The sequence below is a fragment of the Manacus candei genome, unplaced genomic scaffold (genome assembly GCF_025592945.1).
Source record: "Manacus candei isolate 608988 ecotype Guabito, Panama unplaced genomic scaffold, ASM2559294v1 h1tg000103l, whole genome shotgun sequence".
In the NCBI taxonomy this organism is placed as follows: domain Eukaryota; kingdom Metazoa; phylum Chordata; class Aves; order Passeriformes; family Pipridae; genus Manacus; species Manacus candei.
This window is the reverse complement of record NW_026138151.1, coordinates 1,391,207-1,878,793: the sequence shown is the minus strand read 5'-3', so window position 1 is coordinate 1,878,793 and position 487,587 is coordinate 1,391,207. Positions and strand designations below refer to the sequence as shown.

At 44.0% G+C, this 487,587-nt stretch overlaps 1 protein-coding gene across 2 annotated transcripts; it reads left to right on the top strand.

The window, feature by feature from the left end:
* The first annotated feature begins 19,833 nt into the window (after window positions 1–19,833).
* GALNT9 (polypeptide N-acetylgalactosaminyltransferase 9) lies at window positions 19,834–398,929 on the top strand. 2 transcript variants are annotated; one of them, XM_051769179.1, is made up of 12 exons: window positions 19,834–19,938; window positions 263,969–264,123; window positions 287,777–287,957; window positions 307,863–308,029; window positions 310,137–310,311; window positions 320,981–321,178; window positions 330,203–330,320; window positions 379,314–379,499; window positions 382,932–383,069; window positions 385,689–385,784; window positions 392,614–392,781; window positions 393,551–398,929. In XM_051769179.1, the coding sequence occupies exons 1-12, from the start codon at window positions 19,871–19,873 to the stop codon at window positions 393,695–393,697; spliced, it is 1,797 nt and encodes a 598-aa protein (XP_051625139.1). In that variant the 5' UTR covers window positions 19,834–19,870; the 3' UTR covers window positions 393,698–398,929. The 2 variants fall into 2 exon arrangements, with proteins under 2 accessions (XP_051625139.1, XP_051625138.1); XM_051769178.1 differs by lacking the exon at window positions 19,834–19,938 and having other exon boundaries at window positions 263,751–264,123.
* Window positions 398,930–487,587: the final 88,658 nt, after the last annotated feature.

Sequence of the window (487,587 nt, the reverse complement as noted above, 5' to 3'; positions counted from 1 at the left end):
AGGTTTTTTCCCCTCTGGGCTGGTCCCTGTGCTGTCCATGCCAGGGGGGTGTTCTGCAGTGTTCTGCACTGTTCCTGCTGCCAGCCCTGCAAACGAGGGGCTCCTGGGGCAATGCTGGGGGCCAGCAGGCTGACCTCTGTCTCCAGGAGGTTTCTGTTCTTGGGGTTCTTGTGTGCAGAGCTCCTGTCCTGGAGCTTGGAGGGCACCACTGCTCCAAGGCACCCGTGTGGCCCCGGCACCTCCTCCCTCCCACCAGGAACAGGGAGCTGCTGGTCAGGCAGAGCTGCCAATGGGGCCTCTCAGGCACAGGGAGTGACAGCCTGAGTTACAGCCCTGAGCCAGGGAGCATGAAGGAAGCTGGAAGTGATTATGGAGCATACGGGGGAGCTTGAGCAGTGCAGAGACTGCAGAAACCACTCTAATCCCCCGGGGAAGTCAAGCTGTACAATTTACACAGGTTTATGCCTGAACTTACCTTTACAGTCATGCTCTTGGAGGAGAGTTTGCTTAAAAGGGAGCGGATACATAAATCTCTGGGGCTGAAAGAGCAGCTGAGCAGAGCCAGGTTTATAGGTGGAGATTTGCATGCCTTCAAAGTCACACAGCCTTCCTGCATGGCTGGCATGGAAGCAGTGAGGGGCAGGCAAGACTGGCAGCCCTGTTCTGCACTGGCTGAGCAGGGGGGGCTGTGACTGCAGGGGCCTCAGGGCATGTTGGGAGGTGGTACTTAGTGATGCTCAGTGGAATTTGGTGTGAGCAGGTGTTGTAGCCTCCAGGAGAGTTATTCTGGATGCAAATGCTTGGGGGAGCTTTGTGGAAGTTCTTGCATAAAAGGGAAACTTGGTACTTCTGAGGGTTTTGGGGTTTTTTTCTAGTTTTATCAAAAAGAAGAGAAGGAAAAATTCTCCCCCTCCCCATGGCTCTCCTTCCCTGACCACGAGGGCAACTGAAGAAAGTAAACTAAAAATACATGCAAAGCATAACATGGATGTTCCAGCTTTTGAAGCTGCTGGAGCAGGGGTCGCAGACACAAGAGCTTTCTTCACCTGCCAGCTCAGACTCACCCTCACTCTAGAGAAGCCATGAGACATAGTGAATCCTCATGGTGTCAAACTGTTCACAAAATGTACAGGAAGGCACTAGTCCCACTGACTCAATACTGTCTTTGGGTACTGAGGCACACTCAGCTGTGCAGCCCGAGACAGAAAACCAGACTCGGTGGGTGGAGTGAGTTGGGAAGCTGCACCAAGCTGCCCAAAGCTGCCTGGGACCACCAATGGGCAGGAAAGGAATCTCCAGTGACCTCAAATGACTCTTTTCCTTGAAGGTGTCAAACAGAACTGGCACTGAGCCGATACTCAGGTTTTTTCCTCTGATTACACTATTTTCAGACACGTGTGACCAAAAGGCAGTGGGACACAATCCAGAGGGTCTTCACCTCAGCCAGATGCTGTGGTTCAGGATGAAATGGTTGCAGTGCTTGCTTTCAGACAGACAGGAGAAGAGGCTTCTCTGCAGTCTATTGCAGGGGTAGAAACCTGGAGCTACACTCATGCTGGATTGTATCCTCAGTGTGCAGGGGACTGGCAGTTCCAGTGACAGTCCCTGCAGAGACCAGGCTGTTTGTGTGCACAGCTCCTGCACTGCTGCCGAGCTGCTCTGCCCTCAAGGTCAAGTGTTCTTCTATCATGCAGCATTTTAATGGCCTTTGGATATCTTTCTAAACCTGAGCTTGTGTCTTGATGAAACTTTTGACAGGCAGTGAATAACAGGGGCATTATTAATTCATGTCAGATGGGACTGAAGCATTTCTTGTTTATCCTGCCAAAACTGTAAATGAAAAAATGGACTTTCTCTTTGACCTTGCTTTTGGTTTGTGCTGTAGGTCCCCAAAGAAGAAAATATTTCTGTAGTAAGTGTCTTATTAACAGAAAGCATCTGCAGAAGGAAGAACAATGAGTTCTGGCCCAAACCTGCAGCTGTGGACACCAGCTGTGACAGCCCTGTTATTCCAGCTCTGTCTTTACTACATTATTTCAGAGGTAGCTTTAAAGAAGGGAGAGGAGAACCCAGGGGATTCTGGCTTAGAAATAGTCTGCTGCACTCTACAGAAAATCTTTTGGGTCTGTGAAGAACAGCAGCAGCCCAGGGGATAACCTGGTGCTTGGCTCCAGGGCCCTCGCAGGTGAGCCAGGGAATGTGAGAAGGTCTGGGGATCTGGTGAGTGGAGATACATTTAGTAGCAGGAATGAAGCGTGGGCCTTCCAATCACATAAATTATATAAAGGCTTTGGCCAGGCTCTAGACATCCCACTGGAGATCATTACTGCTCTCTTTCTGTAACTTTGGGTCTTTCATACTTCAGTTGGATTTTAGACATTGGGAAGCGTTCAGAGGTCCTTGGCATGGATCTTGCATGGCCATTTCCTAAATAACTGTCTGCTCTTCAGGGTGTCTGTGACTGCTGGGGGCTTGTGCTCTGGGTATTTCTGTCCAGTCCTGTCCTCTGAAGCAAGGACTGCACAGAGCATTCAGCACCTACTGCACACAGGAACATCATCTTACTGTCTGCTGCTGATTTGCCTGACCCACTCCTCTGCTTTGTCCACATGCTGTTGATTCTCCTCTTGGGAGCTAATTCAAAGCATGTATCAGGAAATTCTGCTCTACTGTGGTCTCTACACACCCTTTGGACTGCAGCTGCTCTTCACAGAGTTTGGGTGTTGTTTTGTTTGTGAGCTGGTCCTTGAATGTTCTTAGAATAAAACATAATATAATACAAATAAGTGCAAACAAACACATGTGCCTCACCTCCACTCACAGAAAACCTGCTGTGTACAGCTTTCTCTTACACAACCCACCTGACTCCAAGAACAAATGTCCCTAATTTCTTCTGGATGATAGGCTCTGTGGAGATTTAAAGGGCGATTTCTCTCTCTTTTTCTTAGCTCTCACAAAGTATTACAATAAGGAACTGCAGTGACAGACAATACTTAACGGCATGGTTTAGAAGTGATTCATCTGTGAAACACGGTGTAGCATATTTTATTGCATTTTAGCTGGTAAAAGCTGTGCCTTCTAGCCCAGCTCTGTCATGCTGCATGGTAAATTACACTTAGAGGAATCCCAGCCACACAGCTGAAAATAAGCACCCTCTATACAAGAGTTAATGCGGTAGATTTGTACTTAGACATGTATTTGTAAAATATTTAAGCTGCACGGAAAGGGCGTCTGCAGGAAGATACGATTACAGGATCACAGCAGTGCAGCACTGTGCTGTCAGATTTTAAGGTTAAAGAGCAATCCTTAGGCTTTGGTGGCTGACACTGCAGAGGTGGAGGAAGGGAGCCCTTTCAAAGGCAAAGTGGGGCAGGAGAGAACCAGGAACACCCCGAGTCTTGCCCCAGCTGCAGGGTGGCCCCAGCCTGAAGGACAGCTTTTCCTCTTGTGTCCTCATCTCATGGCAGGAGAAGAGAGCTCCAGGAAATGCCTTCCCCTGGCACATGTTTTCCTGGCAGAAAAGCACAGCTGATCAGGGGATGCTCTTCTCAGCTTTATAGCACTAACTTGTCATTCCAAGGCTGTGAGTGCTTTCCAAATGCACACAGCACTTTTACAAGCTCTTCAGCACACCTGGGCAGCGCCTCGTAGCCTCTTGGCACAAAAGCAGTTCAGTCTTTAGTGCAACAGCTCTCAGGAAACCAGGGCATTGGTCCTTATTGCACAGAGGCTGACTTGGTCCTGCAGAGAGAAACACACACCTCTGCACCGTGACTGCAAAGCCAGACTTGAATCTTCTGTGGTCTGGAGTCTTACTTATCTATTTGCACAGTGACAGCAGTTTTCCAGCCAAAAGGAAAGGAAGACATGTTCAGGTACTATAGTACGAGGGAAAGTATTGGAGATTTTTGATTTCTGATGCCTAATCTTAAATCACACCCAACCCGAATTAGCTCCAATTCACTGAAGTGCTTTAGCAGCCTTCCACTGACTTCACTGAGCTCTAAGCAGATGTTTAAAACTTAAGTGCATGCTGGAGTTTTGCTGAATCATACAGCAAATAAAATATGCAGAGCTGGTCTTTAATGTAACATACTGATTCATGTGAAAACTACACATTTCCCGCAAAGCCTACTTCGAGTTAATTAATGAGCATTAAGGACTCACATTTTTCTAGCGAAGAAGGGCCCCAAGGGATCACAGCAATTTGTGCTCACACCCTGAACGATACCAGTGCAATCTTCCCATGAAGACAAAGCCCCGAGCACTCCCCCTGCGATAACCAAGCACTTGCATCTGATGGATGGGTTTGAGCTGCCTCTGACACCCCACGGGTCAGGCGGGAGGACCCGGCCTCTGACCCAGCCCTTTCATCCCCTCTGGCTGGAAGCGTGCCCGCTGCCTCGCTGATTTTGGGGGGGACAAGGGCAATGTGTGCCCTGGGAAAGCCAGGAGGGGAGGGCAGGGGAGGGGCTGCCTTCTGGAACAGGAGTTCCCAACAGTTTCCTCATTTGCACCAACCCCCCTTGCTGTTGTTCCAGCCTTCTCCACAAGCTCGACACAAGGGGCCCGTGATCCGTGTCCACAGAACACGCCGACCACAGGAAACCCTGGCTACTAATTTATGTTGGTAGCAGAGCCAGATGAATCGGAGCAGTTGGGTGTGACTGAGTGCCACTGGAGTCAGGGACTGCCAGCCCTGTGCCAAAGCATCCCAGGGCATCACTTAGGTGGGTCTAGTGCAGCCCCCGCCACAGGAAGGGTGGGGGCACTGCTTCAGGACATTAAACACAGATTCCCAAAGTGCCAGGAGCAGGGCTGGGAGCTGAGTGCTGCAATGCAATTTTCTTGATTACCACTCTGGTGTCCCAGCTTTGTTTGCTTGGCAGCCAAGGCTCTAAAGAAATGAACCTTGGCAGCTGTGAGCTGTGCAGCTCAGGGCTTTCAAGGAAGTCAGACGGAGCACCAGGCTGGAGACACTGCCTCCATCAGCAGGTCTGATCCCGTGGGGCCCAGGCAGCCACCCCTAGAGATTGATCAAGCTCCATCTTAAAGCTACATATGTTGGCTGAGGGGTTTTTTGTCCTTGATTTTTACCCCCCGCTGCTGCTCTCCCAGGCCTGCTCCAGAAGCTTCCTCTGCTGGTGAGAAACTGTTTAATTTCCACTCAGACTTCTGTCAACATTGCCTGGTAGCTATTTCCCTTCTTTCTATTTATCCTCCTAGAAATCATTGCTCAGCCCTATTCCCATCCCTGTGTGGTCCTCCTTCAGCTGGAAAAGCAGGGGAAAAGGAGGAGATTGTTATGGGAAACACTGGAGCATTAAATCAGTGTGGAAGATGTTTAGGAGGAGTGAGCCCGGCAAGGACACACACTTGGGATGCTGGTGGCAAGCAGGGCTAGGGGTCAGGGTTGTCTGAGGGAAAGGAGTTGTTTTCCTCACTGGGTGAGGCCACCTTAGGCTTGGTCTCCAACCAACTGCTTCTGCAAAGGACATAAGGATGCTCCATGTGTCTGCAGTTGTGAGGAGCAATGAGACAAGGTTGGTCAGGAGGAGAATTACTAAGATATTTCGTGAGGGTTGTAAAGCACTTGAGCTGGACTTGAAACACAGAAATGTGTTCACCAGTTGTCAACTATTTGGCCTGAGGAGTGGCACGTTTCACCCTCTTTGTCCCCACCTGTGAAAAACAGGGTAATAATAGCCAGTCACCTCTCCCCAGGGCACTGGGGAGGGTCAACGTCTGTAAAGGGTGTGGACCATTTAAAGTAATAAAGAAATGCAAAGTATCATTATTATTAACCTTCCTGTGCCTCGGTTCCCCATTTGTAAACTCTCACCTAGTACACTCTGACCACTGTTTCCTCACGGAGCTCTACCCAAAGAGGTCTCAGCTGGAGATGAACTTTCCAGCTGCTGCCACGGGCAAACATGGCCCACTTGCCAAGGACCCTGGGAAGTGCTGACAAGCCAAAGTTTTGATGTTTTGAAGGGTTTAATCTTATTTATTAGACAGACTGTTACTAATGTTGTGTGTTGACATCATCATTGTAGAAGAAAACAAAGCTACTGAGCCACTGGGAGCAGACACAGCAGTGTGTAGGTACTCAGGGTGTATGGACCCCTTGGGTGACCAGAGAGGTGTTTGCAGCAGAGATTACCTGTAACTGCACATTAGTTTAATTCCCCTTAAAATAACCCAAGTCCATCAGTTTGTTTTGCCTGACGTGGATCATTTGATGATTTAGTTCATGCTATTGAACACCTTCTGGAAGGGGGTCTGGTTAGATTTCCCTGCAGCAAGACTGAAGCAGATCCCAAACAGCTGTTGAACCTCTGCCAGCTCCTAAGGAGAGCCCACACCCTCTGCCTGTCAGCTGGAAGCAATGGTCTTCTCACCTGTGTGGTCTCTCCTGCTGCAGGGTGTCCCAGAACAGGCATCACTTTTCCATTTAAAAGGAAGTCCTCAAACAGCTGGGGCTCTTTGTTCTAGTTGTGTGCTCAGGTCCTGGGTGATGTTTCTGGCTAAGAGTGGGCTCACAGGGCTGTGTCTACAAGCACGTGCCTCCAGTGTGGCTGGGAGCACAGCCAAAGGGCTGGAGGACACCAAAGGAGTGTGAACTATGTGGTAAGAATGGGAAAGATAACAACAGGATTTCTGAGACTGTCTGAGCTGGAGGAACTGGGAATACTCCTGTGCTGGGAGAACACTTTGATGTTTTCTGTTCTCTGGTGAGTCCCAGTTTTCCTGGGACCACAATACATCCCTATTTTGAACCAGATCAAAATGTGACACTGATTTTGAGTCTTCACAAGGATTAATTTTTTGTCCTGTTATTGCTGAATTCTTCTTGTTTTTGCAATGCCCTTCTATTACTTGTCTTCTCTTTATTTTCCAGCTGGTTTCTTTATGCAGTTCAAGAAAAATTACTTGGAATGTTAAGGGAGTGCCTTGTAGAGGGTGTAATTTCTCCCACCTCTGCAGTGACAAATCCCATCCTTCAGGACAGCAGAGGTGAACCTCCTCTTTCAGCACAAAATCTTGGTAACCACCTCCAAGCCACCGGGTCAGAAGGACAGGAAATGCCAGGCCAAAGGAGCAGCTTCATGAGATACAAACCCATGGACAGAAAGCTGAGTAACAGCACAGGTTTGCAGCTGGATGCTGATTTGCATGTCTGCTTTGGGCTGCTGTAAGGAGGTGCAACTTTGCTTCTGCACATTTCTTAAAAGTGTGGTGTTATTGACTTTGTGGTGGGGAAAGGGTCTGTGGGTTTTGAGTCTGGACACTCATGTGCCTCATGTGAAGCCTGACTGCTCCCTTACAGTAAAATGAGCCCTCTGTCTGGTGAGCCATGTGTTACTTCAGTTCTTCCAGATACCTCCCTGCTGTCATAATCCAGCAAAGTTGTTTTTCCTGACCTTGGTTTGTTTGTCAAATGAAGCATCATACTTTGCCTGGAGTCAGGATGAAACTCTTGAAACCCAATAGTTTACATGCTGCTTCTTCTGGAAGCTCAATTTACTTGGGATGAGTTATTCTGAAGTAATATTTTTCTTTCCTGTTTATTTTTTCTGACAGATCTTCTGCTTCCCCCATGCCCTGTCACATTAAACCATTTATGCACAAAGTAAGCAGTTTGGGTTTGCCCTTGTGACTTTACCTTATTCCTATCACGATTCTGCCAGCAAGGGCTTCAGCAGAAGAAATTTTAAGCTACCCACTGCAGCCACTGCATTTCAGTGCAGAGTTGTAAGTGAAATCACATCTGCATTTTAGGTCAGTGGTTGGATATATGAATGCTGAAAGCTCTCTGAGTTTCATCTTGTGAAATGCTGCAGTGTCCAGAGCGAGGTGCAAGCTCTGCAGTGGTGTGTCTTTCCCCAGAGGCTCACGAGGGTGGTGTCTGCACTGACAAAAACACAACATGTACCCAGCCAGGGAAGAAAAGCAAATATTGAAATCCAGCCAGCTCGTGGCTGAGGCTGCCCCCTCTGTCATTCTTCCACAGGCTCACAGAAACATTTATTTCTTACTTTGAAGCATTCTCTGAACAACAGTTTCCCTTCACTTTCACAACACTAGAAATGACTGGAACACAAGGCTTCCTTCACAATTGGTTGGTTTGTTGTTTTTTTTTCTGGACTGCCATATCTAAATGTCTCTTCAATCTATTATATCTTAGCACTTAAGCAAAAAATTACTCATGGGTTTTTTTTTTTTTGTCTTGAAGGCAGTGCCTGTTACTTCACAGCATGGAAACCAAGTGGGAAAGTAATCTATGCAAATTGCATGTGCTTTTCTGGTTGAATCATGCTCCCTGCACTCATGGTAATGAGTCACTCGGCATAAAGTGGACTGTTACTATGAATGGAGAGAGCACATCAGGGCTCTACTTCTCAAGACTTATTTCCACTTGCTGAATCTCATTTTGGCCTGGAACCACAAGGGGTGAGACTCTGCTGTTCACTTCTCTGGGCTTGAGGGACTGTAGTTACTCAGATCTTCGCTGGTCCAAGACTCTTGTTGACTCTTAGGGCTGAGGGTGATGGCTCATGGGCCATCAAAGCTGTTCCCAAACACTGGCCACGGACTCTTTTTCCTGTAGTAATACTGAGACTAAACCAAGAACTGGCCTCGGTGAAGAGGAAGGCAGAAGTGAGTCCCATCCCATATGTGGTGTCTGAGAAGCTGACTGCTCAAAATGCAGCCTGTCTGGCTGAGGGGCTGATTCCTGCCAAGTCAGCTGCCACCTCAAAACCGGTCCTGTTTGTATCAGACCTCAAACAGAGCAACCTCAATCAAATTATCGCTCTGGAAAATCTTTTTTCTTTTTTTTTTTTTTTCCTATATAGTAATTAACCCAATGACCAGATGGTGAGGTCTGGTGCTTAGGACTAAGAGCACGGGTGCCAGAGAGCTTGGATTTCCTGCTCTCGGCTTCATAAGCACTACAGCAAAAGCAACTCCCATGGGCATGACATGTTACGCCTCCCCTGACCTTACACAGGCTTATATTGCTTTTTCTTCCCTAGAATACATAATTCTTATTTATTTATTGTAATGGAAACAGACAACTGACACTGAAGTATTATGACACTCCTGATTGATAGTTGAATGACAAGCTGCAATGTCACGTTCTTAAGAGAACAACTATCCTGAATTACAAGGGTAGTGAATTGAAACACATCCTTTAGAAAGATGCCTAATCCCATTTTTAAAGCTCTGAGTGATGGTGAGCCCACTGTCTTGTCAAGTAAGGTCTTTAATTGCCCTTACTGCGAGGATAGCACATCTTATATCAAGTTTGGGTTTAATCTAATGGCATTGACTTGCCTTGTGACCTTGGATGAGAAGGGATGGATCAGTTGTTTAAGGCTAAATTGATCTTGGAATTTATGTAGTAATATACCCACCCTGGAGAGCCTCCAGAGTTGTTTTGAGCAGATGAACCCTGGATGGAGTTTCAAGATAGTAATTTTGCGTGTGGTTTGTGGGTATCACTTTCCATTATCACTGGCCTGGGGTTTAAGCTTTGTTCAGCAGGTGGCCTGGGCTCGGTCTGTGCAATGGCAGGCAGGACACTTGGTCAGGTCTGTGTCCTTTCTGTGGCAATGTTGCTTCCTGAGCTTTAGGAGGAGCAGTGTGGATGAACCCCTGTGTACTTTTGAAGCTGCAATGCCAAGTGAACACCTGTAAAGGAGAACAAATGCCACAGTTCTGGTTTCATTAAAGCAGTGCTCTGGTTAGAATACCCAGTGAGAAGAAATAAGTACAGTCTGAGTGACAGCCCAGGTGAACTGTTGCACATCTGTCATCAGAGCAGCATTTAACTAATTAGGAGATAAATGACGATGCCGTTATGAGTGTATTGAGATCAGTGAAAAATGTTCCAATGTTGATAGAAATCACATAAAATAACAGTCAGTGAAATAGATTGTCAGGTCTGCGCTGCTTTCAACATGTTACTTAACATGGGGGAGCCCCCAAGCTTTAAAGAAGCATCTCTCTACCCTGTTCTAGACAAATTACTTTTGTACCTTGATCTAAACAAACTCTGATCTCTTTGCTGCCATTGAACTCACCTTGTCTGAAACCTAATCTGACTACTTTATTCTACCTCTGTGCTGGGAATTCACTCTATCATTAGCATTTCAATCTATTTAATTCACTGAGGGTCGCCCGAGCAATGTAACCGAATCCATGCTAAGCTACTACTGGCAATTTAGCTGTCAGACAGTCTCACCTTCTATTTTTAGTTGCACTCAAATTCTTTGCTTAAGGGGGTGCACACTGAATTTCTGGATTAGCTTCCCCCTGACCCCTCTATTGTATCACTGTCAGTCACGTTTGAGTCCTGTTTACATTGTTCTGTTATACTAATTACAGCTTGTCCAAGGTATGGACAGTGTTCTTGGACACTTTGTTGACAAGCCAGTAGCCCTGGGATTAAGCCCTTGTGTTTCGAGCTGAGAAGTCTATATTAGTGCAGTGAAGAAAGTCTTTGCTAAGTAAGTCAACACCTCCACAATCTTAAACCCTAATTCTTTAGGCTGGATGTTCAGTCTCATCTTTGGCTCTCCATAAGGTGCTCTATAATGCCACATCCTTGTACTTGGGCAGGGCAGGAACAGCACTGCTCAGGTTCATACCTTCAGAGGAAGGGGGTTTGGACAAGGCATGCAGCTGCACCATTTCTTTTTTAAAGAATTATTTCAAGCAGCTGTGCTCCCTGGCCTTCTCTGTCTTTCAGTTCTTTTTTTCTTGCACAGATTCCCCTAAATCTTATTTTTATACTTATTTTCTCCTGGCACAGCACTCTCCCCCAGCTCTATAGTCTAATGACCTTCTTAGCAAGTACATATGCTGTGATGTATATTTAGTTTTGAACCAGCTTATGGCCCTTCTTAGGTGCAATTTAGGGCAGGAAGCAATTTGTTCCTGTTAACAGAGCTGTGCACACATGCATGCTCTGCCTGTGTTGGTTACCTTTGGTTCCTTGTTGAACTTGCTTTAGCTCTGTATCCCAGTTACCTTGAAGTGGAATTCAAAAATTAAGCAATATATGCGTATATTAAGCTTTAAAGAAGCATCTCTCTACCCTGATCTAGACAAATTACTTCGGTACCTTGATCTAACACACTGATCTCTTTGCTGCCAATCCAGTATGTGTATGCAGGCAGAAAGCAGGCTTCACTGGGAGAAAAACAGCCAGGCTGGGCATTTATGCTGTAAAATTCATCAGTAAGTTTAATAAATTATATTCTCTCGCTGATTATGTCTGTTGCACTTTGGAGATCAGGTTTCTTTATCTTTTCCAGCACAAGCTTGGTGTGAACTGGTCTGAGCTCAGTAGATTGAGCTTTATGGGAAAGTGAGAGGTTGCAGCCTTTTAGGGTAAGTGCAGGAAGGTGGGAGCATATAACAGAATATTTAACTATAAAGTCAGAGCCTTGGCTCCACTAGCTCTATTGCTGATCTGTCCTGTGACTCTGTGGTCACTTCTCTTATCTTCTTCAGGCTTCAGCTCCCAGGCAGCCTTCAGGTCCTGGCGCTGTTTCCTGTGATAGACGCCCCGTGCTCGCCCCAGTGAGCCCTGCTCCGGGCTGGGCTGCTCCTGGGAGGCTCAGCAGGCTGCTCTGGGGGCTGATGCTCAGAGTTAGGGGACATCAGACTGCCCTGCTCCCTCTGATCCCACCTCTACCTGCCACCAAGTAAATATTTTCCCATGCAAGTGCTGAGCAAAGGTGAGTAAAGAGCTGTGGCTGCTCCCTGTGAGGGTCATTGCTGGGGATGAGACCGGAATATTCATCGGGAGCCTCAGCAATATCCAATTCAGATTCCTGATGAATACATCCTGGCTTTGGGCACATATCTCCTGTTAATACTAATGGGAATGTCACACATGAATGCTGGAGAATATTGCCCATTATTTTTGGTCTCAGAGCTCTGAGCTGAGAGATTCCTTGAGAAAAATGGCCATTTGCTGTATGTTGCAGGCTGCAATTCATTATATACAGTGCATGGTGACTGTTATTTACCTTACAGAACTGTAATGTGATAAGGAGTCTATGTAAGCCACTTAATGGTCTGTCTACCTTAAAGAAAATGTGTACCTGATCAGGCTCTGATTTATGCCACTTTCACCCCAGTGCAACTCTATTGGCTCCACTGGTGTTATCCCTGATTTATGCTAGTCTTAGTTGGACTTCATGAGTTTATGTGCTTTATATGACTCATGTACACGAGGAGAATATAGTCTAATAAAATACCTGGCTGTGCATCGTAGCTGCAGGTTCTTTGCAGAAGTGTTAACAGGGGTACTACAAACCCACGCTCTGCTCCTCTGCAGTGCCTATATATTTCAAGGGGTTATATCCCATATCTACAGAGATGTAACTTTATGGTTTCATACTTGACTAATGTGCTGCCTCATTGGCACGGTGCAGTGTTGGAGCCAGGCAGCAGGCAGCGCAGACCTGTAGAATGAGAAAAAGAACTTGAAACTTGACTGTGGTAATTGGGGCAATTTTTTTTTCGCTTGGTAGATCAAGTTCCTCGCCTAGAAACAAAGAACTTCCCACAGATTGTGTCCCTTCACTCTGAAAACAACTGTTCTTATCTCAGTCATCTTGCTGCATCAGCACTTATCGTCTGGCTTTGGGGTAGGAAAACAGTCATTTTATGATGTTTATATTGCAGTAACAGCCAGGACACGTAGTCTTAGATGGAGGACTCCTTGTTCTAAAAAATGTGTAAATAGACCAGGAAACTGCTCTCTGGCTCAGTGATCTTGTGCTGTTTTAATAAGGGTTCCTCTGATCACCATGGGAGCTTTCATCACCTGGCCTTGTCTGCAAGGGAAGTGATCATTCCTCAAACCTCTGGAGCTGGAGCATCAGCCTGAGCTCTGGTGAAGTTGTTGGAGCAATATCCATTACCACTGCTGGATTCCAGGTCAGCTCACCTTCTCTGGCTGCTGACGGTCAGAGTTGACACTTGAGACCACTCTGTAGTTGATCCTTGTTTCCTTCTCTGCCTTTCCTTTTAAACTTTGCCTGCTTTCCTATTAAGCTCTCAGGCACATTTTATCTAATGAATGAGTGACAGGCACACTCAGGTGTCAGGTGTAAGACAGAGGCTGGGTGAAGCTCTCAGGGAAAATGTCAAGAACTCTTTGCAATTTGTTCTGCATTGAAGGGACACCATGACACGTATTTAAGCCCCAGAAAGGTGAATTTTGGAGATACTAGTTATCCTTAACTAGTATCCTAGTCTGCATAAGTTTGTGGACAGCCTTTGCCAAGTAGTGTGATCGTAAAGGAGAAACCTTCGAGTTTTGTTGCAGTATTTCATCAACTACATTGGCTTGTTCCATTAAAAAAAAAAAATTAAAGCTGCTAAGTTCTTAAAATGGAAAGTGCATCTTTCTTGGCGTGGTAAAACAGCAAGCTGAAGGCTTGCTCTGCCTGTACATAACTGTAATTTATGTTTCTGCTCTCGTAAAGGGTCTGCTTGCCCTTGATGCATGTGCCTAAGTCTTATTAACATTAATAGGAGCTGAACCCAAGCAGGGAGGTTTAGATAAAATATTAAGAAAAATTTCTTCACTGAAAGGGTTGTCAAACTTTGGAACAGGCTGCCCAGGGACATGGTGGAGTCACCACCCCTGGAGGGATTTAAAAGATGTGTAGAGGTGGTGCTTAAGGACAAGGCTTAGTGATGGGCTTGGCAATGGGTTAGACCCGATGATTAAAGGTCTTTTCTAACCTAAATGATTCCATGATTAGCTGACACTAAATTCCCTAAATGATGCCTTGAGCTCTAAATCCAAGACTGGGTCGCTGTCTCTGCAGCAGATCAGTGCCTCACCACCCAGAGCTGCTCCACTCCTCTCTGGCCACACAGCAGCCAAAGAAGCCTTTTTTCTAGGGCTGGAGCCCTGCAGTCATCCCCCTGTTACTCAGGCTGAGGGCTGTGCACAGGGGTGGCTGGTGGGAGGTGTCCGGCTTCCTCGGAAAAGCACGGCGGGAAGGAGACTCATCAGCAAGGGACGTTTTCTGCTGAGCTCACTGTAATGAGCTCAAGTCCCTGGGTGCAGAAAAGAGAGGTGACAGGAGGAGATGGGAAGACGGGAGGGAAACAACTTGTTTCAGGCAACAAATCAGTTGCTAACTCTGCTCCAAAGCCATTTGCATGGATGATGTTGGCCCACGGTGTGTTGGAAATATAAGGCATTCTGTAGACAGCTGCCCAAGGGAATGCTAATTAGCTGGCAGGCAATTAATAAATAATCAGACTTTTGTTCATTGTGAAGACAGTGTTTTCTTTGGCAGCTTTATAATGTTCTGAGTTTGCCTTGCTTTTCTTTCACAGGCTGATATCATCGTGCTGGAACCAGGTTCTGTGGCGACATGCTTCTCCCTCCCTCCCTTGCCCTGTCCACATGTGCAGCCCAGGCCACGACCTCAGCCTTGGCTGGGCTCTGACGGCCCATTTAACAGTCAAAGGCTGGAAAGGGAGTTGCTGCTGTGCTATTTTTAACCAGCTGGACAGTTTAATAATTCAGAGGCAGACACACACAGAGTGGTCTGGGCTGTGCCTGAGCTCTGAGAGAGGAGAAGAGCATTACATCGCCCCTGCTAGGCTTGCTTGACCTTATCAAGCCTGGGTTCCCAGGCTCTTTAACACCAACACAAAACAAAACCCAAGCTTCCCAAAGTGAAATCCCTGCCCCACTGACGTCAATGGGACTCCTGGCTCTGACTGCAATGGAGCCTGGATCACACTTAGCTGCAAGACATGAATTATTATTTCCTTGCTTTCTGATGCTGCATAACTCTTTTTCCATGATAATAAAACCCAGTTATGGTGAGTAGAGTCCAGAATGGGGAGTGTCAAAATTTCTGGGGAAAAAGGGGGATTAATTTCAAGAAATCTCTTCAGAGAATGCCACATGTACGGCTACTCCCCTTGATTTTGGACTAAGAAGAGAGATTAATGGAAAAACAGTTCCTCCTGTCTCTCCAGCCCGATCCTCTCCCCAGCTGTCCTGTGGAGTGGTACATAACTCAATGAAAAGCTGTCCCTCTCAGGGATGCCAAGAAGAGCACAAGTCCTGCCAGCAAACCTGCTCCAGGGTGGGCTCCTCTCTCCACTGGGCCACAGGTCCTGCCAGGACCCTGCTCCAATGCAGACTTCTCATGGGGTCCCAGACTCCTTTGGGCATCCCCCTGCTCTGCCGTGGGGTCTTCCACAGGTGAGTATCTGCTCCACTGTGGACTTTTTGGGGCTGCATGTGAACAGCCTGCCTCACCATGGTCTTCATCATGGGCTGCAGGGGAATCTCTGCTCTGGTGCCTGGAGCACCTCCTCCTCCTCCTCCTTTTTCACTGACCTTGGCATCTGCAGGGTTGTTTTTCTCACATGTTCTCACTCCTTTCTCCAGCTGCAGTTGCACAGGCATTTCCACACCACCCCCCCCCACCTTCTCAAATCTGTTATCCCAGAGGCACTACCACCACTGCTGATGGCACGGGCTCAGCCTTGGCCAGTGCTAGGTCTGGCTTGGAGCTGGCTGGCACTGACTGTTAGACATAGGGGAAGCTTCTGGCAACTTCTCCCAGACACCACCTCTGTAACCCCCCTGCCACCAAAACCTTGCCATGCAAGCCCAGTACACTTGTCCATCAAAGAAAAGGCACAAACTCAGTCTTTAGGCGTGAGGGAATCCACAGAGGAGCTCAACTTTGAAAGACAAATGCACAGCAAACCAGGCTTCACTGATCCTGCTGTTAATAGGGCTGTTCATTTCCTTTGATTCCTGTGTGTTAGCTCAGCTGTGTTTTGGGACTGAACAAGATCTTTCCACTAGTTCAGTTTCAAACACGTGGTAAATGACTCTGTGCCTGAAGCACCCAAGGTTCCCGGGTGGTCTCTGTGCAGAGACCAGAGTTGTTTCTGCTGCCGAGATCAGGCAAAACACAGCTCCCTGTTCAGCACCAGCAGTGCCCACTGTGCTGTCAGAACCCAGCTGATGTGAGGAGGAGGAGGAGGTTGTGAGTCCCTGGTGCATTCCAGGTTTGAGGCTCTCCCTGTGCCTCCATGACCCAAATCGTGACATTTACTCACAGAGGCGTGTGAAGTCTTGCTACAAGAATGTGGCTTGTGATGATCCTCGGTGGCTTTAATGAATCATTTGTGGCCAGGGTGACTCAGCCAGAGCAGGCTGGCAGCCAGCAGCCGGGCAGAGGAGCCCGCTGGAGGCAGGGGCTGACAGCACATACAGACAGTGTGTGCTCAGAGCAGGGATTTTTTAAAGGCCAGCTGTAACCCGTGTGAGGCCTGCACAGTTCTGAAAGCCCGTCAGTAGAATGCCAGGAGGGAGAAGGAATTTGGCCTCAGAGTGGTATTTTTCTAGCCAGAAGTATAGGCAAGTGGGTGGGAAAGGCTGCATATCCAGTTCACATTTGCAAGTGGAACAGATAGTGCACTTGAAAAATGCAACTCTAGGCTTACCAAATCCCACTTCTTTTCCTACAGCCGCATGATGCCCGTCCATCCTTCCCCCTGAGCTGCAAGAACACATTCCCCTGGGAGGCAAAAGCCTTGTGTGTTTGAGAGTGCAGGCAAAATAGGATGCTATGCCCTGTATGGTGCAGAAGTTCAATTTTCAGATAATACAGAATTGGGATGTCTTATCTAATACTGCTGGCAGGCTCTCCTGAGAGTCTGCAAAATTCACCTGCTTAGTATGGTGAATTTAAATCGCCAGAGCCACACAGAGAAAACTCCCCTGTGCAGAACCTCATTCTGGGCTAAAGTCCTTGAGTAATTATCCTGTAATAAAGTCACTTAAATTTTAGAATAGAGTGTCCATGTGGAGAAGTTATGCAGGCACAGCTATAACAGGATAATTATTTTGTTATAGCTATGCCAGTCAATTTCTCAAGGCATCAGTCACATGGGAAAGTTGAAATGATGTATTTTTTACAGTCTCCAGCAATTCTTTATTTTTTAATGTCCATTAGTGCTTGACTAATGCTGAATGATAATGGAAATTCTCCAGGACAAAGACAGTTTCCTCGTGGTTATCAAAGATATTTGGATCTATCCTGTTAAAACTAATATGTAATGAATTGCCAGTGATTGGGGGTTTAAAGCTGAATTGACTGGGAATTATGAAGATGCTGTTTAATAAATTCAATTGAAAGGGTTGAAATTTCTAAGGAAACAGAAATTTGTAAAGTCCTTATTTATGTGTTAAAAATCCTCAAGGTTTTTTAAGAGTGCACACCTAACCAGATTAAGATACAAAATTCTCTTATTCTCACACAGTACTGGAGGTTTGATATTTCAACATAGGACTTTATGGCTAATCACACCAATTTTGGGGGTGTCCTAAACAGTTTAGTTCCTGAGAAAGTTGTTGCAATGTGTATGTGTTATGATTCATTATTAATTGGGGTGAAAATGGTCCTTTAGGATAAAACTGCCCCTGTCAAAGGACAATGGCACATATGAGATTTCTGTGGAGATACACCAGAGCTAGCTTGAGCCTGGGGATTAAAGCACAGTAAGAACTAGGAGCCTGGCTCCCCTCAGAGCTGTCCCTTGAAATGCTGGATGTAGCAAACAGGTGCCAACTGAATTTGTCGCAGTCGGATTTGAATCCAAATTGAAGAGTTACCAGAACAGGGAAGGCCAAAAATCTCAGTGCACATGAATGCACCGTGTGGTTCCTGCACGCCAGGCTGGGCACACAGAGAGCTGCCTGGGGAGCTGAGGCTCCTGCACAAGGAAGCAGACCTGATAAGTGCTTAATAGAAAGTATGAATCAAAATGAAACCTGCCTATGGCTATCAGCTGTCTTACAGCTAAATGTTCCTTAATTACATGTATAACATCTCCCTTCTTGGAAAAAGGGTTGGGTTTGAGGTAGAGGATGCCAATATCCAAGTGGAGGTGCCAGCTGGGATGTACACAAGGGCAAGAGCAGAGTGTGGCCTGGGGGGTCACAGCTGCACCACTGGGGTGGATGGATGGCTGCTTGGACCCATCAGTGTCTCCCTGGGCACATCCTGCTGTGTACCAAGGATGTTCCTTTGTCAACCTCTCCCAGTACCACCATGCTGGAAGGAAAGATGCTCTCCTACTCAGCACTTCTTGTTGTCCCACAAGCCCTACTAGATCAAGGAGGGTAAACCACCCAGTTCTGATTTCAGTTTGCCTCCATACGCTCCCCTCTTTGGTTCTTTATCTGAATTTGGGTTTTTTATGCTGGATGGGGAGACCCATTTTGCATTGGGCACAAGGACAAAATAAAGGACATGTTTCCAGGGCTGCGATGCAAAGGCTTAATCATGTTTCAGAATAACTGGAGTTATAAACTGATGGGGCATTTAAAATGTTGTCTAGTTCCAAACATCAAGTGTTCAAATTCTGCCTTAAGGGGACATTAGCTCATTATCAAATCACAATGAGATTCTTATAACTTTATTTTAATAAACAGTTTTCATAAATGTTAACATTTTAATGGATGATTACACTCACATTTAGCTAGCAGATGCATTCATGTTGATTGATGTTATTTCCACGAGTAGCAAAGGAATTAAATAATGATTTGTCACTTATGGTAAAAAGCTGCTCAAATATCTTTTAAATCAACACCGTTATTTGCGGTGTTCGATCAGCCGGCGATGCCGGGGTCAGCTGTGAGTGTGTACGGGGGGGAACTGCCCGACAGAGACCCCGCACCAACACCCAGCACGGGGGGCACAGCGGGGAGCAGGGGACACTCCTCTTGCCGTGTGATGTAATCCTGGGCACAGCTGAGGGGCCAGCGCAGGTGGGGAGGGCCGGGAGGAGCGCGGGCGGGCGGGAGCATCCCCGGTGTGCCCGGCGGGGCGGGCGGGGGGCGATGGCGGCCCGGCCCAGTGCGGTGCTCTGTCCCCCTCTGGTGGCCGCCGGCGGGCCCGGTGGCCGTGCGGGGCCCGGCACGGCGGGGCTGGGTGTGCGGGACCCCCCTCCGTCCCTGCCCCGCTGTCACCCCTCGGCCCCCGCCGCCCGTGGCCCCGCAGGGCGGGCGAGGAGCACACGGGAGGCCCCTGTGGCGGCAGCGGGAGCCGAGCGGCCCGGCGGGCACAGGTGTGCCCAGTGAGGAGCAGAGTTGGGTTGGGTGGGGCTGGGCTGGGCAGGGCAGGGCAGGGCAGGGCAGCGGCGGCCCGAGCACGGCCGGGGTGGGGAGCATTTATCGGGAGCCTCGGTGGCACAGAGGGGTCCGGACCCTGCCACGAGGGAGCTCCACGGTGGTGAACATGTGCGGAACTCATCGTGCGGGACTCTCTACAACTCCCTGAAAGGAGGTTGTAGCCAGGTGGGGGGTGGTCTCTTTTTCCAGAGGATTACTGTGTGCTTAGCAGTAGGCCAACGGGAAACCTCCTGGATCAGCAAGACAAGAGGGCTCGGTCTCAAGCTGTGCCAGGGGAGGTTTAGGTTAGACATTAGAAAGAATTTCTTTCCAGAGAGGGTAATCAGACATTGGAATGGGCTGCCCAGGGAAGTAGTGGATTCTCTGTCCCTGGAGGCTTTTAAGAAGAGACTGGATGTGGCATCAGTGCCATGGCCTAGTAACCGCAGTGGTAGTGGATTAAGGGTTGGACTTGATGATCTCTGAGGTCCCTTCCAACCCAGCTGATTCTATGATTCTGATTCTATGTAAGGGAGCTGTGTTGTTGTGGAACTCCTTGAGGACTCATTGTGATGAAGGCACATGGAACCTTCGTGAGGGAGCTGCGTTGTGACGAGGTGTGCACAGCTCCGTGAGGATGAAGGCCTGCAGAGCCTGCTGCAAGGCAGTTCCTCGGGGATGACGGACTGTGGAACCCGCCGTGAGGGAGTTCCACTTGGATCAAGCCTGCAGAGCCCCACCATGAGGTATGTGGTGTCCGGGCTGTTGGCTCCCAGGGCCCTGGGGAGCACGAGGTTTTGCGGTGCTGTGTAGGGTGAGCTGGTGTGGTGGGTGAAGAGCTGTACCAGAGATGACCTCTCTTTCTAGGGTCGGTTCTTGGTGGCTGACTTTTGGATGGCTCGCCAGGAGAGCCTCGTGGAGTTTTATCCTTCTGTAATTCCTGATGATTGAGTTTTTTAAAAGAGCCCTGAAGCAAACCTTTGATGCCTTGTAGCCCTTTTGGTCCTTGGTTGTTCCTGTGTGCCTGCACTGAGATGAGAGGCTGTGTCTTTAAGGGGCACAATTAAGCAAGCGTGTTTTTCTCCTGCTTTCCTGAAGTAGTTACTGGGTTTGAGGGATCGGTTATCGGATCCAGCATGACAGATGGATGCAATGTTGTTGTCTGTGACTAAACCTATAGAGGTTGCATAAACAACTTGGAGGTAAATGTTCTGGTTTCGTTGTGTGTTTATAGATAGGTATGTATATACTTTAAAAAAACAAAAAAAAAAACCAAAACCAAAAACCTGGCAATCTGGTAATCCTCTGCCATAAACGGTTGATAACCTTTCCCCTTTTATATCTGTGTCCTGATTTTTCTTGAGTGACTCTTGCTAACAAAGCTGTGAGTTTAGCCTGCTGTCCATGAACTGTCTGAGACTTTCTGGAAGGCAGCTTCAAGCTGATTCCAGCCTGTTGTCTGCAGAGGTCCAGGAGAGCTTTGAGTGGCAGCAGTGATGGTTGTTGTCCCAGGGTGGGAGGGTGACTCATGTTCCTCTCCCTGGCTGGTAGAACCCAATATCTGGTATCCAGTTCTCTGCTGCAAATAGCTCATGTTTACTAATGGAGCTTGCTTAAGGTATTCAAATACTGCTCAAATGCCTCAAGTCGAAGATACGGCTTTGCATACACGGAAAGTACCCGGAGCTATCTGATAACTACTGGTTACATTGTCCTGGTTAGCAGCCCTGTCTGGGCAGCAGCAGGTTTGCTTCCTATGGGGTTTTATTTTACCTAACTGTGGACCTGTGTATCTCTTGCTTTTGAGCATTTGACTCCTGTCCTGTATTTCTCTGCAGTTACACTTGTATTATGTCTTTTCCTGCTAATCCACCGTGGCATTTCAGCTGCTTGCTGAACTTAGGCACTGCAGGTAGCAGCTGGATGTGAAGCTGTGGGCTTCAGAGGATTGGTGTGTGCTTAACAGTAGACCAACGGGAAACCTCCTGGATCAGCAGGAAATCCTGGGCTGTTGTTGTCTGCTGTAATGAGCAAAGGTACCTGCTGAGACCCCTGCTGAAAGCAGCCTGCCCTAAAGCCTGGTTCAACGGTGAAGTGCCCCTGGGAGGAACTGCAGACGTCCAGAATCACTGGAGCAGTTCTTAACCTACTCAAGATCTTATCTAATGCCTGCAGGCTACAATTGCTGTGTGGCAACTGCATTTCTGCGGAGGGAGGGGTGTCTTGGGGAACTTAAATGTCCTTATTAAGAGGTTCCCAGGCTGACTTCTGGGAGCATTTTTGCCATTGCCTTTTTTTCTTTTGTAAACAATCACCTAAACTGCTTGTTGGTTGAGTTGCATTGCACTTGGAGCTAATTTATAAACAAATCCGGTTGAAATACAAAAAGGAATTACTGTTTATAAAATAGTTCGCCTGTGAAAGCAGTTTCTATGTAAACAGTTTTTACATAGATTCTTGTGATGTCGATGTCATGGGGCATCAGTGGAGATCTTTACCAGAGTCATTAACAAGTCTTGACTGCTCATTTAAAATGGCTGCATTTAGCCATAAGGAAGGATAGGCTTTTTAACAGCTAATCTGGGCTGTCAATATGGTGTATGTGTTGTGATTTGTGTGTTTGGGCTTTGTTTGTTTTGCCCCTGATGACTGTGTCCAAAACCAACCAGTGATACTGGATGGGGGAGAAGAATTGTTCAAGAGAGGTGCCCATACTGGCCACCCATGATTTCCAGTAGGCATGGATATGAGTTTTCTTGGGTGGTGGACAGAGTAAATTTTACACTCAAGACAATCAGAATAAATTGCAAACTGAACTCCAACCTTCTAAGGAAATCCAGCATTAAAAGAGAGAAACAAACAAAATCCCAACCAAAAATCACAGGTTCCATAGGTATGAGGAGCATGGTGAAGATAAAAACCTGATGCTACAATCTGCTGTGAACAATTTGGCTGTGCTCGTGGTGTACTTTTGAGGTTAGCAGGTGCCATTTTGCTCTCAGACTTTCTCTGTAAAAGCAAACATTATTAAACAAACACTGGCCTATATTTCTCCCATGCAGAACTGGTTACGTTTTGGGCTCTCCAGAATGTCCACATGGCAGATCTGTCGATGCCTTGGAGCCATTTCTGATGGAAGGTTTTATAAAAGCCAACTGCAGAACTCCAAACTATTTCCCACACACTTGAGGGGGATTAGCTAATGCTTCAGTGCTGTGCTTCAGTGATGAAGAACAATGTTGTCATATTGTTGGCAGAGTTAGCCTTGGACTGGAAAATCCATTGAGCAAGGATATTATTGGCTCTTGGCTCTGCTGTACCATTTCATGGGTACTCTTAGGCAATGGTTGGTTGTAAGAGGGGATCCATAAAGGATTTATACAGCACGGACTTCCAGCTGCAGTCCTCAAGACCTCTGCTTAGCTTCTGGCTGCTCCTTGAGGTGCTGACACAAAGTGACCTGTGGCTGGAAAGTGTGTACAAAATCTTCACACTAAGAAACGCCTGTTTTCGACTCTCTGACCAGCTTTGTGCTGAGCCCCAACCTAAGGAACCTGAAAAAGTGAACCAATTCCAGTCCTTTTACAGAGACTTACATATATTGAGCAGTAGCTGAAAGGAGGGTGGCAGGAAAAGTGGCTGACTAAGCACAGAGCCTACTGGGAACTGAATTTTGCACAGATAAGATAGAAAACAGGAGGAGAGGAGTTACCATCCTGCACTGTAGCAGTTGTTAACCAGAGTAGGGGTCCCAGGAGCTGGCCCCTAAGCCCTGCCTGGTCTGGAGCAGTGGGGCTCTTTGCCTGCTGATGAGCTTGCAGGGTTTAGCACCTTTGATTATCTCCATGACCTCCTTTTTGTCCCTGCTGGGATCCAATGTGAGCTGTTAACCCAGGATTTGTTACTTGGGAGCTAAAACTGGCTGGCACAGAGGTCTCTGGGCTCCATGAGCTGTGTGTCACAGGGTGTAGGAGTGAGTGAACCACTGCTGGTGCCAACAATAAAACGAGAAGCAACGTGCACCCAGTGATAAAGATGAACCAGTTCTGCAGACTAGTTGTATGTCTGTGGAGGTTATGTGGGGCCAGCCAAGAGAATGGAAAATCAGGTGTTTGGAGGGGTAGCAGTAGATATTAATGCCTTAGACACTAGAGATGTTCACAGACCCATGAGAAGCCTCTGTTCTCTCTGCTCTCTGTGAAGCAGACTGTGATCCAGCTGACTCGTGCCAGGTCCCTTCCACCTCCCATCATCTGTGACTTGCTTTATCTCTGGAGTTTGTGTCGGCTGTTTTGGACATATTTCATGCTGGGAACTCCTCAACTTGTGGTGGCCAGAGGTTAACTCAGCTGAGAGCTGGCTTCCACTGAAATGTGCCTACTTTCTCAAGACTAGGTTTGTGCTTTTAACAGATGTCTAATTCTCTTTTCCCTCTAGGCCAGGGAGGTTAATTGGAGGAAAGTGACTGTACATCGGGCCCAAGAGCCTCCTACAGAGATACTTGGCACAAATAAATCAGCCTATTTTTGATGAATAACAAGGCCCCAAAGGCTCTAGTTCTTGCTGCCTGCACAAATTGCAGGTATAAATTTCACAGCTGATCACAGGGACTCCAGAATTCAATTAACTCTCAGCTCATTTGAAAAAAAAAAACGCTGCCTGCCTATTTAATTATGAGTGTCACTGATACTACACATGCTGTTCAGGAAAACTCCAATTAATACAGCATTGCATCATTAATATGAGTGACAGCATGAAGCCTGTGACTCTCTGAGGATTCTGGCTTGACCCTCTACAATGACAGACTTGGGATTTATTTGAAATGGGAACCCTCTTCTTCAGGTTTGGATGATGCTGAGGGAGCTCTGAGATTGTCTCCATGCTTTGCAGGCTGTTCTGGATGCCCTGTTTTGGGTGGTGCTTGGGATGTAATGTCGTGCTGGCCACTGATGATTTAGACCTTCTGGTACCTGGGGAACCTTGTAGGGTCTCTGATTTTGGGGATGGGGCTGCACAGAGAAGCATGAGGCAAAAATCCACAGAGATGAACACATGTAAGGCATGGTGAGAAAAAGGCAGCAACATTGTTCTTGCACTGCCTTTACCACATTAAAGCTCATTTCACTGCCAGGAAGGGTGTTAACCAAAGCTATACAAATAACCACATCTCTGCAGAATGTTTCATTTTCAAGTGTTCTTGATTTAAATTTAGCTCAGTCTCAAAGATCTATCAATAAACAGACACGTTTCATTTTGACTTTTTAACGTGTCTTTCATTTTAAGCCCAAATTGATCTGATCTGGTCATTCCATGCCTCTGCTTGTGCCCATCCTGCTTCTCCCTTGATTTCACACCTTGCAGGTTGTGTTTTTGGAAGTGGTCTCTATTTCTGCAGCTGCATCCTTTCCAGGCCTTCCTTTAGGAGGGTGTCTGTGCCAAATGGCTCTGAGCACAACTGGAGTGTCAGAATGACAAACGAAAGGTATTCGGCCTGTTCTCCCTAAATTGTGTCCCTCCTTCCTTAATCACTATGTTTAACCCATGAGGATCACACTGTAGCATTGTCTTTACTCTTTCTTCAGACAATGTCCAGTTTGTCTGAATAATTATTCAGCTTTCTGAATAATACTGAATTCTACTTTCTCTTCACACCACTACTTTTTTCTTCCCTGAGCAGCTCTGTCCCTGACTACAGCAACCTTCTTTCCAGCAGTGGCAAAAACAATCTCGCTGCTCTAGCCAGAGGCAGATGTCACCCCAGATTAGATGTCATGGCTCCATCTCTGCTCCAGTTCCCTGCATCCTTTGGGATTTCCACATTAGTCACCAATGCATTCAGGAAGCGTGTGTCCAGATGTTGCTGCAAAAAGCTGGTGGTCCTTTTGATTGCCTCAGCTTTCTCCAGTCCTTACATAACCAGACCTTGTTGCTCCCGTTCTCCGTGCTGCTGTTCCCTGTTGTTGGTCAGAGCTGCAGCTTTCGCTGCCTGTTTGTCACATTTGAGTGGAACGTCTTCACCGTTCGCTTTCAGGCACAGGCTTGTCATCCAGCAGATGCCTGTAGGACCACCTCTCTTGTCCACAGGATTATCTTAAAGCCAAAACCAGAAGAAAAGCTCTCTTGTGGCTCTGCATTTCTGGTCCATCTCTAGCAGCTACTGTAGTGCTGGAAGAGGGAGTGGGTGTTTTGTTCGAGTTTATTTTTGCAGTGAGGAGCTGCTCAAGCCTCAGATTTGTTCAAGGGTTGTAGTTACACCAGTATTTCTGACACTAGTGAGAGTTCAGATTTAAACCCATTCTTGAGCTGATGCAATCTGCAAACAAGTGGCTGCTATCCTAGGACTGCTCCTTTCTTACTACCCACTTTCACTTTGTACTTTGTTCCCCTGGTACTTCATCTTTAGCTGAAATAATGTTTGTCCTGGGCCTGGAGCTACATGCCTGTCTCATACTTGTACAGCCTGAGGCTTAACAGGACTCTTATTGATGACATGAGGCCCTGGGCATTGCTGAACCACAGCTCTTTGATTCAAACTCTGTTGCTTGCCCTACACAGCTGGCTGTGACCAAACTCTCCTGAGACTTGGGTGAAAAAACTGTGTTAAGTGACTGTAACTCACCTGAATCAGCAGGGCACGGTGATAGCTGCTACAGCCCTTGGGGAGCAAATTCTAATTCTGCTGCTCCAGCTGTGCAAGCTCTGGAGATGAATTCCTGCCTCACTTTCTGAGCTAGGACTTGGTGGCTGTAGAAGAACAGTGCTCATCGTGGAGAAAGTGGCTAAAAGTTGATGGAGACAAGGGGGTTGGATGGGTGATGGAAAGGCTGAGGTAGTTCTTGTTTGCATTCTCTATGTAGGTCTTCACACAGCTCACTATCTTCTAACTATTGGCTTTCATCTGCAAAGTAAAGATAGCCCTGTAACCCTCAAGAATACTTGAACTTTAATTGTGAATAGTGAGCCTAGTATGTATAGCAGTTGCCAGTGATGTAGCAGAATTGGGCTCCAGTCGTTGTTTTGACACAAGTGTGATATTTAGGCTGCCTGTGGGAGGTTTTGCCAACTCTAGAACCTGATCAAACTGTTTTGCAAAGCTGTGATTGTTATAAAATGAAACTGCAGTGGAAGAAACATGTGGTCACGCTTCCTGACCAGCTGCAGCTGGGCATGGAGGTTGTTGCCATTACTTGTCTTATCATAACTACAAGGCCAGAGCACTGGCTTTCCTGCTGTCTTGTCATCTTCTGGCTGCCTGTGGGAGCAGAGGGACAAGTCAGGGTTGTGAGCCACTTTGATATGTGCCCCTGGAGCAGGTCTGAGGTAGCTAGTGGAGCTGTGATGTTTGTCCAGCCTTCCTGCACATCCGTGTTTCTGAAAGCACTGCTCATCTGCAGTGAAATTCCTTGTAATGCTGGAGGAAATGGAATGTGAGCCTGCAGTACAGTGACGTGCAGATAACAGGACCTCCCCCTGTGAAAGGCTGAAACCCTCTAGAATTCCTGCCTCTAGCTTTCCTGGCTTTGAAGTTGGACTCCCGGGTGCCAGCCTTGGGAAGGTCTCAATTTCATCCTGAAAGCGGATTTCCTGTGCTTAAAAGCCTCCTTTTGGCTTCTTCTTTGACAAGCTTAAACCCCAGTGCAGCTGGCACCCACACTGAGTGGGGCTGTGTCTTGCCCTGGCAAGGAGTGCTGGTCCAATCTGTGGTGGCAGCTGGGCACAAGGTGCTGCCCCTCAGCTGAGGTTGTTCCCTGACTGGGGTGCCAAGTCCTCCAGCCCTCTTGGTATGACCCCGAGCTGCCTTGTTCCCTGCATCTGTCAGCCTCAGGGCAGCTTGTTCACTTTGCAAGGCACAGCCCTTTTATCAGCACAGCCCACGGGCAAAAGGCATAACTGTTTTATTTGAGAGTGGGGAAAAAAAAAAGCTCTTTGTTCTCTGTGTAATAAGCCTTGGCCTGAGGGAATTCAGGAGCCAGCTTTTGGCACTCATAGCACCTTTTAGGTATTAGTGAACTGTTGATGCAGGGACACCCTGCTCACTTTCTCAGTTTTATTGAATATTAGGTGGGTGTTTCACACTGGTTTATTCCCTTCACCCTTTCACGTCCTCTGAAAATCTTCTAAACTCTTCCAGAGGATGAGGAATCCTCCAGGGTGCTTCACAGCCATGAAACTGCTGTGTACTCCTCTCGTGGGACCCGTGCTGTAAGGGATGTGTGGCCACTGGAGACTTGCAGCCTCCTGTTTGGAAACCTTCCCTGTACAGTGTGTGGAGTGTGTGGCTCAGCAGGGAATTGAGACCTGCAGCATCCTGGGATTTACCAGTTTGTGCTGCTGTGGAAATATTTCCTCAGCACTGAACAGAATATTCAGCCCTGGCTTTAAGGGAACAACAGTAACACTTGCCATACCAAGATCAGGTTGTACCCTTTAACAGGCTGGGAGAAGGAGATACATGCTGCACATCAGGTGCTTTTTTCCTTTGGTTTGATGCTATTTACTACTCCAGGTGTAATTTAAATAACAGCTCTGAGTACTGTTGACCAAGTTCCACCAGAGCAACCCCTGTGTGACTACATGTATGACTACAGCTGATAAGCACCACAGTATGATAACCTAGACTTGAACTATCCCAGAAACCTGGAATTCTGCTTTGGTTTGGCATCAAGTGCAGAGGCTGATCTGAACCTGGAGCATTGAAATCCAAAGCATGTGAGCCCTGGCTGTCCTGGGGGGCTCCTAAAACTTCTGCTCCTGTGTTGAGACTGAACTCCAGGTACTCACTTTCATTTTCAGCATCGTGTTCTGATCCCAACCTGAAATCAGAAGGTTTGAGAGGTTGAAGCCTGATCTCTGTGTTCCCTGAGTAGCTGCACACTTGAGCTGTGTATATGTTTTTTTAATTTACATATCTGCTTATTCTAATTAGGATCAACCTCTAGATGAAATAAAACTGACTTGAGTACTTGCCCAAACTGTGAGGATTTGGGGGTTGAGTTTTGATGAAGTGTGGTGCATTTCTCTTTAACGTTTCTGCAGCTCTGTGGTATCTGGCTTCAGCTGGGATCAATAGCAAAGGTGCCAAAATAAAGCAGGAGTGGCTGTTTTTGGGCTTTTCCAAGCCTAACAAAGAAAACAGGAAAGTAAGAGGACCTGTTGTTAGCTGGAGTGTTTTCTTACCTCACTGTGTAACAATCTGCCTTGAAGGAATCCAGTGGTCCAGATGAGCACAGAGCATCTTTTTCATCCAACCCCTTTGGGAAGCTCTGTGAGGATTATCAGGGGACTTTATCTGAAATATTAACCTCTGCATTTGAGGCATTTGACCCCTTAGATAAAATGCTGAGGAGGGTACACATTGACTTTTTTTTTTTTTTCCCCTTCTTTTCCTGTCTCTGGAGAGACTCTGAAATAGCCACTGAGTCTTTCTGCTTTGAAAGAGATGTCACCCATCCTGGCTCCCAAGAAAGATCCGTGGCTCAGAAGAAACCTAAATAATAATTATTGGCATTTGAGAAACATGCATCACTGCACTACTAGAGTGTTTGCCAACAAAAGTGCCATGAAGTCTCAAAAGAAAAGCTGCATTTCTCTGAGTTAAATTGTAACAGCATTCATTGATGTGCAGGCAGCTGACTTTGTTTTCTTGGTTTCTTTTAGTCCAGGGCTTAGAGTTAAAAAGAGCTTTCAGCTTCTTCATTCCCTTTTTCCTGGGCTGTAAGCAGACTTCCCCTCCGCTGCCCTGGCTGGGCCTTGACTAGTGTTACCCAAAGAGTCCTGTGTTGGGAAGCTGGGTTTGTGTGCAAATTCTCCTTGATGGACCAAATAATTGAAATCCATCACACTGCTCTCTATTTGGCCTGTTTCTGGAGCTTGCTAAACAGTCCCTAAAGATTGCAAATAAATAAACTCTGTCAGGGCCTTATCTTGAGCAAACTTGACTTTTCTCCTTTGCAGAAATTGCTGTAGTGTCAGCTCTGCAGGGGATGAGAGAAACCAGAATCCCAAATTACCACGGCTCGTGGCTAATTCAAGCATTTCACTGTCAGCTGAAACTGAATTTCCTCATATTCTAATTAGAAATCTTAGCTGGCTGGAGGATGGGATGGTTTCACTGGAAGCATTGGCAATGCACCTAAATAAGCAGATTTTACATCCTGCTGTTTCCCCCCATAGAATTTTGTTAGTTATTGTGCTAATATATGGAGGATGGAGGAATGGAGTGTCTTGCCACAGCTGCAGATGTAGGAAGCTGGGTTGTGCTGCAGGCTGGGATCTGCTGTCCTGCCTCCTGTAGGGTTGGGCTACTGGGCTTTGGGGCTCACAGGCTTGTTTGGGGTTCCTGCAGAAGTTGGAGTGAGTCAGCACCCTGCCTTTGAAATGACTGTTCATATTAAATACATTGATTTAGAAATAGCTTGTGATATGGAGCACAAAGGGGGGTGGCACTCTCTATATTTCTCCATAGCTTTCCTCCTCTGAAGGTTTTTCCTTTTCTGTTCCAAAAGGAATGTGAACTTTGCCATGTACAACCAGAAATACTGGTTCAGCATAAGCTGCTGGGTTTTACTAGACTCTGGTTTTCTCACACCAAGTCCAAGAGGTTGGCCTTTCTTATAGAGGTCTCAACTTGTATTATTTTGACAGATTAAATGTGTAGATGACTTTTTGTGATCTGGGTTAGGTGCTCTGGTTCTCAAATTCATTGAACACTGCAATATCTTGGTTTGATGGTCATACATACTTTTTTGTTCTTCCCAGTCATGCAGCCTTTAAAGGTGCATTGATTTCCGTAAGACCTTTGTAGAGAGTCTATTAAATCAAATTGCTTTGCTAAGCAAAGCTGTTCATCCACACATACCAAGATGGGCATGGGAAGGAATATCTGGAGGTGCACAGGAGGTGCAGGGAGTTGCTGTAGCTCACTCACAGCAAAGTTGGGGTGGAAACACCAGTCTGCTGGGAATGATGGATGTTCCTGCCAGACACAGTAGAGTGAGTATCTGGCTGAATGACACAATATCTGGCTCAGTCATGCTGCTGGTGTTGCAAGCATATTCTTGAAAGCTGGACTTGGCACTGCTTGTTACCACCTCACCAGTGTGACTTTGTGTGCTCTGGCTCTTGGCACTGCTGCTGGAAACAGGGTGGAATAATGCTGTGCAGCAAGTCTTTTATAGCCTGGTAAATGCAGGAGGTGGAAAGGTCTTTAAATGGCTGATTGAACTTGTCTGGAACAGTCATGAAATTCTGCTAGGAGCCAGGGCAGGGTAAATAGCCTAGGTGTCCCTTCTCCCTCATTCACATGTGTTTCTGGAGGGGAAAATAATTCGGAAATCTTTCAGACTAAACAAAGCTCTTTGACCTCTTGTTACAGCCTTTCTTCTCCCCTTAAAAAAAAAAAAGCTAACAATTTGGCTATGCAATCATTCACAAAAGCTTTTGGCCCTGCCACAATTGTACACTCCACCCCCTGCTCCCCAAATTCACTCTGCTCCATTTAGTAGAGTTTGTTGGCAAAGACAATCTGACTTCATGCTGTGGAGAATATTTGTTTCTTAATAGAGGATGGAGCAGAAGTGGAATTGTGCTGGTTGTGTATATTTTGCTTTCTCAAGATTAGCCCCAAGCAATTATCTGAGTATGGCCTGTGCCAGAAAAACACAACAGAACAATTTTAGCAGCGCCAACGAAAACTCCAGAATGCGCTGCACTCAAGAGTGTAATTTTAGATTCTGTTTTCAAGTAGTATTTCTGTGACATCATTGACTTTAGGAAAAATAATACCCCAGGGCTTGTTTTACAAACAGGATGGAGCTTTATGATTTGGCAGCTTTCTGTAGGCAGGAAGACAAATGTTCATCACTTACAAACCTCTGTATGACAACAGGCTTTGCTTCCTATCAGCAGTTAAAAGTAATGAGAAAAAGTAAAAACTGCAGTGGAAAAGGAGTTGGTAGGCACTCATCTGCTGCCCTGAGGGCAGGGATGCTCAGATCACCTCCAGGAGAACCTGACTTGTATGAAAATTTGTTCTAGGACTGAGAGCACTTCTGACTAAATCCCATATGTGGAGTTGCCCCAGGCAAGATTTGGGAAATACAGTTGTTTCTGCTTGTGCTGCCTCTGGTCTCTGTTCGTGACATAGATGTACTCAAATCTGGTGACAGGCTGGGAAGGCTCTGCTGATCCCCTGAGCAGACTCCAGCTGCCTCCTGGAGCTCTGTCATTCGGATGCAGCCTGTCTGGTACGTGCCTGAGAGATGCGGATGTAGCGGTGACGCTCCCCGTGTGCCTGACCCAGAGCTCTACCATCAGGAAACGTTTTGAATTTCTTCTTTTCAGGAGTTCTCTGTTGATTGTAGGACTGGAAGGGACCCCAAGTAACTGTCTGGTCCTTTTCCCAGCTGGTGTGGAGCCATGTGCTCTTGGACAATGCTTTGCAGACCTCCAAAGCTGAGGTGTCACGGTCTCTCCTAGTCACAGATTTAGTTTTTTGTGGTAGAAGGGGTTTTCTTCATTCTAATCCGCATTTTCCTTTCTGTATTTGTAAGTCTATCACTTCTCTGTTCTGCACACTCATTGCAGACAGGATAAGGACATTCCAGCCTGCAGAAGGCTGTTATGCATTTGACCCCTGTAGGGCTTCCATTCTTCCCCTACCCATCCTGGTTCTTCCTTTAGATTTAATAGCCTTCGTGGGTTTTTTCCCCCTCTCCATTCTATTTTATAGGTAGTTATTTTAGAAAGCTCTCATAGTATCTGCACCAGACACTTCCAGGCAAATCCAAAATGAATGAAAGGAAAGATAATGTCTATATGAGCCTTTTTCATTCTAGAAGGTTCTGTAAGCTCAATGGGTGCCTTTGGGTCAGTGAAATAACTTGTTTCCCTGCAGTAAATATTTTTTTTTTTAATGAAAAACGACTGCTGTCTGGCTCTGGTTTCCTTGACCATGTGCCTCCCAGCACATGCAAGTGGAAAACAGGTTACGTTAACTGGGATGAATCAGTCGTGGCTTGAAGGAGAAGTGATGACACCAGCTCTGTCGGCAGCTGGTTGATTCAGTGCACTCTCAGGAATTCAGCAAGTTCATAAAATCAGTCAGATTACACACAAATTTCTTTCACAACCAGCTCCAGTGCCCAGCTCCAGTGGAGTTGCTCCCGGGGGTGTTGGTGCATCTGGCACAGCCACGGCTCTCCTGTAGGGCAAGTTTGGGCACAGCAACCATCATGTGAATGAGTAGGCTCATTGTTTGCTGGAGTGGCCAGACATGAGCATCAGGTTGCCTCTGATTGTGTGAACTAATAGCTTTATTCCAGAAAAACACGTGTAACTCGTGCTGATTTCCATGAAAGTGAATAATTTGCTATGAGCATGAACCCTGTCAGGGAGGGGCTACCTATTCCCCTGAATGTGCACAATGTCCAAAAATCTTGGGCACCGTTATAATATAAATAACAGATCCTCATAGTCTCATCAGCTCCTAGACTCCCTGGGGGAGCTTTGCATTCTTCTGTAAATATGAGCTTTGTGGGAGAAGTCTGATGCTACACAAGCATGTGAGAATTTCCTTCCCAGTTGGCATGAAAAGACTATAAATCTGTGGAGACATAAGCCCTTCCCCCTACCCGTTTCTATAGAATTAATGGGTGTTCAGTTAAGCCAAAACAAAGAGTGGTTTCCCTCAGGCCAAGTTGTCTTAAAAAAAAAAAGCCATTTTAGCGTACAGATAGAAAACCTTGTTTAAATCCATGTTTAATAATGCAATCAGTGTCCAGGGAAAGGAATTGTGTTTCTTGCACTGCTTTGGGCTTTCAACTTCCTGGGAGTAAAGGTTGGAAAATAAACAAGGGCTGATGCTAATGGAGATTAAGGGTGACCTTGGCCTGTGGGGTGACTTGTATGACCCTGTATGGATTGAGTTGTTGGATAATGGAGACTTCCAGACTACCTCTGTCAGGCAGGGAGGTCAGCTGTGTCACTTGGACTGCAGTTTTTCTCCCTCCTCTCTTCCTACCTCCACGTGGTAAAGATGTTTTCAGGGATAGTGTCAGAGAGCTAATCACAGAAAGTCATTAAAACTTCACTTCTTCTCTAAAATCCCTTTGGGCAAAGTGGTGGCAAGTGCCAGCATAGCAGTGTGATTTTTTTTTTTTTTTTTTTTCTGGTCAAATCCTGAAGAAGGTCATGGGAGGATGGGGAGGTAATGGCCTGGTGTGCTCCTGCCTGGCATCATCTCAAACTCATCTGGCTTTGAATCCGTCCTACTACTAAATTCCAGAGGAGAAACTATGTGTGTAATTCTTCCTTTCCACTGTACCTGGTTTCATATATCTCGGAGTCTTGGAAGAAAACAAAAGATACAGATCTCACTGGTTAGAAACTAGATGAGGCTGGTAGCCCTCAGAACAAAAAAAAGCAATTGAGGAACATGTGAAGTTTGTATCACTGCTTAGCAAACTAGTCAATGATGGCTGTCTCCAGCTTTGGTAGCAATGTGAAGCCTGCAAAATACAGCCCACGCTGGCAGCCGAGATGCAAAATGCCTGGATGCAAAAAGCATATCAGGACATGGAAATGGTAGGAATTGTGAGCCGTTTCTCACGGTGTGGGTTTGTGTTTAACATCACAAGGAATTTTTTAAGACGTTGTGTAAATTCTGTTTGGTTTTTGGAATATTCAGGATGTTCTCTGAGGGAAAGGGGTTTTATTTATTTACTTACTTTGGATAGGCAAAATAATAAGCCTTCCAGGGCTTCAGATACTGCTGAATAATTGACAGCAATGTAGAGGTGCAAACAATTTCCTAATAGCACTAAAGGCAGCTTTAGGGCAGGCAGGAGCACGGTGTATGAGGAGGTAACTGCACCCAGAGGATCAGAGGCACAGCTGCATTTTATGCTTGGTAATGCCCCAGGGATGTGATTATCTCTTGATAACAAAACTCCCCAGTGCCTCTCTGCCTGGCAAGGGTTGGGGAGGTGCTGGAATAGCTCTTTAGTGAGCAGGTTTCCTTGCAGAGGATCCTTTTGAGAGCATTTGGGAACCTGAAGCAGCTTTTAGTTGTCTGGAGAGCTGGACAAGGGCAGGCACAGTGCTGGAAAGCCCAGGCTGTGACCCTGCTGCCTCTGTTCTGTGTAGGGGGTAGAACAAGGCCATGGGGGGCTGCCCCATTCTCTTGCCTTCTCCCTTTTCTCCTGGTTGTGACAGGAGAAGCTTGTCTGTTGTGCCTGGAGCAAGACAACTCCATTTTGCTTATATGGTTGCCCTCGAGCCATTTCAGTTCAGAAACCCTCTCTGGGTAGAGTGTGTGTGATGATTTCCCTCTCCCTCCATTTGCTCTGCAGCTGCTCTAAATGCAGCCCGCTGCTGGAAGTAGTTGCTGAGAGCAGCCTAATACAGCAAGGGTTTCATTTCTGGGTTTTCATTTTTGCCATAACCTTCTGTACCCTGCTATTGATGGAGTTCTGATTCTTCACCTTCAGGCACCAGTCCTGCTGGATCCCAAATGTGCTAATGCTCATTTACAGCAACATCAATTGGCACATTGCAACTGAGCTTTGATCCTACAGCAAGGGCTTATCTGCTAAATGACTGCAAGGGTGTTAGTGTCCCCAAGGGTTAGGCTCAGCATATGTTTGCACAGGAAAAGGGCAGCTCTCTGAAAACGTTTTTCAGCATTTTCTTGGGTAGGTTAAGAGGGGAGACAATATTATATACTGCCTTTGGAAGAAAAGAAAACCCTTAAGCTCTCCATCTGTAACCCAAGGTTTTTGAAGCCTGTTGCGCGTTCCCTTTTTAGACAGTTCTGCTCTTGATCCTGGGAGAGGAAGCAAAAGGTAAGGTCGTCTGCCTAATTTTTCTCTTTTGTCAAGCTCTTGCAGTGAGTTTTTGCACAAGCCTGCAGACAGAGGGAAGAGCTGGGTGGGTGGTGATGAAACAATCATCACTTAAAACTATTTGCTGATAATGAGTCACTCTTCATGGAGTCCCAATCTGTTCTCCCTTCTGTCAAATACCGAATGCAGCAAGTCTGCTTGCTTTGCTGCAGAGTTTTACTGTTGGTTTGTGTTTTTTATTTTTTTTATTTTCCTGAAGGATGGATTCTAGCAGGAGGATTTGGCGAGAAGGACGAAAGAAAGAAATGTGTTTGTGGGTGAATTTTAATCAAGAGGCGCCTTTTTGTGCCAAACCTGAGGATGAACCTCCTGGCAGCTCAGCTGAGGAGCTGTGAGGGTTATCAGCAGTCTCTAAGCTCCATTTTCTCTCTGGCACAAGTCTCACCAAATCCCCATGGTTGTTACTCCTCAGCTGACAGTGCAGAGCCTTCAGGTTGGGTGGTGGGACTCAAGGTTTCTCCTGTTGATGGGATGGTATTTAAAAAGAATTAAGAGAATTATTGAAGACAAATCTAGGGATGACCCAGCACAAAGTAAAATAAGGCCTGCACAGTCCCAACAGGCACTTAGGCCTTGCCTTCTCTTGCAGTTCCAATTACAGTGATTTTTAGTTGGATAAATGCCATCCTGTGTGTTAAGTGCTGTCTGGCTTGTGTTGTGTCAGGATGACTGTGAGGTCCTCCCTGCCATGGCTCTGCAGTAATGGGCCAGTCCTGTAGATTTCGATGAAAACTCAATTTTCTTGTAACAGGGTTTAACAGGAAGTTTATTGGAGTATTGATAATGCAGAACACAGTAGACACGTGTCCCACAGGTAATATACTGTGAGACATTAAAGCATACAGTGCATGTTTATCACTGTCAAATCCAATTAAGGTTTTAATTTTAAATAAAAAGACTTGGTCACTCAAGCACGGGAAATTATGTGCAAGGGAAGGGGTGAACATAGGTGCTGGGTCAGGTGGGACTGAGAAGGGCTGAAATGAAGAGAATTAAGAGAGTTTGGCATTTTTTCCAAGAACTGCATGGATCTCTGTTATAGACTCAGGCATAAGTTTCGTTCAGTAACGTGTCAAGTGAGTTGGGGGCTGGCAGTGAAGTGAACCTGTACCACATGCTGGAATCATCTCCAGGAGGTCCAGGGCCACCTTGTGATCTGTGAATACATTGTTGTCCATGCCTGTGATACACAGCTCTCCAACTGCCCCCTGACAAATCCAGTGAAACCTTCCACCGGCGTACTACTGCTTTTCAGTTCATCCCGATTGTACTCAGCCCGCTTCAAACACAATAATCCCTCTTGCAGATCAGATATACTGTAATCCTCCTTTACAAGTGGGAGCACAATGGGCCTCTGCCGTCAGACATGATGTAATCCTGCTGCATCAGATAGAGAATTTCTTCCCTGCACCCTGTGAAACACTGTCCTCTGTCTTCTTGTACTGGACTGCAGACTTTTCTCATCAGATGACTTTCACATCCATGCACTGTGGTTCTTTAGGCTCCAAGCAATAAATTCCCATATTTCCTTATCTTCTGCCAGAGCATTTTTCCCTGGGAATGGTAGCAGTGGGTAAAATGGGAATCTCTAAGTTGCATGTGGTGTAGTCTGAGGGGGCACTGCTCCTGTCTTCTGTTTGTGCAGGACTTGGTGCAGTTAGTTGGGTGTTAGGGGAATATCCAAGCCAGCTGACTGCGCTGTTCAGGCCTCTGAAAAATTGTGAAGCCTGTCTTGAAGCTCTGCTAAAAACAGGTGCTGTAGTCTTACCCTAGACACTGTGCAAATGGTTGCTGCCTGGCACGGAGCAGCTGGCAGCTCCTCCAGCTGCACCTCCTCTCCTCCTGGTAGCTCAGGTCTGTTTGCCCTGTCTTGCACAGCCTGTTTTATAATCCTGCTGCTGGGGATGATACCGGAGAGTTGTCTTTGTATGCATGTTCTCTCTAACCTTTCTCTAATCCTTCTTGTGGGTCCTGAGCATTGCAAATCCTCTTCTCTTTAAGTGCAGCCTCTGCTAGCTGCTTGACTGGGGAGGGGAGAAGAGTGAGATGCTGTCATGTGGAAGGAAAGCGTGTATTCTATTGCTCTCTTAATCCTCCAGTCTGTTAGAAAGCAGCCACACATCCTGCCTGATTGAATACCTGCCTCGTAATTCAATCCGGGGGCTCCGCTGCCGTTGGTAAACAGATTACATTGCTGTGCTGCGGGGCTGAGCAGGGCTGCTGTGCTCCACCAGGCACTGCAGAGCAGGGGGTTTTCCCCTCTGCTGGAGGGAAGGGAAGCATCCGAGCAGGAAGCTGAGTTGGGGTGTTGGAGGGCAGGGGTTGTCAACTTGCTTGGCTTTAGAGCGTGTGCCAGGACTTGGTCAGGATTCTGGGGGATGAAGAAGCACCAGGGAGAGTTGGCAGGAGGGCAGTGGCAGTGGTTTCTCGGGGGTATCAGTGGGTTGGTGTGGCTTTACTGCTGGGTGGGTGGGTGACAGCAGCACAGCCTGAGAGCAGCTGAGCCAGCACCTCTGTGCTGCTGCACGATGGGGGTCTGTGAGCTGTGTGAGGCTCCGAGGGAACTCTTGTCACAGAGGAATGTAGAGAAAGGTGACAGCATTTAGGATGTGCTGGTGCAGGTCTGGATATTTAGGTATGGATGATGACATGGCTGCTGCCTGTATCTGCTTTTAAATTTGTCCTGTTAACTAGGTGTTTGGTGGCTTGGACAGTGCTGACCTGCTTACCCAGAAATGACTGCACAGTGAAAAGTGGCTCAGCTCTTGTGCTCTTCTACCTTGATATCCAGTGCAGGGTCTATCAGTACTGACTGGCACTTTTTGGGTACCATCAACACACACTTTCTGAGCTAGTGGGACAGAGGATAATGGGTTTGTCACACGTGGACAACTCCACCTCAGATTGCATGTTGCCAGTAAGCACTTTGAGACACAAAGTGATCTGTGTTTGCCAAGTGCATGTCTGTAAAGCTGAGACCAAGAAAATGAAATTCAGAGCTGATAGGTAAGAATTAGATAAGTTTAGAAACCAAAGAAACTTTTCAGTGTTTTGCTGGGATCATGAAGACCATGAAATGGTGGTTTTGGACTCCTCATGTGTCTTCAGGATCTTGTGCTGTTCTAGGCTCATGGCACACTGCACCTGGGGAACTGAACAGGGGCAGCTGGTTATGTGATGGTTATGTGGTGCTCGCTTCATGCTTCTTGTAACATGGGTGATGTTCATTCCTTGAGCAGAAACCCGGTGGTTCCTTCTCAAGAAAATTCTTCCAAGGCACCTTTTTGAGCAGAGTGAATGGATCTGGCTGCAGTGTTATTTTTTTCCTGCTCCTTTTCTGTTCATTAAATGATATATATTCACATGGAGGCTCTAAAATAAATTGTTGTTGCAGAAGCACCTTTTAAAACTTGTCAGCTGTGGGTTTTTTCCCCAGTACCTTTGCCTCTGAGGACCATAAATGGCTTCCTAAAGCAGGGGAAAACCATTATTAATTACACTGCCTAATGAACTCATTTGGCTTTCTGCCCGGCTTCCAAAAACAGCAGTAGCACCAGGCTGGATACTGTTGTCTCACTGTAATTATGTTTATATGGAAAGTTAATTTTTGTTTTCATAAATTGATTTGAGGCTTCTGGAAGCTATTTGGAGATAATTAACTCTGCCCACACAGACCTATATAAGGGCGTTTGTTTACAAGGTAGCACTTGGTGCTGGAGCATGGAGGTACGTTCCTGGGTTCATCTGGAAATATTCAGATAGCAGCTCAGGGCAGCTGTTTTCAGACTCAATCCCCTCATTTTGGACAGCAATAGCAAGCAAACACCATAGCCTCGGGATTTTTCAGGCTGGTAACAACCCTCAAGGTGGACCTGCAGTCCCTTGCTGCAATCCAAATGAGCTGAAATCCAAATAATTCAAGCACTGCCAAAGCTACTGCTACAATCACAAACTCCCCGAATGTGAACGACAAACGTGACAGTCCCAAATGGAAAAGGCGTGTAAGGAATGAGACCAGAGCTCCACAAATAAGCAGTTGTGAAGGCAAAAGCAGTTCCCATATATCTTTTATAATGGTGGGGATGGAGAGCAGGCAGCAGAAGTGCAAGGTGATTTAATGGGGCCTTCACCAGCAGGACTCACGATGTGATATTGCAGAAGTGACTTATTTGTTCAGTCACAGGCGTGTGTCTTTGGGTTCCTGGCCCCTGCAGTGAACTCTTCCTTCAAATCAATTCATTAATGAGCTAATTTATTATGCATGGGGATCCATTAGAGAAATGTGTAATAACCTCGGGATGCAGAGCCCTGCTCCCAGCACATGGCTACTGAAGAACAAAAGAGGGAGGGAGAAGCCAGGGCTCTTTGGCAGCTCTGAGCCTGTTTGGGAGCTCTTGTCTGACCCCTTTAAAATGCAGGGGAACACATTGAGCACTCTGGGTCGTGTCTAACAGAGCAGTGGATGGGCTGGCTGAGGGCTGAGTGGAGCAGTGTGTGTAGGTCAGTGCCCAGGGAGCTCTTTTTTAAGGCTGCATTTTTTAAGTTCCTATTTCAGTGCACCGTGAGCTTTCTTCTTTAAGAAAAAAAAAATTGTTCCCCAAGGGCCTGAAAATGTACTAATTTCTTTTTGCACACTTCAAAACCATGGACAAAGCTGCATCAGAAGGCCTTCAGGCTAGGTTGGCATAAGATGTGCCTCTGCTTTTGTTGGTGGAGGGGCTGGGTGGTATTTAGAATTCATAGTTTTGGGTCTACAGATGATCCTGTCTGTTCTGGTCTGTCTTGGTCATAAGAAAGAATGACTTTTCTCAGCCCTTGCAGAAGAGTGATGTCCATACTGTAGCCAGACTGCCAGCAAGCCCATAAATTCCAGCTTTTCCTGTTTGAGTCTTGGCGTTCCTGCCTCTTGAGCAAATCCCCAGGGGTCAGTGTTTTGAAAGTTTTTATCTAGTGCTTCGATTGGGATCAGGAAACTTCTACAGATTGAAGGTCAGCGTGCTGGAACAACAGCCCTGGATGAGATCAGGGGGCAAAAAACCCCCCACAAAACAACCAAAAATCTAAAAAAGAACTTCCAGAAGATGCTCGTGGTGTTTCATGGTGTTGTAAAAGAAAAGGCAAAGTGTTAATAGAGAAGTTACAGGTTTCCTAAGGTCCTTCACCAACTTCCTCCTCTTCCTTTCCCCACACTTCCCCTCTTATGCAGAAGCAGGGTTGTACATTTTATTCCTGATTTTCTGTTGCACTTTCTGTCAGACTTAAGGTCCAACTATTCTTAATGTATATCTGACTCTGAGAAAAAGAAGTATTTTTCTATAGAGGCATCTTGCCCTTTCCCTTTTTATTGATAGATATTTGGAGATGTCTTGGAAGTAAAGGGAAACTAACTTTGTGCTAGAAAGGTGGATAAGGTGAAGAACAGGATCTGCACCAGCAAAGCAGCACCTGAGTGGTTTTCCTAGTTATTGGGACACCACCATTTTTGGTATTTACTGTTCTACTTCCCCTGCCTGCATGTGTGGTGTCTGGCAGTGGCTGTCAAGTCTGTCACCTCCGGATGGGCTGTCTCATGTCACCTCATAAACATGTGGCTGGATGGTGCTGTGTGAGGTGCTGTTTGCCCAGCTGGCCAGGTAAGATCCCACTGTGGATGTGGTGATGGATGCACCTGTGGTTATGGATCAGCTGCATGGCCTTTGCTGATCCAGCAGCTTAACTGATGCTGGTTCTTGCTTTGCTCGTTCAGAAGGTGAGCCTAACAGGTATTTGTATATCTCCTTAAGCTACACAAGCACCTCTGTTGACTAGAATAGAACTATCTGTGCTTAATTAGGGGCCTGAGTGTCCACTGTCAGAAAGTAGCTTTCAGATTTTGTTGATGGCTCTCACAAAGAATCCTATGGAATACTGACCATCTAATCCTGCCCCTGCAGGCCAACCCTGCCAACCCTCTTCTCAAATTCTGTCCTAGGATTAACCAGCACCTTCAGAGATGTGGCAATTCAAGGCTGACAGCAGCTAAGGTGGAACTTCCTTTCAGGTCCCTGTGGTTTAGACACTGGATGGTGAAATGGGTCAAGTACATGTGTGCACTTAAAGCAGTCATGTTAAAACAAGAGTCCTGGCAGCAGATGTTTCTGGCATGGATGAAGAAGTGTGAATTTGAAAGGGCTGCTCCTTCTTCCTCCAGTTGCTGAGCTCTCCCAGTGTTAGGTGAAGGGTTTACCCTTCATCTCCCCAGTTATTTGCTTCTGTATTTTATGGAGACTGTTTACTGTGCACTCCAGGCTGCTCCAGAGCTGTGTTCCCATGCCAACCATCCTGCAATATGGTGTACACGCTTAGTGAAACAAAGCAACTTTAATCCTCAACCTTTGGATGTCTCCTGCCCATCGGGGCCAAGCCTCCACAGAGGAACCCTGCTGCTTACAAAGTGGTGCTCCAGGTTCCAGCTAATTGGGCCCAGTCATTAAAGGAAGTTCAGTTTATGTCTACTGGGACTGTGAAGGGAGTGGGTTTTTTAATAGCAAATATCTACAGTGTGTATTGGTTGTCCTCAGGTTAAAGAAAAAAAAAAGCAAACTCTCAGCAGAGAAGTAATTCTAATTGCTTGCCTTTGGCAGAATGGCTGCCCTGCTCTTTAGAATCTGTATTTATATCCTGTAAGAACCAGCTCATTAGCTCTATTGCTCACACAGATAATCAACAACATAATTAATAATTATTTATATGATACCTGTGGCAGAGGGCTTGGGATCACATAACAAAACATCATTTCCTTGTGATCATTCAGGCATTTCTAGCTGTGTCTTTTGCCTTTTTTTCTGTGTGTTCTTGGCTTTCTCTGGCTTTTTGTGCCAGTTTTTGATGTTTGGCATGGGTTTTTTGTTAAACTTTCCACCAAGTGTGTTCTTCTCTGTAATAAACCTCTCTCAAGTCCCACTTGATCTACAGTTTTTCCAAGTGCCAGAACTTTGTCACCATGTAGAGCAGTCTGGATTGGCATGAACAGTCATAGCTCTGTGGACTTCAGCTGCATCTGTTTGTCCTGCTTTTTGGACTGATCCCTGTCTGCACTTGAATGTCAAAAAGCAGGATTTCTCTTGGTCAAGTTCTTCACCTGTTCTGCATTTTCCCAGGCCACAGCAGGGCTGTGGGGTGCTGTGTTTGGGCTACACCTGGAATGTCTATCCCGGGGTGAGGATTTTTGAGCAAAGTGTTCAGATGTTTTTCCTTGGGTGGGGTTTTATCTATTTTAATCCAAGATTTTCTTTTCAAACTCAGCCAATCCTCTGCTGGGTTTCCCTGGAGTGCTTTGACTTGCGTTGTGCAGGACAGCTCTGATGCCCTGACCTGCTGGGTGACCCACAGGGCAGCTTTCACTGTGCTTTGCTAATTCTGTGAATTCCTGCAGCTGCTGGCATCGATGGTGACATGCATCAGAAATCCTGCAGCCAGGTCCCATCAAGCCCCTTTCTCTGCAGTGCTGTCAGCCTGTGCTGTGCCTCCCCTGGGGAGCAGGATACTGGTGTGGGACAACACAAGTGAGCCTCATTCCTTGCCTAGCACAGCAGAGGACTACGGGAAAGAGATGTAAAGGTGCTCTGAGCTGAGCACCTGGGGACAGGCTGACACTGGGAATGGTGAAGGGGCTCGCTGGGAGGTGGGAAGGAGGAGAACATGGAATTGGGGAGCAGTCCAGTAATGGGGCATTTGCAAGGTCTGGCTCATCCTACAGAGGCTCATTTCTTCTGAGCTTTGGAGAGCGGATCAGGTGTCAAAATGCATTTGGGAAAATCTGAACACGTGTTTTGGATCTGGTCAGTGGGGAGGGGAGGGAGAAGGTAGTGTCTGGCTAGAGATGTTGCTCCTGTGCTCTGGGAAAGGTGTGTTTGCTCCTTGCACTGCAGGAGCAGAGGAAGAGGGTGCATCTGAGTGTAATTCCGGGAGATATGAGATCGTAAAGCAGAGATTGTTGCTGAGTGAAGCTGTGCAAAGGGAGGGACAGGCGTGCCCTGCTGATGGCACTGCCTGCTGTGGGAAGGCCCCTCTTGCCCTACCCCCTCTCTGAACGCCTGTCTTTGGAGTTGGGAACCCAACGTGACTTTGCCATATCTGCAAACCTCTCAGCCTGAGGCTTGGAAACAGTGTTTGCTGGCACCATGTGTTGCTAAGCAGATGGGCCGCTGCGTTTGTACCCGCTCGAGTTTTTCGGAGAGGGTGGCTTTGGTGTGGCATTTCAGTAATTGTTGCCAGCACAGAAAAGCAGAAGGAAAAGCATCTCCAGTTCTTCACCACCTGCTTCTCTTTCCTCCTTGTGGCCCCCATCCAACACCTAAGCAGGTACTTGCCCACAAAATGCATCGGGAGGAAAATGGGAGAGGAAAAAAGCCCCACCCAGGCTGTGATTGCAAGGTGCAACAGGTGAAATTCTGGTGTGAGGAAACAGCAGAAAAGTCTTACCTAAGCATGCTAAAAATACAGGAGAGTGGGGCATCTGAGTCACTCAGAGGGGAGACTTGAACTACTGAAGGAGACTGCCCGTGTTTTGAGGCATTTGCTGTTCCCTTTCCCCGAGGGCAGGTACCAGCTGGGGTGTGCAGCTGATGGCAGTGCTGTGGGATGTGCCACCCAGCCCTAGGCCCATGGAGCTGGCAGCTGGCTGGCTTTTCCATGCCATTTTCCTTCTTCTTGACATTTCTTCTTGGCTTGACCTGATGAACCTGATGGTTCTTCCAGTGTTTGTGGTGGTTTTTTTGTTTGTTTTTTTGTTTGTTTTCAGAAACTGCTAACCACACCCAGAACAAGGCAAAGGTTCAGTCTGCTCCCGTGTTCTGATTCTGAGTTTTTGTAACAGATGACATTTAGTGGTGACTTTTTTTGGTTAACTGCAAGGGATCCATTGAAGTGTGATATAGCAGTGAAGCTGTAACATGTCTGTGCTGTCCTGTGCTTTTTGAATGGAGTGAAAGAGTTAGGAACAACCTTTTGGAGTTTAAAAAAAAAAAATCACCTGAAACATTTTGAAAATTCTTGCCTTCCCCCACTGAGTTTTCACCTCCTTGGTACTTGTGGCTTCTCCCTCCCTGTTGAAGGGATTATTGCCCCTGAAAAATACATTTTGACAGAGTGCCTGGGCCTCATTGGCAGGTCGGATACAAGCTGACTCATTTCTCTCCGTTCCGGTGAGAGATCCATCTCTCTTACCCATTGATTTTTCTGTCCTTGTGTCTTGAGATTTATGGAACTAGATGTATCAAAGCACAAACGCTGTTCCCAAACCCTTGAAAGATCAAAGTGGTTAGTATTTCATGTCTCCAGCACCCCCTTCTTCTCTGTTCAGTAAAGTAAACCATTATGCATTAAAAACTAATTACATGGAGCAACAGATTTCTTCATCACTGGCAGGCTCTGCCCACCAAAAGTGGGCTTTGTCGCCCTTCTGTGTGTCCATCCACCCCTCACTGTGGCTGGTAACACACTTCCATGGTTTGTGAGCTAACAGGCACTGAGCAGATGGGAGAGTTGGGAGTTACATAATTTTACTTTTTTTTTTTTTTTTTTTCCGAATGTAAATTCTTTTTTTTTTACCAGATCTCTTGCTGATGAAGAAAGAGACATATTGGGAAAGAAGGTGTGGGTGAAACAAGGACAACATTATCCTTGTGCTTGGCCACATGGGTTGGTTTGTTTTTTGGAACGCCCTCTCTTGCAGATGATCTGCCCATAAGTATCTGTTGCGCTTTTTGGTGATATTTCCTCCCCAGCATTGTTTTTCCTGCCTCTAACGCAAAAATGTTATGGCTTTTTTTTTTTTTTTTGTGTGATCCACATTAAGCATTTGGATCTTTACTTCCAAAGTGGGAACAGAAAGATATTTTCTCCTTCATCCTTTGTTGTGACTACTTCTGATTATAGCACTAGGGTGGAGATTTTTTTGCTGTGTTGGCAAACAGGACCCCCATGTCATTCCAGATGTTGCTAAGAAAGAGGCTGATTTAAGATCTATTTTAGAAAGTAAGTTCTGCCTGAGAAATACCACTATATTTCTGCTGCCTCTGGTAAATTTAGCTGCTGCTGCTGCTGGAGGAGTGAATGCACACCCATTATCTGATCTCCACTTCACCCTTCCTCAGTCCTTTGTGGCAGCATCAAGTGTACACTCCATGCATAGCTGATGTCTGATATGTTCTGTTGGAAAGCTGAATGATGCACTATATTGTTCAGCAGAACCAGTTGGTGTGTTTATCTGGCTTTGTCGTGAGCGTTTGGAGAAACGAAATCAATAACGTTTGTGTAACACTCCTGTCACCCGCCTCAGCCTCTCCCTCGCCGCCGTTCGTGCTTTTCCTGAAATGAGTAATGAAATGGCTTTATTTGTGTGCTATGATGGCCACAGGACAGCAGCTCCAAAGCTGTTCTGATCACCCCAACGTACAGTAAATACTTCAGTGGTTCTCACGTGCAGATGGGCATAAGTCAGTGCAGTGCCTTGTTTGTAGATGAGCACGAAGAGCTGGGCTGGTTTCATATTTTTACTGTCAAGATTATTATTGCTCTGGAGGCATTGAACCTCTTGTTGCAGCTGTTTCACTGTGCATCCTGCAGAGAAGGTCCCTGGCTGAGCAGAGCAATCCTGTTGTCACTGAGATCATGGTGTGGCTTCAGTAAATCGGATTGTTTTCCACTCTTCTACAGGCCTCGTTGGGCTGGTAAGCACTGCAGAAACCTTCAGCTGCACTGAGTCTTACTGGTTTATAAGGTTATTGAAAGCTGTCTCTTCTTTATTAATTTACATGCACTTAATCTTCCTGATGGTGCGGACTGGCATCTCTCACTCAGAGTTTTACACACCCTTTCTTGTGCTAGTCCTAAGTGAATACAGACCACTTAAGGTGAATTGTTGCTCCAAAACCTGAAGATGCAGACCTTCCTGTAGCAAGGTGACTGCTTTCTGCTGCACATCCCTGGCTCCAGAATAATGTCCAGCTCAGGAGGCTGCTGGCAACTCCCCCAGCAGAGAGCAGAGGAGGAGAAACTTGAAGAAATACTGGAGTTTGGTTGAAAGCTTGAGAAAAGCCTTGTGTCCTCAGTGTCTTGTGCTTGCTTTGTGTTTGAAGCAGCCTAAGGGCCTGGAGAGGGAATTGCTGGGATCTGCTCACAGACTTGTGCTTGGTCATGGGCCTCTGTGAGACTTTGAAAGCTGGGATGAGTGTGAAACGTGTGTCCTGCAGGACATCCAGCCCTCTTTTGAGCTCACTCCTCTTGTAAAGGTTCTCTGATGTCCCTCCTGGGGTGGCTGCATCTCTCTGAACATGGTGATTCCCTTGCATCTCTGTGAAGATGATATAGTTTTCTGTCTCCTTTTAACATAATGTCAGTGTGCTCAAGGGGTGGGATGATTGCTCATTTCTGGAGAGAGATGGGACAAAAGCATCCACCAGTCTGTGATGATGAATGAATGTCCCATTTTCTGCTTGGGGATGAGCCACAGATTGCAGGCTCTATTTTATGCCTTTTCATTTGTGATTTTTATCTCTCCTGAAATAAAGGTAGGACCTCAGTAAGACCAAAACTGAGTACTTTATGCTAGTTACTTTATTTTTGTTTATTCTAATTTAGCTTCCAACAGAAGTTTCTTTACATTAAAAAACAAGATTAGAAATCTGTTTCAATCTCAGGTGTGTATTTGGCACTGCAGATAGTGGGGAGTGGATATTCAGGCCATAGTCTACTAAGTGGATTTTTTTTCCCTAAAGTAAGTAGATCACCTGTCTAGACTAAATTTGTTTTTCACTGACCTGTAACAAAGTGAAACTCCTTCATAAATGAGCTAAGGGGTTGGTGTAGGTCACTGAGGTAGGCCTGTAATGAATCTCAGCCTGCCCATCAGCTTGCTCTTCTTGGCTTGCTCAGAAGTGATCTGTGTACCCCAACCTGAGAGCCACTGGGGAGATGACCCTGAGGTCTGGGGACAGGTCAGAGAAGGCAAAGGGGCAGGGATGAAATCAGATGGCAAATATTCTGGGCAGTACTCTCAGCTCTTTAAAGAGATTGATGTTCATCTCTTTACTGTTCATTTTGTCTTCTGCTCCTGATTGCAGTGTAGGAGCACCTGATTATTATAGAAAAGATGTGGGATATAGTGAAGGAACTGAAACAGTGGAACTTGTTCTTGGCATGATGCAAAGCCTGTTAAAGCTGGTAACAATCTCTGCTTTCATTGCTCAGCCTTTCATAACTGTGTCCTCCATAAGAAACACTGTGTTGGAACATCTGAAGAGTCTGGTGGGTGCGTGTAAAGAGCCCCAGGCTAAACAAGTCTGTGCAGTATTTACCAGAGGCACTGAAGCTCCTTGTGTGATGTTATTGCAGCCAGCCTGGCAGGAAGCAGTGTGCTTCCCTCACTCTGCTGGATCAGCTGGGCACCGTCCTGTGCTTCAGCTGGGGGGAACTGGTGCTGAGAGAGGGGAGCAGTGCAGGATCACAGGCACGTGGGATGTGCTGAGCATCTGAGCCCAGCAGGGTCCAGCCAAAATGTACTGCTTGTAGTCCAGACAGTTTCTGGATTCCCTGGCTTGGGTAGCTGTGGTCAGAAGGCTGGGTAACAGCAGTCCTGTGGCTGGTGAGGCTGCAGAAGTGCTGGAATGCTTTCCCTGATTGCAGGCTGCAGCACCCAATGAAGGGACTGTGTAGGAGATGGAACTCTGTATCCTGCCTCTGCAGCTTCAGCCTCAAGCTCATGGCGTTTTCCTTAGTAAAGGCCTTAATCAGTTCCCAGGATACTTTCTTCTTCTTTTCCCATCCCTTCATGCTGAAGGTGATGTGCTCAGGAGGCAGCTTGCTTTTAAGTGGGTTATGCAGAGAGTTTATCCTGTCTGACTCAGCTCTATCCACTGCTTGGTCCCTTGATCTGTTCTGATTCAGTCCTTTCCTAGGAGTCCTGTGATCATTATTGCTGTAAAAGACAGCAATCTGGACAAAGCTGGCAGCTTTAGGCTTGGAGTCATCTTATCAGGGCTCTGAATCCAGCAGGGTGAGAACCTGTGCCAGATGTTGGGATCTGCCCAGTGATGACAGCAAGTTGCTCAGCATGACTTGGGAACCCTGCTTGGGTTGCAGGGATAGCCTTTACTGAGCCCCTTCTTGCTGCTGGTGGGTGTCCCAGCTCAGGATGTGTCCGTGTGTTCAGTGGCCAGGGCTGGGCTGGAGATCCAGGTCTGCTGAAGTGCCCTGGACTTGAAGGGCCACCTCCACAGGGGTTTTGTGAGAGGTCACGGGACTGTGAAGGATATTTGAGGCTGTGTGTGCTACAAGCTAAACCAGCCTGTGCTCACATTGCTGCATTAGCTGGAGCACCGGAGGTGGCTCTGCACCATCTGTGGGAGGACAGGCTGGGCTGGTCCGAGGCCAGAGGTACAGTCAGCATGTCACCATCACCCTGGGCCAGCAAGGTGAGTGTGTCCTGGCTCAGCAGAACAAGCAGAGCAGGGCTGAGCTAACAAAATCCCTGAAAGAACTACCTTGCCCTGTGGGGAACTGAGCAGTCCTTGGCATTATTTTATACAAAACACTGATCATGACAGCTCCTAACTGCAGGGGATTTTCAGAAGCCTCTGGGGATTTTGTGTGAACATCTGTTTTTGGTAAAGCTGCTCCTTCTAAGAGAACAGCCATGCAAACAAGTTATTCATGAGTGTGTAGGATTATACCACTTAAACTGCATTTGCCAAGTAAGATCTTCCTCTTGTATATGGGCACTGAAGAACACCTTTCAGGTATTTCTTTCCTGCAATCTTCTTTGTTCTTGCTGGGATCCACATTTTCCTGCTCCCCTTAGCTGTCTGACACGTTATAGACTGTCACCTTAGATTTTCCCTAATAAAGATGTTCTTTGCCTGTTTGCTCATGGGTCTTCCCTGCCACTCCAGAGGTTTAAAAGAAAGAATGAGTTCAGGTTAAATTACATTAATGTGCAAATATGTACTGATTCCATCTACAGAGCACTCTTACAGCTTCCCCCATAAAGCTGTACAAACAGCAGTAATCCTTACCTCCCTGGACCTCATCAGTCACCAACCAGGTCCAACATTTTCAGGCTGAGATGGTGAACTTTCTGTGACACTGGAAAATCTTGCCCTTGGGTGTGTAATGCTCTGTTACTGGTGCTGCAGAGGTAGGTGTGAGGTGTAGGGTGCTGGAAAAGATCTCGTTCTGTGTATCCCAGGCTTGCCCTCATCTACTCACTGAACAACAACAACTGTGTGGCTTGGTGTTCACTCCTCCTCTCCAGGGAGGAGGGCAGAGCTCGGTTTACCTGGTGGGAGAGGTAGACAGCTTGCACTTCATCAAAGGGTTTTGGCATATAGGAAAGGAAAGGAGTAGCACCCCAAGGACACCACTGCAACATGGCTTTCCTGCTGTGGTCTTTCAAAGCTGGGAGCTGCGAGCTAATTTGCTGTGACTCTCTTTCCCCATGCTGCTCACCATCTGGCAAGGAACCTCTCTGCTCCTCCTGGCAACCCACAACAGGCAGGCACTTTAAATCCAGACTTCTGCAGAAGCAGGATCAGGTCCTTACTGAATGTGTGTTAACAACAAGGCTCTGTCCGGGGTTTGTAGCAGAGATGGGCTTTTCTGAAGCACAAGGCTGTGAGTAAAATTGGGACAGCAGTGGACATGATCACAAAGCACCTCCCCTTTGCTGTGGAACTTGCTAAGGCTGTGCTTGCCAAGGCACAGACCTTGCTGTTGATCTCTGCAGAACCTGTTTATGCCCTGGAGGCCTTTCATGTGTCTGTTTAATATTGCAATTACACTTGTGTCTCTGCAGGTGAAGGCCAGGGGCTTGCTGCATTGAACTTAATTGTCCTAGTACATGATTTCTCTTTTCTAAGCCTTCTTTAAAGATGACTATGTGTTTATTCCTTGGTGCCTGAGAAAAAGGACTGTCTGCTAAAGATGTTTTTAGTGATGGAGGTGGGTAGTTCTTTAACAAGACTTCCTTGCTGAGACACTAACACTGGTGACAGATGTTGGTGGGTACCACCTTGGCTCTGGCTCAGGCAGCCAAGCCAGCGAAATGAGCTTTGCAGACTTTAAATCGTGGTTTCTTCTTAAAAGGTCACACTTTCTGTCTTGCTTTCCTCTTGCACATGTGTTTGCAAGCCAGTGTAGTGATAAATCTCTTAAGAGGGAAAGCTGTAGGAGAGGATTGCCTGAAGCCTGAGCTGTGTGGAATCCAGGATGAGGTATTTGTTTAAGCATCTCTGCTGTATTTCTTGTGACCCCTGACTTCCTCAGTGCTGTGGGTGACCCTGGTGAGTATGAAAAGCCACTTAGTGAAGAAGTGCATTTCTGGAGAGCAGCAGTAAGATTTCTTCACAGTTTGGCTCTTGTATCTCTGCACTATCTGTAAGCTGGATAAAAGCCTCAGAGGAATGATTGTCTGAGCAAGATTGAATCTGGAAGAGAGGCTCATGGATCCCAGGAAGAAACAGGCTGTCAGAATGTAGTATTGACTTGAAGAAAGCAAGTCCTTGGAGGCACTATTGACTGTCATTACTGATGTAGTGGAGACTGTCTGAAGTGCCATTTCTTGAGAGTGGCATCATTTTTTTGCTGTGCTTCTTTCTTTTTTTTTTTTTTTTTTTTTTTTTTGGCTTCTCCCTTTTGCTTTTGAAGAGGGTTGGCAGAGAGGCAACACTAGCACGTGTCACGAGTGAAATGACAGTACGTGCTGAGCTGGAGCCTGCTGAGGGACTTGTTTCAAAATGAAGGGCAGAGAGGGGGTCCTGAGGGACTGGTTCCCCTCAGCACATACTCAGGCTGGAACTGAAAGTGTTTCCAGCCCTTTTTTGCAGAGAGCAAACTCTCCCCTGTATTCACCTAAAGGCAGCTCTCTCCCAGTAGGAGCTATGAGGCTTTTTCTTTCACCTGCCCATATTAGATTTTGCCCTCAAAAGTGGGGCTTCTTCCATTTAGGAGATGCAGTGCCAGGTCACAGCCAGCTTGGGAGAAACCTGGTGTCTGTGATAGAAAATGTGGAAGGAGGAGGGTGAAGGATCTCAGTATTATTTTAAGACTTGGCAGAAATAGCCTCAGGGGAAAGTGAATACAGCTGCTTCCCTCCTGCTTGTCACTGGTACTCCTCCACTTGCTCTCTCTCGATGCTGAGCCTAAAACAACAGGGGAAAGAGCTCGTGGCCCTTTGGGAATGTTGGCTGTTTCCAACTCCTAGGCTGGGCAGAGCAACACTAATTGAAACAACACTCTCCCAGCCCAAGGGGCCATCTTGGTGCTTGGGGTGGAGATTTCAAAGCCACTTGGTGGGCACGGACTTTTCTTTTCAGTTGGTTTTTGGTTGATTGGGGGGATTTTTTGGTGGAGCAGTGGGGGTTTTTTTCTCTCCAGGGAAGCCCATCCCCGTGGCTTTGGTGGCATGCAAAATGTGAGGTTTAGGTTCTCTGGCTTCAGTAATGCATTTTCTGAATTTCAAAAATCCCTCTTTGCAAACACTAATATTTTTGGTTAGTGTTCTGTTTTCATTTGTCTGCTTTCAGACAACTCAACAACTGCTTCAGAACATAATGAATTTGGGCTGTACGTTCCACAAAGCTCTAGCCAAAAAGTCCTTGAGAAGCACATGGACATCTATTGAAGCCATACAGCAAAATTCCAGTTTCTCATGTACTCTCTTAATGGCACAGCCTGAGGATAAGGAAAGGAATAATGTAATAGGCTTGTGCATGTTAATGCTTTCCTTATCCAGCATTTAACTTTGTACTAAATAAGTTCTAAAGTCCTTTACCACTTAATGTGGTGCCTTTGGGCACAATGAGTATTAGTAGCCTACTGACCTGTTCTGGTGTCCTCATCTAAAATTGGGGTAGGATGGCAATATCTAATCAGCTTCTAACCTGTTCACACAGACAATTATTCTTAGGATGTTAGATAAAAACAGACATGCCCTGCTCCCAAGATAATGTGGAAGGGATGGGGAAGAGATGCTGCCCAGGCTGTTGGAGATAGTGGGTACTGTGAGGATGAAAAGGCAAGAGAGAGAGAAAGAGATTGAGAAAGGGTGAGGCAACATCCCACCTCTTATCCAGGGCATTGCCCTGAAGGGACTCTGCCCCAGGAGGGTGTCTGGCATTGTGGGGTGTCCCAGCTGAGTGTCTGGCTTTTCTCCCTCAAGGACACATTGGCTGGGATACTGAAGTGACTCAGTGTTTGGATGTCTGGACGTTGATTCAGGCAGAGGATTTGTGTTGTCCTTGGCAGAGGTGGTTTTGGATAGCCCTGTTGTCCAGCTGGTTAAGACTGAGATGTAGGTAGTCCTTGGTTTGTTCATGTAAGGAGGTGAAGGAAGCTTTTTGAGGAGACTGTTAAAATTGTGTTCTTGATTTGAGATGTTTTTTCGCTTTTCTTTCTTGCAAAAGGAAGATGCTTTTTTGGAAGTGATTTTAGTGCTCATCCTTGAAATCTCTCTTCCCTTCATTTCCCCAGCTGGATGCAGTTAGGCTTTACATCCTCTTCCCTGTGACTCAGCGTGCCTCTGTGGCCTCAACCCCCAGGGCTCTGCTCCAGGGCTCCCTTGGAAGCACCATCCCTATAGGGTGTGTCTTCCTGGCTGTTGTGATTTGGCTTGGGAAACTGGGTCTCCCTGGCTTCAGCAACTGCATCTTATCTTCAAGGTACCTCTCAAGGTTTTAACTCAAAGCCTTGGAAGTGGTCTGAGATCCAAGTTATCTGCAGAACTGCCTCTGCTGCCATGGCAGCTGAGATCAGCTGCAAAGTTTAGCTGGACAGGATTAAAAAAAAAAAAAAAAAGGAGAGCAAAACTATTTTGGTCCTAATTAGAAACACTGAGGAAAAATAATTGAGGAATATTTGTTAAAAACTTCTTAAAAACTTAACCAGCTCTGCTCATGGCCTGTCAGGAGCCAGGGTGATAGTGAGTCAAAAGGCTCCTGGGTCTCAAATTCACTTGCTCCCTGGCAGGGGCTGTGGTGACTGGCCCAAGCTGTGTGTGGGTAGGAGGCAGAGTGGGGGGGGTGACTCCATGGGAGAGGAAACCAGGGCACCTCAGTCAAAAGGAGTCTGTCAAGGTCATGGGGTGGATTAGTGGCACAACTTGAACTGACTCATATGGAGCCCTTGCTTGGGGGGAGGTGGAGAATCTCTCAGTTCTAAAGGTGTAAGAGAGCACACAAAGCATCTCGTGGTGCCTCAGTCCTGGCCCTGGTGGCAGAGGCTGAGTCTTGGTGCCCAGCTGAGGAGGAGCTGCTGAGATGTTTAACAGCCCCCTGATACCAGGCACTTCATTCCCAGAGGAGGTTGCCAGAATCCTGGCAATGACTGAAGGTGGGAGTGGAAGTAGTGACAGGGTTGTTTAAAAGACCTCTGTTCTTGACTTCTGGAGAAGGGGGATGGAGTGGACATTTGTGGGAACTGGATACTTGACTCCCCTTTGTGACTTAAAAGAAAAATGTCCATCCTGGATTCCTTTTTCCCCTGAAGGGGAGAGCTTTGTGCTAGTCTGTCCCATTATAGTGCAGCAGACATGGAGATCTAGTTAATTTAAGTGCCTCTTACTTCAGCTGAAACATATTTGCAATTGGAATACCATTCCTGCTCACTGAGCAGAGTCCTGGAAGCCACAGGCTTTTGTGTGAGAGATCCAATTAAAATACAAAAAGAGAGATGAGGTGAGTAAAGCTCTCCCCACAAACTCAGGGAGGGATTTCCTGTGTGAGGCCAGTCTTGACCTTGAGCATTCCCAAGTCCTTTCCCTGGGATGCTGACCCAGTATTCATAAATCATTTGAAGCATGAAGTGATCTTTTTACTTAATAAATAATAAAAAAAAAAGTAATTGGATTGACATAAATTAAAGCTGAGTTAACCTGTCTGGAATAATTGGATTGGTAATAATGGGCAGCAGTGTGGATTGAAGTAGGTCACAGTTTAACCCGGAGGCCTGCAGAGGCTATTTCCCCCCCTCCCCCCTCTGCCTTTTTCCCTTTTTTTTTCCCCCTCTGAGAGCACAAAGAAATGTGGTGGGAGGGAGATCACCAGTGTGTGCCATGTGCATGGGGCTGCTGTGGCTGGGGAATTGCTTTAGGGGAACTCCCAACTCCAAACTTGGATGTTCCTGGGAATAACATTCCCAGGTTCATTGCTGGGAAGTGATGGACAAGCTGTGACAAAAGCTGTGTTGTACGTGGTTGCAGTGATAAATCATTTCACAGGGCTTATACCTACATCCTTTCTGTATTGTCCTCACCTAGCACTGATGAGGAACAGGCTGGAGGAGCTGCTCTTGCACTGGGGCTTTCCAGTGGCAATGAGATGTGTGATCACTGGGATTTGGGGTTGCTCTCTTCTTTCATTAGCATGTCTGTAAATGTCCCCCTAGGTATTCTCTGTATTTCAGTTTGACTGGACTCTTCTTGTGTCCTCAGGGAATAGCAACAGTGATAAATTACCCACAGTGTTGAATAAAATCAGGAAGTTTTATCTCAAAGTAGCTTAGAGACAGTTTACATTGCTCTGCTTCTGACTTGAGACCTTCAACACTTTAACTACTGGTTAGAAATTATGAGTACTGCTGAAGTGCATCCAAAAGGAGTGAATCCTCCAACCCCCTGAAAAATATCCCAGGCTTGGGAAGTAATTCTAGGATATTGCTTCAAAGCAGTTGCATGGTCCTCTCCCAGGATCTCCACTGGAAGCACTGCTGTGTTTGACACCATATCCTTCACTCCAGTGAAACCCAAATCCATCCAGGCACAGATGTTATGCTGAGCACATGAGGAATCTTGTCCCCACTGGGGCAAAAACATTTCCAAAGGAGACCCTTCCCTCAGAGTGGCAAGAGTCCAAGAGTACCACTCAGGCAGTTGAAAAATGAGCTGTGTAGAAATCCTCTTGAGATGAAACCCTCCTCTGATCCTGAAGCAAACAGGATATAAGGAAAATGTGCTAAGGAAAGGCTCATGTCCCCGTGGTGTGCCCTGGGAAGCACTGGAGAAGTGAACATGGTGCAAACCACCTGGAGGTGTGGAGCCAAGCAGGGATGAGGAGGCATTGCAGAGAGGCCAGCCCTCCTCTTTGCTTCTCACCAGGACCATTCAGGTCTTTTCTGCTTCATTCTGTAAAAAATCAATAATGTTTCTGTGGTTGCAACAGTTGCTTTGTGAGGTGAAGTTAACTGGACTGTCTTCAGTTCCCGTAGCTAAATCCCGCTGCCTTTTCAGAATTGCCTCAGTAGTTCTCATTGTCATATTAAAACCACTTGCTGTGAGCAGCTGATTTGCAACAGTGGTCTGTGTAAAACATGTTCTCAGTCGTGCTGTATCACCTGCTTGGCAGGGAAAATAGGCTTTGAAGAACTACACTGCCAATCTCCAGCTTTCTGTCTGATCTCTGTGGCCACGCCCTGATGCTGCTGGGTTCAAATTCCCTGGGTTTTTGGTGGGACACTTGGCACAAGCAACATTTTGCTGTGAGCACACAAGTGCATGGATGGCAGGGAGCAGCTGGAGCATGGGCTGCCTGTCCATGCTGTGCTGGGGCTGGTCTCGCTCTGCCCTGTTGCACCCTGTGCTGGGACAGCTCCCGGGGGGAAGGATCACCAGTCCCAAAGAGGCCTGTTCCTTCCAGGGCAGGGGAGGACTGAAGAAAAGAGAATGCTTCTGAGTCACCATCTGCTCAGGGGTAGTCCAGCTAGACGCTTTTCTTTGCTTAGAGCTTATGATAAAGTCACAGCGTGGACTTAAATAATTAGGAGATGCCTGGCTTCGGAGCAGAGAGTCAGTTCTTTCCCTGCTGACCTTGGCTGATTAGCAAATATTTGGTATCATTTGTAGAATCCTATCAAAGCAGCTCAGAGGTATTCATGTGCCTAAAAGCCTCTGGGAGATCTCTTTCCCCCATGGGGGTACTGCCCATCCTTGCTCTTCAAAGCAGGTTTTTTGATTAGCTGACGGGAGATGCATGTTTAAGATCTTGTGGGTTTTTTGATGGCTTTTTTTTCTCCCCACCCCCTTTCAAAGAAGGAAGAAACTTAACATCACACTAGTCCCTTTGTGGCAGTTTGGAAGTTAAATTTACCAGGACCATTATCTTTAACAGCTGCTGCTGTCTGACAGATTGAGTTTATAGTCGGTCTTATAGGCTCTAAAATCACTTTTATCCTTGTGGGTCCAATTTCAGAGCTATTCAATTTATTATCTCTAAGAGCTTAACAGCTGTTCTCCCCACTCCCTCGTACCCCTCTGCCCCTCACTCCCTCTGGCTCCCCAAAGCTCAAACCTGGGGGTCACCCCTTAATCCTGGAGGCAGAAGCAGGGATGTGCACGTGCTCTTCCAGCAACATGTGGAGCTTTCCTGTAGACAGGCAGCTTCCCCTGATGGAGGAGTGCCCTGCTCTGACAGTTTTTTTTCTAAGTACAGCATCAAGCCAAGGTTGGGTTGTCTTGGCAACCTCAGAGGAGCTGTTCCTTTCTCTGGACCTTGGCAGAGGTACCAGAGGAATCTCCCAGTCTGTGCCTCAGTTCCCTCTGAGAGAGAGATGTTAAAGCTTTGTCTCTGTGACTGGTGAGGCCACCATGCACCATGGCAGCAATTAGTTAGCTGTGTTAATGGACCAAAGGGGAGCTTGTTCTTGCTGCAGTTCCTTCCTGCTCAGCAATGGCACACGTTTTCTCTGCCACCTTTCTCACCCGCCCCATCCCCTCATTTTTCTCGCAGCTCTGCAGGAGCATTGATTTATTGTGTGAGTAGACACTGTGATGATGAGATATATTGTGAAGAATCGCTGAAAATTAGTAGCAAGGATTCTAAGATGGATTTCACTTATTCCCCTGTAATGGTGGTACATGATCTATTACAACTTGGCTGGGGCTAAGTTTCCCTGAAGTTAATGGGAGGCTTCCTGTTGACACATGGAGTCTTTGGATCAGACTTACGGAGTTTTGGCACTTGTCAAATGACAGCAAAATCTCAGCAAGTCTTGTGGCACAAAGGAGACTATTCAGACCTGTCACTGAGAGTCTGTTTCGTTCTTTTCATCTTCTCCTCGGTTCTGTTCGAGTTCTTAGGCTGCTCTTGTTCCAGTGGTGCCCGAGTGCCCTCCAATGGTGCTAATGCTCCCACAAAGAGATAATAATGATACCCGGCTGCTTCAGAGAGTCCCTTTCTGCTCTGCTTCATTTCCCTTCCACCTTGCAGCCTGATGATACCCCGTGGCTATTCCTACTCTCTTGTCAGCTTCAGAAAGGAAGAAAGAAGTCATTAGAAACCAACGAAAATGTTAATTGTGTCATAAATCTCTGAACAGAGCGGCATTTCAGCAGTTTATTCTGATTTGCGTGTGTGGCACTGCAGCTAAATCTGCTTTTCTTTTTCCTGTAAGTCACTAGAAAGCTCAGAAAAGATGGAGGAGACAGTCTGGTTTGGCAAAGCTATGTGCAGGATCAACCAGGGGTGCACAGTTTTAGCATTTAAGTCTTAGACGTAATGTAGAAGCAATATCTGAGGAAGTACTAAATAAATTCTGTATGGTTTTCCTTTTTATTAGGCTGGAGGAAGTGTTTACATGCTTTTTATTTTGGTGTGTGTTTCAAGAATGGCTTTACAAGCCTATGAGACTGAGAGTACCTCCAGCACAGTGGCCTCTCTTTTGAAGTGATGTATCTCCCTAAGAGAGGATAGGAATCAGTAACAGTGTGGCCATGTGGTCACTGGAATTATTGTGCCAAAGAAACTGCAGAACTGTATTTAGAAACAAAAACAAAAAGTCTGGAACTATAGCAAGGAACACTGGACCTGGAAGAAAGGCTCAGAGCAGAGGTTGCTGCCAGCTCCCCTTGCAAAGGCTACTGGAGCAGGTCATTAAAACGAGCTACTGACCCCGGAGAGACTGTCATCAATGTGGGAGGGGTGTAAGCTGGGCTGTCATCAAGGGAAATCACTGAAGCCATTTCAAGCTCCAGGAGTGCTGTTGGCTGTTAGCAGTGTGATTATGGAAGCAGAGGATGCCTTTCTTTCAGGGCAGTGTCCATGCAGAGCTCCCACCCACGCCGGGACTCTCCTGCTCTCTGTGCCAGCACAGCTCGGGTCTGGCTGTGCTGGGCAGCCCCACGTCCAGCCTGTGCTGCGCTGCCCAAGGCACCTGCTGACTGATTCCTTCAGCACAAACTTGGCAGAGCCAGGAGGGGTCTCAGGTCCCAGGAGTGGCTCCCCCCTTGCAGGCGGGTGGCAGCAGGAGGATGGGGACTGTGAGGTCTGTGGAGAGGCACATCCACTGCTTTGCCTTCCCATCAGGTTCTGCTGAGTTCAAGTCCAGCTGTTCCCCACCACACTCATGGGTCTGTGCATGTGCTTCAATCCTTTTTGCTTCCCTCCCTATTTCGATCCAGTTTGACTGTGGCCAGCTCCTGGTAGAGGGAAGGGGAGGGTTAATCCAATCCTTTTATCTTGCCCTTTGTCTAATTAAAACCACAACAAATGGCACAGTTTAGGTTTAAATGTAATTGTGTTTAATGAAACATTAAGGGCAATTAAAGGAGTTACCGTGGCAGCCTCTCTATACCCTCCAGGGTTATAATGGTCTGATGAAGTGCTCTTACTGGCTCTCTTGGCAGGGGGCTGTTAATTGCATTAGAAACTGATAGTGGTTTTCTTTTAATACTGAAGTTTCTCTGGTTATCCATCTCGAAGGCACAGGCTTGTGATCCTTTGCTGGAAGGTGGGAAGCAGCAGAGGGGCATGGTGACTGCCCAGGAGGGTGGATGGGGCAGTGGGAGGCTGCTGAGGTGGCCCCTGAGCTTTGGTCTGGACAGTCACTGGGACTGGAGGCACTCAGTGAAGCCCTGAGGTCTGAGTGCCCCTCCTGGCCTAATTATTGTTACCCTGCCTTTATTGCTAAAGGGAGGCAGTGTCTTATGTTTTTTGCCTGGGAAAGGTCATCTTGAAATACATGAAGTTAGTTTGAGAGTTGTCAGCAAAAGGGAAACATATTGTGAAAACTGAGATGATTCACTCTTGTAAATATTGTATAGTTGCTATCAATCTCAGACTTTTAAAAGAAATTCTCAGCACCTAGAGGTCACTGCTGGAGATTTCACAAACACAGAAAGCTGGCACCTTCCTCTTTTAAATGCAGCCTGAATTTAAAGCCAGCTCCTCACATTTTAAGACTTTGACTCATACCTGACTCATGCTGTTTTTAAAAATGCTAAGATGGGAGTTGGCAAGAGTGAGATAAACTGAGGCACAGAGGGAGGGTGAGGGCAGCCCCTAAGGTCAGCCTTCCCCCCCCACTATCCCCAAAAGTAACCCAGGGGGAACCAGGAGCAGAGCTGGGAACAGGATGCCCAGCTCTAATCGCTTTCCTGCATCTTGAAGCAATAAGCACTGCCAGAGCAGCAAAATAAATACCAGGGAAAAAAACTGGTGGTGTATGCACACAGCAAGTAGTCCCCTTGCAGAAGCAGCTTGAAGTGGGGCAGACTGGACTCTGCCTCTGCTGCCTCTCTAGGCAGAAACTGTGGCTTGAAAACAAGGTTAACTGCTGCCTCCTGAACGTGGGGCATGCTTGACAGCAGCTCTGTGGCAGCAAGGCTACCTTCACATCCCTGACAGGATGACTGCTCTGTAAATCTCAGTAAAAGATGTCACAGCAACACGTGTCCCCCAGAGACTGGGAGGGGAAGGGAATGATATATGAGTGAAACCTGCCTCTAGAGTCCTGCCATCTATTTCTCAAGTCTTAAGAAAATGCTGCCACTGTGCTGCCTCCATTTATCTCAAGTAAATATGGAGAGAAACTTCTAAAATAAGAGGCCTTTAAATATTTTTTTTTTTATGGCAGAGGTTATTTTTTAACACAAAAGACTTTCCCCCCCCCCCCCAGCACATTTTCCAGTTGCTTTCACAAATAAATAACTTACTGCACCTCCTTGTCTCCACCTGCTTCCTGCCTTATTCACCAAGTGCTTCCTGAGGCCGTGGGGAGTTATCTTGACCTCCAGCAGATCCTGGGGATCCTCTGGCCTTGCCACAGCTGTGAGGGGTAACAAATGGACTCTTATCTCCATCTTGCAGCCAAGGAGCCAAAGCCTGTGGAGATCTGGGACTTACTCATGCTCACACAGGAAGCTTGTGGTTGATCAGAGCTAAATCCTGTTCACTTTTTTGGGGGGAGGGAATTGTGAGTTTGACATCACAACAACTGTATTTTTGGGCTGTGGCTTCCCTGAGCAGCCGTTGTGGACTGACCTACTCTGCAGGGTTGTTTCCCTGGGGTGTGTCTGTGGGGCTGTTTGTGCCTCAAGTGCCACAGAGCTCGTGGTGGGCTGAGTGTGCTGTGCTGATGAGCTGGCATTGCCTTTCCTTGGTCCTCAGTGATGGGATGGGATGCAGTGGAAGGATCACGGCATCCTTCCTCTCTCCTGGTGTTGAGACAGGCAAGGAGTTATATTTGGGACTGTCAGTGTTTTCCATTAAAAAGGTGTTTTTCCCCAAGACCAAGAGTATTCTGCAAGTGTTTCTGTCTGAGACTTTTGTTACTTCTTTTCCAGAGTTTGTGGCTGCCAGGTGCCCAGACTTGTGCCTGCTTGTCCCTAGCAGCAAGAAATCAAGGAAAATAGAAGTGTTAACCTGAGGTTATCCTGCCATGGCCCTTGGGGTGCTGTTGAGTAGGTCTGCCCATGCCATGAGGAGGTGTTTTGCATAGGAATATGAAGAGTTTTTGCCTCCTGCTTCCCCATCCCTTCATGCTCGAAGAGGTCTGTGGCAGCAGGGAACTGTCTCTGAGGAGGACTGATCTTGCTCTTCACAGGGATTAAGGGCCTCTGCTTGGTCTGGGATGAACTCCCTTGCTCCCAGGGAAGCTGCAGGGACTGCTGTGTTTCACTGTGATTATTATTTTCTTTTCTTCCCCCTTTTGTGGAGCCAGAAGGCCGTTCCACAAATCCCTCACGCTTTGTGCTCCGAGATCCCTCAATCCACTTTTCCCAGCTTTTCCTTGGACCATTGCTTTCCTTATAGAACAGTGGCCATGTGGAAAGGGAGGACAAATGAGATCCCCCCACGCTGGATGGGCTGAGCTCATCATCTCAGCTACCCCATCCCAGGCCATAAACCCTTTGTGCTGTGGCTGCTGCCGTGGTGCTGCGGGAGCAGGGACAGGGCGTTCACACTGCTTAAGTAAAACATCGTGATTTAAGTTTTATTTAATTTAAACAATAAAATGGCCATTAAACAAGTTATGCATTGACCACCTTACCATGCCCTCTAGCGCTAATCCTGATTAAGTGTCTTTATTACTTGGCTCAGTTGGCCTTTTTTAAATGACAACGAAACACTTGATAGCACCAGTGCAAACTCCTTCCCTCTTGGCAATTATCTCCCTTCCTACTGAGTTTTGGAGGAGGAAGGAGAGGGGGAAGAGGGAAGAAGGGGAGAGTGGGTTGGCCAGGGGAGAAATCCAGCGGCACCTGATCCGTTTATCACACAGATATGCCATAGTGGAGGCTTAATGGAGATTTAAATAATTCAGAGCACTCAGCCCCGCTAAAGCTGTATAATGAGCCTTCTGCACTGTGAGCCACTGCTCGGCTGAGCATACGAGCAGGGAGGTCGTGTGGTTTTTCCATGCATAATTAAAGGGATAAAAGGGGATTTAGAGCAACAGTGTTACAATGAACCATGCGGACAGAGGCTTCGCTTTTATTTAACTTGGAAATGCCAAACTGTTTTGGACTTGCAGAATAAGCTTCCCTCTTACGTTTTCTTTCTTTTTTTTTTTTTTTTTTTTTTTTTTTTAATGCTTTTTTCTTTCCCCTGTTCCTTGCTGACCTGTCCCTGCTCCCCTCTGTCCCTTGAGCACGGGGTTGTCTCTGGAGAGGGTTCACGGTGATTCTGGTTTCACACTGGGACAGCAGCTCTCTGCCCTGTGGCTGTTCAAGGTCTTTGCTGGGACGAGCAGGCATGAGCTGAGAAGCCTTTTCCAGCATGTTTCATGTTCCCTTTGTTTCTGCCAAAGGGAAGAGCTCCAGATGAAAAGAATGAAAAGGAAAGTGGGAAGAACACCAGGGATCCCTTTAACTCTTGGGATTTACCATTTGCTGCTGTGTTGCCCAGGTGTGCAGCAGGCACGAACTCACATCCCCACGACATGTTGGGCCAGAAATACTGTTTCTCACACTGCCCTTCATCGACTTGCTGTACCTGATCTGCCCCCAACCTGTGCTGTTGACAGGAGGAGGAAATGGCTTTGCATTATCCTCCTCCTGAGAAATGGAGCAGCGTATTTTTGTGCTGAAAGTTGTTCTCAACCACGTCTCAAAGCCTGTGCAGGTCTAGGGTGGTGCTGGTGGTAATTAACACGTCTTTCATTAACCCCTTATCACAGGCTTAATCTGCTGTGGGAGAGCTTCTCAAAGCAAACAGGTTTGGTTTCATCACCGCTCTTCTGAGCTTGAGTGGATCCCCCTGCATCCCTCTGAAGTGGGGGTAAGCTGGAGAGAGCTTCAGTGGTCTGGAGGACCCTGAGAAGGTTGGGGAAGGGCAGCATAAACTCACCTGTAATAGGATGTGCTAAAAAACATGCTGCTCCATGGTTTTGGTCTGCCATGCAGCCTGAGCCAGTTGTAGTGTAATTTAGACTTGCATCCCTCCCTTCACTGCCACAGCCACTCATGAAACTGGGGATTGTCAGGTTGCAGAGAAGACTTATCAAAGGAGGGTCTATGCCACTGCAAATCTGAAATGTGTTCACTGTGGTGTTACTGTTAGAAGCAAAGATGTTTTATGCTGCTGTAGAAAGATGTTGCCCCAGGTAACGAAGAAAGATGAGCTCAGTTTGGCCTGGCTGCAAAATGAAGTTTTTGTTGTGGGTAAAGGTTTAAGAGACTGGGGTATTCAGACTAGCAAAGCAGAGGTTGAGCAGGGTTGCAGCTGCTCCTTGTACATATGGTAGAGGATGAATGTCCATGGTGGAGAACAATTCCTGCAGGTCAAGATCAAGACAAAACAGACTGGTGAAAGTGCCCAGTGAGAGTGGTGGGGTCTGAAAACCAAACTGGTTTTAAGGGAATATTTTAAGGTGATAACTTGGAGAAAGGGATTCTGTGATGTTTCTGCCTGCAGTGTACATGGATTACTAAATCAGGAGGTCCTTTCTGGTCTTTAATCCTTAATAATCACTTGGCCCAGGGTCTCATGGCTGACTCCCTGCTCAAATGTGTGTGTGTGTGTGTGTGTGTGTGTGTGTGTGTGTGTGTGTGTTCCTTGGGGCTCTCCTGCCCTCCCCACCTTCTCCAGGCAGAGCTTCAGAGCTGCTTGTCACTGTGATGTACAGCCTACAGCACAAGCTACTGCCACACTTAATCCCTAGAATTAATTCCTTATTTTCCTTTAGATAAAGAAAACAAGAAGGAATCTGTGGCCACCGTATTCACCTTAATGCCATGTGTCTGTCAGTCATTTGTTGCTGCGTGGGAAACGGGGTCGGTGTGACATCCTGCACGGTCACTGTAATGGAAACATCCATCTTGTCTCCCTCAATGCACACTCTCCATTTAGGAATTTCGAAAACACTTCTGTCAAATATCACTCTCTGCACAATCCTGTTAGCAGGGCTGACGAATGGAGTCTGAAATTAAGACCGATCCCTCTGATAACCACAGTGCTGTAGGAGAGTCATCTGCTCAGTCAGGGCTATTTATTATATTTGATTAGCTGGGATGGCAATCTTCACAACCCACTGTAAATTCTATTAGGGGCACTCTGAGGCCCAGAAACGCAAATTACACTTCCCAACACACATATGCATATATATCGCCTCTCTTAGCAAATGGGTAATTTCCTCACATTTATTTCAGTGTTGTTTCAGGAGAGACATTGGTGCCTTCCCTTTGCCAGGAGGGGAGAGAGAGGGATGAGGGGAATGCTACTGGGGAGCCCCATGTTCTCTTTGCTCTTCCTTGTGAGACCCTGCATGGCAGCAGCTCCAGCAGGAATGTGCTGTGAGCTCTCCTGCTCTCCAGCTCCCATCAGCCCATATCCTACAGGTATTCCCATCCAAATGGGTACTCAGGAGCAGAAGTCTCCTGTAGTGACAGACCTCGTGGTAGACTGGCCTCTGGTGAAACTCTAAAGATAGGAAAGGCTCTTCACTCTTATTTTTTGCTTCTCCTTTATAATTTGGTTCAGTGGGCCCCTGGCACCTCCAGCTGGCTGTGGGACATGAAGTCAGGTAGGAAGCTCAGGGCAAGCTCTCCTCTGGCACAGCCATGGCAGCGGGAGCAGGATAGGATAGGATTGCTGTGCAGCTCCATTGATGATTATTGATCATGTGCTCTGAGACCTGTGTGTAAAAGGCACATTTTAATCAGATTGTTCTTGATGATGTCAGTGACTGAGGTGCCTTTGACTCCCGTGGAGTTGGCACTAGTGGGTGCTTTCAGGGAAGGAAGATGCCTATCCCAGAGGCTGCTCACAGAATAGGGCATCCAGAAGTGTCCTTTATTTGTGCTGATTAATTCTGCCAAGAACTGGAGTGGTTTATTAAGGGCAAACAAAGCAAAGATTATTTGTGAGCAGCACTTTTGGTGGTTTGCTTTCTTCTGGTCATATTTTATTTTAAGAATCATTTTCACAATGGCTCATTAATTTCTGCATTACATGGTTATTTACCAATATGCACTAGTAGGGTAGTGTCCATTGATCCGAGGGTTAGGATCATCACAACTGGTTATTCTGCAATTAATGGGGTTTTAATAAACCCTTTTTAAAGCGTGACTAAACCTCTTAAAGAATAACACTGACATAAAATCTGAGTTTTATCTTTTCCTCACCTTTATGTCTTGTACCTGTTCAATAGGATGCTTACAACATCTGTGGCCCTTTGATGCACTTCCCATTGTATGTGTTTCCCTAGGATTTTTATTGAGGCAAGCTGCTGCAACGATGCATGGCTGAAAGGGAATCCTTACAGAGCTGGAGGTACCTGGCAGTGTATTTGAATCTTCTTAAGCAGTTAAAAAAGAATAATTCCCAACACAGTGAATGAAAATCTTATCTGGGCATGATAAGGATCCCTTGGTCCCTGTAATATAATGTAGTTTGTTTCTTCCAGCCTCACAAATGCTTTTGTTATCTTTGCTTTGATTTTTTTTTTTCCTCCCCTCTGTATTGCTTTGATTTTTTTTTTTTCCCCCCCTTCCCTTTTCTCTTTCATCATTGTTGCTTGTAAATCCTTCCCCTGGTAGAGATTAGAGCAGGAATGAGTGATAGATGCTGTCAGTAACAGGAGCTAATTTTACCCCTGATAATGGCTCTGTGGTTTATACAGACTTCACTCTGCCGGCGCAGACACACCTCGGGGCCTGTCCTGTCTGTGCCCTGCTCACAGCTTGGCAGTGGGGGCTGAGCTGCTGGGGAGGGGGCTGCCAAATCCTTACCCTGGGAAGAGTCTCTGTGAATGCTTCTCACTAGTGAAGGATTCCCTCCAAGCACACAACTAAAGCAGCAGCAGTTGTTGGTTTTTCCATGAGGAGTGTTTTGCCCTCTGCACAAGTGTGTGCACGTGGTCGGGGTGAGCTGTGTTGGGTTCAGACCCCTTGTCTGGAGAGAGGATTTCTCTGGTACCCACTCAGCTCCCAGCCCAGCAGGGAGGACTTTGGGTACAGCAGGTGGGTACCATGGCAGTGGCACTCAGAGGTTTATGTGTAACACCACCAAACATTTCCCTGGGAGGTACCACGCCCTGCTGGGACCTCCTTTTGGAGTTGGGACCTGTACATGGCTGGGGTGGTGTGATGGCAGCTCTCACTGTGAGCCACTGAGGACTAGGGGCTCATCTGCCACCAGAGTGGCCCAGTGCTCTATGGATTCACTCCTTCTTGCTGCTGCTTTGTGCCCATCTTATGCTGTCAGAAGGGAGGGGAGTGCCAGGCCATGCACAGCCCACACATGAAGAGGGAGCAGAGCTAGGAAGGAAGAGGGCAGCAGTGGTGCTCAGCTCTTCTCTCAGTTACACAGTGGGGGAAGCAGCACTGCTGGGCTGGCTCACCAGTGTCTTTGACTTCTCCTCTCTGGCCATGCTCTGCATGGAGGACACTGCTGGGTTTGGCCCCGCTCTTTCCCTGCAGTTAAGTCAACGCTCAGCAGTCCATTTTTCCCTTACAAGGGACTGAGCTCTGGGAGGGGATTGGCAAAGCAGAAAGCGAAGATGGCTGGGAGGGTGTTGGAAGTCTGAAGAAGTCTGGAAGCGCAGCTGTCACAGCCAGGCTCCAATGCAGAGGGGTGTGCTCTGCTCATTTCAAATTGCACCTGCAGGTTCCAGGAGGGATGTTTGCTCCTCTGGCCTTTGCTGCTGAGTTTGATTGCTATGGATCCCATTCCCACAAAAGGGTTGTGGTCATCTTGGTTAACTGCTTGTCCTTGGATAAAGAGTGAAATATCCTCTGCTATTTATTTTCTTGGATACCCTTGTTTACTGAGTTGGTTTTTTTTCCCGGGTAGTTTTCCATGGTCTTGGTGTGCATGTGTGTGAACACATGGTACTCTCCCTCACCATCTTTTTTTTGGTGTGACACAGTCACATCAAGCCTCTCTATTCACATTACAAAGTACAGAAGGGAGAAACGACTATTTTAAAGCCTCTGTTTACAGATGACAGTGTGTTTCTTCGGTCACTATTAGTGCTTCTAGTACTTTATCTACTACAATTTGATTCCCTTTGGCAACTGGCTTCCTTCAGTTTGTCTTCCTTACAGCCCTGAGATAGCTTTAGTATACTGCTTGTTTTACTTGAGTCCTTATTAATATCTTTAGATGTCACATATCCCTTCCCTTTTTAACTGAAGCAGTAATTGAGGGAGATCCTGGAGTATGAGGTGATGTGTCCTGCAGAGTGGGTTGCATTGCTGAGACTCTGTTTTTCTCCTACCTTTTTGGCTTCTCACCTTCAAATGCCTGATTTTTCTCCCTAGGTATGTGATTTTCTCCCCGGGTATCTCCTCTGCACCAGTGCTGACAGCTCACATCTCATCTCCTCCTACAGGTGGTGTTTTATGACCTGTAGCAGTGACTGAATGGATCCATAATGGATCCCTGTGGCACTGTCCCCTCTTTGCTGCTGACGAAGCAGAGCCAGGGCATTCCTTTATTTTGAAATATTTTAGGGATAGCAAGGTTTATTCTTCATGAAGCTGTTACTGGTTAGAGAGGTGGAGGAAAGATAATGGTAAAAAGCTGTGACACAGCTGTTCCAGCCCCGATCCAATATGGGCTGGGAGCAGCTGATGGCCTCTGATTGCTGGTGATTTTCTTAATTATGCTTGGAAAGAACCAGGGGGTGGATAGAGAGCAGATGCCATCTGTGAGGCCAAGTCTTCTGCTACTTGCAGAGTCTATGGTAGAACAGCTCTACTATGAAATAGTCAGTGCCTATTGAGAGTGTTTGGGTGCTAATTCAGTGTAGCTTTGCTGCCTTTTGATGGGGTAATGGTAATCTGTGTAATTACAGGATAGTTTCTCATTAATAACTGCTCCAGTTGTTTCTCCCTCCTGCCTTCCCCACCAGTTTCTTGTCTTCTGCAACTCAGACTGATGTCACTCATAGAATCGTAAATATTTATTTTGTCTAATGGAAATAAATGCAGTGGTCGCTTTGGACCCAAACTTAGAATCATAGAATCATTTAGGTTGAAAAAGCCCTATAGGATCACCAAGTCCCCCTGTTAATCCAGCACTGCCAAGTCTTTTATTAAGAGGAACACAATTTTTGGCCTCCTTGGCTATGCAGGCTCTTTCCTCCTGCGTAATGTTCTGTCCTTCATCTCCTTTCTGGTTTTTTTTTTTTTAATGGTGTCTTTGCATTTTTCAATCATATCTTCACAGTGAGCTAAAAAGAAAATCAAGAATCTGCCAAAACATTCATCATGTCTTTTCTTTTCAAAATAGCATCAGAATTCAGGCCTGTTTCAGGCCTGTGCTTTGAAAATTATGCAACCCAGAGATGGGGAAATTGAAAAGTCCTGTGAACATTGGTTTGAATTTTTAACCAAATTCCTGTCAGCTGCATTTCTTCCTTTTATATGTTTTCCTTCTATTAATATTCCAGCGAATGAGTTTACAAGAAACAATGAATTTTAAACAAAGCGTGGAGGACTTTTCCCGAGAATGAATTTCAAGTCATAAATGTGAATATTCTCGCTGGGCTCTGGGAGGAACTGCCTTTTGCAGAACAGAGATGTGACATTGGTTCTTACATCCAAAATCAGCCCGAATGCCCTGTATTTTGAACACATCCAGCAAACAGCTTAGGAGGAGATGAGCATCTTCTTCCTTTGTTTGGCACCAGTAAGAAAAGAGGAGTGGGGACAGAATTAACTGAATCGCTTATGGGGAAGAGATTTTCACCCAGATCAATTTTTATCATGAAAAAAGCACTCTCAATGTCCTGACAGATTCTGAAAGGGCTTTCTGTTCCGGGAGGGAATGGGAGGGTGCCTTTCTCAAGGAACATCTGGCCTGTATTTGTGAGCTCCTGGGTGACTTAAAAAACCAAAAGCATGTTGTCTTCAGAGGTGCTCTGTACCCGCAGCTCTTCCTGGAGCTGGTGTCAATCAGGCTGGTGGCACAGACTCTGCTGTCACCTTGAGGGATCTCCTTTCTTCGCTTCTTTCTGGTTGCCTCCTGACGAGCTCGGGAGTGTGTGGTTAGATTTTGCTGCTTGGTTTTCATTTCCTTTCTGCAGAGGAACAGTTTGTGGGTTCCACATCCTGTCTCTTCACCGCAGGTTTGTAACAGATTGGTGTGGGGAGCCAGCAGCCCCAAAAGCAGGGCTGAAAGTGCCCGAGGCTGCTGTGGTGGTCCTGGCTCAGGGACGTTTCAGCCATCCCCAGGCTTTTTTAGTTTTCCAAACATCTCTGAAGGTAGTTATATCTTTTCCTAAGGCTGAAGGTGTCTGAAAGGATTAGAGGTGAGACTTGTTAGGGAAAAAGAGCTGCTAAAAGCCATCTCCTTCAGCAGGAGGGCTGAGGTCACCTGCTGGGAGGCAGGGCAGTGGGGCAGCCTTCCCCACAGCTCCGTGCCCTCTGCCTGAGCTGGAGACAAAATAAGATGCCTTCAGCAGGACCCTGACCTTCTCCAGTACAAACTCACACAGAGCCAGCCCACGGGATCCAGGGTGAAAGGGTGATGAGGAGAAGCAATTATGTCCTGACACAATGACAAGCTGGGAGCAGGCAGAGGTAGAATTACTCAGTTCCAGTATCCCAGTGCACAAATTCACACTGAGACGTTCAGGCCACTCAAGTTTCCATCAGGGAGCACTCATATCGTGGTGCTGTGAGGTGGTAGCCTGAGGCTGCTTGGTGATAGACATTCACAGTTCATCTCTTCCACGGAAGAAGCTGCGAGTGAACAGTTTGGATATTTCCCCAGAGTCCTTTGAGGGTCTCTGGGCTGCAGGAGGTGCAGGTTTTACCTCTTCTCCCCATTGCTTTCCCAGGCTGTTGTTGACTTCTCGAAAACAGGCACTGCAGCTGAGGAGTGAGAGAAAGTTGTGTGGGATGAGACCTTTCCTTTGCTTGAGGGACGAACTGCCATGAATCTGTATGAAACCAACTCTTTCTGGTTCACATGGGTGGATTTGGGCAACCCCAGTTCCTTTCTGCAGTAACCCCAGCCTGGCTCCTGCTGAGCCAGCCAGGACCAATGCTTCATCCTCCCCCTGTGCTAATCCAGCCTGTACTAACCTTCATCCACCCTGTGCTAATGGGATGCAGGTCCCACACTGCTACTCCACTGCTGTTCCATTCCATTTGCAGGGAGCCTCGCTGCTTTGAAGGCAGCCCTTGTGTTATCGTGTCAGAAGGTAATTAAATAGACCCCAATTCTTTTAATTACTGCTCGCTCCTCGGTACATGGCTGCACACAGGGGTGAAGTGAAGGATGTGGAAATAATCACTGACAGATCACAGCTGGAAATCCGTGGCACCTTGGATAAACATTGAAGTGAAGGCACTGCGTGCAGCCCGGGCGTCTTGGCTCTACAATTACTGTGAAATCTGTCTAAAGACATTGGGGCATGGAATTGGAAAACACGGCAGGCTCCCTGCTCCAGGGAGGGGGATGTAACACAGGGCTGGGTGATTGGGATCAGAGGCATCCCTAATACACAGAACAGGGTTTGTTGTTGGCAGGAAGCTTCAGGCAGAGGTGAGGGGAAATAAACAGATCAGTGTGATGCTGCTCAGTAGACAGGGGCAGCAAGGTGAAGGAATGCTGAGACCTTGCAGCTAATTAGAGATACAGGTCAGTGTTACATCCCTTGTCATTGTTGTGCTCTAATTCTGAGGAGATGGATAAGCCCTGGTTTGGGTGTAATGGTGCTTTCTCTGCCTGGAGACCATACCTGGAATGAGACAGAAGTGACATCAGATCCTCCCATGTGCTGTCCTTTATGCCAAGTCATAGGAGCTGGTAGGAACATCCTTGGCTTGCACCTGTGCAACTGTTTCTCACATAAGGGGAAAATGTTGCTGCCTTTGAAGTTGTTGGAGGTTTTCCTCCTGAAAGTTGGAGGGAGGTGGTGTTTCTTTGACAGTCCAGCTCCTGGTGAGGTGTTTAGAAGTGTTGGATCACAGAGATGTGAGTTTTGTGGGCAAGGCACAAATGCTCCCAAAATGTCTTGCTGCAGACAACATGGTGTGTTGCTTCTTGTTCCCTTGTGTTCATGCTGCAGCCTTTAGGAACCCATCAGCTGCTGGTGTCTGAGTGCATTGCTCTGGCAGGGCTGGTGCAGACAAGGTGGCAGAGTCACAGCTCGAATGAATGGGACTGAAAGCATCCTCCTGGGGAGTAAAGCTTGGTTGTTTTGAGAGCCAATTCTGCTTTATTACCTTTCCCTTTATCTGCCATTCTGGTTCTAAAAAAGGTCTCCTAATGCCTCGTGGGGTTAATAAACCGGGAGTGGAGGCAGGAGACTTAATTTTGAGTCCTGTGCGATTGATGGGCTGGGGAAGCTGCTGCTTGCCAGGCGTCCGGAAGGCAGCACAGCAAACGATGCCAGCGAGGGCTGCACGCAGCTCGTCTGCTCTGCTCTGGCACCAGGCACACAGGAGGCCAAAGACATGTCTGGTGAGGTTAGAGAGGTAAGTAAATAGGAAAGATGGGAGGCTATTTCCCCCCCACACTTACCTGTTGTTTGGTATAAAGGATCAGGCCCTGATAAAACCCTCTCTCATCTCTTGCCCTCTGCGGTGAAGCAGTTTCCTGCTTTGGAAGATAAAAAAGCCCATTTTGAGCTCTGGGGCTTGTGGGGTTAAAATAGGATAATATCTGAGAGCTAGTGGTGCCAGAACAGGACATGAGGTTTAGCTCCTGAACCTGCTGACCAGCCTTGCTTGCCCAGCTCAGTTGGCCAAGGTCAGGGGCAGCAAACAGCTCAAACTCTCACCTTTGGGCTGGTACCAAAGTACCTGCATTGGGCAGCTAGTACCAGCCTGGCTACCCATGGGTGGAGCTGCTGGTGTTCATGGATCGTGCTGGCAAAGGCAGGGCACTGCTCTGCTCCCAGTGTTTCACAGGAGGTGCTTTCCTTCCCTGTGCTGCAGTTGCATTGCCTTTTATTCTTCTGGGATTGGTGTTACTCATGTCCTCAGAATCCACTTCCAGGCAAAGCATATGGGGCACTTCTGCAGAAAATTGTTCCATTTTTTTGACTTATTTTTTTGTTGTGTTGATAGTGTTCTCTCCAGTGTTGTTTGCTTGTGGCCACTGAAATAAAGTACCTGAGCCTAAGGACAGAGTTGTCTAATTCCCGTGGGAAGTCAGCTGGATATTACGCCTTGGAATCCTGCTAATCTTGATGATCTCTCTGGGCTTAACCTGATCTGATCAGATCAGGCCTTCTGCAGGTCACTCATGCTTTGTGCATAACAGGGGCCTCCTTCACAAACCACCCCTGCTTTTTGAACCTGCACCCATGCCCACCCCAGTACATGCTCCCTGAGGGGCCTGCTGCCTCCTTGGAGGTTTTTCCTCCCTCAGGAGATATTCTGTGATCAGGCTGAAGAATTCTGAAGCATGAAGAGTCATGAAAACAGACCCCATTTCTTTCCCCTAAGGGAGACCAAATTTTTTTAAATAAAGCCCTTTTTGGAGCAGGGCTTCTGACTCAAGTCAGTTGGGATTACACCAGTAGCTAAGGCAAGAGAAGGAATCCTGCATTTTCCTCCTTTTTGCCACCACGCCTACCTGGTTTTCAGTCTGAAGGAAACAACCTGATGCATGACAGTCTGACAGAACACTGGTCCCAGTTTACAGGTGACCCTGAGCACCTTGGCAGTGTTGAAAGCAGAGTGTCATGGCATGGAAGTAGCATGGAAACTAAAAACAGGAAATAGCTTTAGTCTGGTCTGACCCCACACCCTCTGTCTAATTTTCATGGGTATTATTTACTGCTGCAAAATATTACATGCTTAAGGTATAAGCTGATTTTAAATCAAGGCAATTCCATGGCCATCTGTGGAACTACATCAATTTACACCCGCTGGTGATCTCAGCCAGTGTTTATATACCTTCTTAAGTTCCATAAAAAATGATTTTTTCAGAAGCTGACTTGTTAGCTAAAGAAGCAGCGATGATCTTTTAACAAGGCTATTATGCTGTTCAATACAGCGTTTTTATTGATCACCGTCCTTAACGGATGGCTCCATTTTTTCATTACTTCTGTGTGTTCAGCCTGGCTGAATACACACACTTTGGTGTGTGGCAAAGCACTCTTGCTTAGCAGTTGCAATAAAGTCCTCTTCCCTTACCAGTGAAAGAGGAAAAGTGTTTGGGGTAAGTAAAATAGGAGCTGATCATTTTGGGCTGCCATTTCAGAGGTGATCAGTTTTCAGCAGAAGGATTGTTCATCCTTTCTGGGCCTCCATCTACACACCAGCTAAACGAGTTTGATAATAGTTCCAGAAAGGTCCTTATAGCACTGTGATGCTTTCAGAGAGCTTTAAGGTCTTCATACAAACACACAGCGTGGGAACAAAGTACTACTACCTTGTGGCCACTAAGCCACTTCTGTGTTTGGCTCCAAGGACTCTCAATTATTGCAGGAGGCTGAGATGGGAGGCTGTTCTGGTTCAGTGCATTGCATGTGGACATCAGATATCCTCTTGTGTCAGGGCAAGAGGTTGTAGACAGCAATACCCCTGAAAGGCAGTACTGCCTATCCTCTCCAGGTACAAATCTCAGGGAAGCAGGTCTGTGCTTTGGGTTGGAGGCTGTGATTAGAGTGTAATGAGGCCTTCCACTCCAGCAGTGCACTGGAGTGATGCTGAATTTAATGGATTCCTTGGGATCTTTGAATTCTTTTTGCAAACATTTCCTCCTCAGCCAGACATTCTGAAAGCACTGTGTGTTTCCTCCATCCCCTTCCTGCTCTGCAAGTGTGATTTTTATATGGTTTTGATGGGTTTGGCTTAATGTTCTTTTTCATGCTGTTTAAAGGATTTTTGCGCCTTGGGTTACTATATGTTAGTGTTGTCATAGATCTGTAGCAAAAGGATTTTTGTTCTCAGCCCTGGCCTTTAGGAAACCTCTCTGAGTAACTCTTAATGCTCTCTGGTGTGTCATTGGCAAACAAGCTCTTCTGACTCCTCCAGCTCTGAGGTTGGACACCAAAGTAACAGCACCTTGTGGTAAGGCTGGTCCTGTTATAGGGCAGCACATCCTTACATGGAGACTTAGCCCTCCAGTTAGTGAAATACTGGCAGTGATTACAGAATACCACGTAACTTGAGATGGTGAATGTGTGCTTACAGGGACAGCAGCCAAGTTCCTGAGGTACCTGTGGTAACACAGCCTCTCTCGAGCAGAGAGAACTTGACTGCCCACCTGCCAGCACATCTTGCAACACTGGCACAGTCTATCTGTTTTACTTCTCTTTCGTCTCACCTTGTTCCACTTCCTCCTCTCCTCTCAAATTTTCATCTCTCTGCAGGGAAAGCATGAGCTGGTGCTGGAAGTGCCAGCTGATACTCCACAGGGTGTCTCTTCCTCCAGTAGCTCTGCTGTAATGCCGAGGAACATTTGCCTGCAGATTGGGTGGTGATGTGCAGACCCATTAAGACTTGTCTGTTATCTCATGGCAGCACTTAAGGCTGTTTCTTCATGTAGAAAAGGGATATTGAGTGCTGAAGGGACTGAGGCAAAAACACTGAACCCAAAAGTTACAGACAGATTTCAGAAAATCTTGTATCTGTAAGAGTCATCCGTGGTCTCCTTGCCTCTGGCAGCAGAGCTGAGATTCTCTTTCCTTTGCCACCTGCTGACAGATGCAAATGGGAACTGGGTAGAAATAGCCTGGGGAATGGTAATCTTATATTTCTGCTCCAGATCTTGCAGAAAAGCTCTTGGATGGCGATCAGGGCTTAACTACCCTTATCATCCATCTGTCCTCAGAGCAATAACAAATCTAAGCCTTGCTCTGGCCAACCTTGTTTATAAACTGCAGGAGTGGCACTGCTCTCTAGATCAGCTGCTGGGACAACCACAAGGATCCAGAGGAAGATGATGGGCTGGGAAGATGATTGTTGTTCTTAGAGCCAGAGATACAGTCCTATTAGAGTCTGTCTTCTTCCATTCAGCCCTCCTGGATACATGTAAAGATGGGATTTACTTTGCAGTTGTGATCCAATAGGTGTTGGAGAACCTCTGCTACAGATTGTAGTCTTGGGGAAGTCAAAAGGCAAATGTCCCTCTTTCCTTTCAGGTATTGCCACTGGAAGGCAAACAAAGCAAGAGAGAGTAAAGTGACAGACCTGCCTTTCTCTGCCTGGAGGCAGGCCTGTGTCCTGAGGTGTGGGAGCATCTCCTGTCAGTTGATACTGATGGTGGGGAGAGGTGGCTGTGGTCCAGTGATAAATCCAAACTGGTGTCTTTTGGGTTATTTGATTTGCCATGAAGTCAGGAGCCCCTCTGAAGCCAGAGGCTGACCCAGGGGTATGCAAATGGATGGAAAAAGGCTTGCAAAGTGGAGACAGTTTCTAGACAAAGGCGTGCAGTGATCCCTGGGGAGTGAATGGAAAAACAGATTACGTTTGTTCTCAGCTCTGTTCAATAATGGAGCAGCAGGCAGCTGCTGGCCAGCGTCCCCCGGGTCCCTCCAGGAGCAGACAGCCACTACATTATTAATTGTCTGCTGCTGGCAGGCCAGTGGGATGCAGCGTGGCTGCTGGAGAGTGGCCTGGTGCTTTGGGGAACAGCCCCTTCCTCCTGCCTCCAGGGTTCTTTTTAGAAATGAGTCTCTTCCCCCAGAAACTCTCCATAGTGTTGTGCCCACAGGGGCACAAGCACATGTAGCCTCAAGGCAGGGAGTTTGCTCAGTGTTCTTGGCTCACCTCTCCCCTGTGCCACGGTGCCCACTGTGGAAGGCACTCGGTGCCTCAGAGAGCAACTGGACAAAGCAAAGGCTGTCACCTCAGTCCTGTGAGTGGGGAAACTGAGGCACAGGGTTACACTATCACCTGGACACAAAGGCCATGGAAGTGCAACACATCTTCTCCCAGTGTTTCTTTTCGTTAGAGCTTGTCCTGGTCACTGGGATGAAGTCTGTTGGTGGTCACTGTCCCAGTTTGTTCTTTAGCAGGGATGCACCAAGGCCCACTTTTTGCACTGCTTCAGTTTTAAACTGGAAGTTGTTTCCCTGCTCATGGCTCCAGGTCTCTATCAGCCTAAAGAGCTCGTTCTTTGGCCAGTGTTTTTTCTCTTGTCACCTCAGTTTTCTACTCCATCTTTTGCTCCCATGCCCAATATTTAGTGGATCGTTTGGCTGCACAGGTAATTCTTGGTCTGACCTGCAGTGTGGTTGTGTCTCAGGTGAAGGACAGTTTATTTCAAATCTCCAGTCTGTAATGAACATTAATTTCTTTGTCTGTTTACCTTGAAACAATCATTGCTGATCTTCCAACCAAGGAGTGTGCCTTGGCCTCTGCCCTGACCCTTTGTGGGACCGACTGTGTGCTCCCCTGATTTAAAAGCTCACTTGTTTTAACCACGCACATAAAGTCACACAGTGGAGCTTGTGACCCCAACATGAGCTTAATCATTGAATTAAAGGTCAAAACACACATTTTAGAGACTTTTACACTGTGCTCCCAAACAAAGTAAAAGCTTTACTAGGAGATGTCCAAACAGGACAGTGAAAAACAGCCGTAAAAACTGGGAGTGTTCTTTGGCTTTTTCTCTTCTTGTGTCCCTTTTTGCTTTTGCACGTTCCCTGAGCTGACAGCAGTGGTGTATTTGTGTGAGGAACTCTGAAATTCCTTTCCACAAAATCTCACCTGCCAACACTGCTTTCTTTTTTTTTTTTCTTTTTCAATATAACATCGCCTCACAGTGGCTTGCTTGATAATTTTTGCATGAAACAGTGGAAGGTACCTCCTGTAAAAGTTGGCCTTGTTTCAAGAAACTGCCTTGTTCTGTTCTGTTTGGTTTTCTTTTGTTTGTTTGTTTTTTAAAGTGAAACCAACAAAAGAAATTATCTTTTCCTGTAGCACTTGGTGTAATTGGAATGTTTCTGTGTTTGTGGTGGCATGTGGTCTACCTTGGATTACAACTGTACCCACATGTGTTTTTGACTGCTTCTCACCTGAGCAGTAGTTTACATTTAGAAAGCTTCAGTGACAAGCACCCTTGGATTTTTTCCAGCTGGAAAAAATTAGTTTTCTTTTGTCTTTTTAAATTGAGAAGATTTTGCCTTTGGACAGGGATTTTCTTTCCTTGTGCTCCCCTCTCATCATGAAGTGACAAAACATATCCTGCTACCTGTAGCAGAACTGCAGCCACAGGGGAATCTGTTGGGAGTGGGTAACTGTGGAGGAGGGATTACCCAAAGAAAGGTGGTGGAAACCAAGTTATTGATGCCACTGACAGACTCAGTGGGGCAGCGTTTTGTAATCTGCAGTGTCTCAGGATTAAACCCCAGGCTGCAGGACACATCCCACCAGGATATGACAGTCAGACCAGTGTCCATGTGCCATGTCCATGTCACACCACACCTATGGGAGTGGTGTGACCTCAGAAGAAAATCACTTCACACCTTGGGAATCTGAGAGTTACCAGACAAGATTTTATTTGCTCTTTATTTTTGTAAGCAGCTATTTTTTCTCTTGTTTCCTTGTTTCTTCCTTTTTTCTCCAGTCTGCCACCAGTCTCTTGTATCTGCAGCTTCCCTGCAGTGGAGGGGGAGACAGTCAGGCTCTTCTTATTGGAAGGGGGAAGAGATCACTGGCACTGTAAGGATGCTTGTGTGCATGAAAGGGCTGTGCAAACCCAGGAATAACCCTGGACCTGAGAGCTGGGCAATCCATACTCCTTTTTATTCTTTACTGGAAGGGTGTAGAGTTCAGAAATGGAAGTCAGAGCAGTTATACTCACTGAACAAAAATAATCTTCTGATAAGCACTACATTAATGATATGATAAGAAAGCAAGGGCCACTCATTATTTTCAGCTCTGCTCCCATCCTGGACAGATTACTGGGCCTAAGCAGAGACTTTTTATGAGCAGAATGATTTTTACATGGCTCCTGCTTAACCTGGTGATGGGGAAGGGAAGAGGGAGGCAGCTCAAACACTCAGCTTTCTACTGTGCACCTCCAGGGAGAAACAGTTAAATGGAGATGTGAGAACTTGCCTTGCTTCACAAGGAAATAGTCTCTTTTATGTGTGTCTTGCCTGTGTTGATATTTGAAAGCTATTTTGGGCCACAACAGCAAATTTAATCCACAGTTTGTTCTCTCTCTAAAGTATTGTACTGTAAAAACTCAGATCAATTTTGACAGCTCCAACTATTTAGATTGGAGAGAAAAGCCAAACAATGAATCACTCTGAATATTTACAGTTGAATTCATCCCAGGGTACCTGTACCCACCTCACTCAAATGAAAGTGTTATCTGAGATATGAGCAAAGGCTTAGAGGCTCCCAGCTATTTTCCCAGTTGGTGTGAAGTGGTGCAGCTGTACTGCCAGGGCTGGGATGTGAGGAGCAATCCAGGGATAATGTTGCAGAGGGGTCAATGAGTTCAGAGTGGTCCATCCATTCCCCTTGGAAGGCTTGGAGACTTGAGCTACACTTGCTCTGCTGAGAGTCAAAGCACTTGAACCACAGTAAATACAGCTTTCTCACCTCCTTGGAGCCGACTGCAAATGTGGGAAAGATGTGTTCACAAGTGATTATACAGTGGTCAATTTTCAACAGTCCACAGGGGGAAAAAAAGTCACAGCAAAACAAAAACCCTCACAGTAAGTTATTGAATGAATTCCCTTGGATATCTTATCATGTTATAGCCTATGGCCATGGCTTGATATGCAGGAATCAGTGTTCAATTCTCAGCCCACTCCTTTCCTCCTGTGGTCTTTACCTGAGATGCTCCATTTCCCCCCTGTTTCAGCTGGAAAATCTCTTTTCAGGTTTTTGCCTGTTGCCCTTCACCACAGCATCTTCTCCATTAAATTGATGGCAATTGCAAAGTCCTTTGCAGCTTTTATGGGCTTCATAATACTTCCTCACAGGGAACTCAACAGTCTATATTGGCTATCACTGTCATCCTCTGAAATATTGCTGTCATTCACATATGTAATGTCCTCAGTCCCAAAGGATCTGCAGCCACCATGCTAACTGCAAATAAGTGCAGGGATTGCTTTGCTGTTGAAGTGCAGAGAAGGAGCTGCATGGCTGAGTGAGCAGCAAACAGCTTTTTACCCGTTTCTTGGGGGGAGATGACCAGCTTTTGGTCAGAGACAGGAGAAACATCTCCTTTTACAGGCTTTCAATCCTTAATGCACACTGTGAGCAGGTACAGAGAAGGGCCTTCAGAAGAAAGAAGTGTGTGTGTAGAGCTCTTAATCCCATTTTCTCCCTCTCCTTTTTAACTGACCGTTGGTCCCCGTTGCTGACCCCAGTGCAGTCCCACAGCTCTGGCTCAGCCCCCTGTGCCCACGTGTTGGCTGCAGCCCTGGGATTCCCGAGACTGAGATTTGGGAAATAACATTTCTTTCTCCTCAAGTCACCTTCACATCGAGGGAAGGATACAAGTAATGCTTCCTGGGCCAATGTGCAGAGGAAAAACAAATCCTACCTGCTGGTATTTTCAGGGTTGCTTCTCCTGAGACAACCCCACAGTTCAGTGGGAAAACTGCAGCAGCCTGATGAGTGTTAACCATGAGCAGAAGGGGTTTTGCCTGCAAGGCCCATGTCCAAAGACCCTCTGTAGAGGGAGGAGGAGGCAGCTAGTGTTGGTGTTAACTCCCACTGTCCACAGCACCCTCCTGGGAGGCTGCACAGCCCTTCTTGCCTCTGGCAAGGCAGAAAGCCTCTGCCTCTGGTCCCCCCAGTGCCTGTGTGAGAGCCATTTGTTTCTCTGGCAACAACCTGTTCTGGCAGTGAGGTACAGCCAAGTGTGCATCTCATCTGCTGCCTGTAGCACTGGCTGATGGGACTGCTGGTGCTTGGCTTTGGGAGGGTTTTGCTCCATCACCAAACAAGAGCGGGATATGGTGACGCGCTGATTTTTGGCCAGGCTGTCAGGACTGGGTCTGGGATGTTGTAGCCCTGACTCACTGTGTGAATTGCTTCCCCTCCTCATTTTTCTGCTTCTCTTTCCCCTCCCAGCCTGTCCCTGTGTGAGTCACTACAGTCCCTCTTTGGGGTTACCCTTGTTGGTGTCAGTGCAGTGTCTCATACCACAGTCCTCACCCGAGTGCTGCTCAGCTCTGGCTTAAAGCAGTCATGTGAGATCCTTCAGACTTGTCTCCTGTGTGACTGGAGATGCATCTGACCCAAAAGCAGGGATTATGATGGTTAAACTATGTAGAGATAGACTGTGAGACAGACAATAGTAGCAAAGCTCCCGATGTACTTTTCCCTTAATCCAGTGCTTGCCTGAAAATGCCATGGATAGCACAGGCAGGAGAAGGGGGGAGTGGGGCACTGGGAGGGAGGGTGAGAGTGGCAGCTCAGATGAAAGGAAAAGGTGGGGGGGAGTCCCTGAAAGCACAGGTGAGTTACTGCTCTGCTTATTCTGCACCGTTTATGTGGGGAGAGGGACTTATTTGACTTCTTGGTGTTGGTGGTTTATAGGAGTTCAAGTCTCACCTCTGCACTAAACTGCCAAAAGGGAGACATACACACGTTAGCAGGAAGTCATAAAAAGCACCAATAAAGGTCTTATTGCTCACACATTGTGAGGGTGGGAGCGAGGGGAGGCATCAATACGCTGTGGGTTGGACCAGGGCTGAAGGTGTTTGGATGGGGAACGGGCCAAGGTGAGGGCAGTGGTCCCATGAAGAGCTGGGAGCAGAAGCAGGGTGTGATCCTGCTTTGCAGGCAGAGGGTCTGTGACAATGTCTGGGCCAGCTGGGATGTGGCTGGAGGATCAGGCTCGTTGGCACTGGTGTTAGGGGTGTTGGTGGTGGGCATTACACAGATGAATCCCTCCCTGGCCAGGGAGTGGCTCATGCCAACCCCTGTGCCACTGACAGCTGGGAGTGGAGGCAGCAGGAGATGCAGACTCTGTCTCCTCTATTTATCCTCTTTCTGATGCTTGGAGCATCCCTGCTCCTTCTGGTGGGGTTGGGGTGGTGGTGAGAGAGTTGCTTGTCTGTCACAGCCTCAGAAACACAGCGAGTGACCCTGGGACTCGTTGGCAGAAGTGTGTCCCCTTTTGCCTTTCCACTTGCCCCTCTGTTGTGTGCATGGTGATCCTGTGTGCTTTCCTGTCACCTCCCAGGGCAGCTGGAGAGAGGCAGGGAAGTGACAGACTATCACTGTCCCTGGGAGCCTTCCAGGGGCACTGACACACGCCTGAGGCATCAGCAGGGGCTGATTGCCCAGAGCAGAGCAGGACAGGAGCAGTCCTGTGGGTGGGTGTCTCCATGTCACAGCACCTCGTGGGGTGGCACAGCTCAGTGTGCCAGGCAGCTCCCCTGGGCATGGATGGGGCTGGGTAGGATGCAATTATAGGGCTTTGCATCCAGGGAAGAGCCTTGCAGTGTGGAGAGTAAACAAAATGCTTAATTTACAGCCATTGATTTACTGTGCTGTTTGCTGAAAGGATATTACAGTTGGCTGCAAACTGTTTGCCATCCTCTGATAGTGAGCTCCCACCACACTGGTGTTGCAGAAGCTGTCGCTGCCCACCAAGAGCAGTGCCAGGGGGAGGCTGAGGAATGCCAGCTGCAACTGAGAAGGAGGGGTCACATGCCAGGGTACCATCACACCAGTTGGCATTTGCCCAGGCCTGGTGTTCTGGTGTGGTGAGAAGTCCTCTGTGCTAGCACGACACACTTGCAGGCTGTACTGAGAAAATTGAGTGTAGCTCCTTTTTGTTGATGCATGTTGAAGGAAAATAATTGTCCTTGATGCAAAGAAATCTGGAGCAAGAGGCATTTGCATTTCTTTTGTGTGACAGTGTGGAGGGTTTTGTTCAGTGGAGGTTCTCTTTTTAAGGTTCATGGAGGGACTTGCTTAGTCCATGCCTGTTCCTTGTTCTGCCTGCTCTGTATTTCCAGTTCAACCTGTACATCATTGAGGGAAGGACTCCATGGGCAACACTTTTTGTTTCTAGTGCCCTCATCCCTGTGGAACCCTCAACCTCTTGGTCACCCTGTGCACACAAATTAAATAAGAAAAAAAGCAATCCACTGTGTGTGGCTGGTGATCAAAGGTAGGGAGCTCGCAGCCAGCCAGACGTTTAAAACAACACTTGAAATTCTTGTTGATCTTTTATCATTGCTGGCTGTGCCTTCCAGCTCTTTGGAAAGCTGTGGTCTGTGTATTACATTTATTGTGGCTCCATTTGTGACAGCTTCTTGGAGACAGACAGGGAGCTCGTGGGGCAAGCACTGGATGGTGGCCAAAGAAAGGCAATATACAACAGGAAGATGCTACAACTCATTCAGTATAATTGTAACAGCAGAAAGACAATGATAGTGGGAGAAAAGCTTGCTGAGGTCAGTGATGAGAGATGACTTGGCACACACAGTCCAATTTGGAGGCGGTTTCTTCTCCCCCTCCCTATGTGAGCAGCTGCCCAGGTGTGTGGGTCTCTGGAACATGACGGATTTGCTTTGGATAGCTCTGTAATGGGCTACCTTGGAGAAAAATGACATTACCCTTGGAAGTACACAAGGCTGGATTGCTCAAGGAAAGTCCTCGAGTTGCAGCTGCTCTCGCTGAGCATCCTCCAGGCAGGTGGGCAGAGCTGCCCTCGTGTGAGTGAAACAGGGGGGCTGGTTGATCAGAATCCCCTGCCAGCAACACAAACTGGTGACAGCTCAGTGCCAACAGACTGAGCCCAGGTGTAACCGTGTCCTGCTGCCTTTTTATGAGCCTGGTAAAATGGGGAGCCCCCAAGGAACTGACAGAGAATAACACCCGAGCATTAGGGTATCCTTGGTAACTGGAGGGGGCTGGAGGGCAGGCAGACCCCTTCCCTTCCTGCCTGCCTCTTGCCTCTAGTCTGTGCAGCGTGCTGAATCCAGGTGTGGGTGGATTTATCAGCTGGGCATGATGCTGCCCTGGCATTTAGTCCTGCAAACATCAACGAGATAAATCACCCCAGTGCCTGTCCCTGGTGGCCGTGTCCCTGTCGCTGCATGGGGGAGCAGAGAGGCAGTGAAGTGTCTCCTGGCCCCTGGAAAAGGGCTGCTGTGAGCCAGCACCAGCAGGCCTCCAGAAACCCACTCCCCCCTTGATTCGTTTTCCTTCCTCAGGGGAGGCAGGTTCATTAAGTGAAGAAGCTTTGTGGCAGCAGGGAGCCTGGCTGCTGCAGGGAGAGCATTGCCTGGCGCTCGGCTGCGCCGCGCAGGCGGCTGCTCTTAAATCTCTGCCCTGTTAAACGGGATTGGCTTGTCTTGGAGCAGGCAAAATGCCCTCCCAGCACATGGGCATTAGTTGTGAGCGGGTGAAGCTGCCAAGACATCGTTGCTGATCATTAAGTGTGTTTATAAAGGCAAGGCCAGGAGCCAGGCGGGCCCTGCTGATCCAGCCCCGCTGCTGCAGCAGAGCCAGTGGCAGGGCATGCAGCCTGGCTAATTCTTCCCCCAACTAGATTAATTTATAAACTAAAAAAGCCCAATGCCAGACAGGTCCAAGCACTGGCTCTGCGCCTCGCTGGACACAATGTGGTGATGATCCAGAGCGTTGTCCCCCTTCCCCTCAGAGTCATTATTTTCTAGTTTATTTGGGTACCAGCCAGCAGCAGAAATGCTGAAAATACTGCAAGGTGAGAAGTTGGGTCTCTAGCACCACAGGAGGCAGAAGGAATTAAGAATCCACATCTGAGGAACATCTGCTTTTGCCAAGCTGACCTTTAGCTACCCTAAAGCTGTTACTAAAGAACAATCAGTGTTTGCTGCTTTGTTGAGCTTGTGGCATAAGTAATGGAATAACTTGTGTTCCTGTTAGACCAAATGCTAAATGGAAAGCAGTCTTATGGAAAGGACTCTGCCTGTTTTTTCCTTCTAATGCTAATTCCCGGATTTCCCAGTCTCTGCTTTCCTGGATGTGGTCTGGGTGGCCTGCTTAGGAATGACTGGATTGCTGTAGCTGTTCAAAATTATTGTGTCTTGGCTCTTTTCCAGCCTGAGTAAAATAATCCCCTGTTACTTTGGTAAAGGACATGAGTGTTTATGGCAACCTGCTGATGCTGAATCCCCTGGAGCCCAGAATGATTGCAATATCCCTTGCCGAGCTCCTGAAGAGTTCTGGCCATCACCAGAGAGGGAACAAGTGTTCTGGTGTCCCCATGGGGACATGGCTGTTCCTACAGCACCAGGTATAGGGTAGCAGAGAGGTGCCTTTAGCCAGTGCAGAGATCCTCTGCGTGCCCACTATGCTGCACATTCCAAGTGCAAAGCAATTTCTTACCTCATTGGAAAATGGGAGGAAAAGGGGCTTGTTTCCCTCTGTGACTGACAGTGGAAATCAAATGCTCCACGGTGAGGAGGCAGTGTGGCTCTGTGCTGAACATCTGGGGGTGATGGATGGCACTTGGAGAAAAGGTGTTGCAACCCATCACATGCCTGAGTCGTGGCAACAAAGGGTTTGTTCTTCCATGCCTGTCTTGGCTGCTCTGGCAGTGCCTGCACACATCGTTCCCGAGGTTGAGATCATTCATGCTGGAATAACTTACAAAGCATCAGTGTTCCATGAGGATTTAAAGTTCTCTTCCTCCTCAGCCTTAAAAGGAAGGAGCCAAAGGCAGGATACACAAACTGATGAAAAATACTGATTTTTATTCCCTATTTTTACCACACTTTTTTTCCAGAATAAAATTGTGTCTGGGCGATTTAATAATCTTGAAGTATTCTGGGTGGGGATGCAGGGCTGAAATGCAGTCAGCACTTTGGAGAACCAAGCTCTATTTCTGGTGTCTAGGGACTGGTTTAGGATTGTAACCTTAGCTGGTTAGCCAGTTGGCTCCAACACATTGCTCCTACCTCATTTCTTCACGTTTTTCATAGCAGGTTTTTTTCTGCAAGCAGAATGTAAGCAGGTTGTATTATGCTGGTTACCAAGGAGTGGACCTGCAGAAATGAGACTGGAGCACAGTGGTCTTTCCCCATCCCTGCCTGAGCAGTCAAAGGACAGTATTTGCTGTACTTGGAGCATCTGGGGACTGAACATCTTTCCTGACAAAGTGGATTTTTTCTGTTAGAGCCCTGCGGGATGCCAGGATCTAACTAAAGCTGTAGATCTCCTAATTTGTATAAAAGAAATAGATAGGAAAATAAACTCTGAGTCAGATCCTGCTGCTGCCCTAGGCAGGACTGGATGGGAGGTTTCAGGTAAATGGGCTAATGAATTGGGAATCCAAGACAGGTGAGCAGCCCAATTTGTAAGCTCATAGTCCAAACCTGAGTTACCATTTCTTCGTTCCTGTTGCCTGTGCTGTTTTGTCACTGCCAAGCAGTGTTAAATGCTGCTGCTTCAGAGTGAGTGGCTTGGCCTCTGCAGGGGGCAGGGAAAATATATGTTCTTCAAGGCACACTTGCTGCCAACCACCTTCCCTGAAGCTGGACGTTTGTTATTATCCCAGGAAGGTGAAGGATGTGCTGCTGTGGGATGTAATTCACCCCAGCAGAGGCCTCCTGCCAGAGCCACCATCCCTGCAGTGCAGCAGGGAAAGGAGCACAGTCCTTGGCTGTGAATAATTGGACTGAACTGACAGCCTCCTCTCTTCTGGGTGACATCAAAACAGGGCAGTGCCCACAGGTTGGCTCCATGCTGGCAGATGGTGAGGGCTGGCTTTGGCTGAGGTGACAGGAACCAGGGGTGTACCCTGATCTGCCTGGTTGGTTCTCAGAGCCAACCCCGCTGTCACCGGAGCAGGGATGTGCTGTGGATGACAGCAACTGAAAACCTTCAGGTCAGGTTTCATTGGGAACCATTCCCACATGTCTAAATTGCATTTTTAAAGTGTGGCTTAGGTGAATAACACTGTTGTTCCATGGTAATCACCATGTCTGCTCAATTAGTGGACGAAAAAATGATTAACCAGGAGATAATTTCCCATCATTTGGGTGATTTTTTTGTTTGTTTTGGTTTTTTCAAGTCTGAGCTGGTGGATTATCCTGGCTCTCTCAAGGGCAAGCAGTTTCTCATGTCCTTGAGAGTAAATGCCAGACTGCTCAGGCTTGGCTGCAGCATTGGCTTTATTTGCCAAGGACTTCAGAGTGTGCCTGAAGAACAGAGCAAGAAGGAAGAGGGAAAACAGACAAGTAATTCTGACACACTTTAGTATTCCTGGCGGTGCTGCTGCCATCAGCTGTTCTATCAGCTTTCACAGCCCATGCTATAATTAAGATCTGTCAACACTGATAAAAGGGAGAACATTCAGTCAACTAATTAAGTATCGCTTTAATACTCTAATATTTAAATTCAGGTTCCTAAATCAGCAGAATAATAAAATGTTTTATGTCTGCTTAAATGGCAAGGGAACAGAATGTGAATATCTCAATAGTGGATTTAATTATCAATCTGCCTTTCCCCTGCGGAGCTGAGCAGATCCCGGAGCAGCGGAACCAGGAGCCCTGGCAGGAGCACGTGGGTGTGGGAGTGCAGAGCTGGCAGGAGAGGGGGCCCTGAGCCAGAGGGAGCCTGGTAACCCCAGCAGCATGGCTGGGGTGGAGAGGGCTTAAAACAAACCTGAGGATGCTCTGGGAGAAGGGAGGTGGGCTTGGTAAGCAGGGGAAGGGCAGTGGCTGCTGGCACTAGGAGGAAGGTGGGAGCCTTATCCTCTGGATGTGCAGCCTGCAGTTCTACACTGCTGCTCTTCGTTTGTCTGCAATGGCTCAGAGCATCGAGGGGAGCATCTGGGAGCTGGGGTGCTTTGTGTATTGTCCATGGCTCCAAATATGTGAGAACAGCTGAGCAGGGAGAGCTGTGCCTGAGCTGGAGCAGGTATTAAGTTGAGCAAATGCTTCAGCAGGCCTGGCTTCAATATTACCTTTCCTTTGTCCTTTTTGTGTTAGCTTGCTGTGAATATTTTAGTGAGCACGTTTCCCTTCATGGAGAAGGGAAATATTTGTTCAATTAATCTCCAAGAGGACTGCAAACCGAGATATTTTGAAGTATTTGCACTAGTAACTTGATGGTGAGTGCTGTACTCGTCCTGGCAAGAAGCACAGGCAGCCATGGAGCTCGTGCACCATTAAACAGAGTGGAGGAATCATGGTTGTAATGAGTGGGCTGCTGGCTCAGGTCTGGCAGGCAGCTCTGGGCAGGCAAGGACGCAGGGTCTGGAGTTTTTCTGAGGCTTAGATTTGTTCTGAGAAATTACACGGGGAAAAAAAAAATCAATTTGGACAATCCCGCTCTGTTCACACGTAATTTGCAAACTGAAAAAGAGGTGAAATTCATCAAGGAAATGAATCGTTACAAATGATTTGTTGGGCTGCTGTAGGGAGACGATTTATGAATATTGATCTGTTTGTAATTGTGAGTCGCTCCTGGTGGAAGTTGTGTGCTGTGGCAGTGTTGGGTATCCAAAATCGACCCGGCTGCAGTTACTCCAAAGGGCTTTAGCCAAGATTGCAGCCTCCTCGTGCTGCACTTTCCAGAGTTACTGCATGAAGGAACGCTTGGCCAAAGAGTTTTCAGACAATACCATCGCTTCCATTTTACAGCAGGGCCCCTGGAATACAAAATTACTTGCCTGAGATCAATTAGAACCTGTAGCAGACTTTGGGAAAGAATCACAGTTTATTTTGGTTTGCTTTGGTTTGTGTGAAATAGTCCCAGAGCAGGAACTGTTGGTGTATCTGCTGTGGAAACCCAACTTTGCAAAACTGAGGGTTTTTATCAGAACTCTGGAGTTTTGAGGAGGTGGTGTGAAATCCTGTGTAATTCCCTTGCTCTGTAGGAAATGGAGTGTGGTTCACCCCCAGAAGGCAGCTCAGCTGCCAGGGAAGTGTGGGAAGGTGGGATGGATGCCCTAATCCATCTCTCCCTGAGGGTAGGCATGGGCACCTGCAGGAGTTATTTTGAACTGAGCAGCTCAGGAGAAAACATCTCTGAAAGAGAAATACTGTAGGGGATGTACAATACAGCACTGGTGTGCAGCTCAGGGGTTGTTATCCTTTCTCCTTCTCCTGGAAGCTTCTCATTGCAATTATTCTGTGGGTGGGCTGTGGGGGCTGTTCCTGTGTGACTCTGTGCTTTGCAGCAGGTAATTTTCTGACTGTACTGCCCAGTGTTTCAGTCCTGAGAATGCCACTTGCTAAGTGGAAAGGAATGACCAGCAGAAGTGTGGGTTATTTGTTTTAAAATAGAGAAATGTGGCAATTTCATACCCTGCAGTTCCTTCCTGACAGCTCATCCTCCTGCATCACACTGCAGTGAGTGACAGCAACCAGAGGCTATTCATAAGGGTGGCATCTCAGCATGTAATAATCATAATTACATGAAATAATAACTATCTGAAGGGCAGCACAGTGAGTGACAAGCCAGAGAATATACCTTGACACCTGCCAAAGATGTACTAAACACACAGAGAAATTTTCTCTAGGATCCTGTCACTTTGTCAACTAACAGAAGCAGCCAGAGTTAATAAAATTACTCCAACAAAGTCAGGCAGGGCTTTTTCCCTGGCTGTCAGAGGCTCAGGTTCAGAGAATCATCGAGGAGCCTGGTCTAGGTCTGGCAGCGCTTTGTTGTCACTATTTCTGGCTGTAATTAATTGGAGAAGTTCCTCTGCATGGAGTTTAATCTGATAATTTTTAAAGATAATAATTGATAAACTGCAGGTGGCAGCAGGCTTGAGGGACCTGGCTGAAAAAAAAAACCCTGGAAAGATTTGACATTTCCTTTGCTGCCATTCCTTCTGATATTTAATTCTACCTGTGTGTAAGGGCTAGACCTCGGGATGAGAAGTGCTGTGTGGCAGCTGGTAGCACTTACAGATTTTATCCTGAGGTGCAGCAGCAGGTGATCTTACACTGTGCAGTGTCTAATCCTTTGTGTAAAGCAAACATGGAAACTGTCTGGACAGGCCCCATTCCCTGACAGGATGGTTGTGGAAAGACAGGAGAGGGTGGGTGGGAGAAGATAATGTGTGTAGGTAAAAGATGGACCACTACAACTAGAGTTAAGGGTATGGTGTGTCCCCCATAGGGCTTGATTTTTTTAAAAGTCATCTGCAAGTTATCCCAATTAAAATCAAACCAAAACATTTGGCTGAGTGCTGGCCTTGCTGCCCAAGCTCCCTGGCCTGTGCCGTGGGTGGGTTTGGAACAGACATTCCCAATCATGAGTATCTAACAGGAGTCAGTGGAGGTGGGATTGTGCTCCTCTTCCAGAGTGTGGGGAGCACTGCAGGAATGGGAGATGCAGGGCTAGTTTTTGCATGGCTCCTTGCAATCAGATCATGTGCATTTTGAGTGTCTCTTTAGTGCTATTCTTTGACTCCTGAATAACAATTAAAATCGCTGGAAGGGCTATTTTTGTTCTGTGTGGCTGTGAGATGTGGTGTTTGACCACATGTTACGTCCCTTGGTACAGTCCCTCATTTCCTTGGGCTCCCTCTGCCTGCGTGTCCTCTCCTTGGCTTGGATTTGGGTACAGGGGGGACGAGCACTGTGTCAGTGCCCTGCAAACACACAGGCAGCCGTGTCCCTGAACACAGGTGTCAGACATCACACGTGTGGAACAGCTCACAAGGATGAAGTTCACATGAGAGGCTTATTTATACTCCTGGATGCACCAGTGGTTTCCATGGGAATGGGAAGGGCTGCACAGTAGGACGGCTGCTCTTATTGCACATGATAGAGAGCTAATGGTGAGGGCTGCAGCCTCCTTGTGCCCTCGTTAATCCAACCCCCTGCCAGCTTTTCCTGGCCATCCACACCTCTGTCCCACGCAGTGCCCGAGGCAGGGACTGCTGAGGGGGGGTCATGGCTCATGGTGCCAGAGATGTGATTTTTAGGAGACAAGGGCTTGTTCCCCTGGCAGCAAAAGGATAAAAATAAAACTTGTGCGCGGCCTTTTGGTGATTATTGTTTGGGAGAGCAGAGGTGAGGTTTGTTTGTTTATTTTTATTCTCATAATGAGAGTGCCAGGGGGAAAAGCAGAACTGCGGTGTCTGCTTGGTTATCACCGGGTCTCGTTCCTGTGTGGCTGCCTGGAAAATCCAGGGGGAGAACACAGGTGAATTGGGCACTGGCTGCCGTGTGCTGGTGGGAGCTGTCTCCCCTCTAGAGCAGATGCCAGACATATCCTGCTCCTGGGGCACCTTCCCTGCAGGCGTTTTCCAGGTCTGTGGCACGATCTGCCCCATGCTTGGTTTTGCAGGGAAAGCATCCTAGAGGGAAGGGGTTGTCCTATGTTGCCATGAGTGTTCCTGCATCCCCTCCTCTTAATGAAGTGGTTGTATCACCTCTTCTCTTGGTTGTCTCGGCAGCTTTTGAAGGACAGGACAGAATTCACCCTGCTCCACCCTCCCTTGCAGTGACACACCATCCCATGGCTCAGGCTGGGCTCCATGGAGGGGTTGGGGTGACTGCACATCACCCACATGAGTCCAGCACCCTCCTGGCAGGGGGGAGCTGCAACCCCAGGTCTTCCCTGGATAGTCCTGGAGGGCTCTTAGACTTAGCATCCCCGAGGTGGTGTCAGCCAGAAACAAAACCTCACTTACCCCATGGTTTGCTGGGAGGGCAGGGATCTCTGGGAGCACGTGGCTTTTCTGGGAGCTGCTGAGTGCCATCTGCTGGGAGAGGGACTTTGGTCCGGGGGCTGTGGCATGCAGGGAAAACATCCACGGGGAAACAGAGATTGGCAGGGAGAGGCCAAGGGCTGTTAATAACACAGTAGGTAAGGGAAAGCAGAGGATAGAACACACCCAAAATTGCATTCAGACAACACAGATGACAGTTATTTTGATTTGTAAATGTCTACCTAGTTGGAAAAACTGCCATAAATAATACCCAGCTGTCAGGCTGTCCTGATCCGCGGGCTGTGTGCTCAGGCGTGCTGCTGATGGGGGGCTATATTTTTCTCGGTGTATGTACAGGATAAACATACACTCTGCCTGCACATGTTTGTCACTGAGAAATCCCTGCTGCACCTGCACTATGTCATTACCGTGTTCAGTCACTTGAGTCTTCAGAGACAGAACGTTGTTGAATTTAATTTTTTTTTGATACGATTTTCCTTCTTGTCCCTCAGCTAAGGCAAGAAAATCCCTCATCCCACAGCTCTGATTTTGTTGTAAGACAAATTGGCTGCTCACTTTGTATTTGCTGTAGCAGTCAGCAGCAGTGGCAGGGCCAGGTGACAATCTCTGGGTGCCCAGAGCTGCACTGCTCCGTGGATTTCTTCTCCCCAGGCTGGGAAAGCACATAAACCTGAGCCATTTGCAGGAAGACACTTGGCTTTTGCCAAGATTTCACCTGTTTTTTGGATAAACAGAGCACTTCAGGGCTATCAATATTTATAGATTAATCTGTTTGAAGGCCAGGAGGGAGCATTTATCATTATCCACTCTGCCCTCAGTGGGCTGTGGAACAGCCTCAGCCCCACTTGCAGCCCGGCCCCTCCGCTGGTGCCTGTAGGCAGTGCAAACAAAATCGTACCTGCTGTCGATCCTGACTGCAGTTCAGGCTGTGGGGATCGATTCCTCATCAGAGCAGGAACCAGCAACAAGGGCATGTGTTTCCTTCATGGGATTTGCTGGAATTTAAGGTGTCTGCTAGCCCTTGGTGTGATGAAGGCAAGCTGCCTCCTGACATCACCCCACACCAGCACCACAACCACCCATCAAACACTGCTCTGAGCTGCCAAATTTTCTCCCTGACAGCAGCACCAACCTGCAGGAAAACAAAGCTTCTGCCTTGTGAGAACGCCCTCCATTCTTTCATCCATCTGTTCCTGCACCATGTACTGACTCTCTGCTCTGTTTGGGGCTGGAAAACGTGTCCAAGCTCCCCCTTCTCTTGTCCAGGGCAGCAAGAGCTGATCCAAAAGGCTGTGAGTGCATCGGTGCTGTGGGAGGTCTGTGCGCAGGGAAAGCCAATGCCATGTACCCCTTGTTAGCCTGTGGCCACTTCTGCTTCAGGCTTCATTTTTTGGCTGCTGCCAGCCCTTTCCCTCAGCAGATGATACACGTGGGAGCTGTTGGATGTCTCTACAATGCACACAGTCGAGTCATGTTGTACTGTGTTGTGTTAAAGGGAAATTTCAGCCTCTTCTAGTTGTTGTGTTGTCCAACAACATCAACTGGTTCCTGAAATTGCTTCCTGAAGGCACTGATCAGTGAGCTGCATTTATGGTCAGGAAATTGGAGAGAAGGAAGAGAGAGTGAGGAGGATATTTGCTTTTCCCCATCACTTCTGAAAACGGGTCAGGAACAAGCCCAGCACCCTGAGAGAGTCACCTGAGCTCAGCTGTGTCCTGTGTTTGGAATCCCATAAATAAATAGCTGAAAAGTCCCCTGAAGGTTTGGGAAACCTTTGGGGGCAACCCTGGGTGGATTTATAGCTTCCCATCAAGAACCACACGGAATTCATGACTGTGTGTGGCTTTGCCTGGATAGTTGACTGAATTCTGCTTTGCATTCTGGGCTCAGACGGATTTGCAAGAGAAATTAGGGGGAGACAAAGTCTGCAGCTTGAACTGCGCACAGTGTTCACATGCCCTGGGGAAGCAAAGCTTCTGGGTGTTTTGCACAGCTGTGACCTCCAGACTAATATGGAAATTTTGCTGTTAAAGATGCACAAATCTTGTAACAGTCCCTTGGCTGAAGGTACAAACTGCTACCAGGAAATGCCACATCCTGAAAATACATTTTGCACTGTAGTTGGCTTTTGTGCCCTGTTGCAGCTGGCCAACCTTCCTGGGATTGCCAAGCAGAATTTGCTGTTAAAGCAAAGTGCCTTTGTGTTTTCTTTGCTCCGTGATTGATCTATCTCATCGTGTCACAGAACTAAATATAGCTTCTCCCTACCAGGCCGTGTAGTGGCTGCTCCTGGCCATGTCACCTCAGGTCAGATTAATTAACCCTGACATCATCCATTTTCATGGACAGAGATCCCATTCCCTGCTGCTTGTCAGCAGAAGCAGCTCCCAGAGCGGGTGCAGGCTGGAGGCAGGGGGGAGGCTGCGTGAACACCATCGGGCTGTGCTGAGCCAAGGCACCGCCAGTGCCTCCTAAAAAGAGCAGAAGCCAACTTTTCATCTCCTTGTTTTTCCTAGGGCTTAGCAAGGAACCAGTAAGTTTGCAGCAGCTCTGATTACAAATATTTGCTCTTTTCTTTGGCCCCTGATGACTCTGCTGTTGGCTTGGTGACAGCGTTTATCCGGTGCTCCAGCCGTCCCGCAGCGCTCTCGGAGTGCTGAGCTGTCCCCGGTGCCTTGTAAGAACTGCAGGGCTGGGATTTCCTCTGTAGGGACTGATTAGAGTGCAGTGTACGGCAGGTAAGTGGGGGGTGAGGAGCCAGGAGCAGGCAGTCGCTGTGGGTTCAGCCACCAACTCTGAAAGGCTGTAATTGCTCGCCCAAATTTTCTTCAGGAGTTAAAGCCAGAGGACACAGACAAGGGGCTGCTCCAGCTCTGTAACACTCCTTTGTCATTAGGGTCTCCTAATGACTCCCTGGAGTCTGCAGCACTGCTGCTGTGCCTCGTGGTTCACATGTTCCCAAACTTGTGCTGCTCATCTGTGCTGGCATTGGGTGGCCTCTTTTGGGAGCAAAAGAAAACCTGTGCAGTTGCAGGGTGGAAATTGCTTCAAAGATCAGCTTCAGGTGACCATTGGTCTCATGTGTCCAAATATTTAGGAAGGGCATTTCCTTTCCTCCTCTCCTTCCCCCTCGTTTCCCTGCCTTATCTCCCAAGCCAACAGTCTCATCCCCATCTTCCCCAATCCCTCTGGCCAGGAATAGCCCTTGCTCTTGCAGAGCCCATCCTGCTGTGGGTGCTGGTGTGCTGGGGCTTGGTGCTCCAGGGCAGCTGTTGGGGAGAGCCTTCAGTCAGAGGTGGGAGCACTGGTGGGATCTGGTTGCACTAAACAAAGCGCCTTAATGAGCTGCAGGAAAGTCTGGGGGATTTTTTGGGCTCCTACTGTGACCTACTGAGAGTTGAATCGATTGGAAATCTCTGCAAAGTGTGTCTCGTTTCTTAGATGTGGTACCTTCACGACAGCCAGCGAACTGGTGATGGCTGGAAGGTGGGATTTTCTGCAGGCTAGCTCATATTCCCATCCGCTCAAAGCCGACAGGATTTTCTGTTGATTCCTGTGGGACCAATTTTCATGTTATGGCTGAGCCTCGTACGTGATATCCCATATTTCTGCTCAGCTTTTTAGAACTTACTTTTCGCTAATATTTTGGGAGCTGAACATACGGACGTGAGGGAGCAAACCCAGTTCTCTGTCTTCAGGGCCCTGCAGCTAAACTTTACCCCTTTGGAAAGAGGTTTGGAAAGAGTAAAGAGGGAAAACAGCGTGTTCTTTCACTGCTTTGTTCGCTGCATTTTGGGATCCCCCAGTCTGAGACCTGTTTATGCTGTTCTAGTTTGAGGAGTAGCCCAGGAGGGCTTGCAAATTAATGCTTGATGCAGGAGCACACTGTTCCCCCTTGCACAGAGGCTTTTGTGAGCCCAGCCCTTTGCAACATGCACAAGACCAAACACAAAGGGCTGTTCCTCCTCGGGTTTGGGGTCTTCTCCATTCCTCCTCTGTGATTTTTTTCTTTCTTCCCTGTCTCATTGGTGTCATTCCTGCTGGGAGCTGGCGAGTGAGCCAGCAGTGAGGCAGTGGGAGGGGGTGGCAACTGGGCTGAGACTTGTTGGGTCGGTTCCTCCTGAAGTTGTGAATGTGCCAGTGCCTCTGCAGGATGGCTCAGAGGTCACCCCTGTTTGGGGATGGTGGCAAGGATGATGATTTCCCAGGCCAGCAGCTCTGGGTAGGTCTGGTGGTGCAGGATGTGTGAAGGAGCAGCAGGTTGTAGGTGGGGACAGGAAGGACACAGCAAGGGGAGTGTGACAGACGCTTCTGGAGAGAGCATCCTGCTGCACTGCTGCCATCCCTGAGCATCCTGTGAGCCACCTGGGTTTGCATGGGTCTGGTCTCCAGGGATGGAAGGGGGCAGACAGCCCAAGTGCCAGCAAAACTTGTCCTGCAGCGAGCCCTTGACAAATGTTAAAAAGTCAGACTGAGACAGAGTTTTTGTAAGCTCAAGCAAGTGGAGCTGGTGTTTAGATCTGGGTTGGTTTGCTGACTTGGCCCTGGCTTGCCTGAGTGACCTCGGGATAACTCCTGTAGCTGACCCTGGTGCTGGTGTTACTGAGCTCTGGCTTGAGAGTTTCAAAAATAAGCATTGTGGGGTTTTTTTATTTGGAGTCCTTACTGATGGAAGCACAAGTGCTTCCCTTTTATTAGGAAATACCGCTGAAGGATGGCAGGGGGAGAGAGTATGAGAGATTAAGTCTACTCAGGGACTGGATCAGAGCACAATATTTTGTCTCCCACTGTGTTACCAGCTGTATAAGAGGAAAATGTCAGAAATCCTGCAGCAGGCAATTAAGTGAGACGGGGGCTGCTCCCTGCCTGACCTCGGGGAGCTCGGGCTTGGTTCATATCCTGAAACAAGGAGTCTTTCTCCCAAAAGCTCTTTGCCTTCTGCTGTGTCGTTAAAAGTCTGACCTGCCTTTGTGTCCCTCACTATGACCCATGGAAAAGCTGGGGGTAGTGGGAAGAAGGGAAGAGCTCAGCAGCAGTGCTGTGCTGGCCCTTGGAGAACATGGGCTTGTGTCAGCTCAGAGTGTTCCCCTTACTGTGCCTCACCAGCATCCTCCTTTTCCTCCGTCTGCTGCACGTGAGATTTATTTCTCCAGCCTCCACGGTCTGCATTAGCTTTGCCTTTTTTTTTGACTAGAATATCATTTTGCTTCTTCATGCTGATGTTTTGTGAACTGCACCAGGCCCGTTATTTTTCTTTGATTTCTCTTTGCAACGCTTTCCATTCTGGAATGATCTGAACTTAATTCATGTGCCATTTGCTCTGTGCTCTACTTTCAGCACATTAATAAAAATAATTTAAATTGTATTAGGCTACAGACAAATCCCTGTGGTATCCCCTGAGTATCTCCCTTCAAGCTGATGCTTTTCTGGTCCTTATTTTTCCTTAGTTCATTGTGCTTTAGGCGGCTCTAAACAGGGATGGAGGTGTGTGTAGCTGAGCCAAACTGGGAGCTGATGAGTAATAAAAGATTGCTCTACATTTGTGAAGTGAGGAGTAGAGTAAAATAGCCTAAGGTGAAAACAACTGTGTGGAGAGGGGATGGCTGAAGGGCCTTACGTGCGTGTATGTTTTGTCTTCTTTTTGTTTTTAAATGGATCCTGCAGAATAAAAACATGCGTATTTTAATCAAGCACTTCCCTGCACAGATCTGTTTTGGTTTAAAACATTGTGTGTTCCTTTAGTGGATCAACATTATTTTGCTGCTCTTCTGATGGGGTGCCAGTGATGTTTATTTTCTTAGCTGCAATTATTTCCTCAGCAGATTTGCTTTTGAAAGGACACTGCTCTGTGTATATCTTGTTCAGACCTAAGCTCCTCTGGCTACTGTTCTGCTCTTCCAACAGACATCTTGTGGATAGGGAACAATGTTATTGGAAGGCAAATGCTCATTTCCAGGCCATCTCAGAAGTACATCAAAATTTATATGAATCAGACGTGAAGCAAATGAACTCTAACATCCTGGGTTTGATTATCTCAGAGAATCCCTGCTGAAACTAATAAGGCAGCATCATATGCAAAAGACATTCCAGGCTCAGTGTTACCAAATATTAATTATTGTTATCTCTCTGCTAGCTGATAGCAGTGGTTGCAGCCCTGCAATTTAGCTTTCCAGCAAAAAGAATGGTATTGGAACAAAGCTAAAAAATAAAGCTCGAGGTAAACACACCAGACCTGAAACAAAAGCCATTTGCAGTCGTGGTGCAGTGTGGTTCCTGCACAGCATGCCTCTGCTTCAGACTGCCTTCAAAACCTCCCAGAGAGCAAACTGCTGCTGCTCCCTCTGTAGAACCTTTTCTTGGGCTGCTGAGAGCAAGGAGAGGCCAGAGGTTGGACGAGGGGAAAGCTGGAGGTGTCTTTCCAGGTCTGCCATGTGCTCTCCAAGAAATGCATCTTGGATGACTTTGTACAACAGTGACATCTGGTGATACCCATCAATATTTACTGTTTTCACTCCGGTTTTTAAGAGGGTGGAGTTAAAGTCTGTGAATTCCTTATTACTTGAGAAGTAAGTTAGAGCAAAGCAGTTGACTGGACTGCTCCTGGCAGCCAGCTTGCCCTGTATGGCTTGGAAATGTCGGTGCTGCAGCCTGCTGATGGTTCACAGGGAAAGGCTGGATGCAGGGAGGGGTCACTGGCAGGGAAGGGAGCTGTGCCCCTGTGTGTGAGGTGGGCTGAGTGCCAAGCTGCCCTGTGCCACTCAAGTGAGAAGAAGGAACATGAATTCCATGACTCCTCTTGAGGCCATCTCACATCTCCCATTAGTGCATCTCCATGGGCAGGGGCTGTGATCCCTGCTGGAAGTGTGTGATTCCCATGGCAGACCTTCAGGCGTGGCTAGACCTTACTTTTATCCAAACTTCTTCAGCCTTTCTAATTATTTGTGTAAAACTGTTTAAATGAGATGGGAGGTGCTCTGTATTGATGAGGAATATTTTGCAGATCTCGCTGTCAATGATCCAGAGTGTTGGTGGGAGGTCTGTGGTTAAAGCCACATCACAGCTCCCATCAGGGGAGCTGGCACAGGCAGGCTGTCTGCTGACCACAGCCACCTTGCACAGGAGAGAAGATGAAGAACCACCATCCCTTCTGGCTTCCCTTCTCCCTTCCTGAATGTCCCATAGGAGCTGATAACACACCTTTCCTCTTTCCTTGCTGAATGTGATCTGTCTCTGCCTTGTTGCTTAGTTGGCACTGGAGGGGTGTGTGGTGGTGTTAAACCTGCTTTGCCAAAACTTTGCTGATGATCCCTTGAGTGACCTAAACTACTCATTTGCCACCAAATGGGAGTGGAGGGTGTTTGCTGGCTTGTCTGTCCTCACCTGGAGGGCTACATGTCATGGAGTTGTATGCTGCCTCTTCTCCTCCCTCCTCACTAGTATTTGTGCAAATTCAGAAAAAGAGGATTCTATGGGCTGATTCAAATATATGGAATGTTGGAAAGAAATCAGGTTATTCTTCCCTTCAAGGGATTCTGAGTGGCATCTGGACCACCTCCCAGGCTCAGTGCTCACCTGAACACTTGGTGCCTGCTGTTACATCTCTGGAAAAAAGAGGGAGCCGTGCTCCTGAGGGCAGGGACTGGGAACTCTGCTGTGCTGCATCAAGCACTTAAATGATGCTTAACAAGAACTAATAAGAAAAATGATGGTTTGGATGTGCACACATGGGGGACAGCAGGAGAGGCCTGCAGTGAGGCTGAACTCCATTTCCTTAATACTGGATATTATACATGCACTATAAGCAGGCTCGGTGTGATTATTCCATACCTATTTCTTTCCAAAGGATGGAATATGAGCTAAATCACCCCTTGGAGAGCAATAGAAAGATAATGTTTTCACACCATTAGTCAGATGCTAAGATACCAAGGCAGTTTTTCTTTTCCCTGGTAGTATAAATCTAGAAACAAAAATCAAACAGAAAGGTAACACCTCGTATGCTGCCTTAGGAGGTTTTTTCCAGTTCTGGGAACTTTGATTTGTTGAAAGCTGCAGACACTGTACATTTGTTTCCAGAAAGTCCCAGTTCTTTGAAGGAATCTACTTACAGGTGGACTCCCCATAGGGATTCCCCATAGAGGCTTTTCAGGGAGTTTTCTGCAAGGACCAGACAAACTTTGGGCTGCTTAGACAAAGATGGGGAGAAAATTGATGCAGCCTCTTCCAAGAAACTGCTCATGTATGAGAAGTCTCTCCTGCTGTGAGCTCTGGAACATCCCCTTGACTCAGGTTTATCTCACTGGCTCCAGTTCAGCTTTACTGAGCTGGGGTTGAGGTGCTTTGGCAGAGCTGCCCCAAAGAGCTCACAGCCTTCTGCAGCACCAAGGAACTTGTTTTCCCCTCTTTCCACCAATAACCCTCATATCTCGGTTTCCTCAGAAGCTTTCAGAAGCTGCTTCTGCTCCTGGGAAGCTGGGCCTGTCCTGCACCCTGTGCATCCCTGTATTTTGTCTCCCTAGAGCCACCGTTGTGCTGGAAACCAAAAGTTCCCTCATAGTCCCTCAGGGATCCTTATTGACTTTTATGGTCTTTAAAAAGACCTCTGCATGGATTTGTAATCATTCTACATGTACACCGAGAAACACTAACATAACTGGTAATTAATTTGTTTTAATTGTTTTTATATAATCCCCGCGAGCGACCTCATGTTTTGTTTTGCATCTGTTATGTTTCTGACTCAAATTTTAATGCCTTAATGGGAACAGTGCCAACTGCTGTTACACTGAGCTATGAGCAATCTCCTGGCACACTTCCAGTCCTTTATTGTGGAACTAACTATACAGCACTGTAATTTAACTAGCAAAATGTGGCAAATCACTATTATTAATAACAATAAATCTATTTCTGCAGGTTGACAGCATTAAAATAACAAATTACTCTGCAAAGAAAGCTGGTAATTTTGGGTGCTTTCCACTGTGATCATTGCAGAAGTATAATATCCATTATTAAGAGCCTTTTGGTGTCTCATGAAGGAGCTGTTTGCACATGACAGTGCATCATGGTGCTTACTACGGGGGAGGATATGGAGGCCTTGACAGTGGCTATTTCAGTAATTCATCATTTCAATTTAAATATTAATGGCAGGACGGGGCAGGTCAGGGAAAATTGCTTGCCTCCCCTGCTTCCCAGCCCCGCTTTTTTAATAATCTTGTCTCATTCAGTTAGTCAGATCTTAATGCCCAAGATCTTAATTTCTCCTCCTCTCTTCCCCCCTCTTCACTCTCTGCTGCAGTTCTCATTCCCAAACCCGCAGTGCCCTGCAGTGGGCAGGTCCCCTGAGCTTCAGCCCAGTGCCTGATTAGTGCAGGGTTTGCACCCTGAGAGCAGTGCCCACCAGACACTCGTATTTCTGGAAGAGTTGGCAGTGAACTCCTGCAGAGTGCAGGGTCCAGAACTCGGGTCACCACATGTTTGCCTCTGCACCAAACTCAGTGAGTGTGGAGCCAGGGTTCTGGGAAGTCTTGGATGAGCAGGAGACTGGCACAGCTTGCTAAGTGGTGTTTGAACAGAGCAGGAGTGAGTGTGAAGAAGTAGCTGAAACACCTGAAAATCTACTCGTTGGTGCAGCTGAAGAAGTCACTGTGGGGTGGTTTGCAGAGCTGTCATCCTCCTGCTCAACTCCTGGTGTGTGAAAGAAGTGGCTTGGAGCTGCTGCAGCGTTTGGATCGGTGGTTTTCCTTGTTTTTCTGGTTTCGGGGGGAATTAGGAAGGGGACAGACTGTCAGTCACTTTGAGGCTTCATGCTCATTAAAGATGGAGGGGATTGGTTTCCTGCCCCAGCTGGCTGCAGCAGGATGGAGCTGGAGCCTGCCTGCTGCACAGAAACCCTCATCCACGTGTGGATGGTGGCTGAAGGCTCCTCTTGCAGAGCCCGAGGGCTTCTCCTGCGGTCGCTCGAGTGCTCAGCCACTTTTCTCAGAGATTTAAGTCTCTCCCAGGTAGCTGAGTGGGCTGGGCAGGGTTTAATCCCCGGCTCTGTGCAGCCAAGGTACCTGCTGGGCCAACAAGATGTTTGGAGAGATGCAGCCCCATGTCAGGACTGAGAGTCAAACAGGGCTTTGAGCCCTTATGCCGCCTAAGCCGCTGCTCAGACCGTGATAATTCAGGCTCAACCAGTCCAACACCAGCTGCTGCTCTCCCAGACAAGTGCCTACAGCTCCGAGGGTAACAGCAGGGATGGGGTTCTGAAGGGGGTTGTGAGCCCCCATTCCACTTAAAAAAAAGTTCAGAAAATCCTCATTTATTCTTTGCTATTTCTATTTTTTGCATCTCACCCTTTGCTTTCAGCCAAAGATCCCGTGGCACTTGAGAAACAAGAGGAAGGCACTTGACCTTCCTGAGTGTTTTCATCCTGTTGATTTGCAAAGCAGCCAAATTCTTGGTCCACTGGTGGGCAGTGCTGACATCCCCAAGCCTTGTTCCACCATTGGAGCACTCCCTTTGGAGCACTCCCCAGATTTGCTAATCTTTGGAGACTCATGAAAACTTTAAAGCACTTTTTTTGCAACAAGAGCCTGGCTTTGGTGATCTACCTGATGTTTTCCCGTTTTGTTCCTTTTAGTCTGTCCCTGCCATTCACAGGCAGCACTAGGCATGGGCAAAATAGGCAGCTGCCTTGGCAGGGAGCTGTAAACCCTCCTTTTTTTTTCTTATAAAGTCTGGAAAAGCATCAGGCAGAAGCATGTCTGTGAGTAAGCCTATACTGGGAGACCTATTTTTCTTCACCCAAGTCCCCCACTGTGTGAACTCCAGTTTCCCACTGAGCACCTCACACTGTTTGCATGAATAATATTCTGCAGATGTTGTCTGCGAGGACAGATGTAGTTATTGACCTCAACTCTCAGTTCCTTTGTCCCTGACCTCTAGGGATGTAAATAGTGATTTTAAAAGCCTCACTGTCCGGTATTGCAGAGCTTCAACTTCTGGGAAGCAGGTTCAAGAAAGCAGTAGGTCATACATGTGGTGAGAGCTCTGCTGTCTGCAGAAGAACAGGGGTCATGTAGATCTGAAGGCATTCCCACCATTTTGTTCTGTGGACTTCTGTTTTCTGCAGAGGCAGACATACAGAGGAGATGTGCATTGCTGTGGAACTGCACTGAACAGAAAGCTGGTGGGTCAGAAGTGGTGTAGTTTAAGTGGTGTCATTTTGTCTTCAAAATAATGTTTCACAGTGATTAAACAAAAACAAACAAACAAAAAGACTTTCTCTTATCTTAAAAGGGAGAACCCAATGATATTGGAAAGAGAAGGCTTTGGCTTCTGTGACCAGAAGTTATCTGCAAATCAGCAACCGATGCTGCTGTTTGTGACAACATAAGGAAATGTTAAAATAATGACCCAAAATGCAGACTACCTGGAGCTGATTCCAAGTGCTAAAAGCTCCACTCTTAAAGATCTTTTTCCTTGCTCCATCTGCAGGGGGAATTTGAAGCAGGATTGAGCATCTCAGATGTCCAGTGTGCAGAAGAGAAGGGTCTTTGCCAAGGGGAGTATTTGTGAGATCTGCTTTGCACGGTGCCAGCTCAGCCCACACTGTCCCCTCACCAGCAGCAGGCTGAGGGTGGGCTCAGTCTTTCCATGCACACGGTGTTCTGGATCCAGTTGTGCAGGACACACACTAACTGCAGGGTTTTTAAGAATTAGGATCTGGCAGCCAGAGCTCTACCTTTTCTGTGAGGACTTTTTCCTTGTTAAATTTAGTTTCTGTTGCATGTGATCAGAACAAAAAACCACTATGGAAATTGTCCTTTTTTAACTTGGTTTGAGGCCACTCTGAGAGTGCAGGACATGGTCATAAACAGACTGTTAGACCTGAAACTACCTTTTGGAGAAAGAGCACAAATGTGCAGTGGTGAGAAATGAACCACTGATCTACAGCTGTCTGGGAGTAGTTGCCTTGGGTTGAAGCAGGCTGGTTGAAAGTGGAGGGGTGAGAGAGCTATCTAAGTGATTAAAGTCTGGACTCTTTCATCTCTAGATGCTTGAAGAACTTTCCATTACTTTAAATTGGGTTGCAAATGAACATCCCCTTTGATCTATAATGGGACTTGCCAGTCAGTGAGTCCTGAGCTCAAAACATGAAAAGCAGTTTACATTGATGAGACTAGTAGAAGGATCTGAATCCTGATGAACAACCTGCTCCAGCATTGTCTGGAGGCAAAGGAAAAGTGGAAGTGGATCTTTGGGAGCCAGGAGGGGCCGAGGGTCAGAGAAGTGATGTGGATTGCACAGAGACACCACTGTGGGGACTGAAGCACTGAACTCAGTCACACCATCCTCATTCCAGGTCTAAATCCCTGGTGAGAGGGTCTTAACCAGTCTCCTGATTTGAATGATGAGTGTTTTGGGTGGACAGAGTGGCAGGTTTGTGGGTGGGGGCAGAGCACTGGGTGGGTGTATTTACTGCTCCTGTTTGCATTAGGGGACTACTCATGCAGAACCAAAACAGGAAAAAAAATAACTGATTTCTGCAGATACTTACAACATATTGACTCAATTTAAAAACATCTGAGTCTGTAAATAGTGTGGTTTATTTTATTGGTTGGTTAATACCTAGAGGATAGTCCTTATCAGCTTTGACAGGTCAACTTCTTGGCCTGAGTTACTTATCAGCGTCTCTTTAACGCTGGATTCCCAGCTTTTGCTGGTCTGTCCCATAGCCGGGGTGTTACCCAGCACACGGAATTTGATTTATTTCTGTGCTGGCGCGTCCAGAGTCATCCGCGTAAAGAAAACAAACCGCGTGTCCCCCTCCAGCGGAGCTCTTGGCAGCTCTTTCTCTCCCCGCTAAGAGCTTTATCGCTCAGCCTTGTTATCACCACACTAAACGGAACACTCCGAGCTCAGCGGCTTAAGGAGATCAGAACTGGCCCTGCGGTTGATGCGGTTCCTGATGCGGTTCCTGCCGGCGGTACCCGGGGCGCTGCTCCCTCCCTGCCGGCGGGCAGAGCCTGGGAGCGGGATGGGTGTTGGAGCTTTAGCACTGCCCTAAGGGAGGGGGAAGCATCCCGTGATCCCTATCCAAACCAGAGCCGCCCGCCTGGCTCTGTGTCCGCAGTTCTCTATTTAAAGTGCTGGCCGGTGCAAGGGGGTTTTCCAGTTCAAAGGGAGGGACTGGGATTCCCCTCCTCACGCCACGCCTTGAAAATAATCCCAAAGGGTTTTTTCTGCCGTGAGTAATGGTTGTCTGGTGCTGTCTGACATGTGCAAATTTAGGAAACTTCTCTTTTTGGGAGGTTGTGACTTTGTGTACAAGGGGAAGGCAGATGTGTGGATTCCCAGTTGCTAGAGCTTCAAAAGTACTTGATTTCCAGTGTGTCCTCCTCCCAGAGGTCAGGTTTTACTCCTCAGGATAACATCAAAACACACACACTTCTCCTGAAATACTACTGGAGTAAATTTGCATGTATAGCCCTGAGAGGCTTTTCATGGATCTTCCACAACTTCTTAATATATCTTGGTTTTATTTAAAGTATAAAAAGACAATAATTAGACAGATCTACAGACGGTGCCCAAAGGCAGCTTTCTACTTTAAACCCAGGAAACAGGATGCATTATATTTTGTCTTTTCTGATGCTGTTTGATTCAGTGTTCAGGAGGGATCTGATTGTTACAAGAGCACAGTCAGTCCCTCTTTCTCCTTCCCAAAACTTCCTGGACATGGCTCCCTCGTGAGATATTTTTCAACCCTCCTTGCCTCTTTTTGTTGTTGCTGTTAATATTCCACTTTTATTTCTTCCTTTCTCATTGTTACATTTTGTTCTCTCTTTTTTTTTATACTGAAGGATGAGCTGTCCTCCCACAGTGCAAACAAATTTACTATGCTGAGGCTCTTTGCTTAGACAAGGCACCCATTTTTAACCAAATGTTTTGTAAGCAAAAAGAATATTCATTTTTCCAGGACACTGCTAACGAGGACATTTTTGTGGTTGTCATTGCTCACTGACTTAACATCAGCTGGAATTGCTGTGAGCCAAAAGATAGGCCAGTGTACTAATTCCTTCCCTTACCAGCTCTTGTGTTTTAACCCTGTTGCTCCTGCTAACACACAAAGAGCACACAAATGTGCTAAAATAGCAGTTTCCAGAGTACAGTTCCATCCCAATAGCTGGGGCAATCTTTCACTCACCAAATGCTTAGGCCTGTTCCCAAAGGTTCTGTTGTGGAAGGAGTAATAACCAATTAACCAGTATTACTGGTGTTTGTAGAAAAGGCAGTGTGTGTGCTCTAAGCATCAGGAGCAGGTGTTGCAGGTAGGGGGAAAGGAATATTGATGAACAACCTCTTGAATCTTCTGCTTTGTGACCTGTCTGGGAGCTTTGAGGATTTATTAGTGCAGCCATTAATCATCTGCTAATGCTTTAGATTACGCTGCCCTGTATAAACAGTTAATGAAGTGTATTCAAGTGTTTTGTTATGGCTCCCATGGAATGTTGTGACTCTCCTCAGCCCCTTCCCATGTGGGGTGTCCCTGGTGGGCTTCTCAAGCTCTGTGTGTGATGTCTGGAGTCACAGCCTAATCCCTGGGATGGTTACAGGACAGCATCGTCCCATGTGTGAGACCTTTGGAATTACCCTGTGTTCCATGTCAGACTGCCCCTCTGTCCACTCAGAGAGGTACAGTGGGTGTGTTGAGAGCTTTAGGGTCCTAAAAACACTGGTTGATAAGTTATGAAGGAAGACATGTGCCTGCATAATCATGAGCCAGTTTGAGAGTGAGCACCTGTTCTAACTGTGGTCGATCCATCCAGCACCCATTCCTTCCTAGGGATGCAGGGGAGGAGCTGGTGAAGGGCTGGTGTTCCTAAACCTGCCCAGAACCCTCCCCAGCAGCGTCCTCATGCTGACCAGGCCTGATGGCATCACACATGAGGAGCAGGGCTAGTTCAGGGGGTGAGGTGCTCTGCTCATTGCTGGTGGCTCCAAAATCCACAGTCACAGGCCAGTCCTGCCAGGGACGTGCTCTCCACATCAGTGTCTCCAGTTCATACATTATGCAAAGTGTTTGCAGTAGTGAGATGCTTAAACAGCTGAAAAGATTTGAGTTCTGTGCAAAATGTACACTTTGCATTACCTACACTGATTGCAGTGTATCATCTTTTAATTAAATAAGCATGGAATGTAAATTTTAATAGTAGTTGGTTTGCAATATTTATGGAAGCCTCACATTCTGTAAGTATTTGAATTTCTTTTTTTTTGCTTTGGACACATTTTTCTACGTGTCCAGTGAAGTTTGTCACACTGGTTGAAAACTCAGAAGAGGTCTCTGTCCACATTCAGAGTGGCCTTTGGCAAGGCATTGTCCTGATACTCCAGGGGTTGAGGTTCAATTATCAAACCTACAACTGAGACCTTAATATGTCCCTTGTGCTTAGCTAAATTTTCTGTTTCAAGGTGCCATCAGCTAGTTAGGCTGAGCTTGAGCATGGCTGTAAATTCTGTGGTTGATCTGAGCCCAGTTCCAGCTCCCATCTCCTGCCCAGTGGAGGAGCACTCGAGGAGCCCCTCAAGGCACCCCCTTCCCCTGTGCTGCACTCCCAGCTCACTCAGGGCCTCGAGGAGCTCCTGCAGTGCAGTGTGATGTATTCAGGTGGTGTTGAAGGTCTGGGAGTGCCTGGTGGGGTGTCAGGAGGAGTTTTGAGTCAGAATTTGAGTGTTTAATAAAATGGATGACTCAGGACAAAAAAAAAAAAAAAAAGGGGGGGGGGGGGAAGGCAGCCAAAAATAATATAGTGAAATAATTGCTATCTCTGGAAATTTCAATTATCAGTCAAAATATCCTGAAATCAAAACCTTGCTGACATTCAGCCTCAATTATATAAAAACCACTAGGGACATGGAATATGTTCATATAAATGAGGTCTCTGATAACTGAGGGAATTTTCAATGTACTTAATGGATGTCAAGAGACTTGACCCTGTTTTGAATACCAAGGAGTTTTGGATAATTGAAGTTTGGATAATCTAGGTTGAACTGTAGAATTTAGCAAATTAAGATAACATTGAGAGCTCGTGTGAGTTAATTTTAGTTCTGACAAATGAAACCAGTTTAGCTCGCTTGGAGACCGAAGCCAGCAGACAACACACAGTGTGCCACGAGCTGCAATTACCCAGGCATCACGTACAACCTCGTTAACACCCTCCTGCCCGGCCTCTGGAAGGGTCCCTGTGCAGGATGAAGGATGATTTAATTTCTCTGGGTTGTGTGTAGCTGTTGGCTGGCATGAGCATGACTTCTGTGGGGAGGATTTGTGTCTCCTTGGAAGTGAGCAGGGCACAGTGAGCAGCAGCTGGCTGTGCTGGGGCTGTTGCTGATCAAGCCCTGGCTGATGAGAGAGCAGTGCAAGACAGAAGAGTGCAGTTCTGCCCAGGCTGCAGTTCCCGGTGTTGTCTGATGTCTCCAGTGCACATGTGCTCATCCTCCTCTCTTCTCTTCCCCCATTCCTCAACATAACATACTTCAAATGAATATTTTAGTGTATTTCTAGATTTCCAGGAAGGGGGAGGAATAAATTATTAAAAACGAACTGCAGTGGTTTAAGGATATAAGAGCTGTAAGGTTTGTGGGGAAACCTTCCTTCCTGTGTTAAATCAGCTGACAGCACTTACCCAAATCTGACAGGCTCACAAAAACATCTTTATCTGGCAGGTCTGAACAGACTCAGTGCCTGGAAGTTTGTTTTCTCTTCTCTTGTCATAACAAGAAGCAATACCTTTCTCTTTAACACCTCTGGTTTGAGTACTAGATCCTGAAATATTTAAACAGAGAGCTGCCTGGGGGCAGGAGGGATGCCCTTGAAGTGGTAGTCCAGGGCACTCCTGGGGGCTGTTACCAGTTTCTTCCTTAGCTGCAGCTCTTGGGGACAAGGCAGCTGACACCAGGAGGAGTTGCCCCCTAAACTTTCCAGCAATCTGGGTTTTACTGTAACTTTGACTGTGTTATTGAGGTGTTAGTTCTTCCTTTACTGGTTGCAGAGGGAAAAACATTAGACAGGGTAGTGTTTAGGGAGTATTTAATGTGGGTTATACGAGAGGCAGTGGAGGAATTTTTCACAGAGATATATATTAAGTATTTGGCCAGTACATTGTGCATCACTAAATCTCCTTCTCATCTTTCAAAAATATGTTCTCTTTCTTCGTATAAGCCCCTTTGGCAGTAGCAGGGTAGTGACAACGTGGTAAGCAGTGAAAGTGTTCTTTGTGAGCATTCTGGCTTGACATAGGCTCCATCTGTCTGCAGGGCTGTTTATCAGAAGGCATAACTGCTCCATAGCAGCAGTGGGAGGATGCCCTGCAAGTGTTCTGTGTTAGTTTTATTACACCAGCAGCTGGACACCCCAGATCACCCAGGGCTCCACTGTGCTGGGCTTTGTATAACCCCTGCCTTCTTAAAAAGGAAAAAAAAAGGTTAGAATAAATAAAAGATTGTCTTCTTTTCTAGGTGGGAATGGAAGCCGTGCTGTTGTCAAGTGACACACCTAAGGTTAAACAAGAAACTCTAGAGAAAATTAATCTCCCCAGCTCTGATCTAGGGGTTTAAACTTGTTACTGTCCTCCTCACTTTCGGAAGCCCAGTATGTTAGAGTGGATGGAGAATGAACTAAGAAGGGTTATCTAATCCTGCACTGGAAGAGCAAAAAAATGCTCAGTTATAGAGACTCTGAAAGATAAGACACAGCAGAACTTCAAACAAGTGCTCTGGAGGATACTAGCCAGATATCAGAGACGTGCTGGAGAACTGATAGGAAAGCAGAGTGAATTGGAGCACAGGGGGAGACACGAGGCTGGTTTGGATCGAGTGTCAAGGGGGGCTGTTTTAGAGAAGAAAAGGAGAAATGAAAGAAGCTCTATTAATCTGTAGGGGTGTGATAGCTGGAAAGATATTCCCACCCTTACAGCTTTATTAGGGGTAGCTTTCCTTGCCCACACCACCAAAAAAGGAGAGCAGCCAATGCCAGCTATTCTCTACAGCAGAATTGCTCTGTAGAGAACCACAGGGAAATGCCTGAGACCGCCGACTGTAAACAAGCCGAGCCACTGTCAGGCTTAAAAAATCAATGTTTTTTTAAAGTGTATGTTAAAACCAACTTTGTTTACTTAATTGCAATAGAACATTGTATTTTCCTTAAGAGAAAATTGAGAAAACCTGGAGGGTGATTCAGTGGTTTGCAATAAATAAACATAAATGTGAAACCGAACACTACCCGAATTACAGCAGCTAAGTACATGGAACACCCCCAGTGCAGACTTGTCACTCAAGTGCCAACTGTCAAGGGTTGGATACTTTTCATAAAGCATAGTTTTAGCCTTTATCTTAATGTCAGTGCTTTGTTATGATTGACCTTCTTCTGGCTGGAAGCCCACTTAAGCTAAACAATGCTATTCTGTTCTGAAGAGGGTGAATAGAGAAAGCATTGTTACTTGGTAAAATGCCTTTGGACTGAATCCCAGATGGGAAGGAAGTGCTGTAATTACTGTACTCAATACACAGCACTGGAGGGGCACGTAAGGCAACCAGTCTGCAACAAGTGAGGAGCAATCCTACACCTCTGCTGACTGGGAGGCTCTATTAACCGAGCAATTTTCATATTACTGTTTTATTTGTTCTGCTTAAGCAAAAAAATCTGCACTTGATCTCTTGGAAATTAAAAATTCAAACCAGGCTCCCTAAGCAAATAGGAGAAAAAAACATAAGAGCCTGCTCAGCCCCCAGTGCCTGTTTGGCAATGGGGAGCACAGTCAAACTAAGCTGGTTTTGGTTCTTCTTTGCCTGTAGAAGGTAGTCCGTATTCTGTTCCAAATCCCACAAACTTTTCTTGTGATTACAACTCCCTTAAATGTAGTCTGTGCTCTGAAACGTGTCTGGTCCCATAGCTAGAATCTCTGTTTTTTAACTTGTCACAAAGTAACATATAAATGTCATTTTAACGTGTATTTATTAGATAGGCATTTCCCTGAACGCTGTCTTCATAAAATAGCATAGGAAGCACGTTCATTACAAAGCTTTACTGTGCTGTGATGAGAGACTTCTAAGTGGAAAATGAACTCTGTTATGCTGTTGTGATTCAGTTTTATCTTAAAAGCATCTCAGCAGAGAAGTGGGGAAGGTGAATTATTCCAGATGCTTTATCTCCCACCCATTGTGAGAGATGCTCTTTGCCATGCACAGCTCAGTCTTAACAGAAGTGGTCCAAGGACATGGCAGGAATTATTATTGCTGTCTTACAGGGAAGTAGCACTGCCATACAATTACTCGCAGTCTCTTGGGAGGCTTGACTCAACCAGGAACTGAGATGCAATCCAGGTGCTTTCCTCCCCAGAAAAGCTCCATTTTGGACAAAGGCTCCACTGTGCTGAGTGCCACCCAAAAATGAGACCCAGGCGAGGTCCCCCATCCCAACAGACCCCCCTGGGACAGAAGACTGCGAAGCACTGTGTGAGGATTTGATTTGATCTGAGGTGCTCTGCCTGGGGCTGTGAACCATATGAAAGGGAACTTGAAGGACATGAAGTGCAGCCTGTTCAGGACTACTCTGAGTATCTAGGGAAGTTAGTAAATGCACTTAGGACATGCCTTTGCCTGGTCTTATGGGGCTTGATTCAGTTGAAAAGCTAAAACAGGGGCTTCCCTTTAACCCTAACTTAGATTTTTTGGTGTTCTGGTTAGTACTTTTGCTGCTGGTTTGTACCAGCCCTGTGATGTCTCATGCCGGTGTTCTTGGTGTGGCTGATGGATTTGGGTGGTTCTGTTGATCACATGCATTAATGTTTATCTTATGTTAACACCAGGGTCTAGCTATCTTTAAAAAACACATAAAAGGTGGTTTGTACCCCTTACCTATCTCTGGAATCAGGTGTTTCCCCTATTCCATAAGTCTTTCACACCCTTCTGGTCGGAAGCAAAACCTGCAGGGGCTTTGTTCCGTTTTTGTGCAGCGTTCCTAAAGATCTCCTTGATCTTGAAGCAAAGTACAGCCTGAAGGGGTTATCTGCACAGAGGATGTGACCCAGCTGAACAGAGCTTCCCAACCAAAATACCTTTAATCTGACTGCAAAAAGGGTTTGGACCTTGTGAACACCTTCCTAGGGCAAAAGCCAAGTGGTCACAACCCAAATTGGGAGGACACTCTGCTGTGGGTTCATGGTGTGACACATCTTCCCTCCTTTCTCATGCTGAATCCTTCAGGCTTTGAAGTGGAAAACCACAGGTTTCTCAAAAAAAAAAAAAAAAAAAAAGAAGCTCCCTGGGTCCCATTTGTTTTTCCTGCAACTTTATCCTCTGGAAGTAACATGATAAAACGGGAAGTGCCATGTTTTGAAAGGATGCTTTGTTTCAATGTGAAAGAGGCAGCTCCAGCAGTTTTCTGGATCCCTGATGTGTTTTTGAATGGCATCCAAAGTTTGGGTCAGGATAGACAGGAAGCCAGATGGGGATGTTTCTGTATTTTCTGAGTCAAATTGCTTCCCATGCTCTAAGGAGTTCCAGTCTCTGGAGAACCCAGCTGTGATGGAGTTGGAGCTTTTAATTCCTGTAATGCTGACAGATCTACCAGCCCCTGTGTTGAAGGCATGTTCTTGCCTGGTGGAGCAGACAGTGGTATCCTGCATGTTGGGATGGGAGTTCATTCCTGGAAAACTTCTGGGAAGACAAATGTGTGGTCCAGCAGGAGTGAAGGGTTCGGTGCCATATGCAGAAAGATGTATGTTTTCATGCATATGGTGATTATTTGAGACAATCACTGGCTTAGTGCTTAGTTTTCCTCGGGGACCATTTTTTCATGATATCTGGTATTTTCTAAAGGCCTGTGCACTTAGAGGAGCTGGAAGTTAGCCATGGTGATCCAAATGAAATGGAAAAAAGATGCAGGTTTTTCAGATTTATTTTTTTAGGATATTTATTTAACTGTAACAGTTTCACAGAGGTCGTTGCTGATGTGCACAGAGTCATTTTAGCAAGAAAGCATTCTGCCAGCGTGGCTGTGTTTTATTGCTGGTGGAATTATGATTAGATTAGGGAGAAGATTGGAGCCACGGGAGGGGGAGTGCAGTGGGAGCTGGAATTTGGATGGATCTGAAGGGGAAGGCTCATTGCTTGAATTGCTGCTGGGAATGAAAGTGCTTTTGAGCAGTCAGAGGGAGCTGCTGGCCTCTGATGGGCCCTGCAGTGCTCAGATTGCTCTTGGATGAAGATGAGGAACCCAAAAGGCTCCATCCTCGTTGTTTTTACTTAGGCTGGGTTAAAACATGCAGAAAGGATGTTCTCAGTAGCAACACTTGGGGCACTGAACACTTCAATGGCAAATTCTGTCACCCAAAACTGTGATGGAATCAATTGGAAACACTGAAGGTGGGAAGGATTTGGTGCTTGTCATGCCTGTCCTTTGCATTGACACAGTGGGGCTGCTGCTGCCAGCTCTGCTCCTCTGTGCCCACCGGGTCCTGCTTCACCTGGGGCTGCCCAGCCCAGCAGGGGCACTGCACTGGGTGTCTGCTGGCATGCTGGGCTTTGGGGAGCAGTGCTGGCTTGGGGCAGGAGTCACCAGGTGCTGTGGGTGAGAGGAGCAGCCAAGGACTCGCCCTCCTTGGGGTGCCAAGGGCTCTGGCAAATCTTCAGAGTGATGGAGGCTGAAAGCACCAATTCAGTGAAGGCTTTCCAGAGCTTTGGAATGCCACCTCCTGCTGCCTGACTGTGGCTTGTGAGTGCTTTGAGCTCTCAAAGCAGAGTGGATCCTCTGGGAAACGGGCCAGCACTCCCTGAGCCGGCTCTGGAGCCCTGGGAGCTGTGGGCAGCAGTTTTCCAGGTGTCTTGTTGGAGGGAGAGCCAGACACACCTTTGGGTGACCTGCTCCAACCTAAGGTACAGCTTTGCCATCCATGTTCCAGACAGGGCAACACTCTGCAGTTTGGGCAGCAAGCTGAAGGGTTGGGTCCAACAACTTGGAAAACATTCTGTCTCTTGCTGGCACAGTCTCATGCAAAAAAAATGAGGTTTTAATTACTGCCCCTCTTTCTATACTTAGAAGCCCCTTACAAGCAGCTAACTCCTTTTGAATGGAGAGCATTGCAACGTGAATATATTTTTCTTCTTCTTTTTTCTCCCCCCTAACCTACTTAACTAATTTTCAGGATGCTGGCAATTGCCATGCATTATTTATACTGCTGCAAACCTTGTATTTGGGATGAGAAATCCTACTGTCAGGCTTCCTGCTTCTAATAAGCATTCCTTTCAGTGCATTATCTCCCTGCACAGCCCAGGGCTGCTCTTGCCAGGGCCCCAGCTGGTGTGACTCGATGGCTTTGTGGCGTGGGGAGCCTGACTGGTGCAGCGGATCCCTGAGCTCCTGTGCTGCTCATCAGCAGAGAGACACAGGCTCCTGCTCCAGCAAAAGGAGGGGGATGAGCAGAGGCAGGAACCACCGTGGGATTGAGTGACAGAAGTCCTGATTTTCCATGACCCGCTGTCTTGTGTTGCTACTCGAACCTGTGCAACCTGAATTCAAAATGCTTCCATCTTCCTCCCCTGCCACCCAGTCTGGATGAAAACAGAAGGTGAAACAGGAGGACAGCCAGTGCAGCCCCTGGAACAAAATGCTTTGAGGTTCCTAAATCTGTCTCTGTCACACTGGATCAGTTGCCAGGGCCTGTGCCGCCACCTCTCTTTGTTCATTTGGAAGATAACTCATTCCTTAACAGCTGAAATGGCTTCTGACAAACCTCCCCTTTGAAAATCGTGCTCAAGGACACTGCTCTTCCACTGTTTGCACAGGCAAAAATATTCTGGGGAGGATTTTTTTCCCCCCCTCTCTTTTATCTGAGGCAGCATAATAAAATACCTTAGATAAACAAATTTATTCTTGGAGGGATGTTTATTAGGCGCTGGCAATCCCTATGATAAATAATTTCTCTGGGAGGGAAGAAAAAAAATAAAAAAACTAAATAGAAAGTAGGGCAAGGCAATGATGTGAGTGCCGGGATGAGGCAGAGGGAGAGGAGGATGTGGAGGCTCCTCTCGGCTCGTGGGGGTCTCAGATGCTCCCGCAGTGCCACCTGCAGGGGAACCCACGGGGGCCTGGGGCAGGAGAGGCTCTCCCATCGTGTCGTGCTCGTTTTCTGAGGATTTGGGAAAAGCAGAGACAGGATGTGGCAGCAAATCCCCCTGTGGGAGACACTTTACACACACCTGGTAGAGGGGCACAAACAGCTGGGGCTGTTGGTGGGTGCCAGAAATCAAACAATAACGTGTGAGAACTGCTGGTGTTTTCTGTTAGTGCAGAGATTGAAGACGGGTTCCAAGGTGGGATGTGTGAGGGGAAAGTGTCAGTTTGAGACGTATTTTTGTTTTCTGGGTTTTTTTCAGTAAAATCAAAACCGTGAGACTTTCATTTTGGGTCAGCCTGAAATGTCAGTTAGGTCCGAAATGAAACATTCTGGTTTGATTTGGGGTTGTTTAACTCCTGCTTTTCCTCTGAATTTAGGTGACTTTTAATGTGAGGAAAAAACTCGCTGCAAACTGAAAAGTCAAAATGTTTCTTTTTGAAAATGTTGAAGGGATGCATTTCTTCCTTGCCAAAACAAGGCCTTTGATTTTAACAATTTTAACTGAAATTCAGTATCTTGAACTCTTTTTTTTTTTTTTTTTTTTTTAGATTATTGTCCTAGCAGCAACCTGCCAGCTCCTCACACTCTTTGCTGCAGCAACAACTGCCTGCCAGGTTCATCTGCCATTCAGTTACATCTCTTTAAAAATCAGTTTCTCAGCAAATTTATTACCTGTTGAACCTCTGATCTCTTTGCTTGAACAAATACAATATTTTACTAATAAAGAAGTGAGTTACATAGTGACCTGTCCTGAATAACGTTAAAAAATGTGTGGTGATCCCCCTGAGACTTGGCCCTCCATCCTATCTTCCCACAGCCCCTCTTTCCCCAGGAGCTTCCAGTGCCTGTGTGAGCTGATGTGTAATAAAACCCAGCTGTCATGTTCAGGGCTGCACAAGGATGGGACACTCTGGCTGTGGGAGGAAATAGGGTGAATTATGTCTTCTCTGAGAGGTGACTGATAAATATTTGCTGCACAGCAGAGGTCAACTCTGGTCATGGCTGAGATTCAAGGAAGTTCTGGAATGTGAGAGGTGAAGATCCTTTCAGCATTACTCTGGTGACTGATTTTGAGGTTTCTGTGCAGGTACAGAAAGCTCCAAGGAGGTGTTTTGACCTGTGCATAGGAGAGATTGGTTAAATTTGGTACAGAAAGTGTGAACTTCAAGAAGACTCAGATGAGCAGAAATGTGGCAGCACTAGGATGTGGTTTCTCTGTGCACTTTGGGGTTTTCAAAAGGGCTGATGGGATACCAGACCCTCACTGAAATTTATTCCTGCAGCTGGAGTAGATCTTCCTGGACGTTGTTCCACAGAACTTGATTGGAGCTTCTCACAGGTTTCTCTGAAGCTCTGCCCTGGACCTTTGCTGGGTGTGGGGAGGCACACAGGCAGTTCCTGTTCAAGGTGTTGCCTCAGTGCTCTTTGGCCCTCTGGCAGCTCTAGAATTGGTCAGTACAAACTGGGCAGTCCCTGACTGCAGTCTGAGCATCACTGCTCTGAGTCCTTCACTCATGATGAGGTTCTTGGATCACCTCATTTTCTAAGGAAGAAGTCTGGGTGTAACACCAGTTACACCAGGCAATCTGAAGAGCCACTGCAGGCAAGAATGGACAGAAAAGTTCTTCTGACTCTGGTTAAAGATCTGCCTCAGCTTAAAGTACAAAAGGGAAGTGGTTTGGGGCAGAGGGAAAATCTAACTTGTCAAGGAAAGGAGACGAAGGCAGAATGCTTGTAACTGAGAGAAACAGGGCCAGGGACTGACTGCTCATGAGTGCATTTCAAATACAGAGCAATTTGCTTTATACAAATGGTATCTGGGGGTTCCTGTAGGTCAGCCTGGGTCAGGTCCTCGTGAAGGTGCAGAAGCAGCTCCTCCTGGTGAGCGGGCACTGGGCCAGGGGGCATCTCAAGATGCTGAAAATGATGCTGGACACTCCTGGAAGAGGGTTTTCACATGTAGATGTGAAGCAGTGGGAGGCTGTTATTGCTGCTGAGGCACTGCAAGCAATCTCAGTTCTGGGAGTGTTTTGAACCTTCAGGTATTGAGGTGGAGTGGGAAGGGGGAGAATCAGAAATGGAAGGAGATTAATTCTTGAAGCCTGTCTGCATTTTTTTACATAAATTCTGCTCTGCATCCAGACATGTAAGGCACAGGCTGCAAAAATCCCTACTTCTGCTGTAGGCAGAGCAGAGGATAAATATATATGGATGAATAAACAAGGCAAGTAATCCAATCTCATTGCTAGTATTCAGTTCCTGCACTGTTGCTCTAGGCAACCAGCTTGAGTGGGGATATTGTCTATAACCTTAAAAACTGATTATAGGCTACTTCACTGCCTCATACGGTCTTAAAGAGGATTAGAAGAGAGTGTAAAGCTGGCTTAGGCACTATGTTAACAAAGCCTCAAAGGCATCTGCAGATTTCCTTGTTCACGAAGTGATTAACTTATTTAGTAACTGTGAAAAAATGTGAGCATTGGGGGAGCCAGGCTGGTAATAATTAAGAGATGTAACTCTGCCATCCAGAGCCGCGCCCGGGCTGACAACTGTCTGTGCCTCCCAGCACCACCCCTGGCCGTGCCCAGAGCCCTGGAGTGGGTCTGTGCTCAGGCTCATGCAGGTCTCCTCCGTGGTTTATCAGCTGGAGGGGAAGGAGTGTTCACAGTGGGGAGGAGGAAGGCCCCACGTGGCAGCGGTGCCTTTCAGCGCTCCGGAGGGTTGTCCTGTATCCTGATGGGATCCTGTTTGGATCCCATGTGTCACTGCAGGACAGTGTGGCTGAGGCATTTTAGGTGAGCTGGAGCAGGGTTGGTGACCCACACCCATCACTTTACTTCCTCCTTCACCTGCTTTTAAGCTAAAGAATGAAAAGGGCAGTGAAGAACAACACCCTTATCGTGAGCTGAATCGTGCTGGCTGGGGCAAACGCCCAGAAGCCAAAGTCAGGGTGTCAAGTGATTGTAAATGGAAGGTGAAGCCAATCCTGGGTTTGTTTCTTCACAGTTTGACAGCAAATTGTTTTCTTTGATGATAATGAAGCCAGCAAGCCCACCAGGGAGGGCTCTGATGGGGCCCCCATCTCAGAGGATGCCCAGCTGGATCTCCCGTCAGGATCTGATGTCACAAGTGTTGAGCATCCTGTCTCTGACAAATAAGGCTTTTTAGAACTGAAAACATGCAAAAATGTTGGGTAATGCTGGATATCTTGGCTTGTATCTGTCCTGAAAGTAAAACAAGTCGAAGTGGTTTGAAATAATGCCAAACCCAAGTCTTTGACTTCAGTGTGTTTTCCATTTGTGAAAATCCTCAGACATCACAAGGATGAAAGAGGAGATGTTGAAAACAAAGATAAACAGCATCAGCAGTGTGTGGTGGATCTGATGTGGATCCCTTATTTTTGTCAGGCTTGATCTGGATGAGCTGTAAGAACTCTTCTATTGATGCACAGCCCATACTTCACTGAACATTTCTAACTTTCATTTCCCCCTCCAGGTCAATGTGTTGTTGTTTAATGAGGCGATTTCATAAATCCATACAGAAGTTCCATGAAAATCCAGATTAATGATGGAAAAAATGAGGAGATAAGATAATTCCCTGTGTATTTATAACACACTGTGGTTAAAAATCAAGCTCTTTACCATCCCAAGTTTTACATGTGTGTAAAGCAACAGGAAGATGAGAATATGCCTTGTGAAGGGAAAACAGACCCTCTAAAGAAGTAACTTAAAAACAGTTTCAAGTCAGGAAGATTTAAATAGAGGGAATTAAATTCTACATATTTATCAATATGGGAAGGTGCATGAGGCCTGTAAATAGTCCACAAGCTTTCTGTTAGTGCATGGGGACACATTTTGATCTTGGCAGAGTGGAATGGCACTTTGTGTCTTCCATCTCTCCACTTGTTTTCCTGTCATTGCTTCAGCCCCAGGTAATGAATGGGATTTTCAAAGTCACACAGCCTTGACCTGTTCTCTTTGTCGCCAAATTCAACTAAAAAAAAAAATTCTGCCTGCCTTTCTATTTCTGGCTTTCTCAGAAGAGGGGAATTCAGGGGAATAAATGGACAGGCAGTACTATTGGCTTAAGGAAAACCATTAGAGACCTGTGTGTGCCTCCCCACTTAGCTTCTTGCAGGAAAATAGGTGCTGTTGAATGCTGCTCTTGTGTTAACAGCTCTTCTGAGTCTGCCATCGTAGGTACCTGTGTTCCATTCAGCATCTTAGGAAGAAACCAAAGTAGCATCTTATGGATGAAAAATCTCCATTTTAACCTCTACAGATGTCAATTGTTCTAAACCTATATGCAGCACTTGGCATCAGGGCTTACTCACCAGTTATTGACAGCATCCCTTGCAACACTTGAAAATACATTCTAAATACATGTTGGCTGGAAAACAGCTTAAGTGCTCAGTAGTTGTTCCAGTCCTATCTGCTTTCTACACCTCCTCACCTCTTTCTTGAACCACTGTGCATTAACAGTTTTCCCATAATGATGTAATTTTATCCACTTTCCAGCAGACCAGAAATACTTAATATGTTTAGTGGCTCCCAGGGTATAGCATGAATTCATCTGGGTTAGTTGATCTTCATCTTTAAAAACCTTGTGGTAGGCAGGGTGTCAGATTTTTCTCTCTTGATTCACAGGACCTGTATTTACATGCAGCAAAGACTGGTCTGCTCCTTTCACGAGTGTCTGGACAATGTCAAAAGGCAGTTTCTATTTTGGTTTGGTCTAAGAGGTGATGGGGCCAAGAGAGACTTCATGTCTCATGATCTGTTTGTGTAAGTCATGTCCCTTAAGTTAATTTGCTGAGGATGCTGCTGGCAGTGGGTACTGGAGGAATCCTTACATCAGGTAAGGTCCTCCACATGTTGCCTGAGGAAATGGCTTCACACTTCAGCCCAGTACTTGTCACTTTTAGGGAAACTCCTGTGGGTATGTGGAGACCTCCCTAAGGAAGAAACCTAACTGAGGAATTAGGTATCCAGGAAACGTGCTGCAGTTCCATTCTCCACGTACCTAATGGTGTGTGGCTCCTGCTGTGACCTATCCCAGTGGGGCTGGATTGGAATCTGCCAGGGAGGGTGTTTCTCTGGGTGTGCACTGGTGTGAGTCACACAGGGAGGCTCCTGTCGAAGGGCAGCAGCCCCAGAGCTCCAGGGCTGCTCGGCAGAGTGGAGGAGCAGCAAGTGGCCCTTACGTGTTTCATTACGAGAGCCCTGGAATAACACTTTAGGCCTGGTTCAAAGCCATGTTTTAAATCAATGAGTAATCCTTTCTCCTCCTCTCTTTCCAAACTTTTGGCTCCTCGAAGCCTGAAGGGGAAAGGCAGGGAAGTTATTTCTCTTCCAGCCAGGGGGCTGAGCAGTGGATCCGGAGTGGGAGGTTGGCAGGTTGAATATGTCACCAGCCACTCGGGCAGGGAGGGAGATCCTGCTCCTTCCCTCTGAGAAAAACAGACGTGCTCCCTCCACCTGCAAGAGCCCCAACGTGAATCACTTCATCCCGTGCTCCTCCTGAGGGTCATTGACTCTGAGTGTTGAAGCCATTCCATGGCTGAAACTCAACCAACCATCAGCGCTCTCCTTTGGCTGTGCACGGGGCTGTGGGGAAAACTGGATGCCTTCCAGAGCAAACAGCCCATTCCCGTGGTCCAGCCAGGCTGCAGCAGCTGTGGCAGGAGAGGGGGAATGTTAAACACATCAAGCTGGGTTTTGATTGAGCACTGACAGCTCCTCTTCAGGGATGAGCTGGTGCTCCTCCAGGTACAACCACTGCATGGTGTGGCACGTGGGAAGTGGTCAAACAAGATACACCCCACAGGCTGGGTACAAATATCACCATACGTCAGCCACACTGGTGGCTGTGACATCTCTCTGCCTTTGGGCTGTTCCTGATGTCCCCATTCCACCTGCAGGGAGTGGCTGTGGGGTGCCTTGGGCTGACCCTCCACCTCAGGCCTGGGGGTGGTCTTGCAGCAGAAGTCACGGGAGCTTTTCCTCATTGAAATAGCTGAACAGAATGGTGCAGTATGAAAAACAGTCTTTCTGTGGAAAAAAGTTGTGTAAACTGCTTGGGTGGCTTGCAGGAATGCTTATGTTCATTTGCACAGACTGTAAAATGTGTTTTCACAGCAACATTAGCCTGAAATGGATCCCTTTGGTCATGAAATCTGATTCCTTTGCTGCTGTGCAAAGTCTCTCTTATGAACTCACAACAGAGTGAATTCCCGCATTTTTCTTGAATGTTCCATGGGAAAGAGATGCAGTAGGAATATTTAACTGGCGTGTTCTCTTTTAGCCCTCCTTTCACCTCATGTGCACGCTCTATCTGTTCAGTATTCCTTGAAATCTTTATACTAACTCACTTATAAGCTGTGGCTACTCCCCAAGGAAACAGGTTATTTCAGTGGCTGGGGTGTACTTTGTGGCTGTGTTCAGGAACACTGAGGCCCAGGGCCTTCAGGCTGGGAGAGTTGCCCATCCTCTGTGAGCAGGTGGAAAAACCTACTTTGATGCCCCAAGTGTGTAGGGAAGGAGGTCTGGATTTTTTTCCATCAATAACAGCCTTTTCACGTGTCATTGGGCCAGTCATTCAAACTCTCTTTACAACATTTCACCACCCTGCAGTGTCTCTTACAATCTCTATCTGTTTTTGTCAGCTAAGAACATGTTCTTTAGGACAGGGGAGTTCTCCCTATGTTTATGTGTCGTCGTGTCATAATTAGGGTCTCTGGGCATTGCCTTAATTCCCACTGGAACATCACCAAATTACACTTGAATAAATTACACATCGCGGGTATTAAATGCTCAGCTCAGTTTCAGCGCAAAATGAAAAGCCCAAATGATGGTAACTTAAACTGGCAATAAAATAGCCAGCACTGCGCCTGTAAATACTTAATTTGCAAATGTTTAGAGAATTGGGCACCTGCTATAAATCCTCATTGTGGGCCCTGCACCCTGCTGGCAGTCGGTGAGCTGTGTCTCACTTCATTATGCACGAACGTGTAATTTTCCAAAAGCATAAACGTGGCCTCCAAGGGCAGGCACATTAATAGCGTTGGAATGAACCAATTTGTTTCCTACCCAACGTGTTTATCTTCCAGCTCTTCCTTGCCAGTGCCAGTGGAAAGGTTAATGGCTCCAGCTCCCTGGCAAGGGATGCCCTGGTTTAACCTCTGCCGTGTCGGGAGTTTACGTTGCTGGAAGTGAACAGCTGCACCCTGTGCTCTAGCTGGGATGTAAGAGGGTCTTCTTTAAATTACTGCACGTGTCCAGGATGAAATGGGCTCCTGTTTCCCCTCTTGCTCGTTGTGGCCCTGATTCACTGGGGACACGATGCTCTGGGAGCACTTCTTGTTTCAGCAGAGCCTCCGTGCCTTTTTTAAACACACAAAGAGCCACCAGAGCAGCTGTGTCTGGTCACCTGCCAAAAGTCAAGCAGCTTTTAGCTGAATTCATGCACAACATTCCCAGGTGGAAATACCTGGGCAGGAGTGAAAGGAATACACAGCCTGAAAGGTAGTATAGTCAAATGGAATGTTCTGTGGGGCAAGGGATGTGCTTTCAGTGCTGTCAGAACCACTGAGCTGTACAACTGTTTCAGTTTATGCTAAAGTTTGGAAAGTTTCAGTGTTAACCAGGCTCAGTTTTGACAAACTGGTGGCCAAACCATGTGCTTGGAAAAAAAAAAAAGAAATAATTGTCTGAATTTTACTTGATTCAGATGAAAAAATCAAACAAAATTTGCCTTTTTTCCCCATGAAGATATTGGTGCTTGGAAACACCAATGTTATGGAAACATGGATAAAGGGAAATGAAACATTCAAACATCATCTCCAGATAGAAAGAGTCAGTATCCTCATATGCAGATGTGAAGAAAGCCATCTAACTGAGAATATACGCTTGAAGATGGGTAGAAGTTGTCCTCATGCTCACAGGTGTCAGACCCAAGCTCTAATGACATTTATTTTCATCCTCTCCAAAAATGAAGACTTTTTTTTTAGGTGCTTAAATACAACTGGAAGTGTGGCATCTTCAAGGCAACTCCAATGAATTAGGGGCAGAGCCACACTCAGTGATAACACACCTCCTTAGGCACCCAGATTTGAAAACTACAGCCCAATTAGAAATGCTCCAATTACTACTATTATTTGCTACTTAACAGTTATCATTGAAGGCTCAAGACAGCTTTGTGCTGCATGCTATGAATACCCAGAAGAAGAAGAAAGAGAAATAACCTGAAGGCTCTTAAAATCTCTTCCTGAAGGACGATGCATGGATACAACTGGCTGGGAAGCCAGAGGTGGTGGGAAGATAGCTGTGGAACATTTCAGCAAGTCTCAAAAGAATTCACTGTTGTCTAAATCTGGACTCTGAGCTATTACAGTGAATAAGTAGCATTAAGGAGGCAGGAATGGCTGTCTCCGAGCAGAAGGAATATTTATTTCTAAGCCTGAGTAATAATTACCGTGGTGAAGTCAATGAGTTTTAAAGGAAATAATTAGGCCACAATTGCAGGGGTGGGATGAAAAGCCAAACCATGCAAGCTCCCTCTCCCTCCACAAACCTCTCCCTTTCTTTCCCTGTTGTCCACTTGCTGCGTTACTCTGGAATTGGAGTGAAAATTTAAGTGTATCTAAATGCAGCCTTGCCCCTGGGAGAGGGAGGGGATCTGTCATCGGGGATCTGTCAGAGTCAATAACATTCCCCCTGCAGCCCTGAGCCGTGCCTCGAGATCTAACATTTCTGTCTGAATTATCAGCTAATGCTCTGACAAATTGCCTGTGATTTTCTTTTTTTCTCCCTGAGTGGATGTGCCTGGTCTGCAGATGAGGAGAACACGCCTGGCCCTGGTGTGGAGCCTGGCTGGTGGTTTCCAGGTAGGCATTTGTGTCCTGCTGGGAAGGCAGAGAGGTGCCCACGCTGGCTGTGGGTGCTCTCTGGGGCTCTATAGCTGAAAACCCATTTTAGGACATCCCCACCAACCCTGACAGCAAGGTGTGATGGACTGGGAAGATCAGCACCTGACAGAGACTTTGAGCAGCAGGGCTGCAAGCAAGGATTTGCTCCAACTGTGCAAAAAGGGGGTGAGTTGTGGCATGAACTGTGTTGCTCAAATGGGCAGCAGTGCTGGATTTTTTTAAAATTCCTGCAGAAGGAAACAGCAATTGGTGGCTTAGTCCTCAGGCACTGGGGTCATCAAAACCACCAGGTGATTTTGCACTTGTAAAATGAAGTCATCCTCGAGAGGAAAAGCTATGGAAAACAGCACAGAGAGGGGTTTGTTCCTCTGGCCACGAGACTCAGACACCTCTGGAAGGAAGGAAGCCATCACCATCACCTGCCTCTTCTCTGGCTGTGTGAGATCCAAGGAGTCTCTCTGTGTACTTGCTGTAGAAGTGATTTTCCTTGAAGCATGAGCTGGTTTTTAAACACTGTGGGTGCAGTGACGGCCTCTAATACTGATCATGAAATAAGATGGTGAATGAGGGAGAGGCAGGAGAAATTCTCATCCGAGCTGTCATCACTGAGATTTACATCAGCTGTTGGAAGTCTCTTCTCAGTACCTCAGGTGGATATACATTCCCTCCCTGGCCTTTTCCCCAGTCCTCTGATGCAGACTCCAGGCACTTGTAACACCCTTTGCTCCTGCCTGGAACAGCCTCCCAGCCCCTCTGCAGAAAGGGTTTTCCAGTGCATTTCAAATTCCAGCTGAAAACATGCTTTGCCCAGCCCTTCCCCTTGCTAGTTATTAAGTAACATTATTATTGGCTCTGCTATGAAATATTTGGGAATTCATCAACACTGCAATACCATCAGTAGGATTTGGGTGCTGAATTCCCTAAGGCTCCCTTTGCAAATTCCAGTCTTTTGCAGGAGTGTGGAGTGGTAGAAGCACTTTAGGATATGTGGCATTTTCTGCTGCCTTCTCCAAGGGTGCATCTACAGGAAAATAAAACCTCTGGGAGGACAGGAGCTGGGACTAGAGACATACACACCATAAAGTCACTGAGGTGCCTGACTGATGAGCAGTGGCACCAACTAGAAATATTCCTGTATAGTTCTAGGAAGCCAAACAACTAAAAGGTAGAGATATTTATAATATTTCTCAGATGTCCATGTAAACATGTGCAGCAGCCAGGAACAGAAATGTAGTTCTGGATTCTTCCTGAGGAATCTCAGGCCAGGCACTCTGCTTTTGTATTACAGACACTGCAAAGATTTAAAGAGGGGTGGATTGAAGAGGAAGGAGAGACAAAGGGCTTTAAAATCTAGAGTATTCCCACTTAATTATTAGTGTGTCACTGTGGTGAGAGTGAAGGTTACTTAGAAAAAGCTCTGAGCTGGGTTGTTTGTTTTTTTCTTTCAAGAAAATGATACCTTTTGCTTGGCTAGAATTATCTCTGTCTAGGGGAAGGCAGAGGTGCTGGGTGAGGATGGGAACTGAGTCAACAGGTAGGTGCCAGGGTTAGTAAGCAGTGCTGTTCCCATCCCTGAATCCAAGCATGGACCAACAGGGGTAACACAGCACCAGTACCCAGGCTTTTAAAGTAGAGAAGCCTTACAAAAACTGAGTTGTGAACACTTAAATGAAATCTTTTCTTGATTCTGCTACCCACTTTCCCATTAAGTTCGTGCAGGCAGGAGTGCAATAAAGAATTTGCCAGCTGTGATACATTAAGGGTATTTCTCTTACCATTAAAGTTTCATGTAGAAGTTCCACAGACAGGTCTTGGTCCTATTTATAGGCATCTTTCTTGCTTTCAACAATATTATTAAACTCTTTTGTTATAGAAAGCCAGTCAGAAAATGAGCTGGTCTGGTAAATAAAACAACACTTGCTTTTGCCAGTGTTCTTATCTCCACAGAGCAATATCCCCAAGAATATTTTGCCCATATGTTTTTGTCACCGTGTTATTGCATATGCCTATTTAAGCAGTTTTAATACATTCCCAGAGCACTTGCTTTTCCTGTCAGTTTGAGGTGGGGATTATGGAAGTCATGAGCAGGCAGCACTGTGTAATTCCCAACTCCAAAATCCATTGGGAACAGGCAAGGGAGAAGGGAAATTTATATCCCATGTATTTGTAGGCAGGACAGAGACTGAAGTTATTTCTGTGCTTCACCAGCTTTGCTGGACAAGATATATTATTGCTTCAACCACATCCCAAATTTTTGTCCACTTCCAAGAGTCAACCTACAGTATCTGCTACAATTAAACACGCTACCAAAAAGAAATTACTTCAAATATTTGTTAATTATTTTGTTAAACGTGGTTTTCTGCTCCGTGTTGTTAACAAGGCAAATTAAAGCAGGACTCTGTGATTCCCACAGAACATCTGCTCAACAAAAATGAAACACTGAACAAAAGAGCCCCCCCTCTGTGGCTTGTTTTCATCCAGCTGTGCCTCTTTCGGGATGGTCTGGGGAGGCTGTCCCTGCTCCTGGTGTGAGCACTGACGTGGTGTGTCTGTAGCTAGAGTAAAAAAATCTCCATGTAGAAAATCCCAGTAATTCTGAGTACTTGTGACCCTAATTTCTGTACTCTTCTGAAAGTTTTTCCACAAATATGCATGAAAATATATCTTTAGTCAAGTCTACAGCCCTTAAAAGACAGACTTTTATCATCTCGTCCAACTTTTTACAAGGGGAAAGTATTTTGGATACTTTTGATGTAAGAAACCATTAGGAGTTTTTGATATTTTGCTGTGTTTATAATATGCATTTAGTAGCTCTCTCCAAGATGTTTGAAAATCAAATTCTTCCTCTGCTTATTAAGCTCTTTCCTTATCTGACAAAGTGTGGATAGTCTGTTCTCTTAGCAGCTTCAGGAAGCCCAATGGAGTATGTTCATTCCAGAGTTACTGGAATGGAACCAGGTGGAATAAAGTTCACAAAATACCATGAAGTACCTTTCAAGATAACCCCCCAGCTGGCAAATAAGAGCTGTCTGGGGCTGTGAGAGGCTTTAGTCAGGCCCTTGTTCTGAGTACTGGCTGATGGGTTGTTGGGTTGGACCTGGGAAATGGTGATGCTGCTCTGCAAAACTTCAGTGAATTAATGTTCTGTGTAGAAATGGCATTTTCTTAATGGAAGAAGGTGTGTGAGGAGCTTGAACTTGGCCCCAGAGGGGTCCAAAGGAATTAAGTGTGTGGCTCACCCAGAAGTATTTCTGGATTTACAGCTTTTCACAGCCCCCTCTACTTGAGGGGGTGAAGCAAGAGTGTTCTGCAAGAGCTCCCTTACTGCAGCAAGTGCACTTCCAGATGTGGGTAGAGACAAGTACAACCATTAGAGTTATAAAAAGAACCCATGACAGTGTCTAATCTAAATCAGATTGTGAAAGATCAATCAGTGATTGTCCCCGTCATCAGTGATAACATTGTCTCACTCGAAGTTGCTTTGATGCCAGGGATAAGCCTGACATAAGAACCACAGATCTGAATTCAAATGGGGGAATCAAGAAGTTATTTCTAGCTTGATTTTTTCCCCTCAGCCTGAGCCATGGATACCTTTATTAGAAACTTGCTCCCGGCTTCCTTGATGGTAACTCAAAGCTCCCACTGACTTGGTGTGCTCTGTGCCTCTTGCTAGAAATTGGCCTTTAGAAGGTTCACCAACCAGGTATTTTTATCTGGGAAGGTTAAAACAACAAAATAATCCCATCAGAGATCCCTGGGTTGCCTGCTTACATGGGCCCAGCCTCCCTGTTGGAAGGGAGCCCCTTTCCAGGCCATGTGCTGCTCTCTTGCCCTGAGGATGCACTGCAGTACCAAGCACCCAGGGACACCCATCACAGGCAGCCCCCCACAGCCCCTCTCACCCAGCCAGGCTCTCCCCTTGTCTCCCTGGTCACAAACTGCACCAGGCTGCCCTCAGCACTCTCCTGTCCTCGGGGGGTCCTGAAAGAGAAAAAGTGAATATATCACCACAAGCACAAAAACCCCACCGAGTGCCTGTGCTGTTATTTATACATTTAGATACTGTGATTAAATTACATACATAATGCATAGTGTTTGTAATACATTATTAATAATAATAATGCTGTCTTGTGTTATTCGGCTGGAAGAGACATGCTCCGAGTGATGGTTCATTGGTCTATTCACACACAATTTTCATACATCTCTAAAGATTACCATTTTAACAGCCTTCTGTATGGATACTGCCAGGCAGTTACATTTAACAGTGCATAAATCTAATTCCCTCCGCACTCAATTTTCTCAGGCAGCAGAATCAATTTGAATCTGTCAGGATTTTATTCTAAAGTCTATTAATGCCTCCTGCCTTTTTCTGTATTTCCTCCTCTCTTTCTGTCTCTCACTTAACAATCTCACTCTTTCATGAATTCATTGAGCTGCAGAAAAAGATGCCCCACTGATACAAACACTCCTTTATCTCTTTACAACAGAAACCTAATTAGGTGTGAAGGAGACACAAGGAAGGTCACAATTAGCCCTCCGGCAGTAAAGGTTAGCAGTTGTGAAATCCCATAATAATGCTGTTGAACTTTGTTATTATCAATGATGACGGCCTTTGACAAGGTCAAGTTCATTATTCTTAACAGCTCTCGCTGAGCTGCTGAACATCACTCCCCGTGCCCTTCCCCTGCCCCCTCCTGCCACGGCACCTGCTCACACCTCAGCTACAGCACTTTGACCTGCCGAGCACGTCTCGAGGCACCCTTTAATACTTTTTGTATCGAGCTGTGCTGAAGGATCACTCGCTGAGCCTTTTAATTATTGGTTAAGGAAAAAAAAAAAAAAATCCGCCTGTGGGGTTGTTTTCTCTGCGCGAATGAGTGGAATGATTCTGCCTAATTAAGAACTTAAATGGAAGTGGTAACAGGAAAGGAATAGGAAATGTGTCCTGGTAACACAGCATTTTGGAGTGGAGTAGAAGCTGTTACGTGCCTCACCATTAGGAGCCAGTGGATCTGTGACATCTTCAGGAGGCTTCTGGGGAACAAACATTCTGCTGATGTTTGGGTACCTGCTGTATCCGAAACCACCCTTCAATCCACAGAAAGAAATGGCTTGTAAACCAGCCCCATGAAATGACTCCTCAGGGGTTTGCTTTTGTGCCCGTTGAAGGCTTCCCAGGAACCTGAATCCACCAGAGATGGTAATCTCTGCTCCTTTTCAGTGGGGCTCTTCAAGAAGCAGGATCACATCCCTGACTGCTCAACCTGTCACTTAGCTCTCAAGTTTCTTTGACACTGAAAATGTGGTTCCACAAGTCATTAATATCAGATCTGTGCCCTGCCAGGTCATCTTGCCCCAGTCAGGTGTGGGCATGTGATCTCATTATCTTTTGAAGAAGTGGAGCACGTGATGGGTATTTAATGCCAGCTTCCCTCTTCCATGCCTCAGGTTTCAGTTGGGATGATCCCTCGTGTGGTGGCAACTACCCAGGTACAAAGTGGAGGAACAGAACAAGAAGTCATTTGGGCCATGTGACAACTTTGCTTTGGGTCTGTTATGTCAGATTTACAGCCTGAGGTATTAGAAAAATCCCAGAGTTTTAGCTTGCTGTTGTTTCTGTGTGTTCACTTGATTCTGAGATATATACTGGGGAAAGAAATGTTTCCTCTTGGTGCACTGAGGAAAACAAATAAACTGTGTATTAAGGGTGAAGGGCTGGAAATACCAAATATTTGAGGTACATGTCAAAAAAGAAGTTCCAGGTGAACACAGATGTTTAGTTCTCCCACTTTTACTGCCTCTCAAGGCAGATTCTTGTCTTCTCAAGTCTCAGAGCATTGTATCATGCTGCCTCCTGGTAGGTCTCCAGACAGTGCTGCATTTGGACTTTTACTGGCACAAAGCCATATCTCAGTCGGTATTTAAAAAAATAAAATAATTTTAAAAAATAATAATTTTCAAAATACTCTCTCTGACCAGCCTGCAGGAAAAACTATCAGTAAACTAGGATGTTCCTGGGATTATTTATGCCTTCTAGGGAGGACTGGGTGCTGGCACAGACAGTTGCACAGTTTCAGAGGCTTGTGTGAGCAGCAAGCCCAAGCACCGGAGCGTAACAGCATCTGTGCCCCGCAAACCCCAGGGTTCAGGCAGTGCTTGACAGGAGAAAAACATGTGCTGGGAATAGTCCTTAATTCATGGCCCAAGGCTGAAGTTCAGACAGCATTTTCAGAGAGTGCAGACACAGATCACTGGACTCCTTAAGGATGTTCTTCAGTTATCCTGCTTCGTTGGCTCCCTGCTCCCCGGTGCACAGCGCTCAGGAGCCCGTTTGGAGCTGGCACAGCTCCTCTGACACTGCAAAGCTGGGCTCATTTACACCAGCTCAGGGTCTGGCCGAAGGAAAATGAATACCTGGATGTGCAGACTGTGGGAAAAGGGGAGAACAGAGGCCAAAGCTGCTGAACAACTAAAACAAATGCCAGCAACTGTCCTGTTACTAAATTTAAAAAAAAAAAGGAATTAACAACCTACCAGGAAAACCTAGTTTACAATTTTATATGCTGATCTGAAATGGCGGCAGTCGTTTTTCTTGGATGTAAAATTTGGTAACGTGGCCCTTGATGCTTTTAATTTCCAGTTCTGAGAACAGCAGAATCTTGCACCCCAAGCACATTAAGTGGTGAGAATCCTCCTGTCCACGCAGCTGCTCAGACATCCCTCTCAGATGTACCTTACACACGGCTGCACTTCCTGCTCCCCTCCCTCTGACAGAGCATAAAATATGGAAAAACTTGCAGAAAATTGTGACTCTTATTTGTTAAGTGGTTCAGCCCTGGGAGGAAGATTAAGCTCTTTAGCTTCCCAGTTGTCCTCAGAGCACTCACTGGGCGTTTATCTTGCTAATGTTTCTGTATTGCTGTTACTATCCAGTTGGTAGGAACTTCTATTTGTATAAGGCAGCAGATTTTTTATTTATGAAGCCAAGGATGCATCCTTGTGTTCAGGAAGAAGTTTATTGGCTGATTGACATTAAATGCCAATTTTATCAAAATATTGATTGGAAAAATTCTTATGCTTCCATTGTATCCTATAGCTGTATCTAATCACAGCTTTATCCAGCCAGTGCAATATGTTGCTTGCCAGACTAGAAAATGATGTATGAGCCATCTGGGCAATGGGCCCAACCCTGGGCAAGATTAGTGCTTCAATTAGCTGCTGATAGCATTCCATTAGAATATTGGTTTCAGAGAGCACTAAACAAGAATGTTGTGCTTTGATTTTCAGATTTAATTACTTCCATCAGGGCTATAAATGAACTCATTAGTCTTAGTGGCTCTCAAACCTGGAGACAATGGACCGTTATTGCTATTGTTCCTGTGGTTTGGGCAAGCACGACTTTCCAAAGCCACTGGGAGCAGGGATCAGCCTCCCCTCCCTCCCTGACCCTGCCGAGCTGCTCTGCACTGAACCTGAGCTCTGGTTCAGGTTTAAACCTGAGCCTGCTCACAAATGGCAGCGTTGTTTGGGGGGTCACTGCATACCAAGAAACTTAAACTGTGGATTAAAGTCACACCTTGGCTGCTTTTCTTGTCAAAGTTATTTTTATGTTCTCTGTTTCTTCCTCTGTCCCTCTACCTCATATTTGGTTTTAAGGTTGGCCAGAGTTTCTAAGAATTCTTGAGGCTTCTTTTTTTTTTTTTTTAATCCACTGCATCAGGATTTCATTACCCCTTTCCCCCCAATTTTGCAAAATAATATCCCTTTTTGTTTAATTTTATTGTCTTTGCCTTTTCCTCTTGACCTAAGTGGGCCGTGTGCTCTGTTCCACAAACACTGGGTTCTTCTTTCAATATGATTCTTGCCCTATTCCTTCCAAAGCAGAAGGGAAAATAGTGAATGGAGAAGGGGAATGCAGATGCTGACAGTCACTCCCACTGTCTGAAAGCCCCTGAGCTGAGCAGTTTTTCCCTGGTTAAGAAACCTTGTCCCTGGCTGTCCCTGAGGTGAGCATTGCTTTGGGCAAGGCCACAGAGTCCCAAGGTCCTTCCAAACTAAACTGGACGATAATTGTGGGAGGAAAAATGCAAAATGAACATTCAGCTGTGGAGGGGAAGGGGCAGTGCAGGGTTACTGAATCAGAACCTTGGTGTCTCTTGAAACTAAAAACCCCAAACAGTGTTGCCCTTAGTCCAGCAGGGTATCATGTGGTTTGTTAAAATCCTCAATTTTCCAGAGCTTTCTTTAATCTGAGGTGAATTTCACTTGGTAAAAGTCCTTTGGGTTTTTTTTCTGGTTTCCTTCTGTGGAGGAAGGATACCATGTGTAAATAAAGGATATGATGCTCTGCACCACTGACTTTTATTAAATTAAAGCTGTAATCAGTACAGTATGTCTAAACCATAATATTAATGCAGTAAACCAGTAAATGCTCTCGTGTTTAAAGCCCAACACCTGTTTTGTATTAGCATCTGGATAGTTATTTCATTTTTCATTTTAATAGAATATTCTTTGATGAAATCCATAACTCAGCTGTAATTTTTAGCTCCCAACCCTGCATAAATCCCAGACCATGATTGAAAAAGCCTACTCTCACATCTTAAATAAGTTTCTTCTAAATTTTGCCAGGCTGTTGTGATAATTATAGGAGTTTAGGAAAGTGAATAAAAATGCTGAATCCTTTGACATCACTCAGAATTTTGCCCTTGATTTCCAGCACATCCTCTGCAGTTCAGAACAGCAGTGTAAGTTCATCCTTTCGAGGCTTCTGCTGATCACACACTTCTTCCCCCTTCCCTCTCTCCTCTTTTGCTCTGCCCTGCAGTTTGCTGGGAATCTGCAGCAGGAATGCCAATGTCCATAGGGCTTGGAGGGCAAGTGAAGGAGAAGGGGTCAGCAGCTGGAAAAGGGAGCTGTGGTGGTGTGTGGGGCACAGGGGTGAGGTGGTGGGGAGGAGCAGAGGGCGGGTTGGGCAGTGCAGCAGGCCCCTCTCTGCTCTCAGTTGGGCCTGGCTGGGGACATGAGCCAGCCCAGTGAGAGGGAAAGAAAACATCCCTGCCCAGTCTGCTCGAGGGCAAAGCCCACAGTGGAGTCACTCAGAGTTTGGATGTGTACTTGGGTGATTATTTTTTTTTTCTAAGTGCTTCCCATGCCATTCTCAGTACTTCTGGAGCCATTCTCAAGTGTTTAAAAATAGAACACAGTCTCTCTCTCTTTTCCTCTCTCCCTCCCTTCTTGCATTTCCCATCTTCAGGGGAACGGTCTGATGGATGCATTTGTTTTTCTGGATCTGTTACGCTGAAGAGACACGAGTGAGGAGTCTTCCTCCATGGCCATTGTTTTGTCTAATCAACTTTCTCTTCTCTAGGGCCAGCTCCCATAAAAGCTAAACTACTCCTATTTTTAAGACTATTTGGACTAGGGAAAATCAGGCAGATTATACACAGTTGTCAGAGTTTCTGTCAGCAGATGGAAGCAAGATCACTGCTGGCTTCTGGCAAGTATTTGTGACCTGATCCTGGTTTTCTGCTGCTGCTTTCCTGGAGTATCCTGCCCCAGTGGTGCTCCTGCAGTCAGACCTCACAAGGTTCTCATCTCCCACTGTGTGCATGTCCTGGGGTGAGTAGTGCAATGAAGAGCAGGGAATGGTCGCACTGGGATGCCAGGAGGGATTTGTCTTCCCCGTGAGCCCAAGCCCAAAAAGTTCTTGCAGCTGGCTGGTGCTCACAGAAGGTTTCATGTCTAGCACATACCAAGCAGAAGGGAGACATTGTGCTACCAGTGTGTAAGGTGTGATCCCCCCAAGGAGTGGGAGAGGACCATGGGCACGATGCAAATACCCAAGTCCTGTGCTTTGGCTTTCCTAACATTAACAGGACAGGCCTCCTTCCCATCACTCCGCTCAGCCTGGCTGCTAATCCTGGCCTTGAAGGTTGACACAAGTTTAAGGGAGTGAATGAATTAGCAGAGCTCCTGCATAACTCATCAGAGACCTCAGATTTAGTGTTACCAGCCACAGGCTTGGGCAGTGTTATCGTAAAAACCCCGTGATGAATTAGACCGAGCCCGGGCTCTGAGGGGCTGTCACGTTTGATATACAGATTGTCCAAACACCGCTTGCTTTCAGTTTGTCACAAATCATGCGAGCCTGAGGAATAAACAACAGCTGTTGAGCATGAGGGATCTTTCCTCAGCAGTCTGCTGCCTCCAGCCGCTGTGCTGCCGCTCCCGGGCCCGTCCAGCTGGAGGGCCGGGCTGTGCCCCCGCTCCGACCGGGATTGCGGCTCCGGGACCTCTCCAGCCAAATCACTCAACAGCTCCTGTTTCCTAACGAGAGCACAGCAGTGGTTTATTTGAAGGCTGGGCCGACTTTGTGTCAAAGCCAAATATGTCTGGCTTGGCACCACGAGCCGGCAGCGGAGCCAAGCAGCTGGAGCAGACTGTACGTGTGTTTAAAAGGAACAAAACCGGAGAGTCTCTTAAGTTATCTCCTCCAAGAGGTCAGTCAGAGTGCCAGACTGCAGTGCCAGGTTTTGCATCAGGCTTTCTCTGGTCTTTCCCTGCATACCTACAGCCCCCACTCCCAGACTTGACTCTCCTCTGATTTCCCACCTCTCCCGGCCTCCTTCTTGTGGTCTGCTGAGTGCAGGAATTGCAGCCCTGTCAGGTGTTAGGATCTTCCCCCTACACCCACCTTTTTTCTTCTTAGGGCCAGGTCCAGTTCTTGTTCTTTGCAATCCACACACCAAAAAGCACTCTAGGGGTTTTCTTCAGGGACTTGTCTCAAAGCTGAGTCTGTCTGAGCACTAAGGGGTGACTTTTCCCATCACACAAAGAAGCAGAAGTTGGTTTGTGGCTTCAAGATTCCAGTCACGTTCTGTCAGTCAGGGATCTGCTGCTGGTCCACCCCTCCTTTAAATGATGGGTTATGGGATAATTTAGGATTATTAAGGCTGTGGCTGCCCCAGCTGACTGCAGGGAGAGAGGCTGTGCTCCCTAAGCTCGAGTTAGTTGGCTGCTGATGGTCTGCTGCATCCAGCATGTGGAGAACCGTCCTCCCCCAAAAACTGGACACACTTCAAGAGCAGAGAGGGCCGTAATGGGGATGCTCACGAGCTCCAGATCTCACTTGTGCTGCTGCTGGGCTCACCTGCCCTGCCCAGCCATTCCTGGAGCAGCTGCTGAGGTGTTGTGTGACATGGGACAGCATCTTGAGGCCACACTCCAACATCCTGAGCAAAGCTGTGCCATTGCCTGAGGGACATTTTAGGCATGTGTTTTCCATTGTAGAGTAGGGATAAGCACAATTACTTTGGGCTGTTTTTAGTCCTTCAGTCATGTGCTAGTTTTCTACTATAGCCATTTGGCACTGGGGCAGAGTTGTCAGGATGTCTTCCCAGTCACATCCAAGAGGTTGAAGCTGTCTTGTGAGACACCTGCCTATTGAGAAATTCAGGTTTTCTTAGTTAGAAGCATTTAAATTTGAGTGAAACTGAAATGGCTTGCTTTCGTTCAGGGTGTAATTCATCACTGATTTAATCCCTTTTCCTTGAACTACAGTATGTTCAGATGCTGAGCAAGATGGACCCTCTTCCCCCCCCGAGCCCCAGAAGTGCTTCAGGTCTCTCTGTCTGAACCACAGACTGAGAGTGAGGAGGATTCACAAGAAATTAGGAACTCAAGGCACACTTCTTCTTGTCTAATTACCAATTTTACCCATGATATTAAGTCCATATGTGCTCATAGCTCACCACAAATGAGAAATCTGGAAGCTCATTTTCAGAACACTTTCCATTATGCAAGTAGCAGGAGAGGTACTGTAATTTTTAAGTAAATTGATTGTTAAATTGTTTTCTCTCTCATCTTTACTGCTATGACAAAAGAAAAAAACATTTTAGTTTTGGGTCTCAAATTTTTGGGGGGGATTTGTTTGCTTATTTATGCTCCTACCCATTAGCTTCAGTTAAGGAAATACAACAGATGAACATGTTTGACCTGCAAACAACTGCATGAATAAAGAGTAAGGCCTGTTTACTGAAGTAAATCTTGGAGAGATTCTGGTGAATTGTCACGTCCAGTGGTCATTCATAATCTTGCTTCAACACGTGTGACTCCTGAAACTGCCCTTGATTTTGTTCAAAATGCCTTGGGAAGTGCTCAGCTGCCTGCTCATTCCTTGCCCTGAATTCTGAAAGGAATTGAGGTGCAGCCCAGTTAGAGGTAATTACCTCTAACTGGTCTCTGTGCTCTCTGAATTGCCTGTGAGATTCACAGCCCTTGAAATGAGAAATCTGAGACCTTTGCACAAAATGTTTGTTCAGGACTCTTTATAAATGAGGGAATGTGATTGAATTGGAGCCCTGGTGAAGGTGGGCTGATTTCAGTGGCAGTGCATTAATTCAGCATCAGATGAAGCCCTCACTCCTTGCTGCTGCTGGAGAGTTCATGTCCACTGCAGCCCAGACAGACATGGAACGAGTGACTCGGCCTCAGCCTCATTAGGGACCAGCCTGGGGCTCTTGGCCATTTCTGCAGAGATGATGTGCAGGCAAGGAGGAGAAGCAGTGGTGACTGAAGACATCATTTCTGCTAAGGCAGCTTGAGTCCTGCCCCTCTCACACTCCCCTTTCCAGGTTAGAGGATGTGCCAGGGCAGGAGACCTGCAGTGGTTGCACAGGGAAGCACCAATAATGCCAGTCCAGCTGTGGAGGGCTGGACACACAGCTCAGGCTGATGGCCCAGGGACACAGCCCAAGTTTTTAAGCAAAAGGAGGTGGCTACTGTGGAAGAAGAGAATTGTTGCCAGCAAAGACTGAGCTGGGGCTTTAGCTGGGCATTACACTGTGTTAACGGGTGGAAGCTCACAGGGAACAGGAAAGCTTTCTCCTTCAGACCTCTTGGTCAGGGCTTCTTGGCACAGCTGGACACCACAGGATGAGCAGCAGGATCAGACCTTTTCTTTGATGAGTTAACTGCCTGGTGTTACCAGGGGCAGTTTCTGTGTGGCTTCAGATGTTCCTCTTACCAGGAGTGCTTGCCCTGGCTGGTGCAGAGCAGAGCTGCTGGGGCTCCAGTCTGCACAGGGCACATGTCTGCCCTTGCACCCGAGGCAGGAGTGGAGGACAGGTTTGGGGAGCACCTTGTGGGGGTTATCCCTGGTGTTTGTAAAGCCCGTGGGATCCTCGGTTTTGCTCTGGCACCCCTGTTCAAACTGGGTGCAGCGTCCAGGTTTTTTAACAAACTCACATCAGTGGATCATCAGGAGAGATCCAGCTCTGGGGCTGGGGGAGTGGCTGGACCTGCATCTCTCATTGTGCTCATTTGAAGCACAGTCTTAAGATTGTTACCTTGGAAGGTAACAATGTCACCAGCCTCAGCTATGGCACTCATGGGGTAAAATACCCTTTCAAGGTTCCTTACTCTGGCAGCAGTGGGATTTTAATGATCACATAGACCAGCATGGGAAAATAGAGGAAGAATGTGTGTACAGTGGGTGTCGGGCCTATTATCTAAATATAAGTGGCATTGTGTGTATTATCTCTGTTTGTTTAGCCAGAGTAAGATGGGCATTAACATTCTGTTTCAGTCTTAATTAGTGGCTGATAAAAGCACAAGGTAATACTTAACAGTCTTGACAGTGTAATTTATCTAAAATTTCCTAATAATATGGTTACAGCAGTCTAGGAAGGGCTGATTTAATGACTTTCACACACTTAAGGTTTGGTACCAACAATATCCAATATGTTGGTTGCTTAGGAGACAAAACTAAACAAAGCTGAACACGTTTGTTTCTCTGCTTTTTTACTGCACAGAGGATTATCTTACTGCAATATTTTTCTCTATTAAATGCCTAAGCTTTAGGTGTTTATATGAATGAAAAAAAAACCAACCAAACCAACCTAATAATCCTGATCCCCTATTAAATCAGCAGATGGCTCCTGGAGCCAAATTAGGGACCTGTGATAGAACAATAAAAGCTCTGCTTTATACAGTGCACATGTTCAGAGCTGGCAGTGTTAAATGAGACCTCCACACAATCTGCTCTGAGAAGGAGCCTTACTGGCACTGACCCCTTTCCTTTGTATAATTCAACTCTGTGTCATCAACTGCAATTGCACAGACGGCTCTGCAAGTTAGCAGACCTTGTATGGACTGACTTGCCCAATATTTGTTTAAGATGAACTGTATAAACTTGTTATTAGTAGCCTGCCAGAGTAAGGGAGATAACAGTGTTTGCATTAGGCTACATAAAGTACAGCACCTGGGCAAGGTGCACCAAGCATGTTCCCAGCAAATGTTCTCGTTTCAGGGTCTTCTGCTGATCCTGATGAAGGCAGAAGTGAAGCTCCCAACAGCTAAAGTCAGGGCAAGACCATGTCGTGCCTAGGTTGGGCAGAGATTCTGAGCTTGTGTGGCTGAGTTATTTAATGTTCTGATTTTAAAAAGTCTCTGAATTCACCTGAGCAATGCAGGAAGCAGAACAAGGCTGCAGTGGGGCCTGATTGATCTCATCTCAGTTCTGTATTGTACAGTTCTACTGATTTCATCGTGTCTTAGTCCTGCTGTTCAGTGCTGATGTGACACAGGGACACAGCCCTTCTTGAGGGTCCCAGCTCTGCCTCTCTGTGCTGCCATCTGCCCCTGCAGCACCACAACAGTGGTCTCTGCTTGCTCTGGGAAATACTCTGAGGTGGATAAATAATGTCCCTGGAAAGTTGCTTCCCAGCCAGAGGGTTGCCTCCTGCAGGGATCTCCTTCTTGGGAAATAACTGGAGTAAGTAAAATGGATGTTGGATGGGGAGTCACTAATATGGGCACCTGGAGCTTCCAATCAGAGGTCTAAACATTATGGAAGGCTTTCTTCAGCAGTGAAATTAATTTTCACTGAGTTTCCAAACCCAGCCTTAGCTTAAGGGAGGGGAAAAAACCCTCCCCTTATTAAAACCACATTGTTTGTACAGTTGATCGGAACAAAATGTCTGCTTTTCCCTCCTGCACAAAATGCCTGGGATAGGGAGGAGTGAGGGAAAGGCCCTGGAACAGCAAGGCTGATGGTAGCAAATATATGGGCACTATTTCATTTTTCATTGAGTTTGCCTTTCCTTCCCCTGCTCTCTCTTCCTCCCCGCAGTATCTCTGCATTGATTTTTCACTCTGCCTGTTTATAAATGTTTATAAAGCATTTAGGGAGCCTGGGGAAGAAAAGGTCTCCAAGTACTTAGTGGAGGAAGAACTTAAACACTGGGCTGCTGTATTCTTGCTGACACTGGGCAGTATTTCATGCCCCTCAGAGCCCTGCTCCTTGGATGTGGTGCTGCTTGGGTGGGAATGGCAGCCAGTGCTGCAGAGAGCAGGAGGACTTGCAACAGCACTGCCATTGGCAGCTTGAACAAAACCAACACAGCAGCAGATGATAAAGGAAACAAGCACACATTATTCCACATTTACTGTTTGCTTTGGGCAATGAACTTTATTTTCATATGAAATACTAAATGACCTTCTTGTTTTCCCACCCACTGAGTGAAGTCTCAATGAAATAGGGATGGAGATGTTATCAGGCCAATAAAACTGGTACTGTCATGCTGCTCATTAGAGAAATGAGACAGATCAAGATCTTCATTTAACTCAGAGAAAGACACAGGAATTCATCTCCCAGGCATCCCAGTGTTTCTGATCCCTGGAGCATTAGCACAGCTGCAGTCCTGCACCTTCACACTGGTATTTCTTTCTGCCTGCAACATTGTTGTGTGTTGCTAATTCCACGTCCACCTGGGCAAACTCACAGCACCTGTGTCCTTAATGCTGATGGAAAACTGCCCATGCAGAGGTGGGGAGCAGCTCTGCCTGCCACAGGTGCAGGAGGTTCCACCAAGTGCCCCAGGAGCTTGGGGCCATCTCTTGTGCATCAGACACTAATTGCAGTATAAGCTTTTAGCATTGTTGAAAGGTAAAGCATTCACTGCTTGAAAAGGGCTGAGGAATGAGGGAAATCATGAAAAGTTATTTCTTGAATTTTATATCCCTGTTTCCCCCTCATTATCCTTCTTAAACATATCAAATGGGGCATCTTTGAAACCACTGAGGCTTGGCTGATGCTCCATTCCCCACCCCTTCTCACACAGCTGCATCCAATTCCTCCTCCACTGCCCCAGCAGTTAATTAGGGATTCCTGCCTCTCCCTCCTCTTTGGTGCTGCTGCCCTGCATTGCTGCTCTGGTGTGTGCTTACCTGGGCCCTCTGGTTGTGGATTTTAGTGGGGCAGGAAAGAGGAAAACAGCCAGACATCCGTGCTGGCGTTGAGGGGAGTGAAAGGCTGCGGGTGAGACTGCGAGGTCAAGTTCTTCCTGCTCCTCTAATCCTGCCTGGAGTGTGGTCCCTGCACAGCCTGACTGGAGCTGGGTAAGTTGTGTTTTGAACCTTGGCCAGGGTGGGATTTCAAAGGGGTTGGGGGTGTCTTCACAAGGCAGGAAACTAAAATGAAGCCTACACCAGTTTCCTTCTGTTGCTCTGTGTTGAATGCTTTTTTTTTTTATTATTATTATTCTTGAGGGTTTAATTTTAGCAAGGTGTTGTTTTTCTAACTTCTGCTGATCTCTCTGCTTGAATGTTCTGAAGTTCCAGTCTTTAGAGTGCTGTGTTTTATTGGAGTTTGGAGGCTGAAGATGCCCAAATAATTATACTGCTCCAGCTGGGGGCTGACAGGGGAGGCACAACTGAACCCCAGTGGGTGATTGTGTGTCATGGATCTGCTTTAACTGTTCTGGGGGGGAAGTTAACAGAGTTGATATGTTTTACAATGCAATTTCCCGAAGGGAGCTCCTTTTCTCTGCAATTGAAATGTTTTGCATGAAGGTGCCTATTTCAAAGACGTTTTGGCAGGAAAGTTTGGAAAGGAATGTTTGTTTTGACTCCTTTGTTTTGTTTGAGTTGTTTCTTTCAGTGCTTCAGTGAAGTGGTTGCTTGTTTCTGAACAGGCATTCCTGTTTTGAAATTTCTGTTGAGCAGAATGACTTGAGGTGTTGAGGTTTTGTTCTAATTCAGAGTAGCAGCAACCCTGGAAGTGTCGAGATACCCCGTAGGTTTAGGATTCATCCACCACCAGGTAGGATATGACATCTTTTTGTGTAAAGTTTGTAATTGCTTCTGCTCTCACCTCTGTAGGTCTTTAGCTTGGGCTTCAGCTGTGAGAATATGTTTGCCAGTGTGCCTGTAGGAAGGGCCTTCTGACCTGGGAATTGCACAGGTTTAGTTATTTATGCAATTAAGAGTTTTGGTTGGAAAAGATCAAGTTTTATGAAATGTAGTACTCAAAAGATTTTGGTAGGCTGGTGGTGGGCTGAGCTTTTGAACTGTGACTCTGAATGGCTTGGTTTGCTCTCAACAAAAGAGATCCAAGAGCACAGGGAGGACCTGGGGGCTGTGAGTGCTGGGAATGCTGGTGCAGGAGGGAGTTTCTGATTCCAGAGCATGAAGGGCTCCATCTAAGGTGGAGCAGCAGGGATACACATCATGTACCCAGACCAAGAGTTTGTGCTTTAAATGGATGAGGTTGGCTCTTTTCCACACTCATACCTTGGAGAGGAGACCCTTGCATGGGCATGGGCTGAGCCTGGCGGGGGTGATGTTCAATTCAGGGAGTTCTCCTGGACTGCTCTGCTGTTTGCTCACAGCAGCTGTCACTGCCACTGTGGAGAAGTCCCTCTTTTCATGACAGAAATGACAGGAGCTGGTGTTCTGGTGAGTGGGATTGGGAAAGCCCTGCTGGCAGGAGGCAGGGAAGGGCTTGCTGTCCCCAGCCACTGGTGACCAGACACAGCCCCTCGGAGATCCCAGGTGCTCCTTAGAATTTCATATCTTCACTGTGTTTTGATAAACCTGTAAAGCTCAGAATTATTTTGATTTAGGCAGGTCCAAAACTTGAAAACAGCTAGACTTACACAGTCAATAAACCAAAACTGTCTCTTCAGCACTGCACTGACAAGGCTCAGAAGACAGACACGCAGAGAACCTCTCCACTAATATTCAACTGATTTGGCCATTTTTATTCTATAAAGGAGGCTGGTTATGAGATTTAAAAAGACTCATATATCATGCTGCCTCATTAATTTTCCATTTGGGCTCAGCTGTCAGAGGATACCATATTAAACTGCTGCCTGGAGTAGTCTTCAGTGGCAGAGAAATGATGTTTGATACCCTTTGCATTTCACACAGTCTGTATAAAAGGTCTCCTTGATTTGCCATCCCTATTATTTTCTGTCAGAGAGCCCTGCACGGCCTCTCCAAAATAATATCACCTCTCCAAAACCCTGAAGGTCTATTTGTGGTTTCCATGGTGACAAAATGACCCATAATATTCTTTGACTACTTCAGTAAATGAAGGACACAACTGGGCCTTTGAAGAATAATAGATTTTTTCTTTTCCTTAAGAAAAGATGTACTTGTGAGCTCAAAGAGGGGACGGGGGGAAAGGATGAAAAAGATATTAAGGGAAGAGATTTAGCATGTAACTCAAAGGACTTGCTGCAAGTGCAGCAGACAGCACTTGTTGAAAAATAGACCTTGAGCCATCTGGTACCAAAACAGGAGTGGGATAGAGCCCTTGTGATGACTGAGATGAAGGAGCTTTTGCTGTAACTCATTTTTACAATAGCTGTGCTACTTAATTCTGGATGGGGTGCCAGGCAGGGCCGGGTGATGCAGGTGCAAGTGTGTGGTTAAAACATCTTCCTCCAGGAACTGCCAAAACCCGCTCGGGGCTGCGTGGGAGGGAGGGAGGGAGGATGGGATTTTCCAGCAGAGCTGGCCTGGGGGAGGAGTGGGTGGGAAGGAAGCAGCAAGGCTTTTCTCAGGCTGTTTGTAGAGCCTGTGGAAAAGCCAGGCTTCCAGTTCCAGCCCTGTGGCTGACCTGCCCTCAGGGCAGAGCCCGTGCTGGGGGTGCTCAGGGTGTGAGTGTTGGAGCTGCTGATCTGCTGCCCCTCCTGTCCCTGTGGGACTGTCCAGGCTCCTCTGCCTGCAGCCTCCCTAGGGTGGAAGGCATCCCTTCCTGTGGGATGAACTGCAAGGTTCTTGTCTCTTGGCTACTTTGCATAAAACCAGTAAGAGATCTGTAACCTCCTTAGTCCTGTGAGAGCTGCTGCCCCAGGAGCATCCACAGCACACTCTGGGAATGCTTTTAAACCAAACCACATCTTGCAGGGGAAGAAACTGAGGCATAAAGCAGGTACCTGAGCTCAGCAGAGCACTGCAGAGTCTCAGTGGGGATGCTGGGCTGCTTGTTCCTTCCCCAGGGATACTCTGGGGAACACTCTCTGGGATAACACTCTTTCCTTAGATGAACTGCAATTCAATTTTCTTTAGTACATTTTCCCAGCCTGCCCACTGATGTTGTCCATGATGGTGAGCTGCTGTTCTCATCATGTGCTGGGTCAGAACTGGTGCACTGGGTCTGACTGGGTAGACATTGGGTCAGACCTAGGGAGAAGGGATGGCTAAAATGCCTCAGAATAATGACTGTGAGATTCCTGGGTTACAGGAGCAGGCACTTCCAGGTGTTTCAGGTTAGCCTGAGTAGGTAAAAATCCAACAGCTTGATTATTGGAGCATTGAGGAGGCTGCACCAAGGAGCAGAAAAACTTGTGACGTTCCCAAGAGCCTGTCAGTAATTCCTGCTTCTGGAGTTATCCAGCTTTTCTTGTGGTGTTTTCTTTCAGGTCTATTCTAGAACTTTACCTCCCAGTTCTGGAAGAAAGAGGGAAGTACAAAGATAACTAAAACTTGAAATCTAATTCCAGAGTGTCCTGGTGGTTTGCAGATGTCACTGAAATGACTTTAACAGCTCTTTCCACCTCCGAGTGTGACAGTTCTGTAAGAGGGGACCAAAGTCTGATGTTATTAGTTACTCTCTATTTACCCTGCATTTTGGTGATTTTTCTAGTTTGAGTGTGTTTTTTGGCCTAAAAATAAATTAATAACACTAAAACAAACAAAAAGATTTGTGTGATTGGCTGCTTGCTTAATACAGGAGTGTAATGAGGCAACTTAAATAATATAAACAGAGGAAGAAATGAGGGTAAGATTAAGCCAAAAACCAGTCTAAAACCACATTTACCACCAACCTGGACAACCTGAGGCAAAATCTTTCTTGATTCCTCTGTGCCTCACATGTGCATGCCTTTGGCAAGGATGATTAAAGTCTGTGCTGCTTCCCCTCTAATGTGGACAAAGCCCTTCAGAGCCCTATTCTAGTTTCCTCTTAGCATCGTGTTTGGCTTCCTTTGGGACTGACCTTTTACTGCCCACAGCCCACCTCCATCCTGTTAGAGGGCCTGCAGAGAGTTACTAAGTTAAACATCATAAATCCCACTATAAATGATTACACAGAGCTTTTCACTAACAATCTTCTGTGGGGATATCAAGCTTGATAGAAGCATAAATCATTTAAAGAACATCTGCCTAATGAGGGGTAACCTGGAACTGCTTCCCTGAGCCTGAGTGTACCAAGGGAGAAAAAAACTGTAGGCAGTTGGCCTGTTTTAGCTGGTGCCTGCTGGGTGCAGGTTGATTTCTGTTGTCACAACTGGCTTTGCTGGACACATGGGACTTTCCCACTTGCTCTGCCTGCATCCTATGGCACAGAGAATTAGGGATGTAGGCTAAGCTGTGTGTGTGTGGCTGTAGAGAAAGGCTAATCATGTGTCTAGACAAAGAGTTCTACAGAGGCAGATGAGTTAGAAGAGGAAACTTAAACAGGTGGTTGAAAGGCAACCTGAGCAAAGACGTGCTGTGGGTCTGGGAGATCAGGTTTATGAAATGGGAACAGAACTGGGGAGGCTGAGAACAGGAGCAGTGATTTAGGAGGTGGGTACAGAATGTATCTGGACTTACCTGATCAAGACCTTGCTTGAAATGTTGTGGCTGAACATGTGGAACCTGTTATGGGAATACAGGAGGGTGCTGAACACAGGGCTCATCATCAATGCAATTGTTGGATTTGTCAGGGAAAGAACAAGGTGAATTTGAAGGAGGGAGTCTGATAAAGTTAAGAATCACAGTGTGACTGGTAGATAAGGAAACTGCTGATAAATACAAGGGTTGAGTTTCTGAGCCAGCCTGATGCATTCCTTAGGGCTCATCAAGTGTGAGTCAGGGCTAACAAGTCTGTTTACAGATAATCCTGCAGGCAGAGAACAAACTTGGCACTTGAAAAGTCCTTTCTGTCTGTTCATTAGGTGTGATGGAAAGAGTTTGAGTTTCCTGTTGTCAGTCACAGTTAAGCCAAGCTGTGACTTTGACCATCTGAAAGACACCTGACTGTCAAAGTGATGATGGGAGGATTAGTGGGTGAGGAGTAGCAAATGGAAGCTTTTCCATTTCAAAATCACTGGATCCTCAGGAAAGCTGTAAATAAGCAGCAGCAGTAACCTTGGAATGAAGTCGAATCTCTCCTGCCACGCCAATTTGGCTGCCAGATGCTCATGGCAAGTCTTCAGTGCGTGGTTTAAAGCTGCTGCTCTCTGGTGATAGATTTAACAGAGATGAGCAGCAAGGAGCAGGATAATTGTTTTGAAAACCAAAGTTCTTGTCACACAGAACTGGTCATGAGATTCCAGGAAACCCTCTGTGCATAAATAAACTTGCTGGATGTGTGAGTTGTCCGTCACCTCCCGGTGGGGTCATCGCTGGGTGTTACTTCTCTCCATGACCTGCCTTGGATCTCACTGCTGTGATTAGAACTGAGACAGGGAGGTCAGGAATAGTTCAGTCTTTTCCATGTGCTGTTGAGGATGAAGTCAATAGGAAGTAAATATTATTGACTGCTGTTTTCATTCAAAAATCAAGATTCATTGAGGTGAATATGAGGTCAATAGAAGCTCTCACGGGGGAGGAGACCAATAAATCATGACACGGAATAAAACAATATTTGTAATGCAGATAATTTTGGATATTGAACGTTATTTGATCTAGTGTGTTTTCTTGTGTGTGTGTGTGTGTGTTTGTTTTTTTTTTAATTGTCCTGTTAAGTGGATTGGTAGGTTGTACCATTTAAAAAGACTTCTAGTCTTATTCCAATTATGCACTCTTTAACTACAGTGGATTGAATTTCTTTATAAGGAAATTGTAGAGTAATTTATGTTGGAAGAGAACTTTGGAGTTTTCCTGGTCCAACCCCTGCTTGGGCCATGGCCAGTTTTCAATTAAAACTCAGTATTTTTGTGTTGTGATGATGCCAACCATGGGCACTTTTCTGCAGTCTTGTCCCAGGGAAATTTCTCATCTTTCCTTAAGCCTTGGACCTAAAGAAGCAGCCAGGACAACATGTGTGAGTAAAGCATAAGAACAGCTTTTAAACAAATGAATCTGCTTTGGATTCACCATTACATTTTAGCTTTGGAGTTGGAATGAACATGTGCAAATAGAACAATGCCGAGGCTCAATAACTGGTACTTCTGAAGGAAATATGTGAGGACAAAGCTTATGTTGTATATTTGTTCTGTCCTTGGTAGTGTGGGACTGCGGATACCTCATTTAGGGTCATAAAATCTGTGAGAAAGTGCCATGCAGTGTGTTAACGTGGTGATGGGCTGTCCAGGTTCCTGCTGGAAGGTGGAGTATTTAGCCCTGCCTTTGGGCACAGCAGAACTCTACACTTTTGATGTTTGCTGAGGATTTGAGGTGGTTTGAGGAAGCCTTATATTCCAGAAATGCTAGAGACACTTCTGAAAATCAAGGCACCCAAACACATTGTGAGGGAGGCAAGCCAAAGCTCACTAGGCTGTGAAATGCTGATCATCTTATGCATCTTCATGATGGGTGCTGAGGACATGGCTGTAAAGCACAGATTGCCACAGGGAATTCCAGCTAGTTTTTCATGATCTGGCTTGGATACTAAAAGCAGAGGAGCTGAACTTCCACAAAGTTCAGGTAGGAGGGCTAATTAGTCTTGGTTGATTTGCTTCCCTGGATGGAGCTCTTTCTCCACTTGAACCTCAACTGGGTGTAGGTGAGTTCTCTTTATGGAGTTGCTTTGTGCCATGTGAACATATGCAGGTAGGACGTGTGTACAGGAGATAAGATTTATTCTGGGGAAGGGAGCACAAGAGAAATGGAGGAGGAAGTGCTTAAAGTAGAGCTTGGCAAGTATGAGTCTTTTATAGCATCTTTAAGTGAATCAGACAGTATGAGTTAGACAGCATTCTCACTGAAGATTTGACAATTCCTTTTGGACAGTTTCCTTTTTTCCTCCTTGTGTGTTCATGGCCTTAATTGATGTGGCTGCATCCTGCAGTTGGGAGCTGTGTACCTTCTCTCAGCCCAAGGCAGGGCCATTTGATTAGATTGTCAGCTGGTCGAAATAGCTGTTGCTCCACAGAAGTCAGTGGAGTCATGCCAGGTTATACCAGCTGAGAATGTGACCATCATTTTTATGGAGTCACATTTCTAACCCTTGCCATGCTCCTGGATTCCTGAGCTGCAGCCAGGCTCTGTGATAGCTGCAGGGTAGGATTTTCAGAAGCATCCAGCCTTGGCCTCACTCCACTCCCTCTGCAGTAGAGGGATGTTTGTTGTGTTACTGCATCCAGCCCCAGAGTCTAATGGCTTGGATTCAATTAGGCTGCTGCTGGAATGCTGAGGATCTGCTCCTCCCCTGAAGCATGCCGGCTGCAATCCATGGAAAGCAGCAAGGCTGGGATGTTCCACAGCTGCCTGAGGATCGGGCCTCGAGTCTGCTGCTTGTTGTACTCACAAAAAGACATTGGCAAATGGTAGGGAAAGCAGCCTCCTTTATGTCAACAGGGCATTTCCTTCCCTACCTGGAGATGTTTGGGTCTGGCATCCCCTGGGATGGCTGTTGAGAAGCAGCAAGTGCTCAAGGAGTAAGCATTGCCTCCTGGCTGCTCTTCCAGTGGCCTGGCAGGTGTTTGCATGGCCTTGCCATGTGCTGCTGGAGCTCCTGGGTGTGCAGGGACTGACCTGTGGGCACATGGCAGCCCTTGGGTAGTGAGTAGCATTTCAGCCCTTCTGCAGATGGTCAGCTGCCCACTGCTGCCCCGTGTCCATGGGGAGAACAGGGCAGGCTGCCTTGGTGCCTGAGAGCTGTGCTCTCTGGCCAGATACTGTGCTTCTAGGAATGCAGATCCCGGTCCTGTTTTTTGCTTTTTTGTATATCCAGAGGCTGTTTAGGGTTTGGATGTGTCACACAAAGCAGGAGGACAGAGGAAGGGACAGCCTCTGGTTGGGTCTCGCTGAGGCGTTTGCTGCAGGATTGCCAACTCCAGCAGGGATTTCAGAGGAGGAAATCATTATCTGCACTCTTCTTCCTCAAGTCTGCCTCCTACCCTAACATTAGAGAGCATCTCAAAGTAGCTGCCAGAGCAGCTGCCGTGCCAAGTACAGCATTCCCCAGGGGGGCCCTCCTCCAGGAGCAAGCTTCAGCCCGTGATGGGAATGAAGGCCAGAGATAAGGTGGCTGTGTTGACTGACTTGCTACTATTCTTCCAGCTGGCTAAATGGAAATACCTCCCTTGCCAGCCCCTGTATAACTCATGTCTTCCCCCTTCCCCAATGGCTTTTACCTTTTCTCCCTCTGTGCCCTTCTCTGCTGTGCCCCAGAGAGCTGGAGGTGCCAGCACAGCTCTGCCTCTGGCTCAGTGCCCTCAGCTCTGCCTGGCAGGGCTGGCAGCTCCCCAGCCCTGTTGTGGCTCTTGCAGTGTGAGATCCGAGTGGGTAAATTCCAGCTGCTCCTGTGGAAGATGGGAGCAGTTCCTCTGTGACCAGGGATGGCTGCTGGTGCCTGAGGGCACCACCAAGCTCCAGAGAGTTAGTGGAAAACTTGGCATGCAGCTGTATATAACACACACTGGTTCTTGTGGTGTCTGGGAATTTGTGTGTCACTGGGAATCCCAGTGTCCTTGTCCGTGGATAAATCCTGTCCTGCTGTGCTCCATGAGCTGACCCTACAAGGTTTTGCAGGTCAAGGTTTGTGCTACTTTAAATTTTGTGAATTCCAGAGTTCTATGTTTGTTTCATTACTCTTTTCCAGTGTTTCAGATTAAGGACTGATACTTGCTGAAGGCTTTAGAACGGCCAAAGACTTATCATTGTTTTTATATTGCCTAATTCCGTGTGAACTGGGGCAACATAAGAAAACAGGAAAAGCCCTGAGATAAAGAATACATTTAAGATGCTTTTTCTCTGCTGTAATTGCCAAGCCCTCTGACCTGGGGTTGGATCTTGGAGTGAATCAGATCTAGGGCACTGTTTCAGCAACTTTTTGCTTGAAGTGTTGTGTCCCTCACTCCAGCAGTTCAGTTCATTTTAGGCTACGACACACCCAGCCTTGTTCTGCCACTGTTTGAATCCATGGGACATCTGCTGCACAACAAGTGTGCTGGGTTTGAGCCCTGCTCTGGCTGAAGCAGGGCTCAGTAGATCCAGAAAAGAACAAAGATTCTTCTTCCAGGAAAGAGATAACTGAAGAGGGTATCACTGAGGGCTGTGAGATCCTGAGTGAAGCAAGAAAACTGGATAGGGAATGCCCTTGCATTTTCTCTTCCAGGATGTGATTTAAGGGGCATCAAATGTAACAATGAGATGGCAGACCCCAATCAAAAGGACATCCTTCCTCACACAGGGCACTGACAGGCTGTGGCCTACCCTGCCATGAGGGGTGTACATGTTGAGTTTCTGTGTGTCTCAAAAAGCAGTTGGATGAATTGAAGGAAGAAATGTCCACTGAGAGCTATTAAATGTAAAAGCTTTCATCAGCTGTGGCCACAGCGTGGGCTCACAGCACAGGCACATGGTTAACGGGTTCCTGCAAAAAGGGCTTTGGGAACTGCTCTGATCATCTCAGCTCACTTCTTCAGGTATCTGTCAGACCACTGAGAAACGTTTCCAGTGCTAACCTACATGTTGTACCAGTGACCCACCACTCCTGCTCCCTTTGCTGCCTGCATAAAGGTCAAAGATAATGACTAAAAATAAATAAATAACCGAAGAAACCCCCACTGCTTCCCTCTCGGGTTACTCAAGCTTGAAATAAATCACCTTTCTATTTCTGAAGGCACAGATGACTTAAGCCAAATTGCATTTGGAGCCATTATCCTCACACTTATTTATGCTGTCGTGTCTTGTGCTAACACTTTGTGAAATATTTATTTGCTCCTGGTCTCCCGCAGCGTAGCTCTGGATTCATGAGGCTCCCGTGTTATGTCTCTATTCTGTGCAGCTGCATTCTGTCAAGGAAGGAGAACATGAAGATTCCAATCTGTGTTTTACATTATAACAACATCCTGCACATCACTCTGGGTGATGCCATTCTACAGGTGGATGTTTTGTGTGCAGGTGTCGGGCACGTGGGTTGTGTCAGGGGAACTAAATGTGCCTGTGGGCACCAAACCTCATTGTCTGATGATGAACAATTCTTCTATACTTGCTTCCCAAGCCTGCCCTTGTGCTTGCTCTGCAGGGCCTGGTTAACTTACATGAGAGAGTTTGAGAGGAAATGGGAATATTCTAAAAGACACCAACACACGAGTTAATGCTTCAAGAGGTGCAGTAATTACAAATTTCAGATTCTGTCCATATGAAATGCTGTAAATACCTTTACCTCCTATTCTGTGGTCAGAATCAACCTAGTAAACATCTGAAATGGCTTCTCCAGGCACAGTGCCAGCTTCCCTTCCCTCGTCTGGAGGGGAAATGGGCTGTGGCAGTGCTCTCTGCAGCTCTTCTGCAGACTGCGGGCCTGGAAAGATGAGATCTGTCTGCTGGGCTTCCTTCCTCTTCCCTCTCCTCATCAGAAGACACAGTGCAAGTGTCTGTTTGGATCTCTGTGAGAGGACAGACTGTGTTTGCTGTGTTGGGATCAGGGTATCAGCTGATTTAAGATGCTGAGGTGCAGCTCTAACCTTGGCTGAGGCAGCAGAAGTCTGGTACAGAGAAACTGTCCTCTTGTTTCCAGCTCCCAGCTAAAATCCAGGCTAGCAGTGACTGTCATTTGCATAGAATGCCCAGTGATCAGTATAGAATGTGCAAACCATTTTCAGTCCAGTTATGGACAAGTTTATCCAGTCTGAGAACCAATGACAGAGTTGGCCCCTCATCTGAGCAGAGCTGCCAGTGACTGAGCCAGTGCTGCCTGTGAACTGCCTGTGAACTGCCTGCATCTGTAGGAATGGGGTCTAAAAAGCCTCAGGGTTGTGGCACATGACTGTACCATGTCGATTTTGGTGCTGTAAAATCGAACTTGCCAGTCTGATGTCACCACTAGAAAACCTTCCACGGGCTAAATCCCGTTTTAGCTAAATATATTTTCATATGTACACGTGTATAGGGGGAAAGAGCTGCTAAACTGCTGGTGGTGTTTCTCGGTGAATCACACCAACAGGCTCCTTCTGCTGTTGGCTTTAAGTGACATTTGCTGTGTAAATGACACTGACATTCAAGCTGAGATGTTGGCTCTCCCAGCAGCTTGCTGGTTGTGCCCAGGAGAAGGGCCTGCAGCAAAGAGCTGCTGCTGGGGCTGTTTGGGGAGGAGAGCCTTGTTCTCACTTCAGCGCCTCCTCCTTGCTTTTGTGTCTCCAGGAGACCTGGGGACACGTTGATTTAGTGGCTGTGTCTCTGCAGCCAGTGACAGTGAGTGCAGCACAGGATGTGCACAGGGATGTGCTGGCCTTATTTTCCAAGTGCCTTTTGCTGAACACGTAGCCCAGGTCGATGGGGTGTGTTTAAAGAACTGATCACTTGAGATACCAAAAATTGTTGTACAGTTTGTGTGCACTGCTCCCCTGAAGGATGAGAAATCTGTATTAGGTGATGAATAGTTTTACTAGAAGAAATTGGGATTTATTTATTTATTTTTAACCAGAGAACAAGCTTTAAAAGCTGCAAGCAGAGCTTTTCAAAGGACAAGTGGGAGTTAGCTGCCTAATTCACATTGACTTTCGGGGAGATCTGGTTGCTGAGCTGCTCTTTATGCGTTTCAGAAATCTCCCCTTAGTCCACATAATCTCTCTGTAACCCCTTTTTAATTAGCTTGTCTTTCTGGAAGAAGAGACCAAGAAATCACATTCAAAGATTATTGCTCTATCTAGCAGCTGCTGGAATAGCTCAGTTAATGCTGCAAAATCTTACTGCAGGTCCCAGCAGCATGTCTGGTCTGCCTCCCCATTCTAATTTGGCTGAGGGATGTAAACTGCCCCCAAACTATTATGCAAACCCATTTCCAGCCAGTGATACTCTGTGCTGTAGCACCAGCTGGCCATTTATCCAGATAGCCTGGCTTTGAATCCTCTTGGCAGAGCAAAATATTTGAAAGGGAGAGAAATGACAGGCTGGGGGTGCTGCAGAAGATGGATGCCAAGAGCATGTGTGTGCCAACCAGGAGATAACAGTGCTACCTTCACTGTCCCAGGCTCTCCACCTGCAGTTCCTGCCACAGCTCTGCTCCTGCTGTCGGGGATCAAGAGGAAAATGTCAGTCCTGCAGGCAGGGTTTGAAGATGCAGCCTAAATCAAAGTCCTCTTAAGGGGAAGTTAGGCTTCCTCAGTGAATTTGGGATGGGGACAAGGAGAGGTTTTTGATGCTGCTTAATTGGGTTTTTGCATCTATAATGAGAAATTCAACTCTGAATTTGTGTAATGAAATATAAACATTGAAGGAGCTGGGTGAATTTGGATGCTTGAGGGAAGATGTATGGTATTGTCATGAGGAGACAATTCCCTAAAGCAGATGGGGGAAAGCCTCCCAGGGGCTGGGGGAGGCTGAGAAAGAAGGGACTGATGAACTGGTGACTGGGAAAAATACTGGATATTGCATTGTGGAGAAAAAGCTGATTTCTGTGTGCTGAAGTTTTAAGACTCAGTTCCTTACTTGATGTGTTAGCCAGCACAGACAAGGGTCAGTCTGTATAAGATCAAACCCTGCAGTGGTTGACCCTTTGACCAGGGGGCTCTGGGAGCTGCAGTGGTGTTTGGTGTTGTCACTAGAAGTAGCAGCTCTGCTGTTGGGGACCTGGGTCAGCCTCGTCCCTGACGTGTTTAGGAAGCATTTTTAGATCCTTAAATGAAAGGCACAGTACAGCTGTAACGTAGGTCACAAAAAAAAAAGTTAACTTTTTAGTTCTTCTAATATAAAAATATTGAAGAGGAGGCTTGGTTCTGTCAGTGACCACCCTAAAGAGACCCTTTAGGCTGAACTGGCTACTGTCAGGTTACTCTGAGGGGAAAAATAAACTCTCCTATATCCTTGCTCTCAGCAAGTCCTTTAAAACATCACCGCATCCTAAGCACGTGAGCTAGAAAAACAGCTGCCTGCTCTACTCCTTCCCTGCCTGATGAGGTTAATAATAACTTTGAATGCATATGTACAGCATTAGCTTTCATGGTAACATGCATAATTCAAATCCCCTAAAGAACAGTAGAGCTTTGAGGAAGCAAACTTCCTTAATGTACTGGGCAAGGATCCAGCTTTTACCAGCTGTTGAGGGTTGATGTACAATTTTTGGTTAAGTGAATAATTTATCATGGATATTATCTGTAGTGTATCACATGCCCACAGTTTGTAGGCCTGTGCATATGGCTCTCGAGATGCCACAACACTGCCATATGCTTCATGGCCCATTACCACTTCAAACTCCCTTAAGATGTTTTCCCCTGTGCTGAGAATGCTAGAAGTACAGTGGGACCACTGGTTCAGTGCAAATGCTGGCTGGGTTTCCCCCCACACACACCCTCTGCATTTAAAAAAATCAACAAGAGAAAGGAAAGAAGGATTGTTCAGGCTCTCCACAGCCTTGTCATTTTAAATAAGCTGCCTGCTGCTTTATAATCCAGATGTGGATTATAAATTCCACAGAACACCTGTCCTGAACTCATCCCCAGCTACCCCTTGTAATGTGGTTGTGTTGTGCTAGTACAAATCTATTTATTGTAGCTCCAGTCTATTCTCTGCATAAATCAAGGCTGCTTTAATCAGGCAGTGAGGCCGCTCTGCCCCTTGTCCTTGCAGCACCAAAGCAGAACTGGGATGTACTGACAGCCTCCAAGAGAGGTATGTAATGCTGTGTCCCAAATTCCAACTGCAGATGTCCTATTTCTTGGTCAGGGGAAGGAATGCTGAAGCTGAAGAACTTCCTAGTTTATGTAGCTGCTACAGTGCAGGAGAGGGAGCAAACATCTGGGTTGTTTGTCAAGTTGATTGCTTATATAGGAAGCAGCTTCATGTGATGAAAAAGACTGAGTCAAGATGAGAGCAGGCAGCTGCTTAGCTGTAATTACAGCTGTGTGCCCATCATGGGGATGGCTGCAGCTTCTTCAGCTACAGTGTGTGGGTTTAAGTTCAGTGACTTCATGCCCAGGAGAAATATCTTTGCTCCGTTGCATCTTGAGCTCTTCTGTGGTGCTGCTGGTCAGTGCTCACCAGGCTCTCCATGGTTGATGGCTGGAGCTTGCAATAAATGAAATAATCCCTGCCAGTAGTTTCACTTCTGAACGTGTCTCAGGAGAATAAGTGCTAGAGTGGGATCTTTCACTGATGCTGGATGGATCATTTCAAGTTCAGTGTTATGTGTGATTTTCCTTCAGTAAAAGTCCTACTCTCTTTCCAAACAAATTGCATTTTTAGATCTGTTTATTACCCTGCAGTTGTTTCCCTGGGTAAAGACTGTGCTCAGCTTTCCCTTGTGAGTCTGTTGCAGTCAGGTTGCTTTGCTTGTGCGAGTTGCTCTTTTTTTCCTATTTCCTGACTAGATTAGAATTTTTATGTTTTCAATATTTTTCCTTTCTTAGCGAGAGTATTGGTCTTTAGATCATCACTTCCGTGTGCTTAAGTATTAGAGAGATTGTAGGAATTGGAACAAGAAAGGGGTGTTTGTGAGGGCCAGCAAAAATGTGCTGGGTTTCAGGTGAGTGGAGCACATCTGCTGTTTTGCTGTCACCAGGCACCCTTGGGTCCTGGTGGCGATGGGAACCCTCCTCCTTCTGCACCTGAGTGGGAGGAAGGCACCTCACCTTCTGCATGTTGATGATGCTCTCCTGTCAGTGAGGCAGGGAGAGCAGGGAGGGCTGGGATCAGTGAACTCCTGCCTGGCTGCAGAGAGGAGAAAAGGACCCCAAGGAATGAATCCCAGCTGGAGGAGCTGGCCCTGGGGGCAGCTCTGTGGCCCCCTCCCTAAAAGAACTGACTGTGGGTACATTGCAAGGTGAGGGGCTGGGTTAATCCTGCCAGGACTGAAACCTGTGCTTTGCTGAGATCTGGTCGTGTCAGAGCTGCTGCCTGGGCAAGGGAGGCTGTGCCTTGTGGAGCAGTGACCTTTCCTGGCTGGGATCAGCTCGGAGGGCACGGCGCTCCCTGCCTAAGTGCACTTGCTGCTAGCAAGGGAATGTTTATCCAGTGTTTTGATTAATCAACCTTGAAAAAGGGTCAGATGGATTTACTCAAGCATCTAAGTAACCTTCATAGCAGAAAATATAAACTTGTGTGTGTGACAGGGCTGTCTGCAGCCCTGGACTTGGAATAATGCTGTCTGGAGTCTTGAGCTGCTACAGCATCACGGGCTGGGTCAGACACCAGCACACTTTTTGGTTCTGAGTACACTTCAGTTCTGTCATGGTGTTCACCATGGCCATGCATAGGTGTCTTTCCTGAGGAGTCCTGCTGCTGGCAATCTGAAGAGTTTGTTTTCTCAATTTCCCGTTAACCTGGTGTCCTGCATTGCTGTGCTCTGTTCCCACTGCTCTCCTGCTCCTCTTTCACCCCACTGTGTAATGCCTCTCAATTCCACCCCTCATGTTGTTCCCTCTTCCCAAGGAGAAATTTTAAGGGTTTTACAATGTGTTGCACTTTGCCTCCATGAGAGTTTCCTTAAAATCACGAAAACTCCAGAAACAAAATTTCATTTTCACCTCTTGCTTTGGCAAATAGAAGATGACAAAAAAACCCTGCAAATAAATAGAACCCCCACCACAGTGAGGTGCTGCTTTCCTCTGATATTTCTAGAGGGATTAAACAATGGCTGAGGATAGGATCAGTATTTAAACAAGAAGTTCTTGAAGTTAGTGTTCCTCTTAAGATCATGTATTGAGCTGAATTATGAGCAGACCAGTTCCTGTCTCATACGGGAGAATTTTGGCCTGTGTCTTCTCCCAGAAACATTAAACCCAATATATTCTTCTGGAACGATCATATTAAATTAAGATGTAAAATCGTGGCAAGGTTTTCATTCTTTGTGGCAACTGGCATAACACCTCGACGAAGAAAATGCAACCCAAACAATTGTTTCAACTGAAAGTCCAAGAATGACATCTAGTGGCATCAAGTGAGACTTCTGGGATAATCTTGTGTAAGAACAGTTTAAAGGAGTGTCAGTTCCTATGCTAGAGATCCAACTCCTAATTTTCAATCACTGCCACCTACCCATTTTAAAAAATACTGCAACCTGAATGCCTGTTCTTCAGGTTTGTTTTGTTGTGGCTGGTTTTGGTGATCGCAACTTCAGTTTAGTTTCAGTAAGGCTGAGAAGCTTGCAAACACTTCTTGCTCTGTGGCTAAACAAATGCCTCTGCACCACAGAGCTCAACTAATATTTGTGTTTGCTTAGCTTCTTTAAGTGAAAGTGAAGGCAATAACTGTGGGATTTCCAGCACCAGATTTATCTGATGAGAGCAGAAGTAATAATAGGCAGAAGAGCTCTTACACAGTGGAAGGAGCAGAAAAATGCCCATTCTGCAGGTTCCCAGCGAGCCTGCCCTGACTGCTTTCAGTGATTGGAACTAAAAAGTGGAACTTCAGGCAAAGCATTTCTTACAGGCATCAGTGCATCTCTTTTAGGTTGTGAGAGTCAATTATTTGGCAAAAGGTAGAACTCAGAGGATGGATAAAATAGCACTTGGCATTTGTGATCTTCTTGCTTCAAGACAATGGGGAGGTTTGGCTCACAGGTTCATCTGAGAGTGAGACAAGCAGCTGCCAGAGCTGGCTGATCCAGACCTGGAGGTATTTATTTCATAAGTACCTGTGGCCCTCCAGAGGAGGTGTTTGTATGAATAGCTCAGGATGATGTTTGAGAGTGTTCCTGTCTTCTCTGTGTGCAGGGGAGAATCAAATGCTCTGAGGGCAATGCCAGCATGTCTGACCTTCCTGCATCTTGAAAGCCCACAGGATCTGAGGAGGGTTGTGTGATACATTCATCATAGCAAACTTGGTGATCCCCACGTGGCACAGTTAATCTTGACTGTTTAATTTGTGTTGTACATGTCTGCTTTGGAATTAAGACTCCACCTTTTCTTGTGCTGTTCCACTTGTAAATATAGTTCTGTCCTCCTCTGCTGGAATGAAGACTTTGCAGTCTCATTAGCAATTGATTGCACTCCCTCTCTTAGAGCAAGAAACAAGAGAATGGATTTTAGCTGCTTGCTTTAAACTCAGAGCACATACCTGGCTATAACACCACATAATGAGGTAAATAGTTGCTGGCATAAATTCTCTGGATCCCTTTATTAAGAGAGAGTTTAAATTGACACAAGTGGAGCCCTTTTATCTTTTTACCCAGCAGGCTGCAAATGAAGTGGGTTAATATCTCTGGAGGGGTGGGGGGCAAACTGTGTTATAAAGGGAAATTTTGATGAGGGTATAAAGCTAAAAGGAAAGAGGGACTGCTAGAACAATGAAATGAATGGCAATATGAAAGAAAAACCCCAAAAGTCAAAACTAGGCAGATATCTTGACAGCAAAGGCTCACTTTAAAACAAACTTGATGCAACACATCAAAACTCGTAAGTGTTGTGACTTCCATAAAACACTCCTAGTCCTTGCTCTTTCCTCATCCAGGCTCCAAATGCCACCGAGAGGGATTACAAAAGAAAGACAAAATATAAAACTATATAGCAAAAATTCATTACTTTGCTCATGCTTCCCTCAGGTGTGACAGGAGGCAGCCCCACTGCTAAGCACCCTCTGGAAGAAAGGCTCAGTGTTCAGGAGCCTGGAGGCACAACTTGGTGATAATATTGTCTTGGGAACAGGGAGGAAAATTGGAAGAAGGCTGGAGAGTTGACTTGAAGGAGTTAAGTGTTGGAGAAGAGCTGATGAACATAAGGAATGAGATCTGGGCACAGACCTAAACACGGATTCAGGAGTAGTTGCAGCCCTTGGTGGTTTTACTTTTTTTCTCCCCAAAGAGGATTTAGTGATGGATTAGTGTCACTGCAAGTTCCTTGCTCTGGCTTTATTAGGCAGCTTTATTTTGAAGAGGGCAGCTTTATTTTGAACTGGGGATCTCTAAGGCTGGTGTACTGTGGCAGCTTTAATTTAGACAAAAGCCTCCCAGTACGTGTGTCAGTTATTTCCCAGCCTGAACTCTTCACCCGTACTGGAGTCTTTCTATTGATTGCCAAAAAGAAATATCTGAGACTTAATAGGTGGGGTTATGGTAGGGGTAACTGTCCCTGAAAATCTGGCAACTGTCCCTGAAAAACTACTGTCTCAAAGTGCAGCGGGAACCGTTCTCTGTGCTGGAGGGGATGAGGGAGCCAAGTGACTCTCGTGGGGGTCCCCCCAGGGGACTCAGAGCAGTGTGGTACCGGATTAGAGGGGCCCTGTGTGCTCCCAGAGCAGGAGCAGTCGGTGGCAGGGCTCTGCCGTGGTAGCAGATGCCCACTAGATGACGGTGCTGTCCCACAGACTCGCTCCCTGCGCTGGGAACCGGCTCTTCTGCGGGGTCGATGCTGCGCCCGCAGTGGGGACGGGCAGGCTCTGCTAAAGGAAGAGCAATAACCATCACCTCCACCCCCCTTGGGGTTCTTGTTCTGTTTTTATTTTCCCCTCTGAAATGAGAGACAGTTTTCACAGCAAACACTAAACAGGAGGGTGCTCGTTTTCGGTTCCTTCATTGTGTTTAATTTGGGATGCTGAGCCTGCATCACTTCAGAGAAATGAGGGTGCCAAAGTTGAGGCACCAGTGCTGAGGACGTATTTTGGGTGCCTTCACTGAGTTTCATTATTAGTAATTATACCAGGTGTTTGAACCATGAAAACTTGTTTGGAATAACATGCAATGCTCCCTGCATATAAAGATGTTTAGTACCTAGCTCTGTCTTCATGGTGGCCCTCAGCCATCTCCTTTGATGGGCAAGTATGAGCCCAGGTACCCCCTGTTTATTATTGCCTGTCAGCAGCTCATTGCAACACCAAGGGTTTGGGTTGTTTATGCTATTTGGCTACTTCTTAACTGTGTCTGTGGGAACAATCTCCTAAAGGCTCTCAGCACTTTGTGTCAGATTATCCAGTGTTGTATCTTCTCTCCTCAGCATCAGTGTGGTTACAGTTTGGATTGCTCAGCTGTTGCAGGAAAAACAGTAGTCCAGAAAAACATTCCTGTTTCTCTTGAGATCTCTAAATCCCCTGGCAGCGTTGCAGGGCTTTTGGTGTGTTAATTCAATTTACAGCCACAATAAGGCACCAGCAAGTTGTAAGAGGGCTGTAAAGTATTCTTTCTACAACTGGGTCTTTGCAGAGATCCCACTGCAGGGATTTGGCAGGGTTTGCTCAAGAGACTATTTTGATTTTTTTTAGTCATTAGTATTAATCAGGAAGAGAGTGCTGAATTTCATAACTCGGTGTTTCCTCTACATGATACCCTCTCCATCAGGCTGGATAGCATGCTGATTAACATGGAGTGATGAAATGGAAGCTCGAGCAGGACAATCCTTCCAGGGTATCTGCTGGCAGGACTTCCCTCCAGCTCCAGCCAGATGGGCTGAGTGGATATCACAGTTCAGGCTCACAAACAAACCCGACTCCATCTGGCTCAGAGATGGATTTCATTCCCAGCCATGTAATTCTCACCCCAATCTCCCTTTCTGTGATCCATCTTTCTCTCAGGTGTGCACACGCTCTTTCTTTCACTGACTTGGGAGTAGAAGAGCTTTGCTGGAAAGCCCCATCCTGCCCCTGCTCCCCCTGGCCAGGACTCGCCTGTGGCCCCAGGGCTGGAGGGAAGGCAGAGTTTGTGCTGCCCACGAATCCCTTGCAGCTCAAAGCCTTTTGTTTTGCTGATTTTTCTAACAGGAGCCTGACTTTAAAAATCTTTTTTTTTTTTTTTTTTTTTTTTGGTTCTTCTTTCATCGTTAAAGTGTTGCCACAGGAGGATTAACTTGAACTGGGCAAAGCCTGCCTTTTGCTGAAGTCCAAGTGAACCAAATTAAAGGGGATTCACCCCAATATATACGAGTAGAGTGGGCAGTGGGAATGAGCCTGGAGTTAAGAGTTTGCACAATTAACTTTTCCAGCAGTAGGGCCATAACCCTAAAGAGGTGCCAATACCTTCAGAGACAGAAAAGCAGCTTTTTCTTCAGTAAAGCTGGTCCTGGCTATGTTGGCTGCCTCCTTTGGGGCTTTTACTCAAATCTCTTATTTCATACAGCCTTTTGTTTATATCATTTTTTTCCCCTCATTTGTTCCCTGCAGCATTAAATATTTACCTCTTGTTCAGCTGAGAGCACAATTTGGGCATGCTGGGACTCATGTCAAACTTCTAAATTGCCACTGGTGAAACAGCTCTGGCATTAAAACACAATGCTTTGCATCTGTTTGTGGCTATCTGTAGCCTTTTAATTATCTGGCTAACATATTCCATGAGAGAGAGCTGGTCTGCCTGGAGCAAGGTTAAAAATTATTTGGTGTTCTGTCTTTAAGCAGCAGATTCCAGAATGGAGAAATGGAATGCACTGTTATGACCTCAGCTTCTCAGCTCATACTCTGGATCCATCAACTGGCACTGGTAGTGCCCCTGGTCTAACTCAGCATGTATTTAATGAAATGCCATATAAATTATTTAAGATTGATTTTAATTAAAGCCAGACCTCTGACAAGGCAGAAGTCATATGTATTGTGTGAGCTAGATGGAAGCTACTTGTGGATTCATCTCTATGTTTTGCTCAGTACCCCTTAGTTCAGCTGAGCCCCCGTCTGCATCAATTTGGGAAGAGAAAATGCAACAAAATTCTTCCCAAATTTGCTTCTAAGCTCAGTCATGTTCCTTCTGAAGCCAACAGGAGCTCTGTCCCTGCTCTCAGCACCCTGGTACTCGTGGCCTTCTGGCTTCCCTGTGACACCTGCTGTTTGCTGGCTGGAGCAGGGTGTGCCTGCTGCTCCACCTCTGCAATTCCTGCTCCAGACACTTGTGCTCTTGGTTTTACTTCCTTGATGCTTTCCCTTATTTCCCTGATAAATATCTCTGTTCTCCTCTGACTAGAAATCCTCAGTTTCTGTGAGAGCAGACAGACCTTCTTCCTTCATTCCAAGTGGGAATTCTTGGAAGGAAGGTACTTCTGTTCCACTGCTGAGGGAGGGCATCCCTATCTGTGACAGTGTGGACTGTGGCTTGGGATCTGTGCACATCTCCACCAGAGGATAAATTTGGAGTTTATTTCCAAACAGTTTGCTTTGACATGCTTCATGCAAAGGTCAGTGTTAGCTCCCAGAAAACCAGGACTTTGGTCTTTGTAGTACCAACTCTGGATCTCAGAACAGCACTTGACTTCCCAGGGGATCCAGTAATGTCCTAACGCTGGCAGAGGTAGAAGATGGCAGGATATCTCTTCAGGCATCTCTTGCAGTGCTCCCTGGTGTAGGCAGCACTTGTCTAACCCTTTGGACCTCTGAGAAGTTTCCAAAGCAGCTGCAGAGGTGGGAGAAGGTTTGGGGCTGTGTCTGTTCCCAGAGGAACCAGCACCTCATTCCCCTGCTGGTGTTTGCTGTGTGGCTGTTCCCTTTTCCACTGGAGTAGGGAACGTGTTCTTGCAGTGACCTGACAGAATCAATCACTGTGTTTGAAGGAGTAATATATATATTTATGTAACACAGAGAAAAGCATTTCAGTTCAAAGCTTAGCATAAATAATACATTAGGTTTCCTGCCTAAGCTGTGGTTTACCATCATGCTGAGACACAAATGTAAGAGGGGGGGAAAAAAACCCCTATTATACAGAGCTCAGCAGGCTTCTGTCTTGTTACTTATACATAAAGTGAGGGTAAGTTGCCCCTCTGTTGACATTATGAGGTGATTAGCATGTTGTTTAACATCAATTATGCATGTTCCATGTTTACAGGCATGTTAAATTATGCAAGCTGTAGTCTTTAGACTTTTTATTTAATTTGTTAAGAGGGGGGGAAAAAAAAGCCAAGAGCAAAACAAAGCTTTTTAGTTTGATGGCCTTCCCTCCCTTTCCCATTTATGCCCTGGCTTTTATAGTCTGAGCAAGGGAAGTAAATGAGATGCTCCCCCATTTCTTTCTGCCATCCCCCATCGTTTTGGGACACGTGGTGTGGATGGCACCTGAGGTCAGTGGCAGTTGCAACAGCAAAAGGTCTCTCTGGAAAATGTATCTTGTAGCAAAATAAAGGCACCTGGGAGGCAAGTTTTTTCTCTCCTTTTCTTTACAGTAAGTGTTGTTTTTGGGGGAAAAAAAAAGAGCATAGATGGTTCCAGAAATGGTTGCTTAACAACACTTACCCTGAGTACCAGGCACAGGCTGGATCTTCCCTTTCTAGGGCAGGAGGGTTCAGTGTTTTGAAGCGTGGAATACTTGGAACTTAAATGTGGTGTCAAGCACTCGAGCCCTGTGCTGTATTTAATGATTCTCTCTCAGTTCTTTCATGAGTACCTTCCTGCAGGTATTGTCAGGAATGCCAAGATGCAGTGTTGTGGGCTGACAGTTTAACCTTGCTGTGCTTAGATCTGCTGAAGTGGGCACCTGACCTGTCCTCCAGTACATGGCTGCTTTTGAGCTGTTGTATATGTTTCCTTGATGATGAAGGGATATTTGCTGGTCATCCTGGCATTTCATCTGCAGGGAGAGGAATGCTCACTTCCTAGAAAAACATGTTGGTCTGCAGATTCCCAGAAGGAGTGTTTTTTCTTTTCAACTCTTTACTCCGACTGACTGTCTTTCAACTTTCCAAAAGACAAGTTTGGAAAGAGACTGGAGTGGGGGTAAATGCAGAGCCCAAAAGAATCCATCCTTCATGGCTTCCCATAGTCATAAAGCACAAAATACCTCCCTGCACAAATTTAAGACTTGAGGTAAAAATCACTGTGCTGTAAGAAGAGAGCAGGAGTGCCTGAAGGCAGGCTGAAGGTCGTAGGTCCCTGCAATAGCAGAAGCTTAGTGAGATGAAATTCTCAACTGAGGACCTAAGAAGAGAAACACATCCTCTGTTATGAAAAATCACCAAAGGGCAGGAAAATGCACAAAATCTGGTGATGTGTTTTAACCCTTAGTGTGCAGTGCATGTACCCTGCTTCATGGTGTTGGGGTGCTTGTGTGTGATACTTCTGTGAAACAAGAGCTTTATGTACATTCTCTTTAAACCCTAACCAAAAAAAACCCTGACAAGTACAGTGCTGTGAAGACATAATGTGGTGGTTACAGGCAGACAGCACTGCCTGTGGGACCAGTGGTTTGAGCAGGAGATACCTGGCTGCTGCTCTCTTCAGCTAACTCAAGTTCCCAAAGCCATCCCAAGAACATAAAAATAAGCTGTGGGTTTGCATCCTGTGCTTATTGCAGTCACAAAGCAACCCTTGCAGCTGGATCTTGCTCCTGAGGCTTTATACGACTGCTGAGCTGCTGCCCAGAGTGTGGCAGGGCTGGTTTCAGACCCCAAGAACCAGGGATGTGTCAGTATGAGGCTCTTTGTTACTGTTATGGACACTAATGATTTTTCTTTTTCTTTTTAAAGAGGTAGAGGAGCCATTCTATTCACAACCAAATCCAGGACTGACCTTTATGTAACATGCAGCTCCCCAAGGCACTTATACCAAGCAGGAGGGTTGGGCAGTGCAGTCAAATTGCTTACTCAATATTTCAATATTGCATGTTTTTGGCAGACAGATGAAAAGGAATGTGATGCTAACAGCCTGCTTTACAATCAGCATTAAAATCCACAGTAGCAATGGGTCAAAAATGGAGTCTTTATGCACACAAAGAGCTTGTAATCTCCAAACAATCTGTGTAGCACCGGGGAGAGATGATGTGGTGCAGGCTGTGGTTCAGTGAGGAGAAGCCTGAGTGTCCAACACGATTCATCATGCTCAACAGATATTAAATGGGGAGCAGGATCAGCAGCGAAGCAGCTTCAGAATCTCATTTTACAGCATCGTGGCAGCAGCTCCTGACAGGCTGTGTGTCCATGCTGTGCAGTCAGCAAACATACACCTGTCTGGGTAACAGCTCGAGAGAGAGGGATGCACACACAGAACATGCACACACATCTCAGAAACAGATGGGCAGGCTCATAAAGTAAGTTTATGGAAAGGCAAGATTAAGCTGGAGAGGCAACAAAATGCTCCAGGAACTTAAATGAGAAATATATGTTGGCAATGGGACAGTGCTTAGAAAGAAGAGAAAAATCAATTATTGTTTAGCTGCAGTAGAGGATATGGATCATTTAGCAAGGGCTTGTAGAAAATATCCCAAGAATAGTAACACTGCTTCCAAGGACCTTAAATAAGCCAGTTATTCCATGAGTTACAGTTCCCAGTGACATACACCACCTGCCACGTTGTGCAGTGGGTGAACCAAATTGGAGAGGGATTAAAATATACCAGAGTTTATTTTACTAAGTGAGATGCCGACAGTAAGGCATGGAGACCTAGGATCCTGGAATTTGTACTGTATCCCCCCTGTTTTGCAAATTATTTTAAATATGAAACAGCTTTTTGAGGAAAAAAGCCTTTTTTTATGAGAGCTGCGTCTTCAAGACACTTCTGTGACATCTATAAATCAATTGCTGGTAATTTTAGTGTATTGAGCAAAGTTTGGAGCTTTCATTTTTCAGAGTTCAAGTGATTTTAGGTTGTGATCTATACCTATAAGTACCACCTACCTGCTTGATGTCCCTTGACATGTCTGTCATAGAGGCTCTTTACCCTTTACTGTGTTTATATCACCTTGAACCTCTTCATTAGAACTGGACTGTGAGGGACTCAGGAAGTTTTACACACTGTAGGACCGTGCAGGGTCTCTCTTATTCAACACCCCCCCAGTGCTGCTGCTGTAGAAGCGAACAGGAGCAGTAATGGTGCAGAATTACTGCTGTGAATGACCCGTGGGGGTGTGTTTGGGTGGTGTGTGCAAACCAGATTATCAGAGGACAAGAAATTTTGGAGATTTTCACACTGCTCTGAGAAAAGCACATCTTAAACTTGAGTCAAGCGTTTGTGAAGTAAAAGAAAAAAAGCCTCGAGTCTGTGTGCTGTTGATAAGCAGCAAGATTTCTTTATTTTTGTCTGTGTCCCTTGACTGAATTTGTTTTGGAAATTTGTGTCTACGGAACTGAAAACATCAGTGGTAGCCCAGCCTCTGCTTTATGTTAAACTGTTCAAATAGTAGAACTCTGTTTTCAGTTTGCTCCCCAAGTGTGTTGTGCTGCTCTCTAGTCCTTTCAGCTCCTCACTCCTACCTGAGCTGACAGAAGTCAGTTCTCTTTCTCCAGTCTCTTTTCATGCATTTGCTTTTGACCAGAGCCCTGCAGGACATCATCCGAGTCACTCAGTGAGTTGTGAGTCTCTGTACCTTCTCACACTGCTACATTTTTATCAAATACTGTAGATGCTGACTATCTGTGTTCTTACAGAATTGGGCAGTAGCATTTTGCTAGCAACAAATTCCCACATGCACCTGGAGAAGGAGCACATCCAGGCAAGGTTTTGCCTGATCCAGGTTATAAATCAAAAATAGGCTTATTGAAGTGGTTAACCAGTTCCTCATGGAATACTGGTGGGAGTGCTGCGTGATGTTCCATCTCAGCAGGATGTCACACAGCATTTACACTTGAAGTTTATCATCTGTGGTCATGAGACTGTTTCCACTCAAAATAATCTTGCAACATAGTAAAGAAAGTTATGTTAACATTTATGATGTTTTTGGAGAGGTGCCTGAGCCTCTGAGGTGCAAATGCTGTGGATTCTGGGACAAGAGGTCCTTATTTGATATTTAAATTCATAGTTATAAAAATGTTTTCTCCCGGTTTTTAATATAATTCCTAGTTTGGTTTCAAACTTTAAAATTCAGATTTGATCCATGTACAAATGTGGTTATGTAGGAATACATGTGTGCCTGTGGAGGGCACGTAAGAATGTCCATCATAATGTCTCTGTAGCCTTTCACTGGAGAACCCTGACAACTGCACTACTAAATGACATAGTGAGAACTTGCTTTGGTTTTATTTCCAGTGTCTGCATAAGTTACCCTGTGTATTTACATTTTAATGGTGCATCTACTACTTTGCTACCCCCTTTTCCAAGCATTTAACCTCCCTCAGATTCTGCTCCAGTAAGACTTTGTTCCTGGTTGATCTGCCTTTGCTCAAAGGCACCTCTGCTCTGAGGAAAACCTCCCAATAAAGCAAGAAGCAGAGGAGTTGGATTTAGGTATTACTGAGAGCAAAAGGTGCTTCAGAGTGATAAATGTCTGGGATTTTTTTTGTGGTTCTCATGTTTTCTAATTGACATTTACCAAATGTCTTTGCACTCAATCCAGACTTTTTAAACTGCCTTTGTCTAATATGTAGTTTTTGGTTACTGGATTGTGAGTCTCTTCAAGACTTAAATGGATCTGTATTTGAAGACACAGCCATAGCTTTTTCAGGTGTGTGAGTGTGTGGTGATGCTTCATTCAGGAGAGTAGGGGGTCACTGTAATACAGATTTATGGTATAACACAGCTGCTGGCTCCTGTTTACCCTTTACCTAATTCAGTGTAAAATGCACTTTCTGCTGCTGATCAGTCCTGTATAACCTTTCCTATATAACACACGCTGCTTCAAATTAGGAACAGTGTAATATAGTGAGAAGTTCTCTAGCCTAAGGATGAGCCAAGATCCCTTTGGGGACTCATCTCCACAATTGCTCTTTGTCTTTGGCTTTGAAGTACAAGTAGTGCTGATTTCTGAGATCTCACAGAAATGAGACTCAGGAAATTTTAAGGAGAGGCTGTTTCTGCTTATGGCTCACAAGAAATTCTGCCTCTGAATGTGTTGTGTCTTGACTGGAGCAGAGAAAGAGGCAGCTGGTTTTTTTGAGTGTACACTGGTCACAGTGACTCTCTGAACAGCAGTGGGACTGAAAGCAGTTCCTCCAGATCCATTCCTATGCCCAGCCCTTGAGTGTCTCTCTTGTATGGGTCTGCTCTGCCAGGAAGAAGCAAAACCTGCATCTTAATTTGTTTAATATACCCCAAAACACAGGTGACTCCTTTGTAAAAAACATAAAAATTTGAGTTTAGAACAATGAAAGCAGTAGGCCAAGTTCAAAGTGTTCTTGATAAAAACACAGGAGAGTTGATCTACGAGTACAATATTGCTGGGTTTCTCCTCAGAGAGCAAAATACACCATTGAGTTCCTGTTTTAGAGCTTTCTCCCATTTCCTCTGTTCTCTGTGAGGTAATTGCCATCTGTAGCATGCAGCAGTATAGACTTTGCCTCCCAGTGGATTCTCCTTAGGCAAGACAAATTTTAACTGTCTCATTTTTGAGTCTCACACACTGTAGTATTGCTCCCTGCTGGAAAATGGCTCCTGGCTTAGCTTTGCATGTCATTGTTTCCTTGCTGTTCCGACGTCCTTGGGATCTGCTGCTGATTCCTCAAGACAGTGTGAGAAGGAAAATCATGCCTTGCATGTGGAGTCTCTGTTGTTCTTTTTGTTTGTGCTGCTGACACTCTGATTCTTGAGACCTGCCTTGAATCTTGTGTGGGCACTTGGTGAGTGTGTGTGACGTGTGCCTGTTTTGATCCCACCAGGCCTGCCCAGGTTTCATTCCACACCCGTGACCGAATCCTCACCCAGGGAGCTGTTGTTGTGTCACTGTGAGTGACCACTTGTATACTGATATAAAACTGTGTGAATTATGCCAGAATAAACCGAGTTAGGGCCTTAGTGAATCTGACCTTCGTGGCTTGGTGGCCTGAGGGAACAGCAGCTGAGCTCCTACAGGTATCTCAGTAGTCACCACAATTTTCCATTCCCTTTTTCTTTGGGAGAGAGGGAAGGGGAGTCTGAGGCTATTTGAAAAATGAAGCCTATAGGAGAAACAAACAAACTGCCTGCTTTGGTATTAGAGTCATCAATCTTGGTCAGGGATTATTGCCAAAGGAGAACTGGGCTGGAGAAATATGCCTGTCAGTATTCAATCATTACGTCCATTAGATACTGGTCGACGTTGATACATATTAAATAAAGAAGTGTGAGTTGTAGCTGCTCCAGTTTTCTCTGTGTGGAACACCCAATACAGTGATAACAGGCTCTCAGCAGCTTATTTATTTATGTGTACATGGAAGGGGGGGTTGGCAGCTGGACAGACTTTAACACTGCAAAGATGGAATTTGGTGGTGTGCCAGGAGATCTACAATCACAACCAACACCTTCTGAAGGATTCAGCTGGGGAAGAGTGGAGGAGTGGAGCTGGGGCCAGTTAGAAGCATTTGCCAAGTTGCAGGAGCAATATTTTTTTTCATATTAAGGAGAGAAACAGTGATGAATCCTGTTGCCTTAGAAGTCAATTGGAGGCTTAGAAACTCATAGGAGGAAGTTAATAGCTATTGATAAAGCTCCATAGGAATTACACCTGCAGATTTGAGCTTGAAGGGAATGATGATGCCACAGATGTAGTGGGAACCAGGATGGGATTGGTCTAAGCAAGAAAAGAACCAAGTTAATGGGCTCAGCTCTCTTTTGCTCTGAAACTCTTGCAACAATGGGAACAAAGAGTGCCAGCAGTCGCCGTTACGTGACGGTGCAGAGCAGCAAGCAGGGCCAGCAGTGACAGGAGAGAAGGCTGCAAGCTGAATTGCATGTACCCAGGGTGGACTTGCTTCCCCACCAACAAAGCAAATTTTATAATAATGTGGTGACTGCTCCAAAGAAATGTCGTTCTGGCATCCGCATTGTAGCTGGTTTAGAAATAGATACAGAGACACAGGAATCTCTGTTTGCCAGCAGAATTGCCTCCCTTCCAGGGAACACAGCTCTCACTGGTAATAGATACAGCAAAGGTGACCTGCCTCCTTCACAGCGTGTTGCAAGGCTTTAAAAGTGCAGTATTGCCTTTCAAAAGCTTCCCATGGCTTCCTTGATGCTGCAGCTCAGGGTGATAGGAATCCCTGGCTAGAGAAAGGCAAAGGTCTGAGCACAGCTGTTCCTCTCCATCGAGCGGACTGAAAACGCTGCAGTTAAAGAGCAAAACTTTCCTTTTGAAAAATGGAAGAAAACATTTCTGAAGTCCTGATCGCCCTGAACAGAAATACCTCATTCCTGCAGAGCCAGGTGGAAGCTGTGCTTTGAAGCCTTGTGCTTCTTTCTCTCTTACAGACTGCAGTTCTCTCATGGTGTTGTGTCTCAGCCCAGCCAAGGGCTGCAGAAATCAAAGTAAGGATGGGATCCTGCTCAGCAAAAGCAGCACATCCTCAGACAGAGCCAGGCAGTACATACCTTAAAGTGAGGCTTTTCTATTAACATCAGCAGTGTCTCTGTCTCTCATCATGACACAGTGGGGCATCACCAGGCAGCTGTGTCTCAGGAGCTGGGTGTCTCAGTGTGGAGCTCCTTCAGTGCTCAGGATCCCAGTTTGATTTCAGCAGATTCTCCATCTAGATTGGCAGGGTCTCACTAAAAGTGACAATGCAGTGAATGTCAGTTGTGCAAATGAATTTGCTGAGCAACAACTGTGCTAGCCACACTTTGTTACTCTGAACTTCAATTTTCCTTTAAAAGGCTGTTTTCTCGAGCCCAGCAATGTTTGTGACTCTTCCACGCTCTCTTTGTTGCTGTGGTTGCTCCCCAACAGCAATCAAGGGATCTTTGGATACTGAAGAAACAACTTCTGCCTGCACTCAGTGCCAGGCACTGTTTAAGTGACAGCTGGAAGGAAGCGCTAAGTCCGAGCACGTAAACTCCTCAGGCCCTGGGAATCCGTTTCATATCTCCTTCCAGGTCCATTTCAGAACGCACGGCTCAAATTTCTCATGTTGTCCTCAGGATCAGAGTGGAAGAGTCTGTCTCCTCTGACTCGAGGCAGTGCAGGCTGATTTGTCAGGCTCCCTCCCTGCCGGGGCTGTTCTCCAGCTGTCAGATGCCGCAAATGCCAAGCGCTGCCCGCGCCGAGCGTCGGGAAAGACAGGCACGGAGGCTCCTGCTGTCAATACCACTCAGTGTCCTATGGTGCCTCTCTGACGTGCTGGAGTTGTGCTGATACTTGAGGTAAATCCCATTCTGCCCACAGTAGGGATTTATGATCCATCAGACTCGAGTGACTTGTGCCGTCAGGAAGGTGAACGGTCTTTACTGACCGAAAGGGTTCAGGTGAACGCTGGGTTTGCAGGAGGCCTTTGGTCCCGTCTTGTGGGCAGTGAAATTCTTACCCTGCACAAACTGAGTGAGAAGAAATATGGGCTATTTCTTACAAGAAATATAGGAGGTGTTCTGTAGTGTGTCATCGTGGAGTTAGTCAGTACAATGCCAATTCCTTCCCATCCAAACTGAGGTTGGACCAGATAGTGACAACTAAGGAGATTCTGGTGATCTCTGCACTATTGGGAAAGATTTTTGTGCCATAAAGCTGCTGGCTGAGCATGACTCCACAGCACTGACTGTGGTTAAAGGAATAATGTTCCTCTTAAACTTACAGTAGCTGTGAAAACTGGCACATGGGTCTGAGACTACCAAACTCCTCTGTTAGGGGTATTTAGTATGTTCTCCAAATTTTGTTTTCACTGCATGATTCCTCAGGCTGACTTGGTTATAAAGATTCAGGCCAAGTAGCAATTCAAGGTTTTGATCTGCAGGATAATCCACAGAGGGCAGAGGCTGTGGGAGGTTTTCCTTGAACTAAATGAATACATCCATCTTGGGTGAGTAGCAGTTGAAGGCAGCCCCATACACGGTCTCCTCCTTCCTTTTTTCAAAATATATGAGCAAGTTTTGACTCTTGGGAAATATGGTTTATTTTACAGCCTTCTGGTTTCTGGACCAGAGCAACTGTGCAGGGAAGAACCGCTGCTCTGCATCCAGGTTTTTTCTGGAGTTAGTCTCCCAGGGTGATGCAGAGCTGCTGTCCTGCAAGGTGCATGCTGGCTGTCCAAGCAGGGCTGTCAGTCTTACAGCATTACTCTGCTGCTTGGCCATCTCTTTGTAGACTTTGTGTACGGTAGAAGTAGAGAGCTGTGAGATTTATAGTTAATTAAGAACTTCATAATCTGATCTTACCTTTTATTATAACTCAGGCTGATGGACTTTAGTCAGTCATTCACGTACTTGGGCCAGGACTTGGACAGTGGGTTCCAGCTCTGACTGGAGGATGGAACGGAATTCACCACGTCCCTCTCAATTATGCTCATGAATAATTTGCTTATGATAATTCAAGGATGCTTGCAGGGTATAAGAAATTCATCTTTGTGTCTGGTTTCCATGAAGAATGTCCCCCATTTCCTGAAATACAGCAGCCTGTGCTGGATGTGCACTGCCTCTCTCCCTGTCATTATATCCCTGCTGAAACATTTCTGGTGGCGAAGCAGAAGCAGGAATGTGCTACAAAAGTGCCTCTCCTGAATTGCATGCTGCTGAAATGGACATTTGAGTGAACTGCCCAAAGCCTGGAAATGATTCATGCTGACTATTTGGGACATACTTTCAAATAATGAATAAATTTGCAGGAATTGGAGATTGCTCATGAAAGATTAATAATAGTAGAGAAGACCTTTTCTTTTACCCCCCATTTAAGTTTCAGCACCAGGTCTCTGGTTTGTACTTCTCCTACTTTTGAAGTTACTGCAACAATGCTGATTCATTCCAGGGGAGAATTAGGTTCAGAATAATTTTAGGGAGTATATTATATTTAACAGTCTGGAAAGGGAGAGGGGGCAAACCCTCCTGTTATCTCCAGGAAAATATTACTTAACTCCTGATTTCCAATTTTTACTTTTATTTTATTTTACCACTGCATTTTCTTTGTAGGGGTTAATTAAGGCTATGCTGTTACTGAAAGTTATTTCCTTCTCATAATTAGAATGTGATGTTCATTTTATTAGCCTGTTTTATTCTGGTCAGTATTCATTTCAGTGTTTAATCATTTCTCCTCCTGTCTGCTTATAATTTTGCCACTTGCAAGAAACACTTGCCTTGGCACTGGTGTTAGTTTGTTCCCCCAGTGTACGATGCATTCACCTTTGCTCTGGGTTATATCTGGCCTGTTAATGGAGTAATCTTATTTTTAGGATAACAAGTGGTCAACCCTCCTAGCTAAAAGTATCCAGAAATGATACCTCTTTAACACTGGCATCTGTGGGAAATGTGGATGCTGTGTGTCACAGGAAACTCTTATGTCCTATTCCATGGTTTAAGATAGGCTGGGGTCAAACAGGATTTTTTGGGAGCTGCCTTGTGTAGTATTTCTAAAGGAATCGGAGCCAGAAGGGCCTGATGGTCCCTGGAGAGAAGGGAAGTCCTAAATAAATTGTGGGAAGGCTGGAACTGTGGCAGAGGGCTGATCTGTGGGGACAGGAGTTGGGAATCCAGTAGAAGAACTAAAGCATGAAGTGTGAGCTGAGGGTGCCCCAACCCAAAGGTGCCGTGGCAGGGGCTCAGTGTGCAGGGAGAATGTTGGGTGAATCTGATGGGAAATGAAGCTGATGCTGGGGTTGAATCCTGTCTGTAGAAGAAACCTGTGCTGCCTGTGACTGTGAAGGGCCTTGTTGATCAAATTGTGGGGTTTCTGAATCAGAAATTTAAGTGCTGCTCGGCACAGTTTGTTTCGTTATCCATAATGATAGGCTGGACTGCCATGCCATTTCCAGCTATTCTTTTTTTTTACCCCGAACCACGTTTGAAAGGATTGTTGTAGCTTGGCTGATAAGTGTGGAGCAGAAAGAAAATGGTTTCCTAAAAATAGCTGGGCCTACACTAGGGAGCTCATTATTTTCGCTGTACTGAAAGACACTTCATTCACCAAGACAGGCTTCCATCAAAGAAACCATCAATGCAGCCTGCCATCAGCTCTCAGAATACCTTGTTCTCCTCTCCATAATTAAAATACAGTGTGGCCTATTCATTACCCCCTTGGCAGCGTGTTCCCCCCTACTTGGCTTATGCAGTCTTGTTGAACACAGGGCCAAATGCTGAGAGAGAATTCTCAATGAGCTGCCCTGAGGTTGGTCCACGAGGGGATTATAATTCCTCAGTAAAGGCAAAAGTGTCTCTGAGCCATTAAGGGGGAGTTACAAATAGACCATTTCAATTCTTGCATCATAAACCACTCATGCCTGTTTTACATTGTACTGCAGAGGGTAAAGTTAAATGGATGTAACTGATAATTACGTGTTTCTGTGCTGTTTGAGGCAACACAGTCTATTCACTGTTTGATTTCCTTGGCTTTACCAGTCACCAAGGGATGCAGCATTCTGTGAAACCAGATGGAGTGTGTGTGAACTGCTGGACTAACCTCCTAAGCAGATTTAATGGATGACAAATATTGAACAGGACTGAAAAATGCTGCTCCATTGTGGTAGACAAAACCTAAACAGATCTGGAATTCCCCTGTGATCTCCCAGCTTCTGCCCTCTTACTATGCAATTTAGCTTTTAAGATCCTAGAGATGAGATTGTCCACAGTACAAATTAGAGGAATCCATTCCATCCAATACTCATCATGGCATGGATCCTTTCTGCAACACTTGCTTCTCTAGTGATCAGAAAGTCAGTGCCAAAGAGAAATGTCTTTCCTCTTCCCCTTCTTTTTTTCCTAAGTAGAATTCATTGGTTTGTTCCTTTTATAAGCAGATAGTGGAGCTAATGAAGATAGAAACCAAATTTTTCTGGAAACAGCTGACTGGGTTGACTATGATTTATTTGCAGTATAACAGCAGTCCATTTTCTTTGCATACATGTATCCTGAAAACTGTTATTGCTGCGAAGTTCTTGTCCTACAAAGTTTAAGGCACAAATGGAGAAGGGGAAAAAAATTCAAGCAAAAAGAAAGAAACATACGGTTTGTGTTCTGGAAACATGAAGCTCACAGAACTAATCTCTAGGTCCAGTGGAACTGGAAGGTGAGACTGCCAAAAGTAAGTTCTGTTGTCCAAAGTGAGAAATTTGCTACTCTAAGGAATGTAGTAATGACAGTGGTAAAATCTGCTGTGTGTTGATTATCTGGCATGTTGATTAGCTGCTCTCTGCAAATGCTATATGGATCCAATTAACCATCCTTTTATTTTAGTGTCACTTTTTGTCCCTATGTGCACTGCAGCAATATGTACATTTCTAAAGCACTGTATTGTTGGTGCAGGAGTTACACACTGTGCTAACCTGCACAACTCCCTTTTCTGACGCTCAAAAGTGGCAAGAATTTGATGTGAAAGAAGGGCATATGGTTTTTCCACTGAAGTGTTCCCCAGAGGGTCTTTTCTAAAATGGGAATCTACCATCCAGCTCTCATTTTTCAGCTACCCGTGTAGCTGCACTTCCCTTCTGTAAGCTGCAGTCTCCCACCAGGAGAGCACTCCCAGTTTTAGTGCTGGGTAAATGGCCCAGATGTCTGTCCCAGGGACTGGTGCTGGCACAGCAAGATCAAGAGTTGGCTGCTAATGAAACCAGTCCCAAGGGCAGATGATTCCATAATTCCACCAGGGAATCTGCAAGACCCTGATGGGAGAGGCTGGATCGGGATGTATCTTGCAGACAGTAGCACTTGGGAAGGCTGTTCCTCTCTTTGGTGAGAAAGGAAATGCAGGGACATCACTGGATCGTGAGCCTTGGGAGAGGCTGTTCACATCTGTTGCAAAAATAGGCTTCCAAATGCCTTTCTTCCCATGGCAGTGTGTGCTGCACACCCCATGGGCTCTCTGCTGAGCACTGATTACCCCCCAGGTTAATGAGATGTGAGCCCAGAGGCGTGGAGGAGGCATGTCTAGCTGTGATAGCAAATGACAGGCTTGGGCAGAAAGAGCTCATTAGAATTTTTTCCTTTTTTTTTTTTTTTTTTTTTTACCTCCCCTTCATGCTCCTGAGATTGTTCTCCGTACTCTTGGAGGGTACAGAGCTTAAAATGAGACCTTTGTCTCCCAAAGCTTCCTTTGTAGATGTGAGTGGAAAAACACGTGCTGTTTTTGTAGCACAGAAGAGGAAAATACGTTGTTTTTCTTTGCAGATGGGCCGGGCTGCCTTGCTTGCACCTTCCCCTCACTGAGTTATTACAGAAAGTGGTATCTGTGTTGTGAATAATACTGTGCTCCTGCCAGCAGGCACAGAACACATTTGCCATAGATCTCCTAAATGTCTGAGTTATAGAAGGAAGGTAATCGGGGATCGTTCAAATCCAAAAAACAAAGGGGCCGAAGTGCAAAATTTGGCTTAGTTGATGTTCAGCCTGAACTTTTATAGACTTCTGAGAAATGGGTGTTCTTGAAAAGCAAATTGCAATTACAGTTTAACACTGATTTATGGTGAAGCAGCTTAACGAGGAAGTTTCACCAAACGCTTTGTGGGCTGTTACTGAAATGCAGCACTAAATCTTGCAGGGCCTGTTAGCACCCCACGCTGAGGCAGCCTCTTATCAGCAGACACTCTCTTACCCAAGAGATACTGGAGGCAAAAAGCTCTAGGAAATTCTGAAGCAATTTTAGAATAGCCCCGAGCAGACACGAGGAACTCCCAGTACTTTTCTTGAGAGAAATTTCCCCGATTAAACTCAATTAAATAGTTCTGGTTTTCTCCATGTTCATGCACTAATGATTACAACCTGACTCTCAAGGTTTGTGAAAGGGCACTGGGAATTTCTTGGCATTCTTGGGCAATGCATATTGCTCTTCTTTAATATGAAGTAATTGTGTTCACCCAAACCCTTCTCAGTGTGTAGTTGCTTCAGTGCATTTCTGATCCTTCTCTGGAAGAAAGTCCAGAGAAGTCTCCACAGTGAGAGGGATGGACCTGGCAGTGGGATCATGTCTCTGGTTAACTGTGGCTGTAAACAGGGTTTGTGCTGACACCTCTCTTCACTGTGTCAGTGACATCTGCCTGGAACCTCTCAGGCTCTACTTCCTCACCCCAGGAAGTTTTTGAACCAGGCTCATCTCGGTAGCACAGTGAATTCCTCTGCAGCTGGGCTCTACTCAGTGTTATTGGGGCAGATACTGATGGCAGCAGTGTAGTTGGGGCCTGCCTGCAATGTGTTAGAGCATAACAGGCAACTGTTCATCATTTCACAGTAAGAATTTCTTCCAGTGTGATAGCTTTAACTGTTAGAAATCATGCTCTGTTCCTAATTACAGAGTGACTCATGATAACTCTTCCATCCTCCAGATAACTCTGCAATTAACTTGTGTCACTGCTATAGTTAAAGTATGATTTAATAAGAAGAGATTAATTTTTGCAGCTCTGTTGAAGGTACATTTGGTTTTTCACTCGACAGACTTGGGAAAGGCACACAATCTTTGTTTTATTTCAGGCTAAGTGAAATGTAGAAACCTCATGAAATGTAATGGGTTCAATTGCTCTGGGAGGAATCCCTAATGTTTCATTTCACGTCCTTGTGTTCTACCAGGAGATGCACTTTGCCAAAGGAACAACCTGAAAATGCAGTTGGGACTGCTGGTTGCTTGGTAGAAGAAACACTAAGGTTTTTAAAAGGGTGGGAGAAATGAAAAAAAAAATCCAAATTTTCCTGCAGGGGTTGTATTTTCAGGGTTAATTTTCCTCTTGGCCTCATCAGTCTGCTCACTCTGGCTTGCTGAGCTAATGATCAGGAGGGAGGTGGACTCTGAAAGCAGCTCCTACAACTGGGGCACTGTCTACTCTGTACACACCAAAAAAAGGATGAAAGGGGAAAAAAGCTCTTTTAATGACTTAACATAATTACTGTATTTTCTCTGTTGGTAATACCATCATATAATAATAAAAAATAGCTTAGCAACATGGGTTACTGTTGCTGCAAATGTTTTTCATGGAGCTTCTAACTGCTCCAGATTTGAATTCCAAGTTTGGTTGCGTGTCTACTTTCAGATTTTACAAGTTATGAGTCAGATGGGGAATTAGGAGCTGAACTTAAGTGCTTTGATAATTCAGAAGAGTCAGAGTAATTCAGAGATTTGTATCAGACTTGTTTCTTGAGGTTTGAGGCATTTCTACTCTGGAGACACTGCTGCTTCTCCTGCTGGGAGGGCTAACAGGCAGAACGTGATGACAGCTGGCAGCGTGTCACTGCAGCAGGTTTCCCCTGGCTTCATGAAGATGAGGAGGTAAAAGCTCTGTCTCCACATTCTCTTAACTTGGTAGGTCGAAGATGTCTGAAAAAGTCTTCAGGAGGTTTCTGTGACACTGCAGCAACTGCTCCAAGAGAGTCCAGGGGCTTTGCTCAGGGCAGTTATTTTAGGGATGAATAAACCTTTAGACCACTCTACAGGTGACACCCAGGATGTAAAGATCCCTTCTGTCTTTGCACTGATCTCTCATGTGAGTTTGCCATGGTACTGTGCTGCCAGGAGGCTGATAGACCTGCTCATAAAATGAAATGCTTGACCCCATCTCTCTAGGTCAAGATAGAAGGGAACTGGTAAAACTGCTGAAGGATCCTGTTCTGTCCCAGCCTGTAAGGTCCCTGCACTGTGCAATAGTGCTGTGAGTCCTTTAAATGAAATACTTACTGAAGTGGGCATCAGACTTTTACTGTTCTGCTCCCTGGGTGAGAGGCAGCTGCAGTCTGTGCAGGGTGAGGAAATGAAGAAGCAAACAGAATCCCCTGCTCCCATTTTGCCACTGCTGCAGGATTGATACTTCAGGGTCTACTGCAGGCAGTGTGTCCTCCCAGAGGGGAAATGGGACTGCTATTTGCATTCTTCTGTTCTTTCTAATCTCTTTCCACTTGCCAGAAGAGAGGCTTTTACCTCTAGCAGTTTGTTCTTATTACAGAAAGCATGTTGAAGAATTAGAAAAGGTGCAGGAGAGAGTAACTAGTAGGATAAAAGGTCTCGGTGGTTTAGAGCCATGTGGAGAGGTTAAGAAAATTAGGCTTGAATTCATTAGAAGATGGGAGATTAAGAGAGGAGATGATTGAATTGTAAAATTCTAGGGAAGGTGGAGGGAGCCAAAGCTGTGTGGGAGCAAGTTAGAAATAGCATGTGAGCTGAAACTAGGAAGCAGAGATGGGAGAAGATAGAAGAACTACTGCATCAAGTGGATTTTTCAAAGGAAGGACAAGCAATAGTTTTTAGACAAAACCTGAGAAAGTGGATAGCCCAAGAGGGAAGCATTGGTAGGATGCCATTTAGAGTCTCACAACCAGCCTGATCTCAGTGTATGCTCAGCTGTTCCCAGGGTTTTAAGTGGAAGCCAGTGCTCAATATGGAAGTTACAGCCCATACACGACTTTATCCTCAGAAGTGGGGGAAGTGCTGGGCTTTACTTGCCTGTATAACCCAAACCCATTGGTAGGGGCTACCTTACCCAACTGGACACAACATGAGGGCCTGCTGTGTCAGCACAGCTGGAAGGTGAGGGTCTGGTGTGACCCTACATCTGGAGGGCACAGCAAAGACAAGGCAGCTCCAGAGCCACCAGTGATGGAGAAACGTTTTGGTTGAGAATTTCTGCAGATGCCCTGTGGCACTGCAGTGGGCATGGACCAGTGACAGTGGGCATAACCTGGCACAGGAATAGCACCACCCTCAGTAAAACAGGCCTGTGACAGGTGAAGTCCTCCCCTAATAACGGTGACTTCATTCTTCTGGGTATGGGGCCTGTCCTTGTGGTCTCAGAAGGTCTGTGGCAGTTGTGTTCCAGACTGAGTCCTTTTGGACTGTGCCTCGTGTGCATCCACAGATGTGCCCATGCCTGGTTGTGAGGCCAGTGCCGTGTGCTGTGTGTGCCTGTTGGATGTGGGTAAACCCAGCAGTTCTGCTCGCAGTGGTTTTGGTTTTGTTCCATATGTGCTCAGCAAACCTTTCTCGTTAATCAAAATGAAATCACTGCCTTTCACAGATGCTACCCAACTCTCCAAGAGAGAGTGCCAGAAAATAAATGAACCTTTTTCTCACCTGTACACAAGTCATTTCAGAACCCCCCGGGTGATCTTGCAGCTCATGAGATTTAAATTGCAACCAGACCAAAAAACAAGCACTCAGATTTTTGTGTATCCCGTTGAATTTTACCCCAATTGCAGCAGAGTTCAAAGAAGTGTGTTTCCAGGGCCTGGTGTTTCCTGGTGCCAGGAGTTGGCACTGGAAAGAAGGTGGGGACACACTGCTGAGCATGTGCTGCCTGCAGATGCAAGAAGGAAGGAAAATGTAAAGCCTGGAAGGACGCTCTGGACTATCATTTGCAGAAATACTGCAGAGGGAGCTATGGAAAATTGTGTTTGTCTGATTTCCCATCCTCTCTGCTGTTTGGAACAAGGATTGGAAACTCCCGTGGGGCCAAGAGTATTTACACAGCTGACAACTTTCATTTGGAAGCTGCAAATGGACATTTAACTCTACAAGCAGAACGTCCCAGTGAGGTGAAAGGGCTGCTGTAAAGACACATTAATTGGCAGGCCTTCTCCTTGCCAAAGTCATGTTGTCATGATAGTGCTAATGATTTGGGGAATGGCCATGCAACAAGGGAGAGCTCACTGTAGGCAGTTCTACAACTGATGTTGGGGAAGTGGCCAGAGTGTGGCCTGATCTTCAAAAGGCAACCTCTCCTGCCTATCCCAGCTTGCATAACCTCTGTAGGGCCCTGCAGCAGCTCTGCCAGTTGCTCCAGAAAGGAAGCACAGGAACTATTTTCCTGAAGAGCAGTTCGTTCTCCAGAGCTGCCATAAAAGCAGCCTGTGTGGTTATAGAAGTGCACTATAAGGGAGTCCTAAGGTGTGTCCAACTCCCTGCAGCTCCTGGCACTTGCCTGTGCTGATTGCCTTGCACAGGAGTCACTCCTGCATTCAGGAGTGGCCCCGTGAGGATGGTGACAATCAGAGTGAACTGAAGTGGTCCCTGACCCAAATCACAGCATCCAGTGTGGAGCCTGAACCCTGCAGGTCAGGTACACATGCAACTGTGCCTAAAAGATCTTTGTACCCCCTCTTGTCCCTGCTGGTTTCCATCTGGATCAAAAGCTCTGAGGGGATTCCCCATAAAGCAAATACAAAACTCAGTCCTTTTTACACCCCTTTGGGTCGTGTTTGCTCCAAGATGGAGAGATTAATAATATCCTGTTGGCTCAGGGCTTCTTTCTGACAGCCTTATCCAGTTATTAAAAGTGATTCTGGATTGCCACTGGTTTTCAGTTGAATAAGGAGTTTGGAAAGGGTTGAGAATCGTGGTGCTGTCCTGTATTCCCACAGCATCCTTCCTTGGCTGGCTCAGGCTCCCCACAGTGCTGAATTGCTGTTTTTCAGAGCAGGGCTCCCTACCCTCTCTGGGAGGGAGGTGCTCAGACATGTCATTGCCCATCTGTGTGAGCCTGGGGGAAAGGTTGCATCCTCTTTCTTTGTGCATCTGCCTGGTGCATGAGCTGGATAAATAAATAAGCCTGCAGCCTCTCATAATAAAATATTCTTGTTGCTCCAGCTCCTCTGCTGAGTTATAACTTCGGGAGCCAGAGTAGCCTCTGTGTCCTCTGTATGGAATCCATGCAGCTGAGGCTGGTGAAACAGAGCTGTATTTTACATAGGTGAAGCTCCTGCTGTAAATTATGCCACATTAACTGCTGAGCTCTTTGCTTCTAGGGTCTCTTTAACATTTGGCAGCACTGAAAGAAATAGAAGATGAGAGAGGGAGCACTGGGTTGTCAGGTCAGCTAAAAGAACTGTGCTGCTTTTTCCACTGCCTCAGTTCTTAAAACCAATGTAGTTGCAACTACAAATTTGAGTCTATCTGAATAAGATGTGATCAAACACATTTAGTTAATTAGTGGCAGTGACTTTACCATTTTCTGAATGTAATTTTTTTATTGGACAGAAATCAGGCTGTAACTTTATATGACCCTGTACTGGTTTTATTCTGTTAATTTCATGGCCATTATTGTCCATCTTCTTTATATCTAATGAAACTTTCACTTGATAAAACTGATGAGCTCTTCTACATGCTGTTATTAGTATCAATGCAAATCTGAATGACTCTGGTTAAGCCTAAGCTTCCTGGCAGTATTGACTCTGGTTTTATTGTCTGTCTCCATCTGTGAATGCATTCTGAGTTTACCAGTGTAGGAGACAAAGGGGACTGTAACAGATTCTCAGCATCCTTTGGCTGTTGGTGAAACCTTGGTCACATCACTTAACCAGGCTGTGCCTCATTAACAAGTGCTTTATCTGTCACTGTGGGGTATTTGTGTGTCATGCTTTTGGAGGCAGGGTCTGTGTGTGGCACAGTTGGATTCCACCCCTGCTGCACTATATAGGTGCTCTCTCTTGTCACAAATATCAACGATAAATACTGGTAGGATGGCAGGAGAGTTCCATTTGCTGTGTGTGGCCATGTGTGTACCCAGACCCTCGTGCAGAGCTGTGCCCTGTCCCCCCCCTCAAGACCCGGCCCGTCGTTTCTCGGCGCTCACGTTCCCCAGCTCTGCCCCTGCTCCTGGAGTTCCCAGAGTTAAATGGTGGCTGTTAATTACTTTGCACATATGCTGGGTTTTCACTGCACTGGGGGCACTGCTTGGCTCAGCACAGCTATGCAGGATGAGGACAGCCCGTTTCCTCTGGCGGTGTGTCAGAAACACACTTTTCCAGCTGACCTGTGTGGTCACAGTGTCCTGGTTGCCATCACTGGTCCTGCAGGATCTCAGCCTGCTCGGGCCTGTCTCATCAGAGCAGCGAGCAGGGCTGAAGCTCCTTCCAGAAATGGAAGTTCAGCACACAACTGTGTTTCTGCCACATCAGAAAAGATCATCCCTTGCTAGCAAAAGCTTTCACAGGCCAGCAGGCAGGAAAAACGTTCACATCTTCCCAGGCAGAAAGCCATCAGTCGTGTGCTGGTGCTAATTAGCAAAACTCTGATTAAGTCATTGGAGCAGTGCCAGCTTGTACCAGATGAGGAGCTGGTCCGTGTGGAGTTGGTTGATGTGGCGTGGGCTGAGAGCACCCTGGGGACGTGGTTTGCTGAAAGCAGAGCCCAGAGCTGCAGCCGTGCAGTTCCAGTGCCAATTTAGTTTGGGTTTCTTTTCTGGTACTTTATTTATTTGCTTATTGCATTTCTCTGTCTACCTACCTATATTTAAAAAGAAAAATCTTTCCATGTGAACACAATATATCCATGTGGTTAAGCTGTGAGGTGCACACACACACATTGGCTGCCTTGGGGGATCCCCTGGGGAGGAGGAGTGTGGGACTGTACCCCAGTCCTAAGGGAGCTTGTTAGGAAATAGGTTTATTCTCCCTCCAACTTAACAAACATTGCATTTATAGGAAAAAATCAAATACAGCCAAAACACAGTCATGAAGTTTTTTGAAACATTTGGAAGCCTTTTTGGCTCTGGTCATAAATACATGTTCTTAATATAGTATCTGAACATTTCCAACTATCCACCACTTCAGTCTTCTGGTTACCCCATGCCCACACAGATATGTTACTCTGCTTTACTGTCTGAAAATGTTTCTAGATCTAATGAGTGTAGAAAGGCTTGAGTTTACAGTGTGTTAGGTTTCTTGCATGAAACTGAGATATGTCTATCTCTGTTTTTCTTTCTTGGTCATTTCTTATACCTACATTCAAGTAGGCTTAGAGGGAAAAGTTCATGGACCAGTATTTTTTGTCCTTGCAAGTTCATTACAGAGATACATAGTTTAGCAATATTAATTAAACAAAAGTAAACATTAGGATACTTTTAAAGCACAAAATTTGACCTATTTCTCTCCCTCCTTATCTAGCTAAAGCCCACACAGTTATACCCTTGGTACTCATTCAGTGAAAACACTCAGCACATATAAGTTTGAGCTTATTAAATAAATGGAGACTAATGTGTAGCCCTCTGTTGTCCTAACATACTGGAGAAACCTGTCTTGAAAGAAGATGTGCATAATAGCAGACAAGCATTAGGGCAGCTCTGCTGCTGGTAGAAAATCTTATTCCTCATGTACTGTTTGGTGTCACAGTACTGCTCTTATTAAGTCCTTATATAGCAGGACCTTTGATTTTATTGTCAAGCTAAACTGGGAGCTGGGAGGTAATATTCTTCCAGCTCTGGGTTGAAAAGCCTCTTGTGTAGCTCTGGTGTCAATGAACACATTGACTTTTCCCAAAGAAATTCTTCCTGGGGTCGGATGCAGGAGCACTGAGGGGGGCCCTGCTCGAAAAGCTGAGCTGTGAGCTCTGCTCATGGTGATACCCTCACGCTGGCAGGACAGGGCAGAGCTGGCTGATCTGCATGCACAGGAATCCCTTTCCTTGTCATCGAGATGGCAAAGCCTCTGGGATGAGATGGAGAGACTCTGCAGCAGTGCTGCGTGGTACTTGGCTGCAGGAAAAAAAAGGAGCAAAACCAGAAGCAGTGAGTGCATTGAAAAGATGGACTGTCAGGAGAGAACAAAAGCCTGATGGTGTGGAGTGATGGGAGGACTGTGGTAGTCTGTCACCACATCTCTGGAGATGGCTCTGGTTTTCCTTCTCAGGAAAATGAGCATTTCGGTGTCATTTGCAGTCTTTTGCAATTTTTATCAAGGACAAGAGGTGTCATTCAGAGTAGTGTTGTCGTGCTGGACAAATGTTGGTTGATTTGAGTCTGCCACAGGCTGAAATTATGTTTGGGGTTTTTTTTTCCTCTGCTTTTTTTGATGGATCCCAACCAATTATTTGACACAGTGAAGGTTCAGCAGGTGTGTAAATGCTCCTGAGTGTTCATGAGCAGTTTAAGAGAACCTGCTGAAGTGAGGGGGGAGGGAAATAAGATGAGCACAACTGTTGCAGACATTTTAGAGCACTTGCTGCCATCACACTGTGGAAAAAAACAATCAGAGCCTAGAAGCACTATTTGTCTAGGGCTGTGAGACTATCAGCTTAGGGTTGCAATGCTAAAAGGCATGGCTGGCTGGAGAGATGTAATGGAAAGTGCTCTGGGAATGAATTCAGCAACTGAAGAGCCCTCGGATGCGATGAAGGTAAAGGTGTAGAGAGACAAGTCAGTGACCCTTTAAGGAACTGCCTTCCCAAATCATCTGTGAAATCACCAAAATGACAGTTCCCACCTCACAGTCAGCTGGTGCTTGAGCATTATGGAAAGCTTTAGATATAGATTCCATTCTTGACTGGTTTGGGTGAGAGGATGGCTGACTGAGGCTTGTGGTGTCTGGAGCAGTCAAAGACAGGTCTGTGTGTGCCACGTAGAATGAAATCAAGAGCCTGGGTTTTTAGGTGGGCCCTTCACTGGAGCAGTGCTCCACTGTAGCCCACGATACCATCTAATGAATAGTTCTCTTTATTAGCCAGCATGTGTCTGCTCAACAGTGGAGAGTTCAGCCTCAGAGCTGCATCTGTTCTCAGTGGTGTTATGGAGGGAGGGGAAATCTTGGCAGCTCAGAGGGCAGCAGGAAACCAGCAGTAGGAAATGAACAGCTTGCAGATGGACATGGGCAGTGTCACAGAAGGAACACACGTGGCTACCACGTCTGCAGCCAAAGGACATCCCTCACTTCCATGTCTTGGGAATCAACCCCATTAGTTTAGGTTTTGCTGCACTGATTTGATAATGCAGCTGAACTAGGTTGGTGATATTTTCCCTTTTTCTCCCTGGCAATTACATGAAACAATTTTCCTCAACCCTTTTTTTTTTTTTTTTAAATAATGAGTTGGAGTTCTGTATGGAGTTATGGAGTTCTGGTTTTTTTGCGCCATTCTCTGTGATGAGTGTGGGAGTGTTTGTCTCCCCCAGCTGCCTTCCTTGTGGCCAGCTGCAGAACAATTGGTGAGACACCATCTGGCTGTCCCTAATTTTTGCCAGCTGTAGGTATAATCAGCAGGATGATTGCAAAGTCCCTCTTCCTTCCATACAAAAACCCTGGAAAACACAAGTGCAGCGATGCGCGGATGTGTAACGGGAGATTGAAAACATGACTTGTTTTTCAGAGGGGGACAGGACCTGCATCACACTGTTCTTGTACCTGGGTTAATGTGCCTCTGGTGAAGGCACTGCTGCTGTTCAGCTGCTGCAGCTGACCTGGGGTTGGCATTTCTCAGTGCAGGTGGGAGGGGAGGGGGGACACCAGCACAGCGAGGTTTGCTGTTTGTGCCTCCTGCTGCTCACACAGAGGCACAGGGAGCTCCCTTTCTACACGTTTTTGCCTGTTTTAAAGGCATTTAGATTTTAATTTCTTAAGTCAGGGAAAGCTTTCTACGTGTACAGCCAGTCAGGGTTTACCATGTTGCCCCATGTGGAAGCCAGCAAGATAATGCCTAACTTTTGTTTATTTCGACTAATTAAAAATATCAGGATTAAGCCCTGCCTGTGCTACTCCCTGCACCCTACCTGCCACATCAGGTGAGATATTTCAGCACCTGTAGCTCCCTTTGCCTCAGCTGCTAAACCATTCAGTGACCCAGACCTTCAGAACAGCCAGAGCAGGAGGGTGTCTTTCACTGGCTCTTCCCTTGGAGCTTTCCTGGATTTTTGCTGATCTATATATGTTGTACTTCTCCAAAACTAGCCACTGATGGCATGATCTGCTCCTGCTGACTCATAAAATCAGGTAGGGCACTACATTCCCAGAGTTTTGAGGTCCTGCTGGATGGGGACTGAGGCTTTGTCTTGGAGTGGTGACCAAACTGTGCTGAAGCTGCTCAAAGCCTTGTCTGCTGTAAACCTCTGTGGAATGTTCTGGTCGCTTGCATTTGAATTATTTAAATAGTTCAAGGTACAAGTAGCTAATGAAACGTCTTAATAATAGATTGTAAGACTAAGGATTATGATAAACCTGCATGGAGATGTAGAGAAGTAACAGTATGGAAGGAGGATTATTTAAAACAGACAGCTTTTATGGTCTGTTATGCATGTCACTGTTTCGTTTATCTTTTTAGTTAAAGCAGCCAGTACTCATTCATTCACATGGACCAAAAATCATTGCACTGGTAAAAATAAAATCTGATGCTTTTCTCCCACAAGGCTGAAATTAATTTTGTCCAGAAGGCAATTTCTGAGTGTTCCAGAGGGGACAGATATTTCTACTTTTGTTAATTGTTTTAGTAGAGGTTCTAGGAGGTGCAGGAGGACATGAGGTATCCCATGATTGTCTCTTGTTTACCATCACAGGAGACCAGTTTCAAATGTTTAAGGGGATTTACCTGAAGTGTGAGCAGTGCTCTGGTGACAGTGATACACAGCTGGTACCTGAACAGCTGAGAATCTGCACTTTGCTGGGAGTCTTTCAGACTCCTGAAAAATCTGGGGGCCACACTTGGCCCTGGCCTCTTGCAAGGCCAGGTCAAACATCATGTTTGTCCTTGAAACACTTTCAGCATCGTGAAAAAACCGTGCACATCCCTGCAGGAATTAGAGTTGATGTGAATTGGAGAATACAGCTGTGATTTGAGTTTCTTGTGAGTTTGTGGGCAGGCTGAGTTTAGGCCTGGCACTGGGGGCACTGCAGATAGCTCAGCCTTTAAAATCTGTGGCAGGATGACTCCTTGCTGAAGCCCAACTCCCTGTGTGGTTTTACATGTTCATAGCACTCCTGAGAAATGAAAAGTTGTTTCTTAATTAAATCTCTTTGTGTTTTGGCCATTTTTTTTTCCTTTTGAGAAGGGATTTATCTTTGGTGCTGTTAAGTTATAGGAACAGGCATTACAGATTTGAGGCTTATGGGAAGTTCAGTGTGGAGCAATAGCTGAGGTCTGTGGCATTAGGGGAGGATGTTTGAACACAGCTCTGAGCACTAATTAGTTGCCCTAGGAGCAGAGAAATACTTTCTTCAGTCCTACCAAAGGTTTTTGTGTTAAGCACAGAAATTTTTGTACCCTGATCAGATACACTGTCTGCTTGGAGATAATGGTCTTATTAAAAAAAAGACAGGCACGTTCAGGATTAAGATTTCACTTGGCCTTAATTAAGGTTGAATAACAAATAGCATACTGGAAATGTCCAGGTGCCCTTTGGGGCACTGTTCACCCACATTAAATGCCACAGATTCCTCTGGGTAGTGATCTGCTGCAACACAAAGCATTGGCACCTTGAGGTCAGGCTGGCAGAAAGGTGAGGTTTGGAGCAATTACTCCATCTGAATTTGACACAGTGTTGACACAGCTCTGATCTGATTAAGGTCTAGAGGCAGAAAGTTTGTGTCAGCATGGAGTGGTACCGAAAACCAGAGTTTTAAAAGTACCAGAGTAAAAGGGATCGTTGCTAAGGAAATGGGATTATTTAATGGTCTGTTCCTCTACCAGCCTGTTCCCCATCAACTTGAAAATGGTCATTCTTAACTCGATACAAATAGAGAGGCAAAATGCATCCCTTGGCCACGAGCCAAGCAGACTCAGCAGAATCTTAAAAGAAAAATAAAGCACCAATCAAGTTAGCAAATAAAAGTGGAGATTTGTGTCTTTCCTCTGAGGAGAGTTGATGGTTTTTAAAAAGACTTGTGATCAGAAGCCTTAAAATCTTCCAGTGCAAGTTGATCAGCACATGAAAAATGTTCCATGGCAACAGTTTGGTCTCTGTGATTTTTTTTTTTTTTTTAAATTTTTTTTTCAGGAAAACTCCATCTAGTTTTATAATATTTTGTACGGGCAAATAAAAATACCGTGTAAGACACGAGTTAAAATACTGTGACAAGCAACCATGATAGAGACTAGTATCTCATCCTGTCAGTGCCTTAACCTTTCTGGGCTTGGAGATTTATCTGTGTAAGTGGCAGTGTGGAAAAATGTGGGCAATTTGCTGTCCTGGCTTGGGGTTGGAAAGCCAAGCACGGCTTGGTGCTCTGCCACCGAAGCTTTATTGGGTGTACATGGGCTGTGGTTGTAAGAATTGTTGTTACACCTGAGCTTTCCTCAATGGGAGGCAGAAAAGAGGTTGTTCCTCCCTTGCTCTGGGCTGCAGGAACGATGGATGTCAGCAGGGCTGGGCTTTCCTGAGGTGCTGTTAGCAATGCCACTGGACAGCCCAAGCTCATTTTGCAGTCTGGTGTGGCTCAGAGGAGGAACAGTAACATCAGCTGCATAGAGAGGTGCTCTGGGGGCTCTTGGGAGAGAGAAATACTTGGTGGGCAGGACTTGACTCTTACAGTACTTGGGCTGTGTCTGTGTGGCACAGAGGGCAGCTCTGGTGCTGGGTGAAGCTGTGTGACTGAAGCTGGAGGTGTCCAACGTGAAGTTACCTCGTCTCTGTGCACACAGTGCTGCCTAAAGAAAATGCAGGGAGAAAAAACTCCGAGGCAATTAGTTCTGGAGGTGAGATAAGGAAAGGATTTTAATTTGTGCCTCTGAGGCATAGAGATTACATTACACCCTCTGTACAGATGTTACAATTTATGATATTGCTTGTCCAATCCCAGGTTTCATCCACCCACTGGCTTTTGCCCTGGACCACACTCAGTCATGCCCCTTGGGAATTGGGGGCTTTTCGAGACCCATTCTTCACCATCTTCATCTTCTTTGGGGTACAGGGGGCACATGTTCACCCAGTTCTTGACTGTACTCTTGCAGTTTAGGCCAAGGCACAAGTGTTCTCTAAACAAAAGGGCCTACTCTTAAAGATAGACTAAACATTTTCTACTGGAATTCAGGGGTAGGATTGATATGGGAAACATGGAATGGGGTGATGGGGCTGGGGAATGTGTAAACTACTGTGCTAAAGGGTGAGGGAATAAGGGCTGCTGCTTCTGAAATCTACTTATATAACTACTTATAAAGCTTATAAAATTAGAAAAATAAGAAAAAACAAGATGGACCTTACAGCATCAACAGGCACACGCTCTGTGTTCCTGCAGGGGCACAATGCTGAGCCCCAGCCCCCAGCAGAGAGCACACTGAGATTTCTCACCGGGCTGGGCTGAACTGGGTACCTCACTGTCAGCTAAATGCACCTATCCAGAGCAGCTGTAATCACAAAATCTATAACCATATGGAAATCAGAGCTGGCGTGCCAAAGACCTCGTGGACTCTCAGTCCATCATCACAACCTCTGCAGGTCGATAAATGCCCTGAACAGGGAGCCAGTTCTGTCTTCTCTAACCTATCTGGTTTTGAGAAAGGGCAGTGCTCAGGTTAAATGTTAACAATATCCTGCTGATGGGCGTGATCAAACTGTCCACATGCAAGGGCTTGGGGTTAAAACATCTCAGAGTCATTTAGCCTTGTTAACAGAGCTGCCCTGCAGCTGTCTAAGGAGATGAGAAAACTGAGATTTTTCTGAAGGTTTCTGGATTTGCTGGAGGCCTTCAGCCTTTTGGGTGTTACCTGAGCTCTGAAGGAAGGTCAAGTAAATCCTTAACTTTGTGGAAATAGTGCCAAGGTTTTTGTTGGCGCTCCCTGCTCAACCTCAAATGTAAAAAAAATATGTGTCTTAATTTCTGCGGGGACTGCAGAAAAAAAAAAATCCCAGTAATTAAAATCCTCTTTTACTATAAAGAAAGTTGTAACAGATTCTTTAACAGAGGCACAGGAATGGGTGTTCTCCTTTAATGCTGTTTCCAAGGAGGGTTTCCACAGTAATGAAATATGACACAGTCAGTGATAGCTCAGCTGAAAAAAACTGGCCAGTTAAAGGGAGGCTCAGCATATGTGCCCCTTTGGTGCACCATCTTAAATCACTCTCACATTCTCAATTGTCTATTCCTGATAAATCTGTTCAACACTGCTGGATTTGAAGTGTATGGAATAATGCATCCTTCTGGGATAGGTTAATTCAGACTTGTGTAATTCACTGCATTAGAAGTGGCCCAAAGTGATACTTCTTCCTTTGTTAGTTTTGCTTATTTTTTATTATTTTTTTTTTAACAAAAGGGCAGTTGCCATGCAGAGTACCTCAGAGAGCTATCAGCCTTTGAAATACCTGTCACTGTAAATAAATTTGGAGTGTTCACTGGTTATCTGGAATAGTACTGTAAACTGATCAGAGAATAGACTCTGAATTAAAATAAGTGAAAAATGAAAACAAATTCTTCATTTTCATTTACACAAGGTATGAGTTGCTGATGTGTGACTGGTTCCAAGAAGATAACTAATGAAAAGACACCCTTACTTGGTGTTAAAATGAATTCCCCAAACTGTCTTTCCGTGGTGCCTCTTCCCAGAATCACGTGTAGCTTCCTGAGCCAGTTCAGGTGTGTACCTGAGTGAAAAGCAAATGAGGCAAACTGGAGGAAGGGAAACTTCCACGGGCAATTCCTGAGTTCAGAACTGCCTCCATGGGAAAACAGGCAGTGAATGTTCTCAGAAACAGGGCTGAGACAAGTCTCTTGGGGGGGCGGAAAACATGTTGCAAACACATAAATTAAAACATTTTCGAATTAGCTACATACTCTACATGATATAATGTATATTACAAATTTATGGGTGACCTTCCTGATTTTCATCCAGGGAGAAGTGAGGGATAAATTACATGTGAAGTAACCCTGAAAGGCTGGAGGTCAAGCACGTGATACTTTCTGAAGAGAAAGGGGTGAATGAGCCCTGTGGGGTTGTGGAGAACATCCTCCATGGGCAGGTGGGAGTGCAGGGCCTCTCCCCACCCCTGACAGGTTGCTATGGATTTCATTTTCCCATCGTGCAGACTCCTGAGAACTGGTGCCTGAAACACCTGGCTAGTGATGAATTCTCCTAAATAACAGATCACTTGAATGCCTGTGATTTCTGGCTGGGTCATTTGGAAGCAAAACTCCGGGCTCTGAGGGCACCCTGGTGATGAAACAAACTATTAGCACTTTACTTGCAGTTTAATTAAGTGTAGAGGGCTGGATTTGCTTGGCTGGGGACTCTGGAAGTGCTGTCAGTCCTGGACTCATCCACTGATGGGCCGAACTCGGGGAGTAACTTGGAGAGGTTCTGTGGGAGTCTCTCCACCAGGAAAAAGTTCTCCCTTGGGAAAAGCAAAGCTTGTTTCAAATGAGAGAGTGTTTACAGCTGCAGCTTTGCACTGTCCTGGAGCAAGGTGCATTCCTTCCCCAGGACACTGGCAGAGCTGAACCATCCAGCCTGGGGTGGGCTTTGGGATGAGCTCTGCTGAACCCACTCTGCCAGTGTGCAGTGTCCTCAGGCCAGGAGAGTGCTGCTGCTGACACACAGACTTTTGGCACCTGGGGATGGAAATGTTTTCTCCTAGGAAAGATTTGGGTTTTTAGTTTGCTAGAAAAGGTGATTATTCCAGTTCAGCATTTGTGCTCACAAGCTTCTTTCATGTTCCAGTCTAGTGGTCTTTGTTCAGACAGAGGCATGCCTTTCTTTTACTTTGGGAAATCTGTCACTTCATTAGACCACTTACAGCTGAGTGACAGGGAATTTAATTTTCTTCCTTTCTTTGCTGCTGTTGAAGAATCCTTCCCCATCTCTCATGTCACCCTGTCACATTGGAATGATGTTTGTGCTATAGAGATGCTGTAGCACAGCCTCTCAGCTCAGTGCTAATCAGCCGTCTCTTATCCTGGCTTGGTGTCACCAAGTCTTGCTTTCTGTGTTATAAAATCCTCGACTCATCTGTTGCTTAAATAGCTCAGGGATTTGACACATTGTTTTTAAATTCTTCTGGCAGGATCAAGAACGTGGGCACAATGTCAGAAATCTGCTCTGTATCCGTTGGTTTTGGAGGAACATCAAACTCCAAGATCTGAAGTTTCAGGTTCAAAGCCAACTAGATTGAACAGAGAGCCCTTGGTGCCTCCTGGCCAGGCTGTTCCCTCCCCATCCTCACTTTCCCCTGCACTGAACAGAAAAGTTTTAGCTCTAATTTTTTTCTTTCTCAACTCCCTGCCATCCCCCTCACAACGTGATCCATTCCCTCCTTTATCTGTGAAATGAAAGAACTCCTGTCAGAGACTTGACTTGTCTCTTGGTAATTCCAGAAACTGCCCCTGAAATTCCACTATTTGAGAAGAGAGTGTGGCAGTGCATCTGGAAACCTTATCTTCCACAGCTTTGTATGGCTGCTCTGTTGCAATTTTCTGCCTCTGTTCTCTGGCTGACCTATACATATAATAGAAAACTTTCTCCTATATTTCTCATAGTCAAAAGTTGCCTTATCTTCAAGAAAGAAGAAAATAGGTTCATTACTCAGAGAAAGACAAGGAGATGTCACCTCTTGCTTGGAATTTTTTTTTGAGTGTTTTGTTTGGGTTTTATAAGTGGCCACTTAACTGGACTAAAAATTGCAGAGGAGAAAAAAAAAGCACAGCAGCTTTTCCCATTACTATTTTGTTTTCTAATTAATCCTGTCCATTCAGGCTTTAGCTGCTTCACTCGTGTGGCTCGTTTGCTTTTGTGGCTTAAAAAAAGGGGCTGGGGGGAGGTGTGAATACCCTCCCCTGCTAATGCATTTTGATTGCTTTTCCCCCACTGTTGGAGTGCTTTTAGGAACACCGAGGCTCTCAATTTTTCATGTGACACTGGTTTCCCACTGCTCTGGGTTATTCAGCTCGGTAAACATTTTGCCTGAAGGATTTGTGTCTCCTTTGATGCACGGGGTGGGGAGCTGGAAGTTCAAGCCCCTGTGATTGCATTTGATGAAGACATAATTAAGACAGGCTAATTTGTATGTGTGTGTGTGTTTAATAACTTTTGAATAGGCACTGGAGAAGGGAATGGTTCCCACTACTAATCACTGCAAAACAATCATGTCTTAGGCAAGTGCTTGGAGAAAAGGAATTCCCCAGGACAGAGGTGACATGGAAGTAATGGAACCTTAATGGATGACAGAAAGCCATCTTCTGGGGCAGATATGGTTATGGAAAATTATCTTATTGCTCTGCTGTCTGTGTTCCCTACACAGCTAAGGGTTTCTTCGTGGCTGCTAATTCTTGGTCTGAATTTTCAAATTTTGGTAGTAATGCAGCTGAATAATACCTGGATGTATTTTATTTGGAAAACAAGGTGCTACATGAGTAACTGTGTGTGGTCCTTCCTGCTGCAGTGGTTTCTTTCTGACCAGCACGTTTCTCTTCTAGAAAAAGCCGCTTTTGTCAGAATTCAACTTTGCAGTACATGTCAGTTGGATGAAACTAGGTTTTGAAGGAAAAATGGAGTTGGAATATTTGAAAGAGATCAGCTTTTAGAGCTTGCAATGTTGTGGAACAGACCTGATATTGGCATCAATTATTTTCATGATTTTTCAATTACAATGAAGCAAAACGTGTTTAAAACTGCCTGTGAAATGAAGGTTCTAGAAGAATTATTGTGGTTTGGAACAGAAACTACCCTCCAAGAGCACTTTTCCTGGAACAGAAATTCCAATTTTAGCCAATATTGGTGATACTGAAGAATAGTATCTATCGCTTTGATGTCCTGTGCACTCATAAATGACTGCCTATAACACCTCAGAGTTTAATAGGTCCATGTAAGTGCTATTATTGTTTATTGCTAATTAGCATTAGTGGATTTAGGTCTCTCAGAAACCTGATTAAAGCAGAAATAGTAATATTCAGGCCTTCATGTACCTATTTGTCTTTCACTGGGTTTTATTTCATTACCTTTGGGACTACTTAAGGAATGATTTCTGGCTCTCCCTTGGTAATTTTCTAATCCATTGATACCATAATATCTTGGGGAGTCCAGATCTTGGGTTGTTTTTCTTCCTATAAATGTTCCTTGGAGCCATTTAAAAAAAACCCTTGGAAAGTATAACAAAAAATGCCAGAGACCGTAAGCATGCATGACACTAAACTATACAGACCCTAATTCTATGACATTCAAATCCCACTTTGTATGCAGCATCATTCCCCCCCTCTGCAGCCTTCCCTGGCTAAAGCTGTCAGGGCAAAGAGCATTTCAAAGCTGAAATGTCTTAGTGTCAGAGCAGTGCTGGTCTGCCCTTCCCCGTCAGTGTTTAATGTGGCATTTAGAGGGGAGATGGGAGATGAACAGCATCTCTGCAGCTGGCTCTGTTCTGAACAGCTCCAATCTCCAGGGCAGTTCTGATGACTCCAGTTCCAGGGTGCTGAATAAATAAATAGCTGTGGCTCCAGGTGGACTCCAGTGGTCTGTTTTAAAAGTGCCCTGTTGAAGCTTCACAGCTCCCAGCCTGTGCTGTCCAGATCAGAGCTGTGACACGTGTCTGTGCATCCCACAGCTGCATGTTCCAGCAGCACTGCAGTGATCCCCTCGGGAGCTGTGAGCTTTCATCAGTGTGCTGCCGGGGGAGAGCTGGGCTGAGGAAATTACTTCTGCACTTGAATCTGAAAGCACTGCTCTCTCTGATCTGATGGGGAAGAAATTTGTACAGTTCAGTGCCCAGTTGTGGAGTAATTACCTTTTCAGACTGTTCAAGCCTTCCTCCAGGTGTTGATTGTGTCATTGCTCCATTGCTATTTAAGTGGTGTAGCTGTAGAGACAACCCTTTGGTTGGTTTGGAAAGGGTGCACACAGAGCTGGAGTGTGGGAGTGAGATCCATTAAATAATGCTGCACTCTAATTGTGTCTCCTGCAGGATGGCTGGAGCTGGCAGAGATGTCTCTGTGAGGGTAAAGCCTCAGCTGGAAGGCTTCTCTCTGTCAGAGCAGAGCCAGCATCCTGCCAAAGGGATGCAGGTTCCCTTTGCTCTGGGTGCAGGTGGTGAAGCAGTGAGCAGAACAGAGGTGGGAGCTGCAGGCAGCCCTGTGCTGGATGCCTTGCAGCAGGAATGCCTCCTTCTGGGAGTTAAAGGTGCTTGAGTAATCACCACTCTTTACAAAATAGGTCTGGTAGTATTTCATGGGCATTGCCATTTTGTGAACTCATTTTTCCCATCTTTGTTATGGCTGGAGCTCCTGAGCTGGTCAACTCCTTCGAGAATAGCTTTGTCCTCTTGGTTGTGCATAAGGAGAAATTATGAGGTGTCACTGATGTTTGTGTCCACCTGGGTTCTGGTCCTCAGAAGGCAGTGAAAACACAGAGAACCAAACTGTGATTTCCCTGGGTGAGGCAGCAGCACTTCCAAACCATAACTTTGGTGCTTTCAGCAACAAAACTTCAGCTTCCAAGCTGGACTAGGAAGCAGAAATTTTCACTTGAAACTAAAGATATATACGACTGTGATTGTTTTTCTCCAAAACCTTAAATCACTGCCTTTCTTCTGAAAGTTCTGTCGCTTAACTTAAGCTCTGTTTATTCTCTGCTCAATGTCCTTGAAATTCTCTTGTTTCCTCTTCACTGCTGCTGTTGCCCATCTCCTGTCCTCTGTTAAGCATTCTAAGACAAAAAATTTGTGGTTGTCTTTGGTGGTGAACAAGGAGATCAAAGCTGTCTGAATTATGATCATCAGGTGATAAATGATCCTCTAAAACCTGAACTTTCGTGTGAGCATATTATCTGCCACCACGTTCTGGGGTCCAAGTTCCCTTTACCTGCAAAACTTCAGCTCAATTCTTATTTTTTGGAGCTAATTGTTCTTTCATACAGTGTCTTCTCAGCCTCTTTCCCTCTGGCTTTAAGCAGCCACGTGTCAAACATGGGACTATGACCTTGCACAGTGAGGAAAGAAGCAATAGGTTCTGTTCAGAAAGAAATGAAGTGTGTGACTGGCATTGCACTGTGTTCTCACCCTTTCCCAGCAGCCTGTTGCAACAACCTCACAGGATGTCCAAGAGGTTGAATATTATAAAAATTAATTAAATGGCGTCAGAGTACATGTATTTCTAAACTGCACAGCAGTTCAGACTGTAAAGTATTAGGGGGTGATTGTAATATGATAAACTGGCTTAGTAATAAATCACATGGCCTTGGAAAGTGCCGATTGTGAACAGGGGACATTTCATCAAAATTAGTAATTGCTAAGGATAACTCAGAGGGCCTGTTAATAAATATGTGTGTAATGTGAAGCAATGTGTTAAGTGGTGGTGACTTAGTGAAAGCTTGGATCCTGGCAGGTGTGACTGTTAATTTTGTAGATGCAGAGCAGTGCAAAGAACACCCCAGAAGTGGATCTGGTTTTGAGCAGGGGGGTCTGGTGACAGTGATGCATCACTGCCCTGCCAGCTCAGAGGTGTGTGATGGTGGGGTACCCTTCTGAGGTTAATGTCCTGGTGTTATATTCTGAATTAACCCTGCTGGTATGGGCTCCTGACAGATATCTGTGCCTTCCTCCTGACCTGGTGGTACAATGCAAATCAGATGCTCCTGTCTGTAGGGATGATGAACTCTCTCTTTACCTTGACCAGCTGGACACATGTTAAGTAAATCTTGCTGGTATTAACAAGGCTTTTAGGGGTGTTTAGTCCCATCTAACTCCTACAATCTGTCATTGCACCTTTAAATCTTCATCAGAGCTAGAGCACTGAGTCTTCCCAGGACTGTATTAATTGGATTTCATGCTACTGGGGAGGTGTGTGGTTTCTGTCTTGCATAGCAATTGCAGGCACAGCCACTGAAGATTTTTTAGTACTCCTTGTTTAATTCCTCCAAAACTGCCACTGCTTTTGAAACTTTTAATAACCACCAGCTACATGCCTCTGTGAATCAATGATTTGAAGGAGTAAACAGAAGTGGAATAGCTTTTCAGCTAATGCAAGTCACCTATGGTTTTGGCTGACGCTGTCAAAGTACGTTTCTTTCTTTAACCTTTGGATGATTTTCTTTGCCAGTGAAATACCTGGCACCATGGTGGCCTTAAGTCCATAAAACAAAGTAAGCATAACTTATGCATCTGAAAACTGTCATCTTTAATCTCGATTTCCAGGGTGCATTGCTGACCAAACTGCAATTTTAAAAGCTTTATTCCCCCTTTTTCTGCCAAAGAGCTCTAGTCAGAAAATAGTGGAGAACAAAACCATTTTTCAGCCCAGATGAAGTGCATAAAAATTATAAATTGATTTTATAGTGCTTGTTGAACTTGCTTGCTCAATAATAAATTATTCCAGCTATAACGTAACCAATGCATTCCTTGTAACTGCCTCCTCTCTGAACAGTGACAGCCTACAACTTGTATTAATACAGCCCATATTGAGCAATCAGCAGAGCATATGCAGTGTTTCAATGCAACATCAGCCCTGAAATCATGATAAAATACTTCAGGGTGCCAAGCTGGTCTGTGGCAGGGAGCTGGTAATTTGGTCTGGTCTTCAAAAATGCTCTTCAGAAGCTACAGGGGAGTTAATAGGGGGAAAAAAAAAAAAAGATTGACTGCCAGTAAAGGGCTGAGTGGCACTTTATTTGTCTGTTCAAAGCAAGTATCAGATGCCAATTAAAAGGGTCTCCTGCAGTCGCTAATTAAGCAGCACGGAGGGATTGATTAGCCCTTTCCCAATGGCTGTCAGTACAAATGCATTTGTTCTGTTATCCCAGCGTGTACTTCAGGGAATCGACCCATTTCTATTAATGAATTGGAGCATGTTCACGTGATAAGCATGGGACTCTGGCATTTTAATTTGCTTTAATATATAAAGCATTAATTTTATTGACTGGCCTGTGCTCTTCAGCCATGGATATGCTTTCTGTTGCTTCAGAGGAATTTGTCTTCTAAAGTGATTCTCCATAAGGAGAGGAGCCATCCCAGAAAATGGGTAAGGGTCCTGTTACTGTGCATTCCACTTGTATATTCCAACACTCTGCACTTCCCACTGCATTTCTGGGCAATGACCCAGAAAGGTGAAGCTGTGAATGAGGAGACTGGTAATGAAAATCCTTGCTGTGAAAGGCACAAGTTGAAGATCAGCCTTGTACCTCTGTGCCATTGCTCCAGCCCAGATTTGTTTAGCAGGATTTTGGGCAGCTGGCCATGCCCTGGCCTTGGAAGCACCTCCCCTGTAAGGTGCTGGAAATCCTGAGAAGACCAGAGACTATGTTTGGCTTTTCAGTGCCTCTGTTTCCCTCGCAAATGTTTAGGTGACAGCTGTATTTTGAAAACAAAACAAAACAAAACACTTTCCTGACTGTTTTTCATGAAAGTGATCCTTTAATTTTGGTTCAATTTGAAGAAAATACCTTTCTGTGTAAGGCTTCCCCAATTCACAGTAATGAGTGTTTGGCCAACATTCCTGCCTCATCCTTTTAAGTTTCTCTAAGGAAAGGCAGTGGAAGCTACAAAAGCAGCTCCTGCAGGGGATGGGTAGAGAGGGAGCTTTGTGGGAGTCACCTGTGTGTCCTTCCCTGGCTGTACTTGGAGCTGGTGAGAAGTAAATCTCTTGGGAATTGATGCCAGGGACCAGCTGCAGCCTGAGATGTCTCTGAAGACAGATTTAGTCTTGCTGTGATATCAGTAATTCTGATTCTATTGACACCTTCAGTGATTTTTTCTTTTTCTCTGACCTCAGTGGGAAATTTGGTGCAACTTTGGAAAGGGAAGAAACGCAACAGAGGTGGAATATACTGCCTTTATTTTCAGAGGTCAAAGGCTGTTTGATATTAAAAAGCAAATAAACCAGAAGACAAAAATTTCTTCACAGACCACGGTGCCTATTCCAGATTTCATCCCGATTTTAGTCCCATATGAAAGTCTCCCCTGGTTCTGATTTAATGTTTGGAGAAATTAGATTTGGAATGAGATATAGTAGGAGGAAATATATCTTAAATTTGATGGTTGAAAAAAACCCCTTTAATCTCTCCTGTTATTAGTACTAAAGGAGCTTTCAGAAAATAATAAAGCTATTGCACTAAGCCCCTTAATTCTTCCTTTCAGTAATTTCTTCTCCTGTTTTTCATTTACTTTCTTTATTCTTCTGATATTTTTTTCCTGTTTTCCTCTGCAGCTTTCACCTTTTTTCCCCTCAGTTCAACATTCTCTTTAATGCGCTTTCCCCTATCTTGTCCCTCTCTTTTTTTTTAAAGTCTCAAGATTTTTTTTTTCTCCTTTCTCCTCCCTCCCTCCCTTTTTAGGTCTTTATTCTGCCTCATATAATCTGCTAGAACTTGGTCCTCTTCTCTTGTGTCCCTGTTCCTGTCAGTATGGTCAGGGTTGGATGGTCCATGGGGGGTTGGAGAATGGCTGTGCCTGCTTTTTCTGAGAAAAGATTTGGATTAAATTTAAGACACAGTCCTAATACTAGGATTTGGTGGCACTAAATGCATATAGTGCCTGAAATGGTTCTTATGATTATAGTGCTCTGCTTCACATTGTATAATAGAGTAAAATGTTTTCACAAATGCTTTTTCATGGCTGTGATCCTCTGTAGTCATAGAAACTTTACCTGTGGTTATAAAAATATAAAGAATGACAATAATTCCCCAAATTTGGATAAGCTGTGATGCTGCAGAGGTCAGCCAATAAAAAAATGAAGGTATATGTTGTCTGTATATCTCTGATGATAGACACTATCCATTCTGAGGTACCATTTTATTTCTATTTTATATAAAGCCCAGGAACTGAGACAATAGCAATTTTTTTTCTTCTCCAGTAATAGAACTGAAGGAAATCTGTTCTCCTTCAGATGAGGAGAGACAGGAAACTTTTACATCTGCAGTAGAACGAAAGGGAAGTGTTGTCTGGCCTGTGTAAATAGCAGATTACAGAAACAGTTCTTTCTTGCCTTAACACTGGTGAAAGTTTTTACTCATTGTAATATCTCAGGGTTGCCTCTTGACTTCTGAGTATCCAGAGTGTGATACAATAGGAAGGTGAGGAAAAAGCAGAGCGGAGAACAGAGTTGAGACCCAGACTTCAGGATTCCTGCAGAAGGAGTCCTGGGTGACCTTCAGGGTCTTCCAGTCCTGGCCCTCACTGCCAAATCCCCCTGTGTCCCTCCAGGGGCACCTCTGGAAAGATGGATGATGGACAGATCATCTACAGGCTGCCGTTTCCCATCTAAGTTAAGGTTCCTTCTGTCCAGAAACAGGTGCTTTCACAAACCAATTCCTGCTGAATTCTGCGTGATTAACATTGTCCACAACAATTACTGTGGCCATTGAAATGTTTTGCCATCTCTTTCCTTGGTCTTGAGCACATCTTGACTTTTAAATTTGTGCTGGGACTCTGCCTGAATTAGGCATCTCCAAATCTCTTCACTTGTCTCTGAAGTGGGTAAAATAACAGTTCATTGCCTCGTTTTAAAGTTTTGCTTAGAAAATTCAGGATTCTGATGAATCAGCCTAATTGTTTATAAAGATAAAAACTCTTTATGCAGATAAAATGGGAGGGTTTTGGCAGTGCTTTCTTCTTTAAAGAGCAAAAGCCCAGTGATTAGTGCGGATGAAGAGCAATTAATTGTCTGCTTGGATAAGCCGCTCACTCGCTCGAATTGTGGGACAGACGAGTTCCCATGATGAAGAATCTCATGTAATTTTCATATTGGTGTGTTTTTCATGGCTGTAAATATGGAAATAGGGGCAGTGCAAATTCTGCCCTTGGTAGCAGATGCACCTAAATGATTTGGTCTACGTAGGGAATTACATCCAAGCAGCTCTGGGAATGGATGTGGCAAAATGATGCATGCCAGGTATCTCAGATGTTCAACCATCTCAAAAAGTGCACTGCCTTCTCTGGGCTGGCATCACTTGACTGAGAAGGATTATGCTCTTTCCATTCTGATTCCAAAAATTAAATAAGACCTCATTAGAAATTCTGCTGTACATCAGAGTGGGGGGAAGAACAGAGCAAGAGGGGGAAAAAAAAAAAGGAAAGGATTCATTCCTTTGAACTTGTGAAGATAAGAACATGCTTTAATGAGGAATGAGAAGCATACTTTAGAAGGAAACCACAGCCCTGTAATTGGCATTGAGAAATATACTGTAACATCAGATGGCATTATCAGGGACAGTAAATCTGAAAAGGATTCAAGGAAGAACTAAGATCGTGTATTTTGTAAGCAGATTTTTACATCTAGATGTGCTGAAATGTGCCATGTGTTCCAAAATGCAGATAATAATGGCTTTATAATCTATACATGCTTGTGCTTTGGTGCTAATCTCTATCTGAAGAAGAATCTCTATTGAATAAGTGACTCTGCAATATTGAACAAGACAAAGGATTATTTCTGTAAACTGGAGGAGCAAATTTGTTTATGAGACTGGACTTTGTTTTAAAATCCCTTATAGGCTTTTCCCCCCTAAATATAGTTTCAAAGATATCTTTGTTTTAGACAGGTGTCTAAAATATTTGCTGATCAATCTTTTAAAATCTATTTAGGTGGCAAACCAAAGAGACAAACTTGTTTATGCAGTGAATCCTTAATAGGATGAGTCTGAATAAGCAAACTCCATGTAACTTTTGCCTTCAATATTAATGTATTAATGTTCATTAAATGCAAGATAAATGTGTTTAGTCTTCTCTGTTTTATGGTCTGCTGTTAAGATAAAGTTATCACGAAGCAAAAGCTAAAATAACAAAAGTGAAATCGGGTTTTGTAAATTTTTAGGCCCCCAGGATGATCAGGTCTCGGGTAATTTCATAGAGACGGGGCACAGAAGCAGAGACAACAGAGGCTGTTTTGCCTGTGACTCAGGGGCCAAAGTCACCTGAGCTGCAGTGACTGTTGGAAAATGTGAAGTAGCCAGATATTCTGAATGCTCTGGGGGAGGTGTCCCCGTGGCTCATCAAACCTGATTGCTGCTGGGATTGTTAGTAAAGGGGGTGGGCTATTTCTCCTTGTAAACTTAGTGGTGGTATTTTCTGAACTATAAATGTCAGCCCCCTTCAGATACCCACTGGCTCCCATTTATCAAAGTGACAGCCAGCCAGCCAACAAACCTCTCAGATGTGTGATAAAATTAGCTACAATCAATACTCCATTCAAAGTAATATCATTAAGCCTACGAGTTTATGTTTAATTTCATCTTGCAGGCTGCAGATGACACTGTTTCAGAAGGACCTGATTTTTTGCAATAGCCAGAGAAGATAAGCACAGATCAATTCACAGTTCTTGTTGGCCAAGTACACTTACTAGGAAAAAAAATGTTAGGGAAAGTATTGCTGATATTTCTATTGAAGGGAGACAGTTATCAGCTATCACAAATTTCAGGGCAAAATAGCAGAGGTTTTATTACACAATTTCTTTCTGAGGACTCCAAAGTATGATGAATGCTAAGCCAAAGCACTTTCAGATTCATGTGATCACTGATGCATGTCAAATTTAGTGAGGCAGAATGCAGTTTGGTATTTATAATTGGAGTTATCACTTATAGGTGCATACAGTATACTAATTAACCTTACCACTGGTTGAGTGAAGAGCTTGGGCAAGTATCTAAATTTTGAATATTTGAAACAGGATAAGGACATTTGTAAGACTAATTGTTTGGGAGTTACATTGGCTGTAAGTAAAAGAATTTCCCACAGTTTGAATCTGTTTCCATACATCTGTTGGCTGTGTAATTTCATTTACTGTAGTGTTGATTTTCCCTGATAGCCACCCTTGGGTCACTGAGGTGTCTGCTCAGTGTCACTGGTTCATTGCCAAAAGGTACCATTAGCATTCAAAACCTTAGTACAGGGCATTGCACCATGTGTTTGAACAGTCTTGAGTAAGAGAATGGGGTGCCACTAGCAATGCTGGTGCTGATGTTCAGACCCCATCCCGCTCCCTGTGTTCTCTCCCACCGTTGTCCATGTGGCTGTTCCATCCTTCAGCGCTCCCAGGTGTGACTCCTCCTGCCTGGAGGGGTCCAGCTCTGGTGCTGCCTTGTTGTTGTCTCCCCCTGCTGTAGTGCAGTGTCAGTGAAGCCATAAATCAAGTCTGCTCTGAAAACAGAGACCCGTAGAAAGCTCAACATCCTAAAACTTGCGCACAGTGACAACCCAGACACCGGGCTGATCATCGCTTTCCAGGCTGATCCAAGCAAGATGTTTCCTATTATAAACTGGGGGTGGCTGCAGGCAGAAAATTCTCCATGGAGACAAATTCTTTGTGGAATTTGTTCTGTTTCTCTGTTTGATCTGTTACTCTGCCTGGAAAAGCCTTTCCTTTTGGCTCTTTGATTGGGGTCCTGCTGTGGGTGTAGGGCGAGGTGTTCACGTCCTGTGTGGAAAAGGGATCAGCAGCAATTGCAAAAGGGAGTAAGAGGGTTTGAGCAGAAGGGTTTTGGCAGCTTTTGCAAGCAGCAAATCCAGAGTGTTTGATAACACTTACAAAGGAAATGTCAGGAGTCTGTGCCATATTAGAGAAAGCCTGAACTAATCTTTCAATTTGGGCTTGAGAGACTCTTCTACAGTGGTGGGTGTACGTGCACACACACACAGTGTGTGCTTGTGTGTGTATAAATAAAACCTGGCCTGTGCTTCTTGTAATCCCTTCCTACTGGAAAAGAATTTTATGGTATTACACGGATTTTTGGTCAATTCAGAAGAAGAGTTGTGTCTTAGCACATTTCCAATCAATTGGTGCCAGAAAAATGCCTCTGACTGTGCACTTGTGTACTGCCTTTAGGCAATATGTGCAAAAAGGCAACTACCCCAGGAGCTTTAGCTCTGCCCAGCAGGAAAGCAGGATCTGTGTTAAGAGCTCTCCTGCACGCTCTGACCAGGCTTTTGTCTGAGGAGTGATCATGTTCTCATTACAGGTCACTTGGAAATGTTTTCTTCCGAGCAAGCTTTTTCCTGTTCAAGCTATCATCTAACCCAGAGCCCAGCGAAGCAGCTGCCCCTTGGGTAAATCCTCTGACAGCACAGTTCTTGTCAGAGTCTTTCACGTGTTCATCTAGGTTTAAATAATCGGAGCCGCTCGTGTGTGCTGCCGTCAGCAACTGTATCGGCCTGGGCACAGCAGTGCCTGCAGTGGGTAATTAAAAAAAAATGAGCTTTTCCCTGCTCGCCCTGAGCCAGGTTAAATTGTAAGCAAAGTTGCAAACAGCAAGACCTCTTGCTGGATGACTCCTGACAGTCAAGAAGCAGATGCTGGGGGTGACTGTCATATTCCCTTGGAATATGCTTGGAAGTGCAGTCATTTCAGGATGACAGAGATGACAGAGCTGGAATTACAGCCCTGTTTGTGTCAAGCTCTGTAGAGATGTGCTGTGGCTAAGGCTGCCAGTAGCCTTGAAATTGTATCCTCCTTTGGTGGATCCCTCACAGCAGTTGTTTCTATTGATATGCATATCAGATTTGGGAGGTTTATATTCCACACTTTAGAGGCATTGTTTGGCAAGAACTGTCTTTCTTAATTGAGGCAGTGCTTGCTTCCTGGCCCTTTACTTTGTCAGGTATGAGTCTGCTGTTCAGAAACACTTTAAATGTGTTTAACTTCATGCTCTGCAGCTTGACTTCAAAGGATTTGCCCATAGCTCAGAACTACAAACACCTTCATCTCCGTGTCAGGACAACCTGGTTACTTTGCAGAGCACAATGAATGATCCTTGCAGATTGCTGACACCAGCCCTGCCTGGAATTCAGCTGCCTCACCTGCGAGACAAGAGAATGCCAGGCTCATGTGTGTGGGCTTGTGAAGGTTGATGTGTGCTGCTTCTTGCTGTAAGAATTGCTGTACTGCTTTTGGTACCTCCAGAATGATAATGGTGAGAATACATCTGACTGTACAGCTCAGGAAACACGTTACAAAGGTGGATTCATGACTGAGTGTTCCTTGGCTGCAGCTGAATGGTGGTCAGAAGGATGGAAGGTGGGCCAGCATTCACATGTTCCCCCAAGAGCTTGCCTCCAGAATGTGGCTTTCCAAATGCCACCAGAAAGCTGCTGATGACTTCATCTGAAACACTGTACGTGGCAAAGTATTCCACAAATTAACTCATCATCTCAAAAATCGATATCGTTTAAGATGCGTGTTCCAAACAGTGACAGCACTACTCTGAAAGTGTTCCCTGATTCAGCAGCTCAATGGAAACAACCATTAGGGAACAGGATGCTTCCTACTGTTCAGCCCACGCCTTTCTCCTTTTCGGAAGTAATTCGTGTTCCTTCACAGCTGGTAAAGGCAATGAGCTCCTCTGTCTCTATGAATTCCTGAGGCATGGGGAGAAATACTGAGATAAAGAGTCAGCAGAAATGTGGCTGTGGCAGAAGTTAAGATGAGCAGACAGCTTAGCTTTTGGACAGGTAGGATTTGCTTGTTCTTGGGCACAGTATGGTTAAACGTGGGGTTTGGGCTTAGAGGCATGGATTGGAGTTAGATAATGCTTGGACTTAGGACTGGGAAGAGCTGTTGGATAAGAGTTATAATTGGAGTAAAGGACAGAAGGTGATAAAAAAACCCCAAACACTCTTGTAGGTGAAGGATGCAGTGCCTGATAGTGTGTGGTGGCAGGGGCTGACAGATCTGTCTGGGCAGATTTGTCCTGGGGCTATGAGGATACCAGGCTGATACCAGCCTGGGCTTTGGACTACCAGGACAATGGGGACTGAAGGGTTCGTAGAAATCAATGCTGCCTTGGTCTAGGACTAGGTTTAGACACGTTTCAGTACACCATGCTAGATGGAAGCTCAGTGTATGTGGGGTAGAGTTTTGAATGAGCATTTAGGCTAAGCTGTGCTAGTTGATGCCTGCTGGTGTTTTCTTGTTGTACTAAATATGGGTCTCAAAATATCTATGTCTTTGTTAAAACTAATCACTCACGTAGAAATCAATGATACAAATTTTCCCACAGGCTAAAGTAATTCAGATCTCCCATACAAAAGGAGTGACCAGTAACAGGATAGCATCTCCATCTCACAGTGAGCTTTATTTAAACAGACTGACTTGCTTTTCACCATAAGCTGGATTTGTGGGCATGGCTCCTGTTTCTTCCCTTCTAGGCTGCTGGGCACTGCTCCTTGCCATGGGGTGCAGTCCTGCTTCACCACATCAAGCTTTACGGCCCACTCATAAAAGATTTACCAGCAGCAGAAGCCTAAATGCTACAGTATTATTGCAAGGCAATCCAGGCTCCAGGGGCCCTGTTTCGACAGCCTCCTAAGGAGTTTGGCTGCACAGCAACCTGCAGGCCACCAGGGTAAATGTAGAGTGCCTCCCAATCTGACTCAGTTTCAGATGTAGTTTAACACTCATTTCAGCTGGATGAAATTCTCTGCAGGGATTTGCAGTGTGCAGAACCTCAGTTCAGGCTGTCTTCTGCTGGCTCACCTTAGTTTATGTGGAGAGAAGGTGTGTGCTTGGTCCTTTATGTGCTGGTTGATTCCTTGCTGACCTCGATGTTCCCCTATTAATCCCAGCAGTTGGCTTCAAGAGCAAAAAGGAGTTTCATTATTGCAGTTCAGCGGCAACCAAAGAGAAAGATGGGCTACAGATTCAGGCAAGAGCAGACAGAGGAAGGGATTGAGCATGTAAGTGCACAAGGCAAATTCTTAAACACAACAAAATAAAAAATCCAAGGAGAAAACAAAAACTCCAGGCAGAAGGAAAATCTTTAAACTCTGGAAAACATTCCTGTACTGATCACCATCATAACAAATCCATTTCTGAATTCTGCTACTCCCTTCCTTCTTCATTTTTAAAGCAGTTTGTCTATGCAAAAATACTCTATCTCACCTACTCTGCCAAAAGGTCCCGTCTGACAAATGACCCAAGGGCAAACACAGCATTAGAACAAAATAAACCAACACATTCTGTGAGGAGCAAACATTCTTAACTCTTGTTTACAACCCTCTTTTGTACTCCTGCCACACAGGTCTACAGCTTTTTATCCCCTGGACATTGTAGGGAAGATACAATATTGTTTAATTTCCAGAAAGAAACTCCTCTACCCCCAAATTCTCATTACAGGATAGAAATGTCTTTCTCTCTGTTCTTTAAGAGAATCATTTGGGAAGTCACTACTTTAGTACTACTGCAAGCAGCAATAAAAGTGCTGTCAAGGCTTTGATAAGCCGTGTCTACAGTTCCACTGCTGAATTTTGTTCCCTGGTTTCCCTGTTCCGTTTTGCCGTGTCCAGCTGGTGCTCAGAGGATGTGTTTGTTCTTAGCGAGACTGCCCCGGGCGTTGTTTCCCAGATGGTTCCATCATAGCCTCTGAAAATGTGTTGGAGGACAGGCTGAAATCCTGTCTCTGAGAGGGGCTTGGTAGTAAAGGGCTGGTACGTGTCCAGTGAGTGTTTCTCTGGACTGCTTCCTTTTGTACCTGGCAGGTCCATCTCCGGGGCTGGCAGCAGTACACCCCTGAAAAGCTGTCCCACAGTTTGGAGGTGCTACACTTTGAATCCAGAAATGTGGCAACTAGACCCATAACCAGGGCCTAGCAGCTGGGAACTAACTCCTTGCCAGCTCAACAGTGCCGTCCCTTGAATTGTTTTTGGATACAAAGAAAGATTGAATGAGGTTTATCAGCTGTTGGTTTTTCTCCATTTAGGCTGTAGGTGCCTTGCCAGGCTGTGGCTCTGCCTGTACAGCACCTGGCACGGTGTTCCTCAGCCTTAGCAGAGCTGCCAGTAAGGCAGCAGCAACCTGCAGACCAGTTGGGAGGCTGCATGCTGGAACTGAGCTCTCAGGAAGCCAAGGACACTTGGGATTCTGCTTTTCCAACTACCTCATCATGTGCAGGGCCAGCTGTTGGACGGGTACAATTTCTTTAGGCAGTTCAGTATCATTCAGAAGCACCATGTGCATGTGAATAAATGTAGCTTTGGATGTTCCTTGAACAGAGTCTGCAACCTGTGCTAGCCCAGGTGACATGTTAGATGTTGGTTTTGTAGTGATGGACTGTCCTAATATGCCTTTACATTCCTTATGCATCATGCTGCTACTCTTTGCTAGTTGGGTGATCCTGAACACTGGTGAATTGTTTTGTAGCACCTTAATATTAAAAATGTATCAAGTAGTTTGCCTTATCCAAGTGCCTGGTGTGTTCAGATGCCTCTTGAACCAAGAGCATTATCCAGTCAGCAAACAGTGTGGCAGACTGGAAAAGCAAACCCCTTCTGAGCTCAAAGCAAAGTATCTGCATTCTACCCAGGGCCTGTGAGTCAGCACAAAACCTGAGTTTTCTTTGTGTTCATCTAAGTATTGCTATAAAACATTGGTACATTCATATTGATCTCCATAGTACTCTAGTAGCACATCTAAATCACCTACTAGAAAAGGAAAAGCCTTTTTTAATTTTTTTTTTTTTAATTTTTTTAAATTACTGGGCAAGCATATGAAACCCACTGTAGGATTAAACTGCATCTCTGTCTCAGTTGCATCCCTCTGACTCCAGCCTGGCTCTGGAAGGTATAAGCCATTTACAAGGCAAGGGCTCTTACAAGCCAGCAAGGAGTCTCCCCACCAGATATCCAACTTCCCACAACCATCCTTCATTTGGGAAAGTCAGGGATTAAAAAAACACAAGAGAAAGCTGCAGACTGGGTTGGGCAGCTCCCTGCCTCAAGGTGCTGGCTGAAGGGATACCCCAGGGGCCGGCTGATGGGATCCCACCCCAAACTTCTCCAGTTCCAGGGAGTGGGATAACCTGACGCTGCCCTGCATGTAGCTCCGTGCTCACCTCCTTTGGGGAAGTAGCTGGAATTCCAGAGGCAGCTGTGCTGGAGGCTAATAAGTCTTATTTTCCTCTTAATGCTGGAAATGCCCAGTAAAATGAAGCCTCGTGAAGCTGTTCTGCAGCGGCTTCCCGGGAGTGCGGAGGCACAGAATTCCAGCTGCCTGAACCGAAGGAGACAGCAGGAGCCCTGAGAGCAGGAAAAACCATTTAAAGCTCTTCTGCTTATATCTTTCACTGCTGAACTTGCTGTGGGGGTAGATGTTAATTTAATGAGTGCTCATTAAATTATCTTACAGTAGCTCAGATAGGTCCCAGCAGGTTCCTCGAACATGACACGGGATTTTTGTTTTGTATTGTTTGGGCTTAATTAGTTTTTCTGAGGGACAGTTATAGTCCTAACAGAGAAAGGTATAAAAATAACGTTGTGCAAAACTTTCTGGAGAGAACTTGTGCTTAACCCCACCTATGCTCCTGGCATTTTTAGGATAATATGTAAAATACAGTTCAACTTTCAGTATTTTCCCCCTAAACGTTCTAACTGAATTTTTTTTTTGAGATATTAAAAGCAATAGCCTCAAGTAAAGAAAAGTAACTTTAAGCAAAAGCAGCATATATGACTCAAATGAACTTGAAGTAAATCAAGATACTTTTACAGAGGTTTGCCTGGAAAAAACCGAACATGTTTGTCTTGGGATCCATCACAGTTTTCTGATTTCCCTCAGATAGAGAAGATCAGCTGTTCACACAACACTACTGTCAGTGTGAGCTGGGGGAGAGAAATTCCACCTGAGATGTACAGCTGTAAGTGAGGTGTGACACCTCCAGCAGCAGATTATTGGAGAACCATCTTGTGTTGGTGGCAATCGAGGGCTAATTAGCAGCAGGGATGACTGTCCTTGGTGATCCAATCTTGGCAAATATTAAAAATAAACAGTAAAATATTGACCATTTCCAGGGTTCTCAAGGCACAAGTGGGCTCTGAAGGGAGGTTGCTCTTTGGGATGTGGCTGTGAGCTCCAGCACAGGCAGTGTGTTGGTGGTGCTCCAGCACCACTCTCCAGAGACTCCCCTCACTCATGCCAGGAGAAACACAGGTGTAACAATGGATTTTGTTGAACTGGACAGCTGTAAGGTCCCTTTCCGAGATGGTGTGACTGACTTCACCCCCTCCATAACTGGGTGTAACCTCTGTTAACAGCAGAGCAGAGTACCCTGTGCTCCTCCAGTGCTCCTGCTTGGCCCTGCAGTTTTCCATCTCATTGCCTGAGAAAGCTCAGATCAGGCAGAGTGAACGAGCAGGATGCTCAACAGCTAATTTTATGTTAAAAAAAGATTTCCTCCTCCTTCCCCCCCTTATTTGGGCTAACAGCTTATCAGTGTGAGTCAGGCCTGAAGAAATGAACACTGTGTTACATGGGCTTACATATAAATTAGCTCACATTTTCTCACAGCCAGCCTGGACATTTTCCGCCAGTTTAGCAGAATTTTCCAATGATTGAGGTTTCTAAGGGCCGTGCAGCCTCTGCAATAAGAGTGCTTGCTGATGCTGGAGTTCAGTTTTTATTGGAGATGAGGTGTGGTCTGTGAGTTTATGAATAGCTGAACTGCAGTGCAGCCGGCGGGCAGGTCAAATCACAGGCAGCCTTGTTTAAACTGTCAGCACTCCATGGTACGTTTATTTTAGGGAGACACAGAAACCATTTCGGTTCCCTCTGATAAATAAATAACACGTCAGGCTTGCAAATTGTATTTTAATGGGAACTTTGGGTTAGTATTTCCACACTGCCGAACCGGGCGAGGCGAAGCCACCCAAGGTAGACTTCAGTGTGGGGAGGAACATTTAAAATCATCTGTCTGTGGGGATGAATTTTGAATGAACTGAGGTTGGACACAGCGATTGAAGATATTTCCTTGAAAGCAGTTCAGTAGGGAAGGACTGTGATGAACTTATTCTGTGGATGTGGACATTCTGTGTTGTGAATCATTTCTAAAGTGCTTAATCCTGCAATGGAAAATACAGTCCTGACAGAGGTAAACTGCCCACAAGGGCCATTGCTCAGTGCTTGGACCTTGCTGTGGATATTCAGCAGCTTGTTTTACTGTGATTGATGCCAAAGGTGTCCAGGAGCTACAGAGCAAATGTAGATGGGCAAACAGGGAGCTGTGGTGAGAGAGGGGAAACTGAGGCCTTGGGGGGATATTTGGTGGATCCCAGGCTGAGGGATCCCTGGTTCTTGGCTGGAAGAACAAGGTCATCTCCAGAAAGGTGCAAGGAGACCTCCAGAAATGAACCAACAAAGTTTTTTATCACAGGTCTTATTTATTCCAAATACAAACTCTGGTGTGTGTGTGTGCTTGTTTTCTAAGAGGATGTGTAGTGCTTAACATAGTAAGCCTGTGGTTTCTGGACAGTTTAATGGTGCTGTAAAATGTGGTTTATGGCTGCCTTTCTCTGTGTCAGTCCCCAAAACAATGCCTGCAGGAAGCTGGAGGGGGGCTTTATTTTTTTATTTTTTTTTTTTTTCTCTGTAAGGAAACCAGACAGTGACTGCTCTTGATTTGGTGGCTGAAAAGTTCCTGATGCCTGTTTTTTGTTTATTTGTTGGAGGGTTTTTCAGTGGAACCCTCAGTGCCTTTCCCAGCTGCAGGGAGGAGGGTGTTTCATTACCTTGGTTTATCAAGCAATTATATCCACACATAAACTGCTGTTTTGTTATCTGCTTCTGACACTTCCAGAATGGAACTGGAACCTGCTCAAATTCAAGGAGATCTGATGCAAGCTGACAAATTATAGTCAGAGTTTAGTTGCAGTGTTTTTAAAAGAAATGAATAACACATTAGTAATGAACTCTTAACTTGTGGACACAGAACAGTTCTCCAAAGTGCAGATTGTTTTCATACTTCAATACTTTCTCCATTATGAAGCAATTAACTCTCATCTGTTGTCTTTTAAGAACAAAAGCATTCGTTTCAAAGATGGCATCTTCCTCTCTTCCCAAACATCTTTTTGCAGTTTCTTAGTCTTTACTGTTCTGGATGACAGATTCCCATTCTTCTTGGTGTCACAGGCACGTGAGTAGCGGATCTGAATTTTCATGTATTCAATTCCCTAGAGCACAAGTGTTGTTTAAGGTTGAGTTCTTAATATATTTTTCCCAGTAAAATTAGTATTTCTTTCATTCCTAAGAAGCAACTGCTGAAAAATGGAAATATCTGCATCTTCACGGGGTGACATAGATTTTAGCAAATTATTTTATTTGCTTCAAATTGTGATTTCCTCTAATCATCGTAGTAAATCTAGATTAGCAGCGTGATACACATTGCAGAGTTTATGCCACATCTTCAGAGCATCTGTCGTGTATCAGAACTGAAAATGCTTGACTTTGCTATCTCATTTCAACATCTTTCACCTCCACTGCCTGCTCTTTGAACTAATCAACAGCAATCAAAAGGGGAGAGGAAACACAGTGTGTGCAAAAGGTGCTGTAATTCAACCCCTGCTTGCAGAAACAAAAAACTGGTTGGTGCTTATTTTGAGGGAAATCAAATATGATTTATAGTTATTAATATAACAGCAATGACAACAAAAATCCAACAACAAAAGGGCCATGAATTTGGGTTTGATAAATTTGTATTGAATTGGAAACGTGCCTTGAGTGTTGGAGGACATAAAAAATCCCTGATGCACCATTTCCTTATTTAATACTCATTTGTTTGAGCTCAATGTGCTATCATGAACATTAACCAGGGCAAAAAAAATAATGGTTTAATGAATAATTTTAATCTTAACGATTTTTAAGTTGTGTAGTAACTTAGCAGAAGGTGAGCAGACCTTTGAGTAGCTTCTGGTGATCCTTGTACCAGAATGACGTTCCAGAAATACAGAATTCCATGGGCTTTTTTTTTTCCAGACCCTCTTTTAATCAGAGCACGAGATAAATTCTGGAATTTAAGCACATTAATTAAAAAATTAATAATTAATTGTTTTGGGGTTTTTGTTTCTTTTGGGGAGTCGTACCATTAAGTAATGGTGGAATGTTGACAGAGTTTAAGCTGTTCTTGGGAGATTTCTGTTCCAAGTTTCATTTGAATTGATTCAGAAGTGGCATTTGCACTTATCTCTGCCACCTCCCAGTCAGTCATTCCTGTTCTAGATGATTCAGTTATTTGCTCTACTTTTGGGTAGTTGAAGGGGTGTTTTTTTTTCCCCTTAAAAAGAAGTGAAAGCAAGTGTAAATCTCAAAATTTTACAGGATCAAAAATTTTATTTCTGCCCATGTCTTCTATATAATATTCACTCCTGAAGATGAATTATTTCATAATATCCATTTTGACAAAAAACCACCAAGCCTTTGGTTTTAGATGCTGTATTTGTTAGAGGAGGTGACCTTATATTAACACTCACCTTTTATTCTTTCAGTAAAAACCCACTCCATGTATTAGCACAAAGCTGTATGGAAGGTACAGAAATCCTGCTATAAACTCTTTTTTTTTTTTATTTTTCCTTTCTCTGCTTTTTTAATGCCAAAAAGCTTTGAAAAGACACTTGAAATCCACAGGGGAGAGAGAAATTAGACTCCAGCTGACATGACTGAATTTTAAACTACTAAATATTTTATAGTTAGATTAGATAATGTGAAGTTCCACTAAGCATAGCATCAGGCTGTTTGGGGGTTGTGTTTTTAATTCAATGTGTGATTCACCATTTTGATCAAAACTGGTGTGGGACTTTTTTGCAAAGCTGGGAGAAATGTGACCTTCCCCAGGATTTCTTGTAAGTGTTGTGAGCCTAAACAAGGATGAGGTTGTACTCCTGAATTTTCATGTAAGTAGGGAAAGAGAATATGATTAGGGATGTTTCCAAGGCACTTCTTCGAGTTAAAAGGGAAACTTTATAGAAGTGAAAAAATGATATGCTGAGTATAATTGTTATCAGTTATCACATGTGCATGGGAAGACTTTTTTTGAGTCTGTAAGAATCTGTAAATACAGTAGGAAAATGAAATAATTTATTTATTTCAGTACTTTGTATTAGACAAACAAGGTGTGCAGTTTCTTTATGTTCTCAAAGTGGACTGAAACAGAAAAGAGTGTGATCAATTCTGCAGAGATAAACTAAAGAGTGGTCCTGTGTTCAGCAGAAGAGCTCCCATCTCTTGTCAGAAGGGGAATTGGATCCTACACTTGATGTATGTCCAGTTTCTTGTATCACACCTCTAGTCCTGTAGAAGAAACTGTAGGATTGGAAGCTGTGCTCCCAGTTGGCAGCACCAGGCTCTCTCCTGCTGTTGTGGGACACCTTGGGGTTGGTGCTCCCGAGCAGCAGAGCGAGGGGCCCCTCACGGGTGGCAGGTCCCAGCAGGCAGGGTGTCCCTGCAAAGCCCTTTGGAGCAGTCTGGTGCTGGAGAAGAGAGAGGCAGATCCTCAGTTATCCCATATTTGATAACAGATATTATGGAAATGCCCCTCCAGAGCCACCCACGGGCTCCATCAGCAGTCTGTGTGTGTGGAAAATGTGCCTCGTGCCACTGCCAGGGTTTGTCACAAACTGATGGTTATGGGGACCAACCTGTTTGAGCATCCAGCCTGAGAAACCCTAAAAAGGCCTTCACTGGAAGTGCTGCCAAGCTGCTGCCTTAGGATATTTCAGCGTTGGAGGCACCTCAAGCTACTGGAGCTTTTTGAAAATCTTGGCTGAAGAGTGTGAAGCTGTGAATATATAATATGGGATGGCACTAGGCCCAGCTGGAGTACAAACACACACATACAAAACCACATGGGAATATGAACAGTGCTAACAAGATAGAGATACTGTGCTCTGCTGCTGCTCTCATCCCACTTCCATAAAATAGCATATGGAAAAGAACAACTTACTCTTTGTCCATTTCTTCTAGCCTTAAGGTTTAATTCTGAACTTTATGGGACTTTCTGGTTTCCTCTGTTTTTCATCTCCCCTTTCAACTTAACGTTGCCTTTTAGTTTTATTATCTTGAAAGCTCAGAGAGACTCTGAATTTTATCTGCAGGGAAGCTCATTTGTTTTTAAATGATTTTCAGTCTGGAAGTTGGGAGATTACAGGCAGCTGTAAAACAAATTGCCTACGAATAAAGATGAGTTTCTTGGTTACCTGAAAACTGAAATGGGTTCAAAAGAAGAGCTTAAAAGATGAGATTCTTTTGGCAAGTTGATACAATGATTTTGCACCTCAAGGCCTGTTAAATAATGAGGGAGACTTGGCTTTCTCCCTCTCTTATTGTCTGTCAGACACTGAGCTGTGACGTGGTGGAAATGTTGGTTCTACCATTGCATTCCTATCATCAGCAAATCCAGGTTATCAAAGTTGTGATGAGACAGACCCTCATTTATTCCTGGATTTCCTTTGCTATAAACTTTATTTCATGAAAAAAGGGTGAGGGAGTCAGGAAAGTGATATGACTGTCAGGAGATTTTTATGTTTTTGAAGACAGGTAATATCAAAATACTTTATAATGGATGGTTTAGCTTAATGTGATTAATAGAAGATCATTTTTGTGTTCTGCACTCAGGATGATATATATGAAAAAGCAGAATAGAAACCTTAGGGAAGTAATATTTTCATCCCAGGTTTTTTTTTTCTTTTGCTTCTTCCTCTTTTTGTTTCTTCGTCTTCCCCCTCCTTTTTTTTTTACTGTCATCATTTTGCCTTTAAGGAGAGATAATTGTGAAAAGAAAGAAATTTAAAATTAAGACATTTCAACATTTGTCTTCTAATATTTTCTAAGGAAACTCGGATTGCTTATGTTTTTCCATTTCTACTTCTGTGCTGTGCTGTCCCTGATAAGAGACTTCAGTGGTTTGAATGAACACCAAAGTATTAGCCTAAAGCAAGGAAACTGGCAAAAAACAACTCAAGGCTGTCTTTTAATGGACAATGTTTGTTCCTTCCCGAGATGATTCTCCTGTGACTGTGATCAGGAATTCTGAGGACTGTGGTACCTGCCAGTAAACTTGTGCAGATGCACACAGAGGCACACAGTGGGAGGAAAAACATTGCATTTGATCTGAGGGATCAAACATTTTGGGGAATCATCTGATCTCAAGGATATCTGTTCCTTCCCTTCCCCACATGATTTTTTTTTTTTTTTTAAAGATGCATCTCTAATCAGGCTGTGCCACTGCTCTGTAAACAGCAGGCCTGATAGTGATGCTGAAAGATAAAGAGATTGGCAAAGAAAAAGAAGGGGGGAGCTTGTCTTTGCACTTGTGTTTTAAATATTTATTCTAGATGTGTGCTGGACCACTTCTGATTTGGAGGAATGGGACCTCAAACAGGTAGTGGTACAAAACCAGAGGAGCCTTCTACAGGTTGCAGGAGTTTATTTTATTCCCACAGCACATCCCACCTGCTGGGAATGTAGGAGCTGCTCTTTGGGGTCACAGCCCTTGCCCCACCTCGTCTCCTCTCTCCCAGTGGCTGGTGCTCATTGCACAGGAGCAGGAAGGCTCCTGGGCAGCACTTTGCCAATCCTGCAGGCTGAGCAGGAGCTTCAGTGCTTGCCCAGAGCTGCCAGAATTTGGGTGGGGGTGCTCATTCCTCTGCAGTGCCTCCCTGCTCTTTGCAAAAAGTACTGTGAGCATGGGGCCAGCCCTCCCTTCCAGGGAGTCAGGCAGCATGCCTGCCTGCCTGTCCTTTAAGGCATCGGGATTTTTGTGCCTGCCTAAGGCAGTTTCCAAAGCTGTGAAAGCATTTCTGCTCTGCCTCCATTAAGAACTCAGCACAATCAAGGCAGATTTATTTTTTTTTTTAAGTCTTTCAGAGGTAGCTCCTGTGTTATCAATGTGTCAAGGTACTTGGAACAGGTTTCACTGTGTGTGTAGCACTGTAATTCCTTCTGACCTCGGTGTGTACTTGAAAAGGAAAAGGTGTAATTTCCCCAGTCAGCTTCACAAATAACTTAACAGCTTCACAAATTTTACATGGGATGGTTTATCACCGCCTGAAAAAGCAGTGGGTTTTCAGCCCTTAGCTCTGTGGGTTCCCTGCATAAATCCACCATTTTGTCACTGATCTGTCCAAGTTGCTGTGCAGAAATCACGTGCCAAATTTCTTCTTTGTTGTGAGCATCGAAAGTTGACTTTCTGACTGCATAGCAGAAATACTCTATTTGCTACTTACATGAGCATAATTTTGTGACTAAATTACTTAAGTCAGCAACTAATTTCACTGCTGCCTCAGACCTGCTTTAAATGAACAGGTATATTCATCAATCACCTCCCTTCTTCTTCGAGTACCAGCCTAATCAATACGTGAAAGAGCTATTTAAACACTTTCCCATTTAAGAAAACAACAACAAAAAAGTATGGATAGACAAAACAGCAGAATAAATATTGGAGAGAACTTTAGGGACAGACATTGAAGTTTGATGCTGCTCTGCATTAGGGCTTTATAAATCACCAAGTGAGAAGGATGATGTAATGGTACCCTTCACCCCAAGGCCCTAAATTAACAGGGCGTGCTGATTGCAGTGTTGTGGCTGCACAGATATATCTGACAGCTTTGGAGCTTGGGTAGTTTGAAAATACCTAGATGGAAAGGGATCACGTTTTGCTGAACAGTGTGAGCACTTAAAGCACATCCTTGTCCTAAAAGGCAAAGGAAACACTGTAGTCGTGCTCGGTGATGGCTGTCAAATGCTCAGGTAGAAAGTGTCTTGCTGGAGAATTTTATATGCTGGGAAAAGGCCCAGAAGGGGATGAAATATCATCTCTGGAATAGCAGTGGTGTGCTGGATCTCTGTTTTTAATGGAAAGGCAGCATTGTGTTGCAAGGAGCTGGTTTTGTATTTCTGTGCTGGTCACAGCTGAACTCTACCAAAGGTTGGTTACCTGTACAACCTACTGGCTGGAAAAAGTGAGGCATTTTTAAATGATTGTGCAGTGACTTAGCCAAGAGGAATGAGAGAACTTCCTCCTGATGTTGGATGTTCTCAAAGGTACCTCCTCTCCACTCCCCTGAATGACTCAGGCTGACATGGCTTTAGCAGGGAGTGTCACCCTGGAGATGAGCAGTGGGCTCTGGTGTTACTGAGACTTCAAACCTGATCAGCCTTTGAGTTCAGGTCTGTGATATCACACTGGTAGTTCAGAGTTGGACTTGTCTTGTGACTGATTTAAAGAGGGCTTAACTTCCTCTCTTCTTTAACAACAACTGTATTTTTAGCACTGTTTCAGCTGCAGAAACACAAATAAATAGCACCGTGTAGAATCCTGGGTCTGTTCCATGAGGGTGACCGAGGGGAGAGGAGTTGTGCAGAACTTTCCATTGGAACAGAAATGTTGTTTTACAGAATGGTTTTGCCCAGAGTTTTACACCTTCCCACAATTTACCAGCGCTCTGCAGCCCATTGCTGAGGTACCTTGAGTTAGTAACACCTACTTATGGTTTAACTTTTTACTTCTCATCTAAGCAATGATCATTTCCACAGCAGTCTGTGCATCAGGGCACTGGCAGTGTGAGGTGATTGTGTCCTCACAGGGAGAGATGGAACACAAACCTGTTACTAAAAGCTCAGGAATAACCTTGATTTGCAGGAATACCACAGAAATGGCACAGACAAAAGGAGGATGGGAGACATTATGTGATTGATGGCTGGTGGTGTAGAAATCTTTGCTACCCAGTTAAAACTCCTAAGCCCCCTAGGGCTTTGCATGTCACTGGAAGTGACCATTGTCCTTTTCCTTGTGTATTTTGTAGCATTGAGGGCTTTCTGCTTTATTGACTTATTTTCTACTCTCAGCATTTATTCTTGTGCTGCATAAGAATGAAGTGGCTAATACGTGTTTGCAAACCAGAAATGCTAATTATTAGAAATGTAATTATCATTTCTTTTGGAAAATTAATTAGAAGCATGAATTAGTGCCTTTATGTTATGATTTATTTAAAAGAAATGTTTAGTTAGATATAAGCTTTGTTTGCATACTCACTGTAGTAAGACTGAGTCTGAAGGTCTTGTGTGAGCAACATCCTTCCCTCTCCTTCTTTGTGTTTAAAACACCCTACCTACACATTTAACAAAATGAGGGTTTAATAACTTTCTCTTCTCTTTAAATGTACCAGTTAAGTCACATTAGTCTGCTCTCCACCTGCAAACCTGCATTTACATGCTTAATCACATAATCTCTTAAATCCATTATTACTTGCAGCATGTGCCTTTACGGTCAGAGATTTCTTCTCTTTCAAAGTAAAAAGATGCTTCACTATTCAGAAAGTGGAGGCATATCTTCTGGACATTATGTAGAAGAGAACATGCTGCTGCATGTTAAAGAAACATGAGATTTGCTGATCAGCTTCCCTGAGGAGACAACAGAGAATCAGTATATTAAATACATCTCTTTATTTCCATACCTATACGAGTGCTGGAACAGAGGCCACCACAGAGCAAACACTCTGATAATTCTACCTTCCAGAAATGCCATCCTGAAAGCTAATGACACCTTCCTGGGAAGCTTGTCTACCCCTACAGATTTAGAGGGCAGGGAAAAAATCCTTAAAAACCAAACCCTACTAACCACCACTGGTTTTCTCCAGGGGCGACTGCTGGACAAAACTTTAAAACTAACAGGTGTCTTTAAAGGCTGAAGCCTTACTCACATCTTAGGGAAAGAGTTTGAAACACTCTGTGTAATAATAAAAGTGTTGACTCCTGTCTTAACACTGCATTGATACTGATAAAACTTGCTTAGCTTTGGATTCAGTAAGAATGAAGTGAGATCTAGGTTAGGAAAAGACTTCTCTTCACAGTAGTTATCCCTTCTACCATATCTCAATCCCTTTTTTTCCCCCCTTTTCATTTGAAAATGTCTGGGGCTGCTTTTCTTCTTCTATTTGTGTACACTTTTAATACCTGCTAAACTCATTGCCTCTGAGGAAGAATTCGTTTTTCTTAGTGCAGTAGGGTACAGCTCTAACATCTAAACCCCTGGGTTGGCAAAACAAAACCAAAGCTGAAATACTCCCACCTACTGCTCCTCTAAATCCCTGTTGATCTGTAGGGGATGGGAGAATTACTCCCTTCAAACACAGGGACATTCAGATGAGGGAATTTTAAAGCTGCACGTTTGTTTCCAATGGATCCTATTTAGCTTGACAGTAAAAGAGCCACAGGGCTGAATTTTATTAGATATTTGTGCAACAGGCATTAAATGTTTCATGTTAAGAATGTATTAAATTCCTTAAAAAAAAAAAAAGAAGAAACACACAGCCACATTCAGAAAGAACAGATACAGAAAACAAGTAGCATCCCTCTGAGACTTTTGTGCACTGAAAACCTGAAGATTGAAAAAAGAAAGTGCTGAAGATAATACAGAGGATCCCATCACCTCTCCTGCCCTAGCTCTGCTGGGTGAATTTTTTTGGCTTGGTTCTTTTTTGGTTCAGGATTTTGTTTTGTTTTGTTTTTTTTTTTTTTTTTTCATGTGGGTGAGTTTTTGCCAGTTCAGAAAAGCACCTTCAGAGGTGTCAACAATCCCATCATCACTTCAGCTTTTGGCCATGAACCTGCTGGACCAAGGCCTTCATGAAAAGTCAGATCCAAACTAATGCCTTCTGAGTGGCACGAAAATCAATTCTGGGCATCAGACCTGAAGAACCAGATCTCCCCCATCTCTCCTTTTGTGCTCAGTAAAGAGGAGAATTCTGCCTGTTTTATCTCCCAGGGCTGTTTGCAGAGAGAGCAGCTCTTGGGTACCACTGGGATGATGGAAATGGATCTGAGAGGAGATGGGGAAAAAACGTGCAGTGTTGTAACTCCTTCAGTTGGAATGGAAGGAATCTTTCACTGTAGGTGAATGTAGTGTTCATGCACCCTAAACTTTGAGAGGAAAAGTATTTCAACAGAATGTAGCTGTGGGGCAGGAGCATCAACACTGTGGTGGGGTCCTCTTGTGTTTGCCACTAATTGATAAGTGTTTTTGGGGTAGGATTATTTGGAGGGTTTTGCTCCAAACCCTCTTGCAGTAGCAAAGAAATGTTTTCTCCAGCACTGAAGTGATATGAGTCTGTTCTGACCTGGGGAGTCATAGCCAGGCAGATACACAGATTGCTAATTGCACTGCCTGTAATCATCTCCATTTCACAGACAACTTCTGCCCTGCCTTCCTCTGTTCCCATCTGGCACTGAGCATTTCTGCTGCTGCCGTTCAGCCACACAGCATTAACTGTATTATGGATGCCAGGGTGGAAAAATGCCATCCCTGGAAGTCTGGGGGGGAGTGGTGAACGACTGGCATTAATCATGCCACAAGTAGGTTTCCTTGTTAAGACTTTGATATGTCTTTGGGTGCCCAAGCTAACAAACTGCCAAGTGCTTGTCATCAACAAGCCTTCAGTGCTGCTCAGCACCCACTCTGCTCAACAGGATTTCCTTTCCAGCATATGAGAGGAGGAATCAGGGGACGAGGATGCATCTTGTGTGCTTTATGTTGGTGGGATCTAACCTGCATGGTCTTAGCTCTGACATTAGAATGGCACCTTTAAGGGCAAAGACAGTGGAACTGGAGCAGCACAGAGATGGTATTGCGGTCCTCCAGGGTGTTGTACACATCTGGGAGCATTGGGAAGAGCTCCATGGGTTCAGAGGCCAAAACAAAGTGTAGGTTCATCTGACTAATTCCATAATATATCCAAAGGCAGCATTACTACTGAGTACACAAAGTGCACAAGGTGTACTTTCATTACAGCTGGTACTGTCTCTTATTTCTGAAAATCTAAATTTGGATATTTTACTAGGCAATGACAAACCATCCCTGGAACTCTGACCAGCCACTGCTGTATGTGGCTGAGTACTGAGACCTCATCAGAGGGTTACATCTGAGATGGAGTCATGACACTGTCTGTCACCTTCTTTGAGTGCACAAAGCAAAGACCCAGGGTTTCACAAGGTCCAAAGAGAAGTGGTGGCTTCCCCATCTCCAGCAGTCTTTGGCCCCAGGAAGGTGCTGTCCTGAAATACAAACTTTGGACAAATACAAATTCTCAGTGCAGCATGGGGGCAGTTCAGTCAAACAGAACACCCTTGCCTGCATGGAGCAGATATTGTAATCTGGTCTAAACTCTGTGTTAGTAACAGCAAAAGAGAAGAAAATACCTCCCAGGCCTGCAGACAGTGTTTCCTTTGAATACCTTCCCTGAAGCACTGGCAGTGCCACGTCTGGAGGGTGATGTGTAATCTTAGCAGATTCTGAATCACCCAGGATACTTTCTGCAAGTGGGAAGCCACCATGACTCATGTTTTAGCACTGGAGGTTTCTCAAAACAGTGCTGTTTTGACAGCAGCAGTGTGCCTTTTGTGTTATCCTTTGGTTTATCAGAGGACTTATATCTCAGCTTTGTTATTAAGATTTCATTTCCCTATCTGGGAAGCCTTGTCAGGTTATGACCATTTGCTCATATGAATGACTTAAAATGCTCTTATCTTGCCTGGATTATTTTCAGAGGCCTTGTACGTGTTCTGTCAAAGATGTGGAACTTGGCACGGACTGTAACCAGGTAGAGAGGGGACTAAATACATCAATCTTTATTTTGTGATATCTCAGTTTTTTATTTGGATCTTCTGTGCAAGACCTTCCTTTTCTTTGCTATGAGAGAGCCCTTCTGAGTTGTTCTTGCTGGCATTTTAGTGATGATGGTTGTGTGTTTTCCATCATAAGGGCTTGGTGGCCCAGTTGTGCTGGATTTCTTCCCATCACTTCAGACTTGTGGTACTTACAGACTTTTGCAGTTCCGCAAATGTTTCCTCTGGGATGTGATCTCACAGTGTTATGTAACTCCACCCCCATCTTAACACTTGTTATTTTTTCAGCAGGTTGAGATTTGCTTTTTTTTTTTTTTTTAGACTTTAACCACCTTTGTGAAAATAACACCAGTGTGGACATGCTGAGATGTGCTGGTAGAAAAGAAACTATTATCGTTCAGATGGTAAAGGGAAAAAGTAAAACATTTAATTCCCTGCAAAAGCTTTCTCTGGCAAGGGCTCCTGCTGGGTTTATGTTGGTTTTGTTGTTGTTTCTTCCCCCTTTCATTAAAGCTGGTACTGTCTCTTATTTCTGAAAACCTAAACTTGGATGTTTTACTAGGCAATGACAAACCATCCCTGGAACTCTGACCAGCCACTGCTGTATGTGGCTGAGTATTGAGACCTCATCAGAGGGTGACATCTCAGATGGAGTCGTGACACTGTCTGTCACCTTCATTTTGAAGTCAAGAAAGAGGAAAACTGTACGTGAAGGAAAGTACATCAGGGAAGGCCCCAGTGACAAGGGGCTGTGTGAGCAAGGGAAGCAAAGTACACTCCATAGCACAGCTGTAAGGAAAGTAAAATTATGTCTAAATCCTGCCTGGGGATGAAATGTTAACCCAAAGATGTGTTTGTGTGACTTAGTGAGAGTCTGTGGGCAGGAGCAAAGTTTCCATGTGGCTGACGGTGCTGCAGAAAGATTTTATTTTATTTTATTGTATTTTCTCTCTTATGGGTAAAAGAGAAGCTTCCCCTCACAAAAAGCAACTCTTCTTTTCACAGAGAATGACTTGAGGATTTGTGTCCGTGGAACAATGGATCGATACTTGTTTGTGAAGAGCTGCAGTTAAAGTGGGACAAGCAGAGATTAGCCCCCTGATCTGCTGGTTGCCCATCACTAGAGATTTCTCCTTGTTAGCTGCAGAGCTTTATCTTGCCCTCCCTGTTCAGAGCTGAGGAGTGATCTGAGATGGACTGTGTGGCTCACAGGAATGAAAACAGAAGCTGTGGGTGTCACAGATGCAATTGGAAAGCAGGAGCTCTCTGAGGGAGCCATGTGGGCACCTCTGAACCCATTCGTGCTCTGGGCTGACTGCCCCCTCCTTAAACCTCCCTTTGCATCAGGGGAAGCCTCAGCAGGCAGGGGTTATGCCTTATTTTTTTTTTGGGGGGGGGGGGGCTGTGCCCTTGTGCCCAAAAGAGGGCTGGCTTTTCTCTCAGCCGGTTTTGCCAAGGTGCCAGGTGCCAGCTCTGGGGGCTTGACAAATTGGCACTTGCCACAGATTGCTCCAAGATGCCCTAAAATCAGGATATCTCCAGGCAGAACACAGAGGTTTGACCTCGTGGCTCCAACTGGGAGATAAGGCAGTGTGTGATTTCCTCTGAGATTCAGAGTGAACCACACAGTGTTTTTAATCTGAGTTTTTCAATGCCATACAGTTAGGTCATTTTTATATGAGTTGGATTTGTTCCAGTGTTTGTTTGTATTTCAGCAGGGGATGGCAGGACTTAATGTGCTTTTTTTCAGTGACATGGATGTATTAACCACAAGTGTCTAATTATCTTTATTGATTAACCTTATCTTATCAAGAACTAGTCACTCAGTAGAGCAGTCCATATTCTGTACACTGCAGAAAGAGAAAATGATTAATTTACTGCCTGGATTGTACTGCTCTGTATGCTGCAAGAGTAAGTGATGGATGAAGGACAGCCTGCATTGTCTTGGGTCAGAACAGTAGGTCAGAGTCATTATTTACCTTTTGAATGTAGAGTGAGAATTTCTTCTTTTTGCAAATCATGATCCCAATTCACTTGTGTACAGGGAGAGGCAGAATTGGACACACAGCTGTGTTCTGCATTTTATATCTGAATATATAGAGCTGAAATAACAGCAGGCCTAAGTATGGAGAGAAGTAGGAGCTGTGATTTCTGAGATGAATTAGAAAAGTTTACTGTTCAAAGCAACATCACTGTTCATTTGCTTCAAATCATACTTTTCAAACTATTCTCTTTTGTGATGCCAAGGAAACTTGACCACAGCCAGAGTTCATATTTGCTTGCTTTTTATGTCAGCCAGGAACATCTTGCTCTCTTCCTTGTGATCCACCACTTCTTAGTCTTGTTATGGTTGGAGCTCTTGCTTTGGTTTGTGTGTAGGTCTCTGGTGCAGTAAGATCTCAATGTGTGATGAAGGATCCTAAATGTAGCTCAATGACACAATCTGACCTTTATCCATATGCTGTACATATGTGTGGTTACATATGGTTTCTGTTCACATCTGGAGATACCCGTGTCTCACAAAAACCAAACAGGAATCCTCATCCTGCACTGAAATTATTAGCATTTTTTTATATTTATTACAATGGAAACAAAATTATATAGGCAATAACCCAGAAAATCCCAAAAACAAAAAGGTCAGCCAGGAACGCTCTCTGTCAGTGCCATGTGGGTCAAGAGAGCTGTAGGTTTTACAGCATTCCTGGGGGTGTTTTTCAGCCTTCCCTGTGGTTTTTTGTCTTCTTATCCAGGATGTCTAAGGTTTAGTTTCATTCTCTCCACAAACAAGATTCTCTTCTAGGTGTTACCTGTTCTCAGGTTTCATTCTGCCTTTTGCCATCCTGTATTTTGTGCTAGAGAGAGACTTACTCATGTCAGTGTCTTGAATGGAGTTATTTTGTTACTGTGTCTCCTTTCCACATTAAGGAGGGCTTCCTCTCCTCCTGACCATCAAGCCAAGCCCCTATGCTGTAAGAATCAGATCTCCTGCTGTCATCTCTCTCCTGTTTCTGAATCCCTGTTCCCTTCCTTTGCTTTAGCAGGGAGGGTGCTGATGTACTGCAGCCACTGTTACTATAAATACTGCATTCACCTTAATGCTGCAGCGGCTTTTCACTCTCCCCTGGGTGTCTGGAATCACTCACACACTTCCAAAGGAAGTCTAGTGTCCCTTGTTGCCTAGGAAAATGGTCTCTCCTTGATCTTTGGGGATCTGAGTGTTCCCACAGCATCTCAAATCATCCTGAAGGATATTGAATATGTCCATGTCCATCTTTCTAGAAAGGCTGGATGAAATCATCCTCTGATGAGTCAGATGCTTCTTGCTATTGGTAAGACAAATGTAACTGAGTCAATTTTGTCTTTGAGTGGTTTCACTTTTATTATATCCCACAGAATACACTGAAACTTTGACCCATGTCATGCTTCATTTGACAAAAAAAAAATACCCTGGTGATTTTACGTGACATGTCTTTCTCCAAATTGCCTGGGTGTTCACTGATCCAAACAGTGGGGTTAAATGTTCCAGGTTACAATTTTAAAGCACTGCTGTAGCTCGGATAGTGCCTTTCCCAGCTAGTTCATCAGATATGCTGAACAACAGAGGCTGGATTTGCAGTGTGCCATTTTCTCCTGGGGGTGACATCTCCAGGTGATGCTCCCACGTGTGTCGATAGTGGAGCTCCCTCAGCACAGGCCTCTGCTGTGAGTGTGACACGAGCTGTGCTGCCTGGGGTTTGTGCATGATCACCACTACAAAGGGGTGCTCTCAACTCTTAAATGCAACCTGAGCTGGCAGAACCTACCTTTTAGTCTAGTAAATCATGATGTAACAACCTGTTGGGTTTCTGAGGATAGTGCTCAATGGTGACGTTACATATTTTGGGAGGTGATGACTTTAGACATGATCAGAGAACTGCCTGTCCTCATAGCACACCTGATGTCTGCTTAACAACTTCCATCTGTTGTCCAGAGTACCTGTTTTTGTCTCTAAAAGACATGAGCTCAGTGCTCAAACCCAAATCTCCTTTTCCTTGATGTGGTCCAGATTTACAGGATTTCTGTCAGAGCCCAATTCATGCATTTACTTCATTCCCATACTGAGTTTATTTCAATCATGCAAGTGTAAAATCATGAGATTGAATGATAAACAGGCATTTGCATTTATCACAGAGTCTGCATCCTGCATATAACTATTTTTTTTGTCAATCACATCTTGCTTGCCCTGCTGACATGAGTAGCAGCACTCATGTACCAAAGAATAGTAACAATTTTCCTTCCATGAAGAGAGATGCTAACCTGACCACCACGGCTGATATATTCTGTTGATTTGAAGTCTTTTGACTATGAAAGGGAGCTGGGGTTTGTTCTTCAGACATTAAAAGAGAGAGGGTTTTTTTTAGGTTTCATCTTCTGTTTTCCCAATTTAACCCACAACATTTATTTTAGATGATTGTATCACACAGTATAAAGTAAACTTGTGCTAGATTAAAAGCCATTTTATAGAGTTTACACTTTGCTGGTTTTATAGACTAGAATAAAACATAAAGGTATCTTGGGATTTTTTGTTCCTCCACAAGAAATTGAAGATGTTTTGCTAGCTGCTTGAAAATGGAATACCAGAATGTGCATTAGCAGAAAATAACCATTTTGATCGTGTTAATGCTGCTCTGTGGGGCAAATTCTCTCTCGTGAGGGCAACCTTAAATTTTTCTACTATTGGAATAATTATGTTCAATTACGATTTGTAATCCAGGGCTTAATTTAATCCACGGATAAAACGTGTGCTTTGTCTTCATCTTCACTACCCAGCTGTTAAATGGAACAGAAGGGAAGCATTTATCACTGGGAAAATTTGGTTTTTTTGAAAGTTTTTGTTATAGCTTTGCTTTCATCAAGTCCTGTACATCGAGGGCATTCATTAGCAGGCCTTGTCACGAGCGGGGTTGGTTAATCGACACATACAGACGTTCACTGTTTTACCCTCCACCATTTTTAGAAGGTATTGGGGACAGGGAGGTGCCTTGTGGAGGTTTTCCCCTTCATCCTCAGGCTCAGCTGATCTCTGTCTGCCTGGCATCTGAAGGAGGTGATCCTGTTTCCTCAGGCAGTTGCCCTTAGGAGATGTACAGTGGGGAAATGTCATCTGAAAGCTGTGATGTGGAGAGATGCAATGAGGAAAACCCTTCACTGATGTTGGGAGGAAATGCAGGGCCTGGAGTGGGGAAATGTCATCTGAAAGCTGTGCTGTGGAGAGATATAATGAGGAAAACCCTTCCCTGATGTTGGGAGGGAACGCGGGGCCGGGAGCGGTGCGAGCTGTGTGCCCGTGTCTCAGGGCAGCCCACAGGCAACATTAACTAAGTGGAAATCTCTGAAGTTGTCTCTAGATAAATGAGGTTCCGGAGCTATGAGGGCCTGCTTGGGTGAAGGCAATGCCGTGTGGTGTCTTTGATGTGTCCTAATAAACACTCAGGCAGGGCTGTGGGGCCAGACAGGGACACACAGGCAGCGGGTTGAGTTCCTCCGGTGGCAAGGTGTGACCTGGTGTCCTCTGTGAATTCTGCCCTTCAGCTTGATAAACTCCTGCAGTTTTCCTATTACACAGGACAAAGCATCTCTATTGATTTTTACAGCTTGATGAATTTTATTTCTGTTTTCTTGCGAAATCAGCACGAAGGGGGGAAAAAAAAAATCACAAATCATCGCACATAACTATGGAAAATTTTCAGGCTTAATGAGAGTTTTGTACTTACCTGTGAAATTTTAAAAAGGATGTTTGTTGGACCATCCCATTGCTACTATTTTTCCTTTAGAAACATCATTGTTGAAAACAAACTGGTTACTAGTTTGACCCTTTGCTCTACCCTGAAGTCAGAGCACTCAACTCTGCTTGTGGAATCAAGCATGAGCTTTGTTTCTCAGGAATCTCAAACCCACATCAATTAGGATCCTGCTAAGGATCACATGGATCAGCCTGACAGGTTATTGCCCAGGAAAGCAAGGCTGATTTTAGCATTGCAATGGGCAAGGGGAAACCTTTTCACTACTTCCCACTGTGATGACACATAAAAAATATATCAGGAATTCTTCCAGAGCGAGACAGCCACAGAAAAAAGAATGTCATCCATTCTCCTAGACTGTAGACCCATTTTTGATGTGGATTTGAAGACAAATAAGAGGAAAAAACCTTTCCAAACTATAAATTAATGGATCAAATATTTCTAAATGAAATTGGAACAGCGTCTGTGGTGTTTTATTATCTTTTGCCATACAGGACTGTCTTTGAAAGGGGAAAAAGCTTAGTAAAAAGTAATTTCAGAGCCTTGACTGCTTTTTGATTACAATTCGGGATTACTGTTTTAATCACTGCTTATCAAGTAATACCACAAACCTCAGAGCATGACCATCTTTCTCAGGGGAAGCCAGATTTAAAAGCCAATTTCCAGCAATCCCTCCTCTTTCTCCAAAACTCCTCTAACAAATATGGAGGGATAATAATCTGTAATATTACAAGAGACCTTAAGCAATGCCTGAAACTCTCTGTGTTCTCAGATCTCTTCTCAGTTTTTCCTATTGTTGTAGGAGCATATTGTTAGCAGGAATACCAGCACATGTCTTAGCAAGCTCTTGTTCCAAGGCAGCCTCCACTGGAGTGCAGGATCTCAAGCACACTCACCCTTTCCCAGGCAGATGGCAAATTTTACACGTGTCTGGATGGAGCAGGAGTGTGTGTACCTTGTGTTCCTGTGCATATCACTGCTGCAAAGCAGCTTCATGCACAAACTGAAGCTCTTACAAAGATGTGTATGAGAAGACATGAGAGATTCTGGAGTTAAAAGATGGATTTTAACTGGAAGTTACTGATATGTCGTGGTTTGCCCACGGCTGGGGCCGGGTTGCAGCCCTGCATCTGAAGCAGGGTGAGAGAAGAGGCAGCCCCTTGGCTTCTGCAGTGCAGGGGGGTCATGACAGGGTGTTTGCAAGGGGAAAGCCCCCTGTTTAAAATTTAAGCATGGTGCTCATTGAGGACCTAAAGTGGTCAAGAACAACCCTGGACCTGCTTTCTTGTGTTTTTGTTGGTGACTGTCTCACAGTGGAGTGCCATGAGCTCTCTATGGGATGCCTGGTATGTGTTAGTTCCTCCAGCTAAATATTGCTGCTCTTTTTAAAAGTGAAGACAAAACCTCCCTCCTTCCTCACTCCAAAAAGCTTGCATCTCATGAAAGTAATCAGATTGATCCTGGCCATAATTAACTCCTGTCTGAATTATTCAGATGCTATTCAATAACACAAGGGATGGAAGAGAACCATTAGACTTTTTACATTTCTTCTCTGTAAAAAGCAGGATGTAACCTGATGGGAGATGATGTATCTTTTATTAAAGTGTTACTGTGAGTCATTTTTGCCACGAGGCTCGGAAGATGCTGTTGCCTGCTAAAGGGACTCCAGAGCTGGTTCTATTCAAGAGCTAATTTACATGTGGTACATGAGCTGTGCTCCAAGTGTGTGTTCTACAGCTGAGGGAAGGCAGTGTTGTCTCCAAGGGTGGTGTTCCTGTGAAAACAACAGGAAAACACTTATAAACAAATCACTAATTTCCGTTGTTGTTGTTAATGATATGAAGAGAGTTTTGAATGAGGCATTGAGGAGTGTTAATGAACTGATAAATGGCTGAAAGGGTGTATATCCAGCTCGGGGTATGTGCAGCTTCCTGGAGTAACAGAGAGCTCCTCACTACTGCTGTAAGTGTCCATATTTTACCTACAAGCATTGTCCCACGAGTCAGGGTAAAAACAATAAAAAAATCCCCCCAAAACATACTTTCAGAAGGAAGTAAACCCTTTACCTGTGGGTCCTCAGTCACCGTAGGACTGGCACTGAATTGCAATCTGAAAGTCCTGAGCTTGGCTGTGTAGTAACCTACTGAGCTGATGTCTGACAGGAGGAGCCTGGCATTCTGTCCCTGCTTGTTTCTTCTTGCAAAATTAATATCATCTTCATCTGCTCGTTCTGCCAACCTAAATCAATGTGCCAGCCAGCTCAAAAAAAAAAAAAGAAATAAAACCCCTCCACCCTGCTAAGAAAATACATCAATGCCAGCAGCTCCCACACATGAATGAGCCTCAATAAGCAAACCAGGGTGCATGGGTGGCAGAGGAGGAGAAAAACAAGAAATTGATAAAGAAATATATTTTGCTTTCAGGCTTCTGAGATGTTGGCTTAAAAAAACAACAGGGAGAGCAACTAAACCCAGTCATTTTTTAAAATCGTGAAAAATACACCGACAGTGGCCTGCAAGATTAAAGAGTTTGAGGGGGTTTTTTGCCTACAGAGGTAGACAGAGGGCCTAGGCCTGGGAATCATTTTCAGTTGTTGCTCCAGGGCTCTAGTCCTGGTCCTCAAACATGGATTGACCTTAATCTGTCTCAAAGCATGATTCCCAAACCTCTCACTGGTAAGGTTTTGTGTAAGTTGGGCAGGTGCTGCTGCACATCCACATTTCCCTGCAGTAGCTGAGCATTTCCCTTGTCTCCCACACTGTCCCTCAGAGGTCACATATTCAGGCTGTCCTGCAGAGCAGGTGATAAATGGAGGCAGAGAGTCCAAGGGCCGAAAGTGTAAAATCCTTCGCTTGTCTCCAGGTTGGAGTCTGTCTGTGGGTTGATTCTTTTCAGTGCCAGTTGCAGGTGCCTGTTTGCATCTTCAGAGCTCTGAATCCTGCTTTGGACCTGCTCCTGGGTGATCTGTCCAGATCATGGCATTAGTTTAGTGTGACTGGAAGTGCCAGCCTCATTATAGATGTCAAGATAAGATATGGATGGGGCACAGGAGTGAAGAGAGGTACATCAGGGGGACTCATTCACACATGCTTCCAATCCTTGGTGAAGTATCCCTGAGGGCTGCCTTACCTGGTACAGGCAGAGGCTTTCTGTTCTTCCCTCTGGTGTGGCCATCCCTTGCAGTGTTAGAGCATTAGAACAAGGGGGTTTTGCCATGTCTATCTAGTGTATTGCTCACCAGGACCACACTTGATTTATTTTGCTGTATAGGTTTTTCCCTAAGCATCTATAGAAAGCATGGAATAAATGACATAGACTGAGTGAAATCGTATTTCCCAAACCTCCTCTGAAAACTTAATTAAACCCACAGGGTCTTGTTTGGGGGTAGAAAAACAGCAGGATGTGGTGCTGAAGACCAGTAAATAAATTGTTGCTGTTCCTCGGTATTTCGCTGTGCTAGTGGGGATGTGAAAAAAAAATCAAAATCTATTCTTTCTACCTGACTGTTTTATCATTAGCAGCTTCTTTGTGTTTTATCCATGACTTCCTGTTGAAGGAAACTGCACTGGGGAAAAGAGAGTTTTTAAAGGTTGGACTTAGGCTCATAAATTCTCTGCTGAGCCTGAAATTCGTTGCTGCTGTTTTTCATCCAGCAGATCTCATCACAGAGGCTGAACTGGAGAGTTGAGGATGTGGCTTGGAACATTCACGTGGCTGTGGGAGAGCTGCCGGGCCTCGGTGGTGGCTGCAGGGGCACAGGGGGGACTGTGCAGGTCCAAGGACAGAACCTGGTGACCTCTGTAGCAAAGCTTAGCGTGCACGACTGATTAACCATCCTTAATCCTTATCCCAGTGTTCAGCAACTTATCTGTTCCAGTAATTGTATTTCATCTTTCCAGTGCTCTACTGAAGCAAGAGCCCAGGTGAACAACTGAGGTGAAGGGACCTGGTCAAGGTCACACGGGAAGTCGATGTTGGAGCAGGGATCTGAAACGTTGGGTTGGCAAAAATGGATGGGGCTGAAAGAGAGTTATGTGTCCTTTCCAGATCCAGGCAGCAAGGAGAATACAGGAATAGCATATGTGTAATAAATAAGAGCGTTGCTTGAGATCCTGACAGCCACAGGAAAGACTAAAAATTATATCCTGTGCCCGTCCTTCCTGCTTCTGCAGCGGTGGTACAGTCTGGAAACGAATTGTACCTGAAGCTGGCAGTGATATTTGTAGTCTTCACCTCTCCTGTGAAACATGTTTTAGCTTTAAAAAGCAGTGACAATGAGGGAATGCCAAGGCAGCAGTGTGCACCCCAGTGTCCATGGCCAGGCAGGGCTGGCTGCAGTCCCTCCTGGGGGAAGGAAGGAGCTTCAGAAGGATGTGGGAGGTTGGCAGAGGAGGAGATGGGTTGGCAAAAAGGGAGACAGGGCACAAAGCCCTCTGGCTGATTGCCTTTAATCCACCAGTGTGAGGCAGAGCAGTGTGAGGGGAAAGGGGCCCAACTCGTGCTTCTCTGTAGGAGCAGCCAGACAGATTTAGAAGGCATCAAACTTTAGGGTCTTGGTGATGCACTTGCTGAATCCTGCCTTCATACAGGTAGATATAAATGGAAGGACACTGTGGGTTGGCCTTTTTGGAGACTGGTTGTTAAATAAGATGGTTGGATTCAGTCTAAATAATTGCTGAGTTTTCTTCTGTTAATGAAACTGAGGAAGAGGAAACTTGATAGCTTCTGTTTTACATGTACAAATGTCTCCCCACATTTCTCTTCAGGGCCTTTCCTTTTAATGGTGTAAGTACAAGTGGAGAACATGCAGTTCTTGCTGTTGTTACATGGAAATGAATAATGGTTTTGGGCAAAGACCAAACTCAGTTTCCAGAAGGCTGCTCTGTCCTGCCCATTCATCTATGTGATAAAAAAAAGAACCCAAAATATAGTGGCAGCAAAAAAGGACTGTTTAGTATTCAGGGCTTCAAACACATTTAACATTGTCTTCACCTAGGAACCAAATTATTTCTTCAAGAACTGCACAGAGAACACTTTAGCTTTCAATTTACAGCATGGTCTGTTGGAACATAACTGCAGTGGGGAGTGTCCTGTGCAGGACTGCTGAACTTTTACCAACAAGGGCTCTGGGTACCATCCTGCAAATCTGCCTTGTCAGTGGGCGTGTTGGAGATTTAGATCAGGAGACAGACATTCTGATGCTTTTTCCCAGTCTTGTTACTTTTTCTGGAGGATGAATGTTCTACAAAAGAGAACATTAAGAGACCAGAGCCCTGTGGTTTAAGCAGATGTCCTTCAGACTGTGTGTGTGAGAGCCATTGAGTAAGCTACTTAATGCATGCCTTAGTTTTTAAATTGGGATAACTCACTCCTCTCTTAGACCTTTTCTGCAACCTGAATAGGTTGCAAATTCTCAGTTCCACAAACAGAAATTGTAGGGCTTTAATGTCTTTGTGTGAGGCCAAGACTAACCAGGGCTGATTTGTAATAGCCACAACTGCACTGGATACAAATGTGAGGAGAAAACTTCATGTTTTACCAGGATTGAAAAAGCTATGGAGAGTCCTCTTAAGTTCTGTGACATCCTTTGGACAGAGTAGTTCTAATTCCATCTATTCAATCTTTGGCCTTTCTTTTGCTGATATCTAATGATAGCAGGACTGAATTCTCCAGCTCATTCCAGTTTGCCTGCAGACCAGTGACAACCAAGTTAGTTATTCTCAAACATCCATTCCTGGGTTGTTCTTTTGGGCTGATTCTGGTTTGCTTTGGCTCCTGTCTCGTGGAAGGCAAGACCTTTACACAGTGCTCTGCTGTTGCCATAGAGAGAACTGGAATTCTCCATTATGTAGTTTCACCAGGCTGCCTGGACTCAACATTTATGTTGTGTGTGATTCTTGTTTTCATCTGTGATGCAGAGCAGCAAGCAAACATCTCTGTCTAATAAGGCTCAGCATGTGAGGGGAACGTGCTCTTCTGTGGCTGAATTAGGAGGTGGAATCACAGCTCAGGAACATGCTAGAGCTTGGATGGGAAATGAGAAGGAAGTCTCAGGTGCTGGAGAACTGACCTGGGTAATGCTGGGTACTGTTTCTTTAATGCCACTGGCTTTGTTCATTCCTGGAGATGTGAGGTATTTATTCATTCCAATTTATTAAAGAAAAGTCATACCCAAAGGCTAGTTTCATCAAAACCTTCAGAAGCAGAAAATAGCTCTACTTAGTTAGTCTCTTAAAATAAAAAATAATAATAAAAAAGGAATAATGCCAAATATAATTAATTGTGGAGTGGGTTTTTTTTTTTTGTAGGGTTTTTTTTATTATTATTTGGTCCCTCCCTAAATTCTGAAGCCATTTTGTTAATGGTACAATAGCTGGCATGTGCCCATGCTGCCTCTCATCTGATGGAGGGAGATGTGCAGCACGAGCATGTGGTAAGAGAACGTGCACAATCCACTGGGGAACACAGAGGTTTCCACAGCAATTTTGTAGAAACCCATAACAAATGCATTGTTAGGTTGGTTTATTCCTTCTCTTTCCTGCTGTGTAAAGTATTTGATATTCAAATTAAAACGGTGCTTGTTTAGGACAATTCAGTTATAGAATAAGCCTGGTAATTGGTGCCCGTGGGACTGTTTACACTCTGCTTGGTGTAATCCACTTATGGAAAATTAATGAAAGGCAATTTCCTCCTCCGTTGTAGCTGTTTTAATATGTACACTGCATCGTTTCCTCTTCCAGCTGAAGCTTCAGATGGTTATTTTGGGACAAAAGCTCAGGCAAACCAAGGTGCTCCCTGGAGAGCTCCACAGGGTGTGGGTGCCTTTGGCACCGTGGAGGAAACACTCTGAGCTCCAAACTGCTCCTGTTCCCGGGGCACACCAGGAGGAGCAGTTTGCTACCAATTTATATCCCTCCACGAGGCTTCCCAGTGGCAGCTGAGCTGCCTTGGAGTTCTGTGGAGCTGACAGAGGAGGCTGCCTGGCTGTCCCCTCTACAGCACCCAGCAGATCTGCTCTGGAGTATTCAGATCCAGTGGTTCCTCCTGCCCCAGCTCTGGGGAGCCAGGCTGGGGACACACACACACGGATTTATCTTGGTAAGCACGTGGTCTGAACCTGAACCTCGACTGAGCTAACTGGAATTTATTTTTCAGCTTCCTCAAGTAGCTGCACAAGCCCCTTTTGTAATATTGAGGAAAAAGCAGAGGGGGAAAGAAAGGGGTTATTCCTCAGCTCTGCAGTGTGTGGTATACTCAGGATGCAGCATTAGTGTGATGGGGTGTCAGTGCCACTTCTTATGTACCTGTAAGGACATTACTTTCCCTGCAGGGTGGTGAAGGGAGGAAACCTCTCAGATACCTGAGTGAAGCCTGAGCACTGCTGGCACTGTGCTCCCATTTCCTATTTTGTCAGAGGAGGGGAGGAGAGCCAGGATTGCTCCTTTCCTCAGGAATATTTTGCAGCTGTTTCACAGGGAGCAGGCTGTAAGTGCAGGCTGTGTGTCACCAACTAAGCATTTCAGTGAGTAGCTGCTCAGTTTTGCAAACAGCACTAACACACAGCTTTGGGCTGTGGGATGCCTGAGTCAATATGGCCAATGCAAAGAGCTCCAGTTCCAGAGGAAATACCAGCAGGGAATTGGGAATACCGAGAGTAAAAGTCGCATTGTTTTGTTATTCACAGCGGCTAAAAGTTTGCTGAGGAAATATCAAGTGCAGAGAACTGGAATTCAAAGAGCAGAATGGAACCAAGGTGATCCTAGAGAAATTACCAAGCTGCATTGCCTGGAAGTGGTGTGAAATCATTGGCTCTTACCTCAGCAGTGAAGCATCAAGGGTGACATATAGGGAATATGCTCAGTCTGATCCAGACCTATTACTTAGATACCATCTCTTCACTGTCTCACCCCAAATTCCCTTCCCTCCTTCAGGCAGTGGACAGACTATATTTTCTTTATCACTTCTAAGAAATGCCTTTTTCCTTTCTGTCTTCAGTCAGGTTTCCTATCTAGATTGTTGCTCCTTCAAATCAAAAATATTGTAGACTTCTCTCAGTGTCCTTAAAATCTCCGTAGTTCTGCCTGACCCAGACACAATTACAAATGCTGAAATCATCTTTCTGATTCTCCCTTTCCCTGTTCTTCTGGGAAGAAGTGGGGACCCACCATTTCTTAAGTCTCTGCTGCTTGACCTTTGGAAATCCAAATATTTCTGCCATATGTTTTTGCTTCTCTGTTCTTTGTGCATGGAGCACAGGTCTGAACAGCATCACCTGCTCTTTCAGCCCTTCTCAAGATCTTTCTTTCACATTCTTCTGCTAAGAAATCACTTGGGGAAGATTAGGTTGACCAAAAGAGGTAGAGGGGGAGAGATTGTCCCCTTTTTTGTCCTTCTTCATCATCTCCCAGATGTATTTGAGTCTCAGTAAGTAGCAAGGGACAAACTCTCCCTAGATACTGATGTGGAAAACATAGGAAAATGCATTATTGTGCATGCATCTTTCTCTGGTCTACTAATGTGGCAACACTTGTTTGGGAGCTGTGTTGTTTTCCAGAGGGGTCCTGGGCAGTGTGGGCCAGAGCCCAGGGTACAGGCAGGAAATCCTTTGCTCTGCTGTTGTTTTACTCAGTTCACCAACATCTCAGGCCTGTTCTACAAACCCTGCAGTGAAGCTCCCCTGCACAGGGCTGTGTCCTGACTATTAAAAACTTGATGTATTGCATGCAGGGTCCAGCTCATAATGGCCTGTGTTCCACAGCTCGTTTGGTGTCGTTCTGAGGAGCATCACTCAGCTGCTGGCAGCTGGGCTTTGAGAACAAGCTTCATTTTGCATCCCTTTAGAAGATCAGGAAGATTTACAACCTGCAAATAATGAGGATGGGTGAGCTTGCATCCTAGGGAATGGGATGGAGGCAATGAGCTTGAGAGATGAACAGCCCTGGGGTCAGCTGGGTGTTCTCACTGGCACTGTCAAATAGAGATCAATCAGACTCACTCTGCCTCCCCACCCAGCTGGGTTCCTGTGCAAGAGCTGAACCCCTCTGTGATGCAGCATCATCCAAACACTGGGCCATCTACAAGATGCCCTCAGAGATGGGCTGAAGGGGAGACAAAGAAACTTGTAAAGGCTTTTATTCAGTTTGTCAGCACTTGAAGGAGTTGGGAGGAGAAGACATTTTGGGAAACATTACTTTTCCTCAACAGTCAATTGAATGTCATTGAGAGGGTCTGTTATCTCCAGGTGATTGGCACCTCCTGCTCTGGATTGGAGGAAACTTTCTGTTCATATTAACATATCTCTTATCCTTTTGCCATTTTTAAAGTCCCTGTGGACTTTAGTTTTTGCATGGTGAACTTTATTATAATTTCATTTGAAGAAAATAATGAAAGGGACTTGCTTAAGAAGTGTCATGTTTCCTCAGGACTCTCAGGTTCAATGGCCAAAACCTCCAGCTGTCTTTCAACAATTCAGTCTTGGTTTTTGCTATGCATTAAATTCTCTTTGTGGATACTAGATGTGAATGGTAAATATTCATTAGGGGTTGTGTTGCACTTCTTGCCATGTAGGTTCCCAGCTGTGGAAGGTGGAGTGCAACCATTACACACCCTGGGCAGGGTTTTTAAATGGGGAATTATTTAAAGAGGGTGTGAAGCTCAAATCCATCCTTGGTGAAGTTGATGGAAAAACCTGCCACTGAATGTGGTGGGAGATGGGCAGTGACATCCTGTATGCTCTGAATGCAAGGGCAGGAGCACAGAATGGTTTTGTTCAAATGGGTTTCTTCAGGAACTGGAGTGACTGGACAAGGGGGAACAACTTCACACTCACAGAGAGTAGGTTTAGATTAGATGTTAGAAGAAGTTCTTCCCTGTGAGGGTGGTGAGGCACTGGCACAGGTTGCCCAGAGAAGTTGTGGATGCCCCAACTCAGGAAGTGTCCAAGGCCAGGCTGGACAGGGCTTGGAGCAACCTGGGCTAGTGGAAGGTGTCCCTGCCCATGGCAGGGGGGTTGGGACTAGATGGTCTTTAAGGTCCCTTCCAACCCAACCCCTTCCATGATTCTATGACTGAGTTATCAGTGATTCTGGGAACTACTGGGATGAGTAGTTGTGGTGAAATAGTATTTTGCACAAGGAGCTCACCTGAAATTCAGTGGAACAATAGATGAGGAAGGTGAGAATATTTGGCTCTATGCCACAGTTCTTCCAAGCAAGTAAAGTAAAAGGAAGCAAAAACTTCTCATAGTGAGTAGTACATTCCTGTTCCCTGATTGTTATCTGTAAATTATTGGGAATAAAATAGAGCAAAAATAGAGTACCTGAAAATCACTCCACTGTCTGTAAAACTTATGACAGATGCTTTTCATTTAATTCATTCAGGAAATCGATGTGCCTTACAGAATCATTTGACTGTGGTTGGCAGTGAAATGATAAATATACATGAAAACAGAATTGGATTAATAATTTTTGACAGGTAATATAATGCAGCTGTTGCTGAATGATATTAACAAGAGAAGGCATGTTAAGTCCCAGTGTCAGGGTAAGGCTAGGTGGTTCTAATGTCTGAATAAATCTCAGGCTGTGACTGAAGACTCTCGATGGCAGATGAAGATAGACAATATAAAGTTCCATTAAAAAGTCCTTTGCTTTGCTAATTCTTGACTCTTTTTACTGGTCAGTAGTCTGCTTATCGATCTTGGCTGACTGGAATAGAATTTCCCTGATCTGTCTGCCTGAGCTGAGAGATTTCATTTGCAAGGTACTGAGTTGTGAAAAAGTGGGAAGCAGCTCCCAGGGAAGGCTGTCGTCACCTGGGCAGGGCAGCATCTCCCTTAACAGCTTCCTTCTTTCCTGAGTAAGACTGAGATCTTTAGATTTCTTTCTTCAGGGTTTACAAAATGATTGTAAATGAACATGAAAGACAAAATGCTCTTTGTGAAGGACGTAGATTTGGTTTATTGCAGTTCTCCTCTTGTAGTTTTTCTGTTCCCCTCTCTTTTCATTTTCTTGGGGGTTTTGTTTTTTTTTTGCTACTCCCCTAGACCAATTGTCTCTCAGCTTTCACTTACATGGGAATTTTTGTCCACAAATAATGCAAAGCAAGCAGAACTCACTTTAAACTGCCAATGAATTCCACCTGGAAAAGGATGTGTGCTGTTTCTTACAAAAGACAGAGAGGGTGAGATAATTGTGTGTTGTCACTGCTCATTGGATGATGAGATAAAAAAATACCTGTACATGATTTCCACAGGGCCATGAGCTCTTTCTTAGGTTTGGCTGTTTTCCCCTGTCTGCTGCTGTCACATTTTAAGTGCTGGCACCAGCTGTGTCCTTGAAGATGCTGCACATCCCAACATCATTCCAGTGGGCATTGCCTTAGAGCATGGAATGGTTCCATAGGGGCTGCCCTTCTAACCATGTGCCCACCTGCCTTTGGATGAAGTGCTGTGAACTAGAAGGTATAATTTTAAAGGGAATTTAAGGAGGAAGAGCAGTTTTATAGGAGCATAGATGTGTAGAGATGGGAGGCCTCAGACCTGCAAAAAAATCCTCATTTCATTAACTAAAGAAAAAATAGGAATTAATGTCTTATGGGTCAGGTATTTCTCCTTTACAGCAATATAAGTCTGGAAGCACTGACAGTGATGCATTTGATGACTGTGACTTCAATGCATGTTGAGCTCTGGCCAGGTAGATGTTAAGTAGGAATTAGCATATTTTACAGGTGATGGAGGTTGCTGAAGCTCAGAGGATTAGTTCTGCCAGTGCAGAAGTCAGGACTTACTGTATAAATTGCCATCCAAGCTTTGCAAAGGCTTGCCACGCAAAAGCTGTTCTGCAGAGGAAGAGGAAGACAAAAAAGTCTTGCCTTCTCAAAGTCACATGCTAAAACTTTTTAAACACTAATTTGATGCTTCTTAGTGAATTAAACAGCTTGGATAAGCATTGAAAGACCAAGACACATGGAAATAGTTGGACTTGTTACACAGCTAGACAGCCTGCAGCTCAGTAGAGCTAGATCATGTGGGGTTTTTTATTTGAGGAGTCTATTAAAGAAAAAAAAACTCCTCCCTGAGTTTCTGCAAGCACTCCTACTCCAGCTTGCAGACTCTCTAGATTGAGTGTCTGGTAGCAAAAACACTGTATAGGGAAATAAATTTTAAACCATTTTTCAGGCCTTTGGGACATGAGGAGGTAGATGAGCATATGATACGATCACTGTCCTTGCTTGAACATGGGATCTCATCTTTAGAAGAAGATACTACTTGAATAGCACATTTGTAGCTTTGCTTAGAATCCCTCCAGACAAGTCCCTCAAGCCTCAGCAGTTGTTCAGAGGCACTGAACAACGTGGAGAGGAGCTGCCATGCATTTCAATACCTCCTGACATTTAACGTGTTGGCTGTTCACTTACTCATGAAATCACTGACTTTCCCCAGCAAAAGCTTTTTGTCTGAAGGCTCCATATCTGAGCCAGCATCTGTTTCCCCCTGAAGGACAACACTGCTGAGTGAGAAAATGGACAATATGTACAGAGTCAGGAAAATGCACTGACACAAAGGAGCCCCAAACCTGGTGTGGGTTAATGTGATTTACCATAATTTAGCACATCTCTAGTGGGAGGCCTGGAAGAAGCAGTGGGAGTTGTTCCATAGAAGGTCCTGTCTATACCCAGCAGAAATACAGCATCTCCTGAACGGCTTTGTGTTAATTTGGGTTGTCTTCTAAAGGCTGGGAATTGCTGTAAGCAGTGAAGTGACTGGGGTGTAGAAAAGGATGTGGTTCAGTACTTTTTATAACAGCAGGAAATGGTTAACACGGGGAGAGGCTGGAATTAATGGAGTTGTTCAGCCATAGTTCATCCACTGTTCTGCCATGAAACCGTCAGAACTGCCATTTTATTACTCAGCCAGGACCTGGACGAATATTTTAGTGAGACAGAGTAGATAAAGAGGCAAGGAATATAATAGGGAGCACAGGAATTATACAACTCTTGTTATAGCGCGTTTCAAAGATTATTTTAATTTAATTGATCAATTAGATAAAATTATATACTAGAGTGCTGCTGGCACAGGCTTGGGTGGGTGCTACCAGAATTTGTAATGTCCATCATATCAGTCACAGGTATCTTTAAAATGATTTACATGATGGAAAAGAATGTTTTTAATTAGAGCATTACGTGTTATCGTTACAGGATTATTTAAATGAGCAGTGGGAGCAGTGGCTTGATATCCCTGTAAGAAAAATTCTACCAAGTGCACAACCCATAGATCTTGAGAGAGGCACATTTTGACTGGCTTTACAGCTTCACATATCCACTTCTGCAGCAATCAGAAATGAAACCACATCAGGAGACTTAGCTCCGTGCCCAGGTTTAATTGCCACCAGTTAGAAACTGTTTCTTTCCTGGTGTGTCAGTTGTTTTCCCCTTCTTCTTGTCATATTCATCTTTATTCTTTCAACATGTATCAATATTTCCAGCAATAATTCCAGTCATGCTAGGCTTTGAATAACAAAGTATTTAAAAATAAAGAGGCTTCTTGTTCCCAGTTCTCTCTAACGTGGACGGATCCTCAGCTTGTTTTGATAGGTTTATGTCCTCTCCCTTTCACAGCTTTCCACTGCTGAGTGATCTTGATACTCTGGACTACTAAAATATGGAATGTTTTCTGATGCTGCTCTTGTACAGAAATGCCATCTTTCAGTGTGATTTCAAAACCTTTCTGAATTGAGCTTCAGCAGTCCTATGTATTAGGCAAACATCAGCAGCATGAAAACTAGTTATGTTCAGTTAAATGAAATGCTTTCAGAAAATATCTGATTTTGTCTAGCAAGGCTTTGTCTTTTAGTCACAGGAAAGAGCCCAAACTCTCTTTTTACTCGACTTTTATTGTCACCTTCTCTAGTTTTTGTGTCTAATAAATGCCAGCCTTCTGCAAATATACATTTGACGAGAATGAAAAAGGTTTTGTTCAACTTCTCCCCAAGAAAGTGAAAAAATAAGTAATTGTGTAACTAATCCTGACAGTTCTGCTGATGCTGAGAAGACACTTGCCTTGAGTAGCACAAAACGTGTGATAAACACAGATAAAGATGGGTCTCTGTGCTCTGTTTGACTGATGTCAGTCAAATCCTGGCCAGGCTTTGCTTCTTGAGAGATCAGCTGTGAGAGGAGACTGTGTGCAGAGTGCTGACCAGTTCTGGAAGGCTGAAGTCTTCCCTGGCCTTTAACTCCCTGTGCTGCATGGGGGTGTTCCCAGGGCTGCAGAAGGTTGATATTTTCTGGTGACTCTTTGGAAGCATTCAGCTGAGGGATGGGGTGGATGTTCTCCTCGGGAACTCGGTTAGTTTGCCTCTGTGTTTCTGGTTTTACTCTAACAAGGTGAGTGACTGGCCAGGCACTCAGGACAAAGGATGTGCTGAGGTTTGATCACCCTCCCACCACACACTTCAGGTGGTGGGTTGGGGCTGTGCAGAGCGTGATCTGTCTTTTGCAGAGCAGGGTGGGTTGGGGGTAGTGAATTCTGCTGTTTGCATTTCTTTTATGGGTGTTGCTCTGAACAGGGCAAAGGGAGAATTGCCAGATCAGAGCCAGGCAAGTGCCTGCTGTTCCCAGCTTGAGGTGTGTTGTGTGCTGCAAGGGTACATGCCACATGCAGCCATGGACCTTCTGGGGTTGTAAAACCTGTACAAATGTTAAGCTATGCCCTCCATCACAGGCTCCAGAGTCCAGACTCCATCCTAGGACATCAGGGTTCCAAGTTGCTGAGCCTGTCCTTTCTGATGGTGAGCGTTTTTACATTTACCTTGCACGGGGTAAAGGAAAGGACTGCAAAAGGAAGAGATGGGCTAATCAAGCAGTGAGCTGTCCTGTACTTTCAGCAGATTGCAAGATGAGATATATGCATACTGCTGGTTTTTCTTAGGGCAAAAAGGTAGATTTGTTCCCAGCCTGTACAGTTTTCATTATTTTTTCAGGGAGAAGGACCTGGTTTGAGGACAATAACCTGTAAAATAGGGCTGGCTTTTGCAAATGGGAAACTGAGATGGGGAAAAAGCTGAAGGAGATGCCTGTGTTTGTTCTGCAAGTCCACAGCAGACACAGGGATGGATCTGTGTTAGTTTTCATGAATCACATGCTTTAACCAGCTCTTACTGTTTTAGTGCTAATGAATCACTAGGCTGTGGTGGGGCCCTGCAGGACACTCTGCAATAACTCCTGTTGCACTTTTTGGGGGTGTATTACTGCTCATCTCTGCCTCACAAAGGCTCAGTCCAGGTCGATTAACTATGAGGTGAGTGTCCCTTTTCATTAAATTCGGTGCTTGCTAAAGACTTCAGGAAAAGCAAGAGATGTGCTGGGACCCTGAAAAAAGAAAACACACAAAACGCCCTCATGTCCATCTCTAAAATGATATGAGTAGTGTATCTGATTTATGAAAAATGTATAAATGTAACTTAGGAACAGCTTGTGCTTTCACACTAAATAAAAGGAGAAGACAGAAGAGGGAACTTGAATGTCTGTGAGCATACTCATGTATACAAATGACTGTCATAAATCTTTTTGCATGATTGCTTTGCTTTGTGGCATCTCTTTGGGGAGTTCTGCAGGGGAAAAAGCCCTGCAGTTTGAGAAACTGGAGAAAAAAATATTGCAGGAGAAAATGGATTTGCCGATATAATTATGCAATTCATGTAGAACATATTTGGTCTGCTAATCAGAACGGAAGGGAAAAGCCTAGGCAGCATTGTTGGTTTAAGGGAATTGAATTAAAAGACCAAACATCCTGGGTGAGACTGCTGCAGCCTCAGGAGGCAGGCCTGGCTCTGGAGGGAGTTGGAGGCAGAGCCCTGCAAGCCCTGCTCGTGTCTCATGACTGAGGAAAGAAAATGCTTTATTCTTGTGAGATGAGCTGGGGTGAAAACAAATTCCTCAGCTGGTATAAATCTGCCTTGACATTGGTGCTCATTCACATTACCTGCAGATTTGGTCCACAGCATCCTCAGTCTGGGTTTAAAGTCACTCCTGATTGTGGTCTAGCTCCATCAGCCTGGAGCTCAGGGCAGGATGCAGAGCTCCCCAGAAAAGCAAGATGAATGCTGGGGAGCTCATCTCCCACGGGGATCAGTGCTGGCATGGCCAGAAGGGATCCTGTGCCCCCAGCTGATGTTCCTCTGCCCTGCTGATTCTTCAGAGCATTGTTCCTCTTGGTCTCTTCAGATTCCATGGTGGGTGATTCTCAGTGATCCTTCTGATGTGGAAAGTAGGGGAAAGCAAACGAGATCATTAAGAAGGATGGCAGAGAGGGGGAATGAGTGGAAAGACAATGGAAAAGAAATAGGTAAACTGTTCGTGCCCTTGTGCTGTGGTTGATAGCACCGTGCTTTTCCAGGAAAGCTCCACCTTCCCCACCAGACCCAGGCTAAGGAATTGTGACTGGCAGCCCTATGGCTTGTTCCTGCTTCTGACTGTGTGGTCCTGATGTTGGTCTGAGTTGTACATCCCACTGCTGCTTGCTTATAATCTTGCTGGGGCCCAGGACATACCTGAGAGGTATTTGTGCAATTAATAGTTTGCAGAGGATTGCCTGTTAACTGGCTAGGCCTTTTCCATGCTTGTGAAATAGTTAAATGATATAGAAATAATATTAATAGTTAGAAATCATATTAATAATTAAAAAAAAAAAACACTATTTAAGCTGTAATAAAGTATCCCCCAAAAGTATATTTGGAGAGTAAGGCCATCTGCACAGCTCAGCTTCCAGCCCCCCTGGGACCATGGCCACCACAGGGGCTTGGGGAGCTGCTCAGACTTCCCTGGAGGTGTAACTCCAGAGAAACTCTTCCCACTGCCTTTTCTTTCCGTCCTTGTACTGTGATGCAAAAAGGAAGAAAAGCAAAGATTATGGCAGAGCTGCTGTTAGTATGGGGGAAGCAGGTCCTCAGCTGCTCTATGCTGCTGTGGTTTTTATTTTTTTTAAGGAGCTACTTACACTAAAAGCAAAATAATTGTCTTTGATAGATTTTTGTTCCTTTCAGTTGAAAGCCTCTTGAATTTTGAAAGCCAGTAGAGAGTCCCTTTCGCCTTCCTTCACAGAGTTTTTGAAGAAACCGGAGAGATTCACGTTAAAAGGGAACCACAGAACCCATTCTGTGGTTTTCTCCTGCCATGCTCAGTTCCTCCATCCCCAGCATTTGTTTACTCAGACAGCTCCCAGCAGAGCCAGGCTTTGGCTGACATCCCATGGCATGGGCCGACAGGGGCAGCCTTGTTTCATCTACCCAGCCATTATCTGAGGCTTTAAATTCTCTTGTGAGTCCCAACTGCAGCTGTAGGAAAGCTCTCACCTCTTCACACCTCGGGCAGAAAGAGCACAGCCTCAACCTGAAGGACTTGAGTAAGGCCAGGGTAGGGCCAGGCTGTTTGGAAGTACCCATCTCATCTGGGAAGCAATATTTTGGCCAAGAGCCTTGTGCTGGAGGGGGAGTGCCACGTCCCAGTGCTTTGTAGAACAAAGGAACAGAGGGGGTGGGACATATCCTGCTGTAAAAACCATTCTGTGAGCTTCTGAAATAATCTTTGATAACTCAGAGAGAGGTGCAGCTGTGCCTTTCACTGAGCAGCAGCGAGGATGGTGCAAACTGCTTACCCCGACTGCTGCAGGCTTTTCTTTTGCACTGAGAGCCATCCCTCTCCCTGGCTGGGCTGCCAGGGGCTCGCTGGATCCCTGTGCTCAGCAGCCCAGCAGGATGGAAGCTGTGCCACAAGCAGTTCTTGCTGCTGTCATCCCATTTTCCATGGGGTGTGCAATGTTAGGAATGGGATGCAGTGGGATTTGGTGGCTTATTTCCCTGTGCTGGAAATATGTCTAATCTGCCCTTTTCTCAGGCCTCCCTTTATTGCTACTGGAAGCCAGGCCTGCTGCAATTTTCCAGGCACAGGTTAATAGGATAGATTAGCATTTTATTACTGTGATTATCGTATTGTTCTTTGTGTGGCACTGACCTGGAGTTTGAAGTGCTGCATAAAACATAAAGGAGATGCAAGTCCCGCTCGTAAAAATAATCTTTAGATTATTGCAAGCCTAGTCCTGCAGGCACTCGGGAGACAATGCTTGTTCCCACTCCCCTTCCCAGGCTGTTACTGGGAGCAGGGGTGTTTGTTCTACCTCGTATGTGGCTCCTCAGAGGTAGATGCAGCATAATTAGGAAGGGAATTTAAAAGGTTTCAGCAGGAATTTTCTAAAGCTCCCAAATCATTAAGGAGCGTAAGCACCAAAGAAATGAAGTGACCTTTGTGCTCTTGAGGTCTGAGCTTCTGAAATCCCACTTATTTCTGCTTGGGGCCTGATAGAGCCACTGTCAGTTGCTCCACTGCTTTAGGAGCACATTGGCCTCTGTCCTACACATTCTGTTTACCCTTGCTAGCTTGCACAGGCTCTGGAAGACAGTTCACCACCCTGTTCCCCTTGGGTTGTTCCCCAGTGTGCCTTTAAGTCTTATTTGCTGAAAGCCAAGCTTGGAATTCCTCGTCCTAGTGCTGTGAAAGGTGACACTTTTGAGCATAAAAGCTGTTATTTGAAAGAACGACAAAGAAATGTGCCCGGAGTTGTTCACCTCATCACTGCTGAAGAAAGCAGGTGCCCTTGGCATGTTCAAGGAGCTCACAGCTGAGACTGTGGCACCACCAGAGCTTCAAGGAAAGCCTGATCAAAGGTGTCAGTTCAGCTGCCAAGCCCACTAAAGTGTCTTTGTCTATATATTCCCTACCATGGACTATCTTTTCCCCTTCTGTCGCCTCTTCCTAAAATTGCTGGCCAAGGGAACAGCTCCAATAGCAGGTATTAGTGTCTCCTCAGTTTGAAGCACTAAAGGGTCTTAATTATGGAATTAAGAGCCTGGTGTTATCAGACCTGACTACATTTTGGTTTCTTAGCATAATATCATGAACTAAATTTTATCTAGTGAGTTATAAGACATTAAGAGCTCATTAAGGATGAACTCTGTTCCCTGCAGAAGCCTCTAATGGCATTCGTGGTGTTTGTCAGTCTGTGAATCTTCCTGTGCTGGCTCTGATGGAGAGTGGATAGACACTGCTCCAAACAGGGACTGCAGGTTTGAAACTCATCTCCTGCCACTGCTGCCCTCTGTTCTTCTCAGAGGGGAGTCAAAAATACAGGTTTTTTACTATTATTTGAAAAACAACCATACTTTATTAGTGTGACTGAGTGTCACAGACCGCTCCATCTCAAGCAATGGTTTTCAGACTTCCTTGGAGCTAGAGAGTCTGGAAACCTGCCAAATGTAGAGCCACTGGAAATATTTCCCATTGGATTTACTTCCCTCCATGCACAGAAAGTGCAGAATCCACCCAGGAAAAGCAGCAGGGTGTTGCATAGGTTCAAATGACTGTGTAGAGCCCAGGGTGAAGAGAATATGAGCCCTCATTTCTCTGTGGAAGACAAGGGGATCACAAAATAGGAATGTGATGTGGTTCCTGGTTTTGCTTTGCTAAACCCAGAGGCCTTGTCATGTTGGTTTGGAAGATGGATACTTTCTTTTCAGCTCTCTGCCTCCGGGAATACTGTGGGTTGGGAAGAAAAAACCTGCCAGAGAAAGGAGTAAAGTATGCAGCAGATAACACTGCAGCTGTTGATCATGGATGCAAGAGTGATTATTTTTTATTTTTATTTTTTTTTAAATTATCTAGAATAATGGTTGTTTTCCTCTGATAAAAGAGATTTGTCTTTTCACTGAACTCCAGCCTCTCGATCAGGTTTTTTCCCCTGTTCGGTTTTTTTTCCTTTCTTTTTTCTCTCTCTCTCTTCCCCTTTAAATGCAATCAACAACAACAGACCAGGTCTACAGCAGTTTGATGTTTATAAAGTGGTCCAATCATGGCTTCACTTCTGGGCAGGAGTAAATAAATTCATCAAGCAATTGATGCTTTTGCGCTGCTGTTATGATAAATGTTGCCATCAATTATCCCAGTATGCTCAGCCTGCAAGGAGCTGAACGTGCTGCCTGATAGGAATGACAACAAGACAATACGTGTGCCCTCTCTTTATGCTTTGTATCCATAGACACAGCTCTCCAATTATACTAATTTGTTTGTTTGGATTAGCCAGCAGATTAAGGAATGTTTTTAGTTAACACTGGAGCATAGCACACATTAATATTTTGGCAAACATGACATAATTCTCTGAGCTGGGCTGGAATCGCTGTGGTCTCAGTGCTGTGGAGTTTCTCCAGCTCTGTGTCAGTGGAAGAATGAAGGAGCAAACACTCTTCTGGCTGGGATCTCTGCTTATTGCAGCACCAGGAGAGATCCAGATGTCACCTCTGGGGTGCAGGGCAAGGATGGGATATGGCAGCAGTGGAGAACCACCTGCTTTCCCAAGTGACTTTGGATTCCTCTGGAAAAATGGCACAGATCCCACTACCGAAGGTGTTTGTTCATTGAGGTGTCTGAGGAGGTTGTAGTGGGTAGGTTTTAGGAGATCTTATGTTGTTTCAGCTCAGGACTGGCAATAATAACAGGGTAGCAACTGGCTTTTGTTTGGTTTCAACACTGGTCTCAGTGCCCTCCCTTTTTGGTTCCTGCAGAGTCCTTGTGTGATGTGATTGCAGAAGATCTGTTAGAGAAGTGAAAACCAAACTAGCAGAGAGCACACTGTAAAACCTAAACCACATTTACCATTATTTAAGACATCCTTTCTTTGATCACAGACTGTAAAGCTGAAGCACTGCATGAAGTGAAGGAAATTAATTAATTCAACAGAGAGTTCCCTTTCCTCCTTTGAAATTAATAACCACTTTTCAGCACTTTTCAGAATTTTTACTAAAATACCTGGAAAGAAGTGCACCTTACAGCTCAAAGTAGAGGTGAACATGCAGCATCTGCTTCTTTTGGTCCAGAAGTTCACATGATAGCATGTTTATTTGACAGCTGGAGTTTCAAAATTCAATGAGCATGTATGGACCCCATATAAATGACTGGTGAAACCTTCATAACAGGTACTCTACATTCCTGCATTACTTGCATGCAGCAGTTAAACCCAGAACAGAGTTCTGTCTGTGGTGTGCCAGCCCAAGAGCTTTATTTGCCATGTCTGCTGTCATTCTTACCTCATTCTTTCATTGATCAGTGGGGGAGCATTTGCTCTCTTTTGTTTAGGTAGGAATGGAGAGGAGCCACATCAAATACCTCTTTAATGGACACTACTGGCAGGAATTTCAGATCTTTCTGCAGGTAGAATTCGAGTCAAGAAATAGGTAATTCTTAGCATAGGATGAAAATCCAAATTCCCGTTCTGTCTGCCTCACTACCTCTGAGAGGAGACAACATAAACAACAATCTGGCCTGTGTCAGCAGCAATTGTTATTTGTGCTATTCTTGGCAAAAAGAATTAAAAACAGGATCAAAGGTACTGCAAACTGATAGGTTACACCAGTAGGTGTGAGGCTGGGGATCAACCCAGCAGTGCAGCTGTCAGGACAGCTCTGAACAGGGCCAGAAATCCCCCTGGGATTGGGACTGTTGTGAACACAGGGAAGCATCAGCTGGTTCTCTGTGGGTCAGCCCACTCCTCTGACCCAGCCAGGGCCCGTGGTGGCTGGAAGGAGAGCTCTGTGAGAAAAGGAGTGCAGGCTTTCAAAGAGAGTGTGCTCCTCTGTGTGTCACATGTCGCACATTCAGCGATTCAGTGGAGCTCGGGGAGGGTCTGGCTGGTTGCAGGGCAGCACAGGGGTCATGGGCACCAGAGCATAAACTGAAAAACACAATTTGCAACGTCCTTATTAAACACAGAGCGTGGTCTGCAATCTCAGAGGAGGAAGGCTGGACCTCGTAATCTGTTCTGCAGAGAACAACAGTGCTTGGGTTTGTAAATGACATTTACAAACGATCAGAGGAATGCTGTGCTAATAGCATCCAGACAGAAAAATTCTCTGGAAGATAAGAAATGGGTTTTAGTCCTCAGAGCTGTTCATTGTCTGCAGCAGAAGGATTTTGTCTTTTTAGCATTTCCTCCAAGTATTCTTCTGCCCTCCTTATCGAGGACTCGGGCTTTAATCTGGTGGTGTTCTGAGTTTCAAAGAAGGTGCTTTTTTGTGTTTGTAAGTTGAAGGCTGGTTGTGGGCATCATTTGCTCTGTTGGCTGCTTCTTTAACAGGTAACGAATGCAAGTCTCCTCGTGCTGCCCCAGGCTGAAGGGCTGCCCTCTGGGTGGGGTAGGGACACTGCCTTCCCTGGGCAGTGAGCATGTGATGGTCTTGACTGATTTTTCACATTAGAAAAGCCCACCTGATACTTTCATGGGCGTCTGCATGAATGGAAAGTACTGGAGTTTCGTGATCAGAGCCAGAATTGAAAAGGATTTTCTGATTCCTGGCAATCCCTGATGTTGCAATGATGGATTCTATGGTTCAGAAATGAAATGACTACATTCCACTGCCCTCCAGCTCTGGGCTCCTGTATATTTAGCTGCTTTGGTGGACAAAGATTATGTTCAGACGAGTCATTTTCACCCTCTAATACACCACTTCTTCTTTTGTGCAACTGTAGAATTTTCTGAACTAACAAGTCTGCTCCTGATCTAATTGTAATTGGCCAGAATGGTGACACATTAAAGGGAAAAAAAAAAATCAGTCAATCTGATTTTTGATGAGAATTCCTTTTCCTTGAGTGAATTATCTGTGGAACCAGTAAGTGAAAACTCACCCTGGTGATCCAGCAACTTGTCTTGCCATGAGCTTACAGAGACATGTTGCTTCCCAGACTAGACCACCCACCACCAACCCCTCTCCCTGCCCCTTCCTCCCCCTTCCAGCTCCCTCAGAAATTCTCAAAATAATGCTAAATACCAAAGCTGCTCAACTGGAGAGGAAAACATTGCTATAAATACAAGCAAAAATAACAGAGGCATAGTGTACTTCATGGAAGGACTTTGTACAGTTCTCTTGGCTGAGGTGCCAAGGAATATCCCAGGGACTTTGTGTTTCCAGGGAAGATGTTTCCAGTTTTTCTGGAAGAGGCGAGTCTGATTTCGTACTTCCTTTTCCATCTTGCACGACTTCTTGTAAACAGGCTCAACTTAAATACAGATAATTGATTGAAAAGGGAAGAAAATAGTTTCTCTTTATATACAAGTAGTTGCTGGCATGTTGAGGTACTGCTGAGGCAGAGAACAGGCTCTGCTCTGTAATTGCTGTGCAGCTCTGGGCTGCACTTGCCCCCAAAAGTGGTATTTTATATTTACCTTCCAGGACTTTTAGGAGCAGTGCAAAGTAGGCTGCTGAAGGGAATCTCTAGGCTTGACCATTGGAGGTGGGGACCTCGGTTTTCAGCTGCTCACAGCAAGGCAGCACGTCCTTGGTGCAGAAGTTCCACCCCAACAACACTTCCTACGAGTACCTTTGGTAAATGGGGGCTGATCTGCCACCTCCTCACCTGTGGTTATAGCTGTGTTTGAGGTGTGGTTTTATTTCTGTGTGTGACAAGTCTCCTCTGCAGTGAACTGTGGCAGCACCATCAGATAAACAGGTTTATTCTCCCCCCAGCTTTCTGCTCTGGCCATGGTTGGCAGGGCTCTGGGGCAGCTTCTCAGGGAGGGAGCAGGCAATGGGAACAGCCTCCACAGTGCAGGGAAACGGGGATCATCCTGCAGCTGGTCTGCACAGGGAGCCAGCCAGGCAGAGAAAAAGCTGTTTTTAATTCAGACTGATTATAAATGATGAGTTATCAGGGAGCATGAAGAGGGAACTGCTGTACCTTTCATAACACCGATACCCTTTGTTGGACTACAGACAAAAGTAGGCTTTGACTTGAGACTACAGGAGAATACCAGATGAGGGTCTACAAAGATGGAACGTATTGATCTTCCCTTTATCTTTTCAAAGCAGTACCCTTTTGTGAAGCATTCCTGTTTTTGTATAGCATGTCCCTATCTTATAACACTTTGTGCATTTCAATGCACCTATTTCAGGGAAATACGACATTAATGTTTTCTGTAATTACATTTTTTTTTTTAACTGAATGTTTTTGAGCGATGAAATATGTATATTTTCAAACAAAAAAGTTCCTCCAAAATGAGATAGTAAAAGCAGGAAGGTTCCTAGCCTGGCACATGAAAGCACAGTTTCATGTTCCTCTCTGAAGGTATATTGATTTATATGAACTAAACATCTTTTTCTCTAAGCCCCAGCTCACAGTGGGTTGTTCTGAAGCATGCTGTCTTATATAAACTCTTAAAAGGGAAAGCTTTAGAAAGGAGACTGGAGATATGCAAATAGTTGATTTGGTTTGTTTGTTGACTAAATCAAAACACTGGTAGAGAAAAATATCCAGACTCAAAATGAATTCTGTAAGCTTTTTCACTAAAATTAAAAAAAAAAAAAAATTATATAGAAAACATTGAAAGTTCTTTAGGGTCACAGTTAGGTCCACTTCATATCAGAGTGTCATTTAGAAATATGGAACTTAAAAGTGTGGAAAGATGTGAAAATTTTGAAACAAAACCACCTTTCTAAAGTTTATTTGAAAAAAATGCTACTGACAGTTACAGTAAATTCTTGTGGCCCATTTGGGGGGACCTGAAGTCTTATTTTTGAATGAATGAAATCCCAGGTTAGCCAAGCCCCTTGTCCCCATGTGTCTTGAGCAAAGAGTGCTGTTGAGTCACTTCCACGCTCTGACAACATATGAATGGACCACTGGTGAAATTCCAGGAAATAAGGGGTGATTAATGCTTTCTAATAAAATACAACTCTGTAATGTGATAAAACACACACCACCATTATTCAAGGTGAAAACCTTAAGAAAAGCTCTTAAGTTTTTGGTTTGGTTTTTTTTTTTAGTGAGGAAACAATTGAATCTGTCCCAAATCTGGTTCTTAATCCACAGCTGCTATAAATCAAAGAAGAAGAGAATTAAGTTTCAATTGACTTGCTTGACTTTGAGCATCAAACAAGGAATAACTTTGAAAGGCGGAGGGAATTCTGCAATTTAAAATTCAGATGCCCTGCACTGGTAAGCTCAGCAGGCAGCTGCTGAGGGTGCTGCAGGTCCCCAGAGAGCCCCTTTGCAGAGGCTCATGACCCAGCTGGGAGGTGACAGCGGGGTTTACTTGGCCAAACTGAACAGAAATGAGCAAAAAAAGGGACTTGCAAACACATAAATGTCCAATGATTCCTCCTTCCCTACAATTTCTCCTTCCCAAAATGACAAATTACCAGGATTGAAACCGTTCAGAGTGTCAGATGGGACAATGGGATGTGTTTATTCTCCTCAAGACCAACTAGAAGTGCAGGATCATAGCTTTGGAGGGTTTTCTTTTTCCCCACTTCTTCTTTTCTGATTTTCAGGTTTTCTTTCAACTCAGTACACAAAGTTTGTGTTTCTTTTCTAATCGTGTAAGTTGCTTCATGAAAGTAAGAAAAAATGGAGTGCCACAAGCTTTTTATCTGAAATTTTCTCACAGGTTTTAAAAGAACCTGATAAATGAGTGTGTTTCTTCCTTCTCTTCAACAAGGAAGAACTGGGGCTTTGCATCTTTAAAAACCTTTTTATTTCTAAAAGCAGTAGAGAATTCATAGGTCTGTGGAGTTGTGTGAGTTGATTTTGCTCTACTTTTCACTTTGGAAGGTGGGGAATTTACCCTTGAACCTGAAAAATCTGAGATGGGTCAGTCAGCAGAGGAAGGCTTGGGGCTGCATCCTGACCTGCTGGAAACTGGAGCAGCTCCATTTACAGCTGGAGGATCAGACCATGGTTTGAAAAATGCTAGAGGCATTTTAAAAAGACATGAATCTTGGGATTTATTTGTGAATATCATTATTAATATTAAATTAAGTAAAAATGAAAAAGAGAAGAAATTACTATGAAAGTGCAAAAGAACTGCAAGAAACAAACAAACATTACTTTTTAATTGGGTTGTGCATTTTCTAATTCCCTTTTCTAATCCAGTATAAGCAGCTGGCTTGTGACAATATATTCCCAGAAGAGTAAGCAGTTTTCCTCTGGCATACCAAATTGTGTCCATTGTGGCAGTGTTTAGTGGCTTGTGGGCTATCAGATGTAGATTTTTCATTCCATAAAATGAAAGGGTCTTGTCTTCCCTCTTCTCTGCACCCCAAAATCCCTGAATTCCCATTAGGGTAAGAATTCACTGTAAAACTGAACTATCAGCTGTACGATTTACTGTGGTTTAGAGGAGTGGGTAGAAAGGTGTTCAGGTAATTCTCTGACCACTTTAAGACACTATCAGGTTTGCTACCAGGTACCACCACTTGGAGAGAGAGATTTCAGAGTACAAAAAGTGGGTGAAAGATTTACTCTTGCCAGTTGTAAAACTCTCTGCCAAGTTCTTAATCTTTTTTTTATCCTCTGGCTGTGGGACTTTAATGCTGTCTTTGTGAGGAGGGTCCCCAAGGTGGATCCCTGCTTTTGGTGGCAGTCAGCAGCATCACTGCACCTGGGGCTGGGATTTCCCTGCAGCTCAGGCACTGTTTTGATGGTGCAGAGCTCTCCAGGGGTTAGGATACCCTGGCAGCAGCAGGGGAATTTTACCAACATCTGCCTTTTCTCCTGACCTGCAGGGGATGTTCCAGTAGTTACACAGCACTCAGCACTTACAGCTGGAGCTGAGGATCTTCCAAGGGTTTTTAGGGTTTGCTTTTTTTTTGGTTTTTTTTGATTTGTGAATGCTGGAGCCAGTCATGGCTCGCTCTGTCAAACAAATTGTGTGTGATAAGCGAGTACATTGAGAGGGTTTCTTGTGGCGGAAACCACAAAAGAAACAATTATGAAAAAAACATCTTGTTCCTGATGCTTTTCAGTAGTGAAATGCACGGACAGTGGCTCAAGTCAAAAGCCATCCAGTGGTTTTTTTTGTCTGCTGTGTGTACCTGCCTTTGCTAAGCTTGCAAACACGTGAAACTATTGTAGGTCCCACCTGTAGAACTCGACTTTCATCTTCAGCACCCACAGGACGTGTGTGCAGCCCTGGGTATTGCTCCTTCTGCTGGCCAGGGCTCCAGGCATTGCAGACTTTACACAACAGTCCAGTTGTGCCCACAGAAATGCCACAAGTTAAGTAGTTTTATCCTGCCCTAATCCCTGGCCCTCCATGGTTCAATTCCTGATGGGAGCCCAGACAGCCCCTGTGAGCACACTCTGCACAGGAGCTCTCAGCAGATCTGTGGAAAGAACAGTTTTTCTTGCTGGTTGCCCTCTGTGCTGCGAGTTCAAACAGTCCTGCAGTTCAGGAACAAAGAGATGGAAAATGTGGCTTAGAACTGTTGTGTGTGCCCCAGAAATTGCACTTTATTTGAGGTGAATTTGCAGTGTGTTTATCTTAGTACTGTGCTTGTGGTTGCCTGCAGCACGCTTTGGAAAGCTAGGTGAGTGTAAAAGAGTATACATCCACTGATTCTGAGATAGATTTTCCTTAACATGAAGGTTTTATCTGGCAAAGGTCAGGCTTAGTACTCCTTGTTCAGTTTTCATGTTTGAATTTGCACCGATGCTATGTACAATTAGTAGTAATTAAATAAATTAACATTTTCAAGGCAGCGAATTTTCTCAGCACCGAGTCTGCTCTTTATATCCAACTCTTCCAATTACATTGGTATTAGTGCCACATGGCAGTATTCACTTATCTAATTTTAGAGCAGGCTATTTAAAGAATAATCTGATGTATTCATTTATGTCATACGTAGAGTGGATGTTATAAAGATACACTGTTCTTACAGTGCTGCCCATTCTTATTTGTCCTGTCTGTGTACTATGTGTCAGAGGGAAGCATCTCACTGTCCCAGTCAAGACCAGGGTCCTGCTGTACATAAATGCTCTGTTCAAGCATTGAGAACAAAAAATTTAGGACAGTGCCACGAAGGGGGGGAACAGGGGATTGTAATATACATACTGAAGGATTCATCAACAGAATTAATTTGATAGTAATCAGTAACTGTGTCTGTGACCAGTTAAAGCTAGTAGTAAAACATGTTCTGGGAATAATGCTTCTGGCTCTCCTAACAAGATCAAATTACAAGTCTTTACTTTAAGCCTTTTTTTACCCTCTGTTGCAGACCTGACTTGTGCACTCATGTGCTTGAAAAAGGGATGCCTGTTCTGAAGGCTTCCTAAATATTATTTCCTCAAACCAAACGTGCAGAACATTTGCCTGTGCAGGCAGTTCAGTTCAGTTGCCTCCAGTCAGGCAGGTGACAGTGGCACCTGTCTGAGCTGGGCTCTGGATCTTTGAGATGATGTATGACATGTGGTCTGTTTTTACGGTGTTGTGAATGCTGTCACCCCAAGAAATACATTATTCTTCCTTGCCCTTCTTTTTCTCTTTCACATCCTGCATCCTCTGATGCCCTTCTGTGTGATACCACAGAAGTTCCCTATCCACCTACTGACCTTAAAAATCTTTAAGACCTAGGAGGAAAGCCTCGTTTGCTTTATCTATAGGCACATCAGATGAATTTGAGATCTTTATTAACTTTCTTTTATTTAACTTTTCTTTATTTTTTTTGTCCATTCTGTTGTAGACTCTTCTGGTAAGTCCATTGGATCCCACTGTATCAACCTGCCTGCCTCTCATTTCCTCCTGCCTTAATCCGTTCCATGTTATGGTTTCCTCTTTCCCGTGCTCAAGAAGTTGCAGTAATTCATGTGACAGACAATTACTGCTCCAAGAGAATTCCCCTAACCCTTTGTCAAAAGCTGAATGACCCCAGTCTATCACCTGAGCTATCCTTTAGTATTTACTCTGGCAGGGTGTTGTACTAATTGTGTTGAACAAAGCAGGTAGCAGGCAGCAGTGCTTGCTCACTGCAGCACTCTCTCTGTTAAATAGCAGTTGAAACCCCAGTATTTTGAAGCAGAGTAGCTGCATGCTGACCTCTGTCCAGGTTTGTCCTCCCCAGGGCTGTGTACCTGAGGGATGGAGGGGAATAACCAGCCTCAACCAAAGCTTTGCTCAGCACTAGACAGCCCAGTCACTGCTTGTTGCTGATCTTTGGTTTATGTAAATCAAAAGCAGCTCAATAGACATTAAAGGATTTAATGTCAGGAATTTTTTGTGAGCTGATATTAGACAAAGGTTGGATGTAATAATAAATAGCATAAAGAAAACTACAGACCTGATCCTTTCCACATTGTGTTTCCTTTATATTGGTGGAATGTGATCTGTCCTTCGTGGTTGGTGTTAATGTCTGTGCCACAGTCAAGACACTGATGCAAAATATCTTCCTGTGTTTAGTATCAAAGGCAGTAAGTGATCTGCATCTGTAATTCTATATCATGATGTAGTGGCTGAAGCCTTACACAGCCTGGACTGCTTGTGAGCTTGGATGCTGCACTTTCACTGTGGAGGGTTTTGATGAGAAATATTATTCCCTCAAAATAAGTAAATATATAAATAAGTGAAGCTCTTCAACTTCATAGCCCAGAGCAAGATTGATTAATAGGGAAAAACACTTAATCTGTCTGCTCACCACAGAATTAATGACTAACAGAGAATGTCTTCCCAGCATCTCCAGATAAAAGGGTGATGAATATGTGTGCATATCATACCTGCATGTCTCTGTCTACCTGCAGCTCCCCTCTCCGTGTTGCACTTTCAGTGCTTCCTAGCAGATCTGTTGGTTTTCCATGTTTTTCTTTGTTTGGACTTTTATTTGTTTTAAGATCCATATGGTCTCTAAATAAATTGAGATGAAGATTAATAAAAGCAAATTCTGTCACTTGCCTTATGGCAAGCTGTCCCCAGTTTTCAGACGGAGAAATGGAAAAGTAGAGAAGTTGTGTGGTCTGGAACAGGAAATGACAGAACAGTTCTTTAAGCATTTGCATAGTCCAATATAGTCTTCACTGTTCTTTTCCTACCAACTGGCTCATTTTCAAGCATCTTAAATTGGACTTTGCCCTTTACCGGGAATATTTGGGAATTCAACTCAACTAAATGAGTCTGGTTTTGTCATCCTACTTCCATCTGTTAAGGCTTCTCACTGCCAAAGTTTTAGGATGGAATTTTACGATACGTCAGCTTTTAGCTTCTTTTTATGATATTTTTTAAAAAAATATATTGACGACTTTAATGCTAGAAGTGCTTTGGTTTCTATTTAAATATTCTGAACATCTCCGTTAAAGGCAGATACAAACTGTACTAAATGTTCTTTATTACTCATACATACAGTGTCCCTGTGAAACACATCATACATCAGAGGCAGCAGTGATTCTTCAGCTTTGCCCAGTGACAAGTCACCGTATAGCTGCTCTTTGCTAAAAATGTCAGTGTCAACTTTATTTGCCAAAACATGTTTTCTTCTTTCGAGCTGCCAGTTGTTGTTTCAAAATAAATGGAATCTAAAAATCTCATTATTTTTATTGTTTAAAGCCAGCACTGGGTGCAGCTCCGGGGGTCAGAAGGTAACAATACTAATTTACCCTGGTGCTGCTGCACTTAGAATATTTAATCTCTTATGACTTTGACATGATGGCTGGCTGTGTTTCTTAATATTGTGGTGAAGATTTTGCTGGAGGGCCATGCAGCTCTTAATAATGTGCATCAAGACAGAGACAAGTAAGTAATGAATATTGTATGAGGTTCTTTTCCTGCAAGAGGATCAGCCTGGACAAATACCTGCAGAAGTCCACAGGCCTGTTCCTCGTGGCAGAATTGGGACTGTGCTGATGATGGCCAAAGTTTAGTGTGCCCTAAGGAACTCAGTGCAATTCCAGAAGCAAAATATTTTTAACTATTCTAAGCCAGTGATAATTTTCAGCTTTTTCATAGGCTGTCACCTGGATTGGACAGGGAGGAACATCCTTCCAGTTTTTTAGTGCCAGTGAAGAACTGCTGTGTTCAACATCTGTCTGGGAAAGCTCACTTCTTTTTGCCTGACCTTTCAGTAAACAGACTTCTCCCCTAAAGCACAGCTGTGTTATGAACATGCTGGAACACAACACTTGATCTGGACAGTGTTTTCTAAAATAATATCTGATTAAATACTGATAAAAGGTCTGACTGTAAATTGTGCTACCATAAGGCTGGGTGATAGAGTAAAGGTGGAAATGGGACAAATGGATTCCAAGGAGGAACTCGGGGTCACAGTCCACAGATATCAATGACAAAGTTAAAAACTGATTTGTTCCTGGGATTAGGAGCATCATTCATGAACCCTTATTTAAAAACAGCACTATCAAAAAGCATTCTCTGCTTTAAAGGCTCCACAGAGTATATGAGAAGCAGCAGGAGAGAGAACACACACAAACAGAAGACAGCAATCGTCAGTATGAAAAGTAGAAGTCTCAGCTTGCAAACAGCCCCAGCCATTGTTTAGCTTTTTGTAAGTTTTCTGGCAACAGGAATAAGTAAAGATGGATTTCACAGAGTATAATGAGGTAATTTCTATATCTGTAATAGCTGGATATTAAATTACATTTATATATCTCTTGCACATTTATTTTCTTTACTAGGACTCTCGTAAACACAGAAGCTGTCCTTGAAAGCTTCCCAGATTTATTTCCAGTGTGAGTCTCTATCTTATCACAGCAACTCTGAAATTCCTTGCAGTGAGTTATGATGCTGATCAGAAACATCAGTCTGCAGCTCAGGATCCCAGTGCAGCAGCTGTCAGGCAGGTTCCAGCCACTTTCCCTTTCTGAGGTGCAGTTGGACTGAGCCTCTCTGCCTTTTGTGGGACACAAGGTCCTCGAGGATTGTTTTCTGTTGTTGCAGGGGTAAACCTAAGTCATCCTTGATCATGGTGAATGGTGATGATCCTCTCTTAGCAAACAAGCACCTATTCTGAAATTACACTAGGAGATAATAATAGGACATGGATAGAGGACTATGCAGTTGGATTTTAAAAAGGTAGGAGCTCAACTAATTCTTATTAAAACTGGTGAGAGCTGTAATGTTTATAAATTAGGGCTTTGTAAAATGTAAGCACGTGGGTTGAATATTTTAGTCTTGGCACTTATTTATATTCTGTTTTTTACAATGACAGGTTTATTGGGGTTTTTAATGCGTGTTTGGATAATTGTTGAGTTTTATCTGTATGCTATTTACTACAGGGTGGTCATCAGCACAATTTCACAGGCACGAAAGCAGCAGATCTGTCAGCAATTGTGCTATTATAAATCCTCTCTGTGGGGTCAACCTGTAGCTTTAATACAACAGGAAGAATATATCAGTAGTGCACATTTACATCACAGCCACAGGTGCTAGAACACAGTGTGGTCTGTACATTTGAAGAACTTGCATGAATTCCCATGTGCAAGTGGGAATTGCTGCACTATTAGAAGGAAGCATCACAAAATTCCATTTGTGAAACTTCTGTTTAATCTTAATAAGTGACTAATACTGCCAAAATTAAAAGGAGATATATATATATAAAATATATATTATTTCTGAAATATGTGTTCAGATTTTTAAGGCACCTCATTTCATTAAGAACCATCCTCAAGATGAATTTAAAACTCAGCACCTTCAGGCTAATCTTGTGAATACTTAATCCCCGTGCCTTGCCCACTGCTTTGAGTAGGTCTGCTCGTTAGGAATGAGAGTCTTTGCACACAGGGACTGTGACCCTGCTAATAAATGCTCATGGCATGTCTGTAATAAGGGTGGCACAGAGGTCACCTCACTAAAGCAAACACATCCAGCACAGCACAGTGTGTTGTCATTCTGCTCCAAGTAAAGCAGAATTTGGTTGTATTCAGGGCTCTCCAGCCACCACACCCCTTCCCTTTCTGAGCCAGCACTAAATGCTCCCAACATAGAATCACTGCATGGAAATCTCTCATGGCTTTTGGGCTTCCAGCCTTTGTCATGCAGTGAGATGGATACCAGGGTGGGGACTCCTCCCTCTGCCTTACCTGGCCACAGCCCCTCTCTGCTGTCAGGGACAGGCACTTGGTCAGCTGGGAACGTCCCCGGAGCCTCTGCAGGGTGGCAGGTGGAGCCTGAGGGACCTGGCAGCATCTTGTTGCAAGAGGAATTATTTGGCTTTAGGCTCTCCTGTGCCACTATAACAGGAGCTTGACACCATCTCTGAGGCTGCAGCAGAAAAGAGGCTGCTTGGAAACATCTCCAGCGTGAGACAGCTGTGGCTTCCTCATTTCTTTCTCTCCTAACCTGTACCTGTGCAGAAGCTTCCTGCAAACGTCGTGTTTGTGCAGATCTCATCTCACAGAGTCTGCCGGCGCTGTGGGGAGAAGGGGCTGCACAAACTCCAAATTGCACAAGTATTTAAGGGGCTGCAGTTCCTCTTTGCAACAGGATGAGGGCCTCAGCTCTGTGTGTCTGGGTATTCAACGGAGATCTGACACTTTGCTGTCTGGTTTTGTTGCTGTTTTCTTCTAAATAAGTAGAAAAGTAGAAAATAAAGTAGAAAAATATTAGGCTATATTAAGACTCTAAGCAATGTGCTAGTAAATGCAGTTGGGATTTCATTAGGAAAGTGGTAGGTGATGTCAGTGTGTGTGAAAAACTACAGCTGGAATCTACAATTGCCAATCATCACTGGCATAATATTTTGTCTGTCGTGTCTTTTTCTTTCTTTAAAGCTGGTGTTCAAATACTTTAAACATCAAAGCCTTCCCTTCTACGCATTATTCATTCTTGCAAATGTCTCATATCATGCAGTAGAATGATCAGAGAGGTATGTCTCTTTAGATATGGTAAATCAGTCTTGTATCCTTCTGGAAAAGTGGTTGGGAATGATTTTATGGTTATTAATTTGAATTCAATATTTTTTTTTCAACTTAAGCTTTTTAAAATTCAAAAAAACTTTCAAGAAACTTTTCAATCACTCTCTTCTTGCCTTTCCTCAGAAGTAAAATCTTACTTATTTTGTTTGATCAGCCAATTCCTTCATCTCCTCCTGGGGACATGAAAATGAAATTCAACAGAAAACACCTCATAGAAAATTGAAACTCATATTGGTTATCTGAGTGTGTGCCCACCATGCCTGGGACTGTACAACAGAAGGCATGGAGCCTCCAAGGGTTCTGTGTAGGGATGGCATTTTGTAGGTCTGACATGGTCTTCTTTAATAAATTTTTCTAATCACTTTTTGGGAAAACTTGAACTTGAGAACTGTCCAGATGGTAATAATGGGTATCTTGGTCATACTCAGTTGCCACACAGACAGTTTTCATTAGCTTGCTAAAAAATCATGTAGTCCCTCTGTACTGCTTTAGGTTGGTAGCTCCAAATGAACTTCAGATTGATTTGGAGTCTCTTGCCTTGAGTAGTTGCATGATGGGCTCTGCAGGTAACAGCTGTAAGATGGATACTTTCATAGAGTTCTTCTCAAAATATTTTAGTTCTGTGTTGTTTTAAGTGAAATGTACTGTCTCTGACCTCAGAGGCTAAGTAAAACAGGATTTTAAATGCAGAAGCAGCTGAAGTTTTCCTCTCTGACAACATCTTCGTGCCAAGATGGGGCACTCTGCAGTAACCAAAGTCAACGCAAGCAAATATAACTATTGTAAGATGAACACTGTGAACGACCAAGCACAGCTTCAAGGAGAGCCACAGACAGGAGCAAGGTTTGTTTTCTATGCTGCAGTTACCAGCACAGCCTCAGCTATCTGACAGCCCAGCAGCAGCCCAGATTTGCCCCAAGGCAGTGAACCATCTTTGCTCCATTAGGGGAGATGCCTGTGACAGATGGCTATTTCTGAGTGCTGACTGGTTTTTGAGAGTCTTTGCCTCTGGCTGCTCAGCATCACCTTCATCTTCAGCCAGCTGTCCTGCATCCAGGTGTTCGTTTTGGCTGAGCTCAGTGGTAGCAGAGAGATGTAAATAGTGTGATCACCTGTAGGCTGTCACTGGAATGCACAGTTTCTTGGTGTGTCTTTACAGCATCTTCCTCATCCCTCTTGGATGATGTGAGTGGAAACATGAGCCCTGTGGAGACAAGGAGGAGTGAAAATCAGTCAGAGGGTAATAGTGAGAGAGAGACACTGGATTTGTGGTTTGGAATGGGATCCTGACATTGCCTCTGGCTTGTTCTGTTGACTGGGAACAAACCACCAATGCCTTCCCATGGTCCCCATTTTTAGGATGGAGCTGATTCATATGGTTTCAGCTAAAGCATTTTCACTGAAGTCCAGCTGTTGCATATATTGATTTTAATCTAGCTTTCTTTTGGCAATACACACCTTTCTGTGTGAAGAAAAATTGGAACGTGATCCTTTTGGGTAGGAAACAGTGACTTTAGCTCGGTACTCTTTGTGTGAAAATATTTCAAATGGGGTTGTTTTGTTTTGTTCCAAGGAAAAAAAGAAAATACATTTTTTGATCTTGACATTTTTCCAAAAACACTACTTCTGTCCTTCAGCTCTAGTTTATCTTTTGTAACTTGCTTTGAGATCTCTGGAGGAACAGTGATCTATACAAGCTAGCTAATATTTGAATGGTGTTAGGTGAGGTTTCAGCTGTGTAAGCATATTCTCATGTTCTTCTGTACACATCATAGACTATTTTAAGCTGACCATTTAAAAGCATTTACTTAGGTCAAACAGTTGTTTCCTTTTGCTAAGCCAGTCATGGATGAAATCATGTCTCTGAAAGAGCCCATTTAAAACTGCAGTGGTGCAAAAAAAGTCCTCCTCAAAACTTGTTAAACTCTCTGAGAGAGTTGAAGGTGTTTTACAGCTCTTGGGACAAAGTATAGGCTCCTGTCAGAATCCAAACTGAGTTCTTGTGGCCACCTTGTGAACTTGGAGTTTATAATGGAAACAGGGATGTAACAGATTCTTAACCATATCAAGGCCAGCAGGTGTTGCTATAATATATTAAATGCTGTGGAGGCACCTAATAAGCTGCACTTGAGCATTAATTCAATATGTTTTCTTAAACCAAATTGTTATTGGCTAGGAAAAGTAAGACTGGGAGAGACTTGCAGTAAGAATACTGCTGAAATAATCAAAGCACTGGAAAATTGCAGGTTCTCAGCTGCTTCTGCTGAGCTGACTAGAGAGTTTCACTACAGCTTGAGTGAAAGAAGATCTGACCCTGCATTTGGGCATTATTTGCATTTAAGAACCCAGTACTGTAGGAAATAACTAAATCCTGTACATATTTCCATAGAGACACAGCTATTTGCAAGACATGACACTGCAGGAACCTGTGGCATCTTTTTCCAGGGATAAGATTGGATGATGGTGAAACTGCAGTCTAGGCTTGTTCCGCACTGCTGCATCTCTCCAACACAGGTTTCGTTGGTGATACCCAAAAGAAAAGGGGAGATTTTCTCTAAGGCAGAGACACATCATCTCAAAGAAACTGCACCCTCAGGGGCCTTGCAGAAGGTGAACAGCAGGAGAGCCAGAAGTAGGACCAGCAGTGAAGATTTTATACCCCAGGAAACCCTGAGCTGGCCTTGCCAAGTTACAGCAAATTCACAGAGGTTGTAACTTTTGCTGGATTTTGAGTTGGCAGCTCCTGAAATTGAGAAGGAAGGATGAAAGGAAAAAAATTCCCAGAATCAGGATGTGAGATGGGTATATTTCTTTGTATAAAAGGAGGATCACTGTGAACAGGACTGGAGAAGATGTTGAAAGAGGTTATTTAATGTCCACTGGCATCGAGCTTAGAGAGTTAATGGTTTTAAACTAAGAGATGATCAATTTAAACTAGATATAAAGAAGAAAATTTTTACAATGAGGGTGGTAAAATACTGGCCTAGCTTGCCCACAGAGGTGGTAGATGCCCCATCCTTGGAAACATTTGAGGTCAGCTGGGACAGGACTCTGAGCAACCTGATCTAGTTGAAGATGTCCCTGCTCCTTGCAGGGTGGTTGGACTAGATGGGCCTTTAAAGGTCCCTTCCAACCCAAACTATTCTATGATTCTGTATTTCTGTGTATGCTTGGCAGGACTTCTCTTGCATGTGGACGTGGCCCCAGCCGTGTCACTTCCAGGCAGGATCCCAAGCCGGTGTTGTACTTTGGCTGCTGGGAAGTCCACGGAGCCGAGCGAGTCACCGGCTCTCCCTCCAGCTGGTTTCCGCTTATTTCCAGCGGTGAGACGGGTGTGGCATCACCTCACCTGCGGGGCTGCAGCGCGGCCAAGGACACCCCGCCCGCCCTCGGGAGCTGCCCCTGGCGATGCTTGGGCAGGACAAGGGGAAATGTTTGGGCGACCAAGGGACGATGGCCCCTGGCGCGTTCCGCGGGGCAGCATCACCTCCCCGCTCGGTCGCGGCGGAGCTCGGGGCTGGCGGGCGGCAGGGCCGGGGCGCGGGGTGGGCGGCGCGGGCGAGGCGGGGCGGCGGCTCCTCCGTGTGCCTGTGGATGAGATCCCCCGGAGCACGTCACTGCGCACGGCGCTCTGCGTTCGGGGCGAGGAGGGGGAGCGAGCGCGGACGGGCGGGCGGGCGGGCGGAGGCGGCTCGGCGGGCTCGGCGGCTCGGCCCCCGCCGCTCTCGGTCCATGCCGCCCTGCCCGCGGCGCGGCCCCCGCGGGGCGACGGCGGCGGGCGCCGGGCGGGGAGCGGCGCGGCGGTGCTGAAGGACAGCTCCGCTCGGCTCCCCTCGGCTCGGCTCCGCTCCGCTCCCGCCGCGCTCCCCCCGGCTCCGCTCCCTCCGCTCCGCTCCGCGCCCCGGGCGCGCCCGCTCAGCCGGGTGGCCGCGGGGGCCGCCGGGCGCCGCGCCTGGATGCGCCCCCGACCACCGCGCCGGCGGCTCCCATGGCGGTGGCACGGAAAATCAAAACTTTGTTGACGGTGAACATCTTGGTCTTCGTGGGCATCATCCTCTTCTCCGTCTACTGCAGGATCCAGGACCGCTCCCAGGAGCTGGTGCAGATCGTCCGGAGCGCGGACCGCCGGGCCAGGAGCCGCGGCGCCAAGGTTGGCAGCCTGGCCGACAGGGAGTCCATCCTGCAGCGCCTGGACCACCTGGAGGAGGTGGTCTACAACCAGCTCAATGGTACGGGGGGCTGGGAGGGGGCGCGGCCCCGGCCCCGGGAGGGTGCCCCGGGTGGGGGAGAGCGCCCGCAGTGTCCCCCCCATAGGAGGGCACCCGGCACCGACCCCGCCGCTGGAGCGCTGGAATACCGGGGAAAGAGATGCCTGCAGGGTTTTGCTGGAGGGGCTTGTTGAGCCTCCCACCACCACCCTGCCTCCCCGCCAGCTCTGGGTCCGAAGTCAGGACTTCCTCAGTAGATGCAAAGTTAAGGAAGCTGCAGAGTTCATGAGTTTCGGGTTGGGGAGAAGTCCCTACGAACTGTACCGGGCTTTACAGTTTGCCTGGATATATTAACTCTGCATAGGAAGTTGTTTGAAGAGCAAATATGCTGTTAGGTTATAGATGGAAATCGTATACTTGGTTTCAGAACTACTTTAAAAACATTCTGCTGAGTTCTCACGCTGTGTGCTTTTAATGGTCTGTTTAAACACAGCACCCCTATGTTTCCACAATGATTTTGCCATTTACGTTTGTTATTGTCATTGATGAGGAGGGGTTCACCAGTTCTGTTTATGGCATACCATTCTAATTCACCAGCATTGAAAAATATTGGTAGGTAAGCAAAGAACCCTTCCATGGTAGCTAGAACAGGCTAAGCCATCGAAGTTGTTATAGGACAGCTAACGTTTCATATGGAAGCTAATTCTTTGAAGTGAATACATTTGTATTTGCATAGATTCGTAAAGTTCTAAGTGTGAGACATCAAAGAAATAAGTATGTGATTAAATACATGAGTTTTTTTGGACAATAAGAGGCTGAAGGAGTGAAGTTTTGCATAAAATTATAAAATAAATGTAATATTTAGTGTCTAGCACCAAATAAAAATTTCAGTGTAAATATGTTTAAGTACAGCAAATGTGCTCCTAGGCTGCTTGTGGAAATCTTACTCGTAACATTGATTTAACAAAGGCTGCTGTCGTCTCAAAATGCAGACAAATAGGAGGGTTAGGATAAAGTATGTTTCCTATTACTACTTTCTGAATGAATGTATAAATCTAAGTAAGTTAGGCTGTTATGGTAATATGCAGTTTGTGCCAGCAAGTGTTAGAGAATGGGCATCCCCTTACACTCTCATCTGTATAAACAGGGAAGAGAGAAGGGGAACGTGGAGTGTGGGCGTTAGTCACAAAAACACACATTCAGGAATTAGAGGGAAGTGTCAACAGCTGTGTTTTCTACCCATGTTTTGAAGAATGTAGGATTTAAGAGGAAAACCCTTCTCACAAATTCCAGAAAGCCATGAAGTTCTCCATCTAATTCGTTGTAGCTCAGCTGAATGGGGCTTTTTTGCTTAAAATTGGTTTGTTCTTGGTGTTGTTCATAGGTGAGACTTTGGGTAGGATTTACCTGTGCTAGGTTCGTCCAGCACAGCATCCCCTGGAGAATCAGCAGGAGTCCTTAACATACTAGGCAGGCACCATGGCATGTGATGACTGGGGCTTCACAGCAAACGAGAAGTTCTCTGTAAAGTGTGCCCCTATTTTGGGAACCTTTTTCCTTCATCTTCTTTAATTTGGTTTGTTGGATATGGAACTTCATGGTGAAATTACTTGAGCTAGCGTTACGTTGTTTCTTCAGATCATAATAAACACTGCAGGCAGTTGTTTTCTTCCTGAAAGTTCTTACACGGGAAAATACAGAAAGTTTTTGAAGGCGAGTTGTTCAAATTTCCTGTTCATTTCCCTTCGCTTTCTCTCTGACACCGTTGTTGGGTTTTTTTATTATGACACAGTGGTACATTAACATAGATTAGTTACTTCATTCTGAAACAAAATGCCTTTTTTTTTTTTCCATCCCATGTCAACAAACCCAAAAACTCCTGAAATATTAGGAAGTGCTGCACTGAAATCATCAGAGTTGCTTCGCTGTAAGTGAAATCTGGATCAAGCATCTGTGTTTGGGTTTAGCTCACTGGTATTCTGTTCTTAATATCATGACTCATTCTTTATGCCTTTAATGGGTGTAATGCTGCTCTGGCAGCACTGAGATCCAAGGGGGGCTGTCTGTGACAGGGCTCTACAGAAAGGCTGCTGTGACAGAAACACTCCTGCTCTGGAGCTCTGTGCTGTCACCCGAATGTCGAGCGAGGTTCCTGGGACACTGCCCTGTGTCCTGCTCCATCACAAGGCTAGAGGGATGTCTGAGGCTGTCTTGGATGTTACTTTTTCACGGGATGGCTCAAAGTCACTTTTATATGGAGAGGCAGACATGGGTGGATAGATTTTATTCAGAAGGAATGTGAATTCCTTGCGTACCCAGAATCCCTGAAAGCACCGGGAGGTTGAGTCCAGCTCAATGCTATTGTTGTGCTAGGTCAGTCCAGATCAGTATTTCAGTTTTCTGCTCTTGTTCCTTTCTATTTTGAGATCAGCGAATTTAGAGCCACCTAATAAGTGTATTTTTAGTAGTAATATGTCAGTGTTCTTTTATTTCATTTTTCTGCTCTATTCAGATGAGTCCTAAACTGGTCAGACCTCACCTGGATTTTCCAGGGACTCTGTTGGTGATCCAGTGCAATAGAAAGTCACTCTGTGAGAGACCAGCCCTGCAGCTGCACAGAATTTTGTTTGTCACACGTATTTGTTTGCATACAGTCAAAGAAGTGTCGTTTGGAAGTTTACCTTCTGCAACGAAAATAATCACAAGCAGTAACATTATAAATGCATTGAGAGGCAACCCAAAACCGAGCACTTGAGAACTCATTAACTTTCCAACCTGAAAAAAACCAGTGAGTGCAGTGCCTGTGGAGGTGTGTGTAGAGCACAGAGGATCACACACAGAAGTCAGAAGAAAGCTGGTCCTTGCAATTATCTTTGGCAGAACAAGAGTTTTTAGGAGAGGATGAAGGAGAATTGCCATGATTCCCTGCAGAGTTGTGCAGACATACACCCAAACAATAGTTTTCATTTGGCTCGTGCTCTGGTTTTTTATCAACTTGGAAAAATAGTATTTCTGAAAGCTTTCTTTTTGCTCAGCTGCTGCTGGTTTTGGTGGAAGTAAATGAATGGGGCATGAAAAGGGAAAGGAAAGCAGTGAAACATGTCTGTGGAATTTCCTTGGTGAGACTCGGTATTACCTCTTGATGTTTGACCTTGGGTACAACATTTATTCTGAAAAACTGAGTTATTATAGATCTAGTTCATCAATGTATCTATTATTTTTCATTTTTACTATGGTATTTCTATTGATGAATATGTTTTATTGTCATTCAGCACAGAACTAATGCCAGCTAGACTTAGTAGCAATTCATGAAATGGCATAATGATAACACCTTGGTATTTTCTTCCTTTGCTTTTTTTTTGGTAAAGGGGAAAAATTAAAAAACATTTAATTGACTGCATTTTTCCCCTAATCACTTTTGCAACTAAGTCTGTTGCTAATGATTTACCGTAGAGGATAAAGAATTTTTGATGCCCCAAGTAGAGCATAACCTTTCATGCCAACAGCAATTGAAGGGTCAGACTACAATTTCACTCTAATTGCCTTTTTTCCTTTTCACTGTCTCCTTCCAGTAATACACAACGGTCAATACAACATGTAATTAGATTTCATTCAATCTGCAAAGATTAAGAGTGTTTTCATCTTCTCTTTATGTATGCTCATATCATGTCTTCATACCCACGTGTTCTACTTTAGACCCCTTTAACCTGTTCTGTTTCAGATATGGAGGGATAAGTTGGGAGTATTCCCTTGAATTTGACAGATTATCATTCGTTACACATCATAATTTGATTTTGCTCTCTTTGGGAGGATTAAATATAATAGCAATTTCCAGTGAGATAAATGGGTTTTATATTACATATGCATTTCATGGAGGAAGCTGGGGGGAAAAGTGGACAATTCACATAATTGCAGCACAGAGGCTTAAAATGATGGAAATAGCAGGTCCTGGGTGCTGAGGACTGATTCATGCTGACTGGGGCTCCTGATTTTTAGAGTGTACCGGGAGCAAAGTGATTGCATTTAAAATTCAGCCTGGCAATCTGCATACCTAAAAGGTACAGTAGTATTTTTAACGGGACAGTTTATTCTTCGGAGGCTTGTGGCTGGTGGAAAATGGTTCCAGATTTCCATATTGAAAGTAAGAGTTGGGATCAGGCTGTGAGGCAGGTGAATGTCCACATCAGATTTGTCAAAAAGAAGCTTTTACAGCTGGCAATGTTCAGCTGAAGAGCTGAGAGAAGCAGAGAAGAGAGGTAAAGACACATGTGCACAGGGGGAGATTCAGTGGGACTGCACCTTCTCGTACCCACACACAGATTCTCATTTGATAACTGTTTCTGTGCAGTTTGGTTATGGGCTGGTGCCAAAATACATCTGGCAAAATCAGCACCTAAGTATCTCTAAAAGTATAATTTATGGGGACTGTAGTGCCCTATGTGGGGTCTGCTCTCAGCCCTGTGCTTTCCTTGTCCTAGTGAGGGGCTTCTTCATGTGCTCTCCTTTTGAGGACTTTTTTAAAAAAGAGTTGCAAGGTTGGGCCTCATGAAGGTATTCCCCAAAATAACAAAAGGAAAACATTATAAGCCAATATTTGGATAGCCCCTGTGTCAATGTAAGGTAATATTAGAAATAGTATTACTCTATTTAGACACTTTGGGAAGACATAGTCTAAAAGTTTAGTTAAAAAAGAGGGCAGATCTCATTTGTAATACAGGCAAAATTGTGCTCAACTCTGCAGAATATTGACAAAAACAAAAAAATATGTCTCCATTCCAGCAGCACATCAGTGATTTTAAAGTCTCCCTGTACTCTGTGTTTCATATAACAGTAACTATTGGTTTTATGTAATGTTTCTGCTTTTTGCCTTTGTAGCTGGGAAGAAAGCTTTTTTTATAGGGAAAAAAAAACCTTGTGGTAATTTTATCATCGACTCCGTTGTATAGAGCTTGAATCATTTGTACTATATAGGATCAAAAACAATGTTTACAGAGGCAGAAAGAAAATCTTTGACTGATGATGGTTTTGCTGCCTTTTCGGCAGTATTCCAGTTCAGTATCTTTCCATTTCTTTGTGCACATGGCTGGGATTGGAAAAGCAAATATGGGTCTGTCATCTTTGTAGAGAAGAGCTGCAGTGTGGTTGTTGCACAATTACAGCCCCTGTACAGGTTTAGAGGGTTAGAAAACCTGAGTTTAACTCAATACCCTTGATAGAGGGAGGTGGGGTTGTTTTTTGAGTTTAGGGGGGTTTGTTGTTTGCTTATTTGATGTTTCCAGTAAATAAAGGCAGGGAGCAGTTAAACCAAGAGCATCATTTCAGAATGCAGTTCCAGCCACTGAGTGTGTGGCGGTTCTCCAAGGAAATAATAAGATTTATGAAAGGAAGGAAAATAAATGAGTCATGTTTAACAAATCTTCCTTTTATTAATGCCCCTCTCTAACTTTACTAAGGGGCACTCAGTTTCTCCCTCTGAGTATACTTGGCGTACTTTTTTATTATTGTTGTTATTTGAGGGGTTTCACTTGGTAGTCATTACCATCACTTAGTTTAAACTAACACACTGAAGGGGAGAAAAAAAAAAAGGAAGGAAATGAAAAGAGGCTGTGATGTCTTGGATAACAGGAAGGAAGAAAGCCAGTGACAGCAGAGCAGCTTCCAACCTTGTTGTAGTCCTATTGATCAAAACTGTCCTCTGAAATAAGAGACCTCCAGTCTCTGAGAAGGAAGGCCAGATAGAGATCCTCCCACTGACCCAAAGTCATCTTCTCCTGAGAGCACAGAGCTAAAGCAGCCAAATGCTAATTAGATGTGCCTGCTTTTCCTAAAACCCATCACTATGGTGCCATGGAAATGGCTCTGAATACCTGAAAGCCTCGTAGATGCCCATTTCAAGGACAGCAGGGCAGATGCAAACAGATTAAAAATTGTCCTTCTACCCTATAGTTTTTATCTGTTCAGGTGTTCAGGAGTATCTAGCTTTCCCAGATAGTTTTGGAGACAAGCTCCACCACAAATGGCACTTGCTGATTACTCAGCAAGTCCTGTAGGGCATAAAAAGAGTGTAAAAATTACCTGTATCGAGGCCATCTCCTGAGCCAAGATTTGCTGCTAGACTTAGGGAGCAGAAGGCAGCAATCAGGGAGCAGTGTGATGGAACTTGGTCTAAGGCTCCCTCATTTAGCTTGGGTTACTTGGAGTTTAAACACATGGTAGTGCTGCTGGGGATGAAGGTGACAGTCTTGGTTCTGTAGGATCTCAAAAACCAGGGATGAGCCTGGGACCATTGAGGAATTGTTTTGTATCCTTGATAAGGACAGTCCTTAGTGAAACAATGCAGTAGAAAAGGGCTGGTTTTAAGACTCTCTAACAAATGGCAAAAAGCTTAACAGTTTTTTGGGTTTTTTTTCAAGTATGTCCTTGATAAGTGGCTTTGAAGGAGAGTCTGAGGGCAGCAGCAAGGTAGAGAGCTGAGGAGACAATAGAGTGATTCTGCTTTGTCATCATGTGCAGTGTGGACACACAGTTCTCTTGGGGACTGAAGAGGTGTTGAAGTAAATGAACAAAACATTTTTAGAAGAGTTGAGAATATAGATTTCTGAATGTCTTAAGCCGTGCACCACCTCCTATGGAGCCATTCTCTAGAAGCACTTTCACTTACCACCACAGTCTGATTTATACTTTTAATACATGAGCTGTAATTTGCATGTCATCCTGGGAGAATGGGCAATGATTAAGAAAACTAAACCAAGGAAAAGGTTTTTAAAAGAGCTTCTCTAAGCACTGCTACCTAAAAATGCTTCTGTCAGGCAGAGATATTTGATGCCAAAATACTACAGGAGAGTGTTACCTATTTCACAGCCTCATTTGGAATCACATTTGAGTAACCCAGATTGGGTGGATGAAGGTACAAGGGAACATGTTTGACCTCTGGGATTCTTTAGTGCATTTCTTTCAATCTTAACCCCCTGGGTTAAATGTTAGAGCACATGCCTTAGAGGGTGCTGCAGTGCCAGTGTCTACCTGTAAAATGGTGTAGCACTGGCAAAAGCCCTGCTGACCCTGCCAGATTCCTGACACCTCCTTCTGCTCTGCAAAGCCAGGACATGCCTGTGGGAAGAATCTGCTGATGTGAAGGCCTGTGTTACCTGTGCACCACTGCACTCTGCTCCAACAGGAGGTTTCCTTGGCAGTACAACCTGCTGCTTTCCCCTCTTCAGGCACTTAGCTGTGGCAGGAGGGAGAGTGTGGGCAAAAGGCAGCTGTGGAACTCAGTTATCTACCTTCTCCTTACATTTCAGGGGTACTTGTGCAGGCCATCCAGTTGTCTTTACTGGAGTACTCATGAGAAGAAGTGCTCACCAGTGTAAGGGTCTCACACAGTTTGTAAGTTGTGACTGAAACCAGGTTTGTCAGAACTGCGTCTGAGTCACCCCTTGGTACAAGCAGCATGAGAAGTCTCCTGTGGTGGTTTGGGCTAGGCCTTCCTTGGTGACTAGTTTGTAACCAAGGAAGGGTCCAGATTTACCCAGTATTCCCTACGATTTTTACGTAAGCTGGGCTATAAGAAGAAAGGAGGAGAGACCTTCGCTCTCTTTCCTTCCGGCGGCTTGGAGGTGCAGGTTCCCTGCTGTTGATCTGCCGTGTTGGGGAGCGAGGCCTGGTTGGGCCTTGTCGACCTTGGGAGACAGAGGTTGCCGGCGATCGTTCCGGAGCGACCCTCGGTTGTCCCAGGAGAGTAGTGAGCTATTTCTTTGTTAACTCTTTTAGTGGATAGATATTGGGCTGCTAATTGGGATATTTATATATATAATATTTTGGTTTTGTTCCTTTTCCCTTCCCCCTTCCCTTTCCCTTTCCCTTATTTTTTTTTTAATTATATATAAGTGTAAATATATTTATATATATCACTTTGGTTGTGTCTCTCTCGTTTCGGGTTTTCTTTCGTTTTTTTTCTCCCTTTTCTCCCTGAGGTTTGAGGGGGGGGGTGGAACTCTGGTGGTAAGGTTTGGAGACTTGGCAGGGAGCCAGCTTCAAACCATATCATCTCCCCACTGGGCTTTAATGTCTGGTAGACTGATCAGGGGAGAAAACAGATCCTCCCAGTGGATCTCTCTGTTCCATGAAGTTCTTTAAATATTCAGATGCTGTGGAACACAAGTGCTGCCTGCAGGGGGTCACGCAGGGCTGTGTGAGGGGTGTCCACTCTCATGGGCTCCACAAACTCGTGAAGCACAGTGTGGTCTCTGTGGGATTACCAGTGAGTCACCAGTTTTTGTTGCTGGGGAGAGCTGTTACCAGTCATGTCTGTGATACAGTCAGCAGTTGTGTTTAGTCGAGGACCTAAGCCAGATATAAAGCTGACAGTGCTTCCTAAGCAAACTGCAGCTCCTGCCAGCCCTGCTCTGCTGTCAGCAGTGCCTGCTGTGGAGTGACAGACATTGCTGGTAGGGCAGGATAGCTCGCTCAAGTAGGTTTTTGTGACTGCAGCAATGATTCAAATTCTCCTCAGCTCACCCATGCACTTAGTCCTATTGAAATCAGTTGCCTAAATTAATCTTGGCTATTGATCCAGAGCCATCAGCACAGTCTGTGGTTACCAGTGTAGTAACTCCAGTAGTAAATTTGGCCAAATGAAGGTATTTTTGCCACAGAATGAACAGTATATTGGCTAGTTATGATGATGTATGCATAATATAAAGATGAAGCCTTGCTATGTCCCTGTACTGTTTCAGTCTGGTTGGGAGCAGGGTCCTTCCTCCTTGAAGGTTTTGGAATGATTCTCCTTTCTAGTATAGACATGGTGAACTCTGTTTCTTCCTCTGACTCCTGCTTCTGGGGTCTGTGGTTGCTTCTGTGTTTGCACTGTTTGGCTCCAGTTTGCATTTTTCAAAGAGAAGTTCTCAGACCAGGAGGTCAGATCTGCACTTGACCGTGGCTGTCTCGCCAGAGGTGCTGCAGGAGCATTTGCAAAGCAAAAGGGGCTTTGTTTGCACGGGAGCTCATTTTCCTTGGAAGGTATCCACCAAGACAACTGAAAAGCTGTCTCCTGCAATACTGGAGAAGTTTGCTTCTTATTTTGTCTCTGGCATTTTTGGTGGGGTGATAGGGTTAATTGGTTGTTTTTCATTTGGATTTTTTATGCTGGTTTTGTATTTTAGTTGGCAATGGGGCCTTACTGCCCTTTTGGAAATTGAGTTTATTTTTTCTACAGCTCCCATATGCCTCTAGGATGTGAAGCTTTTGTAAATAAAAATGTATTTTTTGTTATATTAACTCATTTTCAAGCAAGCCCTGTGTTGTAGAAAAGATCGGTGGTATTCTTTCCTGTGCATGCTGAACTGAAGGCAGTGATAAGACTAAAAATATCCCCAATTGAAATAGCATTGTATAACCCAAAGGTTAGTTTTCCTCAGGATTAAAATTCGCAGTTGCTTTATAGATTCCTTGTAAGGCAGATTTCTGGTCGTCCAGCCATGTGTAAAATGAGGCTACTGAGAGCTGCAAAATTCTCTATCTGCAAAACTCACTCCCACTGGTGACTGGCACCAGCAGAAAGCTGCTGATGGAAGATGCTGACACCCACTGCACTGGTGGCTGTGTGACAAGCACTGTACTGCAGGTGCAGAGCAGGGACCAGGGGCTGTTCACACCTCTAACAGGAAAAACAGATTGTCCTGCACAGAGCTGTTAATCCTAAAACATGGTGACAGATCACAGGTGGCTCCCTATAACAGATGGGAGTGGAGCATGAGGTAAGAGTGAGCTCATCATGGTCAAGTTATTAAACAGCCTCATGAGAAGCTGCCCAGCTGCTGAAATAGGTGATGCTTTCAACTCACACAGCAGGGATGGGTTTGGCTTGGAAAAATGGGTGGTTGGGTGGTTTAGGTGTTAGGCTGTGCTAGCCTTGGGATTGGAAACCACACTTTTTTGGTAGTTCTGTTACATAATTTCTGCAGAATCCAGGTCTGTGGATTAAGGCTGCTGACTTTCCAAAACCATCATGGGCATATGGGCAACCAGATGCTCCACTGGAGCCTGCCTTGTGTGTTTCTTCCTGGTGACCAGTCTTTTCTCCCATTTTTTAATGGTCTTTTGCATCTGCTAGAAGTTTCAACTTTCTCAGCAGCTGAAGAATGTCTTTTGTTTATTCACTGCTAGTATTGCAAGGAGCAGTGTAAAGCTTTACAGGTATTTGTAAGAAATTAAATTGCAATTTAATGTTTGCAAACTGATTCGATACCTCCTTCCTGGGATACTCCTTTAGGCACAGACCTGAACATGTCAGCACCTGCACTGAACACTTTACTCTCAGCTATTCCAGCTTTGAATACCCAAGCCCAATAATCTTTGATTTTAGACCTGTGCCAGCCTGATCCTCCTCCTGAAATAGATCCATCTGGCTCCTCGATGCATTTTCATTCAACAGCAAATTAATTCCGGAAGGGAAGTGGCTTTTATAATGCTTGTATCCAGTGGGGTTATATGTAAAACCTTCTGTTTTCTGAAAGAGTCAGCTTGGTATGGTTCCCATATTCACAGCTATGTTCCCATTCCAGGCCCACATAACTCAAAGCCAGGCTGCAGAGAGCCCTCTCAGATGAGGTCATGGAATTAGGAATTTCTTCTGTGATTCATTCTGAACCTGATCTGCCTAATAACTGGATTCTTTGTCTCCCTCTTTCTGTCACACATTAAAAGTTCACAAAGTCAGAATTTCAAGTCTTCTTTGCACAGTGAGAGGAGTGAACAAAAGATGTGCATAAACGGAGGAGAAATATTTATGAGAGAACAAAGACATGGCCTTAACTTTGAAGCTGGGCTGGAGCAGCCCAGCATGCCAAGGGACAGGGGCTGAGTGATGCAACCCTTGGAGAAGGCGTTGATGGTTGCAGAAGGATTTTTGCATATGTTACAGGTCTGCTTGTTTAGGCTCCTCTCAGCTTTTAATCATCCTGACAAGATGCTCGAGCACAAATAGGGCTGTCTTAGAGACACGGTGGAGCCTGTGGAAGAATAAGAGGAATCATGTATAAAATTTCTCTTATTACAGTTCCTAGGGATCATTGAAGTACCTGTGGGATGAGTGAGCTGGAATCAGGGTCCATGCAGGAGTCCCACCAGGACTGCTCTGGCCCTGAGGAGAGGTGGAGTTCCCTGTGGCAGCACAGTGGACTGCAGGTTATTCTGGACAAGCCCATACCAGGGTTTGACAATACATCCTAACACAGAGTGTTGATACCTATTCTGGAGCAGAGTTTCAAGAGATGAAAGCTGTCTCCTACATCCCCTGCTTATGGTACTGTAGTATCAAACTCAGAATCTGGCCCAAAGGACAGGGCAGCTCATGCAGGATCAGCACCAATTAGGCATGGCCAGGCAATGCTCTGTGGGAGGGTAGGCTGGGACACGCTGTGCTGTCATAAAACAAAATGATACTGCTGGATGGAAATTTGGTTTACAAACAGAAATCAGTGTATGACCTTTGGGTTTTGTCCCTGGACTGGAAGAAGATGCCTCTAATCTGTTTGATGGGTGCTATTGCATGCCTGTGGCTTCTCTGTGCTAGATACAAGTGTCTCAGCACATGGTTTTGAAACTAAAGGTTGATTATTTTCAGAAGGATTTTGGCAGAGACTGAAACGACAAATTCCCTGTTCAAAAGAAAAAAGAAAGGTTTTGTTTGCTCCTCTGCTCATGGGGCTATGTGGGTTTGGGATCATACCTTGCTTTATATTCCTTTCAAGGGTAGGGAAGGAAAAGCACACCTACTACAAACAATCTGAAGGATTAATTTCATAATAAATGCCAGGGGAAACAGGCAAAGTTGCATAGTGTGTGTGACCTGCTGTCCTGATGTCTCATCTCTGAGCCTGTGTCTCCCTTTCCAAGAGAAGAAGCCATTTAGTAAGTTGGGCATTTCCATATGAATTTTCTTTAACATGAAATCTTTACAGGGAAAGTACTTTTAAGTGGGACCACACATATAACTCATTATTTTATAAGTAATCTTATCACCTAAGCGTGCTGTTTCATCACTTCAGCTGGTTCTCATTGACAAGAAGCAGTGTGGTAAGCTCACAGAAACTGGAATTGGGGACAGAAGGAGCATCTTCAGTGACAGATTCAAGAAAATATTCCAGGATTCTGAAATACAAGACCCAGGCTCAGGAGACCTGGGCTTCATTTCCAGGTGGGTCTGTCCTGTGCCCTTCAGCTGTTCTGAAAGCTCATCTCTCTGCTCCTTTGATCCCCTGCGGCATCTTAATTTGTGATACTGTTAATCGGTGATATATAGAACTACCAGACATCCAACAGACCTAGGCATCCAGCAATTAACACATTTAATCCTAAAAATAAGTGTTTAGTTCCTTGAGCAGCTAAACCAAGAAAGCTGACATTCCTGTGGGTTGGTATCCCAGAGGTGAGTTTTTGAGTGGTCTCTAATAGCTTCAATAGGTCTCTTGTATTTGATCTTTCACCAAACCTCTTCTCTCAGCAGGAGCATTTTAATGGCACTTTCTTCCCAGATGTTGACTTTTGTGACAGCTGCAGAAATGTAATTTTTGGAGACCTCTGACTGTCTGCCAAGCTTTGGCTGAAATTAGAAGCAGTCCTCAAAATCTAACAAGGAGAGGTGAGGGAAGCAGACTGATAGACAAATGCAGACAGCATGGTCCCATAAACTGCTTTTTTTGTAGAAAGCCAGGCTGTAAATTGTATTGGTGACAAATGGGGTTTTTACTCATTTAAACACAAACATGAAAATCAAGTTCTTGGCTTCTAAAGGAACCAGACTCAGATCTGCACATTGAATTCCTCTGCTTGCTCTGTTAATTGGCAATATGTTAACAGGAGCATTTTTTTCTCTGCTTTCCTGCTTATTTTGGGTAATAACTATAGCAGCATGACATTTCCCTGACACTACCCCAGTACTGCAGGAGGGCTTCCTTTACTTTCAGTTTTCCAAGGTGGCAGACTCAGGATGGTTGTCTGGCTTGTCTCGTTGCCTTTCAGGAGTGACTGAATCATTAAATCACGTGAGGAGCAGAGAAATGCTCCTGTGCTGCTCTTTGCTGCTCATCCTCTCATGATGCCTGTCATGGCCCAGAGGGCTCAGCACTGCCTTTATCTGGGACCATTTGGTGCTGGGAAGCTCTTTCTGCTCAGGAGAAATGTGGGTGTGACCTGAAGTTTAAGCGTGACCGGGGAGCGTGGCAGCTTTGTGTCCTTGAGGAGTGATGAGTCCAAGCTGTAAACTCAGAACTCGAGCTTCTGAAATTCAGATTCTGATTCGTGGCAGTCTCTTCACTGAAGGATGATCCTCTCCTGTGTAAAGGCACCTTCTATCACTGTCCTCATTTCTCTCTTTACTGTGTAATTTAACACCTCATAATGTAGTCGTAAGTACAAACCGGAGACATCAGGGGACAGGAACATTCATTCTTTCATGGAATTTCAGCAGAAGGGAAAGGAAAGCTTGAAGAAAAATTGGATTTCTTTTTTACATTGCCTTGGTGGAAACCAGATAAGCAGCACTACTGCAGTCAGTGGCATTAGGAAAGTAAATTGAAGAAGGCTGATCCACAATTTCAAAAACTTGGCCGTTGTCTTTATATATGATCTGAATTCTACATATGTGTGGTAATTTAAACATGCTCTGCTGTTACCAAATTCATCCTGCCTTTATCAAAGCAAGCCCATTTGTCCTGCAGTGAGTTTGTCAGGGCCTAAACTAGCCCTGGGTCACAGTCAATTCGTACAAATACCCACACGCAACGAAGCCAATCTTGTTAATAATGAATCAGTTATTATAGCAGGGCTGGGTTTTAAAGTGCCTGTAACAGTGGATCGTAGCTTTCCTGCTCCTGGAAGTCTGAGTCAATTTATCTTTATATCAACAATAAACCAGAAAGGGCAGAAATCAAAGTAAGCAATGTTTTTATTACCGCTTTTAAATAAAACATTGTGCCAATATTTTCTTGCTAACATTACATCTTCATTTTCTCAAATTTATTGGCAATTGCTATTTATCCTCGTTTCTCCTTTCTTTTGCGAAGCTATCTCATCCTTTGATTTACTTCCCCCAGAGAATATGGTACCTAATTCTTCTTATTTGTCCCTGATAAATCCCTGATTAATTGTATGTTATAAGCTGTCCATGCAACATCGTGTCTTTCATTTCTAAACAGGCTTTCTTTTGTGAATATAAAGAGCTTTCCTTTCTAGAGCCAAAACCAAATCCAGCCTCAGCATTTCCTTGAACAATAGCAAGGCACTTCAAAACCGAGTAAGATTCTCAGCATTGTGGACTCCTCCTATTCCTCCTTCTCCTCTGTGAGCAGGGGAGTCTCAGACCTTTAGTTGGGCACATCCTCTAATAGACAGATCTGCTTTAAATGTGGTTGTCAGTTTGTCTCATCAATTAGGAGGACTCTGCATAGTAATTTTCCTCACCCATTGTAGCTTCAAATCTGCCCTAATTTGTTGATTTGTAAGCATTTTGGTTTTAGATGCTGGATTCTGGGCTGTATTTTTGCTGATTAAAACGTGTCCTGTGTTTGGTTTTGAACTGACTTGTCCTGCTGGCAGAAAATTAAGTCATGCACATGTTAAGAGGTTGATGGAAGGAGACACTGCAGCCTGGCACTGACAAGCAAGGCATAGCTGTGGTGTATGTTGACATGAGATATGAAAATAAAGTGAAAGGAGGAAAGAGGAGGAAAAGCAGAGATGCAGGTTCTGTCTCAACCAAATTCCCAAGCCAAACTCCCTGAGAGGTGTCAAAGATGTGCCTGAAAAAGAAGAATACAAACACAGATCAAGAAAAATACACATATCTACGGATGTAAAATAGACGGTCTGTCAGGAAAATGAATATGTTTTGAAACCAGCCATCAACAGTGCTGTGCAATGATGCAAAAGAAGAGTATGTCACCTTTACAGAGCCTTTAAGGTGCCTTCACAGAGCCTTTAAGGCAATATCACACTGAAAGGAAAAGGGTGGAACCAAGGCTGTCTCTGGATCCTGGGAAAACCGATATCCAAATTAACTGGTTTTTAAGAGATTGGGGGGAAGTATTTGAAATCTCACATCCTCAGGGGCAGCTGGTCTCTTCCACCATGTGTTCCCGAAGAGAAATGCCTGATGATAAGATTGAGAGGCAGCAGACAGAAAACTAGCTCTGCTCTGACAGAACTGGGAACTTTCTGAGATCATTTCATTCTCTCATGGGCAATAAAGACAGTGGACAGTGACCCTTGGAGCGTGGAAGGGATAACAGTGGATGTGCCAGCAGGTCTGTAGTTGTTCACATTGTCTCTTTATTGTGGTTGCATGGCCAGAGGTGAACTCAGTGACTGATTTCACACCAGTGGAGAATGGAGAGCTGCTTTCAGGCTCGTTGTGCTGTTGAGTTCCAGCAGCTCCTGGTCTGGGCTCGGTGCTGTCCCCTGTGCTGTGTGAAACGAGCTGAACAGGAGCTCCTTGGCCACACAATGGGAAAGTGTTCTATGTGACTTTGTTATTGGGAAGGCTCTCTGTGTGACTGTGTTGGCTTAATTTAATAGCAGGCTGTTTAGGTAAATGAGCAGGGAGGCAGCTGAACGTCTGCAGATAATGTGGAGCGTGATTGCAGAGTGATGCTGCAGGAGATGGGCTCGCCTGGCCTTGTCAGAGCTCTCCAAACACCCTTGAGCAAGGAGGGAAGAGACTTGCTTAGCCTTGGACACGATCCCTGAGCCAGTGTCCCAGGGGTGCCTGATTGAAACCTGGGCTGAAAGGCAGTAATTTGGCAGGCTGGGCAATGTCAGATCTGATAGAGCCTTTGATTACTTTAGACTTTATTAACAGCACAATAGAGTATAGTATGAGCCTGCAAAGGACCTGAAGTTAGATGCTTTTTTTTGGGATTCCTGATGTTTAAAACCAGTTATTTTTCTTTATGGAACCTAACCCTGTGGGATTGACTGTTATAGTTGAGCTGTCAGGGCTTTCTAATCCAGAATTACATCAGAAATCAAAGGGGTATTTTTAATGGTTAGAGATGTGCAGTCAACTCTGTAGGTGCAAGAAAATGTCATTGCATCCAGCAGCATTCCCATCATTCCAACTGTGGGCTCCATCCTGTCAGACCTTGGGCCAGAACTGCATTCCTGCAGTGTCTGCTGCATTCCTTCCCTACCTCTGATTCATGCAAGCAAACTGTTTGCTTTTCAAAAGGTATTTTCCTCATTTACGAAATGAAAGCCCTTTAACCTTGGCCTAGAACACCTTGTTCCTGAATCTAATTAAACAGTCCCAAAGTTTTAGCTCTTGCACCTTGGGTCTTTTCAAGGAGAAGTCCCTCTCTCTTCCTCTAGAATGGCTCTGTTATTGTTTTAATGATCACTTTCCCCAGGAGTTTTCATCTCTGCTTCCCTGAAAAAGTTAAAGAGAATCTAATATATTGATACAGATGATCCATTTCATGTGAGTCAGTGACACTCTGACCGTGACAGTACCAGAGAATTCATTGCTGCAGGAGGCCCTTGAATCCAATATTAGTGGCTGGGCTTTTAAAGGACACTGGGTAGTTTTAAGCCCTATTTCTACCTGTCTGAGTTAAGATAATGAGGGTAATCTAATATTATGCTTCAGGGCTTTAGTTACCTGCCTATAGGGTTCAGAAGGGAACTCTGCTTCCAGGAGCAGTGCAGAGTTTAATTGGCCAAGTGCTTCATGATTTGTGTTTCGTTCCCTCTGAAGCCTCAGGTGTTGGGTCCTGCCAGGGGCCAAGTGCCAAACTGATGACACTCAGATTTTGTCTCCTTTTAATATCAGTGGGCTGTCGGGCAGATACACCAACATTTCAGCTCCTCCTCCTCAACTCCAGATTTATACCATGACCAGAGGAGTTTTCTGGCTTTCCTCCAAAGCCCTGAAGAGAGAAATCCATTTCATGTGTTTCACCAGCACAAACCACGAGTCTTCTGGGATTTTAAAACTTCTAGAAGAATCGTGGCATCTGTTACTTATTTAAAAATAACAAACTGATCTTTCTCTGTGAATGATCTTTTTGATCACTAAAATGAAAATGGAAAGAAAAATCAGAGTCACGCACGTATCATTTAAAGTTTTGCATATGGAATAAGGGCTTTTTATTTTGTTAGTCAAAATTTAAGTTTAAAAACGTATTAGATAGCTCTCCCTGGCCTAAGGATGGCATGTTAGGAAATGGATTTTTGTTTATATCAAGTCTCTGGCAAAACTCTGGCACCTCTCCTATTATCTGCAAACTTGGAATCAGTGTCCTACCTCACAAATGAGCTTTTATCTTCATCTCCAATGGACTGTGTAGCTGCTATTTCTTGGTCCTTCCACTCGTCAATCTGTTTATCTCCTCCTGAATTATCTGTTGTAATTAGAATACATTTTCTCATCTCAAGGGGAAACCAGCTCCAAATGAGTGTTCTATAAAAGCAATTACTTTTGATATTAGATATCTGTACATAAAAACACAGTATTTCTTCCAATTAAAAAGCACTAATGAATTTTGTGCCTAGAGAGGGAGTAGCCTGCACAGTGCTGTTTCTGTGAAGCCAAGGAACAAAAGATGAAGCCTGTAAGAGGGCAGGGGGGTTGTGCTGCACCAGTGAACAGCACATGCAGGAGAGAAGATGGTTCTGCAAGGACAGAATGTTCCTTTTTTCCCCCCCAGCAGCCCTGTTGTCAACACTGATGGACCAGATCCCTCTCCTGTACCTTGCCCTCCGTTACACATTGTTCTTTTTATTTCCTCAGATATTCCTCTCCTCTTTCCCCAAGTATTAAGTCATGCACTAGGAATCTTGCATTTGGCATGGAGCAGCTTCACCAGAGATCCCCATGGACTCCTTCCCTCTACAGACACAAACCTGCCATCTTTCATCATCTCAAAATAACCTGAATGAGTAGGGAGCTTTTATCACAAGCTTTTCTACAAGAGTCATGTCAGAAACACCTCGATCACATTAGGTTGGAGAACGCTATAAATCCTATCCTTAGGTTACTTTTCTATGGGAATCCTCTCCTTTTCATCCCAAAGAAGCCATATGTGTGTGGGATAGAGTCTGTTCAATGGGGTAGAAAAGATCCTCCAGTGGGCTATGAAACAACTTTTTTTCTTGCTGTTCTGACAAGGCTGAATTCCACAGGCCACTGCTGCACTGCAACCTCTGCCTCTCCCACTGATCCATGTTCTCTTCATGTCTTCTTCTCTCATTCTCTTTCTTGTCTCCATTGACAGTGAGTTTTTTGGGGTAGGAACTGTCCTTCTGGGCTCCTGTAGTATTTGCTGCAGTGGTATCCTAAAATCTGGACTGCATGCTGTGAAAACACAAAGGAAAAAAAGCTGTTCTGGCCAAATCCTGTCCTGGTAGGCCTTACTGCATAGGATTTAAGGATTAATGTGTCAATGTGGTGGGAGCAGAGTGTGTAGGATGGAATAAGGGTGAGCTTCCAGCCCAGATGCTGAGAACAACCCTGGCCATGATGATGTTGAGCTCTTGATAGATATTCCCAGGCTGTGCCTCAGGGTGCTCTCTGCAACCAGGAAAAATCCCTGTTTTGAAGAAGAAGAAACATGTGGCAAAGCACAAAAGGGGTTGGATATCTGTCCTCTTTCCAGGTAGTTTGTCCTGATCTACTTAATTTCCAAGGCTCTTGATTCTGCAGTCTCTCTGCCTGACTGGCTTCTGGGGGTGGAACAGGAGCAGCCCTCCTACAGGCAGAGCTGCCCAATCCCTTCATCCCTTCACCAGCATTCAGCAGTCTCCTCACAGGATTGCTGCTCGTCTGGGCATGAAGACTAAGAAGTAGTTTCTCAGGCTTTTTACTTGAAGTCTGGAGATGAGGTCAAGGCACAAAACCACCTTCTAGTTTATAGAGCCAAAAAGTTGCACATCAGGTGCTTCAGCTTTCCAAGTTGTTGCAGTTTTTTTCCTTTTCAAACCATCAGCCACAGAATGCTGTTTGTCTTCTCCCTGGTGTATCTGCAGATACTTGGGGCCGATACTGGGTACCAGGGGCCATAAACCTTTCAAGCAAAGATGCATCAAACTGGTCTACAGCTATATAAAAATAAGACTGCATTTTGGATTTCAGATAAATGGAAGTGCTGGAGTCATTTAAATTGGACCAGGTTTCGTTTGTTGCTCTTCTCTTTGCAGAAAGTTGGAGCTTGTATCCCTATGGGATTTCCTGGATATTTCTGTATGTAAAACTAAATCTCCTCCACAGACAGCATTCCTTCCAGCTCAGAAAGTAAGCACCTTTGATATGGGCAAAATTCAGATCAGTTCTCCGAGCAGCAAATCTTACCTACTGTGTAGCCTTACTTCAGGGTCATGGTGGGAGAAACTCAGTTGGGATATGGAAAGTTAGGATATGCAGAAATTAAGGGCCAGGCTCTGTTTAACATTTAGATTGAATCATGAGCTAAACACTACCAGCTCCTTGTGCTGCATGCTGCTGTTTGCAAAGTGAAATAGTTTCAAATAAGTTTGGCGTTTTTTTCCTGCTTGCAACTGCAAAATGCAGTAAAATAAAGTAAAGTAAAAAGGTAAAGTGAAATAAAAAAGTAAAATCCTTCCCCAGGTTTAATGTTGGTGCACTGAACTGCTAATGCACTCAGCAAATTTATGCCTGTGAGGCAACACATTTTTTCTGTTCTCCAAGGAATAATTGCAGAGAAGCCACTCTTTAGTTATGATCATTTCTTCATTTACCATAGTTTGTGCAGTATTTACAGGAGTCAAGGGAAAACTGTTGAGAATGTGGTTGTATGATTATTTTCAATCACTTATTTTTGGTTTGATTTGTCGAAAGGTTAATTTTGTCTGAGAACCTTGACTCAACCTGATTTACAGCTCCCTGTAATTGTGTTGCAAATAAGAAAAAAAGAATAGTAAAATAATCACAGATGTAATCTGATCTAGCTTTTGCCATAGTTTCTCACATAAATCTCTTTAGTACTTTTCCCATTGTGACAGGGTTTATGATGAAAAAGAGAAGATCTCGTTTCTTCCTAGAAAATTATGCATCCTGTGGAGTAATTAATCTGGTTAAGAAACTAAGGACAGTTCATTCTGCTCTTCATTCTCCCAACAATTTCTGTCTTACACAGAAATCACTGCAGTGAGAGCAATAAATTTGAGATGAATGACAGACTCTAATTGTTTGTGACCTCATTGTCATCTGCAGCACTGAACTGGCTATGACCAATCCCGGCGTTTGGGCTGTGGATATTTTTTGTCTAAAAAATTTAAAGAAAAGACAGCTTTAAAAACAGCAGCTCACTGGGCATCCCCTTCCTGCCCACCCCCATGATTTCAATCCCTGGCTCTGCAGGGTTCCACTGGCAGCAGTGCTGCTGTGCCCTGCCCTCTTTGGCTTCATAGGCCACGGAAAAATGGGTGAAATGGGCACTAGTTAGAGCTGTAGGTAAGTAACCCAAAGAGAAAAGGAGGATCTGGAAGTCTGCAACAAGCTTCAAAAAAAGAAAACAGAAAGGTGCTTTTACCTGTTCTGCCTTGGCTAAAACCCAGGTAATATGCTGGAAGCTGAACCAGAAGTACTTCCCCATCTGTCCCCATCAGTGTAGGTAGGACCTGAACACCCAGCATTTAAAATCAATAGCAATTGTCTCCCTGCTGAACAGCAGCATTTCCAGAAATGTATCCCTTTCCCTGTTGTTCCAGTAGGTGAGACCCAGGGGAATAAATTTTCCTGTGAGGTGTCCCTGAAGGCTGTCTGGGTTTTTGCTGAGCAGCACAAGGCAAGGGGCACAAATGACTTGTTCTTTGTTGCCTCTCTGTCTTTGGCAGCCCAGTTATGCATCCCGTGGGAGCACTGCTGTGGAGTACTCTGCTCCTCTGTGCCCTCCCAGGTGCTGTTCCTGTGTCTGGCATGCTGGAAGGCCTCTGATGAGATCATTCTGCTCAAATGGTCCCAGACTGTTGGACACCCCTTGGATGAGGACCTGGAAATGCTGAGTGGATGTGTCCTGTGCAGCAGCAGCCTCTGCTTCAGCCAGACTGGGGGACATTCTCTCCCATCATCTGTCTTCTGATCCCATCTCTTAATACCAGCCTGTTTTTGGGAAGATGCTGCTGAACTGGCACTCCTTTCCTGTTTTTTCAAGAAGGCTGACCAGTGCAGTAACCGTGGATTTTGAGGTTAGCAAGTTACCATCTGGAATTAGGTAGTGATGGGAAAAAGCCCTCTGTTGAGGAGGCACTTGCTGAAGCAACAGCAAATCAGCTTTTGAGATGGAAAATGCTATGCAAATATGTGAGATGTGGCTCTATTGTGTCTAACTAACCAACTGTGCATTGGAGAACATTGCCTGTAATTGCTGCATCTAACACCCAAATGCATATATAAAATATACTACATTCATTGTTCCCAAAAACTTCTAGAGGCACTTCAGTGCTCTTCTTGAAGAGTGAAGCAATGTGGTATCATTAACTGCTGCTGTATATTGGTCAATATTACTGCATTGCTAGAATAGCTGTCAGTCAGACTAAGCTACAATTTGTGTAACAGAAGCAGAAAAAACCTCACAGAAATATGCTCTGAGAGTAAGGGAGACATGAGATGACTCCTTCCCAGAACAAGATCAGATTAGCAGCATGGAGGGCTAGAATATCAGGAAAAAGGTAGATGAAATAATAGTCATTATGCATGGTTTGGCAGGCTGTCTAACTGATTCCCTCATAAGAAAAGTAGCAAAGTACCTGATGCTTCCTGTGGGTTGGAAGTTTCATTCTCTCATTACTTGTGCCATAAAGATGCAAGTGTTTTGTTCCATAAACTGCAAGAGCATAGAGTATAAAGAACAAAGTTTTCAACTACTGAAATTAAATAGTTGTTTAAAGTCAGATGAGCATGCCACATCTTGGAGACCCTTTCATCAAAGCAGGTCAGTTAACTTTAATGAAGTCATCTTCAATTTGCTTTGATGTAACATCAGAACCCAGCCTAGATGATTCCAAATGATCAGCAAATGAGTTTCCACACTGAGGTCTTCCAAGGACATAGGCTTTGTGAAGTATCTAGTTTTCTGGGTTTTTTTATTTATTTATTTTTTAGAAGTGCCTAAATTGAGATTTTTTTGGAGGGAACTGCTGACTTTCCTCCTAAACCAAACCCCCTTTAAGATTCCATATGTTGGGCATGTAAAGCAGAGGCTTGCAGCATCACAGCTTACTGTTAGTGTCTGTTCAGTCTGAGACTGTATCATGCAGGCAGATTAGGCTGCTGTGCTTTTCCTTTAGGGTGGGAAGAGATTTAGAGTCTCAGACATGTAATTTCTGTAATTACTCGAGCAAGGAATAATTGTCAGGCCAGGGATGGCAACATCAGGCCCTTCTGTTCTAATTTTTCCAAAGGAAGTAATGTTAAATACTAAAGCTGGTCAAAGTGCCAAGTAGCCTCTCATCCTAAATGAGAACAAAAAGGACAAATGTTACAATTTCCTTCAAAATGAAGCTCCTTAAAATATTTCCAGAATGTGGATTGAAGTGCTTCGCTTAGTAAGGTAGAAGAATTTCTGTGGTTTGAAGTCAAGACAACTCTGAGTTTTAGTCATGTTTCAAGAAAAACTATGCTTTGTCTTGTTCTCCACTTTTCTTACAGAAAATCCAAACAGTCCTTCTTAAATGCCCCAAGTATCATAACATTAGGCATCACAATGCTTGTAATAATGAAGGTAGAACCTGTCAGGACTGCACTAGAGAATGACAACCAGTATCATAATTCCTGTTCACACCCAGCATGCTCAGTGGTGTCTCAGTAAGGAACGGCTCAACACAGTGCAATGGTTTAGATTTGTCTCCAGTTATTGCATTAGGTCCAAATTCTCCAGGATTTAGTGGCTTGTGCTGGTAACTTGTGTTTTTTTTCATTATTTGGTTTTTTAATAGCAGAAAGTTGATAAGCAGGAATAGGTGCTCTGCCTTCCTGCTGGGGGTCAGCTCAGCCCACCAGGACTGTTCCCTTTAATTCTCCTTGCACAGTTTGAGGCAGGACATGAGCACTTTCCTGCTTGTCTTCTTGGTCAGTCTGTTGACTCGTGCAGTGGAATCAGATTTACTCTGTGTTTCCTACCCAGCAAAGCTGGTCACCAGCCCATAGCTGTGTGCCCAAAATGGGAACCAAACCTGGACCCTTCAGGAGCTGCAGTGGGCTTAGAGTCCCAGAGCAGATGCCTCAGGTCCAACATGTGTTCCAGAACTGGCATTAATGTGGAGTTAATGACACATCTACATGTGGTGGAAATCAACGTATCTCCCTTAAAATGAGTGGAGCTATAATGGGCTATACTGGGAAATCCTCCACTTCTTACGGGAAAATTTTTTCTTAATTATCTTAACAATAATTAGGCATTTTGGAAAAAGAAGAAATCGTGAAAGCTGCTAATTAATTCTTTATAGCTTGCTCATTATGCACTGATTCTACAAGATGTGTTGATTTGGACTCTGGTTTGAAAAGCTGAGGATAATTTCCACAGAGCCGTGAGGGTTTCAGAGCTGAGCTTCGTGGGAGTTCAGATCTCATTTATCTGAAAACATTCTGTGGTCACAGAAGAGTTTCTATCCATTTCCTTTTTATGAATAATTTGATTATTTTTTTTTTATCTATTTCATTTAGGTCTGGCAAAGCCCATGGGATTAGTTGAAGGTCCAGGAGGCCTGGGCCAGGGGGGAATGGCTGCTACCCTCAGAGATGATAGCCACGAATCAGAGACTAAGTACGAAGAATATGGTTACAATGCCCAGCTCAGTGACAGGATATCACTGGACAGGTCCATCCCTGACTACAGACCAAAAAAGTAAGTTGAATTCCACATTATTATTGAGACTTAAGAGGTTGATTGTTGTGATGGCTTTCTTCTCTTCACATCCCTTCCTGGTTAGAGTATGACACCAGTTAGTCATACAGATAGCCCTGAGTTTAGTGAAAATCAGTCAGACCAACAGCCATCTCAGGCATGAAGGGCCATGTTAAATGCATAGCTAATTCTGTCAGTAGTGCATTAATATGCACATTCAAGGCCTCAGATCAAATACTGCATGAGGCTATTGGTGCTTATTGGGTTTGGTTCTCTTAGGAAAAGCCTTCAGAGGTGGCAGCCTTAGTCTGTCCTTCTTGTAGTCATGTGCAGTGGGAGGGGGAAGTGCAACAAACACATTATAGTCATTGGTTCCTTAAGAAAAAAACCACAACACATCTAATCAACTGTCTTTAATTACATTTGATGTTCTTAGAATTGTTCAGCCGGGGTTTGCAATGTGCTGAAACACAGACTAAGTGTAATCCATTGGGGTCCTGTAATTGCAGTAAGATTTTTTTTTTGTCTCTGGAATGTGTGTCTATTTTTATTCTGCTGTTTATAGTCTTCACACGCCTGTGCTGTGCTTGACATTGCAATTACATGTTTATTATTTGTGCTGATTTATTATATTTTGTATTAAATATCTTTCAAATCTTTCATATTTATGGAGTTATGTATCTTCCAGATGAGACATCCACACTATCATCCCATGAATGACAATCAGTAATGTCTTAATGCAGAGGAGATCAGCAACAATGCCTAGTTGCTCTCAGGAGACAGAATTGAAAAGAATACTTAATTAATTTCTAATAATAATCTTCTGTTTTAAAAGACCCACTGGGGCTCCTAGGCAGAACTGAAAGTTAAATAAAAAAATATCTTATTAAGTGGTGAGAAAAGTTTAGCCAAGCAAAACAGCTGTGCTCTGTGAGTAGATTGCAATTGAATTAGGATTTTAGGCAGTTCAAGCTGCCAAAAACAAAACTTCAGCTTAACTACAAATTTCATTAGCTGTGCTGCATATTAATCTGATCTCAGAAGTATTGACTCAGCGTTTGTTTTCTCAAACACTTGCTGTAGAAAAGAAAACCTAGATAACAGAAGTAGCACAGAGAAACCAACCCACTGACTTGCTGTTGCATTTTTGATGCAAGTCCACCGACTTATTCAGTGGTCTCATCTCTCCTTCTCTCTTGATGTGCCATAACAATCCATCATGGAATTATGCTGGGGAAAAAGTAGTCTGTAGTTATGCAGATATTGGAGTTGTGCCTCAGATCTGGTCCAAAGACCCTTAAAATCAATGTGGAGTTCCCCAAATGAAAGGCGGTGAGGTTTGACCTGGGCTGTTATCAGCTGCTGCGGTCAGGTGGATGAGGATAAATGAGATGTGTTCTGCTAGGAAACACAAAAGCAAAGGCTGCAGAGCTTAAATCTAGCTCAGCAGCTGTCAGAGGCATGAGAGCATTTGCAATGCAGTGATGTTTCACTTCAGATTAGACTCTTCCACCGTTTTACTTGGGAGCTTTGATGAGTCGCTCAGATAAGCTTTTTGACGTGCTCCTTTTGGGTATCTCATAAGGCCATGCTACATGATAAACTGTCTGAGCTACTGGGAGAACTGCCTTCCTTGTCATGTTTTGACACTTCTGAGGTGGTTCTAGTCAGACCTGGATGCTGGAATTGATGCACTTGTCTCTGGATGCTTACGAGTCACAGGAAAGCCCTTCAGATTGAATTTGCTGTGAAATAAGAGTGAAAGTTTGGAGAAGGTAGAAGCTCTTGTTATATGAAGAGTTTTGTCCAGTTACATGGATTGAGAGCAACCCTGAAGAGAAGGACTTGAGGGTGTTGGTTGACAGGAAGCTCAAAGTGACCCAGTAATGTGCACTCACAGTCCAGAAAGCCAAACGTGTCCTGGACTCATCCCCAGCGCTGTGGGCAGATGAGGGAGGGATTCTCCCTCTCTGCTCCATTCTCATGAGACCCCACCTGCAGTGTTGCATCCAGGTCTGGGGCCCCCAGCATAAGAAGCACATGTACCAAAGCTGAGATTGACTGTTTGGTTCAGGCACTCTGCTCTAGTTGTGTATTGGAGAGAACTAAACCTCCAGATGCTGAATTGCCCAATGGTCTCATCTCTGCATCACTGAGCCTTTCTCAGTTAGCTTGTGATTTGTATTCATGTCATTCCCAGAACTTTTCATTTTTAAATTGGGAAGCAAGTTAGAATTAATGTCCAAGGCCACATACAAAGTCTGTGGCCAGTCTATGAATAAAAACACCTGAATTTGCACTCCCAAAATACTAGACTGTCCTTTCTCTCCATTCTGGCTTCCATTTGAAATTGTCAGATCTCCATATTTGCACACAAAAGTAGGTATAAAAGATATCAACTGGAAGAATTTATACTCAAGTCTGCATTGCATAGGCACAATTTATTAAAGTAAACATAATTTCACTATGAAAATGTGGGACTTGCAATATTCCAGGCTTGATCACAAATATTATCTTTTAATTCATTTTATATTTGATCTCCCCCTTATTGTTGTCCACTATCTTATTCTCATAGGATAAGCCTTCTGTTCCACCTCCTTGCATAGGCTCATAAACATTCAGCAGTTTAATTGCTTTTCAGGAGATATTTTCATCCCCACGCAGCAAATTAAAAAACTGTGTTACACTGCAGAGGTGTACAGCCAGCCAGCATGACCATGAAGGCTCTGAAATTGGAGTCACCTCCATGTCCTTCCACTGCAGCAAAGTCTCAGGCCTGGGTGGGCAGCCCTGCTCTCAGGATGCTTTTCTCACATCATGTTCTGCTTTCCTACCTGCTGCTGCCAGTGAAGATACTCCTTTTAGCTCAGGAACCTTTTCCTTAGGATAGGAATTGCTGGAAGTATGGGAGACAAGAGGATTTTGTGCACGTTGTGTTTGTGTGCCAAATAGAAGCAATGCAGTAAATAGCTCAGTTGTGATTACAAATCACACAATAATTACAAAATCATTGTTTGATCCTGGCGTGGTGTAATAAATGTCTCGGCCTCTTCTGCTTGATACCAGAGATTTTTAAATATCTATCAGACATGTATAAATAATATCAGTATCTGAACTGAAGGTATGTTGCAGAGAGCTCAGGATGTTTAATGTCCTGATCTCTCTTCCCCACAGTAAAGTATTAGCAGGACTTTCTAGCCCTCACTAACATACTCTGTTTCCTCTGTGCAGTGGAAGAAAGAGAAGCTTCTCTTGTATGGAAGAGGTTATTTTTTCCTTGGAAGCACATGGCTGAGCTAGAGCTTGCTCTGTGGTGCTGTGGGAAAAGTGTTATTTAACGTTGAAGTACTATTGGATTAGTTTCCATATGTGTTCTTCCATATTCAAAATGAACGTGTATTTATATCAGTTATCTCTCCCAATACATGTAGATGTAGAACAGTCCTGAATCCTGCCCATGGGAATGCTGTGGAATCTGCTGGGCTCTTTCCATGCCTTTCTTACCAGAATGTCAAAGGGACAGTGTCCCACTGAATAGTCAAAAGCAGATCTGGAGCAAGAGAGCTGAGATTTTGGTGGAGATTCTGCACTTCCCAGCAGAAAAACCAGAGTCAGCCACCCAAACCCCTGTGGGTACTGAGAGCAGAGGAAGGGAGCAGGTTTGCCTGGGACATGTGTTGCTACAACAGGCTGGCAGCAGCCACCCCCCTGCCCTTCTGAGGGAATAACAGCCTCCACTGCTGCCAGCTGTAGCACAAAATCGAAGCCTCTGCTCCAGTAACAAAGGATCAGACTCAATCCTTCCCAGTCATGCATGAAGGCAGAGGGGCTGCAGCCCCATGTGACAGCACATTTTGGCTTTATCAAAGATGAAATAGAAAAAATCAAAACCTTAGGGAATGTCATTCAAAGTTAGGGGGAAAGGCCCCCAAACTTACAAAAGCTGTTTGTTTGACAGTGCAGCATCCTGGAAAAGTGGGAAGTGTCACCTAACCAGATGCTTTCAAACAGAAGAGTCGTCTCTCAGGATAACATCAATTCCCCTGTTCTTTCTGGTGCACAGGCTGGATAGCAAGGGGTTGGATTGAACAGGTGCTGCACCTGTAAATTTGGCATTTTCTAACTTTCTACCACTTGACTTTGCAACTTCAATAACTTCTGGGGTTTCTTTACATGCAGGACACGTCCACACACCGAGACACACATACACACACGCACTTGTCAAAATCCCTTGCTGTGATGCATTATGCATACTTTTGAGAAAAGTTAATATGATCCTGGAGCTTCCATAATGGCTAAATTGGCTTTTACACAAAATTGTCGCTGCTTGGTGAGGAACTTTAATTTAACTGATCTTTTTTTGTGCAACTTGATGCCGAGTGCATTGTGGCAGTTCGGTGATAACAATAATATTAATATATGGATTCAGTCTGCTGGCTCTATCAGAAGATATTTCTTTGTGTTACGGTCATGGATGTTTGTATTGAGAAAATTCAGCCCCAAAGAACAAACTTATTAATGCCGTGGCAACTCGAGTCTTTAGTCATAAAGCACAGAGAAATCTGGGTCTCGAGGAAATTGCTTTCATTTATTCCGTTCTTTCATGGAGGAGAGCGTTTTCGTGGCTTGCTATAGACAGCTCACAATAGCAAAGGAATTGCATCTCTTGGGCCTTGAAGTGTAATTAATGGTTCAATCCACCCTATACCTAAGGAAAAGCCTTTTTAATTACCTATCAAAAAGAATTCTGCAGTTGATCAAATAGTGCTATCAAGGGGGCAGACTTGGTAAATAGGCCTCTGATTTGTTCACTCAGGGGTTTAATAACTGGTGTGAGGCCAGGAGTGAGCAGACAGCCCTTCTGTCAGAGATGGTCCTGTGAGCTCCAGCCACTGGAGAAGGCAGCACCATCACCTTTAATTTTGACCCTTCCTTTTGGCTGCAGAGCTCTGAGGACTCGGTGTGGTGTGTGTGAGCCATCAGCCAGCAGCTCTCTGGAGCCACACCACATATGTGTTTGTGGTTTCTGTCGTGGGAGGAGGGTCAGTGGTGTGGTAGGATCAGTGTAGCCCCTGCAGCTCCTCTGCCTGGCTGCGCTGGCTGTTGCTGCAGGAGCAGGGCACGAAGGCAGATGGCTCTCAAAGAGCATCAGCTTTTGGATCAGTGCATTGGGGAAGGCCAGGTTTGCTATTATTTGATTTTTCTCCACCTCTGCCACTTGCTCTGCCTCATGACCTATTTCTCAGACCCTCTGGGGACGCTGGGTGTCCTTTGAGCCACTTAGAAAAACAACACGAGAAACTCCAAATTAAAACAGACCCTTAGGATTCTTCCCAGGTTAACCAGAGGGCAATGGAACGGGCCTCTTTGCAAGGAATATTTGAAGTGGAACAGATCAGAGCTTTCCAGGAATCAGAATTTCTGATTAGAGGAAAATGACAACTGGGAAAAAAAAAAAAAAAAAAGGCCTAAAAGTATTTTGTGTCAGGCTGAACATCTTCTGTGAAATGTTTTATTAAAAGAAAATATTTAGACCAATGAAACATATAGTTTCCCCAAAAAAAAACATTAGTTTTCAAGTGATGAATTTTCTAGCTCTAGCTTCTACCAGTACTTTCAGATTAAATACCAGGTTGTGGTAAAGAGAAACATTAGTTAAAATTAAACATTTTGGTTTTTTCAGTGTTTCACAATCACATTATAGGCACGATATTTGGATTTCAATTAGGCTTATTTTTAGTAGGAAGACATTTGACTTTTTTTTTTCTTTTGCACCCGCTCTCAGTGAATCTAAAAAATCATGCTAAAATTCTGAAAACCCCGTTTGGCCACTCTGAGCATATGACATAAATTGAAGCAGAGAGAAGGAAAAACAGAGGCAGAAAATGGAGCAGACAGAATTACCTCTGGGCAACAGATTAGGATTGTTTATGGGAGGGAAATTCAGTAAGACATGAAACTAAGTGAAGTGTTTTAATTAGATCCCAAATCAATGTCCAGATGTGGATTTTGAACAGTGCAGAGGGGTGTGTGTGTACACGTGCTCTGGGACTTGGTGTGGATCTCTCCCAGCTTTGCTGAGTTACACAGGCTGGACATTTCCCTCGGGCTGTGAATCCCCTACAAAGAGCACAGGCCTTTGCACACACATCATCTGTGTGCACAGCTGGTGATACAGTTCCAGAGAGAGGGACCCAAGTGTGAGCCGACTTCTGTCTTGCCCGAGAGCAGAAGGAACTGGTGTGGAGTGAGAAAATTCCTGTGCTGCTTCCTCTGCAGTGAAGTGAGCTCTGAGCAGCTACTCCTCTGTGTTCAGTGGTGTAGTTCTGACTCAGTTCATTTGGGATATCAGCTGACAACCTAAATTCGCTCATGCTGCTGCCTCTGGGCCAGTTGTGCTTATTTGTGTATCCCTGTGTATGCCAAAGGCTTATCACTGCATTTTGGGAAGTGTTTCTTATTTGGCTGTAAAGGGCTCACACTGCAGCTGTCTGAGGAGGACTGTCTGTCCCCCTCAAAGGAGAGGAAAAAATCTTTGACTGGGAAAGAAAACTCTGTGTGGGTCACAGGTACTGCCAGCACCTCCACCCCAGTGCTCTGTATTTGTACAGTCCCTCTGTAGTTGTCACTGACCCTGTTTGAAGGTACTGTAGGTCTTCTCCCAGCCTCTGCTGGAGCTCTGCTTGCTTTGCATAAATAATGATATATTGACTGGAATGTGGGATCAAACCTTTGTCCCCCAAATCCCAGTTCACTGTTAGGTCTTTTGTATATTTAATTAGTTGTACAATGTTAAATTGCTCCAGTGAAAAGACTGATGAACAGGTTAACACAGTGACCGTGTTTCCCAATAACAATAATCAAAAATACTGCGAAACCTTCCAGCCCCTTTTTGAGGCTGTAACCAGGAAGGTTCTCAGACTGATTTGGTTTGACAAGCAGTAGGGCATGACCCTGAGGTAGGACCACGAGACTGCCCAGATTGCACTACACTAATCCTCTGCCTTCTGCTTGGTTGTGCTGAGGGGTTGGTGACCCCCAAGGCTTTGGGCAGACAGTGCCCAGGTTTTATGCAGGACATAACTCATAAGCAGAGGCTCCCCAGCAGCCAGACTCGATGCTGTCTCTGTAGCAGCAGTGCTGGACACGTGGCAATATCTCACAGCCATTTCTGATATCTCATAGAAGTTTTCTCTGGCTTTTCCCATTAGATTCATTATTGATTCCCTTTTGTTTAGTGCTGGGCTTTCCAATTAAGTAGTGACTTTAATTATACTGCAAAGTGTATAACATTGGTCTTGATTATTAACACTGACCCGTGGGATAATGAAAGGAGCACCAGAAAGGCTAAATTAAAAAGAATCAAAAAAATTAACAACCTTTTCCAAGAAGCCACCTTCTGTTCAAATGCAGTAATTTTCCTCTTTTACATTTTTGCAGTGCCTTTGTGTATATTAATTGTTGAAGACAAGTTCTGCATGACTGTCAGCACTAATAAATGTAGATTTAGTGAAGGCTGAATTTGATTAACTAGGGAGCATGAAAAGTAACTGATTGCAGTGTTGTGTTTAAATGCAGTGAGACTGGAAGCCATTCCCTGCAATTTGTCTGCACCAGAACGTACTCTCGAATACATGAATAGTTTACCTGAGGTGGATTGCATAACACTGACTAAAAATTAGACATCCAATTTAAGGCAATCGACTTGGCTGCCTTTATGGTCAGTGGAGAAGAAGATATGGCAGCATTGCTTATCATGTACAGTGTGTCATGTCCTCTGCAGGTCTCTCCCCCAGAAGCCTAGGACAACCAGCTTAAATAGCATTTCAGGTGAATCCCAAATGCTGGATGCTCCAAGGCATACAGAAATGGAGGGAATCTCTGTATTAGCAACACACATGGAAGAACAACCTGCCACCATGGGCAGCCTGGGAAAGGTCCCCCCAGCCAGCAGCTGTGGAGGCAAAGCTGTGGCTGCAGCCCAGCTTTCATCTGGGAGGAAAAGAAAAGATGATCAGAAAGCTGGTTTGCATCCCTCAGTTTTTCTTACCTATCACAACTAAATATGTCCTGTGTGACCTCAAGCACAACTGCTTGGGGTAATTATTTGAACTTGAAAACAGAAACCACAGTATTTCCGTAGAAGGAGGAGTATTTCCTCCTCTAGAAGAGCAGTCTTCAAACTGTGTAAGCTGTTCCTTGACAGGTAAATACATATCTGTAGTGCAGAAGCACTGCTGAGATCCAGCCAGGGCTTCCAGCCGTGTGTGGCATTTCAGGTTCTTTCATTTCCCTCCCCTGGGCCCACGGATGGTTGATGCCCGCTATCACTTCCAGGGAGAAAAGGGTATTCCTGTACATTTCTGAGCTGTCATGTTATGTTACACTCCATGGTGTCACATTACAGGATAAAAAGAAGTAACAGAACAAGACAGGCAATGAATTCAGCGTGGTATTTCTTTTCCTTTTATGTTTCCTTGCATGTTATCTCTGTTACACTACACCTGAGATTCTTTTTAGGGCTTTGAAGGAGTTCTAATGGTTTGAAATAAGGTTCCCCTTTTCTTTCTTAAAATATGTATGCAAATTTAGTTCTGCTGACAATGTGAGATATGTATTATCTCCAGTTGTCTTCCTTGTGTAACTTTAAAGATTAGCAAGTTCTGATTCCTATTTTATTTGGATAGGTTTCATACTATAGGAAAGTCAAGGTTTCAGGTCACATAACCTCAAGGTATTTTAGTTGTTGGTGATTGTGTCTTTGTGATAAAAACGTGAACAGGCCAAAATGTCAGACAATTTACTCTTCTGTCTGAAATAAAACTGAATTGTGAACTCCCAAGTTGATGCAGTGTTTCATTTTAATAGTGTCAGTTCTTGCTTGTTTTGCCTGTGTCTCCTGTTTTGAGTGAATTTAGTGCTAATAAAAGTGAGAGACTCTTAAAAGTAGCCAGAGCCAGAAGGACCTGACAGTTACAGGGCAGCAAACGTAAGCTCCCTGTCTTGATTAGCTTGATCTAGATGCTTTCCAAGGTTTTGTTTCTCTGAAACAGCACCTGCCAGTTAAGTTGTTTGAAAGTTTTATGATATTGAAGTATGGGGCCTCTATTTTCTGTTCTTCCAGCTTTCTGAAATGTCCTTGGCTTCTGTTATACTGCTTTAAGACCTTCTGCTGCGGTCTCAAAAACAAGCCATCGTCCAACCAGGTCACCTTGCTGGATGCAGCTCCAGAAGGAGGTCCAGGGACAGTTGCTTCCCATGCAGTCTGTGCATTCTTTTCCCTATTTCTGCCAAACCAACTGGCTGTCTTAATAAGAACTCATTGTGCAGTTTTGGCCTGCATCCCTTTGGCCACAAGACATCCTGCAGCAGCTGCATGTTCCCACCTGGAGACTTGCTCTGAAATGTGGGGCAAGCCTTGAGGAGCAGGAGCCTGTGCCTTGTTGTCTTCTTTGTGAAGCCAGCACCAGGCTGATCTCTGTTGTCTGTTCCTTGGCTGTGCAGGGTGTTTAAATAACCCTTGTGAAGGAGGCATCTTACCATGTGTGTTACTAAGTCTCAGAACTTCAAGTTGGCGAAAAACCCTGTTTCCTGCAGAGAATTCAGTTATAGGTGATACATTTTGTAGGGATCACTTATGCAGTGACAGGAAGCCCTTCAGTGGAGGACAACAGCAGAGCTGGATACCTTCTGTGTCCGAACTAAACAGAGAACATGAGGACAACTACCATGCAAGCATCAGGCAAAATCCCTGTTCCCTTGGCCTAAGAAGTGCACCCACAATTTCTGATGGTGGTCAGGATTTATCAGTAAGGCATTAGGCAGCTTTAAATTACTGGACATGTCATCTCTGTGTATTACTTCTGCACAAAGCTCCCTGTTCCTCAGCTTCCAGAAATTAAACCCCCTGGCATTACATTTTACCTGTGTGAGATGCCTTCAGGTTGTCAAATAGTTCTTTAATTAGTTTATTTTCTTCTGTGCTCCAAGGGATGAGTATATTATTTATGCCACACTCCTAGACTTTTGCTAGTCTGCATTTATGTATTTTGTCTTCTGAATGCCCTCTCAGAGGGCTGCCCTCTGGGGTGGCATGAAGCACACCTCTGGCAGACACGGTTGTTCAGACTTGACTAATGGTAGAATATTAATAGCAGCAATAATAATTAAAGCAGTGCACTAAAATACCCGTGGGTGTTGTTGCTAAGTTAGTCTGTACCCCTAAAATTTCAGAGGAAAGGCATAAATTCTGGTTATTTCCATCCACGAAGTGAACAGTTGTCTCATTCAGCAACTGGAGTGAGCTTTCATCCCCGCTGTGGATGTTTCATTAGGACACAGTTCTCCCAGAGGGTCATGGTGCAGTTTACATTAAACTCAAGATAAAAATGACATTGAAGCTTTGCTCCTGTATTTTCTACCTTGCCTGAAAACAAATGCTTGACCTCTGGCTAGTCCACTGGCTTATTGCCTTGGTGTTATTAACCCACATGTACCAAGAGACAGGGAATTTGTGTTCTGTTTGCTCAGAGAGGAGCACTCAACTCCTCTGCCTGACAGACCTGGGAATCTACGGAAGCAGTGGGGGAAAAGTTTTTCTAAGTAGAGGCTTGAGCAAATATTCTGGATGGAACAGGCTGAATGTGTGTGTCTACAGATGAGGGGTGAGGAAGGGCAGGGCTGTGCACAGAGGCTCAGCCTGCTGGGCACACAGTTAATGGGAATGCTCTGTGTGCAGGGTCATCACTTCTGTGGGCGAGTAGGAAAAGATGCCAGATAACAGAGAGTGGAAAAGGCAGTTGTTTCTCAGCAGGCCAGCGTGGGCAGGAGCAGTGCATGAAAGTTGAAGTGCTACAATGGCTAGATCTTCTCAAGGTCAGGAAAAGACTAACACGTGTCCTTGGCTGCCCAAATTCACAGTCATACTTCTGTACGTTACCTGTTCCAGGATCTGTGCCTGATTTCTGTCAACCTGAGTGAAAAGTAAGCATATGTTGACCTGTTTGGTTTTGTTTTTTTTTTAAATTAGGATAAGAGCTCATAAATATAAAAATATTGCACTGTTTTCCTGCTGTGAAGTGTGTGTTCTAGGTGTTAGCTGTGTGCTAGACAGCAAATGTGGTTGGATTTTTAAAAAACATTTTCATTTCTAAACGTAACCAAAACTAAGTCAAAATGCCAGAGTTTTCTGAAGTTTTATGAACTGAAGCTATAGAAATACTTAGAAGGTAAGAAACTGTTGTTAACATTTAACTTCTGAGTGCGTGAAATCGTTGAATACTGTGCTGTTCACCTCTAACTAGCCTTTAATTTAAACAAAAGTTATAAAAGTACAATTAGGCTCCAGTCCAGTGAAGCACTTAAATATGTTCCTAGTTTTAAGTGTATGAATAACCCCAGTGAAGTTAAGACATGCTTAACTGCTTTACTTGAAGAGGACATTTCTTGAAGTAGTTATAATATTTAAAGAACAATCCTGAAAGTATCACTGGGAAAGATGTAGAGAGGAGTAAAGTCCCATCTGCACTTCAGGATCTGACTGCTCTTGCCTAATGATTTATCCTATGGCGTCCTGATCCAGAGTTTATTGGGAGCTTGGGATGTGCTCCATCATCTGGTTGTCAGGCAGTTTCCTACCCCTGTCTACGGAGGGGAACACACACATGCACCTTCATTTGTCCTCCCTGCCTGACTCAGGCCTTTTCTAAACATGCTGCTGCTGCCACCAGGCTCAGCTCAATCCCATATAGAGCATCTAAACATCATGGATTTAACACTCCCATTTTCAGTGCTAAATCAATGTTCTTTATGCCTTTGTTCTTGGAACACTGCTCTATTCGAACCATAATTCTTCCCACATACCATAAACTTGGTCTGTTTTCACTCTGATAGAAATGGATCATTTAAAGAAGGAGGAGGAAGCCTGTGACCACTGTTAAAACATTTCAAGGCCATTGCTGGTTAGTGAAATGAGCTTGTGCACACCTCAACCAGGTTCTGGGATTACCAGGGAAGTATTACCTTTCTGGGCTACAACCAGCCTTGCAGCTGCTGGGACAAGGCAAGAGTAAGAGCTTCTCACTGCAGTTTTGGCAGGCAGTGAAACCCAGTTTATGGCTGACCTCCCACTGGGTGGTTTACTCCTCCAATCATCCTGTATTTGTACATAGGTAGAGAGAAACATTCTGCTGCAGAACAGAATCTGACCAAAGATTAAAGCTGGTCTCCTGTGAAATACACCGGAGCCCATTAAAGAAGGGACTGTTTGCCAAACATTGTTGTATATCCTCCCAAGACCATAAAAAACATTGTTAGCTGAAATAATAGTGGAAAGTTATTGCATTCCTCTATTCTCCTGCTTACCACCACACTGCAGCGTGACAGCAAAGCTGTAATGAAATTTGTGAAGAGCTCTGCAGCACTTACCTTGAAAACTTCTTTATTGCCCTACATTTCTAGGGAACACTGTGATATTCAGCCTCTGTCCAGCAGCAGCAACACCAGCTGAGGGAGTGAGATAGTCAAAATTCAACAAAAGTGCCTTGAATTTTTAATATTAAATACTTGCGGTACATTTTTTAATAGTCCAGGATAACTTTCTGTATTTACATATTATTATCTGAATAACAAATAGCTTCAAGGGTACAGCCAACTGTTCCATGCAGATGGAAAATGGTGAGTTTACTCTTATACATTATTTATTGAAAATAATGCCTTTGATTTCATCAACTCCACTGTTTTTCCCTGATGTCTGGCATGGACTCAGAACTCAATAGGAGATACACTTCAGAGAAGGTGGTTTTCTTCAGATATGTAGTCTGCTTTTGGATATCTAGGCTGTTACCACCTCACTCCCCGCAGACCTGCTGGGATTAATTCTTCCTTTGCCATAAAGAACCTTTTCTGGGATCTTGATGCATCACTTTGAGTGGAAAAGTACTTAACGGGAGGTCTGCTCACAGTGGCTGCTGGAGGTGCAGATGGACAGCTGCCTTCCCACTGCTGGAGGGAGAGCAATGACCCTTGGTGGCAGGAAAAACAAGTGGTGCTCCAGGGTAGCAGCCAATTTTGGGAATGCACCCTAGACAACATTTTCTGGCTTCTTGGAGGGCTCTTTGTGAACCTTCCCTGTTTGAAATGTGAGGTTTTAGTTTTGGCGAAGCTCTGAGATGAGGGTGTATGTTCTCTGTTCTCCATGGGCAAGATAGTTCCCAGAATTAAGCTTTAAAAAGTTGGACAAAAGGTAATGTTTTCCTGCATATGTTTTGCTGGTAAGAACTTTGAATCAAATTGACACAATGCCTTTAGTTTTGCCTTTGTTTCGTATCACTTCACCATTTTCACTGACATTTATGTTTCAGTTCAAAGAACTCTCCAATCTCAAAGCAGAATTTTGTAAGACCACCTTTATGCTTTTTTTTTTTAAGACAATTCTTCTCTAATTTTTACTTTTAAAGGATGCAAGCTAAAAATCCAGTTGGACCAGTGACCAGGATCTTTGTGAAATCTAGAGAATCACTGAACAAGCCATTTGTGTTTAATTGCCTAAAATTAGGCAGAATACATACCACTTGAAATTTAGTTGAGGCTCTTCCTTAAATTTAAGTGCAGCACCATTAAAAATAAAGTTGCACGGGGGGAATATGTTTTCTTTGGGGATTTTTCAAAAGCATTTGAAAGCAGATCTCAGCTTCTCCATTAATTTCCAATGAGCCTAATGCTTTGTGATGCAGCATGCATACAGCCAGAGGCAGATCTGAACGGGCACACCAGGGGATAGAGTGGAAATTTTTTACAGATGGTATTTCAAAACATATTAGTGACTCGAGTTAAGTTCCCAAAAAAAGGCAAATGCTTTTTACTACGGAGGGATCTGAGCGGGAGCTTTCAGCCATTTTTCATGTTAATAAAGGGGCTTGTTTTAAAAGTGATTGAAACTAGTTTTAGCATTTTTATATGTATAAATCAATAATAGTATTAGACATGATGGTGTGTTTCTGGTATTGTTTGCCTGAGGAAAGCCAGAAATAGCTCACTGAAATAGAAGGCCTCTTATTTTATGTGTGCAGCAACTACTTCCAAAGAGTCTAATAATCCTAAATATAAGGGTTAATATTCTTTATGAGTAAAGTCATCTTCATGCTGTGTATGTTAACTATGCATATATATTGAGTTATCAGTCATTGATTGACAGTTCTCAGGGCTTTCTACTATGAACATACAATAATTTGTCATAGAGAAGGGAGGAATTAAACCAAATAGAACAAGTGTGCTATAAAACAAAAGGCACAAACATGTATTGTTTGTTGGTTGGTTTGTGGGGGGTTTTTTTGTGCAGAGCAATTGGTCACAGTTGTACTGGCCTGGAATTTAAAAAGAAAGGAAAAAGAGCAAAAAGTAAATTGTCTGGTTCTCAGGAAACACTTGTCCAATGTGTATTATTACAACTTCATGGGGAACTTTAATGTACCTGTGGAACTGCCTGAGTCCCAGCTTGAAAGGGCTCTCTCCTTCATGGATGTGTCACAGGACAGAAATTCCTGTAAATTTGGTCCTTCCTGTTGGAAATAGGACAGAGAAGAGAGAGTTCTAAGGTATAAAAGACAGCTATTTTAAAAAGGCTGCTGCTGTTCTTCATTCTGCAGATCCTACAGACATGAAATCCAATTGTTCAGCCTGGGAATATGGGAAATTCCCAGGACTAGATGTGTGCTGGAAGACTCATGGTGTAGTGCCATCATTTGTGGTTGACATGAAAGGACACTTCTTCTTGGTACAGGAAGTGTCTGAGGTTGGCTCAGGATCAAGGAATTGGCCTGGTTTCTTGCTGATGAATGTGGGGGATTTCTTTCTTAGACTTTTGGATGCGAAATAAGAAAAAATGTGTCAAGGGACATATGAAAAAAGGAGTAGATTTAAGATCTCACTTTATGTGAAAATGACCATTAGCATTGCTGTGTTCCAGAAAAGATGGAGGAAGGGTTATTTTAATGGATTTTCTCTGACTTACAGCACCGACAAGGATTGCACTGTATCTTGTACCTGCACCTCTCCAAATAAATTAAGGAGAAAGGAGAAGGTGTTGATTTTTATTCTGTTGGATAAATCAAAGTGGAGGCTGTTCCATAAGGAACACAGTCTGTGAAGAAGGTATCTCCTGCTATCACCATAAGTTCTAGTTTTTCTGAAAATGACTCACTTCTCTTTTTACCTGAGTTGTAAATACAATGGGCTGCTTTTCTCAAGAGTATCAGTGTTCTGTACCACTGCTCCCTTGATCACAGTTGTATTTGTATTATGTAATTCTCAGGGAATTCTGTCCATGGGCTGCAAAACAGGAGGGGAAAGTAAGAGCAAACCTTAAGTTCAAAAACTGTCCATTTGGGGTTTTTTCCCCCGTTTGGATAGGGCAGGAAAATCCATTCTTACTGGAAAGAGAATGTTATGGTATAATGCAGTTAACACCTTCTGTTGAGAAGGAGAATTAATTAGGAAGGAGTTGGAGCCTCTGGGTGACAGATTCATGATCCATGAAGCTAATCTGTTTTGTAGCCTGTCACTGCTTTTGCTGCAGACTGGTCAGCAGCTGGATCCCATGCTGGGGAAGGAGATGTTTGCAGCTTGTCACGTTTTCACTGCTGTGCCAGTGTGGAACAGGAAAGCAATGCTACTTTATTTCTGCAGCTCAAAAGTTACTGTTCCATCTAGCACTGGCTGTAAAGCCTCGGTGGGTTTCTGGAGAAGGAAATCAAGCGTTGAACTCGCCACTAAATTTAGTGATTTAGCTGTGGTGAATCGTCTGTGCCTACAGAAGTCACAGCAGCATTTAGGTACTAAAAGGTAACCGTGTAGGTAAGACTACTCTGAGCCTGTGGTTTAACTGGGCTCAAAATGCACATTGACCTGATGATTAAAAGTAGTATTTGTTACCTTATTGTTAATCTTATTGATATTTATCTTTGTCCTTTCATTGATCATGTACCAAATGAGGAGCTGTTCCACTTCATTCTCCTACTGTGGCTGTAAAACATGAACACAGACCATTCTGCAGCTTTCAAGGTACAGAGCACGTTGGGGTAGGGGGGTTTTTTGTGCCAGAACTGCAGATGTTTCTTCATGCCCAGCAATTTCATCAAGTTTGTTAAGGAGAAGAACCCACAGTCATCTCCATCCCAGTGGTTCATTGGAAAAACATATCTTGTATTAAATACTTTAAAGATTCATGAAGCAGCTTTAATTTTGTTTGCATTTCTTCCTGAAGGGTAAAGCTGTCAGAAATCTCTAAATGCATTGCCTAATCCATTTCCAAACTCAGTATATTAAGGTCTGCAAGCAAAACTCATTTTTAGACTAGCAAGTTTGCAGACAGGAGAGAAGGCAGGGGAAATAGAGCAGGAAGGATTTTTCTTTCCTTGGTAATGCACTGAACTACCTGCATGGCTGCAGTGTCAGTCCCTCACGAAAAATAGTGCAACCCAAATGGGCTGTAAGAGCAGCTCTGATAAATAGAGGACTTCACATGTTTCTGTTGGATCAGATACAAATAGAGTAAATACATCTATCAGGGAATGAAGGTTCAGACAAAAGAAAATTTCCTTCCCTTTATTGCCTCCCAGCTTCCAAGGTTGCCATGGGCAGGTTCATGTGCAGCTGAGTAGCTTTTGTTTTCTCATGTCCCAGTTTCTAATCTATGACCTTTTTATGTTAGTACATGATTTTATTTCCGAGGTTCTGGTCTGCCAGCTGAAGAGCTTTTTCTGTTTTCTTATGCCTGCAAAGACAGTGCTCACAGTTGGGCTCAGGAGGCTGGCTGGGAAATGTTCATTTAAGGAACTGATTCAATGCAAGGTAAAGAATGAGTGAAAATCATCTCCAGAACAGAGAAAAATGACCTGACATCAAGCTGTCTGTCATGTACAAAGGCAATACCTCTGGGTTGCTGGCCAAGCTCTGCAGTAGCAAATACAGAGCGAGAACACTCAAAGACCTTTCCCAAGACAACAGCAGGATGCCTCAGGTTTGATGCTTGGCATGTTGTATGAAAGGTGCCTGAAGGGCTGTTTCACATATCAGGTCTAATCCATCCTCAGCTGGCCCATGGAAATGATTAGCCATGGCATTGTCAGCCTTTGCTTGGGATCCCTGCTCCTAAACATCCCTGGTGTGTCCCTCCCCAGTTCACCTGCCTGCCCTGGAGACAGGCTCTGCTTCTCATGCAGACCTGAGCTCCTCTGCTGGTTGTGCACTGTGGGGCCTGTTGGCAGTTCATAATGCTAATTTAAAATCACACTAATATTAAATGTAAGCTGTACCTGGCCAGCTCAGACCATCGTTTCCTACCACAGAGGTCAAGTGTATGCTCTCAATTCTTCCCGAACTCAGCAGTGTTGGGTGTTAATGAGGCCAAGTTTCAGCCATCAATTACTGTAATTTTCCTCTCTCACCCAGTTGCCAGAGTTCACAATGTGGTCACACCTAATGCAGAGAAGTGGAGAGCGTGCTGGTACCCAGCTCCCTTCCCTGGCAGAGCACTGGGGTGCCTTAGACACCCAGGCACTCCACTGCACAGCATCAGGGCTGCCAAAAAGGGATGGTTTCTTAATATCTTATCACAGTTTTCTTGGTGGTAAGGCTGAAGGATTATGAGGGTGTGCCTTGCTAGGACATCTTTGTACAGTTTGATTTCTTCACATTCCTGGTAATTTTCTTCTCATAAGAAATAATAAACATGACCAGTCTCATGCTAAGCTCCTCCATCACCCATAGGTGTCTTGCCTGATGCTTCACATGTTCTGACACTCTGACTTTCTCTGCCTTGCACACAGGCAGGACTGACCCATGGCAGTGCACTTGCTCTCTTGTCAGCCTCTGGCCAAGCAGAGGTGGCAGGAGGTGACAGCCATGGTTGTACTCTGATGGCAGTTTGTTCTTCTGTGTGACTTGCTAATGTCACTGTTTGGCTCAGTGTGTCAAGTGCTGGTTAGAGTTTCTTGGAATAAAGGAAGTATTAACTGTAAATTGCTGTGACTGGTATCCAATTAGAGAATACATTGGGAAGAACTTGGGCGACAATCCAGCAAAGCACTTAAGCACCCACTGATTTTTAAGGAAAGGCCCCTTAACTGGGATTGCTCATGCTCTCAAACATCATCAGTAGCATTTTCCAGTGGACCAGTACTTCTTCCTGACTACCTCAGCACATCCATCTCATTTTCTGAAGTGACCTAAGGAGCTGGGAGTTCAAGGTTGACTTGAAGTCTGAAGGAAATAAACTCCTAAATCACTGCTGTGCTTTGAAAAGTCTACTCAGCTGGACAGCTGCTTTTGCTGTTCTTCATCCTCACTGCAATAAATAAAACTATGACAGCTTTTAAACCACTGCTAAATTATGAGCTTTGCCTTTGCCTGTCTAGATGTTCCTGTTGCATTGGGATTACCCAAGATATTCCTATATGTAATGGTCAGGGTATTCTTTCCAAATGCAACCATAATGCAATTTTTCAGCTATGTCTTCCTCGTAGAAAAAGGGGACAACTGGCAGAAGGAAGATGCAGTGAGAAGGGATAGAGATGGACCTAACCCAGGTGCATCTCTACTTCTGACTCTTGTGGTCATCCCACCTTTCCTTTAATTGCTTGTCCCTCTATGTAGTAAATGCTGCTTTGACTGACCTCTCGTTCTTGCTGCTCTCCCTCCTCCTCTGCCACAACCTCCTTTTTGTCTCCAGACTTCGGTTACATGGTTTCTCTCGTCCCTTCTTTCCTGTCAGCTCTTAAGTGTTGATGCAGTAACACTGTAATCAATGACAAGTACTCAGGTCCCTGGGCAAGTACTGCTGGGATGAGGAGTTATGAATAATTGCACTTTACTAGAATTCATAACTGATTTCCAGAGGTTACTCAGCAGTCAAGCGTTTGTCGCCCTCCCTATCCCAATGACTGCTGAGAGGGGGAAAAAAAAGTGATTGTTATGCCAAAGTAATGAGCAAAGAGGTCAGAAAGTTTGATAAGAGCAGGAGAAGTCGTTCCCTGTGATTTCATTAGCGGTGTTTTAGAGAGCAGGTTCAGTAATTGCTGTGGTAATTCTGAATGGCTTTTGACTGTGAGAACACATAGGTGTTTTTTAAAGTTAGAATATTTGCTAGTGGGAGAGAGTTCCACTAAAATAAGGCAGTATGATAATGGTAGTTAGAGAGGGGCATGGGCTGTGGGCTTGAGAAGCAGCAGTTCTGCTCTGTGCTGTGTGACTTCTCCAGGCCTCAATTTTTCTTCTCAAAATGGTCTATGGTAACATGTATGTGTCAGTGAGCAGCACAAAAGCAAATTGTGAATCAGGATGTAGCTGCCTTCCAAGGTGATGGCTTAGAGGGAGCAGATTTGTTTTGCAGATATTTCAGTGTGTGCCTGTACAACAGCCATCACATGATTGTTATTGCTGCACAAACTACAAAGTCAGAAAGGGTGGCAAATGCTCCTTGTATGGGCAAGTGCAAAATTTGCTTGAGTGAGCCCTGGTTTTGAAAGTAGGAGATCCAGTTCTGAGCTACCAGCAGACCTGCTGGTGGTTCCCCTGGGAGCACAGCCAGGGGGTAGCACTGTGGGCCTTCTGCAGGTTGTTTTTGAGGAAAGTCATTGATATTCCTTTGGTTTTGCAGAGGTGCTTTTAACTTTCCAGGGAGTGAGAGCTGTTGCAAAGATGTGTGCTCATCCCCTTTGTTTTATACAGGTTGCTGCTCCTGGCTGGGTTGCTTCTTTTGAGCTTTTGCCACATCTTTGTTCAGGGTTATAAAGGACAAAGTCTGCAAATCCCCCTATGAGATGGAGAGCAAGGAGGAGAGGATGCTCTTCATCCCACTTGGCCTCCCAGTGGCTGCTTGGGTTTTAATTGTGCCTCTCTTCCCTCCAGGTGCAGACAGATGAGCTACCCCGACGACCTGCCCCAGATCTCCGTGGTGTTCATCTTCGTGAACGAGGCGCTCTCGGTCATCCTGCGCTCGGTGCACAGCGTGGTCAACCACACCCCCTCCCACCTGCTCAAGGAGATTATCCTGGTGGATGACAACAGTGACAACGGTGAGCATTCCCAACCTCTCCTCCTGCTCTGGGATTTCTAGACGTGGAACGCAAAGCAGAGGGAGTTTGGTCACTGCTGGCCAAAAATGCTTATTTTTTTTAACGTTGGATGAAACACCTTTGAGTCGTTCTGCATTAAAGCAGCTGGGGGAGGAGGGTCATACATGCAATCACAGCTAATAATCATTGACTCATATGTTGGTATAAATTAACATACCTCTGTTGAAGTCAGTAGAATTTGCAAGAGTTCGTGTTTGTTGATGAGGGGCTTGATTGAGCCATTTGCACAAAGCTGTGAGTAAATATTGACTGTTTGTGTAACAAATAAACATTATGTGGGTAAACCCTGTTGATTTCATTGAAATCCTCACAGAATAAATGACATTTGTGATAGGCAGTCTTAATAGGACACTTCTGTCCAAATTTTCAGATCCAGAGGAACATTGTCATTAATAGACTAAAATTTTAAATTCTACTTTCAAGGAAAAATGGGGCTACAGATTCTCCTTTAAGATAGTTTCTGCTCTTTTACATAGTAGCACACTTTTTTCAGGATTTAAAGAGGTGTTGATAACGTCAGATTTTGAACCTGATTTTTTTTTCTTTTTTTGAGATAGGGAGTAAATTCGTGTGTGGGAATGAAACAGAACGGGCACAAAGCACATGCAGCTTTCAGGTCATCTGGTTCATTCGTGTAAAAATAGCACTTGTGTTGCAGCAATCCAAACTCAGAACATACATACATATAGAGTGCTATAGATCAGCACAATACAATCAAGTTTGAAGAACTCTCAGGATACAAGGGACTAGCAGTGTTGTTGTGTTTTAAGTTGTTATACCTTAGTCTTCTAGAACTGCTGCATCTTCTAAGATCATCTTTATTTAAAATAAGCCCGAAGTTTAGCATTGCCTCCACAGAACAACAGCTTTAATTAAGTGTTTCAGTTTTAAGTTACTTTTACTCTTCAGGATCCCTGAAGAGAGAGGAAGGTTGAGAGAAGAAAGAGCTCAAACAAAGCTAAATTCCAAAACATACAGGTTTAAGAAAAATGTTAATGCAATTCAGATTTCACTTATGGCAGCGTAACCTATGGAGTAATTATGTGAGATTGCAGAGTGCTGGAGTCAATGTAATACTGAGGAGAACTGAGCTCATTGTTTCTCAGTGAACTCTTCTGTGGCTTTTCTCTGCTGCTCTTCCTGGTAACTGGAGATTTATCAGGTCTTTGATTCCAGTGATAATGATCCTACTGGGTACTATAGATCTCAAGAATGAGGATTCTAACATCCTGAAAGCTTCTTCTAGTTTTCCTAATAAATACATTTGAGCAAAAGCCCCATTATGAATAAGCTGCAGTGTAAATGAATTACTAAACTAGATTGATTTTTAAAAAATAGAGAGAGCATTTTGGTAATTTGCCTGTTTATAAACCTCTTGAAATGAAGCTGAAAAAGAGGTGAATGAATTCTGCTCTGTCTGTGATTGAATGCCTGAAAATGAACAAAAGAGAAGTCTATTTGAGATCTTCAATATCCATTTAGTTCAATGGGAAAGAAGCCTGGTATTAAGGAGTCTTGATTATATTTAAGGGAAAACCCTAAAATGAAGAGAAATTAATTGTGATCTGAATTAGGTCTTGACCCAAAATCCATTGAGGTTATTTTTCAAACTCTTACTGAACAGCATAAATCAGAACAAATAATCACCAGACTGCCATGTTACACTGCTTTGTGGCCAGAGTTGCTCCTCCAGAGGCCACTTGTACCCTAATTCAAATCATCAGAGAATTAGAATAGTAATTATTTAAAAATATTTTGGCAAACTACCTCTTCAAAACTATACTCAAATCCATCAAACCATATTAAACCTGGGCAAATCTCTGATGTGTAGAGAATTTCTCTGAGCTGATACCCGTGGAATTAGCCCATGCCACAACCACAGTACTTGGTTTGTGTCTGTGAGAATGAGGAAGGATTTAGGATTACTTGAAGGATCTCTTTCCATTTCTGTTGCAGAATAAATTAAAGTAAAGCATAATTGCAGGGCTTTTCTCATTCTAAATGTCTGTGGTTTTTTTTGTTTTTTGGTTTTTTTTTTGTCCTGCAGTTGAGCTAAAATTTAATCTGGACCAGTATGTCAATAAAAGATACCCAGGCCTGGTGAAAATCGTGCGCAACAACAAACGAGAAGGACTGATCCGAGCCAGGATCCAGGGCTGGAAAGCAGCAACCTCTCCTGTCGTCGGCTTCTTTGATGCCCACGTGGAATTCAACATTGGCTGGTAAGTGCTGGCTGTCCCCAGGGGGAGGCTGGCTCTGGGACAGTGGGCCCTGTGTCTCAGGGGCTGTGCAAGGATTTGCTCAGCGACAGGGAAGCCGAGGAGCCGTGGGGGTGAGGTGGCTGTGGGCTGGTGTCACCCCATCAGCAGTTACTTTGGAATAATGTCCTTGATTATTGCAACACTGCTGAGAGTCTTCTGCAATGACTGTAAGATCCATAAAAAAGCTGCTGTGACTGGTCTAGGACAGCTCAGTAGAGAGGGAAGTAATTGTAACCCAATGGATGTGAAATCCCGGGAGCCATCAAATGGGGAGACACCATTAAGGAGCTTTGGGCCAGATGCTTTCAAGCACTTCTTTTACCTCCTTGTCATTTTCTGTCATTTCGTCTTGGAAAGTTGAATACCAATCTGATTTCCTCATAAATTTTCTTGCCTTTACATTTGCGGGAAACATTAAATTATTTCCTGCATTTTTAATGGAGCTTGAAATTAGTGCACCTTTCCTCACCCCCCTTTGGTTTGCAAGGGAAGAACAGTCTTGGGTTTAATGGACCAGATCTGCATTTGGAGTAAACCTTTGCAGCACCACTTGGTGGCCAATATTTTGCATTACTTGAAGTTGGGACTGAAGGAACTGATATGTACAGTCAGCTGAAAAAGGGCTGCTGGGACCTTCAGCATGTAAAGTGTGTGTTTTCCAAAGATAGGCTGTTATTTGATAATGATGATGCAGAGTTATGGTGGAAATGATTATGCTCTGCAATTCTGGGAGATATCCTCAAATTAAAACTAAAAATAGCTGTACTTACAACTAGGGAGAAACTTAATTGCAAAGGAGTGGAGTGTTTATTTTTATATGTTCATGAATATCTTTATAAAATGGAAGATGCAGTAAAATAAGTCTTGTAGTGCACCTGGTTTATGTTCATCTCATTTTTTTTCCCTAGGACTATGTTAGACTATAATAGCAGTTGTAGTAGTTTTCTAGAAACTTAAGAGCTGGTTTAATTTATTTATTTACTTTTAAAGCAAGTAGGTCTTTCAAATCGTTGCAAACATTCGTCTAGGGTAATATCAGCTATAGGGCAGGATTGGGGACGGGGCAGAGCATGCTCTGGGTGCTGTTCCCAGTGCTTGTCCTGCCCAAGCTGCAGTTTTCTGAGTCTTATGGAGAATTTTGTTATAATTTTATGAAGGACACTGAGATCTGACTGATGTACCCAGCCAAGCTCAGCAGCGGTGTCAGTAAGCAGGAAAGGGCTTTGTGGTTGCTTTGGGGTTTGTGAGGGGTTCTTCTGAACCTTACTGCATTGCATTAGTGTCAGAAAGGGTTCAAATCAGCACAGCAAGAACGCAGACTGCTCGGTGAATGAGAGGGTGTGTATATCTGAGATAAAGAGTGTCTGCATTTATTGCATCCTCCCTGGTGCCCTGTCCTTTCCACAGCATGCCCAGTGTGCTGAGCTGGGCTCAGCAGCTGCCCTGGCATCCCTGGGCTCTGGAGCAGCCCCAGCAGGTGTGTGGGACACGTGTCCCATGTCCCAGAGCCGTGTGTGCTCCGAGTGCTCCCAACTGGGGTTCCCACTGTTCTTCCACTCAACCCTTGTGGCTGCTGAGCCACCTCCAGCCCTGCTCTGCCCACCTCCTCCTGGTTTTAGTGCTGCCCACCTGTGCACATGTGGGTGCCTGTCAGCTCCATTTTCATCTAATCTTCTTTTACTGGGAGGGACTGAAGTCCTTCCATCTGGGCTGCTTTGTTTTTCCCCATCAGGTTACAATTACCCGCACTCCCAGCCCTACAAACTTGGGAGTGAGGCAGGAATCTCTTGTTAAAGTACTGCTGTTCTATTCTCCTATTTAGGTGCACCTTGAATGAATATTTTCCCCCATTTTCAGTGCATATTTATGTATTCAGAGGCCACATGGATTGCTCCCACTCAAAGCTGTCTCTGGATTATTTGTGAGGCAATTAAAAAGAAGCCAATTCCTTTACCACAGAAAAGAGCATTAGCTTTCTGTTTGGTTTGTGTTCCATCTAAAAGTCAAGTACTTGCAGTGCAATTCTAGTCTTCCAATCTATGGCTGCTTTACCTGCCTAATCAGTTGGCAGATTAACTCATATAGAATCAAAGAAGGACTTCTTCACTGTCTCATGAAATATGCAGGACCAATAACAAAAAAACTTCTTTTGACAATAGTGGGCCATTTACAGGTGAATTTTGGCCTTATTTCTCACTATAGCATTTTATGGGCTCTCACAGCATTGCTCTCCAGGGACACTTCTTCTAAACTAAAATACAATCTGGTAGGATATAAAAAACCATTCTGCAACCTGGCAGGTCAAATTAGCCATTGAATTATTTATTTTACTGTGCTTAATTGCTGCTTTTTGGCTTCTCAGGTGTAGAAATATGTTATTGCAGAGCAGTGATTTTTGACTGACCTGTTCCCCTTAAGGCTTTTGACGGTGTGAGCCAATACTGCTGCTGTGAAAGAGGAGAGCACTGCCTGAAAGGGAGGCCATTGCCATTAATTCTCAAATGGAATTTTAAACTAAAATTATGTGATAATGTATTTGTACAGTTCATGTGTAAAATTCTACCTCTCCTGCAGTAGAACCAGGTCTGTTTTTAATGGTTACTTAACAGGAGTCAGCAACCCAGCAGAAGCAGTGGATATGAAAAGCTCCTGTACTTTCCTCTCTGAGGGTGTATTTAAGCTGGTATAGCTCAGTTTCCCTTCAGTCCTCTGAAGATTTCAGCATTCCTGCCCTGACTTTTGTATTAGGTCCCCCCACTGTGTGCTAAGCCACAGTAACCCTGAGTGCAGACCATCACATCCTGGATGCTGATTGTGTTGCAGAACATGTAGAGCATTGTGTAGACTCCTGTCTTTGAGAGATGGGAAAGAATAGCATGAGGAGGAGAAGAGAACTTCCCTACACTGTGTCTGGGAGCAGGAAAGAGAGATAGCAGAGATAGGGTGTTAATTCTCTGGGTGAGAAAAAGGACACATTGAGTGAAGGAGAGCAGAAATCAGTAAGTGAAAGGCAGAAACCACAATATATTAGCAGCCATAAAGAGGGTGCTAGGAGCCATAAAAGAAGACATAATGATAGAGTATTATAGTTACATTCTGTCTTAGGAATTGCTTTTGCTCCTATCACTGAGGTAATATCAGAGCACTGAATGGAGTTATGCAGTACCATGGTAATTAAAATTTTGCCAGACAAAGGGGGAGTATCAATAAGGAAGCAGTGAAGTAAGAGGATTTAATCAAAAGATTTCAATATAACAGAGAGACAGAGTCAGCCTGACACGAGAAAGAGAACCTGAAATATAAGCTGAGTATCCATCAGACTGTGTCATACAGATCCCATCATTATGGATTATGCCCAAAGTTGGCAGTGCTTTAAAATATAGAAAACTGGTGTTTTAATGAACTACAAAGAACTAAAGATCAAGATCCCTGGGTCTGTGGATGATACTTTGCAGGTGCTGCTCTATCCTGTGAGATGCAGTGCAATTTGCTGCAGTGGCTGTGAGCAATGGACTCCTGACACGATGTGGAAAGGAAAAAGGAAGTTGATTTCCTCCTGGTCTTCTAACTTTGGTTATCCCAAGTACTCTGTAACAGAGACATGGTTATGCTTTTGTGGAGCACAGCCACAAGGTCTTTGTCTCCCTGAGAGCTCCCTTTTAACATTTTCATGCAATGAGCTGGAAGCCAACCTCTGTCAGCAGGTGAACTCCCTGTCCCCCCTGTTCAAGCTCAGTTGGGTCTTTGGGGACCTGGTAAGGTCCAGGTGGTTCTTTTTTTCTAGTGAGAGAGGTGGTGAAGGTGAGGGCAAAATTACCTGTGCAATCCCTCCCCTCTGGAGGGTTCAAGCACATCCCTCCTGCTCAGGACATGGTTCATGGCAGCATCCCTGGTACCGTGCCAGGGTTGACCTGGGATGTTTTATTTATGCAGAGGAAAGGACATGTGTTTAATAAGGGAGTTTTTTTCTCATCCACAGCCTTTGGATCAATTTGGTAACTTGATGGAATACATGTTTTAGATAGCAAAAGGGAACTAGCATCATGTGAGTGGAGAGGGAAGCGTGAAGCCCATGTGGGCCCTTCAGATCTATGGGACAGTGCCAGCCTACATTGAGAGGACGTACCAGAAAAGCAGCTTCAACTATTCATCTACCTCAACGACCTAGAGTGTTCATTGGAGCATCCTCGCTGCTTTTCAGTGGTGCAGAAAAGAGCTGTTGAGATTTGGCAGCCAAAGAGCTGATCTTTGACTCTGCACCTGGCTGGGGGCTGCGGGTCTGAAACTTCCCTGGGGACACAGGAACACTGATAGAGATGTCAGGGAGAGCAGGTGGGGAATTCCTCTCTTTTCTCTTAGAGACCCGGGAAGGGAGTATGAAATTTATTTCTTTTTCAGTTCTCTGAACACTTATTTACAGGAAAGGCATTCTGCATTAAATATTCCTCAGATGGCCTCAGTGAAGAATTATGTGTGTCAGTAGATCTGCTTGTCTGCATCTGATAAATGTGTATTGTCAGTGAAATGTGAGGTAGCGTATAAAATCATGCAAAATAAGCTTTCAGTTTACACAGCTTTTTTTTTTTCTTACATTCTTGTGTTAAGTTTACACTTCATGGTATCTGACAGTGGCAGAGCCAGAGTAAAATACGGTGTTAAACCCACTGAGCCATAAAATCGAGCAGATGAGACCATGCTGTCTTTCATTTCTGTCTTGTAAGGACTCTTCCTTAAATGCTTGCAAGAAAAAGAAATTCTGATTTGTGAAAGCTGAAAAAATAAAGGCTGGATTTTTTTTTTTTTTCAATGTCCATTCTTCATTTTTCATTGGAGTAAAAATTAACGTAGTGGTTGTGGAGAGGAAAAAAAAGATACATGCTTATCTCAAAAGAACCCAAAGATTAGGGTATTCATGTACCACTTGGAATAGGGCAGAATTTGAGAGACATTTCCCAACGCAATTCCTGTCATTTAGGAAAGGATTTACTTTTGAACCAATTTAGAAAAAGTGACATTTGAGCGGCGGGGAGGAATTTATTGACAAATGATTGACAAATCTCAATCATTCTGATTAAGAACTGGAGAGTGGGCTTTGCTTCTCAGATGCTACATGTTAGCAAAGCATCCCTGAAGTTGTGAAGGCTGTTGAAGTAGCACAGTTGGGCAGCTCTCTGGCCTGCAGCAATCATGTGGTTTCCCTAACCCTATGTTGTACCTTTTTAAAAGTCTACTTGAAGTCAGCAGGTGTTTTTACATATTTTAAAAGGTGAATTATATAATCATGTGCACTGAGGAGCTCATAACTAACTTCTTTTTATCTGTGGGTTTTTTTTCTGGAAGAAGCTGTTCTTTCTAGCATTGTGGAAAATCAGACTTCCCCATGGCATGAATTCTCCAGCAATCTGATAAGGATGTGAGGCAGCACACGGGTTTTGTTTGCTGTGCTTTCCCGTGGGGTTTGAGCTGTTCTGAATCAACCCAATGTTAAATACAGAATGCATATATGTTCAGAGATAGACTTACAAGGGGATTAGAGAAACCTGTGATAACACAGTTTGACCCCTGCCTTTGCTCTCAGTCTTCTTACAGGCTTATTCTGTACTCTGGGTTAAATTCTGCCTTTCACCTCTTTTTTGCCTCCAGTGTTTATCCTGGGAGCACTTAGTCCTTGAGGCCCACAGTTCTGGCATTGCTGGAACTCCCAATAAAGTCATGGGTGTCCAACACCTTGGAAAATCCAGTGTTCATGCAGGAATCTTCCAACTGGTAGGCAAAAGCATTAAATGCACGTGCTGTTTGTTTGGTGATATGCTCAACACACTCTGACAAATCGACACATCATTTTGTTGTGAGTTTGCTCCTGATCAGAGATTCCTTCCACAAATCCCCCAGGAGAGTTTCTGAAAGGAGGGGTCACTCACCAAGGCACCTGCTGTGGATGTTGTGCCCAGCCTGTCCTGGTGCCTTTGGGAAGCCCACTGAAATCCTGGAAAAGTGATGTTGCTTCATGGAGTTCCAGCTAAGCTCTGTCAATCACAGGGATGAGTCCTGGGAAAGAGACTTCAGCACTATGTTCCTGTATTGCTGGAACTGCTTCAGAGAAATAAAACCAAACTGGAAACACCCTTTAGCCCAGTGGGGTCTATAGGAGAACTGAATTTACTGTCCTTTCTCTTCTGGCTTTATCTGCTCATCAGCAATCTATTCAGAGTGAGAGGAGGACACTGACAAATATGTATTTTAAGAGAGGATAGAAGGGAGGATCTTCATATGTCACTCAAATTCCAGTCCAAATTGTCAGCTTAGGTTTTATTAGGTGAAAAAAAAATAACTGACTGCTGTGAAGCATTACCTTTAAAGCTGAATCTTTTGATTATGTTTAGTTTCCTGAAATCCATCAAGTCTGTGAATATGCCTGGGAAACTTTTGCTCTTGCTCCAGTAAATTACTTGTTAACAATCTGTGCTACTCTGTGCCCATAAAGCATGTAGGCTCAGATACAAGGTAGGAACCTAATATTTTTGCATCTGTGAAAACAGAGATGAATCTCAAAATTCACATCTGGCTTATGTACCTGATCAGGCAGGGCTGAATCCTTCAATCCTGCCTCACTGCCAGCGGTGGCCACGTGGAAAGAAAACACTCAAACAACATATTGCAGCTCATCAGCACAGCATGTAGAACATACTTGGACTTCAGCAACCCCTTCCCCTCTGTCCTTTCAGTCCTGTGAGCTGCCAGAAGCATCTGACTTCTGCAGGTGCACAGTGGCAAAAACAAGACAAGGGGGAAAAAAAAAAGAGAAAGAATGCTGGTGTCTGTAAAGAGGGTGGGTAAATCTGCATAATAATGTAGCAGTTTCAAATTAGGGGAAAAAAACCCTAGAAGTTACTAGGAAAGATTTAATCATAACCCTTTCAAAAACCTGAAGCAATTAGACAAAACCAGGGTTCAGAACAGAGGACAGTTCTATCCTGGATTTTCTCTTTCCATCTGTGACTCAGAGCCTGCTTTCTTGTGGGTGTGAACGTATTTGGGGAGTTAGATAGCTGTGCAGTCTGTCCACATACTGAACCTTTCCTGTTCCTAATACCCACAGGGATATGATTTCCACACATGTGGATACCAACAGAGGTAGAAAATCACCTCCATGGGTGAGATGGGAGCTTTAGAAAAGGAAGGTGCAGCAGTTGCTTTCATCCCAACTCAGTCCATGACCTTGGCATGGCATAGCTCGAGGGCAGAGACATTGGAGAAGTAGTATCTTGAACATTTACATTTTTGGAGTGGAGGGGGACAGAAGCAGAACTTTGATCACATGGACAGCTTACAGACGCCTCAGATTTCATGGAAGTTCAAAATCTGGGATTTCACATTAACAGATTGATAGAGATCAATGGAATTTCATCGTGTGTTTTGACCCAACTGTTGCATTACGCTCCAGAGATCCCTCCTTGTGCCACTCAGATGCAAAGCACCGTGTCAGGTGGTAATAAATGTGAGTCATACAACTGGAAAAACACAGAAATTAGTCAACTGTAGAGTGACAGGAGTAGTTTGGTGCTGGCTGGTGTGAGAGCAGCCCCAGAGCTGGGAATGGGTTGTTCTTTGTGTAATGAAGATAGCAAGGACCCAGGTTAGCATTGCCAGGACTCAAGTATTGGATTAACACAATCACAGATATGATTAAGGGCTGAAAACCAGAGTGACTGTTAAATATTTTCTTCACATTCTTTCTCTAACCATTATGTGGGATACACTTCAGCAGTCCAATTTTAAGCAGTCTTGCAAAGTAGCAGGCTAAATTCCCTTTTTATTCAAAATAATTCAACATTATTAATCTCACCTAGTTTCAGTGTCTGCATTATTATGAGAAGCATCTGACTGTAAAAGTGCCAGCCTCCCTCTCCCTCTGCTGAGAATGAAAGTCTGAGGCAGTTACCTTGGATGTGGGGGGTCCTTTGCAGACATCTGACATTAAGGGAGGAGAATTCCTTGTCTCTTTTTAGCTTTTTCATTACACAATCTCAGTCTACCCTATAAAGTAAAATACTTGAAAAACAAGTACACAAGGAGGAACTGTAGAAGGAATTTGGAACCTCCAGGATGGTTTTAAGTGTGATGGTTAAACAGTCTTGTTCTGTAACCAGGGTCCTGCTCCAGGTGCTTTGCATGGAGGGTGATCTGCACCAAGGTCATTTTTTAAAATCTTGAAGAGGAGGATTCTTCTTGCTGTCCAACAATTAGTGGCCTGTCATTAGTGACACCTGCACCTGTTGTTTGGCATTTTGAAAGCCTTTGTTGCAGAGGCCAGAAGGGAGCTGGGGGCACTGGATTCATGATGGGAGTGTCTGGCTGAAGTGTCCACTGTTCTGTGTTTTCTTCTGCTGCCTCTAAGGTGGTTAGCACAGATAACATGATGGAAAGAACTGAGCAGAATCAGCTTTTCTGCATTAGTCCCTGCTTTGTTGGATTTGCAAGAGTTTTTCTGCTGTCCACCCACTGGTTTTTAAAACACTTAATCTCATAAATATAATCTCATATTGACAACAGAAGTGGCTTATCCTGATTTGAAAGGTCACGTTGGCTCTTTATGGATGTGCCCAAGTGTAGCCCAAAGACCACACGAATTGAGAGTCTGCATCATGTACTGCACTGTCCTGAGTCTCTCATTTGTTTCTTGTTTCTTCCACAGAAAGAAAAAAAAAAATCTCCTTTGAGTCTGGGGTACAGCTCTTTAAATGTCATGCAAAAAAAAGAAAAAAAAAGTATTGCCAAAAATAGAGCTGAAATCACTGTCCTCCTTTAGGCTGCTGAGCTTTCATGCTTCTGTGGAGATTTTTGGTACCTCACAGGACCTTGGGCTTTGACAATATAAGTACTGTACCTAAAATTACAGGTGGCAAGCAGTAGTAAGGGTGACCTCAGGCCACTCCAGTCATGAGGGATCCATTGATTTATTCCCAGAATAAATCAAGGAGAGTAACAAAACAATATGTGTTGAATAGGAGATGAACATCTCTTTTATAACCTTCCTGGCCAGAGGAAATTTCTGTGACTTACAATGTCATTCTTTTTTTCCCACCATGCTTGTGATCATCCTTTTTATTAAAACTTCCTTTCTCTGTGTTATTGGCATCCAGCTGATAAATTCAAATGTCAGTTTTCTGGAGGAATCCAAATTAAGCTAGTTTAAGTCTCTTGCTCTTCTCTCCAAATGCAATGCTGTGACACCTTGTCTTTTTGTCAGTTATGCTCTGTTTTGTGATGGTTTATTTGCAGTAAGCAGCTCGTCATCAATACTCAAGGGTTTCTCTGAGTCTGTGTCTATTTTTACTCATGTAGGAGCAGTAAAAAGAAGAGAAGGCAAGCAGTACACAGCCTCATGTAAGCAATAGGGAGACTGTGTACAAAATGACAAATATTTTGGCTGTATTAAATTACAGAGACATTTCTGTCTTCTTACAGAACAGATCAGAAAATTTATGATAGTTCAGATGGAGGTAGTGAAGACTGAAAATGCAGTTTGAATTAACTTCATAAGCTTTTCCCTTTCTGTTGCCCTGCACAAGAAAATTCATGGTAACAAACTAAATATAACAAACAATATATAAAATAACAAACTTGAAACCATGAAGGAACAATTGCCTTTTAACCAACAGCAGAAGGAAAATGAGAAAAGATCAGTGTTCAAATCCCACTGCCTTTGTGAATCGCAGCAAACCACCGTTCCCTTAAAGATACATGTGAGAGCTCTGCAAAATCTTCAAAGCTTGTTTCAAGGGGAAACACAGTTACAAAGGACTGAACCAGTGGCTGTTTCTAATACTACTTTGAGGAGTGATTTCCACCCTTATGTAAGTCTGCTACCTCTTTGGATCACTTTCTCTGTGAATTCATAGCGACTTCAGACTACCTTGGTCAGAAATGAGTGTTTGCACTGAAGCTTTTTACTTTCCTTTTGGGATGTAGCTTCTGTTGAAAGCACATTGATGTTTTAAAGCCTTTTGAAATGATGGAACATTTCCTGCAGTTCGCTGCTTTTGCACCATCTGGCAATTGAAATCTTCTCATCACCAAAGAGGTTTTAGAAGGAATAATGCAGCCATACTTGTCATTCAAACTAGATCCCGTGGGGTCAGTCCTTAGGAAACAAGATTAAAACCTTTGAGTCACCTTCAGATTCTTGCAGCCCTTGGTGTGTGTTTAGTTCTTCAGGCCATGTCAGCAGGAGCTGGTGTTTTATGGCCAGCAGGAGCCCCAGTGGTGTAGCCAGTGAGACCATTTGACTGCTCATGGTGATGGTGTCTCTCAACACTTGTCCATTGTGAGATGAATTAACAATCTCCAGGCCTCAGAAGAGGTGTTTGATCAGGTTTTGTGTTGTTTAACTCTGGTACAGGTTCCTAAAGGTAATAATTCCTGTGCAGTTGCTGTGTGAAGTGTGTCCCCCCCATCAGTGTGTGACAGTGATGTGGGTTCAGTCCCAGGGCAGCTCTGGGCTGCCATCTCGCTGGGTTAATGCTTGCAGCGTTAGAGAACCTGGTTTCATCAGCCTGCCAGGCAGGACCTGGGGTTACTGGGGGGCTGTAAAACCTGTAAAACATGCCTCTGTTTTTGTTGCTCCCAGGGTGGAACCTGCCCTTACCCGGATCAAAGAGGATCGGAAGCGGATCATCCTGCCGGCCATCGACAACATCAAGTACAACACGTTCGAAGTGCAGCAATACGCCAACGCCGCCCACGGCTACAACTGGGGGCTCTGGTGCATGTACATAATCCCACCCCAGGACTGGCTCGATAAAGGGGATGAGTCAGCTCCCATCAGGTAAATCTCCCCTGTGCTGTCACCTCGGGACTGGCGACGTTTCCATCCCAGCTGTCTGCCAAGGGCAGTTGAAGTGAAAGGCAAGGCTAAAGGCTTTGAGCAGGGAGGGTGAAAGGAGGCTGGAGAGAACAGATGGCTCTGCAAAGCTGGGGCTGTTTGAATGACAGGTGGGGCTGCGTGTGTTGCCTCTCAGAGCTGCACCACAGTGTGTACAGAAGGGCACGTGCTCTAGCTGTGAGTGTGTGCTTCAAGTTCATATTGTGGCCCTTAGGAGGATAGCAGGATCTTTTTCATCTAAGCTTTTGCTTTCCAGTGGACTCTGGCATGGGTGTTAAGCCAGTGAAACATTTGTGTGTATGACAAACAAAGGTGGTGTGTACATGATTACAAAGAGGCTGGTTCCACTTCTGCTCTGTGAGCAGCAGTCTTGGCCATCAGCCCAAACCAGAGCTTCCCATGAGCACCAGCAGGAGCTGTGCTAGCCTTGCTTTGTTCAAGAGTTGAACTTTTCTTTATTTTTTTGGGAACTATGCACACATGTTCTGAGTTTTCGTGCTGGTTGAATTTTAAAATGAACCCAGACCGTGTAGTCAGTGTGTCATTTTATTTTTTTCTATAAGAGAGCATGTTACATTACAGAAATGGAATTTTCTAAGGAGATGCTGTTACAGGAATTGTGAAGGTGTTTTTGAGAATTGTTACAGTGGGAAAATAGGAACCTGTGTGAAAAGGGCTTTCTTTCCCCTTCGTTTGAAAATTCACATCTGCTAGCCCTTCATCTCCTCCTCTCGTCTTAGCAGCTCCTCTGAGATGTTCTGTACTTGGTTAAGGGTACTATTGTTAGGAACTGTTGAAATAAATGCTAAAAAATATGAAACCCAGGTATGCAAAAAAAAAATAGATTGCTCTACCCTATTTTTTAAGATTTCTTGGGAAGGACACAACTTACCACCTTAGAGTCTTCTTCATTTTCATGTATATCTCCTCCAAACTAAAGTAAGCTAAAACTCCACTGTATGGTCCCAGTGTGGGCTCTGGCAGAGAAGCTGATGTACTTCCCTTCCAGTGTAAAGCTTGAGTTGTCAAGTCCTGACAAGTCATCCAAACACTTCTAACAACATACCCATCTGAAAAGATCCAGGTGATCCTTTGGAAGTGAAAGGACACAGACAAACTGATCACATTTCCAAGGGATCAGTTGGATGGGGCCACCTCACAGGATCTGCCCCTCATGCAGAGTAATATTTCAGTCTGTATTTGAGCAAGCTGTACTTAGGTTCATTCTCATGCTCTGTGAGTGCAAAACAGAGCTATACAGTAACATTAACCTTATTTACTGGAGGACAGCACAGTCCATCATCACTGACCCTTCGCTTGGCTTGAAACCTCAATAAGCAGGAAAGAAATTACTTAGGAAATCAGTTTTCCTGGATAACATGCCCTGCTTGCCTCGTATTGTTTTAAAAATGCAGGTGTTTTATACCTGTTTCACTCAGCCCTGAGAAACAGGTTATTGATGAATGAAAATTAATCAGCCAAAATTTCATTCCTGAAACCAGGGTTTCAGTCTTCCATTCCTGCAACCAGGGTTTCAGTCTTCCAATCCTGAAAGGTTTTACACACTTCATGACTTCCAGTTTACACAGGAAATCTGTGTTCATCTGTACTGTATTAATTTTCACAATGGATTGCTCCAGTATTTGAGTATCTTCTGTTCTGGAGACAATGATCAAGTACCAGATAAGACTGAACTAAGAGGTTAAATCTCAGCAAGATCTTGGACATTATTTCAGTGGTGGTAGGTCATGCACTCCCTAAGGCGTGGAAGCTGCCTCTGCAAAACACTTCTGGAAATCCAACTGCAGATCTTTTTAATAGAGGATGAGGAATCTCATCCCTGTATTGCTGGGATTAAGAGGGGGTTTTTTCAGCAATACAGGGCATGATGTGTCACGGACTTTGTCTGTGTTCAGGCTCTTGCTGGTGTCATGCTGGCACTGAGTTGGGCTGACACAGAAGTGAACAAGGTCCAAACTCAGGCACTGAGCAGTGTTGAGATCTGAGGCACATAAGTAGCTGCTCCCAAGAGCAGTGATTTTGTTCTGAACCCGAGTGAACAAACCCTCCAATTTAACAGTGCATAAACTGCCCAGGGACAGATGAGACAAGCAGCACAAGGAGGGGAGCACCCAACCCTTGCTGACAAATACCAGGAGCACTGACACGTTGTGATTGCCTGAGCATCTCTCCTGGAAATTAAGAATTCCATGCCCTGAAATGCAGAGGCATCAACATTGACCTGTGAACACGTACGTGTCTCCCTGGGCACATGTGCTTTGGAGGCAGTGATCCAGGGGAGCAGAGCATCCACCTCACAGCACGCTGCTCTGCTTGCTGATGGGGCTCTGAACCAGTAGCACTTGGGTGGATTTGCTAGAGCATTTGGCTGTTGTGTTATTCCTGCCTGTAGAAATGCAGTGCAATTTTGTGGCTTTTCAGTGATATGCCAGTGTAATTGTGGTAATGGGAAGAGTGAACGTGTGAGCGTTATTGATGGAAAGAATCAGGAAGCCTGTATACTTAGGATTGAAATTTGAAAGCACCCAGGATGGGAACTTAGTAGCTTAGAGTATTTAAAGTATATTTTCAAAAGGAAGGCAAAGTTAGTTTTCAAAATCTCTGTTGCTTTGGTACAGGTTTTGGTTTTGTAACCAGCTTTCCAGACCTCGTACTGAAGAAATTATTTCTGTTTTAGTCCACTTTGCAAGACATGCAAACAGGTCCACATTGATGGTGTTTGGATCCATGTGTCTGTTCAGTGCTTCATGAGATTGCAGGACTGTTCATCAGCATGAAAACTGCAAGTTCATTTAGTCCTCACTGTTCCTCTTAAGGCTTCCTTTGACACTCTCTTCAGCAAATAGTGGGTTTGGTTTGTGCCTCTCTGTGTGTTTTGTGAAAGAAAAGGCTTGTAACAAATAACCCCGGGGCCAGTTTTGTGGTTGGTGTAACTGAGTATTTCCTGCCAGATCTCCAAAGGGATTAAAGATTTTCAGTGTTAAGAACCATGTGTTCTCTGGTATCAGTGAGGATCAGAGCCCTGGCATTTCTCATGTTTGCATTGTATGAATAAATATCATCGATCTGCAGAATTGGGTGAGACATTTAGAAAGCAGGGTCCGATTCCTGTTTCCTTCTGGGACTACATAACAGATGTGCTTAGTTCTTTGCTAACATTTTTTCTGTTTGAAGCCTGATCCTCTGATTTCTTGAATGGTGACAGTGGTGTGATCCTACACAGAGCCTTGCTGGGAAGGAGCAGGAACTGTCCCTCATGCCAGTGGGGCACAGTATAGGCAGTCATGTCAAGTGTGCACCACAAAATGTCACAGCAGCTCTTGTGGTCTAAATGACAATGGGGATGTGGCCTTGAAGTGCTAACAAAGGTAAAGAAAAAGCAAGAACAAAGTGTCAGATTTTGTAAAGATTTCAGATACATTTTAAAGTCGGTTCTTTTTTTTCCCCCACGTTAATACTCTGAACTTCAGAACAATTGATGTTCCCTGAATCGGCTTCTGCAGGCAATCCATTTTACATGTTTGACATTTGAGATGTGAGATGTCCCTAACATGAAGATTTAAATGAGGATTGTTATTTTGACACGCTGTGTCCATCACATCATTTCCCATTTGTGTTCCTCAGAGCACGCTGCCCCAAAACGTCCTTATCATCTGGCAACAAACTGTGTGACAAAGGATCCTAGTTCTGAGGGTTTCCAGTGAATTTGACTATGCATTGAAACTAGCTGAGGTTTTTAATGCCTGCTGTATTTTTTTCTGGGTTTTGGACCAGCAAGGAAGGACTCTGGTGTTCTGAGCTCTGCTCTGACTTGTCTTCCCTCACCCGCCGTGATTATGATGGACTGCTCTGCACTTGATTTCTTGATCAGCAGCCACTAACATTACAGTCATTAGTCAGCCTCACTCAGCCAAGCCCTGCACAGCTCTCCATTTTATCTTCCTCCAGCAGCAGTGGTGCATTTCATTGTTGCATATGTTCTCACTTACTGCTTTAATCTGCCATAGCCTGGTACCAGGAGGAACATGTTCCCACACGCGCTGCCTCAGCCACTCAAGAGAGTGCCTTGTGTCCTGCTCATGGGTATAAATTAGAGCTGGATGTGCCCCCAGTGGTGTGGTTTGTGCTGCCTCCTTTATCTGGGGGTGTGTGTGCCCATCTCAGGTGCAGGTCACACCCCGTGCTGCTCTGCCATAGCAATGCTGGTAAAGCCCTGTTGGGTCTTTGCTGCTCTGGGAAGAAACCCATCTGTGCACCTGAGCTTAGGAAGGTGAAGTCTTTCAGGATAAACCATGCTGTCATGTAATAACAACACTGTTTATTGCTTTGATTATGGCCTTCTTTTCAGTTTCTGGTTCACAGGAGCCTGTAACAGAGCAATTTCTCTTTTATTTGTCCAGGTTCTGATGGGTGTCCAGCCTGTTCCAAAAAATACACTTCCGTGGGTCATCAGAGAGTTATTTTACATCCATATTTGCCCTGCCTTTGTAACTGAGCATTAGCTTGTCATTTTTTTTCCCCTCTAACTACTGAGCAGCAAATCTGTCCTTGGGTTCTGTTCTCAGGGCCTGGTGTAACTCTTTCTTGCAAAAGACAAGAGTTGTAAGAAAAAAGAAGTATTTATGCAGGTAGCATGCAGGTTTCCCCACTTACCTGTCAGGCCAGGGGTGAGGTGCTGCTTAAGAACCTGAGTCAATGAAACATTCTGCCAGGGGAGGTGGAAAACTCAGAGATATGGTAGGTGATGTGTCATTTGAATCTTGTTCTCTCTCTCCTCGTGCCTGTATATGTACATTTTTGTTTATATATTTATCTATAGTTGCATTTATGTTTACATTTCTGTATTTATGTGTGAGCGTTTGTCAGTTGTCCTGGAAATTGGACTTGGATGCTCTGGAAACTGTTTCAAATGTGACATGATTGCATGATGATGATGATGATAGAGAGAGATATATATACTAACCTTAAGGCAGGAGAGAAGGAAGATTTCCTGTATCACGTGCAGCATGTCAGTCTGGTGCTTATCCCTTTCTCCTTCACTTGTTCCTGACAGAGGCTCCAGGCAGGATCCTTCAGTTGTCTGTAAAGGGAAGGAGAGGGAGGCACCTGGGTGGAGAAATGGGTATGGCACCTGCTGGAATTTTGCTGACAGAGCTGTGCTCCTGGGGACCTCACTAAAACAAAATAGTTGTGACTCAGACCTACAGCAAGTGTCATCCCTGGCCAGCGTGCCCTCTGTTTGTGGTGCCTCATCCCAAAGCAGGCACTGCCCTCTCTGCCCTCCAGCTGCCTGCACTGTGTCTGCTGCAACAGGAGGCAGGGAGGGAGGGAAGGAGAGTTCACAAAGCCCTGCTCTCTCTGCTCCCTCCCTTTCCCCAGGGCATTACAGAGTCATGTCTCTCTCGCATTTCCCTTGCTGTGACCATACTATCAGGTAATTTCCACAAATTGACTGTGCTGTGCCTTTCTCCAGTGCAGAATCAATATGATTCTATCCTGCATTTTAAGCTTTTAGCTGCAAAACCCATTTGGCTGTGTTTCCCACATTATCCTTTAAGTGCTGCTGTTGATTATAATTAATGCTTAAAACATCCTCAGTTGTGTCAAAGAATATTCCACAGATCAATTAAGTTTCATAACACCTTTGAGGTGTTGGTAAAGAATAGTGCACCTCTAATTGCTCTTTTATGATACCTTCCTTCTAAAAGTGTCACTGTTTTGCTAGAAAGTACATGATGAAGGGAAAAGGTTGCTTTATATAAAGCAGGTGTTGTTAAGTTTAATATATTGTACTCTCAAGCTGTGAAGTGCTAAGGGTATGCACTTTCTCATGTGCTGCCCCTTGGCTGGTGAGCAGTGGTTAAGACATGCTAAGGTAGTTGGTTTTGCTCATATATCCATTTCTAGCTTTCAAAGAAAGTCTGCTGCACTGCACTAAAAGTGGTAGATACACTGGAGTATTTCAGATACTAGGAAAACCCAGTGCTGGCAGCCAAGTGAGGGTCTCCTGCTTTTTGGGGAGCAGGTTTTTTTAAAGTGTTTGCAACGTGTCAATGTGACACTGCAGTCCAGTATAAAATTATCCAGCTTAAAATGTGCTTAAAGTGCCTTTAGGAGTGAGTTTTGGGGTTTTAGGCTGCTGAAGCATTCTCAGATTCTTACCCAGTGTCATTAAGTGTGCTTCACAGATGGAGGAGCAGAGGCAGAGGGAGGTGACTCACTGGAGACCAGATGAGTGGCAGAGCTGGGAATAGAGTTGGGGTCCCTCTGCTCACAGCAGTTACCCCCTCACGGGGCTGTACAGTCACATCACACTGCCTTTACAGCTGGGGCACTCAGAGCACAGGGCAGTGAAGGGCCTGGCCTTGGTGAGGCCCCCAAAAAACTCTTTGTGACTCTACTGGAAGCGTTGAACATGGAATATGCAGAAAACATTGTGCACTGCAGGCAAGTTCTTCCACTGTGTCAGGATGTGTCCAGGGCAGGGCCAGGGGCTTCTCAGTTCAGCTTCTGGGCTTGCAACTGTGCTGCTGTGCAGAAGACCAGTGGCTGCAGGTGGCCAAATTCAGGTAGAAAAAGCCACTGTCAGTGGCAATTTTCAACAGTTCTCTGAAAAGCTGGGTGTGGTTCCTTCTGTCCTTCTGCTGCTGTTGTTGCTGAGTCCTGAAACCAATTTTTTTTTCTGACTAAGCCATGAAGGCTTGTGGAGTCTATATTTGAATATATCTAATGAGAAGAAATAAAGCATAGGAGAGAGGGAGCTGCAGAGGCAGCCCTCAGTGGCATTCAGCTGTGAGTGATGATTATGTAGCTGCATCCAAAATGTATTTCCCACCCCCATTCAATTAACAACTCAGTGTTTTAATGGACAGAGCCGACAGCTGCAAAAATCCATCCCCCAGAGAGAGGGATTCCAGCACCTGAGAGCAGTCTGCAAAGCCTGGCAGTACCATTCCTCATTAGGAAGGGAGGAGATACATTCTCATGGGAGCATCCTACCGCTGTAAGGAGCTGCCTCCAGAGGACTTTTGAGAGGGAGACAGGGCTGGAAAGAGAATGAATCTAAGCCCAGACTAGCATCTCAGTTTTGCAAAGCAGTGATGCCTTAATCCAGTGAAGCCTGTGTGAATGGAAAATGAAAAAATGGGGTGTGTTTCTGCCCCCTATCATCTTCCTTTTTTTTCTCATGAACTTAAGAAATATACCTGAATTATTCCCTCAAAGGCACCGCAAAGGCACTGAATTTCCTTATCTTGGTCATGTCCTTCTTTTATTTCTGTTTCTAGACTAAATGTAGTCCTTGTTAGCCTAAAATATGGTTTTCATTGATACAGGGTGTGACCTGGAGGTGTATATAGGATATGTCTGGTCCTCAGTACAGGAGAGCTCTCAGACTCTTTAGGAACGTCTGTTTTCAGGCTTGGCTCTAGGAAGTATAAGGAGGAAGATGGATTTTATCAAATAACTTGAATTTATAAATGCCATCCATCTTGCAAAGATCCTGGTGTACAAGGATGTGCATCTGCAGAGGATGGAGGTGCCCAGCCAGGAGTACCCAGAACCACAAGCGGTTCTCACAGAGCCTTGAGACCACTTCTAACTCGAGACTGATTCCACAGAAAGCCTTCACAGATGACAGCACCAAAGAGAGAAATACTGGAATTCCTTGCACAGAGAAGGGGCACTCTGGGTGTGGCAGAGGTCCAAGCACTGAGGGTGCTGTGCTGACCCTGCTGCAGTTTCTTTGCAGGGTCTCTGACATCTGGCCTCGATTTTCTCCATCCTTTTCAGTGGACCTGAGAAGCCCCACTTCAGTGCAAAGACATCTGTGAAAGCCAGATGTTTGCCATTGTAACCACCATTAAATCTTGTCCTCAGCTCATCACCCAGGGAATGCATCTCACTCTGTAAGGGTGAAACGTGAGAGTTAATCAAACCATTTCAACTTCTTTGTCAGAAACAGTGCTGATCAAATGTGTTCCTATCAACAGCTGCCTTTTTCAATTATGCAGAGAAAACATGAGAGGGATAGTGTGCACTGCAGGAGAAGCTTGTAATGATCTGGGAGGTGCCAGGGGCTTTCAAACTGAGAGAAAGTGCAAAGGAGAGATGCTGAAGTGGTACCAGGAGTGCCAGTGGCACAGCAGAGCCCGTTACAGACATCAGCACCTCAGCAAATGAACCTTGTCATGGGTACCAGGCAGTTCTGTCACAGGGTGGGCTCTGTTCTGCAGTGTCAGGATATGCTTTAGGCCCAGGAGCAAAGAACTGTTTTGTCAAACCATATCTTGGCCATATGTTTGTAGCCTTTTTAACCTCCTGCTGTAGAAATGGTGAACTGCTGATGAGAAAGAGGACCTGAAGTGATGACATTCCTGCAGCCACCTGCAGGTCATAGAATATCTTCACAAAGGCTGAAATTCATATGCTAGAGCTGACTCCAGGAAGTCCCTTGGCAAACTTCAGACCAGGATTGATCCATGGCTCTCAACATGCACTTTCTTTTAATATGTGGGTAAGGGGACTCCTCACTTCCAACAAAGGTTATGGGGGTTTTTGTGTGTGTTGATCTTCCAGTAAAGTGTTGTCTAGTTCTTGTGCTACTCTGTGGTAACAAACTTCAGCTCCAGCACAGAGATTGTGTTGTAAAACAAACGAAACCCAGCCTGATACTTCAATGACACACATGGGGGACTTCACATCTTGTGTGTCCCACACACAGCTGGTCTGATGTGTTTGGCAGCGTGCTAATTATTTGGGTGGCTCTGGTCCCACAAGGTCCTCTGTCCACTGGGGGATGAAGTGCAACACGATTGATGCTCATAGATAAATTTAAAATGTAAACTTGAAGACTAAGAACTGCTTTATCTGTGTAAATTTCTTGTGAGATGGGTTCTGTAGTAACTAAGAAATGACTTAATTTTTTGCTTTATTCTCTCCGTGCAGGACACCAGCCATGATCGGGTGCTCCTTTGTAGTGGACCGAGAGTATTTTGGTGAGATTGGTTTGCTTGACCCTGGTATGGAGGTCTATGGAGGGGAAAACATCGAATTAGGCATGAGGGTGAGTAACAAAGACAAGACTTTTGCCGTGTCCATTTGCAAAGAATGACTGGGAGCTCGTGGCCCAGCAGAGTTGCTGCCTGGCTGATAGGCTATTATGCTGGAGTAATTGATATTGCAACACTATCTGGAACTGACAGTCCCAGTAAATGAATGTTCCTGGCCTTACTGGCCCTGAGAGAACTGATAACAGTCAGAAATGTGGTTTATTGGTTCATTCTGTCAGTGTCTGAACCCAATGAGAAAGATTTTCCCCTTTCCCGGTAGCTTTGCTTGTGCAAACAGCTACACTGGGATTCCTGTGCTCGTTGCCCTTAGTTGATGTTGTACATTTGTGGCCCAGCAGGTGGAATACCTGCAGAAAACTGAGGCCAGGCTGGTAGAAGTCAGTTGTGAGGTTCTACATATGACTTGTGATGAATGCTGGGATATTTTACAGCTTTACAGAATAAGAACTACAGGGTACAGGTGTTCGACCCTGTCAGATGGGTCCATGTGAAGTGTGGCCAGATGGCTTTGAAGCAACATCAGTCCACCCTGTGCTCTTGACCTATAGGAGGTTTGCTACCTGTGATCTTTGCCCTTGTTTTCAAGGTGGTGCTTGCCATCCAGTCCTTCTGAACACCAAGGAACATGTCTTTGCTTAGCATTTGGAAATTAGGCCACTTAATGTTGCATGAACACAGTTTCCTCATTATAGAGCTGACTGTTTAATTATTTTCCCCTTACTCTTTATCCCCTGTTTCACAGTAACACGTCCCTGGTGCATGTAATGTGCTCATTAAAGCATACATTCTGCTCATGGTGAAACATTGAACATCAAATTAGTCCATCCTTTATCTGACTCTTTTTTTTTCTAAAATGGCTACAAACTCCTTCACACCAGTGGGCTGAGGAAGAAGGTCACTGCAGCAAGAGTTGATTTTCACAAATGGGTGTGTGTTTATTATTCCAGCACTGCAAGAGGGATGGGGTTTGTAATGGGACTGCGTGAATACACTGCTTTTACTTTTCACATAGGGGACAGGAAAACTGCTACCACAAATCATTCAATTTTCCTTAAGAGGGTCAGGCTATTACCAGGATTGTGTGAGCTTTCCTTTATCATTGTGCAGGGCTTTGAGCTGTTTGAAACTTTTTCCACATGGCTGCTCCCAGAATAGATTGAACACTCTGGCAAAACTCTGGCGTGGTTGATGAATAAGGCTCCTAAGAAATCTGAAAGCTGTCGCTCTTCCTTAGACGAGAAGAACTTGCTGAGTACGATTAGGGCTCCTGGTAAACAGAGGCAAAGGGTTTAATAGGATTATGGAATGGCACTTGCTTCAAGAGACAAGGATTTGAAGTGGGCAAGGACAGGTTTTCAGGGATAGGGAACCTGTTAAAGCCTGCAGAAACCTTGGATCTAAAAACCAGCTCTCCTTCTTTGGGTTTTATTTTGGTTGGGTTTCTTTTTGCCATATGAGAAAAACTAACCCTACTGTTTGGGAGAGGTTTTAGGAAAGTACAACAGTATGAGTTTGTTCTAAAATAAGCTGTGTGTCCATAGCAGGGATCTGTTACTCTGTGTTTCCAGCCTGGATCTATCATGGTAAGTAATATACAGTGTCTGCCTCCTAATTTGCAAATCCTATGTGTGATCTCCTCCTGTGTGTCTTTGAGAGCTGTCAGAAACTAACAGCGTGAAAATGCACAGGAACCTTCTCCCTTCTCTCTAGGATATTTATAAAATCACTGCGAATTTACCAGGCTTGGTTTTTTTAACTCCAGAATCTCCAAGTAAGTTGCAAAACATCACTCCTTTCCCAAGGCCTGGTGGACTGAGCCATGCAGGGATATTTGGCATGTCCCCTCCACCTGCACACAGGGATGCTGTTGGCCACGTGTGACCCTGCTCATGTGAAGTAATGAAAGGCAGAAAAAGGAAGCAATAAATGAATTAATAAGTAAAAACCAAAAAATAATATAATAATAGTAAGATATAGGGAAAGTGATGGCACACATTTGGCTGAAAACAGTCCCTACTTAAAATAGCTGTAACAATAATCCTTTAAACTTTTTTGCAAACTATTATCATGTTACTGCTAAAAGAAAAGGGATTAAGTTTGGAGTGTCTGAATTAGATTACATTGCATATAATGAACCCTTGTTTAAATTGTTTTAATAAAGTGAAATAGGGAAACTCAGTGAAACTTAATGAGCTGATTTGGGAGGATACTGTTTGATAACCCAGCTAATTCCAATTAAATCTATTGTTTATTAAAAAATCATGATCTTGGTTATTCCACTACTGGCTTTGCCCTTTTCTAAATTCTGCAGATGGACACATTTAAATAATTACCCTAAGAGATTTTCTGTATTGAATAAGCAGTGCAGCAACTGACTGGGGCTACTATGCCTATTGAAAATACTGCAGGCTCTGCAGCTCTTTTTTAAACTCAAAAAATAATAATTTTTTATGTAAACTTCCCGTTGGTGAGAGCTGTGACATTCTCCTGATGGGGCAGCTTTGCAGTGAGGTCAGTGTCTGTTTGCCAAGCAAGGGAGATTCTCCTTTGGCTGAGGAAAAAGCACCAGCTGTTCTGGGAAATAAAGGGGAGGTGGACATTATTGCAAGCTTGTGATAGTAAGGACATAGATGGACACTTCCATAATGTCACCTTGTACCATATTTTTCAAAGATGACGGTTTCACCACAAGGTGGATAAACACAGGATGGAATTCTGTTATGGACAAATGGTGCTGTTCTCTCACTGTTCACCAGCCAGCTCCTGAAGCTGATGGGAATTGCCTGTGAGCACTTGAAAACTGATTTTGGCCAGGAGCTTAGAGCATTAAAGGGTGGGTGACTCCTCTGTGGATGAGTTGCCCTTCAAGAGCACAGGCACCTTGGCTGGTTGGCTGCATTCAGGCACCACCACAGGGCTGCTCTGACTCCTGTATCCACGTGGGTCCAGTGAGCAGTAGATAGCCCCCTGTCTTCATTTCAGCTGTGCTTCAGCTGTCCTTTTCCCAGCCTGGAGGCAGAGACAAGGAAAAACAATGGCAGTTTCTCCTGAAGCTGAGCTCTAGGTGTGTCTGTGCCTGAAGAAAACACTCTGAATTCAGGGAAGATCATGTTTGTCTTTGCTGCTCTTGAACATCAGATGGTCTCTCTGACCTGCAATACAGAGAGATGTCCCAAAAGTGAAATTCAAGCAGTGCTTGAAAATAGAGGAAGACAGGGATCCCTTTAAGTGAGGGTCCCAAAATTGGACCCTGTAAGAAACTGCAGGGTTTGCAAACGTCACGTAAGTTCCGTTCCTAGTGGGACTACAGACACACTTAATTATGTAGAAAGGGAGCATATAAACATTAAAAGCCTAGTTTATGATTTAACCTAATACAAGCAGTTTATGATGCATCTTTTTATAGTGAGTCATTAATCACTGCACTAAGGATCTCTCACTTCTCTGGTGCTCCAGTGTGAGTTACTCTTCTTTTTACTTTGTACCCATCAACTGTAACAGTGGGTGGGCAGAGATCAAGCATTTATTTTAAAGGATGCTCTAACAGAAATTAAATTCTGCTTCCACTGTTAAGATTTTAAACAGATTAAATAAAAAGTATGTTACCACATTGTCAACTGAAAGTAAAGCCTTTTTCTTCTTGGCCAGCATCAACTGGTCATGCTGCTTTATTCTCAGTACACTGTGATACACCTCAAAGGGGGGAATCTGAAGCAGCTGATGAATTCTCAGAGGTGTTAACTCAGAGATCTGAAGAAACAAACACACAAAACACCATCCTCCACCCCAACTAATGACTTACCTGGTTTGAGATATCTGAAGGAAACCTGCTGTGTAAGAGCTTCTGGCCAGAGAAGTGAATCAGAGATGCCCCAGTGGGACAGAGGGACTTGTGGTGAATGCCAGGGGTGGCTCAGTGCTCCAGCAGAACCCACCTGGATGCTCAGGGTTGGCTGTGCCCTCAGCTCATGCAGGTGTGTCACATGTAACTTTGGCCAGTTTTGAGGCAATGGTCAGTGACTGGCCCTGGGAACACAGGAGTGTCCAAAGCCACCAGGAATCACTCCTGGTGATTCCAAATTAATATAGTCTTAAGTGTACTTTAAATGAGACGTATGATCCTCTTTTTGGGGACAGAACCCAACTCCCTACCTGTCTGCAAAGTCTTTGAACCACGCTGTCCTTTTGTCTTCCTTATTTTTCTGTTTATTAAATTGAACATAATTATAACCTGGAATGAAAAACAGTGGTGTCATCAGAACACAGATCACCAGGATTGAAAAGAACTGTCTGGGAACAGGATAGAACTGGGATGGTGTGCACTCTGCTGCTGGGATTGCACTGATGGTGGAGGCCAAGCTGAGCAGCTGAAATCAAACATGGTTTGTGTGTTCAGGAACACAGTCCCACCTCTGGGTTTGCAGAACCACAGGGTGTGCTGTGAAAAACCCATGATGCAGGTGCCCTGAAATCTCTTTATGAGGAGATAAAACTCATTATGTAATCGACTTTAATACACAAATCTTTAGACTTTCCAAACTTACATTATATGCCCTGCCTTTAAAATTTCTTTAAAAATAGGTGAACTGCATTTTCTCTGAACAGAAATGCTAATGGTACATTGTCGAGTAGTGAATTCTTGACCTGATTTTATTACCTTTAGCTGAGGAGATTTAGATTCCTTTGAGCAGTCAGTGTTTTAAATGCAGATTCTAGACTGGTACGCTGTAATAAAAGTGTCACAAGGTTTATGTATAGCAAACTTTAATTCTGAATTCTGGACAATGCTTTTTGCTCTGTGTGATTCATGAGGTCAGGCTCCTAGTCTGAGAGGTAAGTAGAAACCTCTTTTTGGAGAGGTTCTCAAAATTTCAGGGTTTTTTTTTCCACATGCTTTAGTAAAATACAAGTGAAAAGTGTTCAAAAATACAGGTTAATCAAAATGTCTTACTTTGGTAAATGTAAAAATACTTCATTTTTATTTTGACCTTTCCCAAGCTGTAATTTTTAGTAGAAATCAGTGAAGTTTTGAATGAAAAGTTTTAAAAGAAAGCCTTTTTTGTTTGAAGACATTTAATCACTTAAATGATGTTAACAAAAACCCACAATTGCTGACATCTGAAAATGCAGTGCACTCTGTCCTTAGACATGCCCATTCACTCTGGAGTACAATAAATCAGCATTTTCAGCAGGAAGTTAAATGCTATTAAAATGTTTCTGAGCAGTTCTACACTGCCTAAGCAAAATCCTAATAAGTGATGTAATCTGCTGTTATTGGAAGTTGCCCCACTGCTTGGGTTGCAGAGATCTCAGTGATAAATCTCCCAGGTCTCACCCTCCTGATAAGGTGTAAAGGTGTCCTCTTTTTTCCATCTCCAGTTTAATTTAGCAGTTTTATAGGCCTTTCCTGTGGCAAAAGAATGTTAAGCTTGTAAAGTCGAGCATTAAGAAATCATGAAAGGATTGAATTCGTGGTGCCTGGATTACATTAATTCACAGCTCCTTTCCCTCTTCAAAACAGGGATTGGAGCAGCCTGTTCTGGGGGGATGTGAATATGTGATGAGCCGGGTCCTCAGCCTGTCTCAGTGTTCAGCATCTTCTAATTCCATTGGAGTTCCACAGATTCAGGCAGGATGGGATTAGGCTTGACATCTCTACGTAGCAGTAACACATTCTGTCTGGAAAAGGAGACAGACTAAGTGGTAAGTGAAGAAGCTCATGCAGGCTTTAAATCCCAGGCTGCTGAACCCTGGAGCGTCCAAAGCCACCAGGAATCACCCCTGGTGATTCCAAAATTAATATAGTCTTAAATGTACTTTAAATGAGACGTATGACCCTCTTTCTGGGGACAGAACCCAACTCCCTACCTGTCTGCAAATTCTTTGAACAACGCTGTCCTTTTTTCTTTTTTTTCCTTTCTTTTTTTTTTTTTTTTTTATTTCTTACTTTCTTCCTTATTTTTCTATTTATTAAATTGAAAATAACTCTAACCTGGAACGGAAAACAGTGGTTTCATCAGAACACAGTGCAATGGTGCTGTAGCATGAAATTGCCAGCACGCTCCAGGCTAGAGCTTGTGAATACCCTTAAAAACACTCTCTAAAGTGGGAGCACTGGAAATAGCTCAGGAAAGAGCATCTGGCCATTTGGCTTCCATATCACATCATGCTCCATCGAGTGTAACATTTCATGTTACAAACTCTTTCATGTACTAGGACATTATCAAAGCACAAGGCTGGAAATTTCAAAAAGAGATCAACAGTGAAAGAACCGAGGAAGGAAAACGCTTCTTTAGTCTTTGCCACTTTCTTCTCAGCCACTTTCCTGCAGGTTTGATCTAAATCTGACAGAGGTTCCTCTGCAGAGGCGAGTGTGAACTGAATGAGAGAGAGAGAGGGAAAATGAGGAGAAGCTGAGTGTGCTAATTGTGTTGAGATTGAAATAGGTTTCACTTGCCTAATGATGAGTCTGAACCAAACACCAGAGATGAGCTACAGCTGCTCAGAAAACTTTCTGATACAACATGTTTTCTGTTGCAAAATAGCAGCTCATCCAGAACTCCAGAGGTTCTGTAGAAGTCTAAATTTTGATGCTGATTACTGAAAGCCTGGCTTGGGTTGTTGTGTACCCAGAGGTGCCCAGCTGTGGGTCCTTAGCTGGCTCCCAGCATACCTGGCAAAAGATTTCTCTGATTTTTTTTGAACCACTTTGGATCTTTTTCAAAACTCTTACAAACGAAAAAAAATAATCAGTTCTTTGGAAAGCATCCTCTTTCCACTCAAAAAATGAGATGTGAAAGGCTTTCAGGATACCAGCTGTTCCCAGAGCAGGGGGATGCCCATTTTCTAATTGACTTTTTGAGTAGCTCCCCAGTTGGTTCTCGTTTTTCTGGGGATGAGAGGTTTAATCAGAACATCTAGCAGTTATAAAGGGCTCTTACAGGGGCAGGGGTCCTTTCAGCCTGGGTTTCTGCAGTTGGAGCAAAGGTTTGGCTCGGGCTGGAGTCCCAACCCAGACCAGCAGCCTGGGGAAATCCTGCAGGAGCAGGTGGTGGATGTGAGACTCACAGCTCAAACTGCTTTCCTTGGCAGTGGCCAGGCCTCCTGTGTGGGATCGTGTTGCTGGAGGGTTTTCCCAGGTACCATTCTCCAGGTAAATGATCTCATTTGGAAAAGTGTTCCTCAGCCTCAGAGGTGAGCTGTCAGATTTATAGGCTCCTCCAGCCTTGAATAGGGTCTGGAGGTGGGGTTGGAGGTGTTTAAATGTGTAACTCTCCATCTGGAGCTGAGGTGTTACCCTTGTAGGAATATTCCAGTCCCCATTATTTATGATGTTAAACAGAGCAGTGTAAATCCTCACCACTGGCAGGTGGAAGTGTTTCTGTCACATGAGCATGAGGATAACAGAGCTGATATTTGATGAGTTGTGGGCTTCAAGGGGGAAAGTGTTGTGGGGCTTAGATTTGTTTGGTTTTGTTTTAATTCTGCCTGGAGAACTCTGGGAGGAAACATGACATTTTTTACTGTATCTTGTGCAGTCTGCTAAGGAAATATCTAACTGGCTAATAATTATCCTTGCACTGGTGTTGCCTGAGTAAAGAGCAAAGCATGTTGAGCTGACCTGTGTGACAGGTACCTCTGAGCTGAGGGAGCAGGAGCAGGGGAGGAATAATGCATGTACCTGCGTTGTTGAATAGAGGTTCAACTCCTTGGTGCCAAAAAATGATATAATTATCTGCATTGTGTGTAACACATGGATAAAAGGCAATTTAACACTGTGCATGGAAGAGAGAAGCTGTTTTCTGTTGAAGGCAGCAGCAGGTTAGCCACCAGTGAGAAGTGGAATTTGTGCTTCTCCCCCAGAGAGCTCACAGAGGAGTGAGACCCAGCACAGAGGGGCCAGAACAGGGCATGGAGGAGGTGCCTCTTTGGCTGAGCACAGACAGGAAAAAAGCTTCAATAAAATACTTAAAGTCCTAGAATTTGAAGCTTGTCTCTCTTAAATTTTGGTTTCTACATAAGAAAATTAGAGAAACAGGTTGGTTGAAATGTTTTGTTAGCACATTTATTGCAACTTGCACAGCCCCATATGTAGTTTCTCTGCTTGCATGCTGCAGCTTGTCTGGATACATACAGACAAATTCCCTCTGCATCCTCATCTGTCATTATTTCTCTGCCATAACATCAGATCAGATTGCATGGCAGTGTTAGACATATATATAATGTGTAAAAATGCATTGGTCAGAATGCCAATTGCTTTCCATTGGTAGCATTCTTCCAACATAATGGAAAGTTGTTAGCCATTTAAAAGCGAGGGAAAACAAACACAAAATGACATAACTGTCATTTCTATTCATATTCTAGGCTTTGAAAAAGCAGATCTTGCTGAAAAATCATATTTAATATGACATACAGAATTTATAACATGAGAAATGCAGCCAAGGAGAACCCAGAGAAGCATCAAAATATGTTTGCAAAATCTGTGCTGGGCGCAACTGCCTATTGCATATTCAAGTGTTTTGACTGTTATAAAATAATCTATTTGCATGTTTTGGTAAAACTGTGGCTGCATATTTCTACCTAAAATGCCACTTAGATTTCCTCTGTGTTTCTGATAGCATGTCATTTGCACAAATGCCTTCCTATCAGCAGAATAACAATGATGCAATAAGTTCAGAGCATGTCCTGTCTGTAATCCCTGGCAACTCTGAGGGAGCAGGTACATGAGCGTGGCTCCACTGAACCAAGGGGGAAACTGAGGCAGAAGGTCCTAACAATGTCCTCGTGGGATGTCTGAGAGTCTTTTGGTGGCAGAGCCCACATTGAAACTATTTAAAATCAACTTTATTGTATTTCTCAACTAATTGGTCTGAATTCAAAACCTGAGATGATTGCTGGAGGTTCCAGCACACACATGTATTACAAGCACTCTGCTTTAAATTTCTGTGCTCCTTTAGGGCACGACTGAGTGAAGAAAGGACAGGGGTGATGGCCTTTAAGAGGAATAGGCAAGTTCTAAAAGTCCAATTCTGCTTAGGAGTGTGAGAGCACATTCAAAGCAATTGTCTTGAGATCTGTCTTCTCTATTCCTGTTTCCAGCTGATCTCAGCACATCCTGCTGGCAGGTACCTGGTGGGTTGTAGGGTTTCTGTTCTATATTCTGGGTTGTAGGGTTTCTGTTCTATATTCTGGGTTGCTCTCTGTGTTGGGTCACCTGCTGCTGTCTCGTTTCCACTCAGGGAGGGGAGATGGTGCTGTTTTCTGTCTCTGCCTCCCCTCAGCTCACCATGAATAGCCCATGGGGGGCTGAGGACAACACGGGGTGTCCTCCTTGTGCAGACATACATCACATTCCTTCTTCCCTCCTTTCCCCTCACCCTTTTAACCACTTGCCAAGAAGTTCATTGACTCCCGAGCGGTTGTACTGCAGGAATGTGCAGTTCCAGGCTGCTCTGGTGCCTGTGCTGGGTTGACTGGTGGGCTGTGAGTGGTGCTGTATTCCCCACCCCTCTGCCTGTGGTTCAGCCTTCCCTGCTCCCGGGCTGAGTGTCTGTTGCCCTGACACGGTGCCTTTTAGCCGAGAGGCGCCGATCTGCCAGAGCCCCTGAGCCTCAGGGAGCTGCTGACAGTTCAGCTCCAGTTAGCTGCAGTTCAAGGTCAAATGGGACTTTAAAATATGAATAAATGTCAGGGTTTGCTGGCACATCGATCTCAGTCTTTTTGATTCCTGCCAGATCGCATGAATAAATTAGCCTTGACAGGTGCGATAAATTGTACAGACTCCTGATCTCCAGCAGCAAATGTTACAGAAGGACGTGGAAGGCCTGGAGGGGAAAATACCCTCTGCAGAGGCTTGCATTAAATGAGGTGAGCTTTGATACAGTGCTCAGGGGGTGATTTTCAGGCAGGAGGAGGCCTTTTGTCTGTCTGGCATTCTGTGCCACACCAGGGCACGTCTTCCATTGACATATTGATTTCCTTTGGCAGCAGGAGTTTGGGTTCCTGTGCAGAGCAGGAGAGTTCCAGCTGCCCCACCCACCCATCCAGGGTGGCGTTGGAATGCCTTGGGCTTAGGCCTTCTGGATCCCAGGAGGCTCCATCAACGAGGTCTCTGACTCCAAAAAACAGAAGTAGGGGGTGTTGGGAGTGGCTCTTGCAATGTTACCACACTGTGCTGAGCACTGTCAAGCCACGACTCGTTTGCGTGTCAGATCTTGGCTTTCCAGGGACTTCTTACTTGGAAAGCAATGCTGATGTTCAGAGGAACTCATATGGCATATAGTACATGCTTTCTTCTCTATGATTTCCTGTAAAACATAACTGGGATTCTTCGTTTCCCTCCTATGCATAAATATTAGCAATGTCAATTGCTAGTTAATTACATTTTTAATAAACTATTTTTCTCTTTTGTTCATTGCTAAATGAGCATGTGAAAAGAATTTGAGCATAGGGTGGGGTTTTTTGATCCTACTTCATGTGTCTCCATCTAAGAACTTCCTGTTTTCTTAAGTCTATAATCAAATATTACAATCCTCTCCAATATAAGACATAACAGAAAGCCAGACTTTGTCACAAACATTTAGACTTCTTCTTTTCTGTGTACTATTATCCTATAATTAAGCATGCCCTCTTTCTGCAGCATCATGCACACATTCTGTCTCCCCATCTTGATGTTTCATCTGTGTGTTTGTGTATATAAGTCTGTGTATACATATTTACATGTAAGTAGAGGTCATGGACTGGTGCTCATTTTGGGTCATTCCTCCTCACAGGGCTTCTGTGAAATACTTGGACTTATGCCAAGACACTGAAGTTCATAGTATGGTTAATCTGAAATGCACATTTCAAATACAGAGGCATTTTTCCCTCCAAAAGCAGAAATGTGTGGATGTGCTATATTTTGTAGCAAAAGAAATAAAGAGAGAAACTTCGGTTTTGTTTCAGTTGATATTACAAAATGAATGCAGAACAGAGTCTAAATTCAGTAGATTTTAAGTTTTCATTGTGAATGTTCTGCATAACTCCATTGTCTTAACTATAAATATACAACCATCAGATTTGCACATATATTGACCCATTATATACATAATCAGTAGCATATGTATAATTTAAAAGGGACTATTATAAATCTGTTGTCTGTGTGCCAAAATGTTTGGGTGCTGTGATGAACTAATACATCTTCAATACTTGTGTAGTGTTAGAATGGAAGGAGTTACTAAAAAGGATTTTTACTTTTACAGAAATGCCTTTATTTATGTAAAAATAGGGTGATGTAGGCACAGGCTGAGAGAGAGAAAAGGCTGGGAAAGAGGAAGGGCCTTTCCTATTCCAAGAGCTTCAGCAGATGGGGGGGATCCAGCACTCACTGTGCATGTGAGCAGAGTGTTAAGAGCAGTGATGAGAAAATGGGGTGTATGACAGAGAGGAGGGTCAGCCACGGTGCTGAGTGGTAAGAAGCAAATTGCCTAGTAAGAAGGATTTTGAGAATCACAGAGCAGCTCTGGAAAGATTAGCCAATGCAGGCAGGTGTCTCCAAGCCTCAAAATGTGTGCTTTTCTGATTACTGGTATTAGAGGGAAAAAAATGTTTACAAAGCAATAGGGAGGAGAATGAAGATTATATTTTGAAGGCCAGGGAAGCATTGTGCTGAACTTAGGAATTGGGCAGAAAAAGCTGGTAACGTAAATAGATAAGAAAGAAGCATTAGTATTGCTAGAACTGGGGCTTCTTGAACACATGCCAAATGAAATGAGGAGGGATTTACTCACAAGAGTTGAAAGATCTTCAGTCAAAAAGAGTGCAGAGATTATTAAGGATTTTTTTTTTTTTTGCATGCCTTCAGAAGTGCATCTCTGTTTCTGCTCCTAATATCCATTGTTTTCAGATTTGGGGGCAGGGGAGCAGAATGGGACATGTCTACAATTCTGTGTCAAAACAAGCTTGGTCAGGCATCTGCTGAAAGAAGAGGTCGTAGAGTCAGTTTTGAAACTACCTGTGGTTGTATCAGCTGCTTGAAATGAAGCTGGGCTGACCTTGGAGGGGAAAGGGTGTGCATAATAGATTGTGGAGCCAAGCCCTCAGTGTTCTGTCCTGAGCACCCTCAGTGTTAGGCCAGACCTGGTATAAACTTAATTAGTCCACTACCTTCCCTTTGCTGTGCAAGTAGCATAGGCATTCTTCTGTCTCCTCCTTCCCAGCTACTCCCTGGGCTGCAGCAGGAGCAGGAAGGGAGTTTTAGAAAGCTGAATTTAGACCCAGGTTTGTGTCATTCTGTGCTCAGTAGCATTGCATGTGTTTTCATCCTTACATGTTACTCATGGTCATCTTCAGCTGAAAGCACAGCAAAAATAATTGCTAAGGGAAGTGTGGTTCATTTTTCTTGTTCCTCATTAGTCCATATTCAGCATCTCTTCAGGAGGTTGTGATGATGTGCCACTGTTCTATAAGTTACTTTCTCTCCCTTTCCATTCCCTCTGCTTCTTTTAATTAAGCACAGCCTGTTGTCCATCTTACTGCAGCAACGTTTCCTGTCATGTCAAATGTCAAAGGCAGTTTCTATACGAAAAAATAGCAAATTCTCGCACTTATTAAGATGCTTTTTAGACCTTTCCCCGAAGATTGTTGCCATTCTGCATACCTTGCAGGGCACTGATGGTTTTTTCTGGAGTCTGGATGTGAATGGCTGATTGTCAGCACACCCCTATTTATCTCTAGATGCTTTCACAACAGTCTCTCGATTAAACAGCAGATCTGCTGATTAACAGTCAGTTCTACCTGGTAGTGTTTGGACAGACAGAACCAAACTAGGAGTAAGGAAGGTGTAAATGTAACCGTGCTGGTTGTGTGTCGTGGTGAGAACGACGAAAACAAGACCCAGCGGGAGGTGTGTTTGACTTTGCTCACTTTTCATCCCTGGCAGGCAGGTGTGGTGTGCAGGCAGCACTCACTAAATCCTGTCTAGGTTGGATATCTTCTGCATTCTGCACGTGAGTTGGCAATGAAGGCAGTGTTTTGTGGGGATAGTGGAGATGAGCCACCAATCCCTTGTGTGAGACAAATGGTCTGGACCGAAACATCTTGAGCTGTGCAGGGAGGGAGGGGGGCGTTGAAAACTCGTATGATTTTCCCACCTTCGTTCAGCTTTTCTTCCAGTCTTAAATCCTTCCTTTCTGGCAAGTCTTTAGACTTTTTCTCCACCTTCTGTTTCCTGCTCTTGCCAATGTATCTCATCCTTTTTCATCAGTCTCCTTTCCCTCCGCCTTCCCTGGCTCAGCTCCACCGGGCCTTAATGCTCCACATCCTCCTCTAGCTGTGCCAGTGACTTATGAGCACAGTGCTGCTGTGGACACCAGACCTCTTAAGTACCTTAGCAACTCCCAGGAAAGCTCATAAATGTCTTTGACAATGGATGTTTGAAGTAAGAGAAGAATTAGAGGTCTGAGGAGTTTCTTGCTTAAGAGAAGAAGCCTAGACTAGATGAGAAGGAGAAAATCTATTATTCGGGGTAGAAAAATATAAATGCCTTTTTAATAGCAAGAACAACTAATCAGGTGTCTTGTGTGTGACATGAAATGACTGTAAAGGAAATGTTTCAGTTGGAACAGAAATTAATATTTGCAGCTATCCTTTTATTTCATATGTATTTAGAAGGTGACTCTTTTGGATGTCCATCTTAATGGACCCTGGCTTCTGGAGAACATAAGCCTTGTATTTCAAGGGGAATTTAACTCTCTGTCAACTGGGCTGCCCAGCAATAAGAGTGCTCTGTCACCAGTGTTTCTTAGTGATTGATAGTCAGTAAGGCACTCTGGAGTGACAACTTAATACTTTTCTACATATCCTTTAGCTAGCTTAGAGTGACATCCATGTATTGGCTCCAGAAAGTTATTTATAAGACTCTGTCTAGATCTCAGGCTAGTGCAAGATGAAGCTTTAGATGTCATTAACTGTGACAACCTGGTATCTAGATTTCCAGCCCAAATTTGGGCTGGAATGCAGTGTACATTTTGCTACATATAGGCATCAAGTACCAAGGAGCCTGATAAATTGCTGCTGGGGCTTATTTTCAGAGTAGTGTCTAGCAATGTAGCTGGGCAATTCCCATTAATATTAATGGGAATCTAGCAGATAAATCTCCTTGAATAACTTTTAGAAAATTTACCCTTAATGTGCCTTACGTTTCATTAGGCTGAGCTGTGTTTTGAAATTCCATTTGAGAAGGGTAAAGTGATAGATATAATAACGAGGGATATGCAGAAAACAGTGGGATGCATATTTCTTCATGACACTGGAGGCTTACAGTACTTTTAAATCAGGGCATCCTGGAATACTATTAATGAAATCCCCCTTAACCTTAAGGGGTAATTTTTTTCTGAGTGATCCACAGGGGATTTGGCTGTTAAATTTCCATTAACAGTAATGGGATTCACAACATTGCAGAGCAAGTTCCCCACCAGCCAGGCTGAAATTCTACCCCCCGCGGCAATTAATCATGCCCATTGGGCTCATTAATGGAAATATGAAGCAAATTATCTGGCTAATCATGATCTGTGATCAATTGACTCTCCTGCAATAATTGATTGCGGGCTGGTTAGAGCCAGCTCACAGCTTTTGTAGCCGAGCGATGACAGACGGGGTGTCCCTGTCACAGCTGTACATGCCAAGGCATCTGCAGCTCACAGGCAGCACAGGCAAAGCTTTCCAAGTGGCTCTTCCTCCTTGTGTTTCCCTGTCTTCCATCTCCTGGTTACCACTGCTCCAGTTTCCTTCCCTCTGACTCTCGTCTCTGGTCCTGCAAGGATGGTTCTTCCCCCTTTGCCTTTACCAGTGGCCTGCTGGAGTTCTGCCTGAGAGCATAAATTCATTTACCCTGTTTTCTTGACCTGCTCTTCAAGGAGTATTCTCTGAGGTGATGGGCTGGTTGGATGCATCATGCCAAGGTCATCCCTCAAAGTTGCTGGAAAGAGAAGAAGCACTTTAGCACGTCAGCTGAAGAGCTCGCTCCTTGTTGTTGCTCTACTTAAATGTTACAGACAGAAGGATACAAAATTTACCTTTTTTTTCTTTTTTTCTTCTTTTTTTAATGCTTGGTTAAATCTAAGCCACTTAGTTGATTGGTTTGGGGGCTCTTTGCCTTACTGGCATTCTGTGAAGGCTTAACACTCTGCCAAAATGTATCTTTAGTTGGGCTGCAAACTCAACTCTTGAGGGTAGTTTTTGATATACATTATAGTATTATAGTTAAGCTAACTGGCAAACATGCAAATCCAGGAGTGCCATGCAAAAATCAATAGCATCTCTTCAGGCAGAACACTAATTTATAGCCACACTGCATGACTGTGTCGTTCTGCTAATGAATTCTCCAGTGTGCAAAGGTGCACTAAACAACAAAGATAAATACTGGTGTACAGAGGAGCATAATACAGATTTATAGCCATAACAGCACACAGAGTACAGATGTTTTGCATACAACCAAGATTGGTTTATGAGCTTTTTGCAAGCAGGGGTATCTGTATTGTAACTAAGGACTGTTTTTTCAATGGAACTTGAAATTAATAAAGCAACAGGAAACTTCTTGAAATACGTTTTGGCACCATCCAAATGGCAGCGTGTCTTCTGTGTGCCCCACTACATGTGTTTCAGCTCTTATTGAGAGCTGTCTGGTGGCATAGGTTGGGTGTTGAAAAGATCACCTGAGCAGCTGTGAAACAGATGTCATTGGAAAAGGGCACTTATAGGAGCACTAAAGCAATTTTTAAAATCCCTCCCAGAATGTGTATTAAGTTAGCCAAGCACCAACATATTGAAGAGCTTTTCATTGCCCACTTTGTCATTTGGCACAGAAACATTTAGTGCCTTGTTATTAATTTTTATATATTCAGGAGCTTATTTCTGCAGAAATCTTGATTTTATTTTTCTTCTTACTGGGGAAAATAAACCAAACTGCTTCTATTATGCTTTGTTTCCATGGGGAGCCTCACTAATGTACATAATATACAACAGCTGACAGCAAGTGATGATAAGTTGCTGATACCACTGGGAGCTCTGGAATGAGTGGTTTACAAAGCCGAGTAAGTAATGAAAGTCCATAAACAAGACACTCCACGGAGCATCAGAGTGACAGAATTTTGGCTCCGAGATTGAGGCCGTTTGGCTGGTATTGGAAATCCATATAACATCCTTCCCTCCTGGCATCTGCTGCTTTGAGAAGGTTCAGTTCATTACAATAACAAATTTCAGCTAGGCCTGATTGCAGTCCATGGCCTGTTGGATGGATGGCCTTGCTCTGGAGCATCTTGTAACTTGGTCTCACAATAGTGGGTGCTACAAGAGAAGGCCTCCGTGGTCATTTGTCACTCCTTGACTCTTGGCAGGGTACATGTGCTGATTTGTAGTTAATGCAGGTGATCTTTGTAGCCTTTCTGATCAATCCAGCCTAATTAAAGGAGTAATTCCCTGGTTTTAGGGCCAATTTACCTTTCCAAGATGGTGTGAATGCCTGCAGCTCAACTAATAATGAGGTAGCATCTTAGAGCCAATTAAGTGAAAATGAATCAGTAGAGCCCATTAGACTTGGTACAGTTCGATAAGAGATGGAGCAGGTGAATTTTTCCTTGTTAGGAACTCTGGTGTCTTCTGGAAAGTTAGAAAACTCACAGCAGCTTCTCACACAGGAATGTCAGGCTCTGCATTCCTGAAAGCAGTCCTTGTCCTTTAGCTTCAACCAGCATCCTGGTGGCTTCCTAAAACGGAGCTGTGCTTCCTAGAGGTTAGGGATTCAGAGCAGCCTGTATGTAATATATCTCTGGATGTTATTTTAGTGAATATTCTTGCAAATCAGCCCTCATCTATGAAAAGATTCTATTAATAAAACCAGCTGTGGAAAAGGAAGACAGAATGGTGTTATTAGTAACTGCAAAACCCTTTCAAAGCACTATTCATCGTCCAAATAATTTACTAAATGGTTTCTGAGAAGAACTATTAATTAACTGGCAAGAATGAGCCACATTAACATTTGTTTATTGCACTATGTCTGTTGGCCTCTTGGGCTTGGACCAGAAGAGAAATCATTTGAAGAAACACAGAGGGATGAATTTGAGCTGTCCCTTCCATTGACAGAATATTGCAATGATTCACACCGTGAGAGCTGGTTTGGGTTAAGGCCACGTGTGAAGCTGAGGTGCTGTGTTTGAGACTCAGTCCTGCCCTCCTGTCCCAACTGATTCCCAGCCCTGCTGTGCTGGGGCTTCTCCCTGGAGAGCCATGGGCCACCTCCCCTGCAGCTCTGCAGGTGAGGGCACACAGTCACTCCTGGCTGTCACATACCTCTGCTTTTGTTGTACCCAGCAGGCACATTTATTCTTCCCAGCGGTGCCCAGAGTTAATTTTTTTTTATTTTGTTTCTAATGTGTTGTTTTAAACTTACTGGACAATATTTTTCTGCATCTGAGAACCAAATTGTTCTTGTAGATGGTCAGCTGTGGGAGCTGCTGCTGCCTTCACTAGAGGTGCAGGTGGACAATCTACTTGTGGCACTTAGGGCTGTTGTTGCAGAATGAATCTGCACAAAGGGTTGTTATTTATGGCTAAACTCCGTGGTACCAGAATGTAGCATAAAATCTGAGCTGCTGTGTGATGTGAGATGTAAGGACACTGAGCACCACTGGGTGATAATGGGTGATTTTTTTCCTCTTACCTGACTGGAGTTATCAGAAGTGTCCTGGCTGACATTGCACGTGCCTTGTTGAAGCTTTGTGAAGCTGTTCTTGATTGACTTGTCATGTGATGTCCTTCTGCTGCCTCCCTTCCCCTCGTGACACTTAAACCAACAGAATTGTGTTTGATAGCCCAGCATCAGTAACTCAGTGTCAGAAATGAACATCTCAACAGCTTTCCTTACAAGAGGAATTCTCTCGCTCTCCAGGCCTGAGACACAGCACAGCTTTCCCTTTAGACTGGTGAGAAGTTTTCCACAGCATTGAGAAGTCCAGTGAGAAACAATCCAGTGGCTGTACTTTAATTAGATATTTAATACTGTGCAAATCAATTTGATGAGAAAGAAGAAAGCACTGCCAGTGTAGTTTAAAATATGCATTTGTTTTTTACTTGTGAAATGGGACAGATTTGAGGCATCGATTCTTTTTATAATTTGGTTTTTCTCTATTGAAGAGTGCATTTCAATAATCATTATGATACAGAAGAAAATTCCTTTTTTTCCAGTCCTTCTCTCTTTAATCTCATGTATCTGTGTTTCTATCACATCTTTGCTTCTGTGTGCAGATCATTATGGTTGGTTTGTTCAAAGGCAGTGGGATGTGCTGGTGTTGGAGGAAACACATTGATGTTGTAGGCAAAGTGTCGTGTGAGGCAGAACTCCCTGTAACAAAGCTTTATATAAATCAGAGTAACTAAAAGCAGCCATAACTGTTCACTGTGTGCATCATCTGTGTCACAGGGGGTTTGCAGAGACGTATCTGAAGATGGTATTTGGCACAAAGCATCTGGGTTTATTTTGTTCTACTGCAAATGTTAGGCCTGAATTTGTTCTTGCATCCAGGTCATCACTAGAGCAAGAGGAGGCAACTTGCTTTTCGGTTTGCCCTTTGAAGCGAGGGAATAAAGAATGAAAAGTGTATTGTGTTTACCTGAATATTAAAAATACTGACCCCACAGTGGCAGCCTTCATTACTGTAACACAGGGTTAGAAAGGCTGTGGGTGTCTTAGAAAAGGCTACTTGAAATACTGATATTAGCCAGTGACATAAACCTAGGGCTCAATCCACTGAATCTTTCAATGTGAGATATCCACAGAGTCATTAGATGGATTTTCTCAGCATGTTCTGTGTCATCTGCACTGTTCTTTTTTTCACAAAGGGAAAAATGTTAATTGAATAATTCAGATGTGTGAACAAGGCTGGTTATCATGAGTGTCTTATGCTGCCTTGTCATGTGCAAATGGGAGAAGGTGGCTGTACAGGTGATGAGCTTATTAAATAGATCCATGACATTGATTTCAGTGACAAGATCTCAATCAGAAGCCTAATGTTACTTTACTTTATAGGTTGAGCTTTCATTAACACATTAAACACTTCTTGTGAGCAGGTGTTGTGGACAACAATTCCAGCCTGGTTGGTCTGGTCAGGTGCATGAGCCACTGTCAGGACATCTGGGCATCCACAGTCAGTGTTGATGCAGAGTTATGGGATTTGAATTTTATTTAAAAAAAAAAAATCCTGTATGGGGGGCAGGAGGTTGGCAAAGGTTGAAGGAGTTTTCTCTGAATTTATTCCAAGTGTCCTTAGTGAAGTTGTTTTTCTTCTTGTTTGTTGTCTCTGTGTTTACCAACTGCAGTTTTAGATTGCTTTAGATTGCTTCTCCAGACAACATAAGTGCATTTCACTGTTCATAGTGTTTCACTTCAGTGTTTCAAAAAGGTAGCACTAAACTACTTATTCATGTCAACACTGAAGACTGAATCACTTCTCTCACTTACATGTCTGTGACAAATTTCATAGTGTTTTCAGAATGTGACACATCCTTTCAGTGAAGATGTCAAAGAAACTAATGTCTTGCTGATTTGATTCAGAAAGAGTGAATCAATTCCAAGTATGAAGGTAACATCTGTGTGCAAAGTTGCTAAACCCAGATCTGCAATGTAAAGCACCTTCCACCTGAATTAGAGCTTTCACAGTAGTCCACTATGTTTATTTGATTACATACATTCACTTTGATATCTATTAATTGACCAGTCTTAATTATCTTTGTGTTGACAAGCCCTAAAGTATCTGGATCAAAAGATAAAGTGTTATATTGGGCCCTGCACCACTAAACCCTTAGGTGGATTTTCTTTTGTGCTAGGACCGCATGTTGGGCTGGTGGGAGAGGACTGGGCACAGTGACTTTAGTCCATGGATAAATTTATATACCAGACATCACAAAGAATATCTGAGGGCTCTGGGTTGTTTGTCTGGTAGTGAAAAACAGGAGAGCCTTTCCAGAATGAAGAATTTACATGACCAAGACTTAAAAACATAAGGTGTTTAAGATTTGATTCTTATTTCTCTCCCCAGTCCTAGGTTATTTCTTCTCATTCTGCTTTTTGGCAACCTCAGACTTTCTTAAAAACTTTCAGCCATCTGTGAGAGTAAGAAATATGTTAGCCTAACCTCTGGAGACAAGCTTCCATCTAGCATGAGAATCAACTCAAAGTTCTGGACTATAAATTTTGTTCTTGCCATTAGAGCTGAGAACCCTCAGCTGAAGATGGACTAAGAAAGAACAACATTCAGACTTTTGAAAAATTGCCTCTGATTTACAGTGGTGACACAAAGCAAAGTATTGAGTTATCAGCACATTCATCACTAGATTTAGTGCAGTATCTCAAGATAACTTTTTTTTTGAATGGTGTTACTGTCTGATTTTTTTGGAAGCAATCTAATGTTTCTTTTTCATGCACCTCAAATACCCCTTTGTGTGAATTATTACCCATCACTCCCACGAGGCTTTTATTTATCTGCCATGTGTAAACCTGCTGATATTGCATTTTTTTAAATTCCTGAGATATGTCCTAAAACTTGGTTATGGCCTGTGATAAAGGGGTTATGTCCAATCCTCAGTTGACAGATGAGTTTGATTTCCTTGAGGTTGGTAATGAGATGCCAGTCCACACCAGTTCAGGGTATAAAAACCAGGAAGCTGTATTGGATCCAGATTCTCATTCCACTTAAATTATGTTTATTTTTCAAATGTGTTAAAAAGCCTTGTGTGAAATGTTTCTGCCTTAGTAAGGTGAAAGCTGTTGATGTTTTTCCAGACATAGTCCTTTTAGAGGACTGTAATCCTGAAGAAAGCTGAAAGGTGCCAGACTCACTATTTCTGTAGTCATGTACCAGTGAATCAGAACAGCTTGAATTTAGTGCTGGGTTTCTGAACAGCTTGGAAATGCCTTATGCCATTGGAACTCATGCTTTGTGCATGTGATTCACTCCTTCACCTGCTCAGAGGACAAACCTGCCCACTTTGTACCTTGTGCCCACTGAGATGTGCAATAGGACCTTGTAACACTCATTTTTCCCCTCTCTGCCTGTTCTTCCTAATACTCCTGCCTTGAGATTACCCTAATGGCATCTTCCATGTTGCTGACTTGTGGTTTTATTTTCAAATTAAGCCTCTTGTCCAGAGTGACCTCTGTTTCCCTTTTTAAAGATCTAATGCAGGAGTTGGACCTGGGTGCAGAAACTGGGTCAGTTCCCAGGTAAGTGGCTCGAGGAGAAAATTTTGTATTCTGGAGAAAAATAAAGTCCTTATGACTTCCATCAGAATGCCAAGAGGCTTTCTGTTTTCCAGGGTCAGCCTTGCCAGGATGGGCAGACTTCTTGATCCTCCTTTATTTTACAGGGTTTGGTAACAGTAGGATGGGGCCATGTGGATACAAGTAAAGCCTCAGCACTTGTATTAAAGTAGATATCGAGGAGGAATTAAGAGAGGGCAAGGAAAGAGGTGTCAGTATTTGGGGACTAAGAAGCCACTTCAAAGGAAAATGACGTCAGGAAAGAAAATCTGAAGCCTCAACATTAAATTCTTTTGGTGTCCCTGCATTATCCTTCTGCCTTTTGCAGCATCCTCAAGTATTACAGCAGCTGAGACTGCTGAGGGGGAACAGCGTGAAAAAATAATAGAAATCTCTTTATAAGAAGTGGGGGCTAATGCCCAGAGGCATCTTGACAACAAACAAATAACAAATCCCTCACACAAAAAAGAGGTACTCCAGTAAGGCAGCATGATTCCCTGACCACAGCCCGCTGAACAGAGCTGCTCTTGTAAGCCCTGCCCACTTGCTTGCAGTGGATAAATACCACTAAACCTTTCCAAAAGGAGCTTAAGAAAACTAACAAACAAATAACAAACAAAAAGAGAAAAATGCCATGAACCTGCAGTCTTGGCTCTTTGCCCTGTCAAATGCCCAAGACGTATTTTGACATGCAGCCAGTAGAGACAACTCAGAAGAAAAATGAGAGCCAGGTCCTGTGCTGATGTAAATCCATCTGACTTGATTGCTAGCCCAAAAAATTGGGTGGAGTGGAAGCAATAAAGTAATTGTAATATTAAATGCCATTCTGGCTTGCAAATTTAGTGCCTTTTCCTTTCCTCCTTCCCGAGCACATGTGCAGTCACACTTCTGTTCCTATAAAGCTGGGTGTGCATCCAATTTAAGGAATGATCAGTAAAAAGGATGAAATATTCCAGATGATGTTCAGCGACCTGGATGTCCAAATGCCATTGAATTTCCACTTGAAAATTTCCCTGGTAACACTTTGACTGCAGTTCTGCCAGGTTCTCTCTGCAGGGAGCTGGAGAGAATCTCTGCAATGCTTTAGCACACCTCAAACTTAGTTTCATACTTGCAGTGTTGCTTTTGGTGAGGTGTTTGTTCAGTTGGAATGATCTGAAAGTTAGCACTCAGGCACTTCCCCTCCAACAGAAACTTTGTGGAAGGATGCCAAGAGTATAATGTCTTAAATATATAAACCCCAAATGTATGATAAAATTATCCATGTGTTTACATACTTCTAATATTTTGTATCCAAATATGTGTAGCCACACATAATTTTAATAAGTGAGAGAAAAACATGCTCCCAGAATTTAAATGGTGTGTCTGGGCACCTGTAACCTGTTTGCCTTCTTCATGATTGACACACAGCAATAACAGGATTCACATACACAAATAACAATAGGGAAAAAAAGTAAAAAGTCCTTTATATTAAAATTTTATTATAACTTGATTTGCTGGTGGGAGAACACAGTGTACATTGTTTTTTCATTAATTAGCTTGGAGAAGCTTTGGGATGTGCACTAAACCTTATTGCCTAGAGATCAGCCAGACATCTGAGCAGAACCCAAACTTTTGTTGAATCTCTGGGGCTTTGCCATCAGCACAACTTAGAATAAGTTGAGCACAACTTCTGGAATAAGTTGTATTCAGTCCTTAGAGGTGCTGACTGGGGCGTGTGGTCACCTGTGGTTAAAAAAAAAAAACAAAGGAAAAAGCAAGGAATTATTACTGTGTTTAGGAAGGCAAATGAGATTATAAAATCAACTGAAAATGTAAGTTGAAACTCCTTACTTCAGAGTTCAAAGCCTTCAATCAAAATTCAGCTCGGTCCTGAAGTGCCTCCTTAGTGGGAAGCACTTGTGCAAGTCCCCTTGATGTCACCAGGAATTGAGTGCCTGGTTAAAATTAAGCACGTGAAGGGCTTTGCAGGCGTGCTGAGAGGGCTCCTGCCTCAGCCTGCAGAATGAATGCCTGAAACCAACGGTGACATTTGAAAAATGTTGTAGCGGCGTTTTTCACAAAGAAATTTGAGAGAAAGCAGCAGGGAACTGCTCAAACCAACGTGGCCCTCCACGGAAAATGAAGGATACGGTGACTGGGAAGGAATAACAGCTAAGAAGGGGATGCTGACTGGGAGGGAGGAGAAGATCCCAAATCCATTATCCAGATTGGGAAGTGATATTAAACAGGAACAGCAGCTCCACGGCTGTCTCTTCCCTTAGACAAAAACTGAGTTTTCAGGGAAGTTCCTGCCTTTGTTTCATCTGTTTTCTGTGCTTGCCTGCAAGGACAGTGAGCACTTTGAGGTAGGAGCTGGTTTCCTCTCAGTGTGTTTACAGTGCAATGATGCCCTCGTGTGATGCTGTACTGCCAGGAGTGATGGTGTGAACCAAGACACCTTCTGAAAAGCAGAACAGTTGGAGCTTTTGTTCTTCACAGGGACTCAAGTCGCCAAATGCTGCCTCTGGCTTGTTTCTTTTGAGTGGTTTGAAAGAGTTGCAAGAGCCCTGCCCAAACAGGGATGGACTTTTGTAAGCTGGGTGGGTCATGCTACTCTCCTCTGCCTTAGTGGTGCTGGTTTTCTTAAGAGTTCATCTAAAATGAGAAAGGTCACAATGATTTTAAGAAACAGGTTCATGAGAGGTATCTCCTTACATTACAGAAGCATACCTGAGAAAGAGGGTTATTAATACTTGATTCTCATATCTTATGCCATTGGAACTGCTGACAATCAGATTTGTCTTCTGAAGAATGTCACAACAGCTGGAGTTTTGTCTAATACCACACTATCTTTTAGTAGATGGGCTGAGCAAGGCTGTGTTTCAATTTGTCAGGCAAAACTCTTGTCAATTTGTGGCAGTTGTCTCCCAAACAGCATTTAATTGCTCTTTCTTCTTTAAAAGATGAATTTTTTTTTAGGCAGCAAAATTCTTGACACACATTGCTACAGCCACTCCTTGTGGAGTTTGCCACTCTTCTTTTTTGAAGCATTATGCAGGTTATATCAGAACAGTAAGAAATTTGGGTTGTTCCTAGGTTTTTCAGCCACAATTTTGGTTTACATTCCTCTGTGTTGTCTTTATTGTGCACTTGGCAGAGCCAGGAGACTGGTTTCCCACTCATGTTATTTATGTCTGTGTTTGCATTGTAATGTCACTCTGTTATGCCAAGATGTGGCTGGATGAAAATTTGATGGGATCTTGGTTTGTCAAGTGCCAGGTGCAAAGGTGTGTGGGTCCAAGACTGGCATCCCAAAGGACTACAGAGTATGAAGGGAGCAGTAATAGTAAAAGAGACAGGGAAACATGTGCTTGATAGCTGAAACCACAGAAAGAATATGTTTCATGAGTTGACTTATATACACAGAACAAGTAGGAAGCTTTTGGGCTCAGAGACCTTTCTTCATTTATTTTTTTTAACCCTAAACCACATGGTTACAACACCACTACAGCATCATTTTACAGCAGGGGGGAAACTTGTATTGTTCAACTGAAGAAAATCAAAGAGAGGTTTTCTATAAAATTCTACAGCCTGGGGCTGCTTTTAAAAAATGTAAACAGAAATAGCAGATCTTGTTTTCCTGAATCCATTGCATATTTATTTGAGTTTTGAGGAGCAGCTTGTAGACACATGAGTTCCATGGTGTGGCGTGCCTGAGTACAGGACGTGGTCACCAGAGAATCACAGAATCAGCTGGGTTGGAAGGGACCTCAGAGATCATCCAGTCTAACCCTTGATCCAACCCCGCTGTGGTTCCCAGCCCATGGCACTGATGCCACATCCAGTCTGTCCTTAAACACCTCCAGGGATGGAGAATCCACCACTTCCCTGGGCAGCCCATTCCAATGGCTGAGCACCCTCTCTGGAAAGAAATTCTTTCTAATCTCCAACCTAAACCTCCCCTGGCACAGCTGAAGACCCAGCCCTCTTGTCTTGCTGATGGTTGCCTGGGAAAAGAGACCAACCCCCCCTGGCTCCCCCCTCCTGTCAGGGAGTTGCAGAGAGTGAGGAGGTCTCCCCTGAGCCTCCTCTTCTCCAGGCTGAGCCCCCCCAGCTCCCTCAGCCTCTCCTCACAGCACTTGTGCTCCAGTCCCTTCCCCAGCCTCGTTGCTCTTCTCTGGACCTGCTCCAGCCCCTCCATGTCCTTCCTGAGCTGAGTGCCCCAGAACTGGACACAGCACTCCAGGGGTGGCCTCACCAGTGCTGAGTCCAGGGGAAGAATCAATTCCTTGGACCTGCTGGCCACCCTGTTCCTGATCCAGGCCAGGATCCATTGGCCTTCTTGGCCCCCTGGGCACACTCTGGCTCATGTTCAGCTTCCTGTCCATCCACACTCCCAGGTCCCTCTCTGCCTGGCTACTCTCCAGCCACTCTGTCCCAGCCTGTAGTGCTGCAGAGGGTTGTTGTGGCCAAAGTGCAGGACCCGGCCCGTGGCCTGCTTGAACCTCATCCTGTTGGAATCAGCCCAACTCTCCAACCTCTCCAGGTCCCTCTGCAGAGCCCTCCTGCCTTCCAGCTGATGGACACTGTCCCCCAGCTTAGCATCATCTGCAAGAAGGTGAGAAGTGTCGGTGTCCCGGTGGCAGAGGGTTGGAGCTGGCTGGTGTCTGCAGCAGCAGCAGCACTGACATGTGCTCTGACGTCCAGTGCTGTCATTCCTGCCACTGCTAATTGCACTCCACAGGCTCCTGAGCTGCTGCCTGTCAGTGCCCAAGGTGTGTTTGGCAGAACTGTGATTGCCACGTGGACGTTCTCGTGTGCTAAAAGCCCTGTGAGGCTTTCAGGAGAAGAAAAATAGAGCGGTGTCATGCACGTTCTCCGTCTTCAGTGCCTTCAGATCCCCACTTTAAAATTTCATAACTGACAAATGATGCTGCAGACATTTCAGCAAAGACAGTGTGTGGCTCTTAGAAGGGCTTTTATCATTTTGAAGTCGTGATGTTTCTCTTGTTTTTTTCCCTTCTTTCACTTTCACAGAGCAATTGCTTTATGTTTATAGGTTCAGTTTTTGTATTTCAGCTGATGAAAATGTATTTTGTTTCTTTCTATCTGAGTGCAATAGTTGCCTGACAGTGTGCCAGTGCTACTAATCACCTCACTAATGGCACAACCAAGCAATTCCAGGGCTTCTGTGTTTGTAAATACATTTTCCCACACCAGCAGATGGACCAGACTAAAATAACTCGGAGCAAACTGTGAGTGCTCAAACCTACCCCAGGTGCCAGTGCTACCCAGGGGACCCTGTAGCAGCTGGGGGGTAAATGCTTTGGTTCTCTCCAGGGTTGCCAAGAGGTGAGGGAAGCTGGTGACTAAATTATTTTTTCTCTGAGCTTCACTGAATTTCCTCTTCTGTACCTACTCGAGAGTCAATTTTTGCAGAACTTGATGCCACTTTTCATTTTGATATAGGGAAACACTGAGAAAGCAGAGGATCACCCTGATGCTAACCTGGCACTGGGCTGTTCTGGGGCTGAGGATGGCTGAAAATCATGAAAGCTGTATCCACTGCTATGTTCACTGTATATAAATGGTTTAAATTGCTGTCCTTGAAGATCAAAGACTTAAAGAAATACAATCTACTTCACTCTTGGTGAAGACATCATCCATTGCAGACATAAAATACTGGTTTGTCCTAATAAGTGTCCTGTTCAAATTGCTGGGAGTAGTAACCATTTCACAGATGGCACTTCAGTTAAGGCAGAATTATATTTCATGGTATGTGCCCTTACACTTGTGATGATCCATCTAACAAAAGGCAGTGGTTACAACCTGACGTGCAGCACAGCATGGTGAAGTAGGCAGGAGCAGAAAGGGGGTCACCCTGCTCAGCCAGCATCTTCTTGCTCTTACTAAATTGGAAAATAACAGCAGGGGGCTAAAAAGAGGTGCATCCACTGACTCTAAGGAGTCCCAAATCTGCCATATGCAAACTGAGGCACCCCAATAATCAGGCATGGCTGGAGGACTTTCACTCTAAGTCAACACTGAAAGTTCTGTCTACTTATCCAGGAGCCAGAATTGTCAGTGTTTTAAAACACCTCTGTTGTCATTTTAAAAACCAAACAAAAAAACTCCAGGGTATTTAATTTCTTTGTGTATGTTTTCAGCTTCTGATTTTCCCGTGCAGTCCTGTTATCTGCACTTTACATGGGCATCACTGAGGTGTGGGGTGTCCTAATCTCACACTCTGCTTTTGGCAGCTCTGCTTTCCAGGCTTACAAAAATGCCCTACCCACAAGGTTATGCTGTCTTCTTACCTATGTATATTATGCACAGTTAATACCCATGAAATCAGTACCTGAATTTTCCACAGACTCTTTATCATCCTGAGACACATTTTTTTTTCCCCTCAACTTCTTGCTTTAGAAGACACATTTTATTTTGGTTTCTCTCGTAGTTTCTATTAGAAGTAGTCATGGTTTGATGTTAATGTTTGCAGTGCTTTTGACACAGTCTAAAGCATGAATATCTGAAACCAGCTCTGCTTTGTATATTTTGTCAGCAGTTTAATGTCATTTCTCTTGCTGAGCAAGTGAATTTGTTCAGAATACAAAACAATTGTTAAGTTTGGGTTTTTTTAAATAACTGCCTCCTGTGCAGCAACTTGCAGGTGTTGTGAAATATCAGAGAAGTGAAACAAGACAGGGTTGGGAGTTTTTTCCATTTGTACATTTTTTTGCTATCTTAGCCTACTTTTGCTAAGATCAACACTTTGGACAAATTTGTTCCAAACACCACATTTATCAAATACTGTTTGATTATTCTTACTTTGGTTGTTGGGTTGGGTTTTTTTTCTTGGTCAGATCCAGAATGTCCTTCAATGATTACATACCATTTCTGAATAACAAATTAACCATGTTATCTGCATAGAGAACTCAGAATTCATCAAAACAAATGATGAGGACTGTTACTTGTCATTTGAAAATTGTGTAATCACAGCTATGCTGAGTTGTGTTTTGATTAAGTGGGAGATGATTACAGAGATCCGTCATGCAAAGGTGCAAGTGCGGATTTAATTCCATCCCCATATAACAAAGGGTTTTGAGCACAGTTTTCAAGTTCCCAATCAGGGAAAGTGCTTAAAACTGTGTGTGTGTGTGTTTTTAAGGATGTTACAGGCTGTTGCTGGAAGGTGCACTCAGCTCCTGTGCTGCTGGAAGGATCACACAGGTACCTTGATATTTTGTGTTGAGACAGACTTTCCATTCCGGTTGTAGGCCCAGGTATGTGGTTTTACTCATCAAACCTGTTTGCCACAGTTACAATCTGGGTGGTTTTCTGTACTACACCATCAGAATAATGTGCACAGTAGCCCTGAAATGAGTAACAGTAAAAAAATGCTCTGTAGCACGTGCAGCTCTGCAGGGGTGCAAAGGCTGAGCAAAGGTTCACCCACCAGTTCCTTAATTTTAATTTTGCAACTGGAGTAATGCACAATGGAGCAGGATATGGACAGGAGGGAACGTGTGCAAGTTCTGTTACCATAATATAAAACACAGACCTCTGATACTCAACCAAGACTGAGTATCTCAGGGCCCCAAATTCGTTTCTTCAAGTTGTGATATCCAGAGCTGAAATGAAGAACCAGGGCTGGCATCTTCCACTTCAGTTTAGATAACTTATCTCGTAGACTGCTGTTTGAATTAGTCCTTGAAGCAGTCAGAGGTTAGAATTGAAGTTTTCTATCCAGAATGAGGTCACTCAGAGGTCCCTCCCTCTGTACAGTCATTATGTCATCGAGGGCTTTTTCTTCAAACCCCAAAAGTGTCAGTTGAGAAACTGAGAAGTGGAGTTAAAGTCTTATTGTCTGTGCTGTTTCCCTGGCAGCACAGGATCATCCTCTACAATACTTCTCCATAAGATAAAAGGGGTGTAAAATTTATTTTTTAAACTCATTTTTATTTAAGCTTAGAAATGTGAAGCCTGTCACTACAAAGCTGAGCGCAGCACCTGAACTGCTCCAAGAGGTCCATAAGACAAACTGCAGAAATACATGACTGGTGTTGTCAGCAATGGGCTCTTTTTTGTTTTGTTCATATGCTCAATTCATAGAGGATTCCTGGGTCCAGTTGTGATAAAAAAAATCAGGTGACAGGAGAGGAGCACAAAACCTGTTCTCATGGCCAGCTGCTGCCTTTAGGCTGGTGTAGTTTCAGACTAACTTCACTGAAGTCAATGACTTTATTTTAAATTTACAACAGCCAAACTGAAAGTACAGTTCAGTCTTGTATGAACAATGCCAGAGGAAAAAAGAGAAGGAAACAGAGGATACAGAGTGTATGTCAATGATGCATTGACAGTCATGCTTCCTACAAAGCTTCAAAAGGAGAGTGTTAAGCACTTAGGCAGCTTTATATGTAGAGGAGTGTTATATGATCAAAGAATGGGCATTTTTGTAGGCGAGGAAGCTTTTCAGCCTCTGTGGCTCTTGATGTTCTCTGGGAAATATTCCTTATGATTTTGTGAAGAGAGATAGATTGTTCCAGTGCATCAGACTAGGTACATAATGGAAAATTTTACTTGCACAAAAGATTCATATAATTCACTTGTGGCTGGGGTACTTGTGAGTTACTGGGCTTTCAGATGTGAGAAATAACCCTCATAAGTCATTGCTACTATTGTGACCCGTCCTCTTATCCTTTACACACAGTTTTTCTTCCTTACCTTACTAGCTGAAGCATATTACAATTATTTGATTAGATCTCTTACAAGCTGCTCTATGGAGCAAAATGATGAGACTGCTCTCCGAAGTGAAGTAATGTTTTCAAGAATGCCAGTTTGATCCTGGGGTTACATATGCTATTGTCAGTTTAAATGAAATCCAAAACCCATGTCTTCACAGGATGTTGGTAGTCAACATCTGAGTGCTCCAGGAAGTTCTTGCAAAATTAACTCTCATTTTCACATATCAGCACTTTCAGGCTTCTGCTGAACTAGAAAGGTGAAAGACTGTTTTTGTGCTTTTTCCAGCCTCACTGTTCTGAGGAAATCAAGTCTGTGCCTTTGGGAAGTTCACCCAAACCAAACCTGTCAGTCAAACAGCTACAGGAGCCTCTTCACTGTGCTTCAGTGCACTTTGACTTTCCCTCATCTGCATTAGCACACTTCAGGGCATTATATCTGTTGTTACAAGGATTAGTAATTCTTCATTAATGAACCCGTTGCTACAGCTTTGCCAAATCTGGCTGGGCAATCAAATTATCCTGGTTGGTTTGTGAGGTCTCTGATGTCCACTCTAAGTGTCAGCACATCCCCAAGGCTGCTACTTACAGACATGGAGCTTTTCTCCCTCAAGCATCTTTGGCTTGATTTCATTACCAAGAGGCGCTGCTTAGACACGTGCCACTTTCTTCATAAAGTTTATTAGGTATTAAATTGTTTTATTGGGTATAAAATTGGTTTAGAACATTACATTCCAGACTACTGTAGCTATAAAGATTTCAGTGGCAATTCATGAGATTCATGGAAAATTAGAGACAGCAAGGCTTCCCAGGTAAATCAGAAAAAGGAAAACCCACCCACACTGTATGTACTGCCCGAGGAGATGATTGCTAATGAGATAAGTGTGATGTACAGCTCTGTTATGAAAATTACATAAGTAGGCAAGATAGCAGGTTCTTCTGTAGGTCTCCTCATGGGTGTTTTCAGGAGCACATTTACTTGTTCAGCTTGGAGTTAAAAGGAGCTTTTAAACTCCAGGTAGCACTGGAGGAGCACTGCAGCGAGAAGGAGCGACAGTCTGAGCAGGTTCAGGTATTGGCAGTGAATTGTTAACAAGCCAAAAACCTACAAGGCACTTAACCAGGCATTTAATTTTAGCTGTGTGAGCGGTCCTGCTCCAGTCAACAGGATAACACAGAGCCGTGTAGTTAAGAGAGCAGTCAAGTGCTTGGCTGGGTCTGGAACTACAGGCAATTGCAAATTGCTTCCCTGCCCTCGGTGAGGCCGTTCTGCATCAGCAGCAAAGGCAGGAAGGGATTTCCCAATGATCTCCAGGGACATGGGAGAGAAGATTTCTGCCAGCAAGTTTTCCTCGTGTCAGCGGACAAAGGCAAAATGCAATCTAGTGGTTAAAAATGGGAAGCAGTTTGGAAGTGAGGTCCAAGCTGAGATGATCCACCCAGGGATAGAGGGAAAGTCCTTATGTCTGCCTCTGTGGTGGCCAGGAAGCTGCCTGTGGATGGGTATTGCTGAGGCTCACAGACCCAATGGGATGCTGTGTCCTGGGACCTTCTGTGTCCTGGGACCTGCTGAGTCCTTGGATCCTTCTGCGTCCTTGGATCCTTCTGTGTCCTCAGACCCTTCTGTGTCCCGGGACCTGCTGAGTCCTTGGATCCTTCTGTGTCCTCAGACCCTTCTGTGTCCCGGGACCTGCTGAGTCCCAGAGGCTGTGCAGCTGTGCCAGAAGGTGCACAAAGATAATTAAACATTGCACAGCTTAGTGGCTTAATGTGGCAAATTCTCCACTACTTTCGGAGTTTTTGCAGTGAGGGTAGGAACCTTCTAAAACCTACCACTTTTTTAACCTAGCATCATATGATGACTGTCCCAAAGGCTAGCTTAAAATTAAAATTTCCACTTTTTGTTTGAGGAAGACATTTACAGAACATTTGCTGCTTAGGTGTTGTCACACAGCGTGCTCAGTTCTGGCCACGGTGCCTATTTTGTAGTAGCTGTTACTTGCTGCCTACTCTTGAGTTTATTAATATAAAACCATGACTGTACCACTCACAAGTGCATTAACTTTGTTCTGCTTGATAACTTCTGGTTTACTGCACATCCTTAGTCATTACAAGCAGAGGAAGAAGTTGTTCCTTTGTATCTTGGATTACCAGAAATTGATGCTCTGTGTATTCATTATTTTTCTGCTCATGAAGGAGTTATTAATCTCCACCTGCATCTCTTGCCCTATAGTTACAGTAATTGTAGCATGAGAAGTTTAAGGAAAGAAATATTGTTTGAATAAATGCTAATTCTGCATCAAAGGATCATTAGGCTGAATTTATCCCAATCTAGGAAGCTTACCTCATTAGTTTTTAGTTTTATGAAGGTTTTATGTAATTTATAAACATTGCAGAAGTAGAATTTGCCAATTATCAGACTTTTGAGCCCTGGTATTTTCTTCCTCCCTCAATACTTTGTGAATTTGATATACAAAGGTTAAATCCCCCAACTTCTAGCAGGTTTCTTTAATTAAACTGGCTAACAGAGGGCCAAGGTCCTGACCCAGCAGGAATTTTTTGGGGGTTTTAGAAGGTTCCTACCCTAACTGCAAAAAACCTGAAAGTAGTAGAGAATTTGCCACAGTAAGCCAGTAAGCTGTTCAACATTTAATTATCTTAATTGTTTAAAAACTCCAATTTATCCTGAAGTCAGAATTTCTCTAGCATTATCTACCAATTACTGTATTTCATTATGTCTTCTTCTGCTATAATAAAGAGCTAGGACCAGGAATTTCTTCCCATGCAACTACTTATCAAACTCTCTCTTAGACTTCTCTCAGAGAATGGATTTGGCTTCTTAAGTCTCACTCTAATCAGGAAGGAGTATCCCAGTTAAACTGCCCTGGGGGAAAAAATATGAAGAGGATATTTCCTAATTGGAAGGCAATGATTCATTACATTCATCTTATTTCACAAACACTATTTATTTGCCTTTTCTTTGCTGAATTTCCCTGGTCTCTCACTAGACCCTGTTCCTCAGCAGGGCCCCCAGGAGCAGCTCTGGGAACCCCCAGGGCTCCTTGGAGCAGCTCCTGGCCAGGCTGTGTGTTCCCTGGAGCACTGTCCTGCCTCACCTGGGGCTGCCAGTGCTTCTCAGCTCCTGATTCCTGTCAGAGCACCAGGGTGGATTTCTCTTCACAGTCATTAAAGGTGAGAAAGACTGGGTTGAACACAAATTCTGAAATACTGAGCAGAACTGACGTTTCCTGGTCAGAAATCCTGCAGAGATGTGGGAATGAGTAACAGCTCTCTGCCTGTTCCATGCAGAGCCCAGAGACTGACCACAAATGGTTGCATTAGGATAATCTTTTGGCTGAGGCACCAGCCCCAGAATTGGAAAACCTGAGTTCAGTTTTCTGTCTCTGCTGTAGGTTCAGATGTGACTTTGGATAGGACATTTGATTTCCCTATATTCAGTCTCTGTTCTGTGGCAGATGGGAGGATATATTTCTGTCTGTCCATGTCCATCCTTCAGAGGATGGAATGCTCCTGGTATTTCAATATGAGCACATGCAGCATCTGGAGGTGATTGAAGCTTCCATAACTGCTGCCACATGAGCAGTCACAGTTCTCCTCTTTTAAAAACTGAAATTCACCCTTTACCAGGTCCATGCCAACAGAAATTACAGTCAGACATTTTGTTTCCAGCAGAGCTGTGTAAAAATATCTTGTCTGCTCTTTGTCTTCAATCTGAAACAGAGATTACCATTCCCTTCCACCTCAGCTGCATGCTTAGTCTTCCCAAAACTGTCAAAATGGTACAAGATCCTATTATTAAGTGTTTAATTTAGACTGTATCCTTTTGAATTATAATTTATCCAACTTACAGGGCATTTGCATGACCGGCTCAAGCAGCAGGAAGGGAGGGCAGGGGGAATGAACCAGGACTGGCACAAACACCTCTGGAATAAGGTCCTTACTTGGCCCAGCCAAAATAAACCACCCAGCCTCCAGTTTAGCCTGAGCAATGGGACTCAAGCAGCCACAAAGCCCTTTTTCCTGCTGTGTTACAGAGCACTTGAATTATTTTTTTAACACAGTATCCTTCATGTAATAATAGAATTGCTCAGCACAGTTCAACCGTGGAGCAGAGGCTGTGACCAGGGGTGGCTGGCAGAAGGTGACAGTGACAGGGGAAATGGGAAAAGGAAATAGTTGTTGCCATCACCTGACAAAGCAGATAATAAGGCTGGAATTCCTCTGAAAACACAACTGGTAGAAGCAGCAGAGCATGTAAACATTGACACAGGGCAGCAAGGCAGGATTTTGATACAGTGGACACTGTAGTTAGAGCCAGTGAAGAAATCCCTGGGGGCCTTGACTGTGGTTATTGCTTTTGTCTTACTTCATCTCTGTAGAGGTATTAGCTGCCTGTGACAGTCTGGCTCTGAGTGAAGATGGAAAGAGATTATTTAGAGACAAGAGGACAGACAAGTGGATTGTATTCCATGTTACTCACAGCAAAGACGCTCCAGGGCAAAATTAAATTAACTGAAAGTCCAGAAAAGTGCCTTCATAAAAATGATGTAGAGCTATATTTTTTTCAAATTTTCTTGTAGATGATAGGCAAAGCAAGGCAGCCCCTGTAATTGGTTGATTTGGCTTTTTTTATCATCTATCCCATTTTCCCAGAAAAGCTTTTTTAACAGAATTGTATTTAAGTTGAATAGGAAAGACTCTTGATTATTTCTTTGACAGTCCAGAATGTTTACAACAAAGGCTCTGCAAATAAATAGATGGATGAAACCTGGAGCTTGGTAAATGAAGAGCACTTTTGACCCAGCAGGGATAAAACACATCAGCCATGTGATGAAAGAATTACTTAACCCTGTGGCACTGTCTCTTGCAGTTCTTGGAAATTCAAACTTTAATGAGGCAAAGTAGCATTTAATGACTAGTGCCATTCTCCAGAAACAAAAAGTTACTGGAGTCACAGAGGGGTTGTTTTTATTTATTTATTTATTTCAGCCAAGATGTAGTTGAAATGTATATTTAGGACTAAAAGTATAGGCACTGTCTGGGAACATAAAATGCCGTGGGTCACGATATAACTCTGCATTTGTTCTAATGCAGTATTTTTCTGGTCACATCTGACGTGCTTTGAGGGTCAGTTTTGTGCTGATGCCTGTGTTTCATGGCTGTGTGATATCTAACTGGCCCTGTCAGACATGAGTCAGGCAGTGCCATGTTTGTGAGTGCATGTCTGCACTGTAATCCCTCCCAAAATCCAGTGGTTTGTGAAACCCAGAGGGGCCAAATGCTTTGCTGGGCCAGGGAACGGGAAATAAGGACAGGCTTGAGCAGGAGAGATGAGGGTGCTGTATAACCAGGCTGCCCAAATATTCTCTGAAATCTTTATCTCACAAATCCTAGTTGTTCTAACCCTTTCCATGCTAAGAAGTGCAGGGAGACAATGGAATTTCATAAGGACAGAGTCATCAGGAGGTGGCATGGAAAACATCCCATTTCCTAGTTCATGAAGCTGGGATACTGTTCTCCCTGCTCACAGCGGGTGTGGGCAAACCTCTCTCAGGTGTCAGGATGAAAGTCCTGGGATAAGAGCAAGGAAGGATGATACAAAACCACTTCTTACCTCTGGTGAGCTCTGTCCTCTCCCAGGGGCAGGGACAGAGCTGCTGCTGGTTCCCAGTGGGATTGCTGGCAGCACGTGGTGCAGCAGGGCTGTGTCTGACACAGGGGAGCAGAGTAAGAGATGAATTTACTAGAGAATCTCTTTGCAGTAGATTTCCTTTCCCTTTGGCTTAGCACAAAGTGGTAAGTCCAAGGTGGAGAACATGGATGTGGTTCAGAGGATGGGGCTTCTTGCCAGGAGTTTGTTTTCAAGACTCTCTGTAATAGAAGGATTTTTAAAAATCTGCTCACAGCAGAAATTTGGTGCTTAATTTCCCAGCCCGGGAGTGAAGAGTGGTGATGAATGACTTAATTAAGGAAGCTGTGAAAAAGCAAAAGGTAAATGTTAATGTTGTCTTTGTAACCAATTAATGATCTTTTTATCTATAATGGGACATTAATTTTCCAAATAATTTCTTCGAGAAAGAGTACAGATTTGGCAAAAAAAAAATTTTACATCTAAGTTCATCTGTTGAGAAAGGAGAACCCATTACATTAATTACATCCTCAAAAAGGGTATTTTCAGATGTGGTTGAAACAAAATATTTTGCTTGATGTGAAATGAACTTTCATTCCATATCTTGAGTTGTCAAACACCTCAAAATGCCGAGCAGAGTTTTGGTTCCATTTGAAACCGTATCTGTATCTCTACATATTTAACTTCTGGAAATCTCTTGCAAACAAAGAACATCCCTTATTTGCTCAGCACTTTTATAAAATGGGACACTGTCTTCCCAATAAGCCGAAGCTAATATTTACAGTGTTCAATTGTGAGGACATTTTCAGCTCTTGGGAAAAATCCTGCCAAATGTGTATGTGTATTTTCACCTTCTTGTGCTAGATGGAATGTGTCCTAGGTAATTTAAAGAATAAAAACATGCCCAGCAAACTCTTCTATATATCACCAGCAATAAATTTCTGTTGGTTTCATTATACAACACAACAAACAAACAACAATTTCAGAAAATCCACCAAACAAAAGAAGTTGTCAACTAAAGCAAACCTTAATCTAAATCTTTGTAAATGGCAATAACTGATCCTGAAAAAGTGAAATGGAAGGAGCCAGTACAAGGCTGTGTCTGGTGATAGACCTCACTTTAAATTTCCCTGGAGAGGTAGCAAATCTGCAAACGTGACAGCCTCCTTTGCAGTCCTAGAGATCCTTCAGGGAGCTGTCCATCAAAATCACAAACAGCCTTTTTCTTTTGTGTTTTACCTAAATTGCATCCAATTACCAGCTCTTTAGGTGATATACAAAATACCTCAGTTTGTCAGTCACTTCACAGCCTATGATTAATGTTAATATCTGTCCATTAGTGGCAGCAACAAAGCATTTAGGCAGAGTGAATCACTAGGACATAATAGCACTTTCCTCTGTGAAAGTTCCTTTTCTCTGCTCTTTTTTCCTCTTAAGGTATCCAAAAACCTTTCCAGACGTGTACTGTCTGAAAGTCAGAAAGGTAAAGTCAAAGCATGTTGTAACAGACTCACCAGAGGGGTTTTTTTTAATTTTTTTTTTCACGTTCTTCTTGCAGCTCAGGAGGCTGCCAAGGCTCCCAGTGCCTGGGCAAAAGGGCAGTGTGGGCAGAGGCATTTTTCAAACTTCAGAGGCACCTCTCAGGTAGCTTATTCCAGTCATTTATGGGCAATGCCCCTCCTTTGGCACCTTCCCGTAGCACTGGGAGCAGAATATTAATCATGGGGTTGTCATCTGAAGTAAATAAGCATTCCCAGTGAAAGCCATTCTCACACACATCTGCTTCTTATGTTTATTAAGGATTTGGCACTTACTGTGTGAAACAGGACGTTATCTGAATTCAGTAATCATGTGTTGGTTTAGTAAGCAGGTGCTTATTCCCACCAGATGAACTTGTCCATTATAAGCAGGTGATGATTTGTGGGTTTTTTAACATAAATTGCATGTTTAGTTCGCTGATCTGATTTAGAATGGGTGTGTGGGAAAGGATGCCTGGAATTACTGTAATGATTTGTTAGTGCTTCTGCTGGCAAACTGAGTTCTTTCTCACTGCTCACCTCTGATATTTGATTAATTATCCTCCTAGAGATGGGTTTTCAGTATAAATTCTATCTCCAGCTCGAGTTCTGCTGTTCAGAGTGCAGGAGAGGATGCTGTAATGTAGAGTCACTATCCTGGCTGGGTTCTGTAGGTATGAGAGATGGGTTCACACCATTCCTTGCAGCAGGATTATCTCTGCTGTACACCTAAAGCACTAAGACTTAGCGAGATTTATGGAACTATTAAGAAGGAGCTCTCAGGTGCATCTCTGGGATGATAATATCCATTGTTCCGTGTTCATACAACTGCTCCCTTGGGGAGGTCACAGAGGAGGAACAAGATGGAATTAATGCCTTGAAAAACAAGAGTGCCCCCCACATGTGTGCAGGTCACGGCTGCCCAGTGGGAATTTAGGGAGCTCTAACAAGGGATGGAAACTGCCACAGCTCCCCAAGTGCTGAGCACCCAGCATGAGGACTCTGGGTTTCTTCTGCTCACTTCTGCCATTTTTCCCATTTTTGCTTTGCTTTCTTTCCTGGTTTTCTTGTCAGCACTGCCCTGGAGATTGTTGTGGAGCAGGGCTGTGGAGAACTCACACCTCTGGCCTTGGGCATCTTCCTTAGAGGTCCTGGTGAAGGAGCATCTCTGGTGAGGCTTCTCTGCTGCCTGGGTGCTTCAGGGGCCAGTGCCTGAACAAATCAAGGCTTTGGTACCCCAGCCATCGAGAAGCCAGTTGACAAATGTGCCTCATTTCATGGTTTTGTCACGTGGCCTCTGAGCTCTGTGACCATCCCTGGTACTGCTTTGTGCCCGTAACACTTGAGTCCTTGGGACTTCTTGTAACCATGGTCAAAGCTGAGTTTAAGCTGAGACACCAGATGTTTTTGTGGTCTAAAGTATTAGTAATTAATCTGAGTTTGTAGTGTTCCTGCATTAGAAGAAGCTTTTACTGTAATAGCCTTTTTTTTTTTTTGGAAAATGTTATTCTAAGTAGATCAGCATGCTAAAATTTGCATTGTAGAAGATTGGTTTGGAACAAAGCAGGATCTAATGAGCATATAGTAAATCCCTTGGCTCTGCAGCAGAGCCACAATAAGCATAATAGCTCTCACTGAATGAATCCCTTGCAGCCTAAAAGCTTTCTTCTTTAAAATGAAATAGCAACCCTGCAGGATTTAGTGTAGACAATATGCAAAGATCACTTAAGGGGCTGCTGTGGAAAGAGAAAACAAATGAGGATGACTCCACTTAGGGTCCTTTGAAAAGACCCTTTGTGATCACTTCATTACTCAGTCTGTTTCAATATTTCTTGTTCAAGAATGACTTTATTCTAATGGAAGCATCAATAAATTCCACTCTTTAGTCTTCCTCCCTGTGGTCTTCAGCTAAAATGTCAGGAAGCATTTTATCATTTTTCAGCGTTCTCACTGAAGGTTGAGCACACAGTAAATATTATTTAATTAGCAAAAGACTGAAAGTGTGAACTAGTGGTATTGCACGAGAAAGCTGAGAACTCACTTTGGGGAGGAAAAAAAGTTGGACAGCTTTTACCTGTTGAACCCAGGGGGGATTGAACCAGGTGACCTCCAGAGGTTCCTTCCGTTCTGTGACTCTGTATTTCACCTGCCACATGCACTGGTGTGTATGGCTCTAAACTTGATGTATGATTTATTTTTCTTGTTTACTTTCTGAGTTCAAAATTTTTAAATTTGAAATTTAGTGATATGGATAGAACAACACCAGGGATTTCAAGAGTGGGTGTTTTAATTCCAGGACTTGGCTTTGCTCTTGGAGGCTTTTAATTTTGCTTCTAGGTTGAAAGTCTAATTTTGGCTTTAATTTGCTGGAAGAAATAATCTCTGTTCGCCAGAGATACCAAATTAAAATGAGAAGGTGTTTGAAACATAAACCAACTCTTCCCCTCAAATGCTACAAACTGAGCTTAGTGCACATAAGACTTTATCCCTTGCTGAGATGTGAATTTAGAGGGAGATTTTCTCTATGGTCTGTTGGGATAAATGAGGAGAAACAACCCAAAGCAATCACAAGAAGGGCAAGTAAGGAACAAGAATGACAGGCTGATCTTCAATGCTGTTTCATGTATCCCATATAAATTGTATTTTTGCAAGGCCAGTCTGTTGAATTTTAACAGTTACAGTCCAAACACTGTCTGTGCTGACAGATTTACAGAAGTGACTGACAGTGATTCTACTGATTTGGGGAAAAGTTGAGTAAATCTGTAAGAAAGTAGAAAATTATTCTCATCAAACACATTCTTAAAGAATATGTTATGGGAAGCATCTGCCTGGGACAATTACCAAACTAAATTAAGATACCAAATTGCATTTACTTTGTACAGGAAAAATGATTTGTAGTTGGAAAAACCAACACATCTGGTACTAGACCAGAAGAAGAGGTCTGCAGCCTCTTTCAGACTTGAGGAGAATTCAGAGAAAGTAGAGTTATTATCTCTAGTCTATGAAGTTTAAGGGTTTGCCTCAAAGCAGTCTCTCTTCTATGCCTGTCATTTATGTGAGAGGAGCTGTTAACATCTCCTGGAGCATTTTGAGGTGCCAACATTCATTAATTTGCTATGAAAAACAAGCCTTTGAAAATTAAAAGCTTGCCCTTAGGCTGTCCTTTCTCCCTGTTGCCATTCCTCAGTGCTTCCTCGCCTGTCAGACCCTAATGCCATCCCTAAGCAATGATGTCAGAGGGACTGAAGGTGCATAAACAGTGCTGATCTGCACCTGAGGTCCCTGATACAGAACATCCCAGTGGTTGCCAGACATGTGCCCCTGAGGTTGCCTCCTTTGTTAGTACCTGTAAGTTACTGTCTCCCAAAATTCTACTCCCTAAGTGCTTTCTGAGACTAAAGAGATCATGTTCCCCATCCTTCCCCACCTGAGGGATGTGCTGAGGGGGGACCTGCTGGCCCTTGTGCAGCACATGGTACAGTGCTGGATCTGCTGGGATTGGCAGAGGCTCTGGATAATTCTCTGGTGCCTCTCTGGGGCAACTGCTCCCAAGCAGGCAGGCATCCAGGGAACTCGTGCCAGCATGGGTAGATGTCGTGATGGCCAGAAGCAGAGTCTGCTTTGCAGCCACGTAATCCTCAGAGCTCAGTGAGGGAATGAGGAGCAGGCTCCAGAGCCCAGTGGTGGAAGTCTGGGAGCTGCATAAACTCTCCTGACATTTCTGCTAGTCCAGCCCTGGCTGTGTTACACCATCACTTTGGCCTCGTGCTCAGCTCCTGCTGTGCTCTGCTCAGCTGTGAGGCTCCTCAGCAGCTCCTCAGGGAGCAGTGTTATCAGAGTAGGGGGGGTTGACAGCATCCCTGCAGAGACAGGTGAACTGCCCCAGGGGAAAACAAGAGTTCCTGAACCACCACCTTCTGGAGTTTGGGATATTTTAGTTTTTGCCACACTGCTCCTGTTGCTCTGAATGGGTTTTGCAACTTCCACCCCCCCCTTCATCAAGACATTTCAGAGTGTCTCTGGAATTTTCCTTGCAGAAGGGAGATCTACTTCACACATCAAATCATGAGCTTCTTCCCTAGACGTGCTTCTTTCAAAGTTGCATTATCATTTGTAAAAGTTGTGCAAAATATGGGTTTATGGAGATCGGATTAGTGGTAAAAGCATATGGGACATTTTTAATATCATTTTAAATCCTATCTCCTCCCTTGCATAGCAACTACCCTATTAATTTATCAGACCTAGTTCTTTACACACAAAGTTTATCTTTACAGCAAGATAGCAGTTGCTGGAGTGTGAGTTTCTCTAGAACATGTTTCAATTTCTTTGTGCTTATCTATTTTCTTCTGTAGGAGGGTTAACAGAAGTGTTTTATCTTCTTGCTGTTGTCACATCTGAGATCTTAACTGGTTTGAGGTTCTGGTTAACCTCTAAGAAATATGTGAAGGACAGCCTCTAAATTTGCTCCTGAAGAGCCACCAGAGAAATTTAAAACACGCCTCAGTTGAGTATCTCATTGCAAGAGCATTTATCATTACACTGCCTTTGTTTTCTGAAAGCAGTTCATCTGTAAATATCAGAAAACCCCAAGGGAACACAGCTAAGAGGTCAAACTCCAATCAGTTCTAACAAATTTTGAAGGCTAATCGAATACCTATGAAAAAATTGTTTTGCTTTTCTATAAAGAAAAGGTGCCATTTGGAGTCTGCCATGAAACCTCACCTTAGGTGACTGTGCAAGAGGATCTACCAGCACACCCCTGAACACTGTTGTCATAGTTCTGGGAAAAACAGCAAGCTTCCAAGTGTTCATCATTGGGGCAACTGAAATATTGATGAAAATAGTAATCATAAAGCAATCATACTGGTGCCAAACATATACTAAAGACTTGTATGACTCCACCTACTCTGTCCTCCATGTCTCTGCTTCTCTCCTCGAATTAAGTTCTTGCTGTTTGAGCCAGGAAAAAAACATGAGGAGAGCCTCAAGTGAAATTCAGCCCTCTGAGATGATTAGTCCTCAATCACTGCTGTGTGTTCCCAGGCTCACAGGGCAGCAGGAGAGGGGGAGGTATTGACACACCTGGGATAAGAAGACCCGCTTAGGAACAGAATTAGCTTTTATATGTGAGATTTTATTCACACTCCCTTTGCATCTGCTATGAGCAGATTATCTGCAAACCGCTTTTAGAGGAGTTGAGAGCAAAAAGGAAGGATTGTCACAGGGACGGTGTCAGGATCAGTCAACCCAGGACCCTTTTGGGTCCTGTAATTTGAAAGTGTTGGTCAGAAGTTTATCCTGAAACCTTTGACAAAACAAAGATCTGTGGATCTTGAGATGTGATTTTCTTCCTTTTTTCAAGTCCTTTTTTGGCAGCTGAAAGTCTCTCTGATGTAAGCTGGTTTGTCCCAGCATGGAAAGATTATTGCTCTATAAGTGCACCATTAAATAGCACAGGCTATTTTGAGAAATGAGAGTTGGGACTTTTTTAAACCATAATTATGGCTGCCTTTAAAGATGGTGATAAAAATGTAGTTGATGAACAAAACAAGACCATGTGATTAATTTCTCGATATGATGTGTTTGATTATGACAGCTCCCCAGTCTTTAATAGCTTCCTATGTGAAGTGAAAAACAGAGAGAGAGCACTTTATCTAGCACAGCTGATTAAATATGACTCCCTAGGCAGCTCTGAGAATACGTAGAAGCAAGAATATCCATAAAACTCCATTAGAAAACAAGAAAATGTCAGGCTATAAATTACTTTGAAAAATCAGTTTTCAGTGAACTACATAAATTGTCCTTATCAGAAATGCAAGAACCCTAAATGTCCTATATTCATGCTAATTTTTTTTTTCATCTAGTGTGGGCACTAGAAGAGTTGCCACATCCATTAAGGGCTGGAGGATAACTACAGAGCTCCTGTGTTTCAGATGGGAAAGGGTTTTATTGTAATTTTTTCAAACGTACTGTGAAGAATCCCTTCTGATTTAGACCTTGTTGGTTCATGGCTGACTGGAGAGAGAGGTTGAAACCACACCATCATCTTCCTATGCACATCCTGAATGCTGAGGGCTGTCTTTCTGTTTGACTTCGTCACAGTAGGAATTTTACTGTACCTCCTGTAGAGGTGAATTTTATTTTACACTGGGATGTCAAAGGGGCTGAAAAGGGCTCACTGGTGCCTGCTGTTGTGAATTTACTACCTGGGTTGCATGTGCTGCTGCCTCTCAGGTGTTTTCAGGAATTACTTAGACTTCTTTCACCTTGAGGAACCACAATTCAATCCTTGTGTCAGATCCCATCATCTGCATGGTCTGTCACAGTGATTTAAGGCATTTTTGTCTCCAGGCCACATGCACTCTGAGGGGGCCTGGGAGCCCACTGGATCCCTTAAAGTTTGATGGGCAGGTTTTTGAGGTTTTTTCCAGCTGACAAATTAAAACAAAAATACTTGTGTTGAACAGGCAAAATTTCTAAATGAGAACAAATACCCGGTTTTAATGTTGTCAGAAGGATTGTGTTGTTCTATTTTTACAGCAAAGGTTTGGGTTTTAAGTTTAATCTGACCTTTCAGCTTGAAATATATTAAAACTTTTAACATCAAACTGATCTTCTGAAACTCATCAGTAACTCAGTCTCAGAAAAACATTTGGGGGGGACACAGATACAGGTGATAAAGACCATGTGTTTCAACTAGTGAAAACTTTTTAAATTGATGTTCTTCTTGAAAATTTAGGTCAACAAAATTTCTGAAACATGTGGAAATTCTTTCGTAATAGAGAAATCTTTTCCAGTCCTGCCGTGGGTGTGTGTGGGTAGTCTGGAAGACATCCATCTCTGGTAGGCTTTTCCTTGAGAACTGAAAAAAACTCGAGATGCCTGACTTTTAAGAATTCTCACACTGGGATATCACAAATGAGGGATATCTGAGATAGCTGCTTTAAAAACTCCTCCATCTCTTCTGTTGCCTTCACTTGGAAGAGAAAGCTTGAAATCTGCTTCTGTGAAGTGCTGCTCAGGTGGAGTTCAGCACTGTTTTATAAAACATCAGAGTCCAGTTCTGGCACCAGGGTTTTGTTTCAGGATGTGCTGAACAGCCACTGCAGCAATGCCGGGTGACACACTCGGCTGGGTGAAGCAGAAATGAGGGGCCCTGCTGCCACAGGGGTGTTTTGAAGCTGGTCTTTTCCGTTTTCTTACTGCTGGAAGATGCAGACTGAGGTTGTTCCTTTCAGCAAAGAACCACTGAAATGTCCTCAAGCTCCTGGAAACAGATAAAGCACAAAACTGCCACGACACCCTGGCAGGTTGTGCGGTGACACCTCCAGAGAGCTTGCTAACTGTGAAAACTGGGCTCAAAGCCTCAGATTGTTGAAAATTTAATTTTGATTTTCTATAGTATTAGAGAAGCTGGATCTCCTCTGGAGTTGCTGTGGCATCTGTAAACTTGCAGCATTTGGAGCAGGGGGTGGAACTGGTGTGTCCATTAAGAGGGTGTGAAGTTGTCAGCAAAGGGTGTTTCTTTGCAGGCAAATCCCCCACACACCCAAGTGCCTTTCCTACTATTACACATTCTTGGATACCTGATCTCTCCAGCTGCTTAAATCAAAGATGTATTTGATGGGAAAAATAGTTGTAACAGAGCCTGAGACTTTTCTTTTTCTCTCTCACTGAACACTGAGGTGTTTAAACTGCAAAATTCACAGCAAGGGACAAAGTTCTAAAGGATCGTGATCTTTACTTCCAGTCTAAAGTTTTCAAAGCTAAAACTGTCTCCTCAGCTTTGCCTTCATACTGATGCCATTTTTATTTTTACCCTCTGATTTCGCTTTTCCTGAGATCATCTGCACCAAATTAAGTAACCCTGTGCAGTCACTTGAGCGTACAAAATAATGTGATACCCAATTTACAGGGCCATAAGTCCATGGAGAGGGAAGAGCCCTCCCTGGAATCAGTGAGAGCCTCTTGGGAGCTGCAGCTGCCCTTGTGCAAACGGCTCACCTGAAGATTAAATCCCAGGATGCTTCTGAGCTCTGACATTCACTCTGCAGGTCATGATTGTATTGGAAAGGAGATCTCACCTGCAGAGCTGGAGACCACATCAGCAATGTTCTCTCTTTATATATATTGCCAAGAGTTGGGAATTGATTAGCCCAGCAGTCCAGCCAACTCTACATCCTGCTCAACGGTGACCAGGCTTGTTTAAAACTCTTTTTAAGTTTAATATTTTTTTTAAGTCCCATTAAAGGTGGTATTTTTAACCTTCAGTAAAAAGTGCTTGTGGGAAAGTGCATTTCCTTGGAGAATTTGTTCTTGTTTGTTCAGAGTTAAATCATGGCACTTTATTAGCTCTTCTAAATAATGTACCCAACCTGTGTTCAGAGAGCTTTGCTGATGCACAGTTTGGGTCATGGTAGACAAGACATGGTCTCATCTCAGATTTTCACAGAATATGATGTCTGGTTGACTGCTGAATAAATAAACACCTTGCTGTAGGACAGGCATATCTCAGATGTACAGGAACAGCTAATAATTAGTGTCAGTAAATCATTGTAGTGCAAACCACAAACATTATCATTCGGTTTGTAATTTACTCCTGATGTGGGTACTTGTTCTTCTCAATACTTAATATGTCTGTTTATAGAAAAGTTGATTGAGATAATTAGCAGTAAAAATGCTAAGGTAACGCGGCTGTGGTAACATTTAAATTGCTATCAATTTTGTTTATAGCAGCCTAAAGAGCAGTGCTGAAATTAGAAATTAGCTACAATTAGCAGATAAATTGAGTGTCTCTTGGAATTACTTGATCATGTCTTAAAACTCTGCATGGAGTGCTGGTGCTCAGGGAGGCAGAGCCGAGTCCCTGGGCTGGAGCAGCAGCACGGAGTCAGGGAGCACAAACTGCACTTTGCTTTGCTGGGAGCATCCACCTGGCCTTCCATGGAGCCTGGGCTGCTGCCCCACAATATATCTGATGAGTGCGTGCTGTAAAGCCTGACCAAAAAAGTGTGCTGTGAGAGATTTGCCTCTCCACGGGGGAAGAGAAGGCAGAGTTTGCTTTTCAGTGATGTGCACCCTCGTGGGGAGCAGCTCAGAGAGGCTGTGACACTTCCAACCTCCTCAGGAAATGAGCCCTGAAGCACACATTTAGTGTTGGCAGCTCCATATGAGAGGAATAGCTTGGGTTGGAAATGTGGTGTTGTCCCACAAGTCACAGATATGGAAGTCAGTTTTCTCGTGGATTTGAAGGGCCTTGGGCATCACTTTATGCTCTCAGTTAGAAATGATTTGCTTCCCCCAGTAAGGCACTTCAAGGATTCTGCTTGATAAATGCTTTATAAAGGCATGTAATTATTTTCTGGCATAATTTCATAGTTTGATGTGGAAAGAAATGTGTTGTCTGCTGCTGCTAAAATTGGTCATTAAATAGAGTTTTGAGGATGGGAAGAGGAGGAGAATCAACCAGGTTGAGGATCAGCCAGTGGGCAGTGGACAGGAGCACACAGGCAGTGGTTTTCTGCACCGTGAATGTCTTTCAGTTCTGTGTCCAGCAGGGAGAAGGTGCTGAACCTCCCATCCTCCTCATTCAGACACAAACCTTGAGCATTTATCTAAATCTCACGTGATGGCTCTTAACTCCTGGGATCTTGCCCAGTTTTGGATGCACATGTTTGATTGTACTACTGAAACTCTTCCATTTAGTGTAAATTTAAGCAATTATTGGGCTGGAAAGGGAGAAGACTCTTCACTCTGTACTTAGCTGTGTACTGAAAGGATGTGGGTATACAGAGTCATGTCTGTGGTCCACTGAACAGCAACTAACCTTTGTGAAGTGAAACAGGAGACCTTGTCTGACCTGAAAAGAAATGACCCATAGTTGAGTAGCATTTTTCTGGGATGTTGAGAAACGGTGGCATGGTGATGTACGTCTGATGATACACGACTGTCTGACTCCTTGCTCCATGTGCTGTACATACAGTTCTCTTTCTCTGGGACTGGAAATCCCATCTTTATCCTGGGAAACATCCCCCACTGATGTTAAAAGTTACATAATTCCCAGAAAAAGCCAAGTCATCTGGGTTAAATTTTTCTTCTAAGGAAAGAAGACTTGAAAAGGAAATTTCTTCTAAGGAAGAAAAATTTCCTTGACTATTTTCTGGTTGTTTCCTTCCTTCCCCCTCTTCAGCAGATGTTGCCTCTTTAAAGAGCAAAATGGGGCTGAGGGGTAGGGGAAGGAGGTGACAGCACAGATCCATGCTGAGTGCTGAGCACCAAGCTCCAGGCTACCTTTTTTGTTGTGTTTTCTCCAAAGCCAGGTGTCGGTTTCCCTGTGGATTTCATCTGTGGAGAATTTATCACTGATAAATAACTGTTTGTGTTGAATTTACCGATGAGCTAAACTGTTTTCTCTAATGTTGTTGCAGTTTAGTACCTTTTCCTTTTCAGGTTTCTATGAGCACTGTCATTTGAAGGAAATAAATCTGTCACTCAGATAATATATTTGCCCTTGGTACCAGGATGTATAAATAAGAGTTACAAGGTCATTAGCCATATCAAGAGAAAGAAAAATGTGCTGTGCATTAAATAACTGACTTCCAGGCTGGGTTGGGCAAATACCAGTATACTAAAGTGTACTGCTCATTTCCCCTTCTGATTGTGAAAATCAATTAACTCCTTTCTGGTTTTGTAGCCCTTCCCCTTTTGCACTGGAAAGCCTCAGCACATGTCAGTACAAATTTATGAGCAGTGTGTTTTTCAGTGTACTCCATTTGTCAAATGTAAATTCCAGTGGCCAATGATTTACTACAGAACTGTTGGGAAAACAGCAAGTAAATATTACCTAACAAAGTATTAAGAAAAAAAAAAAACCAGCCAAACCAGAGGAGATTTTATCTTCCCAAGCAGTTTATCTTTGTCCTTGAGAAGGCAGGTGAGGTGGAGAACTGCCCCAGTATAGTTCTGGAATACATTTTGTATTGAAATGTGCTTTTATTCGCAGTAAAAGGCAACCTTGGAAAGCAATAAATTATATATCTTTTATTTATTTCAGCTAGACTATACTACTAGGTGCAGACCTGAGGGAACTGAAGTGCATAAGCTTCACTCACCCTGCATCACTCCAAATCTCACTGATGCAAAGAGACAAGTGCTCGTTATTCCTCACTTCAGACAGTAAATAATCAACAGGGAAAAGATTGCACAGTCTGGGTGCAGTGGTGTCTGGGAAGGCTGGGTGATACAGTCCCCTGTACAGCCCCTTTTATCCGTCTTCATCCACTCAGAGTAGAGAGGTAAGATGATGAGAGGGCTGGAGCACCTCTCCTGTGGAGACAAGCTGAGGCAGTTGGGGATGTTCAGTCTGGAGAAGAGAAGGCTCCAGGGAGACCTTAGAGCCCCTCCCAGTGCACCATTCGTGTGCTAAACACAGACAGATGATACAGCTGATTTCTGTTGAAGTTTCAATAACAAGCACCAGGTTAAAATAGTCCCTATGACAGAGGTTACCACCTTATAACTTATCCTCTGCCTGATGGTTCCGAGAGCAGAGATACTATGGAAGGGACTTGGCTATTTATGGCTTCTAAACTGATGCACCTAGTGCAGGCATCTGCACTCACCTTGGACTCATCTATGGCAGTGTGCACCCCCAAAGCAGGTAAATGGGGGATCATTTTGAGTCACCCAACAGCCCCCATCTTCGACCAGCAAACACACCACACGCGGCGTCCGAAAAGGAGCAGCTCTGTTGCCTTTAAAGGGGGAAAAAAAATAACTTCTGTGGTTGTTTTCTGTCCCTGTGGCAGGTGTGGCAGTGTGGGGGGAGCATGGAGGTGTTGCCCTGCTCTCGTGTGGCTCACATCGAGCGCACCAAGAAACCCTACAACAACGACATCGACTACTATGCAAAGCGCAACGCCCTGCGCGCCGCCGAGGTCTGGATGGACGACTTCAAGTCGCACGTTTACATGGCCTGGAACATCCCCATGGCAGTAAGTACAGGGCACGCTCTCTCCTGAACACAGGCAGCAACGGTGGATGGCTGTTCCTAGTTAGCTCTTGGAGGTGAAGGGCGTTGCTACAGCCGGAGAAGCGGGCTAAGCTCAGGGAAGGAGCGCTGTCAGCTGCTGTGTGCTCAGCACGGGGAGTTCTGCCATAGGAACTCACCTCCTCGGTCTGGGTTTGGTTGTGTGCTCAGCACAGGTTGTTGGGTGCAGCGACACAGATTTATAATTTAACTAGAGCAAAATGTTTCAGGTTTATGTGCTTCCTCCGAAGTCGTTAATTTGGGGTGCCATTAAACTCTGAGGTGTTCATATGCTGCAGTGGTGGGGACTGCAGAAATGTCCATAAATAAATACCATCATTCATCCTGAGACTCAGTAGACCTCACCAGCATAAAATACAAAGTATGCAGTAAAAGAACCACATATTAACTGGCTTTATTGTCCAAAGTCTGAGAGGTGCCATGTGAACACATTCTGTTTCTCACTGCACACATGAATTGTGGATACCATGTGGAGCCCTCTAGGAATCCATGTAATATAAATATTAGATAAAGTGTAGGTTCAGTTTATCACTTTATTCTGTAAGTATATCACGTGCTACATCTCCACTGAGCATAGTTCTTGGAGACAAGGGTTGTGTGTTATATCCCAGGCAGGTGTTGCTGTATTCCTTAGTGGCATTTGCATCCAGATGATTCATGGGAAGGGGCACAGGGGAGCTGAGGGGAAGCATACACTGGTCTGCAGATAATGATGGTGTCATTAACCCTTATATCAGGGCTTTGTCCAGATCTGATTGAAGCAAATGGAAACAGGAATGTTCCTATCAGAACAGGAAAATACACAAATCCAGCAGTGTCTTTGGGAGTATTCAGTTATGACCTGGGCTTCATCAGAGTCATGGGAGTCTTGTTAAACACTTCATTGGATTTAGTCTATGTCCTAAATATCTATTTGCACTTTAGTACCTGGGAAATATGTGAAACCCGATTTTTTGTTCATTCCTGTTGTAGCTTTTAAAATATAAATATTTTAAAATATGTATCTAAACCAGCAATGTTTCCTCTTCTCCATGTGATGTGTGAATATGTCAGATGTTCTCACACATCTGAATTTCACGTGCTGCTGTTCAGTATTGAACACTGTGCAAGGTCTCTGAGATGTGTTTTTGGTGACTTCTTTTGGCATGAGAGGTAATTGCAGAGAATTATTTTGCCTTAACAAAAGGCAATACTGCATAACTTTTCCCACACGAGATTTCTGTGACAGTAGGAGGAAGACAAAACAGTGCCCATCTAAGTTTTTAGGGGCATTTTGGCCCTGTCTGCATCCACTTGCTGAAATGGTTAGTTTTCAAATAGGAAATGAAAAAGTAACATCAGAAAATTTGCTTGCTTGATGACACTTACAAATGAATTCTGAGAAGCGATGATATTTAAATAAGCATTTACACCAAAATATGATTTCCTTTAATCTCCCTGAGATTACTTATTGATGTAGTTTTATGCACTGAGCCATACAGCAGAGCTTTGAAAAAAAACCCAGGCACATCTACAATAAAAGTCATAAAATCAGGAGCAGTACTAAGCATTAAAATTTTCTTTCCATAAAATAAATTGATTGATTGATAAAATGTGCATCATAAAAATAACCCTATTAGCTCTCAGGAGAAGGAAACTAGTGTTAGTTATTCCACTGCAGTATTCAATCCAGATGGCTCAGAAGTCCTGTACTGGTATAAGCCATTACAAAAACCTTCTGCAGGAGAACTTGAAACCTTGCTAGCTGGTTGAAAAGAATATCTGTAGCCACCTCATTCTTGTGCCATCACTCTGTACCTGCACAGGACTGCAGCTGGCACAGAGGGTGAGCACAGCATTTTCACAGCTGCTCAATTTGCTGCTCTCGTGCTCTGTAAAAACAGAACTGCAAAAAGGGCATTTTATTGCCTCATTTAAGAATAGGGCAGAAAGGAGGCAAGTGAAATAATGTGGTTTTTTCCCCATATCACAAAACCGAGCTAAACTAACTCTTCTATAACTCCCACCATCTATGTCACAAATCACTCCCTTACCAGTTATTGAGGATCTGTGCATAATGTGTACCCAGATTAGCAGATGGTCTGGGCCACATCTGCAAGGTCATGTTCCTGTAACCTTCAGCAGCAGGTCAGCATAGCTTTATTTTAGTTAACCAGATATTTCAGCGTCCCCCTGCTTATGATCTATTCCTCAACAATTTTAGTGATAAAGGAACCTTACCTGGAATGATTTATTGCACTGAGTGCCTCAAAGGATTGCTCCCCTTCCACGTAGCCTGAAGTAGTATGTAAATTAACATTCATTTGAATGGATGCTGCACTGAGAGCTCATGACAGAGTGTGCATCAGCAAGCAGCAGTGAGCACAGCAAACTCTTTGTGTGGCAAATAGGAAAACCTGTTCAGTATTACACTTGTATTCTCTCCTGAAAACCAGGCATCTGTTGGGGGTTTTAATAAACGCAGAGCTAAGATTTGCTGCTGTAACCCTGCGTTAGATACAATCTGCAGAACGTACAGAAATCCTCCTGGAGGAAAAGTGCAAGGCACTTCAGGCAGATTCCATGCAAAACTCCCCAGTTTCAGTCCATTTGATTAATATAGTGTTGGAAAAGATTTTTTTGATGAGGTAACCCTTACTGTCTTGCTGTTGAACTGATGATTTATAACACTTTAAATCAACAGACTCTAAGTCAGCACCTGCCGTTTTTAAATGGCTGAGTTTGGTCATACTGACTTGAGTCTTCCAACCTCTGCTTTTCATGGGGTTGTATTTAAACATGAATTAAATTCTGAAGTAGAATAATAAAGAAGGTTTTGAGTTTAACTGTGTTTTATGGCTCAAGACTGCAAATGAGCTCCAGTTCCAGTAAAAACTGAATGCTGATCTGTACAAATGCTTAGTGGAACTTAATGACTTTTTGAGCAGCTTTGCTTTGAAGTTTTAACAGGTCTGTTCTGATGTCATTTACATTAGTGAATACCCAAAGCTCTTACTAGAGTAAACCATGACCTAGCTGCCATATTTTAAATCAGAATTACTCCTAAATTCCAAACAAATCTGAAAGCAAAGGCTTCAGGATTGATTGCAAACATTTAGAATTGCTGTAAGTAACAACATTCTTATTGTATTCTCATTGTTTTGATTTATGTTTGGGTTTTTGCCTGTTCTTTATCCTTCTTTTTTCCACTGGCTTTCATTAGTATTTATTGTCTACACTCAAAGGCAGCTGTTTGATGAGCTGCTACTCACAAAAGAGAAAGAAGACAGGGAAAGTACAGCTTGGTGTACAAAATGAACTCCAGTTTGGTTTCAGTGAAGAAAGCAACCATAAAGTGGGTGCAGTGAGATTTCTTTGTTCATTTTCTGCTTTGCAGAACCCTGGAGTTGACTTTGGAGACGTTTCTGAAAGAATTGCTCTGCGACAGCGACTGCAGTGCCGGAGTTTTAAGTGGTACTTGGAGAACGTGTACCCTGAAATGAGGGTTTACAATAACACGGTCACTTATGGAGAGGTACTGTATGCCTTTGAAAATACCTCATGGTGCACTTGAGAAGTCCTTTCATTTTAGTGGTATCAGGATGTACAGAGCACAGTCAGCACAGTAGTAGCAACAAAAATACCCTCCCCTGATTTTAATCAACACTAAGAAGTGTGGCTTTGAGAAGCCCCTTCCCTCTCACTGGAGCACATCAGGTGAAATCCTTGTCACTAACAAAGATATGCAAACTCTTTCATTTTAAAATAGAGCAGCTCTGAGAACATAAATTCGAGGTAATCATCTTCCTAAACAGGCTGCCACAGCCATCATCAAGAAAACATCAGCAGTCAAGAGAGCTAAAATAATTATAGTTGATGAACTATGAGAAGAGTTGAGTTTGCTGAGTTGTTTTTAGGAAAAGAACAACCCCTTCTTTGAGTTTTGCTGAACTGTTTGAAGGATTACATTGATTTTATTAATTCATTTTTGCAATCCTCCTTTTATCCTGTTCAGGATAAAAGGAAACATATCGTTGTTCAGACTACGAGGTGAGGATACCATTTGGCAGGTCTGTATCTCCTCATCAAAAAAAGTCATTAGAGGAAAACCAATTTTGCTACCTCGTGCTCAAATTCCATATTTTCTGTATTTTCATTTTCACTTGTGTAGCAGTATTGGGTAATACCTGGGAACACCAACTCAAAAGCAGCTGAATGGGGAGGTTATTCAACCCTCATAAACTGCTGGATCCAAACATGTTAGAAATTGGACATTTCAGTTCATCTCAGCTCTCTGGGTCTTTTCTTTCTCTTCTGTGAACCAGTCAAATCTCCCATATCTGCTTGCCCCCAATCTTTAAAGAGGTCAGACGTGCCTTCTATGACTCTTCAAATCCGTGTCACCTGCCTGTAATAGAAGGACTGCTGTCATTCATGATGGTGAACTGGGGTGAAGTTCTAGGAGCTCTCCTGCTACATCATGTTTTTAAGATTTTAATTGTCTGCTTGAACTGCAATTAAATCCACAGGCAATATATTTTCCCACAAGACAACTGAGTGGACACTTTTCCTTTCTGTTCCATTTGATTGACTTCGTGTAAAAATAAGCCAGGCACTTGAGATACTGATACAAAGTGCAAATTTTATTGCAGAATATCACTTTGCATCCTGATGTAACTATCCCCGTCGGTAACTGAGAAAAGACATTTAGTAAACTCAACAGGAGCTGTTGGTATCTGTCAGCTCTGAGAAAGCTGTTAACTGCGAAGAGCATTGGCAGAACTGCCAATGTTGTGTCAATTATAGCAGACACTGAGCAAGCTGGGCCCTGAAATGAAGTTTGTTTCTCCTGAGCGGTTGCACAGAAGGTTCTTGAGTCAAACAGAAAGCTCAGTGATGCAGATATCTAAAATTCATTAACATTTTTAATAAAATGGAGCCACACAAGCTATTTAGCTGGTATAAACTGGCACAGGTCCCTTTCAGTCTTATGTGCTCATAATGAAAAAACTTAAGGCTTCATCCTAAATGGCATTAGGCTTGTTATTAAATACTTTCTGCTCTGGTTATTATCCTGGAGGAAAAGATGTCTGGATTTTAGTGAGTTTAAAGGAAAATAGATGTATTGAGTAGATGTGAAACAGATTGAAACAGTAGTAAAAATATATTTCCTAGTGACTCAATTCACATTTTTAAAGCCATGTCATAAAGCTGTCTTCATCTTCTTTAGCCTTTATAGTGCCTGAGTCATAAAATAAACCTCCTGAAATTTAGTTGTTGGTGATCCCCCTTGTCCAATTGGATTCCCTGGTCTGCTTGTACACTGTGATATAAAGGATTATTTACAGATTTTTTTCTGACACCTTGTGCAGCAGCTGTTTCTATATTATGGGGGTGGCCAGAGAGATACTTCACAGTCTAAACCAAAACTGACCTGTTGACTCTTCCAAAGTGTCTGTCCAAATAACTTCTTGTTTATGATACCTGTAAAATTTTTCTATGTCCAAAATGTGTGTGTAATACTTTAGTCTCAAGAGAAAGGCCTGGGTTTTCACAAGAGCTCCATCCCAGTTTTTATAGACTTGTAAATTCTCCTTTTCTGGGGAGGCACAGGAATTTTTTACTTCACTGGATCTCTGAACCTGTACCCTTCTGTGCAATGTGCTTTATGTCACTCTTGTACATAACAATGTACTATATTCTCAGTTGAAATAATATTTTTTTTCACATGCTTTTCTGGTTTTATATAAGGGATAGGAAGACACAACACCTGAGTAGTTCCTATGCTGTTTGTTAAGTCAACAGGCTCAACACAACAGGCTCAAAATTTATGTTTACACAAGAGTAATTTGGAGCAAAATTTGACCTGGGTCAGAGTGAATTTTATGGCCTTTTGATCCTTGAGTAATTGCTGAAAATATAACTCTGACCCAAGGTCTGTGAAGACAGCAGGTTGTCCAAATGATGTCTTTTCCTGGAGCAAATTCACTGTTGGCATCTTGTCCTGTCTGAAGAATAAGCATGTGTTTCTCAGAGGGCAGTTTTACACACCGCTCCTGTCAATGGGGTAGCACAGCTGAGATTTGGCTGGAGGGGACTTGGATCACAGGGATTGGTTTCTAACCCAGCTGGGTTTGTTCTGCTCTGGTTCCAGGTGAGGAACAGCAAAGCCAGTGGCTACTGCTTGGACCAGGGAGCTGAAGAGGATGACAAAGCAATCCTGTATCCATGCCATGGAATGTCCTCTCAGGTAAGTGGTTCAAATCCCATCATCAGCGAGAAACCTTTAACTTGAAGAATTTTCAGAAGAAACAAAAGGTCATTTGGTGCTTTTGAGTTTGGCAGTGCATTCCTGAGTCGCAAAGGCAAATATGTGGCTTTACTCCAGTCTTTTTGGGTGCCCTTTCCAAGGTTGTTCAGCACGTGAATCTATGCATTGAAGAGACCAGTTAGGAAAAGAGAAGAATCGTGTTAATTTGTTTAAGTAACAGGGATCCACTGAAGATTAATTAATTTAGGTGGTTTGTGTGAATGAGCAGCTCTCCTTGTTATGACAGGACTTACTTTAGGAATTGTACCTCTCTAAATCAACTGTTCCTTGGTCCAATAGGCTCCTAGAGAGAAATTATTTAGCAAGCTGCTGGTGTGATTCCCCGGGTAGGCAAAAAGTTAAGCACATATTTAACATCAACATCAAAGGGAGGTAAGAATATCCCCTAAGTTAAGACTTCTCTAAAATAGGAGATTTCTTTTTTTTTTTGTCAGTCCCTGTGCATATTATTATTTTCTTACGGATGTCTGAAGATTTTCAAATGACGTTTCTTCTTTCCATACTCGAGGTGATTTCACTTGTTTTTTAAATATAAATTGGATATTATTTAAATCCAGGACTTGAGCTGCTTCTGAAATGTAATTCTAGTTTCTTTTGAAGTACCATCTGAATCAAAACTATGTTAATGAACATTCTCCTGTGTAAATAAACTCTGACCTTATCAGACTTAACAATTATCCAGAGTTCAGTGATACATATATTGATTTGGAGTCCTGGCTCGTACATCACCGTGGAAGCAAAGCGAGACAGACAGTAATTCCTGCTGACAAAATGTCCACCTTTGGCAGGATCATTATGGAATATTTGACTGACACTCTCCTAGTAGAGGTGGAAGGAGCAGCCTTTGAGTGAGGTAACAAAATAGCGTTGCTTAATTAGATGTAAATTACCTCTTCAAGAAGACTCTTGTTAGAGATGTCAAGGCACTCAGAGAGACTTTACTCTCTTGCTCCATTCTAATTCTGACCAGAAAGCGGCAAATTTAAGTCCTTCCAGAAAGTCCCTTAGCAACATCTCATCTCTGTCAGTGTGCTACCACTTAGAGGAGTAATGAAATAAATGGTTCTGATTGTAATTTGTTTTGCAATTTAAGTTCTTAACCTACTTGTTTTCCTCCATGACTTCTGTTTCATAGAATATGCTTTGACTTCTAGAAGAAAATAGATGAGAGCTTAAGTTACTGTGAATTTATTTGAAAGGAAGGATGACATATCCACCTTCTCCTGACTAACTTTTGATAATTTGGGAGTATAAAGGAGCTCACCTCTCAGCAGCCAACTCTGACCAATTTTATCCATTAAGGATCAAGTAATTTTCCTTTTAGTAAGATATGAATACATTGCCCAGTAGATTATGGCTTTTGGATTTTGGGTCCTAGACTAGACCCAGGGCAGATCTTCTCAAGTGCAGATAACAGTACACAAAGTATTTACTGCCCAGGAATTTGAAGTTGGATAGTGACAGTTAAATCACTGCTGGCTCGTTTCTGCTGCAGGTCTTCAGGTTCCTGTCTCTGTGAAATTTTCTGGAAAAACCTGAAAAGCTGATTTTAGACTTTACCTTGAAGCCACAGGCTAGAGCCCTTTTGTTACTAGCACTGTATAAACACATAAAAAGAGAAAGTCACTCTTCCCAAACCCTTAAAATCCAAAGCATCCCCTGTGTCTAAGAACTGTCAGAGTATGGGGAAGGCAAAAAGTTAATATGCTAAATCATCCTGCAGCAGTTTCCATTTCCCTTTAAAAACAAACAAATGAACAAAAAAAAAAAACAGGAAAAAAGTTTTCATTCTGCAAGAAACACCAAGCAAAGGCAAAGGTGATGGTTTATCTAAGTTGAGTATTTCACAGACAAGCATGGGTTGGAGCCACTCAAATGCAGCCAAGTTAATTAATGATTACACAGCTGGAAAACTTCTATCATCTCACCACAATTTACAAAATTAATTCAGTGTGAGAACCACAGCTGCACAAACCCTAATCAAGGATATTCAAGCATATTGCATGAAAGGTGTTGACAGCAAGTGTTTTAATATCTTAAATAAACATTTTTAGAGCCCCTCTTCTAATCAGCCTGGGTGAGCATAGTTGTCTGCAGCATTTAGCTTTCCATTTCTGACATTTTTCATCTCAAGCACAGGGCATAAAATACCCCTGCTGAGTCAAGATTTGGGTTATTTGTACACGCCTACTGAATATAAATTAATATAAATATGGAACTCGTTTTCCCAGTTGGGTTATCACTGGTGCTTCATGTGTCCTACTGAAGTGAAAGAACCCCCCCATGCAGCTACAGCCTTGTTTGCTTTTCATACTCCTCAGTTCTGACAAGCAGATTACCAGTGATTTTAGAGTACACATGGTTCCACTGAAACAACACGAGTCAGGCGAGTGGTTAAAGAAAATTGAGTTAGGAGGAAGATTACTGTTCATCTGGGATAAAATGTTCTTTTCTTCTACTTCTTGCCCTTCTGTTTCCCTTGGGTATTGCACACCTCTGAATGGTGGTGTCCTGCATTACAATGGCAAACTAAAACCACTCTTCTCCATGAGCAAAATGCCTTTTCCTGTGTGTATTCCAAGATCAGGTCTCACCACAATAAATCACGTCTTGTCAGTGACATCAGCTTTTAAATTTCTTTATTCAGACGGGGACAAAGTCTTTTATGGATGCTCTGGAATGCATTTAGCCTGAGTTTACATCAATTTGGTTTGATGAATTTGACTTGAGCTAAGGCAGTGTAAGCTAACAGCCAAGGGTATCCAGACGAGGTTTTGCATCAGTCCAAGTTGATTTGAAAACTCTTTTTACAGAAGAGTAGTGTCCTTTTTATATGTGTTCATTGGATCTGAAGTTTGAGTCTAATCACTTTCAGGAAAAAACTGTTTGCAAATACAGCTGGGAGAAACAGTCCAGGGCTACAGAAGATTAGTAAGAAAGGAATATATTTGGGATCTTGAACTGCCTTGCCTCTGCATGTGTCCTACCTTGTTCAATCCCCTGCAAAGCTCAGTGGTTCTGTAGCATTACATGAGACCCTTTTGTTGTAAAACAAATTAAAAACAAACAAACAAACAAGAGTGGGGTTGCGGGGGCAGATACAACCCCCCAAAAATGGAATATGTTGCTCTGAAAGCTTCTTAGAATGGCCCCAAGACATGCAGGTTTTGCAGGACCCTCTGAGAGCACTTTCACAGAGTCTGTGTGGAAAGCTGTGGAGCTGATTATATGGTGTGTGGAAGGAGAGGAGAACTAAATAAAATGGCATCCTAGGATAGAAGGGCCAGGGTGAACAGCCTCCTTCTCCAGCCTCCTCCCTTCCCTTTCCCAGGGAGAGAAAGAGGAGGCACTGCAGCTGTGAGAGCAAGGACTGCCCACGTTGGGATCAAGCAGAAAGAAGGGAGAGCTCGATGTTGGGATTCCCAGAGCTCACAGCTATGCAAACAGATGGGATAAGAGGAGATGAAAGGCTCTACTTAAACTGTTGCTAGAAGGCAGATATTTAACATCTTGCTTGGCAGAGCTATGTGACTTCCCAGATTTGCATGCAGGTAGTTTCTTCACTTGCAGGAAGCAATGGGTGAGATTCTGGAACAAACATGGAAATTTGGTGACTTGTGATTTGTTGTGTCTTGTGGTGACAAGTATCCTGGATGCACAGGGTGTTTGGGATTCCTGTATACCTCGCTGTTTCACTCTCTGTGTCAGCTTTCAACTTGCCTTAACCTGCAGGACTGAAGGATCATTAAAGATTTCCTTTTGCTTGGAGAACAAGGGTGGGAGAGAGAGGTTAAATTTAGTGTTGAACTCTACCAGGCCCCTCCATGTAACTGTTTCCTGCAAACAGTTATCTGTAATCATTCTGTGCTTTTTTCACTTGACTGTGAATTAGCAGGAATGGATTTTTTGTAAGTCAAACCCTTCAGGTGAAAGCTGCCATTTACTTCCCCCATTGATGCTCCTGGAGGATCACGTTCCACAGGCAGCAGCACTCACTATTTTTGAACCAGGTGAGGTGCTTTGATAAACAACCTTTGACGTCTTTTGCATGCTGCTCAGATTTCTGAATGTTGAAGGGAAAACTCTCCTATCTCCTCATCAGTACAGCAGATGGTATCAGGATCAGGTCTTGAGTATGTAACAGAGCACTTGGCTTCAGTGTCATTGATGTGGATCCTTCAGCTCTTCTCAGATAAAAAACTGAGCCAAAGTCCATCCCCATGATGTATAAAACTCTGTTTCTGTTCTGCAGCTTGCAGTGGGAGCATGTGGATGTCTAATGACCTCAGCCCATCAGAACCTGCACTAAGTTTTTTTTTTAAATGACTAGGATTTAATATTCCTTAATAAAGGAGATTTTGTCATTTGATTTTTGACTGTTTGGCATGGTGATCCACAATTCTAACAGAAATTCAGAGGCTGTTTCTTTGTATAGTAGTGACACTTAGGACCAAGTTTGAACACAGCAGGTGTAATTTTCTCACTTCATTGACTGTATCCCAGTTCCTGATTTCTAGTCTACAGTAATAAGCAACTTATTTTAATGCTTGTTTTATTTTCATAGTTTGTGTTGTCTCTAGGAAGTTAAGATATGAAGTCTTTGGAGGGAGATGTTATTAATCATATAGTAGTTTCTTGAACCTGAATTTCTCCTCTGATTTTGCAAAAGCAGGCACTAAAACTTTACTATGTAATATGGTCTAAACTGAGATAATTGTTTGGGTGTGGTTTTTTTAGAATTCTGTTTCATTGCAGGATAAGCCTAATGACTGCTGGAGTAGCCATAAAAACTTAACAGAAAGTACAGATTCAGGAAAATTAAGCCCATGCTGTTCCATTTGTCTGGTCGTTGTATAGACAGCAGCTTCCTGCACGGAGCCATCTCTGACCCTGTCGAGCTGTAACACAGCTGCCACTTTCAGTACTGGAGATGGTTTATAACAGTGATAATGTCCCTTCCACTTCTAAAGCCTCAGCAAAACTGGTGTGTTCTGCTTTGACAGGCTGCTGTATAACAAAGTCTTTCCCAAGTACGTGGCTGCTGTGATGCAAAACTGGTGCAATTCTGGCTGTTGAGATTCTGAAGACAAAGAATATTTGAGACTGTTTTAATGCCAGTACAGAAAACTGGCTGCTCATCTTAAACCACAGGGAAAACTGTTCCTGTGCTGCAGAACCTGTGGCCAATTATAAACAGTGGTTCTGATTATCTAGAAAAGGCAAAGCCAACAAGGTTGCTGGGTGGTATTTTGGGACTGGAGAAAGACAGTAAAGACTGGAAGATGAACACATTTTGTGGTCAGTGTTTCAGCCATACCTGCAGTTCATTTGAACTCTGCTGAGAGCCCATTAAATACACAGAAAGGTTTTACTTAAAAAAAAAAAAAAGGAAGTTTTGGGGTTTTTTTCCCCAGCTCCTTTATATGTGAAAAAAGAAAGTTAATTTGTCTGACCTGGCGGTTCATTCATATTTTTAATTACTTTGCTTGCTTGAGCTTCTTTTACATATGTCCCTCCTATCCTTACAGTGAAATAAAAACCCCAAAGTGTCTTGCTTTAGTGTGTACAGATAGTGCCTTGACAATGGCACTGTTCACATGGAGCATCCTCATGTGGTTATCCTTTTTGCTTTCTCTGATGTCGGCTCATTTCTAACTCGCTGCTTCACGTGGCTGCTCTGAACAGAAGTGGCAGGTGGGAAAATGAACACACACTATGTCAAAGAGCATCTGGTCTGGGAGCGAGTAGACCATGCTCTTTTTACCACCAGCAAGAAATGATTATTCACAGCATGATTCTTCTGAGGTTAATAAGGATGGCGGTAGAAAGCTGGACTCTAATTTGAGTTTTTTTTGATTGACTCTTAATGATATCTCACCCAGTGGTCAGTGGCATCCAATAAATGGCAGGCACTGCTGACCTTCCTTCCCTTTCTTGTTAAGTAATTTCAGCCCTATAACAGCAATGAGATCAGACAGGCAGTGAATTTCCTGGGTGGTAATTGCATTTCTGTGGTGGCTCAGATCTTCACCCCGCAGCATCCAGACTCACAGCACACAGGCCACGTGGCTGACTCCACTTTGCAGTCTTCTGGCACCTGGGTGCTGCACTTCTACAGTAAGAAGGGCAAAATATTGTGCTGGTTTAATGACTCTGCATTCAAACACAGAAGTGAGAAGTAGATAAGTCTGATCTGACATACTGGCCTGCTGCCAAATCAGCATCGTGCATTTTTGCTTTAATGTGCTTCACAGTAAACTGAAATATCAGTGTCATTCTTTATTATGTAGGCCTGAAGCATATGTTAGCAAATTTGCTGCCATTTCCCCTGTGATTTCTTTTTCCCCCTCATATTTTTGGATCCTGGTTGCGCGGTGGGATTTTTTTCGGTGACGTTTATTTACAAAAAACTAATTAGACTTGTTGCTCTCCATAGCCTCTAACAGAGCTCTTGAGGACAAACTGCACAGCAAAATTGACACCGTGTCCTTGTTAAATCAGCTCCTGCTGAGTGGGCATGATTTACATATTGATTACTTCACTCTCTTGATTGCCCTTTTCGCAGGGAAACAGTGGGCAGGGAAGGGTGGGGGAGCAGAGGTGTGACATGAAAGGAGGGAATGCTGTGTTCTAGGTGAGACCCTGTTGGTTAAACAGGGGTCCCAAGCTTTGCCCCAGGTGGGGACAGACCCCACGTGCAGCAGGACAAAGGGCTCCTCACCACCTCTGACTTTCCTTTCTCCCCCAGCTCGTCCGGTACAGCTCCGAGGGGGTCCTGCAGTTGGGGCCCTTGGGCTCCACCGCCTTCCTGCCCGACTCCAAATGCCTGGTTGATGATGGGAAGGGCAGGACACCAACCCTGAAGAAGTGTGAAGACGTCCTGAGGCCAGCACAGAGGTTCTGGGATTTCACACAGGTATGGAAGAGCTCAGGGAACCTTGCAGAGAATTATGTTTTAGAGTATATTCAATAAAAAACAAGGAGGTCTCTAGAAGACTATACTATGAATTCCCCCATATGCCTTTTAGAAATAGTTAAATATGTTTTCCATAGTTCATGTGCTACCCAGGAATAATATTACTATTATTATTATTATTATTATTATTATTATTATTATTATTATTATTATTATTATTATTATTATTATTATTATTCCTCCTAGGAATTCTTTTAGGAATTTTGGAGTATGCTTTCCAGGAATTTTTAGTTATCCTGGATTGGAATATTCTCAATTTCTGTATTGATTGTCAAGATTGTGCTTGTAATTTTTTTTTATTATTATTATTTTTTTTTAGTGTCTACGAATTTTTGTTTCTAGAACTTTTTCTGGCACCTTTCCAGAAACTTTTAGATCTGGAGTTTTCAAATAATTTTTAGGACTTCCAAAAGCACTATTGCAGTTTCTGGGGTTTCTAGTAATTTGGGGGGTATTTTTCCAGTGATTCTTAAATCTAGAATTACCAAGTTGTTTTGGTACTTTATATGTATTAGCTAGCTTCTCCTAGGAATTTCTAGCACTTTCTAAGGGCTTTTATCCCTTGATATATATGGAAATCTCCAGGCATTTTATCATGCTTTCTACAGATTTGCAGATCTAGCACTGTTTTTCTTCTAGACTTTTCACCTTCCCTGTTCCTTCTTCTAATCCTTTGGTCTTTTCTCTTGCTCCTTATTTTTTTTTCCAGAATGGCCCAATCATCAGCAGAGACACTGGCCGTTGTCTGGAAGTGGAAATGTCGAAGGATGCGAATTTTGGGCTCAGATTGGTTGTACAGAGGTGCTCGGGGCAGAAATGGATGATCAGGAACTGGATAAAACACGGCAGACACTGACTGCTGGGGCTGGGCTGCCCCTCCTGCTGTTGTCCCTTGCTCAGTGTGCCATACCTTGCAAGGCATTTGTCTTAAAGCAAATTAGTTTGAACAGGTCTTGGCTCTCCAGAGTCCTCCTCGGTCGGGCATTCAAAGGAAAGAAAGAAGGAGAACAAAAAGCAGACACACACATGCCCTGTTTGACTCTTCCTTGCTCCAGTAGATGATGTGGGAAGCCTAACAAGAGTTTTCTGTTGATTTGGAAATCTTGTGAAGACCAGAACACGACAGGGAAGCGGATTCCTTAAGTTCTCCTAGAGGAATTAACAGACAGATCTTTCTGTGATGAGTTCAAAGGAGAGATCCCAATACTGCCTCATAAAGAGAGTTCTCTGATGGGTAGCTTTTTAGCTTTAAGTTTTTTGACTGGTGCACAACTCCTATGGTGAATAATCATGTGCCTTTTTTATTGTACTTCGTATAAAAGAGGACTGGAAAAATCCTACCTTTTCAGCATGTCTGGTTCATTGTACTAAACAAGAAGATCTGTAAATAACACTGGAAATATAATATAATATATGATGTATTTCGAGGTTGATTGTTTAGGAGTCTCTGTTTCTAGAGAGAGACTGTTCCGCAAATGTTTACAGGTGGTTCTCAACCTTCAAGATGCTGAAAAGCAGCATTTTTAGAGACCTCTTCTAGACAGACACAGGTAAATGTTGAATAGGTAAAATAGCCACACGCTCTGTTATATTGCCACATTCTACATTTGTTGGCTGTGAAGGCATCACAATATAGCACTTGCATATTTAACTCTTCCGAGGCAGTAAATGTCCTGCTGGAGGGATGGATTTCAAGAGGCCTCAGTTGGCCCCCAAGCCCCGGGCAGGTGAGTGTGAGGTTCCCTTCCTGCCATGCTGTGCATGCAGGTGCCCTGCTGTGCTGTTCCAGGGGCTGCCTGGAAGCTGGATACTCGCTGCTTCCGAAAATGAGCCGAGTGGCTTCGGTGCCACCCGTGGAATTCAAAAACTTGAATCTTTCGTTTCGTTCCCCATCCTGTGGAAATGTCAAAAGTGAGCAAACACGCTTTGTGAGCACCGTCTGGACAAGGTTCCTGAGCAAGCCAGCAAAGGCTTTCTAGTGTTTGAAAAACAAACACAAACCTAGTGATAAGAAGGCAAATTAGAGCAGCAGGTAGGGAGCGTATATAAATACCGTTACTCTGAAATACGAATATTTTACTGTAGTTGACCCATCGACAGCATCTTTGTGAACCTGAAGTTAATAATGTGTCCAGTGGTTCCTGCAGGATGTGTGCACAGGTAGCCAGAGCAGTGACAAGTTCTTACCCCAAAGGCTGTCAGAGTTGATGGCCGCTGTCGACATCAGCAGGTTTTGGCTGTGGGTCCGTGTCAGGCAGATTTTCAGGGCAGATTTTCAGTACAGCAGATTCAGCCATACGTGAAGGAGACACACAGATGGGATCTGTTAATTTCGCTGTTTAATATTTTATGGAACTTTAAAAAACAAAATTGCTTTGTTTTTCCTGAGCCAGGTAATTGCAGTCACTGCAGTGCTGTTGAGCCTTGGTGATCTGTTCCTTGAATAGCTTTTGCCATCCCTATTTCAAGGCATGCTGAACAAAGTCGAATGGAAACAAAGTTAATTTTTCAAGGGCACGATATGTAATAAAATATTTACTTTTAACATGCAAAATCCATCCGTTCTTGTCAACTCTTGGTTAGTATGTGGAAAGCATATCACTGTATTTTGCCCTGATTTTATTTCTGAAACACAGCGTGCAAGATGCAACACAAAGCCAGTTCTCCTGGAGTTTATTTGTGGCTAATTGCTGAGCTCTATTTATGTCGTGTGGGCCTGGTTACGCATGAATACATATAAAAGAATAATTCTGGGTGAGATTCTGGATATAAAAATACTTCAAACTCTGTGTTTACGGTTAGTCGAACACAACCTTTTGAACAGTGTAATAAGACCTGCAGGGAGAATAGCATCTTTAATAAATCAAGGAATACGGTATAAAATCACGGACAATCTCAGTATTCAAGCCTTCCTGCAGGTCTGAACCAGGTAGGAAGCTTCAGGCTAAATATAGATTGGGAACAGCTGCCCTGCATTTAACCTCCTTATGTTGACTGTAGACAATTTAAAATTGCAGTTACTGTCCATGGAGCAGCTGTTGAAAGCTTTGCACAGGAGTGTGTTTGCAAGTGACTTCTCATCTTCTATCCAGACACAGTTGCCCCATTTTAAATTGTATGAAAGCTGTATTCTCCTTTTGTTTGCTCTGATGGAGTTTTGCTCCTTGAGGGAGGTGAGAAGGCAAAAGAAGGGAAAGATGATTTTGCCAGGTGAGCTTTTTGGGGAATAACAGGTCATTCACACCATTTTTAGTCTTTCCAGTGAGTAAGTGCCAACTATATTATATGAACAAGGCTGGAAGTTGAAAGTAATTATATATCAGTGTGACTAGTAAATGCCTAACTCTTAGAGTTAGGGTAGAAGAAGAAAAGCAGGTTTTTGTGATAGGTAAGTGGCTCTGAGATTTACAGACTAATGTAAAAAAATTCAGATAACTCTTAAAGGTGGAGTCAGTATTTTCTGTGATTGTCATTTTTTTTAAGATTTGCTGAAATAATTTCTTATAGTTGCAAAGCACATCTGTTGGATTATTTTTACTTTAGTCTTTATCTGTATGAACCACTGCTTTGGCTGTGGTATTAACATGGTGACTCTGCATGTGAGAGGGTCTTAAATATTCTCTCATCAAGGAATAATAATAATAAAAAAAGCCTTGAGTATTATCTGTTTTAATCAAAGTCTATGGTTCTTTTGTCAATATTTTACCCCTTAGTATTATCTGAAATCCTGCTTAATGTTGTGCAGATTTTCAGTCTTGTTTCCCACAGTGTAGCAGTTCTAGATATTGAAAAGTATTTAATGTAGTCCAATATGCCTTGTAGAGAAAATTCAGATCAAAGTCTTCATTTGCTATTTTGTTTGATTTGGGAGATTATGGAGCTAAATACTAGGTCATAGGACAGAAGAATAGAAGGTGAGAAAGAACATCAAGCCTGGCACACTGTTGTCAAAGGCAAAGCAGTAAAAATAGACTTTTCTGAACATGTCAGGGTCCCTAAAATTTAGCTTGAGTCCTGTGTTAAAAAAACCTCTTTCTCCTTTGAGAAATATAAACTGTTTTCCAAGCTGGATTTTACTTTTGGCTTGATTAAAGCTACTTGTTCCTCAGCCAAAATTTTCCTCTAGTTTTGCTGACTCACTGGTTCCTGAGGAACAATAACTTCCAGTGGAAGCAACTAAGAGAAAAAGAACTAAAGGTGTTTTGGGAGCACCCAATGGATTCCCTTGCAGTTGTTTAAGATCTGTATTGTGCTCACCCATGAGAACTCTTCAGGGCTCTTCCACATCCAAAAAGCCGAACTCAGGTTCCATGGAAGTGATCTAAAACCAAAACATGGAAACAAAACAACAGGTCTTCATACGTATTGGAACGTGTTGAGCTTTCTATCTCATTTCAGTGAATAATTTGGGGCTCAGTGTGTCTGAAGGTGAGGCTTTCACAGTCCTTTGTTTATACTCCTTTTCATCAGCCTGCTCCTTTTTAAAAACTGTGGTCTAGTAGATGAAAATCTCACTTGCCATGTGACAGGGGGTGTAATCTGTCTGACACAGGACAGCTGCAGTTTTAAGTGCTTAAGCCAGAGCTAATAAGATTTAATGAAATAGCACCAGCCCTAATCTGTTCTTTAGATCAGTTACACAGCATGTAATTCCTTCAGCATCCAGGATTCATTTGAGATGGTTCATTAACAGACATGCAGAAGCACATTATGGCCTGTTTAGGGATCCAGTGAGTTGAGTTGTAGGAAGAACTTTAATAGAAGTTGTGGTTCAGAGGCACTTTGGCATATTATCCTCCAGTTAGGACACAAATAGCTTTGGTTTTTTGTGAAAGGCTTGAGCAGGAAGAACAACTGTCAGAATTCACTTGACTGAAGATGTCTCTAACAATGATGTTCCATTTGTGGCTGCTGCTGTTTTGACTCTCTGCTTCTTAGCGCTGATCAAAGCCCGTGGCAGAGGTCATGCCACAGATCAAAGATGGTATTGCAGTTTAGAAGGTCTAGCTAACAAGCTGGACAGAAACCAAGGACTTATCAGGTCTTCACATGTCTCTAGATCTGCATGTCACCTCAATAAACTTAATATCATGTTCTCTTTGGAAAGAATCCCAAACTTAATAAATGTGTGTATTGCTTCATCAGGAAGAGCTGTTCAAGAGACCAGCCATACAATTTGATATTCTTTCCCTGTGTGTGACATTAGTGGACTTAAAGTGAGAGCTCTAATTACTGAATAGATGGAAAATACCTTAAGTGGCACCATGGTCTACTGAAGTGTGTGCATCACACATTTATAGCTTCCTGTGTGGTAACCAGGATGTTCTTCAAACACTAAGACACTGAGTGTGTTCTGCCAGAGATGGAGTCTGCTCACCTAGGGAACTAAGGGAACTCAAGGAATAAATACTGAAATTATACAGTTAATAATTATCAGTGAATGTGGCACAAAGTGCGTAAAAATTTACATCTTCTCCAAAATGTAATGAATTAGTTTCAGATACTTTCTTAACAATCTCTGTGTTCCTATAAAGATGTGGGATGCTTGTGCTGTGTGAAGATTTCTGCTGTGTCTTTACAATGCCCCAGCCATCAATGACATTAGAAGGAGAGATATACAGTGACTTTAGTACATTGTAATGGATTTCAGAATGGTTTCACAAATACATTGACTTATATGACAAAACCATTAATGACTTGTAACTAAAGGTGTTGAGTTGAGAGGTTGTCCTAAGTAAAAACAATGTTTCTTTGTCCAAGAATGCTTACTTAAAAAACACCCAGTGAAGCAATATATGGCAACTTGCTTTTGAAGAAGTTAATTTCTGAATCAAGAGCATTCTTCAAAAACGTGTAGAAGCACTGGTTACTTTTCATAGCATTACAGTTTCCTGTTGGCCACCAACAAGTGTTGTGCAGTTTTCAAACTCTTTGTAATGTTTAATTAAGAAAAAAAAAATAATGCAGCAACTAGAATGCAAGTTGTGACTGCGAATAATTTTTCATTATGTGGCACATCATCAAATCAATTTGTATTCACACTCGAAAAGTTAATAAATTACTATGCATTTTACTGCTGACATGAGCTGCATGTTTTATCATTGTACGTTTGGACAGTTGTATCAAAATTCAAAGTTGTCACACAAAGGAAAACGAGAAGACCAAAGCATATGTGCATTTTAAAATTTAAATTGCACATAATCTGTTCTGAAAGGTAGTCAGCCCATTTCTGAGAAGAGCACAGCAGACTGTGAGCTGTTCTGAAGCAGATGAGCTCTGTGCATGTCAGAGGAGGCACATCAGAGACTCAGCCCTGGGTGTGCACATCCAAAACTGGGCTGATGACAGTACAGACTACTGTCATACTTCTAACAGAAGTCTACATAGCCTGTCACCTCATCACTGAAAACAGTCAATAACTGATGGTTAGAAGAATGAAATAAGACACAGGGAAAATGTGGAATGATCCTTTCATTTTGTCTCTCCCCCTAATTTCTCAAGGTAAGGACATCCCAAACCAGAGGCTGTACATACCAACCCAACCTCTAGATTTAGCAACAAAAGTGGGCCTATATGTGTCTAATCCACTTACACCTCTGGATGCCACAACATCCTGCTGTAATAAATAGCACAATTGCTGCGAGTCAGCATTGCTGCCTTTCATTCCATAGGATGCCCTGTAGTTCTCTTATGGTGAAAAACTGTGAATAACTGCTGCCAGCTCTTTTTTAACACCCTTCTTAGTTCGACCTCTGTCATCCTGTTCTAAAATATATTTCTGAACTGGGTGTCTTGCTTTTTTAGTATCGCTGGCAAACAACTTTGTAACTGTGCAAGCAGATGCTCTGTGTCATCCCTGGGACTGGGTGACAGCAGGGTGAGAACCGAGCGGGTTCCTGAGCTGCTCCCGTGGTATAAAACATACATGGCTGGTTTTAACATTGATTTTGGATTTCAACCAGGCTGTGTCTCCTCTTTTAGTGTGTGTGACAAAGTGTGCAGTTTGTGATCAAAGAGCACAGAGCATCTGAGAAGGGATGCAACAACACCTTCATTTGTTCTGCAAGGAAGAGCTTCCTGCCCCGCTGCTCCTGCTGGGAGGAGGCTGTGGGGTGACCAGGCTGGGACATGTTGCCATATTCCTGGCTCTCTTGCACCCCTCTGGTTCAGCAGAATGCAGTGAGGAAGACCTGAGTGCACCAGCTTTCTCCTTCCCCATTTCTCCAAGGGCAGTGCCAGCCCCAGTGGGAGATCAGCCGCTGAGCGACTGCCTGGTTCACCCAGGGGAGGTGGGGCTGGCTCAGGGCTTCAGGTGGGTAACATTACAACCAGCCTCAGGAGGAGTGGCCTGGCACAGCCTGGGCAAATTTATCTCCATCTCCAGGATGAGTCTATTTTAGGGTGAGGCATTTCCTCCTAACTCCACGCTGAGGGCTCTGCGTAGGGACGCCGCTCTGTTCCAAGCCAAGGCAGTCTGTAGACTCAGCTTCCTCTTATCATCAAGCCAACATTTCTTGGAAGGAGAAACCTCACCTTTAAAGGTACCATATGCTTGCTAGAATGAATGTTTTGTGAATAATATCCAGCAAAATTAGGTTCATAGAAATATTTTGTCAGCAGTTCTGCATCTGACAATGGTTGCTCTGCAGAAGTTATCCCAAATCTCAGATTTTTCACTGTGAAGAATGTATTCCGTGGATGTAGCCACCCTTCTCCTTTTTTTTGTTCAATAAATCTTTATGAATCAACTGTGAATCATTAATATGTGCCTGTAACTGAGCAATGAGTGACAGTGATAATGATTCTTCAGCCTGTACGTGGCTGGCTTGGCTGGTTTTTGTTGGGTTTTGGCTGTGTGTTGTCACTGCAATGTCATTGAGCACCTGCATTAGTTAGAGTTGCCTTTGCATCCTGACTGGGGCCAATCTGGAAAAGCAGCAACTTACACTCAGCAGTTCACCCAGGGATAAGGCCCTGGGTTCTTCATGTGAATAACTGAGCTCCAATAAAGAAATTTTAATCAGGATTCAGGAAAGGTTTTTCTGCTTTTGCAGTTTATTACAGTGAAATCTGCCTAATCTGTTGACAGAGCTCCAAAACACACAGGTCAGTGCTGTGGTGTGTTAGCAGGGAAACATTTGCCAAAACCTATTGAAATTCCCTGTGCACTTCAAGCACTGGCATTGTGTGCAGAAACTGCTGCCACCTATCAGCAAGGAGGAGGAAATTAGGCAGTAAAATGATGTGTTTAAACTGAATAAATGCCTCCTTTCATTGCAAAGCTGCTTGTTTTGTGTTAAAGAGCAATTAGCAAGATGTTGAGCCTGTTCAGGATGATTCTGGGTTAGTGAGGTGCTGACCTGGCCACTCTCATCCTGCAGGGGAGGTCTGGGCTAGACAAGCCCTGGGTGCTCTGGTCTTGCTGGCCAAAGGTTGGGTTAAGAGGTGAGAATCTGCATCATGGGGTGCAAATTCAAGTCAAAGCAGATCAGCTGAGGTCCAGCTCACCAAAGGAAAGTAGGTAAATATTTTTGTGAATCTGAACCTAAATAACTTTGGCTCCAGTTTTCCTCCTTTTGGATGGTATAAGTCATTTTGAGTCGCTCTTGAGAGCAGAGTGTAGGCCCATTAAAGTGACACAGGTGTTTTGAAAATGTTTTCCCTTGTTTTTTGGAAAGGTACATTGTGGATGATAACCTTGTTGGAGTTCTGTTTTTTTTTTTTTAAGTACTCAGAATACATCCAGCATGTCCAAGCCATGTTTTTTTCCCTCACAATCTCAAACTATCATAATACTGAGGCCCAGGCTGCTGCATTGTGCCTTCTTTTTCTGAACAGAAATGAAGTTCAAAGCTCCAGTGGGCTCCTGAGGGGCAGTGAGGGATTTGTGTTGTGTTCAGCCTTATCAGAAAAAAAGTCAGGACACTTTTCATCTCTTAGGAGCCTGATTTCTGTTTTGATCCTGGAGTCAAAGCTCCTTTCTTGTCTGAATCAGAGACCCTTTTTGCTATCCATCAGGCCAGGGTGACACGAGGCTTTTCTCCTTCTTTATACCAGGGTTTAGTAGAAGGGGACTCTGTGTAACTATTAAACCTATTCAAAACCTTAGAATTCTAATTTTTTTGAAGCAAATTTTTAATTTCTTTACCTGAACACAAGTCCAAAAAAAAGAACTTTTAGGTTATTTTTCTTTTTTCTTTTCCTATAAAATGCATTGATAAATGCATGTGTGATGAATTTAGTCTGAGGTAAACCCAACATCAAATCTGTGTCTGACAGAATTGTTCTTTCACACACCAGCTAAAGATTCAGCTCAAGCAAATAGAAAAATGCTGGCTGCTTAGAAAAATTGTGCTCCTTATCAGTTAATTTATTCCAGACCTGAGGACTTCATGAAAATCTGGAGGTCTAATGTGCCATGTATACATATAGTGTGTGTATTAATAAAAGACATTCTGAAAGCTCATCTTCCTCCTCTTGTTAATGTGCTAATGTTCTGTATAAATATCAGTGTGACATGTGTCACAGAGCTTTCATGTCACATAGAAACCAAACAGCAGAAGAGCATCAGCACCATCATAATAGTGGAAAAGGAGATGAGAAGTAGCAAGTGGCTGGATTTAAACTTTTTAAGTGTATTTTTACAGTCTGCAACTCCACTATCCATCCTTCCCTCCCTTCCCCAAGGTGAGACTCCTGCTGCCAGAACTGAGAAGTTCTGTTCTAGTGGTGTTTTGTTGTACCTTATCACATAAAACAAATGTTTTTCCAAAAGCTTTCTTACATGAAGGCAGTGAAGTAAATCTAATCTCTTAACGTTTAGCCCAGGCTCACAGAAGGGCAAAGAGGACTCACTTTGGCTTGGATGGCATTTATGGTCTGCAGGCAGCTCATGGAGAGGAAAAGGCAGCACGCTGTTCTCTGTAGGGTATCCGATCTGAAACAATTTTATCAGAACTGCTAGATAGAGATCTTAATAAGCTGGAGTTAAACAACCAGGGTTTTTTATCTTAGAGGCAAAAAAAAATAAATAAAAGAAACAGTCCATTTAAAATTCACCATATGCACACAACTTGCAGTTAGTAATTAAATTCTCACAACATCTTTCCACAGTGCCAGGCAGAGCATATTGGCTTGGGTTGGCCTGGTTGTCGAGCGTGAACCAAAATGATTTCTAACAGCAATCAAATACATTTTGAAGCGTGCTCATAAAAAATGCTAGCTCAGAGGCTCAAAGCAATAATGATTCATGTATTAGCAAATGAACCTGTCCTTTGTAAGCTAGGCCCTGAAATGTAATAAGGGATCGGTTCAAGGAAAGAAAGGAGTGTATTTATTAAGATGCTGAGAGGTAATATTTTGTGATGGGAGTTTGGGGTGACATCTGTTCATCATCTGTGGAGTAGCTTTGGATTGAGGTGTTGGACTGGCCTCTAGAAGCCAGTCTCTGTCAAGGATGCCTTTATGAAATCTATGTTCACAGAGGGATTTAGGAAATGTATGTGCCAGAATCCCTCTGTCCCGTGGTAGTACCCAAGGTAGGCTCTTTGGTCCATGTGTGAGCCAGACTGGGAAGAGAAGGTAAAAACAGCTGTCCTGTATCTCCTGTGCTGGGAGGATGAACCTCTCTGGTCAGGAAAGGCCTGTGTGTGAGACCTGGGAAGTTTCAGATAAATAATGCAGCTCCTTTCCACTACAACTTCTGGAGGTGTCCAAAGAACACTCTGAGGAGATTGTGAATTTACAAAAAGTAATAATAATCTCCTCTGGAGCCTAACGACACGAGCATGGCCAGACACCTCCTTTCTTCCCTGTTTTGACCATGAAAGAGGGGTCACATTCTCCCTCCCCTTGAATGCTCATTGTGCTGGTCCTGGCACTCAGGCTGGAGTTCTGACTTGGTGAAGAAATGTGGGGTCCTGGGAGGCCCCTGGGCTGGGCTCAGCCATCGTTTATTCCTGTGCTCTCAGGCAGAGCACCAACAGTAAGAAAACGGGAGCCAGAGAGGAGAAGCAGCGTGGAAAAAGAATCAGTAAGGACTCGGGTATTTTATGGGAGAAGAAAAGTCTTAAATAAATATCTGCACAGAACTCCCACTCCATGAATCTGAGATGATGGTCCATTTTATCCCACTGGTTTTAATTTGTTGCCCAAGACCACTCAGCTACTGGCATTTAGTGAATCAGGGATGAAGGGGACAGCAGTACAGCTTGCAGACTTCAGAGAGCTGTGACCTTTCCAAGCTCCACATATAAAATCTGCCGATCTCGCTTACGCCGAGCGAACAAGTCCGGGCGCCGCAGGCAGAAACCACAAACCCCACCACTGCCACCATCTGCAGAATCAACACCTCATTAAACCCAGCCACAGCCTGCCCTCGGGTTGTGGGACAGGGCTGTGCCCCAAGGTTTGGGGGGTTATGGCTTGAACCCCACCAGGGAACCACGAGTGCTTGGAAACCGGGGCTCCGGCAAGAGGCTGCTCAGGGCTTTTGTTAAAACAGGCTCTGCTTATTCTCCATGGGGTGTGGGCTAGAGCAGTCCTAATGCACTTCATATACTGAATTCACTTTTCTAGCATTTAGATATGTTTGTTTTCCTTTTTAAAGCTTGTGTGTGTCTCTGTTCCTAATGCTGTTTTAAAGCCTCGGGTGTAATATCCCCGTCGTTCCCCTGCAGTCGCATCCACGTTCCCACAGGTGCTTTGGATGCAAAGCAACCTTTAGTCACATAAGGCTTGAGAAAATAAAATCAAGTTCTTCCTGAATTTCTTCCCTCTCCCCAAACGTTCATGATGGTTTCAAACTGTGAGACAGCAACCTGATACTGGCAGAGCCTGGAATTTTCTCGCATGAGGTGCTGCTGGGAGATATGAGGCAGAGATTTAATCAGGACGAGGGGCAGCTATCAGAACAGACTGCCATGCTCAGAAAACCTCAAATTATTCACTAATTATCCATCTACGCTGCCAGGGAATAAATAAATAATGACTTCAGATGACTGGGCTAGAGATAATTCCAGTTGTAAGAAGTTTGCAGGCTGGGGGGTTTCTCGTGGTGTGCTGGAGGTGCAATAACGAGCAGTGGGTTTGCTCAGGGGTGGGCTGTGAGTCCCGTGGGCTCTGGAGAAGTGGAATCCAAGCTCAAGGTGGGCACTGCAGAGGAGGTGACTCCAGGTCATTGCCTGCCTCCTGACAGGGCTGTGTAATGATGTGTGGCCGGGCATCTGCTCTTTTCTTCTCCTCTCCCTTGCTGTGCAGTGTTGTGTTTAATCACAGGAAAGGAAAACAGTTTGGGGGAAGCAGGCTTTGTCCTCACCTTGACCTTGCAAAGGAGGAAAATGCTGACAAGAAGGTGCTTTTCGAGTCAAGACATAAAGAAGTGTAGTTCAGAGCTGTAAATTTCTGGAGCTGTGATCAAACCAGATTATGCTAATGTACGTGAGTGAAAAATAATGCCAGGGAATGTTTTAAAATGGATTGATTTAACCCTCAGACCACCTTAGAGCAGCGGACTGTAAAAAAATACATCCAGACATTTTGGCTCCTAAAGGCTTTCTTTTCAGAGAAGAGGATTTGACCCTGTGCCCTTCAAGTTTGCTCAGGTTTTACTACCTTTGGCACTAGCATCTCCCACAGCCTTAGTTATACCTTGCAAAAATACCAAGAAGAAATAAGAGGCTCTTTCCTTGTTGAAGCCAGTCACGGGCATGGCTATGGCAATTTTTAACAGTACTTCCATTTTCCATAAAAATATCATTTTCAATGGTAAAGATGGCAATAATGGTTTAAAAAGAGGGGGTTTAAACTTGTAAAAATACAATTTTCAATTGCAGTTCTCCTCCATTAAATGAAGTCAGTCCTCAGTGCCTGTAATCAACTCTAATTTCATACTTGGTCTGAGCTTGGGAGCTCTTTATTTTTTAATAATACCTTCCTGTTTATAAACACACTCAAGGTACCATATTGCTGCAGAATGTTGATTTGCTTGTGTTAGTAATCGCTTTCTCCTTCTGAGACTGAAAGCCAAACCAAAGCCAGGATTTGCATGTCCAAAGATGGTTTTTAATTAAATTATTGAGATGTCTCAGGTGAGATGAATTTAGTGTCTCATTGTCTCTTCAGCTTTAAATGGAGACTTGTTAACAAAGCATTTGAGAAGGGAATGGGTGTAGGTGGCTGTTACAGCTTTGAGTGGATGCTGAGATTTTATTTTTTTGGTCGATGATTTAATCTGTAAGAATTGGTTGAAGTGTTTTGCACATCATTAAAAATAGATTTGGATCAAAGTTTTTTAAAATTGCAAAATTTACAGGTTCTTGTATTAAACTCATGAAGCTCGTGGGGAAAATGCAGTACATGGTTTGGAAGGGGGGAAAAAACAGCCAAAGCAAAAAAAGACAAGTCTTTCAGAGCAGTGGGGAAAAAGCCAGACTGGAATGCTGCACTCTGTAAATGTCTTTGTGTCTGCTTTTTTTTTTTTTTTTGTCTTGCAGAAGAAAGCAACAGCAAAATTTCACTTACTTGTTGGGTACACAGAGATTTTTTTCTTGAATAAAATTATCAGTACTTCCAAAATGAGCTTCTAGTTGCGTGTATATATATAGATGTTTTATATTTAGATAGGAATCTTCCATGATTGAACAGTCTGACATGTGAAGAAGTTACCACCTCTGTCTTTTGAAAACTGTTTTATGCAAGATGAGCAGCACCTTTCTCTTTGAACTCTGAGCTCACCGTGCCCTTGGGTGACTCTGATGACATTAAAGCCCAGCTGATCAGGCTGTGTGGGGAATGTTAGTGCTGCTGGTGCACTCCAGTGATGGTGGCCTTTGAATTCCACCAGAGAAAGTCCCTTTACATCAGCCAGGATCGTATTGCTGATGGCACACATTCACAGACAGCAAATTTGAGTGAAAGGAGAGTGGGGGGGGGAACTATTATTTCAGCTGGTGTGTGCACCTTTTATCTGGTATTAAGGACGAGAATACTAATGACAAGTAAAATACCACTGCATTGCTGTGTCCCAGAGTGCTGTGACCAACAGGGACTGCAAAGAAGGTTAAGATGCAGCCTTAATTTTGCATATATGGAAGACAAGCAAGGAATGAACCAGAGAGACTTGAAGTACTTAGTTTTTTGCTCATTCGAGCAGAGCAAAGAGCAAGATGCAGCTACCTTCTTGTTTCCAGCAGTTCTTAGGCCTCCAACACAGGAGACAGATAAGCTGCCAGGAGTGGAACTTGAAGGCATAAACCTCAAGCACGTCATGTTGTGACTGCTGTGCTTAAATGAACAGACTGTGTTTAGCTGCTTGCCTGAAGACTGATGGGAAGGTGCCTCAGTGTGTCCAGCAGTAAAGTATTTCCACAGGGGCAGAAGGCATTCCCTGGAGTGCCTGCATCATGCTGTGCAACCATCCTTCATCTGGAAAGCCCGGGTTTCTGTGGATTAACCCACTGTTGAACCTGCAGCCTCCTCTGGAGTGTTTTTTTCTGTGGGATAATTTATGCAGGCAGGGATTTTGTTGCCTGAGCTGTACAGAGATGAGTACCTGCTGAGTCTAGTGGCCTCCACCTCTTGCATGACAATGTGGTCCCTCTCATTTCGACAACAAAGCCTCCTGTTTCTCCATACTGGTAGGAGTGGAACAGCCACTCATCAGAATAACTTTCTGCTTTAATTAAAAGAGACACTGAAGTCTGTGCCTCATTATCTTTCTTAGAGCTTTCAAAATAAGACTTTCTTGGTGGGATTCTACACTGGCCACTGTGAATTCTGTGAGATTATTTGTACTTTGTGTGGAAATGTGGTTTGCTTCCCCTCGGGCTCGGAGGCAAAAGGCTGAAATCAGGATCAGGATGAGGGAAGTGTGAGCCCCAGGGACTGTGGTGTGGTCAGTGTGGCCCAGCTGGCTGTACCCCTGCACTAAACTTTCCTCTGCATCCATTTTTTTTTCTAAGCACTTGAAATGAAAGTTTGTTTTCTTGTTTCTCTTAAAAAGCAGGAAAAGTAGCAGCTTTTCCATTCTAGGGGTTCTGTGTTTATTTTGCTCAAGTACGGAGGCTGTTGGCAATAAGTGAAAGTATGAAAAAAAACAGTGAAATTAATTAAATGGAGGCTTCAAGAAAATACCAATATTGTTGCAATCCTCAAAGCAGCAGCATAAAGCAAACTTATGACATTTTACCAAATGTTGTTTTTCGTGAGTAAAGCAAACCTAGAGGTTTTGCTGAACTCTGAAACCTGAGGGCTTGGTTTGATACACACTTTGAGGGTGAGTGTTTGTTGAACTGCAGGCAGCTTGGACATATTTCTCCTTTCCTGTAGCTGTCAAATATCTAACTGCTCCTGGCATTTTTATTAATGAATTACCATTAAGATTTAAATTCAGAATCTGACATAACTTATTTGATTGAATTTTCTTTTAAAAAAATACAGTGTATGCTATGAAAACCATACAAAACCAATCCCAGTTCCTTAAGGATCCCAGGTATTATTAATTAAATTTGAAGGACATTTACCTCTTATTGTTGCTGTTTAGATGTTTTTATCTCCTCTCCTAGATTTTCCTTCCCCCTGTTTTAAATTTGGAATAATTAGCTGAAGCTGGTGAATTTAATTTACACCAGGAATAACTCTGTCTGGATTTGAGGAAGAAGAGAAGTAGGGAAAGACTGAGAACTAGAATATAAGCAGATTAATGTAGGTAAGAAAGACTGATTATTCCCACCTTGCAAGTCATGGTTTAGGTGGGAGTTTGTTTTGTTGTTTGGGTTTGTGTGAATTTGGTTTTTTTCTTTTTTTAACACTAGCCACTAAGCACTGATATCTTTTTCTACATAAGCCTTTTTAATGGTGAAATTCAGAATCCTGTACTAAGCTTTGCTTAGGGGTGAACAGTATCTGTTGGATGAAACCCACTCCTGTGCAGAGAAACCAGCACAGGAGTTCAGAACTCCAAAGCAGGGCAGGATAAGCAGATGAATTTTAGCAATGGCCTTGACTTCAGGGGTGAGGTTTTTTTCATGCTTCATGGATCTGGAGACCTGGATTTGGCCTATAAAGTAATGAGAAAAATGGCCCCCATGGGAGACCATTATTGATTGCTTCTTCTGCCCCTCAGTGATAAATATCGCATGACTATCTGCTCATCCTTTGCATTAAAGGAACAATCCAATATCCATTTTTGTTTTCTACACTGTGCCAGTATGAGAAACTCTTTCCTAGTCTTCATGAAAAGCAAAATCCAGAGAGGTTTCTTCTGAATGCTGGATGACAAATAAGAGAATAATTCCTTCCACAGGAAATATCTTGTACTTGGTTGTTTGTATACACTGTTAGGATTTTTTTTTTTCCAATTGATAGTGGAGAACATTTTGAAGCCATTAATGTGGGGGATAATTTTATACCTTGAATTTGTTCTCACCCTTGGGATCCCCATGTCAGCTTCTGAAAAACACCTGGAAATGTTTATTTTGTTTGTCTGCACATTTGCAAGCAAAGCTGCAGAATCCTCACCTGCAGGCATGTTCTCTTAAAGTTTTTTGACATATATTGACAGAACAAAAGCAAAACTCGTGCTTCCAACCCCAGTACTAATCTGAAAGTGGGGTTTTTTTTCTTTAGAAAAATTTAAAGGACCTTGGTGATCTCAATGAGCAAAATCTATACAATAAGTCAGGGGGGTTTTTTATTCCCCTGAACAGAGGCCAGCTGTTGAATCTTAAACCAATCATTTCTTTCTTCCACAACCCCCATCTGTAATTTCACAAATCATTATGAACTATCCAGATTTTATATTTTAACAATAAACCATAACATTGCTCAATTATTTCCACACTTTAAAAAGCATTAACAACTGAAAATCAATAGGACAATGACGTGGGGGTTTTTTTGAAGCCCCCATCTCACAATTTCACTGCTTGCTTCGTTGCACTTGAACTGTGCTTGTAAATCTTCGCTCCTTTGGGTGAGGGATCTGTTTGACCTCTGTGTTGTCCAGCTCCGACCCCCATATATTTTCCTTTTATTCTTCCATCTCCTGAGGTGTTCTGCACGTTACTGTGCCGTCCTGGCTGGGTTCTTAATACCACCCACATTGATTTCTAGGAGATAGATGTCAGGCACGGTCTGGGTGTCACTGTGATCTCGCGCTTCTCCCGCCGCTGGTTAGCTCAGGTGAACAGCAGCACAGGGGAGGAGGAGTGGGACAGCCCTTTCTGTGACCTGCTCCTTCCCTGGGACAGACAACAGCCATGCACTAGGATGATCAAACCCTACATGAACAAATCCCAGAGGGTTCAGGGAGGTGTGGGTGGAGGAAGGCTGCTGAGGAGCCGTGGGTAGGTGGTACCATGAGTGCTCACAGATGGTAGGGAGTTCTCACCTTGAGCCCACTGTGCTTCACTGTGGGCTGTTTGCACTGGTGCTGCTGCTGAGGGATGATTTATTTCTTGCTAATCAGCCTGAGATGTATCGGATGCATCAGTCTTTCTCCATGCAGCTCCTTATAGCAGAATTTTAATGAAACAGGAGTGTTGAGGGTGCCGTTCTGGGCTGGCTGCTCTGGAGATGCTGATTGACTGCCCTGGCAGGGCAGGACCTTCCTGAAGAGCAGCACTTGGTGGAAGCAGAGCACAGGAGGCACTGGAGCAGCTGATCTGGGTCCCAGGAACTTCAATCACTTTGCTTAGGCCATTAGACTGGGGTCCAAGTTACTGGGTCCAGCCTGTGCTCCTGTAGAAAACTGCTCCTTAACCTCGTCCTACTATTTCATCCTGGTGTCTGTCAACAGTAAAGTGGGGAAAATGCACATGCTTTGTAAAATAATTTCAAGACTTGGGAATAAAAATGTAAAAGGAAAAAAAAAAAGATCCACATAAAATGCTGTTTTGTGCACTTCTGGAGGCTGGGAGGGAAATTTATGCCATATATTCATTATACATATGTTCTTTCCTTTGGCCATTAGAATACAAATATCCCGGGATAATAGCAAGGGAAAATATTTCAGCTATGCTAAATCCCAATGTGTTGTTTGAAAGGACAAGGCCTCAGCATAACCAGATGAATTTTTAACCTCAATATATCATTTTGGGAAATGTTAGTTGAAAGAGAGGACTGTAATATTAATCTTGGGTTATTTGTATCATTTTATCTTGTCAAGAGTAAAAAAGAAAATACTGTCCTTCCCTATTATGCCATGTAAAAATACATAATTTAGAAGGTTAAAAATACATTTGATTTCATTTAACATAAATATTTCTTTTCTTCTGAAACTGTTTTGCAGAGTATAGCATTACTGAGAGAACCTCTGTTCTGGCTTTTGTAGCTCTGATCTATTCTCGCTTTTGTTTTGGAATTGTTCTTAAAAAAAAAGAAGGAAAGGAAAGGAAAAAGATTGAGAATTGAGCTATGGTTCATGTATACCTATCAGTAGTTTGTAGAAGAGCAGAGCTGAGGTGATGGAAGAAGACCTATAGGATTTTTCCACTCTAAAAAATTGTATTAATAATTAAATGATGAAATATTTAAAGAAAATGGAATTGCTTATGTTCAGACAGTGTATCACTTTGTCAGTCATTCCCAGGATGGTTATTCCAGAATACATTTTTTCAGCCTAAGCTTTACTCCTGAGTGAAAAGGAGAGAAGGCATGTGAAGAGTCAGAAGCGAGAAAAACTTGGAGAAACTAGTGGGGATTCGACTATTGGCCGTGGTACTGCCTGCTGCATTTGCAGTTCTAAACAGCAAGAAGCATTAATAGTTAATAATTGTATGTTATTGTTGGACTAGCAGTTACAAAGACACACTGTTTCTTCAGTACTGCCATTTCTGAGCCATCTAATGAGAATGTGTTGCCACGGCAACCAATGGCATAAGTATTTTTTTTAAAAAGTAATTAAGCTCTCTAAGTCAATTTGCCCTTACTTGTCAGGTTAGGAAATGGAATGTTGTTTATTGCTTTCTGCTGAGGCCAGGAGGTAGCTGGGAGGACCAGCAGGGTTGGAGCTACCTGAGGAGACATCAGCTCTGCAAGTCCTTTCGTTAATAAATTATTCTTTTGCTGGTATGTGGCAGGTGACTAAAGGCTCCATGAAAACTTCTGGATACTTGTGCTGCGATGGGATTGGTGTGGGTGTTGCTAAATGGGGACGTGGAGTTAAAGACAAAGACTTTGCTTTGTGCCCAGGTGAAGGTACAGAGCAGGATGCTCAGAGGCCACTGAGCTGGATTTGTGTGAGCATGGTATGGAAAACAATCTCTTTGCCAGACTGTGAGTGGAATGAGCCAGACAGTGCTGATTCAAGCTCTGTTTGGTGCTGTCAGATTTATTTACCAGCCCTCATATGTTGTACAACGTGGGAGTTTGTTTCCAAGGCACACTGTGCCCTGAGAACACAATGGAGGGAGGGGACCAAGCCTGCTCAATTCCTACAAAACACAGGGATCTGAAAAATGCCCAGTTTCCTCTTCTGCAGCGTGGTGCCCAGAAATTATTGGCTGCTCAGGGCATTCTCTGCTTGGAGGCAGCTTTGGGAATACCCAGAACATATGGGCCAGCCACACAGCAGGATGGAAGGATGAGGCCCATTTCATGCTTCCTTTGATTTTGTTTGAATTTCCTGAAGTCACTGGAACACTTTTCCCAATCCCTGTCAAACCCCATCTTAAAAACTACAGCTGTCAGCTATCAGATCCTACCAAGTTTATTTTAGCACACTCTGCTTGTGCCCTTTAGCTCAAAAGAGAACGAGGCTCCAGCAGAAAATGAAGAACCTCTTAAGTGTTTTCATTTTTAACTATGAAAAGGCTCTGCTCGAGCATCAGAGAGAAGCAACAGCCCAATAAGCTGCAGAAAATTTAAAATATTTTGGTTTTGTTGGTCCTGCTGCTTGGTATTCCATTCAATTGATATGAAATAAGGTATAAAGAGATCTTTGTAGATTATTTGATAGCTTGTTTTGTCTAGTACAACAGAAGATCTATGCCAATAACATTTTTTTTATGTTTACTGACTGAAACTGGAAACAAATTTTCTTTCAAATTCTGCCCGAATGCCACATTTCAGTTTTTCATACCAAAATGAAATTGGAGACAAGTAATCTTGGTTTAGGAGGAATTTTGTTACTGTTGTGACTTCTTAATATAACACTGAACGTAGCGATTAAAAATTATAAAGCCTTCGTATTTTTCCTTAAAGTGTAAATTTTTCCTTATTTTTCCTTAAAGTGCTACCTAATGAATAACTTTAACCTGTCCAAATAGGTTTGAAGCCTTATTTGTATATCCCTTTGGGGATGGGGGAAAGGCTCTGCAGCAGGTTAGCCATGTTTGCTCATGGAAGGGGGAGCCTGGCACCACCAAAGCTTCCTTGGACATCCCTTAGCTATTAAAATGAGGAAAAATAGAAGAAGAAAGTAATAATAATAATAGTAGTCACAGATACAAGACCCAAATAAGTAAGAGTGAAATGTGGTGCAATTTGACAGCAGTGAGGAAAATACTGAGAGATCTGTCATATCTGTGCTCCTGGTGTTGAGAAGGCAGGGAGAGCTGTTAGGAAGGCACAGAGCATGAACTCAAAGTACTTTTATGCAAGGACTACAGTAATGAATTCCAATCTTGCCTGAGAGCAACTCTTAAGATAAGTACAAAGGTGAGTTTGGAGTATTGATTTTTTTTTCGAAAAGACAAGGAATTGGAGTGAGTCGTAAAAAATTAGTGCTGCCTGGAAGAGTTCACGTTAAATCAGGGCACAAGTAAAGAGGTGCAGGCTCCAAGGGGAGTATATCAGGATTGAATTTTGGATCTTGGAATCACTGCTCAGTAGGATCACTCCTTCTTCCACCCAGTTCCCTTTCCCCTGCCTCCTTTGTCGTAGTAACCCCTGTGGATGGAGCTCCAATTAATAAAACTTACCTTTATGTGTGCATTATCATAATACAAAGGCTCGAGGGGCACACAATCCCTTCATGCCTGAGCAGATTTAAAACTCACCATTCTCCTGGGATGCTTGCTGGGAAATAGAGAATGGGAATAAAGGGCATTCTAACATTTCTGCTGAATGATTGCTACTCTTTGCAAAGTGCTGTGAAGCCTGTTAGATTGTGAACATTTATGGGAACCTTGTTGCTATTAGATAGTGTGAAACCACTATAATTAAAAAATTCTGGGCCTTTTTACATGGAAGATCTGCACTGTGTGTTAAATCATTTTCTTGGAGGAGCCTGGGAGAAATTGGGATTGTGGTTGGTACAATAAGAGCAAATTACCAGAAATATTTAAATTACCTGTATCTTTTAATGGACAGTACAGTGAATACCAGGTTTGAATGCACATATACACTGGCCCATGTTTTATCCTTGGGACACAACTGTGTACTAGTGATTACTGTTAAAAATCCTGCTTTTTCATTGTTTGGTCTGTTGTGGGATTGGAAGGCTGAGGCCCATGGTAGTTTGTGCTGTACAGAGCATTTACAGAAAGGCAGCTGCCCCAAAATACTGTCAAAATCTATCAGGGATGTAGTGACAGAGTCAGTTAAAGAGATGGGGTGAGGGAGAAGTCACTAGCCCACTAATGCAATTATGGCAGTTATAATTAGTGATCAAAACACTCCAGCTTCATTGCCACATGGCCTTCAGTGTGCCAAAAAGAGCAACTGGAAGCCAAGACTGGAACAGTAACTTAGTGGTGGTGGAGGGTTTGTGTGAATGTGCATCCCACACATGCATATCCAGTGCAAATTGCTGCCCATCAACAAGATTTAATAATGCCCTGCAGAACTGCAGCTTTCATTAACAAGCCTGGAGTGCCAAAGGGCCAAATGACAGGATGAGCACATTAAATAAAGAGATTTTTACAGTTTGGCCTTCTGTAGAATATAGTAACTTCCAACTTCTATTATTCCAGGAGTGAGCACAGCCAAGGAATGTTTAGGGCTGGGAGGAGCCTAAAGGAGCATGAGTTGCTTGCTCATGATGCTGAGTGTGTATCCACAAGGAAATCCTCTTTTGCCAGAAGAGAAACCTGTAACCATTTATCATGAAGTACCTATTTGACCAAGGGAGGCTCCCAACAGATAGCAAAGACTTTTCACTTTGATGTAAAACCCTGCACACGAGCAAGACATCAGCTCCTCGTTTGTAATCCCACACTGAGTGAGAAGCCAGCCACAGATTTATGGTCCAATTTTTATTTTGTTCTATGTTTCCTCCAGTTCTGTGTGAACTTATTTATAAAAGTCCCAAGTGAAAGTGTGGGGATACTTCTTCTTGGTTTTATAACCTGAGTTCATGAAAGATTTTTATCCCAATAATTCTGAAAAAAAAGACCCTATCAAAGGTTTTTCTTCACAATCCCAAACCATTCCTAGAAAGACAAGGTCATTCCTTAGTGAATTCCTGTACACATTTATTTTTAGCAATACTGGATAAATTCCTACAGGGACAAGTTTAATTAAACTGCCAATCTTGCTAAGTCATGTAGTTAGAAGCTGGTAGATAAATAACGTGAACTCAGACTTATTTGTTACTTGTTCTCAGTCTTTAATCACCCAATAGTAATTCCATAATTGAATTAAAGTACTTAACCATTCTAATGCAAATTGTCTGGCTTACAGTTCTTCAATGAGTAAATTATTGCAAATCAGGTACCCATGATATCAACATTATTCACTTACAGTTGATTTACTTTCATAATAATTGAGCTAATATTTATTTATTCTAGAACTGGATGTCTTTTTATATGTGAAGATTGAAAATTTAGAACTAGGGTGGCTTCATAAAAATAAACTCTCATTTCGTTTTCTCTTTTTCTTTTTTTAATTTTACCCCAAAAAAATCAGACAAGAAAGGGAATCCAGGAAGGATACAGATCACAGCAGTGGGCCAGCTTCCTCTGCAGTTTTAATAAAGTGCAAACAAGTGAACTGTAGACAACAAGAGCATTGCTAAATATCTGAGAAGGAATAGAAGAGTCCTTATCAAGGAATACAGTCTGTTAAGAATTCCTTTTTATGGTTAAAAAGAATAGAAGGACTTGCCTACAAAGAGGAATTGTCCTCTCTAAAAAAGGCATTTTAATTAGAAAAATGACTTATGATTTAACAGAATATTTTAGCAAACTCCTGTGCTGCTTCAAAAATATGTTTATTTTGCTTGTAAATGCTGAACAGGAAGAATGTACTAGAGAAACTGTGCACAGGTGAGTCTGTGAGTGCAGCAGACAGAAGAACTGCAGGTGACAAACTCTGTGCTGTGAACCAGCAAGGCAGGAGTTAACTTCCAACAGAAAGTCAGCTTCTTCCCTGGTTAGAACAAGGTAGTTGGAGGAGCTACAAGTACAGGGGATTTTGACCTGAAACAGTGAAAATGCAGGTTGTCATAATTGACGTCTAATTAACTGCAATTAGCATTGGGTAAACAGGTGCCCTTAGCCAGGCAAAAAGGGGGTGGAGGGATAATGGTCGTGCTGCTCTGTGTTTGCCAGGTCTGTTAAGAGCTCAGAGAAGCCTTCTGAAACTATAGAGAAAGGTAATTGATTTTTTGTTCGGCTCTTGTTGTATTTAAGAGCTCTCTAGACTCTGTCTCGCAGAAGTAAAATAATGTAATATGAAGTACTTTTTGGAATTAAAAAATTGAGAGTTGCTGAGTGCTCTTGAGGCAACTCTTGTCAGTGTTCAGGGGTCTGAACTATCGCTCTAATATATGGGAGTTGTACTGATAAACAAGCTCATAAGGGCTGCAACCATTTTATTTTCTGTTATAGTTGTTTTCCCTGGTCTTCTGCTTTGTTTATTTTGCAGTTCGTGTTTTTAGACCCTAAAAAGCTTGTTTGTTCTCTGAGGATCGCCAAGTCTTATGATGACACGAGTCTAATTTGATAGAAAGCTGAGGATTACTTTTTGTGGTGATAGCAAAGTACATATGGTCTCACTGCTCTGTTTGAATCAAAGTGATAGGTGACTTCTGATGTGAATTCAAAGCCTCGAGTTGAAGTTAAGATATGGGGATGGGAGGAATGTGGTATTTGTGCACTGAATTGTGCTTTAAATCCTGTGCCTGCTCTGGGGTGCTCTTTGATGCCTGAGTACTGTATGTGATCACTGTTACGTGGAGGCTTTCAGTAAAAAAAACAGTGAGGAGCTTTGTAGATCCCAGTATCTGTTGTATTTTTGCTGCCTGAGAGGTTTCAGACAAGTTCACCCACAGGTTGGTGAAACTCAGAGTCAGGTGTGAACTTCTGACTAAATTAAACAGAAATTGCTTTCACGATTTCTGAAATAGTAACCAATTGAATTTCATTGCGAGAAGGAGACAGCAGCCTAACATCTTCCTTCCCCTACACTCTTACAGTTACATGCTCTCACTGTCTGCTAGATGGTTTGGACAAAACAGTTTGAGGCTCCAGAGCACAAACCTGTCAGTCTGTTGACTGGCTGCTGGAGCTGGGCTGATGATGGGAGATGACTTGGTGCCTTTTTTTTTTTTTCTTTTTTTGCTCCCTTGCTGGGATGACTCGGAATCTTCTTAGCTTGCTCCTGCTCTTCTTGGGTGTCTGAATTCATAACAGATTTTTCCCTAACAAAAATCCTTGTCATGTGATTGCTCAATTATACTTGTCTGTACCAAGTCTACAATGACTAATCCAATGGAAGCCTGGAATGGGATTGTGAGTGCTGCTGCAGTTATTAGCTGCATTTGTAATACTCCTACTTTTTTAACTTTCAGAGTTAATATATATTAGTTTCTGGTATTTTTTTGACAGTGATAAATAAATGCCAGGCACAGTGGGAGCTCAGAGAACAAAGTGGCTTATATGAAAGAGTTTTACCCAAGGTTAGAAATTAAGGTTACCATGAAAGGCAGCTAATTGGATTGCGAGGGTTGTTTCCTGTTTAAGTAACATCAGACGTGCAAATCCCCCCATTGTTACACTTGCCACGTACTGACAATTAAAGCTTTTACCTGAAAACACCAGGCAATTGTAGGCGTGTGAAAGGGGGAGAGGGGAAATCTTTCTTTTTGCAGTATACTGGGGAGAAAATGATGGCTGATACCTGATTAGTGTAACAAATGTACAGGAGCTGTAAAACTCAGCTTCTACTTTGTCTGGATATTCTAAATGAATGGCTTAATTTGAAAACGTTGTTACAAATCTGGCTGGACTTTAACTCCCACTAACCTCTGGCTCCTTGAGTCTCTGCTAATGAGGTGCTATTCATCAAACTCTATCATGAGCTATACTTTCTTTAAAATGGTTCTGCTGGCAATATGATTATTTGATTCTAGGACTGTCACCTCTGCAGTCTCTGATCATTAGAATTATCCTCTTCTCACTTGCTTTCACTTTGCAGTTAAAATATAATTTCTGTCTTGACAATGGATATGTGTTGGCTTAACCCAGAATGACCCAACCAACAATTCCTTGAGTGTATGCTCTTTTTAATCCTATCTGAGAATAAAACATCTCAAATATATTCTTAAGATCTGTCTTAGCTGGGAATTTTCTGAAGATGCTGGTGCTGTGATCTTACTTGAAAGTACCAGCAGCTTGTGGAGTGGAATGATGGGAAGTGGGTGTTAAGCATCTCCCAGAAACATGGGATGCCGATTTGTTAAATATCTTCTCTTATTTCAGCACATCTGTAACAGTGAAATGTTTATTAATTCCCAGTGCTTCTGTTTGTAAGATACAGCAAAAAGGTATTTTTTTAACCATTGAAGGAATGAAGTTCTGAACCAACCTTGTTATACCTACAGTGGGGCAAGCAATCTTAGTAGCTCTGTCTCCAGGTAGTGAAATTAGGATGGTAATTCCTTGTCAGTTAAATGAAAAGAAAAAAAAAAGAGTTGCTTGAGATTTGCAAAAGGAATGATAAAAAGTCTATGAAAAAAAGTTGTAAGAATCTCCTGAAAAATATGATACAGTCTGTTTAGGATCTGCCAAATATGTTTTTGGGAACAGTAAAGATGGTTGTATTTAACCAAGCATTAGCATGATCTGTGAAAACAGATGCTCTCCCTCAAGGACAATGATGAAGCATTAATTACAGGTAGGGATGATTTGAAACAAATCCTGGAAACCTGCTGCTACCAGAGCCTTGTTTTGGTAGAGCTGATTTATTGTAGCTAACCGTGGAATACGAGTCCTAATGAAGATGAACCTTGAAACCAGGCAGACAAATGTATTCTTCTATGGCCCAACATGATATATTGGATTTACATCATGTTGGAAATTAGGCTTGGTATGAGTTGCAGTTGTAATGAGTGGTTTGCCCTGTGATTTCAGTGAAGGCACCTCGTGGTGATAACTGCCTTGCAAATGCCAAGGACTCTTAGTGCTCTTCACAGCAAATGACTTCCTAGGCCACATCAGTCACAGCAAGGTGGAGGTGCAGCCTGCCTAGACAAAAATTAATAAATGCAAGTAGGTGATTAAACGTTGCTGCCTGTGGTAGCTGTAAAGCAGATTTGACTTAACTAAGACTGAACAGGTCAATTTGTGGCAGACAGTAGAGACAGAGAATACTCACACCTGTACTTGTATGTGTGAGAGGTGGTGGGCAGTGTGTGTGTGTGTTACAACTGCAACTTTTGTTTGTAAAGCAAATAAATAAATAAAGGCAATCCAGGTCTCTACAAAATTCCATTCTAGCCTTTTCTATTTACCACAGTCATCTAATGAAGTCATTTAATATTCAGATCAAGCCAGAGTGCAGAAAGAGTGAGACATGTCAAAATAAGAGATTAAAAAGCAATTATAATAAGTGAAGCACTCCCTTCACTTGTTTTGTTCATATAAACTTGATTCCCGCATGCCTTGCATATCTGATAAATATCCATTCATGTTTACCAACTGATTTAATTCTGAAATAAAATCATATGGAGTGATTCTTTCATAGAATCTACTTATTTTTATATTATGAAGACAAAAGTATCTTCAAGAATTTCTCGGTCATGAAGCCATTTTGCAGGGAAAACCAAGGTCCTGGTGGGAATTTTATATCATTCATCTATATTGTTACCTGTTTGCTGGCCTGCCAACGTTAGTGACTGGGTGTGCTACATGTGTAACTAACAGCAAAGTGTGAAAGGATTAAATACAGGTATTGATCATGCATCTGGAACTATTGGCAAAGCTGATTGTAAGGGGACAAGGGTCGTGTATTGATCAGATTATAATGAAGATTTATTGTGAAGAAACTGGGAACGTAATAATCAGTTCTTAAATGGAACAGGTAATTCTGGTGTGAAGGAAAGGTAATTAAATGCTGCTTAGAAGTCTTTGCCCTTTCCCATATTCTGTGATTCAAGGCAGTTTAGTACATCACAGTTCTCCCACTGGCATTGGAGGGTTTATACAGCAAGCTTTTATTTGTGATAAATGTAAGAGTACTTAAAATTCTTCCAACACGAGTGCTCTGACTCCTCAAGGCCTGTGTGGTTCAGGTTACACGATTAGAGGCACAGGAACTGCATCCCTGGCAGAACTAAATCTGAGTTTCCTTGCCATGGAGAGGCTTCAGAGCCTCCAGGAATAGCAGTGCCCTCCATGGGGAAGAAGTGCACGTTTGTCTTTTGATGGCAGACATCTAGCTGGGCATCAGGCTGATCCATCTTCTCTGAGAGAATTCCCAGGACTTAGTCAGACAAAATTTTCCTCCTGAAAAGGCAAAAGCTGCCCTTCCCCAAAGCAAACCAGCAGCTCTTGCAGAGGACAGGTGGGCTGAACCTTCCTTGCTAACAGTACAAATCTATTGATTGATTTCCAAGTGGTTGAAAATGGATTAATGTGATTTCAGCTCCCAGTGGGTTTTTCACAGGGATTTGAGTTTAGTTCAGTGCTGTAATAGCTGCCTGTTCTCTGCTTCTGGTCTGTGTGTGCTCCTATGGCATCAGAGCTCACTCCTATGGTACTAGAAGAAGGGGGGGTGCCAATGAAATCCCTGCCACCTCTTCTAATATCTCTGGGTGAGATTGAGCTGAACGTGCTTGCTGGATAAAAAATCAAGGGTAATTTTAAATATAATTTTTAATTTACAGCAATACAGCTTAGAAATGCACAGAAACAGGTCTCTAGGCTACATGTGTGCATGTGTGTCTTACACTATTTTCTTTCCAGCTGCTCCTGTGCAATTGTGTACTGATTCCACCAAGTCACAGACCTAATTGAGACAGGCTGGAATCCCTTTTTTGACAGGAAGTGTTACCAGATGCCAAGATCCCAAGGGGGATTTTAGAATTTGCTACAACAGGTTAAGACATGGAGACTGAGGTAGGTAGGAAAAGAAAAATCGAAGATGACAGTTGTCAGATAGAATAGCTTGCCTGCCTGCACATCTGCATTGGTGTCCTGTGGTGCATTCCCCAAATAAAAGCTGACACTGCAACAATGGATTGGTCATTCCTAGAGGAAAACAGGAGTTCTTGGTTGATCAGCTGCCACAAAAACGCTGTTCTTCTGAAAAACCTTTTGATGGGTATTTACACTGCACAAAATAGGATTATGGAATCAGGCTTGGCTATCATCTTCAGCATCTCCCATGGCGAAAGCTGGAGACAATCTACCTCTAAAACAACCTCAGCCCCAAAGGAGTAGCACCACTTCATCCTCTCCTTACTTTTCTTTGCTGATTCCTGGATAAATGTAAACATTAAGTTGCAAACTTGTTTCTGCAGATGATACTGATTTTTAGTTTTGGTTTGTTTGGTTTTTTTTTAGTTGACACTCCTGTGAATCTTATAACTGCATCAGCTGGCTGTCAGCCAAATGCAGGCATTACTTTAGTTGTCACAACAAGTTATTCCTGATTTTTAGGACTGCCACTTATGTTCTGTGAGATGTGCAGTTTGGATGGAAGCAAGATAGAAAGGCTTTGGATGAGAGCAGCCAAAAGTTGAAATGTAAGCCTTTTTATTTTTTTTTTTTTTTTTTTTTTGAAGTGAACGAGAATAGTTCTTCCTAGAATGTCTTGTTTCAGGGAGCAGCATTCCCTATGGAATGAGGGGCTGTCCAGAGCTGCTCAAAAGACAGATTTACTCCCAACTCTGCCATTTCCATCACAAATGGAGGCAGATGGTGCAGTGGTATCTCTGGACCATATGTTCTTCATTTGCTCAGTTGGTTCCTCCTTTGTCTGTTTGTGTAAGTTTGCACTGGTTTCTCCACCTGCTCATTTGTGGAAGATGAATGGGCTCTTTGCTGAGCCTTGTCTGTTGTTTTTTGCTTTATTTCCCCTGGACACACTTTTAAATGTCACTTTCTTGGAATTGCCAAGTAGTGACTTTTTGAGCATTTGAGTCAAAAAGACGTAGCCAAAGCAGCATAAGTTATTAAGGGTGCAGATGTCCAAGCAGTTGCAGTGTAGTCCCTTCAGACTGCTGATTGGTACATGTTTTCACTTGTGCTGATTTAATTTCAGTGACTTTGCTGTAAGTGTTCCCAGTTTGTCACTTGTTAATGTTTCAAGTCTAACTGCTGATAGATTGAAAAGAATTGATTGTAATTGTTTTGGGTGGCATTTTGCTTAGCTACTGTAAGTTGAGTCTGCACAACTTCGACATCATTAAAAAAGAAAATCCTGTGTTCCATAAATATTTCTATTAAAGCTTTATTCCCCAGCTGGAAGACAGAATTACCATTCTAAGATAACTGACAGGCACAGTGCTAAATCAACATTACACTGTCAGGATAGAGAGATAAATTTACTCATAATAGGCTGTTGCTACTAAAACACTCCCATTCTATAACACGAAGTAATGTATATTCCTACTAACATTGAGTGAGCTCTTAAGCAAGTAATTTCTTTTAAAATTCCAATTAGAGTACATTGTTGCTACTCAAGATGCCCTGTTTTATCCTGTAGCTGACAAGCAATACAGACACAGTTTATCAGTATAATGGAAGCAAGCCCCTAAGATGGAGCAGCGAGTTTCTGGTGGCCTGTAGGATTCCCTAGTGCCTCTTTCTTTCTTCTTCTCTGCTACATGATATTAATAAACTGCAGTCCTGCCACAAGGCAAGTGATTCCTAATCATCCCATTGATTTTTAAACAGGAAAGGAGATGTGAGAATTAGCTGAGGAAGTTATGCAAAAACTGAACCAGTTTGCTGTGTCCAGTGGCTTCTCTCCAGCACTGGTAGCTGCAGCTGCTTTGGTACCTGCAGAAATTCAGCTCTGAGCTCCATTTGTTAGGGTTTGGCTGCTGGTCTGTGACAGGATTAAACATCTTTAGCAGCTCCTTTAGTTCCTTTAATCACTGTTAGGTTTGGACTCGGGCATTCTTCTCACTGGCATATCCTTGTTGGAGAGCGTGTCCTGCTGCTGGTGTTGGATCGAGCCCTTGTCTGTGTCTCAAAAACTTCTCCCTTGTGACTTTGTTCAGACAGCAAAAGGTCGAGTTAGCAAACCTTTCCAAGTGCAGTCAGAGCTGGCTGCTGCAAACGTGCTTTCTGCCTCTGCCAAGCTGGAGGCAACCAGAGAGATGCACCAACGAGGAGCGACTGAGCAGAGCAAGTGGCTGTCTGGCCACAAACCTCCTTTTCCCTTCAGCTTACTTAGGGCTGTGACAGATGTTTGCCTGCACAGATTTATGAGCAGGCTTATTCAGAAAGATTTGACCTGGCACTCGAACCACGTTCAGAACTGGGAACATTTTGGAGGATTAGCAGATGAACAGACCTATTTGTCGAGCCAGGTAGGCTGAGAAGTAGTTTTGAGGTGCAGAAGATTTATCTAGAAGGAACTACAAATGTAAGAAATATCTGTTTGAGCTAGACAGTAGTGTTGACAAAAAAAAACCCAAACCTAAATCATATATAAATTGGCTCTGCTTAAATTTAGATTGGAATTTGAAGACTAACTATTATATCATGGTTTAAATCGAATGGTTCACTTTAGCAGGGTTTTTGACAAAATTGGATTTTAGAGAAAGATGGCTGAAATCAGGCTTCTTGACAGAGGAAAGCTCATGTGACACCAAAGAACAAGCTGTTGTTCTTTCAAGCAAGTTGCAAGAATGTCTCAAAACTCAGTGGAAGGTGCTGTTAAAACCAAAATTTTAAAGAGAATCAACTGAGAGTAGCAGAGAAATCAAGGCTCCAGTATCCCTATGATTTAATCGATTTATGTTTGTGTTGGGACAAACACTAATTCCTCTATAGTTCCATGATCTTTAATATGATTTCATTTAAAATTATTCTATTGGACAAAAATTATATCTTTTTGAACTTAGGAATCACAACCTGATGTTTCCTGAACTTCCTTCCCACCCCAGTGAATTTTGGAAGGCACTGTTTTATAAGTTTCAACCATTGCAAAGTATCTCAGTTTTGCATTTTCATATTGTCAAAACTAATGTGCAATCACATCTTTCCAAAGTTCAACTGTATGTTAAAATGGACTTTCTAATAACTACAAAAATCTGACCAGAGACTTTTATGGTAAAGTAAGCCTTTTTTTTCTGAGAAATGTCATTTTTCCACATTTTCCATTTGGGGCTGTAGGGATGGAAAATGTCAAGAAACAGCCAGCCAATTCTCCCTACCACCACATGAACGAAAACCAGTGGAGAAAATTAATCTGGTTTTATCAGCCCTTATGTACAGTGTGCAAGGTTAGGGCAAGTACTTTCCAAAGGAAAATTCTTCACTAAGATATGTTGTGTGGTTTTTTGTTTGGTTTTTTTTTTTTTTGTAATCTTCATCCATCACCCCAAGAGATGAGGAACAAATAAAGGATGGAATAGAATATCAAAATAATGTTGAGAGGATGTTCTTGCACGGCAGTCCAAGGGAGGCTTTAATACCTTCTGTGTAGCTGATGATGTATGTTGATTAATCCATATCACTTCACTCACAGATGTGCAGAAATTCCATCAGATGCTTTATTGCCTACAGAGGGAGTTGCAGTTGGAGTTCACCTGTCGTCTCCTCAAAATTTATTTAACTAGGGGAAACAACAACACTTCCCTGAAGAGCTGCAAAAGTTGAAGCAGGTTCCACATTCCCTCTCATTATCAGGAGCACTCAGTCCCCTACCAGCCATCAGCATCCTGTGAGCACGGTGGCATCCTCTCCTGTTTTCTTCAGGAAAGGATTTTCCAGGATGGGAGAACCTGAATGGGCCGGGGGAATAAGTGTCCACACTTGCTGGAAAAAGAGATTTCCTGCAGACCAGAAGATGGGCTAAAGGGCAAGTTTAGATCCTGGTAGGGAGGGAAGAGGACACAAGGCAGGGAAGTTTCCAAGGGGGGGGAGTATGGAAGTGTGCAAAAGGCATGAAGTAGTTCTGCACTTCGGTGCAGGTCTTCCAGGTCACATGCTGCATAGATGAATAAAACAGTTCAAGTTATACACAGTCACAAAACCAGAGGGAAGACACTCAGGTTAAGAATGGACTTGAGAGCCATCTGAGTTCACTTAGTGAAGCACTAATTATGTTAGCTTTGAAGAGGGTGGGGTTATTCCAGGAGGACATTAATTTTAGGCATTCTCATACTACAGAAAATAATTTCCGTTCCTTTGCCAAAAAATTCAAGGATTCAACTTTTTGTAGCCCATTCTACTTCTGTGGTAGAGAATAGCCCACTTCTTTCATTTAGATAGACAAATTAATGCCAAAATAATACAGAGAATTGAGCTCCTTGAGCAGCCCATTGTTTTCCTTTGTGCTTTCTGACATCTGTATGTACAGATCTTGCCTAGTGGGGAATCAGACTGAGCCCTCTTAGACCTTCCAAGGAACTGTGGGGCTGAGAAGTTGCTCTGGGTGTTTTTTTCTTCTCAGTCATCAATACTCATTAATATTGCTAACCTAAGTGTCCACAGTATGGCTACCAAGCTAAGCTTGTATGTTTATTGCCTCCTTCACTTTCCTCTCTTCTGGAGAAAAAAGGGACTTTCATCAGAGTAATTGTCATGAAGGTGAATGTCTGAACTGGCAGTTTCCTTTAACAAGCTCTTTTCAGAAGATTTCCTTCTTGTAGTAATGAGGAATCAATAAAGATGTTTTATGCAGGTTGAGCAATTCTGGCTGATGGTTTCCACTAGAACAAAATGACCAGCTTGTTAGTTAATGATCCCATTCCAGAAGGACATAACTACAGATTATTATACTGAAGTGAGAGAGAAACAAGGCATGATTCCCTGACACTCGTGACTGGATAACCCAGAGAACTTGTGATTTCAGAAGCAATGCAGACACGAGTCTTTCCCTTTTTCTGAGCTGAACCTTTTCCTGTGCTCTCATAGCTGGGGTGGGGATTTTCTGTTTTGTTTGGTGTTTTTTTGTGGTGAGAGCTTTTTGTCTAGGGGAGTTGGTTTGGGTTTCTTTGGTTTGTTTTGTTTTTTTTTTTGTTCTTATCAAGGTTGCACTTATTCCTTGCAGGCAGAGAGAACCAAGTTTTGTTCACAAATAATTTTCTTGTCATGAAGTGTCTAATGACCTCAAGTGGTCACGAGCTTCATTTATATTCTGTAAGACTATCTACCCTAAAGCTAACTTCAGAATTAAAATAATTATCATAAATGAAAAACTAGACAGCGAAGGCAAAACTTCAGGTGAGACGGAAAAAAAGGGCAGTACAAAAAAAAACCTGTGTGTAAATAAATGGCTTGTCATAGGCATAAATAACAAGAAATTATTCTTCTCTTGCCAGCAGGGCAAGGAATTACTGAAGCTGCAGATATTCATGTTCCTTGTTCACAAGCAAGGATTTATGTGAATGTGGGTGTGCATATGTATGTATGCAACTGAATTTACAGGCTGCCTTCCTATGGAGATTGGAGGATTAAATGATAGTTGCTCCAGTGGAAATAGTGTTTGGTTGGGAATTGGTTGCCTCTGGTCTGATTTGCTTGGGATTTTGTATTTGTTTCCCTTCCTCCTCCACCTCCATCTATGAGCTCACTTGCATCCACCCTTTAGTTTTAGTTGTAACCTGCTGAGAAAATGCCAGCTGACCGGGCTGCTTGCTGTGGAAATGATGTTAAAATACCCCTGCCTTCTGCAGCTTCACGTTTGCTCTTGTGGTTCCCAGCCTGTGGTTTGTCACTGGGAGCTGTTTGGCTGCAAGGCAGAATGGGGCACGTGGACCCAACTGGTCCAAGGCCAGATGAGCCTCCTGACCAACGTGTTCTCAGTGCCATCACTCAATGCTCTTGCTGGCACCACTGCTGGTCACTGTGCTGCACCCAGGAGCAGGAATTGCTTCCAGAGGTTTCACTCCTCCTCTGGTACCCCTTTCCTGCAGCCCAGCACATGTATTCCTGTTTATATGGAATCACATGGTCAGAAGCTTCTCTTTCCAGGGAAATCCCTGTGAAAGTCTCTGCCTTGTATTGCAGCAGCATCAGCACCTGTGCTGTGGACATGGGAGAGTTATGTGTGTGACACAGGGTAGTACAGCTGGTTTAAGTTCTTCTGAGTGTAGTCCCTGTGGTAAGGAGAAGAAGAAAGCTAATATTTCAGTCTCTTCTTTGGATAAATCCTCAGCCCACTACTTTTGATTTGTCTTCCTGCACCAGTGTCTTCTCTCCCTTTGGGACTGTGGCACCTCATCCACGCAGAGTTATGTCCCCACGCATCCTCTCCCCGTTGTTTTCTGATGTAACTGGGCAGGGAAACAGGTCACAGAACCACACAAGGCTGCTTGGAGTCGTGCCCCTGGGAACAGTTCAAGGTGTGCACAGAAGAGCATTGCTGTCATCTAGTGATGAGCAATGACAGCCTTGCCAGTTGCAAATTAATTGCACGGATCACAAGCACAGCTCAGGCAGCTGTTACCAGGTTTACTGGCCAAACCTGTTATAAAAGAGCATTAGTGAGCTCTCTAACAGATGACTGGGTCTGAACTGTGGCCAGTTCTGCAAAAAAGAAGCCCACCAACCTTTCCTCTCCCGTGATCCCTCCAGCTGGAAAGGGGGCAGGAGTGCCTGGGGGAAAGGAAGGAAGAGACCTCGTTACCTCGAGTCACAGCTTTGCTTTAGCACAGACCAGCAGAACTTGCACTGCCTGAATGGGGTCGTGGAGGCTGCAGAAGACATTGGGGGCTCTTGTTCTGCATATGGCAAAGCAGCAACTGTGCTTAAAAACCTGCCTGCCACACAGGGGGTGCAGGGTATGGGCTGCTTCTGTGTCTGCTGGAGCAGCAGCTTGTGTGTACAAGGAACAATGCCACAGTGTATCAACAGGAACCTGGGGGAATTCTTTGTGCCTGTGGCCATTGCCAGGCTGTGCCTCCCTCCAGTCAGTACATGCTTTTAAACCTATGAGAGTAGTATCCTGACCTGTTACATAGCAGTCTGGAAGAAAACTTCCTTCCCTGTGCTAGGAGGAGGAGTAACCTGTACTGCCTCTTCCCTGCCTTAAAGCTTTGGTCCGAATGTCTACTCACAAAAAAAAAAAAATTGGCTTAAGACCAGCAGTGAAGATTTAGTGGTCCTCTGAAGTGTTAGGGTCATCTACACTCTTTGCATAACTGTCTGATGCCCACTCCCTCTTCAACTTTGATTGATGATTTCAGCCCTAATGAGCATCCAGTGGCCAATGGAGTTCTCAGCCTCATTATGTGCAGTCAGATGAAGTGCCTGCATGGAGGTTTTTTAATTTTTTTATTTTTTTTTTTTTACTCTGCCACCTTGTAACTCTGATTAGTGTTGGCTACCCCCACTAACTGTAGGATTGGTGTATGCCAGCCAAAGTCTCAGATACAGAGGGGTCTCTTTTCTTCCCTGTATATCCAATTTTTGGAAATGCACTTATGATACAATGCATGGGCTCTCAGGCAAAAGCCAACCTGCCTTGGATCCTGACTGCAGGAAGATACAGGGTAACTCCAGATTTATAGCAGTAAACCCTTTGTACCCTAGACATCAACAGTGTAATACAAATCACATCCAGGAGCCCTAGAAAAGCTTTCCCTTGATTAATATTCTGATGTCTCCTGGCATTCTGTTTGACAGGGGGATTATCCTTTTGTGATTGTAGGCTCATCATAGCTCTTTGTTGTCTATTAGCACTGTTTCCCAAGGGGATGGGAAGAGAACTTTATCAGTCCTTTCATCTCTCCTCCAAGCTTTATTGATTATCACTTTCACAGGGACTCTGAGATTTGCTCTGTGAGGAAGGTGACCCTCACAAAGGAGATTCTGGTGTTGAGCAAGGTTCACTTTGGTCACTAGCTACCTTTTCTTTTTTTGGGTTTGCTGCTTGATATGTCAAAGGAGAAGCTCCTGACCCTCCCATTCCCTGCGCTCATATATCATTTTTGTTTCACTGAAGTGGGGGTGTGTTTCTCCACAATTAGTAGATGTAGAGTTCATGCTCTGCATGATTAGATCTCCCCACTCGATCCATGCACCAAGATCTTAGAAATGACCCCCTATAACAAATGCTGAACATTGCTAGGATCTGAATACCATAGTATTTCCTGCTTTTTGACCCATGGCTCGAATGATTGGTTGGGAGTCTAAATTGCAATCAATTGTTTATTAAGAATAAACACTTTTTTTTCTTTTTGCAAGCTACTTATATCAAGTTTAACAGTCTAGATACTGGCTGTGAGAATAACTCTCAGTGCATTCTGCTGTGTTGTCCATTGTTCATTCTAAAGACACCTTGTAGTTTCCAGGTTTCTTTTCTTCTTTTTTTTTTTTTTTAATGTCATAGCTGACAGTATCTCCTGACTGAGTAACTTCAACTGCATTCCAGCTTCTGGAGCTTGAGATCTACAGCCTGGGAGTGGAGCCTAAAGCAGGGAATTGATTGTAGCACAGCTATATAAAAATAAATTTTAAAAAGCTACAAACATGAATCTGTCAGAGGAGAAAGTAATAATCTTCTTCCATCTTCTTGTGTGGAATCTTATGTTCTTTATTGAAATGAACAAAATATGCTTTGCTTCAAGGTCTTCTGTTTGATAACTTATCCTCTGTGATCTCTTATCTTGTCTAAGCTTTCTTTTCACTCCCTGTTTTCTTAGTTGTACATCAAGTTCTCTTGTTTATTTAACATGAAGACCTCAATGTGTCCCCTTGATCATTCTTAAAATTTCCCCTGCTGCATTTTAATGGAGACAAGTACCTATCTGCTGCAAGTATCTTCCCTGTGAATAAATGGTTTGGAGCAGTGTAAAAGGAAGGGATAGAATGTCTTGTCTAACCCACTTCCCCCTTTTACCTTTAATTATTGAGTTTGAGCAAGAAAAGGTTGACATTACTTGAAATAACTGTTGCAATGATGTCCTTCTGGGGCATATGGTGAAGCCAAATATCCAAAACATACAAAAAATGCTGAAAAAACAGGGCACTAGTTTTGAAGCATTACGTGCCTTAAAGAATTTTTACAACAAATCACCAAAGGCAGCTTCAGTCCTGCAGAAAAAAAAAGTTCTGGAACTTCTTCCTATCACATATCAAGATGTCAAGATGGAAACTTGTGCTTCTTAACCAACTTTCTGAAAATGTGTTGTGCATCAGGGCTCTCTGTGCAAGCAAAGGTTTTCCATGTTACAAAACTACCATGTTGTTTGTTTGGCAAGACACAGATATTTTCTTAAATTTTCCCACTCAAAAAATACTACCCAAAAGTATTTTAAAAATACTGTCTAGCCCATTTTCTGATGGGGAGAAGTTCATTTTATTTGTGTTCAATTTAATGTTATTTGTATTGATAACACTAGTCCATAGAAAGAGACAGTATGTTTATTTCAGGATTTCTCTCAATGAGAGACAATTCATAAATAAAAGACAAAGCTTATGGTTTGTGTTTATAGAATCTCAGCTCTGTGGGAAGGAGAACAGTGTTTCCATATGTTGTTGATTTAGATATGACATCTAACAGGCACTTTAGTCACCAGCTATTTATCTGCAGTCAGTGCTATCCACTTCAGTTTTCAGGCAGAGCTGTTTTAAATTCATCAAATGAGAGACTTGAATGTCATGTGACCATTTTACAATTGATAAGAAGTTCCCTGATCTTGAATATTTGGTTTTTTTAGACCACCATATGAAATAGGGTCTTTGCAATTGTTCTCTAATGCTTTAAAAGAGGAGCCATGTCAATTGAAACTTTTTCACTAAAAAAGTGAATTCTAATTTCTCATTTTAATGTTTATAAATGGATTTTAAAAAAATTTTTAGAAGAGTTCAAGTGAAAAGTAATTTTATGAAAAGCTAAAAAGGAAACTTCAAAGTTGACATTCGAGGCTGGCATCTGAGTATGTACCTGTCTTCAATGAGAAAAGGTGAGGACAAAAGCTATGATAAATCCTGAGGAAAATTGGACTATCCAAGTGAATAATGGGATCAGAGGATGGAAGATTTTATTCTTCAAGGTCTAGAAGGGGAGAAAACCCTTCAACTGATACTTGAAAAGAGAAGTAAAAAAAAAAAAGAAACGTGCAGTAGAATAGGAGTCTTGCCCTGAAATTTGATAGGAAATGAAGGATGATGCTGTGGAAAATGGAAGAGGAGGGATACAGCGTGATCCTCAGTGGAGGGATACAGTTTGATCCTCAGTGGAGGAGCCCCTCCAAAGCTTTGGGAAGTAAACTAATTTCAAGTTTTGGCCCTTGGCAGAATAGCAAGCCAATAGGTGTGATCCTGTGTGCTGTGTAGGGGTGGGAAGGTAGGGCTTGAGCCTTTAGGAAATTTTAACTTCAGCTGCAGTGAGGGTTCCAGAGCTCTCAGCTGGCTCTTTACTGCCTGCTGCAAACTGCAGAGCTCAGCCTTTGCTGCCCCAGGGCACTGCCTGTTTACAGGACGTGTTTAACCTCTCCAAGGTGAAACGCTGGAAGGGTGGGAGGTGTGATCTGACACTGCAGATTGATCCAGCAACGAAGATCTGCTGCCCCGGCGTGTAAAAAGCCTGAAACCTTTCATTCTTGTTTTCCAAAGTTTCCCATATTGATCTCTGCTGTTTAGCACTGGTGCCCACGCAGAGGATCAGCTCTGTGGGAAGCCCTGATCGATAGCTCAGTGCAATGGCCTGACAGTTATTTACTCATCAGCTCATTAGGGTGGGAAGAGTAGATTACACTTCTCATAATTTCGCTATTGACTGGCGCGCTGCACTATGGTTTTGTTGTTGCCTTTTTTAAAAGCACCCTGTAATGAAGATGCCTGAAGGAGAGGAGAAAAAACCACAACCTTTTAAAATGAGAGATGCTCGTAAAAGCTGAGGAGATTTTTTTCTGTGGCAAGGCAAAAAGCTTCAGCCGTGGTAAAGGACAAACAGGAGAAGGGAGGAGCAGCACGGGCAGCTCAGCCCTGGGTAAAACCAAGTTGCTTATTTGCATTATATTGTGCAAACCACAATCCTTCCCTGTGCTCAGTGAGGGCTCGTGCAGTGCTATCAGCTGAGGTGGGAAGAAGTGAATTTAGTTTGAGGTCAGTGGTGTGTGACAGTGACCAGCAGACTTGTACTGATACCTGCCTGGAAAGGCTCCAGCATGGAAAAAGTATTTTAGGGAGCCTTAGTCAACAGATGTGCTGCTTGCAGTCTCTGATGAGTTTTACAAACTGCTGGTGGCTGTTAAAAAGACAGCTAAGACCACTTGCACTTCCCAGGAGTGTCCCACTAGGATGATCTCAGGAGTGGATACCAAATTTTTCCTGGTTTTTGGATGAAAACTTCACTCACTTCAAGTGAACTTGAAAGGCCCAAACGCTGAAGAAGAAATCAAAATAAATTTAAAACTTTGAAAGGTGAGCATAATTACCAGTTAGAACAAGTTGTTCAATAATAGGTGACTTCTTTCTCTCTCTTCAAGCCTTTGAGACACTGTGGCCTGTCTGGCCAGTTTTGGTTTAGATTTAAGTGAACAGAAGTAATTTGACCTCTAAAGGAATAACTGAATAAAATTCTGTGCCTGTGTTCTACTAGTAATTGAACAAAATAATGTCTTCTGGAATTGAACTCCATTTCCCTCATGCAATTTTTCAGGGAATCTGTCAAATTTTAATGGAATTTAGTCACACTGACCAGGTAGAGCTGGGGGAGGACTGGTAGATGTGACTTCTGTGGGTGAACTTTTCCTCATCAGTTGTCAAATCCAAGTGGGGGTGTGGAATGACTCCTTCACTAATTCATGATCTGAGAAGGAGAGATCCCTCCTTGGCTCTGACACCTCTAGTTCTGTGACCCAGCAGAGGAACAGAAGTTGGTTTGAGTGAAGCTGAAAATGTGACATTTCCAAGGCTACCAACCAGTGAATTTTCTCTAAACATTCAGCTTTTGCTCTAGTCCAGGTCAATGATTTATGAAGTTGGAGCCTCCACCTGAAGTCTTGTTCACCTCCCTGACATCCTTGTGATGCAAAACATGTAAGCAAGGGCTGCATCCAGTCAGAAAACAGGGGATTTATGCCCACATTTCTGTACTCCATGGAATAGGAGCCTCATTCTTCTGCTGAGCCAGCTCAAGCAGACCTATAAACCAGGGCCACAGTTTTCTTGACTGCTTGCCAAGTTGCTGCTTTTTCAATTGCCTGAGTGTTTTCATAATTTTTGTACCTTTATGATAGGAGGTATTAATATTTGAGACCGACTCTCCTTGGTTTGATATGATCTTGCCTTTTTTAATTTGCTTTCTATATAACTCTTCTTGGGATGAGCAGGTACATTATCTTTTGGGGAGTGACTAGAATGTTGGATCCAGACAATGCTGAATCTTTTGTAAAGCAGAGCACTCCAAGAAGCTAAAAAACTAATTTATGAGAGCCATTCAGAAAAGGAAAAGTGTCAAGAGAAGTGTTCAGCCCTTGCATTGATTTTTCTGTAGCTGCTTGTGTTCTGAACTGGTGCTTATATGCATTGCCTGAAAAACTGTCTCCCTTGCAACTCTCCTCCAAGGGTGTATTTTTGTATTTTTCACTGTAGTCTTATAAGATCCTTTTCTCTTCTGTTTTTCACTGCCAGGAAAGAACCAATTTCCCCATTGTGAGAGCTAAATGGCACTAAGGGCTTTTTGTAAAGGCATTAACCACAAGTTCTACTTGCTGGATTTTGTGAAGTATTGAGGTTGGCTGATTATTGCTTGCCTCCAAAGCAGTCTTCCAAAATCATACAGTAGGCTGTGTAAATTGGCAGGTTGATTGTGAAAACACTTGAAATGACCCAGTAAAAGAAGCTGTCAACGGCAACTTTGCCATGAGTTTCAGTAAGCCCTCATCAAGCCCCTGTAATAACACAGCACTTGTGAAACACGCTGCCTCAGGAGCAGTTGTAGCTCATCTGTGGAGAGCTGGATAGCAAAGATTAATAAAAAGAGTTAATCTGTGAAACATTTTATACAGGCACATCTGTAAAGGAGCATGGTTTCTGTTGCATGCAGGAATTCTTGTCTATTGATGCACTATGGTCTTCTGACAGCTTAAAAAAAAATAAAATATCCAAAGCCCTGTAGCTTCCCCAAAGGAGAATGTGATGGCACGTTGTCTTGGTGCAGAGTTTTATATTTTAGAGAAATAAGTCTTGTGTCAGAGCGTGTGAGCCAGGGCTGAGAGCAGTAACAGCTCCTCCAGAGTGCTGTGTTACAGTAACCCTGCAGCTGTGGACATTCTGGGCTCAGCAAGGTGGGTGAGGATCAATTAGCACTGAGTGATCAAACATTCTCTCCCAGCCTTGCCCCGTTCCCTGGTCAGAGCACAGCTGCCTCTGCCTGACTCTGCACAGCCACCCCACTTCAACTGACTGTGAGGGAAAGGGTGACAGCTTTATTTTATACACAGAGAGACAGTGAGACTCTCTAAAATGCAGGCAACCTCAGGTTAAACACTTAAAGCCATGTTTTAGCACCTAAAATGGAGCCAAGTTTACTGGCTATGCCTGAAATGAAGTGGAGGGAGGTTTGGTTTGGCAGCTGAGTTGGGTGGCTGGGACTTCTGGTCACTGGTTTTTTGGGGGGTTTGGGAAGACCCCAGCAATGCAAGCATTTTACCATGGGGTAAAATGCACAGAGAGGACTCCTACCACAACATTCTGCTTGTGAATGGACACACAGATTGTGTCCATCATTCCTGCTTGCTCTCCTTTAACGTTTTGGAATGTAAAACATCACTCTTCTTCACAGAGCCCTTGAGGAGTGTCCTGATTGACACCACAGAATAAATGTCAAATTCTGGGACTAGTGACATGTTAGCAGTGAAGCTGAGGAGGCACGATCAGTGGTTAATAAATTATAAACACCTTTTATGGGCCCTAGTTACTCTTTGATCCCAAGATCATCTTGCTGGGATGCTTTTAAGGAAAAAACAGCTTGAAAAGTAAACACAAATGGCAAGCAGGGCTGTGTTTTTTAGAAAATACATGAAGAGAAATATTGAGAGCATGAGTTACCAAAGGGAGCAGCTGTGGGGCTGACAGCAGGATGACTCTTTGTGTGGTTTGATTACCCTGTTGTATATTAATTTTTGAGAAACATTCTCTCTTCCTACTTCCCTTTTCTATTACTTTTTCCTGCTCTCTCCTTGTCTCTTCCAACAATTAAATGGAAATGGATGCCTGGAGCTCGCTGCTAAGCTGCTCTGCTTAGGACTCACCAGTGAGAAAAGAAGCACATAAATACAGCAGTCTTCAGCAGAAGAGTCCTTTGTGTGGTGGTCAGAATACTGGTCTCTGTACCACTTCCCCACTGATCATCCCTGCTCATTTTTCTTCTTTAGTTCAGCATGACCTTTAGTTTAAATTAATATTGTGTGATACATTCTAGAGGAAGTGTCTTCTGAGCATTAGTGCTGTGGCAAATACAGTGCTTGCTCTGGGAAAGCTCCATAATTTAAGATCAGCTCTGGGAGCATCAGACACTTTAATTTTTCATGGGTTCTTTGTCTCTTCTTTGGATATAAATGTGAGACAATGACTGTAAATGCTCTGGGGTGGAATAATAGAAAATTCCTGGAAAATGCAGTTGTGAACAAGAAGCACAGTGGGGCCAGAGACTAAAAGTATAACCCAAGAAGGGCAAAGCTCTGCCAGGAGCCAGCTGCTCTTGCCGGGTGAATTCACCTGGGCGTGTAGGAACTGCAGAATCTGTTTGGAGGCGGAGTGGATTAAATTTAGAATCTAATCTAAATGTTGCTGCACTGCATGTCTCTGCCTGGAAGAGCTGTTGTAGTGCTAACTCATGGGAGCCCTCAGACACAACACTCAGCTCCACTGGTGGCAATACCTGTCACATTCAGTTTATGAGACACAGTTCTGCCCACCTGTTCTACCCTGGGATAAGGCATTTCCATAGCGTTTGTGATCCTGTTCTTAAGAACTTGAGATAAATTCCTCTTATTAGGTTACTTCTGTTATTTTCCCCTCAAATTTGAAATAAAAAGTGGTAATTTAGCACCAGTCAGGTGGACAAATGGATTGCTCAAGAAGCTGGGGTCGTGGTAACTTTTTCCAAAAACTCCTCTATGTGAGATGCTGCAAAGGAGATAAAAAGATAAAAATAAATTGCACTCCTTGTATGAAAGGAAGTGGAAATACATGTTGCTGTATCCCTTCTTTGTGCCATGGATGTACAATTTTAATGCTTGCAGGGCTAAAGTGCTTGAATTGCTCCCAATCTGCTGATGAAGTCAGGACTTATTCATTTCCATGCCCTTTGTAAGTGGCTGATAAGCACATTCACTAGAGGGCTGCAGCTCTGTTGCACTTATCATGTGTTCAGTCTCTAAAGAAATAATTTTTATTAGCCTTTCAGAGGAAGAGAGGCAGACAGAGCAGACAGCAGGCTGATCAAATGGGTGACACTTGCTCCGAAGCTTTTTCCCTGAAGGAAATATTATCTCTTTATTACCATCTTTCAGTTTTGAAAAAAACCAAAACTTTCCCAGCTGGACCTCTGATTTGTAACTTCTCTTCTGGACTCTCAGCAATTCAGATAGAGATTCTAGTGACATACTGAGAATGGGATGGTGGCTTTGGCTTTGTGTGGTATTTAACCATTTTCATACGAGTTCTTTACTACCCCAGGGAAAAAATGATTTGTTTTAAACCAAGGTTATTCTGAGTCTCCTGGATAAATATAGTCCAAAATTAAATTGTCTTTTGACAAACATTGATTTGTCCTCACATAACCTGGAATCAGTTTGTCTGAATAGATCTGAAGAAGCCAACACAAATGTGGAGGTCATGGTGCCCTTTCAAAGGTTTCCTTTTGAAAGCTGGTGGAATCAGAAGAAGAGAAAGAAATTGTTTGCTCAAGGGAGGACATGGAAAGAGAAGAGAACTGTAAACAATGCAAACTTATAAATAGCTGTTAAACAATCCTTTCAGAAAAGGAAGGGCTCATGCCTTGGAGGGCAGGGCACTCATGGTTAGAATGGGGGTGAGGGGTTGCAAAGGCTCCGCTACTCCTGTGTCTTTTGCTCTCTACACGCTACAGACGAGAGGGGCACAGAGGCACTTCAAACGAAGTGCTGTCTCCCCCGAGCTCCTGTGTTGTAGGCAGAGCTTGTGTTCTGCATCTTCGCAGTGCCCCGATGCCTCCGAAGTGCAGCTGACAGCGAGCACCACGAGAGGGCTTGTGAACTATTTCCAGCCGTGGCTTAATGTGAAGGGGGGTTTTTTTCTGCTTCAGTTGTAAATTCCACAGGCCAAAGAACAGTTTAGTTTGAGCAAAAGTGAAAATGTGAACCCCTCTTGACTTTGGTACAAAGGGAAAAAAATGCAGTTGATCATGATGCAGATCTTACTCAAGGACACTGAACCTCCATTACTTTTGATAAGCTTGAAGAGAATAAGCTTGATAAGCTTGAATAGCATGAAGAGAATTCAGCGAGCAGATAGTGAGGCTGCAGTCCAACAGGCAGTATTCTGTACCACCACTAAGGTAGCTATAAAAAAAAACTATCCTAATTCCCTTAGCTCTTGAACAGCTCCAGAGCTCCAAGGAAACGCTGCCCTCTAAACACACCCAGACACTGTGGGAGGATCCATGATGTGTTTGTCTCCAGAACTGGGTCCCTTTCACCTTTCCCACCTCTCTTTGTTCCCAGTCCAGATTTGTAATGTTGATACTCAGAGGTATCATCTTCCTTTGCCCCTGTTCCTCTCTACAGCCAACTTTGCTCAGTGACCAGTTGGCTTGTTTGCTTCCACAGCAGGTTCTCTGTCTCCCACACCTAATGGCACTGAAAAAACCTCACAATGTTGGCTCTGATTCCAAATATGTGATATTCTGATACCTGTGAACAGGCTGGGGCAGGCAGGGAGATCAAAGTGCTGGCATTAAGGCTTTCTTTAGCTCACGTGTTTCTGAGATGGATGTAGGTCAGCACCTCACCACTCACTATTATCACTGATGCCTGCCAAGGGCAAAAGCTTGCTTCCTGCTTATTGCCCTCCTGGGAACAATTTTGAATTTAATCTTGCTGGTGCTGGAGATGCTGCTGGGTAACTGAAGGATAAGGCTGAGCAGGAGCAGGATTTATTAATGGACAATTACTGGGATGTAAAAAAAGTAGGGCAATCTGTTCTGATTTAGTAAAATTAAGTGTTAGGTTTGGGAATTGCAAGTGTTGAAGACATTTTTTTTATTTAAGTGCAGCTGGGAAGCAGTGGTGTAAGTAAAGCTCACGCTGAGCTCACTGGGGAAGGTGGGAGCTGTCTGTGCTCCTCAGTGCCAGTTTCCAGGTTTGTGTCTCTGGGAATGGGACTGGAAGAGGAACGTGGGCAAAGTATGAAACGGTCAGCCCAGGCTGGGACTGGTTATAAATAGGAAAAGATGTCTCAAGGCCCTGTGCAATATAATATTTAAGAGGAAAGCTCATTAAATTTGCCTGATAGGTCAGTGACAAGGCACTCTGGGGATTCATCTCACTGTCATTAAAGCTGGTGAGAGAAGGGAATCGTCTTCACCAGCAAAATATCCCAAACCACTTCAGTCTTACTGAGTAAACCTAATCTCTGACTTGTGAAATATTTGCAGTCCTTCGTGCTTCCCACAAATCCCAGAACTTGCCCATAAGTTATGTATTCAAATAGAGTCCAAAAGTGTTTTTCCCCCACAGTATCAGAGCCAATAGGGTTTTCCTTTTTTAACCTTGCAAGACCTTAAAGTACTCAGAAGACCAAACTACAGGATGGGAGCAGAGTGCATTCAGAAGCTTATAAAAATAATTAAAGAGAACTTAGATTTTGTTAATGTAAGTGACTGGAGTTCTTATTGCAGATGTAGAAACTCTAGAATTAGCAAAATGACACCGTGCACAAACACACTGAGTTTGACTTCCTTCAGTGAAATGTGAGAATATATATATAGTGTTTATTGAAATCTACTCCTGTTGATGCTAAAGGTTGTGTTAAAGAAATCCAGTGTTCCCTGATGCTTTCCATGAGTGTACAAGCAAAGGAATTAATCTATTTTAGAAGGTACTTGAGAAGTTAGTGGCTTGACAGACTTCACATAGCAAAGAGGCAGCTGCTTGCCTATGTTATAAATAATATAAATATTTAAACTCATGACGCACGTGTGGTTTTATCTGTAAACCTCAGACAAGAAAACCATGCTCAGTGGTCTTCCAGATAAATCTCTTCTTACACAGAGAATGGTGCCAGCTGGATTAGCTATCCATGTAATCCACTGCAGAGCTTGGAGAGATGCAACCTGTGCAATCTCACAACCCTTTTATCAGTGGCATTGATGACAAAACTTGCCTTATGTTTTCGCATTTAAATGCCAAACCCTTCTTCAGCTACATAGAAATCTGGTTGGGTGCAATACAGATTATCAGGCATCTGGGCAAAATGTGAAGCATTAATTGTGTTAGAAAGTACTTCTGTCTGCACTGGAGCATTGTATAACTGTGAGCTCTGTAGTTTCTCTGGCTTCCCTTGAACCATCTGGGATTATTGATTGAAACCCCATACAGGATTAGGTCGAAATCTTGTGTTATAAGAGATGGTAATTCCTTTCTTTGGTTGTTTTTTTTTTTTTTTTTTTTTAGACCAGAACAGTGGATGCCTTTGTGAGGAAAAGGTTTATGCACTTTACAAAATCCAAAATTCAGGTTGCTTTGCAAAGCCTCAGGTCTTCATTCTGCTTTATTGGTGTTACCTTCAGAACTTGGGTCATGTAAATGCCATAAAAATGAATTCAGACCAAATATTCAACGTTTTCTCTCTTTACTCCTGTCTCGTGCCCATGTGTTGTTGTGTACCTTGGCCACCTTCTTTTCTAACATGAACCAGGTCTGTGTCTGTTTCTGTGCAATGTGAGGTGTCTTTGCTTTGTTGCTCCATGTCCTTTCACCTTTACAGAAACTCAGAGTTAGTGCCAGGTGTCACATCTCAAAAAGTGTAACTATTTGCTGGACTTCCTATCACAGTGTGCGACTTCTTACTTCATCATTGTTTTTAAATTTTTTTGAGAAACTTCTCTTGTTTAATGTGGAAGGTGATTCACATTCAAAACCAAACTCTGATATGTAAAAATGTGTATTACTCACATTTTGTGACAGTACAAACTGATTAAAAAAAAAAAAAAAAAAAAAAAAAAAAAAAAAAAACAACAACAAAACCTTGTTAAATGGATTTTCCAGATCAAGCATTACTTTTTGCTTCTGAACCAGTAGAAAATCAATCACTGTAGCTGCCAGGGAAGATGTGATTTACAAATGTAGATGGAAGAGAGTGAAAGAAAACACGGCTCTGAACTCTGCAAAGACCTGTCTTGCTAGAGCAGCCTGCTTTGTTTTGAGAGGTGTATCCAAAACTCAACACAAAATTCCATATGGGAGGTGAAATTGTTATAAGAAAAGTTATGGAAATAACCCTCAGTATGGGAGGTCAGAACCAAAACATCTTCCAAGTGCTTTGTTTATGGATTATCTGGTGGACTGAAACCACACAGACAGATGCTTTTAAACGTGCTAAATTATCTGTTATAATTAACTAGACTGGTGACTCCCTTGCCCTTGGGTAGGACAGCACATGTTTGGGCTAGGTAAGGGTCTGGCTCATACCAAGGTCATCCTTCCTAATGCTCTGCTGTCTCCAGACCGTTTTTACAGTTCTGAAATTGTTTCAATTACCAGCTTCTGTCAGGCTTGTGCCTCATTAGGCTTCATGACCCTTTGCCTGGGAGCAGTGCCCTGGTTTGCATCCCCTGGAAAGCAAAACTTTCCCCAAGTTTTATGTGTTTTTTATACAGACTCCTCTTAAAACACCACTGCTCTTTCATTTTCTAGATCAAAGCGCAAAATGCAGGCATTTTTCCAAATTACAGAGTTGAGCACGTCAGAAAAGCTCCTTGTTTTACAGGAGACAACCAGTATCAACCCACTGTACAAAGCAGACAGAAAGCAGAACTAACAGGGGAGGCAGCAGGTCAACCTTCCAACTCCTTCTGTTACCTTTTACTGTACACAATTACAATCCTTGCAGTGTGTGCTTTTTCCCTATTCTTTGGTGTTGAACTGAAATTTTACAAACCATTAGTCCTTAGAGAATTTTTAATATCTTGAAAGCAAAAAATCAGAAAGGCTTTACGTACTGTGTCTCAAAAAAATAGTGGGTGTTTCTGTACAGAAACAACTCTTGCATAAGTATTTTATAACACTGAACTGTTTCAACCTGATGGACTGTAAAGTTTATTAAAGATAAATAACCCATGCACTAAATAGTTTCTATCTACTGATGAACATGGTGCATACTAAGGATCTCTGCAGTAGTTTATTTCCAATAGGAAAAGTCCATGAGTTTCTTCAGAGGGAAATGAAGGGGGCTTTCAGATTTCATACAGGATATTTGTTTATTTAGTTAGTTAGTTAGTTCTAGAACTATAGTTTTAGAAGAAAGTACCCACCAAAGTAATAATAGGTGAACACTTACAGGCTCGCTGACAGTAAATGCATAAAAGCCAATGCTTAAAGGACAGACCTAATTTAAAGCAATCAGTATTAAGCATTCCTTGGCAAAGGGCCGGATTTTCTAGCCCACTAAGTTCACTTATGTCATTGAAAACTTAAATTGTCTGTAAATGATAGCCCTAGAACTGGCTCTTACACCGGGCACTCACCACGCACGTTTCACGATTCCCAACTTTCTGTCTCATGCCAGGGTCAGGATCATGTGGAGTGTGACTCCGACCCGGCATTACCTTCTCTTTTCTTCCACGGGCAGATGGCAGTTCCTCTTGTGCCAAGTTCAGGAGGTAGCAGACTGTTGAAAAGCACCACCTCTCTTCTATGCCTAAGCTAAATACAAAATGAAGCAGCTAATCTTGCCCTGCTCTGTTTGGCAGCTGGCTCGAGGAGCAAAACCTCCTGCCTCTTGGGGTGGCTCTTTGTGACAAAGGATGGGGACAGGATTAGGAACTGCAATCGGGGTTTTGGTCGGTTTGGGATTTTTTAATATCATAGTCATTATATGCTTCATGTATTTTGATGTCTGGCTGTTGTTTCGATGTCTAACGTGTTTTATTGTGGGTGATTTGAATAGTCCACATTCTCACAACTGGAAAATACCACCATGTAGTACATCAGAAGGGAGAAACCATTACACCAGTCATTGCCTGGATGTAATGTAGGGCTGCTTGAATATTATCTTTCTGCTGTTTCCTGACTAAGTAGATGCCTTTTTAACCAGACTCGTGTGCACAATCAAAATGTTCTTGACACACTCCATCGCTGCTTTATGGATGCCATGGCTGGGACTTTGCAAAGTCTCTGAACACATGGAGGGATTTGAGCTCTATGGTATATCATCTTCTCCTTCCACCTGTTCATGCAACTGCATTCCATTTTATTTTAATTAAAACCCAGCAGATGTTTCATTAGGGTTGATCCAAACAAAAAGAATGCCAGTTTCTCAGCAAAACAAAACCAAAGTAAACTGCAACATCTTGTGCTCCTGTCACCCGGTCCAGAAGGTAGTGTTTTTGTCCATAGCACAGATTATATGTCTAGAAATTGGTAGATTGCAGAGATTTTATTCATGACAGCTGGTTAACACCTCATGAATAACTACCCATAACCATTAACTGAGCAGCAGAATGTTCACCTCTGCTGAAGAGTTCCCAGCAAAGCTTGTAGCCACACTGGTAGCTCTGTTAAATCACTCTGCATCACAACTTCAAATTCTTCCCTATGTCATTACTTAGCTTGAGCTGAGAAGTAAATAATTTAGGAGTCAGTTCTGGGCTTGTGAGGTCTGAGGCTGGAGCTGCAGCCTTGTGTCGATGCCATCAGCTCCACAGGGATGCCTCTCCTCCTCCACCAGCAACTCCAAAGGCAGAAAAGCAGCAAAATGGTGCTGTCAGACAGGGCCCTGGGTCCTTCCAGTGCCTGCCTGCCTCTAAGGAAAAAAGGCTCCATGCAAACAGTCACTCTCAGTATCAGTTCACCAGGCAAGAAAGATAAACAAGCTCAGAACGCTGGGTTTTGTCTCTGTGTGCACACACTGTCTTGTTTTAGTTAAGCAAAACTGCATAGCACAAGTTTTACAGGCAGGAAAAGCATTTTCCACCTGATGCAGTCAGCAACAGATTCTATAAAATAACAGAGGTGGGATGGTTGTTTTTTTTTTTTTTTAAATCTTCCACCAAACACATGAAAAGGCTGTGTAGTGGCTGCCCATCTTTAATGTTTTAGAGGTTGACTGCATTTTTTAAAGCATCCATCAAAGCTGGGGAAGGTTGCAAGCAAACCTAAGCATGATTTCCAAGACAAAATGGCTTTCAACTCTCCTGTAATTTCTTTAACCATGTATACACTGGTAAAACATGGCACCCAGCAATAATAAGGGTATTTAAATATGAGACCACCTGCTGTGGTAGCTGAAGAAGAATCAGACCTAGAGGTTTTTATCTGATGTGTGAATCAAATCGGTGAATTATTTGGTATTCAAATGCAACAAAAAGAACTCCTCACAAAAGTTGTTCAGGTTCCCACTGGATCTCTGCATGCTGGAAGAGGACTCTGAAATAGCAACTGAAATTGAATTATAAGTTCGATACCACCTCTGCTGCTGGGCATCTATAATTCATGAACTCAGGAAAATTCAGTTCAGACACAGCATCTGGTTCTCATTAAAGTTCTTCCCTTAACCTGGTTTTCTAGTATGGCTACTCAAAGGTCAAGTGTCTTCTTCAAGGTCAAGTAAAAAGCAAATTCTTCACTCTGGCTTCTGTCCCAGAAGGCTGAGTTTGTCACAGGAGTTATGCCAAGGGTATTTGCTATATGTATTTTTTCCAAAATGAGCAATTGGTAAAGCCTGGAGCACCATTCCAGTACATCCATGGGCAGACTCATAATCACCACATCACTGGGGTTAGTCATCTCATAAAGGATTCTGCAGTTTTATTCTTTGAAGGAGGCACGGATTAAAAAAATGGCCATGAGTTTTCTTTGGTGTCTGATGCACAGTAAAAGGCTTCTCTCTGTACTCATCAGTAACTACAGAAGTCACATTGGTAGCCACATATACCTGGAGAAGAGGATGAATTGGGTCTCTGGAGCCAGAGACTGCCTGCTGGTTGTTATTCATCAGAGATGGTCCAAGAGTGGGACTTAAGCATCCAGGAATTTCTAATTTTGAACAAGTTTGATTTCAAACATCATTTGGGTTTATTTCTCTGTAATGATGGAATACTTCTTCAGAAATTTCTCCCTTCCCTTCTCTGCCTTCATTCAGGCAGTTCACATCCTCTTAATTCTGAGTAATTACAAGTAACTTCTGGATATCCCATGCATTCCTGGTTTGGAAGAGATATGTATTTTGCAGAAACATGATCTCCTATGTAAATATTTCTTTTCAACTGAGTAGAGACTCAGATCTAAAGCCACATAGTAGAGTGGAAATCCAGGTTTATAGGACCTGAAGAGCATTTTTCTCTGGTTTTCTGACAGCAGTTGGAAGCAGTGAACAATCACACCTGAGACTGTTGTGACAATCTGTCATTTTTCATCAACTCTGGACAATTGTTTTGACATCAAACTTACCTTTCCCTCTTACAAAATTCAAAAAGGGCAAGTATATGAATAAAGAGCAAGTCATCATACTTCATTGCAAATCTGAAATCTTTGTTGCATTAAATTCAGGATTTAAGAAGACCGAGTAGACCAAAAACTAACAAATGCCAACAAGGAATATGATCAGTTTGCCACTCCTGAGCAGTGTTTTCTAAACTTACAGAGGATGGATAGTGCTTTGTGCCAACATTAGATGTTGCTCCCACTATTCTGTTCCATGCCTGCTCAGTGCTGCTTCTCTTTCCCTGCCAGGGGAATGATTCCCACCTAGAGGTGATGATGATATCTGTGTAACTCAACAAGAAGCACTAGAAAATTCCAGAATTCAAGACAAGTGCACTGTTTCCAGAGGCTTAGAGTGTGGCAACACCAACACACTGCAATTTCTCCACACAGCATTAAAGAGAGATGAAGTGAGGTTGTGAGTTGAACACTAAAAGACGGGCTTGTGGGTTCTGGAAATGTTATTCACTGGTTGCCAGAGTTTCAGCTGAAAGAGGTTATGTGCTTTTGTGGTACAAAGAATTTGTGAAGAATTTCAGACAGATATCCCTGTGTGCAACACAGCAGCTTGGTCCCAGCTATAGCATGTGCTGTAGGAGGATGAGCAGCTTTGATTTGAAGGCAATGAGACTGAGAATCAGCAGCTTTCCCTCACAGTACCTTTCAAAGGTTAATCACCAATTCATAGCTGAACATTCTGAAAAATGACTGCGTGTGGATTCATCTGTTTCTGTCTGTACCAAAGCAGCAGCTATTCCAAGGTTTGGGTGACCTTGCAAAATAGCTAAACCACAACTTTTATTTGATAATTGCATCGGTTTCACCTTTGCCATCTCCACAAACAGTAAGAGACAAAAAGGAAGAAAGAAAAGAACATCACTACAGTTTATAGTGTGGATAGTAAGGAAGTGCTAAAAATCTTTATTTCAAGTTTGAGGGTTTTTTTCTTCCAGTGTGTTCTGACACTGAAATTTTGATGTGCTAAGACTGTGAACTCTGAATCCTTTTTTTCACGTGTATGAGCTTGTCCAGGAAACAGGAGTCTGAGTGACATTGTGATCTCCCACCTTTCTGGGGAAATTAGAAAGGATGAAAAGAAAAGAAATTGTATCTACTAAAAGAAATACTCCTGTTTCCTTGGCAAAGAGAGAATTTCCTCCAAAGCGAGATGATTTACTTGGGTGTGGATTCTTGCTGCTTCCTTGTATGGGTAATCCATGCTGGGATATAGGAGAGATTTAGCATCTGAAGACACAAGTTCAATTCACTTTCAAGGTCTCTCTTAGTGTCTCCTCAGTGCTAAACACAACAAGGTCTGTAAGAATTATCAACATGAAAAATAAATATTTGTACTCTTCGGAGCCCTGTTCTTATTGTAAGGGCTGAATTAAAGGGGCAGGGGCTGAAAATGTTAGTATTTCTATTTCTTTGGTCTTCTTGGCTTTATTTATCCTGTTTTTGAAAACCTTTGGGTATTTTAAGATGTCTTTCTCCTGAAGTTGATTATATAGTTGTGCAATGAAGAAAACAAAAATAAGACATCATTTAACTTTAGAGTGAGGACTTGAGCTTCAGCTTCTGAAACTGAAGACTGACTTGAGCAAGATGTAGTGCTGTAAAATAATATTCTACATGCAAGGCCAGTCATTATAATACCTGGGAGCCAATAAAAAAAAATGAGGGGTGGGGGTTTTAACAGCAGAAAAGCAAAAAGCTCCCCCACTTACGTGACTAGATGATAGTAGATTGAAATTCTGTTCATTAATGACTGCAGTGCTTCTTAAAATGCTCAGCATAAACCCAGCAAAACAACACACACACTGGAAAGTTGTGAACTGCAGCTACTTGTGTTCTGAGCAAGGTTATCAAAACAGAGAGACTGAGCCAAGACAGCCCTGCTGAGGGAAGAACAAGGATCAGGTTTTCATCAAAGTAAACACTGAGATAGCTGAGCTATAATTCTATAGTGGACTGTTCTTGCCTAGTCATGGGCACTTTTGTAAGTGTTCTAGATGATTTTTCCCAAGCTGAACTGTAGCTTTTTGGGGGGATGGAGAGGGAGCTGTCCTGATGTAATGCTCAAGTGAAAAGAGAAGCACTGTGAGTGGCTGGATGATCCCACAATCCAGAACTTGCAGCCAAATGGCTGAAACACAATGATTTCCACAAATATCCTTGGGATTCTCTTTGTGATGTGTTCCAGTCTTAAGCTTTGCCTGTTTGTTCTTCCTCCAAGTTGGGTGATTACCCTTCTTTATTATTAGCTTATATTTGAGGTATATGCAGCTTAACTGAAAGGTATGGAGTACTCAGTAAGAGGCAAGGGGAACTGGAGTAAAATCCTTGAGATTCTCTGACATGGCAAAGAACTTGAATGTGTTTTTTAAAGCTGCTTTACCATCTGAGGCTGCTGTCCTACACCAGCGAGAAGGATGTTTGATTTTTTTGACCTGGGGATCAGTCACTCATGTTATTGACATAGTTATTCTATTCAGAGTGTGTGTATATATATATATATTTAAAATCCATTCTGCATGGGAAAGCATTTTGGTTTATATCCCCCTTGTTCTGCTCTAGGAGAAGCAAATCTGCAGTGGGGATCACAGGATTCTTCCTGACACAACACATTGCAAAAGTGGCAAATGCAGCAGCCTGTCCTTCAAATGCAGGTTAGTTGAGGTTCCTGGAAATTGCACTGTCCAGAGCAGTTTGTAGGTCATATACTTGCCAAAATAGAAGATGCTTTTTGTAAAGCTCAAGGCAACCAAGATAGGCATCACACAAATGGGCTTTGCTCATAGGAACTTACTTGCTTTTGTGTGGGAAAAGTAGGTTTAGATACAGAATATCACAGTGCAGAATTTCACTCAAAGGGAAATAATATAATTTTGAAGAACAGATGCAATTCTTTGGAGTCTTAAAATGGGCTGGGGCAACGAGGCTCTTGAGATTTGTGCAAACAGAATGAGCAACCTTGAGAAAGTCACTACAGGTCATAAAATCCACTCTTGCTGCTGAGTTCCTCAGGTTTTACCTCACATGTTAGAACCCTTTCCCAGTCACATTTCCCAGTCATTCTTGCTCAGTGCAGCAGAGGTTCTCCTGCATTGTGTGCACAAGGCACCTGGGCTCATCCTGCCCTTGAACTATCACTAGCAGTGTGAGTGCAAACTCTGCTTCCCAAAACCAGGGGGATTTCAGTTCTCTTGCAGGCACTTTTTTTTCCTAAAATTATTTTTCTTCAGATTATGCTGCTGGAGAAAAGAGCCCGAGCAGAGTTTATGGATGTGTTTGGAGTGCAGATGTTAATCAGATTGATGGATATTGTAACAAAAGCCAGCTGTTTGGGGTGTGGCTGCCCTGCCCTGCCCGCTGCCAGCCGGGGTCGGGTGTGGGCAGTGCTGTCACACCTCCCTGCTCGCTGCTCGAACAAAAAAAACTCTTTAGTCCCAGCGCATTTGGAGGCACGAGGGGATGTGGATTACAAAGTAGCATTAGTGTGCAGAATAGGAATCAAATTCAGGATTTAATTATTCCCTTTTCTGCTCATTACTGCTCACTTGCTGAGAAGCAGGAGAATGCATGCGAGCTATTTCCATAACTGGGCTGGCAGGCAGGAGCTTCTGCAAATCTTTTGAGACCAGGTGATCGAGTTTCTTCTGTCAGAAAAGCACAAAAGGCTTCCATATTTTCAAGGAAAATACATTTGGGACAGCTCGATCCACTGGGACCCACAGAGCTGCATTGTACTGAATAAAATAATGTAAATATTCCCGGAGACACAGGTGTTGTGCCAAGGAGCCTTATGGAAGAGTTGGGGCTTTCACAGACATGGTAGTAGGCTATTATGTAAATTACTACTTTGTTTGACAACTGAATGGTATTAAAACTGTCTGGAAGTTTATTTCTTGGAGCAGAGAGCTCCTAAGAGCTACATTCGACATCATTTAAATTACAATGGTGCTGTGTGGTATGTAAAATAACTGTCTTTGTTCAGAAAGGTGTGTGCTCCTCTGCTTACCTCCTCTCCCCCTGCAATTATTTCAAACCCAGGCAAGATCTTTTCCCCTAAAATTCAGTGTTGAGCAGACAGGGGACTATTAGAGAATTTTCAAAAGAACTTGATAACAACAGGAAGAGCCTCGGTGAGCAGCCATGTGGCAGCCTGGCTTTACCTGCCTGGGGGGAAACTTAAAGCTCCTCTTGGGAGAGGAATTGTGTGGAGGAAGAATGTTAATGGATCTGAACCTCAGCAGGAGGAGAGTGCTGCAAGGCCAGGAGAGGGGTCCTGCTGGGAGAACACAAAGAGCTCCTGGGAATTTGGCACGCTTGGGTTTTTCCTGCAGCAGGTCTCCATGGTGTAACTCTGGAATACAAAGATGAGGATCATACCTGAGGTATCCCACTTGTCAGCTTCTTCCATGGGAGAACTTGTGTGCAGCTCAAGTATTTCCCTATCCAGCATCCTGGCACTAAAAATAAGTCATTTAATCATAGGACAGACAAGCCTCTGGTCTGCTCAGGAGGATGCTTTTGCTTCCTCACTCATATTAAGGACATTGAGGGCTGAGAACCAGTCAGTTCCTCACTTGGACCTTTAGGAATCCTATGAAACCTCTAAAAATTGCCTGGCTCTGCATTTTCCTCAGATGACATTAATCTACCTCTTACACCAAACTGGTGAGAAATAGGTGCAAGTGCCAGGTGTGGGACCCTGGGGACACTTCCTAGGCTGGGTTGGATGGTGTGAGCCATTGGCATGAGGATAGGAGGAGAATACAGCCCAGGGCTTAGCTTTTGCTGTTCTGGTTCCCCTGTGCAAGCTCTGCCTCTGTAGAAGACCCCAGTGCTGGGCCTTGGGACCTGGTGGTCAGCTCTTCACCCAGGGAGATTCCAGCCTCTGTGGGCACAGGGTTTGTACCAGGTTACAGCTTCTGAGTCTTGCAGCAGGAGCATTATATTTTGTTTTCAGAGCACTAGCACTGGTGGGTGAGGCACAGCCAAGGTTTCCTCCAGCCAGGAGAAGGAGAGTCTGACAGAGGCAGCAGCAGTGACTAATGAGTGACCTGGAAATGCTGCCCTTGGACACTCACTGTGGAAATGGGAGCTCTGACCTTGACGGCCAGAAGCACATTATCTCTGCACACAGAGCATGGAGATGATGAGAGAAAGTTTAGAGGGAAACTTGGGGTCCACACAGTAACTGCTGAAGGAGAATACACATCAGATTCGTGATTCAGTGTGCATATATATATATATTTACCTTGTAGAAAAGGATGGGCTCTTAGCAAAATCTTCAGAGGCAATCTCCTGATTCTGAGTGACTGCCCAGATCCTGACAAGCTCCATGTGTTAGCAAACAGGAGGTTCAAAGCCAGCACTGAAAGCAGTCTTCTGTCAAAGCTCTGAGGTAAAGAGTGAGATCTTTTCCTATTCCCCCACGGGGGCCTTTTCAGTCATCTTGTTGGCCCATAGCTCGATTTTCCTGCTCTCTCTATGGAGAGAGCAGCAGGGAAAGAATGTCTGGCATCTGTGAAAGCCTCAAGTCTCAGATGTGAATAAAATTCATCGTGAGGAAGCTGAGTTTTCTCAGGAGCCCAGTTTCAGTGCTCCTGTGGGGACCACTGCGCTTGGTTCTTGGTTCCCTCCCACCTGGGAAGTTATGTGACTTGCAGGTTTAACAGGGGAAACTTAGCAGCCATTTTCTTGGAAATAGCTTTATTTAGACCTCGTATCATTCTCTGAGTGCCCCAGAAGCATAAAACCATGCAACCAGGGACTGAAAGAAATATTCAGCCTTTCCATTCTCCTGCAGTTTTTCCTGCCTGCCTGGCATATGGAAGCACTAGATATGCTTGCCAATAAAGAGCTCCCCTGGAAGAAATCATTTAACAAGGGATGAAAATGTGATAAATGTTTTATAATCAAGGTCCCATAAGCAAAAGCGAGTGTGAGGTGGCTCTTATCCGAGTGGGAACTGGCTGGAAGTTTTAATATTCACTTGGCACTGGATTTTTCTGGGTTTTGATGTGAACAGACTCTTCTGGTAGGCTCATCTTTACAGGCATTCATCTCTGCTGCAGCTGTTCCTGCTATAATTTATACAGATGCTATTACTCACAAGCAGTCTTGTCCCCAGTACTTTTGATGTTCAAATCTTTTTGTTGTTGTTGTATTCCAAATCAAAGGATCTACTTCTCCAAAGTGTAGGTAATTCATGCCGTTCCACTTATCTGCACGCTGATGCTAAGGAGCCTCATCTAATTAAAAAGCTGTTATCGAAAGTCTCTTCACCCCACAGAGAGCAGATAAAGTTGGTTTACCAGCTTCATTTCTAAACTGCAGGCTAATGAATATAATTTTACTGAAGAGGGATTTCTGTATGATTCCCCATATGAACTGCACGTATAATGTAACGGAGGACTGGCTGAGCTTGCAGCGACAGTCAAGTCATTTTTCATACTCAGGCAAGCCAATATCTTTAGAATCAAATTGTTACTCTCTATTAATTACTGCAACGTGTTTATCTGAAACATAACAATTGGAGTGACAATGCTTATTAACAGCCAGGCACTTGTAAGTATGGTGGGAAGATCATAGATGGCAGTTGTGAGGAACACTCATGAGAGACGGGGGGATATTCAGTTATTTTCAGCAAGGACCTTCAGTGTGCAGCCCCCTGGCTGCTGATGCCAACATCTGTCAGCAGCCATGGCACTGGATCAGCTCACAGGGCATCTCTGGAGGCCTTGTGCCAGTGATGGACTGAGGATGCTGCCACGGCAGAGACTTTCGATTTACCTCCTCATCCAGGGGTTCTCAGGGCAGGACTGATCAAGACATTTTCCTGCTTAGAGAAAACAGGAAAGTTTCAGCAGCTGATGGAGGGGGTTGTGCCAGTCTGTGTGAGGAGTTGGGCTCACACTCAGAGGTGGGGTGCATGTGTTGCACGTCGGGGTGTGGCAGCCTTTTCGCCCTGACCTTTGAGGAAGGATCAGGCTGCTTTTATGTCATGATAACTGCATGAAAACTTGGCTTGGGAGGTGACATGAACTGAAATAGCAGACCTTATTTTTTTTTTTATTATAAGGAACTCAAGGCTTGTAGAAAGATATTTTCCTCCAAATGCTGGGAAGAGCAGAAATCTCAGCATGTTATTCTAGGAGAGGCTTTTGTTTTGGAAAGAGTGTTGAGATTTGAGGGGTAAAAAAAATATCCATAGCGTTTCCCAATCTTGCAGTGCATCACAATTTTCCTGGTGCTTCATTATTCAAACCAAGGTTCACATAAATCCAGTCATCTAAACCACCTCCTCTGCTTTCTAATCAGAAAATCAGCATGGTCATGAGCCCTTAATCTGCTCCTTATTTACTTCCCCAGGCTAATGCCCACAGAAATTGTCACTGCTGCTGAAAAGTCAGCAGACTTATCTGAGCCAGGGTTTGTTCCCTTACTGCAGCTGTTAAATATCTGGGATGAAGGAAGAAAATAATTGTTCTATCTCTCAGCAGTTAAATGCTGCACTGCATGGCCGTTCAGTCAGGTCACAGAGACCAGAGTCAGTTTTCAAAAACCAGATGGTTACAAACCTCTGTAAAATCTGCATGTGTTCAAATGTCAACAGCAGCACCTTTTTGAAAAGTCAGGTTAATTAATACCTGTGATTTTGTGGGAAATGAAATGCAGGAAGCATTCCCTCATACCTTGCTTCTGGCTGGACGGCTGAAACTACAGTAATTACCTTGTATCAGGAACGTCATTTTTCATTTCTAGCAGGTCTGGCTTAACCAGGCAGGTTCCTAAATTACTGCTCATTGTCTGCTCTGTAGTGAAACAAACCTTTCAATAGTGTTTTTCATATGTGGAAGCACGAATTCAGAAGGTGGCTGACACGTACTTTGCGAAGGCACGTGCTGGGCAGAGCCCTTTCAGGCTGTGCAGCTCCATCAAAGGATTGTTGTCTGCTAACAGTGGGCTGCTGTTTGTCTTTCTGACTGATCACAGCAGGAAGGAGAACATGAAAAACATTCTGCTGTTTAACAGACTTCAGAGATGTCTGTGGTTCTGTTTTAACCCATTGCTTGAGTCCGTGGATGGTTTGTGACTGGGTAGAGAGGGCAGAAGCCACTGATACTCACCTTATGCTCTTGGTAAAATCTCATGGGGGCTTGGTTTAAGGTTTTGTCCTAGAAGCTGACTCATTAAGCTGTTACTGACTAGTGAGGGGTATTTTTCAGGGACCCACAATTATCAGGAAACAAATCCAAGGAGACTGGGAAAAAAATATAACAGGTCCAATTCTTAGGCCAGGATAATTCCTTGGCCTTAATGGGGTTGCCTTTTTCCAAAAAGTAACTCTTAAATTTCCCTTTTGGCTGAACTGAGCATTAATCAAATGTCCAGGTGTACCCAGCTTTAGGTATATAGGATTTTCATGGGACTTTAATAAATTGTGGGCTGATGTCCCTGAAAAAAATATTATTCTTCCTCTCTTTTCAATGTGAATAAATCCTTTATACATACATTTCCTTGCACATACTTTTCATTAATTCTCCTTCCTGATCCTTATGTTCTTTGTATCCTATGAATAGTTTGTAGACCATGTATATTTTTCTTCACCATCACTGCTGTAAGCTCTGCTGTGTAGTTCACCCATTTAAAACTCTTTAATCTCTGTGCAAAAAATGTCCCCTTATGTTCCATGCAGGCAAGGTTGGGCTCTTTATTATTATTAAAGTCTAACATAATTCTCATTAAAATTTTAAAACCTGCTAATGCAGATGACTAATGCGTGACAGATTTTCATCAAATATGCTTTATTCATTTACAGATGTTTAAAGGGATGATGTGCTAAGGGCACTGAACTGATTCAATCCAGTGCTAAGCCCTCTGACAACAATGTGAATGGATAATTGAGAACTCAGCAGAAAAGTGTTGCCTTTAATATCTGTCCCTGGCATCAGTGGGGCTTAAGAAATAGGAAACTGGCATATTTATTCACCTCCTAAATTTTTAAACAACAAAGGTTTTTAAAGAACTCGCTGAAATATTTAAGCCAAGCAAATAACAAGGAGATGATGTGTGACAGGGAGAATAAATGTCCTGATTTATTGGAAAAAAAAGGGAATTTAGGAACTTAGTGTGAAGAACATTCTAGTTAAACTGACTGGAGATGATTCTCTAATTGAATTGTTCATAGTAGGTTATTGAATTGGAGAATCTGTAGAGGGGTTCCAGCCCAAGGTTGTAAATCTGAGCCAGCTAACCCTTGTGAATGTCATTCACTGGCAGAGATTAGTCTAGAAAGGTTTACAGAGCTGTCAGCAAGTTCGCCCAAAATCAGCTGCTTGGCAAGAATAGATTAAGAAGGCACTTTAATGTGCTAACTCTGCAACCTGCCATCTCCTTCCTTTTCTGCTGGGAGTGGGAGAGAGAAGTCAGGTTTCAGGCTGGTGAACTGTCAGGCTCACAGTTCTCTATCAAAAAGAGTTCAGAACCCGCGTTTCTGATTTAAAGCTCTTTGTTCACATCTCTTTCCCCCCTCCCCTTACTCCTTTCATTTTTGTACAAGAAGGAACCATCTCAAGGGCATCCAGGAAAGATAGAAGGGAAAAAGAAAAGCAGCAGATGTACAATTCTTATAAACAGTCACTCTTCCTTGGCATTTATGGGCTGCATCATTTTAACAGCTGGATATATATTCCTTTATTTGCAGTTGATCTCTTAAAGTGGCACTTGTTCAGTGACTTTTATGACCCTCAGACTTCAGAAGTCTATATGTATTTTGAACAAAAGGCAGAAATTAATAAACTACATCAGTTGTCCTCAGAAGTTCCCCAATTTCCTAACTCTGCGCTTCAGAGCAGTAGTTCCAAGGTTTTGTTAGCGAAGCATTCTGTGGCTCTCCCAAAAACACTGTGAAAGGAGCAGGTTACATTGATTTCCATTCTGGTTTCTTATGCCATGGAGACTAAACTGAGGGATACACTGGGGCTTTTCCTGCCAGCAGTAGAGCTACTAATGAAGCTGTTTTCACTTCACCTTCCAACCCCGGTGCTCAGGGCACTGGAATTCATTGCATCTGTGGCAGGGATGGAAACCAGGGAGAGACACAAATCTGAAACACTTTGCAAACTTAATTTGCCTTTTCTATTTTTCTTTGTATCTGGGACAAGCTAGCAGATGCTCGTTCTAAGATAAACAAGCCCACTGAATTCTCCTGGGAAGGAAGGGTGTATCTGTCAGGAACCCTAAGGAGCACTTGGCTGGTTGGCTCTGAGCAACACTAGAGCAGCTAGATTGAGCCTGCTCTTTACTGTTTAGCATCACATTGCAGCTGATGAGAAGGAGGGTTTAGTGAATTTGGGAACAATCCAGCAAAATTCAGGTTGGTTCTTTATGCTGCAATTTCAAGCTGTGCTTGAAGCAGGTTGTAAGGCTGGTGACAAGTTAATGATACTCCAGGATCTAATCACAGAGCAGTTCAGATGAACTGTGGAAGAACTAGAAGACTTCAATGATTTGGAAATAATTAGGCAGATGACTCAATACTTTTGTGATAGAAACTGTAACATCATATGCTTACATGACCACTCACATAAGAGTGAGGGGGCTTTTTGCTTCATGACTCTTCCTTAGTCACGTATATTTGGAAGGAGATGATAAATAAGATATAACATGCTATTTATTAGGCTGGGAGCCAGAAGTTTTGCTTCTAGTTGGCAAATACTATTTTTCACTTGAGGTATTCAGAAAAATCTCCCTGTCAGAGTTGTGAACAATTTTGCAACGAGACCCAGAAGTCTCTGTGCTCGTGTCCAGTTTGCCCCAAACACCTCTCCAGCAAACAAGTAAATGGAGGAGCTCACAAAGCAAGAGTATAACACCTTGGTTTAATACCTATCAGCTGTCAACCCTGAATATCTTAGGTTGTCTTTTCAAGTGCATGACTGCACTGACCTTGCTGTGTCAGGAAACTTCGTGTCCAATCCTGTAATTATGCATTAGATGTCCTGGCAGGAGAAAGGCAATGGAGTTTCTTTGCTGAACTCCAAGTGCAGCCTGTCATTATTTATTAAAGAGCAAGCAGCTGAAAATTCAACTATTCTTGACACTGCAGCTTCTCCCAGCCTGATTTGTGCAACATGATAAAGTCATTTGCAGAGAAAGACATCTCCAGCCACTTCTGAGGGAGCTGAAATGATGCGGTTTTTCTTGGGAAGGGCACCTGGTTTTATTCTTGTCTAAGAGGTGGGACAGTGTGGTCCATTCCCCAAATGCCTGCAGGTGTCAACTCAGCATGTCTGAAAAGGGAGAGTCCCAGCAGAAATGTGGAGGGTGAGCTGTAATTAATTGGAGCAAGCAGATGGCTCCAGCTTGGTGTGCCTTCACGACCTGACAGCGTCTGATGGAGGAGCTGTGGCAGCAGAGGATGTGTGGAGGAGAGGGAGTGGGATGGAAGCTCTCCCTGTGCACCTGCAGCAGGCCCAAGCAGTGTCTTTATTCAGCCAGGTGTTACCTCACCACTCATTGAATTCTCTCTCTCTAAATGGCCTTGGATAAGGGATGGCTGTAAGGGAAGGAGAAAGAGGTGAACCAAGATTCGCACTCATGCTCAAGGATGTGAAGGATAAGAGGAAAAGTTCGAGTGTCAAGCCATAATTGGCTCCTAATTTGGTCTGTGGGTTGTTTCTCCTATTTTGGAAGAGGAATGCCTTTTCTGAATAAGACTCTCTTCTAAAGGGATTAAACAAATTCAATTAAAAATCTGAAAATGTTGTTAAAGGATTAGCACATTCTCATATGGAATCAGAGTCCAAAGGAACTTCTGGCATAAATATATCCTTACAAGCAGTTTTGTGCCTTTACTGAAGGCTGGGTTTGGTATTTAAGTCAGGGCTAGCACTGTGGTTTTGAGCACAGAAATTAAGGAATATCTTTTCTTTAGAAGATTCCTTATGGGTACATACAGGGTGACAGATGAAGAAACTTGCTGAATCCTGGATAAGTTATGAGATATTGCAGAGATGCTGTAAATATTGTAGGACCTCATGACAGTCAAAGAAGATGAAAAATGACATCTACCCAGATGGGCTGCAAGTGGTTGCAAGCCTCTGACTTTTAGGAAAAAATGAATATCCATCTGCCTACAGTTTTGGGTCCTAAGACCACAGTCCTCTAAGGAGAGCTCCCAGATGTGGCAGGATCAGGCCTCTTATTCTGTTTTTGCTGATAATTCCTAAAGTCTTCCATCAAAACTTCTTCTAAGTTCAGCATAAGCATAACTGATGGAGTCAAACCCAGTTCCCTGCTAGTGCTAAATTAATGCTCATCTCTTCTCTTCTGATTTCAAAGAGATTGTTGGATAAACTTACATGTCCCTTGCTGCAAATGTTTTCCAACTTTCTTTCTCCTACACACTTTCTGTTTTTTGTAAATGCATATACTTCTCAAGAAAAATCTTGCTTAGGTGCCAAAAAAATTTCTATTGCTGCTCTTTCTTTGTTCCATGGTTTCCCTTTTTAAATTGCCTCACAGCAGTTCCTTTTCATTCACATGTGTTTATCAATTTTTAACAATTTCCAATTAGCATATTCATTTCTAGAATTTGCAGAAGTAATGTTGCTGATAGGAGCCTTATATTTACTGCATCACTTCTAGCCTGCCTGAAAAACAGTGAAAACAAGTGTGCTGTTTGCAAGGATGCACAACTTTGAGTCAACAGTGATCCAAACCAAATCCTTACACACTGACATCTGACCTGAAAGAACCTGAACTGGTCCTTGCTTTGTAGCCTGCACCCTAAAGGTCTTTTCTGGGAAGGGTTAATCTCAGTTACCTGAGGGAGCATACTCTCAATTTTCAGAATATAGCACCTCATCCTTGTTCTGTGCTCACTCTTATAAAACAGAATATCTCAAGCCATAAGAAATTATCTGAAATTGTGGAAAACTCGACCTGCACGTAGTTTTCCTTTCAAACTCTCCTTTAATTTTAAAAAGGTCAAACCAGTTGGAACAATAATTAGCAGAACAAACACTGCTGTCCTCAGAGGAGATTTTGTCTGCCAAACTCCTGACTCAAAAGAATGGCTACAGCTGGGTTACAGCCCAGACTCCTTCCTGCTCTGGAAAACAGACCTGACTTAGACTGGAAAATGCTGACAGACCCTGAACCAAATCTGTGCAGGTGGGTGGCATGCTGTAATAGAGCACACCTCTGTCAGGCACATAAACCCAGGATTTAACTCAGAATCTGATGCTTAACTCTGCATCACCACTCTCCCCTTTCTGTATTAATCACACCAAAACACACACTGTTTGCATCTGTTACTACTCCAGAGCCTGTCTGACAACTGAATGCAGCTGAGAGCTCTTAATTCTTGATTTCTATTTCGATTTTTGGGGGGATGGGCCTTTTCTTTCCACGCATGGCAGTTAGCACAGCAATGCTAGATGCTAAGAGCTGGCCTGTCTTCCACTGAAATTGGTCCAAATCAGAAACACAACTCATAAGAGCAGGTTTTACTTGAGAGCTTATTCAATAGAATTTGAGTATATTGACATTGTTGGAGACTGTTGTCTATTTAAAAAGTACCCTTGGTGAATATTTAGGAAACACTAATTTTCAGTAAACAAGGAAATTGGCAATATTATACAGATGTTAATGAATGGAAATTCAGCTCTGTCAGAATCAGTCAAATTCATCACTGCTACATAATGCCTAATATTTTAGAAAATAGTGACAACTCTGGACCATTTTGAATAAGAGATTTGTTGTGTAAAGCCCTGTGAGATTTACGGCCACTGTGAATCTTGTCCTGTTGCAATCCAGAAAAGGGGCAGGGGGGAACTGATAGGTGTAAAAATATGCAATGATGAGGGGGCTGAAGGGCCAAATCTAATCACAAAGCCAGGCAGTAAATGCATGTGTTGGCTCAAAGCCAACCTTCACATGGGCCTCCAGCTGCCTTCATCCCAACTGTTCCATGCAAGGTCACAGAAACTGGAGGGTTGTCAGTGCTGTGGTGCTGACAGTGCAGTGCTGTCCCCTTGGACCTGCTGCTCTTCTCTAGGCAACACTTCTCAAACACCCCAGATTTTGCTAAGATTGCAGGGATTCTGCACTTCTCTGTTTGCTGGCTTGGTGTTGCTGCAGCTGTGCTGGAGACAGGAGCCCATGAGACCAATGCTCCAGGTCACCCCAGCATGGCAAGGAGGGAGTTTGGGAAAAGTCAGCTGAGGAAAGAGAAAAGTGAGCTGAAGGCACAGCAGGAGAGAGTGTTCATCTGGCTCAGCCACCCTGTAGCTGATTTCCAGGGTTGCTCTGGCAAATACACAAACCTTTTGGACAAGTGGGTTTCCATAAAAAAATAAAAAAAGGTCTGGCATTTCTGCACAGCAGCGAAGGTTTTCTCAGCTGCAAAATTCCTTCATTTCCCTTGCAGTTGCTTCTCTCCCGACTGAATCCAGTGGTCAAACCTGTGCTTTACCTCCTTCTAAATCATAGCACTGTTTTGTAGAGTGAAGGATTGCAGCCCTCAGAGGAGCAGCGCTCTGATGGCTGCTGGGGGAGGCAGGACACCCAGCTGGATGGACCCGTGGGGCACCACAGGTCATCTCTTCCTCAGCAACATCTACTCGGGTAAATGCAGCTGTAGCAGATCTGTCTGAGAGCACAACTAGAGCAGAAATCCCATCTGCATGCTGCAGAACCATGCAATGGATGAGAAAATCTGGTTATGCTGAAATTTCTCTTGCTCTCTGTCTTCTGACCTTTTGTGGTACCTGATGGCTCATTTGTCTCGCAGCACTAACAGAAATAGGAAGGAGGAGGCAAATGAAAGCCAGAGCACTCACAAAATTCAGCATGGATTCAGATGAGACTAACAGAGCCGATTTTTCTTGTGGAGATGTCCCTTACCACTCTTTACTCATCTGAGGCAGGTCAAACTTTTTAAATTGGGAAAATATTTTTTATTTTCTGTTGAACCCAATCAAGCCACAACTCAATTAACTGGATTGAGAGAGATGCTAGTGAGTTATTTGTGCACCTGGCAGTGTGTGCTGAATACTAATAGTCTGGGTAATGTTCTGCAAGTTCTTGATCAGCAGCAGCTGGAGCAAATTTTTTACTTTGATGAGTAGGGAAAAAGAAGAAATCTATTTCAGTGCAGCGACAGTAGTAAATTTACATTACAAACACGGCAATTGCTAAGCATTACTGGAATTCAGCTGTCAGAATAAAGGCAGTGGCATTCATTTAGTTTCATTTCCAATTATAAGAGATCCTGATGGGTTTTTTTCCTCCAAAATAAAAACCTTGCAAACCTAGCTTAATTACAAAACTACATGGGACACTGCCCTTCTTGTCTGGTGATGGCTGTTGTCAGCTGTCATCCCGAGCGTTTTGAACTCATCCAGCTTTGCAGAGGGAAAAGGCAGGTTTGGGCCCTGTGATCAGTGCAAAACTTCCTTTATTTCGTAGCTGAGCATGGAAGTGGGCAGCCTGGAGCCGGGAGGGATAGCTCTGCATGAGAAATTCAGAACATCCTTCAGCCCCTTGTTCACCACGGGAGCTGAATCTTTGGGAAGCAGCTCCTCTTACCAGAGCAAACGGTGACGTTTGTTTAAATTCTTTCAAACTGGCACTCTGTGAATTTTTGATACACCTGCCTGGTGTCTGATCCAGCTGTCACTGAAGCAAAGTCAGTGGGAGTCTTTCTAGCTTCACTGTAAGAAGTCAGTCACCTGCTGCATGGTTTGTACAGGCAGCACACAGAGGGGTGTTGGGATAATTTACTGGTGGTTGGGGGATTTCTCACAGCAGCAGCATCGCAGGGAGGGCCAGGGAGGACACAGGCTGTAGGACAGCAGTGCTCTAGGACAGCAATCAGTCTGGTCAGCACATTGCCTGCAGCTCCCATTTCAAGGCAGGGGACATGGTAACAAACATTATTCGAGGAAATTTGATGGGAACAGATATTTGAAAAAATGAGGCACGTTGAAAAGAATCCTGCTGTCAGCACAGGAGTGATTTTACTGGAAGGACAGGGTGGAGGGAGACTTTCTTTTCAATTCTGCTCCAAAGAGATTACTGAGACTGTACCTTTTCTCCCACACTGAAGCAGAACATCCCCAAGCCCTGCCTGAGACCCCAGCCCCTTGAGTTACTTGCAGAGGTTTTGGGAAGCAAAGGAAACTGAGATGTTGCAATAAGGTACATCATCTAAAATCTCCAGCCTGGGGCCCGAATTGCCTCTCCTCAGTTCAAGGAGAATGAAATATTTCAGCTGTGGCATAAAGCTTCTCATGTTTGTTGAGCAGAGCAATGCAGGGATTGGATCTGATTAATTAACAAACTTTTGAGTGTTGTAGCTCTGTTGTTTCTTCAGGCTCCTGCTACTGTACAATGAAGTGCATAATTAAACCCAGCAAACATCAGCTCAGCATCAATCTGGTTTGAGTAGGTGCTTTTAAATACAAGTTACTTTAGTGGCATTTTCAGTTGCCACTTGCTGAACAGTTGGAAGGTATTGGTTATGTTACAATCCTCAGGAAAAATTAATTCTTGTTCAGACCTAGTGCAAGCAAATTTTATTGTGCATGCAGCTGCTCAAGATTAAGTAATTATATGATGAAGCTTTGGAGGCAATGAATTTTAGATGAAGCATGTACACATTTTTATTATGCATGCATTTTTCTTGATCAGTTTTCTCTTCATTTGGTCACTCGCTTATGTGGAAGCAATGAGCAAAATCTGCATATTTCACTCTTCAGAAGGAAAATTTCCATTTACATAGCCTTGATGCTTTCAGCCCACACATCCTTCAGTGAATTTTCAAAACCCACTGATCTATCACTCTCCACATAGCAACTTCAATAAACAGGTCATCTCGAAAAGACCAAGGTTAGACCCTGAGCTGGCTCAGCAGTCTTTTCTCTTTTGAGCTCTTTTTGAGCTCACCTAGAACCATTTCACCACCAGGGGTGGCATTATGACTCTGGTCTCATCAGGGGATGTTCTACATGCTTTTTCCTTGTTTAGAAAAGGTTATAAATCAAAAGTTTCCTCCCTTTGTTTTGTTCTTTCCAGGCAGCTGAAAGCTCTCTCTGTTAAAACAGGTTTCTGAAAAACAGCAAAAGATGATAAAAGGGAGAAAAGCACTTCTGAAGCAACGAGCAAAAGGATGTTTTCAGAAAGAGCAGCAGGATTATTGTTTTTAAGCCTTTTAAATACCTCACAGTCCACATTACCCAAGGTATATGTATGTAACTGGTCCAACCTTAGCAAAACCTGCAGCAGCTTTGGGTTTCAGGCCAGATCTGTTCACCACAATTTTGGCTCCAGGTCCCATAAAATTACTTCTCCTGCCACCCTGAGCACTCAACTGCCCCCCTGCTTAGAGCAGAGGCTTTGCCCTTGGGTAATACCTTCTGGAACTGTTCCAGCAAAGGCTGAGGATGTTATTCTCCAGTCGTTATACCAGATTCATGCCCTTATGGGCCCATCTAGCCACATGGATTTGAACCAAATCAAGCATGGACATGCAATTGCATGTGTAGTGAATTAGGCAGAATGTAAGATGAGGAGCATATGTTTATTTTCTGGTAGTGAAGGTGGTATGGGATCTCAGAAAATGTTAAAGTGCTTCAGACAGCTGGTACAGGATCCTACCAGTGAAAAGTGAACCTGCCAAATTCTTTTTTAACAAACCTGGAGGAACAGAGAAAATTCATACTGGGTCAGTGCTCTGTGTCTCACAGCTGCAGTAGGTTTGATCTAAGATGGATTTATTATATCATTGAAGCATGATGTGAGTTTGCAGATGTAAAGAAACCTGAGGGAAATGTGTTTCTGTGAGAAAAACACACTCCACAAGACACCTCACCCTGAAGCTGGTTGACTACATTACTTTTAAGCCTCTGTTTGTGACATAAATAAATCCAGTACAAAGCTGTATAAAAGAGCTCTGTTGGTTTCTTTCACAATAGCCCACATGGTGCCAGCAAGATCCAGCTGTGGTGTTACTCTGGTTGTCCTTCCAAAGGGGTATTATCTTTCCTGATGCCCCATGCAGGTACAAGAATGGACTGAGGTATTCAGCTGTGCTCAAAAAAACCCCTTCTCATCCTCCCAGTGCCCTGTCTGAGCCTGGAGGAGATGAACAGCAGGTCAGTGCTGAGTGTGAGCTGTTTTGAACACTTGTGGCTTTGCTGTTCCTTGTTCCTGTCCACTCACATGGCAAAATATCCAATATCTGATGCCTGGGTGGAGCATGAGTTTAGCCTGACAGCTTCAGCCAGGGAGGAGACTGATTTTTTTGTAAATGCCAGCCAGGATTGCCATCACTGGCAGACCCCTTCTCGTTGATGAATGAGGACACCATAAACAGGTGCTTTTTAATGGTGCTATGAAGAAGTTTCTGTGTGCTCAGAAGTGCACATTGATCAGGCAGGGATGAGAATATTCCATAAGACCTTGCTAAGGAATAAGAGCCTGGTCTGTAATGCAGCAATTTGGAACTAAGGGCTTTCCAGCCATGCAACAAAACATTGATGAGAAACACAGGTGAGCCTGATAGACGCTGCAGTAATCTCACTATAATGTTGTTTTCTGTCAACAGCTCCTGAGAAAACACAGGATATCATTCAAAACCAAGGCTATGAAAAGCTATGTGTCTTCGTGGTCCCATGCACTTCAGTACTGTATACTTAAAAAAAGGACAGATTACTTTTAGACTGTATTTTCTATTGCTTGGACTGTCTTATCTGTTCAGACTGATGCCTCTTGTTCTGTATTTTATCTAAATGTACATTATAAACTGCCTCATATGAGGGCAAGAGCTGCATGGTGCCAGAGGAGCTGAGGGGCTTTGCTTAAATCAGTGCTTTGTTGACTTTTGTGGAGTAGGGTGTTGACCCCCTAACAGGACTTTTGATAGTACATCTAAAGCAATTATTTGTACAGCAGTTGCCAGTAAAGGAAACCAGCAAATTCTTTATCAAATGGGCCTTCAGAAGTGAGAGGAGTTTTGCAATGATGAGAAGTGGGGTCTGAACTGTTCAAAGCTCAGCTGTACTCATTTTTTCTTGGTCTGTCACAGCCATGGGTAATGAGAAGTACATTTGCTTGTCCCAATTTCATACGCAGGGAAAACATATGAATAGTTGGAGGTACTGTTTTTTACTTGCAGACATTGTAAAATGAGGAGGGGGGAGAGGAAAGAATCTTGTTTTTGTGAACAAGGGTCATAAAAACTGTAACTGGAAAGAATAGCAGAACTCAGGACAAAAACATTTCATTTTAGCTTTTGGCACCTTGTAAAAAAAAAAAAACCTTTTAATGAAAAACCGTTCTGCATCAGAAAACAAAATAGCAAAGTGAAATGTTTTGGCTCCTTTTCATTGCTTTTTTAATGGAGCTAAATAAAGTCCAGAAAGTTGTACAAAATAATGCCATGGTGCCCCAGTGCCAGTATTTCTCACTTTTGGTGCTTCAAAAGCATAAGGAAAAGAAAATAACCTGGTTTTCCTCTGAGGTTTTCCTGTTTAGGACCAAAGCATGTGCTTCAGATTTGTCTCAGTTGCCTGGACTGGGCTGAGCTGCTGCTGTGTGGTCCTGACACACTGAGTTTGTCCTCCCTGGCACAGCCCTGGGGTGGGAGGCTGTGCTGGCTGTAAGGGTGGTATTTACTACTCCTGCAGTAGGAATTTCAAGAGAGACACACCAAAGGTTTTGTTTTGTAAGATTCAAACCTTCTAATTTCACAGTAGCAGAACTCTGCTTTTGCCTACAAGGTGTGTGTGAAAGAAAACTTCAGAACAATGACTTTTATGGCATCTGCCATTTTCTTTCATTTTAGCTTAACGGGGGATTTAAATTATTATTGAGTCCTATTTCCTGAAGAGAGCAAATGCTCTCTTTGAGAAATTTGATTATATTGAGCCTCTAACTGCATAAACACAATACCAGCCCCAGTGGACTAATTCCATTAAGATTTGAACTATCCACCTTGAAGTTGCTCATGAATACCAAGTGCCAGAGCTGCTGGCATTGCTGGGCTTGCAAAACAACTTGTACTTTCACATGTCAGATTATGAAAGCCAGATGTATGTAGGGAGATCATAAAATAAACAACTTTAACAATTTATTTAAAAACTTCATTGTTGCTCATGTGGTTTTTTCTCTCTGCTTGAATAATATTCTTTATTACAACCATATATTACCTTCAAAATGCTTCTTGCTCTGGACCTTGCAAGGTGCTGGCTCTGTGATCTGTAGCATAGGCAGGTGAAAAATTTTAGTTCTCACAGCAGAAAGGTCCATTTCAGTGTTTTGCCTCTCCAAACTATGCTCTATCTTGCCAGTTTTTTAATTCTACCCATCTCTTAGATAACTCTTTTCTATCTAAATAACATATTACTGCTGAGGTTTGGGAGTCATTAGGGAAGATCTGCCCAATTAGCATGTTAATTAGGACCTACCCAATTCGGGGATAGGGAGGTGATTGTTTTATTAGCATTCTGTGAGATGAAAGAAAGATTAATGACTGTGCCTGCACCCCTTGAGGGGTATAGAAGTCACACTTCTTATTTGAGATATCTGAGTGTGTGAGGAGGTGTTTGAAATGGCTGGGCTTACTGAGGGAGTTGCCTGCTGATTAGTTACGCCTGGAGCAGAGAAAAGTATAATTGAGTTTGTTTCTTGATGAGAAGAAAATGATAGTACAAAGCAAACATAACAGGGCAGGGATGTCTGCTGTTGTAAGTGAAGTCCCATGGATGGATGGGCAGGATGAGATTCTTGGCTCTTCTGTGCACTGTGGCTTATGGAGATATTGAGGTGCTCGTGGCTATGGATGGAAAACTTTGGTTTAAACACAGCACCTGGAAGAGATGTTTGTTATTCTCATAACATACAGCCACAGACCATGACCCACAGGTATCTTGAACAGGTTATGCCCAGAGCATGAAAATTCAAAAGTCTTAAAGTAAAGTCATCTAGAGAAAAAAAAAAGGAAGTGCAGGCAGGAATCATATTGAAATGGAGAAAGAAATAATAATACTAAGCAAAAAAAGAGCTCTGGGCAACATTATCGGAGACAAGCATAATCTTTCTTATAATTTTTTGTTCACTGTTCCTTCCCACAGCATTTTACATTAAACTAATGAATTCTGCTGCAAGAGAAAATTCTATATGCTCATAATATGCTTAAGAAAGAAGCAAAGTTGTGTCATCACTGATCTTTCCACCAAGCTGTTTAATCATTTCTGTCTTGTGCTTGGTTTCAGACTTGTCCTCTCCTTCTTTGGGCAATGAGCTGAGTTCTGGGAGAAGTCAATAGCATGAGACTCTCTCCAGGTTTTTTTTTACTACTGCTTCTCATGAGAGCACCTCCAGACTCCCAGGTTTAGCCCTTTGCACACTGATGGGGCTGCATGCAGAGGTGAAAGGGCTGAAAGCCCTCAATTAAAAAATGAAATCATGTAAATAGGGGTGAAAAAGTGGTCTTTTTTGAGTCCTGATCTGAAGCTGTCTGTGCTGCTCCTACACCCTCACCATGGAAGTCCCTGAAACCAGGACCCAGCCTTTCAGTAAGGACTGAAAGCTGCAATGGGTTTGAAGTATTCAAAGACCCAGTGAAGAGTAGGAAGAAACAGCTCTGACTAAATTCTTATAACTGACTGAGTTCTCTATGAAAACTTGATCTCATGTAACATATAAGGTTGCCTAGACAACCATCTTACTTCTGGGATTTGGGATGTAAAGACATATTCTATTTTGTAGTCCTAGCTTAAAGGTGTAGTTTAAGCAAAGCTGCATGTGATAGTGTGTAATAATATCAATGAATCCATAGGGAGAATTGCTTTCCAGGATCTCATCTGGGTCTTTGGATCTGGACTCGTGGTCAGAATACATATCCAGAGAAAATAATATAAATTGATAGCTGTTTTCAGTTATTATTAATTCAGAAAAGTTAAGAAAAACATAATAATAAAAAAGTCAGGTCTTCTCTCACTGCATCCTGTAGATATTAAACTTAATAGCCACAGAGGGAAGCAGATACTGTGAAGCTGGCTCCAGGAACCTTGGGGGATGTGTTCCTGTTTGAATGGCAGTTGGTGCTGTACAGATTTGCTCCTCTTCTCCACATAATACTGTGAAACCAATGCATTCCAAGATTCTTTGGCAAACACGACTCCTGCCTGTCATTTTGTTGCAAAACTCCAGCACTAATTTATTCCAGGCCTCTCAAATACTCCTGTACCGAGGGGAAACACCAGAATGTTGGTTTCTTTTGTTTCCTGTGAGTTCTCCATGGACAGCAGCTATTTTGATGCAGCTCTTTCTGATGTGAAAACTTTGTTCTTTGTTTCCTTTGTTAAATTCTCCAGTAGAGAGTACTAGCTTCTCAAAATTTAAAGGGCTGTCAATGTGGTCCCATCCACAAATGCACGGGAAATTGTATAACTGACCTTTGGATTTGAGTATATATTCCTTGTAAAACAAAGGATACCTTCTTCCTGAGCTTATCCTCAAAAGCATAGAGGAGACCAAAACAAGATCCCTGTGGGTATTATTAGTTTACCATAACTTGATTTTGTTACAAATGAAGGCTGTTCTTCAGGCCTTTGTTCTGTTGTTGTCTGTGGAGCTCTCACACAGTCTCCATTCATGTGTCACTCATGCCAGTCTTAAAATTTCCCTTTATAAATTGATGCAGTTCCAGGTAGATTTTCTAGAGAAAATTCTATTATATTTCAGTTTCTGTTGGCCCTGGATGTCTCCACTGTTAGATGATCATAAAATACCATTTGAAGTGGTAAATTCTCAGTGCATGAGCACAGGCCTCATGCTTTCAACATTTCAGTTGGCTTAATGGTAGGATTTTTTTTTAATCAAGCAAAGCTGGGATGAATTACTTTATTCATAGATTTTTTTTTTCTTTTGTGATCCTTATCCACATGAATGTTTCTGGATCTGGGCTGTAAATTAATCTCTTGCTGACTTTTAAACTGGGGGATGAGCAGCTCATTCGTCTCCCTGAAAATGCAGAACCCACAAGACAAGGGTCTCAGTGCCCACGTGAGTTACAGCCAGGCTGCTCAATAAACAGCTGCACACAGCAATGGGATGGAGTTTGCTATTTGTCAAACGACAGCATTTTGATAAAATAAAAGCCACATAACGTTATCTTTCGATACTACCAACAGCACCTGTGGGAGACACAGCCCTGTATAAAACAATGGATTCTACTGATACAAGCAAATCAGGTTTTTGTGACACAGGGAGGAGTTTTCCTTTTAGTTTGAAATGCTCCCCACTGAGAACTCCCACCAGGTGTGCTATGCTTTCTGAAGTCATTAATGTAGAACAAAGAATAATTAGGCTTTGGCAAGCATAAGGGGGTTTGATTAATCAGACTGAACAGCATCCTTTTATCTCATAATTCCAACTGTTGAATCAGTGTGGCGTGGCCAGGCTTTAAAAGGAAGTGCTTGCACAGTTGTTTTTTCCTCTTGCACAAAAGCCTGGCATTAAGATGAAGCAGAATCCATCCTTTTGTTTCTTACCTTCCTCAAAAGCAGGAACCAAGGACAAGTGTTTTTAGCAAATAGCAGATCCAATGTGGAAATAGCAAAAGGCTGTGATGAATTTAAATCTGTTTTTACTGGTGGTTTTACACTGCTGTTCTCCAGGAGACAGCAAGGGGGCTTTTTTTTTTAATTTTCTGATACTGGCAGCTGACTCATGACAAATGCTGAAGGGTAGTGGAGTCAAGTGCACGGATCCAGAAGGTGCCAAATCTTTCAGCATTATGGGATGGAATCACCAAGACTTTCACAACCTTGTGTCCTCATTGCACTTTGAGGTCTGTGTAACCAGAAAATTTAAGATTTTTTTTTTCCTTGTGAACCAGTGTTTTGTAAGAAGGAAATCCAGTAAGTCTTCTTTATTGTTCGCCCTACCCATGTGATATTTCTTGGAATCTGCAGTTAGAGATCAGGTCCCTGACCTTCAATGACAAATGGAATAATGTGTGGGAGTTAGCCTTGCATCAGGCAGGTAGTATCAAACCTAAAATACCTGGACACAAGGTATTTTTTTTAGTTTTTTTATTTTTTATGATAAGATGTTAAAAATCTTGTGAAGGCCAAATTGAACGATCATTCAGACACAACACTGAACAGATAGAGGACCTGAACACCTAATTCTTCATGACTGATAGAGACCATCTCACCACACAGATGTGAAAAATACGTGTAGTAGATTCATTTCTTGAGGACAGTCCTGTGCAGTCAGAGACTGGTTCTTACCTTGTGTGTGTCAGAGAAAAGACTGGTCCTTTCTTGCTCTGTTAGAGGAGTTTGATTTACTTTTTGAAAGCTCTGTTTGCTCTTCATACTCCACTTTTCCAAAGATTTCTGTGCTCCTTGAAGACACCCATGCCATAGCTTGGTAAAAAGGGCAGGCTCTGATCCCTCTGCTTGCAGATGGCCAGGGATATAAATGTTTATTTCAGATGAATGAAGAGGGGCAGGAAGTCAAGTATGTCAACATGATCTTGTGTCTGTAGAGCATTAGTAAGACTGTCTGGTATAAATATGATCAGGGTTTGGCCCAGAGGCTCCCTCTGCCTTAATTACCTGGTAAAGCCCTAGAAATCTGCTATCAGCATTTTAAAATACATAGATTAGGTTAGTCAAGGGACAAAGAATGTGACCAGAATTTTTTTAAATGCTCCTGTTAAACAAGAGTACACAGTCCCTCAGGAGAAGGCACCTGCTCAGGTCTCTTTTGTTGTGCAGCCCTGGAGAGAGAAGGGAAGAACAGGTTTTGTTCTTAAAATTTGAGGTGGCTGTAATGGCCATTCACTGGGCAAAGAGAAAAGGGGAAGACTCTTCTCTTTCTTCTGAAGTGATGCTACTGAGAGAGCACCCTGAGATGCAGAGTGGAGAGTCTGGACCAGCAGCTCCTGATCCATTCCAGCTGCTGTCAGAGCTCCTTCCAGACACACAAGGAAAGAAAATGTTACAGCAAGTAGACAGCATTTTCCTAATGATATTACACTGTTTGTCTCCTTCACTTACATCAACGTTTCAGGGAGGAAACAACACAATATTTCCTTTCACCAAGCAGTGAAAGATATCTCAAATAAAATGGGGCCAGTAATGCTTTTATTACCAAAGTATCTGTGGAAAAAAGGGCTTCCTTTCTCCTGTTTATTTCTAAATCACATTCACACTAACTGTTGCATCTCTTTTCTGCATCTCTGACTGTGTGAAAGAAACTTTGGGAGAAATTACCTCAATAATGTCTTTCTAATCTTCCTTGTTTACAGCACACTTTTTGTTCAAAGTCATTATGACAGTCATGGAAGATTCTGAGTATGATGCAGTTATTGAATTTTAAATGAAAACTAAATTGGCTGTGGTAGAGGGGAAAAATATCTCATAACACAGTAATTTTTCCTCAGGGTACAGTTGCTACATTTTATTAGAAATAAGCAATTTTCACCATGTCTCCAAAATGTATAGTGCAGATAAATGTGAGATATTAATCTAAGGGAAAAAAGGCTTTTACAAGTATTTAATACCAAATGGTGGTTTAAAGTTTGCATGTTTTCCACATTTTTCTGGTGTGCTGGAGAAACTATTTACTCATCTTGCTGCAGTAAAACATATCTCAGTTCTCCGCGTTGGTCAAAAGCCTCCTGTGGTGTGGGTTAGATGGGGTTTAATTGAAGTGTTGGGAGGTTTTCTTCTGCTTGATTTGTGCATTTGGGGAGTGAGGGGCATTATCTGTGTGTGAAGGGTATTCAGGTGGCTGCCAAAAAAAAGGTGTCTGCTGAGCAGGCACCGCTTCTTCCATTGGGATCCGCCGGCATCTCCCACCGCTCTGTCCCTGCCAGCCCCGTGGAACACCCCAAGGGTGCCTCCAAGGGGCTCTGCTAGCAAGGCCAAGGGGAGGGCATTTGAGAAGATGAATATTGGGATAAAATAAATGCCCCTTCATCCCAGTGTTGCAGCCAGGTGGCAGGTATTAATTCCACAGACTGCCTCCGTCAGCTGGCAGCTCTCTGCAGGGAATGGCTCTCACCCCCAGCAGGGATGGGGAGGCTGCCAGGAGGGAGCTGGGAGCAGCCCAGTGCCACAGGCAGCCCCCTGAGCCCTGGCCCTGCGGGCACCTCCCTGGCAGGGCCTGTGAGGAGCAGATTTCTGCAGCTGCCCGAGCTGCTCCAGCAGCATCGTTCATTCTACTGCTCCCTGTGAGCAGCACTGATGCCCTGGGTTTGTGTTCATGAGATTTGCTCCATCCCTTCGGCAGCTCCCAAGCTCTAGTTAGGCTGCAAATGAGAGCAACATTGATTGGAATGTTTAGAGAATCCTCATTAACCAGTATTAGCTCTTGTTCAGCTTCGGCTGCAATCGCAGTTTGTCAAACAGGAAGGAGATGGGAATGAACCGTTGCAGAGGAAGGAGTGTATTTTATGTGGTTTCAAAGTGTACAAATTAGAGTGGAAGATGCATCCACTTATGGTTAGTGGAGTTAGTTAGGGGTGTGTTCAGAAGGGTGTGGGTAGAGGATTTTGTTAGAGCCTCACAAACTGGGGCCGTTTTCAGAAAATCTGGTTTAGGGTTTGATTTTTCACACTTCTGCCAGGATGCAGAAATAGAAATTCAGGGGAGGTTTACAAGCGAGCTCCCAGCAAACCTCACACTAAGTAAGCTAATTCAATTTATCAGTCCTTCTCGGGTGCTGGATTGAGAGAACATTTAGAACTGAATATGTTAGTGTAAGTCTCTCCCCAGATTAATCACAAGCAGTTATATTTTTATGATTTAGCAGTGTTGTTTATGACTAACATTTACAGAAGATAACTAGTGTATTTTCAATAAAAGCCTTTCAGCTAAAACTAAGATTATAACAATTTTAGGGGTAATTGGGTAACTGTTGAATTCAAAAGCTGATAAATATAGGGAGTTTTTCAAAACTGTATATTGCCTACTGACTTAATGGCAGGTTGGACTTCCAGATGCATCACTCTATGATGAATGTATAACTTGCTAAAAATAACATTGCTCATCAGTTGAAATATATCACAGCCTATAAGGAAATGAAAGGGGTTCCCCCCCCTTCAAATTAAATGAGTTGTGAAAAGCATTTCCTGCTTAACAAGTCTCTTCATTTTAGAGCAAATAAAAAAGTCCCTCATAGTGGATTTTTCACTCCTCTGTATTTTCTCTCTCTAAATATGCCAGCATGTTGCCACTGGTTGCTTTGCTTCCCATGTTGCCTGTCTGGGCTTCACAAACTGAAACAGGAGAGACGTGTGTATTAAGAAAAACTAAGATAAGATCATTGCAAAACTTGGAGGAAAACTTATGGGTCATGTGTAATTTCTGATAATAACCTTCTTTTATGCTAACACATGATATACAGTTACCAGTGTCCCTTGGGGGTTCTGGGCCACAGTTTTAAGTGGAGTGGCTGGGTAGGAGCAAGGCTAAAGTAACCAGAAGCTGGATTTATCCAGCCCTACAGGATAATTTTGTACCTCTCAATATGATCTGAGAGCTGCCTACAAAGGCAGGAAAGGAAGGTAACCTTCTAGTCATCATGTCTTAATAAGTTTACAGTAATCTGCATAAGCCTTGAAAAATATTTATAGTTAATAGGTTGAGAAAAGTCAAAAATCTCTGTTTTAGGGGAAAATTTTATCTCCCTCTCCTTCCCAAAGGGAGTTTTGTGGTCTTTACATTCTGCTCTCAGATTTGCCATTAAAGTGCTTGAATTTTACTGCAACTGCTGCTTGCATTCACTTCACACAAAAGCACCCTTCAGAATTTTTCTACACATGTATGGGTGGATCTTCACTCAGACAGTGTTATGTAAGTGTATCCTCCATTTAATGATATTTTAATTAATTGCTTCCTGGTTTTCAGCTCTTCACTGACTGCCAGCCATTCAATCTTAGCTTTGTATTTTGGACAAACCTCTCTGTAAATAGCATTTCAATTTCTACACAAGGAATGTAAATGTTGTTCTCATTTCCAGCATCATTCAGATGCCCACATAACAGTTATCCCTGTGAAAGCAAATAGAATCTGTCATGTCATCCTCTATGGCAGCCTGATTCTTGGTAACAAAAGATATTGCAGCTGACAGATGGAGCCACACACTACATAATTAAGTCTCCAGTGTGTGTCAGCTGTAGCATTTCAGACACAATTAGAGTCTGACCAGTTCACCCTTTAGGTGTTTTACACAGAACCAAAAAATAACTCCTAGGTGGATGTGGAGGTTTCTGTGGAAAATCAACTCCAAAATGCACTAAACACGAGAAAATAGGATCGTGCTCATTGCCAGAACTTCTAGTGATAAAATTTGATACAAGTCTTTAAATCCTCACTTCACCTCCTTTTGTATTGCATTTATTATGTCCTGAGTGCAGCTAAGCATAAACTCTTCTCGGTAGGGAGGCTCATGGAGGCAATGGATAGAAAATACATTTTCTTTAGGAAACTAGCTTCAGGAACCCCCAGCTGTGCAGGAGATACAATCATGTTAGGTTTGTAACAGAAGATTGTAAAAGTTAGGGAAAACTATGAAACAACACAAAACTTTAGGAAAAGACAAAAGGGATTCTGTGTTTTGTGATGCATCCAGAATTAATGATGAGCCTGATGCATGACCCTGTGGTCTGGTCTCAGTGTCTGCCATGCTCAGGGATCTCCATATTTTTATGACTTTTCTTCAGAGTCACAAAGATAAAGACTGCACTCATGATAAATGATTAGACATCTTGCAGTAATCACCTCTGCATACACGAGGTGCTTTGGTTTATAAGGACACCTGAGCAATATCAGTTCTCAGTGATTTCCTGTTATACCTGTATTTTTTACCTTCTAAAGTTGATTCCATTATTTCCGACACGCACTCTTCTTTTCAGTCTGTCTTCCCTCACTAAAACACACACAGCAGTTGCCTGATAGTCATTATGATGATGCACCAACAGCAGCAAAAGCAGCTCGCAGAGTACAACTGCTTTTCCACATTCCCCTTCGCATTTCAGGTATGTTTTGTTTCATTAAAGAGAAGTTCCATGCTGCTTTTATTGCTCGGACTACTAATGAAGGATAAGCTTATTAATTCAGAAGTTTTAATTAAATCACTTGCAGAGGGACCTGCTTGGCATGAAAATATATTCAGTGCCTGACTGTAAGGAGTCCCCGGTGCCACAACCTTCCTGGCTGACCGTCCGTGCCATCGGGGCTGGTGAGGAGGTCGGGAGGCAGGAGACACCACAAAGCAGCACTCCCCAAATGCAGGGCTTCAGCCACCAAACCAGTATTTCAGCTTTCTGTAGCTGCATCAGCAGACATCTCAAATGTAAAGACCCACCCAGGAATGGACCTGGACCACGGAGAGCAGTCTCACGTGTACTGCTGGTGCCCATCCCACAGCAGAGCGCAGGGGGTGAGGTACCCACACACAGGGCAGCTTCTCTGGGCATGAGGGAGGGTGGTCTAAAAGAATTCTGAACTAAATGGGGAAAAAGAGGTTGCCAAGAAGCAAGTCAGTCAACTCTTCCTCCAAAAATACATAAGATGGGATGGACTCCCTCATGGTTGACCCTATGGGATGACTGCTTCAGACTGGGGAGTCACTGGGGAGTCAGCAGTTTAAATTAGGACTGGAGAGGGATTTATCCACTTTTCTTGAGACTGGAGTCTCCAGAAGGCACATACACCTCTGTAGTACCTCTGCATTCAGAAGAAAGCAAGCTAGATCCCAGGGCTTGGTTCAGCTCTATGGCTTATATCAGATAGATTTGATTTTAAGAAATAAATCTTTCCTTGGGAAAAAGAAAAGAATTAATCTGTCTAATTCTGGGGACTGTAATTGGTGGGGAATACGGCCTTTGGCTTACCTCTTTCATGTTCCCTGCCCCACTCTGGCACAGATTTACAAAACTGATTTAAAGACTCATATTTCTTATCCCATTTCCATGCTCTCCCCCAAAGTAACCAAGTTACAGAGCTTTCCTCAGACAAAATGTATTATTGAGAATGCCATTACCACAGGTGGGGTCAGGCAGGAGATATCTTTCCTTGCAGCCATCTAAAGAATAGGAAAAGATGGAGAAAGTGCCTTGATTTCATCTACTAGACCATACCCTGTTGCTCCCCTTGAGCCTGTGCCTCTCAGATCTGCTCTGTAGTTTGGGTCATTAAAGTCCTGGCCCTGACAGGGCTGCAGTGCTGGGAAGGTCTGGTTTGGATTGTTCCCTCTGGTGTAAGGCAGGAGAAACCCCACGGGCAGGACTCGTCCCTGTGAATCCAGCTAAAAGCCATAATAGCCACAGTACATCAGGTGGAGGACCTGAAGAGAGCAAATGCTCTTATCTCAAACACTGAATTTACAGTAATTAACAATTGTAAATGCGATTGCAGTCTTTTATAGGCTGTCCTTTCCACGATTGTGGGGAATAGAAGTTAATGGAAATACACTTGATAATACTTGTCGGCTGAAGGGCTTCCATTAGCTGATCCAGTACCTCCAAATGCACACTTAGGTAATAATGTAGTAAATGAATCTGGGAGAAATGAGTTGGGTTTTTTTGTTGTTGGGTTGGGTTTTTTTTTGAGAAATAATAAAGATGTTTCTCACTAGGCTCAGCTGGGATATTACTGCTGTTCATATAGCCAAGTGTTTTGTTGGAGAGATGAAGTGCTGTGTATAAACTTGTTCATTACCAGAAACCTGACAAATACTGAGCTAATATCATGTCAACAATAAACTGGGGATAATGCATTTCCTCTCCTTTTAATAGGTTTTTCCTTACACAGAATCATAAGCATTACTAAAAAAAAAAAAATACAATGGGAAAAAAACCAGCGTCTGGAAGATGTCTGTTTTCTGTGATACACCACTGGTCTGATTTGAAGTACTGGGGGCAGAGAGGATGAAAATAATTTGTTTGGGGATTATCTACACGCAGAAAAAAACTTGATGATTGCTCGAGTGAGTAACTGCTGCATTTGTTTGCTATTCTTTTGCCTACTGATCATCGTTCAATCCAGTGAAACTGTTGTTTCCAGTGTTGGGGAGAGAAGGAGTGTTCACTGAGATGCCTCTGCTTCCCTGTCGCAGAAGAGTTGGCAGCCACTTAGCAGGGATTGCGCTCAAGGAAGGGTGTTATACTGATCTACAGTCACTGACCTATTAATGTTGTTTGGGTTTTTTTCCTTAGGGAAACACAAACACATCAACACAAACAGAGAGGTTTAATACACAGACCAGCTTAGTTCCCAGAAAAGACAGTGCATTTCCAGCGCAAGGTAGCACTTAATGGCACGTGTATAATTGTGTTTTATAAAGATTTTATAAGAATAGCCGGAATAATATTAACCATGTGTGAACATAGGTGGCAAGACTAAATTTATGTTTCAAGCAATTACATTTTACAAGCTGAAGGAGAGGACAGAGGTAATTAACAAGAATAATGAAAGCACTACCTTCCCATAAATCACCGTTAAAAAAGAGTAAATAATAGAAGACAAAGGGATTATGAGTCAAGTTGCGTCGTTATTCATCAATTTTAGAGCAGAAGGGTGGGTTTAATTAGTGAAATGGCAGAGCACTTGTTTGGCACTTTTCAAGTAGTCTTGATGCTCTTCTATCAGGGGGGTAAACATCCGACTGAATGCAAATGGCAGTGATTGCTTTCTCCACGTCCCTAACCAGGGCAGGAAATTTCCTTTTGTGCTCCTTTCAATGGAGCGAAGGCAGCTGGACGGGGGACCAGTGGGTGAGGGCCCCCCTAATTCGCGAAGGGTAAAAGTGCCCAGTTCTCCAGCACTTTCAGTCTTCTGCGAATTTAGTTCCCTTTTTTAACGTGCAGCGCTTTGCGGATCAGAAAGCAAACCGGTCTCCGCTGGGAGGAGCCTTATCTATTAATTAATTTGCCTCGTCTTATCCTTGGAGAAGACGTTTCTCATGCCGAGCCACGGGAAGCCGGTGCTGAATTCAGCATCATGAGCACCGGGACGTGGTGAGGGTGAGCACGGGGTGACTGCTGGCAAAGCAGAGGGTCAGAGCTGTCCCAGCCCGGGGTCGGGCTCACACCAACACGGGCACAACAGGGCAATGGGAGGGCTCAGAGCCATCCTGAGCAGGGATGCGTCCTTTCCAAACTAGGACATGCCACTGGCTTCTAACGTCATGTCCCCACCGCTGAATAACGTTGTGAGAGCCCCATCAAATTCTCTTTCACCTCCAGTGTTTCAGGAGAGATAAGGCATCTTTTCAATTGGAACCTTTATGGGTTGGGTTGAGGGGGGAAAAAAAAAGAAATAATGTGGCAGATGTTTGCTCTCAGCCCAGAGGGGATGGAGGTGACTGTGTCTATGCCATCATCACCTGAATCAAAAATTAACAGTGTGTGTTTGGGGACTAAGCCCCCTCCCCTGGAAATGTGGAGCTTGGAAGAGAGATCCCAGGGGAAGCAACAAGTCACAGTGTAAATACAGATTTTCCCACAGAAGAACAAAATATATAGCAAAGTTTCTCAACAACCTGTCCTAATATTTTAGTTGGTACAAGGACTGTTCCTTTGAAAGTTGTTTTATATTCCATTTATTCCTCTCAGGGCTGAGCAAATACAGCCTGAAAACATGACTGACTGGAGAGAGGGCTTTTCCATCCTGATCAGTTTTGGCTCTGATTTTGACTGGCTTTCCAGACTAAGGGATAAGACAGTTGCTACTTGTAGATGCATTTGATCTCTCACTGCCAAGAGGACACGCTGCCATTCTGATAAGGAGAAGTAACGCTGAGTTATTTCTCCATTCACAGAACACAGATCTGGTTTTGCAAGCAGTTTCAGACTGATATAAATCAGTATAGTTGCTTCACTAATCCCGAGTCCAGGGCCCTCTCAGTGCCCTTGGTGTCTGTCTGAAGGGGGGGTGGTTTCTTTGCACTGCTGAAGATTTGTTACAAGGCATCACGAGATGACTGCTTCACAGCTGGGGGAAAAAACCCAAACGTATGCAAGATGTTTTGTGGAGCATTAAGGCATCCTTTGACTGAAAAGTAACAAGAAATGGACTATTATCTATTATTCATTACTGCACATGCAAAGCTTGCGAGCCAAGTTTAATTAAATTCAATAAAGGAATATGCACTAAAAATGAACAATTAACAGCAGTGAGGGATTCTGATCTGAATCTGTGAAGACTTTCATCCCTATTAGCATAGTGGGAATTAAAAACACTATGAAACCTCCACTTTGACACAAATAGAGAGGGAAAGCTCTACATTTCCTGTCTTGCAAGTGTGTAAATTCAGTTTAGCTGCATTTGTCCTTGATTACACAGTGTGTGCTCTGACTACAGACCTCAGCATAAATGTCTGGCCTCCTAAGTCACCTCCAGATAGTGACAAAATGCTCCATGTCACACAGAGAACACACCTACTAAATACAAGAGGTTGCAACACAACTCTAGGGAATACTTACAGGGTGTTTGCAGATCTGTACAGAGTCATCAGTGACAGGCCAGGACGTGATAAATGATGCTGGAAGGATGGAGAGCTGAGCTGGGGGAGGAGGTGCTCATTCACTACTGCAGATTCTCTGTGCCATCATCTCTAGAGATGCTAAGATGAGGGTAACAGTAGATCCAGTATGAAAAGGCTCAATATTTTCTTGGGCACTGAACCTGGGAAAACTCTCTGTGTTTCAGAAGCTGCATTGACTGATCAGGGTCATGTTGCAGCTCTTTGCATTGCAGGCCTCAAGAAATTTGACTTTCCAAACCCTTATAGACCTAACTGAACTGGAAACATAGCCTGGAAAAGATATTTTGTGATGGTTGAATTAAGAAATAAACAAAAACAACCGACCAAACAAAACCCCCAACACAACAAGAGAAATTATTCCCATCATTACAGGAAATTAAATCAAAACCTGCACATCCCACAACTCTTCACAACCCAAAACCCAAGTGTAGGTTTTGATATTAAGCTTCCTCCACATCCTCAGTTGGCCAAAGAGGAAAACATAGAAGGTCAGCTGTGCTTCTCAGAGTCCTGTCCCTGGACAAGGGGTTTTGTGGGCTCAGTTTTTCCTGCACAGGGATGCACTGGGGATGCAGCACCACAACTGGTACCTGTCCTGCGACTTGCTTAAGCTGACACGAGCTCAGTGCAAACCTGAACTGCTCCAGACATGTGTGGGACACAGAGTCAGAGCTCAGGAGAGCACACCAGCCTCCTCTGGTGCCCTGCCTGCTCCAGTGCATCGCTAGAGCTGGTTGGAAAATGTCCAAGAGAAACAGTTCCCCTGGCAAATTCCTGCCTCGTTGAAAGCAAAGCACATTATGAAAATGCCTGTTTGGAAGAAACAGGATGATAACTTTCAAGTCTGAGCTTCTTGGAAAGTAACATGACAATTTTTTCTTAAAAAAAGAACCTCCCCATTTCCTTGGTTTTTATTACTTGTACTTAGTATGAATGTATATATAGTGCAGAGTATGGAAAAGTTGAAATCTGTCATTTCAGTGATAGATTTTTTTCTTGATTGAAATACAATGTTCCAGTGGTCTGAAAATAAACCTGAAGTATTTTAACTTATGGCAAATATATTTCTTTACAAATCATAGATGAAAAGAATATGAAAATGTGACAGTTTCAAGGAAGACAGAAAATCTGATTTCAGCTCAGCTTTGCAGACAGCACCGCTCACGGATCTGTAGTTTTGTAAGATGTTTTCATATGAAAATACTCGTGCAAAACTGATATTGTTGTATCCTTTTCTCCAAAGATGAGTCTCTGGCTATGGGTGCATTGATTACTTTGAATCTCAGACCTAATGGATAAAGGTATTATAGGAGTTTTCCGAGAAATCCTTAGAATTTTCAGTTTGTTGGGGGCAGATTCTTATTCTTCATGTTCACCTCCCTTTTTGTCTGTGTTCAGGCTTGGTGAGTAAAGCAGAGCTACCTTTAAGGATGCCACTGAAAATCAGGGGAGGGAAGAAGTGTCTCAAGGCTAGTTGTGGGTGGGTGGGAGGGAGGGGGGAATTTTAAACAGGATTTAATGGAGCTGGGAGCTGGGTTATTTAAAACTGGTGCAAAGATCCTTTGTATTGACAATTCACTGTATGAGCCATAAACTCTTCACTGTGTGCATATAAAAGATGAAAAGACCAATTACTTATTGAAGCATTAAACACCCAGGGGACAAAGATGCCTGTCTAGCAATAGTAAACATATTGACTGAAACCTATTTGAATTTCAAATTGCCAAATGTCCCAATTTTTTAAAAGCTTCCTATGATAACCAAGGTCTGGAAAGTCAATTGAAACTTAATTCTCCTGGATATCTCGTGGGGGAAAAGTACATGAATCCGGACAGATTCAATTATTTAATTTTAATGAAAAAATAGATAGCTGCTTTATAATTTCCTTATAGAGCAGTAGATGGGAATTCAGCTCCTTTTTCTAAGATGTTATCCTAGGATAAATGGCAATAGTGGTCTGCCAAACACGGGTTGCCAAGAGGTTTATGTCCAAGGGTTTTCTGCTTCCTCTTGTCCCTAGATCTTCTTTTTTCCCCCTCCACCTGGGATTAGGACTTTCTGATGTTCCAGCCAAGCCCAGGCGAGCATTTCCTCTCTGCCCACAGCTAGTGCAGATGGTATTTATAAAGCTTGGCACAGGGGATCTGTTACAGGCTGCTGTACATCCACACGCTGCAGAAGGACATGTTTACTGTCTTGTCTCTTGGAAAAATCCTCACAAAGCAAATCAGCCACAGGTCAGTGCTGCTGCCACCAGCTTCGTGCCAGTAACATATCCTGTGACTGCCACGAGGACAAAGTGAGTCCTGACAGCAACTGGGCAAAAGTAGCCCCTGACCATCTTCTCAGGGTGTTTGGAATCCCCCCACCATCTCAGGACTTGTCATGACCATCAGCTTGATCGACTTGCCATCAGCTACTTGCCACGAGGCAGCTGGGCAGCGCTCCGCTGAATTAAAAGTTACAACTGACTCTCCCTGACTTGCACTGCTCTCACCACATTAATTAGTAGAAGAGTTCATTGTATTTAATTGCCATTACTCTGAATACCGATGGAGTTAATTACTCGCTCTGTTTGGCCAGCGTTGCCTGGAACGTGCACTCCACATAAACCCGTGAAAACAATTAGTGCGGTGTCATTGTGGGTATTTGCTGCCGAAATAATTTTCCTTTTGTGTTTACTGTAGTGTCATACACAGAGCAAAGGTCCACAGCAGCAGCAGGGCTGTTATCAAAATCTCAGAGGAGTTTATCCTCCCTTCATATGCTCTGCACACGTAGAGGGAACATCCATAATCATAACAGCTGGCTGCGTGTGTACTGCCGGGCAGGAGAGACACCTACCACTGCACGGCCGTCCTTGACCTTGGCATAGTAAGGCTTTTATCAGATACCATCAACAAGAACACACTCAGTGCTTCTGTCTGAGAAAAACTGGTGTCTGTTGTTGCTTTTGTTCTAATAGAACTCATTGCAGGAGGACGAGTGGCTGCACATCAGCTGGGCTCAGCTGACTGTGGAAGAGATTCCGCACCTCCGCCTTTGTCTCGGGTGGTTTCTGTTGGGATTCCCATCAGGCAGTCATTTTCCTGTATTCCATTTTCGCTCTGTCTTGGTGTACAACCACCAGTGAAGGCAGGCATTTATCACCGCAGCAGCTTTAAATATCAAATGCTTGATGAATTTACCCTCAGCTGGCTGGAAGCAACACTGTGATTGCAGCATTTTATAATCATCAGGACTTGTTTCTCTAAGCTGAATTAATTTGCATGAGCAATGTGTTATTAGCAAAGTTGCTGGTAACTAGCATGTCCAAGCAAACTGTGGGAGAAGGCTCTTTCTGTCTGTGCCTTCCTTGGGGAAACCTGACCTGGTGTTTTAACGAGATGGGTGAAGAGTTATATCCAAGGGCAAAGGTTTAAAGTGAGTGCAAGGAATCTGACCCCATGTCCGATGGATCCTGCAGAGCCAGGCCCTGTCTCTGGCCATAGAGGGCATTCCCATGTTTCTATCACTCTGATCTCCAGCAACAGGGTTTGTAATGCCGAGCCAAAAATGCAGAGAGAAACATTTTTCTTGTATAAACTCAACTCGTCATTCAAGAGTGCTCAAGAATTCTTGGTGAGTGAGTTGTGCACCAGCAGATCAGGTTCACCTGCCCTCCTTTATGCAGCCAGAATAAAGCCAATTGATGCTCTGTATCATGCATGCCAGCTAAATCAACTGGAGTAAACTCCCTGTTCATCCTTCCCTAAACCTAGTATTCACATTTAGGTGGGCTGGTAGCATATGGATCTGGAGGGATGCTCCAGATATTTGCTTCAGTTTCTGATCCATGGTCAGCATTTGTCCTGACTGTCTCAGATGGCTTCTTTTTAAGATGGTGGAAGGTTTCTCCATCATGGCTGGGGGTGGATTTTTGTGTCTGCAGCAGAAGCCTCGGCTGTTCCTTTCTGTGAAGGTTCTTAAATGCTTCTAACAATTATTTTAAGTGGAAGGCAGTGTTTACACTTCCCAGCCTCAATGAGGTTTCTCCAGCTCATTGTGGTATTTATTGCTGTATTAATTGCTCCTGTACAAAAGCCTGTGGTGGTGTGCAAAATGCTAATGATGAATCTTAATGACTGTGCACCTCCCTCTCCTTCTCCCATCCGTGCCTTATTGATGTACTCATTAAACTGTCCAAACAGCAAGGCTAGATGCACATACCAAAATATTTCCTTTTCATCGGAGAAAAAGACAGAGTCTAAGAGAAATTGGTGGTTGGAGGATGCCAGACAGTTATCTGTGAAGGATGAACAAAAGCACTCTGAATAAACGTGTGAGACCTGACAGCCAGGAGGGATGGCAGAGCAAGAGGCTGTGCCTCACAGGGAGAGGCAGGTGGGGGGAGGATGTTAAAAGGCAATTTTTGCATTTATGAGAAACTTGTCTGAAAGCGGGTCCTGATCCTGTAGGCATGCTAGGAGACATTCAAATGGACATGTAGCACACTGTGTTTGAGGGAAAATGCTTATGGAAAAATCTGGGGGTTCAGGTGCTTCTGTGTAATTGTAAAGGACATGGAAACTAAATAACTGGTACTGAAGTACATCCCTTAGGAGGGTCCCCTCATTGCTTCGGGAGGAAGACACTGGACAATAAGAGCTGCTACTGGAATTTCCAGGAAATTCTTCCTTAAGTGTGCTGAGAGGAAGGTAATGAGGAAAGTCTCTGGACATCTTTGTGTGCATCCTTGTCATTCTGTAGCGTTTTCCATCAGACACATTTCAGAGCTCCTTAGAATGGAAGTGTCATAATCTCCACATACCAAATGAGAAATCAAGGCACAAAGCTATGCAGGAGATGAGAAAAGACATCCAGGTCCCCCAAGACTTCAGTGCTTTGTCAACTACATTCTGTGTTGACCTTAAACTGTGTCTTGCTGTTATTCCACCCTTTCTCTCTTCAGTCTAGGGAAGTACTGGGGAGAAGGCAGTGAATTCATATCTTCTTTGTCACTGTCTTAAAACACATTTTATGAAATAACATTTATAACATTATAATAGTATTCTTTTAATTCTTGATATGAGTTTACGTTAGAGCTCTGTAGAAATAATTGATTAAATTTCAATTTATACTCAGAATGGTAAGTGACATGGTAGTAAATGTGCTCATTGATATCTAATTTGGTGTGGCTAATTTCCTCAATGCCAGCTAAATGCCTGGGTATTTCTTATCACATTAATGTATTATCTGAATCTTGTTGCACATTTGTTCAGTGATTCTGTAACTATGACTTAATTACATGGCAACTGAGCTTACACCCTGGCATGGAAGGATTGCTCCTCAGACAGCTTCCTCAGATAAACAATAGATAATTGCCACGTTCCTGATTTAATTAATGTAAATTATAAGATTATTTGAATGATCTTGGGTAAGACACAGGTCACTTCTCCAGTCACACTGAGCTCCCACAGCACCCACAGTCCATCAGGAGGGGCTTTCTTCCAGCTCTACAGAAATTAGGGCTTTTGCATAAGAAAATACTGTCCCTCAGTATGAAGGAATGGCACATGCATAGCAATGTTTAAAATTTTGCTCCTTGTGGTAAGAATTCCCTCTCCCCAAGCCTCAGAGGACGTGCAACACGATCCTGCTCTGTGTGACCCACTTAAAGCAAGTGGGAGTCAATATCTATTAACTTCCCTCTGTTCCACCTGTCAATACTTTGTCCTTAAAGCAGTTGTTTCCCCCTCCCTGCTGCACAACTCATGACCAGAGGAAAAAAAGAACTTTTCTCACCTTCATCCCCCAACACTTTTTCCCATTAATACAGTCAAGTGAGCGCTGATTTCCAAAAACACCCGGGAAAGAGCAGGCAAGCAGGAGGGGGACCATGGACACCCTTGCCCTCTGAGGGAACAACTCCAGGTGTGCCAGAAACTTGTGTGAGGATTCAGCTGTGGGTGTGTGGTGCAGCCCAGGAGCACTCAGAGGGCTGGCAGGAGCCGCCGTGCAGCGCTGATTCCTGGGACGGCGGAGGGAACGCGCCTGGAGTCGGAAATACCGGGAGAAAACCTGAGTGATCCTTCAAGATACTTGAGTGACGTTTCACAGCTCAAGTGAAATGCTCTCGTTAGGCCCTCTGGAGGAGAATTTGACATTTTCTGTGCCACCTGCAATATTAAAAGAAAATGCTGTTGGCTTCTGCATTGTCTCCTGAAAGGCACAGGGGCTGACAGAAATGTAATTAAATTACCTGCAGCATTCATCTGTTGTCATAGCAGCCCTTGCAATGAATATAACAATAATTTCATCTATAGCTTAGCTTGATGTAGCTTTGCCTGAACCAACCAGAAAACAGTTTTCTGTTCTGTATCTGACAGGGAGAGTTCAAGAGTTTCCATTTCAGTTCCACCAACACTGGTCTACAATGGTGTAAAATCACAGACTGTGCCTTTGCTGCACTTCTCCAAAATCAGACAGCACCCACTACCTGTGGGTGATCTTGTGTGGTTCAGAAGGTCAGATCAGATGATTTTATTTTTTTCTAGCCTTAAAAATCACGGAATCACTGCACCAATTTATATGCACGTAATAGAAGTGCAGTGCTGTGGTTTTCCCATCTTGATTGAGTCCACCAGGAAGTTCTGGCTGTGCTGTAAACATATGCCCTCGATTTTCCTGGAGCTGTGTTTGAGTTTGGATATGTGGAGCACGGGGAGGACACAGCAGTTTTGGCACTGATGGAGTGCACGGGAGACAGGGTAGAATTCATCTTTTTTTTTTTTGCTTTAACTTGGCAAGGAGTACATTTCAAACTGAGAGGTTATTGATGGACCCAGGTGGCTCCAAGTGTCTCCTGACTGTCCTTTGTTACATGTGGAATGAGCTCCCTGGCTCAGTCCAATATCCCATGGGTGAGTGATCCCTGTTGCTGTGCTTAGGGGACAGCAGACTGTCTCTGCCCAAAGGCTAAAGGATTGAATAATTCTGAACACCTGGATGATGTCTAATACCTAAAGGTGGATCATCCATTAAATCTAAGAAAGGCTAACGAGCAACTCCTAATTTTCACCACTTACCCTTCTTTGCATATGAAGGACTTTGTCATTGATTTATCACCACAAGGCATTTCAGAAAACCTCTTGCTGCTATTCAATTTTATTTTACTTTTACTGCTATTTATCTACTACTTTCTTCTAGAAATGACTACTTTTCTGAATTAAACAGCCCCAGAATTCAGATATGTAGGAATATCTGAATATTTCAAGAGAACAATTAAAAACAAGTCAAGAATAGAAGAATATGATAAATGAGACATACGACATCTGCAAGAAATATGTGGCTCCACCTAATACACCTGGGAAATATCTCCTCCTTTTTGCTTCTATCCATTCCTGTTTGGGAGATTTAGGGAACCGAGGTTCGTCCTGTAATGACTTGTTTTTATCTCACACATTCAGGAATGCACAAGCTGAAGGGTGTTTAAATACCTTGTGAAAAAAGGGTGACTTGTGCATGGCCAAGATAAGCTGATTTGTAAGCTGAGTCTTGCCTGAGCCTGGTGTATGGAGTGTTCTTCCTTCGGGCATGCTCTGCTCAGAGCAGTGGAGTTTTCTCTCCCTGGAGCAACTGTGCATAATGACCTTCCCAGGCTAAACAGTTCTAAAAGGAGTTGTTGCAAATTGCTTATGCGTTGTCATTTTACTTCTCCATGTATGAACAGACCTAATAATACAGCCACGTGCACTGTACCTTTCCTCTGGTGCTCTCAAATGCTTTGCAGAGGTGCATAAAGAGCATTTATTGCTGTTTTTCAGATGAGGTCAGAGGGATGGCAGTAGCAGGAGAGCTGAGTCTCACGCAGGGGTAGCAAGAGTCAGATGTGCCTTTGCTGTGCAGGATTGTACCAATTAGGGCTGTCTGAGATTTTGGTGTGTATCAAATTAATATCAAAGGCAGGTCTTGCATCAGGTTATAGTCTGGAAATGTCCATCCCTTTGGACTGACTCAGAGGCAGGTAGAGAACATCTGTATTCCTTGAGCTCGAGAGCAGGGGAGAAATGTCCCCGACCTCTGCTGTGCTCCCACCTGCAACTAAGAAAAAGCTAAAGTATTTTTCAGAAAGGCATTGGGAGATGAAGAATCCATCATTTTCCTCAGTGCTGTGTTCCCCTGCTTTTCCCCTCATTTTCTTGTGGCTTGAAATCTGGGAATCATAGTCATGGAACTCTCACACCCTCCTACAAGGGAGAAAGTGAGCAGGAGGGATAGACATGAGCACCCCTCTGTCCTTTGTCCCCTGCTTGAATTGTTGTTCATATACAAAATTTTCCTTTTTTGGGTTCAGATATGAGCTGGTTGTTGGACAGCTCCAGTTCCCATTTGGGTCAAATATGGTTAATTCAGAGCTGTAAATGATTTTGAGATGCTCTCAGGTGAGCTTGGATCTGGGCTTGCTGGCTGGGAAACCCTCCTGGGTGCCATCAGTCAGTGCCTACAGTACAGAGCCATGAAACCCAACCTCTGGCACACAGGATTTGCTCTGAATTGTGTTGCAGAGGCTGCAGGAAATAATGAAAATATCGAGTGGCTCAGCCATCGTGGCCTGGCTCACCTACAGATGACTGATTTTCCTGTGATTCGCACGTTCCTTTGAAAAAAGCTCCAGTTTATCCTTCAGAGAATATTACAGCTTTAAATCAATTAAATTTGACTTAAGTAACCTGCCCCTGAGAGGCACCAGTTCCAGTGGTTCCACAGCTTGCAGAAGCTGCTCTCAGTGGCTCCTGGGTTTGTGTCCTGTGGGGCTGCAACCACGATGCCTTGGAGCATCACTCTACGCCAGGGAATGTGGGGAAAGGAAAGAGCTGGCTTCCCACACCTCCTTCCCAGTCCCAAGATTCCTTGTCTATTTGGTTTATAACCTATTAGGGAGCACTGGAAACGGAGAGCAGATTTCAGGGTTTAACGAGAGGAGCTGCTGATGAAAATCAAGACCTGAGAAAGGATTGAATGCCACCAGTATTTCTTATCTGACACAAAAATGAGGTCGGTTGTGAAGGAGTAAATTAAAGAAAGACACGATTTTAAAGATCCAACAGTAAATATGCTGAAGGTCATGGGACATAACAAGTTAATAAACTCGACTGGATAATTTAATTCAGCACAAAGAATGCATCTGTGTGCACTGA

What these genes read in the sequence shown, in the direction of transcription:
- GALNT9 (XM_051769178.1), top strand. Translation starts at nt 263,883, where the DNA reads ATGGCGGTGGCACGGAAAATCAAAACTTTGTTGACGGTGAACATCTTG. An exon ending in GGTCTACAACCAGCTCAATG is followed by an intron (nt 264,124 to 287,776) that starts GTACGGGGGGCT and finishes TATTTCATTTAG; the next exon opens with GTCTGGCAAAGCCCATGGGA. An exon ending in CCTGGAACATCCCCATGGCA is followed by an intron (nt 379,500 to 382,931) that starts GTAAGTACAGGG and finishes TCTGCTTTGCAG; the next exon opens with AACCCTGGAGTTGACTTTGG.